Genomic DNA, 532324 nt, shown 5'->3' on the forward strand with positions numbered 1-532324 from the left:
AATGAATCATAGATGGTTGTAGCAATCGTTGAGTAGTATTGCTCTTGTTGTTGGTGTGATAAGCCAAAATATGTATAGTGACTTGTAGGTTTGAGGAGGAGATTTCCAAGTTTGCTCTTGAGTTTGATAGCAAACTGAGTGCAACGAATGTCAGTATGACAGTCGGTAAGGTAGTGGGTCATTGACTATGAGTCGATCTCGAATTGATGCACTCCATTGTAGGAAGGTATGTTCTATCCCATCGCTGAGATGAAGGATTTTCTCAGGGATGGTTGATTTCTTATAGTGATTCGGAGGGTCCTCGGTGAGCATTCATGATGACCTTGGAATAGATGGAGAACGAGTGTTCCGAAGAAGCGGCAATTGAACCGTCTCAGGGGTGTTTCGTGTGTGAGGCGTTCATTGCTCCGTAGCTTCGACTGTAGGTATGGGAGCGTCCACCGGCGGTGTGGACGGGATTCTGGTCTGGGCTGCGGTCAGGGTAACTAGTAGATCCTTGACCTCCTGTATCTGTGCTTCGAGGTGGGCCATTCGACTTGGGATGTCTTCGGATGGCACAGCGGTCGTTGCTGCAGTGGTGGTTTGTCTGGTAATCATTCTGGGCAGTTGACCGTCGTTGTCTTGGGGTATGTTTGATGTCAGCTTTTTCGACATATTTCCTCGGGTGTGTACGGTGCCGATACGAATAAGCTTGACTCTGGTAGCTCGTAGCTATCAACGCTCTTGTCCACAATTTCCTCTGTGCTAGGAGGGGGTTGTTAAGGATCTCGTATCCTATTTGGTGCCAACGCGTCAGCGACTTTACCAGCTTGTTCTGAAGAATCAAACCCTGATCCACTGGCTGTCCGTGAGATCTCTGGAATCATGGCTATTTGAAGTGGTCAGGTCTCTCCCCCGAAACGTCACCGAGCCGCAGTCGATGGTGTAACGGTAGTTCTCCTGAGTCATTATGGTGTGGGATATTATTGAAGTACGGCCGTCCCTGGCAGGCGTGATCTTTTTTGTATAATGTAAGGACACAGGGCACCCAGCTCACAGTAATAGCATATGAGAGTGCGAGTCGGAGGCTAAACGGATGCTATCCTATAGGTCTACTATGAAGGATACAAAAAAGATGAAGGGGGAACCCCGTGAGTCAATTCCCGTAAGTACCCGAAACCCATCCGACTCGGTTAGCCCACCCCAATGATCACACGTGACCAGGGGGAACCTTGTGAGTCATTTCCCTCAAGTACCCGAAACCCATCCGACTCGGTTAGCCCGCCCAAATGATCACACGTGATCCGCAGCTACTCAGAGTCTGCTCCTTAGAGTGAGAGACGAGAAGGCATCCTTACAGATGGAAGGGATCTGAGTTGGATGGTTACGGTCACGTGGGGAGAGTTAGGGCCGGTTAGCCGAGTCAGACCCGTTTCGGGTACTCAAGGAGATTGACCCAACGGGGTTCCTCATCATCTTTTTTGTATCCTTCGTAGTAAACCTATAGGATAGCATCCGTTTAGCCTCCGACTTGCACTCTCATATGCTATTACTGTGAGCTGGGTGCCCTGTGTCCTTACAGAATACAAGAACATAACATGTATAACATGGACGAGACTGGATTTTCGATTGGCACTATGGAGTGCACTCAGATCATCGTTGATTCCACACTCCGTACGTGTCACCAGGTACACCAAGGCCAGCAGGAGTGGGTTTCCGCTGTCGAATGCATCTGCATGGATGGAACGACCATCAACCCTCTTATTATATTCAAGGGTCAGAATGTCTTACAAAGCTGGATCTCTCCAGAAGTCTTCGATAAATGGCACTTCTCTGCTAATACAAAGGGTTGGACAAGCAACTTACATGGCATCGAGTGGCTAAAATGCGTGTTTGAACCAGCAACGCATGCAAAAGCGACAGTCAATGGAGGACAACAACAACGGTTACTCATATGCGATGGCCACAATAGTCATATAAGTGGAGGCTTTATATCCCATTGTATGCAAAATCGAATTTCTATCCTTGTCCTCCCACCACACACTTCACATGTGCTGCAACCGCTCGATGTCGCACTCTTCGGCCATTGAAAAAACACCTCACAACTATGCTCTCACACTTGAATGAAGCGCAACTTACACGCATACAGAAAGCAGAATGGTTATCTGCATACATCAAAGCAAGAGCAATTGCACTATCTACTCATAATACTATGTCTGCGTGGAGGGGCGCTGGTCTACGACCTTTCCAACCTCAACGGGTGATCCAGATGGTGACACTTTCACAGACAGATGCGACAGATGACTGACCAAAAACACCAACTGAGTACAATATTTTCGACACTGTCTTTCAGAACAGGAGCCCACCTGACTGTTCTACATTGCGCAAAGCAAATGCTGTCTTGGTTGCGGCTTTGGAGACACGTACAATCCTAAATACTCCCACCACTCGATATATCCATCGGCTGGCAGATGAGACTGAGCGACTCAACACACGCAACTTCTTACACCAAAGCGAGGCAGATAACCTACGGTCCAGAATGTAATCAAGGACAGCACAGAGCAAAGGGAAACGCGCAATTTTAAAGGGCCAATTCCACATAACTACGGAAATTACGCTCCCAAGTCATCGAGGCCAAGGAGGCCACCTGACAGAAAGCGACCACCAAAGGCAAGACAGCGACAAATATCACTGTACCCGACCAAACTAAGGATGTTGAGGAGGAAGATCACCCAGAAGAAGAATACGACTGCATTATAGTTGAATACTGAAGTAGTAATACTCTGTTTTTCGCTTTCTTCATGGTTGGTCTTCCCCCACTATCCCGTTTACGCCATTCTCCCAGTTACGCCACGACTTACGTTACATGAGTATCTCTAGTATGTGGAATCTCAGCTGCACCTTGCTCACACTGGTATGCTTCTGTCTCTGTATCTGCGTCAGCTTTTAAGCTCTTAAGAGCAGCTTGTACAATACTTATAATATGTGCAATGCACCGAACGTCGCCTTTTTAACAGTAAATGTCCAAGGTTGTTGAGTTGATGTTTGACAGTTGCTTGCTAACTTCTCATATTCTGAGAGCATTGTAGTGTTTGCTGATGCATTGTCTCGTGTGCATGTAAAGATTGCACCTGTGATGTCTAGACTGTCTGTTACTGTAGCTAACTGCTCAGCTAAGTACTCGCCGCTGTGAATAGGCTCTTGAAGATGTATTACATCAAGCAACTTTGACCTTTGTTGCCATTTCTCATTAATCCAATGAGCAGTAACAGCAGCATACTCAGTATAGTTCTGAGCAGACCATGCATCTGTCGTTATAGATATCCAGCCTCCATTTAAAATATGAGAGTGGAGTTCTAGTTGTAGTATGCCTCAGTGATATGAGAATTGGCGTTGTAGCTCTCTGTGTAATGTCCTTGAGGAAAGTGATAATACAGATGGGCTTAAGAACTGTATTAACTGACGATATGAATAGCTTTTGACAATGCGTAAGGGCAAGTTGTTAGATACTACAAATGATAGTACTAGCTCTCGGTATTTTGCTGGATTGGGCAAGGAGCACAATCCTTGATTCTGGAGCTGCAATTCATGTCTGTAACGACCGTATGAGGTTCTACAACCTAAAGGAATGTGAGGACGGAAACTACCTCTTAGCTGGAGACCAGAGAGTAAGGATTGAAGGGTTCCGGTCCATGGACATCAAAGTCCAGGTTGGAAAGGACACAAAGTCCATACGAACCATACCACTCCACAAAACAGTATATTGAAAAGCTGGTTGAGAAATTTAATATAAACGGACCTCCAGCGAAGACACCACTTTCTCCTCAAGAATTACGCCCTTTTGAAGGCACGGCGACCCCAGAACAGATTCTGGGCTATCAGCAGAGAATAGGCTCATGCCTATACGCCGCGATTCAGACTCGACCAGATATTTCATTCACTGTTGCAAAGCTTTCTCAGTTTCTCACGAATCCTGGCCCTGATCACCACTCTGCTGCATATAGACTCCTAAGCTATTTGTCAGGAACTCGGACGCTAGGTATCCAATATGGCGATACGGATGAGGAAACGCCTTATGAGGCTATTTTCACGTCTCATCCTATGCCCGCAGCCCCTGAGGGGGTGGGATCGAAGGACAGTATGACTGAATTGAAGGACAATACGACTCAGGGCGTGAAGCGCTATTTCCAACCTTCGAGCGATGCCTCATTTGCGGACAATCCTAACCGCAAGAGCTCCCACGGTTTTCTATTCAAGCTGTTTAACGGACCTATCGCCTGGATGTCCAAGAAACAGACACACGTCTCCACATCGATGACTCAAGCTGAGTTCATCGCCGTCTCAGAGGCTGCGAAGGAGCTTATCTGGTGGACGAGACTATTCAAATCGGTCGACTTAGACCTTCACGAAGATCCTACAATTGGTTGCGACAATCTACAGACAGTGAGGCTCCTCAACTCGTCAGCTCCCAGATTAATCACGAAGCTGAAACACGTCGATATACTGGGACACTGGCTGCGTGAGCAGGTGGATCTTGGCGCCATTCATGTGGAATGGATGCCAACAGGATAGATGCCTGCCGACGGATTTACGAAGGCTCTTCCAAAGCAAAAACACGACGTATTTGTCCAACAGCTCAACCTGGTGAACCTCCGAGACCATATTCAAAAGCTATAGATCCAGGAGTCAAATGTCACGGCGAACAGACGCGAACGGACAGGCAGGTTGGCAGGCACTCTGCGACACCGAACTATTGACGACACACGTTGATCGTGCCTTTGAATTACCTTCTATTTGAGCTCAGTTTCCTGATATCTCCACGTTACCTGAGGGGGTGTCTCAGTTGGGGCTGAAGCTGTTCATGTCACGTGTTCGATATTCTCATGTAGATGTCTCACATATAGAACTATATAGGCTTAGTTTACTCACCGAGTGCAACATCCTGGCACTGGCTCAGGACGTTGCTCTCCAGACAATATATATTCTATTGAAGCCATTCTTGATATATCAGTTGGTTGATCGCTCCAGTGATTTGTACCCTAGCGCCCAACTAAGACTTAGCCGTAACATGTCAGTGGTGAGGTAGAGACTGAGCGCTGAGTGACCGCGCTAACGATCGAATACAAAGCTCCTCATAAGTTGACCTTAGGGCATATTTATAAAGGTCTTGCCAAGATGAACCTGGACGAGGTTGTGGAAGTAAGCAAGAATGAAAGTGTGGCAATTTGCTGTCGTCGTTTGGTGGCCGCTGTGATTATGCAACGCTTCTCATATATGGTGAAGGCTGGGGTGGAATATGGCGAGATCTACACTGGTGAAGCAACGATATTCCTGCGCATTCCTGACGATCTCTTGACCGTGTACTACTCTCTATCTGTTCCAAAGGGAGATGTCGGGGCGTCCACTGGCTGGGACGAGCGTGGAAACGAGCCCAATCGATTGCATATGACCGCAGTTGGTCAGGCTGTAGCATTTACTCTTCGCGCGCTTAAAACGCCTCCACGCAGTGCACAATGGATAAGGAAAGCTCTGCGTCAGCTCAAGACATGGAATGTCGTCGTTAAGGAGGTCGAGGATGCCGTCGCCGATGAGGAAGTTCTGTCTTCGGAGTATCGCCCTTCACCAAGGGTCACTCAGGATATTATACGGCCACCGATCCAATTCCGACCTCGTAGGAAGAACATATACGTGGGAAGTTGTGCTTCGGTGACGTCTTCTTTCAGCAGCGATGATGACAACCATCATCCCGACACACCAAGTCGTCCTCAACGGCCTCCAAAAAGCGGAAACCCTATTACTTCCCCCAACCCACCATCACAATCTACCGAACGTGGTGGGACCAAAGGTGGTGGGAAAAAGGGGGCTTCTAGCGAGACTCATCGGCAAAAGAACTTGGGTCGATTTTGTACGCCAAACTGCCTAATGGGTATGGTAGATGGGGGAGAACTCGATTGGCAGTGTCCGAATGTCAAGGAACATGGAAAAGGTCATCATCAACTCGACCGTAATACATTCATGCGACATATTGTTGCGCAATCAGCTTGACTATTGTGTGGCAATGAACGTTCATGGAGCTCGAGGAGCTTTTTTCAAGGTCAAGTTACCTGGATTTGGGTACGCCGTTGCCGCGAAAGGCACCGGGATTGAGTGTGTTAAAGATCTGATGCACGAATCGACAATTTACCGTCGTCTCCTTCCTATTCAGGGGAAGTGCGTACCTGTGCACCTAGGAGAGACGAAAGTGGACAGTATATTATACTACGCAGGAGCCGTTCGTATTGTCTATATGATGTTTCTAAGCTTTGGAGGATTCCAATTACGATCGCCAATCCCACAAACTCTCGCTGACGACGCCATCTCCGGTCTGCATGCCATACATCAGTTGGGAGTATTGCAGGGTGATCCAGCAGCCCGGAACATTCTCGTCCACCCGGATCGGCCAGGAATTACCTGGATTGACTTTGAACGAGCCGAGTTCGTACGCCCACGAGCGGTACTCGGAACTCTATCTCCAAATCGGAAACGAAAGCTTGGCTGGTCTCACGAAGAAGGGAAGTGTCAGAATGGAAAGAGCAGCAAGAAGATACCTGCATCAGACATAGGTCAAGCTAAGACGGAGCTGGCGAGATTGGTGGTGAAGCAGAGAGTAGTCATTTCTACAGATGCCAACCTCATTCGGCCCTGAACGCGTATCGGGAGCCGAAGAAGTCTATAGCTGAATGAACTCTCTCCGGAAGTCGTCACTGATGAGCCTCGTCACCGACATTTCCATACGAGACAGTGCCAACTCAGCTCACGAGTTCAATAGACACAAATGAGTTCGACGCAGGAAGCCACCTCTCATTCCACAATTTCGACGCCAATTCCGGATGTGAATAACGCGGCGAGATCCGGTGGATACTCGCCGGGCGGTGCTGTCATACTGGATGCAAGACTAGGGCAGACCCGAAGAGCTCGAAGACGTCGAAGTATGGGACAAGACCTGAGCCAGAAATGGAAGGACTGCTGGGCGAGTTTGTGTGGAGTTCGCACTCTGTGCCCGGAGGGAAGCACGTGAGTCGTGCCTTCCAATCTTCACAACCACCACAAGAAGCACGAAGGACGAAGGATCACACTTTCCTAATTAGGAAATAGACAGCTGTAGCTGCCCTCTGAGCTCAGCTTATTACACATATATATAGTAGACACGGTAGCTAGATCAATAAAACATGCATTCACGGATCACTGACTGAGGCCCTACCATTCTACGTTATAGATCGCTACTGACGCTGTAGTTCAACAGTTTGTGCCTGTCGTGTAACAGCTCACGCATTTCACGGTAGTGAAAAGGAAAGGAACACCCCAAGTACATGTATGCCCGTTCTAGCTTATACCCGTGATCTTAGCGCTGCCGATCCTGCAGAGCTCGCGCTCTCTGCAGGTATAGTCGCCGAGGGCCACGAGATAGTTGTAGCACGCAATTACGTCGTCGACGTCGGCGACGTATTCGCACCCCTCGCTAGGGGTGCGGCAGCGGGTCACTTGTGTGAATTCATCATCTCGGGGCGCGACTGTAGATGGTGTGTTGGTTTGCTGAACTATGCCCTCACTACTCAAAATACATCGCATCTCATCCTCCTTTTTAACCGCACAGATGGGACTGAAGCAAAGATAAGTCTCCGTTATTTTAAAAAAAAGGTGCGGGGTATATATATATATGGGTGCAGAGCTCACTTCGATCATTCTCATTTACCAGCCTCCAGCCCCTCCCTGCACCTATCAGCCTTTCTAGGTGCTCATAAGGCGCCTGTTATTCAGGGTTTAGATGTAAGCCAACAGGCCAATTTCCTGAAAGCAACTCCTTAACATCATAATTTCCCGCTGCCATAGCCACATCCAACGGACTCCTGCCATGGCCATCCCGTGCTGCCGTATTAGCACCTTTTTCAACGAGGAGCCGCACCATATCAACAAATACCTCCTTGGCGGCGGCGACGGCATGAAGCAGGGTGGTTCCATTGTCCAGCTTAGCATTCGCATCCGCACCTCCGTCGAGCGGGACTTTCATGGCATCTAAGCGCCTCCTGCTCAACCTTCGTATAGCGGCGTGTATCCGCAATCGAAACTCTTCAGATTGACATCGTAACCAGCGTCAATCAGCAATTTCAGCGAATCCGGTCGCGTAAAACGTGCTGCAGTATAATCCGCACCGTGGTGTCCAAGGGACCGCGCTCTCTCTAGAGTTTCGGGTCGGTCCATCGTTGCCGCCCAGAGCAGGTATTTCGGAGCTCCATCGCGGCGGTGGTAGAGCTCGGGGGTTAGTAAACTGTAGAGGTATCGCTTTGCCCTTAAGAATGTTGCTAGGTCGCTTTGTGAATGGAGTTCGCGTCCAATAACTAGTAGAAGCTCGCGTGGGAGATCAAGGAGCCGCATTGAGGAATATTATCTGAGTTTAATGTTCTTCGGGGGAAGCGCAAAGTCTAGATTGACTAATTGGCGGGTTAGTAACTGTGTTTTGATGCCCCTTGGGGAACGGCTTTGGTTGGCTGGACAAGCCAACCCCTTACATAGGACACCCCGTCACATTTCCCTTTACAGTGCAACAGATCCCATCGCCATAACTCCATCATAGAGCTCATACTATGCCTTATATATATAAGGGTCTCATCCGAGTTTTAAGCCCCCACTACCATGTGAGAAATCGACCAGCGTTGTGGCTGCTGTGGCGCGCAAATTCATCCCTCTATCTTCAAATACTTTTCCCTCCAACATACCCATAACCCCTCCCCTGCGCCTCTGGGCGGATCCGAATACTCATCGTACAACTCCTATGGTGCGGATGCGTGTGCTGGAGATTTACGTATCCGATGATATTCGGGGTTTGCGGAGCGGAGGGATTGGGGGTGCAGACCAGGACTCCGAGGAAAGCTTCGCGGAATCCGCGCATGAAACTATCTACATCCGCTGAAGACGCTGGCTTGACCAGGTAGTTTGTTGTGTTCTCGGAACTGGTGCGGTCGGAGAGGATGGAGAGGATGAAGGCTTTGTCGCGCGGCGTGCCTTCTAGTCCGCGGTAGATTAGACGCTCTGAGCTGAATGAGGAGGCCATGTTTCTTGAAGTGTTGGGATGGATTGAGATGTTTGTATTGATTTCATAGTGGTGAAATGCGTTAATTTGCTTTACGCCTTGGGCGAATCTAAGGTGGGAGACGCTGCCCCTGCCAGGCATGCAACCTGCGCCATACTGTTCGAGTTAGTACACGTTACGCAACAACCAAAGGGACCTTCCTATATAGTATAGACTAATATATGAAGCTACTTGCTCATCTGATCCCGGGTTGAAGGACAACTTGCTTCATCCGATGATTAATTTGGATGGTAATTGAAACTTTGTTGGTTTTTTTTGTTATACAATGTCTAGGCTACTTGATACAACACTCTAGGTATAATCTTCTCCCTCTCTCTTTCTCACATACGTCTTCCTCAAGGGAGGTGGGAGGTTAGTTTAGTTTAGTCGCTGCGCGGTGTGTTGCGGTCAATCTCCCTGCGCATCTCATGCTTGATCTTTGTGAGCGTTCCAGCGCCGCCGTAGACGAGTCTGTTGGTTCTTGTCAGCTATTATGTCTTCGGAAAACATCCCCCAAAGGGCTTCGCGAGTAAAACAAAAAGCGCTCAGGAAGAAGGAAACTTACGCGGTATAAACCTGCACCATATCAGCCCCTGCCTCCAAAACCTTCAACGCCTCCTTCCCATTCGTAACACCCCCACTCCCAAACACCGTCTTCCTCTCCCCACCCTTCCCCTTATCCAACTCCTCCCTATACTTCCTCACCAGATCCACCGTCCCCTCAAACAGCTGCGGTCCCGAATACCCGCCCGCCTCCTCCCTCAGTATCCGCTCCTCCTCCGCGGGCAGCATGAACCCAGCCGGAACGGGCGCCGGCCGCCTCTTAGTGGTGTTTCCAACGATGACTCCGTCAACGCCCGAGTCCCACACCGCGTTACAGATTCCCTCTACCTGCTTGGCCTCCCGCTCATCAGGGGAAACCTTCACCATAACCCTCGGCACCACCTTCCTATCCGTCTCCCCCGCCGCCTTAACAACCGCCTTCAAAATCGCCGTCAACGGCGCCTGCGCCTGGAGGTCCCTCAGCCCCGCGGTATTGGGACTGGAGACATTGACAACCAGCACATCAGCGTAGCGCGCGAGGCGCTTAACACAGTACACGTAATCCGCGACGACAGAGTCAATATCATCGGGCGTGCTCGCGTTCTTCCCAATCTGCACACCCATCAATTTCCCCTCCGCCAGCGATCCCGGTGGTACACCAGCCTCGCCATTAAGGACACGACGCTCGCCATCATCACCACCGCCAAAGCCGGCAGAGATGGCGTAACGACGGACGCGCTCGCGGAGACGCGCAGCAACGGCGTCGGCGCCGAGGGAGTTGAGTCCGAAGCGGTTGATCAGGGCGTTTTGGGAGGGAAGAGGCGCGGCTGGGGGTTTCCGGCTTGCGGCTTAGGCACTATGCCGCCGACTTCGGTGTATGCGGCGCCGAGGGCGAGGAGGGCGTCGGGGACGGAGGCGTTCTTGTCGATTCCGGCAGAGGTGCCGACGGGGGAGGTGAGGACGTGGCCGAAGATTGTGGTGCTCAGATCTGGTCCGGCAGCGTGAGCGCGCTCGCGGGGGTGGAGACCGAGGGTATAGAGTGTTGAGAGGGCCGTCAGGGTTACGGAATGGGCGCGTTCGGGGTCGGGGACAAGGTAGCGGAGGGAGGGGACGATGAGATGGCGGTGTAGCGCCGTGAAGCGGGTGTCGGTTGCGGAGAGGTAGGTTATGAGGAGAGCGGTGGTAAGGAAGGTGGTGGTGACGAGGCGCTTGAGGGCTGTGACGATGCGGGAGGGGGGAGGGGGGGTGCTGGTCGTGGAGGAGAGGCGGGTGAGGCGTGCTGGGGCGCGGGGGAGGGTTGGGCGCGTGAGGGTACGGAGGGCGAGGGGGGTGCGCGAGAGGCGCGGTAGGAAGCTCATCGTGAGGGGATTGGTGAGGGCTGTCCTCCGCTGCGTAGGTGAGGTGTGTGGGTGTTCAATTGGGGGGGGATGTTAGGGAGGGAAGTGATGTCGGGGAGGTTTCAAAAAAAAATCGGCGGCTAGTCCCGACGTCGCGGAGGGATCCCTGGCAGAATAAAAAAATTAGAGTTATCGCGGATCGTGGAGATGTAGATCGATAAGGTAAGGGGGGCGCCACGGATTTATTATAGAATAAAGCCACTTCCCGGGGTCGGAGCTGCTGAATTCGGCAGGACGCGGTTGCTGCTTTACGCACCCTCTACCCCTCGCTAAATCCTCGATCTGCAGACACGTGATCACGGCCCGCATCGGTTCCGGACCCTTCAAGGTCCCCGTTCCTGTTTCCTGCGTCTACTTTCTGCTTTCTGTTTCTCTCTTTTCTGCTTGCCCCAAGGTACCACTAGCCATCATGATTATGAGGGCCAGCACACGGGGGGCACCACCCCAGTCGCTTGAACTGCTCACTTGTTTAAGTACCTTGCAATCCCACGGCCGACATCAAGCACCATCTCTTCCAAAAAGCTTGCCGTCTCACACCTTTGCACAAGTCAGTCTGATAGATCCTCGTCTCGTGAAGGCAGGCTCCCCACGACTCTGTCTGCGGACCTCTGCGTTCATTTCGTTGTCCTAAGGCTACCGGTGAATCGCACATCATGTCCACCAGACGAATGGCCAACCGGCAACTGCCCTCTCCAAAGCAGAACTTGATACATTTCGTCACTAATCGAACAAGACATGCTCAACAACCAAAGAAGCCTAAGCGCACCGCCGAAGACTACCGGGTCATGGGTCAGGAGCTCAACACCAAATCTCAGAAACCCAAGGATGCTGAAGCCACGAAGGAGAATGTCCGAGGCATATGGCGCAAGTGGTCTAAGTAAGTTAACAACGCCCCCTTCAAGGCTCCTATTACTTACTCGAGATAAGGTTTTGCGCTTTTCAGGGTGTGGACGACGTGCGAGGAGCTATCGAGCAATGCGATAGGGGAAAGACGATGTCGTTCCTCTGCTTTATCTGCGAGAATTATAAAGTTAAGGCGTTCAATTCGGTCCACCAGTACCTGCTTCAGTTCAAACAACTCTACAATCGGGTCAATGGGCGTCACATGGATACAAACGACGCAAAAGAGGTGTTCAAGGTATGCTCTTGTATTCTATGTTACTTATGGAAGACATGACACTGACGCCGTTGTTGTAGTATCTAGATGCGACCTTGGCAGACGAATTCAAACTCAGACGGACGATGAAGGCTAAACCAGTGCTAGGAGCAGACGATATCCTTCTCCTCCTCACCCACCTCTGGGCTCGGGATACTTCCGTATTTCCAACTGAGGACCAACGGTTAACGCTCGCAACGATGATGCTCCTGTCTATCTATACAGGTTGTCGGCCTGGGGAGCTGGCCGACGCCGCAAAGCGTGCAGGCGGAAAGACTACCTCTCGCAAACGTCCACATACGGAAGTCTGGGATGCCGTTAATGACCTGGATGAAGATGAGTGTGTTGATGAGGAAGAAGGATCAGATGAGCCGAATTATCAACAACAAGAGCCTTGGGCTAATAAAAACGATACTGAATATGACGATGATTACGTCGATCTCGACGCTGTGGAACGGGAATACAAGACTCTATGCTACGAGGATATCCGTCTCTGGATTGTTCGGAACCCCACACAGGGAGAACGAGACCTTCTGGGAATGGAGATCACTTTCGCCCATCACAAAGGTGCTGATAGGAAACCGAAACCGTATGTCCCTCTACAATCTCTCTGCCTCATCCCAACTAACTTCCCAACTTTAGCACGACCTTCCTCTTTCATGAAGAAGCCCTTCCCATACTTTGCCCTATCAGCCATGTCTTGGCTATCGCAATAAAGGATAATGCTATCGAGGTCGAAGGCTCTTCGCACGCAGAGCCTTTTTTTACAAGTCATCTGCAGCATCCTACGAAAGCTGTCTTGATTCACTGGAAGCCGGAGATGCTTAAAAGACCCATATTTCGTCAGGCCGTACGCACGTCTGATATGTTTCGTACGTCGGAGTGGAAGGCATTACGCTACTCGACTTACGCTTATTATCTTGATCGTCTCGGCTGGGCGACTGGTTTTGAGCAGAAGATAACGAGCTACTGTTTTCGAAGAGGCACAGGAAACGCTGTTGATGGTAAATTTCGTCACTGATCATTGTTTGCTTTAAACTAACAAGTGCGTAGGGGCTGCCACGACAGCAGTTCGCGACCAGATACTAAGGCACAACCCCCAGACTGGCGTCTTTTGCGGATCATACATCAATGAGAAAGTCAGGTTTATCGTTCAAGATGCAGTTCTAGACCAGCCTACCGATTCTGGCTTTCTCCGGGCCTTCACGCACATGAGTCTCACTTGTGACCCCCGTGCGCCTCAGACAGTGCCTGACGAGTTTCGCGATGCTCTCCCGCCCGACCTAGAGCTGGTGCAGCTTAAGCTTGAGCAGCAAGAGCTTCGCTTGGAGCTTAAGCGTTTGTATGGACACGCATTCGTTCAGGGCTCGATTGGTACAGAAGCGGGTGAAGAATATCGTCAATTAAATAGACAGATTGCTACGGTAACGAAGACACTTGAGCAAGAGCTCAAGAGGGAGTACCGCCGGGACTACTTCTACCGTATCCACAACGAAGAACTTGAGAAGATCATCAAGAAGGTCAAAGTCGTCACACCGACTTATGTTGAGCCTGTCGTCAAGCACCAGCTGCCTGAACGGACCCAGCTTCAAGATATCATGTGCGACCTCTCTAAGGGCCTCAATCCACGCGACATCGTCATGCGACGGATTCACGCCATCGACACAATGGTCGCATTATCTCGTCGCCAAGAAGTCCAGTGTCATAAGTCGCGGCTGAGCAAATCGTCTTCGGTATCTTCTCTTGAAGAGTCCCCCAAGGTGAAGGAGGAATCGCCTGTTCCTAATTCTTTCCCTCTGGTGTGCGAGAAAACTCAGTGTATATTCTGCATTGGCGACGATCGCCAGAGTTATGATAGGCGGATGCGCAAATTCTCGAAACCCGACAAGATGATGGACCATGTTGAGAGGCACTTACAAAAGAAGGCGGTAGGGGCGTTTGAATGCTGCCATCCAGTTTGCAGGGCAGAAGAGCTACTTCTTAACAACGTTATCCATTTCAAGAATCACGTAGAGGCGGTGCACGGCATTAGACTTCGAGACCCAAAATATATCTCTTGAACAACTGGTCCTAAGGCACTTTGTGAGAAAGCATGTTAGAAGACTTGGATTTAACGAGCCTACTGATTGTTGAATCTGTGACGTCCGGCTCGAACACCGGATGCATTTTTAAATTTACCCAGAGAAATTTCACGGAACTGTCTCGCAGTTCTGCAACTAGATGGAATCACTACAAAGTGTGTAGTATGGTTTGCCCGGGTTAGGTAGGTAGAGGAATTAATTAAGTAGGGAAGAGGCAAAAAGTGGCGTCGTTAATTATTTTAATCTAATTTTCCCATTACGGTCCATATCCGTCTACGCCTTCAGGAAAGTGACGCAAATGATTCTTCAATTTCTTTCGTCCCTAAGAATACACCCTACTCCGTGTTTGCCAGACGCCGTGTCCTTGCTATTTTGATTTTCAGTAGAGGATTGTGCTACGAGCCCTAGGAAGGCTTTGCACAGATTGATCTGACATTTGTCCACTGTTAAAGGATGTGTAGTCCTCGACTTTGATATCTTTCCCAAAAACTTCTTCCCCTTTAGTTGAAACCATAGCAATCGCACAACCTTTTCCGATTTTGACATTTTCAAATCTAACTCCTCTAGAGTTTTCGACTTTCGCGCCTTGCTGCTCCATTGGTGCTTTCTGACGCGCTTGATTAAGCGTTTGTTGGAATTGATCAGACAACTTACGAAGCCACTTTGAAGCTCGAGCCCAAACGCTGATTCTTTTGGCCGAGGTCGGATCTCTGCGGATCGAGACAACCAATAGGTGAGTGTCCTCTTTTGTGTTTACATCTCCAAAGACGAGAGCATCGTCTCACCGCATTCGCTGCTGCTGGGTTACGTCGTCGGCTGACATACTTGCTCTGTTCTGGGAAGTATTGTGTTGGAAGTTTGATGGTTTATACTTCTGAAGAGATCAAGCCTGACGATCCTTACATACGGTACATTAGTCACCTTCAAAGCTTCCAAGGTCAAGAGTCGTTTACTTTCATTGAAGGACAAACTACTATCAGATGTCGTCACATAAGACGTATGCTCACAATCTCAACTCTGGTAACCTCTAATCTCTTGCGGCAGGCTCCCTATGTCCGTGCAGCCAAGAGTGATCCACGGTATCATTTCAAGATGGAGAAAGCACTTCCCAACTTCACATTAGAGTGTACGCCCTGGTCCATGTTGCAAAAACTCCACATCTAGTTTCTCTGGCTCGTTGTTAGTAGTAGAATTCGTAGAGGTTGACGGAATAGCCACTTTATTCTGCGAGAGCGTCTGTAGGGATTCGTCAGACATCTGACCAAGCCACTTTGAAGTTCGAGACCCAGTGCTAATATTCTTGGCTGTAATCGGATTTCCTTTCGTCGCCGTTGACACAATGACAAGGTGGGCGTCTTCAGCCGTGTTCACATCTTCAAAGATAAAGCGTTGCGCTTCGTCTGTTTGCCCAGATACGGCTTGTTCTGCATCGTTATCTGTGGTTTGCATTCGCTGCTGCTGCGCTGCGTCGTTGGCTGACATACTCTGTTCTGAGAAGTATTGCCTTGGCAGTCGGCGGTCTATGTTACCGAAGAGGTCAAGCCCGATGGTCCCTATATAGCTCTCTGTATTCCTGTGGAGTACTTCCGAAATCAGCCTTGAACCCGTCCAGGCTTGCTATGCAGTTGATACTTACACTCGCAATGGCCTTTCACCGCCGATGTTAAGGAATCTCTGTCTTGAACGACTATCATCGTGGTTAGTGTTATGGTTGCTGTAATTGCTTAATCTTTTAAGCACTTACACACGATAATTTGATCACCCTTAAACGGATCAAAAGTCAGAGAGAGTCGTCCGCTTCATTTGAACGCCGGGCGTTGTCACATGAGCGATTTAGGCGGCAATATCCTTATTATGACGTATATTCACAATCGCAACCACGGTAACCTCTCCTGCCACATTCTCCATGCTAAAACTGCCATACAAATATACAGTAAAAGGCGAATTGAGTGTCGTGGAATTTTTAGTTAACTTTATTAGTGGGACTGCGGGGTAGGCCTGTGGCTTGTTGTGGCTTTGCAGCTACATGTACCATGGAGGTAGCGATAGAAGTACGTACCGAGGGAGGCAGAACTGGCGGCTCGCCCCACAACTGGCCTCTGGAGAGCCAGCTTTCCTTCCACCCCTCCCAACCGTCTCCAAAACCCACCAGAGTCGGCGCTATCGTGTCAGAGGTGCGGGCCGGAGTCCGTCCCTTAATCGCTACAGGTACGGCTGAGGGTTGGCAAGGGGGGTCGACAGAGTGATTTGCGCTCAGCCTTGTCTGCAACACACCTGTTGCTCAGGTCATTATCGTGCCACCACGTGATAGGATTAGGATTACCGTGATGCAAGACGAGAGCGCCAGAAACGCTAAGCGCTCAGCCTTGACAAGACTCCCCCATCCTATCGCATTACGACTCGGCCTATAACATATCTCAATTTATTGTCGAGCCCTCATCTATGGCGAAGATTCACCAGGAGGGAGTCACACTGCTCTCCGAGAGCGAAGGCGCTAGCGGGGGACCAGCGCCATCTGAAGTACAACCCCGCCCAGTTCCGCCTCTTAACAACAGCGCGTTCTGACCACGAGCAGCGTCATCTTCGTCCATGGCCTCAGAGGGCATCCACGCGGGACTTGGTCGCATCCACGGCCCACTTCTACGGCCGGTCGCAATGAAGACACCGATGCACGCACCGACAAGCACAAGAACATCTAGACCTTCTTGGGGCTGAAGAAGAGCAAGAAAGAGACCGACGACAAGAGGCAGACGAGTACTTCTCCACCGTCAGATATCTTCTGGCCAGAAGAGTATCTCGCGCCGGACCTTCCTCAGGCTCGAATATGGACGTACGGGTACAACGCAGATGTCATTGGTGGGCTTTTCCAGGCAAACAACCAGAACAGTGTTTCACAGCATGGCCAGGACTTCGCTGTCAGGTTGGAGAGGGATATTGATAATGAGGCATGCAAGACTGCTCTATGTTTTGTTGGATAAGCCTAACGAGTGTCCACACAGGATCCGATTGTGTTTGTAGCGCATAGTCTTGGTGGGATCATCACGAAAGACGTGAGGCCCCGCACATGCAGCTAGAGGGGCCACAGCTATTGATACACTGATATAGGCACTACATAGATCGGAGACAATCTGCAAACGGACAAAGCTGATTGTATTTCTTGGGACGCCACATCGAGGAAGCACGTACGCTGGTTGGGGGGTGATCGCATCAAACTTGGCGAGCATAGCCCTTCAAGACTCGAACAAACGGCTTGTACAAACGCTTGAAGTCAACGATGAGGTTTTGGACAATATTCACGAGGAGTTCAAGACCATACTTGTCAAATGTGCTATCAAAGTTCACTCATTCCAAGAGGCGAAGGGGATTTCCGGCATGAAAGGTCTAGACAGCAAAGTAAGATACCAGACTGTAACCTATGGAGCTGTAGTAACTAATATGTAGCACAGGTAGTGGACAACTTTTCCTCGAAGCTCGATCTCGCCAGGGAACAAGAAACGGTGGAGACCATCGATGCGAATCATATGGAAATGGCTCGGTGTAGCAGCAGAGACGATGCGCATTACCGCCAGATCTGTGGAGTTCTAAAACAGTTTATAAGGACCGGACTGTTGAGCAGGGAAACAAACTCGGCCGAGAGCAATGATAGATCCTGTATGTAACCATATGCCAGTAATGTATTATGCTGCTGATCACTCAGTTCGTCCGGCACTGGCCAAACCATTCATAGTTCCCTTCTCGCAAAACGAGCACTTTGTTGGTCGAGAAGACATTCTAGATCAGTTGGACTTAGGAGGCCAGCAGCAGGCGCCAAAAAAGCACAGGAGACATGCACTAGTCGGTCTTGGGGGAGTTGGGTAGGTCTGCTATCACACCCATCTTCACAGCGGCTAAATGCGCACAGGAAATCTCAAATCGCCATTGAGTATGCATACCGAGCGCGGAAGCACCAACCGCAACTATCAGTGTTCTGGATCCATGCCAGTACCAGGACCCGGTTCGAACAAGCGTATCAGGAGATGGCGGAGAGACTTGAGCTTCCCGGGCGACACAATCCAGAGGCTAACGTGCTACGCCTGGTATACAATTGGCTTTCGGACGAAGCAAACGGACAATGGCATATGATACTAGACAATGTCGACGACGGAAGCATGTTTTTTGGGAATAATGGAGTCACCACGGGCGTCTCACCGCACGACCAAGCAGCTGACTCGCAGCCACCACTAGAGTCGTTTCTTCCTCAGTCGCGAAATGGATCAATCCTCATCACATCACGTACCTCGACCGCAGCCAACAACCTCGTCGACACGTTCGGGAAGCTTGTATCAGTAGAGCCAATGAAAGAGAAGGACTCCGTTGACTTATTCAAGACGAAGATTCCGGTGAACAAGTGTTCGGAAACAGACTTAGTGGAACTGACCCAGGCACTTGAAGGTATCCCACTGGCGATTACGCATGCTGCAGCATACATACGGTCAAGGCCACGGGTTACCGTGTCTATATACCTCAGCCTCTTCCAGGAGAGCGAGTCGAACCAGGCTAGTCTACTGAATAACAACGAGACAACAGACCTCCGGCGTGATCACAGTATCAGGCACGCAGTGATTACGACGTGGCAGATTTCGTTCGATCAGATCCAACTGACGTGGCCTGACTCTGCAAAGCTACTTTCGCTCATGGCCATGTTTGACAGACAGGGGATTCCGGAGTCTATTCTGTACAATGGCAGAGATAGGCTGCAGTTTGAGGATGCAGTGGCGCCGTTGACAAGCTTCTCTCTGATTAAGGTCCAGAGTTCGAAGCAGCCAGAGCCGCAGGTTGGGGAGCATCTTTTTGAGATGCACGACTTGGTACAGCTAGCAACAAGGAAGTGGCTAGAAATACAGAGGAAGATTGGCAGGTGGCATAAGGCGTCACTGCGGATTATGGCTGCTGATTTCCCAAGCGGGGAGCACGATACATGGGCAGCTTGTCGAGCGCTCCTTCCGCACGCTCGAAAGGTGCTCAGTTACGCTCCAGAAGACACAGAGGCAACACTGGATCGAGCGAGGATTGAAGATAATACAGTATGGTATCTTCTCCAGGTAGGGGAATATGCAGCAGCGGAGAAGATTGGGCGGACTGCAATAATGGGGAGGGAGGAGATACTTGGAGTAGAGCATCTGGATACGCTCACTAGCGTCAGCAATCTAGGATCAGTGTTGGAAAGCCAGGGCAAGTACGAAGAGGCGGAAGCAATGCACCAGCGGGCTCTGAAAGGAAGGCAGAAGATGCTTGGAGAAGAGCATCCCAACACGCTCACTAGCGTTGGCAACGTTGGAGTGGTGTTAGAAAGGCAGGGTAAGTACAAAGAGGCAGAAGCATTGCAACAGCGAGCTCTAGAAGGAAGGGAGAAGGTGCTTGGGGTAGAGCACCCTGATACGCTTACTAGTGTTAGTAACCTTGGATTGGCGTTATCAAGGCAGGGCAAGTACAACGAGGCAGAAGCTATGCACCGGCGAGCTCTAGAAGGAAGGGAGAAGGTGCTTGGAGTAGAGCACCCACACACGCTCACTAGTGTTGGCAACCTTGGGTCAGTGTCAGAGAGGCAGGGCAAGTACAACGAAGCAGAAGCGAAGAACTGACGAGCTCTGCAAGGGAGGAAGAAGGTGCTTCGAGTAACATAGAGCCCATATATTACCACCAGCTGCGGGAGAACAGCCGGTTCGCTGATCGCCGATTCTTTACAGTAAGTTAGGTTATTTTTTCAACAGAGTGCAAAGTCATCAGACAGTTTACTTGCAAACCTTGAGCGTGAAGTGTAGAATCAGCAAGAATCAGCTCCGGTCGCGATGACAGTAAGCAGCGGTACCTTCGGAGTACAAACAGGCAGGGGTGCACAGCCACCGGTGTCTGGAAATGGACCCCGCTAAAAATAATTAACTAAAAATCAGCGACACCCAATTCGCCTTTTAGTGTATTGCAACAGAACACCAACTTGTCTACTCCGGATGGTTCCGATGATCCCGCACCAAATATCCACCTAAGTGTTTGCAGAACTATCTTCACCCGACTTATCCTTCCAATCCAACAACGTTCTATGAAACGGATTATACCCGCTAGACATGTGGGCATCACAGTGCTACTGGCCAGTCTCTCCCACTCCTGTCATTCCTCATGTTTCTCTTTCCTCTCTGTCCCCCATAAGATGGTCAACGAGGGAATGACATGTTTCTGGTGCGCGGAGGGAAGTGCTAAACACAGCAACATGGTAGTATAGCTGTTCAATTTTGCCATTATCAGCACGTGATCAAATCCGTAGTGTTCATCATCGCTGGCACACGTCTGGGGTTGACCCAAATGTGCTACGGGTTTATTAGGGGCAGCACACAGGTAGTAGCACTGCTCCTGCTCTAGAACACTTTGTGTGCTAGCACAGTTGGGTCAGCACGCGAGGCGTGACAAAACACATGTGGCAACCCAGGAACGGCTTTACCCCACATGGGCTGTGACAGACGCTGTGCTATCGCACATGCCGTTGTAGCACATCCGTTGTAGCCCTGTTGCTGTGCTGAACACGCTAGTATTTTAATGACGTACCATGAATCAATAGACTAAGCTTTATTCCAGAAATCTGGGGCAACGCCGCTTCGCTCCGTCATGCTGTTCCTGTCGCTTACGATGTGTGACCATGAGCCACCGCGAACATGTCACGTTGGCAGTCTCTTCTTCACATTTTGAACAGGCAGATTCAACGAAGAATGCAGGAACAAAGCTGACTGCAAACCGCTCTATGTCAAAGGAGCTCGAGGAGCGCTCTTTAAACTTTGACTCTCTTTACACGGGTATACTCTAGTCGCGAAAGGGATGGAGGGACACGATAGTGACCACCTTCCTCAAGAGAGCAGTCTATTGAACATAATCTAAACTGTACTAAATCAGACTTGCCGTCTGATTTAGTACAGTGGCTGAAAAGGACTAACGTTAATGGCGCTGTTATAAGTCAAAGGGCCAAATTTCCCTTACGTCTCCTTCATCTTTTATGGGCTCATCATCATCGGGGTTTTTGATACTTAGGACAGTTTGCAACATCATCTCAAACAGCTCTCTGTTGGCCAACTTCGTCGTTTCCCAGTCTTCTGGCGGAACCCAGCCGTCGGATGCAGTATTGAGTAAGCCTGCGAGGTTATTTCTCAAGTCATGTGCTGCCTCAAAGTATTTATATTCCTTCTGGTGGGCGGCTAACTCTTCCGGGGTAGGTGCGGGATATGGACAGGAACCCATAAGACCAAGCTCCTTCCAGCGTTCAGATGTTTTGATTAGCTCATGGCGAAACGCCACCGCACCGTCCTTCCACGTCCTGTAGCAATAGCGGAACGGCCGGAAAAGGGCGTCATCCATAGCTCTTGGGCTAGCCAGCCTTGGAAGGTAGAACTGAGTGCAAACTTCAAATGCCTTCGCACATCGCTCACTGTTGGGCTCAAGTTGATTCTCGAGCGATGGGTGAGGTAAAGTTGTTGCAAAGTCGGGCACTTCATCTGCATACCAGAATGCTGGTTCAATACTGGCGGACTGCCAATCAATGATGCCTGTAATCATGGTGGGGTCATCATCAGAAACGAATATGTTTCTTTTGTGTAGATCAGGGTGAAACAGCGTTGGCGTAGCCGTGTCTCGAACTCGCTGGTCGTTGGACATATTATTTATGACGGCGCGACCGAATTCTAGAAGACGAAGGTGCGTCTCAACAGATCCGTGATAGCGCGGTAGGTTATCAAGAGGGGAATCGACTGGCGGGACTCTAGAAACACCAGCATCAATGAGACCATTACAGTATGCAGTAAGATCATCCCCTAAAGAGGCTTGTGAGTACTTTTAAGTTCAACAAAGGTGGGAAAGCTTCACGACAAACTTACACGGTCCCCGGTTGGGTTTTGTGTTGTGGTAGTACATAGATTCGCCAACATTGCAGTCCCAATACCTAGAGCCACAGTGAGGCCCAATGGAGAAGTTCTGGTTTAAAGGTCGCTTGGTTGCAGAATCGAGCGAAATATCGGCAAAATACACGCTCCCATAAGCCGGAAATTTGATGTCCACCACTTCTTTTAGCTTCCGATAGATAGCGTCTATACAGCTTATTTGTTGGTCTATAGTCATGGTCGGCCATTTATGATGTAATTGAGTACCGACAGCGTGTTCCATGATGATGTATTCACTGCCAATGGCGTTTGAGGGATCATCGCTCCAGTCAAGGATTTTAGGTATAGGGATGCTGGTGTTGGTTTGTACTAAAACATAGATGTGGTTAGTATTTTACTTCTAGTGCAACTGCTGATTAAAACTCACGATACTTGATTGTTGCGACTTCGGAATTGGTGGCCAAACAAGGTGGTCCTGCCAGTGCGAAAGGTAGTCTTGCCACGACCGTTTCTGCATTATTTGTGGTGAATATGAAGACTCTGTTGAAACCCCCTTCTTTCTTGTCATATGTCGCTATAGAAGTAGCTCCTGGACAGAGCTCAATAACCCTCCTGCAGAGCGCGTCGAAATCAAAAGTAATGTAGCGCGAGTCAATCTCCAGATCGTTGTGACGCAACCAACGACCGCTTGTGTAGGTATGAGGATCAAGATCTAGACACATATTAGGGCACTGAATTGGCAAAGTAACGTTGCGCGTACGATTTGCTTTTAATAGTGTCATTGTCTGCTTCGTGGTATGGAATCTTGCGTGAATGGCGGACTGTTTATGGAGGTTCGATCGAAGTAAAGAATGGTGAGGCAACGAACAATGAATTGTTTGGGACACCCATCCTATTTTGGTACTACTCATAAACTGGCGAGCAGCTGGAGCGGAGGGAGTTTTCAATGTCACAATCATACGGTAGTGGTTGGTTGAGGGATGTAAGGAGAATACAAACACGATGGTCGAAACAGCGCGGGGATTGAACCGAATCCACGCAACGGCCGCTAAAGAGGCTCGCTTCCCTCGCGCTAGTTGTATGCGCGCGCTTCAACAACACAACATTCCTGCTTTTCCATTGGAGCCCTATAAATACATCGTAAATAACATGGAATGTGTGGAAGCGCTTAGTCAAGCCGCTTCACCCAGACTTTTAGCAGTGCCTTCAATGCAGGGGTTTGCATAACACCAACTCGAGCCTCGAGTGGCCCAAGAGCACCGACCTCCAGTAGAAAACAAGGGTTCCTTTTGGCGGAGTGGACTGAGACTGTAATCTGCTTAGACGGCATAGGTGGGCCAATGATTAAAATTTTAAGCGCTCAATCTATTTCAAGTTCTGCACTGATCTACCCAACCGCCGTAACAGCTTTTGAAACGAGTCATGTAGCAAACTATTCTAGAAATATCTTGTTTATTAGGCGCTGGGTCTCATGCTCCGTTGTTAGCGTTTCTTGCTGCTTACTGTTTCAGTAGGCCGTATTTTCTATATAAGAGGGCAGATAACATATGAAGGGTACTCTCTCCAAACTTTAGCTGCCCAAGCAAAAACTATTAACCACTGCATCTCTTCTGATCAAGTTCCTAGCGTGCCACATCCATCCCTGCCTCATTTAATTCTATCTCCTTCATTTGTGAGTCGCCTGAGCTCTACCAGGGCATATTAAGCTAACATGTTCTCAGTTCAAAGAAAACTCAGCCGACGCAAAATGTCCAAAGCCGTGGGAGCCTTCGTCCAAAAGGCTCAAGCTCTCAAGAATGCTCCTGCAAAATTCTCGGCTTCAGCCGTGGAAGGGAACCGCATCATTCCATCCAAAACCAAGGACGCTGACTTCCAGCTCCGCATCGATGCGGGCCGTTACGATGCATCGACAAAGCATCTCAATGTTGTGTTACAGGTCAACTCGCAGGCTAAAAGTCCAGCACTAAAGAAATGGATCAAGGAAAATTCAACCCACGGAAAGCTTGCCACTGCGTCGTTCGATACTGCTGCGAAGGACCAAAATGCAGAGTTTGATAGGGTGTTACAAGAGCTAAAGGATAATGCGAAGGAGAATCTTGGATCTTGAGCCGGAGGGCAAACGGAATCTGCTCCGCCTTGGATACCATACTGTCCCGAATTAGACTGGCCACGGTCCGGTCCGGTCCGGTCTTTTAATGTTGAGTGAGGACTGTTTTACGGTCCAGTCTTTTTTTTTAGGACTGGACCGTGAGACAAAAAGACCGGACTGATAACATTCTAGTCTTTTTTTTAGAGTGTAGACTGTTTGCTAAAGTTGAGGTCCCTTTAAAAGACCGGACTGATAATAGTCCAGTCTTTTTTTAGAGTGTGGACTGTTTGCGAAAATTGAGGACTGTTTAAAAGACTAGACCGTTCGGTCTTTCCTAAGAACAGTCCGGTCCAGTCCAGTCTTTTACATTATAAGTGGGGGCCACCACATGTCATCACATGATATGTTATTAGGAATAGCTTTAAGTGCAATCGAATATTAATAACGTTACTATTAAGTGTTACTGTACATGCATTTTGAGGTATAAGTTGAAAATAGTATAACTATAATAGTTCCATTTACACACTGTTAAATAATTACACGTGATTATATTTACACGTGATATTATATTTACAAGTGATATCATATTATTCAATCAAAATCGATCATAGAGTAGTCAATTAGTTATGACTTATATTTGATATGAGTTTAATTAAGCATTAATAGCAGCTACTAACGTTACTATTAATTATTACTATAGTTTGATAAATATTATATGGTTACGTTAATTTAATAGTTATTAATTAATATAGTTAACATTTGCATAACGTGCATGTATAACGAAAGTGCCAAACAAGCGAAAGTGCCAAAATCATGCGGTGACCAACCCCCCCAACTAAATGTTAAATTCCTCCACAACAAAACATGCGCCATAAAAATGATGAAAGCAAATTAGTGCTAGCTATCCAAGCTATGCAAAGCGACCCAAATTTGCGCCTTCGAGTTGCAGCTAGGATCTATTCCGTAGACCACCGCAAGCTACGTCACCGTTTACAAGGTGTACCTTCACGACGCGATATCCAAGCCAACTTACGGAAATTAAGTAACCTAGAGGAATCAGTTCTTGTTCAGTATATACTTGACTTAGCTGCTAAAGGGTTCCCTCCTCAGTTGTCTATTGTTGAAGATATGGCAAATCAACTACTTTCAACACGCGACGCGCCACGCGTCGGGTCACGTTGGGCTTCAAACTTTGTTAAGCGCCATGTAGAGCTCCGGACACGCTTCCAGCGAAAATACGACTACCAGAGGGCTAAGTGCGAAGATCCAGAAGTCATTCGTGGCTGGTTTGAGCTTGTATGGAACACAATTCTAAAGTATGGCATCAACAATGCAGATATCTACAACTTTGATGAGACTGGGTTTATGATGGGCGTCATCTCAAGCGCAACGGTAGTAACGAGCTCAGATGGGCGGGCAAAGGCAAAAAAGGTGCAGCCTGGCAATCGGGAATGGGTTACAGTAATCCAAGGCGTTAGTTCTCAAGGTTGGGCAGTGCCGCCATTTGTCATTGTGGCAGGTAAAAACCACCTTGCATCTTGGTATGAGAATAGCGGATTTCCAGCAGATTGGGTAATCGCTGTTACTGCAAATGGCTGGACTACAAACGAGAGAGGTATGGATTGGATTCAGCATTTTGAGAAGCACACAAAGCCCCGGAGTGTTGGTGGTTATCGCTTGTTAGTCCTTGATGGTCATGAGAGCCACCACTCAGACAAGTTTGAGGAGTACTGCAAAGAACACAACATTATTACGCTTTGTATGCCTGCTCACTCTTCCCATATACTCCAACCACTTGATGTTGGCTGTTTTGGCCCATTAAAGAGAGCTTACGGTCGGCAAATTGAAGATATGATGCGGGCTCATATTATTCACATTACTAAGGATGACTTCTTTCCTGCCTTCCACGCTGCATTTAACATTGCAATGACAGAAAGCAATATTCAGGGAGGGTTCCGAGGTGCTGGGCTTCTTCCATTTAGCCCTGAGAGTGTAATATCTACACTTGACCTTAGGTTTAAGACGCCAACACCTCCAACCTCTCGCCCAAACACCGCTCAACCATGGGTTTCTCAGACACCAAATAACCCAACTGAAGCTGTATCACAGTCTACTTTCATTAAAAACCGAATTGCGCATCATCAAAATAGCTCTCCAACCTCAATCTATGCAGCTGTTGACCAGTTTACAAAGGGTGCATCGCAAATAATGCATCAATTAGCATTGTTAAAAGCAGAGAACCAAAACCTGCGACAGGCAAATGAAGTGCTAAGCAAGCGCCGGAGAGCTAAAAAAACACGACTACAGCAAGGAGGATCACTTAGTCAACAGGTAGCACAGGAGCTACAGGACGAGAGGGACGTTGTGCAGCAAGTAGAGCAAGAAATAAGGGCAAGTAGTGGTCGGAAGCCAAGGGAAGAAACCCATGCACGTCGCTGTGGCAAGTGTGGTAAGACTGGACACAATGCGCGCACTTGTCAGATTGTAATAGACAGGTCTGAGGAAGAGGACTCCGAGTAGTTTTAATTAATTTATATTGTTGTGGTGGATTTATCGCAATTCTTATGGGGTAGTCGCGATATTTTGGCACTTTCGCTTGTTTGGCACTTTCGTTATACATGCACGTTAACGTTATTATTTTATATTTTTATATTTAAGTTATAGTATAATGAACTTCAGTTTCATCATAAATTATGTAATTAAGCGTTACTGTATACCGTTACTGTCACGACTGAAATACTAAAGACAGGTTGTGAAATCATCAATTGACTATTTATACAAGAACACACTAATTTATCTAATGCTGCGAGAATTGGCGAACCAGGACACAAGCTGCATATCCTTGTTCTGGATGGTGATACGCTTGGCGTGGATGGCGCACATGTTGGCCCCTTCGCACTATTAGTATAGTTTTTGTAGGTGTTCATAGAGACAGCTTACCTTCGAAGTATGACACAAGGTGGGCCTCAGCGGCCTCTTGGAGGGCACAGATGGCAGTAGACTGGAAGCGGAGGTCTGACATGAAGCTTTGCGCGACTTCACGAACAAGACGCTGGAATGGGAGTTTGGGGAGGATGAGGGCGGCCGACTTCTGGTAGTGTCGGATCTCGGCGACGATCCGTTCTTTCATATAAGTTAGTAGTGTGAACAATATTCTATTAGAAAAGAATAGCATACTGTTGACAGAAGCCTTGCTCAAAGGAGGGACAGGGCGAGGGGCTTGTTGTGGGAAGTTGGAGCCAGGGTGATCCCGCTCCCAGTTCCTTTTCTGGGCATTGTAGCTCCAGATCTTTTCTTGGCAGGCTCGGCGCGCAGTCTTGTGAATATCGACTGTTTGTTGAGTTAGTAACCTTGTATTGCTTGTAGGGTAGGGTGGAATACTTACCGTGGCGCTCAGGCTTTTGCTTGGTGCGAGCCATGGTACAGATGTGAGCGAGAGCGATATCTAAAACATGTTAATTTGCCATATTGTAGCAATTTGGCGTTACTGCTGGGCGTTACTGTAGTTGTAACGCCCAAAGAACAAAAGGGGTGAACTTACAAAGGTTGGTGACAGAAGGAAAAATTGCTAGAACTTGTATATTAGTAAAATAAACACAATACCGTTACTCTACAGCGTTACTGTAGGGTTAAATCAAATGTAAAGAAGATTGAACTTACCAATGTTGCTAGACGCGTTATCTCAGAATTGTTGTAGAAGTTAGGATCGAATTCGAAGTAAGGGCGCTTAAGTGTTGTTGCAAACAAAAAAAACTCCGTTTCTTGTTCCAAATCCGGACGTGTCAATAACAAAGAATAGTACGAGTAAGTTAGCAAAGAAACCACCCTTACATTTGATTACCTCTGATTATTAACTTCCTTTTAGATTTCCAAATTTATTGACTATACCGACCCCGACCAGTAAATAGTTGCGCCCCTACTTTCAAAAGACGTCCGCCTTGTTAGCACATTGAAGTACTCTCACAACAGTATAATCAAAGCCAGTGCTAACAGTAACGCCCTATAGTAACGCTCATCAGCTCCAAATCACCTCTAACGCAACTTTACCATGTCGTCTCCAGCCACTGCGAAGTCATATGAGGAGAGACGCGCGGAAGTCATTGCAGCTACTGCCCACACCATTGAGCTCGCTCAGAATGCGGACCGACAGGTATAACAATCCTACCATCCTGATATCAATTGTTCTAGAGCTGATAGCAAAGCTAGGCTATGAGCCGTGCACGCCGTACCCGCCAGGGTAAAGATGACTGGGAGGGCCTTACGGCCAATGAACAAGCTGCCGTGTTAGCTACAACGCAGCAGGATATCATGGACAGGCGCACCGCTCGTGGTATTGATGCCAATTCCCGCCTCACAGCCGCTATTAATGATGAGAGTGCGGCTATTGCGGCCATTAATGCAGAGGAGCTGGAGGAGAATTGAAGGCCCTACCAAAGGGCGAAGGCAAAGCTGTAAGTAATAGCTAAAACATGACGATACTATCTAACATAATGGTTAGACTGGCAAGACATCGACTAGCGACAGCGGTGAAGAAAATACCTTAAAGGATATCTGGGCCAGCAACATGGTCCCAGTCATTGAGCGCTGGGAGCGCAATATTGCCCTTGCTGGCAACATCCTTATGCCCGAACTCTCAAGGAAGGAGATCGAAGAGTTTGCTGGGGGGGTTAGCAACCCTGATAATATCAAAGAGTTCGTGAAGCAGTGGGAGAATAACAGCAATGCTGATGTTGAAGATGGGCTGGTAGATTTTGATGATGATGGTGAAGAAGTGGAGGTGGTTATATCAGAGGATGAGGAGGACGATGATGAGGACGAGGATAGCCTCAACGGCTTCATTGTCGGGGTTCGTGTAGAGGAGGAGGAAATGGAGGAGGAGGAGGAGGAAGAAGAGGAGGAGGAGGAGAAGGAGGAGGAGGAGGAGGAGTAAATTCACGTCGTATACTGTACTATAGTATACTAAACCAATGGAGTTTTTGTGGTTACTGAATTCCATTTTGAGATCTTCTGCCGTTACTATCTGCCGTTACTATCTAATAAAACTATTTGTCAGTACTCCAAATAGTGACTACTGTACTCATAGTAACGGCCAGCAGTAACGGAAGAGAGCCCAAAAGCAAAAAGTCAGCATGCTTCTACTCCTCGGCTGAGCCAAGGAACACAGTCCGACCAATTAACAGTCAAACGCCTATTTTGCAATTCCAATTCATATTACACTAGTTAGGATATACAGACTCTGCATCCAATAAAAATAAGGGCTACTACTCATCATCTGGGTTACACGTAGGCTACAGTAACGGCCAGCAGTAACGGAAGAGAGCCCAAAAGCAAAAAGCCAGCATGCTTCTACTCCTCGGCTGAGCCAAGGAATACAGCCCGGCCAATTAACAATCAAATGTCGGTTATACAGTTTAACTTTATATTATGCTACATAGGAAATATAATCGATCTGTATCTACTTAGGGTTATACACACTGCTCATTATCTTGTTATATGCTGTAGCAACAGCTAATAGTACTAGATATAGCTTCGGACTTTGAAATAAGATAGGGCTAATGTAGCAAATTGTTAAGCCAATGAAACCAAATTGCTGATTTTGTAATTTAAAACTCGTAAGCGTTACTCTCTAGCGTTATGGTAAACCTAATTAGAGCTAGACAAAATTGTTTAACTCCATAATACTATGTTCAACTAACACAAAATAGGAATAGCAAAGAGTAACGGCAATGAGTAATGGCAATGCGTAATGGCAATGCGTAACGGCAAAGAGTAACGGCAAAGAGTAACGACAAAGAGTTCAAATATTACCCTATTGCAATGTGGCATTCTTGTATTCTGTACTACCATTTGTTCTGTTGCAAAAGACTATGAAGAAATGGCCGTCCTTCCAAAAGGCCTCACTTAACATTCATCATTCGTCTGATTGACCTACACTCCTACTACAGTACATTTTCTCTATCCTCTTAACAACATGTCGAGCCCAAGCCCATTTACAATGATGAATCAGTCACAATTTGAGCATCCGCTTACCTCTGACACTGAGGATATCAACTCGCCTTTCGAGCCAGCACTTATCTTCTCCCAAGATGATGTACTGAGTGGAATTGAAGCTCCTCTTGATGAACTTCTTGAAAAACTACCCAAGTCTCCTAATAATCGATATGTTATATGGAAGGAGGATACCGCTAACGAATGGCATCAATGGTGGACTGCGAAGATTTCAAACAACATCAATCGAGAGATATTCCGACATATGGTTTGGACAAGGTCGAAGAGGTCCTTAATATGGACTCAATTCTACCAAGGAGCTGAGGTCCGAACTGGCAATCCTAAGGTACTATGTCAGTTGTGTTGGAGGGCTTTTGCACACCCTAAGCTTCGACAAGGTGGGAGTAGCACATCTACTTTAACCCGACACACCAAATCTGGCGCTTGTAGTAGAAAGGATGGATCGCAAACTCATTTACACTTAGTAAGTTATCTATCCAGTGGTCTAGAGTAACGTTCTAGAGTAACGCTAATGACCTTCTTTAGCTGCCGCGTGCGCATTTGGAAAGGAATACCATACAGCCTTTCGCACATACAGCATGGCGAGAGCAGTTGATTATAGCCATAATTTCATCAAGCCTCCCTTTTCGAATAGTGGAGAACAAGGAGGTGCGAAAGGTTCTAAACATGTTGAAACCCGACCTGGAAATTCCACACCGGACAGTTATACGCAAAGAATTAACAATGCAATTTAACAACGTCATGGAGAAGCTACTATTGGATTTACCGCCTATGGCAAAGGTTTCAATTGCCCTTGATGGATGGCAAAGTCCGTTCAAATTAGCGTTCTTAGCAATTACTGTGTATTATATCACTGATGATTGGCAATGGAGAGAGGTGAGCAGATTATAACTTATATAATAATATATTAACTTACTAACATACATCTTATAGTGTCTTATTGGTTTCGAGCCAATGACTGGAGTCCATTCAGGACAAAATATGGCAGCTGTTGTACACAATGTACTGGAACAATTCAATATTACGGGACGACTTTTTTGCGTGACAACTGATAATGCATCAAACAATGGAACAATGCGCAAGGAACTTGAGAGCTACATGAGAAGTACTACACAAGAAGTAGAGTGGAGTAGTGATGCAACAAAAATACCATGCATGGCTCATGTTATACAGCTAGTTGTAAAAGCTATGCTAAAGGCCTTCAATGTCGACATGGCTGAAGAAGTTATAGATGTTACTGGTGTTTCAATTACTGATGATACGACAGTCACATCAGCTATTAAAAAGGTTAGTCCATGATAGTAACGCTTGATAGTAACGCTAACTGACGTCAAATACACAGATACGCACTCTTAGCAATCTTGTGAGCAGGTCTGCAAAGAAAACTGAATTATTGCTCCAGAAGCAATCTGATATAGAAGCAAAGAGACTACTGCGGCTAAAACGGGATATTGATATACGCTGGAATTCTACATATGACATGATAGTCCGAGCGATAAGACTACGCATCCCAATTAAAAGTTGGCTTGAGGAACAGATTATTAAGGAGCCTCATCTTGATCAATTCGCATTATCACCAACCGACTGGAAAAAACTAAAATACTTAGTCGCTCTTCTGCGGCCCTTTGCAGAATTTACTCATCTTATTGGAAACACGAAAGACACTACAATCAACCATACATGGAATGTATACAATACATTATTTGACCATCTTGATGATATTAATCAAAAGCTATATAACAAGGATACAGCATCTAATCCTTGGGTAGACGAGTTTACTGCTGCTATTACTGCAGGTGTTGCAAAGTTAAGGCACTATTATACTGAAACTGGTGGTCCTGTTGAACAGACGTATGCTCTTGCTGCAATTCTTGATCCATCTCAGAAACTGGACATTTTTAACGCTCCTGAATGGGACCGTTCCCACTCAAAGAAGTACCGCCAAATATTCTTAGATTACTGGAAGGCTTACTATCAAAAAGATTCGAGGGACCAGCATGAGGCAGTACCGCCTTGCCCCTATACACCAACAAGTCTTAATGCGGTATTTCGGATGAACCGGCAGCTACATAAAGGGTGGCAGAGCCCATCAAGTACCAGCTATAATGAAGCTGAGCGTTATTTAAATGCGCCAGTGGTTAGTGCTGATGCAGATACTCCAGTGCTCCTAGTGTGGAAGACCTTAGAGCTCTCTTACCCTTCAGTTGCAAAGATGGAAAGGGATATCCTTGCAGTACCAGGTAAGCTCCTACAGTAACGGTTAAGAGTAACGCAAATATCTTACAAATCGCTTTAAACAGCTACTGGTACTGGAGTTGAGCGCATATTTAATATTGCCCGCGATATCCATGAATACCACAGGGCACAAATGAGTACGGCTACAGTTCGAGAGTCGATGATTGTTAAACACTATCATAGGTATAAGTGGGAACTTGATAATCATTGGGATAATATAGACCATGTATTTGGCGCTCCTGACCCAGACTCTATAATTGAGGACTCTGATCGACAAGTTGCTATGACGATGGTAATATCATCTGACGAGGAGGATGCTGAACAAGACCTACCAGACCCATCAACGCCACATAGAGCTACACAAGGTCGCAATGGAAGATTGGAAACTCAGAGGAAGCGAAATTTTGGGGTTCTAAATAAGGACCTTCAGAATGATGAAGCCTTCATTGATACTCCTCAACATTCGCAACGACTTAGAAGGTAGAGGAGGGTACTATTCAGATGTGGGTTAGAGTAACGGCTCACAGTAACGGAATATATCACTAATTAGCCTTATATAGCATTTGGAACCAGCTTGAACAATATATTATGTTAACTACTGCGATAGATACCAACCTTTGCGCTAGGTGGTAGGAAGGCTGGCCTCCCAAAGTCGACACAAACCTGTGTGCGATGGCGGTGGTGGTGATGGTAGGGAAGCCACTGTAAGCTGATGCATTCTGAGACATACGGCACTTATAACTCTAATGTAATTACCATAATTTATTATCTATATGATAAATTTATCCTAATTTCTATCAATATACCATTACTATATACCGTTACTCTTGGTCACAGGACTAACATCGTGATCTACAAGCTAAATATACTAAACTTCAGTTCGGGCTTTTTAAAAAAAAGCTCGGATGGTAAAAAAGCCTAGACCGAACCACGGTCTGGTCTTAACCCTAGAGACTGGACCGAAGTTCAGTCCGGGCTTTGAAAAAAAGGAGGACCGAACCACGGTCCGGTCTTAACCCTAGAGACTGGACCGAAGTTCAGTCTGGGCTTTGAAAAAAAGGAGGACCGAACCACAGTCCGGTCTTAACCCTAGAGACTAGACTGAAATTCAGTCCGGGCTTTTTAAAAAAAGGAGGACCGAACCACGGTCCGGTCTTAAATTTAAGGACTGGAACACTCATATAAGCGGTCCGGTCCAGTCCAGTCCGGTCTTTACGGTCCGGGCCGGCCAGTCTATCCCGAATAGAGGCCAAAGTGAGCCGTTTAGCGACTTAGCCGATTGCGGCCTAAATTGTACCATAAGGCTGCCGGGAAGTGGTGGTGTGTCCACGAGAGTTCGAACGTCGTTTGTAGTGTCCAATTTGTAGTGGTTTCCTTGTCTTTTGCACGAACGGTCGTTTCTTGTCACTCATATTGTCACAGCCGTAATATATCACTTGAAACCTGAAACCTGGATCTTCCCCATCGAGAGCCTTTATCAGAACCCTCTCTTCGGCCGAATTGCGTCCTATGGAAAGGCTATCTTAGCTACGCATGCGTACGCGTGGATGAACAAAGCTCCGTTTTTATTAATGAGTTGAACTATCTGAAGATTGTTTTACTTTAAATTCAGCGTATCACTGCACGCCCTTTGAAACCCTGCCAGAAAGTAATTCCATCTATCCAAAGCCGTCTATATCTCGCCCATCAAAGCCCAGTTATTCTGGCTGAAAGTCTAGTTCCTGCAGTTGTACTCCATCATCCAAGTGTGTACGAACAAGGGCTCGAAGATGATCTCGGAGCTTGCATGTACCGGATACTATGTATTGTAAGCATTATAGATAGTAATATAAGGTGTCTTACCCATGACAAGCATCTTGCCTCTCTCCTGAGTTTCTTGCACTCTTCTAATATGCTTCCCAGTTAACTCAACTTGGAGGATCTCTTCGAGGTTTGCGGTGCCTGGATACAGAGTCGCACGTTTACCGAAAGGAACCTTGTCGCCACTACTCGACTCGAGGTAGATTGAGATACAAAGAATCTGTCTCAAGTCAGCAAAGCATCTGGGGTATAAACGACCATACGCACATAACCGTCGTCCAAGGTGTCATCAACTAAGGCACTGTTCAGTAGGGACTGCGCTGCCAGGCCAATGTCTGAATTTGTCAGCTCTTGTAATACAGTTCCCCATATCAAGGCTAACCAAAGGTTTCGAGCTGCCACACCAAGTGGACTCGGAGCATGCGAGCCTTGCAGGTATTATAACCGTGGATGAGCTTGCGGAGATAGGGCAGCTGTGCGGCGATACCGAAGCCCGTCGCGACCATAAGGACCGTCTCATAGTCTCCCACTGGTACACTAATTCCATGGGGTCCGCTGAACAGGGCCAGGCGAGGTACAGACCCGCCCTCATCAAGAGTTCCATGACTGAAGAGTTCACGAGTCAAGCCTCCCCTCGGTTGGATGAAAAGCTCTAATGTATCCTGTTTACCATCGGCCCAGTTGGTTACTATGAAAGGATGGCTTTGCAGGAAAGACCAGAAGCTGACGGATGGAATCCATAAGTTGATGTACTGGCCAGCCTTGACTTCTATGGGCCGAGACATTGTCATCCGGACCATGACTGTTTGGTCGATGTGAGTGATGAAGGCCCGAGGGAAATGGTGGCCCCATGCTTTGTTTCGAAACATCACGACGCCGCATTGAAAGGCGAGCAGTGCGGCGAATACCCCTGCGAAGATGTAGACATAGTTCCAATTGAAGTTCGACTGGGATATGAGATGTCGTACAATGGAATACACTACAAGTGAGGCCACAGCTTGATGCGTACGAAGGAAGATCTCGTAGGAGGACTTGCGGAAGAAGGGAATCGAGAGGAGTATGAGAAGACACAACGCCGACCCGCCCTGTAGTTTGTCAGACATGATCATCCCGGATATTGAAGATTTGGGAACAGACGATTAGTCCATAGAGATTCTCAGGCACGCTTGGAGAGAAGCTGACACGGCTAGCAACCACGATGAGGATGTGGAGGAGCATAAGAAAGAACGACATTATGCCTGCCGAGCGATGAACCAATCGCCACGACTTCAAAGAGACGCCAAAAAGATTTGAAAGAAAGCTAAGATGGGTTCCGAGGAATAGTGGCATCATGTTAATCAGGGCTAGGTTAGCAGCACGGAAGCCAACTTTCGTAGTCTTCAATTTCCAGAACTCGAGGCAGGAAACGTTGGCTGCAATGTATGCGGTGTGCAGGACAAAACCTGCTGGAGTCCATGGGCCGAGAAGTGAGTGGCGGCGGAGGATCTGCGGATACGTCAGGTATTTAGACTGCCATAGGACGAGGTATTCGATAAATTGCACAAAGTGTGGGCGAAGGGTGAGGAGAAAGAGAATGGTGAAGATGCCGCCTGCAGCAATAACATAGATGTAAGTGGCCTCCATGATAAATTTAATGAGTGAATGTGAAGGTCATCAAGTGGAAAGGAAGGTTGGGTTGGAAAGACGTAGTTGAAGCGCAGACAGAAGAACAAAGGATCTCGAGGTTGTGCAGAACCTTGTGGAAGAAGGTGGAAGGATTTAAGTCACTTTCACCGTGAGGAACAGGTAGCAGAAAAGAGCTTGGAGAAAAGGGATTATCTAGAAGACCGGCGACAGTGGATAATCGGATGATACAAGAGGGGATAATCGGATCGTCCACCATTACATTGTGCATGGGTGGCGGGGCTGTGGGGTGGTGGGGTGGTGGGGTGGTGGGGCGGCAGGACAGCATGTGGCTGGCCACCCTCAAACATGGGGCCCCCAGAATACAGGGGTCAGGTTTGATCATGCTGACGGCGAAATCGAAAAGCCCAGCGGCGTGTAATAACGTAACAGATCAAAGCATGCTCAAAATCCAAAGTTATAGTACGGGAGCGAACAGCATACAATCTAAATCCCTAAAATATAATGACTAAGCCTCGACGGAGGTAGGAAAGAACTGAATATATGTGTTTCTAGAACTTCAATTGCTTCATCTGCATTCAATCCCAAGTCCCAGACTGTTGGTTAGAAACTATGCACTGCAGGAATAGTATCTGCGCGCAGTAACTTCAGCTACAAATACCAACCCCGTAAGAAGCTTTTTCTGGCTACCATGTCGCAGAAGTGCATGCTGGTAATGTCAGTCCGCAACCATGGCCGAAAAAGACTACGTACCTTTCTCAACTCGCGTGCGGACGTGGCCGATGTCGTCTCTGAAAGGAATGCGACGGCGTCAGAGTCTGAACGCCAACGATTCAAGTTTTCTACCCCGACTGCCCCATTGTCCTGGGTGTACTTCTGCATTAATTCCATCGTGATTATTCCAAGCGCTCTCTCATTGCAGAAACTAGTGGATCCAATATCCACTAGTTTCTGCAACTATCCATTAGCCCCGCCACATGGCAGCCTACCCCGCTTGCCCCCTGTGACTCACACGTCACGTTACTAGGCCCTGGTCCTGTAACCATGACGTCACGTTACCGTAGCCATATCAGCCTGCACCCCCGAATCAGCACTGAACTTGCCAAGAGCTACATAGCATCCATTAATTCGATGGACATCCCCAAGCCCCAGATGCCTTTCGATTTAATAGAGGCTTTATGTGAGGACAACAGAGAGTCGTTTACAGAAACACGTGCGAAACACCCCCTACCTGACGGGTTCGCATTGAATTCTTCTATACAAAGGCCGGCTATGTGTAAATCACCACACCGAGCTATGTACGAAACTAATCCGAGAAGCGCACGACCAGGTGTCGGTGGCACATCCTAGTGGCCGGAAAACCTATCAATTGATTGCCCCGAAGTACCACTGGGTCGGGATGGAAACTGATTGTTTGCACTATGTGAGGAATTGTGTGACATGTTGGCTTTCTCATACCAATGTCACCAAGCAACAAGGATTCCTACACCCGCTGCTCTAAATATTGCATCAGGATGTCATTCATATACCGCTGATAGGTTGCGGGACCGTTCGTCAGGCCAAACGGCAACACTTTGCATTTTGTAGGTTCCATAGCGAGTCCAAAAGGTAGTGTACTCTTCTGAGTCGGGGTGCATTTGTATACGATGGAAGGCTTCTCTAATATCTAGCTTCGTGAAGATTTTTGCTTTCGACACCCGTCCTAGTAGTTCGTCAATATGCGGGATGGGGTAGGGATCGTTCCGGGTGAAACCATTTAACTTCTGGTAATCGATGCAAAATCTTAATTTGCCATCCGCTTTCTTTACGAATAGGATAGGGGACGCAAAGGGGCTGTTGCTGTTGACGATGAATCCCTTTTCCAGGTTTTCCAGCAGGTATTGATTGGTAGCCTTAAGCTCTTCAGTGCCTTGTCAGTATAGCGGGGAGAAGGTGTTTGGTAAAGGAGCTTCGAGCTGTATCTTATGGTCATATATGCGGTGTGGAGGTATCCGATCTGATTCTGACTTTGAAAAGACATTGGCATAGCTTCGGTGCATATGCGGGAGTTTCTGTTGGATGAGGTGAAGTGTTTCTGCATCCTCGTCCAATTCCTTTTCATGAATGATCTGATCGATTTCGTAGGTGCTAGTCTGAAAAAACTCAGAGTCGCTTTGCATCATCTCGTGGTGGAAAGCATTTGCACTGATTTCGCAGATATGCATGGGCGTAAAACTATGTACTAGGGTTTTCTGCATTGGGGGAGAAACCTCCTGGTTTCGTAGTGGGTTCGATGGCGTATCGGTGATCTTAGTAGTCAGAAATTATCACTTTCATTTCCATCGAGCGTCCGCCTGCGCGGCATCTGTCTTCGCGGTGGATTGCGGAATCCCGGCGATTCGCATCCGACTGGTATGTAGGATGTCTAATGGACGTTTCACATGAGTGGTAGGGCAAGGTGATCTCCTTGCTCCAGCTAGGAGTCGGCGGGTACTCCTTTGGCCAACTAACTGGCTCTTTGCAGAGTCGAGTAGTATTCGGAAGCAGCTGAAAAGCTTCTTCCCAATTATCACATCTTGTGCTCCGAGGTCCAGGAGTACAAAGGGGCAGTTATATATCCAGCGTCCTTCGACTGTTAAGTGTAACCGAATATACTCTGACATGTGGCCTTGGATTTTGCGCTGAAATCCACGTATGGGTACAAAGTAGGGTAGTTTCCATATGCGGCTCTGAAGTGCTTTCGACAGTCGTATTGCGAAAGGCTTGTTAATGATGATGTAGCCATTTGCTCCTGTGTCTGCTAGGGACTTCGTTTGCACCCTGAGTCCATTCATACTCAGGGTCGTGTTGACTAAGAACTGGGTACCTCCCAGGAGTTCTTGTAAGTCTAGTCCTCGCAGGTCACATTTGCGTAGACCTAGGAAGGAGCCTTCTCCTAGGCCTCGTCGTTTTCCTCGAGGGACGCATCCGATTGAAGTTCCACGGCTTCCTCCCATTGTTCTTCTGCTTTGGGGTCGTTACGGTCGATTTCCTTGACAGTAGCATTGAGCGGGCATTTGTCCTGGAAATGGCTGGGCTTGCCACACTTGAAACAGTTCCCTGAGGGCGCAGGGACTGCAGTTCTCACACGTTCCGGTATAGTTCTCGCAGGTCACATTTGCCTAGACCTAGGAAGGAGCCTTCTCCTAGGCCTCGTCGTTTTCCTCGAGGCCGGTAAAACAGCTCCACAAGGCGACCATAGCAAAAGCCCAAAATCAGGGCTAAAAACACCCCTCAGAAATGCTAGAGCCATTTTTTCGAAAATCCAAAGGAACGCAGTTCGGGTAAACAGAGCGTGTGTGGTTCGAGTCGGCTTCGACGCCGACGCCTTTGTCGTATCCGTGGTACGTGTGGACGTCTTTGCGAGAGCGGATAGCAGATTCAATTCGTTGTTCCGGCGCCGTTCCTGATCGAAGGTGGTAAGTTCTCGTACCATGGTCTGGTAGTCTCCATTCCATTGGTTTTTGATGATCGCGACACGGCTGCGGAATTGGGGAGTCAACTTGTTGCACATGTACCGAAACCATTCTGACTCGGAGACTTGTCCTGTGATAGCTGCACTTTGGAAACAAGCCTTGAACTCTGGGAAGGTTTCGCTAGCATGCCCTTTCTCTCCCATTTGCAGGTCGTCGAAGAGGTTCCTGGCCTGTTCCGTCTCATTGCCTGTGAGGTAGTATGAGCTTAGTAGATCCATCATCTCCTCAGCACTGCGGAACCCATGCGTAGCAGACAGGTATTGGGGCTCTAGGTAGGTCTTCGCCAGACCGGTCGTAGTTCCCCATATCAGCGCTCTTCTCGAGACGTCAGTAAGGTAGTGGTCCTCATTAACTACGACTCGGTCCCGAATCGAAGCGCTCCATTGTAGGAAGGTATGTTCTACCCCATCGCTGAGAGGAAGGATTTTCTCAGAGATGGTTGATTTCTTATAGCAATTCGGAGGGTCCTCGGTGAGCATTCGTGATGATCTTGGAATCGATGGAGAATGAGTGTTCCGAAGAGGCGGCAATTGAACTGTCTCGGGGGTGTTTCGTGGGCGAGGCGTTCATTGCTCTGTAGCTTCGACTGTGGGTATGGGGTTGTCCACCGGTGGTGTGGACGGGATTCTGGTCTGGGCTGCCATCAGGGTAACTAGTAGATCCTTGACCTGTATCTGTGCTTCGAGGTGGGCCATTTGACTGGGGATGTCTTTGGATGGAATAGCGGTCGTAGCTGCAGCGGTGGTTTGTCTGGTAGCCATTCTGGGCAGTTGACCGTCGTTGTCTTGGGGTATGTTTGATGTCAGCTTTTTTGACATATTGCCTCAGGTGTGTATTGGTACCGATACGAAAGAGCTTGACTTCCGGTAGCTCATAGCTATCAACGCTCTTGTCCACAATTTCCTCTGTGCTAGGAGGGGATTCTTAAGGATCTCGTATCCTATTCGGTGCCAACGCGTTGGCGACTTTACCAGCTTGTTCTGAAGAATCAAACCCTGATCCACTGGCTGTCCGTGAGATCTCTGGAATCACGGCTATTTGAAGTCGTCAGGTCTCTCCTCCGAAACGTCACCGAGTCGCGGTCGATGTAGTAATGGTAGTTCTCCTGAGTCGTTCCGGTGTGGGATATTATTGAAGTACGGCCGTCCCCAGCAGGCGTGATCTTTTTTGTATAATGTAAGGACACAGGGCACGCAGCTCACAGTAATAGCATATGAGAGTGCGAGTCGGAGGCTAAACGGATGCTATCCTATAGGTCTACTACTGTAAGGATGCCTCCTTACCTAGATACTCGAAGAACCCGCCTCAGAGCTGTTACGATCACCACAGGCATGAAATCTGACTGGGTGTGGTTTCGAACCAGTATAGGAGCACATAGCGAGTTACACTATAGTGGGGGACGGTAAGGGTATAGGGTTCAGGGTCGATGCGGACCTGTTGCGGTAGAAGGTTCAGGGCTAGGGTTGGGATAACCGAGTCGGGCCCGTTTCGGGTACTTAAGGAAACATGACTTAACGGGGTTCCCCCTTCATCTTTTTTGTATCCTTCGTAGTAGACCTATAGGATGGCATCCGTTTAGCCTCTGACTCGCACTCTCATATGCTATTACTGTGAGCTGGATGCCCTGTGTCCTTACAACTACGAAGGATACAAAAAAGATAAAGGGGGAACCCTGTGAGTCAATTCCCTCAAGTACCCGAAACCCATCTGACTCAATTAGCCCACCCAAATGATCACACGTGACCCCGCAGCTACCCAGAGTCTACTCCTTAGAATGAGAGACGAGAAGGCATCCTTACAATGACAAGAAGTTACTTGCCATCATCAGATGCTTCAAAGCATGGAGACCAGAAGTCGAGGGCACAGCAATGCCAGTCCAAGTTTTATCAGATCACAAGAGTCTTGAATACTTCATGACAACAAAGAAGCTTACTCGAAGGCAAGCTCAATGGGCTGAGTTTCTGTCAAGGTTTAGCTTTCAAATTATATATCGACCTGGGAAACAGAAGGGAAAAGCAGATGCATTAACTCAAAGACCAGGAGATAGACCAGAAGGGAACGATGAAGATGACCACCAAAAACAATAACTTCAAACCCTGCTACCACTCAAGAGACTCCATCCAGACCTCCAAGAGATAAGGAAATTCGAAAATGCTAAGGTGAATCAAGACATCCAACTTGTGCCAGTCCACCTACAGGAAGCAAGTATTCTAGACAAAATCCAAACTGCGCAACTTCAAGACAGCTTATGCAAAGACACTATTCAGAAGCTGCAGAATGGAGAACAAAACAGTCCAGACATAGGTCTAGCATATTGCGAGGTGAAGGAAGGGCTCTTATACTATCATAATAGAGTCTGGGTTCCAGAAAGTGCTCACGTCAAACTCTTACAAGAAATTCATGACCAACCAGCAATGGGACACCCTGGCATTGGGAAGATGATTCGGGTCATCAAAAGACAGTATTACTGGCCCCGGATGGATAAGACAATTATACAATACATCAAGAACTGCCATATCTGCAAAAGATAAAAACCTACAAGGGATGCTTATAACGGACTTCTTCAACCAATCCCTGTTGGCAGCCAGCCGTAGCAGGACATATCACTCAACTTTATTACAGGATTGCATTCTGTGAAGGAAACAATGCTATACTTGTCGTAGCATGCCGACTTACAAAAGAACGCCATTTTATCCCATGCTTTGCAGGCCAAGAAGGCACAACTGTTCTTCCCACGTGCGTGCCTGTTCCGTCAAATTCTGGCCATGGCAAAATTCGTTCAGGGCGGGGTTTGTTATCCGCATTTGCAGCATCGCCTTGCGTCGACTGTGTGGTATCTGGTTGAATCGTCAGACCTAGGCAAAGGTGAGCATGACATGCATCGAGGAACTCGCAGTGTCGTCTTTCCGGTTCTCCGTTCCTAGCGCTGTCGGTCTTCTTCGCGGAGTCGTTGCTCTTCTTCGCAGAGTCGTTGGTCTTCTTCGCGGTCGTTGCTCTTCTTTGCGGAGTCGTTCTGCTTCTTGTTCGTGTCGTTGTGCTTCTGCCTCGCTGTAAGGATGCCTCCTTACTCGGGGTAGTTACGGCCGTCACATGGCGTCATCGAGACTCGGGGCCGTTACGGGTCAGTCGCGACTGACAGCCTTAGGCACATAACGTAAGGAAGCCTTAGGCAAACAGGGAGCTAGCTGAGTCGGAGCGGTTTCGGGTATTTTAAGGGAACAGTCATACAGGGTTACACCTTCATCTTTTTTGTATCCTTCGTAGTAGACCTATAGGATTGCACCGACTCATATCCGACTCGCACTCCCATATGCCACTTCTCGTGATACGGTGCCCTGCGTCCTTACACTCGCGTTGCTGCGCTGCCCTAAGCTGTTTCCTCAGAGCCTAAATTTCCAATGACATCTTTGAATGCTGAATGAAAGAGCTGGCTTAACCGTCGTTTTTAGTCATTGTGACGCGAAAAGCTAGAAGAATACTACTCTAGTTGTCACAGCACTGCACTGCCCTGTCTAGCTAAGGCTCTCTTACATATATTGACTTCAACGTCACTTTGGGGCCAGACGTTCGGATCGAATGCGCAGCATTCGCAAGGTTTATATCGTGGGGCGGTGTAAGGATCTTCAATGAACAGGGCAGTACGAGGTCACGTTCTTCAATCGTATACGCGTATATAGATCCCTTGATTACGGAGACTGAACGCTGACCTCCCTCCGAAGGTCCGCGTTCCTATTATATACTACGGCTACACGTGTTCTTCGTCCTGACGATCCTCCGCCTTGGCACCGTAGCTCACGTGTTATGACTCCGCACGTGATGCGTTCGTGACAGGCGGCGGCGGCCCGCAGTGACCAATCTGCCGATAGTTCTCCATTGCTCCACTCTGCATCCAGTCCAGTGCCGAAATCTACCCGTGTACTCCGTATCCTTGTGTGGTATCTGCAAACCATTTGAGGGCGCTGTGTTGTGTAGCTGCAGAGTAACTTGGACCTTGCAAAGTAAAGTGCTGTTTTGTTGCTGTTGGTGTTGTAGTCAAGACGTGAAGTCAGGCGGGCAAAGAGTTAAGTTACCTTTCAACAGAACTGGGGTAGCATTCTGTCAACCACGTACGATAGGCTGCACGAAGATACAGTCGTTGCTGATAAGACGCCGAAGTGAGGAACGCAAAGAGTTCCTTTCAATAGAGTTTAGATATATATCACTCTGTCAGAGATGTCTCTTCTCCAGAACTGGCTTCCGCCCTCGCCAGGGAACTGGACCTTGATAGTCAACACCTTCACCTACTTTCCTGTTGTGCGTCCCCCGTCCCTTACCCTCCATCTAGTCCAACTTCACCTCCGCTTGACCCTGACTTCACTCTAACCTCGCCCTCACCGCTAACTCAGCTAATACTCGCTCCCAGATCACTGCCATTCAATGGCTCACGGCGTACTACCCCATGGGCAAGACGTCAACGACCTCGTGCCTCAACATCCCCGGGAAGGTGGCCTGGGTGCTCATGGAACTCCCCGCGCCGCTTCTGCTAGTATACACCATGACTGGCCTGCGCGCCACTCTCCCACCGCCGCCAAGGGAAAACCTCATCCTGGCAGGCATCTACGTTTGTTCCCCCAACGCCTCACCCCCAATTACCAAGCCCGTTAACCTCTAAAAGGTGACGCATTACATCTACCGCGCGCTTCTTGCCCCCCTTCTCAACTTCTCCATGTCTCCCATCCATCCCATCATCGTCCTCGGAGCCTGGGTATTCAACTTGCTGAACGCAGTCTCCCTTGGCGGCCATCTCGCCGGCCTCGGTCCCACAATGACCATGCGCCTTGCTCTCGGCCTCCCCATCTGGGCCCTTGGCTTTGCGGGCTCAATCGCGCACGACGAAATCCTACGCCGTGGCCGCCGCGCGGCGTCCAAACCGGGTGCATCCGCCAAAGCCGAAAACACGCACACCGTCCCCGATGGCCACGGCGGCGAAAAGACGTACGTCCTGCCATCGGAAGGACTGTTTAGGTGGGTGCTTAGCCCGCATTACCTTTGTGAGTGGATTGAGTGGGTGGGCTTCTATGTCGCGACAGGCGGGGCGGTGCCGGCGAGGAACTTTGTAGCTGCGGAGGTATCGACGATGATGCCGAGGGCGATAACGACGAGGAAGTGGTATGTAGAGAGGTTTCCGGGGGTGGAGGGGAGATGGGCGGTGCTGCCTGGGCTGGTGTAGGCGGACTGCGATATGATAGGAATTGTGTCTGGAGATGTGGAGGAGTAGAATGGCTCATACAGATGGTGCTCAGAGGTTTAATGGGATACATGAGAATCACGGAGGGAGTACGATAGCTAGAAAACCTTATGCGCACACGCGCACCCAATCTATCATCAACCCATGTATTTCTCTATTTCGCACTCATTACAATAGCTTCAATCCTCCCGTCACCTGATCCACTAAACTCCTCTTCCCCGGCCCAACCCCCAATACCGTCACACTCCCAGCTGCGATCTGCGTCCGCCCCGCATCGCACACTACCTCCGCCACCAGCCCTGCCGCCTTTGCCTTGGCAGCCAGCTCCTCGATCCCCGCCTCGCTGTTGATCTGTACCGCGATTTTGGCCTGGCCACCGCGCTCCCAGGCGCGTAGGTAGGGGTTCGTGCGTAGGGAAGACTTGTAGCATGCGAGCACGGCGTGGCCGCATTGGGCTGCGATTTTGCCTGGGAAGTGTTAGCGTGACTGTCACAACAAGTATGTGGGGAAGGCATGGCCGTTTGTCGGCGGATGCGCCGGGGGGGAGAAATAGAACATACCCTTCGTCATCCCCAGATCCGTGCGCACAACAAGAACCAACTTGCACTCCTCATTATCATCCACCACCTCCCTCTTCTTCGTCGGCGCCGGCGCGGCCACGGTCAGCCCGTCGCGCTTATCCGCCTCAGGCCCATTCGCCCAGTTGGGCGCGTGGTCGAGCACCTCGCCGGCCTCGATCTCCTCTTCGCTGCTCTCCTCCTCGTCGTTGTAGCCGGTGGTGTCGGAGCGGAAGCGCGTCTTCGCGGGGGTGGAGGAGAAGGGCGATGGGAGGAGGTTGAGCGAGGTGGCGGTACCAATCATGTAGCCTGTGACGAGAGAGAGGATGGCTGTGCCGATTATGATGGCCGTAGCAGAGGGTGGAGGGCGGTCGGCCATTTTGGAGGATTTGAGGTGGGTTAGTGAGGTGGTTATGGTCGGATTTGGAAGGCGAGACGAGGCTGTGAGGATTGTGTTTTTCGACAGGGGTGTTCCTCCAAGGCTGCGGATGGAAGCGAGGCTACTTTAGGGTGGTGTTGACATCAGCCGGGCATACTATATCCCGGAGATCCGAACCCAGTGTAGCAAACGTTATATTCGATGAGTGATTATTTGAGTAGCTTCTCATCTATGTTACTAAATCGGCAAAATTCTGTTATGAAATCACTTGAAGAACGCTCCTAGAGTAAACGAAGTATCTACGCGATGCTGTAAAGTTCTCCTATTCGGTCCGTCTGTTCAGTTTCTCCGGGTTTAGTTTTCCACACGCGTCGAAGGATCATTCGGCTGTACTGACTAGAAAACGGGCTAAAGGGAGCAATGTCTTAGTGGCATTGAATTATGGCGGCCATTGGAGCATCTTATACTACTCTTGGCGGATAGGAACGTGGAGGTGGAGCTTATTCCCCGCCTACGGCCTGTCTCCACAGCTCGTAACTCGCCAGTTTAGTGGGCGTCATAGCAAATGATGGGATGAAGAATAACAAGCCCTACCGGTGCATAAAAAGAGTCTTCTTTCTAGCTGTCCTTGGAGTTCCAGAACTCAACGTTCACCCTACCAAGGCCCCAACCGCGAAGACTAAGAATGGAACATACGTTGGTCTCGCAGTTCCCCAGCTGTCTCAAGACATATTCCGCGGCATTCCCTTCGCACAGGCGCCGCGGTTCGAACTTGCACAGTCGCTTAATTCTTCTTGGAGTGGTACCCATGAAGCAATTGAGCCTGGCCTGACGTGCAGCGGTTATGGCACTAATAACCTCTTCGGTTTTGAGGTTGGGGAGGACTGCTTGAACCTAATGTTGGACGACCTTCGGGAACTAAGGCAAAGGCAAAGTCGCCAGTGATGGTGTGGATCTATGGTGGTGGATTCCGACAGGGAAGCATTAACGATCGAGAATTCAACACTAGCTGCATGGTCGAAACGTCTGTTCAGATAGGCAAGCCCGTGATCATTGTCTCTATTAATTATCGTCTCGGCGCCTTTGGGTTTCTTTTTAGTAAAGAAGTGCAATCACAGGGAGCCACAAATCTAGGCATTCGAGGCGGAGACCCGAAGCAGGTAACCGTTTGGGGTGAAAGTGCAGGAGCCTTCTCAATTGGCTGGCTCATAGTTGCCTATGGAGGGCAAAACTCGAACCTTTTCCAGAAAGCGACTATGGTGAGCGGAACGTCGTTTGGAGTTAGTTCTGGAAACCCCTTTCTTGCTCAATCAACATACAATGCTCTCACGATACCGGATGTAACTATGCCCAGTGTTTCCAGTATTATTGCCCGTATATGGGAGGCTCTCGTATACGGGCCCGTATTATACTTAAGTATTCATACGACCCGTATCATAACACGTCTCCGCCGCTAGTATTATACTTAAGTATTGCTGGCCATACTTCAGTATTATACTGGCAATACTTAAGTATTCCACGTGATCCTTTCACAATTTTCAGGTCGTAGTGAAAAGTCTGCATTCTATCCTTACATCTTATGATTCAGCCTACATCGTGGCTTCTGAACCTTCTGATGTTGTATCTACTATCGAAAGTGAACAATTTAATCAGTTTGAACAGGATACTACAACCTCATCAACTATTGGCTGCTCTATTCCGTCCCAATCTACCTCCCGTACTACGTCAAAGGTAGCTAAGCTACGCACATCACCGATATTGTAAGGATGCCTCTGCCCTCAGTGACGGAAAACATCAGAGTCGGGCAGGTTACGGTCACGTGGGGAGAGTTAGGGCAGGTTAGCCGAGTCGGACTCGTTTCAGGTACTTAAGGGGATTGACCCAACGGGGTTCCTCATCATCTTTTTTGTATCCTTCGTAGTAGACCTATAGGATAGCATCCGTTTAGCCTCCGACTCGCACTCTCATATGCTATTACTGTGAGCTGGGTGCCCTGTGTCCTTACAGATATGGGACTTTATAAAAGTAGGACATTATGAAATAACCTTCAATATCTACTTCTGTTCTAAGGAGTATACTGTTGGTGGGGGCATGTAATGATGCCTGTCCCTCAGTGACGGAAAGGATCTGAGTCGGGCAGGTTACGGTCACATGATAAGAGTGAAGGCAGGTTAGCCAAGTCGGACCCGTTTCGGGTACTTAAGGAGATTGACCCAACGGGGGTTCCTCTCTTCATCTTTTTTATATCCTTCATAGTAGACCTATAGGATAGCATCCGTTTAGCCTCCGACTCGCACTCTCATATGCTATTACTGTGAGCTGGGTGCCCTGTGTCCTTACAGGGCACTAATATCATCATCAAGCACTTAAAGGAGCGCCATTCCATTGACTTGAAACACCACAAGAGCAACGCATTGATGGATATCAATCCAAAATAGCTGTAGCCTTTGCCAGGCCACACACAATCAATCATAAACACCATAGACTCAACGATGTCACTGCTGTTAGGCCTTTAGATCTATGTGTTCTTGAAGATCTCTATGTGCGCTGGATAGTAGCATGTTGTAACACTGACTTCTAAACGATAGAAGACACAGAGGTTTCTTGCGTAAGGTTGACTTGACAGAGGAGGCAGGGGATTAGACACAAAGGCTTTCCAAGTAACACATTACAGTATTGTAAAGAATACTATATTGAGTTGAGCACGAAGCTCCTATCTAAGGAAATACTATCTACTTATATAGTGGCGTCGTGCATCATGGGTAATCTGGATAGTTGGCGGATAGCTAGATATTCAGGATAGTTCGTGGATAGCTCAACTATCCAATATCCACTAGTTTCTGCAACTATCCATTAGCCCCGTCACATGGCAGCCTACCCCGCTTCCCACTGTGACTCACACGTCACGTTACTAGGCCCTGGCCCTGTAACCATGACATCATGTTACTTTAACACATGTGGAATTGCATTCCGAATGGTTTCAATCCCCAAGTTCCGCACGTAAGTAGTATTACCTTTCATGATTTAAGGCTTTTATTAATATATTAAATCCAGCCATCAATGAATGGCTGCCTCATAGCTCGACAACAATTCACGATTGGGTTCTTCGTAAATATACAGAAGAGATGGATATCATTCGACAGGCTGTTCAAGCTGCCGTTACAAATATACACTTTACAGTGGACTTATGGACTTCTCCAAATTCCCTTGCAATCCTCGGCATTGTCGCTCACTATATATCAGCAACTGGTAATCTAGATAACTCTGTTCTTGCACTACGAGAAGTTAATGGCAAGCATTCTGGTGAGAACCAAGCTGTGGAAATTCTTGATGTTATCAACGACTATGGCATTGCTTCAAAAGTTGGTTATTTTGTAATGGACAATGCAACAAATAATGATACAATGATCAAGGAGCTTTCAAGCTGAAAGAGGAGCATGAGATATTATGAAACCCTAGGCGACATAGATTACGGTGTAACAGCCATGTGATTAACCTCACTGTTCAAGCCTTTCTCTTTGCAAGTGATGAGGAGGACCTCTCACAGGATAATAATACAGAGCTATTGTCGTCGCCGACAGAAATAGAGATGGAGTAGTGGAGAAAGAAAGGTCCACTTGGTAAACTACATAACATTGTAGTTTATATCCAACGCAGCCCACAATGTATCGCCAGCTTTAAGTTGATGAGCAATAACCTATGTTTGTTGAGAGATAATTCAACACGTTGGAATAGCTGGTATTCAATGCTACAATGGGCGCTACAGGTACAATGTGCTATAGAACTGTTCTGCATAAAATTCAAGGAGAATGAGAATGACCTCCGTAAGTACATACTTATGTCTCTTAAATTTAATTATTTACTAATATTTAAGTAGTTTCACAAGGGGAGTGGCAGGACCTTCGAAATATGGCCTGTATTCTCAAGAACTTTGCAGATGCAACACTTGCTACAGAAGGTTATGCCTCAAGCATTGATTTAACACTCCAATCGATGGACTTCTTACTTCACGTGTTTGAAACTGCGAAGAATGATTATGCAATGGACCCGTTCCTTGGTCCTTGTTGTGATGCTGGGTGGAAGAAGTTGGATAAATACTACAGTATGACAGACAGGACTTCGGCATATACAGCGGCGTTAGTATTGCCCACAATGGAAGTGGACTTGCTTCAAATCAAAATGGAAGGCTGATTGGGTTGCTGAAGCACGTGTCAAGGTTGAGGAGCTGTGGGTTAACAAGTACAAAGCATTGACAGTTAGTGCAGAGATTGCAGAAGTTGAAGGTGAAGATACTGATGGAAGGCAGGGGATGAGCTAGCGGAGCATGGGCCTGTGGAGTTATTGTATAACGGGTTGCCTTCAGACTTAGAAACAGGCTCCGTGTAGGATGGGTAAATCCACAGAAGGTGGGCAGAAGGCGGAAGATGAATCAATCGAATCACACTTGAAGATCTCTGACGAATCAATCGAGCTGGGCAAGAACACATTAGACGAATTCCTTGAACTATGTTGGAGCGCGTCTGATGAGACAATTGAGTCAGGGTGGAACGTCCTCGACGAGTTCGTCAGAGTTTGGATGTTTGATGAAGGAACAGATATTTGTAGAGCTTAAGACCCTTGGGTTTGGGGGCCATGGTGGGAGTAGGGCGATGGAAGGCCTACTCCTATGCGTTAGCCACGGAAGAAGAAAGGGAAGAAGGATAGCTACCTTGTAACGCTGACTTCTAAACGATAGAAGACACAGAGGTTCTCTTGCGTAAAGGTTTACTTATCAGAGGAGGCAGGGGATCAGACACAAAGGCTTCAAGTAACACGTTACTAGTATATAACAAATACTGTATTGAGTTGAGCACGAAGCTCCTATCTAAGGAAATACTATCTACTTATATAGTGGCGTCGTGCCTAGTGGACTCTTGGGAACTCACTCGAGTCCTCGGAGTCCTGGACTCTTAGGATTCTTCTCATCATCCTGCGAGTCCGTCACGTGCCTAGTGGACTCCTGGGAACTCACTCGAGTCCTGGGAGTCCTGGACTCTTAGGACTCTTCTCATCATCCTGCGAGTCCGTCACGTGATACTTTCGGAACTACTATTCTCCGCTGCCCCTCCAGGTACCAGGGCCGGTCTCATGCGACCTCCCTCCTTCCTGTCCTGTAGTTGGCCAGCCTTCTTGTTCCGTCGTAACATACCTTTGCAAAAGGAAGAAAGGATAGGACCTTGTGTTGGGGAGCAAGGCGACGAAAGGTCGAAAGGGGTGTAAGGTGAGGGTGCGAAGAAAGAGGAGAGGTTTGGAAGGAAGTAGGAGTTTGGCGCGGCACCCACAACAAAACGGGTGGCCGCGGCAACCCACAACCAAGGGGGGTCACGGGACCAGCCCACCAAGCGCACACCCAAACAAGCCCACCACCCGGGTCAAAACAAAAAGTCTAAACAAGCCAGGAGGGCACGTAAGCCCTAGCTGTGAAACCTTGGAATTGAGGGCAATCCCTCTAAGAGGGGAGGTAATTGTAAGGAAGGCCATCACGTGCCACCACGTGAGGTCCCTTTCATAAGCGGCCCATAGGGCTCGGTAAAGTAGGGCACAAGGTGCATAGATAAAAGGGGTTGGAGGCCTCGGAAGAAGGCCTCTAGTCAATAGTCGATGTACAGTTGGGTCAAATAAGTGTTCGTCGTTTTCAGCCACCAAAACGCCATGAAAAAAAGCAACGAGTGCGGGGTACTCCCTCTTCAAAAGGATAATATAGATAGAAATAGTGAGTTGTAGATACTGTCATCAATTATTATGGCTCTCCTACCGAAGAGTACTCGTAGAGAGACCTCTGTTGCAAAGCGAGCAACATGCTGGACTTGGTACAAGGCTGGCAAGACAGTGACTGAGATTTCCCGCCTAGAACGCCTACCCCGCACTACTGTAACTACAATTATCCACAGAGCAAAGGCTTCCGACCTACAAGCTCAGCAAGTCAAGTTTGAGAGCAAGGCACGCTCGGGGGCCCCTAGGAAGCTTACTATCCGAGCAGAGAGGGCCTTAGTGCGTGCTGCTGTTACAGATTGCAGAGCTCCACTAATTGCGCTCTGCACACCGAGCAAGAGCGGCTCTCAGATCACAAAACCAACAGTACGCAATGCTCTAAAAAAGTACAACAAAGGACGGAGAAAACCACGCAAGAAGCCGTTCCTTAAGCCTGCTCACAAGAAAGGCCGGCTACAGTGGTGTAAAGCAAACAGAAACGTGGATTTTGGACTTATTATATGGTCTGATGAGTCTACATTTGAAGTTGGCTATGATAGTCGCAACTTTTGGGTTACCCGAGGCCCAGGAGAAGAATTTTGGGAGAAACACCTAAAGCCTACTTTCAAATCAGGCCGTACTTCAATTTCTGTGTGGGGTTGCTTTATGGGAGCAGAGATTGGACCGTTGGTTGTGCTTCCTAAAGGGCAGCGGATGAACCAGCAACTATACACAGAACTAGTTCTCAAACCCTACTTTATCCCATTCTACGAGAAGATGGTTGCAAAGTACGGCCCACAAGTACGTATACAAGAAGATGGAGCAAAATTCCACTTTGCTCCTATTGCTGCAAACTACAAGAGGCTCTGTATGGTACAGAGTTTACCATGGCCGCCACAGAGCCCTGACCTTGCCCCTATTGAAAACGTGTGGCAGCAAGCAAAGCTACAAGTGTCTACTCGACGGCATAGGATCAAGAACATTGCAGAAATGGAGGTGGCGGTACTCTACGAGTGGTCACGTATACAGGCTAGTTTTCTCAAAACCTTAGCTGACTCAATGCCAAAAAGGATTGCATTATGCATTAAGGCAAAGGGTGGTAGTATTAAATATTAATCTATATTACTCTAGCTATAGTACATTTCAATTTTTATTCAATTCCAAAGCGTTGTGGTTGAGTTATTTACGATTGATTTTATGGTTGTGGTTCTTCGGAGCGACGAACACTTATTTGACCCAACTGTACTTACGTAGACCTATTGTCCTTACGAATACGATACCCCTTTCCTGCCTCCTGACCTGGTTCCCTGGACTCCTGTGAGACCTTGGGCTTACGCGTTACATTGAGGCCTCCATCACCACCTAGGGGTGCTCGAAAGGAGCAGGAATGGATGTAGATGGGAGTTATAATGCGTAATTGACTGGAAGTAGAGCCCTTAGGGTCTAGGGGGAAAAGTTGTGAGCAATTTGTCAATTTGAGAAAATAGTTGTAGGTGTGATAATCGTCGGTGTTCGCACCGACCACCCTACAGGTGGTCGGCGAAAGCGAGTTGAAGCCCGAAAGCGACATGAAGCCTGCCAGGGGTCTTGTACATAGCCGAAGAAGAGATTTACACACAAATTATATACGTTTCTCCCTTTCATCTATACACTTGTGACAAAACTGCTTCGTCGTCGTACTTGAAATCTAATACAATGGATGATGCCCTCCAATTCCTCCGCGACAACCCTTCAGAAAAGCCTATAACCGCTGCACGAATATTTAATATAAATGCGAAGACCCTCAATACGAACCTCCGATGAGCGAAACTCAAAGCCCAGGCACCAAACCCTATTTACGGAGGCCACAATAAGATACTTTCAGAGGCACAAATCAAGGCTATATACAAATATGTAGAGGATTCATATTTTGCGGGCTATGGGGCGTCAAAAGCGATGGTTTTTACAGCAATTGGCCACTTGCGGGCAGCGGAAATACCGCCTAAACCAGCACCTTCATGGCCCTGGTTTCAGAGCTTTAGAAAGAGCTCTTCGATCCTCTTTCGAGTTGTCAAAACCAAGCCAATTGCACGAGTCCGAGTTACGACCCATGATATTTCTGCGGTACAATGTAATGGTGGGTGCACCAGATGTGAGAATCTAGCCACCCAAGGAAGGGATGAATTTACTAAGACAACACACTGTCTTAGAAAACAGAGCCAAAGGGTCGTAGCTTAGACTATTCCACAACGCAGCAATCAGGTGTGTGATGTAGTGAAGTGGTTCAGACAAGTTGCAACAAATGTTGAGTCTGGGAACTCAGGGGTAAGTCAGGGGTTAACACCTCACTGACTTTTCAGAAACAAGGAGTAACAAGATCAATGCTTGGAAGCTTGGAAAAGACGTGGAAGTATGTGATAGTCAATTTACTGTATTGTCTGCTTGCCCTTTCTTAAGGAAAGGGCAATCCTATTTATGCTAAAGGAGTGTAGTTCTCTCATTTTCCAAGACTTTCCATGACTTACCAGGCTTGGTAACTGTAGTCGACGTAAGAGAATCCCATAGAACCATCTCTTAGGTTCGTAGCCTATAGGAAGTAAAAGGAGGTCCAAGGTCAGAGTACCCCTATAGACAAATTATGTCTAACTTAACCAATCTTGTGGGTAACTAAAGAGCGATGACATGTAATGAATCATAGAGGTTCGTAGGAGCTTTTGGAGCTATCATTCATGCTCCTAGGCCTCTAGTTGGTAGAGATATGTCATGTGGTAGTATAAGTGATGTCATGTAATGAATCATAGAGGGTTGTAGAGATATGCTATGTTGTAATATCGGCCCAGTAACTAAGGAGCGATGACGTGTAATGAATCATAGATGGTTGTAGCAATCGTTGAGTAGTATTGCTCTTGTTGTTGGTGTGATAAGCGAAAATATGTATAGTGACTTGTAGGTTTGAGGAGGAGATTTCCAAGTTTGCTCTTGAGTTTGATAGCAAACTGAGTGCAACGAATGTCAGTATGACATACAAGACTGGTTTGGAGTGTATTTGGCATGGTGTACTCAACACAATATCCAGCCACAGGATATTTATAACTTTGATGAGACTGGTTTTCGTGTTGGAGTAGCACCAGGGGAGGATGTAATAGTTCCTGTATCTATTACAGAAGTATGTATAGTTCAGTACTTGTAACTTAATACAATTAAACTGACACTATTAAAGATGTATGTTCCAATGGCCGAAAACTGCAAATCTATTACCGTGATTGAGTCAATCTGTGCTGTTGGACAAGTGCTTCCACCAATTATCATTGTATATGGCATCTTGGTATAATGAGAAATTGACTGGCGATGAGCTTGTATTACTTTCAGACCCAGGATATACCAATAGCGAGCTCGCAATGCTATATTTGGAGCATTTTATCATTCATACAGGAGCTGGGCCTGATAAACCTCTAAAGGTCCTCCTTATGGACAGCCATATCAGTCATACAACACCAGAGTTCGTTATACGGGCAACTTCAATGAATATCCATCCATATCCGCTTCCTTCGCATCTTACGCACATTATGAAGCCACTTGATGTTGGTATTTTTCAACCTTATAAACACTGGCACAAGAAGGCAATTCAATATGCTATGCGTAATCTTGATATTGATTATAATATAGCTTCATTCTTTCAGGATTTGAACGAAATCCGCCAGCAGACGTTCAAGAAAGGAACAATCATTAGGTCCTTTCGTGAAGCTGGAATGTGGCCAATCAATTCTAAAGAAGCTCTCAAGAAAATGAAAGTTTATACGATTTGTGAGCGCACTCTTGATCCTCCACAAATTCCACAGACTCCAACAAAATTTGTGCATTCTGAGCTCAAATTACGGCACTGGCAAAGTAAAATACCATGTCTTTTGTCTAGTCCTTCAGCACGAGAATGGGATTCTTGGGCACGTGGTACAGAAAATGTACTTGTTCAAGGAGAACTGGCTATTCTACAGTATGATTTATTATCTACAAAAGTAGCTAATCAACAGAAGGCGAAGCTCAAAAGCCGCTATGTCGCTCAAGCAAATACTGGTCCATTAACTGCTAAGGATGCATGGAAAAAGATTAATGACAAGGCTAGAAAAGACAAGGAAATTCAAGAGCGAAGGGCGAAATACAAAGCACGAGTAGTGCTTAATAAAGTCAAAAAGGAGCTTCATATTCGTGGAGTTGAGGCCCGTAAAGCAGAGCTTTCAAGAAAGCGGCAAGTTAGCCAGATGTTAAAGGCGAAGGAGGAGGTTTCCAATTCCAGATCCAGAAAAAATTGCGCAGGAATCAGAGCTTCAAGAAGAAGCCAATACTCAATTAATTTCAACGATGGGGTACGAATCACAGGCTGACGACGACGACGAGACGGGATTTATAAGATTCAGTGGATTGGATACAGACCTATTTGCGGACAGGGAGGACGAAAATTTAGACCCAGGGTTGTTTTAAATTTGGGAATAGCTTTAATTTTATCATATGATTCAAGCACTCAATTGCTGGTATAGTTGTTTAGATAGTGGTTGTATTAGATTCTACATAGTTATGATATCTGGTAGGCTTCAATTCGCTTTCAGGCTTCAACTCGCTTTCGCCGACCACCTGTAGGGTGGTCGGTGCGAACACCGACGATTATTCTCAGAGATGAATATCCGAAAGGCAGCTCTTATGCCATATGGTGCACGCGACGATGATCTCGAGGTTATTAGCAACCCTTCTCAAATATGCTATGAGGAGTTAATGAAAAGTAAGTTGCAGCTATTATATATATTTACATTACTCGGTGTTCCACCCACTCGCTTCGCTCGTAGGTGGCGACAGCAAGTTGTGCGTGCGACAGCAAGATGTGTGACACATAAAACGAAGAAAAAGACGCCTTATATATCAACTATATAACTATATAATTAAAACATAAAATCAATAGAACTACTATCACTATCGCTACTGCCACTATTGCTACTATCACTTTGATCCTTACTATACCGTAAAATGATCACTTTTGATTTCAACCCTTCCTTCTTCCGCTCTGCTACCCGCTTCCTCTCAACCTTACGCTCTTCAATTTCGATTTTACGTGCTTGCGCTTGTAGCTGCTTTACTACTTGGTCCGATTCCCTTGCTGCTCTTGCGTCTGCTTTTGCTTGCAACTTTGCTTTCTTCTCTTCCCGCATTTTCCGTGCATCTGATGCATATAACTGCCCTCCTTTCTGTAGTGATTTCCGTGCCCTTGCCTTTGCTGCCTTCTGCTCTACTGCACGTAGAGTCATAATATCTAGCTCGGTCTTATAGAGCTCTGCCCGGTGTAGAACAACTGTAGTTCCACGTGCAAATGATTGAAACCCTTCTCTTGAAGGCGATGAGAAAGCTTCCTCTGCTCTCTTCTGCCAATGTTCAACCGCTTGCACACTTTGCATAGTTGTTTTCGGTGTTGAGATAATATTATATGAAGCAAATGGCTCATAATCAGGTGTTTGATTCCGAGTCTCTTGTATCTTGTCAATTACAAGTGGAGGATTATATGGATATAGTCCTGTATTTCTCCAACCAGATTGAATTGTACGGACAGTTAGAGATTGCCGTCGGATTTGCGGGAGGTCTGAAAGGAACGTACGTAGCTTATACTCATAGTCGTAGCTACGTACTGCTTGATCAAGTGCCTTTTGATGAAAGTGTTTGCACTGCTTAAAAACCGCTACATCAAGAGGTTGTAATAGATGTGTTGTATGAGCAGGAAGGCAGCAAATAACAATGTTATGCTCTTCTGCTAATGTAAGAAAGCGCTCTGTTTTATGAGAGTCATGGCCGTCAAGTAATAAGAGGCGAGTATCATCTGGTGCCATATGCTCTGCAGATAGTTGGATAAAATGCATAAGGTATTGGATTGCAATGTCGTCGTTTGAATACCCGCTCTCATTTACAATAATGAGAGCATTTGGCTCAAGGTCATCATTGTACCATGAATCCATATGAAGTTTGCCAGGGATAATGATAGCTTCTGCAAGTGCAGCACCACTTGCATTTACTGCCTCAATTACAGTAACAGAGAGCCGATTCTCAGGATTATCAACAGTCCACTGCTTTACACCGATTGGTACAATAACAGCCGTAGACTTATAACACCCAATCATATAGCCTGTCTCATCAACATTCCATAAATTATATGGCTTAATGTTATGTTTTGTAATAAGGGCGTTATATGTGAGAAAGAATTCCTCAAACACCTCTTTCTTTTGTGCTTGCTTCCGATGTGTATTTAACGTCTTCGTGTGAATTGTATGAAATTCGGGGTGTGCTTTTAGAAAGCGTTGTAGCCACCGTTGTGATGGTATCGTACGATTAGGTCGTAAGTCTGCAACTGCCCGTAGTATCATAGATCGGTTGGCAGGGACCCCGCGCTCAAGTTGGTCGTATATGAATTGACAGACTGCAGTCTCTTGCGATTGAGATAAGACTCAATTGCTACCTCCGTGGGGTAATTGAGGAGACGTAGTACTCGTAATACGACGTCGGAGTGTCTCACGGTTGACATTGAATTTATTTGCAACCCAAGCAATTGTATATGTACTTGGTTGTTTTAAGAAGAACTGTTGGGCCTCATTAAGGCGAGCAATCATAGTAGGATCGTTATTTTGAGGCATTGTAGATACTACGTTATGAAGAATACTATTATTTTTTCTATATATCAAAATAGCGGTGTACGCACATCTTGCTGTCGCACGCACAACTTGCTGTCGCCACCTACGAGCGAAGCGAGTGGGTGGAACACCGAGTACTAATAATATTATAGACATGAGCCCTAAAGTCTACGAAATTATACAAGATGGATCATTCTCTTTCCGCGATCTTTGGCAAGTTCAACAGCCACAACTTAAGGACGGCATCGTAGGAATATACCTCAAACTTTATCGGTCTATTGATGGTTCTGCCGATGGTACGTCGGTATGTCAAAGAACATCACACAAAGGGCTACATCACACAGAGTGATTATTGAGGGACACAGCCTAATTTTGTCCTCAAAGAACCACTACTAGATTGCAAGGCGTGCGACGAGCTGGAAAACAATTGTGCTCTTCAAACTCAAGACTGGTGGTCGCCAACATACAAGATTCCCACATACGAGATTCTTACTCCGGCTAGCTGAGAACACATTCGTTATGCTTCTCCAATCATGGACTTCTGTGATATTTGCAGATATCAATCTTGTGAGCAGTATCAGGGATTTTCATGGAAGTTTCACCCTCGGTCGAGCTTTGGCTACTATTACCAACGACGTCTTTTCATTGTCAGGTTGGCCAAAATTCACACGCCAAGTCCGTGGCTGCAACTGGAACTCGCCAATCGGAGAATTGACCCAAACTACCTCAGCATATACAAAGTATGAGATGCCTGGAGTGATGGATGTGTATAGGTCAGAGTCATGAGTCGTGGAACGCACTGATACCCCGGGAAATATGTGCATTTGTCTCCTGAATTTATGGACCAAGTTTCGTGTCAAGATCCGAGTTTTGGAACAAGATGGATTTTATCTTCGCTGCCATGTCTACATCGAATATCAGATCATGAAGAATGGTCGCCCACATCCAGCACCTTTCGTTAGGCTGCCTTACATTGGTCCATTTAACAACTGGGCAGAGACAGCATGTCTTGGTAAGTAGCAAAGGAACTTAGTCTATGAAATAACTAATAATATACAGGTCTCCGCGCGACTTGGAAAACTACCACAGGAACATGGAGAAGCATGTGGCTCTAGAAAAACAACCTGCCATTCTCGATCGGTAGTCCTACAGGACCATCAACAGCTATATCAGAAGCACACCTTATTGAAGAATCGTTCTTCTACGCCCCAAGACACTACGAGAGAGAAGATGTCCCGAACTGGTATCGTCTCCCGAACTATGCCACTATCAAGACAATGATAGTTGATCATTTCAACCAAAAGATCAACTTGACAGAGCAGCCCCGTCAGAGAGGTGTGCCAATTTGATTTCTTACATTTGCAGACACAGATGAGATCGCTAGGTTGACTTACAACAGTACTGTAGCTCCAACTATGGTGCCTGGGCCTTGCTCATGGGAGAAGATCATGCGATATGTGCTTCTATATCGACAAAATGGTGTGTTAAGTCGCGATACAAGAGATATGTTTTAGTATACTAATAATAAATAGGGCAGGCGAAACTTCAGAGTCGTAGTTAACACACGTAACGGGAGTGCTATAATTACCAACTGCGTGAAAGATCCTGCGATAAACAATGGGCAAAGCTGTGTGGCCTTTGCGTACAGCTCCAGCGGTCCTGCACATACACAAACAACGAGGACATTCTTGGACGAATGGGCACATTGTTTCCTATTGTCTACAGGGAGCCATACCAATGAGAAAACCCCGTCAACATCCCAAACCCCGTTAATATTCTAGGTGAAGTTCCAGAGAATGTAATGACGTTGATGAAGATGACATCGATGATGATGACGATGGACATGAGGGAGTTCCTTCTGGATCTTACACGGAAGATGATGAATTGGATAGGGATGAGTAACTTCTTGCTTTGAGCACAGCAAGGACCCTGTGTCCCACGTCGGAATTCACGAGCAGATGCGCGAATTCAATTGTACCATAGAACAGAGATGAATCTGAGCTTTGTTATGCAGTATACAGTATATGCAAGCATTGGTAGTGAAAGCAGCTTGAGGAGAGTACCACTAAGCACACACAAACTATCAAACTTCCGCTTCCTTGTCCTTCCCAACAATCACATCCCTACTGTGATTTTCCCCAAATGCTGATTCGCCGTCAAATATGAAAGCCACTTCCTCCAATGTCTTCCCCTTTGTCTCCGGGAAGAAGAAAAAAACGAGAACTACTTCTACAGCAAGCACACAGATGTACACGATGTAATACCTCCAGGAAATAGCTTCCATCGCCACGGGGTTAGCATAACCGTTGAAGATCAGCACACAGGTTGCGGCCACTTGCATCAAATTCACACCTTTCGCTCGGAGATTCGTCGGGAGGATCTCACAGACGTACAGCCAGGGCGGGCCGTTCATCCCCATGTTGTAGAAGAGGTAGAAGATAAATATCATGGAGATGACAGCGCTTCCGAGAGAAGTGTCTGCGAAGCCACGTTGCTCATTGATGGCTGAAAGCACCGTCCAGATAATGAAAGACCCCAGCATACCGACAGTGGAGATTAGGAACAAACGGCGCCGTCCGGCGATCTCCACAAAAGATGCGAGAATGATCGAGATGCCAAAGTTGTACACCATGAGGCCGCCGTTAATTCGAAGTTGAGCCGGTGCCGAGGTATATCCAATGTTATCAAGAATCAAATGGAGGTAATAGCTGACAAGTCCGTTGCCCGAAATCTGCATAAACGTCGGAATAATGCTGTTCATTGAAGAAGGCCTGTTAGCACAAGTCCAAAGAAGAAGATCTCACGGTGCGAGTTCAAAGAAGAAGATCTCCAGGTATCAGGTATGAGTTCAGAAAACAGGACCTGTCGGTAGGATATGGTGTAGGGGCCTAACTCACATGATGAGGAACAGGCGGTGCCTGTTGCCCTTAGTCCCCAAGAATTCCAAGTAGCCTGTCCCAGATATCCTTTTTGACTCTTCGATTTGCAGCGTGATTTCTTTCATCTCAAACTCCACAAGGGGCGAGGCCTCGTCCCCATTAGCGTGGTATTTCACAAGGACTTTGTGTGCTTCATCGTGCTTGCCCTTTAGGACTAGGTATCTTGGGGACTCAGGAAGTAGGTAAACGAAGAGAACTTGGATAAGTGGCATGAATCCTTGAAGTAGGGATGGAATTCGCCATGCCCATGAGTTGTTAGATCCCATCCAATATGTACCGTACGTGACCCAAGCGGCCACTATCGCGCCTAAATACCAGAGGTTGTTGTAATAAGCCGTTAGGACTGGGCGGTGCGTTGGGTAAGCCAGCTCGCTAATGAGCAAAGGTGACGGTTCCACGGCGATTAGACCCCCGAAACCAATGATCATTCTTGAGGCGAGGAACATCCCGTAGTTCTGGGCTGCGGCTTGAAGTATGGCCCCAACGACAAGAAGTGCAGAGCCCAAAAAGATTGGGAACCGTCTTCCTGTGTGATCACATAGCCACGGCACAATGGGGAAGGCGAGGATTTGACCGAAGATGGTAGCGTTTGCGAGTGAGCCTAGTCGGGTTCCTTTGGGAGAGCCGAAGTAACTCTGCCATTGGTTCATTGATTGTAAACCTATAGGAAAATAATTAGAACTGTAATAACTTACAGTACTCGTGCGGCCTAAAAGTCCGAAGTAGGGGCTGTCCATAACTGAGAATTCATTCTAGTTAAAGTATGATAATTGTAGCTCAGAGTGGTTAAGCGCATCTGCTTCAATCGCAGTGGCTGCAAAACTCGCTAACGTGATAGTCGCTGTGAGCACCAGCTAGTACCATGGCAGCTGCAAATGCTCGCTGACATGATAGTAGTTATGAACACTCGCTGGATGTATAGTCCTTGTTCGGACCTTTGGGCGGCATGAGGAACTCAGTAACTCACCGTTTAACATAGAACCATCGTAACCATTAGTCGTACTCGAGAGGGCGGGAATTATCATGGCGAGGTTGAGGAGCAGAAGATGTCGTTGCTTGTACCACGGCCGGGGGTCTTTGGGAAGCACATGGCGAAGATTCCAGTCGCCGGGGGCTGCCTTATCCTCGGTGACCTGCGCCGCAGACTTCTCGTTGATTTCTTCGGCGGCCATGTTGTCGGTAGCACAGGCTCTGTGAGGCGTGTTGCCTTGTTCAGGTCTTGGCTGACAGCAGAGGAGAGAAGATTGATCGTCGGTCTGTTGATCTGGTTCTGGAATATCAGTGACCCACGTTGTGGTTATATACTCTGCAGAAATCCAATGCGTGCTTCAGCAAAAACGATGCCCACGAGGGCAGAACAGAGCTGCCAAGTGCGTTGATCTGTCAATTGCGGGCCGCCCTTTATTCCCCACACCCCGCATACTCGAGTAGCTTTCGGCCCTACTCTACTCTATAGGTGGCTGTCGTTTCCTCGGAAGTCGGGGAGTCCCTTACTTTACATTATCTGTGGGACAAGTGGGTTTGGTGTCACAGTCCGAGATTCTGCGAACGAGGAATCACACAGGGTGCACATGGGTTTTCCTCCGTGTTTGCGGGGGTGCAGCTCAGAGTTTCAGTGATACACTTTGCCCAAATAGGAAGCTGCCCCGATAGAAGGCGGGGTGTGGCGCTAGAACTGCCCCCAACTCCGCTGATTTAAGGCTTGCCATCTCTCGTGTCTGAGGACAACCACGACCAACCAAGTGGAAAGCTTCGACAATACGTTGTGGGTAACGGATAGCGACACCCAGCGCTCGCTCTAGTCGAATCGAAAACCGAAACTATGGAGATGGAGTATATTGTCCACCCAAGCGATATCCAGGAATCCCCCGTCACCACGCAGATCCAGACCCAGCCCAAGACGCCGACCCTGTCCCTTGCCTCGTCAAGCCCTAAACCAGACTCTCATCAGCCTGTTACCCCCGCTGCTGTAGCTACTAAGCCGCCGCGGAAGCGCCAACACTCCAGGGCCGAGGCCGCGTATCCGCGAAAACGTGCCATACAGGCATGCCGGACATGTCGCCTGCGTCGCACTAAATGTGATAATTCGCGACCAGCATGCGGAAAATGCGCGGGCTTAGGGGTAGAATGCATCTATCAGGAAAATGATCACTCCACGTATGTACATACAGAAGAGTCTGGCGCGGGCCTATTTTGACTTGGATGCAGGTTTGATCCAGCCAGTCTGACCATCCTGCAGCGGCTGGATGACTTGGAAGAGCTTCTCCGGAAAAATGCTACGACTGTTTCTCAAGACCAGAATGACAGCCTGACCTCCCCCTCCCTGTCCCTGCCGATCCCCAAGACCCCTGCTCCTCCGTCACTAGAGAGGTCTACGGAATGGCGGCCGTCTTATATCAACATAGAAACTGTTCTCACTTGGCCTGTCTTCGATGACCAGAACTTTGATGAGAGGCTGGATTTGAGATCTCTCCTCCGATCAGACAAGAGCCATGCCGCTTCACCGACTTTACCTATTCCCGCAGATTTCGGACTCTATACTGCTAGCCAGTTGCTACAGCAATTCTTAGACAATGTTCACATTTTCAATCCTATTCTCGAGGAAGCTAAAGTGCGGAAGTATATGAGAGCAGCGAGCTTCAATGGACTCGGATGGGACGCACAGTCGTGCTTACTGGTAATTAAATCGCCGAATCCTAACGTGAGGCAAGTGGGCTTATATTAGTAGCTTCTGATCTACGCTCTTGGTTCTATAGCAGACCCGTATGGGAATTTACCCAAGATCACGGCTTCGGGCTTTCGGCAGTCACCCGAGTTCCTTCAGGCGGAGACTTTCTTCTTTGCAGCTCAGAACCGGATGGGTATGCTGCTATGTGGTAGCGGCGTCATAGAAGCACAATGCTTTTTCCTGGCTGGCGTCTATCTCATGGCAACTTTACGACCAATTGAGGCATGGAAAATGTTTGTCCAGGCCCTGGCGTGCTGTCAAGCCTTCTCCCCACAGCTCTCCATCCGGGACGCTCGAACTGAAGAAGAGTCCAGAATGGAGCAAAGCATTTACTGGACATGCTTCAAGTCTGAATTGTAGGCCCTCCCACTATAACTGCCGAGAGTAAACTTGTTCTAATGAAGTCCGCAACAGAGAGCTTCGACTAGAGCTAAATGTATCCGAGAATAGCGTATGGGACTTGACATATCCCGCCCTTTTTCCATCACCCCCGGAAGGATTAAAGTCTCAAGGCGAAGCGATGTGGTTCTTCTATTTAGCTGAGATAGCCTTACGCCGCCTAGGTAACCGCATACTAAACTATATCTACCGCTACGACTCCTCCGTCGACTCAGACTCCAACATAGAAGACGCAATCCTCGATTTCGAAGGCCAGGCAGACGGCTGGTAAGTCCCCTACTCCGCCCTTTTACTCACCGCAACCCTCGCTCACCCCCGTTTGCTAGGCTCCAATCCCTCCCTGCAGCTCTCGCCCTCAAAACCACCAACCCGGAGCACAAGCAATATGCCGCCCTGCGCTTCATCCTGAATGGCCACCTCCTTGACTGCAACGAGATGATGTACTGGCACTTTGTCGCTGATGCTGTGCACGGGCGCACCCGAGGTAGCTCCACCGAGGCCTTCGTGCGCAAGGGCCTACAAGTGTGCGTGCAGCGGGTCGAGATCAACGAGAAGGGGTTCTACCACCGGCACCACGGGACGTGGCTTATGCTACGGTCATGCACGCGTAGTGCGCTTGTGCTTCTGGCGACGGCGAGGTGTGCGGACCTGGCACCGCTGATGCCGGAGGGATGGGAAAAGGCCGTGGCGAAGGTGATGACCATGTTAGGGTTTTGGAAGGGGGAGTCGAGGGATGTGATGGATCGATTGCAGATCTTGGAGACGCTGGCGGGGTTTGTGGCGCCAGGGATCTTGAATAATAGGTGACTATAGTTAGCGATAATACGACGTATATAGCCCTGAGTGATTGAGCGCCTTTATTTTAATCACGGTTATTATGAACACTGATTGTTATCCGCAGTGTCATGAATACGTTATATTGAATACCTATGGTTCGTAAAGCTACCTATATGCACTACCTCTATAGTCCCAGCCACCATTTCGACTCTTCAATCTCAAAGCTCGCCTTCATCGGCGTCTCCGCACTAGTCGTCCCCACCAAAACATCAGAGACCCATGTATCCCTCTCCTCGTCCCAGTAGCTAGTAGCATACTTCGTCTCGATGGTAACTCTGACGACCTTCGACTGCCCAGCCGCAATATTCTCCTTTGTGAACCCCTTGAGTTCCTTCAGGGGTTTCTTGACACAAGGAGCACGCTGCGCGATGTACACCTGCACGACCTCTGAGCCGTCCCTGTCACCGGTATTCTCAACGAGCACTTGCACAGTTACCAAGTTCGGAGAGGCGGAAGGTAGTGTAGGAGAGACCGTGTCCGAATGGGAACTGTGTCGCCGGTACGCTTATGGGCAAGGAAACCATTGCGAAAGGCGCACATGTGATTTTAGGACCTGCGGTGAATATGCAGAGAAGCCCACTTGGAGGAAGGGGATTTGAGTCATTCTCAGAGCTTGCAGGAAGCTCTGCTGCCGCGATAGTTAACGGAATCCAAGAGACCGGTGTCGTTGCTTCAATCAAGCATTTTATAGCCAACGACCAGGAGCACCAAAGGATGGCGGGTGACTCAATAATTACTGAGAGAGCATTGAGAGAGAGATATTTTCTTCCCTTCCAGATTGCTGTTAGAGATTCGAAGCCTGGTTCATTTATGAGCTCATACAATAAGCTCGGTGGAACACACGTTGCATCCTTGATCATATCCTTAGGAAGGAATGGGGATGGGAGGGACTAATAATGAGCGACTGGTAAGTCTTCTTCCTGGATATTCAAAGAATATCGCGTGTAGCTGCATTGAAACCTATCACATATGAATAGGTATGGTATGGTACATACTCAACAAGCGAGGCGATGAACGCAGGTTTAGATTTGGAAATGCCTGGTCCGTCGAGATGGCGAGCACAGTAAGTGACGCATGCTCTTATGGCCAATAAGATCTCAAAGCAGACTCTGAATGCGAGAGTTCGCGAAGTTCTGAGGCTTGTGAGCCGAGTTGCAAAGACTGGAGTCCCTGGGAATGCCCCAGAGGGATCGAGAGACACCCCAGAGACATCAGCACTACTGAGGAAGATTGGCGGAGAGAGCATTGTTTTGCTCAAGAATGACAATAAGGCACTCCCATTGGATAAGTCCAAGACAGTAAGTCATCGCCTTGGTTGCTATCTTCTCGCATGCGACCGCTTCTAATGCTTACTTGACTTTAGGTCGCTGTTATAGGTCCAAATACGAAGATAGCAGCTTACTGTGGTGGTGGCTCAGCTACGCTACTCCCATACTACGCTACAACGCCGTTCGATGGGATTGCGGCAAATGCAAAAGAGACGAAGTACTCGGTGGGATGCTACTCTCATGTCCTCCTTCCTCTGCTTGGTCAGAATCTGAAAACAGCGGATGGCAAAGTTGGTGTCACATTTAAAGCCTTTACCGACCCCGTTGAAGTCAGTAACCGAGAGCAGTGTAGTCGATAGTTGAACGCCGTTTCAACGACGTCGTTTTGAGGCTCTTGAACTAACTGTCGTTTTGCTACCTGTAAACCAACTGTAGTCAGTTTCTGTATGCCCAACGTAACGATGTCATTAAGAACCAACGGACAAACTTACCTACAAATATGCCTCTATAGTGTCTCTAGCGGCTTCCTCAACTCCTGGCCCCTTTAAGATGGCATTCTTTGCAACCGCCATATCTCTCACTTCCATCCCCACTCTAATAGGCCAGTCCACGACTTCAAGCACTCCAAAAAGTCAATCATACGTATGCCCAGCTTATTCCGGCGATCCGAAAGAGTGATTTTTGCCGCAGAAAACGCGCGTTCTGGATCTGAGGACATTGCCGGAAGAGAGAGCATATCGAGAGCCATTTTGGAGAGATTCGCGTAGGCCTTTTGTTGCAGGTTCAAGCCACCACTCAATAGCGCTCTGGTAGCCCAAAACACGCTCTGCTTTACAGTAGTAATCGAATTCGTCTACAACTGCAATTGGCGTATCAATAGAGTTCAGCCAGAGCTCGAATTCGTTAGTAGACGTGGTGGCAGGCGCAATAGAGGTTGGAATAGTCAATTCTGGCTTGTATTCCTCCTCCCACAACTTCTTGATACTCTTCTTCACCTTTTCTTGCCAAGTTGGCCTCCAAAATTGCTCGATATAGTGCCATTTGCGCGCGGGGTTGAGAAGGAGAGCTGCAGCGTAGGCAGGAGATTCGTCGCTTTTGCTGTAATATTTGTCCATCTTCTGCCACCCCGAATTGACCATTGTAGACAGCTTGACGTCATCTTTGTACTTGTCTTTTGACTTTTCGAAGTGAGCGAGTATAAAATCCATTGAAGGTAAGATGCGATCGAGAGAAGCTCCAAAGCCTTCAAGGATTTCGTGGATGATTTCATAACCTCCAAAAAGCTCTTAATCTCACCTAAAATCCTCCAATCTTCAGCATCCAAGTGATCTCGATCAATTTCCGCCTCTCCATAAGAGAGGTGATACTCTTTAATAGCATCTTGTACTAATAGCGCAACCTCAATCATAACATACCAAGAGTTCCATCGCGTTGAGTTATCTTGTGAAGGTGACGATTACCTGACAACCCAAGAAACCTCTGCAACCGCAAGGTGCTGCGTTGGATGAAAACGACGAAATTATGAAGCTTCCCCAGAGGTCCCTTTTGGCGCCATTCTCTTATCTGTTCCAGTGTTTGTTGTAGCCATCGATTTGTCAATTGTTCCTCCTCTGCAGACTCGAGCGTTTCGTCGTCTGTAACAAATAGGAAGGATTTCACAGAGAGGTTGATAATGTGGCCAGAACAGTGTAATCTGTGAGTGCCTGGATTGTATCGAATGCTGAATGATTCACGGAGATCTCACCAAAATTGTTAGCAAAAGCTGTGAGAAAAGCAGTAAACATACCAAGTGCGACATGCTTTATCACGACATCATTGTCAAAGGCGTTATCCATCATAAAATATCCCAAATTGTGCTGAACCTCCCAATCCTTAATAACCTCCATCACTACAAAAGCTAGATTCTCTCCTGTTTTGTTGCCATAGACCTCTTTCATACCTGCCATGGTTCTTCTCACCTTTCCATTCGCTCTGACGTAATGAAAGATTATAACGAGTATTGGGAGGCCATTTGTTGATGTCCACATATCGCAGGAAACGTGTATCTTTGACCGCGCATTCTTGACGTTGTTTTTAACTCTCTTCTTGTGAGCATTGACTTGTCGTTCTACCCATATGCTAATTGTAGAGTGAGCACGAGGAAGCCAGCATATAGTGTCAGGGTTGATATATTCGAGCAAATCACGGAATTCTTGTCGTTCAACGAGTCGCAAAGGTTGGGAGCACACGGAGATAAATCTGCAGATAGTTAGCATTAAAAAGAGGTGAGGATGACTATCATATCTGGTGTAAAGAAGCTCTAGTCGGTCTGGATCGATGGAATCACCACCAGTTGTCCCCATATTCCTACGCTTGAACTGATGCTCTTCTCCCATCTCGAATTGTCGTTTGAAACCAGCGGCTAGAGCTTGTTGACGTGTAGAGTCGCTAGAGGTGACTGGTGTTCCTCGAGGGTCTCCCTTCTTTAATCCATGGGTAGCCAAATGATCCTCTGCAGACCTTGTGCCACCGTTTGTATGGTAGGTCTTCATACAGTAACCACAGCACCATAATTCCTTTCCTGTAATGTCATCATAGTATCGTTCTTCAATGTTTTCACTCGGCATATGCTGAAAGATCCAGGCCCAGCGTTTACCTGCCTTTTCAGCGGGCTCAGGGGGGTCGGCAGGCTCTGAAGGTGCTCTGCGAGTTGTTGGATCCAAATCGATGGGAACTAGAGGTGCTGTATCATTTCCTGTGGGCGGAGGAGCGAAACTTAGATGAACTTGATGTCCCCCTCTTCTTCTAGGGGTTCAAGAGCCTCTAGAGCTGTTGGTGTTGTTGTTTGAATGACGACGAGTTGTTGAAGGAGCCATTTTAGATGTTCTAAAGCCTATATATCCTCAAAAAAAACTTCGTGAGGAACGACTCAACTTCAACAAGTTATTATATCACAATCACATCGCCCAAAATTACGAACGGCACGCTAAATGAAAGATCTCCATTGTGGCTTCAATTTAAAATTAATTCTACGTAATTATGGTGAGATTTGGTTGATCCTCACGCTCAATTGTCTCATTTTCTCCTTGACTTTCTTGCTGCTAGGGGCGCAGCGCTATCCGCGGCCCGCAGCCAAAAAACTAGCCAAAACAGGTTACAACAGACCCGTTCCGTTGGGAATCTGACCAACCAACGGCCGTTTAAGGGGCCTAAAATGGACGCCAGTCCATTTAGGGTACAGTATTATCTCGTTAAGTCGATGTAATTGGTCATGCATAAATATATTGACTTATAGAAATATCAAGTTAGAAAGTGATCTGAAGTAGACCCGAAGTAAGCCCTCAGCTAAACCATCCATCCATCCAACATGCCTTGAACCAACTTATTGGCCTGTTTGGCCACTAATTGCCTCTCCACGCGCTCTAAAGAGCGCAAAAATGATGCTGGATCTGTGATGCCACTATTCTCAGATTCTGAGAACTCAATCAGAACTTGGAGGGCTTGTACAGCATTCTGTGTGGTGAGCACAGGATGCTGGGGCTCCTCATCATCATCATCTTGAGCATCGGAAACCTGTATATATGGAGCCATCGCCTACTGTAGAATTGTGCCCTCATCTAAGCCTCCCTCCACCTCTTGTATTGCCTCCTCCGCTGGATTCAAAAAGTTCGAAGGTGTAATGGTGGGTGCACCAGATGTGAGAATCTAGCCACCCAAGGAAGGGATGAATTTACTAAGACAACACACTGTCTTAGAAAACAGAGCCAAAGGGTCGTAGCTTAGACTATTCCACAACGCAGCAATTAGGTGTGTGATGTAGTGAAGTGGTTCAGACAAGTTGCAACAAATGTTGACTCTGGGAACTCAGGGGTAAGTCAGGGGTTAACACCTCACTGACTTTTCAGAAACAAGGAGTAACAAGATCAATGCTTGGAAGCTTGGAAAAGACGTAGAAGTATGTGATAGTCAATTTACTGTATTGTCTGCTTGCCCTTTCTTAAGGAAAGGGCAATCCTATTTATGCTAAAGGAATGTAGTTCTCTCATTTTCCAAGACTTTCCATGACTTACCAGGCTTGGTAACTGTAGTCGATGTAAGAGAATCCCATAGAACCATCTCTTAGGTTCGTAGCCTATAGGAAGTAAAAGGAGGTCCAAGGTCAGAGTACCCCTATAGACAAATTATGTCATAGACAAATTATGTCACAGACAAATTATGCCATAACTTAACCAATCTTGTGGGTAACTAAAGAGCGATGACATATAATGAATCATAGAGGTTCGTAGGAGCTTTTAGAGCTATCGTTCATGCTCCTAGGCCTCTAGTTGGTAGAGATATGTCATGTGGTAGTATGAGTGATGTCATGTAATGAATCATAGAGGGTTGTAGAGATATGCTATGTGGTAATATCGGCCCAGTAACTAAGGAGCAATGACGTGTAATGAATCATAGATGGTTGTAGCAATCGTTGAGTAGTATTGCTCTTGTTGTTGGTCTGATAAGCCAAAATATGTATAGTGACTTGTAGGTTTGAGGAGGAGATTTCCAAGTTTGCTTTTGAGTTTGATAGCAAACTGAGTGCAACGAATGTCAGTATGACAGAAAGGTCCATAGTGTAACGCTGACTTCTAAATGATAGAAGACACAGAGGTTCTCTTGCGTAAAGGTTTACTTATCAGAGGAGGCAGGGGATCAGACACAAAGGCTTCAAGTAACACGTTACTAGTATATAACAAATACTGTATTGAGTTGAGCACGAAGCTCCTATCTAAGGAAATACTATCTACTTATATAGTGGCGTCGTGCCTAGTGGACTCTTGGGAACTCACTCGAGTCCTCGGAGTCCTGGACTCTTAGGATTCTTCTCATCATCCTGCGAGTCCGTCACGTGCCTAGTGGACTCCTGGGAACTCACTCGAGTCCTGGGAGTCCTGGACTCTTAGGACTCTTCTCATCATCCTGCGAGTCCGTCACGTGATACTTTCGGAACTACTATTCTCCGCTGCCCCTCCAGGTACCAGGGCCGGTCTCATGCGACCTCCCTCCTTCCTGTCCTGTAGTTGGCCAGCCTTCTTGTTCCGTCGTAACACATAGCGTCTGATATATGACCAGCTTGTTGTACTCGAGTATATAAGTCGTTTAGAACAGGGAGTGGGTGTATAGGAAGCTGTATTGGGCGTAAAAGAATTGTGCTTTTTCGAAAGCAATTGTAGATAGTCGTATTTGTAACGTCATGATGCCATGATCGAATAAGCCAGCAAATTGCAAAGTGTATTGTCATTGTTTTGATTGGATCCAGGTTGTTGCTAAAAGATTCGAGCATGAACTCGAGCCATTGCCGACGATAATAGCTTTTTAAAGAGGCTATAATACCTTGATCGAGAGGTTGATATCGACTGGTCGCATTTGGAGGAAGCCAGATAATTCATATATTTGGAGGAGGAGGCGTCGATTCCACTGCAGCGATATAGGCTGAGAAGTTATCCATTGTAAGCAGTATAGAACGTGACGTACCAATATGAGTATAGAAAGCATTTAGCCAATCTGCCATAACAAATTGATTCATCCAAGCCTTCTTATTCCACCTCCAAACCCCACCCATTGCCCCTACATCAACGTGTTGTAAAGCTCGAGGCTTTTTAGCCTTTCCAATAAACCAAAGAGGAAGTCGATCTGTTCCAGCAGCATTAACACAAATGGCTACTGATATGCGTGCTTTGTCCTTCTTCTGTCCTGGAGTTGATAATGTTGTAAAGCCCTTTGAAGGGCTCATCCTCCAGTAAAGCCCAGTCTCATCCATGTTGTAAATATTGTCCTCTAAAAATTCCCCCGCAATAGTTTGTATAGCCTTCATTTGTTCTTCTGCAGTGACACCAATAGATCCAGCTTCGCCATGTAGAGTTCGATATAATATATTATGCCGTTGTCGAAACTTTACGATCCATCCGTAGCTAAATTCTGGCGTAGGTAGTCCACGGTATTGTGGTAGCTGATTCCAGATAATCTTCGCCTTTGATTGTAAGATTTCTGTAGTTGTAATGCCGCCACGCTCTTCAATAAGCCTCTGCCAGTCGTAAAGAGCAGCTTCTAATTCAGGCCAGGCGACAGCGCAGCGACGCTGAGCTTTAGAGCTGTTTGTTTCCAGAGTATTAGAAGTAGCGTCAAGGTCCAAAAATTGAGAGCTAAGGGATTCTGAGACTGTAGATTGGCTAAGTCGACGATTGTATTTCTTGAGGAACCACTGTATAGTGGCCTTTTGTGTAGGTTTCGGATGGTGAGATTGATGCCAGGTTCGGAGGGCTTTTCGCTGTTCGAGAGACATAGAATAGAGCTTTTTCGAAGGCATTTTGAAGGTATTCTAAGAGTAGTCCAGTAATTAGTTTAAGTCGATAATTGGGAAAAGGGACTCAATATTGTGTGTATCGTGATTTGTATGACGAATGGAAGGATCCGAAGAAAGTTATCGAGTTATCCAGAAAATCGACTAATCATGTATCAACTTAACGAGATAATACTGTATTGATAGTTAGCGTTGGGTAAATAGATCTTTACAGGGGTTGTGCAGGGTATATAGATCTTTTGCCCATAATTTTATGGGCAAAAACTCCATCTACCCGGTACAAAGGTGAAAAAACGCCATCTACCCGGCAAGCGCTTATCCCCTTTCGGAACCCGCAACAGGCCAATGAGAGCACGTACTCTCATGTGGCCTTTTCGAAACAATTGAGCTGGCAACACTTGCCAACTCAATTGTACGGTAAGTCGGGGGTTAAATTCCATCTAGAGCCCCGCTGACCCCTCCTAGGATCTCTCTCTCCCTCGCTCCTCTGACCCCTCGAAACCCCCCTCGGAAGCCCTCGCGCGAGGCACAAACTCCCGCCTCCCCGCCCCCGCCCCCGCATCTGACGATGGCCTCGCTGGCCGAACTCGCTGTCCCTGTCGACGGCAGCGAGTTCCTCGACTTAGACGCTTGGTCCCGCGCCCTAGACGACTGGGCCGTCAAGGAGAAGTTCTCCTGGCAGCTCCAGAGGAGGGACAAAGACCGGGCAACGGCCGTTTGTCCCGAGGAGGGCTGTGCCTGGCGTGTCCGAGCCAGCCCTGACGACGAGCAATGGAAGCTCGTCGTCGTTGAGGGGGCACACACTTGCGTGGGGAGGGGGCAGCAGAAGTTTGCCTCCTCCTCAAAGGCAGAATGGCTGGACGGCGTGGTCTCTCGACACCTACGGGTGTCGAAGAAGACCACGCCAAGGGAGATTGTTGAGCTCCTCCGCGTTCGATTCGCGGAGGGGATTCTCTACGGGAGGGTGCAGCAATCGTTGCTACGCCTTCTCGTAGGGGATATTGGAGCGCAGAGGCATAGCTTTCAGCTATTGCCCTCATATAAGCGCCTCCTGGAAGCATCTGCTCTAGGAGTTCATGTTGATCTCGTTCGAGATCGACACGACCGATTCCAACGGATCTTTGTGTGCCCTGCGGAGAGCAGGGCCACGTTCCAAGCCTCACGCCGGCTTGTTGCGGTGGACGGGACCTTCTTAAAGGCCCGTTTCATCCTTACTCTTCTTGTGGCCGTTGGCATTGATGCTAACGGCCACATTGTGCCACTTGCTTGGGCAGTGGCTGAGTCGGAGAACGCGGACTCTTGGGAGTGGTTTTTGAACCACCTCAAGTGGTCCCTCCCAGAGCTCGTGAGCGAGCCAAGCACCCTTGTCTCTGATAGAGACAAGGGGCTTCTTATTGCGGAGAGAACTCTCTCTCCGCAGGTGGCGATAGCTCATTGCTGTCGTCACCTCTCTGAGAATTTCTCAGAGCGGTTTGGGAGGGGCCTTCTACCCCTCTTCTGGAAGATTGCCCGGGCCACAACTGTGGCCCAATTCGACGGGCTTTTGGAGGAGCTTCGGGCTTTAAAGCCTGAAGCATCAGCATACCTTTATGGTGCCGAGCCCGAACGGTGGGCTCTGGCGAAGTTTCGTGGCCGTCGATACGGCCACGATACTTCAAATATTGCAGAGAGCTTTAATAAGCTCATCCGCACAGATCGAGAGCTCCCAATCGTGGAGCTTCTCGATGCGCTCTGGCACCGGGTGATGGCCCAGCGTGCGGAGCGCTCTCTTTTGGCTGTGGAGGCCATTGCTAAAGGGCAATGGCCTCCTCTCCTCACTAGGTTGGTGGAGGAGGGGAGGAACTGGGCCCATGGCAATGGGCTCCAGATATCCTCCCTAACAGAGGCACGGGTAGTCCAGCCAAATGGCAGGATCTACCTCGTTGACCTGACGGCAAGAACTTGTTCTTGCCGTCGATACCAAGAGAATGGCGTGCCTTGTGGGCACGCCATGACTCTTATATTTCGACAAGGGAGTCAATTGACTCCCTTTCTTCCGACAGAGCTGTCTGCCGCGTGCTGGCAGAGGCAGTATCAACTGCCTCTGCCTCCTGTCTCTGTCGAGGGTCTTTCGATAGACCCTGACGCCTTAGGAGGAATCTGTGACCCCCCAGTCACCCGAATCCCCCGAGGCCGTCCCCGAAAAGAGAGGGTTCGGAGGGAAGATGCCCGGCGTCCTCGAGGACGCCAGGAACGACGGGATCATGGAGGACTTCTGCCGCTTGGGGCAGTCGTTGCCGCCGTGCCGGACTTGGTCCGTACACGCTGCGGCACCTGCGGCGAGCCTGGGCACAATGCCAGGACTTGCCGCAGGCCTCACAATTGACCTGTTCTCATATGAGAACAGGTCAGTTTACAGGGGGGGTTACGGGGGGAGTTATGGGGGGTTTACGGCCTGTTCTCATATGAGAACAGGGGGATTTACGGGTGGATTGGGTGGGGGATGGTCACGTGGTAATCGACCGGGTAGATAGAGTTTATTTGGGTTTTTACCGGGTAGATGGAGTTTTTGCCCTAATTTTATTTGTGTTGTTGTTCACAATGTTCCAACCCTACTACCGCCAGTACGCCATTACCGCCAGTACGCCACGACTTACGTTACCCCTCGGTTAGCGCGTTCTGAGACAGGAAGGTATGTATGATGGGAAGTTGGGAAGTCACTATCAAGATAATATGGAAAATACGGTTTAGTTAGGTAAGGAAGGTTCACAGGTAGGGTGTTAATTGTCTTCATTTCTGTGTATACATGGTACAATTGCGTTCTATTCATACCCTGAAGCGTATCCCGACCAGATGGCCCAAACCCTCCTTTTCCAAGAATAAAACTGTCTATAAAAAGGTAAATGGAAATAAAAGACACAGTCAGAAAATACCGAAAGTGTTACAAAGAAGTGAAGTAAAGGTATGCTGTGCATGCTGTTGTTCATCGCTCAAAATAAGGCAGAAAGTTTGTCTTCATGACTGCAACATGCTCAAACATGCTCGAACGCCTAGTGGCGACGTTCTAGACGCTCATCCATTTAGAATCAGACGGTACGGGCAGGCTGGATGCTGCTTCCAGTTCCCGTTGGCCTTGGGGCCTTCAGGAAGCCGGAAGAATGGGAGTAGTTCCTCGTCGCTGTCTCAGTGGAGTTCTTGTACGGGACTGGGATCACTGGGATAGTGACGATGGTAACTGGCTCCTCCGAAGCTCCTCCGCTGGTAGGCTCAGCAGTGGTAGCTGGTGCCTCGGGAGCAGCCTGAGTTGCGGCGGCGGCGTTGATCTTGACGGCGTCCTTTCCTGGAACAACGGCATATGGAACAGATGGGGTAGTGCCGGTGGCTGCGGGAGGGGTGTAGGTCACGGTGACGGTGGAGAGGGCGACGGTGACGGTGACTGGTGCGGCGCAGTCACCTCCGTTGCCGGCGTTGCTGCCCTCGCCGTTGGGGGAGCCTGGGCCGGCGGAGGTAGTTGGCTTGACGTGGATGGTGCGGGTTGCGGTGCTGGTGGTTAGGACAGTGGTCGTTGGCTCACCGGAGTTGCCGTTGGCGTTGCCGTTTCCGCTTCCCTTGTCATTTCCACCGACATTGGCCTGGCCACCACCTACGACAGGTGTGGCCTGGGCACCGCTGCTCTTGGTCATGTACTTGGTCTGGAAGAGGTTAGATTGTGACTCTGCTGATAGAAGACGAAAATAGCAATAGATAAAGAGTTAAAGAGGATTGACATACGACATAGCCAGTAATGGTGTGCTTGATGGTGGTAGTAACGACGGACTGGGTGGCTCCGGTGCCAAGGGTGTAACTCAAAACGCTGTCGCTGGTCTGGACGGGCTCAGCAGCCTTGGTGGAGATAACGGCACCCGGGGTCTGGATGGCAGAGGCAGAGGCAACGACACTGCTGGAGATATCAGAGGCCGACGCAACAGGGCATACGGTGGTCGTCAAGTCAACGATCTCGGTGATGGTGCGGATAGCGGTGGCACTACGGGCAGGGCAGTCGGTGACGTTCTGGGCACAGCCGATAACGCTGTGGGTGGAGGTGATCTGGACGGTCAGGGTGGTCAGGTCAAGGGCAGAAGATGACTCGTTGAAGGTACGGCGGTGCCGGAAGCGCTGGGCGTGTCCGTGGCTGCGGGCAGTTGCCACGGCGGCGAAGAGAGCGACGGCGAGTGTAAAGAACTGCATCTTGAATGTGGTAGATTTGTCTTGAAGAAATTTCTTGTGTGGTGAGGGCCTGCCTGAAACGAGAGAGCAGTCAATGCCCTGTGGAACGATTTTCTGACGAGAAGGCTGTGGTGGTCGATTGGATAGCGATATCGAGGTCGAGATGTGCTTGGTTGGTCTGGTCAAAAGGAGCGAAAGTCGACTTCGCTGGGTTTGATTTCTCGAAGGAATGGAGAGAAGTTGGGAGAAGAAAGCAACCTGGCTGAAGGGACTGTGCAAGAAAAGAGTGTGAAGTAACCAAGATGTCAAAATATCTTGATGATGGAGGAGAAGAAGAAGAAGAGAAAGGGAAGGCAGAGTAAAAAGGAAGTAAGGTAAGCAAATTGCCCTAATGGTTAGGACGTGCGGGGTACAGAGGTGAGGGGCCCTCACCGACCATACACATTCCAGAGCGTAGCGGCCGAGATTTCTGCGTTGACTGGGGCCTCGAACTTCAATTAGGGATGTGTAGGCCAAATCAGGTACTCGGCGACCATGCGCTGTCATTGGCGCGACGAGCGGCTGAGGGTGTTTCGCGGCCTGTCGCGGATCGGTGATCGGCACTCGCTAGGTGCGCGCTACTGAGGCGTCAGCAGGGGTCGCGAAACGTTTCCTTCGCTTGGCTTGTTTGAGGTGGTTGTGGCGTTTATGAGATGATGCATGTGCGTCAGGGGCCGGATGGGCCGGGGGATGGGGAATGGGAGGAGGTAGATCATTAGAGGGTGAGATCATTTTAGAGGTGAGATATGTTTGCTCTATCAGTACTCCGTAATTTCTAGTACAACGGACTCCACACATAATATCCATGAAACGAACCTCTCGGTTGTCCACGCCACTTCCGCGCCTACGTACACTCTACAGCAACTATTTTACAGTACTGCATTTGCCAGTGGTGGGCTCGGCGACTTCGGCGCGTGCACATTGGACGGAAAGCATCTGTTAGTTCTCGTTGTCTAATATGAGGTTTGGGGGACACACGCTCAGCCATTTTAAGGCTGGACAGCTCTGTCGGACCCATGTCTCCCTGCTCCAACCTATGATTTAGTTTCCCTTCCTCGACAACACGCCACTTCCACAACGACGTGAAATTATCCGGGGTGCGTTCAATTTGGGCTTTGACGTGCTAGAGATCCATGACCCGATTAGCCCGTACTAACTAAGGTTCTGGAGACGGGAAAGCTTACTCGGCCGAGCATGGGAAGAAATTTGAAGCCGAGGCCGCTATGGGAGTATATTAGATGGTGATATTAGTCGAGGAGGGCGGGGGGAAGCACTTACGATCCTCCTGTGCATATCATAGTCCATGACATACTAAAACGTAAGTAATGTGTTTGATTCTTAAGTGTAACATTACTTACATCATTGCCGATGCTGTCTGTATACCAACATAACTATAGGATGTTAGTTCATCTTAAGAAAGTTTTGAGGCATGGATAGACGTACTCTACCGTCAGTAAACCAAGTCAGGCAAAGCTTGGGCTATAATCTCTTTCATGAGCTTAAGGCCATAGAGCGGTACGGTGTTAATAGGCTCCTTTGTGTACTTGGTTCTTGAAGATCTGGTTCACTAGGATGGTCTTGAAAATTAGTGAACTGCGCCGCCGCAAGCAATCAGCACCTCCTCGTTAACCAGCAACAAACCGCTAATCGACTTCCTTTGCGACTGCGAAAGCCAGATTTTAGTCGGCCATCTTTGTTGATGGGAACCCCCCCCCTTGGTAGTACCTGAATGAACGTTCGTTAGCACGCGACCTATCTTCCGAGGAAGAGAAACCCACTCGTCACTTCCCCCCTTCTATACGACTAGCGTGCGTCACGGGGCGACCCCGTCGGGGGACCGACCCCAGACCGGATCATGGGGCGGTCCGGTCCCAAATCTTCAACCCAGACCGCGGTCCGGTCTAAAGCTAATAACCCACGGTCCCCCACCGGTCTGCCTAGTCCCGTGACAAAATTCGAGTGGTCACGGGACCACTCAAATTTTATCACGGGACTAGGCCTACTAGAACAGTTTTCACAGGACTACTTGAACATTTTTCACGTGGTTTAGATAGATTGGCAATTACTATAATGTTAGAGGTGGTGTATTGGGTCATGGTGGCGTAATGGTCACCAAAATCTAATTTGACAACTTCAAATTGATTTTGTACTATAACGTAGTTCATAAGCAACCTGTCATCCTAAGCAACCCGTCATATTTTTCTTAGCATCGTACATTTGACTTTATATCTAAATAAACTTTTTTTTTAAACATGACACATTCGTACAAAGAAAGAAATATGATTCTTGCACTTCAAGTGCTTTAAACGAATCCACAATTACAACTTAGTCATGTGGCTCGCTAAACGTAACAGCAGATGTGTTAGAAAGAACTACACCTCAAATTTGTATAACGACAACCACAACTCTATATGCATTTTAATTGAAAGATTGACTATTAGCAAGTTTAATGCGAAGATCCTAACGCGTATAACGTGTGGTTTCAACTCGTATGAAACATGATTCACAAATATGGGATTTACAAGGAGGACATTGTAATGATGTACGGTTATGCTCGCGCTACATCCCACTGAGCCAAAAAGACTACAGTATTCCAGCTCACCCAGAATACGCATAACACACTTTATATACCACATGTACTGTAACAGCGGCACCCGTTACAATTACCCCCCCCCTTAGTCTGTGACATCCCGGCATGTATGTAAGGACACAGTGCACCCAGCTCACAGTAATAGCATATGAGAGTGCGATTCGGAGGCTAAACGGATGCTATCCTATAGGTCTACTACGAAGCATACAAAAAAGATGATAAGGAACCCCGTTGGGTCAATCCCCTTAAGTACCCGAAACGGGTCCGACTTGGCTAACCGGCCCTAACTCTCCCCATGTGACCGTAACCCATCCGACTCAGATCCCTTCTGTCACTGAGGGTGGAGGCAGGGCAGAGGCATCCTTACACTACCTCCCCTCTTAAGAGAGTGTTTTGTCTGCGAAACACGCTGTGAGAATCATTTCCGCAACATCTCCGAATGGTATCCATGAGAATAGCGTTCTATGTTGGCGGGAATTCTGTTTGTAATTGCAACTGTAACTGTTATGATCTCAAATGTGCCTTGCAGCTCGAGTGGGTCTTCATGGGTGTGGGGAGCTTTCTGGGGTTGGAGCAAAGTTTTCAGTTGTGGAGTGAATTCTCAGAACTGGTCTCGTGTAATGGTGGGTGCACCAGATGTGAGAATCTAGCCATCCAAGGAAGGGATGAATTTACTAAGACAACACACTGTCTTAGGAAACAGAGCCAAAGGGTCGTAGCTTAGACTATTCCACAATGCAGCAATCAGGTGTATGATGTAGTGAAGTGGTTTAGACAAGTTGTAACAAATGTTGCGTCTGAGAACTCAGGGATAAGTCAGAGGTTAGCACCTCACTGACTTTTCAGAAACAAGGAGTAACAAGATAAATGCTTGGAAGTGTAATGGTGGGTGCACCAGATATGAGAATCTAGCCACCCAAGGAAGGGATGAATTTACTAAGACAACACACTGTCTTAGGAAACAGAGCCAAAGGGTTGTAGCTTAGACTATTCCACAACGCAGCAATCAGGTGTATGATGTGGTGAAGTGGTTTAGACAAGTTGCAACAAATGTTGAGTCTGAGAACTCAGGGGTAAGTCAGAGGTTAGCACCTCACTGACTTTTCAAAAACAGAGAATAACAAGATCAATGCTTGGAAGCTTGGAAAAGACGTAGAAGTATGTGCTAGTCGATTTACTGTATTGCCTGCTTGCCCTTTCTTAAGGAAAGGGCAATCCTATTTATGCCAAAGGAGTGTAGTTCTCTCATTTTCCATGACTTTCCATGACTAACCAGGCTTGGTAAATGTATTAGAAATCAAGTGCGACCCACAACTAGCTTGCTAATCATGTAGTGAACATAAGAGAATCCCATAGAACCATCTCTTGGGTTCCTAGCCTATAGGAAGTGAAAAGGAGGTCCAAGGTCAGAGTACCTATAGACAAATTATGTCATAAGTTAACCAATCTTGTGGGTAACTAAGGAGCGATGACGTGTAATGAATCATAGAGGGTTGTAGAAGCTTCTAGAGCTATCGTTCATGTTCCTAGGCCTCTAGTTGGTAGAGATATGCCATGTGGTAGTATTGGCCCACCCCCTTAAGGAGGAGATTTTCTTAATAACTTGTTCAATGAGTGTCCAAATGATATGCCGTGATGTATGTAGCATAAACAGATGTAGTAGAAGAGTTTGCAGCAATTGTTGAGTAGTATTGCTTCTGTTGTTGGTGTGATAAGCCAAGATATGTATGGTGACTTGTAGGTTTGAGGAGGAGATTTCTAAGTTTGCTCTTGAGTTTGATAGCAAACTGAGTGCAACGAATGTCAGTATGACAGGAAGCTTGGAAAAGACGTGGAAGTATGTGATAGTCGATTTACTGTATTGTCTGCTTTGTGGAATAGTCTAAGCTACGAGCCTTTGGCTCTGTTTCCTAAGACAGTGTGTTGTCTTAGTAAAATCATCCCTTCTTTGGGTGGCTAGATTCTCACATCTGGTGCACCCACCATTACACCTTATCTGCTTGCCCTTTCTTAAGGAAAGGGCAATCCTATTTATGCTAAAGGAGTGTAGTTCTCTCATTTTCCAAGACTTTCCATGACTAACCAGGCTTGGTAACTGTAGTTGATGTAAGAGAATCCCATAGAACCATCTCCTAGGTTCCTAGCCTATAGGAAGTGAAAGGAGGTCCAAGGTCAGAGTACCCCTATAGACAGATTATGTCATAACTTAACCAATCTTGTGGGTAACTAAGGAGCGATGACTTGTAATGAATGATAGATGGTTGTAGAAGCTTTTGGAGCTATCGTTCATGTTCCTAGGCCTCTAGTTGATAGAGATATGTCATGTGTAGTATTAGCCCAGTAACTAAGGAGTGATGTCATGTAATGAATCATAGAGGGTTGTAGAGGTATGCTATGCGGCCATATCGGCCCAGTAACTAAGGAGCAATGACGTGTAATGAATTATACAGGGTTGTAGCAATCGTTGAGTAGTATTGCTCTTGTTGTTGGTGTGAGAAGCCAAAATATGTATAGTGACTTGTAGGTTTGAGGAGGAGATTTCTAAGTTTGCTCTTGAGTTTGATAGCAAACTGAGTGCAATGAATGTCAGTATGACAATCCCTTCTGTCACTGAGGGTGGAGGCAGGGCGGAGGCATTTTTACAACAGATGTAGAGGCTTCTAGTGCATCATCTCATACTTGCTTCTAGGCCTGTTACTACTCAGGTTGCTAAGGTGTGTATATAATAGCTTAAGCCCCCAAGGACGCCCCCTTGTCAGCCAGGTAAGGAATTACACTGATTGCTCGCTTAGCCCACCCAACTAGTGAGCCAATCAAAACCCATTGACCGGGGAGCTGGAATACTCTTGTAATGATGTACGGTTTACGCTCGCGCTACATCCCACAGAGCCAAAAAGACTACAGTATCCCGGCTCGCCCGGAATACGCGTAACACGCTTTATATACCACATGTACTGTAACGGCGGCACCCGTTACAGACATATACAACTTTAACAAGACAGGATTTTTAATGGGCTAAATAAGATGGTTGTAACGAATGCTGAACGAAAGAGCAGACCTTGTATAACACAGCAAGGTAATAGGGAATGGATTATAGTAATTCAAGGCATTCGATCGTATAGATATGCGCTACTGCCATTTATTATTGTTATAGGGAAAAACCACCTTTTGTCTTAGTACAAAAACACTTCTTTGCTGCTAGATTAGGTTATTGCTGTTATGTCAAATGGCTAGATAACAAATGAGTGAGGGCTAGATTAGATTAAACATTTCGATTAACATATAAGGAGTTGTACAAAAGGTGTATATTGTCTTTTGATTCTTAACAGGCACGAAAGCCATCATTTAGCTGATTTTATTATTTATGGCAAGGATCAAAACATTATTATCCTTTGTATGCTAACATATTCGTCTCATAACCTTCAGCTGCTTAACGTTGGTTGTTTTCGACATTAAAGCATTCGTACGGAACTGAGATCGAGAAGTTAATGCGCGTGCACACATATCTCGAAAAAAGATTTCTTCCCTGCCTTTCATACAGCGTTTAAGTTATTCGCCATCAGAGACATAGTTACAAGCATGAGCCTTCTAAGAGAAGGCCTAGATGACGTAGGAGCCGATGAAACCTAAGCTACTGGTTACGAGGACTATTGTCGACGAGGGCATCACCATTGGGAATATAGATTAGAATAGAGAGAGAGGGGAACTGAGATTGAGATTAAACTACTAAAAAAGTTTACCTAGCGCTGGTATTATAGTTAAGTTGCAGCTCCCAACCCAATTCCTCTCGGACGTAAATTTGTTTGTGTTCCCCATGGGTGTGGGCGGCGCAGTGCAACATATTGTCCGACCAACACTCGATCCCAATCTGTAGGTTCAGACACCAAAGGACGCTGCAGCCTATCAACCCCATACTGACTTCCAATGACATTAAGATCTCCTCCCCAAACTCCGGGCCGCTTGTAACTTGCTAATGCCACATGCAACCACTGCAACAAGCTTCCTATCTATTCCGTACCATCGCCCTTAGGAGCAGCTGTAACATCGATGTGGATGCGGCTGTGAATTTCTGTCCCTAGACGATCAATGGCACTTGGAATCGTGAACACCCACTGTGTCCCCTTAGAGCCAGTAACAGGGTTACGTAGTACAAAATCATCGTTTATCGTCATCTGGACATTCTCCTTCCTAATGCGTGCAACCTGCTGTGCTATCTTGGTGCAAATATGGCCCTTGATGAGGCCAACAGATCTGGTCTCCGGATCAAGGTGGTTGAATTTCTCAGGCGGCGATTGTTTCCTCCTGCAATACCAGACAAACTCTTTCCAATCTGGCGAGTACCACAACTCCGTGGTGGGGATTGAGTTAATGAAGGCAATCAGAATGCAGATTTGAACTAGCCAGGTCTCGGATTGGGGGCAGTGCTGCTGTGCCCATTGGCGATACAGCTCGGCAACCTCGCGTTCAGGTGACCAGTAGTGCACCAGACTACGGTAATTGAAATCACCTCCTGGAGAGTGTAACGCGTAAGCCCAAGGTCTCACAGGAGTCCAGGGAACCAGGTCAAGAGGCAGGAAAGGGGTATAGGTCTACGTAAATACAGCGACTATAGGCTGGAGGCCTCCTTCTGAGGCTTCCAGCTCCTTATATTCTACGTTGCTACATGCCCTAGTTTACTGAGCCCTAGTGGCTCCACTGCCAGGCAGCCCCTGAGTTCAGGGTGGCCTCACATGATGCCTTACAATTGCCTCCCCTTCTGCGGGATTGTCCTCAATTCCGAGGCGGCAACGAGTATGGCCTTCTGCGTTTGTTTGGGCTGTTCGCCCTAATCCTTGGGGTGGCTGCTAGGCAGGGTGGTCCTGTGACCCCCCTTGTTGTTGGTTGGTGACCGCTCCATAGGTGGTCGCGCCCAACTTCCTCTTCTTGTCCACCTTTTTCCTACACCTCCCCGATCGTTTGACCTTTGCTTCTCACTCTCACTGTCGCTCTTCGATCTTCAGTTGGTTGAGCTTCTATCCAGGATCTACACCTTCTTCAGTGAGTGTGTCCTTCCTCCTTTTCTTTCCTTCCTCAGAGGCTGACTGGTGAAGCAGATGTTCCTACTTCCCTCACTCGCGCAGTCCTTTACCATGGGACCCTGCCAGCCACCAGCCAAGAAGCTTCCCTTCATGCTAAAGAAACGTTCTGCAGCAGAGATGCTTGGTTCCTCTGACCGCGAGGCGCCCATGATGCCCACTCCCTTTGGTTCTGTCATGCTGAACCAATGTCCTGGATCTGTCACATTGAGCCAACGCCCTCACGCTATCTGCCCCTACCACTCTTCTTCTGTGGAGGAGGACGTGGAGGGGCCTGAGCTACCTGGGTCTTCTTCCTGGACGTCTTACTGACCCTTCCCACAGTTCAAGTGAGGCCCACGCCTCTTGCACCTTCGCCAGCGGGCCCTATCCTTGTGCCTGTGCCAGTAGATTGCGATCGCGCCCTTCTTGAGCGGATGTTTGTGGGACTAGAGAAATGGGTGTACAACGCCCGTCCTCCTGTGGCGGTCGGGTCCCCTTCGTTAGTGGGTGGTGGGTCAGTTTCTGCGTTGCCGTCGTCGTCACCCTCTTCTGAGGGTAGTGGTTCCTCGTTGGATTCTGACACTTTCTTCTTTCCATATGTCTATAGGTTACATACTACTACGTTGTTCTGACTCTGTTCCTCTCTGCTTGCTCCTTGTGATATGCCTCAATTAACGGTAGCACTACGTCAAGCTTTGGAATCCACTGATCATCAGTGGCAGTGTATCCTGCCCACCTAATCAGGTATTCTTCTCGAGTTCCTCTGCCCTTTCGCACAGTCCTGTGGTCTAGGACTGTTTCAACCCTGTATTCTTCTTCCCCATCCACGATCTCTGGGTCGGGTGGAGGATCGGCCTTCTCTACACCTTCCCAGTACCTCTCGAGTAGGGAGATGTGGAACATGTCATGAATCGCCTTATATCGTGGTGGAAGCTTCAGCTGGTATGCTTGTTTACCTATCTGCTGGATGATCTCGTATGGCCCAAGCCACCAGTGCCCCAGCTTCCTGCTTGGCTGGGTGGTCCTGATATTCTTGGCCGATAGCCACACCTTCGCTCCTACCATATACTGCATTGCTTGTGTAGCTTGTTATAGCCTCGTATTTGGGCTTCCTTCGTCTGTTTCCATGCCTCTTCGAGCTCCTGTCACAATTCTAGGATCAGGTTGACGCTATCTTTCGCGACTGGCACTTCCCTTCTGGTGGGGTCGTCCTCGATCCCTTGTCTTAGGTCTATATTGATGCCGTATCTGTCACCAAGGCATAGGGCGCTAGTTGGGTATTATGAATTAAACTCAATCTAGAGAAGAAAGGAAAGAGAAGAGGAGCACTCGAGCAGTGGCTCGATCTATATACAGCTATGTTGTTGTGGAGTGAATTCTCTTTAGCGAGACTAGTTCTGAGAATTCACTCCACAACTGAAAACTTCGCTCCAACCCCGGAAAGCTCCCCACACCCCTGAACCCCCACTCGAGCTGCAAGGCGCACTTGATATCGTAACAGTATCGGGCATGGTTTCGCGACATCTGGATGGAATCGTGGAAAGCATTATTGTAGGTCAATTCTGCGAAGTGGAGGAGTTCCACCCAGTTGTCTTGGTGCTGATTACAGTGGATCCGCAAGTAGGCTTCTATATTCTGATTTGCCTCTCGGTCTGGCCATCGGATTGAGGTTGGAAAGCGGTGGACAGGTTACGCCGTACTTTGAGGTAGAAACAGAAAGCCGACCAGAAGTGGCATGTGAATACACTTCCCCTATCCGTTATGATCTCAGCTGGGATTCTGAAGTCCTTGCCCCAGAACGCTAGGAAGAGCCGCGCCAGTTCTGAGGCTGTAATGGTTTTCCTACAAGGTATATATTTAGACACCTTAGTATAACGATCTACTATCATGAGGATGGAGTCTGAAGCCTTGCCTTGGTCTGCCCCTACGCTTGGGGGCAGATTCGTGATAAAGTCCATACTTATGGATTCGAATGGTTTCGAGGGCATCCTCAAGGCCTGCATTTCGCCATACGGCCTGTGTCACATGGGCTTGATGCGCTGGCATCTATCACAGCCCCGTACGTACTCCCTGGTTTCCTTGCTAAGGCCAGGCCAGTAGTATTTGCGTTGGATCAACTCTTGGGTTTTCTTATATCCAAAATGCCCGGCCAGTGGGTCGTCATGGCAAATCTTGAAGATTTCCATCCTCACTGCCTGGTTGGGAGGTACGTATACCACTCCCTGGAAGCGTAGGATGCCTGCATCGTCTACTCTCCATCCTGGAGGGTCCTCTGCTCGCACCGTTCCTGCATCCTTGGCCCTTTTAACAGCAAGCTCGTCAGCCGCCTGAAGGGTTTTGATCAAGTCTGTCAGAGGTTCGGTCACAGCACTGTAGGCACCCTCTCCCTGTGCCATAGCTGTCACTATGACCCGAGGGACAACAGAACCTGAACTCTTGGTGTCCGTATTGTGGTTTCTGTCCGGTCTGGCGCCGCTGGCGCTTTCGCCCATACTCTGTGGGTCGATATCCTCTTCTTGAGGGCCCTGTGGGCTCGTTGTCACCCCACTTACCTGTGGGGTTCCTCCAGCCTTCATGGCCTTGCGAAGGGTATTCTGAAGGGTAGGCAACATCACGTTCTGGCTACCCCTTTCGACCTCATAATCTGGTCTTCTTGACGGCCCGTCTGCCGGGTTCGTCTTTCCAGCCCTGTAGGCTATATGGAAATCATAGGCCGATAACGCCTGCACCGACCGCGCTTGCCTCCTTGTGGGGGTGGTGGTTTCCATGAAATACTTGAGGTTATTATGATCCGTAAGGACCTCAATAGGGTATTGGCTCCCTTCAAAATAATGCCTCCACTGTTCGAAGGACCTCACGATCGCCAGCATTTCCTGGTCGTGGTCTCATAATTGAGCTCAACTGGTTCCAGCTTCTTGCTGTAGAAGGCCACAGGGTGCCACTCGGCCTTCTTCCCTGGCTCTTCTATTAATTGGGAGAGGTTCCCAGCCAGGCCGAACCCTGACGAATTGGTCTCAAGCCTGATTCTACGGCTAGGGTCAAAATGAACCAACGTTGGGGCTGTAGTGAAGGCTTCCTTCAGCTGGTCGAAGGCACCTTGCTGTTCCGTGCCCCAGACGAATGGGCCTGTCTGTTTACCTGCCTTGGCCCCCTTCATAAGGCCTGTCATCAGGGCCACAACGGAGGAGTATTGCTTGACAAAACGCCAGTAGAAGTTGGCAAAGCCAAGGAATACCTGGACCTCTCGGTGGGTCCTAGGTATAGGCCATTCAGCTATTGCAGCAACCCGGTCGTCCTCCATAGCAACTCCTTCCATTGTGATAATGTACCCAAGGAAGCCTACCTTCTTGGCATTGAACTCGCATTTTGAGAGCTTCACATATAGGCTCGCCTCACGTAGGCATCCTAGGGCCTCTCGCATGTGGTCAGCATGTTCCTCCTCCTTCTGGGAGTAGATGAGGATATCATCAAGGTATACGACACATACAGTGTCAACCAGCCCTTGTAGGGTCTCATTCATGTACGCTTGGAAAGTTGCGGGTGCGTTGGCCAATCCGAAAGGCATCACCCTGTACTCAAAGTGCCCATATCGAGTACGGAACGCTGTCTTCCACTCGTCGCCTGGACGAATGCGGATATGGTGGTAGGTGTTCCTTATATCAAGCTTCGTGAAGCACCTCGCCCCTTGGAGCCGATCCAAGGTCTCCGTGATTAGTGGCAGCGGGTGTCGATTCTTTATGGTGATCTTATTTAAGCCCCTGTAGTCTACACAGAGACGTAGGCTACCGTCCTTCTGAGCTAGGCTTGTTCCTTTAAGCCTAGACATCGTGATTTCAAAGTTAGATGTGAAATTACAGACTTTAACACCCTCTCGGCCACCTACAGTAGAGTCCCTCCCTTAGGCTTCTAGGACACTAAACAACCCAATCGAGCTACTTCTCAGTCTGAATTTATTAAATCTCAGATTGCTAAGCATCAGAATAGCTCCCTAACATCAATGTATAATGTCATTAACCAGTTCTCAAAGGGGGCGCATGGTATTATACATTAGATGGCCCTCTTTAAGCTAAGGTTACTGAACTACAAGAGGCAAACACCATCATTAGCAAACGTCAAGGGCAAAAAAAACTTGCGTCTAGCTTAGAGGATCACTTAATATACAAGATGCAGGAGATCTGTAGGACTAGAGGGATGTTGGGTAACAAGTACAACAAGAAATGCATAGAAATGGGGGTGGTCTAGGTTGTCGCTAGCTGTAACAACAGCGCTGTGACATATGTAGGAAGCCTAGGCATAATGCGCGCACTTGTCAAGTCAAAATAGAATCATTTAGGCAAGAGTATTCAGAGTAGTTTTCCGCTCAGATCAGATATCCCTGTTGTCACCTGGTATCTGCAGCAGAAAGCATTGCCTCTCGAACTTGTGTTAGAAGTCCTAGATCATGCAGAGTACATACCACGGCGGCGGCTACCAATTGCTCATGATTCGCTGCATCCAGAGAATGCCGGGGAGCTGCGTAAGTATCTAAAGTACTGCTGGAGGCTTTTGATCTGGTGCAATGTGCTTGCAGAGGGAACCGGAAAGAAAATCAACTGGATATATGAAATCACGCAGTGTATCTTGGACCTATGGGGAGTTGATGAACTAAAAGGACAACGATACATTATTACTATGAGATAGACCGTGAGTATTTGCAACTGCCACGTGTCGACGGATATTCCTTCATATGATTAGAGCTGTTAAAAGGCAGGCACTATGAAGCAGAAGCATTTACCACTAAATGTATGCAACAGCACAATATTACTTGGGCTAGAACATATCACATTATCAAGAGACAAATCAACTGTTCCCGGTTGAATGGGCTTGAATTTTTTTTAACTACTTCCCCGCCAACCTTCTACACAACAGATGAAATCCATCTATGAAAGTCAAATAAATCCGCTGAGGTAAAAAGATCAAAACGCCTGATTGGGTCTGCCCGGTTGATGGACACCCTTATACCGCTTCCCACAATGCTGTTGAAATCCCACCCATAGTATCTTTTTAGACCCTCTTGCCCAACACCCAGAGAACGCCGATGTTGAGATCGTCCCCTTCGTAATGATCACAACTACTAGTATCATATAATTATGTATCAAATTGCCACTTTAAGTTGACTTGGCATACTTCTCCCGGAAGAACTTGGCGGCGTTGACCATGTTGACCAGGGCAGCCTTGGTCTCGGTCCACTGGCGGGTCTTAAGACCACAGTCGGGGTCGATCCAGAGCTGATCTGGCTTGAGGTACTGGAGCATCTCCTCGATGCGGTCCCTCATCTCTTGCTCGCTTGGGATACGGGGAGAGTGGATGTCGTAGACACCTGGGCCGATGTGGCGGGGGTAGGCCTCGTCGACGAAGACCTTGAGGAGCTTGGCATCGGACTTGGAGTTCTCGATGGAGAGGACATCGGCGTCGAGGTCGGCGATGGCGTGGAAGAAGTCCTGGAACTCGGAGTAACAGAAGTGAGAGTGGATCTGTGTGGAGTCCTCAACACCGGAGACGGAGAGGCGGAAAGACTTGACTGCCCAGTCGAGGTAGGCAACGCGCTCCTTACCGGAGCGGAGGGGGAGACCCTCACGGAGAGCGGGCTCGTCGACCTGGATGACGAACACACCGGCGTTCTGAAGGTCAACAACCTCGTCACGGAGGGCAAGAGCAAGCTGCTCAGCCTGGACGGACTGGTGAACATCGTCACGGGGGAACGACCATCTGAGGCAAGTGATTGGGCCAGTCAACATTCCTTTCATTGGCTTCTTGGAGATGGAGACGGCGTATTTGGACTCCTTGACGGTCATTGGGGCTGGGCGGGAGATATCACCGACAACAATCGGTGGGCGAACGCACCGGGAACCGTAAGACTGAACCCATCCGTTGGTGGTGAAGGCGTAACCATCGAGACGCTCACCGAAGTACTGGACCATGTCGTTACGCTCCGGCTCACCGTGAACTAAGACATCGAGGTCAAGCTCCTCTTGGACCTTGACAACCTCTTCGATCTCCTTCTCAATGAACTTCTCGTACTCAGCAGCGGTGATCTCGCCCTTGGTGAACTTGTTACGGTAGATGCGGATCTCCTTGGTCTGGGGGAAGGAACCAATGGTGGTGGTGGGGAACATTGGGAGGCCAAGCTTCTCCTGTTGCTGGGAGATACGGACAGGGAACTCAGACTTGCGGTTGTACATGGCTGGGGTAACCTTGGACTGGCGGTCCTTGACGGCGGGGTCGTTGGTGCGCTTGGAGGTAGCACGAGCCTGGACAGACTTGGCGTTGGCCTCAAGGGCCTCACGGACGGAGTCTGGGCCCTCAGTGACGGCCTTGGCGATGATGGCAACCTCAGAAGCCTTCTCGACGGCGAAGGCGAACCAATCGGCGATCTCAGCGTCAAGCTTCTTCTCGCTGGCGAGAGTGTGAGGGGTGTGGAGGAGGGAAGAGGAGGTGGCGACGATCACGCGCTCCTTGCCAACCTTCTGGATGGCGGACTCAACGACCTCAATGGCACGCTTGAGGTTGGTCTTCCAGATGTTGCGACCATTGACAACACCGGCAGAGAGGATGGTCTTTGGGCCGAGGGCCTTGACAACCTCATCGAGCTGCTCTGGGTTGCGGACAAGGTCAATATGCAGACCGTAGATGTCTTGGGGAAGGACATCGACGTTGTGGACGATGTCACCGAAGTAGGTGGCGAGAACAATCTTGGGGATGGCATCTCCGAGAGCGGCAAGCTTCTCGTAGGTTGGCTTGAAGGCAGCCTTGACCTTTGGTGCGAGATCGAAGACCAGGGTTGGCTCATCGATCTGGACGGTCTCAGCACCGGCAGCCTTGAGCTTCTTGAGGAGCTCAATGTAGACTGGGACAAGTTTGTCGATCAAAGAGATTGGGTCAACGGTCTGGTTACGGTCTGGCTTGCCGAGGGCAAGGAAGGAAACTGGTCCAACGAGGACGGGGCGGGTGACAATGCCAGCCTCCTTGGCCTCAAGGAACTCGTTGACAGCCTTTGGGCTCTTAGTAAGCTTGAACTCCTGGTTGTCCTGGAGGGTTGGCTTGACGTAATGGTAGTTCGCATCGAACCACTTAACCATCTCCAGAGATGGGACATCGACGCCCTCCTTCTGAAGACCACGACCCATAGCGAAGTACTCATCCACAGCGTTGAGCTTGTACTTGGTGTACCTCTCTGGGACAGCCTATTTGGTGGGTTAGCAGCTGCAGGAAGAGCTTGAAGGTAGGGGAATTTGTGCTTACGTTGAAGTCCTGGATATGGGCAAGGACCTGATCGTAGAGAGCAAAGTCGTTGGATGGGATGATGTCGACACCGGCATCCTTCTGGATCTTCCAGTGAGCAAGACGGAGGCGCTTGGCCTCAGCGAGGAGCTCATCCTGGGTGATCTTTCCACCCCAGTAGTTCTCGGTGGCCTTCTTGAGGTCACGGTTCACACCCATGCGAGGGAAACCGAGGATAGCACTGTAGACTTGTCATTAGCAGTTTATCTTTGAAGTAATGTCGAGATTGAGGGATGGAATGAAAGAAGAGGGGTAAGTGAACATACGATTGAACCATCTTGGGTGTGGGGTTGTGAAGAGAGAGAGGTGAAGGGCTTGTGAAGAAGACTGAAGGTTCTACTTCCCGTAGTAGTAAGGAAGATGGATGTCAAAAGTCTATCTGACTTTCTGAAGAGTAGATGGGAGTTTTTGAAGGAGGAGGAGATGATGGAAGAAGAGGGAGAATAAGGGAGAAAGAAGGAGAAGAAGAAGAAGAGAAGACGAAGAAAGAGGGGGCGGGGCGGTGAGATGTAGTCGAGTAGAGTACTAGAGTAGACCAGATTTTCGGAGGGGTAAGTTAATTGTTTTGGTTATTGTGATGGTGGGGGGTCTTTTTTGGCTCCTGGGTCGGGAGGCGAGAGGGCGTGGGTGATTGCGTGATTCGTCAAAATGCCCGATACCCGTTAAATAATAGAGGAAGGGGGTGGAGGGGTGGAGGGGTGGAGGGGGGTTGTGGGGTGTTTGAGGGCTATGGTAGGTTGGCGGGTATGGGCGGGTTTGGTTGGAGGGGTGATGTCGCTCAAAAACGTTTTATTAGGATAGGTTAAGGTACGGATATGAGCTGTAGGGTTGGTCTGTAGTCCATTCGTGAGATGAAGCTTTATCGGGTTTGAAGGAGAAGACTCGTGGTGCGTTTGGTATTTTTTGGTGAGGTGAGGTGAGTGAGGCGATGTAAAAAATATGTCACTGTCACACATGAATTAAAAAAACAAAAGTAGTCTCAATTAATTAACGGGGCGACCGGTAATATTACACACTCGTTCCTGAAATATGTACGAGCGAGACCGTTTACTTTCCTCTCCGACAGTAGTACTAAAATGCTCCGATATGCCCTCAAAAGCCCTAAAAGCCTCAAAAGGGTAGGGACGATCTTCTTAAGTTTCCAATTGCTGTTATGGCAAGCACGATAAAGTACGATACAATATAATACAATACAATATAATACAATACAATATAATACAATACAATATAATACAATACATACAATCTTTCATCAAAATGGAAGGAGCGCTGCTCGTTCGTTCCTGCCAGTACAGTGCGTGCGATGTTTGTAGCTTCGTTGGTCCATTTCTCTCTGTCCATAACCCTTCCAGCCTCTTCTTTTTGCGTTTTTTTTCTGTTAGACCTACTCTCACTGTTTTCTTTTATTGTCTGTCATCTACAGATTGAGCCATGAGAGGCAATACATGTTGCATTTCTCCTGGGCCTCCTTCGCCAGACGGCAGGCCGCCCCGCCTAGTCGATCCCGTCTCGGTGCATCCGCAGGCATCGGGAAACGCACTGTCATGGAGTTCCCGATTTTCAAAATCAGAAGACGCAGCGGAACTGCACGCCATTTTCAAAGGTGACAATCTCGACGACGAGAATGCGTCGACTTTGAAGAGACGTCGTGCTGGCCGATCAAAGCTACAAAAACGCTTCTCACGCGACTCGACTCTTACGAACCAGAGATCCCGAACATCGACTGTTGCAATTAGCGAAGAGGAAGTCACACGCCGTGAAGAGGTGAGGCGTATTCGTGCTAAGTGGTTACAAGAAGAACTTGGAGACATACGTGTTTACGACGAGGATGCGACACCTCTCTGCTCCAGCCCGCTCGGACAGGCATCGAAAGGTGCAGGTAATGACTCAGATGAAGCCTCTCAGGACGATCCAGTAAATGATATTATCAATGCTTATTCCAGCCATCGTGTCAATCCGGGTAACAATCAACCGCTCCCATCTCGCAAAATGGTTGTCGACACACCACACAGAGCAGACTCAACTCATGGAGAGCCAGAAACCCCCTTACCTCCCGCTCTGAATCCCAAGAATATGCCAAAAATCGGCGATACATTAGTGGAGCGTACCTCTTGGAGGCTATCGTTCACATCTCCCCAGCGGGCCAGATGCTTGCGTGCGCTGAGTCTATCCAATCCCGAAGACCAGAGCACAAACAATGCCAACCTAACGGTGCCTACCTCTGAGCCTCCGCGCTCCCCTGGAAAGAAGAAGGAGTGGCTGAGCAGCGGAAATCGACGGCCCCTGGAAGCTCAACATTCCAGTGCGACCTCAGATGAACTAACTTCAGGACCTCAAATTCCGGAAAAGGCATCGGCAATCCCGCTCCATGAGATGCAAATCTCCCAGCGCTTGGCGTCTACAGGCACTTACATTCCACAGCAGCAGTCATCTGAGTACAAGGACATAACCCTGGACGGCGAACCTGTAAGTCCCGAAGATGGGTTTCGAGAAATTAACACCCGAAGATCTCGATATTTTCGCAACATTTCTGGCTCAGCCTTCAGTGAAAGCAAGGTTCCAAGAACTTGGGGTCAGGTTCTAGGCGATGGAACTTCATCATCGCATAAGTCACGCGTTAAATATAGTCCCGGGCAAAACCACGAGTCATCACAAGGGCCAGAGTTATCGCTAACCATTATGGAAGGTCAGAATATCGTGCCAAGTTACTTGCGGGGTGAGGGAAGCTTTATTTTCACTGACATGGGCAATTTGTTGATTCTATGATTCTCTAGTTCCGCGCATTGTAATAACGAAGCCGGACGACGAGTTGGACGATATCGACCCCGTGAACAGAAGACACCAACAGCACAGAGGAGAAGGCTACTTGTCAAGGGAAGGCGAAAGTCGTATAATATACCCTCTACCCTCCACCTCACCCAATGCCGATGTGAACGAATATATGGGAAACCCGGAGTGCTCGGGAGCTCTCGATTCACCTGTGATGAATAAGCGTCAACTCTCTACGCCATTAACTAGCAAATTCTCGGAAGACTTCGACGAACCAGGCTCTAAATCCAGCTTTCGGTCATCGGTTTTATCATCAATGAGGCACTCGGTGCTTGGAAGGCTCACCAGAAGCTTTGATGGCGAAGGTTCTCCCGATTCAGTCGCCACTGAGCGGCAATCTGGTCAGCATAAAGCGAGACCTGCTAAAAGCGGAACCCCCGCTCGAACCACATCGAGAAAGGAATCGGTATCGCTAGACCGCTCGAAAAGCTATTCAATGGAGAGCGCGGAAATAATGTGGACGAAGGCGTTCCGTCAGTCAATCGATGGAAACTCGCGTGGTGCCGAATCTGGAGAAAGGCACCCAAGTCCGGTTGGGAAACAGAGCAAGCTTGACGGAAATGCTAATAACAAACATGCGAAGAGAAACGAACAGACATTGACCGATGAAACAGATAGTTCCAGACGCTCTTCTCGAAGCAATCGGTCGAGTGTTGTGATACCGCCAGAGTCCTGGGCTAATTTCCCGAGTCACAATTGTGAAAGCCGTTGTGGGAGTATTGGGGCCGACAATGACGTTGCCAAGTCTGATTTCGCTATGAGGGAGCTCCTTGATGGATTGCATCAAGATACCTCGGCCAATAAGAAACCACAGCAGAAACATCAGGAAGAATCTCCTCGCAAACATATTACTGGAAGGCTAACTACGAAAGTGCGGACGTCCGTTGACAGATTGCTCAGCAAACAGACTAAAGCATCCGGTGACACAGTATATGGCCTCCACCCCAGTGCAAGTGCAAACAAGGCGTTGGGAGATCTCAAAGCCGAAATACTATCTCGCAGCCCTTGTCGCGATAAGAACCACAACTCGGTGCAACCCGAGACCAGTAAGCCGATATACCAAGGAATACCTGATGCAGCCAAAATCCCTCGCCGTGGCAGCATGGATGATCTCCTTGAAAGAAAAGGGACAGACGACGACCTTCTCAGTCCAGAAGTGAAGGCAAAAACCAACCGTGCGAAGCGCAGAGAGAAGTACAAAACGTGGAGTGGCCGCGACAAGAGCCACATGGCGGATATGATGGCATTGAGGCAGAGCACGGTGGATTTCATGAAGCATGCACGGGTTATGGAGGGGGTAGAGAGGGAGAGGGCGTTGAGGGCTGCGGATGAGGTGTTGGAGAGGAGTGTGGTGCGTTAGGCTAGGGTGGGGTGCTGAGGTGGCTGGGAGTTGGTTTCGGGGGCGTTGCCTGTGGGACTGTTATACTTTTTGTGAATGCTAATGAGGTGGTTGTAGGAGTATTGGTTGATAGCAGAGATTATGGTATAAAGTTTGTTGAGGGAGATTTCATAAATTGTCTGTGTAGAGATAGGGAAATCAAATATGTTATGGGTAGCTCGGTGTTTGTCGATCTCCATTCAGCAACTTGGAGTTTCTGCAAGTCATATTACGCTATATGGTTCAAACCATGGGAAGCGAGGGATAGATACTCAGACATGAGGCATAGCTCTTGATAACCTATGTGGTATTTCTGCGCTATAAATACTAACTTATCCGATTTCATAATTTCGTTAATGCCCCCCCCTTGCCCCAAACTTCCTGGGCGTCTCTCCACAACCATCCATTTCATGGTTACTGAACTTGCCAATACGGGTTTCAGCTTCCTACCTTTAGGAAAGTCCGCACAGAGTTTCTATCTGGAATTTATGCCTACATATCCACATCAGCAAGCTTCCTCCCATCTTTTCTAGAATAAAGGGAGAAATGTACAGCGAGGAAATAGTAAACACTATAACACTTTACAGGATAAGAACCAAACGAGTAAAGAAGGCGAAAGTTATCTTTATAACAATTCAAGTTATGATACGTGTTCGTCCCCCACCTGGCACACATCAGCACGAGACCCGACTTAACTTTCGACAATTACAGTAACTATTCTGCAGTTCTACTTTTAGACTGTCTTTCCTCTCCTTCCATGCTGCCAGTTGCTGTCAAATCCAAAGTCAGTATTGGTTTCTCACCGGGATATGCATGAGATGAAACGTCTCATGGGACGGGCTGGTGATGATGATTACCGATTGGGGAAACATCGCAACCGTGGGGTAGCTCCCCACTAACTTAAGAAAATATGGAAGCTGGCATCGCCGAAAGGACGAAGTGCGGCGCATTTGTTTGTCTCACTCAAATCCCGGGGCTGTCACCACACCACTCAGTGGTCATTCCTTCCATTTTTAGTTATTAATGGTGCGGGGACAATGCTACATACAAATGGAACTCCAACGCAGCATCCGAGACTTCGCGGCATGGGTGGATCGGCCCTGCGGCGGGGTTGATATAACACGCCGAAACTAAGGCCGGAGAAGCTCCGCTCGTGGGGGAATGCAATCGCACTTCAATGGCCCTTTCTCTTTCTTGAAATACATAAAACAATCCTACGGGCAATAATTACTCTAGGGAATGGCTCAAGAAAACACAGAACCACCGACGCCACCGTCGCCGATTGAAACCCTCGACGTTGAGGCGGTACTCTCGAAGCTCAGGCTGGGATTGATTTTTGGCACACAAAGGCAATTCTAAAGCATGGAATCCCCTCGCTTCGGTTTACTAATGGACCAACGGCATCAGAGGCACTCGATTCTTCAACGGCGTGCCGGCGGCCTGCCTTCCATGTGGTACTGCGCTTGGTGCAACATGGAATGTCCCACTGCTCGGTATCCCACGTAGATATCCTCGCCGTACAGGACGCGACCATGCGATGAGCTGTAGTTGAGGAAGGCGGGGTTATCTTCGTTACGAACGGGGAAAGAGAGAGGCAGCTTCCATGATGGGTTGACATCTCCGAACAGCACATCGGCGATGGCGTTGCCAGTCTCATTGCCACCATACCATGCTTGCGCTAAGCTCGAGACTTTGTCGGCCCACGGCATTCGGACTGGGCATCCAGACTGGATAACGACGACTGTGTTAGGGTTGGCATCTGCAACTGCGGAAATCAGGTCGTTCGTACGGCCGGGAAGATCCATGTGCTCCCGATCATGTCCCTCTTGCTCCCAGTCCTTGTTAAGGCCGGCGCAGATCACGACTTGGTCGACGCTCTTTGCTAACGCTACTCGGTGTTCCACCCACTCGCTTCGCTCGTAGGTGGCGACAGCAAGATGTGCGACACATAAAACGAAGAAAAAGACGCCTTATATAGCAACTATATAACTATATAATTAAAACATAAAATCAATAGAACTACTATCACTATCGCTACTGCCACTATCGCTACTACTGTCACTTTGATCCTTACTATACCGTAAAATTATCACTTTTGATTTCAACCCTTCCTTCTTCCGCTCTGTTACCCGCTTCCTCTCAACCTTACGCTCTTCAATTTCGATTTTACGTGCTTGCGCTTGTAGCTGCTTTACTACTTGGTCCGATTCCCTTGCTGCTCTTGCGTCTGCTTTTGCTTGCAACTTTGCTTCCTTCTCTTCCCGCGTGCATCTGATGCATATAACTGCCCTCCTTTCTTTAGTGGTTTCCGTGACCTTGCCTTTGCTGCCTTCTGCTCTACTGCACGTAAAGTCATAATATCTAGCTCAGTCTTATAGAGCTCTGCCCGGTGTAGAACAACTGTAGTTCCACGTGCAAATGATTGAAACCCTTCTCTTGAAGGCGATGAGAAAGCTTCCTCTGCTCTCTTCTGCCAATGTTCAACCGCTTGCACACTTTGCATAGTTGTTTTCGGTGTTGAGATAATATTATATGAAGCAAATGGCTCATAATCAGGTGTTTGATTCCGAGTCTCTTGTATCTTGTCAATTACAAGTGGGGGATTATATGGATATAGTCCTGCATTTCTCCAACCAGATTGAATTGTACGGACAGTTAGAGATTGCCATCGGATTTGCGGGAGGTTTGAAAGGAACGTACGTAGCTTATACTCATAGTCGTAGCTACGTACTGCTTGATCAAGTGCCTTTTAATGAAAGTGTTTGCACTGCTTAAAAACCTCTACATCAAGAGGTTGTAATAGATGTGTTGTATGAGCAGGAAGGCAGCAAATAACAATGTTATGCTCTTCTGCTAATGTAAGAAAGCGCTCTGTTTATGAGAGTCATGGCCATCAAGTAATAAGAGGCGAGTATCATCTGGTGCCATATGCTCTGCAGATAGTTGGATAAATGCATAAGGTATTAGATTGCAATGTCGTCGTTTGAATACCCGCTCTCATTTACAATAATGAGAGCATTTGGCTCAAGGTCATCATTGTACCATGAATCCATATGAAGTTTGCCAGGGATAATGATAGCTTCTGCAAGTGCAGCACCACTTGCATTTACTCCTATCAACAGTCCACTGCTTTACACCGATTGGTATAATAACAGCCGTAGACTTATAACACCCAATCATATAGCCTGTCTCATCAACATTCCATAAATTATATGGCTTAATGTTATGTTTCGTAATAAGGGCGTTATATGTGAGAAAGAATTCCTCAAACACCTCTTTCTTTTGTGCTTGCTTCTGATGTGTATTTAATGTCTTCAGGTGAATTGTATGAAATTCGGGGTGTGCTTTTAGAAAGCGTTGTAGCCACCATTGTGATGGTATTGTACGATTAGGTCGTAAGTCTGCAACTGCCCGTAGTATCATAGATCGGTTGGCAGGGACCCCGCGCTCAAGTTGGTCGTATATGAATTGACAGACTGCAGTCTCTTGCGATTGAGATAAGACTCAATTGCTACCTCCGTGGGGTAATTGAGGAGACGTAGTACTCGTAATACGACGTCGGAGTGTCTCACGGTTGACATTGAATTTATTTGCAACCCAAGCAATTGTATATGTACTTGGTTGTTTTAAGAAGAACTGTTGGGCGAGCAATCATAGTAGGATCGTTATTTTGAGGCATTGTAGATACTATGTTATGAATAATACTATTATTTTCTCTATATATCAAAATAGCGGTGTACGCACATCTTGCTGTCGCACGCACAACTTGCTGTTGCCACCTACGAACGAAGCGAGTGGGTGGAACACTGAGTACTGCCTTCTCAATCTCCTCTGTCGGGTCAATCACTCTGGCGCCACCAATCCTTATCCCACCGCCTCCAGATGATACAACGCCGTCAGAATCGCTGAGCTTGGAGGTGACGCCACTGGGGTATTCGACTTTGATTTTATAAGTCTGCCCAGCCTTAAGGTTCTTCACGCACACTTCTTCTATCGTACCGACATTAAAGAAGCTTCCACTGCTTCGCTGCACCGTTTCACAGGAAAAGTTTGCCGGTTCTGTTGACTGTCAAGCCAAATTCAAAGTCTCCGTCCTCATCTGGAGTGAAGAAGCCTTCAACATCTGTCCAGTAGAGATCTTCCATGAGTTTCGGGTGATAATAATCGACGAGATACATGTAAGTATCAGCAAGGTGGATGACGTCGACCGGCTCTGGGTCAGCGTGGTCAATAGTTTTCTCGTTATCCCGTTCAACGGCACTAACTGCCGTTCGTTATCGCCTACAGTATTATCTCGTTAAGTTGATGTAATTGGTCATGCATAAATATATCGAGTTATAGTAATATCGAGTTAGAAAGTGACCTGAAGAAGACCCGAAGTAGCCCCTCAGCTAAACCATATATCCATCCAACGTGCCTTGAACCAACTCATAAAGAGCGCAAAAATGATGCTGGATCCGTGATGCCACTATTCTCAGATTCTGAGAACTCAATCAGAACTTGGAGGGCTTGTACAGCATTCTGTGTGGTGAGCACAGGATGCTGGGGCTCCTCATCGTCATCATCTTGAGCATCGGAAACCTGTATATATGGAGCCATCGCCTCCTGTAGAATTGTGTCCTCATCTAAGCCTTCCTCCACCTCTTGCATTCCCTCCTCCGCTGGATTCAAAAAGTTCGAAAGGTCCATAGCGTCTGATATATGACCAGCTTGTTGTACTCGAGTATATAAGTCGTTTAGAACAGGGAGTGGGTGTATAGGAAGCTGTATTGGGCGTAAAAGAATTGTGCTTTTTCGAAAGCAATTGTAGATAGTCGTATTTGTAACGTCATGATGCCATGATCGAATAAGCCAGCAAATTGCAAAGTGTATTGTCATTGTTTTGATTGGATCCAGGTTGTTGCTAAAAGATTCGAGCATGAACTCGAGCCATTGCCGACGATAATAGCTTTTTAAAGAGGCTATAATACCTTGATCGAGAGGTTGATATCGACTGGTCGCATTTGGAGGAAGCCAGATAATTCATATATTTGGAGGAGGAGGCGTCGATTCCACTGCAGCGATATAGGCTGAGAAGTTATCCATTGTAAGCAGTATAGAACGTGACGTACCAATATGAGTATAGAAAGCATTTAGCCAATCTGCCATAACAAATTGATTCATCCAAGCCTTCTTATTCCACCTCCAAACCCCACCCATTGCCCCTACATCAACGTGTTGTAAAGCTCGAGGCTTTTTAGCCTTTCCAATAAACCAAAGAGGAAGTCGATCTGTTCCAGCAGCATTAACACAAATGGCTACTGATATGCGTGCTTTGTCCTTCTTCTGTCCTGGAGTTGATAATGTTGTAAAGCCCTTTGAAGGGCTCATCCTCCAGTAAAGCCCAGTCTCATCCATGTTGTAAATATTGTCCTCTAAAAATTCCCCCTCAATAGTTTGTATAGCCTTCATTTGTTCTTCTGCAGTGACACCAATAGATCCAGCTTCGCCATGTAGAGTTCGATATAATATATTATGCCGTTGTCGAAACTTTACGATCCATCCGTAGCTAAATTCTGGCGTAGGTAGTCCACGGTATTGTGGTAGCTGATTCCAGATAATCTTCGCCTTTGATTGTAAGATTTCTGTAGTTGTAATGCCGCCACGCTCTTCAATAAGCCTCTGCCAGTCGTAAAGAGCAGCTTCTAATTCAGGCCAGGCGACAGCGCAGCGACGCTGAGCTTTAGAGCTGTTTGTTTCCAGAGTATTAGAAGTAGCGTCAAGGTCCAAAAATTGAGAGCTAAGGGATTCTGAGACTGTAGATTGGCTAAGTCGACGATTGTATTTCCTGAGGAACCACTGTATAGTGGCCTTTTGTGTAGGTTTCGGATGGTGAGATTGATGCCAGGTTCGGAGGGCTTTTCGCTGTTTGAGAGACATAGAATGGAGCTTTTTCGAAGGCATTTTGAAGGTATTCTAAGAGTAGTCCAGTAATTAGTGTAAGTCGATAATTGGGAAAAGGGACTCAATATTGTGTGTATCGTGATTTGTATGACGAATGGAAGGATCCGAAGAAAGTTATCAAGTTATCCAGAAAATCGACTAATCATGTATCAACTTAACGAGATAATACTGTAGATTCTGCCGCATTTAGTCAGCATTGCTGGCCCCATGCCTCACTGTAGCCAACCATGTTTCCCGCCTATAGGTCCCACAGTGGAGGCCAAGAAGGGAAAGGTTCTAGAAGGAGGACCCACGGAGGAGAGTTGGGGGGGAGAGGGAGCTTCTGGTGTTGGGCGCTGCTCTACTTGTGGGGAGCAGGGCCACAATATGAGAAGCTGCTTAGTGCCCGCATGAGTAGGGCGCTTTCATGAGTATGGTGGGAGCAAGGTCAGTGGAGCAGCAGTGTCAAATGGGACATCAGGGTCAATGGAGTCACAGAGGAAACCGAAGGTGGCAGCAGGGTATATAAATCTTTTATTAAAGCTCAGGGTATATGAATCTTTACAGGGGTGGTGAAGGGTATATAGATCTTTTGCCCTAAAATTATATAACGTATTTCACAAGCGAGTTGCCCACACAAGTGAGTTGCCTACCAAAACACCAAAACGCGTCAACTGACAAAAGTCAACATGCCACAACTAACACAAGTCAACATGCCACAACTAACACAAGTCAACATGCCACAACTAACACAAGTCAACATGCCACAACTAACACAAGTCAACATGCCACAACTAACACAAGTCAACATGCCACAACTAACACAAGTCAACATGCCACAACTAACACAAGTCAACAAGTCAACATGCCACAACTAACACAAGTCAACATGCCACAACTAACACAAGTCAACATGCCACAACTAACACAAGTGCAATCCTCTATTCAAGAGGGTAGACTACTTCTAGCTATCTAGGCACTAAAGGAACATCAATTTAAGAGTGTTCGAGCTGCTACATTGTCGTTTGACGTGCTATATAGGACCCCAAGCTACAGAATGAATGGAATAACTTCCTGACGCGACTCTACCCCTAAGTCAAAGAACTTGACTTCATACGAAGAGTCAGCTCTTATTCAGTACATTCTCAACCTAGATTCACGTGGATTTCCACCCCAGCCACAAGCTATATAAGAAATGGCAGACCTTCTACTCTCTAAACGAGGCGAGACCCCTATTAGGATCAACTAGACTACAAACTTCATAAAGCGTTGTATAGAAATCAAAGCAAAGTTAAGTTGGAAGTACGATTATAAACGAGCAAAATGCGAAGATCTAAAGATAATTCAAGAATGGTTTTCTCTTTTACGAAACACAGTTGCGAAATATGGAATCTTAGAGCAGGATATCTACAACTTTAATGAAGCAGGTTTCGTAATGGGAGTTATTGCTACTACAAAGGTAGTTATAAGCTTAGAAGCAAAGAGTCATCTAAAGACTATATAGCTAGGGAATAGAGAGTAGGTGTTAATTATCTAAGGTGTTAATTCGTATAGATAGGCACTCCTGCTGTTCATTATTTTCAAGGCATAGAATCACCTCTTAGCTTAGTATAAGGACTTGGGATTACTAGACGATTAGGTATTACGCTTAGTAAGAATTGGTAGACTTTAAATTCAATTAGGTACGAGTGGATTTAACACTTTAATTAACATACAAACAGTCGTTCGATTAGAACCTATCGCCTTCTTATTCTCAACAGACATGAGAGCCACCTCTTAGCTTAATTTCAACACTAATATATAGAATGCAAGATAATCACCCTCTATATGCTACTACACTTGTTGTACATTCTTCAGCTACTTGATGTTAGCTGCTTTGCTCTAGTAAAGCTTTTGTATAGATGTCAGATTAAAACCTTTGTATAGAACAGGCTAAATCATATCATAAAGCTTAAGTTTCTCTCTACATTCAAAGAAGCATTCAAAGCTACATTTATAGAGCAAAACATCAAGAGTGGATTCCGAGCTATAGGACTTGTTCTATACGAGCTTTAGAATGTTCTCTCTCACTTAAATCTACACTTAAGAACTCTAACTCCTCCTATAGTTAACAGTGACAATTAGACTTTAAAGACTCCTTAAACTATAAGGGAGATTAACTTTCAAACAGAGCACATTAAGAACTGCATTATACGTCATTAGAACAGCTCTCCTAGCTTAATTAATGATGCTGTTAGCTGCCTTGTTAAAGGGGCAGAAATGATGATGCATTCTGCTGTTCTACTTAAGGCAGAAGTTAAGGCTCTCTAAGTAGCAAATGAACAGAAAAAGAGGAGGGAAAGGAAGTGCAACAGGTGTATAATGCAGGAGCTAGTCTCTCTATATAAGAGGGAGAGGATATCCTTTAGAATGCTAAGGTTGATGCTTAAGTCCATATAGAGGTGGCTAGTAAGAGTAGTTAGTAGAGGTGGCTAGTAAGAGTAGTTAGTAGGTGGGCTCTAAGGGCTGACAGAAGCACTATGGCTTATGTGGTATTATAGGCCATAATTCCCATATGTGCAAGAGGCATGAGGATTCAATTACAATTAATTAAGGGTCATTAGGTAGGTGGTGTTATGGTAGTAGGTAGTAATAGTCAATTCTAGTAATTTTGTAGGCAACTCACTTGTGTAGGCAACTCGCTTGTGAAATATGTTATAATCCTTCATTAAAATACAATTAGATACTTCTCCTAAGTCCTATTCGATAGATACTTCATCTCCTTGCTTAATTATAGCATTGTTTATAGTTGTACTACCTGTTGCTATTAACTTCTGTTAAGTAGCCTCCTCTGCTTTAACAACCTATAGCTGTAATTCCCTTCTAGAAATATGAAAATGACCCTTTAAAATTGCTCGCTTGCCTTTTTGCTATACTCTCTAAGCTTGAACAATTGATCATAGATTGTTAGTATTACGTTGTTGTAGAAAATTGTGTGTATTTAGTTGCTCTGTTACATCTGCTAACTTTTGAATATATCTCTTTATAGGTGTGTCTAACACTATACGGGCTTTAAGAATTGTAGGGAGTACTGTATTTGCTTTCTGTAGTGTTGTAAAGTTAGGTGGACTACTATTTTGAAAGATAGTATCAAAGATATCATGTTGTTGTGGTGTTTAAGGCTGTTGTCTAACTTTAATAACTTCTTAAAGTGTTACTTTATAGATAAGTCGTGGTTTAAATGGTTGTAGTCCTGCTCCTCTCTATGCTAAAGTGATAATGTGGTCCACCCCAGAGCAATGCACACCACTAAGCGATGCACTTTTCCACGACTACACAACAAGTAACATTAATTATACCACGACAACAACTGTAATATACTAAAACTATGTAGACTCATATACATCAGACATTCCTACATCTTCTTGACATGTGCATGCATTATGCCCAGGCTTTCCACATGTGCTACAACGCCGTAGAGCCATCTCTGTTCTCACCCGCTGACTACCATTTTCATGTAATTCACGCACCACCTATTCTTGCACCTCCTCCTGGGATAATTGATCTTGTGCATCTCCTACAGTAAGTGATCCTCCAAGCTGTACGTGTGTTTTTTTAGCCCTTCGGCGCTTGCTAAGTGCCTCATTTGCCTTCTGTAAGGTGCATATCTCAGCTGTCATCAGCGTGACTGAGTGCGCTAATGCTTGCGTTGTCATACTGACATTTGTTGCACTCAGTTTGCTATCAAACTCAAGAGCAAACTTAGGAATCTCCTCCTCAAACCTACAAGTCACCATACATATCTTGGCTTATCTGTAATGGTGGGTGCACCAGATGTGAGAATCTAGCCACCCAAGGAAGGGATAAATTTACTAAGACAACACACTGTCTTAGAAAACAGAGCCAAAGGGTTGTAGCTTAGACTATTCCACAACGCAGCAATCAGGTGTGTGATGTAGTGAAGTGGTAGACAAGTTGCAACAAATGTTGAGTCTGGGAACTCAGGGGTAAGTCAGAGGTTAACACCTCACTGACTTTTCAGAAACAAGGAGTAACAAGATGAATGCTTGGAAGCTTGGAAAAGACGTGGAAGTATGTGATGGTCGATTTACTGTATTGTCTGCTTGCCCTTTCTTAAGGAAAGGGCAATCCTATCTATGCCAAAGGAGTGTAGTTCTCTCATTTTCCAAGGCTTTCCATGACTTACCAGGCTTGGTAACTGTAGTCGACGTAAGAAAATCCCATAGAACCATCTCCTAGGTTCCTAGCCTATAGGAAGTGAAAGGAGGTCCAAGGTCAGAGTACCCCTATAGACAGATTATGTCATAACTTAACCAATCTTGTCAGTAACTAAGGAGCGATGACGTGTAATGAATCATAGAGGGTTGTAGAAGCTTTTGGAGCTATTGTTCATGTTCCTAGGCCTCTAGTTGATAGAGATATGTCATGTGTAGTATTAGCCCAGTAACTAAGGAGTGATGTCATGTAATGAATCATAGAGGGTTGTAGAGATATGCTATGTGGTCATATCGGCCCAGTAACTAAGGAGCAATGACGTGTAATGAATCATAGGGGGTTGTAGCAATCGTTGAGTAGTATTGCTCTTGTTGTTGGTGTGACAAGCCAAAATATGTATAGTGACTTGTAGGTTTGAGGAGGAGATTTCTAAGTTTGCTCTTGAGTTTGATAGCAAACTGAGTGCAACGAATGTCAGTATGACAGCTGGGAATAGTGGCGTATTAAGTACGGAGTATTTAAGAACTTTAGAACGGCTTGAGTGGCTTGTCAAGGTTAAGCAGGCAAATGAGGGCATTCAAGGCACTTTGGACAGTTGGATAACGTAGTCACGTGTATTTGATACCGCGATAATCTTGTTAACACGATATGAAATTACGGGATGCTATCCATCGTGTTATCGAGATTTTACTGTAGTCGCAAATTGCGAAGCATAGTTCGACAGCCCCATATAAGAGTACCACAGTCTAGCCCCGCTAGCCCGTAACCATGACGTCACGTTACAGCAGCCCTAACAACTACCACCAGTACGCCACGACTTACGTTAATGCTTGCCTCTATCATTCTCAAATTACACCGCAAGAGCTGCAATCTTCGACTCAATAACAGATCCTATTTCAAACATACGCATAAGCGCGATGTCGCACTCTCACTCTCACGAAGGCGCTGGTGCCGGGCACTCCCACGATCCCGTCCAGGCAGCTCTGGATCATGGACACACGCACGAGATTCTCGATGGGCCGGGAAGCTATATGGGAAGGGAGATGCCGATTAATGAGGGCAGAAACTGGGAGGATAGAGCCTATACTGTGGGCATTGGAGGGTATGTTTCTCTATCAGCCTTTGGTTGCTTGGGGTGGGAGACACATGGAAGAGATAAGGACTGTGTGGCACGGCTAGGAAGCTTTCCAACCCAGCTCTCATAGTGTGAGAGTTGTCAGCCATGCTACTCACCCCATCAGCCTCTCCAGTCTCCAAAACTCCTCAGCTCATACCCCCATCATCCCCACTCTTCCCATCCAAACCCCAACAATGCGTAACCGCTAACCCCCCCCCAGCCCCGTCGGCTCCGGCAAAACCGCCCTCATGTTGGCCCTCTGCCTCGCCCTCCGCGAGAAATACAACCTCGCCGCCGTAACCAACGACATCTTCACCCGCGAAGACGCCGAGTTCCTCACCTCCCAAAAAGCCCTCCCCGCCTCGCGCATCCGCGCCATCGAGACAGGCGGCTGCCCGCACGCCGCCGTACGCGAGGACATCAGCGCCAACCTCGCCGCGCTGGAGGACCTACAGCGGGAATTCCACGCGGACATCCTGCTGATTGAGTCCGGCGGGGATAATCTGGCAGCGAACTACAGCAGGGAGTTGGCGGATTTCATCGTCTATGTCATTGATGTGAGTGGCGGGGATAAGATCCCGCGGAAGGGGGGGCCGGGGATCACGCAGAGCGATCTGTTGGTGGTGAATAAGACGGATTTGGCGGGGATTATTGGGGCGGATCTGGATGTTATGGAGAGGGATGCGAGGAAGATGAGGGAGGGTGGTCCGACGATTTTTGCTCAGGTGAAGGGGGGGAAGGGGGTCGATCATATTGTTAACCTCATACTTAGTGGGTGGAAGGCGAGTGGTGCTGAGGCGGTCAGTCGTGCGAGAGGTGGCCCGGTGGCGACGGCGGATTTGGGGAAGTTGGCTTGAGAGGTGGGGAGTGGGATTGTCGGATGAGTTTGAGTGTTCATGTCAGATTGTCATGAGTCGATGATGCGTGCGACGGCGGCCTGGAATGGCTTATATTGACGACTCGCACTAGCTATTATCCCAACCACTATATAACTATGGTAGCTTAGCTTATAACTTATATACTGCCCAACCAAGGTCGACTTTGCTACGCCCTAAAATGTCATAATTGGAGCCATCGCGGGCCTAGCCGCAGCCATAGTCCGCGGTTCCCACCCTCCCACACACGCTATTGTGTAAGTTGTCATGCCATCGCATCATGAACCCTTCATAGTCGGCAGATTATCTAAAAGCTAAGCTATTAATCCACGGCCCTATGATTTCAATAACACCCGACATATTGCTAAGAAGCAGCCGAGCACGGCGTAGCCATGGCTCGATTTGACCATAACAACATCCAACTAACCTAGTGCCCACACCGAGAGAAACGCCATGAATGTAACAAACACACTTAAAAACCCCCTTCCTCCCATCCCCCATCCTTCCCCTTCCTCCTCCCATCGCAAAAGCTTCCAAATCAAATCTCCATCACACACTGCACACCGAACAAACCACCCAGCCCCAACCACAACCGCAACCGCAACCGCAACAATGAAGTACGACCTAAACCTCTCCCTCACCACCCCCCCGGCGGAGCCCCCAACGGAACTACCCACCAAACAGCTCTCGGTCGGGGAACCTACCCCGCGCCCACCAAGCCGCAAACACTCCTCTTCGCAGGTCCCTACGCTCTCCACCCCCTTCGACGACGCTGCCCTCTCCACCGAGGGCTCGCGCTCCCCCGCATCCCCCGTGCCGGCGCCGACAACCACGTCCCGTGACGAGGTGACGCCGCCGCCGGCTGCGACGTTGGGGGGAGTGGGGGGGACGCCGCTTTGTACTATTCATGAGGATAGGAAGTTGGCTGTTTCGGGGGCTGATTGGTTGATGGGGAAGCCGTGGGGGTCGCAAGGGAAGCAGGAGGGGGAGGGGGAGAAGGAGGATGTCAAAACCGCGACGGGATCAGAGCCACCGCGTAAACCGAAGGGCCCGCGCAGAGAAGAAGATGGGCACCTGGTGAATGGGAACAGACTTATCGGGGACTGGATGCTCCCTTCGGCCGGGGTGGGGGAGTGGATGGATAGTGAAGGAAATATGAGGGTACCTTATGAGATTGAGGAGGCGATGAGGAATACCCCCGCGCCGGTATTTATGAGGAGGAGTATAGACAGGATGGAGAGTGAGCTGGTGAGGGAGGCGGAGGAGGAGAGGCTGAGGCATGAGCAGATGCTGAGGGAAACTGAGGGGGAGAGAGTGGCGGAGACTGACCAGGAGAAGGAGGAGAGGTGGGAGATGGAGAGGCGGAGGCGGATTGCGAGGGGGTGGGTGTGCGGCGGTGGCGGTGGCGGCGGCGGGGGGGGTGGGGAGCTGGAGGATGGGGAGCCGTATGAGGAGGAGGAGCCGGAGGAGGCGAATGAGTATACGCCTTCTGGGGCGGCGCCGCCGGAGATGATCGCTGCTGCGAGGGCGAGGGCGGAGGCGAGGTGGGCGGAGGCGAGGTGGGCGGAGGAGGCGAGGGCTGAGAGGGTGGCTGCTAGGAAAGCGGCGGCGCGGAGGGCGGAGGTGGCTGCGAGAGAAGCGGCGGCGGTGCTGGCAGCGGCGGAACCGGCGCTGGATCCTGCGGCGACTGAGGCTGCGAGGAGGCTTAAGGCGGCGGAGAGGGCGAGGAAGGCTGTGGAAAATGAACCGCATTCGCCGAGTTGGAATGGGAGTACCTATATTGATGGGCGCGAGCACCATTACTGCGGTCCGGACTTCCCGTGCCAGATGGAGCCGGTGTGCGACCCTTCCATCAAGGAGATCTGGGAGAAGGGTCTCCCCATCGCGCCTGATGAGATGCCGCCGAAGCGGGTTTCGTTTACGGGGCCGATGCGCGCGTTGTTCGGCTTCAAGAAGGGGCAGCCGGTGCAGAAGTATAGGAAGCCTGTTTCTATTCAATCTATCCGCGTCGGCAATTCGGCGGAGACGACGGTTATTGAGGAACCAAGGTCAGACGCTCCGCTGGGATCTGGCCGAAGGACGTCGCGCGCGGGTGGTGAGGCGGAGAAGGGCGATCGCAGGACGATGAGGGGGTTGAGGAAGGTTTGGGGGTTCTGGACGCACTTTGGTGGGAAGATGGGGGGGCGGAGAGGGGTGGTGGTGACGAAGAGTGAGGAGAGCCTTCCGGTGGCTGAGGGAGAGGAGGATACCGATATGAGGTATAATGTTGCTGATGCCATTGCGGCTTCGGCGGCTACGGCGAACCTTGCGGCTTCGGCGTGCTATCCGGTGGGGGAGAGCACGGTGGAAACGGCGAAGGTTGTCGAGAGGACGGATAGTGGTACAGTGATGGACGGTGTTTAACAGAAGGAAAGTGATGCAGAGAAAGCGGCCAAGGTGTAATGGCAGAAGGAAAGAAGGAAAGAAGATGGACGCATCAGAAAAATTACTTGATATTTGCTCACCTATAACGTATTTCACGTTGTGCTAACCTTATTGGTTTTTAGCCTCGCAACGGGGGGTTATATAAAATTAATAACATCTCAACTGCATCGTTCTCAAGGCACAAAACCGTGAATATATACCAAGTACGTCACATGATCCCGTAATTCATGAAACGACAAAAACCGAATCGTTTCAAAAAAAACCCCAAAACCGACGGTTTCAGGCGATTCGAGCTTTACTGTTTCGATCGCTAAATGATGTCATTGGGCGGGGCGTCCCTTGTCTCAGATTTCTCAGCGGATTCTCAGCAATACCTGGTCTGGTATACAGGTCGATCGGGCGCAGTCTTGGCTGTTTGCGCCGATCGTGATTGTCAGGGCAGTGCAAGAATTTTGATAAGAGGTTTCTGAATTGGGTAGTTGTTATTGTATATACAGTTAGAATGTCTCTAGATGAATGCCGAAGCAAGTTAGAAAGCAATAGGAGTAAAGGGGGGGGATTCTTATTTCGACTATTCAATCGATGTAATCGAACGATATGGGATCGAGATGACCACCCATGTCCGTAAGATGATAATCTAGATAGAAAATTCTCATATGGGCGTTGCATGGCATCATCTAGCATTCACTCTATCACCACGGAACTATCCAATATGCAAACCAGAGAGCGCAATGGCAGAAATACTCTGTAGATAAATAATATTCCCAACACGTTCCCGTGACTTTATAAATAGAAAGGCCATCTATTAATCCACTCTGCGCTAAACTTGTTCTAGAGCAGTAGTGGGTAGTGTAGTGGCGGAGAGGAGGAGGAACTCGAAATTTGATACGAAGACGGAGCCCATTGAACCCTGCTGCTCTCAGCATTACGTCTGTTTTGCATATGCCGCAGACACAACACTCTCTTACATTCACGACTTTCTTTTGGATATCTACACATTGCTACTTTCTTTTGGATATCAATTCCGCAGGCAAACGGCTCAAATCGTCGTGGCGACTCTAGAATCTACACCTCCTGTTCGCCACCATTTCATCGCTCGCAACTGGCACCTCAAACAACGCTCTTGAACACCGTCAATCTATCCCAGCCGCACCAGCCGCCACAATGTTCATCCAGATGGCGGACAGGCGGCGACCTCCTCATGTCACCATCAACTCGGGGAGCGAGGAAGACATTCTCGCCCAAGAACCACACAACAACAGCAGTACCGACTCCATAACGACCCGACAGCTCCTACCGCAGCCATTTGCATCGTCGCCGCGCTCCAGCGGGGCAACATCGCCAATTTACGGAGGGAGGCAGTTCCCCGACAGCTCGGAGCTGTTATTACCCCGCAGCGCACCAACGAGCTATCGCCCGTATCGCGATGTCTCGAATGCGACGGACCCTTACTCGACGCGGTCGTCGCGACGGACGAGTACGAGCTCGGATGGGGGGGGATATGGAGGACCTTTTGCTTCGCCGTTTGGTGATAGGATAGGGGGGCCGGATGATGATAATGTGAATACACAGACGGTGACGGAGAAGTATAATTGTGTGCCTACGCCGGGGTTATTGGTGTTTCCGGAAGACGTGGAGCAAGATGATGAGATGCATAATCCCGATCCGGATGAGAAGGAACACAGGGATGGGAATATCTGGACGAAAAGAGGCGCGGTTAATCTTGGAGGATTGGGGGTTCTTGTTTTGGGAATGTTGTCGCTATTTATTATATGGCCGGTATTGTATGTTGAATTCCTCGAGCCGTGGAATAACTTTGATTCTAACAGCTCGCAGAACCGTCGCCTTAAACAAAAAGAATGCAGGCCACATTGGATGCGAGGCGGACCCGGATTGTCTATCAGATTCAGTACCACTATTGAAAAATATGAGGACGGGCCTCATCGACCCAGACACACCCGAAACGGTGAAGACGAAGACTGCAAAGGATGGAACGAAGCTGGAACTGGTGTTCTCGGACGAATTCAAGAAATCCGGCCGCACATTCTACGACGGTGATGATCCATATTTCCAAGCGGTGGATATCTGGTATGGAGCGACACAGGACTTGGAGTGGTACGACCCAGACGCAGTTTCGACGGATAATGGCACGCTCAATCTACGATTCGACGCCTTTCAAAATCACTTCCTCAACTACAGGTCTGGTATGGTGCAGTCATGGAATAAATTATGTTTCAAGGGCGGCCGTTTGGAAGCAAGCATATCGTTACCGGGGCGAGGCGACGTTGAAGGCTTCTGGCCCGGATTTTGGGCAATGGGAAACCTCGGGAGGCCTGGATACTTGTCCACAACTGACGGGCTGTGGCCTTACAGCTACGAGGACAAGTGCGATGTTGGTATCACCAAGAACCAGAGTTCTTCAGATGGTCTCTCATTGCTCCCTGGCATGAGGCTTCCCGCCTGCACCTGTGCAGCCGAGGACCACCCCTCACCCGGCAAGTCACGGTCAGCCCCCGAGATCGACTGTATAGAAGCCTCCGTGGACTTTCTCGATCCCGCTGTTACCAGCAGCTACACAGGCACTGCCTCGCAGTCATTCCAACTTGCCCCGTTTGATATCTGGTACCAGCCTGACTACAACTTTGTCGAGCTCTACGACCAGCAAGTGACGGAGATGAACACTTACCGCGGTGGTCCCTACCAGGAAGCATTTTCCGCCGTGACGTACCTGAATAACAATTGGTACGACGGCAATGCCTACCAGACCTACGGCTTTGAGTACAAGCCCGGCGCCAAGGGTGACATGGTCTGGTTCGTCGGCGACGAATACACATGGAAGATCGATCCGCGAGCGCTCCGCCCGAACGGGAATATCGGACAACGCATATTTCCCGAGGAGCCGATGGCCATGATCATGAATTTCGGCATGAGTAATTCGTTTGCGCAGGTCTTCCTGGCTGATTTGGCGAAACTGATGCCGGCAACTATGCGCTTCGATTATGTCCGTATCTATCAGGATCCGGAAGAGAAGAGTGTGACGTGCGATCCGGTCGGATATCCAACGACGGATTATATCAAGAATCATCCGGAGCCGTATGCCAATCCCAACTTGACGTTGTGGTAAGTTTTGAGCTTTTTTATTCTTATTTGTTTGATCTAGGTTACTGACACGCAATAGGGAGAAAACCAACTATAATTGGCCGCAGAATACATTTGTTGATGGCTGCAAAGCGTGAATGGATTATAGAAGCTGTTGGTGAAGTGGTGATACAAAGCGACGACATTTCAGCGCACTGGAGGTGTACGAAAGAGTGTTTCACAACCCGAAACAATGCATTAGCAAAGCAATTGAGCAGCTAGAGGTCCTCGTACCTGCATATTTCGCCAATTGGACACTTGCCAGGTTGAACAAACGAGCCGGCGAGCTCGGCAGGAGTTTTTGGGATTCGGCCGTATTTATGGCTAACGTTCGCAATGGCGTAATGAGCACTATGGCGTAATGAGCACCAAAACCCCCACCTTGCAACTTCAAATCAATTTTCAACTATAATACAATTTCCTCCAAATGCTGTCTTGTTATTAGTACGGGTCTTATTTTCAATCTGTAAAACTGCCAACTGGATTTCTTGCGTACTCATTACTCTCTTGCCCCGCTTGTTGGTTCTACGTGCAGATAGAACACTTTGGGTATCTTGTAGCTCCTTAAGTAACAGTGTGTGTTGTGTTCTTAGAGTTTTAGCAGTGCGTGTAAGTCGTGAGATATATTTGCGTCTTAAGAGAGTCAAGCACATTTTGAGACTATAACATCAAATTAAGAGCTGCATTTGAGCTACGCAACTCTGTATCGCTTAGTAGGGAGCTAACAAGTAAAGAGCGATAGTTTGGTGTTTATAGAGGTGGTGTAGTTGCATTTGTTAAAGTAATAGAAGAACAAGTGTGTAATGATGGTAAATGATTATATGCCTTTTTAAGGGTCAAATGGGTAAATACCCGCTCCTAACCATGCGCTTTGAATGTTATGTTATGATATTGCTCATAGCCTTGCTTTGTAGTACATCTCAATCCATTCTACCTTTTGAATGCGCCTTACTCCAACTTGTGTAAGTTGATCAGTCTCTTTTAAAAGTGCAGTTTCCAACGACCTAAACACTACAACATCAAGAGGTTGAAGAATGTGAGAACAATGAGGCGGTAATATAAGAAGGTCGATGTTATGTTGCATGCAATGAGCAATAAAATTTGTAGAAATGTGACTGTCATGTCCATCTGCAATCAAAAGTCGTGGTCTTCCATCTGCAATTTCATGAGTTTTAGGCTTAAAAACTTGTTGTAACCATTGTAATCCATGAACATTTGAAGTCCAACCCTTTGCACTCAGACTTAATTTGTCGAGTAGTAATTGTAGTAAGCTCTATATGATGTTGAATAAAGCCTTAGATCCATTCTTTGCCAACAGGTGGGTATCGTATAATTTGAGATGACGCATCGTTAACGCATTGCACTCTTTGAATCCTGATTTCTTCCACTAATTCCTTATTCCCTAGTGTCTAATAGGGCGTCCCATCGAAGAGAATTGGCAAATCCACTTAACTAAGGTACTCTCTTCAACTGCAGATAAAAGTTGCTGGTTTTGTCGCGCTTGCACTCGGGAATGGCCCCCTGACACGCGACGCGTCAAAGTCATCCGATCAACTTGAAAGTGTTCCGCAATAGCCTTTAAGCTTGTAAATTGTCGATTCTAGTAAGCTATTATAGCTTCAGCCATACGAGCTTCATTCTCTTGAACCCGAAGGCTCTTGCGTCTCGCCATTGTTGTGGTTTACGAGTTTGAAGTTGCAAGGTGGGGGTTTTGGTGCTCATTACGCCATAGTGCTCATTACGCCATTGCGAACGTTATATATAAGGAGTTTTGGATATGCCCTAGGATATAGAGACTTTGGAAACAGGATGATGGATTCTTGATGACATGTAGAAAGAATAGATAGATGAGATGAGATAGAGAACCCTTGAGTGGAGTGGGGGAATAAAATGTGAATATATCCCAACCTTAGTTTTATGCTTCGTATGCGTGTATGTGGGGGCAAGAGAAAGACTACAACAGACTGAACATAAGAGAGAGATGGGACTGACACTGCTGATAGGATGATGCTGCCCTAGAACATACTATACGAATAAAGAGGAGCGTATATTACTGATATCAAGAGCCTCCCGCCTCCCATCATTCCACTTTGGGGCAACAGTCCGTACCCAATAATGACTACAGCAATAGCCACGTCTCCGCCAATCAAAAGGGGATATGGTTTAGTGGTATAACGCGTCTTTCGCATAGATGAGGTCCGGCGTTCGATTCGCCGTTTCTCCAATGATCTTACGAGCTTCTCCTCCGGAAGGAGCTCTGTTTTTTTGCACTTTTTTAGCCATGCCGATGACTTTCGGCTGCGTAGCAATAGGCTCCATGCATTTGTTACGACGGTCATTTGCTATCCAACGGCTTGGTTGACATTGCACGCAAGGGGAAAACAAGACAGATACAGGAAGTCATGCAAAGTTTTATTTATTTGTACGGACAAAAAAATCGCCCTCCAAAAACAAAAAAAAACAAAATCTATGAAGAGCTCAAAGAGATATACGCACTAAGCGAACCTGCAGCACGTCCATCTTGGCTTTCGCCGGACAAGAGGCAGGATTATAAAAGGCGAAGAAATTCGCTCTAGCATATCCGGGAATGTAATTAGGCCATTGAAAGCCAAGGATAGTGAGTCCTCGGTCCCGAGACGGATCTCGGGAGGGCCAACTCATGGGTATGTTGGACTGCAAATGGGTATGTATGTATGTAGGGACAAAAGAGAGGGCATTGTTACAACGCGGCTGCTTCAACTGTGCTTTCCGCCTAGAAGATGTATCCCTTCCCATGGTTGGAAATGCAGGTGCCACGAGACGGTACTGAGTAGAGTGTGGTCTTGCAGACAGAAGCTGGAAGTGCTGATGTAAAGCTCAATGGCCGACTGCAACCATGTGGGATGAAAAGGGACACAGCTTCTACGCTGGCAGCATAGTTGGAGCAGGCGTGCTGGTTGTAACGATGTTTGGGAAAGAGAAAAGGTCAAATGGAAAACATTGGGAAATATATTGCCGTGCGCCGCGCTAGTGAAAATTACGCTAAACTGTTTTTGGACAGTTTAGACACAGTATATACCCACGGTCACGGTGCAATCAACCAACACCATTCATTATGCATTTTATGTGGGTAGTGTAGAAATATATATATTCATTCAAAGAGTGGTTATCAAAACAAGCCTCTATATCGGCAAAAACGCTAAGCCGCTGCTTCCATCGACTGGAAGCTCCCCATCATGTTCTTCGTATAAGAATCAGCATCCGACGTTATCGCCGCCATATTTACTCGGCTCTGCAGCGTGTTATTCACACTGTCCACCACTTCCCTATCCGCCATAATCTCGCTCATCACCCTGGTCTCATTCACCCAGTACCCGTTGGCCCTCCCGCGCAGGCCCTCGTCCCTGTTGACCGTGTTCAACAACACAGCCGCAGCACTCATCTTGGACCTCGCGGAATCCAAAACTTTCGTCGCAGCCTCGAGGCTCTCGGCTGGGGAGACGGGGATGACGAATGCGCGGTTCGTGGAGGAGAGGTATAGCAGCCAGCCTATTAGGCCGTCGAGGCCGGCGAGAGCAATGTAGCGGTATGTGTGGGTCCTCCAGAAGAACATATCCAGGTCTTCCAAACGTGTCGCCTTCGCGTTCAACTTGTGGTCGTACTTGGAGAGGTATGACATATCCACCACAGCGATAATGACCGAGCAAATCGTAGCAAACCGCCTCCACATTGTGCCTTCCTCGCCAACAAACATCCCCGAGGTAGCTGCTGCCAGCACAGCGAGGTTGAAGACATGCGGTGTGAGCACGGATGACATGGTATAGTAGTAAAAACTTTTATGATCGTCCGCCTTGCAAAACAGGCAGTTGCCTATAGCATCGGGGCCGAATTTGAGGTAGAGGAGTTTCGACTCGAGAGAAACGAGTTTCTCGCGCAACCGGAGGTCCAGTTCGGTCAGGCCATTCGGTCGTATGGCTGTGAGGCGTGTTAACAGTACGTCCAGGGGTATCTGTATGCGGGATTGTGTCTTTGAGAAGATGTTCTCCTCCGAGAACATCGGGAGTGTCGCGATGAGTAGGATGACGGCTATGACGAAGAGAATTCCTAGCGCTCTAGACACGGCAGGAGGCACCGGTCGAATCGGCCGTCCTGGTTTCTTCGCGTTTTCTCGGAACGATCGGTAGTATCCGATGGCCTTGGGTAGGAGCATAGGCCCAAAGAACATAAGGACCGACTTGATGCTTCTCGACGTTAGCTGGGCTATTCATAGAGTGGCATGGCGATATACTTACGTCCCCCATGATACCATCTTTGCGGTATTACTTTGCTAAAGCGAGTTCAATACCTATATCATGCGCGAAACCGTGTTCCCAAAAGTTAACATGGCCGTGGGCGTATGTGCGTACTATTTCGTTGATGCCAGACGGGCTGGCGGCAGAACAGCCCCTGTGAGGCTGAGCGGTCAACCCAACGCGGACTAGCGGCTGGCACGATCTTTTGTTATCCCAAGCTCGCAAACTTGCACTTTGTTCCTCTTTCAAAATCATTTTCGACGATTTGGCCAAGTTTCAACCCACAGACTGTCTAGTGTACTACATCACGTATTACATATAAGGTTTCCTGAGTATATCTATGTTTATTTGCAATTTACTAGCTGAACAAGCATTTGCATAGCTCTATTTTTCCTTTCGCTCCCCTCAGATCCCCCAGTGGCACTTTCGAAGCTTTGGTGACCCCTTCAGTGGTTTCTCACAGTCAAAAAGAATGCCCAGAACGAGCCCCAAGTACTCTGCCAAGAGTCATCTCACTCGTGTTGCAAGGTCGAGCTGAACAAGCCAAGACATCCTTTGCGTCTTTATTGATGAGAGACAAATTCGAACCATGAAAAAAACTTTAAGTCAATAGGCCATTAGTTCATTTAAGCTATCATGCAATACCCTATTGTACAATCTATAACTCCTTTTTCGCCTCTGCCTTTTCCGTGCTCGCCGGCGTTCCCACCTTGACCTTTTCCCCTCCAGCCTTCATCGGCACCGCCTTCTTCTTCCCCTGCCCCTTCCCAGCCCCCATCTTGGCCACCATAACCAATCCCATCACCGCCACCACCGCATCACTAAAAAGCAGTATCACACTCGCGCACGCCATCCCCCACACCTGTATACTGATCGACCCCAGCGGCGCGCGCGGACACGACAGCAGCCACTCCCCATAATACGGGACCCTGCCGTGCGGAAGCCAGAACATAGGCTGCTTGGCGTACCAGAACTGGATCAGCATGCGGAGGCCGTTGGTGCCGAGCCAGCGCAAGGTCGAGACGGTGCTGGTGAATTTGGCTTTGTGGCTGTCAAGCGCGGCCTCTGGTGGGGGAAGGGGTTAGCGATAGAGCTTGTTGGGAGGGGAGAGGGAGGGGAGGCGTACTCTTCTTCTCGAGAGTCTCGAGTTTTTTGTCATGGATTCTGCTGAGCTTGGCCCATTTGGCGAATTGGTCTTGTGCGCTTATGGAGTTGAGGTCTTTTCGGATAGCTAGGTATTCCGCTTGGAGCTTCTTTTGGTCCTTGAAGGCCTTGGATGTCGGTGTAGGGAGGCTGCTATACAGGTTCCATAGCTATACCCCCAAGTTAGACCTCATGAGCTCAGCGGCCGGGGGTGACGATATATTGTCTTACCAGCGTGTTAACCGCAGACGCACCAATGGTATTCACGAGATGGATGGCCAGCTGTAGAACGAAGACGATGACAAGCAGGGACGGCATCTTTGATTCGGGAGACCCCTCGAGGATATGCACTTGGCGAGGGAGGGTGTGTTGGGTAGGATCCTGGGGGTAGTTAATGCCCCTGTTCTAGTAGCTTCCCATGAAGCTGTGATGTGATGACATGTCTCGTGTGGGCGAGGTGGGGAGCTTCGTTACTTTTTATATGTTGGCCTGAGGCATGGATCATGCGTCTCATAATTGTTTGATAGCGAGCTGGCTGGACTGTTACTTGGACGACCAACTCACTTTGTTTCAACGCATTTTCTTGTGAACCGATTTTCAGACTGAGACAGGAAGAGATTTGTCTTGCTAATATTTGTTTGTGTCTTGTGAAATAACAAATCATCGTTGAGGCTAATGGTTTCAGCATTTTATTTTTCGGCCATGCGAAGCTTTTGATTTAAGTTGTGCGTGTGTTCCGAGATAAGACATATGAATAACGGTTCTGTCTAAAAATAAGCATCTAGGCATCAAAAATTTAGAGCCACTCTCTGCAACCCTAAAACCAAAGCAGGTTCCAAGCCGGTTCTGTTGCCGATAGGCCCCCCCAAAAATGGCCGACGACGAGGCATCTGAATTCTCTCCAGAATATGAGGCGCTAGTTGGGCTCCTTAACACGAGATTATCAACGGGTCCATTAGACATCCAAATCCTCCCCGATGCGAGTTTTCTGTTATCTTCGGGCCGCCTCGCCGAGATCGTAAATAACACGCTCGGTGTCCCGAAAGATGTTCTCGCAAAGGCGTTCATCGCGGCGCGGCGGATCTTTTTCGAGCACCTGGACAACCTGGCTGAGAAGGCGGAACTCATCCTTGATTCCACTTCTGTCATCTTGCTCTTCGACCCTGAGCATGTCACCGCAGTTAATGCAAGGAAGAGGATCTGTCTAGGTCTAGCCTACCGCGCGCGCTCTCAACCCGAGCAAACCAAAAGGTTAAAGGAGGAGCTCTGGTTCAGCAAGTTCCTCGTCACCTCAAAACTAAAGCGTCACAACAAGTCTCCCACGCTCTGGTCGCACCGGAGATGGCTGATCAAGAACTTACACACGCTGTCGGGACTACTGGGCCCGAAATGGGTGGAATTCGAGATTGAAGAAGTGATTCTTATTTCGGCTGAGCACCACCCTAAGAACTACTACGCGTGGGATTACATGCGCTGGTTGATCGCATCCCGGCCCGGGCTGGATCCGAAGACGCGGGCTGGGTTGAACAGGCCGCTGGCGCGGATGATGCAGAGGTGGTGCATGCATCACACCAGCGACTCGTCCGGGTGGTCGTTCCTGGCGTGGATGATTCTGCGGCAGCCCGACGCGGACCGGCGCGTCAGTGAGCAGATGCAGGCCACTGCTGGGGCGGAGGTGTTGGACTATGCGGTGTTGTTGGGATTGAAGAACTTGTCGTTGTGGAAGTTTTTGCAGGAGATTTTGGGGTTTGCGAGGGGTGAGGAGGTGGAGGGGGTGAGGTTTCAGTATTTGTTGAGTTTGGGCGATTTGAAGGGGGGGGAGCCGAGGGGGGAGGCGTTGCAGGTGTTTGCGGAGAAGAGTTTGATGGCTATTGGCGAGTATGAAAAATCCTGCAGAGTATGATTGAGGTAGTCAGTTGTCAGCTTTAATGGCCGTCTATGAAGTTATATGAAGATCCACCAGACTACTATTGAGGATGTTAGTTGTTAGTTTAAACGACCGTTCATGAAGCTATATGAAGAAACCAAGCCCTCTCGGCAAATTCTCTATTTAACTCGACTTAATTCCTTCCATCACCAATATTAACCATGCTCTCCAGAACAGCAAAACCATGAAAACATGAAACACATGCAACTACTCGTATCACGTTCTCCTACCCATGTCTTGTTGCAAAGCATCCGAATCTCAAAATAGGAATGGGCAGTGGATGGCAGTGGAACGGGCAGTGGATGGCAGTGGAATGGGCATGGAATGGGCAGTGGAATGGGCATGGAATGGGCAGTGGAATGGGCATGGAATGGGCAGTGGAATGGGCAGTACGTACAGTACCCACCCCTTACTTTTTTCTTAAAAGTGTATCCTCCCTGTTTGAGACCATCAAGAAGAAGAAAGATTGGCGCGGATAAGCCAGCCGTCCCCACCGTTCGACCCATTCTTCAGTGTCGCCGATAATATCCCTCACTCATCACTCCCTCACAAACATGTGCCACTTCGTACTCGGTAGACTTGGACTCGGCTTTCCATCATCAGATCAGGGGTTCTCCATCCCGCACGCCCGCCGCGGCCGCAACACGAGATAAGGAGCGCCCTCACAATGTCGCCATGGCGCGCTGTGAGTGGCTGAGCCCAGGAGAGGTGTCGAATCTGCATCTTGGCAGTTCGTTGGAAGCGGAGTGGGATCAGCGCGGATCGGCGGTGGCGAGAGTCCCGAGTTGGCCCGTTTGTAAACACTACAGTATGTCTGTACAGTAAACAATCCTGCGCCGATCAAGAATCTCGGGAAACTAGAAACTAGAAACTAGAAACTAGCAACTAGAAACTAGAAACTAGAAACTAGAAACTAGAAACTAGAGCAAGTCTTGTCCAGGGTATCTGGTTTAGTGTTAGCGTTCCTGCAGCTCCGCCCACCACGAAATATCCCCATAACCTCCTACCTCCATCCCCTCCCTATATTCAAATCCCACTCTTTCTCCACATCACCAACCTCTCTCTATCTCTCTACCTCTCTTTACCTCTCTCTACCTCTCTCTACATCTCTCTACCTCTCTCTTCCGATCCTTCGCTCTAGAGTAGTCGGCTTTCTTGTTCTTCTCTCGACCCGTTCCCTTTCGAACCCCATTCCTAGATTTTGAACAACCTGTCTTAGCCTGCATCTTTCGTTTTCCGTGCTTTCCATTTCCGCCAATTGATTCATATATATTGTCCGACGTCGCCCATACCGAAAGCCAGCCTTTAGTCAGATATAAAGAGACTTTGTCGACGACAGCACTGTCATCGACCCGTCGGTCCGGATCACATGGGCCCCCAATAATCGTTCTAATTGCTGTTTCCTAGAGGGAAGGGGACGGTTATTATTGACCTGGCTTGACCGGTGACATTTGGGGAGGAAAGAACGACTTAGACCTCATACCGATATACCCGGAATCTGCGCCATCTAGTTTGACTTTACAACGGCTTCACATATTTACTGTCTGCCTTGACATATCGCCGATTCATTATACCAATTATTTCTACGAACATTCGTACAACACCAGCTACCAACCTCGACGTTTTTTAGAACCCAATCGACACCGGAGACATCCGATGATAGCGGCTTGAGAGTTGCATTCGTCCCAAGTTGTGTAAGGATGGTGGTTCTCAACCTCGTTCTATTATGCTTCTTTTCGACCTTGGTGTCCGCTTTCTATCCGTTTGTGCCGAAATACAGATGTGTTGAAGATGGGACCTGCTTGGATCTTGCGGTGCGTGAAACCCCCGCTGTTACGCTCGGCGAGGCACCCGAGAGGCCAGGAATCTTCAGGATTAAGATCGAGCAAACACCTCCAACAGTATGCAAACCCCAGAAAGATACTACTCCCCAGAGCCCAATGCTAATTGAATTAGGATGATATTCCTCACGACGTGAGGGTAGCCCGCTACGCGGCTCAGGTGGCCCGCAAAAATGCTGCGAAAAGAGACAACAAATTCGCGACCACCAAGTCGGATAAGCCCACGACGCCGAACAGTAACGCAATCGACCAGGATGGGACGGACTTCAGCTACACGACGTCGGTATTTGTTGGATCAAAGAACAAGCGTCTCCGCATGCTCGTGGACTCTGGCGCCGCAAGTACCTGGGTTATGGGGTCCACCTGTACTAACTCACCCTGCCAAATCCACGAGCTCTATGGCCCAGCCGATTCGGATAAATACAAGCCGAGTACGACGACTTTCAGCTTTCAATACGGCACCGGAAATGTCTCGGGGCTTTATATCGAGGACACCATTGGGCTTGCTGGGTTCAGCTTGCCCATCCAGTTCGGTGTGGCCGATGTTGTCTCTGACGAATTCAACAACTACCCGATGGATGGCATCCTCGGCCTTTCCCGTGTTCCAAACGCAGTGGTTCCAGGCTTCGTATCAGCTCTGATGGACAAGAAGCTGTTGGAGAAGAATATCTTCAGCGTCAACATATTCAGAGCTTCCGACCTGGCCAACAACGGAGAGATTACATTTGGTGGTGTGGATGCCTCGAAATACACTGGAGAGATCACATACACTGATATTACCGCACCTGGGGCCTCATGGGTCATTCCTGTCGACGAGGCTGGCTTCAATGGGAAGGTTTCTGGACTGAAAGGCAGAAATGTTATTATCGACACGGGAACGACCTATTGCTTCATGCCCCCAGCGGATGCGAAAATCTTTTACGCCAACCTACCTGGTGCTATAGTCAGTAAGGATGGGAGCTCGTACGCTGTGCCTTGTACGACAACGATTCCAGCCGAGTTTACGTTCTCGGGCGCCACGTATTCTATTCCGTCAAAGGACTGGGTTGGTGGCAAGGTTAGCGGCGTGGAAACCGAGACCATGTGTACGAGTAATATCTACTCCCGCAGCGCTACTGAGGACGGAAGTTGGTTGCTGGGTGATACTTTCTTCAAGAGTGTCTACGCGGTCTTTGACCTGGACCAGAACCGCATTGGTTAGTTGTTCGATTCCACATATATGTGCCCCATGCTAATATTGACCAGGGCTTGCTTCCAAACCCGTTGTAGTTACGCCACCGACACCAGCGTCGTCATTAGGTATGGGCCATTCCTTCTTTTCTTAAATTTCCATCCCCAAGTTTCCACCCTCTGTCCAGTTTTTGTCTCGTACTAGGGAACTTCTGATAGACTCTCTTCAGCGGCCACCACGAAGACCGCATCTTCATCTCCACCTCCCACTGGCACTAGCCCACTGGAAACATTCACATCTGACACTCCCGCTCCTATAGCATCAGGCTCCGCCGCCCAAAGCCCAACCGGCGGCCCCGTCGCCACAATGACCACCGGCTCCCAGGGATTCAACGCCATCTCCGGCTCCTCCAGCGCCCCCACCCCAGCATCAGAAGCGAACCCCGCCTCCCCAGACGCCGCGGTACATGCACAGACGAAAAACTCGTCCGCTTCCTTACTCAACACCCAGTTCACCCTCTGCATAGCCGCGTTCATCGCCGCCGCCGCCACCACCGTCGCCACGGTCCTCTAGATGACCCCGCGATACCATTCCTTTTTCTAGCCGCCCTTCTTCGACTTACTTTTGAGCTGGCTTCACTCATTTTGTACTTCGCGTGTTTGTTTTTTTATTCTGCATTTTGGCACCATCACATTACGACGAGATAGCTGGGACTTTCTTGCAAATTGTGCAAGTATGTAGGCGGGCCGCGGTGGATGGAGGCGGGGCTGCGTTGGGGGGGTTACTGGGGGATAGGATAAATCTTGCATTGGCAATGCATTTTGTTTGGCGGGAGGGGGGTGATTGTAATAGGGGAGGGAACTGCATATATTCATGACCGGCTGTACATATACACACGGCATTGTCCGTTTTAAGGGACGGACCGACATATTGGAGGGGTGCACCTTGTGGGGGGTGGCTCAGTAATGGAAACATATTTGAAGTGGTTTTCAAGAGTTCATAGTGTGATTTGATATTGTGTAGTGTTTCTATGTGACGGATTTACACCACTGCCTCAAAGGCAAGCTACCTTGCAGGATCTCGCCTTTCCCTATAGTTGCTTCACTCACGTCCAATCAATTACGAAATTCACAAGTAATTCATCAAGAGATACACCAAAGTTTACCACCATAATATGATGGCAAAATCATTCATATTCCCTCACACGCCATAGCTAACTAGCCTCTGCACAAACAAACGAGCAAGCACCCAGTAACACCCAGAAACCCTCTCTCCCATCACAGCCATCCATACAAATTGCGTCCTCATCTTCAGCGGTACAATGTGGTATTCGCCCAATGCTGTAGCTGTAGCTGTAGCTGTAGCTGTATCTCTAATATGAAGCAACGCAACAAGAGTTCCTTATAGTAGCAATAGACAGGCACAACTAAGCCTTGGATTTCTTCACCCTCTTAGCAGGCTTCTCAGCCTTCTCCTCTACGACGGCAGCAGCGGCGGCTTTCTTGGCCTTGGTAGGCTTCGCAGCGACGGGCTTCGCAGCGACGACAACAGGTTCCTTGACGACCTTCTTCTCGGCAGCAGCAGCTCTCTTGGGTCTAGTAGCCTTCTCCACGACAACAACTGGCTTCTCGGCGGCGGTGGCGGTGGTGGTGGTGGCTTTGAGGTTGTCGGAGGAGGCCTTGGGCTTAACCTTCTTCTGCTTCTTCTTGCTCGGCTCCTCGGTCTCGACGGTGTCGGCTTTGCGCTTGGATTCCTTGACTGGCTCAGCGACTTTGACGACGACCTCGGCGACGGGCTTTGGCTCCTCAACAACAACCTTCTCGACCTCAGCCTCGGCAGCCTCAACCTCGGGCTCAACATCCACAACAACCTTCCCACGCGGTCTCTTCGGGATGCCCTTCGCGGATTTAAGCGCGGGGGCTTCGAATTCATATCCGATCGCCTTTAATTTCTCCTTCTTCTCCTCTCTCCGCTGCGTCTCCTTCGCGTTGCGCTTCTCCCACCCCGCCTCATCCAAACCAGCGCTCAACTTACGTCCCTCCATCTTATTCCAGGGTACTTTCTTGAAGCGTTTATTCGCGCCCTCCCACAGACTAGCATGGACCTGCTCCTCCGGCAAGACCTTGCACTTGAGGATATGCTTGAACAGCAAGTAATTATCCATAGTCTTACTAACAATCTCCGCCACATCCGCAGACGCAAACTGGACGAAGGCGTAGTGCTTGCTATTCCCCGTCTTGCGATTGCGCGACAGGCGCAGCTGCGTGATGTCGCCGAATTGCTTGAAGTACTGGCGCATCTCGTGCTCGTAGAAGCCGTGAGGGATGCGACCCAAGTAGACTGTGCCGGGACCCGCGGAGACGGATTTTTGGGCCGCGAGCTTGGCGAGTTTGGATTTGGCTTTTTTGGAGAGTTCGGGGATGGGCTCGCCGGTGTAGCCGGGCTCGTCTGAGGCGCCGTTGACGGCTTCGTCGTCGTCGTCGCTCTCAAAGCCCTTGAGGAGGGCGGCGGTTTGGTCGTCCATTTCGATGTCGGAGTCTTCTTGGGCTTCAGCTTCGACTTCGGCCTCGACGGCAGCGGGGGCGGCGGCCTTTGCCTTCTTGGCCTTGAGGGCGGAGGCTTCGGCGTCGGGGGCGTCCTTCATCTCCTTCAACTTCTTCCTGTTCTCGGAGAGAGGCTTATCGGCGGCCTTGCCTTTCTTGCCTTTCTTCTCCTCGGTGACCTCGGCGACAACTGGTGCAGCGGCAGCCTTGGTCTTCTTGCCCTTCTTCTCCTCGGTGGCCTCCGCGACGACTGGTACGGCGGCAGCCTTGGTGGCCTTCTTGGTTGTCGGCTTCTCTACCTTGGGGGACTCGGCGGCTGGCGGGGCGGCGGCTTTGGTGGCCTTGGTCTTCGTGGCTTCGGGGGTGCCATTCTCAGCAGCTGGGGATGGTGGTTAGTTGCTGTTCAGATTGAGCAGAGGTTGGGTTTGTAGGCTTACTCTTGCGCTTCTTGGCAGGCGTGTCAACAGTCACCTTCTTCTCCTTCTTTGCGACCTCGACCTCGTCGTCGTTGGCAGCAGCTAAAAAAAATCGTCAGTCCGGGGTCCAATGCATTATTCCAAAGGAATAAAAGTATCCATACCCTTGCGCTTCTTGGACTTGAGCTCTGGTGCCATTTTTTACAATAGTCGGGGTGGGATTGGCAAGGTGGTTTTGTTTGTGAAGGTTCGGTGGAATTGACCTCGTTCCCACCTTGAACTTTTTGAAAAACAAATTGTTATCGCGCGCTAAGATCTGGGGGTGCGGGTGCTGAGGCCGCTAGCGTGCTTTTGGGGCTTTTGGTACTCAGCTTCGACCAAAAAGTAAATCGAAAGAGGAACAGTACTTGTTAATTACGATTTTATTTTCTGGTTTATACAATCCAAGCGACGTTCTTGTTGGATATTTTACAATTTATACCCTTACTGTTCCGCCGATACCATTGTACACTGAAGTGCATAGTTGATGGAAAAGGAAACCTAGAGCTTCAACGAGCTTGGGAATAGGCGTCAATCCGTTCGCCTCTACGAAGGCAAGAGTTTGAAAATGTCACACAACGAAATCTGGGACGACTCGGCCTGTGTGGACTCGTGGAATGAGGCCCTTGAAGAATATAAGGTCCCGTAATTGTTGTCACGTGAGAAGTTTGGATATTGACCCATCACAGCATTATCATTCTCTACATGCTCGCGGCGAAAAAGTTGAAGACGCAATTGCCGATTATGAGAATGAAAGCAACTCGTAAGTACTGCATTCCACTTTCATCTGCTTTGCGGGACTGATTTCCTTTTATAGGAAAACTGCCGAACGCATAACGCAGGAGAATGGCGCCCCAGAGGAAACAGACGCCAGCATGATATTGGAAGACTCCGAGGGACCGAGGGTAAGGAAAGGAGAGGAAAACTCGTCATCACAGCAAGAGCATGAGGTAAGGGCCCTGCAAGGCAATCTCGTTGAAATCTCCCTTGGCAGTCCAATTTGATTAATATGACAACTTCAGGTGAGCGATAAGGTTTCCCTTGGCGAAGGAGATGGACAAAGCACTACGAAACCAAACGGTGGCACTTCCTCAGCACAGCCACCGTTGCCGCAGCATCTTATTGGAGCAGGTGGGTTACGTCCGACGATGGTGGAAACAGCACTGACGGTAGCAGTTGGTGACGAAAATCTGAAGAACCTCTTAATGTCATGGTATTACGCGGGCTACTACACGGGCCTGTATGAGGGGCAGCAGAAAGTCAGGCCGGCGGATGAGGGAAATTAAGGTGCTAATTGTGGCCTAATTGGCCACATCGACTGGTAAAGACTGCGATTCTGGGACAGGACGGGTTTGGAGACAGCCCGGGATGACAAATGCTGGCCTGACGCTAATACGTGTAGCCTATGCATAGCAGGTCCCAAAGAGTAGATTATTGAAAAGAAGACCCGCTTGTGCTTTCTTCTACGAAAGCACCGCGGGGCAGTTGGCCCAGGCAAACATATACTGTGGCGTACACGATTTGGAAAGGCGATGTCAGGTCATGGAGAGTACACAATTATAGATTCCTGTACCCAAGGGAACGGATTAATAAATCCCCAATAAGAACTCTTCGTCCGATAATAATTGTGAGGTTGCAGGCTGGCCGACGTGGTGTCGTTCAAGGTCGTACCCCTGCCGCTTGAGCCTCCCGGCGCCGAGGAAGCTCAAACGCGATCCGAGACACGTCTCCGACGTCAAGCGTCGAGCATTCCCACATTTTCCAAAGGCGGCCGGCCTCATCGATTTTAGCCTCCATGTTCTATGTTACATTCCTCAGTTCGAAATGCCGATACCTGGTATACTGCAAACATCGAGGCCCTGGCCCGGACGAAGTGCTTGCCGTGCGCATGGGCTGTCCATGTTTCGCGCCAGCCTAAGCCCTGGGGTTGTCGTAGGCCAATTTCATGCTTGATTTAAGTCCTCGACGTCCCCTACATTTCCTTCTTTCTTCATCACTTCCGCGTTCATACTTTCGCTTTATTGTTATTGTCTATTTTCTCTCTCATTTTTTACATTCTCGAGCAGGCTCTCGCCACTTTTATACTATTCCAACAGCTGCACTTCAGATATATACGATCTTCACGTCGTCCAGCCAAAGTCAACACTCGGATAGTTATTATTCCTTTCCGCTGAGCGATTTTATTATACTCGCATTTGTCTTATTGCAGTCTACACCACATCCTTCCGTCACCATGAAGTTCTCAGCTGTTTCAGTCGCGCTCGCTGCCCTGCCGCTTGCTTTGGGAGGGTTGGTCGCAGAGCCTATTGCCGCAAGAACCGGGCACGTAGTAGAAGTTGTCCAGCAACAGCAGAAGGGAAACCAAGATGACCAGAAGCACCAAAACGCACAGCAGCTTGCAAATGTGATTCAACTGCAAGGCAACCAGCATGCCGTCGTTAAAGAAGTCATTGTCCTATGGGCCAACAGCGGTGCCGGGGCTGCAACCTCAGTTATTAACGCTGCTGTTACTACTGCCGCGGCAGCTGCCGCTGCTGCCACCCACACCGTATGCTACCATTTTATCTCTCTCGTTCAAAGTCCTCTGCTAACAAGTGCAGGTTGCTGTTGGTGGTAGCGCCGGTCTCGTTTTCGTTCCCGATACTGTCAAGGCTGCCATTGGCGACTCGGTTGTCTTCGTCTTCCACTCCCAAAACCACACCGTCACACAATCTGCTTTCGCCAAACCTTGCGTGAAGCTTGCCAACGGCATGGACTCCGGCTTCATGCCTAACCCCAACAACACCATCGCCCCACCACCAATGATGGCCATGCAGGTCACTGTTGGCACTCCTCTCTGTAAGAAATTTCGCTCCGAGGACTTGTAATATCCAGCCTCTTAACAAATTCAACAGGGTTCTACTGCAAGCAAGGCCCCCACTGCGGAAAGGGCATGACTTTCTCTATCAACCCTACCGCTGCTAAGTCCCAGGCCGACTTCATGCAGCTCGCTATCGCCCAGAACGGCACTGGCGCCGTCGCCAACATCGTTGGAGGAACTACCAGCGTCAGGGCCAGTGCCGCCGCCACTACCGCTGCCGCTGCTGCTGCTGCTGCAAAAACTAATGCTGTCGCCGGCACTGGCATGGCCGCTGGCACTGGCGCTGCTGCAAAAACTAATGCTGTCGCCGGCACTGGCATGGCCGCTGGCACTGGCGCTGCTGGCGCCGGAAGAGCTTGCGATTGCTCTTGCTTATGCGGTGTCTCCAGCTTCCCTCTTGCTGCACAAGGAGTTGGTGCTGTCGGTGGCATGTCTGGTTAGTTCCCTCCAACTTTCTTCACAATTCCTGATCTAACGCATGGCAGGCTCGCTACCACTGGCTGCATTGATGGGTTAAGAGGTGGTTCGTTCGTCGTTGTGTAAAATTCATTGGCGCGGTTTTGAAAACATGAATTCGTGCGGTACCCACGGCGTCGCCCTTGGTAGGCTTGATGCACCGTTCTTGCATGTGGTGATAGATATATGGCTGGATCGTATTTTTGGATGTAGGCTTTAATTGTAGACTTTTGAGAAATGTATTAAGTTTTCTGACATTCATGTTGGCGTTAAACGTAGCGGCTATCATTTCAATACCTGATTTTTGCCTTGATTACACTGTCCATCTCTGCATATCCTTCCACCAATGTAATAATACTAATAATAAAGGTCTCGTACGACGCAGCAGTACGGTAATATCTTGGGACGATATGAGAATGCTTTGAAAATATTCGCTTTCCGTTAAAAACATCGCTGAAGAGTAATAAGCAATTCCAGGAAACACGATCTAAAAACAAAAACCGGCTCTACGCCGGCAACCATGCCTTTCTCCGCACTCTCATCTGAATTCCGAGGTTGTTTTTGAACCTTGTCGCCACCCCCATCACCTCTATATGAATACCGTCTTGGTAGTTTTACTTCTTTGCGGCACCATCGGCAGCTTTCTTGGCATCGGCTATAAGAAAGACTCAGATTAGTTCCATGTATTGGGCCCTTCCAGCAGTCTCTGTCTTACCTGCGGCCTGCTTCTCTCTCATCTTGGCAGCGACAGCCTCCTTGGTGCGAGCCATTTCAGAGCCGGACATCTTGTTCTCGGATTTCTGCTCATTCAATATCCATTAGCTGCTACTCTCAGATCATTTTTGACAAGCATAGACTATCTATGCTTCTCAGTAGCGATCGGCGCGAGGTCGTACCTGGCCAGCCAACTTCTTCTGGTTAGCCTCACGGGCCTTATCACGCTGGTTCCCACGAGCCATGTCGATTGAACTCGATATATTGCGACGGGGTCTACACGAGTGCCTGCCTGGCTAGCTTCTAGTTCTGCTTTGCTCGAGATGAAACTACGAAAGTGAGGCTGAGGAGGGAGGGGTGAAAGTCGAAGGGATTATTTAGGCGGTGAGAGAGTTACTGCCCAGGATCTGACTAATACGGGCTAGCGTGACAGCGACTATGGGCAGATAGGTGAATAAAGGCGCCACGCCTGATTTAACCACGCGACCAAGAAGCTATTGTCGGGCTTTGTTAGTTATCGTTCGATTTCGCGTGCTATTAAAAGGCATCTTTAAGCGCCCGTATTCCCATTTTATCAGTGCGTTTCGTATGAGGGATCAAACCACGGTGATGGCGGCTATGTTCCTGGCCTTTGGGCGCTTCGCCCCTGGCTCGTCTCGGCTACCGAGGCTACGCCCTAATAGGAAATGTTTGGTTGCGTCTCGCCCAATACAAACTATGAAACGCCAAATGATCCCAGTCTCGTCCAGTCGCTACGTGAACGTCCATACCGCGTTGAAACGGTAGTAAGCGCTGAGTAAATATACTCGTGGGCCTGCTCCTATGACTCCAGAAAAAGTATGGGGATGTGGTGTGGTCCACTGCGACCTCTCCGCGCCCCTGCTTCTTGACACTCCGAGACTGGCAGAGCAGAATGAAGGACAACGATGTCTTTTGGCATGTCTCCATCAACCAATCAGCACATGTATTGAAACAAAAGGTTTCGAGTCTCAGAGTCGCGTCAGGTAGGAGTGGCAAGTTCTTTTTGTAGCATATTGGCTATTGGATGGCAGTTGCTGTCGGCAATGATGAAGCATAATAGCGTGGGTCATAAGGAAGGATAATGATCTTCGACTGCCTTTGACGCCGTGATGTTAGAAACAGCGCGTGGTGTAGCTTAATTTTGAATAAAGAGTCGTGGGTGCCTCGCGAAGTTGAATAACATCGTTTTCCTATTGTCCGTTTTTTTATTCATTGTCTTGCTCTATTGTCCATTTCGATTCAGGGGACAATAACGACTGTGTCAATCAGCCCCCTTCTTCGCTTCAGCACTGGTATATTTGATATATTACCCCATTTCCACTTCAGAGCCGTTCTTATTATTACTATATATACCGAACGATATCTCTCTTGCCAACTCGTTGCTTCGAATCACCAGCTACTTGCTTCATTCCATTCCCTCTATCAATCAGGCCATTTACCTTATCCCAACGATACCATTCAATAGCTGCCGGCAGCCACAACTCTCTACCAAAACTTACCAGTCCATCTACATATAACAGTAAGTGCTTTGAGAAGTTCTCATTTCAGCCACTAATTGCCTCCTCAGTCCCTCGATCCTCATCCAAACACCCGCCAAAATGTTCAACATCCTTTCCCTGTTCCAAAACTTCAAGAAGACTGGCGCCGGCTATGTCATTCTCAACATCATCCGGGTTCTCAACATTATCACATTGGGTCTTATTGTTGCGGGGAGCTGGATCATGCTCGTCAGGACCGTCCAGACATCAAACTTCTTTTTCTTCGATGGCGTTACCCACTTTGCTACGAGCACGATCAGCATATTTCTGATCCTTTCAGAGCTTTGTCTCTTCAAAGGCTGGTTCTCGAGAAACTGGCCTTTGTTCAGCGAGGAGTCAGGTCTTATCACTTTGGCTTTGTCTATGACCATTCTGGGTTGCAATCTGCTTGGCAACCTCAACAAGCCTGCAACTTCGCAAGAAGCTATTGGCATATCATTCTGGAGCGTGGTCGTTGCTGGAGGCATTCTCGGCCTTGTCTTTGGAGTCATCAACTTCATTGCTCATTATGCCTTCCGCATTCGCAAGAAGGGTATTACATCCCGCCAAATCAGAGCCCACGGCGCAAAAGTCTTGCTTGACGACCTACCAAAGTCGGTGCGCAGCAACTCAACTGGACCCAGGTCGTTCGAGCTTCCCCAGTACACCAAGGAGAATGAGAACCGTCAGTCAAAATTCAGACTTGGCAACTTCAAGTTCAATAACCCAATCCGCTCGTCGCTCATCTCGAGACCAGTTCCCACCAACACCAAGCAGTTCAAGGAGTGGGAAGACCGTTGCGAACCTATCAACCACCTTCAGGTACCGCCACCAACGCGCCACCCAGCCTACACCGCATCTGTGTACAGCCGCAACAGTGGAGCATTTTAGATGCAGCATGGTTTTTGGGGGAGTTTATTAGATATGATAGCGTATTGTTTGTTTTAACTATGGAGTTCGGGGTGATGTTGGTACCGGCGTCGGAAGATTTGCATGGTCATTACGTCCAGACGGGCAGTTCACACCTTTATAAACCAAATAATATTATTTCCATCGCAGAGATTTTTGAGTAAACTATATATTCATGTCTAGCCTTTGAATTGAGGAGTATTGTGGTGAATAAAAGATTCCGTTTTCGTCATGTTGGCTGCAATGTGCAAAGTGAGAACAACTTCGTGCCTAAATTTAAAGGCTCCCTCAACCCACCCAGGTCGATCAAGAATTTTGGGATTGAAGGTACAGAACGAACAACCAGTTCTCGGGCTATACAATTCCCACTCTCTCCCTCTCTATGCTCCTCGGTCGCACTCTGCGAGCCATTCGAATAGACCGTTTTCCCAAAAGACTTCATCCACTCCACCGCTCCTATACAATGGCTCCCAGTAAGCTACCTGCCCCTCCCCCTCCCCCTCCCCCGCACCCCCATTGCCCTACCGTCGCAAGTTGCTTTGACATAGAGCGCAAGCTGACTTATTGCAGCAGCAACCCTCCCCAAGGATGTTCGTCCAATCATCATCTCCGGCCCCTCGGGCGTTGGCAAAGGCACGCTCTACAAGATGCTGCAGGATGCGCACCCGAACGTCTTCGAGACGAGCATATCACACACAACCCGGGGCGCAAGGCCAGGAGAGGCGCACGAAAAGGACTACTACTTTGTGAAGATGGAGGACTTTGAGGATCTGATTTCGAAGGAGGGGTTCGTGGAACATGCGCAGTTCGGGGGGAACAGATACGGGACGAGCAGGGAGATGATTGAGAGGTTGACCAAGGAGGGGAAGGTGGTTATTTTGGATATTGAGATGGAGGTACGTTACTCTCTACTTTTGGGGTAGGTGGAGGTGTTGGAGTTTGACTGTGGCTGACAATAGTATGCAGGGCGTTAAGCAGATCAAGAACACAACCCTCGATGCCAGATACGTGTTTATCGCACCGCCAAACTTTGAGGCTCTCGAGTCCAGATTAAGAGGCAGAGGCACAGAGAAGGAGGAGAGCATCCAGAAGCGACTACAGCAGGCGAAGGCCGAGTTGGAGTATTCGAAGGTTGAGGGGGTCCACGACAAGATCATTGTGAATGACGACAAGCAGAAGGCATTTGAGGAGTTGAACGAATTTGTTTTCGGAAAGGAGTAAATAAAGTAGGATACATATCTGTGGGAAAGAGTGAGGTGTACAAATGGGCAATTGGGGTTAAATGCCAGTAACCCGGCGCTCGGTAGCCAAGTAGACAAGAAATAGACGTATTGAGAATCTTGCCGCATAATATTCGGCATCCCAATAGAAAGCTTATTATGACAAATTGAATATCAAGTTTCGTGCTAGGTGACTTATTTATTAACTCGGGAAATGCGATTTTATACCACTATCGCGTTCCGTCGCGCTTACCACCTCGGCTTTTCTCTAAACACACTCCAGGGAACTTCATGGGATTGCGCATCTTTGGGGAATCTCTAAATTTCCAATTGAAGGTTTCTCGACATATCAACATGCCTTGACGAGGGTTCCGATAAAGGCCATGAAAATGCCTCTGTCACGATCTAATTCCTGTATTGATGTTGACTTCACACTCCAACGCGTGTTTGGCAAGACCGCTTTCAGGTATGCCATTACTACTCCCTGTCATATATTCGGATTTCAATAAATGCTGATTTCAATAAATGCTGATTTCAATAAATGCTGATTTCAATAAATGCTGATTTCAATAGACCCATCCAGCGAGAGGTAGTGATTGAGGCTCTTGATGGCAAGGACATCTTTCTCCAGGCTGCCACTTCGTTTGGCAAGAGCCTGTGCTATCAGTTACCCGCAGTAATCGATCATGGCAGTGAGTTCAGCAGAGTATAATATGGCAAGTCTTTTCTGACCTTAATAGTAACTATCGTCATTTCTCCATTATTGTCTCTCATGGTAAGTAACTGAAAAACCTTTCACCATCAATTTCTGACGTCCCACAGAGCAATCAAGTCGAGGCTCTGACGGCAGCTGGAATAAATGCAGCAGCTATAAACAGCACCACCAAGCAATCAGAGAAGCAGCAAATTCTGAGAGATCTAGCGACTGGGCATCCTCTCACTCGTCTTCTGTACATCACGCCGGAGTCATGTGCCTTGGATTACATCCGGCGCCACCTCACCCTGGTCTACGAGCAGAAAGAGCTAGCCCGTATCGCCGTGGACGAGGCCCATTGCATATCTGAATGGGGCCACGACTTTCGTCCTGCGTTCAAGGAACTGCGATGGTTTAGGGAGAGCTTTCCGGATGTCCCGGTCATGTGTCTAACGGCTACGGCGACGAGCAATGTGCGTCAGGATGTCATCCGAATTCTGGGGTTGAAAGAGGAACGTATGAAGATATTCACTATGACAACAAGCCGGGAGAATCTCCATTATGAGGTCAGATTCAAGACGGATGAGGATGACCAATTCGATGATTTCCTGCGTTGGCTCGAGAAAGTTTATGTGCGAAGGCGAGAAAACAAAGAGAGGAGCGCTGAACTGCAGGCACGAGGAGAACGGATAGACAATGTGCCGGGAATTATATACGCTCTCATGCGGAGTGAGTGCGAGAGCATTGCTAGTCGCCTCCGCTCTCACGATATAGCGGCTCGGCCATACCACGCTGGGCTCAGCACACAGGAGCGGAACGAGACGCTCACAAAGTGGGTTAACAATGAGCCTGGGTACGACGTGATAGTGGCCACAACCGCCTTTGGCATGGGCATCGACAAAGAGAACGTCCGCTTCGTCGTGCATTGGCAGTTACCCAAGTCATTCGAGGGGTATTACCAGGAAGCCGGCCGAGCTGGTCGTGACGGGAAAGCAAGCGCGTGTATCATGTATTATAGTCGCGAAGACCGGGACAGGGCCATCAACAACATTGCTCGGGACCATGCAAGAGACAGGAACAACAAGAATAAACAGAACTACGAGGCAAGGATGAAGAGTTTGCAGTATCTGGCTGAGTATTGTGAGGACACGAATATGTGTCGGCATCAGTTAATTTGCAGGTATTTTGGGGAGTCGGCGATACCGGTTTGCAAATGGGCTTGCGATTGGCATAAGGATTCCAAGGCATTGAAGAAAGCTAAGAGGGATGGGTTGGCGAGTGAGGAGTGGGTGAGCACGCAGAGGGATATGGGCGCTTTCGATGATGGGTGGGATGATGAGTATGATTGTTGACGATAGCAAATTTATGAGTATCAAGCAAACCCTATCATTGAGTAAAATCACTGTTGTATTTTTCTAGCTGTGGTCCTAAAGGTCGCCTTCGTTTTTCCTACGTTCTCCATTGTTATCATTACTGGCTGTTCATTGATTAATTGGCCGTTTGATTTGGTCATAATAAATAAATTTTAAAAAATCCGCGAATAAATTTATCTTGATTATATAACTTAACAAAAATATTTATATTAATCCCAGGCACAGCTTAAACCTTCTTCTTAAGCACACCCGAAATCCTAGGCAAGACAGAATATGGCTCATCAGTCACCTCGATGTCACCAGGGTTCTCCCACTCCCCAGCAGCGAGGATAGCCGCCTTGATATCCCGATTTATACAACACCCAACGAGTGCGCTCCAAGCAGGATTCAAACAAGCTATTCTCATATTAGCTCCCCTCCAAAACCTCCATAATATCATAACCAATACGTACTTTGCGTAACAGCTGTGGCAGTATCCTTATTCCTCACGTGCTCCCAAAATACAAAGCTCCCCCCCGCCTTCAACAACTTCCACACCTCCCTCATCACACTCTCGACATTCCCCACCGCGCACAGTACAGTATCCAAACTCCTCTCTGTAACCCCCTCGCCTCTCAAAAGCTCGCTGTCCTAAACGCCACACGCGATAAAGTTGTACTTATCCCCGAGATCAGCTTTCCTGACTTTTGCAGCAATCACATCTCTATACTTGGGGTTGGGGTCAACGGCGTAGATGAAGTCTACGAGAGATGCATCGTAGCGGTGGATTTGGTTGCCTGGTCCGGGACCTAGCTCGAGGATTGTGCCTCGAGCGGACCGGACTAGAGAGGGGACATAGGTGGTGTCTTCAAAGGCGATAAAGCCATTGGCTGTGCACGAGAGTTAGTATATAGTTGGTTGGGTTGGAATAGGAAAGTTACAAGTTGTGATGAAGAGATTTGCCGCAGCGGCATCACGAATTCGTTAGGGACGTGCAAGTGAGGCGAGACCATCTTTGCGAAGTGCTTCTTTGAGAGCGGCGCAGTGAACTAGTTTGGGGAATTAGTATTTTGATATAGATGAGGATGGGAAAGGAGGTTTACATGTGATGGGTAACCAGATGAGCTGGAGTGGGCGGCCGATGGTAGTGAGGCGGTTTTTGAGGGCCATGGTGCTTTATTTTATATAAGCTGCAAGTATAAAGATAACAAGTTTGGTGGGGGTGGTGGTTTTATATACCCGTTCTGAGGGTTGGCTAGACCCTGGGCGGCAAGCGCTAATAAATAAGCACGTAATATCAAGAGATGGGGATTTGGGTGGCATAAAGCAAGACCGGAAGCTGCAGGATTCGGTAACTCATGCATGACTACCCACAGTTAAAATCAACCTTTGAGTTCTGAAGATAATGTATTCTATTTATACATTATTACAACAAGAGGGGCACCTATTTCAAGGTGACCAGTTCCTCGGCACTTGTTGGATGGATAGCCACGACGCTATCAAAGTCCTTCTTCGTTGCTCCCATCTTGATCGCAACTCCGAATCCCTGCAACATCTCTCCAGATCCCAGGCCAAGAATATGCAGGCCGACCACCTTCTCATTAGGTCCCTGGCAAATAAGCTTGTACTTCGTGGGGCCCTTGTCCTCCGGCTCCATCATGGCGTAGTACATTGCCGTGAAGCTGGTGTTGTAGACCTTGATATCGTCCTTGCCGTACTTGGTAATCGCCTCAGGCTCTGTAAGTCCAATGGACCCGACCTCTGGGTGTGCGAAGACAACAGATGGGATGTTCTCGTAGTCCAGCTTGGAGTTGACGAATTGAGGGCCGCCGAAGAGACGGTCCGCTAACCTGCGACCAGCAGCAATGGCGACAGGTGTAAGCTCCCACTTGCCAACCACATCGCCAATCGAGTAGATGTTCTCGACGTTGGTGTTTTGATACTCGTCTGCGACAATTTGGCCCTTGGCGTCTTGCTTGACACCTACCGACTCCAGACCGAGCCTCTTAACTTCTGGGGCACGACCAATAGCCCAGATGAGCGAGTCGACGTTCTCTAGCACGCCGGCGCCCTCCGAATCCTCGTAGTGAATCGAGAGCTGGCCAGTCTTAGCGTCCTTCTCGATCTTGTTTTGTTTCGAAAGCTTGTGAATCTTAATACCAAGGCGCTCGTACTCGGCAACAATCGCATCCTGGAGCATGGGGTCGAAAGAGCGGAGGAACTTGTCATGGCGGATGAATAGATGGGTCTCCGTTCCCAATGCATTGAACATGCCAGCAAACTCGATAGCTATATAGCCAGCGCCTACCAAGGCGACCTTCTTTGGCTGGGTCTCGATGTCGAAGAAGCCGTCACTGTCCGTGCCGTGCTCCGCGCCAGGAACGTCTTGTGGTATAATTGGGTGGCCACCGACGGCAAGCAGGATCTTCTTTGCGCGAATGGTAGCCTCGGTGCCGTCATTGAGCTTAACGGTCGCCTCGTTCTTGCCAGTTACAGTAGCATAACCATGGATATGCTCGACCTTATCGTTGTCTAAGTTGCGTGCATATATTCCGTTGAGCCTCTTGATGTATGCATCGCGCTTCGTCTTGAAAGCCGGCCAGTTGAACGGAGCTGTCTCCTCCACAGAGAACCCATATGCCTTTGCTTCGTGGATGGTCTCTGCAATAGCGGCAGCGTTCCAGGTAACTTTCTTGGGCACGCATCTACGATGAGGTTAGCACGATTCTTGAGCAACGGACAGAGAACAGAGACATACCCAACGTTCACACACGTTCCACCTAGTCGTTTGGCCTCAACGGCAATCGTCTTGATGCCATACATGCCGCTCGCCCTCCTGGCGCAAGCTAGTCCACCACTGCCGCCTCCAATGACTAAAAAGTCGCATTCCTTCACGATTGGAGCCATGATTCTGGTTGTGCTGGAAAAGTGTCGAGAAACAGAAACGAGCCTGGAGCTAGTTTTTGCAGAGCTAGAAGCTCGAATGGGAGCTGCGCGGGAAAGAATGGTGAAGGCGTTCATGGGTGGTCGCACCACGAGGCGGGGTGCCGTGGTTGATTTATAACTTGGGATGGCGTTGGATGGCGCGGGGACTGCTTCAAGGTAGCGTGGGGCCGCAGAATTGATTTGACATGAAGCCAGGTCTCGACCCGCGGATAACGGCTAGCTTGGTTAAACAACACCAATTGTTTGAAGCCTTTATACATGCATGCAGCAGGCTTTTAAGAAATAGGAAATGATTATACCACAGGCCGATGTTTTGTTGCCACGGGATTACCAATTTATTTGATAACAACGGACATGGGCCGAGGCTGGCATCGATTCGTAGATTTAGTAAGCAAATCCCGACGTGCATCATCAGCCTCGTCGCGTCCAATACCAGTAAATTGTTAGTACACTGTCGCGAACCATAACTCAATTTGCAGCCAACTGGACCCTCAAACCCCGCCAAATCCCACCAAACCCCGGATAATGGATGGCCCTCCAACTCCTCTCTACCCTTAAAGGGGCGGCACTCAAACAACTCGCGTTTAAATGCGGCGTATCAACTTCTGGCGTGAAGGCCACTCTCTGCCAACGATTACAAGATGAGATTCCTCTCTTACCTGGGCCTAAAATGGCAGGGAAATCGGAGACGAAGGGACAACCGATGAGAATATTGAGTATAGATATGGGAATTCGCAACCTGGCCTACTGCGTCCTCGATGTTCCAACGGATTCCTCTCTACCCAAACTGGTGGCATGGAAACGCATTGCAGTATCATCAGCACCAGTACCGAACAATAACAAAAGCGAGCTGGCTGCAACAGTAGAAAAGGAATCTTTCGAACCGCCTGCCCTCTCGGCCGCCGCATTCAAGCTTCTCCACAAGACTCTCCTGCCCCATAATCCAACCCATATCCTCATTGAACGCCAACGCTTTCGTTCCATGGGCTCCCCAAAGATCCTCGAGTGGACAGTAAGGGTTAACATGCTGGAGAGCATGATCTACGCTATTTTACTTACCCTCCGAGAGGAAGGTGCTTGGAATGGAACTGTGATTCCAATTGCTCCCGGTAAAGTGGGACCGTTCTGGTTGGAGGGCGAAGAAGCTACCACTGCCTCTTTGGAGGAAGTGGAAACAGGGGGGTCTAGTCCCGCTGCAGTGATGGAGACGAAGACACGGAATGCTAAGCTCGCAAAGGCTCTTAATAAAGGGGCCAAAATAGACCTGGTTCGCAACTGGCTGGCCATAGGCGACAGGGTTGAGGTGGATTCTCCGGATGTAGAGACGCTCGTGATGGCGTATTTGGACAAATGGGATAAGAAGCCCGGAGGCGTTAAGGGGAAAAGGCCTGCCAAAGATTCTGTAGCTACCATTGAAAAGATGGGCAAGCTTGACGACCTTGCGGACAGCCTTCTCCAAGGTATGGCATTCATCCAGTGGGAGGAGAATAAAAGGATAGCTAGGGAGAAAGGGATAAGCAGCTTGCTGGAAGCAAAGTAATGCAAAACCATAATTTCTTATTGTTTGGTATACAACATTAACACGTCTATTCTAACATTTCCCTTTATTCTGTATGCGGAGCAGATGCAAACCTAATGTATAAAGACAATCAAGAGAACCACAAGGAAAATAAGTCTATTGGTATACTGAGATCTGCCACTGCAAAATATCCGAACTCGATTTCATGAACCTGGCGAGTTTGATCCAGCTTTCCCGTGTACTATAGCGAAGATGGCGGTCGTATGCGTAACTCGATAATATTTGATGCCCCTGACGGGTGACGCGTCATGATGTTTCAGGGTCAGGGTCCACCTGATGCCAACATGACGCGTGGGGCGAGAATAAACCACATTTGCTAAGATAACATGAGATCACTGCACATAATGGACGCAGGCACGAGAAAATCCGCTCTGGACTGGACGTTTATAGCAGCTGGCTGGCGAGGCCGGAAAGGACGACGACTGATCCAAGGAGAACGCTGGAGCCGGCCTTCAAGCTGAAACCGGCACCGGTCGCAGTGGGCGATGCGGCGCCTCCACTGTGAATTGTTAGCTATGAATCTCGTTGGGGTTATGCGATGGACACGAACGTTTTGGTGGCGGCGGCATTAATCACAGCGGGAGCAGTGCTGGAGCCAGAGTAAGAATCGGAACCAGAGCCCGAGTCAGACTTGGATCCAGTCTGGGTTGGGGCGGAAGTCATGGAGGTGGAGGTTGGGAGAGCTATTAAGCGTCAGATTATGGTCCTCGAGAGGGTAAACAACAGCCCAACGTACTGATGGTGACACCGCTAGCAAGGCAGGTAGAGGAGTAGATCTTGACGGCCGCGGCCTTGTTGTCGCCGCTGCACTTCTCGGTGATGTTGCCGTAGAAGGCGTCGAGGCCGGACTTGCAGAGGGTTGGGATATCGGCTGGGTTGGATTGCTCGCTTTTTGGGGTTAGTTGGACTCTCATGGTTCAGCAGGCTCCAGGGGATCATACCCAAGGGCAGCAATCAAGCAAGCAGGTGGCGTGGCAAGGGCGACGCGTGCGAAAGCCGCGATGGCAACGAAGAAGAAGGAGGCGTGCATTTTGGTATCTATAAAAGAGTAAAGCGCGAGGTAATTGGACGATTGAAAATGAGCGGAGTCTCTGAAAAAGAGTGTTGGTTCCTTAAGGAGAGTGTAGAAGAGCGAGTCTTCTAAATAGTACACAAGTAATGAATGTGGTGATTGAATCGCTGTTGTGAGGTTGAAAGATGGAATTGAAGGTCAAGGTTCCTGGCCGTCCCCGAATACTCCGTACCTTGCTTGGCGTTAGACCCGCACGTCTCAGGAGATTATGTTCTATTTCAGGGATACGATGGAACAGATTAGTTCCCTTTAGGAAATATTCTGTACTTCTCAAATGCTGCCACTGTCAACGACCTAAATGTTCCTTTACTTTGAAGGTTTGATTGGAAGTATTAAGTTCTTCGAACAAGTAAATACTACGAGTTATAGACATCTACCTACCACTACGGAATGGGGAGTTTCAGTCACGCTTATGATTATCATGGTACTGGAAAAGATGTAGCAACAACTCCATCTTGTAACATTCTCGAATTAGAATTGGCTAATGCAAGAAAAACAAGCAACGCAGTGAATATCGACCCCATCTCAATGGGTTAGACAGTGCCCAGTCCCTTTCAATGAGACTCCTTGCCTTCGCGATTGGACAAACATCATCTCGCTTTCATAAAACCTTGGGTAATAAACAACATATTAAATCTCGACTCAGTAACCGTTCATAGTCATCCTCTGGGAGCCCCTGCTCATCTCGCGATCCGCCGCAGGGCTGATTGGTCGGCTGCCGGCGTGTCCAGCAGCACTGCTCTCCTTCAGGGCCAGAAGCTGCTTGGCACGGAAAGTCTCGTAGTGGATCTGAGACGTCGTCTCGATCAGGTCTTGCAAGTGAGTGCGAGTGAGGAAGTTGCGAAGGTACACAAATTCACAGTGGTTCTCATCCTCGACATTGATGATACCCCAGCGGTTTTGGCGACCGCGAACCTGCTTGCCCGCGACGATGATGGACTTCTCAGAGCCGACAACAGCGAAGGGAATGATGTCCTAAAAACAAGTTAATGAGAATTCTGGCGAAACGTATACAAATACAGTACCTTGATCTGCGCATTCAGGGCGCGCTCCTCCTCGTCAAGCTCATCGTTGTCGTATGGGTACATCTTTAGGTTGTGGAAGGCGAACTCCTCCTTGATTCTCTCCTTGAATGCGCTGCGCTCCTCGAGTGTTAAAGAGTCGGACTTGGCGATAACTGGCACAACGTTGACAACGTCAGAGAGCTTCTTAAGCACAACGATATCGATTGGCTTCAAGGCGTGTCCGGAAGGCTGGATGAAGAAGAGGCAGCAGTGAATGCGGGTATCTTGGATGTAACGCTCTCTTTGAGCAGTGAGCTCCTTGCGGAGGTAGGCCGAGTGCTGGTCCTTGATGTACTTGACGATTGGGTCCCAGCATCTGTCGTTGTTTACTTGGTCGCCGTAACCGGGGGTATCGACAATGTTCAGGCGGAGTCGCACGCCGTTCTCCTCGATAATGTGCGACACGGTTTGGATCTCGGTCGTGGAGCGGACTGGCTCATCTGGAGCGAGACGTCCCTTCGAATCGATGAGGTGGGATGCGAAGATGGTGTTGATGAGAGTGGACTTTCCGAGACCGGTTTGACCTAACAATGTAGTTAGCAATTGCCTCGTAAAGTATAGTTAAATTGATCTGTAGATCTGTCTATAACATACCAACGCAGATAACATTGAACTGGAAACCGCGCTTCAGGAGCTTGCGCTCGATCTGCGATGTGATGCTGTCGAAACCAACATGGCTCCGTGGGAACACCGACTGTGCTGCATTTCTCTCCTGAGTGGCAGACATGATGGAGTCGACAAGTTGGATATTATTCAGGTGTCCTTGGTTCAATTAACTGGAGATATTTGAAAACGAGGGAGAAACGTGACTATGTCGTCGTCTGTGGAAGGTCAAAGTATCTCTCTCCGCGAGGTAATCGCCAAATTTCCCATTAAGTCGCGGGTTCCAAGAACCCCTTTCTCGCCAGGAACTTTCCAGGCTACATCCGGCTTAGCTTTTTCCGACCTTGAGAATTGGCGTGGTCCGTGCTGCACGAAAAGCGTGATGCGCCGAGAGACGCAGCGAATTAATTTATATAGCTTCATGTACAAATCACCCATTGTATGAGCTACTGTCGCGACATCAATCCCTAATCTCTTCAAAATGGCGGCAGTACAGTCAACATCGTCGATTCTCTCCTTCCTACTTCCTCGTCTGTCCGCACCAGCAGCATCAGCCGCTTCGCGGTCTACGACTCTCTTCTCGAGATACGCCTCAACTCCGATTCTCCCTACGATTGCTTTCGCCATTCCCGCGTCGATACGTCTCAATGTTCCTTCTCTGCTTGGCGATATTTGGGAGTCAGTTCTCCGCGCTGTGCCCAAGAAGAAGACATCCCATATGAAGAAGAGGTCGCGCTTCATGGCCGGCAAAGGGCTGAAGGATGTTACGGAAATAAACAAGTGCTCAGCATGCGGGCATGTTAAGAGAGCTCATTTGCTGTGTCCTTACTGCGTTAAAGGTACGCTTAATGATATTTATAATTCCGGCGGGTGGAACAATGCTGATATTTCCTACACAGAGATCCAAGACATGTTCAAGGCGACGATGAAGAAGGCATCTGGGACGACTGGGACGACCAAGTCTGAATAAGTGCACTGTATAATTTGGAGACTGTAAATTTGAAATCTCATGGCAGAGAGATCTGGCATTGCAACTGGCGTTATTCAAGGGCGATGGGAAAGCGAAGAATGGTAGTAATGGCTACATGCGATTACCAATGTGACAATACTGTATAAAATATAACAAAAGATTGATCTCACTAGATAGAGATTGAAATGTTACAATACGTATTAACATAACTTTTTGCAAACTCATGGTGAAGGGATATGGGGTGGAAATATCTCGGCGCGACCACTTCCAACGTCGTCCAGTCGCCAAATTTAAACCCCGCCAAAACCAGCCTCAGCCTCTTAAACACCAGCCTGCCCGCGCGCGCACAAGACGCGGATAGGTGACAATGGTGAGACCTATATGCCTCTTTACGTCTGATTCCAGTAGACTAAAACCTCACAGTCCAAACAATATCTGACCACCCACACGATTGACGATGGTATGGTCCCAAGGCCTTTACGGAATGCTGTTCGCATGCTGACCAGACATAGCTCACCCCACCGACATATTCGCAGTCGCCGTGACACCTACACAGCTTCTTTCTGCGTCTGGATCCTCTACAATCAAAATATACTCTACAGCCAGCCCCGACATACCTCTGGTGCAAAGCCTCTCTGGTGCACACCCTGTTGGCTGCCACCACATCACAACCTCCCGCTCGGGCACCGTAGCAGCCTCTGCAGGATTTGGGGGCGAACTCAAGATCTGGACAATAGATCCCGAGTCGGAACAATGGTCGCTGCAAGCAGCAATAGAAGATGGAAACGGGGCGGGCGAAGTTTGGGCCCTGGCTTTAAGTGCTGATGGGCGCTTCCTCGCTTCTACAACAATAGACGGGAGGATAAATGTGTGGGATATATCTACGCCGAAAGGAGAGAAGAAGGTTAGGGAATACGAGACGAAGGGGAGCTTTGGGCTGTGCGTGGATTTGAGTCGAGATGGGAAGTGCACAGCGAGTGGGCATGAGAATGGTGCTGTTTATGTGTTTGATAATGACACAGGCAGGATGATGTACTCGATGCCAGGTTAGTCTCGTATTTCGCCATACTGCGACATTACAACTAACACAGCCTAGGTCTTGTAAAGCCAGTCCGTACCGTCGCTTTCTCTCCAGCTGGCTCACGCCTTGCTGCTGCTGGGGACTCAAAGATCATTGCGCTTTATGACGTCCGGCACGGCGAGCAGGTTGCCAATCTTACCGGGCACGCAGCGTGGGTTTTCTCGGTCGACTGGAGTGATACTGGCGAATACATTCTAAGCGGGGCTTTCGATGGAAAGGCCAAGGTGTGGTCAGTGGACCTAAGGACCAGCGTGGCTACTCACAGCGAAACAGAAAATGCTCTATGGTCTGTGAAGTGGCTGCCAAAGACGGCTAAAAGCGAGGCGTTTGCAACGGCTGGGGCGAACAGGAGTATCAGTTTCTACAGGGAGGCAACAGGTGGTTAGACTATTAGCTAGACCAAAGGAGTTGCACAATATATCCAAATCACAACACTAACATTAAGATTTCCTGCGTGTCTTTTGAACTATAATATATTGACCTCTATATTATCCATTATATTTACAACTACGAGGATAGCGTTGTGTTTCGCTCCTCAATTCCAACAGATAGATATGTACACGCACATGCCGCTCAACTTCTCCGAGCACCTTCATCACGGTCCTGAATAATTCGAATCCACGAGAGAAGACATGACCTTTTTGGCAAAGTCAACCTCTTCGCTCTCACCATACCATTTGCTGTGGACCTCCTCCCATACCTCCTCTGTCCTTTGGATGCCAGCGCATTTCGCAAACGCCTTCAAAGCCCAAATCACAGTCCACTTCCCTATATATACATCTTCGTTGCGCTCATCATGATGAGCTTTGATAAAGGCTAACCAAACGCTTTCGAGGCGTTTGTCTGTCCAGTGCGAATACAATTCGCCCCCGTGGTTTGCAAAGCCATTGAACAGAGCGAGAAATATTGAGCCATGAATGGGCACGTTGAACAAGGACATATCGTCAAGCATCCGAGTAGTCATGTGAAGTTGACCCCCATGAACGGCGAGGTGGTTAATCAAGAGCCGATATGTCCGTATGTCAGGGGCGATAATCGACGTTTTCTTGTACTGCCCAAGTAATTCAGGATTAAACCTTCCTCGCTCTGCGAGTTTAACCAACGACCGGTCCATTTCTCTCCGTTTTCGAGCATCGCGGGGTGGTGGCTCAGCGCTGCTCTCGACGTGTAAACGTTTCATGCGCTCATATACGTGCATTGCTGCCTGTGGTTCTCTGGCTCGTATGAGAGAAGCAATAACGCAATTCATAACAACTGTGTCGACAATCTCTCCAGCGTCAATAAGTGCTTTGTACGCACTTCGAACGCTGTCGCCGTCTCCACGGAGTCCATGAAAGTATATTAGGCTGACGTGATGGAATCGGTTATAGGGAAGTCCTCTGTTCTTCATTTCCTGGTATATCATTTCTGCGAGATGAAATTTGCCAGCCTTGGTAGCTGCATCGAATAAAATGTTGAATGTCGCTGAGTTTGCTTCAACACCCGCAATATGCTCCATCTCCTTGAACATTTTTAGACTTGCTTCGACTTCGATGGTCGTAGGTTTATCCATGTAGCTTGCCACGAATGACGTCGCAGTATTCCATTCTTCCCGGGTAAGAGAAATAGCATTTAGCTTCATATCATCAATGACGGATAAGTATCGCATCATGGAACGCTCATCCTTCCGCAGCACCGTCCCAAGATTCCGAAGCAACCGATGCCTTACTCTTGCACTGAGGTATGGAACTCTGGGCGATGGGAGTGACCGATAAAGTTGAAATATGGTCTCGGAATCATAGTATCGGTCCTTCAATGCTTCCCCCAGCTGCTTGAGAATCGACTGAGATTCGCCATCCGCAGGCCACTGGTATTCTTGGGGCGGCCATTCAACATCTTCTGATTTGTCTGAAACTGTGAGGTTTGGCCCTGGGGCTAGCTGGTACATTTGAACTTCGTCTGAAGATGGGTCGGGCTGGAGATCGTAATGGTCGACAAGGGCTAAGAGTCTGTCTTTGCCAATCTGTCCTTCGCTGACAGCGGCACATGCTGATGTATGCTGCTGGCGGCGCATTATAAAAGTCGAGTGAAGCCCGCTGCTTCTTGATTGAAATGATTGTAGGTGCTTGACACCTTCAGGTTGCGGGCGTCGTGGACTCGAGGGTCCATGGTCCTTACACTGGCCAGCGCCCACCAATGCTCCTATGAACCACTGCTCTAGCCCAATGGACCCAGCTGCGTTGCGTATGAGAGAATGGCGGTATGGATTTTGTCGCCCGCGAGTAGGTGGTATGTCAGACTTCCCAGCTGTTTTGGAGGGTGCAAGAAGCTGTAGCTTTGCTACCTTCTTGACAACAGAGCCGGTTGTCGACTTGTCAACTTTTCCGAAGAAGGACATGGACCGTCAAACATGGTGTCGCATATTCTGTAATCAGAAATGCAGCAGTGCCATGGCAGGAATTGAGATACAATGAAATTTTATACTGTGTCGACGACAGGAAGGCTGATATGCCAGGATTGGCGCTAGCGTTACTTCGCGAAATAAAGTATTTTGTACGCGACAATGGTTGACCACGGATCTTGCCGAGTCAGAAATCAATCCAAGTCCCCGACACCCTCAACTGACAGTTGCTTCTCAACAGGTCGAAGCAATCGCCCAAAGGCAACCACTGTGCCTCAATAGTGGAGTTTTTGATTATACTATAAGACATGGGGCGATACAATCTCTCCCCAACTCGTGTTCATCATGCGGCCTCGAGGCTTATAGAGCTCCGGAAAGTCGAAGCCGATGCTGGCATACTCCAAACCATACCGCCATGGTTTAAAACAGTCTCAGCGGTGCCTCCAGGAGAGATCCTTACAAGGTTACAGCCCATACAACACTCAGAGGTTTCGCGGAAGATTCGAACGAAGAAGCCAAGCAAAATGTACAAGCCGACGAACATCAGCTACGAGGAAGACGGTCTCAGGGAAAACTTTTATAGCGACCATCCTTGGGAACTTGCTCGGCCGAGAGTTATTCTTGAACAGGACGGAAAGGATGGGCAAAAGTGCGATTGGAGCAAAATACAACAGCCGGCTAGAGAGTTGAATGGTGAAAGGTTAGTGATGGGACTATGCTTTCTAAATGGTAGCACTGCTAACATATCATTTAAGTGTCATTCAACGGCAATTGTGGCTACTCAAGAATAAACCGGACATGACGTCCGCGAAAGCCTACGACCAGGCACGGAAAGAATTCTACGCCATCCGCCACCAGGAGGATGTTGAGAGGAGAGTCGCCAAAGAGGAAGCTCTTGCAACTGGCGCATATTTCGGAAAATCGATGCTGGAGATTGGTATGGAGTTGGAGGATAAGACATACGAGTCGTGGAAGCAGTGGGCACAGAATGAAGTTGAGATTATTGAGCAACAACGAAGTGCTCAATACACGGGCGCTGAATTAGCTCCAGCGGAGGAAGCCATCCTGGAGGAGGCGATCGAGGAGGATGTTGAGGCACCAGCGCCGTCATAATCCGAGCATTTATTCTGGTAGCAGTGTATCACTAAATCTAGCAAGGGGTTTGTACAAAAAGATAGATAGTGACATGTACAATATGTAGCGATTACAGATTCACATTCATCCATGGTTGCTCCGAAGTAAACAATGTGCTCACTTGATACTGGCCCCGGGATGTTTGGCGTTGGAGTAGAGGTATATGTGTTGCATACACTCCCAACGGGAATTGAATATTTTTATAGTAGGCTGAATATAATGGCTAATATCAGGGTTAGAAAATCAATTATAATCATGATTATTTAGTCGTAATCATAATCATAATCATGATTATTTATAAAGCGTTAGTCATGATTATTATGATTATTTGTGCTAACCCTGGGCTAATATATGAGTTTCACTATTACCAACATTTGGGAAAATCTAAGGCTTGGACATGCAGTTATAGACGAAAGATAGCAAGGGAGTTAAATGCAATAATTTATCTCCGGGAGTAACTATTATATTAAATTTGAATGTATTGTGAAATAGGCAAGGCTGGCAAACATTCCCTCACGAGGGCATACGGAGCAGTTAAGATCACGACGCATCTTTGGCGAGGCTGAGGATTTGTGAGCTCGAAACCCCTTTTGGGCTCCGGCCGCGTTAGGTACCTGCATGGACGACCCGACAGACTGTAAGCGAGGCGGGAGGTCTGGCCGCTCGACTTGATAGGACACCCATCCACATAAGCCACTTCATCCAGCATGACCTATATATCGATGACCAGTCGAATGCAGCGACAAAGGGGGACGGACATTTAAGAATGAGGCGGTATAACCTGAAGGAACCACCGAATTTATCGCATGTCTGCAAAGGGAATATCGAAGATTACGCATGACGGGGCCGCAGCGAATAATTGATCAACGGCGCTTCGTCCACAATTGCGCGTCTGTATTCGCGCTTCTCGGAACGTTGAGACGTTGACCGACAGCCCCTCAAACGGCCAACATCAACTGTGATTCTGGGCGAGCAGGCCCATAGATTCTCATGGAGCGCCCCGCGGGACCTCCTTTGGGAGCTGCCACTCAGGCTTCAGGATGGGCTACGGATGGCCCGGCCGGCACTCGTCAGCCGCCTCTGAATAGCGATACCATGATGTGGAAAATGCCCAGCCTACAGCGAATGCCATCAGATGGCTGGATGCTCGCCTCAAACCTGACATCTACCGCTCAAGTCGTTGCGCTGGCAAGGGAAGCGATGCAAAATGCGTTGGAGGAGAACCAGACAAAGTCCGGAGGGAAGGCCGGGATTACGAACGAACTGAAGCCTGGCATCACAATTGATATGAGCCACAAAAATATCCAGCGATTCCCGGAAGAAGTTGTGGACATAATTAAGTCGGAGCTAGAAAGGTATTTTTCTTCAATAAGCAGAACCGGGATTAAATGGCACTGACAATCCGTGTGTAACAGACTTGCGCTTTCACATAATCAGATTTCCACATTCCCCTCACGATTTGCGGAGTGTACGTCCTTACGATACCTTAATGTTCGAAATAATGCCATCCGAGAATTTCCTCTATCTGTGAGTCCCACCGACTCCTACATTTTATGGTCGTAAGGCTGATTGATGGTGTAGATTTGTGAACTATCTTCCCTGGAAATTCTGGATATAAGCCGCAACAAACTCCGCATCCTTCCACCCGAACTTGCGAAACTCACGGCACTCAAGGTTCTATCGGTACAAAAAAACCGTATCGAAGACCTGCCGTTATGTTTAGCAGACATGAACTCCCTCCAATGCTTGAAACTGGATGGAAATCCTATAAGATACCCGCCGAAAGAAGTCCTGCAGGCTCAAGCCAGTAGTCCACCCAATGGTATCGCTTTAAAAGAAAGCGAGATAAACGATGTTACTGTGACATCGCAGATCAAGAGGTTTTTTAAGCAGAAGCTCATTATGGATCGATCGGAAACGGAATCGGGAGGCGAAGAGTCTAGTGAAGGCGCCGAAACCCCACGGCCGTTGAAGCGAGTTACAAGTGGTCGATTCCCTATCAAAGTTAACGGCAGCGATGTACCGGATTCACGATCTCCAGCATTGCAGCGGCCACCTCCAATACCGTCGCGTTCTCATTATCGAGGGTTGTCACAGCAGAATGCTGCGTTGAGAAGACCTGGTATCATGCCATTAACCATTGGCAATAGTAACGAACGTGTTCGAAGTAACAGCGAGAGTCTATTGCAGCGCGATCGTGCCGAGCGAGCAGACAGGTCGCGGCGCATGGGAGTTGTGTCTAAGAAACCAAGCGACCTCACAACTGTCGAGGAATTGAAAACAAATCGGTATAGCCATTTACGCGGCCTAAGCCATGGGTCGGCGATTCAAAGCGGCAATGGTAGTAACGGAACAAATGGCAACACGAGATGCCCAGCAAGTCCCGCTGACAGCACAAATGGACGGAGTACATATGTCAGGAGGTTGTCGAGCCTTCCTGAACGGAAACGCAAATCCAACTCTCCAGATCCGGTCATTGAGGGTGCAAAAGGGATATTGTTTGCTCTTGATCAAGTGCATCCCTTAATTCAAAGCTTGATGGGACTCACCAGGGATGGTTCTAACAAAAGAACAAGTCTGGAAAGGGTCTTCTTCAATGCAACGACACATGTTGAAGAGCTCGATCACGACATCCAAGAATATGATACTTATTCTGAAGAAGACGAGGACGTCAGCCCTCGTTCAAATGTGAATGTTCGCAGGGCGTGTATTACATGCGTCTCGGCGTATATTCACGTCTGCACATTATTATCACGAAACGTCGAATCATTACTCAATAACGGGGACCCACGGTATATTCGTATGCTTCTTCTCCATATATATGGGAGTTTAGTGGAGGTTCGAAATGCAGGGACGAGTTTAATTGGCTCAAAGCAGAAAGCGACAGAGCAGCTGCCACCTTTATTAGAAGATACTAATATCAACACGATCAGACCGTCGGCACGTGATAAGACACCGACACGGGAGCGGCCAAATCCGGCCTCGAGGATGAGGAGTGCCTCGACAATCCAGCAGACAAAGAATCTGCGTGTCTTGACAGATTCCAGGAGCACCTATATGAACGGATCTGGTCGGTCTGCAACTATGACATCTGCAACCCCCCGATCTGGAGAATCGTTCACGTCTGCCCCCTCGGCCGGAAGGATGAACGGTGACTTCACAGAAGAAGACCGGCTATTTGAGAGGATTTTCCTGGGCCTGCAACAGTCATCAGAAATGGCCATCAGGACTCTACCCACCGTCAACGCTCATTTCGTACAATCCAACAAGAACAGCATGCAGCAAGGGACCTACGACCAACTAAAGCACTACTGGCAAGCACTCAGCATCAAATGCTCCTTCGCCCTCGAGACCGCCGAAACCCTAAAAGCGCGCCTCTCCCTGATCAAACTGAAAGAGCCCGGGATCCGAACCCAAGGCACCTTCTGGGAACTCTGCAACACATTCATGAGCTCATACTACAACCTAGTCGTCAAAGTCAAGGAGGTGAAATCCGTCACCCCACTCATCTCCACTGACGTCATCGCACTCCTCCGCCCTCTACAAAAAGTCATCCGCGAAACGAGTCAACTCATCCAAGCCTCCCCCTGGTCCTTCCTAACTGGCCCTAGCTCTGGGCCGGGCGGTCAACACCATGCGAATCACACAAACCACCCTTCTACCAGCACCTCCGTCTCCTATGCTCTCCACTCCCCACAGGTCGCTATGCCCATGACGCCCGCGAGCGCGGCGCTGGGACCAGCAGTGCAAGCTACCGTGCCGATCGCGCCGCAGATCGCGGGATACGGCACGGGCATGTTCCAGGGGAACGTATTTGAGCGTGCCGATGCACTACTCAGTATGGGGGGTAGCAGCGCCTTCTCTCGCGCCGGGACGATGACGTCGTGGGCGGGTAGCGGGGATGGGCAGACACCTGGAGGGGCGGGTGGGACGTTCAGTCCTACGAATGGGATGGTGAGGTATGGAGGGGGCAAGGTTGTGTTTTAACCTCCTTTTATTAACTCCCTGCGGATAATGGGAGAGAGAGGGGGGCAAGGGAGGTGTCTGCTCGAAAATCAAGACCCATATACTGGCCATTTAACTAACCACTAACGTGCGCTACGCCACGCCATATTTTTTATCTGCCACATTGGATCGATCGATGAGAGGGAAGCGGGGGGATATCTGTATTTTAGCCGCCATCTGTTTGGGCACCGACCTGTTTTTCTCTGGGGGCGTTTATATTATCATTAGCGTGCGTGCGGATGCGGATGCGGATGCTGGGTGCTGGGGGAGTGCGGGGGGGAATAATGTATTTATCCTCATATTTTTCTGTGTTTAGTCGCGCGGCCAGGAGATGATGATCATTGGGATGGGGAAGTAGTGGGAGTACGGGGGAAGGGGTACATGATCTGGCTGGGACGGATACGGTGTCTGGGGTAATCTTTTTGCATTCATGGGAGGCTTTTTGGTTGGTTGGGGGGGTTGTCACTGGGGGATGTGGTAGAGTCTTGTGAGGCTGGCAAATGGAAATTTTGGTATCTTTATGACTTTTTTGGCCAGCTGTGCAGGATCCTACTGGGTGCTGCTGCCTTTTGTGAATGTACTGCGAAAGATAGACATACGTGTATTTTGTATGGGAGGAATTTGGGAGCAATTGTTGGATATATATTGTCCTCCTGTAGTTAGAAATATCGGGCTAACCCCCCCTTCTACAATACTCTCAAAAAATCTATTCTATCTCATCTTACCCAGACCTAAAGTTCCCCTCCCTCCTCAAATTCTCAATAAACCCCTTCCCCCCCCCCCCCCCCCCGCCTCCCCACCACTCATCTACTTCTCCCTCCTCCTCGCCCTTTCCCCCTCCTTCCTCCCATTCCTACAACAACAGCAACACCTCGCCTGCATCACAAACGCAAATAACACCGACGCCGACGCAACCCACATAAACGCCAACATCTGCACCCCCAGCACCGCGCCAATATTCAGCATCGGCTGGCTCCTCAACACATTGCGCATGATCGTAAACATGGCCGTCCCCACGACCGACGCGACGATTGTGCAGAATGCGGCGAGGAAGCTGATGAGCCCCAGCCCGCAACCGACCCAGCAGCTGCGGTTGCGGGGGGAGAAGTGGGGCGAGCGCAGGAGGGAGAGGGGAGAGAGGAGGACGGAGAGGAAGGTGAAGATTAGACCGAGGAGGAAGAGGATGAACATTACGTTTGAGGCGATTTGGATTAGGTGCAGGATGGTGAGGATGTCGGAGGGGAGGGTGATGGTGGCGCCGGCGAGGAGCTCGGCGAGGAGGATCTTGACGGGGTTGAAGTAGTAGAGGCTTGTGGGCTTGCTACAGTTGGTTATGCCTCTGTTGTTGGTTGTGGTTAGAATGGGTGTTTGTGGTTGGGTTTGGGTTGGGTAGGGCGGGGAGGACGCACTCATCGTTGTAGCCCTCGCAGTAGTTCCATAGGCCTACGAGGTAGAAATCGTGCAGGCCGAGGGATCGGGCTATCGAGTTCAGAAGCGGGAAGTCGCTCCCTGGGGTCGAGGCGCGGACGAGAATGTTGGAGAGGTCGACCTTGATGAACCATGTAGACTTTAACACTGGTTTGATGCTCGTTTGTGCAGTGAGAATCTGGGAGGATGTTAGCTGAGTGCGCTCTCTCTCTGGGGCTCAAGATGGGGCAACTACCAGTGTCAGGAAGATAAACCCTATGAAGAGAAGCACGCATGCGATAATGGTGAGCCATTTGCGGGGTGTGCTGGCATGAACTGAGTTGTTGTTGCCGTCTTTCAGCGACGGGGTTTTTGTGGCCGGGGGCGATGCATCGTCTGTTAATACGCCATTGCCAATGCCATTGCCAATGCCATTGCCAATGCCATTGCCAATGCCATTGCCAATGCCATTGCCCTCTGGCTTTGGATCCTTGTGCCGTAACCCGACGGACCTGAAGACGGGGAAGTTGATAGCCATCTAGTCGATTTGGAAGGGTATCCGCGAGATCTAGCTCATCCCTGGCGCAAAAAGAAAGTGCGTTGATTCCTCCAGAACTCCAGACTCAGGCACTTGGCATGAGGAAGGAAAACAGGGTCCAATGTGAACTGTAACTGTACGGTTTGAAATGTAAGCTCGAATAACTGTGTAATCGTATAGTGATGTGTCGTGTAATATCGCACGGTGCATGTGAAGGGGTGGTGGCGGAGCATATTGAAAGTTTGAGCTTTCAAATTCAGAGTCAGTTCACGTACTGTAGAGAGTATGATGGCCTACTAATCCTACTAATCCCCAGTGCCGTAGCTAATTCAAATACCTGCCGGATCTACGCTCTCTAGTTTCTGCACTCTATACTCTGTTGAGCCCTGATCCCTTGCTGACATTCTCCGGATATTCTGCAGATATCCTCCAGCTATTTCCAGCTATTTCCAGATATTCTCCAGATATTCTCCAGATATTCTCCAGATATTCTCCATACTTGGGAGTAAGTTATGTGCCGAGTTCTCGCATGATGTCAGAATTGCAGGGGTTGGTTCCACCCACCTGAGACCCAAATGTACCAAACAAAAACATGCTGTGCCCCGCTACACCCGCCTAGCTTGTGACAAACAAATCTTTTGAGACATTCTAGATTCACTCAGTGTCTCCCTCCCCCGCCTTTCCTTTTTATATACACTTCACTGTTTGTAGAGTTGCCCAAGACGGCGATTATAGATTGCATTCGCTCCAATTGACCAGAATACTCTCTGGTGTTACCCTCTCTTTTTCCACTTCCGGTCTGCATCGTCCAGCCGCTTCTTCCCGCTTTCGCCGTTTTACTTGTCAGAGCAGAGACATCAGAGCGTTGAAGCCGAGTTCGAACGAGCCCATTGTCACGGCAAAGAGGCCGACACCTCCTATGAACGTTTCCCAACCATGTTGTGGAGCAAGCCAGTAGTGCTTGCATCTCAGATATTATTCTTTGCCTGCTTCTACAGCAATCCAATATCCGCCCAGGAGACGACAGATGCTGGCGTCCTCGTTTTGACAGGTACAGGCGGTGATACTCCCACGGGACCATTATCAGCCACTCCCACAAGCTTAACAGGCACCAAGAGCAGCACCACCTCCTCCGACTCAACCACCAGAACCACCTCCTCCCACACATCCTCCACCTTCCCCCCTGACGCCCTAACCCTCACCGGCTCCACCACCAACTCCCTTAACCAAACCCGCACCTCCACCTCCACCGGCCCGCAGCCCACGAATAAAACCCCCTGCAACCTCCACGTCGAGTTCTGCACCCGCAAATACAGCAATATCACGCAGGTCTGCGCGCACAACTCCCCCTTCGTCAAGGCCAACAATGCCGCTGCCAACCAGGCCTTAGGCGTGGTCAGCCAGCTGGATGATGGGATCCGGATGCTGCAGATCCAGGCACATGTCGTTAATGGGACGGTGTTCTTGTGCCATTCGTCGTGCGATATTCTAAATGCGGGGACGATGACGGATTACCTTACGATAGTTGCGGAATGGGTACAGAAGCACCCTTACGATGTCATCACCATCCTCATCGGCAACGCCGCCTACCTCCCCGTGAGCACCTACACCTCCGCTATCGCCGACTCCGGACTCCTCCCCTACGTCTACACGCCCCCCAAAAAGGACATGGCTCTCTCCGACTGGCCAACGCTGAGCAATATGATCATCACCTCCTCACGCGTCGTAGTGTTTATGGACTACGAAACCGACCAAAACAGCGTGCCCTACATCCTCGACGAATTCACCTACATGTGGGAAACCCCCTTCGACCCCATCGAACGCGCCTTCCCCTGCACGGTCCAGCGTCCCCCCGACTTGTCCGCGGCCGCCGCGAAGAGCCGGATGTACATCGCGAACCACAACCTGAACACCGAGCTCTCGCTGCTGGGGAACTCGTTGCTGGTCCCCACGCAGCCGTTGCTGGGGGAGACGAATGCGGTGTCCGGGTTTGGGAGTCTGGGGTTGGCGGCGCAACAGTGTAATGAGACGTGGGGGAAGCCGCCGACGGTGCTGAATGTGGATTATTATAATGTGGGGAATGGGAGTGTTTTTGAGGTTGCAGCGAAGTGGAATAATGTCACGTATAATGCTACGTGTTGTGGGATGGCGGATAGTGCGGGGGTGAGGGTTGGGGGGGGGGTGTGGTGGGTTGCGGGGATGGCGGTGGTTTCGGTGTTATTGTCGTAGATCTGAGGGGATCTGAGAATGAATGCTTCATGAGAGGGAATTTTGTGGCGTTCAGTAGCGTTTAGGTGGTTTGCTTGCTTGCATCGCGGATGGCCAGGGGCAATTTGTGGCATGGGTGACATTACATAGCGGAGGAGGAAACAAAACAACATCTTGCCATGAAAAATACCCAATTTAGATAAGGTATGAAAAACACATACACATTGCCCAGAACACAACGAGAAAGAAAAGAGTCAAGACCAGTTTTCATTGAATTTCAGTTTCTCATTTGTTCTTCAGTTGTAGTTAAACTGAACGCTAGGGTATCTATCTCTAAACATGCTACTCGTTACAGGGACAAGAGAAATATAAGAGGTGTATCTGAAGCGATGACACGCTTTTTTTCCCTTAGCACACTAGTGGTGCTGTCCCATCCATCTCAACAGTGATCCGCCGTCTTTCACCACCTCTGCTCGGGCTCCATAGGCGGAGTGAGCTCCTTTTCCGTGTGTCTCCACCACCACTTCTGCTCAGCTTCTATAGCTGGTGAGCTTCCTTTCCGTATCAAATCATCAGTATCGTCCTCCTTTCATTCACTCAGCCATCATGGAGATGGCGAGCAATTCTTTTCCACAAACACTTCTCGTCACCGTTCTTCATCTTTAGTTACTCTCCCCGTCAAGCACCCATCCACCACAAAGATAGTGAAACGCCCTTCCTCATCAGTAATTCTCCCTCCATATCATGCACTCAACCATCAAAAGACGGAGACAAGCCCTCCACCAATAGCAATTCGCATCCATCACATGCCACCATCCTTCTTCATACCCCGTTTGTATAATTTCAGCAAACCACAACCCACAAAATGCATCAAACGCGCGTGAAACTTTGTCGAAAAGGCGAGTAGTCGTACAGTAGTCGTACAGTAATATACATAATCCCCCACGCAAACACACTCAGCCACCGTTAGGGTGTTGAGTAGCCTGAGGCGCAGCATTCGCTGGCGCAGCGCTGGCAGGGAACGTGAGAGCTCCCACCTTAGCAGTGCGAGGAGCCGTCGGCTTGTGGTATCTGAATGTTGGCAAGGTAGATGGGCCGATCTGGTTGCCGCGCATGTCGTATTTAACGCCCGGCTTTGTAATCCTGTTCTGGGCCTTGCTTTTCGGTTTAGAAGGTGCTTTGGTGGCTGGTTGGTCAATGCGAATACTGTTGTGGACCTTTATATCTTCTTGAGAGATAGGGGGTACATCACCATCGTCGATCTCGATCGAGAATTGGACTGAGTTCCCAACGCTGGATGGTGTGACAGCTGCAGACGAGAGAGTTGTCTGGCCTGGGGACCAGGCGTTTGGTGTTCCTGATGCTGCACTCGTCACAACGGCCGTGTTTGAATGCAACCCGTACCAATCCGCCATTGAAAATGGGTCTTGGCTGTCAAAGGGAAAGTCGGACACGGCGTCGAAGTCGAAGTCGAAGTCGTCGAACAGATCTTCGCCACCAAATTGGGATATAAATGAACCAATGACGTCTGCCGGGTCAGCGATTATGCCATAGCTGGTAGGCTCCAATTCTTGTTCAAAATTTGTTCCAGTAGTACCAGGGGAAAGCTGTTGACCAGCGACTGAGCCATTGGCGATAGGAAAATAGTTTTGGCCTTCATTTGTTCCAGTGAGTCTGGGGGTACCCTGTTGGTCGGTAACCGTGCCACTGCCGTTGGTGGGGCCTTGTTGGCCTGAAATGGTGCTATTGCCGCTGGGGGAATACTGTTGATCCTTAACCATGCCATTGCTTGCGGGAAGATACTGCTGCCCTCCAATTGTGCCATTGCCAGTGGGAAAATGCTGCTGCACTACAGTTGTGCCATTGCCGCTTGGAAAATTTTGTTGATTGGGAACCGTGTCATTGGTATTTGGAAAACAGTGTTGGTTTGCAACTGTGCCATTGCCGTCGGCCAGATGTTGTTGGTTGGGAACCGCGCCATTGATGTTTGGTAGACGGTGTTGGTTTGCAACTGTGCCATTGACGCTGGGCAAATATTGTGGGGAAGAATTGCTGGCATTGCTTTGGCCTTGTTGTATGTTGGCCGCATGTTGGTTTGCACATGGCACCTGTGGTGATTGAGCAGCAGGAGCTGCAGGCCGAAAATCAACAAGTTGAATCTGAAAGCTTTTATTGGTTGGAACTCCATGTCCGGAAGCGTTCAATCCAGACTTTATATCCTCGCAAAGACCTCTGAATTCGTCGTCGAAGTCTGTGATGCTGCCTCCCTTAGGTCGGCCGACGGACTTATGGAGACCACAATGCCTGCAGTATTTAGTTTGTACCCAGGTGCTCTTCTTGCTCTCAGGAACCCCAGCTTCCTCTGGAGCAGGTTTCGCATCCTTTGGTACCTTCCCAGGAGCCCACTCTGTCAGATCTGCCCAGGAATCATTTAGGAGACCACAGGAGGTGCACAGCCATTTCCCACTCCGGTTTTCCACCGCTGTAGCACCTGCGACTGATGAGGAGATTTTTTTCCAGTTGTCTCGCTGCTCTTTCAATACCTTTATATCCTCTTCCAGGCTGCTGCGCTTGGAAAGAGAAGCCGATAGGCGTTGGTGCTCCTTTTTGGCCACGGCTTTGCCTGTGATATATTCTTCCTTGAGCTCTTCAAGTGTGCAGGTCTTTATATTGAATTTAGGACCAGAATCCTTAGAAGCAGTAGCATTGCCTCCTAGACGAGAGCTCTGGGTTCGGGAACTGGTGGCATTTGTTGTGACGAGACGGTATCCTGCCACAGTTAGTGAAGACTCTACCATTGCTGAGGAACAGCACTTACCCAGCTTTGATACACTGAAAGAAAGTACCCCCTTTAGAAATTGCTCATCAACCAACATTCTGCTATATATAGCATCAAGTTGTGCATCCAAGTTAGGGTTTCCCCCCAGCTCGATCTCCCCATCCATTGCGGCGAGCATGAGCTGTTGAATCTTCCTCACCTCAGGAGAAGTCAAAGGAGCGGTCGCTATATAAGATCTCCAAGCAAGTAACTGTGGCTGAGAAGAGTAAAGAGTAGATAGAGATCTGTGTTGATGTGTTGCTGAAATGTGTTCTGGTGCTGGTATATTCCTTATCGTAGCTGCTATCGTTGTGTTTACCTGGGAAGAAGCATTTGGTGACTTGTAAATAGGGCTGTATAAGCTCGCTTCGACACCCTCAGCCTTTGGTGATCCAACTCCACAAGAAACACCACTTGCCATCTGCGTCCCCTGTTCAACCAAAGACAAAGACACTTGGCACGAGGTATGAATATTGTCCTGCGGCTGTTCATATTGCAACTTCTCATCCTGCGACTTCTCATCTTGCAGCCGCTCGGAGGCTGACACATTTATAGTTGCCTTTCCATCAGCCATGTTCCCAATGTCTGGAGTGGAACAGCTAGACTCCGATGCTGAGAGCTTCGCGACCATCTCGACCTTGGATCCCCTTGATACAGTAAGTTCTTTGCCCCTATCTCCAATACCTCCATCTGGGAGATCATCTGCCTGCCGTGATGCCAAATGCTTGGTGGCAACAGGTTGGTCGGTGAGAGCGATGCACTCCCTGTTACACAGGAGGTTAACATCGCTGCCCTTTGGCTTTTGTATCTGAGGTACTGTATCCTGTGAAGGCCTAGATGACCTTGGCATGGCTCTGCCATCCGTGGGGCAAATACTAGGAATACTCCCATTGATCGGTGCTAGCTGGAGCTGATTAGCAGGTTCTTCATCAATACTACCTTGGCAGCCTGCTGATTGAATTGTAGCCAGATGGTACTCCATCAACCCTGTCGCCAGCTTCGAAGCATGATGAGGGCCTTGAGAAGATGAACAGAAGCCTAGCTTCTGCCTCTGCCTCTGCCCCAGAATTGGGAAACTTGAAGGACCATCCGTGAGTTTTTCATGCCGGTGATGGGCATTGGGCTCGATATGCTGACATGAACTATAGACTTTACCAGTACGTTCTTGCTCTGTCTCGTTTGTACAGTCAACGCCGTTTTTGCTGGCATTCTCTTGTGATAGATTACCTATCAAATGGTGATCATGGGCCTCCGAAGTGGAATACTTTGTGGCGTGCTCCTTTGAGATGAACTCCTTGTGAGATTCTCCGTTGTCTGAGAGAGTCTCGGGGTGTATCTTTGGGGGTGGTGTAAGCCCTTGATCCAACCTGGTGACAGTCATGCTTGTGGGCATGAAAGAAGCATAAATACCTTCTTCCTGAGCCTTCTGCATCAGTGGCTTGGAGCCATGGCCTGCAATATCTCGTTCCATGTTCTATTCTTGCAGCACTTGGCCTACTTCTGCTGGATACAAAACCAGTTGTGCCCTGGCAGCCAGTGGCAGCCAGTTATCCTGTCATTCACTTTGGAATTCTTGAAAGGCCAAAGGAGTTTTCGTATTGACCACGTTCAAGAGTCAGAATAGCTCGGCTTTAAAGAGCACTTCTGATGAACCTCGAGGAACAGTGGACAATGGAACAAAGTTTTGAACTGTTGACGCTTAACGCGTGACGTTTGTCCTCGAGGCATCGAGGTATCGAGGCCGCAAGGCACCGACTTGCTTATCGTGATAGCGTCCCTTATCGAGCATTTGTCAACAAGAGGTCACAAGTCGGATTATCTTGAAGCCGATAATCCGACACTAGCCAGGAGCTCCCACTTGGCAAGACATCTATTGAATGGCCTGGACGTCTATCGAGGTCTACTGATGGATGCGCGGCTACATTAACTCTCACTCCGTAAATTCTCATACCAAAAACTCTGGGTTACATAAATGCAAAGTGTTATGGAGCTGACAAGGATATTACTATAGGCCAGACACACACAAGCCATATATAGTGGACATTACCTGGGACACCTATATAGAGGACTTGAATATGTCTGTGATTTTGTGTACTGGTAAGCCCCCAATGCACTTTCCTGCTTCTATCCGTCACTCCACCACAAAACAAAGATGGCGGACAAAGCTGACGAGTGCGTTATCTTGGCTACAGCTGGCTATGACCATACGATTCGGTTAGTAAATATCTCCTACAGAAAGGCAGACGAAGGCATGATCGCATCTAATATCCAATTGCAGGTTCTGGGAGGCTCTTTCCGGAATATGCTCTCGTACTATCCAGCACCCTGACTCCCAAGTCAACCGCCTCTGCATCTCACCTGACAAGCGCTTTCTTGCCGCTGCAGGCCACCACAGCGTCAAGCTTTACGATATCAAGTCCACCAATCCGAACCCGATCTTGACATTTGAAGGCCATACCAACAACATCACCGGCGTTGCATTCCACTGCGAGGGGAAATGGATGGTCACCAGCTCCGAGGATGGAACCGTGAAGATCTGGGAAACTCGCACCGGTACCGTCCAGCGCAGCTACAACCACAATTCTCCAGTCAACGATGTGGTTATCCACCCAAACCAAGGCGAGATCATCAGCTGTGATCATGGCGGGAGTGTCAGAATCTGGGACTTGGCCGAGAATAGCTGCTCTCACCAGTTGATTCCAGAGGAAGACGTATCGGTCTCGAGCGTCACTGTTGCCAGCGATGGCTCAACCCTTTGCGCGGGAAACAATTCGGTAAGCAAAGCATGCGTGACGTGCACCCCTATGTGGTTCAATACGTCTAACCAGCTCTAGGGCAATATTTTTGTCTGGCATCTTGAGCAGTACCGCGAGAAGACAACTCTTGTCCCCATCACTCACTTCAAGGCTCATGGCCAGTACATCACCAGAGTCCTGCTCTCTCCAGATGTCAAGCACCTTGCTACCTGCTCCGCTGATCACACGGCGAAGATCTGGGAGGTTAAGGACCTCGACAAGATGATCCCTATCCCTGGCAGCGAGCCGCCCAGCCCAGTTCCATTCAAGCTGGAGAGCACGCTCACCGGCCACCAGCGCTGGGTTTGGGACTGTGCCTTCAGCGCCGACTCTGCCTACTTGGTTACCGCCTGCAGCGACCATTACGCTCGCCTCTGGGAGCTTCAGACGGAGCAGATTATACGCCAGTACAATGGACACCACCGTGGTGCGGTCTGCGTTGCTTTGAACGACTACAGTGAAGCTCGCTGAGTTATTGTTTACAGCGGCCAATAGGTCTGATTTCCTCAATATTCAGGGCGCATTATACCGGGGCGTTCGTTGCATTATCAAGTAGTGGAAGGGTGGATATGGTCTATTGCTCACTCATGTGGCGTTTATGGCTGTGAATAGGGCGTTGAACACGAGGGATACTCTGGTAATATACCGGGTAATGAATTGCTATGAGATGATGATCCTCTTACTGGTCACTCAATGGAACGAAATTTGATTTGAGGAAAAGATTCATTCCTGTCTTGCCTCGCCTGTGAGAAACCATCGCTGGACTTGATCCAAGTTGTAAACCAACGGGTATTTGAATTCGCCTATAGTTTAAAATGTCCCTAGTGATTGACTATATCCCAGATGCCACTGAAAGCATCCCAGTAAATCAGCTCACCCGTGCCGTCGAACCAGCTCCCATCACTACCCCTCTCCAAACTTTTCCCATACAAAGCAACCGCTGCCTTGTTCTTTTTAGAACCATCTATTGTCGCATTACGAATCAACAATGCTCTGCCTCCTTTGGCAGGGATAATAATGCTGTGGCCATCTGGGGCCTTCATCATCGGCACTATGGTCCCTTCTCTTGTTTCGCCATCATCTTCTACGATGGTAAGTGGCTTAAAGATGCCCATATTGTCTTCATGGGTGGCGTAAAAATCGCTCATCTCTGCTGGCATCGGGGTTGTTTCTAGTCCTTCCAAGATAACTCTTTTCCGACTGCCATCCGAAAGCTTAATGCCTACCCAGACCCTGCCAAACGCCCTGTCCATGCGCGCCATGTCTTCTGCCATCATCTTCGAAAGCAATCGCCTATTCTCTGGTTTTATCTTCGGCGCAAGTGCCAAGATTTTATTCTCTGGCAGGATGGGCTCTACCGGCATCGTTTGAGGTAAGTATACCTTTTCTCGCAGCCCGCGGACAAGGAGTTCTGCGCTAATAGGAATCAAAATGTCCTGAAGCGCACCGCGGGTAATTTTCTCAGGGTCCAGTATAGAGACTGGCGCTTGAAGTAGAATTTTCCCATGGTCGAAATCTATCGGCGAGAGAGTTTGGAGAGTTACGCCTGTTTGCTTGTAGCCATTCAAAACCGCATAATGAACCGGGGATGGCCCACGTAGATCAGGCAGCAGAGATAGATGGAGGTTCAACCCGTCATATTCAGTACTGTTAAGCACTCGCGGTGGAATAAAGAGGCCAAATGAGACGGCTATTATGAGATTAATAGATTCACCATCAACTTGTGGGAGATCCCAGCCCGTGAAAGTATCTCGCATATGGGTTCTTAAACCTAAGCTCTGTGCGGTGGCCTTTAGCGGCACTTCACGAATTTTTTTGAGACCCCGGCCATATGGCTTTCCAGGCCGGCAAAGGATGTCGATGGAGGCTATTGATGAAGGATCGCGTTTTTGTTCATCGTAAAGTGCCTGGAGAGACGCGGCGCTGACATCATCAGAACCGCAGAAAAGGATACGAAGAGGCTTCACTGCCGGGGAACTGTATAAGCGGCGATTGGAGGAGTAGAAGTACGAGGTACTCCGAGGGACATGAGTGCAGCCCCTGAAAAGACATCCCAGGGTCTGAGTGGGCACCTTGAAAAGGGGTCTTCTGGGAGAAACCATGGCATGCACGTGTGGTACGGCTAGCACACTGATAGCAGTGGCCTTTTTGCGCTGACTGAGGCCGGGGTATCAGTCCTATGTTCGCATTAGTATTTGAGCGAACTATAGCATACAACCAACTTACATAGGCAGTATCCTGTTACTCGACTCCTGCATATGCTTCGCCTTCGTCGCCACTATTCAAACCGTTGGGTTGAGGTTGACATATAATCACGTGAATAGATATAAAGTGATCCTCAGTTTGACCGACTCCAACCTTCACCACCCCAAATCACATTGCCCCTGACGTAATTTTGATAGCCGCGCGGCAAAAAAAAACGGACCACCCCGCGCCAATATAAGGTACTCGAGTATGTACAGCTAGGGCTCAAAGTGGATGATCAGCCGACGTCATTCCATTTATTGTACTTGGGCACAGCTGGCGATACTCTTATCTTGACTTTATCACCATGGAACAATACTAAGTCCTATTCGGGTAGAGGCTCAAATACATTGTTAATCTCAGATACAGCATGGGGAAATGCGAGCTTTGTACACCGGTGTTGATTTCTCCGTGTCCTCTTGTGCCCTTGCATGTTACTACCAGATGAGCGTGCAATGTCTCATGCCTCTAGCCACGTTCGTGGAAAAGCTGTTCCGGCTCAACTGAAGTTTCTTGCAATATATAACCCCTCTCTGGGCCGAACCGATGAGACGCGACTTGATCAGATCGTTTATTACTACGACGGAACAGGAAAACCAACGCGAAAGGCAGGGAAAGATAGCCCGGGGGGATCGAAAGAAGAGGGAAATGAGCGCCTGCGACATATTGGCTTTGCCCAGGGCATGGTTGAATTTGGAAAGGCATTTTCCCAAGGCGAGTCTGTTGATGCGATAGAAACCGAGAAATCGAAGATCATATTGCATGAGCTGGAGGTGGGGTGGTGGATTTTGGCTGTGAGTTATGATGGGACAAGGAATATAACATGCGCTAATTGTCTTCGCAGTCAATAGACTTGACTCGCCTTCCTAAGGCATCCAAGTCCACAGGTCCGAAAGAGAAAACGGCAGACGATGGAAATATCGAATACTCATCCCGAGATGTCAAGCCACCTGTTCTGCTGCTTCAAGATTTGCTACGGGCCCATGCTCTATTTCTCCTGCATCGCACCTCGTCAATAGGCAACTTATTTGCCACAACTGAAAAGCCTAAGTTTACCTCCATACTAGGACGATACTGGGACCAGTTTCTGTCAACATGGAATGTCATGCTGCACGGCAATCCAGCCATAGCTGTTTACAGCGGTATAAAAATTGCAGGTTCAGGTGAACTTGGCATGGGCGTTGGAGAGGAAGATATAGGAAGTGGCGAGCGCGAAGTGCTGGAGGGATTTGTTGGGAGAATTGATGGACTTGTCGACTTGGTCGTGTCGCGCTTCGGTGCTGACTCGGCCGATTCGGATATATCAAAAGCCTCAAATCAAAGCAAAGCCCACTCACAATTAGCGCCTAGTGAGCCTTGGTTAGGAACTGGATTGGAACCTGGGCCAAATGATGGTGCAATTTTCCTTGGCGTTGGGGCATTGTCGAGAAAATCACTCAGGGATGTGACGCACTGGATGGAAGACGTTTACAGTTGGGGTCCACGTGCCTATGGCGTCAAAGGCAACCCAACACGGACTCGACGCGCACACCGAAATGGGCGAGTGTCAAGCAAAGCTCCAGACAGTGACTCTGGGCGCGGCCATCCATCAAAAGCCAGAAAGGCCGACTCCCGTTCATCAGAGATGTCTACAAGTCCAGCTTTGCTAAATGAGAATGGACAGAATGGCGATCTTCCAACGAAGCAAGCGGCGGTGCTGATATTTGATGAAACCGAAAATAAAACTAGTCTAGAGGTATTGGACCCCCAACCCGCCGTTGAAACGGAACCCAGGGAGAACCGGAGTCCCTCAAGTTCTAGTCAAAGCCCAAGTACGTCTAGTGCCCAAAGCAACAAAGGTGGAACACTTGTGGACTATCTAAAACTGGGATATGGGACGCATTGGTCACTCGGTGGAGGTACACCTACACCACGAGATGCCAGCACGTCAAATGGTACGGGACCGGGAACTTTTGCGCCTAGTATTGAGGTGACCTCTACGGGCAGAGATAACCATACCGAGAGCGGCCCTGCTGACGATTCTACGGGCCATTATTTGGTTGGATTTATTGGTGATGTTGATGCTGATGACCCTGAAAATTCGGGTTCTGACAGTGTGGGAGCCAATCCAAGGATTTCGCTGCGAACGATAAACGCTGAGCTAGACCCGGTACACGATACCCTATCAGATGGAAATGGAGGGGTAAATAATGGCAGCCCATCACGTCCAAATTCATCCAGCGAGGAAACACCTGATACTCAAAACAGAGTCAGAAAAGACTTGCAAGTAGTTGTTTATGCCAACAAGCCTTTCCTCTTCACCCTTTTCTTTGAAGTTGGGACCGTCTCGCTCGCCGATTCGAACGTTTACCGATCTCTGCATTACCAACTGGCGCCCTTGCAGCGGCCACTGTTGACATCAACACGGCGCAAGCTCCCGCGTCCAAAGTTAAGCTCAATATCAGGAGGAGATGTGAAAACTCCAATATATGACCTCATGTGGGACCCGAAGAAGCTTACAATCTGCTCCACGATCCCAGATATTCCATCGCATTCACCCTCACCGAGCAACCTTCCTGTATGGTCTCGGCTCGAGTCGCTCAATACCCATATGCAGATTCTCAATACGTTTGCAGCAACGCGGAATGAAGGTTCTGAGATAGAGCAGACATGCAAGACCAGTCGCGGATATTGGGTCGTCTGGACTAGAATTCCAGATCCAGAAGCCACGCAGAATCAAAGGAAGTCTGAGGGGACTATCACTCCTGTTGAGGGTGATACGGCTCAAACAGTCTCGCCATCGCCAAGCAGTGGACGTAGTCGCGATGGAGGGTCAGATACAAAGAACACCCTGACTCAAGCAAGCTATGCTCTCGACAAAGCCGGTGTAGCTGGAGATATAGAGATTTTCCTTGTCAGGAAGTCGAGTGACCCGACATCAACTAACGCATTTGCGGAAGAGAATGCTAATTCGCCGGCTAAACTAGCTCAAGGGATTGGAGTTGATACAAAGAGATATATTGAAGGCTTATTGGATATGTATAGGTGAATTTTGTTTTAAATAAAAAAATCACAAACACTATTTATCATATATGTTCCGACGCAACCGTAAGCTATGCCAGTTCGCGAGCTAACCGGCCCAACCATAACAGGAGCAAAGTAATCAATTGATCTATATACTATTTCCTACTGTGTCTGCTCTTGCCCGCTTCCTCCGCTTCGGCCTCTCAACTAAAGCTATTTCTGTACGAATAGCTATACCTGATAAATAGCCACAGGCATGGTCATCATTATGACAGTGTACACTACACTCCTTTGCTTCCTTATAGCAATGGCACCGCTTTGTATTGCACTGTGCTTTGCATTGACATGATATTCCAACCTGTGCACTCGTAGAAGCCTCTCTAGCTGCAAGACCTAGTGTTACTTGCTTTGTAGAAGTAGGAATTTGGATATCAGACCATAGAGCTTGGTCTACAACTCCAAGTGATTTTGTAGGTATAAGGCGTTTTATAACACCTAAAGGTGTAAGAATGCGGTATCTGTGAGGGTAAGGCTCTTCTAGAATGCATGCAAATAGCCTCTTATTATCAGTTGAGGTTCTATCCTCCCGAGGAACCTTTATAGAGACTATAGCTCTAACCTCAAAGTGTTGAATATCATGCTTCTTGGTGTACTTGCGTACCATAGCAACCCTTGCTCTTTGAGTAGCTGCTGTAGCCTGTTCAGTTATAGGGTCTGGATTAAGCCGTGAGAGCTCAAGCTCAATTCTGAGCTCTGGTGCCGCCTAGGCTTGGGTTCTAGCTCGGGTTCTGGCCGGAGTAGGAACCTGAACTCCGAGCTCATCCTCACGCTTTATTCCATAGTATTGTTGCTTAATAGTAGGCCATTATTCCGGCCTGCATGTAGAAGCTTAAGGGTGCTCTTGTCTTGTGCAATAATGTCAAACACCTCTGCTTTTTGAATAGTGTATCGAGGGTTCTGGTTACTACTCCATTTATCGCTCTGTTTATATAGCTTATTATTCATAAGTATAAAACCAGATAATGTATGGTGCTTCAGGTTTGCACTCTCTTTATCGTATGGTATGAAGCTAGTAAGATCCTCGAGTATAGTGCGTATTTAGCTCCATTGTTCACATGGGAATTGCTCACGATTATAGTAAGTAAGACTACTTATATAGGCCTCAAAAGCGGTGTGTACATCATGTGGAATGGATTAATCGAAGCAATAGTAGCCATAATTGCTATAGTTGTAGGATGTAGGATTTGAATTTTCCACGATACTTGTAATGATGTACGGTTACGCTCGCGCTACATCCCACTGAGCCAAAAAGACTACAGTATTCCGGCTCGCCCGGAATACGCGTAACACGCTTTATATACCACATGTACTGTTAACGGCGGCACCTATTACAATACTATTCTACACTGCCACTTTAGTTAGGCCGGGCAGCTCACGGCTGGGCCGGAACATATTATGCTCTCTTGAAAACGAATAAGAGGTCGAAACATAAATATTACTCTGGATAACTTGCATATCTAGTCAAAAATAACAATACTAAAATAAAAGATGCTTACTTCAAGATATTATATTGAACAGAACAGTATTCTTATACAGTTCTTCTACACTCATTTATTGAAAGTTTGTGGGAGCCATTTTAAATTAGGGACAGATGAAGGAGAGAAATAAATTGTATTAACTAAGGTTATTTATCTTCTCATGAGAGGGACCTAGCTTATAGTACAGTGCCAGGGTTAGCACAAATAAATCATAATAATCATGACTATTCAAATAGTCAAATATTACATAAGCATGATTATGATTAACGTACTTGACAAGCGAGTCGTATTTGCATGCGAGTCATATCGCGACACACCAAATCCGCACTTTACGGATACTAATGACCATAATGGCTCAACCGCAGCACACTCAGGCTAGTCAGATTGAAGGCCGAATTGATTTAGCTATTCAGACCTTCCATCAAGGCTATTTTAGCAACCTCAAAGTAGCTTGTACAACCTACGACGTGCCATACACAACTGTTCGCGGCCGTGTTAACGGACGCGTTGCTCGACGCGATTTACAAACAAAAAACTTAGCAACACAGAGGAGTCAACACTTGTCGAATGGATATTATCTATGGAGGTGTACCCCTTGGATCTGAATCTGTACGGCAAATGGCAAATCTATTACTCAAAAAACGGTCTGATGAAGTCTACTCTACCCCTCTTACAGTTGGCCAATGATGGGTTTACAACTTTGTAAAGCGCCACCCTTTCCTCCAATCAAAATACACCCGCAAATACTATTATCAACAGGCAAAATGTGAAAATCCTACAGTTATTCGGGATTGGTTTCGACTTTTACAGAACACAATTGCCAAATATGGGATTCAGGAAAATGACATCTATAACTTTGACGAGACAGGATTTCAAATGGGAGTGGTTACAACTGCAAAAGTGATTACGGGTTCTGAGCGGGCCCATAAGCCAGTTTGTGTGCAGCCAGGTGTCATACTGACATTCGTTGCACTCAGTTTGCTATCAAACTCAAGAGCAAACTTGGAAATCTCCTCCTCAAACCTACAAGTCACTATACATATTTTGGCTTATCACACCAACAACAAGAGCAATACTACTCAACGATTGCTACAACCATCTATGATTCATTACACGTCATCGCTCCTTAGTTACTGGGCCGATATTACCACATAGCATATCTCTACAACCCTCTATGATTCATTACATGACATCACTCATACTACCACATGACATATCTCTACCAACTAGAGGCCTAGGAGCATGAACGATAGCTCTAAAAGCTCCTACGAACCTCTATGATTCATTACATGTCATCGCTCTTTAGTTACCCACAAGATTGGTTAAGTTATGACATAATTTGTCTATGACATAATTTGTCTATGACATAATTTGTCTATGACATAATTTGTCTATAGGGGTACTCTGACCTTGGACCTCCTTTTACTTCCTATAGGCTACGAACCTAAGAGATGGTTCTATGGGATTCTCTTACGTCGACTACAGTTACCAAGCCTGGTTAGTCATGGAAAGTCTTGGAAAATGAGAGAACTACACTCCTTTAGCATAAATAGGATTGCCCTTTCCTTAAGAAAGGGCAAGCAGACAATACAGTAAATCGACTATCACATACTTCCACGTCTTTTCCAAGCTTCCAAGCATTCATCTTGTTACTCCTTGTTTCTGAAAAGTCAGTGAGGTGTTAACCTCTGACTTACCCCTGAGTTCCCAGACTCAACATTTGTTGCAACTTGTCTGAACCACTTCACTACATCACACACCTGATTGCTGCGTTGTGGAATAGTCTAAGCTACGACCCTTTGGCTCTGTTTTCTAAGACAGTGTGTTGTCTTAGTAAATTCATCCCTTCCTTGGGTGGCTAGATTCTTGTAACGCTGACTTCTAAACGATAGAAGACACAGAGGTTCTCTTGCGTAAAGGTTTACTTATCAGAGGAGGCAGGGGATCAGACACAAAGGCTTCAAGTAACACGTTACTAGTATATAACAAATACTGTATTGAGTTGAGCACGAAGCTCCTATCTAAGGAAATACTATCTACTTATATAGTGGCGTCATGCCTAGTGGACTCTTGGGAACTCACTCGAGTCCTCGGAGTCCTGGACTCTTAGGACTCTTCTCATCATCCTGCGAGTCCATCACGTGCCTAGTGGACTCCTGGGAACTCACTCGAGTCCTCGGAGTCCTGGACTCTTAGGACTCTTCTCATCATCCTGCGAGTCCGTCACGTGATACTTTCGGAACTACTATTCCCCGCTGCCCCTCCAGGTACCAGGGCCGGTCTCATGCGACCTCCCTCCTTCCTGTCCTGTAGTTGGCCAGCCTTCTTGTTCCGTCGTAACACTCGCTCCCTTCCCCTGGGCATTCGTCTCGAATCCTATAAGTACGTCCATGTCCCCGGGACTCTGCTGCTCCTCAGCGAGTCCTTCAACATGCAACATGCCTACTGACACTGCCCGCAAACTCCAGGAACGCAACGATCTTGTCCGTCGAATAAAGAACCACGGATACGAACTACCCGAAATGGATTCTTGCTCGAACTGCGTGAGGCGAAACATTACTTGCGTGTCGTCTCCAAATGATTCACGGCGGTGCGCCGAGTGCGTTCGTCGCAACTTGAAAGAAAAGTGTGACTGTATGGGTCCTGAGCATCCCGACTGGGTGAAGCTCGAACGGGAGGAGGATCGCCTGGATCGCGAAGAGGAAGAAACCCTTTCGAAGTTACTTCGTCTGCGGAAGCAGAAACGCCTCATCCGAACCCGTGGTAAAGATATGCTCCGGCGAGGTTTGAAAACCCTCGACGAGCTTGATGCGGCAGAGGAGGCCGAACGTGTGGCTGCTGAGAAGCGTGACGCTGTTGAGGCTGAGGAACAGGCAGTTAGCGCTGCCTCCTCGTCTGTGACCGGGACCCTCGCTTCCTCCGATCCACTGGCCTACTCCCCTGCATCTTGGGATCAATGGCTGGCGGATGGCGGCGTCGATATTCCTCCAGCAGTTCTTTGCTGATGTTCCTTGTTGGTTCCCACGAATTATCCGTAGGTTCGTAATTTTCCCATTTTATCAAAAACTCTTCTCGACGTCCTACTAACCTTCTGTCTAGGATCGCTTCGACCTCATATTCGATTATCTCATTCTCGGGTTGGAGTTCGGTGTCGGTCGCAATTGGGGTATTTCCTCTTGCTGGTTCCAGTAGTGAGACATGAAATACCGGGTGTAGTCTAGACTTCCTGGGTAGCTGCAGTCTGTAATTAACTGAGCTGACTTTGTTCAATATTTTGAATGGTCCCAATTTCTTGAAGTCCAACTTTGTGCTTGGTCGTTTCGTTTTGATATGTTTCCGGAGTAGGTATACTTTATCCCCCTCCTTGAAGGCAGGTTCCATACTGCGCTTCTTGTTTGCGTATGCGGCGGATCGTTCATTTAAGAATTGGATGTCCGTCGCAAGTTGTTCGTGGAACGATTTCAGTTGTTCCACCACGATCAGGGCTTGTTCAGCTCGTGATTCATCCGGTCTTGGTTGCCTATATGCTTCTGGCTGGTAGCCATAATTGGCAAAGAACGGTGAGACTTTCGTTGCTTCTGTCATCGCGCTGTTATATGCAAACTGTGCGATGGGTAAGATCTGAACCCAGTTATCCTGTTGATGATTGACATAGCTTCGCAGGTACTGTTCAAGGGTCTGATTTAATCTTTCTGTTTGGCCGTCTGTCTGGGGATGAAAAGCTGTTGATAGCTTATGATTTGTTCCCAGTAGCGCCATCAATGATTTCCAGAATTTCGAAGTAAAGAGCTTGTCTCTATCTGAGATGATTTCTTCTGGCATCCCATGATCGGCTAATATGACTCGAATGAAGGTATATGCGAGCGCCTCGGCGTCGCTAGCTTCTAGATATGGTATAAACTTCCCATATTTCGTGAGTCTTTCCGTGATGACGAGGATAGAGTCGTATTCTATTCCTGTTAACGGGTCCTTGGAGGGTGGAAGCTTGACGATGAAGTCCAAAGCTATTGATTTCCACGCTCCTTTTGGTACTGGTGTCGACTTGAGTTGTCCGTATGGCAGATGCCTATTGGATTTTGACTTGCTGCAAATGTCGCACTCTCTTACCACTGTCTCTACCTGCTTCCTCATACCTGGGAAGTAGTAGTGTCGAGTGATTCGTTCGAAGGTTCGTGTTACTCCCTGATGACCGTGTGCTGGTAACGAGTGTTGTTCTTGCACCAGCGGGCGTCTCATTTGACTTGGGACATACACTAACCCTTTGTATCGAATCAATCCTTGTTCGTCGATGGTGAAGTCGCCTTCGACTTTGGACAAGACTCGCTTGGCGCATTCGTCTGTTGCGTAAGCTTTCTTGAGTCTTTCCTCGAGTTCTGTATCTTCGATGACTGAGATCGTCGCTAGTAACTCGTTGTACTGTATTCCTGCATCTGTTTTCTTCAGAATTGCTCTAGGTCTTTCTTCCTTTGGGCCGGCGTAGTCGGTCCGTCTGCTGAGAGCATCTGCTCTTGCATTCTCGGAGCCCTTGCGATAGGTTATCGTGAAGTTGTAGGCTGCGAGGGTTTCTGCCCAGCGGACTTGTCTGCGGTTTAAAACCTTGGTCGTGGTGAAATATATAAGGTTCTTGTGATCCGTCCATACCTGCACAGGGTAGGTGGATCCCTCAAGATATACTCGCCACTGCTCAAAGGCAACGACAATAGCCAGTAGCTCCTTGTCGTGGATGTCGTAATTGAGTTCCGCGGGTGACAGTTTCCTAGAGTAGTACGCGATTGGTTTGAACTTACCGTTCTCGTCTGGTTGATTCAGACATGCTCCAATTGCGAAGTCAGAAGAGTCCGTTTCGAGGATGATCTTCTTTGCAGGGTCAAATGTAGCAAGGATAGGTGCTTCCGTGAACTTCGTCTTAAGTTCCTGGAAAGCAGCCTCTGCCTTGTCCGTCCATTTGAATTTGAGATCCTTTCTGGTAAGCTCCGTGAGTGGTTGAGCTACCTTGGAATATCCCGAGATGAATCTTCGGTAGAAGTTGGCGAAGCCTAGGAAGGCTTGCACTTCCTTGACCGTGGTCGGTGTTGGCCATTCCAACACTGCCGTTACTTTTGCTTGGTCCATCTTGATGCCGTGCGTTCCAATAATGTAACCCAAGAATTCGACTTGGTTTTTATGGAACTCGCACTTCTCTGGTTTGAGGAGTAAGCTGTACTCCTTTAGTTTCTTCAGGACGAGTTTGACATGCTTGACATGCTCCTCCTTGGTTGCTGAATACACCAGGACATCGTCTAGGTAGACAATGGTAAAGATGTCTAAGTATTCGTGCAAAGCATCATTCATCAGTCGTTGCATGGATCCGGGTGCGTTTGTTAGCCCAAAGGGCATGACTTGATACTCGAATAGGCCATAGCGGGTGCGGAATGCTGTTTTCCACTCTTCCCCAGCCTTGATTCGGATCAGGTTGTATGCTCCTCGCAGATCTAGCTTACTGAAGATCTTTGCTCCTTGAAATCTATCGTGTAGTTCGTTGATTAACGGCAGGGCATACCTGTCCTTGATTGTGATGTTGTTCAACGCTCGATAGTCCACACATAACCGTAGGGAGCCGTCTTTCTTTGGTACGAAAAGCACCGGACTTCCTGCTGGTGATGTGGATGGTCTGATGAATCCTTTCGCTAGGTTATCATCGATGTACTCCTTAAGTACCTTCAGCTCCTTTTCCGATAGCTGATATATTGGTCCGAACGGTGGACTTTTGTCTTTCTCCAAAGGTATCTCGTGATCCCATGGTTGGTGCTTAGGAAGCGCCTCGTTCTTAGGGCCTTCCTGAAATAATCGCTCGTATTCCTTGTACTCCACCGGTATACTCGTCGGTGAGGATGCCTGGGCTAGGTCATCAAGCTCGGAGGTTGCACATAACTCCTTCCGGCCCTGGGAGGGTTTCTCCCGTTGTCGCGTGTCCGTCCGTTGTTCACACGCGCACTGGCTCATCACAACTTTCTCGTTCCACCAGTCGATCTGGGGGTTGTGTTTCTTGAGCCATGGCACACCAAGGATGCACGCATGGTTGTCCATGTGCACGATGTCAAACTGAATCGTTTCCTTGTGCCCGTGTAGCATAACCATTTCCAATGGGACCGTTTCGTGGGTCACCATTCCTTCATTAGTCGAGATGGGCTCTCCATCTACGACCATTAACGGGTATGGTTCGGTTTTCAATTGCGTCTTGAAACCTTGCGTGTCTGCTACTTTCTTTGTCATAAAGTTGCCCGTCGCTCCTGAGTCAATCATTGCTCGGAGGTGTCGCTGTTGTATCTTAGCGACCACATATAGTTGCATGCTGCCCGTCGTGGCGCATAGCTGGTCTGTACTAGGCCTCTTCGTGTCGCTCGCCGGTGGCCTACCGTCGAGGACTCCTAGTTTTTTGACTCGTCCGAGGAAGGATAGTATTCATCCGCTTCCAATGGTGGTCCTTGGGGAGATCGTTTCCCTCGCTCTTCTGCTTCGTCTAGCAGATGTGGGTATTTCTCGTATACCTGTTCGCTTTTGATAGGCAAGTCCCCTTCAGACTGGCTTCGCCTGAGGGCGTGAACTTGCTCTGCGTCTCTGAAGTGTATCCTGGGCGAGGATCGGGGAAACAACTGATTCTGGTGTTTCTTTTTCCAGTGGAGCTTGCAGTCATCTTCGCTGCAATACTCCCAGTAGACATACGCGTGCCAGGGATGATCAGTCTCTGTTGCGTCTGTCATTGATAGTTCCCGCTGTCCTCTCACCCATGCACTATCTTCCCTCGGAGGCGTGGAGAATGTGTCTAGTTGCTCCATGGCTCTCCTTTCGATGCGTGGAGTGGGTCTCGCATTTTCCCGTCGGAGCATATCTCTGGCTTTCTCGTCGTACTTCTTCAGGGCTCTCCTGCGGTCCTGGTAGTAAAGTTTGACGCTTTTCATATACTTCAGTTTAGCCATATGCTCGACATCCTTCTCCAGTTCTTCCGCTTCTTGGGCTTCCAACTTAGCTACGTCTTGGGACGTGCCAAGCAGCCTGCGGGTATTCGTTAGTTGGTCGTAGTATCTCCAGAGGTCATCCTTGCAGTCGTCCACCTTGCACTTTAACGGAAGTTCCTGTAACAGGTTCCCGTAGAGGTCTTTAAGCATGGGGATTCTCCTCTGGCCATTGGGCTTGTCTCGTTCGGCCCTAATCTTCGCGTGGGCGTGTTTTGCCATGCGTCTTACTACGTTCTTGCACCGTGGACTCATTGGTTCCGTAGGTGCGAGTTCATCGAAGGTCTCCTGTTCCGAGACGGTGAACGATTCCGCCTCCGACCCTTCATCTGAGCTCTCGTCTTCTGGGGTGCTTTCGCCGTTTATTCCCCAGTCCTGTTTGCTCACAAACGTTGCGTTCAACTGTCCTGTCCAGGTGGCATTGAGTTGTTTGCCAACTTTGCGTCCGCCGTTCCCTTTCTTTGGCTGTCTGCAGTCTCGGGCCATGTGGCCTGGCTTGTCGCAGTTAAAACAGAGTCGTTCCTTGAATTGTCTGTCTTTCTTAGGGTCACGGGGTCGTCCAGGTTTGAACGTGGCATCGAGTTCCATTGGGTCCGACCAACGGTTGTCTCGCGGGTGTTGATCCCGTCGTCTGCCCTCGTTTCCCCGGTAGGGGTAACTTTTCTTGGGCTTGTCATAGGTCCGACGTTCCTTCTGGAATTCGTATAGTCGATTGTCGATTCGGACCGTATGTTCGATTAGCGCTACCATGTCCGTTGGTTGTTGTTCCAAACGGGCAAGTTCCATACGTATATGGCTCTTCAGCCCACGTCGGTAGTGGCTGATGAGTGCGCTGGCGTCCCATCCTGTCTGATTGCCGTATCTCTGGAATTCTGTGGAGTATGTGAGGGCGCTGCCAGTCTGCTTAAGTGCAAACAGATGGTCTTCTGCGGTCTTAATCTCATCGATGTCTCCGAACATGCGTCGGATTTCCTTACAGAATCCATTCCAGCTGCCAAACATAGTCTGCGTAGTTGTCATGCTTCCATTGGTACTTTCATATTTGAAATAGTCCTTGAGGAATGGTTCGATCCATCGCAGGGCTTCCCCCCTAAGGTAGGACGCAGTCCACAGGGCATAGCTCTCCTGGGTGGGGAACTTCTCGTCATTGAAGTGCTGGTACAGTTCGACCTGTAGCAAAAACACCTCAAGTTCCTTTCGGTTGCCGGAGTAAGTGTCGGGCAACTTGACGCGTAGAGTTTCCTTGAGTTCGTTGACGGTGGGTGCATCGGGCATCTCTTCATTCTCAGGCTTAGACCTCTGAGACGAAGTTGGCGTGGTGGGGGTTTTCCCCTTCGAACTGACGACAGACATGTTGCTTTGTGTATGAGCCAGTGCCTCGTAGAAGTGGTGCTCAAAGTGTAACGCTGACTTCTAAATGATAGAAGACACAGAGGTTCTCTTGCGTAAAGGTTTACTTATCAGAGGAGGCAGGGGATCAGACACAAAGGCTTCAAGTAACACGTTACTAGTATATAACAAATACTGTATTGAGTTGAGCACGAAGCTCCTATCTAAGGAAATACTATCTACTTATATAGTGGCGTCGTGCCTCATGGGTAATCTGGATAGTTGGTGGATAGCTAGATATTCAGGATAGTTCGTGGATAGCTCAACTATCCAATATCCACTAGTTTCTGCAACTATCCATTAGCCCCGTCACATGGCAGCCTACCCCGCTTCCCACTGTGACTCACACGTCATGTTATGTGACTCACACGTCACGTTACTAGGCCCTGGCCCTGTAACCATGACATCATGTTACTATAGCCGTAACAATAATTTGTCTATGACATAATTTGTCTATAGGGGTACTCTGACCTTGGACCTCCTTTTACTTCCTATAGGCTACGAACCTAGGAGATGGTTCTATGGGATTCTCTTACATCGACTATAGTTACCAAGCCTGGTTAGTCATGGAAAGTCTTGGAAAATGAGAGAACTACACTCCTTTAGCATAAATAGGATTGCCCTTTCCTTAAGAAAGGGCAAGCAGACAATACAGTAAATCGACTATCACATACTTCCACATCTTTTCCAAGCTTCCAAGCATTGATCTTGTTACTCCTTGTTTCTGAAAAGTCAGTGAGGTGCTAACCTCTGACTTATCCCTGAGTTCTCAGACTCAACATTTGTACAACTTGTCTAAACCACTCCACTACATCATACACTTGATTGCTGCATTGTGGAATAGTCTAAGCTACGACCCTTTGGCTCTTTTTCTAAGACAGTGTGTTAAATTAGTAAAATCATCCCTTCCTTGGGTGGCTAGATTCTGACATCTGGTGCACCCACCATTACAACACGTTACAGTATTGTAAAGAATACTATATTGAGTTGAGCACGAAGCTCCTATCTAAGGAAATACTATCTACTTATATAGTGGCGTCGTGCCAAAGGGATATCCGTGGATAACATGGATAACATAATATCCATGATATCCAATGTTATCCATCACGTGAGGTTGCAGCCGTAAGCGCTAGCCATAGCACTAGCACTTAGCCATAACACTTTGAATATTTATGTTATAGTAAATCCTTGTCATATTTATCACTTCCATCTGCTTTTGCTGTAACAATGATTGTGTATGTGCTCCTCCATTTGCCCAAACTCCATCAGAAAAACATTGTCGCATAAGTCTACCAGGACTCCATCGTAGGGCTTTCTGTGCAAAGATGAGACGAAGGCGATGATGAAAGGGATCAGATGAGAAACCTTTTCTTTTTGAAGAGCTGCATTCAGCGCTTTCTGGCCTGCATTATTCAATCCAATTTCAGGGGCAAGAGTTGGAATAGCAATCCAACGTGCTCTTGACGGAGAGCTCTGTAACCATTTCTCTAACTCTGTGTGCTGTGGTGTTCAAATAAGAGGTTTACAGCCTGATTTCGAGTGTGTATTTGCTTTTGCATATCTGATTTGTCGCTCTGTAACGTGTAGAGTAGCTGCAATTTTCTTATATGATAATCCAAATTTTAATGCTGTTTGAATTGCAATTCTATCATCTTGAGTAGTTGCAGGAGCCTTAAAGCGAGGCGTAGTAGGCATCTGTGGATTTAAAAGCTCATAATATCCATAGCTGATTCTATAGAACTAAATATTTTGAAGGTATTACAATACTATTTACATCTACATACATAATTACACTAAGACCCCCTTAATTTTGGCAGTATTAAAAGTGGGAATAGTGGAACCTGACAATCATTCAGGGGGGGGGGATAGGAGTAATACAGCACCTACAATCAGAACACAGGCTTCTACAGGCTTCTACCGTTCACCCTAGCACTTGTTTTATATCACTACGTAGGTAGTGTACGGTAATACGGCATATAAGAGCCCATTTACAGCTTTTTACAAAGGTTGAGCTATATACGGTCGCTGCCACCGAGCAGAATCGCTGTAGCCACGGTTGAGTTGGCAGAAGGGTGGGTGTAGTACTGTAACGCACCGCCTTGATCGTCTCCAGCGTAAGGTTTGGTAAGTCTTGCCACAATTGTCAGAATCCCCGCAATTCCTATCCCTACCGCACACGGCGTGGCAAGGGCTCGGTGCGGCCCACGCTCATACAGTACAGCGACAAAAGTATTCGTACGGGTCTGTGCTTTTCACCACACAAAAAGACACTCGTTTACTGCAATTTGAGCACTTTTGTCGCCGCCGTACTGTAGGTAGGAACCTCGCAATGGAACCGATATAACCCTGGAAAAAGCTTAGGGCCCACAGCAGCTTGAAAACTTACAGACGGCCAATAAATAACACGGGCAATTTATGGCCCGTGTTATTTATTGGCCGTCTGTACTTTATGGATCTATCACTTGGCGGAGGTCGAGCCAAGCGGGGGCCAACCAACCGCTTCCAGGACTGCGGCATCTGGGTCCGCGCTGACATGGTTCATGGTTAGTACTTACGGGGACTGAAATGGCACAGCCGCGAATGTGCTGGCAGAGTACGTGTCATTCATTGTGTGAGTTGGGACGGAGTAAGCTGTGCCTCTCAAATAAATAATACTAGAGGCTGGTCGTTGTACGCAATTTTGCTTTTGAGCTTCAAGCCCAGTCATTCATTTTGCTGTTCTTATCAGGGCTTTTATTTTTTTATGCAAGATGCTCTCGTTATTGCCTTTGAGCGTGTTTCTGTCTTTTACAAGCACTGTACTCGCAGCGTATGTTATACCTCAAATCTTACACTCAAAAAAGAAGCAGGAACTAACTGCCCCAGTGCCGTCCATAGCCACCCTCATCAAGGGCATTCTAAACGCCAGGTAGAGTCAAACACAACATGGCTGGAAAATTATGAATACGTTGTCGTTGGATCGGGACCCGGCGGCGGTCCGGTTGCTGCCAACTTAGCCATTGCAGGCTTTAAAGTTCTCTTGATAGATGCTGGAGACGACCAAGGCGGTGCGTTACAGTACCAAATTCCTGCTCTCCAGCTGCAGTCAACGGAATACGAACCGATGCGATGGGATTATTTTGTCAACCATTATTCCGATGAGGCACGACAACAGAAGGATTCGAAAATGGTGTACCAAACGACTTCTGGCGAGCAGTATGTTGGGCTGCACCCCCCAACCGGCTCAACCCCTCTGGGAATTCTGTACCCAAGAGCTGGAACACTTGGTGGTTGCTCAGCTCACAATGCTTTGATCACGATCTATCCACATGACAGTGACTGGACAAATATTGCGGCCATTACAGGAGATGATTCCTGGAGACCAAACAAGATGAGAAAGTATTTCATGAAGCTAGAGAGGAATCGCTACCTTCCCAGCAGCATCATTGGCCATGGCTTTGATGGGTGGCTTGGGACAGCTCTTACAGACCTGTCGCTTGTGATTGAAGACCCAAAGCTCCTCTCACTCATCATTGCTGCGGGCACTGCAATGGGCAAGGGCCTACTTGGACTTTTGGTCAACACTGTTGTCGGTCTTTCTGAAGTTTTGCTTCGCGACCTCAATGCCCCAGGACAGTCTAGCAAGGTCGGACTCTACCAGGTACCCCTCGCTATGGCTGACTCGAAACGAAATGGACCTCGCAACTTCGTTCTAGACACAGCCAATGCTGTCAACAAGGACGGTTCTCGGAAGTACAATCTCGATATCAAGCTCACGACTCTCGTCACCAAGGTTCGCTTCTCCCAAGACGGACCAACCCCCAAAGCTGTTGGCGTAGATTTCCTCGATGGTCAAAGCCTCTACAGAGCCGATCCCCGATCTGGTTCTGCTACAGTTACTGGCTCTGGAAGCGTGAATGCCACACGCGAGGTTATTCTGGCAGCTGGAGCTTTCAACACCCCTCAGCTCCTCAAACTCAGTGGTGTCGGCCCAGCCACCGAGCTCGAATCTTTCAACATCCCGGTCATTGTCGACCTTCCCGGTGTTGGCACCAACCTACAAGATCGCTACGAGAACACCGTCATCGGCGACAGCCCTACTGATTTTTTCATCACAAAGAAATGCACCTTCTTGGAGACTATGCCAGATCCTTGCCTAACAAGGTGGACCAACGGCATTGGCCCAATCACTAAGGGAACCTACGGCACCAATGGTGTTGCCATCGCCGTCGTCAAGAAGTCGTCCGTCGCTGAGAACGAACCTGATCTCCTCATCTCTGGCGCACCGGCCAAGTTCAAGGGCTACTTCCCTGGATACTCGAATGACTCCCTCCACGACGCTCATCACTGGGCTTGGATTGTGCTCAAGGCGCACAGCAGGAACAACGCCGGCGCCGTCACTCTCCGTTCTACCGACCCGCGCGACATGCCCAACATCAACTTTAACTCCTTCGACACGGGTGTGACCGCCAACGACGCAGCTGACAAGGATCTCCAGGCCGTCTACGAAGCGATGGAGTTCTCGCGCAAGATCTTCAAGGATCTGATTCCCCTCGACGGTGGTTTCACGGAGGTCTGGCCAGGCCCAAATGTCACCACGGAGGCAGAGATGAAGGAATTCATCAAGGAGGAGGCATGGGGACATCACGCTAGCTGCACTTGCCCTATTGGAGCTGATGATGACCCAATGGCGGTACTGGACTCGAATTTCAAGGTCAGAGGCGTCGAGGGGCTGAGGGTCGTTGATGCTAGCGTCTTCCCCAAGATCCCAGGGTTTTACATCACCGCACCAATCTATATGGTGAGCGAGAAAGCGAGCGAGGTTATCATCCAGGCTACATCGGCATGAGGAGATGTATTATTGGTCGGGGTGTGATGTTGTCACTTAGCGCCTTTGAGTGGGCTTCTGTATTATACTATGCATTTCACAGAGACATATTTACACTCCGTCATTATCATATGGGGTACTGATTTCGCTGAAAATTGCTTGTCCCTTCTTTCGTTACATAATTTTATACCTACCATTACGCGATTACTGTGACTGTGCCGTTGAATTTAATTCCGCCTTTAATTTCCTTCTTGGAAGCATTTCCTCGACCAGGTCATCTTCTAATTTGTGGAAAGCAGCGCTAGCATAATCGGGAAGAGGTCCATCCTGTGAGCTTCTTGCCCAGCCGACATAAAGGATCATTATCCCGAGTCAGCTTTGAGTTCTCCATAACCCTCTTTCGGATGTGAGACGAAATGTTGGGTACCATTTGACAGTTTTCTCTGTTGTGACTCGTAGATGAGCGCATTTGCTTGCACAAGCGCAATCTGTGATGAATATCGCGGTACAATTTTTTCATGTGCTCTTACAGTAGCAGGTAGAATGACACATGTCGACCGGCACAAAAGTATGTATCTTGCAGGCCCAGCTCATACGAGGGCGGGTAGAATCCAGCCACCTCCCAATCTATGATATCGGCCAACTTGTAGTTGAATTTACCATCTGCTGAGGGGCGTGGTTGAAGTATTAGGTTGCGTGGTGTGAGATCGTTGTGGCAAAGCACGGATTCTCCTGCCAATTTGTTAATGTCGGAATTGTTAATGACCATCGACCCCATGTCTTCAAAACTAGACTGGATCCTGACATCTTGTGAATCATTGACGGGGTCCATAGTACAGAATGATGATATTTCCATGATAGAGTATAACAATTCATGTCCGTCGCTTAAAACTCCTGTATGAGGTCCACCAAAGACGCTAGCCGTTTCCAAAAAAGCTGAAGCTCCTCGCCATCTTCACGAAGCATCTTGTAGAACTTCCTGGGCCTTATTGTCACTTAGCCTAACAGAGTGTAGCTTTTGGAGCGTGACGCTTCACTCATCTCACTCCCACCTACTCTGCGCTGTGCCGCCACTTGATTTGACCAGACAAGAATCCATGTCCACCTAGGCAGTAGCCGCCCATGTATGCTGGTTTAATCTGCTTATCAGGAACCATACCCTCCTGAAGTACATCTGACTGTTGATTCTGTTTTAACTTTAACAGTACGCATCGCACGCCAATATTTTCCAGCCAGCCTTTCGAAGCATTCTGATGTAGAAGGGTTTGTCTCGGGATTCCACAAGGGAGAGCCATGCAAGGTTATAGAACGATTCTAAGGCGCTTTCAATCATTGCTTTAGGCTCCACTTCAATCTAAGTCATGATGTTGACTGGCTGCTTCGCTTCCCAATACCAGGCGATGTTATGTATCGAGCGGAGAAGATTGACCAGGAAGTGGCTGTCATGGAATTCGTCAGAGAAAAGACTAGTATTCCGATTCCAAGAGTTATAGCTCCGGCAGAGCAGAGATCATTCCGAACCTTACACAACCACTGAAGCATATACCGTTGTCTGCAAACTATGAAAACGCTTACGAAACAAATCGTGGGCTCCGTGGACCGTCAGGGTCCATTCAAGCTATTTCTCGATGATATACGGTTTGGAAACATACTTGTGGACTCCAAAACCTTCGTGATCAAGGCGCTTATAGATTGGGAATTCTGTTACACTGCGCCACGGGAATTCCTCAGCGCCCCTCCTCCTTGGTTGATACCGAATCCAGACCCCTGGGACTGGTCGTCCGAAGAGAGAGATGTCTTTAGAATCCAGTTTTTAAGCTTCATAAAGGTGCTGCAGGACGAAGATTGGGCAAAGACCATGGCTTTTCTATTCAGATGCGAAATCAACATGAGAATGGTACCTTTTGGTATCTCCAAGCTATGCGAGAGCCATTATGCTGCTTAGAGTTGATGCAGGAGCCATTATGCTGCTTAGAGTTGATGCAAAGCTGGTCTGCTGAGGTCGATCAACCATTGGAGACACCACTGGATATAACAGAATTCGTTGGGAAGAGGTTTCGGACGCAGGTGGCTCCCAAAACTAGCGGTATATTTTTGTGACGTGGGAGGTATCGTTGTAGATTACAAATACAGATATGGAGGAATCAGAACTTGGCTTGTGGAAGGAGCCATTCAATGCCAAGGCTTACACTTCATCGTATCAGAGGGAGCAAATTGACAAGAATCTTATAATTTCACGTGACATTGGTGCTTATCGCCGCCACCCAGCCCGATCGCGGAATGATGACCGAGCAACGCGATTAATAAATTTGGGAAGGGAAATAGAGAATCCAACCCCACAGCTCCCACTTCCTCAACTCTGCAACTCTTTACTCCAACAACTAGTGGTTTTGCGCATACTCAGCTCTGCAAATTCATAATTGCCACATTTTTGAATAAGGAATAGGGATCCAGAGACTGATTTTTGGCGGTTGCCACTCTCCGTCTCGATGGCGCCTTCATTCGTTACCATCGATAACACCCCAGACTTCGATTTCACGCCTCAACCACAGCCCACCAAGAAGGCAGTCGGCTCCACTACCCGCACGCTCCTCATAGCGCCTCCTTCCATTGCCAGCCATGAGGAAAAGCTCCACGGCGTTCTCGCTGTCCACGACCGCTCCGTCACCGACCTCCAAATGCTCGACCGCATCTCCGCGGGCCTCGCTAGACTGCCCCTCGCAACATACGACCTGATCATTATCCTCACCGACGTCGACGGAACGCGCAGCGAGTCCGGAAAGTTGCTGAGCCGGGATGTATACAGCAGCCTTGTGCAATCGCTTAAGGCGGGCGGAAAACTGCAGTCCCAGGACGGCACATTCGGACAGTCCACGACCAGTGGCGAATATACTGAAGCTATTCTTGCTGGGTTGGTGGCCAATAGCGCTGGGGGGATGATGAAGCCGGATTACAGCGCTAGCGAAGCAGTACCGCTACGCTTCGGACGGAACAAGAAGAAGGACGCTGTGTCGGATGCAGGCCCTCCAGCGACGATAGTAACACTGAAGCGGAAGAGTGTGGAAATTACTCCTAGCCAAGCCAAACCAAATGGTGTGGGGTTCGTGGACTTCAGCGACGATTTTGGAGAGGAGATCACAGGCGAGGATGAGGACGACGATGATCTAATTGACGAGGACACCCTGCTGACAGAGGAAGACCTGAACAGCATGGTTGTTATCCGTATGTCTCCCACCCCTTTGCTTCCTACTGCAGATTACTAACATCTTATAGCACCGGAGTGCGTCCCACGAGTCGGCAAGCGCCGTCGCGCATGCAAGGACTGCTCATGCGGCCTAGCAGAGAAGCTCTTAGCTGAAGACGCGGCGAGGCGCACTTCTGCCGACGATAAGCTCAAGGCGCTCAAGCTCGATTCCTCGGACCTGGCGGAGTTTGACTTCACCGTTCAAGGCACGGTTGGGTCGTGTGGAAGCTGCAGTCTTGGAGATGCCTTCCGGTGTGACGGCTGCCCGTACATTGGAATGCCAGCCTTCAAGCCTGGAGACGAGGTCAGGTTGCTTAATAATGATGTCCAGTTGTAAACGCTGGCGATGCGAGGCGCTTGGAGTTTGAGGCTATATGCCCACGGTTGGTATGGAAGCCTGGTTGGCTGGTTCCTGGGTAGATGGGTGGCTGCTTTTTATAGCTTGGTTTTACATTGAAGTTATATGATCGAGCAAGCACGTTGCAGCAAATCGCTTATCGAAGACTCCATAGAATTAAGAGCGTTATTGACCAATATCTCTACCATGTCAGTAGCCCTATGTAGTGACACTGAGTAGGCCAATAGTAATAGCCCTCCCACGCTGCCTGTTGGTTTATAGACTAGTATACACCTTCACTGCTCTTGGGCCGTCAATCTCATTCTAGGAAAAGGGGGTGGCGTGAAATATTCAAATTCAGCGCCTTCTATACATCTATATGACTTGGCCAAACAAAATGGTATCCAGGAACGCCAAGCAATGCATCCTACATGCGCTAGCTGCCCATATAAACTCATCCCCACAATATCTACCACCGATCACCCCATCCATCATCATCACCCGCCTCTTCCGGCTTCGTATCAATAACCTTCTTCACCACAGGCTTCGCCGGCGCTGCCGCGCTCACCTTCCTCGACCCAGCGCCCAACACATTAGGCCTCGCGCCTGCACTCCCCGGCTTCGCAAGCCCCTTCGGCAATGGCTTCGAGCCAGTCTTCTTACCCGCCTGCGCCGCTAGCCAGCCCGCAAAGTCTGGCTCACCGTCATCCTCGAATGGTTTTGCTGAAACTGTAGGCTTAGCAGGAGCCTTGGGTTGCTCATCCACAGCGTCCTTGAACGCCATCTCATCGTCATCCATGTCGCCCCAGGCCTCGAAGTCGTCCTCACTCGCGTCGCCCGCATCTTGGAAGTAATCTGCGGCGTTGGAGGCGGAGGCGAAGGACGTGTAGGTGCGGGTTGAGGTTGGTGGAGGGGATGTGATGGCTTGGCGGTGGAGGGCGGATGCTGAGGCCGAGGCACGAACGGGAACGCTTACTGCTCTCGTCTCTAGTGTTGGAGGGGGGAGGGCGAGGGTACTGGCGGAGGAAGAAGATGGCTCGATGTCGCCCGCTGCTGTGGAGATTTTATTCGTGAATGAGGAAATTGCCCAGCCGGTCCATGACGCAGCTTCGCTGGGTTGGGGTGTGCCCATGCGAGGGGTAGTGGAGTTGGAGTTCGAGCGGCCGGCGTCCGAAGCTGGCGGTGGGAGGACGGTGTCTTGCATCTGACTCGCTGCCTTGCGGACTTGTCTGAGGTAAGTATCTACACTCTTGTTCGCCTGGTCTCGCACCAATTTCTCTTTATCTAGTAATAGCGGGCACACAGCGGGTAAAATCTTTCCCGCTATATCTTCATCGGTGAAACAATCGGCAGTGGCCGTTAGTGCTTGTAAAGCGGCGTTTCGGGCATGCACGAATGGATCCCGTAGCGACCGCGTGAAAGCTGCGATGAGAACTTTTGAGCGAGTCGACACACCGAGGGAGCGGGCAATCTTCCCGAGACAGATTGTTGTGTTGGTGCGGATACCAGGTTGCTCATCGTTGGAGGTACGAGCGAGCTGCTTGAGGAGATCTGAGTTAATCGTACGGTCAGATAACTTAGTTATTATAGTGAGAACAGCTTTGACGGTTTGCTCGCGAATAAGGGGGGCGACATCGGTGAAACCAGTAACCTATCTCGATTAGTACAATGGTCATTCAAATTCTCATGAAGCCATACCATCTGCGGGTAGATTTTGTCGTTAACAATTTTTTGAGGTAGGCGGTCGATCATAACAGGTAGATTGTCCAAAAGGCAGACTCGAATAGCCCGATCGGGACTCTGGAAAAGCCGCACTACGGCTGGAGTTACTTTGGCGTCGAAATCCCCATCTGTTAGCTTCTGGGCGATTTTCATGACGACGCTGAAGACCTTCGGGCCACCTCCACCAAATTCCACTGATTTTAACAGCTCGGGGAGGATTTTCATCTTGAAGTATTCTTCCGGGAAATCATCTGACAGTTGGTCTAAATCGCTGTTGGAAAGTCAGTGAGGGACTCAGATATTGGAGAGCTGGGAAAAAGTACCTCAAAAACACTTCTCTCTCATTCTCGGATTTCATTCCAATGCTGTCAACTCCCTCAGTCAGTTTGATCAGAGGGGTATCCAAAAATCCTCCATCCCTTCGACCTTGATCTAAGAAATGCGCGACACTAGATCTAGACTTTGGGTTTGCATTTACGAGTCGTTTGTAGCTCGGTTGCATGTTCGAAGGGATGCCCTTCGTTTGGCCGACCTGGTCGGAGCCAAGGAAATCACCCTTGAAGGTTTCAATTAACAGTATACCGAAGTTGTATGCGTCGAGGGCCGTTGCTGGATTCTTTTTAATGGTTTCCCAGCCTGATTTGGCCAGCTCAGGAGGCATGTACCGGGCCGATTCGGGCACAAGGCTTCCATATCTGTATATTACTGCTTCGTCATCTTTTAGACTGCTCAGCACCTCAAAACCACCCAGTTTCCATTCTCCACTCTCGCTGGTATATACGGACGCGGCTTTGAGGCTCCCATGTATCGAGGAGGCATCGTCGTTGATGAACTTGACGGTTTGCGCTATACTAAAAAGTCCCCATTTTATAGTCTCCTCACTCATGCTCTTCCGCTTTATGTGCCATCGCAATGGTATCAAGCGCTCCGTGGCAACGTATATGTATGATTCGGTCTCAACTGTGTCAAGCACTTTTATGACGCCTGGGTGTCGAAGTGTCCGCAGTTTCTTGACGGCATTTCTTGCCAGAGGCAGTAGTGATTTGTTTGCGGGCACATCAAAAGAAAATATGCTGCAGTTCGAGCCCTCTTCCTGAAATTGTGGTCAGTATATAACTCTCAAAGACCTGGAGCTGACTTACTCTTCGTGTACCGTTATATAGTGTCCATATCGAGTCGTCGACGTCTACACGATCTCCAAAGCTGTATGGAAAAGGAGGCCCCCCAGAAATCGCCGAGGCGACAGCGGATTTTAAGAAATCCATTGACTACTGTAGCTACTGTATGTTGTCTGCGCTCGACAATATTCTGTGTTCAGTGTCCTCTTCACATGGAATCGGCCTTATGGAGCCCCTCTCGGACCACTGGCATAACAAGCTAGTCCCATAATAGCAGCGGATAGTAATGGCAGTATTTTAGTTAGCGCCAACCTTAATTGTAATGTTTCACTCCCATCACATGCTGTGCTTCCCCTTTGTAACGACAACCCTCTTGACTTTTTTGCTGCAGAGAGCCCAAAGGCTCACGTTTTTTTTGTCTGTTTTTTTTTTCTGTTTTTATTATAACAGCGTCTGATTTAGTTGTTTTATTTCATGCATAGCGATATATTGAAAGACCTAATATCACTGTCCCTAACATCGAACGACCAACCACCAACCCGTTTGTCAAGAAGGTCCGACATTTCGTAGCCATCTGGCACCTCATGACAGAATATACTGTGTTTGTCGACCATAGCCACTTACTAGCGGACTGAACATTGATGTGATTACTAACGTTGGGATCACCAAAGCAGATGGTTATTTCCAGCCTTTAACTGGCCCTGCAACTTGGCAGAGCGGAAACGATAAGCCACAAGATTATACGGTATGTGTAGTGTTTTATCGTGTCAATCATCTTTCCATTAACCGCTATTGGTGATGACCAACCTGGTAAAAGGTCAGACTGCGAGGAGTTCTTCTGGTTTCGGCTTCCTCCAACATCAGGTGTGCACAAGGCTGAGGATCCGTTGCAACATCGTATCTATGCTGTCTAGGCGCGTCCTTCAACAAATGGCAAGACTATGTTTCACAGAAGTTAGTGAATTCATAGTGAAGTTGGAGGATACATCAAAATGACTGTATTCAGGAGCTCTCTATCTGCAAACAAGTGATTTAGAGCCAAAGGCATGGTGTAAAGTGGGTGTTATCAAACTACGGACGGCGGGCGTTGGGCTAGCATAAGTTTATAGCGACGATCTGAGGTCGTTGCCTTGGTGTTAAAAGGGTTGGAGCCGCTGAACTCGCAGAATGCTGACTATAATAACTGAAAAGACCTGAAATAGCACCCATTGCAATTATTTTCCAACGCTACCTGGGAGAATCACTGCTAATGTTGCTTCTAGTACCTCCTTGGGCAGTTATTGGATCCCGACGTGGTTCTGTTGCCACATGCAACCAGGACCTTTTCATTCAAACTCTCGGACAGAGTATACAATGATGGCTACCGGAAAGGGTTCATCAGCTAATCCTGACGACAAGCCACTATATGGAAGAAGGTGCATTGTTAGCACTTGCAATAAACCCAGTCCTGCAGGAGGACAGTTCGAATAAAGTGTGTACCTCTTGCAAACAAGCCGCGGAGTACGCAACATCCAAGTTGAAAGCGAGGAGGTTGAAACCGAAAAAGTCCGAAAGTAACCTCTGGACGCCGCGATCCGACGTCAGTACTATGAATGGTAGCGGTAGTGATACCATGAGACGTCGGAACTTTTCACCGCTGACGCCTACGGCGGGGCTTAATGACGGAGGCAAGAAGCGAAAACTCAACGATTCACACAGTGTGGCACGATATCGAAACTGGCGAAATCCTAAGTCGCAAAAGGTTGGAGGCGTTGCTGAAGGAAATACTGAGTTAGATTTTGCGAGCCAGAAGTCCAATGGAGGGCCTATAGGCCACCAGAGGTTGCATATGTCATCTGAACACATGGGAAACTTGAACGTTTCGAGGGATAAAGACGGCAGGAGAACGGAAATTGTGCCTCTGGAACCCATGATAACAAGATCGGGCAGCATTATTAATTCCGACGCAGCCAAGTCAACTTGAATTTATGCCACTGAGCTAGCTACCCCGCCACCATTCAACCCACCATTTGAGTCGACCTTGCAAGATATACAGATTCTGCATTCGAAGCCGAGTTTTTCAGAGGGCCGCATCCCCCCTCCAGAGCCGAAAAATGGACCTCTCAAGAACTCTGTCAACCCTCCTATACAAGAGGCGGTTCTTCCCGCGCGCCTGAAGGCTCGCTTCTTGTGCCAGAGGGCCCTCATGTACCAGAGGAATTTTTTTTTCTATCAGATGACAACCTTTCTCTGTTAGAGGGCCCCCTTCTAGCATTCTATAGACAATGTATCTACGGATAGCACAAACCCGAGTCCTGAGAACAATACAAGAGCAGAGGTGACCAGCCTACAAACCATTCATCCATGCTCGAGTCAACGTTCCTGCCGATATTGCTTTGACGCAGCCAACAAAATCCCCGGAGATTCTTTCAGATGACCGAGACTTTACGGACTATGGGATTGTGCAATTTCAGCAGTCCGTGCCTTTTATCGGAGCGTGTCCCTATTCGATCGAACCGACCCCGAACCCGAATTCGGTCCAAGCTAGGCGCTCCAACAAATCTCTTGGCACAGAGCCCAACTCACAAGGCTTCTATGATATGCTCTCGAAATACCGCGATTCGGACGAGGGGTCTGTGACATCAACACTCTATGACATGCGTACTGAAGATCCATCATATATATCCATCCAAGCCAAGATCGCTGCGAGAGGAGGCAGGAAGGGGCAATTCGGCGAAGTATACAGTAGACTGGATGTGGACTCGACGTGGAGCAAACATCAAAACCAACCATGGAAGATCAATCCTGCTGGGCTAGACCGCCATGATCTGCCACTACAAAAGGTATTCGGGTAATTCAATGCAAAAGACATGGTACCTACGGTGGTGGAGGGTGAGTTATATCTCACCCAACGTGAAGAATATGAAGGACCCCGACGGACATGGCGTTATGGCGATGGCGGGGCTGGGAAAGGACAGGGATACCCAGAGGCGCAGGCTGGGGCATGGAGACATTTGGCGAAAGCGGCGATATCGTAAAGCGATATGTGGACCGGGTCACCCGCATGGCTGAAACACAGAATACTGAGCTCCTTATTCTCCGTAAGCAGCTACAAGAGAAAGAAGAATTGCTCCAAGCACGAAAGGCTCATATGAGAGGCAAAAGGGTCAGATTGGAAGGCACGTTCGTGTATAGTACACAAGATGTGTTAGATGTTGCGCGAGAGGTCGAGACTAAGCCGGTTGCAAAACGACCTCGTGGGCGCCCACGCAAGCGCCCTGTTGAGGAAGTTGAGGAGGAAGAGGATGTAGAGGTACAACCCATCGTTAGCATCGGATAATGAGTTGGTTGATTATGTAGCACGGTCGGATTTACTGTCGCATTAGGCCATATGGCGCATTAGGCCATACACTACGTTATACCCTTTCATTTGATATTTATTGTTAGCCAATTAAGGCTAACAAGGCGGAATATTGGTCCCAGCGTGTCCTGACTTATAATCCCCTGAGTTGAATGACACTCTTTCCATGGCTATTTTTGCTGGAGTTTCATAGGAATATAACTCAAGGCTGAATTACTGCATCATAAGTACATTCGCATGCAACATGGACCGACGAGAGCTAGTTATTGGCGAGGATGAGCTTCATTGGGTCATAGTCTAAGCTCTTCATCTTCAGCCCATCTCTTTGGTTTCTCGCTGCCTCAACCAGTTTCACCAGACTTGCTGAGCCCTGGAAGTGTTGACCGCTCCGCACATGTTAATCGCTGCTGCCCCTTCTCTTTATTCTTAGTCTCATACGTCAGCTCCTCAACCCGCCACCAGTCAAAGTTAGTAGTGGGGATAGTTAGCAAGTGCAGCTTCCTTTTCAGCCGCTTGTTTCTCAAGTACAGCACTCCTCCTCTTCGTTGCCACAGTGATGATTTCGATTGACTTCTTCCGATGCTCTCTACTTGAATGGGTCAGTTGGGGGTTTATCATCCTATCGATAACCTCTTTGTTGATCGAAGGGCGAGTCAGTGACCCCTTGCTTGGAGGATTATCAGCCCACATGTAATCACTCAGGCCAGGACGCTTGGGACGGACGGGCACTGTGGCACTCAAAATGGCTGAAACGGGGTCTAGGGGAGTGTAAGTATCAGGTGCTTTTGGTTCATCCGCCCATTTTGAAGATGCCAGCCCGTTCGTAGCCTTGGTAGGCAGGGGCTTCTCTGAAAAGAAGTTGGATGCACCGCTGTCCATGGGAGAAGGCCGAGTGGTATTGCTGGGGACAAAATTGGCTTTGCTGGGGTCCAAATTGACTTTGCCGGTAGCAGCATTTGTTTTGACGGGGGTAGTATTAGTTTTGATTGGGGCAGCCTTGGTTGTGCTGGGAGCAACATTCTCATCGTTCGTCTCGGAAGGACTAGCCCATTTTGAGTCCACCAGTCCTCCGAGCACCTTTATAACCTTTGGTTTTTGCAGCAACACATTGGTATCATTGGTATCCTTGACAACGAACTGGCGGATCTCGCCGGGGAAAGCGCTCTTATCCACTGTCAAAGCTCTACCTCTGAGCTGCAATAGCTCGGAGGCATCGTATTGTACAAAAGTGATTTCTGGCTTCTTCGAGTCTCCCATAGTCTCTAGACTACCAGAAACATTCTCAGCGGGTTCAGAAACACCTTGGGGCTCACCGGTTACACTGCCTGGGCTGCCAATCTGCTCAGTTTGCGTGAAAACCTCCTCGGGATTAGATTGATCGTATTCGGAGACACTTCCCGATACATCCTGCTGGCCTAGATCACTTGAAGTGGGCGCATCTCGTCTGACTATCTCAGCAGCGGCGCCTTCGAGAATCAAGCGAATGGATTCATTTTCAAGGCCCTTTCGGAACGAGGGGCCCTGGGTCTTCCAGTATGTGTTGATTGATTCTTTGGTCACAGGCTCATCCGAAGCATACACAGATGATGCCATGCCCCGACCATCTGGGACCACACCACTGGCAATAGTTTCCACGAGATCTGCCCTCTCCTTGGCCATTCCTTTCCTCGTGACTTCTACAATCATGTTGAAGACTGCATTTGCATTATCTTCCAGGGTCCACATGTCTTGCATATAGCCTGAGGGTGGCTCTTCCACTATAACTTCAGTGGATGTGGCTGTGGACACCCAGCCGTCATTATCTAAGGAGATAAGATCACAGAAGATAAGGTCCTCATCATTGTCTTTGCTTGGTATGACCCTAGTATTATCAGGCGCAATGCTCTTGGGCACCTTGGGAGTTGAATTAATGTGAAGGGGTTTGTTGGGCTTCGAAATCGGAGCCACTGGTTCGGTGGTTGGTTGTCCCGTGGCAGGTGGTTTAGCGACTGGTGATTTGGTGGCGGGTGGTTTAATGTCTGGTTGTCTGGCAGTTGCTTGCCCACTGGCTGGTTGTTTAGTGGTTGGTGGTTTAGGGGGCAGTTGTCTGGTAGATGGTTGTCTCTTCGTTGGTTGTCCGATGGTTGGCTGAGGTTGGGTATTCTCAACCCTTTTAGCACTTGGGAAAAAGGACTCTGGGGTTGCCAAAGACAACAATGGAGAAGAATTGCGTTGTATAGGCCTCTGTTGCGGGGGTCTCCTTTGTGTGGTCTTCTGCGGTGTGGTTGTCTGTTGCTTCGTTTGTCCAGAAGAAACGTTCTTGGCTTGTGGACTATTGTTCAAACCATGAACAAAATGGCCGTTAGTTGTACCAGCACGGCCATTATTGCCGCCTCCTCCGCCACCTCGTCCTCCACGGAGAACTGACGACGGATCCGAGTATCGGAGTAGGTTGGCAATTTCCTCAATGGGAGCTCTGTTCCTTCTGTTGCTGTATTCAAAGTTAGCAGATCAAAGGTGATGTTGTCAAACAAAGACTCACCTCTGTCCAGTAAGCCCACCACCCCTTGAACTACCACTGGTGTGACTACCACCATTATGACCACCCCGGGCACCTCTTGAATCGCCTCCAGCTCGGTTGGAATATCCAGCAAGACTTGCTTGCATACGGAGACGATGTGACTGGCCGCTTCCCAAGTCATCCAACAAGAGAGCACCTTGATCCACATCATCGGGTTTGAAAGCTGTTCGATCTTGTCAGTTGCTAGATTTGGTGTGTAGTCTGAAAATGACCTCACATTTCCACATGTTGATCTCATTCCCATATTTGCTGGTAATCTTCTTAATCTCCTTTGTGGGGGGTTTCGCCAGGGAAGCTCTGACAGCTGTGTTGACATTTCTTCTATCCTTTGGGTTGTCTTCCAAGGAAAGGTCATTTATTCTGCCAATACCAAGTTCTTCCTAGATTAGGAGAATATTAGCATGTGTATGACAAACAAAATGCATGTTATCTTCGTGGTGAGCTTGGAGAGTCACTAGATAATACCATCATTGCGTCCAAGAGAAACTGGGGTGGGTTATCGCCATATTTGGAGCCTCCCGGTGGCTCAAGTGCATTCTCCATGATGTCGAGATTTGTCCTAGGTTCCTGGAATACTTCCAGACCTTATCGCCTCCTACACGGTATACAGGCTCTGAGTTCTGTGTTTAGTTGCAAAGTCGAAGGTAGTTGGTATCTCTGGTCCTGCACGTCAACTGATGCCTCTACGTTCGCAGAGGGTGCTGGTAAATACACAGAAAACAAAAATATTGATGATGAATGAAAACTGAAGTAATTCCACTCCATCAGGCTGCAAGAAGCACAATGAGACCTCATAGCTACAAGAGTTTTGGAGGCTACTTCCCATTGCGTTGATACTCATCGTTGTGAAGCCCAGAGAGAGGTAAACACAGGATATGAGAACAAGGCAAGAACGACAGCTTCGCTGCCAAGACCGATCTGGGCAAATGCATGCTCTGAAGTTACATGGGAAGCAACCGGAAGCAGATAAAAATGAACTCTGGCAAACATACCTTGGATTTGGAAGTTCAGTGACTACACGTTGTGAATGTAATCTCCGTGATGGTAGGTGAATTTGATTTCGTGAGAGCTTCATCAGAAGGTACACTCTACACGTACCTCAAATTTAGGCGGTCCGTGCACGGGGTAAGGCAACATTCTGCAACCAATCAGCGTCGCAACAAAGGCCTTGACCATAAAAAAGCTTAAACCAGTGTCAGGATCGTCCCCTGTTGCCCCGGAAAAAGTTATAGGAACGCCGAGACCGCAGCTGCGTTCAAGCTGTTTCGCCATACATTCCTCCACAGAATTCATATCACCACCATGACCTCTGGCCGGCTATTGCAGAGCAGCAGGTCTGCCCTGCAGGTAAGCCAAATATCTCCTCCGTAATTGCCGGTATAACTTTTAACCTAACCAATGCCCAGGTGTCCTGTCCCTCACGATTGTCCCGAACCCGCGGCTTTGCGTCTGTCAACAATGCGACCTCCCAAGAACTTGATGTTTCATCGCGAACACCGCCATACCCCAAGCTTCTGAAGAGGCTGGCTGAGGTGCGCCGTGTGCTTGGAGCTGAGCGCGCCCTCACACTGTCGGAGAAGATCCTGTACTCCCATCTCGACAACCCGGAGGAGTCCCTCCTTACAGGAACCGACAATGGCTTGAATATTCGTGGCAATGCCAACCTTAAGCTGAAGCCTGACAGAGTCGCTATGCAGGATGCATCTGCTCAGATGGCACTTCTTCAATTCATGACGTGCAAACTGCCTTCCACTGCCGTGCCAGCCAGTATTCACTGCGACCATATGATTGTGGGTCAGAGGGGTGCGGATGTTGATCTGCCAGAGTCCATCAAGGGCAATAAGGAGGTCTTTGACTTTTTAGAGTCGGCGTCGAAGAAGTACGGTATTGAGTTCTGGCCACCGGGAGCTGGTATCATTCACCAGACTGTGTTGGAAAACTATGCGGCCCCTGGCCTGATGATGCTTGGAACGGATAGCCACACACCAAACGGTGGTGGACTTGGAGCAATCGCAATTGGTGTGGGTGGTGCCGACGCCGTGGATGCTCTTGTTGATGCGCCTTGGGAGTTGAAGGCACCAAAGGTTCTCGGTGTGCGCCTGGAAGGCCAACTCAGTGGCTGGGCATCGCCAAAGGACGTCATCATGCATCTGGCTGGCAAACTTACTGTCAGGGGTGGAACTGGATTCATCATCGAATACCACGGCCCTGGCGTTGATACGCTAAGCTGCACAGGCATGGCTACCATCTGCAACATGGGTGCCGAGGTTGGAGCGACAACTTCCCTCTTCCCATTCTCCCAGCGAATGGTGCCATATCTCGAGTCGACGCACCGAGCTTCTATTGCCCGTCAAGCAAGGATGATCGCCTCGTTCCCATCAGCTCGCAACCTGCTGTCCCCTGATGAGAATGCTAACTACGACCAAGTTATTACAATCAACCTTTCCGAACTGGAGCCATATGTGAATGGTCCCTTCACACCTGATCTTTCAACGCCTATTTCGCAATTCGCTGCCACCTCCGAAGCCAATGGCTGGCCCAAGAAGGTCTCGGCAGGCCTCATTGGGTCGTGCACAAACTCTTCATATGAAGACATGACCCGCGCTGAGGATCTCGTCAAGCAGGCCGCCGCAGCTGGTCTCACCCCAAGCGTTCCGTTTTTCATAACTCCTGGGACTGAGCAGATTCGCGCCACTCTCGAGCGTGACTCCACCCTCTCCACCTTCGAGGAATCCGGGGGTGTTGTTCTTGCCAATGCATGCGGACCCTGTATCGGACAGTGGAAGCGTACCGCAACTGAGGAAGTTCCACTCCCCACTAAGGGCGAGCAGAATGCCATATTCACCTCCTACAACCGCAATTTCCGCGGCCGCAACGATGGAAACCCGGATACCATGAATTTCCTCGCATCCCCCGAGATTGTCACCGCGATGGCTTACGGCGGATCCACATCCTTCAACCCCCTCACCGACTCCATCACCACCCCCTCTGGCGCCGAATTCAGGTTCTCGGCTCCCTTCGGCTCCGAGCTCCCACAGTCTGGCTTCGAGACCGGAAACCCCGACTTCCAGCCTATTACCGGTGCTCCCAGCCCCGAGACCCCCGTCGTCGTATCCCCCACATCCGACCGCCTTGCCCTGCTCGAGCCCTTCGCACCGTTCCCCGAGGGTAACCTGAAGGGCCTCCGCGTCCTCTACAAGGTCACCGGCAAGTGCACCACCGACACGATCTCCGCGGCCGGCCCGTGGCTGAAATACAAGGGCCATCTCCCCAACATCTCCGCCAACACCCTCATCACCGCCGTCAACAAGGCGACCGGCGAGGTCAACGTCGCTTACGATGTCGACGGCTCCACCAGCGGTATCCCAGAGCTTGGTGAGAGGTGGAGGAGCCAGGGCGTTGAGTGGCTCGTTGTTGCTGAGAGCAACTACGGCGAGGGTTCCGCACGTGAGCACGCTGCTCTGCAGCCGCGTTACCTTGGTGGCCGTGTCATCCTCTCCAAGAGCTTCGCGCGTATCCATGAGACCAACCTGAAGAAGCAGGGTGTTGTGCCGTTGACGTTTGCGAACGAGGCGGACTACGATGCGATTGATGCATGTGACGAGGTTGAGACCGTGGGGTTGTACGAGATGTTGAATAATGGGGGTCAGGGTGAGGTGAGCCTGAAGGTTACCAAGCCCAGTGGAAAGGAGTTTGTGATTGAGACGAAGCATACTTTCAGCCCTGATCAGGCTAGCTTCGTTATCGCTGGCAGTGCGTTGAACCTTTTGGCTAAGGCTGCCGCGGAGAAGTCTGCTTAGAGGGATTTTGAAATAAAAAAGGGGCATTAGATGTGTTTTTGGCTCTTGGAGCGGTATGCGCCGTATATGTAGTTTATAGGATGTTGGTATAAAGTGGAATCATTTATTCCGAAATTTTAAAGTTAAAACTACAATTCTTCCGCAATATTCAGAGATCAATAGCACATGAAGTAGTTTTAAGCTGTTTCAAGGTATTTCCTACCCTAGAGTCTAATAGGACCAACAATTCATCCCTGCCGCCCTGGCCCTTGACCTCTATCATCCTCCATCCATCTCGGATCTCAATTCAATGGCTTGATAAAAGCTGGCTTGAATGGCATAATTTGAATCTACAAAGTTAGCAAGCTCCTGGTTTCCTCAGGTGCTACATACCTTTTCAAAATCCCAAACCTCTCCCTTCGCATAGACATCGTTCTTGAGCTCCACCATCACCTCTTCCTTCGTTGTTGCGTGCGCGATGAAACAGGATCCGTTAATTTTCAATGGCTCTCCCTCTTTTGGCGGCTCATCGAGAGTAGCGCCTATGGATTCTTTAGTATCAAAACTTAAACCGCGATTGAGGTAAAAAGACAAAGCTAAACCAACTTACCCCCCACCTTCCAAAACCCCTCCTCAACCTTCGGCGTAACATTCTTCAAATGATCACTTCCCCCCACCATTAGCCTCCCATCCTCTCAAAAATCACGGGAAACAGACACCTACCTCCTAACCGCCATCCTCGCCTCCAGCTTCCTTGGCTGATCAGGCACGATAACCAGCCAATCACACTTCACAGGCGCCAAGGACGCCATAGCTCTCAGCTGACGCGCTTTTGATTTCGGGAGCGAGGGTCGGAGGGGTCCGATGCTGGCGAGACCGGGAAGCGTCTTGAGAGTTAGTTGGGGAAGACGCGCGGGTGGCATTGCGGGGGGGGAGTGGTGGGATGGGCAGAGGGTGAGTTGGCGGTTATCGGCGTTTTAGGTGGGGGGCTTAGCGTTTGGTGGGGGAGGGATGGATGACAAAGCGGTGGTGGGATTAAGTTAGTTAAGTTAACTTAAGGTTGTTTGTTGACGAAGTGTTGTGCAACGTGTGCTATTATGAACAGTTTACCATGGTATACGTCCAAGATATTGTAGGAGTCTCTTTATTTTCTGTTATCTAGTCCGAGTGTAGCTTCCATCATCATTCTTTTTGTCCTGAGCCAAAACAATTCTCAAGCCCATCTGACTGTACTGCCCAAATATACACACGACCAATATCGACCTCTCCTGTTTTCGACCGTGTCAGCCTCGTCTCGTCAGCCTTGCCACCTCGGCAGGTGACACGACCCAGCACAACGCACGATAATGCAATATTGTCGACTCTTTAACCCTAGAGCCACTATGGATGGGTGAAATATCCATAGCTCTCTGAAACCAATGAAATCTATATTGGTAGGTGGTCCATATCCGTAGATAGCTTCCCATATGTCATCGTGGGTGGCAAAAGGCGGTGAGACAATTGGTGGGTGTCATGGGGTTTCTGACATGATAATAGGCTGGCTCACACACGGGAGGATCGCATCGCAAGAAACCATCATCACATCTTCCTGTAATATGTCTTCTATTCTCGACATAAAAGGGTGAGTCGCCCATATGGGACGAACTCCAACTCTGGGATCTTCCTCCGTAGCGTATCATCCCTTGCCCTCCCATCAATCATAGCGCCAACCAACCCCAACCCAGCGCATGTGATACTCGTAGCCACAACCGCGAAAACGCCGATGACGATAGTTGAACGCCCGTGACCAAGTACTGCAAAGCAAATCACCGTACCTGAAAATGCAGAAAAATTCCCACTCGGTTGCTCTCTCTCTCAAATGAATTCGTAACGTTAACGTCATGAGATGCCTCAGCATCAAATTAATAAAACACCACCTCGTAATCAAAGTCGCGGCGCAAAATATGCATGCAAAGAGCCTCGTTGCTCCTCCCTATTTCCCTTCACCCCGTATTGTAGGTATATAAACCGGATTATCCTCATGCCGTGTCTACCTTAGTCTCTGGTGAGATGTGCCGCGTGCCAGTTTATTGGTTTACCAAGGTCCCACACGCACTGGAAGGTTGGTGCCATATGTGCCTGAGAAGAGCTGGTTCCGGATCGAATTCGGATCATTGCTTGAGTTCATGTTCGTGTTCGAGGATCCGTTCGCTCCGCCACAGTACAAATTTGAGCCTAGTGCGTTGACAGCTGCCTGCATCTGCCCGCCACTCATGGCATTGTGTTTCTGAAGTTTCTGATCCCACCCTCCGTTATGTAGTTGGATCCCTCCTCCACGCTTGCTTGCTTCGCTTATGACCCGTGCCCAGGCCCGTGATATCTCGTCGTATGCATTATCTTTGTGGTGGTTGTGGCTCGAGCTTTCCCAGTCGGGTAGTTGGTGGACTATGTTAGTGACGCTGTCGAGAAAGTCCAGAGACGTGGTGACTTGTGTTTCATGTGGAGGAAGGTAGTGAGGGACGAAATCGCTGATAGCGTCAATCAGTTGGGTAAGTTGGATTCGAACGCGATTATATGCGTAATCGCTTCCAGTATTGCCACCGAACGGAAAGGCTTGTCGTAAACGCTCCTGGTACTGCTCGAGGACGCCAATAGTAGATGCAACAGATGGGCGTGGTGCTGATGTAACGACTTCCTGTCCGATTTCAGGGTGGCGTTCGCATATTGTTTGCAGGACGTTCCTCAGCGAGTCCGCATCGAGGGTTTCGAGGAGGCGAGGCAGTTCGAGCGGTCGGCCTATGACTTCGTTGTTTCTGATCTTCTTCGATGGGCGAGCGATGTGGCGGGATGATATTGCGGGAGACGTAAGAGGAGAGACAGACATGTCTTCGTCGAGAGATCGAGGATCTAGGTCATCGTCGGCTTTTCGCTTGCGGGCGGACATTCTGGGAGAGAGGTGGGTGGCTACAAGTCGATGACGGTCGTTAGCTACTGATGCAGTGTCGGAATATATTCAAAGAGGACGGATACATACGTGATATTGACGGAGATCGTCTCGGGGAGTTGTGGTGATGGGGAAAGAAAGTCGGATGTTGCTGCAGCAAAATGTTCATGATCGCTGGACCGATCGTAACTATTTCAGAAGCTTGGAGGGAATACCAGAGTCCCCGACTATGAAACACGTAGGGGCCGAAGGCGTAAGACAGAGAAGAACTGTGAAGTGTCGTAGATGGAGGACAACGATGTTGGTGGGAGGGTTTTTGTTAGGTTGAAGTCCCAAGGTCATTCAAGCTTGACGGTCGTCCGTTGCTAGCACTCGCTAGTTGTTGCTATCGAGGGAACCAACCTCGGGCTGACTCTCCATGGACCACCCCAACCCATAAACCATTACAGCACAACGATGAACGAACGTCATTTATGGGAAAAAAAAAACAATTATAGAGGCGTCGCTACGTTCAAAAGGCAGCATTTACAAATATTACGCGAATACAAGAGAACATTTCGTCGAATAGCAGGGCCTAGAGCTCATTACACGTGCATTTTAAGAACATAAGTAACTTATGTGAATTTGAGAATTAAATTATAGGGTCGCAACTATCGAGTACGCCTGGCAATACATATATGGGCTTGCTTCCAAACCCTCCACCGACTATTTGATACAATCCCCATCCATCTAAATAGCCTTTAAAACCCCCAAAAAAAAAAAACCCGTACCCCCAGGGTGTCACATCTCATCCGCTTTCCTCAGACTCTGCAGCAATCCGCAATTCATACGCAATATCAAAGCATTCAGCTAGAAGTTCGTTGACACTGGCTTGGCCCTCTGGGATATCTCCGTTGATCGTGAATTTGCCATCAACCTTCATGTTATCAATGGAGTTTAACTAGATATAGTCAGCAGATGATCGATAAGAAGCTGAAGTGGGTAGGTTTACCTTCATACTGTAGGGATACAGCTCTCGGGGCGAGCTCACACCTCCCATTTCCCTAACCTCAACCAAACATCGCCTAAGTGTTTGGAGTTGATTGTATATAGGTTGGAGAGCTTCTGAGACCGGCTCCGAAGACACCATTAGGTAATATATGTAACCATAACTCCTGCGGATCAGGTACAGTAATGTTCGCTGCACATATAATTCTGCTGGTTTGCCTCCACTATCAAGGAAGTTTCCATTGACTCGTGCTTCATCAATCCGATCTAGTTGGCGTTGGTAGTCATAGAGATCGGTTTCTCGCAATGACCATGCTTGGGTCAGAGAGAGCTTCTCCAGTTCGTTACGGATATTGACTAAAATGTCGTAGGTCGGCTTGAAGTTCTCGGGTATCACGCCCTTATGTTCCATAACCACGTCCGCCCATTCTAAAATCCGCGTGAGGAGTTCATTGATCTCGGCGTCTCCTGCCGGAATCTCGTTTGGTGTAATCACGAAATGCCCATCTACCTGCTGTGCCTTAATCTCTTCCAACTGATCTTTAAACTTCTTTACTTCCGAGTTCGAGAACTTAGATTTTGTGTTGGCGAGCGAGATGCATCGCAGGATGGAAATACACTTTTGGTGTATCTCAGCCAAACCCGGGTCGAGGCGCTTGAGCCTCTCTTGGAGGCTGCTACATGCTTCTCGACAGAGCGACGTTCGGTTTCCAAGTAAAGTAACTAAGCGATCAGAATGGACGCCCTCGGAATTCTGGATTATATTATCGAGTGATTCGAGAGTTTGCGCCACATGGTCGAGGTCTTTCGCGGAGTAGAGTTTGGTTTCGGTGAGGTGATCAAGCAGCCTCTTGATGGTGGACGTCAAGGCGTATGCTGCCGGTGCCTCGTTGTTTTTCCCAATAGTCATAAAGAATAAGGATAATAGTTGGAAGCAGCCATCTAGTACACGGTCGACTAAGAAATACAGTCAGTACTGCTTTGGGGCACTTATGACGGAATGCAACGCCAAAACCTCTGTTCTGCTCATGAGGCCGGTCTTCTCGGACGGCATTCAATTTTTGTACTTGCTCCACAATCTTATCATATAGAGGAACAACTGTCGAAGACTTGATATATGTAGTTCGGTCTCTCTTCAATAGGTCCAAATCGGCTCGTATCAACATTAATTCATCCAGAATTAGCTGTTCTCTTGGGTCCGTCGGTATGTTCATTACCGGAGTGTCAGCCATGTTGATGGTGCATGGATGACCGTGGGATGCAGGAGTAGTATCGGTATGTGAGTATGGGATTTGTAAATCAGATTTATTGTCGAGCTGATGTATTCAGTGTTGCAGCATGTCCAGAGTGACATGGGGTGAGCGGGGAATAGTCAAATATCGCGCTATATCGAAATCGGCCAAGCGCACAATGGTCCCAAGCACTCGGCATTGTAGCCAATCACAGTCACCTTGTAGATGTGGATCTCCGATTAGGGCATTCGCCGCACAGATTTCAGATCTTGAAGCGAAACGCAAGATAAACCTGTCACTCGCATCAGTACATCGACAAAATAACATTCTGTCAGTGAGTGCCACGACTTATTCGGTTTTATCTCTGAGATATATTCTAATTCCAGCAGTCGCAGATCTTCACAATGTCGAACGCCGAGCTCGCAACCTCCTACGCCGCTTTGATCCTCGCCGATGATGGTGTCGATATCACTGTATGACCCCACCGACCCTGCTTGGACGCGAAATGAAGCGCAAAATGGGAAAAGGACAACCACTAACAGATTGTAAAGGCCGAGAAGCTTCAAACTCTGATCACCGCCGCAAAGGTTGCCGATGTCGAGCCAATCTGGACCTCTCTGTTCGCCAAGGTGCGCACACCACAATCTATACACGTATGAGGAGGAGCAGTATGAACTGACATGACCGACTAGGCCCTTGAGGGAAAAGATGTTAAGGACCTGCTCCTGAACGTCGGTTCGGGCGGTGGCGCACCCGCTGCTGGCGGTGCTGCCGCTGGCGGTGCCGCTGCTGCATCTGAGGATGCCCCAGCTGAGGAGAAGGAAGAGGGTACGAGATCCCAAGTTACCACTCGTTTCCGAACTGAGCTAATGAATTTACAGAGAAGGAGGAGTCCGACGAGGATATGGGCTTCGGTCTTTTCGACTAAGCGGTTTCCGGGAGTCTCTGTCTGTACTTACCTTGCATGGCCACGGTTTTCACGGTGCAATATCTGGCTGGACGGGCGGCCTCTATAGAATGAGAACGCTTACATGACATATTGGTTCCAAGTTCTACAAGTGATTTTCCTGAATGCACTGTGAATACTTCGGCCTGCAAATTCGAAAGCGAAGGATATTTATATGGCGCAGCTATAACTCCTGGCACGACTGTTGGATTTGTGAATGAAGCGTTTTTGCGATTGTGCTCCAGATCCTACCGCTTGGAACAAGACGAAAGAACTAGTGCTGAAGCTTGGTTGGAGTCGGATGGAATGCTCAAAGCATCCTCAATTCTCCATGGTGGGAATGGCAAACTATAAAAAGCTGGACAGACTCTGACTACTCAATGCAATTGTTTTCAAAACTTGTCAAAACTCAGTGACTCCGAAGCATCCGTAATACGTCAGTGAGCTTGGGAGAGCCATGTCTTACACATGCATGAATATATTTGAACCCCAATCCATGGCAGCTTTTACAGCACTAGATTGTGCTTCAGCAATCTTTCTCAGTCCGAGCTGGTTCTATTTCTCTTCTTCTAGTTATCTCGGAGTCTAAAATCCCCAAATTATGAGTCTAGAACTTGGCTACAAGTTAAAGCAAGTAATACTAGCTTCAGGCAGTTTTGTGGCTGACAATGGATATCACGTGACTGGTTTAGTAGTTTGTAACACTTTACCCAGGAACGCGTCTACTTATGGTACAATCATGACCGCGTTATCAACGCTCCATCCCATCACATCCATCACCAAGAACATATCACACCCAAGATGTTCTCCACACTCCCTCCTTCTTCCCACCACGCATTCCAGTCATCACACTATGCACCAGTAACACCATCGCCGCTTTCATCCTCGCCTTTACGCGCATCACCCAATCGCGATGACATCTTCAGCTTCGACATGGCAAGCCTAACGCCGCCACAGACGAACCAGACGGAGCGAAGTAGCGAGGGTGCATATTCTGCGCGACAGACAAAGAAGAACCCCTTGATTCACAGGAACGACAATGACAATGGGCGGGAAACACGACGGAAGTTGTTCTTACGACGCGTGAGGCAGGACAACGAAGATAAGAGATGGGAGAAGAGGGGTGGCGATGATGAGGTACGAACATTCTTGGAGGGTATATGTTTGGCAAATTGAATACTAACCTTGTTGCTATAGATTATGCGCACTATCTGGATTGCGGAGCAGAAGCGACGAGAAGAGAAACGAGCAAGAGATGCTCAAGCCTGGGCTGGCATTGATGAGGAGGACTTGGACGAGGGCCAATCGACGGAGATTGGAAAAGTCAATCCCTCTCAAGATGAAGAAATGGTCGATGAGGTTGCACAACAGGAAGACGCCGAGATGGAGGCTATGTTATCGATGCTTGACGCGGAGTCGTGGGATCCACCTCCGAATCAAAGGAACCAGCACGATGACAATAATACACCATACGGTAGCGACGACGACGAGTACGACCAGTTGTTCATGGAGATCGGCTTTGATGAAACGGGTGGTAACCCAGCCTCACCTCCCGTACAAAGTGGACGAGAGGCGGACCAGGATATGATGGACATGAGCTAGAGCAGCACGTGTGTCTAGCTTACACATCGGAAGAGTTAAGCATATCTGTAATTGGCGTTCGGGGCATAGCATGTTGGGACAGGCGCGGCAGGATATCCACCGGGGAGTATATTCGCGTTTCTGTAATTTCGAGTACTACTACAGGATGATAATAAGACTTTACTATTATGTGACTAGATGATTCTCCTATATATATCATTGTTGAGGACAACCTTCGTCTGGTGGTGCACCAAATGCTTCCTGTGCCGAAGCCATATCTCCTACTAGATCCGACGGGGGCGAGCCAGCGGCTTGCATCTATAGCTTGTCAGTAAGTTGTTAAAAGCGGAAATCCTGCCTCCACTTACCAACTGCATCAGCCCCACAATATATTCTCTGTCGGTCGGGCTGGCGTCTGTGTATGTCGGCTCTTCGAACTTCTTAACTATTTCCGCGACAACCTTCTGCTGTTCTTCATAGCGCTTGAGGTCTTCCTTGCTAGTGGCTGCCTTGTTCTTCTCCATCCAAGCAGGGAACTTGTCATGTAGTTCCTTCATGGGTTCGTAGAGGATATCCTTGTTTGTCAATTGCTCCATCATCCCCAGTAGCATCTTCGAGAAGTCTTCCTCGCCACCCTCGCCGCCGAGGCCGCTAGATTGCATCTGCTTCATCAACTCGGCTAGAATGTCATCGGTGTCTTCTTCTTTGCACGCTGCCGTAGCTTGCTCCCCTGAGGCCTGGATCTTCTCCATGGTCTTCCTAATAGTGTCTTGGAAAGATTCCTCCGCCGTTGAAGGCGCCGCAGATTTCGCAGACTGCTGGTAAGCTCCAGCAGCGTCAGGATGAGCCCCAAAATCACCAGGTCCTTCTCCACCTTCCGTAGCGATCTTGCTCATCATCTCCTTGAACTGGGCTGCGAGTTCTGGCTGGTACTAGTTAGCGAAAGCCATTGACAATCATATATCGGTCCTTACGTTTGAATTCATGCCGCCCAAAAGATTGGCCATATCAGCTTGTAAATGCTTTGCAAAGTCTTCCTCCGACATGCCATTAAGATCAGCCATCTCATCGGAGGCGGCCCCAGCTGTGGATTTCTCTGGTTTGGGGGCCTCGGTGGTTGCAGGTTTAGACTCGGTCTTAGTCGGGGAGAATTCGTCGAGCATGTCTAGAATAAATATGTCAGTTACAGGAAATCAAAATGCCTTGGGCTTTCTGAGTAGGTACCGTCTAGGTCGTCGAGGTCGTCTTCCTCTGGATCTGGCGCATCCTCAAAAGATTCGGGCTCAACAGCCTTTGGCGGGGTAACTTCTTTGGCATCTTGCGTAGTTTCTATAGTCGTGTCTCTAACTATGGTTTCCACGGTATCTGGGGTTGCCTTGACGTCGCCGTCAATATTGCCCGCTTTTGTCGCCATGTTCAGAGCGGGCCTGTGAAGCGTGGTTTATTTAGATGTCTGGCTCGTGAGAGCGGGGTTCGACAGTAACGAATTCGTAGGAGAGGATATTGTTGCTGGCCTTGGCCTGCGCGATCGTTGAAGTGAACTGTAATGAGTGGCAAACAGTTTATGGGGATCTAGACATGAAGTAGTTTCCAGAACCCGAAATTAGAGGCCGCGGCTGTTGATGCGCCGGGCTAACACCAAGGCTGCACATACCCGATTTAACTTTCGTGGGGCTGCGACCAATTTCCGCTGACTTCCCGTTGTCACTTCACATCTCCAAATCGCACGACTCTCGCCACAACTTCTCTACCATATTTAACACCTCTTGACGCAACAACGTAAACTACAGAAGGGCCCATACCCCTTCGACGAACTCCAGGTTGCAAGGCGCAGGCCCCATTTCAAAGCAAGCTTGGTGAAATCCTAAGAACGGGAACTTCTGTTCAGGTGAACTTCAGCCTTCAAGATGGCTTTGTGTCAGAATCGCCTCCAAGAGGAGAGGTACGGGATTTAGAGCAATACTATTCACTATTAAAGCTAATATTTGTCTTCAGAAAGCAGTGGCGACGTGACCATCCATTCGGTTTCTACGCAAAGCCCCAGCGCAATTCGCAAGGCTTACTCGACCTTAAGAACTGGGAGTGCGGTATTCCTGGAAAAGACAAGACTCTGTGGGAAGGCGGTCTATTCAAACTGAGCGTTATATTCCCAGATGGTGAGCGCACTCGAGTAGCCCATCATCAATAAGTATACTAACCTTCGCGCAGAATACCCAACGAAGCCACCAAAGTGTAAGACACGAGCACTTCCCTTGCGCAAGCGCTGAGCTAACAAGACCAGGCAAATTCACTCCTCCGCTCTTTCACCCAAATGTCTACCCCTCAGGAACCGTGTGCTTGTCGATCTTGAACGAAGAGGAAGGGTGGAAGCCAGCCATCACAATCAAGCAGATACTGTTAGGTGTCCAAGATCTCCTCGACGATCCAAACCCCGAGTCGCCAGCTCAAGCGGATGCATACAACCTGTTCAAGAAGGATAAGGCGGCTTATGAGGCCAAGGTCAAGAGGATTGTTCGGGAGAACCCTGCGCCGTAGATGCACATCAGGACACGACGTTAAGATTGGGTTTGGGTGTTAGGGCTGGCAGTTTACGGAAGGGATTCCATGGGCGTTTACGGATTTGCGAATAAGGCTGGATTGCTAGTTTAGGCGCTGGGCAGCATGTCGCATCGTCGTGGAAGAGGAAAATGGCAGCATTTCAAGCATGATGGCTCACGAGTCCTTATCTTTGTGGTTTGGCATGAAGAGCAGCACCAGCGATTGTTATGCATGACATCTCGGGAAACGGTTGTCTCATTCGACTGATCTGTGACGGGGCGCCTTCATTACTGGAGCCGATTTGGGGATAGCATATGGCAGATAGTCGGTGAAACCAGGTGTTATCTAGTCAAGTTGATAGGTAATTCATTGGTTGGCTGTCGTCGCATCTTGTGACCCTTTCAGACATGTTGGTTTCTGTCAATGCCATCACTGTATATGTTACGGACTGAGACGTTTGGGGCCAGGTTACTCTACTACATACAATAAATAGCATTATAATACTCGAGTATGCCTGTCTATTAATGATTGTATTGCACTTCTTCATGAAAACTTTAATATGCTTTCTTATGGCGAATAGTAAGATGATCATCCAGTTGGCACTCGAATATTAGCGCTGACAAAGGCCAAGGCCGGAAATATCATTGAGCGAATGACGCGCAGATCTCTAACTCGAGTACTTCCGGTCCCCCCACACGTGAATCAACGGCACAGCCAACCGCCGATTGTCGGCCGCGTCCCATTAATTGGCGAGTGTGACTGTGCCTAAAAATTAATTTATAGACTTATCTATACCCCATCTTTAACCCTTGGTATTCTTGAAATTCTTGCTTCGTGTCATACCTCGGTTCTAGCTCTTCATAACCTCACGGAAAACAAGAGACAATTCTTTAAAGATGTGTGGAATATTCGCTTGCCACCAGTAAGTCATTCAGAATATGTTTTTTGCTTGCCACACAAACAATGGCGGGGCAATTCCCACCCCTCATTTTGTGAAGTTGCGGACAGATTTTACCTTTGGTTGGCCACTGACTCCCCAAACAGACATCCTGATGTTGCCAAATTCAAGCCTACCGCTCTGCGGATGGCAAAGCAGTAAGTGATTTTATATAAACTCTTTGGAAGGCAATGGCATGTTGACATTTTGCAGGATCCGTCACCGTGGACCAGATTGGAGTGAGTCACCACAACATTCGATAGCAACAGATCAGCAATTAACATAACTTGCAAGGCGGAAACTACGTTGGCGGAAACACGAGTAAGTCTAAGAGATGTTGGATCATATTTGCAGATTGCTAACTGTTCCCAGTTCTTGCTCACGAGCGCCTAAGCATCGTCGGTGTTGGTAAGAAACACGAATTCGAACTCCACCAACACTGAAAGCTTACATTCTACAGAGAGTGGAGCGCAACCTCTTACCAACGAGGATGACAGCATCGCCCTGGCCGTCAATGGAGAGATTTACAACCACAGGGTCGTTCGCAAGACCCTCAAGACCCCATACCATTTCAAGACACACTCCGATTGCGAAGTTATCATTCCTTTGGTTGGTTAACTGGAACCTTTTTGAGGCGAACCAAACTAAATTCTTGCTAGTATCTTGAACATGGTATCGATGCGCCGAAATACCTAGACGGCATGTTCTCTTTTGTTCTGTTCGACAAGAAGGAAGACCGGATTATTGCAGCACGCGACCCAATCGGTATTACCAGCTTTTACCAGGGATGGTCCAGCGAGACACCAGGAGCGGTATACTTTGCGTCAGAGCTGAAATGTCTGCACCCCGTATGCGACAAAATCATCTCATTCCCACCTGGACACATCTTTGACTCGAAGACTGGCAAGACGACTCGTTATTTCGAGCCAACTTGGTATGACGAGAAGAGAGTTCCTACCGATCCATTAGACCTCAAGCACCTTCGCGAAACTTTTGAGAAGTCTGTCCGCAAGCGTCTCATGGCGGAGGTGCCGTACGGTGTTCTGCTTTCTGGTGGCCTTGATTCCAGTTTGGTTGCAGCCATTGCCCAGCGTGAAACTCTGCGCCTGAAGAAGCAGGTTCAGGAGGCCATAGAAGCCTCGCCAAAGGAGAATGTCGATGAGGATCATGGAGAGGGCCTTGTTGGTATTGACGACGATAACAACCTAAACACTCTTACATACCTCCCCCAGCTTAACTCCTTCTCCATCGGTCTTCCAGGGTCCCCAGATACGATTGCGGCCAAGGAGGTTGCGAAGTTCTTAGGAACAAAGCATCACGATATGACGTTCACCATTGAGGATGGTCTCAATGCTCTGTCCGATGTCATTTACCACCTCGAGTCATACGATGTTACCACCATCCGTGCCTCTACGCCCATGTTCTTGCTCGCAAGGAAGATCAAGGCAATGGGAGTTAAGATGGTCCTAAGTGGTGAGGGTAGTGACGAAATCTTCGGAGGATACCTCTACTTCCACGCTGCTCCCGATAAGGAGTCTTTCCAGGCCGAGACTGTTCGCCGTGTTAAGAACCTCCACCTGTCGGATTGCCTGAGAGCCAACAAGTCTACCTCTGCTTGGGGATTGGAGGCTCGTGTCCCATTCTTGGATAAGGAGTTCCTTGAGGTTTCAATGAACATTGATCCAAAGGAGAAGATGATTACCGGAGACCGCATTGAGAAGCACATCCTCAGGAAGGCGTTCGACACCCCCGAGGACCTATACCTGCCAGACAAGATCCTCTGGAGGCAAAAGGAGCAGTTCTCTGATGGCGTTGGCTACGGATGGATTGATGCTCTCAAGGATAACGCAGAGCTACACGTGACCGATGAGATGATGAAGAACCCTAAGCCAGAATGGGGCGCTGATATCCCAGACTCCAAGGAGGGTTACTGGTACAGAATGATGTTCGACGAGCACTTCCCCCCATCCTGTGCTGAGACTGTCATGCGCTGGACACCAACATGGTCAAAGCAGACCGACCCCAGCGGAAGGTTAGTTTTCCAACAATATTTTACTGAGATACCTACTAATTTGTTTCTAGGGCTATTGAGACCCACGTTGCGAAGTACGAGGAGTAAGGGATAGTCTTATCCGCAGTAATTTGATTTGTGTTTCCAAAGGATGATCTCTTCAGCATCTCGTCATCTGGCATTTGCATGATCTTGGGTATGCGAGTTTATTTTTGAGTTAGGCGTTGCATTCTGTAATAGATGGTTTCAGAACTCCTGGAGTGGTCGAATCTGTTCCTCATAGCCACCGACCCCATGGGGGACGAGGACTAGTGGTGGGAAACGATGTCCATACAGGTAGTTTGTTTCCTACGGTTTTCCATGAGGTCTGTATTGTGTGCATGACAAATAACCTGGGAAGAAAAACGTGGTAGGGAGGGATGACATCAAACAGAGCGACCAGTAAGATCACATACAGGCACTATATATAGAAATAGATAGATTGTTTCCTATGGAACACTTGACGGTTATGCAAGGAAGCCAGCTCAATCCATCACCTACTCATATTTTACATTTCTAGAACAAATCCTGGGGACGTTATAGTGACGAAACGTGCCGTTAGATATTTATGCCCGAGGTAATTAATTCATCCTTGGGTAATTGTTGGGTGGTGGTTTACCAACCACTGAAAACGTCACCCAAGGGGGTGTTGTCGTAGTACAACAAACGTATACCTGTAGGTACCCTATATGGCAATTAACTGTCTTATTTCCAGTTATCGGTCTTCTCTCTTTCTCACTCCATCAATGAACCTTCAAATGCAACATAACTACAAGGAAACGAAGTTGCCGAAAGAACCTATCATCTTCGGCGCGCCAATCTGAGACTCTCACATCCTTCTTAACTTCTCTTATCACCACAACCATTCTTCGCCGGAGACTGTCATGATATGACGACCTTCAAGGTATAACCCATATTGAATCGTACGGTACGCCTAATATGGGATGTACATCTTCTGTCGAGCGGCCTGACGGCGACATGCAGCCCCGCCGAATGCTCGAGGTCGACGAGCTCTGGAATACTTCAGGCCAACCGCCATTTGTAGCGAGGCCACCACCTGAAATGAACAGCGGCCCCCAAGTTGGGCGTTTGACTTCCAATACACACATCCGAAATCCAGGCGAAGGTTCTAACTTTCTCAACCAAAATATTTCTCTTTTACCAAACCAGGCACCTACAGCAGGAATCCAGCACTCGCCCGGGACATCCTTTCCTCAGGCCAACCAACAATATCAGGATCCTTGGGAAGCAAGAGGTTGTAAGTCCCAACATGTTCATGTTGATCCTACAATGCGCCTGACTCCATTTCTAACTTATAGACCCAGCCGAAACCTTTTATAGATTTGAGCACTTCCACAACCTCGATACTCGGCGACACGGGCTTGATCAGATACCACAACTTCAAAGAGAGATAGATCTAAGAGCCATGATGAACGCGGGCAAGAAGACGACCACTATAACCAAAGCCTGCAGTGTCTGCCTTGACCGGTTCTCGGGGCAGGACTCGGTGGGGACAAACTTCCCATACAGCTGTGAGAGGTTCTGTGGGCAGGTTATTTGCATCACATGTCTAAAAGATTGGTTCATCGACGCTTGCAAAAATGAATCAAAAATGCCTCCACGCTGCTGTTGTACGGTGCCTCTTTCAGCTGTGTCTCATTTGTTGGCCAAGGATCAGGTAGGCTGTTTTGGCTCATTTGTTTGGAGCTCCTCACTAACTAATGATAGGTTGATCTCTACAAAGCAAAGTTTGAGGAATGGCGAACTCCAGACCGCTTTTATTGTCCCGTCCCAACCTGCTCGACGTTTATTCCGCCCAGATTAATAAAGGAAGCATCTCGGCAAAATCAAATAAAGCAAACTTCGTCGGAATATTTGACGCCACAACCCCAGAATGAGAACCTCAACCTTGGAAACGAGCAAATCCCATCACTATCTTCCTTCCACGAGCAATATTTCTCCAAGAAGGATGTCGACGTTAAATGTACCGCTTCTGTCTCACCCATCTCAACCGCACTTTCTACCACCACGTGCCCAAAATGCTCCGTCTCGATCTGCACACGTTGTCGCCTAGTCCAGCATCCGGACGCTCCATGCCCTCAAACAGACCTCGACCCACTTCTCGCTGCTCAGCTTGACAAATGGAAAATCAAGCGGTGTCCCAAATGCCGTGCTGGTGTGAGGAGAATGTTCGGCTGTGCTCACATCGAATGCCGATGTGGAGCACACTTCTGTTTCGCCTGCCTCGAGCCCATTAAGAAGTGCGACGGACAATGCGAAGACGACGATTTCGACGATGACGACAATATGTCCGAAGATGACTTGGATTCAGAAGACATTGACGCCCACATGGCTGTGAATGGCACTGAATTGGACCTCGGCGTTGAGCCATACAATCCAACCGTCGACACTTGGAGCTGCAATCACAGCTTCAAGCCAATTTACAAATTCAATGGGTACCTTTCAAATGGAAGGATTCTGAACCCCAAAAATGAAAATGACAGCTCCCTGGACTGCCAGGTCTGCTGGAAGGTGCTCTCCCCGCACTTGCCGCCAATCAACACCCGGAACCTGGGTTATAACATTGAACACCTAACACCCCCGACCGGTTTATCCACCAAGCCAGGCTGGGTGCCTACGACTGTGGATGGCGAACCGGCGTGGATGTGCATGGGTAAGCACTTACTCTGCTACGGCTGTCCACAAGATACGATGCTAGACGAGAAAACAAGCAAGTACCGTTGCGAGTGCAGCGCTTTCTGTTTGAAGTGCGCGAAGGTCGTTGAAGGAGACAATATGCAGTTCGCCGAGGGGGGTGAGAAGAAGGATACCGACTTGGCGTACGATTGTGACTGCGGGATGATTGTCTGTGGGGGGTGCAAAGTTAAGCTGGACGATGAGATGGATGGGTCTTGATTGCTATGAAGTTACCTGTGCCTGTCATCATTTGACGGGCGGTGGTAACAGCAGTTTTCCATGACAGGGCGAAGGTGGCTTATTTTATGCGTTGGCTGAATGCCAGGTTTCCCTAGGCTTCGAAAAGATTTCAAAATTGCGGCATATCTGGGGGTGGCTTTTGAGGATAGGAGTTTTATCTGGGCTGGCTGAATTTTGTAGAGTAATTATAGGTCGACGCCGGTGATTTGATGGCTGCAGATTTGCACTGTTTAACAGACAGGGTTAGAAAATCAATTATAATCATGATTAACGTGCATGTATAACGAAAGTGCCAAACAAGCGAAAGTGCCAAAATATCGCGACTACCCCATAAGAATTGCGATAAATCCACCACAACAATATAAATTAATTAAAACTACTCGGAGTCCTCTTCCTCAGACCTGTCTATTACAATCTGACAAGTGCGCGCATTGTGTCCAGTCTCACCACACTTGCCACAGCGACGTGCATGGGTTTCTTCCCTTGGCTTCTGACCACTACTTGCCCTTATTTCTTGCTCTACTTGCTGCACAACGTCCCTCTCGTCCTGTAGCTCCTGTGCTACCTGTTGACTAAGTGATCCTCCTTGCTGTAGTCGTGTTTTTTTAGCTCTCCGGCGCTTGCTTAGCACTTCATTTGCCTGTCGCAGGTTTTGGTTCTCTGCTTTTAACAATGCTAATTGATGCATTATTTGCGATGCACCCTTTGTAAACTGGTCAACAGCTGCATAGATTAAGGTTGGAGAGCTATTTTGATGATGCGCAATTCAGTTTTTAATGAAAGTAGACTGTGATACAGCTTCAGTTGGGTTATTTGGTGTCTGAGAAACCCATGGTTGAGCGGTGTTTGGGCGAGAGGTTGGAGGTGTTGGCGTCTTAAACCTAAGGTCAAGTGTAGATATTACACTCTCAGGGCTAAATGGAAGAAGCCCAGCACCTCGGAATCCTCCCTGAATATTGCTTTCTGTCATTGCAATGTTAAATGCAGCTTGGAAGGCAGGAAAGAAGTCATCCTTAGTAATGTGAATAATATGAGCCCGCATCATATCTTCAATTTGCCGACTGTAAGCTCTCTTTAATGGGCCAAAACAGCCAACATCAAGTGGTTGGAGTATATGGGAAGAGTGAGCAGGCATACAAAGCGTAATAATGTTGTGTTCTTTGCAGTACTCCTCAAACTTGTCTGAGTGGTGGCTCTCATGACCATCAAGGACTAACAAGCGATAACCACCAACACTCCGGGGCTTTGTGTGCTTCTCAAAATGCTGAATCCAATCCATACCTCTCTCGTTTGTAGTCCAGCCATTTGCAGTAACAGCGATTACCCAATCTGCTGGAAATCCGCTATTCTCATACCAAGATGCAAGGTGGTTTTTACCTGCCACAATGACAAATGGCGGCACTGCCCAACCTTGAGAACTAACGCCTTGGATTACTGTAACCCATTCCCGATTGCCAGGCTGCACCTTTTTTGCCTTTGCCTGCCCATCTGAGCTCGTTACTACCGTTGCGCTTGAGATGACGGCCATCATAAACCCAGTCTCATCAAAGTTGTAGATATCTGCATTGTTGATGCCATACTTTAGAATTGTGTTCCATACAAGCTCAAACCAGCCACGAATGACTTCTGGATCTTTGCACTTAGCCCTCTGGTAGTCGTATTTTCGCTGGAAGCGTGTCCAGAGCTCTACATGGCGCTTAACAAAGTTTGAAGCCCAACGTGACCCGACGCGTGGCACGTCACGTGTTGCAAGTAGTCGATTTGCCATATCTTCAACAATAGACAACTGAGGAGGGAACCCTTTAGCAGCTAAGTCAAGTATATACTGAACAAGAACTGATTCCTCTAGGTTACTTAATTTCCGTAAGTTGGCTTGGATATCGCGTCGTGAAGGTACGCCTTGTAAACGGTGACGTAGCTTGCGGTGGTCTACAGAATAGATCCTAGCTGCAACTCGAAGGCGCAAATTTGGGTCGCTTTGCATAGCTTGGATAGCTAGCACTAATTTGCTTTCATCATTTTTATGGCGCATGTTTTGTTGTGGAGGAATTTAACATTTAGTTGGGGGGGTTGGTCACCGCATGATTTTGGCACTTTCGCTTGTTTGGCACTTTCGTTATACATGCACGTTATTTAGTCGTAATCATAATCATGATTATTGATAAAGCGTATAACGTATTTCACATACGAGTGACGCACACAAGCGAGTGACGCACCAAAACACCAAAAACGCGTCAACTTACTTATATGAACAATGGCACCACCAACTCAAGCTAAATCCTCTAATCAAGAGGGTAGGATACTTCTAGCTATCCAATCAATTAAACAAGGCCATATTCAAAAGTATTCGAGCTGCTGCAATGTCGTACGATGTCCCTGAAGCAACACTTAGATGACGCGCTCATGGTGCTACTTCTCGACGCGACTCTACCCTCAACTTACGAAAATTAACTTTGTACGAAGAATCAGCTCTTGTTCAGTACATCCTCAACCTAGATTCACGTGGATTTCCGCCCCGGCTGCAAGGTGTGCAAGAAATGGCAGACCTTATACTCTCTGAACGAGGCGAGAGCAGCTCTGCTAGGAAGAACTGGACTACCAACTTCATAAAGCGTCGTACGGAAATCAAAGCAAAGTTAAGTCAGAAGTACGATTATAAACGGGCAAAATGCAAAGATCCTAAGATAATTCAAGAGTGGTTTTCTCTCGTATGAAACATAGTCGCAAAATATGGCATCTTAGAGTAGGATATCTACAACTTTGATGAAGCAGGTTTCGTAATGGGAGTTATTGCTACTGCAAAGGTAGTCACAAGCTTAGGAGCAAAGAGCCGTCCAAAGACTATATAGCTAGGAAATAGGGAATGGGTGTCTATTATCTAAGGTATTAATTCATACAGATGGGCACTCCTGCCATTCATCATTTTCAAGGCGTAGAATCACCTCTCTGCTTATTACAAGGACTTAGGATTACCAGACAATTAGGTGATTATGCTAAGTGAGAATGGGTGGACTTCTTCAATTAGGTACGAGTGGATTTAACACTTTAATTAACATACAAACAGTCGTTCAATTAGAACCTATCACCTTCTCATTATTAACGGACATGAGAGCCACCTCTTCGCTCAATTTCAACACTACTGTATAGAACGGAAGATAATCACCCTCTATATGCCACTACACTCCTCGTACATTCTTCAGCCACTTGACGTTAGCTGCTTTACTCTACTAAAGCTTTCGTACGGACGTTAGCTTGAAACATATCAAGAGTGGGTTCCGAGCTATAGGACTAGTTCTGTATGAGCCATAGAATGTTCTCTCTCACTTGAATCTACACTTCAGAACTCCGACTCCTCCTATAGTTAAGAGCAACAATTAGACTTCAAAGACCCTCAACTATAAGGGAGCTTAACTTTCAAACAGAGCACATTAAGAACCGCATCATATGACATCAGAACAGCTCTCTGTAATGGTGGGTGCACCAGATGTGAGAATCTAGCCACCCAAGTGTCATACTGACATTCGTTGCACTCAGTTTGCTATCAAACTCAAGAGCAAACTTAGAAATCTCCTCCTCAAACCTACAAGTCACTATACATATTTTGGCTTGTCACACCAACAACAAGAGCAATACTACTCAACGATTGCTACAACCATCTATGATTCATTACACGTCATTGCTCCTTAGTTACTGGGCCGATATGACCACATAGCATATCTCTACAACCCTCTATGATTCATTACATGACATCACTCCTTAGTTACTGGGCTAATACTACACATGACATATCTCTATCAACTAGAGGCCTAGGAACATGAACAATAGCTCCAAAAGCTTCTACAACCCTCTATGATTCATTACACGTCATTACTCCTTAGTTACCCACAAGATTGGTTAAGTTATGACATAATCTGTCTATAGGGGTACTCTGACCTTGGACCTCCTTTCACTTCCTATTGGCTAGGAACCTAGGAGATGGTTCTATGGGATTCTCTTACGTCGACTACAGTTACCAAGCCTGGTTAGTCATGGAAAGTCTTGGAAAATGAGAGAACTACACTCCTTTAGCATAAATAGGATTGCCCTTTCCTTAAGAAAGGGCAAGCAGACAATACAGTAAATCAACTATCACATACTTCCACGTCTTTTCCAAGCTTCCAAGCATTGATCTTGTTATTCTTTGTTTCTGAAAAGTCAGTGAGTGTTACAGCTAAGTGCTAGTGCTATGGCTAGCACTTACGGCTGCAACCTCATGTGATGGATAACATTGGATATCATGGATATTATGTTACCATGTTATCCACGGCGATCCACGGAATGTCATGTGATGGATAACATTGGATATCATGGATATTATGTTATCCATGATATCCACAGGGATCCATGGAATATCAGGTCATGAATAACATTGGATATCATGGATATTATGTTATCCATGTTATCACGGATATCCCTTTGGCACGACGCCACTATATAAGTAGATAGTATTTCGTTAGATAGGAGCTTCGTGCTCAACTCAATATAGTATTCTTTACAATACTGTAATGTGTTACTTGGAAAGCCTTTGTGTTTAATCCCCTGCCTCCTCTGTCAAGTCAACTGTAACGCTGACTTCTAAACAATAGAAGACACAGAGGTTTCTTGCGTAAGGTTGACTTGACAGAGGAGGCAGGGGATTAGACACAAAGGCTTTCCAAGTAACACGTTACAGTATTGTAAAGAATACTATATTGAGTTGAGCACGAAGCTCCTATCTAACGAAATACTATCTACTTATATAGTGGCGTCGTGCCTCATGGGTAATCTGGATAGTTGGCGGATAGCTAGATATTCAGGATAGTTCGTGGATAGCTCAACTATCCAATATCCACTAGTTTCTGCAACTATCCATTAGCCCCGTCATATGGCAGCCTACCCCGCTTGCCCCCTGTGACGCACACGTCACGTTACTAGGCCCTGGCCCTGTAACCATGACATCATGTTACTGTAGCCGTAGCATCAACCTTACGCAAGAAACCTCTGTGTCTTCTATCATTTAGAAGTCAGCGTTACACTGAGGTGCTAACCTCTGACTTACCCCCGAGTTCTCAGACTCAACATTTGTTACAACTTGTCTGAACCACTTCACTACATCATACACCTGATTGCTGCATTTTGGAATAGTCTAAGCTACAACCCTTTGGCTCTGTTTCCTAAGACAGTGTGTTGTTTTAGTAAAATCATCCCTTCCTTGGGTGGCTAGATTCTCACATCTAGTGCACCCACCATTACATGCACTACAGAATATATACAATTGCCTTCTTCATTTTTATGAAGCTACAATGGCTACTGAGGGCCGGCAAGCGACTCTTGAATGAGTATTACTCTCTATGGAGTTCTTACTTGACCAGCTTGAGAATGGGAAGAAGCAATATGAGCAAGATCCATTATTAAGCCCCTGCTTTAATTATGCTTAGAAAGTAATGGATAAGTACTATGGCTTAACAGAATATATAATAGGTTACGTTATAGCTAATAACATATAGCTCGTCTACATATGTTGCTACATTAGTGCTTATTCTAAGCTAGAAATGGACTTATATCTATGATAATTGGCCAAAATCTTGGATAGAAGCTGCGAGAGCATCAGGTTAATCATTATGGGACAGATCATATATAGAGCCTAGTGATGCAAAGTCTGGATTTGAGCATTGGGCAAAGGCAAAACAGCAGCGTTATCAGCCTCTTCTTCAATACGAGTATCTCAAATACTGTCAATTGCCAGTTACCCCCGAATGTGATGCTTAGAGGTTAGTGGATGGAGCCTGCTTAATGGACGGCATATCCAAATCTTCATAAAATGGCAATTGATATCCTATCGATACCAGCAATGAGCGCAGAGCCAGAACAGCTATTCTCAGGGGCTAAGATGCAATAGCCTAATACAGATCTGGCGCTAGGCCCAATACAGTTACCCTAGTAGTCGGCCGACATTCCATTGATATTGATCGTACAGTATTATCTCGTTAAGTCGATACACGATTAGTCGATTTTCTGGATAACTCAATAACTTTCTTCGGATCCTTCCATTCGTCCAAATCACGATACACAACGATATTGAGTCCCTTTTCCCAATTATCAACTTAAACTAATTACTGGACTACTCTTAGAATACCTTCAAAATGCCTTCGAAAAAGCTCTATTCTATGTCTCTCGAACAGCGAAAAGCCCTCTGAACCTGGCATCGATCTCACCATCCGAAACCTACAGAAAAGGCCACTATACAGTGGTTCCTTGAGAAATACAATCGTCGACTTAGCCAATCTACAGTCTCAGAATCCCTTAGCTCTCGATTTTTGGACCTTGACGATACTCCTAATACTCTGGAAACAAACAGCTCTAAAGCTCAGCGTCGCCACGCTGTCGCCTGGCCTGAATTAGAAGCTGCTCTTTATGACTGGCAGAGGCTTATTGAAGAGTGTGGCAGCATTACAACTACAGAAATCTTACAATCAAAGGTGAAGATTATCTGGAATCAGCTACCACAATACCGTGGACTACCTACGCCAGAATTTAGCTACGGATGGATCGTAAAGTTTTGACAACGGCATAATATATTATATCGAACTCTACATGGCAAAGCTGGATCTATTGGTGTCACTGCAGAAGAACAAATGAAGGCTATACAAACTATTGCGGGGGAGTTTTTAGAGGACAATATTTACAACATGGATGAGACTGGGCTTTACTGGAGGATGAGCCCTTCAAAGGGCTTTACAACACGATCAATTCCAGGACAGAAGAAGGACAAAGCACGCATATCAGTAGCCATTTGTGTTAATGCTGCTGGAACAGATCGACTTCCTCTTTGGTTTATTGGAAAGGCTAAAAAGCCTCGAGCTTTACAACACGTTGATGTAGGGGCAATGGGTGGGGTTTGGAGGTGGAATAAGAAGGCTTGGATGAATCATTGGCTAAATGCTTTCTATACTCATATTGGTATGTCACGTTCTATACTGTTTACAATGGATAACTTCTTGGCCCATATCGCTGCAGTGGAATCGACGCCTCCTCCTCCAAACATACGAATTATCTGGCTTCCTCCAAATGCGACCAGTCGATATCAACCTCTCGATCAAGGTATTATAGCCTCTTTAAAAAGCTATTATCGTCGGCAATGGCTCGAGTTCATGCTCGAATCTTTTAGCAACAACCTGGATCCAATCAAAACAATGACAATACACTTTGCAATTCGCTGGCTTATTCGATCATGGCATCATGAAGTTACAAATACGACTATCTACAATTGCTTTCGAAAAAGCACGATTCTTTTACGCCCAATACAGCTTCCTATACACCCACTCCCTGTTCTAAACGACTTATATCCTCGAGTACAACAAGCTGGTCATATATCAGACGCTATAGACCTTTCGAACTTTTTGAATCCAGCAGAGGAGGGAATACAAGAGGTGGAGGGAGGCTTAGATGAGGACACAATTCTACAGGAGGCGATGGCTCCATTTATACAGGTTTCCGATGCTCAAAATGATGACGATGAGGAGCCCCAGCGTCCTGTGCTCACCACACTGAACGCTGTACAAGCCCTCCAAGTTCTGATTGAGTTCTCAGAATCTGAGAATAGTGGCATTACAGATCCAACATCATTTTTGCGCTCTTTAGAGCGCGTGGAGAGGCAATTAGTGGCCAAACAGGCCAATGAGTTGGTTCAAGGCACGTTGGATGGATGGATGGTTTAGCTGAGGGGCTACTTCGGGTCTACTTCAGATCACTTTCTAACTCGATATTACTATAACTCGATATATTTATGCATGACCAATTACATCGACTTAACGAGATAATACTGTACTCCGTACTCTACATACTCGAGTACCGTAAGCTACAATAGTCTAGTCTATTCTGGGCCTAGATGGTGGGGAACCGCTATTCCCCTGCCTTAGGCACTAACTACATAGCTTGATAACCAAATTCAATCCTCTCGGATCCACATACAAAACTTATGAACATTACTTCCGTACTTATCCACTCTTTAAGGGCCTTCGTTTGAGCAATTGTAAGGAGCTTATTATGTCCTCCGCGGGCAACTCGTATGTGATGAAGTCGAGCAATTGAAGATTAAAGCGTTGATTTTGATACTTTAAAAATCCGGCTTGCGGCAGCAACGGTTCAGATGGGTTTGCCGCAAGCCATTCACGAGCATCGGATAGAATAGGGTCTCAACGACGAGTATTACAACGGCCGTACTGTGTCCTCCGCAAGCTCGGCCACGGTCGCTATTCTATCGTCTGGCTAGTACTCTACGAGCAGTACGTGTATATATAATTATAGCCCAAGCTAACGCACTTTTAGAGCCAACACCTATCAAGCCCTTAAAATTTAAAATCCTAAGCGCCGAGTGCTATAGGCCCGATCCGTCACAGCAACCGTTTGAATTGTCCATCCTCGCCGAGACTCCTGTCGACCCCTCCCTGCTTAACGACCCTGCTGCATTACCCTCCAGCATCCCCTCCCGCGACCTGCGCAGCTATTACATCATAGGCTCCGTGAACGACCTCGATATCTGCCTCGGCGACTGGGTTGTGGCAGGATGGTCGCGCGAGCAGCGCGCGACACCAATTCAGCCTGTGCTTCTCCGCGCCCCCGAGGTAGTTATCTCCGCGCCCTGGGGCCCAGCGGTAGATATCTGGAATCTCGGTGCTGTGGTGCTGGAGCTAGTGGATGGGGTGCATATGTTCGATGCGCGCAGCGGCCGTAATGTTAAGTACGATGTGAAGAAGTATGTTGAAGAGATGGTTAGGTTATTTGGGCGGTTTCCAAGGAGCTTGCTGGATCAGGGAAATAAGGATGTTGTGGTGAGGTGCTTTCATGATGATGGGAGCCCGTTTCCCAGGAAACGGAAGAAGGCAGCTGAGCTTGTGGATGAGCCGTGGTTATTAATCTAAAATAACACAATACTCCATCGGCGGAGTGGCCAGGTGCAGCATTAAGTTTACTTATAATGCCCCTAAACATCACATTACTCAATCTATCACCATAAAGTAAGGACCCGAAAGTTGGGCAAATAAATCATTGTCGTCAGTGTGGAACTCTGATTATCCAGCCGGGTATTATTGAGTGATTATGAGGTTCATTAACCATAACCACAGGGAGAGGTGTGGTGGTTGAGCGTGACGTCATCGATGTTTGATCTTATCGATCTTATCGGGATCGTATGGGAGGGTGCGAGGGTCCTCTAGCGTCCTCAGGCAACAACAAGCGGTCATCGTGATTCAATAGTACAAGTACGACAGTACAAGTACGGAGTATGGGGCCATAAGTTTCCGTACGGGTCTGTGCTCAAATTGCAGTAAGCGAGTGTCTTTTTGTGTGGGAAAACGCACAGACCCGTACGAATACTTTTGTCGCTGTACTGTACGTACTCGAGTGGCTAATCCCAAAATGGGAAGGCGCAGGGAGTAGAGCGATTTCTGGGGGATTTCTGGGGGCCTAAAGGGCCAAAAAGGCGGGGGAGGGTCGTGTGCTGTGGGCGATTAACCCCGTACTGTAAGTTAGTGTAAGTTACAGTATTGAATCACGATGACCGTGCAACGACGGAGGTCATGTGAGCACGCGATGAGTGAGAATTGGTGGGGACATGTCATCACCTCGCTCTCTCGCCTCTCACGCGATCACTGTATGTCGTCTGTATCCTTCCATCCTCCGTAACCCGTAACCCGTAACCCCGCACGAGGTACCAGGGACTTTTGCTCAACAACCAACGGTATATAACCGGCCACTTCCTTTCCCATTCGCAGCTGCTCTTCTTTCCTTTCCAATAACGACCTTCTTTGTACCAATACAACCTCATAAGTACCCCATACCCAGACATACACCCCTTCGCTCAACTGGACCACCACCCGCCGCTCGCCTCCACCTCCTATACTGCACCACCTCACCCCTCAACGTCGGCCTCCATAACCACCCCATAACCCCCTCCTTCCCACTCATCGACCGCTTCAATCAGAACAACCCCGACACGAATACATTCAACAACATCAGACGAACGGAATCCAATCGATTCTCCCAACAACAGTCCCAATCAGTAAGTTGCACCCGTTTGTCGAGATGAGACATGCGGAGAAGTCTCGAGGAGTGCAGACTGTGCTGCATACGAACGTGGAAACAACAACTAACAGCCTCATCAACAGTGACTCGATCCCACAAGCTCAACGACCGCGACCACGCAGGCCTCGCCGATGGCACCGCCAGCGCCGAGGAGCATCTCCCCCGCTACTTCGCCAAGGCAGGCCACGTCGACGCCGACCCGAAGAAGACCAAGAAGAATGGTGGTGGTAGAGGAAACTGGTACGTCAAGTCCACTCACCTTCCTCCCTCCCCCATCCCACCTTCCAGTCCCTGCTCCCTCTCCCTCTCCCTCTTTAAACACACCATTAACACCTCCCTCCTAGGGGCATCGACGGCGAAGAAATCCAAGACGAAGGCTTCAATGTCACCAACGCACGCCGCCGCTCCAACAGCTCCTCCTACGCCGCCGGACTGAAGGATTTCAAGACCAAATTCGAGCTGTTCGACCCCGACCCAGTGTTCGAGGAGAATATCCACGGGGCGCGCCCGGAGGATCATATGGAGGCTGCGAGCCGCGTTACCACTACCGAGAGCTCGGAGGGTGGGGGGAGTGTGGATGAGGAGGAGAAGAAGAACGAGGTTTAGGTGGGAAGAGGTGGCTGCTGGTCCCCGCGTGGGTGTGAGAGGCACGCTGCGTTTCTGCTGGTCGGACGGGATGGATCTATCTGCTGGTGGACGGGGGGACGACTTGGGGCCTGATTTTGCTCGTTTGAGTGATGGACAGAGAGAGAGGGTGGATGGGATAGGAATTGTAACACTAGAACCACGTTGATGATAGCTCTCAAAGCAAGTGGAATTGCTCAGTAACATCCCTCTCACCACACTTTGAACATGCGTGCCGCGGATATACAGAGAACAGTAGGCTCGAGTGACAGGTCGTTGTAACGATATGAAATGGTGTACCCCCTCACCTGCTCGCCATCTCCCATCCACAACGGCCCGGTGCTATTGTGTTCCAAACAACCCCCCTTCTCGGCTTACCCCGCATCCAATCCAGAGCCTGGATGTTGCACCACCACGTACTCTTTTCTTGTCCACAGGTCCTACCATACTATAGCGTACTGTATCATAATATACACTCAGATTCCCGCACCGACTGACCAACGTCGTCCGTCAAAGACCCCACGCACTCCTCGGTCGGCTTAGGCTATCCCACCATTCGGGGATTGCGGAAGTGGGGCCATATGCCCCCCCACTATATATATATGCTCCCCATCTAATTCCAACAACAACACAACCTCGCATATACCGCATAACCGCACAATTACACAGTTGAAGAATTGAAGAAGAAATAAAGGAACTAAAGATGCCATATGAACTTAAGGGTCGTAATGTCCTCGTGACGGGTGGTTCGCGGTATGTCTCCCTCTCCTCCTGGAACAGAAAGCTCCGTCGGGCCGGTGGTCGGCGATTGTGACCCTGCGAGGCACTACCACTACTACCCTCTCAACACCACACTCTCCCACCACCATCATTGGGGATCATAACACTAGATAGACGTGGATTGGAGATAAACCGCAACTAACACCCCCCAGCGGCCTCGGGGCCCTCATCTGCGACAAATTCGCCAAAGAAGGCGCAAACCTAGTCATCAACTACGTCTCCAGCGCCGCAGCCGCAGAGGAGATCGCGAAGACGATAGAAAAGGTGTATGGGGTTAAGGCGTTTGCGGTGCATGGGGATATGGGGGTTGAGGCTGACTGTGTGAGGGTGGTTGAGGAGACGATTGGGAAGTTGGGGGGATTGGATGTTATTGTTTCGAATGCCGTGAGTTTCCCTCCTCGCCCCCCCTTCGACCTATCAACCAGGGCCGGGACTGTAAGATTGATTGCTGACCGACGATGGGATCGCACAGGGCTGGACCCGCTTCTCCCCCATCCCCGACCTCCACGCCACCACCGCCGCCGACTGGGACACCTGCTACGCCGTCAACGTCAAAGCACAAAACTACCTCCTGCGCACCGCGCTCCCAACCTTCAACGCTAACCCCGAGGGCGGGTCGTTCATCATGACGTCCTCGATCGCGGGGATGGCGGTGTCGGGGAGCAGTTTGCCGTATTGTGTGACGAAAGCTGCGCAGTTGCAGTTGATGAGGGTGTTTGCGGCGAGTCAGGGGCCGAAGGTTAGAGTTAATGCGGTTTGTCCGGGGTTGCTTTTGACGGAGTGGGTGAGTGATGGTGCTTTCTTTTTGGTTCTGGTTATTTGTTTTGGGGGGGGGAGGGGGGCACATAGGGATAACATGCTAATAACTGGGTGTAGGGCCAGAAATACCCAGAAGCTACAATCAAGTTCATGGAGGAGAGGGCGTACTTGAAGAAAGTGGTAAGTTACCCGAGATGAACCCAGAAAGGCTGTGCTGACGAGTGAATAGACGGATCTCGAAGACTGCGCGCAGTCTTTTATAGATATTGCACGGAACTCGTCGGTGACGGGGCAGAAGATCGTTGTTGGTGAGTTTTCCTTCTCTTTCGTGTCTAGGAGGGGTGATATAAAGGACTGAGCTGATTATGCTGGTAGATTCGGGATTGTCGCAGATATAAGGTAGCCTGGATCGGGCGGGGAAGGAGTAGTTGTTGATAGGAGGAATGTAGGATAAGAAGAGGGGGTATGTTTTTAGATGGAAATACTAGAAGCCTATGGAGAATGAACATCTCACTTCTCACACTCGTATCAGAAGCGTGGCATGAAGGATGCGTCGCCCAGACGCTAATTTATAACTCTAGTCACCCTCTAAATTGTCCGACAAGACTAATAGCAGCAAGAGGCAATCCAGAAGACTCATGATCCGGGTGTGGAAATTCTCTGGCAAAACGAGGAGAGCGTCTACTCAGGGCATGGCAAACTATTCGGGACAAGTAGTTTGCCCAGCACTTTTTTACTGTCGTAGTTCCTGTCGTTGCCATGGCTTCTCGCTGGCGCTCTGTCGAGATGACGTTACCGTCAGCCCCCCTCACCGTTAGCAGTTCTCACTACCATACAAGTATACGAGCCGTAGAATACCAACAGAGGACCGGAGTGTCATGGTTGACCACGCAACGTAAAAGGAAGTATATGCCTGATTCCACCGTCCGCGAAGTTAGAATTCAGGAATATATCCCGTTATAGATTTGGCGTCACCAAAGAGTTGGACTTCTAATATATATAGAGTTTGTAATGTAAAAATCCAATTTCGCCCTGTTCTTCTGAGTCCGGAGTTTTCTTGGCCTCTCGACTCAGAATATATGATGGTTACGGAGCCGAAACATTTATTTAGGAATTCTTTATTAAACACTCCACGATACTAGTCTTTGCAACACACCACATCACATCTAAGAAAAGTCTGATATAATAATACACCTCTCGCATTCGTATTGCAAGTGTGAAGTAAAGAATGAGTCCACCAAAATACAGTACTGAAAGAAACCCAGCCTGTTCCTCCATCGGCCAGAAACTATCAAATTCGTCTAAATAAAATACCCCAGTTGAGAATACCCTAGTTGAGAACCCCGGAGTTGATGTGGGGCCTTTCGCGCTGACGAACGCCGACAACACCGAAGCGGATCTGGGGTCGTTCGATTGGGAGAACTAGGTCGGGGAAAGGTTGCACGGCGCGTCAAACGAGCTTGTGAAAAGGGGAGTAAGATGTGGGGAGGTGCTATTCCGACCCCACACTTGCCATTCCTTCGGCAGTGATTGCACGCGCGATAATATATGCTACATGCTTCCCCTCATTTCAGCATCGCTGCAGCTTCCGACATAAATCCTGACCAGTTTTCAATCTTATTGGCAGCATTGCTATCAATATGACCACATTTGTCGACGAAAAGGCCTCACCTGAGCTTGCCGCCACAAGTGATAATGGTGGTCTAGAAGAGAACGCCGCTGGAGTTATCGAGGCTCCTGTCACAAAAACGGCGGCAGACAAAGCACTAGTTTTCAAGCAGGACTTGCGCATTGTGCCTCTATCTGCGGGAATTTACCTGCTCTGCTACCTTGACAGATCAAATATTGGTAAAACATCTTCTCTGCTATCTTCTGATCATGTGCTGACTTCTAAAAGGCAATGCTAAAACATTGAATTCCAACGTCCACCATGATCTTCTTTCCGACACAGGAATGACTGCGTATCAGTTCACGTGAGTAGTTGACCCCTTCCTCGATTTGATGGCTTATCTCTTACAAGGCGAAAGGATCGCACTGATGGTCTTCCTTGTCGCCTATGCCGTTTTTGAAGTCCCGTCCAACTACTTCTTGAAAAAGTTCAGCCCTAGCAAATGGATTGCCTTCCTCATGTTCTCCTGGGGAGTCATGACTGTTGGTCTTGGTGGAGCCCAATCATACGCCTCCGTCACTGCTGTACGGTTCCTACTGGGCGTTTTTGAAGCAGGTCTCTTTCCCGGACTGGTGTATTATCTGACCTTCTGGTATCGAACTGAGGAAAGATCGATGAGAGTTGCCATTATCCTAGCATCTGCAACCTTGGCTGGAGCCTTCGGTGGTGCATTGGCGTATGGTATCGGCCACATGGATCAGGCTGGTGGTCTCTCCGCTTGGCGGTGGCTGTTTATCATTGAGGGCATCCCAAGTGTCTTGTCCTCTGTGGCCGTCTTCTTCTTCCTGCCCGACTACCCCGAGACCGCCACATGGCTCACGCTCGAGGAACGTGCTCTTGCCGTCGAGCGCCTGCGGGTTGAAGGCTCCCACGGTCACGGTCAGAGCTTGACTTGGGCTCAAGCTAAGTCTACATTGACCGACTGGCGCCTATACGCCCATTTCGCGGTAAGCATCCTAATCCAGATATTCTCGAATCTCTCTGACTGGAACCAGATCTACTTCGGCATCTCTGTCCCATTCTCGTCGCTGTCTCTGTTTACGCCAAGTATTACCGCTGGACTAGGATATGCCAACCTTGAGGCCCAGCTAATGACTGTGTCGCCATACGCTGTTGCTTGTAAGTCTTATCTAACTTGGCAATTCACCTCAAGAAAAAAGGTAGCTGACGATTGGCTCAGATGTCGTGACGATTTTCGTCTCATGGTCTGCCGACCACTACAATGCCCGCGGCTTGCACACCGCCGGCAGCGCCCTTGTAGGCGCATGCGCTTTCATGGCCAGCGCTCTCCTCCCTGCCACCTCATACCAAGTATGTGCCTCAGCAATTACACCCCCATTACAACCACCTAACCCCCAAACAGAAACGTTACGGCTGCCTAATCGTCGCCTGTTCTGGCGCATTTGCCACCATTCCGCCTCTGCTTGGCTGGCTCTCCTCAAACGTAGAAAGTACAGCCGCGACCGGTCTCGCCATCGCTCTCAACATCTCGTTTGGTGCGCCGGGCCAGATCACGGGTGTTTGGATCTATACTGCTAACGAGGCGAAAAGGGGATATCCAACTGGTCACTGGGTTAATGCTGGGATGTTGTTCTTTGTTGCGGTGGGATCCGTGGCTCTTGCGCTTTACTATAGAATGCTGAACCATAGGATTCTGAAGAGGGGAGCTGTTAGTGGGCAGACTGTTGAGAAGTTGTATAGGTATTAGAATCGGAAGTAGACTAATTCGATAGATAGATAACTTTTGATTCTTTTCAGGCGGTTAGCTCTGACGATGTTAATGACTCCTCCAATAACATGGTATCCATAGCTGAAAGGATATTTCTGCACAACCAAACTTTCCCCTCATAAACCCCGTCACAGTTTGGGCAACACCTGGACCCTCTCACCTATAGTATTATACATGTGCAAAAAGAGTATATAACGCCCATTTTCCTCCAATATCGTACATCGTCAATCAAATCTTTCCACTCCCGTTGTCTTTGATCCTCGTTGCCGTCACCTCTCATTGTCGTTGCTTTTGTTTTCACCGCTTCTCGTTGCCGTTACTACTTCTCGCTATCGCCTCCTCTCGTTGTCGCATCGTCTTGCCGCCACCACAATTTTTGGCAACACCTGTACCCTCTCCCCCATGCCATTATACATGCACTTTTCAAAACTCACCTCCTATTCCACCTCCACCCTCTCTCTTTCACATAGCAATTTTCGTGAAGAGACATTGCCTTAGCGTTTACCCCTATCTCCTCAGCAAGTGTTATTAACAGACCTACACGTCGCACAAAGACTTCGAACACTAGCTCACGCAGCTTGGGAACGCACTCCTAATGCCGTAACAGTATCTCGAATGCCCTTTTCATCCCATCTTGCGCACCAAGGATATAACCTGAGTGTGTAATGTAGAGGCTCTCCAAATTTTGAGGGAGTGCTCCGCGTAGTCTATTCAATATTTCGTCCTCGTCCGCAGACCCAGGTAATCCATCAGGGCCGTACGTCCGAAGAGGAAGATAGGAGCTACACGCAGGTGAGTAAGGGAAGTAAAGCCGACGAAAGAGAGTAGCTCGGCGCGGTCGCCACTGTCGGCCTCAGCCGGAAAGTAAAACGGATCACCATCCTCGTGGTCAATGGCAAGGCGGCAGAGGGAGGTGGCGTGGATCGCGCGTGCGAACAGCAGCTCTAGCGTAGATGTTGCCAATGTGGTATATCAGGGTCCGTAGGGACTTGAGATGGCTGAGCATGACGGGGAGGTCATCGACGTGCAATTTCGACTCACGAAGCTCCAAGGTTTCGATTGCAGTGGCACCTGTAAGCGCACTTGGTTGAGCGTGGTCTTCATCAGCTCCGAGGCGGTGCCCGTATAGCCTCTTTACAGCTGGGAGTCTACAGCATGCACCAAAAAGGACGTATTCCGTCGGATATGTATCATCGCTCCCGGTAAGCATAATGTCGGTGAGCTGAGCAAATACTGGATTAACGTCGAAGGGTGGCTCGGAGCAGGCAACCCTGTCGAAGGTGCGCGCAAGGAAGTTGACCTCTAAGGCGGTAATTCCAAGTCGAGTCGAACAAATTTGGGAATGATATTAGAAGAAGAGACAATATAGCGTCATCGGTAGGTGCATTTTGAGATAGAACGGCTTCGTTCCACTCTACCTCCTCGTCTTCTGAATGAGAATTTCTCTTAATTAGTCCCATAAGAATATCATCGGGCTCTACATGGTTGGGCTATGGCAGCCGTCTCTTGTCTTCGTCGCTGTTGTTAGGAGGATAACGTTCTATATGAAACAGCCCACGCAATGTGAATGATCTGATGAGAGATGCAATAGACGGCTTTTGTAGGCTAAGAAAAGTAAAAGGTAGCATATGCCTAATGCCACCGTCCGGGCAGTCTGAATCGAGAGCCGCAACGCCCTCCGACAGTGCGCACGCCTAACCCCTGAGACCCCTGCGCCTGGAATCGATGGAGCATCTCGTCTAGCGCCAGCTCGAATACCCGCGCGAACGACCCCAAGATCTGCGGAAACACCGTTGGCCGGAAGCACCGCAGCAGGTGCATGTAGTGCGATGTTTCTTGCAGATAGAACCGCATTAGTTGGAAGATCGGTCGCAGGATCGTCCGCAGGTTGCGCCGTGACGGTGTCAGCCGCGCCACGGATGAGGAAGGACTCGGTAGGGGAGCTGACACCACGACCCACGGTGGATTCTGGGGGATCGATTGGCGACAGGGTCCCGATGACTCGACTGATACCCCGATGGGCTGTACTCTGACAGGCTGACGCAGCAGTACGAAGTCGACCACATCAGCAGTATCTCATACGCCCTGGCGGTCGACCCGAACTGCCTCGATGCTGACGACCCCGAACAGAAGCCAGCGGTTTGCCTGTTTGTCGACCGCAATACAGTGCAGGGGGGATATGGGTCATCACTCGGATGATGACACGGACTCCGAGTCATCCCCGCTGTCAGCTCCTGCGTCATCATCCGTCGGAGGCGCGTCTGTTTCTCCAATTGAATGAATGCCTGCTTTTTCCCAAGACTCACAAGCCAGATTGCACATGACTTTGAAAACCCCCAATGAGGTAAGCCCCCAAAAGCGGTTGACAAAACAATCCGGACACTGTCAGAAGTCGTAAGCGATGGCGAGGAACAAAATCCAACTACGAACCACGAACTACTTCTCCTGCTCGTCGCTCCGACCTCTGCTACCTCCTTGTCGATCGTACCATGTCGTTGTACGCCCACCTCCATCTTGTAACTCGGGCCGCTCCCCCTCCCCCAACTCCTCCTCCACCCGCATCACGAAACTCACCAACTGCCCTATGTACGCGCGGAACGTCGTCTCCGGTCCATGCGGATGTTGAGCGGCTTGCACGGTTTATTCCCCTCTTTCTGTCTATTTCGACAAATGGTTGACTTGCTATGCTTGCTTCAGCAAGAAGGGATTGAACATGGCGATATTAGACAAGGCACTATCATTGTCACACATCGCCCATTCAAAGTGCGTCTCGCTGGGTTTTCGGAATGCACCGAGGTGGGTGCATCCTTGGGGTTGGATGTTGCCGACCTCTGTCGTACGTATAAATTGGTAGCTGTCAATACGTCCGACCACTTTGGATCCGGGAATGCGGAGAAGGAATTAATGCGAGGAGATCCAGAAATTACGACCCTCGTCCATCGAGTATTGAGCTGTGAATCTGGGAAACGAATGTCGGCATCCGATGTAAATAGCCATATCCACAATCTTGTTGGCGATGCATTAGGTGAGCCATTTGCCATGGCCACTGTTGCAAGATCATGGAAGCTGAGAATGCGTCGTGAAGGCAAAGATGTGTTCGTGGAAGTGGCTGCATTACTTGACAGACTTCTAGCACAACGCCGAAATCCCGATCCCATGAGGATACGCTCGTGGGCCGAATCTTACGCCCATAATTTCCTATGCAAACGAAAAACATATGATAGGGTACAATTCTGTACGAGCAAGCGGGCATTAAGATTCTGCAGTAAATTCAATCTGGAAGAGTTCCATCGGATCATTGAGACTGAAGTCTCCAAGAAGCGGCGAAGTTCCGGGAGTGAAATTATAATACGCGAAGGAAAACCGGAACGTTTTCAAGTTAGCTATCATGTGTCAACGATGATGTTCAATCTTTCCCACATAGCTGAGGTTCTAGGCTGGAGACCGGATTTTCTGAAGGATTTGTCGAACCTGAGACGTTTCAGGAGGTATACGACGAACAGTGGGGTGGCACTTACGTTAACCAAAACTTCTGTAGCGCTTTCCTTCAAGGACGACATGATGGTATAATGCGTTCAATCAGAGATTTAAAATCCATACCTAACCCAGTTCTCTCGGCACAGTTCACCGGCAACGGCCCAGAGCATATCCTTTTATTGACACGTCGATTGAAGCCGAGTATGGTTGTAGTACGACGGACAGACTGCTTCTCAAATTGGACTCCTTACATCGAGAACGGTTCGAATTTCTTGAGTCCTGAGGAGTCGTATTCGAAATGCGATTCCGAAAGGTTGCCTCATATTAAAAAAACTATCCGAACACTTGAAAACATGCCGCGTACGCTAAATTGGCCTTCCTGGGGCCCATGTCTTGACATTATGGAGAATCACGGAAGTGATACCTCGGTCAACACAGGAATCAGATGATGATGGATTCAAATTTACCAGGTAATGAATTAGCATAACTAGTATCTAGTCCGAAGTGTACATTTACAATATAATGCCCTCCCGACATGGTCAGCTTCTCTAGATCAGACCTTATCAATTGAACGCTGTACAACTGATTCACCTTCGCGATCCCGGTTTGGAAAATAGCGCTGAAAAGACGTCGACCAAAACTTGCTTTGCTTTGAAGATTTATCTTGTTTGCACAGTCTCTAATTGAGCAGGAGTCGGCATCGAAGATTATGTCGTATTTCGATGGGCGGTCAGTACCGGTTTTCTTGTGAATTAGTCACTGGGTAATATTGCAAATTGACACTTCTTGCATCCAATCACTCGGAATTCTGGTAAATGAATGAACTAATTTATTTTGAACACATTGCATGTTACTATACTACGTGCGGGTTCTGGGCTCTGGACTGTACCGTAAGTCTGTACGATTCCCCTATGATTAACTTTTGATTGAACGTCTCGACCAACCCCTTTAACAACCATCGGTTCGCCCCGGCTGATAACCCTAAACCCAGCCTAAGGTTAACTATTTCTGCTCTCAAAATTGATTAGCACATAAGGCGTAATGCCAGCACGAAATTCATTTCGGACGCTATAGACGCAACAACTATAGAAGCCTTACTTAGAGCTGCATTCTACAATGGTGGGCTTGACTTAGTTGCACAAATGTTAAGGGTTATAGATCTAGCCTCTAACTAAGATGCTATGTAATTACTAATAGGAGCTCTAGCATAAACCATCCTAAGGTGCACCTATTATCGTGTCTATTTTGCTTACAAAAGCTCTTCCACTAGGTTATTGCTTGCTTAACAGGAGCAGGCTTAGCAAGTCTGTTATTAAGTTTAAGCTCTAGTTCGGATTTAAGGATAAACCCTTATACACATGCTACCTTTCCATAAGTGTAAGGATTCACCTTTAAATCTAAACTAGAGCTATAAGTTGGAAACGTGGTTAAGCGCGCTCTTACTAGGTTTTAGTTTTTTTTTAGGGTTAGGGTTTGTGTCTAGAGAACCTATAGTTAGGCAGTTAGCAAACCGACCCGCCTAATTTAATTTCTAGATGTAGAATGACGATATATAATGTTTGTTGAGATATTCCCCTAATGAGCAAGATTAGCGTTACTAAGGTGCATTTTTTTTTGTTGCTAGCGCCTATGTTTAGTTAATATAATAATCTTTAGAGAGTGCTAAGATGAAACACCTTGCGATTAAGTAGTTGGAAACCACTAGGTCCATATGCTAAGTGATGTAGCTACATCTCCTACCTAGCTTAGTCATTTGTTTGCTACTCTAGATTTCTCTATAGCTAGACACAACTGCTAAGGGTCATCTTTAAACTTAAGACTAAATAATGCCTTTAAGTTACTAATAGTAGATATCTAAGATATTAATGATATTGTAGCTACAACTGCTGTTCTATGCAGCTGGCTAGTGTAGATAGAACAGGTAAATGGAGTACTTATCAAGAGTTACAGTATTGCTTGTATAGTAGTAACGAAGATAGAGAGTTGTAGAAGACAAGATTTAGAAAAGGAGATGTCGAAGTGAGGTTATAAGACTGGCTAATATTAAAAGTATTAAAAGTAATAGTGTGCATCATAGGGGACCGTTAGTTTGGAACCGTTCGTTCAAAATATTTCTAGACTAGACTACAGTCTAGTTTAGAAATACAGACCAAACTGCCTAGACTAGTGTAGTCCCCAAACAGTTTCTTAGCAGACTGACTACGATCACGTGTATGAGGCATGTGATAGGTAGCTTGAAAATATCTACAATTTCACCATATATGTAACGCTGACTTCTAAACGATAGAAGACACAGAGGTTCTCTTGCGTAAAGGTTTACTTATCAGAGGAGGCAGGGGATCAGACACAAAGGCTTCAAGTAACACGTTACTAGTATATAACAAATACTGTATTGAGTTGAGCACGAAGCTCCTATCTAAGGAAATACTATCTACTTATATAGTGGCGTCGTGCCTACTGGACTCTTGGGAACTCACTCGAGTCCTTGGAGTCCTGGACTCTTAGGACTCTTCTCATCATCCTGCGAGTCCATCACGTGCCTAGTGGACTCCTGGGAACTCACTCGAGTCCTCGGAGTCCTGGACTCTTAGGACTCTTCTCATCATCCTGCGAGTCCGTCACGTGATACTTTTGGAACTACTATTCCCCGCTGCCCCTCCAGGTACCAGGGCCGGTCTCATGCGACCTCCCTCCTTCCTGTCCTGTAGTTGGCCAGCCTTCTTGTTCCGTCGTAACATGCTGGTACAGTTCGACCTGTAGCAAAAACACCTCAAGTTCCTTTCGGTTGCCGGAGTAAGTGTCGGGCAACTTGACGCGTAGAGTTTCCTTGAGTTCGTTGACATGTTGCTTTGTGTATGAGCCAGTGCCTCGTAGAAGTGGTGCTCAAAGTGTAACGCTGACTTCTAAACGATAGAAGACACAGAGGTTCTCTTGCGTAAAGGTTTACTTATCAGAGGAGGCAGGGGATCGGACACAAAGGCTTCAAGTAACACGTTACTAGTATATAACAAATACTGTATTGAGTTGAGCACGAAGCTCCTATCTAAGAACTAACTATCTACTTATATAGTGGCGTCGTGCCTAGTGGACTCCTGGGAACTCACTCGAGTCCTCGGAGTCCTGGACTCTTAGGATTCTTCTCATCATCCTGCGAGTCCGTCACGTGCCTAGTGGACTCCTGGGAACTCACTCGAGTCCTCAGAGTTCTGGACTCTTAGGACTCTTCTCATCATCCTGCGAGTCCGTCACGTGATACTTTCAGAACTACTATTCCCCGCTGCCCCTCCAGGTACCAGGGCCGGTCTCATGCGACCTCCCTCCTTCCTGTCCTGTAGTTGGCCAGCCTTATTGTTCCGTCGTAACAATATACTATAGAAGCAACGATTACTATGAATATTAATATATAGTAGCTTTAGTAGAATAGTTTCGTTAAGTTTCTACTATCTATCTACTTTGCTCATTCCTTCATGTCTAGAAATGTGAACCTAGTCATGTTCAGACATATAGCCTAGACTAATTTCATATCCTTCTGCTAGATTGTAACCTGCTTTGCATGAATTGCTAGAAGCTGCGTTACTAGTTTGGTTACTATAATGATTACTATAGAGGTGTAGGTTCACTTTCTCTCGAACTCCTTAACTAGTGTCATCTTAGCTGCTTCCTATAGCGTAGAGACTACAGATGATTAGAGTCGAAAATCCACCTTAAGGTCAACTATGATTTCACGGATAAGTCGGATGAAAGGCGCATGTAGGATAAGGGGCTCTGTTGATTTTTGGTATCTCTTGATCTAACGAAGTGCAACTGTTCTAGGTTAGTAGGAAGGTCTATAGTAATCAGCTTACCTCTAGACTTCTAGTGACACTTTGGCTTAAGTTGTGCCTTAGCTGTAGTGTTTGTAGGTGCTTCATATAGGGCTTTTTAAGCAGAAGGCATCTTAGGTGCTTCTTTTAGACCAAACTTTTAACTAGGAAAGAATGAAGGGATTAGGACTTTCTTCTTCTTCTTCTTCTCTAGTTGTGTCTTAGGGGTTTAGAGCTGAAGTCTCTAGCTTTAGTGAATTAGTGTCTATAGTTAAGCTAGAGAAGGTTGGTGTTCTTGTAGATTGTGACTATAGTGAATTAGGGAAGACTTAGGGGTGTGTAGATGTTATAGAGAACTTGAACTTAAACTTAAACCAGTAGAGTCTGTGCCTAGGTTGAACTCTAAGCCGTTATCCTCCATTCTGCTGTTTCTTAGTTACTATGGTGATTACTATAGAGTAAGAGAAGGGAGTTTAGTAAACTCCCTTAGAGAGGTATAAGGAGAAGTAAAAGTAGGTGCTGCCACCTAAATAAAGTTCGCTTAGTGAAATATCATAAGCTTCAGCCATTATATGGTAATAGGCATATTAAGTGAATTCTGTCATACTGACATTCGTTGCACTCAGTTTGCTATCAAACTCAAGAGCAAACTTAGAAATCTGATCCTCAAACCTACAAGTCACCAAACATATCTTGGCTTATCACACCAACAACAAGAGCAATACTACTCAACGATTGCTGCAAACTCTTCTACTACATCTGTTTATGCTACATACATGACGGCATATCATTTGGACACTTATTGAACAAGTTATTAAGAAAATCTCCTCCTTAAGGAGGTGGGCCAATACTACCACATGGCATATCTCTACCAACTAGAGGCCTAGAAACATGAACGATAGCTATAGAAGCTTCTACAACCCTCTATGATTCATTACACATCATCACTCCTTAGTTACCCACAAGATTGGTTAAGTTATGACATAATTTGTCTATAGGGGTACTCTGACCTTGGACCTCCTTTTCACTTCCTATAGGCTAGGAATCCAAGAGATGGTTCTATTGGATTCTCTTACGCTCACTACATGATTAGCAAGCTAGTTGTGGGTTGCACTTGATTTCTAATACATTTACCAAGCCTGGTTAGTCATGGAAAGTCATGGAAAATGAGAGAACTACACTCCTTTGGCATAAATAGGATTGCCCTTTCCTTAAGAAAGGGCAAGCAGACAATACAGTAAATCGACTATCACATACTTCCACGTCTTTTCCAAGCTTCCAAGCATTCATCTTGTTACTCCTTGTTTCTGAAAAGTCAGTGAGGTGCTAACCTCTGACTTATCCCTGAGTTCTCAGATGTAATGGTGGGTGCACCAGATATGAGAATCTAGCCACCCAAGGAAGGGATGAATTTACTAAGACAACACACTGTCTTAGGAAACAGAGCCAAAGGGTTGTAGCTTAGACTATTCCACAACGCAGCAATCAGGTGTATGATGTGGTGAAGTGGTTTAGACAAGTTGCAACAAATGTTGAGTCTGAGAACTCAGGGGTAAGTCAGAGGTTAGCACCTCACTGACTTTTCAAAAACAGAGAATAACAAGATCAATGCTTGGAAGCTTGGAAAAGACGTAGACGTATGTGCTAGTCGATTTACTGTATTGCCTGCTTGCCCTTTCTTAAGGAAAGGGCAATCCTATTTATGCCAAAGGAGTGTAGTTCTCTCATTTTCCATGACTTTCCATGACTAACCAGGCTTGGTAAATGTATTAGAAATCAAGTGCGACCCACAACTAGCTTGCTAATCATGTAGTGAACGTAAGAGAATCCCATAGAACCATCTCTTGGGTTCCTAGCCTATAGGAAGTGAAAAGGAGGTCCAAGGTCAGAGTACCTATAGATAAATTATGTCATAACTTAACCAATCTTGTGGGTAACTAAGGAGCGATGACGTGTAATGAATCATAGAGGGTTGTAGAAGCTTCTAGAGCTATCGTTCATGTTCCTAGGCCTCTAGTTGGTAGATATATGCCATGTGGTAGTATTGGCCCACCCCCTTAAGGAGGAGATTTTCTTAATAACTTGTTCAATGAGTGTTCAAATGATATGCCGTGATGTATGTAGCATAAACAGATGTAGTAGAAGAGTTTGCAGCAATCGTTGAGTAGTATTGCTTCTGTTGTTGGTGTGATAAGCCAAGATATGTATGGTGACTTGTAGGTTTGAGGAGGAGATTTCTAAGTTTGCTCTTGAGTTTGATAGCAAACTGAGTGCAACGAATGTCAGTATGACATCAGACTCAACATTTGTTACAACTTGTCTAAACCACTCCACTACATCATACACCTGATTGCTGCGTTGTGGAATAGTCTAAGCTACGACCATTTGGCTCTTTTTCCTAAGATAGTGTGTTGTCTTAGTAAAATCATCCCCTTCCCTGGGTGGCTAGATTCTCACATCTGGTGCACCCACCATTACAAATTCTACCATAATAACACACAATAACAATAGGAATTCTAAGCTTCTAAACTTCTTACTTCTACTACCACCTCTAAGCTTCTAAACTTCTTACTTCTTCTACTACCTTAGAACTTCTTCCTTCTACTACTACCTTAGAACTTCTTCCTTCTACCACCACCTTAGAACTTCTTCCTTCTACTACTACCGCCGGCTTTTTCCTTCTACCTTCTACTACTACTAAGGTAAGTCTTTCCTCCTACTTATAGTTACTTTATAGTAACGTACATGTATAGCGAAAGCGCCAAACAAGCGAAAGCGCCAAAATGATGCGGTGACCAAACCCCCCAACTAAATGTTAAATTCCTCAACAACAAAACATGCCCCATAAAAACGATGAAAGCCAATTAGTGCTAGCTATCCAGGCTATGCAAAGCGACCCAAAGTTACGCCTTCGAGTTGCTGCTAGGATCTATTCTGCGGACCACCGCAAGCTAGGTCGTCGTCTAGAAGGTGTACCTTCACGACGCGATATCCAAGCCAACTCACGGAAATTAACTAACCTAGAGGAGTCCGTCCTTGTTCAGTATATACTCAACCTAGCTGCCAAAGGGTTTCCTCCTCGGCTGTCTGTTGTTGAAGATATGGCAAGTCGACTACTTGCAACACGCGACGCATCACGCGTTGGGTCGCGTTGGGCTTCAAACTTTGTTAAGCGGCGTGTAGAGCTCCAGACACGCTTTCAGCGCAAATACGACTACCAGAGGGCTAAGTGCGAAGATCCAGAAGTTATTAATGGCTGGTTTGAGCTTGTGCGTAACACAATTGCGAAATATGGTATCGATGAAGCAGATATCTACAACTTTGATGAGACTGGGTTTATGATGGGCGTTATCTCAACTGCTATGGTTGTAACAAGCTCAGATGGGCGGGCAAAAGCAAAGAAGGTACAGCCTGGTAATCGGAAATGGGTTACAGTAATCCAAGGCGTTAGTTCTCAAGGTTGGGCAGTACCACCATTTATCATTGTTGCAGGCAAAAACCACCTTACATCTTGGTATGAGAATAGTGGATTTTCAAGTGATTGGGTGATTTCTGTTACTGAAAATGGCTGGACTACAAACGAGAGAGGCATGGATTGGATTCAGCACTTTGAGAAGCATACAAAGGCCCGGAGTGTTGGTGGTTATCGCTTGTTAGTCCTTGATGGTCATGAGAGCCACCACTCAGATGAGTTTGAGGAGTACTGCAAGGAACACAACATTATTACGCTTTGTATGCCTGCTCACTCTTCTCATCTACTCCAGCCACTTGATGTTGGCTGTTTCGGCCCGTTAAAGCAGGCCTATGGTCGGCAAATTGAAGATATGATGCAGGCTCATATTTCTCATATTACAAAGGATGACTTCTTTCCTGCCTTCCACGCTGCATTTAACACTACAATGACGGAAAGTAACATTTGAGGCGGGTTCCGAGGGGCAGGGCTTCTTCCATTTGACCCTGAGAGAGTGATATCTACACTTGATCTTAAGTTAAGGACACCAACGCCTCCAAGCTCCCGCCCAGGTACTGCTCAACCTTGGGTTTCTCAGACACCAAACAACCCAATTGAAGCTATGTCACAGTCTACATTTATTAAAACTCGGATTTCACGCCATCAAAATAGCTCTCCAACCTCAATCTATGCAGCTGTTGACCAGTTTACAAAGGGTGCATCGCAAATAATGCATCAATTAGCACTGCTAAAGGCAGAGAACCAAAACCTACGACAGGCAAATGAAGTACTAAGCAAGCGCCGGAGAGCTAGGAAAACACGACTACAGCAAGGAGGATCACTTAGTCAACAAGGGGCGCAAGAGCTACAGGATGAGAGGGATGTTGTGCAGCAGGTAGAGCAGGAAATAAGGGCAAGCCGTGGTCGGAAGCCAAGGGAAGAAACCCGTGCCCGTCGCTGTGGCAAGTGTGGTGAGACTGGGCACAATGCGCGCACGTGTCAGATTGTAATAGACACCTCTGAGGAAGAGGACTCCGAGTAGTTTCAATTGATTTCTAATGTTGTGGTAGATTTATCGCAATGTTTGTCGTGAGGGTAGATAATTTTGGCGCTTTCACTTGTTTGGCGCTTTCGCTATACATGTACGTTAACCATTATAGTAATTACTATAGTTAGAAAGTGCAAAGATCTAACTAAGAAGTCGACTAACTAGAACACTAAGTGAGTGTAAAACTAATGTAACAACATGACAGATTAAGAACTTAAGGTCGACAATGCCAAGAGGGCTGATATAGCAGCTACTATATACGCTGTTAAAAAACTCTAGGACATGCAAGCTTTCAAAGACCTTAGCCTAGTAGAACAAGTGTCATACTGACATTCGTTGCACTCAGTTTGCTTTCAAACTCAAGAGCAAACTTGGAAATCTCCTCCTCAAACCTACAAGTCACTATACATATTTTGGCTTATCACACCAACAACAAGAGCAATACTACTCAACGATTGCTACAACCATCTATGATTCATTACACGTCATCGCTCCTTAGTTACTGGGCCGATATTACCACATAGCATATCTCTACAACCCTCTATGATTCATTACATGACATCACTCATACTACCACATGACATATCTCTACCAACTAGAGGCCTAGGAGCATGAACGATAGCTCTAAAAGCTCCTACGAACCTCTATGATTCATTACATGTCATCGCTCTTTAGTTACCCACAAGATTGGTTAAGTTATGACATAATTTGTCTGTGACATTATTTGTCTATGACATAATTTGTCTATAGGGGTACTCTGACCTTGGACCTCCTTTTACTTCCTATAGGCTACGAACCTAAGAGATGGTTCTATGGGATTCTCTTACATCGACTACAGTTACCAAGCCTGGTAAGTCATGGAAAGTCTTGGAAAATGAGAGAACTACATTCCTTTAGCATAAATAGGATTGCCCTTTCCTTAAGAAAGGGCAAGCAGACAATTGTAACGCTGACTTCTAAACGGTAGAAGACACAGAGGTTCTCTTGCGTAAAGGTTTACTTATCAGAGGAGGCAGGGGATCAGACACAAAGGCTTCAAGTAACACGTTACTAGTATATAACAAATACTGTATTGAGTTGAGCACGAAGCTCCTATCTAAGGAAATACTATCTACTTATATAGTGGCGTCGTGCCTAGTGGACTCTTGGGAACTCACTCGAGTCCTCGGAGTCCTGGACTCTTAGGACTCTTCTCATCATCCTGCGAGTCCATCACGTGCCTAGTGGACTCCTGGGAACTCACTCGAGTCCTCAGAGTCCTGGACTCTTAGGACTCTTCTCATCATCCTGCGAGTCCGTCACGTGATACTTTCGGAACTACTATTCCCCGCTGCCCCTCCAGGTACCAGGGCCGGTCTCATGCGACCTCCCTCCTTCCTGTCCTGTAGTTGGCCAGCCTTCTTGTTCCGTCGTAACACTCGCTCCCTTCCCCTGGGCATTCGTCTCGAATCCTATAAGTACGTCCATGTCCCCGGGACTCTGCTGCTCCTCAGCGAGTCCTTCAACATGCAACATGCCTACTGACACTGCCCGCAAACTCCAGGAATGCAACGATCTTGTCCGTCGAATAAAGAACCACGGATACGAACTACCCGAAATGGATTCTTGCTCGAACTGCGTGAGGCGAAACATTACTTGCGTGTCGTCTCCAAATGATTCACGGCGGTGCGCCGAGTGCGTTCGTCGCAACTTGAAAGAAAAGTGTGACTGTATGGGTCCTGAGCATCCCGACTGGGTGAAGCTCGAACGGGAGGAGGATCGCCTGGATCGCGAAGAGGAAGAAACCCTTTCGAAGTTACTTCGTCTGCGAAAGCAGAAACGCCTCATCCGAACCCGTGGTAAAGATATGCTCCGGCGAGGTTTGAAAACCCTCGACGAGCTTGATGCGGCAGAGGAGGCCGAACGTGTGGCTGCTGAGAAGCGTGACCCTGTTGAGGCCGAGGAACAGGCAGTTAGCGCTGCCTCCTCGTCTGTGACCGGGACCCTCGCTTCCTCCGATCCACTGGCCTACTCCCCTGCATCTTGGGATCAATGGCTGGCGGATGGCGGCGTCGATATTCCTCCAGCAGTTCTTTGCTGATGTTCCTTGTTGGTTCCCACGAATTATCCGTAGGTTCGTAATTTTCCCATTTTATCAAAAACTCTTCTCGACGTCCTACTAACCTTCTGTCTAGGATCGCTTCGACCTCATATTCGATTATCTCATTCTCGGGTTGGAGTTCGGTGTCGGTCGCAATTGGGGTATTTCCTCTTGCTGGTTCCAGTAGTGAGACATGAAATACCGGGTGTAGTCTAGACTTCCTGGGTAGCTGCAGTCTGTAATTAACTGAGCTGACTTTGTTCAATATTTTGAATGGTCCCAATTTCTTGAAGTCCAACTTTGTGCTTGGTCGTTTCGTTTTGATATGTTTCCGGAGTAGGTATACTTTATCCCCCTCCTTGAAGGCAGGTTCCATACTGCGCTTCTTGTTTGCGTATGCGGCGGATCGTTCATTTAAGAATTGGATGTCCGTCGCAAGTTGTTCGTGGAACGATTTCAGTTGTTCCACCACGATCAGGGCTTGTTCAGCTCGTGATTCATCCGGTCTTGGTTGCCTATATGCTTCTGGCTGGTAGCCGTAATTGGCAAAGAACGGTGAGACTTTCGTTGCTTCTGTCATCGCGCTGTTATATGCAAACTGTGCGATGGGTAAGATCTGAACCCAGTTATCCTGTTGATGATTGACATAGCTTCGCAGGTACTGTTCAAGGGTCTGATTTAATCTTTCTGTTTGGCCGTCTGTCTGGGGATGAAAAGCTGTTGATAGCTTATGATTTGTTCCCAGTAGCGCCATCAATGATTTCCAGAATTTCGAAGTAAAGAGCTTGTCTCTATCTGAGATGATTTCTTCTGGCATCCCATGATCGGCTAATATGACTCGAATGAAGGTATATGCGAGCGCCTCGGCGTCGCTAGCTTCTAGATATGGTATAAACTTCCCATATTTCGTGAGTCTTTCCGTGATGACGAGGATAGAGTCGTATTCTATTCCTGTTAACGGGTCCTTGGAGGGTGGAAGCTTGACGATGAAGTCCAAAGCTATTGATTCCCACGCTCCTTTTGGTACTGGTGTCGACTTGAGTTGTCCGTATGGCAGATGCCTATTGGATTTTGACTTGCTGCAAATGTCGCACTCTCTTACCACTGTCTCTACCTGCTTCCTCATACCTGGGAAGTAGTAGTGTCGAGTGATTCGTTCGAAGGTTCGTGTTACTCCCTGATGACCGTGTGCTGGTAACGAGTGTTGTTCTTGCACCAGCGGGCGTCTCATTTGACTTGGGACATACACTAACCCTTTGTATCGAATCAATCCTTGTTCGTCGATGGTGAAGTCGCCTTCGACTTTGGACAAGACTCGCTTGGCGCATTCGTCTGTTGCGTAAGCTTTCTTGAGTCTTTCCTCGAGTTCTGTATCTTCGATGACTGAGATCGTCGCTAGTAACTCGTTGTACTGTATTCCTGCATCTGTTTTCTTCAGAATTGCTCTAGGTCTTTCTTCCTTTGGGCCGGCGTAGTCGGTCCGTCTGCTGAGAGCGTCTGCTCTTGCATTCTCGGAGCCCTTGCGATAGGTTATCGTGAAGTTGTAGGCTGCGAGGGTTTCTGCCCAGCGGACTTGTCTGCGGTTTAAAACCTTGGTCGTGGTGAAGTATATGAGGTTCTTGTGATCCGTCCATACCTGCACAGGGTAGGTGGGTCCCTCAAGATATACTCGCCACTGCTCAAAGGCAACGACAATAGCCAGTAGCTCCTTGTCGTGGATGTCGTAATTGAGTTCCGCGGGTGACAGTTTCCTAGAGTAGTACGCGATTGGTTTGAACTTACCGTTCTCGTCTGGTTGATTCAGACATGCTCCAATTGCGAAGTCAGAAGAGTCCGTTTTGAGGATGATCTTCTTTGCAGGGTCAAATGTAGCAAGGATAGGTGCTTCCGTGAACTTCGTCTTAAGTTCCTGGAAAGCAGCCTCTGCCTTGTCCGTCCATTTGAATTCGAGATCCTTTCTGGTAAGCTCCGTGAGTGGTTGAGCTACCTTGGAATATCCCGAGATGAATCTTCGGTAGAAGTTGGCGAAGCCTAGGAAGGCTTGCACTTCCTTGACCATGGTCGGTGTTGGCCATTCCAACACTGCCATTACTTTTGCTTGGTCCATCTTGATGCCGTGCGTTCCAATAATGTAACCCAAGAATTCGACTTGGTTTTTATGGAACTCGCACTTCTCTGGTTTGAGGAGTAAGCTGTACTCCTTTAGTTTCTTCAGGACGAGTTTGACATGCTTGACATGCTCCTCCTTGGTTGCTGAATACACCAGGACATCATCTAAGTAGACAATGGTAAAGATGTCTAAGTATTCATGCAAAGCATCATTCATCAGTCGTTGCATGGATGCGGGTGCGTTTGTTAGCCCAAAGGGCATGACTTGATACTCGAATAGGCCATAGCGGGTGCGGAATGCTGTTTTCCACTCTTCCCCAGCCTTGATTCGGATCAGGTTGTATGCTCCTCGCAGATCTAGCTTACTGAAGATCTTTGCTCCTTGAAATCTATCGTGTAGTTCGTTGATTAACGGCAGGGCATACCTGTCCTTGATTGTGATGTTGTTCAACGCTCGATAGTCCACACATAACCGTAGGGAGCCGTCTTTCTTTGGTACGAAAAGCACCGGACTTCCTGCTGGTGATGTGGATGGTCTGATGAATCCTTTCGCTAGGTTATCATCGATGTACTCCTTAAGTACCTTCAGCTCCTTTTCCGATAGCTGATATATTGGTCCGAACGGTGGACTCTTGTCTTTCTCCAAAGGTATCTCGTGATCCCATGGTTGGTGCTTAGGAAGCGCCTCGTTCTTAGGGCCTTCCTGGAATAATTGCTCGTATTCCTTGTACTCCACCGGTATACTCGTCGGTGAGGATGCCTGGGCTAGGTCATCGAGCTCGGAGGTTGCACATAACTCCTTCCGGCCCTGGGAGGGTTTCTCCCGTTGTCGCGTGTCCGTCCGTCGTTCACACGCGCACTGGCTCATCACAACTTTCTCGTTCCACCAGTCGATCTGGGGGTTGTGTTTCTTGAGCCATGGCACACCAAGGATGCACGCATGGTTGTCCATGTGCACGATGTCAAACTGAATCGTTTCCTTGTGCCCGTGTAGCATGACCATTTCCAATGGGACCGTTTCGTGGGTCACCATTCCTTCATTAGTCGAGATGGGCTCTCCATCTACGACCATTAATGGGTATGGTTCGGCTTTCATTGTTGTTTTGAAGCCTTGCGTGTCTGCTACTTTCTTTGTCATAAAGTTGCCCGTCGCTCCTGAGTCAATCATTGCTCGGAGGTGTCGCTGTTGTATCTTAGCGACCACATATAGTTGCATGCTGCCCGTCGTGGCGCATAGCTGGTCTGTACTAGGCCTCTTCGTGTCACTCGCCGGTGGCCTACCGTCGAGGACTCCTAGTTTTTTGACTCGTCCGAGGAAGGATAGTATTCATCCGCTTCCAATGGTGGTCCTTGGGGAGATCGTTTCCCTCGCTCTTCTGCTTCGTCTAGCAGATGTGGGTATTTCTCGTATACCTGTTCGCTTTTGATAGGCAAGTCCCCTTCAGACTGGCTTCGCCTGAGGGCGTGAACTTGCTCTGCGTCTCTGAAGTGTATCCTGGGCGAGGATCGGGGAAACAACTGATTCTGGTGTTTCTTTTTCCAGTGGAGCTTGCTGTCATCTTCGCTGCAATACTCCCAGTAGACATACGCGTGCCAGGGATGATCAGTCTCTGTTGCGTCTGTCGTTGATAGTTCCCGCTGTCCTCTCACCCATGCACTATCTTCCCTCGGAGGCGTGGAGAACGTGTCTAGTTGCTCCATGGCTCTCCTTTCGATGCGTGGAGTGGGTCTCGCATTTTCCCGTCGGAGCATATCTCTGGCTTTCTCGTCGTACTTCTTCAGGGCTTTCCTGCGGTCCTGGTAGTAAAGTTCGACGCTTTTCATATACTTCAGTTTAGCCATATGCTCAACATCCTTCTCCAGTTCTTCCGCTTCTTGGGCTTCCAACTTAGCTACGTCTTGGGACGTGCCAAGCAGCCTGCGGGTATTCGTTAGTTGGTCGTAGTATCTCCAGAGGTCATCCTTGCAGTCGTCCACCTTGCACTTTAACGGAAGTTCCTGTAACAGGTTCCCGTAGAGGTCTTTAAGCATGGGGATTTTCCTCTGGCCATTGGGCTTGTCTCGTTCGGCCCTAATCTTCGCGTGGGCGTGTTTTGCCATGCGTCTTACTACGTTCTTGCACCGTGGACTCATTGGTTCCGTAGGTGCGAGTTCATCGAAGGTCTCCTGTTCCGAGACGGTGAACGATTCCGCCTCCGACCCTTCGTCTGAGCTCTCGTCTTCTGGGGTGCTTTCGCCGTTTATTCCCCAGTCCTGTTTGCTCACAAACGTTGCGTTCAACTGTCCTGTCCAGGTGGCATTGAGTTGTTTGCCGACTTTGCGTCCGCCGTTCCCTTTCTTTGGCTGTCTGCAGTCTCGGGCCATGTGGCCTGGCTTGTCGCAGTTAAAACAGAGTCGTTCCTTGAATTGTCTGTCTTTCTTAGGGTCACGGGGTCGTCCAGGTTTGAACGTGGCATCGAGTTCCATTGGGTCCGACCAACGGTTGTCTCGCGGGTGTTGATCCCGTCGTCTGCCCTCGTTTCCCCGGTAGGGGTAACTTTTCTTGGGCTTGTCATAGGTCCGACGTTCCTTCTGGAATTCGTATAGTCGATTGTCGATTCGGACCGTATGTTCGATTAGCGCTACCATGTCCGTTGGTTGTTGTTCCAAACGGGCAAGTTCCATACGTATATGGCTCTTCAGCCCACGTCGGTAGTGGCTGATGAGTGCGCTGGCGTCCCATCCTGTCTGATTGCCGTATCTCTGGAATTCTGTGGAGTATGTGAGGGCGCTGCCAGTCTGCTTAAGTGCAAACAGATGGTCTTCTGCGGTCTTAATCTCATCGATGTCTCCGAACATGCGTCGGATTTCCTTACAGAATCCATTCCAGCTGCCAAACATAGTCTGCGTAGTTGTCATGCTTCCATTGGTACTTTCATATTTGAAATAGTCCTTGAGGAATGGTTCGATCCATCGCAGGGCTTCCCCCCTAAGGTAGGACGCAGTCCACAGGGCATAGCTCTCCTGGGTGGGGAACTTCTCGTCATTGAAGTGCTGGTACAGTTCGACCTGTAGCAAAAACACCTCAAGTTCCTTTCGGTTGCCGGAGTAAGTGTCGGGCAACTTGACGCGTAGAGTTTCCTTGAGTTCGTTGACGGTGGGTGCATCGGGCATCTCTTCATTCTCAGGCTTAGACCTCTGAGACGAAGTTGGCGTGGTGGGGGTTTTCCCCTTCGAACTGACGACAGACATGTTGCTTTGTGTATGAGCCGGTACCTCGTAGAAGTGGTGCTCAAAGTGTAACGCTGACTTCTAAATGGTAGAAGACACAGAGGTTCTCTTGCGTAAAGGTTTACTTATCAGAGGAGGCAGGGGATCAGACACAAAGGCTTCAAGTAACACGTTACTAGTATATAACAAATACTGTATTGAGTTGAGCACGAAGCTCCTATCTAAGGAAATACTATCTACTTATATAGTGGCGTCGTGCCTAGTGGACTCTTGGGAACTCACTCGAGTCCTCGGAGTCCTGGACTCTTAGGACTCTTCTCATCATCCTGCGAGTCCATCACGTGCCTAGTGGACTCCTGGGAACTCACTCGAGTCCTCAGAGTCCTGGACTCTTAGGACTCTTCTCATCATCCTGCGAGTCCGTCACGTGATACTTTCGGAACTACTATTCCCCGCTGCCCCTCCAGGTACCAGGGCCGGTCTCATGCGACCTCCCTCCTTCCTGTCCTGTAGTTGGCCAGCCTTCTTGTTCCGTCGTAACAACAATACAGTAAATCGACTATCACATACTTCCACGTCTTTTCCAAGCTTCCAAGCATTCATCTTGTTACTCCTTGTTTCTGAAAAGTCAGTGAGGTGTTAACCTCTGACTTACCCCTGAGTTCCCAGACTCAACATTTGTTGCAACTTGTCTGAACCACTTCAGTACATCACACACCTGATTGCTGCGTTGTGGAATAGTCTAAGCTACGACCCTTTGGCTCTGTTTTCTAAGACAGTGTGTTGTCTTAGTAAATTCATCCCTTCCTTGGGTGGCTAGATTCTCACATCTGGTGCACCCACCATTACAACAAGAAGAGAAGATTTAATCTAAGAAGGACGAAGTGCGACTTAGATGGTAAGGTCCCTTCTCCTACTTTATAGTAATCATTATAGTAACTACGAAACAGCATGTAGGATGGTAACCATGCTTCTATCGTTCAACAATACCTTAGGATTAGAGAAGGTAGAGGAGTGTACACTGTCACGGTTCACCAAGGCATATGGCGCCAGTTGGGTATTATGAATTAAACTCAATCTAGAGAAGAAAGGAAAGAGAAGAGGAGCACTCAAGAAGTGGCTCAATCTATATACAGCTATGTTGTTGTAGAGTGAATTCTCTTTAGCAAGACCAGTTCTGAGAATTCACTCCACAACTGAAAACTTTGCTCCAACCCCAGAAAGCTCCCCACACCCCTGAACCCCCACTCGAGCTGCAAGGCGCACTTGATATCATAACATACACGGTTTAGGATGACAACAACAAGGCTTGGGAAATTAAAGATGAGGCTAAAAAAGTTGCCTAGGAAGCTATGTAGAGAGCTAACGAATTGGCTAATGGTATTAGAATCAATGAGATTAAGAAGGTCTAGCTAGAAGTAGAGATCTAGACTAAAGCCTCAACTAAGGTATAATTAGCTACACTATTAGGGGACTACTACTAATATAGACACAGAGAGTAGAGGAGCTTGCCTTTACCATTTGGCGCTATAAATGGTCGACGGCATACAAGTCAACTCTAAAGCTTATGAACAAAGTGAATATAGACCCTAACTTCCTTAAGAACCTTCCTCTAGCAATTGATAAGGAGACTAGGTAAGAGTCACTATAGTAATCATTATAGTAATCAGCTAACACGCATGTACAGAATATACTATAAGAAGACTCCCCCTCACCTCTACTTCACAAAGCTTTAATTGGCCGTCTAGAGAAACTTTACGTCATAGAACTTTAAGGATGGCTAGGTCTTCTCCCTAGCCCTGCTAAGTGGTATCCTAAACACTACCTAGTATGGATTTCAATTGGATTTAGATGCTACTAGTGCATTTAAGGCTTGGGAAATGTTAAGGGAGGAAGCTGAACTAGTAGACTTCAAATGGATTCTCCCATCCAAGGATAGATTGTTCCTGTTACTACTAACGAAGGAGTCTAAGGAGTTTCTTGCCTAGTTCTATAGTATGTAGATTAGGTACTACTTTTAGAACAGTCTAGTTAGCTTAATACACTACTCTACACTATACTCCTTAGTTTACCATAAATATTACTATAATTGGCTCTTATTCTCAAAGGCCTATATTATTGAAACCTACAATAAAAATATACTCTACAAGCAATCTAAAATATTCTAAAGATGTAAATTCAAGTGAACAGAGAGGTACGTACAGAATAGATATATGCCTTGAGAAATATTAAGCAGTTTTATTTTCTTTAAAATAATATAATCTTGATATATTCAAATATCTTGTCTTAAGTTCACTAATACATGCACATACCTATAGTGATGTATTTTCTCTCAATGATCTTTAATTAAGCAACATAACACTGAAGGTTGAGTCCTCTTAACAACTAACTACTAAATTGTCACGAGTAGCCTCACGTGCAGGACCTGTCACGTGCGCTATAGTGCCAAGGTGGAGGGTCTTCCCTCGGTACCCTGCACAAGAACGTATATAGTAGGAACGCGGCCCTTAATCAGAAGGGCAGCATTCAGTCTTCGTATCAATAGAGAGCTCCATAGAACCATCTCTTAGGTTCCTAGCCTATAGGAAGTGAAAGGAGGTCCAATGCCATACTGACATTCGTTGCACTCAGTTTGCTATCAAACTCAAGAGCAAACTTAGAAATCTCCTCCTCAAACCTACAAAGTCACTATTTGCTACAACCCTCTATGATTCATTACACGTCATCGCTCCTTAGTTACTGGGCTGATATTACCACAGAGCATATCTCTATAACCATCTATGATTCATTACACATCATCACTCCTTAGTTACTGGGCTAATACTACCACATGACATATCTCTACCAACTAGAGGCCTAGGAACATGAACGATAGCTCCAAAAGCTTCTACAACCCTCTATGATTCATTACACATCATCGCTCCTTAGTTATCCACAAGATTGGTTAAGTTATGACATAATTTGTCTATAGGGGTACTCTTACCTTGGACTTCCTTTCACTTCCTATAGGCTAGAAACTTGAGAGATGGTTCTATGGGATTCTCTTACGTTGACTACAGTTACCAAGCCTGGTTAGCCATAGAAAGTCTTGGAAAATGAGAGAACTACACTCATTTAGCATAAATAGCCTTTCCTTAAGAAATGGCAAGCAGACAATACAGTAAATTGACTATCACATACTTCTACGTCTTTTCCAAGCTTCCAAGCATTGATCTTGTTATTCCTTGTTTCAGAAAAGTCAGTGAGGTGCTAACCTCTGACTTACCCCTGAGTTCTCAGACTCAACATCTGTTACAACTTGTTTAAACCACTCCACTACATCATACACTTGATTGCTGCGTTGTGGAATAGTCTAAGCTACAACCCTTTTGCTCTGTTTCCTAAGACAGTGTGTTGTCTTAGTAAAATCATCCCTTCCCTTGGGTGGCTAGATTCTCACATCTGGTGCACCCACCATTACATCCAAGGTCAGAGTACGCCTATAGACAAATTATGTCATAACTTAACCAATCTTGTGGGTAACTAAGGAGCGATGACGTGTAATGAATCATAGAGGGTTCCATGTTGTTTAGTGGCAGTTGGCATAATTCACAGAAGCCTCTGCCTTTGTTGTGAGGGGCAAGTAGAGAAGTAAACGAATACTCCGTAGAGAGCAGAATATTGCATTGCCCAGCCCCCTCGGGGCCGCCGATTGATTTGGCCCCCAGGTCTCGGAACCAGATCAGACTGTTCCTGCTCGCCCCCACCTCCGGTCCGTAGTGGAAGATGAGAGACGTCACGTGCGGGCTGGTAAGGCCAGCCCCCTTCTTTAGGCTCTCCATCGTCTTCAGAGGCCCCGGCACCGACCTCGCGAGCGCCTTCGACGACCGTAAAACAATAGTGAGAATAGAATTTTATAAGCTTTAACTACAGGTAGGAAGCCTTTGCTGGGTGAGTCGATCCGGGGGATTTCAGGGATGATCGTCTGTAACGGAGAATTAATACCAGCATTGAAGTTTAACTTGCCGAAATTATAATTTTTGTTATTATTTTCAGTAACTATGACAATATAGCCCCGAGTAATAAAGAAGTGTTTATTTTTCTTATAGTTAACGTACATGTATAGCGAAAGCGCCAAACAAGCGAAAGCGCCAAAATTATCTACCCTCACGACAAACATTGCGATAAATCTACCACAACATTAGAAATCAATTGAAACTACTCGGAGTCCTCTTCCTCAGAGGTGTCTATTACAATCTGACACGTGCGCGCATTGTGCCCAGTCTCACCACACTTGCCACAGCGACGGGCACGGGTTTCTTCCCTTGGCTTCCGACCACGGCTTGCCCTTATTTCCTGCTCTACCTGCTGCACAACATCCCTCTCATCCTGTAGCTCTTGCGCCCCTTGTTGACTAAGTGATCCTCCTTGCTGTAGTCGTGTTTTCCTAGCTCTCCGGCGCTTGCTTAGTACTTCATTTGCCTGTCGTAGGTTTTGGTTCTCTCCCTTTAGCAGTGCTAATTGATGCATTATTTGCGATGCACCCTTTGTAAACTGGTCAACAGCTGCATAGATTGAGGTTGGAGAGCTATTTTGATGGCGTGAAATCCGAGTTTTAATAAATGTAGACTGTGACATAGCTTCAATTGGGTTGTTTGGTGTCTGAGAAACCCAAGGTTGAGCAGTACCTGGGCGGGAGCTTGGAGGCGTTGGTGTCCTTAACTTAAGATCAAGTGTAGATATCACTCTCTCAGGGTCAAATGGAAGAAGCCCTGCCCCTCGGAACCCGCCTCAAATGTTACTTTCCGTCATTGTAGTGTTAAATGCAGCGTGGAAGGCAGGAAAGAAGTCATCCTTTGTAATATGAGAAATATGAGCCTGCATCATATCTTCAATTTGCCGACCATAGGCCTGCTTTAACGGGCCGAAACAGCCAACATCAAGTGGCTGGAGTAGATGAGAAGAGTGAGCAGGCATACAAAGCGTAATAATGTTGTGTTCCTTGCAGTACTCCTCAAATTCATCTGAGTGGTGGCTCTCATGACCATCAAGGACTAACAAGCGATAACCACCAACACTCCGGGCCTTTGTATGCTTCTCAAAGTGCTGAATCCAATCCATGCCTCTCTCGTTTGTAGTCCAGCCATTTTCAGTAACAGAAATCACCCAATCGCTTGAAAATCCACTATTCTCATACCAAGATGTAAGGTGGTTTTTGCCTGCAACAATGATAAATGGTGGTACTGCCCAACCTTGAGAACTAACGCCTTGGATTACTGTAACCCATTCCCGATTACCAGGCTGTACCTTCTTTGCTTTTGCCCGCCCGTCTGAGCTTGTTACAACCATAGCAGTTGAGATAACGCCCATCATAAACCCAGTCTCATCAAAGTTGTAGATATCTGCTTCATCGATACCATATTTCGCAATTGTGTTACGCACAAGCTCAAACCAGCCATTAATAACTTCTGGATCTTCGCACTTAGCCCTCTGGTAGTCGTATTTGCGCTGAAAGCGTGTCTGGAGCTCTACACGCTGCTTAACAAAGTTTGAAGCCCAACGCGACCCAACGCGTGACGCGTCGCGTGTTGCAAGTAGTCGACTTGCCATATCTTCAACAACAGACAGCCGAGGAGGAAACCCTTTGGCAGCTAGGTCGAGTATATAGTGAACAAGGACGGACTCCTCTAGGTTAGTTAATTTCCGTGAGTTGGCTTGGATATCGCGTCGTGAAGGTACACCTTCTAGACGACGACCTAGCTTGCGGTGGTCCACAGAATAGATCCTAGCAGCAACTCGAAGGCGTAACTTTGGGTCGCTTTGCATAGCCTGGATAGCTAGCACTAATTGGCTTTCATCGTTTTTATGGGGCATGTTTTGTTGTTGAGGAATTTAACATTTAGTTGGGGGGTTTGGTCACCGCATCATTTTGGCGCTTTCGCTTGTTTGGCGCTTTCGCTATACATGTACGTTACTGTAAAATAGTGCCATTATGAACAGTCTCTTCGGATTTTTGGGCAGGAGGCAGTACTGGTGGGGTTCGCTCTGCCAAGAGCCGCGCGGGCCTTCCCGCGTTCATGGTTCGTGTCCAGGGCGTCTTATGTGGCTGAGCATGGGCTGGTTTTGGGGCACTGTGGCTTTAATACCAGAGTATGCTGTCCTTTCTAGACATTTTTCCGACGACAACGAAACAACAATCTCCCGAGGATAGTATTGGGAACACAACTTCGCACACCGATGATTCCTCGCTGCTAGAAGAGACCTTAGTCGCGTTATTGACAAAAACGACATTGGAAGCTGCGATACCTGTAGCTGGGCGCAAAGATGCGTCTCTCCTCGATGCCGTTTGGGGGGCTAGGGGGCACAGGTCTATCGATATGCGCGATTCTATCAATGCTGTCGCTGCCGTCAACAGCAGTAACAGCAAAGTCAGCTGGGGATTACTTTGTTCATTCGTTACCTGGGGCTCCAGAGGGCCCCTTATTGAAGATGCACGCAGGGTATGTCTCCCAAGGTGTCTGCCTACTTCGTTGCTAATTATTCGCCCTGCAGCTTTGTTGAAGTCGACCCAGAACACAATGGCAATCTATTCTTTTGGCATTACCAAAACCGACACATTGCGAATAGGCAGCGGACGGTGATATGGCTCAATGGTGGCCCAGGGTGCAGTTCTGAAGATGGCGCCTTGATGGAAATTGGCCCGTACAGACTTAAGGACGACTCGACTCTCGAATACAATGACGGATCTTGGGACGAGTTTGCAAATATTATGTTTGTCGATAACCCAGTGGGCACAGGGTTCAGTTATGCAGACACAGACAGTTATGTCCAAAGCCTGCAGGAAATGGCAGATCAGTTTATTATTTTCCTGGAGAAGTGGTTCGTACTGTTCCCAGAGTACGAGCACGACGATGTAAGTTGATAACACTTTGCGACACTATTCAATGGGGCTTTGGGACTAATAACAACAGCTATATATCGCTGGCGAGTCGTACGCCGGTCAGCACATCCCATACATCGCAAAGGCCATCATGGACCGCAACAAGAAGTCTCCGGTTCACACATGGATCCTTACAGGATTGCTCATCGGAAATGGCTGGATCTCTCCCGTCGACCAATATCCGGCGTACTTGTCATACGCATACAAATCAGGCCTCATAACTGGAGGCACTGATGTCGCCAAACAAATCGAAAGCCAGCAGGCCATCTGCATTGAGGCCCTCGACAAGAATGACGGCGCAAACCGCATCGACACGATGCAATGCGAGAAGATACTGCAGGAGATCCTGAGATTGACCCAGGTTAAGGGCGCGAACGGCGAGATGGAATGCGTGAACATGTACGATATTCGCCTGAAAGACACCTACCCAAGCTGTGGCATGAACTGGCCTCCGGACCTCAAGCATGTGGAGCCATACCTTGCTCGCCAAGACGTCCTCCAAGCACTTAATATGGGCGAGATCCAGCAGCCCGCCTGGACCGAATGCAACAGCGTTGTTGGCAGTGCCATCCGCCTCAAGGATTCCAAGCCATCCTACCAGATTCTACCAGAAATCCTCGCTGAGGTTCCCATCGTCCTCTTCTCGGGCGAACAAGACCTGATCTGCAACCACGTTGGTACCGAGGATCTCATCAACAACATGGAATGGAACGGCGGCAAGGGCTTCGAAGTGTCACCCGGCACATGGGCACCCCGCCGCTCCTGGACCTTCGAGGGCGAGACTGCAGGCTTCTACCAGGAGGCGCGCAACCTCACCTACGTCCTCTTCCACAACAGCAGCCACATGGTTCCCTTCGACTACGCACGCCGCACGCGCGACATGCTCGACCGCTTCATGCAAGTCGACATTGCGAACATCGGCGGCAAGCCCACCGACAGCCGCATCGACGGCGAGAAAGGCCCCGAGACGAGCGTAGGCGCGCACCCGAACAGCACGCTCGCACAGGAGACGGAGAAGGAGAAGCTCAACGCGGCGAAGTGGAGCGCGTACTATAAGTCTGGCGAGGTGGCGCTGGTGGTTGTTGTTATTATGGCGGCGGCGTGGGGGTGGTATATTTGGCGCGACAGGAGGAAGCGGGCGGGGTATACGGGGTTGTTTGGCGGGTCGATAGGGGGGAGCTCGGAGAGGTTGAGGGGGGCGATGGGGTTGGAGAATTCGAGGCATAAGAGGGGGGATGTGGAGACGGGGAGTTTTGAGGATGAGGAGCTGGAGGAGCTGCATTTGAGGCCGCCGGGGGAGAGGCATGCTACTGATGAGGAGAGCTTTGAAATGGGGAGTGATAGTGAGGATGATGATGAGAGGGCCAATGGGAATGGCATGGATAAAGGGAAGGGGGTGGAGAAATGACGAGGGCGAGTGTCCTTAGGGATGCCGAGTCGAATGTCCGAGCTACGAGTTTTTTTTTTATCTGTTATATGTCATAACGCGGAATGTACCACTACTTAGCATAGACTTTTCTTCAATGTGATATGATGAGATTCAAGGAAGAACATCGAAGAAAGTGTAGCCAGTGGAAAATACTTGGGGAAGAATGCGCCTCTCGCTACAAGACCAAGAACCCTCACAAGGAGAACTGCAGCCAAATGTAGGCGCTGCTCAGCAGATCGTCCGGCCGTTCGCAGCCCATGCGAGACTTTCGTAAGCGATTCCTGTTCCCACAGGAAACGTGGATATGTTCAATCGGGTCCGCTGGCGGTGGGATTCAGGACGACAGCGAGGGGAGGCGACAACGAGAAGGTAACGACAACGAGAAGCAACGAACACGACAGGAACTAAGGCGGTGAAATATCCCAGGGCAAAATACTTGGCTTGGCTTTGAGCACACTGTCTGCGCGGTTGGCGTGGTTTCCTCAAACGCGACGAATCGGATATTTCTCGGAAGGTGACTGATGGACTCTTTCGCCAGCTTTCCTGCCAGCCTTCCTTTATCTACGCCTGGAAGTCCACCCTCGGCGTCGGTTTGGCAGGTGAACTTCCTGGTGTCGGTGTTGGTAGTTGTATACTATTGCTGCTATATTGATTGGTATTTGGTGATCACGTCCTTCACGACATGCAATATGGGTGTGTGTGAGAAGTGGTAGCTGGGAGAATGCCTGGAGTACGGTTCTATAATATGTCTATCTGGCCGACCCTGTTCATATGTGCTGTGCTTGGACACTCGAGATAGCAGTTCAGTCCTCAACACAGATGACCCTCCGTGCCACTGAAGTCGCATCGGTTACGGTACCACATACACCGAGATTAGGCTTCCCCATGGTCTCCCATTGCCTCTCAACTACTCTCTCGGTTGATTGTGGCATCCGCACCTGATCCTTCTATAACCAATGAGGCCAACCTGGACAATAAAAGCAGGCACGTGCCTTGCAATATCTAGCTTAGAAATGGCGACATTGGATTATATAGCTCAAAAGAGGTCCCCAAAGCCCTTTTCAGAATCTGCCTTGATCAAATCGATCATTCCCTGAACATGGTCAGCTAGGTCCAGTGATCCCGATGAAGGACAAGGCTGTCTCGACTTACCTCAGGCACCGTAATCTCTCCGTTCTTCCCTTTGACGTAGCGGAACGGCATTTCGACGCTCTCAACCCTGCTGACCTTGATTTCAGGGTTGTCTATCCATGGAATATCCTCCAGAGGAGCTGAGCAGCAATCAGAAATAGACCTGATCAGCGTGTTAGCGAGCAGGACTTACTTCTATCTTGGGTAACGATTCTCGTCACCCTGACGGCGGTATCGGTAGTCATCTGCATAGCGCCCAAGCGGCGTCCTTCGAACCCTTTTTTTCTGAGCTCAGATGTCCGGTCTCTTGGCGGGTCGTCACCTGAAATAGTCAGTAACTATCAACTCCCACCGAAATATAAATGCAGCATACCGAGGATACCACCGAACAGGAACACATCAAAAATATCACCATCCTCAGGAGACAGCTCTTTCGTTGCAGAAGGATCCAGCAGACAAACACGGCTCTTCTCAGGGTACAGCTCCTCCACGCTCTGCGGCTTCGCCACAACCCCAGGGAGCGTTTTTAGTCGCTCTGGCAGTTCCAATGATGCTGGAACTGACGTAAGGAGGAAGGACGCGCCGTTCTCGTGGGACTCCTTGGCAATTGTCATATACTCCAACTCTGACCAAGCGCCGAGCTCATCGTCGAGGTGCTCGACGACGTACGTCTTTCCTGTGGATGCCATTGGCGCGCGTGTATACTTGCTCTGGTGTTTGGTTCCGAGGAAGATTCTATGCTACTATGCAATGGTTAGCCCCTGACAACGAATGGTGAAATCTTGTCTGTTCGAATGGGAAACCGGCATATGGAGAGATAAAATGCCTCTTACTCTTGATCCGGCGTGAAGCTAGAAGTAATCCGTCCCGTTCCTGCTCCTATTTTCCCTCAAACTTGATGTAATCCCGCGTCAATGGGCTGTTCAATGAGCTTTTTTAGTATATCGGCAATTCGTCTCCACTCCACACAATGATCCCGCCTGCCTCACCTCACCAGCCTCAGTGGCTGAATTTTCTCACCCCCATCAACCACCATCAACCACCCACTCCCAATCACTCCCAATCACTCCCAATCACTCCCAATCACTCCCAATCACTCCCAATCACTCCCAGTCACTCCCAGTCACTCCCAGTCACTCCCACCCACTCCCAGTCGACAGAGCCCAAACGTCTCGACTTTAACCCTTTAACCCTTTAACCCTTTAACCCTTTATCCTCATGCATAACGACCAAAGTCATACAAACCTCCACCTCGTTCATATCCCCAAAACCCCATTTAATTCCCCGATAAAAGGGTTTCCGGTCACTTGAGCCAAATTCCATTGTGGCCGAGCGATTTGTTTGGACGGTCCATCATCATCGTCAACGACTCCACAACAACCGACAGGGAATCGAAGTGTCTCAACACTCAATCCAACTTACAAAACAACTTGGCCTGCAACAAAACAAGTAAACCGTTATAAATACGTTTATCTGAACCCTTCGATATCCTCTGTTCCGATAAACCTCTACACAACGAACAAACCGCAGCCATGAATCCCCACCAGAAGAACAAGATCGACATCGCCGTAAGTTCACCCCGCCACAACCACCACCACCACCCCACCTCGCAATCCTCCCTCACTCACCTCCCTCACTCACCTCCCTCACTCACCTCCCTCACTCACCTCCCTCACTCACCTCCCTCACTCACCTCCCTCACTCACCTCCCTCACTCACCTCCCTCACGTCAAGTCAGACATCCACTAACACCCCTCCCCCCAGTCCCTCACCCCCGACGAGCAACGCCTCTTCCGCCTCTACGGCAAGCTCCCCTCCAAAGCCGACCACCTCGCCAAAACGCTCAAAGAGCGCAAATACTTCGACAGCGGCGACTACGCGCTCTCCAAAGCCGGCAAAGCCTCCAGCGTCGACACCGGCAGCGTCGGCTCCGAGCACCCCCTTCCCGAGAACATCCCGCACCTCACGTCCCCCGGCATCAGCGGCATTAACGGGGGCTCCCGGAATGGGAGTGTGCAGATGGGTGTTGCGGGGTCACTGGCGAGTGGGAGTCCGGTGAAGGAGAGTAGTTTCTTGAATAGGGAGACGGGTGTTGATGATGCGGAGGGGAAGGAGAATGTGCCGAGGGGTCAGACGAAGAGTGTTTCGCCGCCGGCGGGGGGGGAGGGGATCCCGATTAGGAGATGAGCTGTGAGGTCCGTCGAGATATGTGGTGTGAATGGGCTGCTGAGGGATTTCACATGTAACTTGGTCCTGAAGCCTGGATTGCCAGATCCGAAGCAACAGAATTGGCGAAGGAACAATCCAGAAAAAACACAACGTCGAGACGGGGGAGCAAGGTCGGGGAAAGGTGGGCATTTGTAAACTCGGCGATTTTACGGGTTCCGAAAGCCTTTTTTGCTTGTGGAAATGATGGATTGTTGGGAATGGAAATGATGCGAGGGATGGATGGATTGGGAGGGAGAAACGGAGGCGTAGTCTGGAGTTTTTTACGCAGACCGCGATGACGGCTGCTGCTGCTGTGTCTACTTGATTCATGATGACTTTACTTTGTCTTTCGCCGTTACTGGCTCTTTTCTGACTTGACTCTTTTTCCTTCTTACTATATATCGGTTTCACCCGTCGCCAGGTGCAACAAGCAACAAGTCACGTATGGCAAAACACACGGGCTCCAGAAAGCTTTGTAATGGGTTTTTTTTCTTCTACTACTACCTACCTGAATGGGAGCTTTTGAGATGTTTGTTTGAGGTGTGGGGGGGTTTTCAGGCGTTGTCGCGTGTTCAGCGGGTTGGATTGGGTGGGCGTTAATGTATGTCACAAGACTGAATTCATGCAACGAACGGGGTCGTCTTAGTCGCGAAATAACAAGGTGTTATTAATGTGCTAGTCATGATCGCAGTAAACGCTCTACTGAATGTGAACCTCCAGAGTTAAGGCATAGAGTATTCTGTCACGATTCTCTGTTTTGGTTTTTGTGGTGAGCTAGCAAGTGCCATCCTTTCTTTTGCCAGAGCCCAACGCCGTGCATTGATCCCTTAGTTCAACTATGTACATCATCCCATCCATTTCCCCATCCCCATCCCTATCCCCTCCTCTACTCCAACGCCTTCCTCGCCATCGCAATAGCCCCCTCAAACGTCTTATTCCCCCCAATAAACCCCGCAGCATGCACAAACACCCCCCCCGGCACCCCCGTAATTCCATCCAGCGCCTCATCCCTGAACCCCCTCCAGTTCTCCGGCAACGGCTTACGGCTCTCAAACGAGTCCGTCGTCACGCTAACAGCTTGGATACGCCATTTCGCGCCCGCCACCGGGCTCTCGGGGTACAGCACGTAGACGACCTTCTCATCCCCGCCCTGCTCGGATTCAAGTTTGTAGAGGTGGTCTTTCCATGGCACGGACTGGCCGTCGAAAACTAAGATCCTGCCTTGGGCGTCGTAATCGAGTCGTTTTGCGAAGGCGCCGCGGACGATCTCGCGAGCTGGGAGCCATGACTTGGTAAGGTAGTCGAGGGTGCTGCTAAACTCGGCGCCGATCTTGGTGGATGCCTTGGCGAACTTCTCGTCCTCGATTGCCTGCCACGCGGCTGGCTGGGAGGGGCGGGGGTCGTTCCAGTTGGGGTTCAGACGGCCGACCATGGCACCTAGGGTGAATCCCCCATCGGAGAAGCGCTTCTCGATGCCCGCGGCCTGGAGGGCCTTGGGGCAATAGGCGCTAATGCCGTTGTCGTGTGCGTCGAGGGCTTCAATGAAGTCCTCGTAGATCTTATTCCAGAGGATCATGACTTCATCCGCCGACTCCTCGACGCCAAGGTGCTGCGCGATGATCGCTTTCCCGAAGTGCATGTATACCAGCCCCGCGGAGGAGAGCTTGGTGGGGCGGTTGGGGAAGGTGGTGGTGAAGGTGCGTTGGTGGTGGTCGTAGAGGTTGCGGGTGGCGTCGTATTCGCCGCCGACGTCGACGACGGTGTGGCAGGTTGCGAGGAGGGCGGGGTCGCGCGTGCGGATCAGGCTGGCGGATTGGTAGGCGGGGAGGAGACGCAGCATGTAAACTGCGAGGGCTTCGTCGGCGTGGAAGTGGCCGTTGTGGGTGCCGATGGAGATGTCTGTCTTGAGACGCTTTGCGGCGGTTGTTTCGGCCATTTTAACGGCGTTGCGGAGCATACAAGTTGGGGTGAGAGTTGAAGATGGTGCTTCTGGATTGTTTGTATGTTGTGGGTAATGGTGGAAGTGAGAAGGTGACTTGGAATGGAACGAAGAGAGTATTATTTTTGAGCTTCGATGAGCTTGTAAAGTTAAGTTACCCCGCCAAACACCCACTACGCACAACACAAAACCGTGGGATCATTGATGCCCTATATTTCAGGCCATTATATAACATCTCGGAGTAGTTTTCGAGCTTGGTGCACTTAAAAACTACGGAGCTTGGTGCATAGCTGTCAAATTCTTTAGGGACAGCTACGAAGCCCCTTGCACGATCGTAATATTAGTAGATAAAATAAGAACCTACATGGTGAATTTCGGAGGATTTATTAAAGATATAATATACCCCCTCGAATCGGAAAATTGATGTTATCCCAGTTTATCCCAGGAACAACGAACGAACACGCGACTTGTATTGGACGGGAACCTTCATCTGCCTCCTCCCCCCCCCAAAACCCTCCAAGGCGGTTCACCACCACCATCACAATCAAAGCACAACACACCACTACGGCTTCTTCTTCCCATCTCCATAAAGAAATGGTACCTTATTAGCCGCCAACGACGCGACCGACACCGACCGCATCTTTCTCCTTCATCTATCCATCCCCACACGCCGTTTTGTTGTTCGCGCACACAAAAAAGAGCCAAGCCCACGCGCCTGAAACCTTTGATCCCCTTCACCGACAACACCGATTTCAACATCCCCTGCCCCAGATAAAGCTTGATAAGAGGGGGGAGCTACTCCAAGACGAGAAAAAACTATTTCTACACCACACCACCAGGCCTAACGCCTCCCACTCACCCACCGCCAACACACCGACACCACGCCCTCCGCGTCGTTCCCGAAAAATCTCATTTCCACGGAGCTACACAGCGACTGACAGCACGGCGGCTTCACCCTCGACACACCCACACCCAACCTATCCAGCTGGGCGCCCTTCAACGCACGCTCGGCGCCACAGCGCGCTATGTGGTTAATCTTCCGGCTCATCGCGTCGCTCGTCTTCCTCCTCTCGATCATCCTCTCCATCCCCATCGCCTTTGATGTCGGCGGGCGGGACAGCGGGCTAGCGCACTCGCTGGCGCTGTTCTGCTTCTACTTTGCGTACTCGACGCTGCGGATCGTGACGCCAAAGAAGTCGTGGTTTAGGTATGCGCTGGTGCAGGTCGTGGGGGTGTCGCAGTGGGTGATTATCCCGGCGCTGTTGATTTGGAGTTTGAATCGCTTTACGGTCGATTCGAATACGGGGGGGGATTGGTTGGCGAAGACGTTTGGGGGGAAGAGGTCGAAGGAGACGAGTGTTACGGAGTGGATCTTTAGGCCGGGGGGGTTCTATGATGTGCTGACGGTTGGGACTTGGGATAAGGTGTTGACGTATTCGACGCCGTTCTTTCAGCTTGCGGAAGGGTTTTGCAGTCTGTTGGTGATTCAGGCCGCGGGCCAGATTACAAGGTGGCTTGTTAATAGAGGACGCAGTGATACGTGGATGGTAAGTCCCTCACGCTATCAGTTCTCGACTGAACAACCCTGACATACCACAGATTGGTCTCCTCATAGTTTCCGCTTCGATCATCTCGAGCTCAGTCTACTTCCTCTGGCGCATCACGAACTTCCCCGAGATCGGAAACGTCGACGCCACACTCATCGGCGTCACGATCACAACCGCCGTCTTCCTCTGCGCATGGGGCATCGGCAGCGGGCGCGGTAACCCAGTCGAGAGCTCCTTGCTCTTCGCATACGTCGTCCTGTGCATATACCAGATCTTCACCGACTACCTCCCCTCCCCCGAAGCCGCCGCCGCCGCCGCCGCAACTGCCGCTGAATCGCAGCCCGAGTTCCCCCCTTTCCCACCCATCATCATGGCCTCCTACTCAACCCTGATCCACCTCCTCTCCACCCTCCCCTCCGCCGTGCACTCAAGCTTCACCTTCCTCCACGCCGCCTTCCAAACCATCACCCCTTCCGTCATCATCTCCCTCGCCTACCGCATCTTCGTCTTCTACGCCGCGACCCGCATCATCCCCTCGGTGCGCGACTCCGGCGCGCGCGGCCTCTCGCGTGAGCCCACTCTCGAAGACGACGATGGCGCGGGCTGGTTCCTGTGGGTGCTCAGCTGGTTCAGCCCGTCGATCTTGGTGGCGGTGTACACGAGCCTGCTGATGCAGCACTTCTCGACGCTGTCGGAGAATGGGCAGGCGGCGGCGTGGTGGACGTTGCAGCAGGGGGGGAATGCGGCGGGAAATAATGTGTGGAGGTGGGTTAATGTCGCGGCGACGATGGCGTTGTATGCGTTTGAGCTGTATTTGGGGAAGGAGGATACGGATGGGAGTTTGACGGGGCATTGGAAGACGGATTGAGTGGGTTGGTGGTGGGATGCTGTGCTTGGTCAGTTTGTAGCTGGGTGGTGGTTAGTTTAGGTGTCGGTCCCGCAGTTGTTTTTGAGGAACTGCTCGCAGGAGAACCGACGGGATAGTAGTTGGAGACGAAGGGAAAGGGATGGCAGCGTTCATGCCCGAAGCAAAATGGATCTGGAAACGGACAGCAGGCGGCCCATCCCAGGAACCTCCATTGGAGAGAAAGCACACAAGGAGGAGCGAGCGAGGGAGGGAATGCGGCGGTATGGGGCCGTCGTCGAAAGCGTGTTGTGAGCCACGGCCATCTCGATAAGAGAGAGAGAGGAAGAGGAAGAAAAAGATAGATACCCTCGGGATGGCCTTTTTTTAGGTATATATATTTGCAGGTGGATTTGATTATACAAGTACGGCCAATACAGATTTACTCTCTAGGAGGGAGTAGAAACATAGTTGGGTTTCTGAACAAACACATGACTTAAGACCACGTAACATAACTGTAAATAACTCAACAATGGTTGCCCGTAAAAACCTAGGGATTGCTGAGCGTGAAACTTTAATAGCCCAGGCAGTATTAGACGTCAAATCTGGGAAGTACAAGAGCGCATATCACGCTGAGAAAGTGCTGGGGTTGCCTAAGAGTTCTGTAACGCGTCGGGTTAACGGAGGTTTGACAACGTTCCCTAACTCGCTAGCACAGCAGAATTTATCAGGCGCGCAAGAGAAGATACTTCTAAAGTGGATTAAAACCCTAACAATCAGGGGTTATTCTTCGGGCATCGGTTGTTGAAGGAAATCTGAAGAACTCCTGTCGCATCGGCCACTCAATTTCGACGACGCGACGCGACACCAAACTCACTCCTACCCCAACCACGATATCGGGCGACGAATCGAGACTGTACGCATAGACTGTACGCATGGAGGGCCGACAAAACCAGTGCTTGTAGCATGGTTTGATGCATACTCGTACAAGCGTCTAACGGCATCGCTCTCCCTACTCAACTAAGCGCAACTTGCACGACAAAAGTATGAATGGATGGAGGCCTACATCCAGGCACGGCGAGCTCTACATACGTTGCTCTATGATGAGCCATTAGTCGAGGTTGACTGACTAAAAACACCAAATCAGTTTGATATTTTCAATCAAGTCTTTATTAATAGTTCATCCCTAGATGCACAACCTTACGTACTGCGAATGCGCTCCTTACAACTACAATTAATGGTAGTGGGGGGCCGTCAACACCGGTGTGGGCATACATCCAAAAACTCACAGTTGCGTCAGAGCAACTTCAAACAAGTATTGTCTACCAACTTGATGCTAGCAACTTGAGATTAGTCATGAAGCGATGTGCAGTACGTACGAAAGGGAAAAGGGTTATTCTAAAGGGTCACTTTCATGTTTCTACGCAAGAATTATGTGATGTGGTAGTAGAGGTGGAAAAAGCCACACAAAACCTAAGCAAGAAAAAGCGCAAAACAAAGGACAAGCGCGTGTCCTCGGATGATGAAATTGACGAGTATATTAAAGAAGAAGCAGGGGAACAATCTGAGAGCGACAGCGGGTCATGGGACGCTCTAGGCGTTAGATTGTAGTTAAATTAATTTACAGTTATGTTACGTGGACTTCAAAAATCCCCCGGGTTACGCAGGGCCCTGCGTAACACGGTGACTTACGTTATATAGCGTCCTATGGTATGCTACGTAGCGTACTTTCGCTCGCTACTTTCCCAATCTAACGCCTAGAGCGTCCCATAAGCACTGCACTCTTACTACTCGTATAAGCCTACCGTAGCGACTCCACGCAAGCTCCGACGCCCTGTTTACCTGCGTCCCAATCCCCGTCGGTTTCTCAACAGGGGGAGGCCGGGTCTCGCCCAAGGCTGGAGACGAGACGAGGTGGTCGTGCGCAAGGTGGTTTTTGTTGAGATGAGTGAGATGGCGGTCTGGGTACGGCGTGGCGGCGGGATGGAGGCGGCGGGATGGAGGCGGTCTAGAATGGAGGCGGTCTAGAATGGAGGCGTAGGAGTAAGTTACAGTACAGACAGCACTACTACTTCTTTTCTCTTTTCTAACTTACCTTTCTCTCCTCATAAGTCCAAGTCCCTTCTACGACACTCACCTGCCCCCTTGTGACGGACAACCGGGTACCAAGTACCTCCCTCAACTTACCACATCGCGCCCAGATCTTCGGTGGTGACCGAGGTAAGTCACCCCCTCACCATTAGGAATGCATATTGATCCCTAAACCTGCTATGTTACAAGTGGAAGTGCATCTCCCACCTCTCCTTCTACTTCTTCTTCTTCCTTTCCGTTTCTAGATCCATCATCGAATTCATCGTACAGACTACAAAGTATCACAAGTCGTCGTTGCCGTTATCACCAGAACAGTATCACTCAACCTCTCACACCTACAAATCATGTCGTCACGTATCAGCCCCCGAGCCATCCGCTCCCTCACCAGCACCACCGCCTCCCCCGCCGTGCGCAGACAATTGGCAGCTTCAACCTCAAAAGCAGAGGTATATATCCCCCATCCCCAATCCCCAATCCCCCTCCTCCCTCTCGACCCCAAGCTAACCCCCCCTCCCAGCCAACCACCCGCTCCTCCAGCACCACCACACGCCCAACACCCTCCATCACCCCAACTCTGAGGCCGTTGATGCAAGGATTCCACACGGCCACCTCCTCCCCGGCACCTGTTGCAATGTCGTCGATTGATTTCGTCTTCTTCCCCACCCACGACGCCATCACCACTCCCCACCAATCCGCCCTCCGCGTCCCCCTCCTCCCCGACAACTACACCCCCGACCGCTCGATCGGGTCTGCACACGCGCCGGAGGCAGAGGTGATGCCGTTGCAGAGGAGTGAGATTAGCATTATTGCGGCAAGGCCGGAGACGGTGGCGAGTGCGTTGACGGAGGTGGTGGGGTTGGGGAGGGAGATGGGGTTGGGGGAACTGACGAGGGCGTTTGCGGAGGGGGTGGAGAGGGTGGAGGGGGAGGTGATGGGGGGGTTGAGGGGGTTGTGGGGGGATTTGTTGGATGATGTTTTGGGCGAGAAAGCTGTAAAGGTTGCGAGGGCTTAGTTGGGGGGGAGGGAGGGGGAGGGGATTATTCTTTTTACTCGATGATTGACGGTGTGATAAGTGGTATTGGTTTTTTTAATGATATGAATATATGACAGGATTGGATGTGCATAGTAAGACTTTGAGCGAGTCGCGGGCATACGAACCAGGAACGAGTTTATTCATGCTCGGATATTGAGGAGACTATCAGGAGAGACAAGGGTCATGAAAGTCCAGTGCATACGAGTACCGTCATGCGAATTTCTCAGAGTGTACTCGTAACAGCAAAGCGGTCGCGGTGGGATATCTCGTGGAGGCAACCGAGGTGTGGTAACGAGAATATATCGACAACAGGTAAGGGAGGTCACAAAAACAGGCACGTAAGAACGGTAGTAGCAGTGGCTTTGTGTGAACGCATGATGAGAATGGCGGCCTATTTATATTAGGAATGGTCACACGTTTGAACGATGCACGGAGATATTATCACTTTGGCGATGACGAAAGTAGTCAACGCAAATGCCATCATCCCAGCGTGTTCAATTTATGCCATTCCTATGGCTACAACTGGTCCGGTCCATATTAAACTCAAAGAGACAACACAAGAACGCAGGATAACATAACACAACCCCAATCTCACCCTCCCCCTTAAGCCTTCATAGCCTCAACAAACAACTCCCTCATCCCCTTCAACAACCCCCCCAACTCCCTATTCTCATTCAACCTCTCCACAATCCCCTCCACCCTCTCCCTCTCCACCTTCGGAAAGCACTTCCCAACCTCATAATCCCTCCTCTCCGTGCACAGCTCAAACCACGCCTCCCTCTCCCAATCCCTCTCATCCACACACGTAAACACAAACTTAAGCCTATCACTCATTCCCGCCCCTTCAATCCTCAACCCTAGGTTACTCGTCCAGAAATTCAGCTCGGGGATATCATGAACAGCCATCCCAGAGATCCGCTCAGCATACTCCTTCTGCCTAACCCTCCTCTCCCGAATCATACTCTCCACCCTCTCAATCTCCCCCACCAGCCCCTCCCGCTCCCTAACCTTCGCCTCCCTCTGCCTCTCCAACCTCCCCACCGCCCCCTCCATCTCCTTCGCCTCCGCCTCCTCCCTCTGCAGCGCCTGCGCGTGGCCCTGAGCTTTGAGTTGGAGGATCTCAATGTCCTTCTTGCGCATGCGGCGGTCCTCGTGGGCTTCGGCGACGGTGGAGCGGAATTGGTTGCGCTCTTCTAAAACGCGTTTGCGACCGGTCTCGATGAAGGCGTCGAAGCGTTGGGTAAATTGAGACATGCGTGTGCGTAGCTCGTCGAAGCCGAAGTCGATGGGGGGGAGGGAGTCGGCCATGGAGGGGGCGAGGGCGGTGGTGACGGGGGGGCGGAGGGAGAGGGTGGGTTCGAAGGTTGTGTTCATGGTTGCGGGTTGTTGGTTTGTTGAGCGATGAGTTTTTGGAAGCTTGGATGTTTTTGAGAGTCTGCTTGAGTTGCTTTTCGCAGCAGGTAGGTTTTTTGTGGTGAGGGTTGTTGAGATATTGCGATGGATGCGCGCGAAATGTGACAGTTGGGGTGTTGACGTTTTCCAGAGTCTTAGTTGGCGAAGCAACGCAACGACCCAGCTCCCATAAAGTGGGCTACCCTAGTGCGAATATCTTTATCGCTGACGAAAGATAAACCAAAGCTTGAGAAAAATAATTTCTGGGGCCATTTTGAAGGACATTTACTTGTTCGGCATATCCCCGTGGTCCCTACCGAATTGGCAATACCTCGTCGAAGTATTCAATACCGAAATGTTGGCGCGATTTATTACGGCCTTAGGAAGACGGATTCATCGCTGCCCAGATGACTGACCGGCGGGCGAATGACCATGCGTTTGGTCACCTTGGAGAAGCTACTTATGATACTGTTGAGAAGAAATGGACTTTCTCACGGATTCCTGTTTTACGTACGTTTTCTAGGATATTTCGCATGTCTATCTGGAGTTGCTAACGGTTCTCTAGCAAGCATAATCCGACCAATCCAACCACTACAACCATGTATTCCGCCATCAGCACAATCGAAGCCCGAGGCACAAAGGAATGCTACAGACAGGGCATCCAACAGAGCCCGCGACCAGAAGAGGTCGCTCATACGAGAGATCCCCCAAATCGGAGCTGCGGCTTCCGTATTGGGACCTCTCGTACGAACTGCAGCAATCAAGACCTCCAAGACGCGCCCAACAGACGGTGACCTGGTCGCCAGCGGGACCGCCAAAGTGCTGTCGAAACACCATGGCGACCGTTCGATTAATGTGCTAGCGGTTGCACATGGCGAAGCCGGGCATGTCCTGCGATTGATTAAACCCCGGCTTGAGGACCACACCTGGCAAGGCGACGATTCCGTGAAGCTGCGGATGCTGAACCCCAGCACATCAGAGGATGGATACTGGCTCGATGGCGCCGGATCGATTGAACAGATCGTATTCTCGTCAGGTGTAGAAGGCGACAGGTCTTGGTTGGCTGTTCGCAAACTGGCATCCACGACTATACTACAACCAGTATATCAGAGAACACCGGGTCCAGCACGAGTGCGCCCGGGGTTTCAAGACAGATATAGGCCCTCCCTCTTGGATCCGAATCCAGCGGTCACTATCACCAGCGCGATGACGAATGGTAGGAATCATGCTGATGTGGCGTTCAATCCTTGGTATCCGCGCCAGTTTGCAGTTCTGGATGAGGAAGGGTACTGGAGTGCCTGGGATATTGAAGGTCGGAAACGCGCTGGTTCGAAGATGGCTACTCCTGGAAAGTCGGGATATATACTCGACGACCGGGCGGAAAGTGATCTTTCGTTGGATATTGCTTCAAATGGATGGGGCAGGATACTCTGGGCTGGAAATGTCAGTACGATAGTGGTGTGCAACGACCGTTACTTGGCGGTATTTGATCTCAAAGCTTATCCCATACGATTACGAAGTCCGGACTTGGTACCCAGCGGATCGTTTGGTCGTATTCTGGAGATCAAGCGCAGCCCGCTTCAGCATGACAAAGTTTTTGTCCTCACGAATACGCGATTATTCCTCCTCCAGATAAACACAGCGGGAGAGTGGCTCGATGACACTGATAGGACAGCTGGGGCACGGATTATCATGTCTTGCTTGCATTATCAGGAGGCGCAGGGCAACTTGCTGAAACTGGAGTTGCATGAGGAAGGCGATGTTTGTACGGCTTTTTTGGTTTCTTCGGGAATGTTCTTGATTAATGTGTATAAATTCACGGCAACACCTGATGCGGCAACGCCGGTGACCTGGTCGACAGATGCGTTCTCGTTAGAACATGGGGCAGATGAAGATACGCTGTCAAAACTTGTTGGGTTCTGTGTTCTTCCCGCTGCTCTTGAACGCAGTGGTGGGCCGGCGACGTCTAACATAAGGAGAAGTTATGTGGATCATGGGAATTTCCTACAGGCCTTCGCTCTTGGGGAGAATTTAGAGATATCACAAACTCTCCTGGCTGAGTGCCGCATGGTGGCTGTGCCGTCTCCTGGAAAGCCGGCAAGATACGAGCAGCTATCGTCACCTTCGGAGAGTCAAGCTGTCCCACCTAAGGCCCATTTCCTGTCGTCTCGGACGATTGATGACTTTATCGTTCCTGATGGGTTTGAAGACTACGACTCTGGAAGTGAACGAAAGGCACCAGTCGTGAGGCCCTCGATAGAAGACGATATACCCGAAGAGCCCGCACCGAAAGTGATCGGCGCCCAGCGCTGGTATGAGCTCGCGACTAAAGACAAAGCTGCCAAACCGCCTAGCCGGGAAGACTATCCTGACGTAGAAATTGAGATGGCAGATTACATACAGAATATTGTCGGAGGAATTCAGCACAGGAGACAAGCTGGGCTGGAGGGTCTCTCTAGCTTTCACGATCTAGCGGGCTTCGAGAAATTTACAGAGGATGTCGATGACGGAGCTGCATTACTTCAGGAGTTCATCAATAATTTCGAGGACAATTATGCGGAAAGTAGCATGGCAGTCACCTTACAATCCTCAGGTCTACTCAGAATGCTAGACCTAGAACCAGATGAGTCCTCTGGCGACAACTTACCGAACCTCTCAAACGTCTACGACAGGCTCGTCAACCTCTGGGTTACATCTCTCCCTCAAAACACTCCCGGCATGGCGCGAATCGCCAAAGAGAAGGTTGCGCGAAACGTGGCAGCGGACTTATGTCTCAGCTCCATCCTCGTTTCCATCCGCGACAAATCCGTTCCTCTACCTACCACCGCACCATCCCAGGACCTTGAAGAAGGACCAAGCCTCACCCTACCCATCCATGGCGGCCGGCCACCTCCCCCCCCACGAACACCCTCCCGTTCGCGCTTCAGCAGCCAGCCCTTACAAGACCATGGCTTCGAGCCCTCCTCCAGCCACGCCACCCCAGCGCCCTCGGAATCTGCTCTCTCTGGCGGGCCCGCCGAAGACCCCGCCGTAGCACGCCTCCGCGGGTACGCTCTCTCCATCAAGTCACTAAAACCACTCGGGCCAACATGCGCATCGATCCTCACGCAGTGGCCCGAAACACCAGGTTCAGACCCATCAACATACGTGTGGCGCCCAGACCAAATCTCCGGCGCCGCGGAGGAAGAAGGGGACAGCGACGAAGAAGCCGCGCGGCAGAGGGAAGAGAAGCGACGTAGACGGACGGAGAAGTTTCTCAAGCGGCAGAAGGGGGTAGCGAGTCCGCGACTGGGAACAGTGCAGAGTAGCCAGCCGCCGCCAGTGGTGGAGAGCCAGCCGGCGTATAGGTTTGCGGCGTCGTTGCAGGTGGTGGTTCAGAGCTCGAGTCAGGCTGATGGGGGGTTGTCGATGACGCAGCCGAGTGCGGGGGCGTTTGGGAGTAGGGCAGGGGTGGGGAAGAAGAAGAAGAGGAAGACGGGGTTTTAATGGGGGTGGTGGAGGTGGTAGCGGGGTTGCGTTTTGGATATGTAATGATAGGTTTTGGAAATTTATTATTAATATCTTGAGCGAAGCGTACAACGGTGACTCCGGTTTATAAATATGGCCCGAGAACTTTCTGCGTCGAGAAACAGCCGGTCCTCCTCTGTCATCATCTGAGTATTCACACCCGCCTTCCCCCTCCACGGCACCCCACGCCCACCAAACGCAGCACTAGTACTCTGGAACGAATACCTGTCCCGACTCCTCATCACTAATCGAAAACAACCCAATAAGCGGCTCCAGAAAAAGCCAGACCAGCCAGCTCTTAATAGTCAAACTCGCATCTAAGCCCCTATTCATATTCCCCGTATTCACCCACTCCGGACACGAGTGTATGAACGTCACACCAGGGTTTTCAGCTTGTCGAGTTCATACTAACATATTGCACATGGGTCTTCACGACGCCGAAATCCCCGGATTTCTTGAGATCCATATCATCCAGGTCGACGGTCGTGCGCTCTAGCCCGCCACCCTGGACGCTGACGATTTTAGGGGCTTCTGCGGCGCTGAGGAGGGGGAGGAGGTGCTGAATGAAGAGGATCCGGGAGTAGTATACCAGGCTTTGCGTGATTTCTATGCCCTCTGCCGTCTCGTTGCGTGCTCCGAACGGCGCATAGCCAGTGGTGAGGAAGAGGAGGTCGATGCGCGATTCCCTACTTTTGATGACCTCGCATACCCTCTTCGTCTCGGCGAGGAGCGAGATCTCGCCTTCTGTCCAGATGATCTCGGCTTTGGGATTGATAGCGTGTAGTTCCTGGATGAAAATCCGCGAGCGCTCTTCAGAGCTTTTGCGTGCAATGAGGTAGATTCTCACGCTGGCGCCGGTGGCTACTAAGGCCGGCGAAGACGGCGATGCGGGGTGTTGTGGCGTCGTTGAGGAGGGCGTTGGAGGCACGGATTTCTTTGTAGGATACCATTTTAGGCAATGGATATTATTATAATCATTAAATTTACATGGTGGACTTGGAATCATGCTGTACTTAATAGTATGTAGTCGGAGCTCTTTTTACGTCCGAAGGACCCCGCTAAGTACCATGGCTCACACGCTGATGCCGCCCTGCCTGGAACAACGGGATACTCGTACAAAAGGCGAGGGGGTTGGTTGTATTGCGTGGTGAATTTGTGTTTAACACAGATAATGTGTTGTTACCCCATATAGTAAGTTACGTTATAACTATCATGTTCCACTAAGTTATAGATCCTTATTATAAACATAAACCGGCATCGAGTCCTCCTACATGCTGTCCGTAACCATCGTCTTATTCGACCCATCAGCATTCATAACCACGATCTGTCCATACGGCTGGAAGGTATTATCGTAGTTGACGCACTCCTCGCGGAATCCGTACATGCCACTGGTATACATGATACGCCCGTCCGCGGACCAGGCGGCATGTGCGTCGTTCGCACCACTCGTGGTGAGTTGCGTGAGGAGTGCCGTCAGGGGCGATGGTGTAGATGTCAAAGCTGTCAATAGCCTCAAGATCCTCCCAGTTAATGTGATTGCGGCGGGTAAAGACGCGTTCTCCGTCTGGAGACCAGCCTGGGTTGCTATCCCAGTCGTCTGTAAGATTCGCGGTGGTCTTGTCCGCGAGATTCAATATGCGTAGTCCTAGACCTCCCTCAGACCCGAAATCGCGGTATACGAGCTGGGTTCCATCAGGCGAGAAGCTGGGGAAGCCCGAGTTCACCTCGTCGGCGATGCCGAAGGTGAGTTGCTCTGAATAGGAGCCGTTCGCAGCGGCTCTGTAGATCCATCCACCAGAGAAAGCACGCTGGAAAAACCAACTGCCCGCACTAACGGCAATCCATTCGCCACCTGGTGACCATGTAGGCTGGAAGGCACCAGCTAAACCCTTAGCAGTATCGGAAGGATCAATGTTGTCTATCGAGAAGACAAGCTTTAAGTCTGTTCCATCAGGATTCATAGTCACAACAGACGGGTTGCCAAGCTGCTTTTGGGTGATAGTGTTGAAGGAGGAGGTTGCTCAGACTGATTGGTTGGGCGTGTGGCTCGCCAACCGAATCGGGTTGCGGACCACCCACAAATAGTCCTGTAGATAGCTTCACTCAAAACAACAATACAACACATATTCCAGTGAACTGTTGTTCAACTCAACTTGATGACTTATACTACCGCTGCAAGTGATATCATACACTTCAGCAGATAGCTAAGATGCCCTGGTTTGATAGGGTTGGGAATACATCAGTGAAGCGGTATTCCCAATCGCCATCCCAGCCGTATAGTGGCTTTCCATGAGGCGATTGGGCGCTTCGAGCTGTTTCTCGTAGACTACTGTTGAACCGTCTGGCGACCAGGAATGATTGCGCATTGCACCCAACACGGCAGTGGTTTTCATTGGTAGAGGTATAGTTGAGACCTTCATTTGTGCCATTTTTGGCGTCGAAGCCAACGACATCCGCTGTAACCCATTGTGCGGAAACCTTGCATCCAGAGCCCGAGGTGTGGTAGGTATAATCATTCCAGTGGCAACGTCAAAAGATGCAATCTGCGAGGTAGTATCGCCTACAGACTGGGTGTGAGCATTGTAGGTATCTTCTCTCGTTATTTCATAAAAGAGGATGAGCGAGCCATCTGGAGACCATTTTGGCGAACTGAGAGAGTAGTTTTCCTTGGTAACAAGCTGCTTGAAGTCTGTCCCGTCGGGCCTTATAAGATGGATGGAAAGGGTTTGTGTATGCTCCCGGCCGGTTCCGTTGCTATGTCCCGTCCAGCCTGTATTGCGGTCAGAGGAAAAGGCGATCCATTCTCCGTCGGGTGACCAGCTAGGGCGGAAATGGCCAGTTGTCTAGTGGTATCTGCGGCAGTAGAGGCTGTATTCGTCAAGTTGAAGGCTTCCCCAGTCTCGATATTCTTCAGCCATATATTTGTCGTATAATTGCCCACTGTGGACACATAGGCCAGCAGGCGCCCGTCTGGGGAAAGCACGCCGGCATCCTCAAAGGAAGGCGTTGCAACCAGTTCCTCTAGCCCAGAGCCATCCTTTCGAACGCGATATAATCCCACTGCCCGTCTCCGGCACGCTCACTAGTGAAGGTGATCCATTCGCCATCTGGAGAAAAAGATGCATGGTACTCAAACGCAGCGTCACTATCGGATAGCAGCTGGCGTTCGTTGCTGCCGTTTGCGTCAGCTATATACAAGACCGAACTTGAAGAAGCGATCCTGTTCATGAACATGACGCCCAATTTGCCCTTAGTAGCCGGAGGGCTAGGAGAGGAGGCTCCCGATACTACGTCGGAGACGTCTCTCATAGGGGCAACCTCTTTTCTTGCTTGAGGCTGAGACATAGGGGCAGGCAGCTAGGGCTTGTCCCACGGCAAGGCCAAGAAGTGACACTGTGGAGAGACGCATTTTCTTTCTCCGAGTGATGCGGCAGGAACGTGAGACGAGGTCTACTTACTTGCAATAGAGGTCCAATGGATCTCATATATACTCTGTATGCGATTAAACAGCAAACCTCCACCAGACGCGTGGATGTTGGACCCTACACTAATTTGATGTTGTCCCCGTAATTCGGTATTTTGCCTAACTGGTAGGCATCTGCGATCTAGGTACGAGCTCGCCGATGCTGATATCCATAACCACAAGGTTCTCAGCCGGGCGTACCGCAAGCTCTTCTTCATTTACTAACGCTACATATAGCCATGCACTTTGCTGAGATATATATAGATATGGCTCCTCCATGTGGTACTATTTAGGGTTCAATTCGCAGGTGGAAGTAGAAACTGCCGGAGAGAATATTACGATCGAATCCGTGGCAGCTAGGTGAGCAACAGTGGCCGTAGTTTGGGCGGTTGACGGAGTCACCGTTTTTAGAGGGTAAGGCTTCAAAACACCCAGAATACAAATTATGGCTACTACTGCTGGGGCAAGCCTCGGCGCAGATATCTATCATTATTTCATTTTTTCGTGGAGCAACTTGCAGAGTAATAGCAGGGGCAATGGTTTGTAAACGACGGACCCCATCTGAGATCGTTATAATTGTGAGACTATTCCCAAGGCACGTCCTTTCTAGCCACTACTATACGCATCCCTATCTTGCCTGTAAAGCCTATCTACCAGCTACGACATTCAAGTACTCTTATCACCAAACACGGTCTCTGATCCACCCCTTTAACACCTCACTGGCTTTTCAGAAACAAGGAGTAACAAGATGAATGCTTGGAAGCTTGGAAGAAGACGTGGAAGTATGTGATAGTCGATTTACTGTATTGTCTGCTTGCCCTTTCTTAAGGAAAGGGCAATCCTATTTATGCTAAAGGAATGTAGTTCTCTTATTTTCCAAGACTTTCCATGACTTACCAGGCTTGGTAACTGTAGTAGACGTAAGAGAATCCCATAGAACCATCTCTTAGGTTCGTAGCCTATAGGAAGTAAAAGGAGGTCCAAGGTCAGAGTACCCCTATAGACAAATTATGTCATAGACAAATTATGTCATAGACAAATTATGTCATAGACAAATTATGTCATAGACAAATTATGTCATAACTTAACCAATCTTGTTGGTAACTAAAGAGCGATGACATGTAATGAATCATAGAGGTTCGTAGGAGCTTTTAGAGCTATCGTTCATGCTCCTAGGCCTCTAGTTGGTAGAGATATGTCATGTGGTAGTATGAGTGATGTCATGTAATGAATCATAGAGGGTTGTAGAGATATGCTATGTAGTAATATCGGCCCAGTAACTAAGGAGCGATGACGTGTAATGAATCATAGATGGTTGTAGCAATCGTTGAGTAGTATTGCTCTTGTTGTTGGTGTGATAAGCCAGAATATGTATAGTGACTTGTAGGTTTGAGGAGGAGATTTCCAAGTTTGCTCTTGAGTTTGATAGCAAACTGAGTGCAACGAATGTCAGTATGACACCGTTGGGTCAATCCCCTTAAGTACCCGAAACGGGTCCGACTCGGCTAACCTGCCCTAACTCTCCCCACGTGACTGTAACCTGTCCGACTCAGATCCCTTCCATCACTGAGGGCGGAGGCATCTGTAACACTGACTTCTAAACAATAGAAGACACAGAGGTTTCTTGCATAAGGTTGACTTGACAGAGGAGGCAGGGGATTAGACACAAAGGCTTTCCAAGTAACACGTTACAGTATTGTAATTAATACTATATTGAGTTGAGCACGAAGCTCCTATCTAAGGAAATACTATCTACTTATATAGTGGCGTCGTGCCAAAGGGATATCCGTGGGTAACATGGATAACATAATATCCATAATATCTAATGTTATCCATCACCTGATATTCCATGGATTGTCATACTGACATTCGTTGCACTCAGTTTGCTATCAAACTCAAGAGCAAACTTAGAAATCTCCTCCTCAAACCTACAAGTCACCATACATATCTTGGCTTATCACACCAACAACAGAAGCAATACTACTCAACGATTGCTGCAAACTCTTCTACTACATCTGTTTATGCTACATACATCACGGCATATCATTTGAACACTCATTGAACAAGTTATTAAGAAAATCTCCTCCTTAAGGGGGTGGGCCAATACTACCACATGGCATATATCTACCAACTAGAGGCCTAGGAACATGAACGATAGCTCTAGAAGCTTCTACAACCCTCTATGATTCATTACACATCATCGCTCCTTAGTTACCCACAAGATTGGTTAAGTTATGACATAATTTATCTATAGGTACTCTGACCTTGGACCTCCTTTTCACTTCCTATAGGCTAGGAACCCAAGAGATGGTTCTATGGGATTCTCTTACGTTCACTACATGATTAGCAAGCTAGTTGTGGGTCGCACTTGATTTCTAATACATTTACCAAGCCTGGTTAGTCATGGAAAGTCATGGAAAATGAGAGAACTACACTCCTTTGGCATAAATAGGATTGCCCTTTCCTTAAGAAAGGGCAAGCAGGCAATACAGTAAATCGACTAGCACATACTTCTACGTCTTTTCCAAGCTTCCAAGCATTGATCTTGTTATTCTCTGTTTTTGAAAAGTCAGTGAGGTGCTAACCTCTGACTTACCCCTGAGTTCTCAGACTCAACATTTGTTGCAACTTGTCTAAACCACTTCACCACATCATACACCTGATTGCTGCGTTGTGGAATAGTCTAAGCTACAACCCTTTGGCTCTGTTTCCTAAGACAGTGTGTTGTCTTAGTAAATTCATCCCTTCCTTGGGTGGCTAGATTCTCATATCTGGTGCACCCACCATTACACCTTGCCTGCTTCAAGCTTCAACTATTTCTATAGCAGCACTTCGATACTACAATGGAGGACGACCAAGCTCCTACAACTACTGCTGAACAGCAGATGCAACAACTGTTTGCCTTTATACAAACTATAGCAAACAAACTTGAGAATTTGGAAAACACCTTTCAAGCCAACACTTCAGCAACACAATCTTCAACTCAGACACATCATACAGAGCTTCCCACAGCTCCTCTGGCTATTTCGAGTACCCCAGGTGCACTTCCTAAAGTGCAAACACCAGATTTATACCATGGAGACAGGAGGAAGTTGAAGGGATTTCTTATGCAACTGGACATCTACTTCACCCTCAGGCCTCATCAGTTCACCTCAGACATTCAGAAGATCTATTTCGCTGCCAGCTACCTCCGTGGATCTGCATTCAACTTCTTTGAGCCATATCTTAGAAGACTTAGTGGCAACAACCAAAATACCACTACACCTTTGATTACCTCTTATGACCAGTTTCAAGAGGAACTTACCAGGACCTTTGGAGACATCAACGAAACTGCTACAGCAGAAAGAGAGCTACAGAAGCTATGTCAAAAGACCTCTGCTGCTCAGTATACAACAGAATTTAGGAGAATCACTTCTCACTTGACTTGGAATGAAGAAGCCTTAGTCTTCACTTACTACCAAGGGCTCAAGAGCTCTATTAAGGATGAACTCAGCAAAGAAGAACGCCCTACAACACTTCAAACGCTTATAGAGAAAGCTGTCAGACTTGATGATAGGCTTTTTGAAAGAAGAAAGGAGAAGAACCAAGACTGGCATCCAACAAGAAATTTCAACAATTACACCTCTACACCAACTGCTAAGTACTCAGCACCTGAACCTATGGACTTAGACGCCTCTATAAAGAGATCTACAGCAAATCCAGCACCTCAGCCTACAGGATACCCTCAAAAACTGAAAAGGGGTAAACTTACCCCTCAAGAAAGAAAACACAGAATGGACAACAACCTTTGTTTATACTGTGGCAAAGGGGGACACAGAATTCAGGAGTGCTATTCAGCACGAGGGAGTGCTGATTCAAAACATATAGCAGCCTCAGACACAGTCACAACTGCTATTCCTGAAAAACTTGAAAAATCCCTAGCAGGCACAACTTCAACTGAGACTATAACTTCTCCCCTAGACAACAAAGATGTGTCGATGGTGCTTTCTCAGAGTCTCACACACCTGTTAATCCCTATTCAACTCCATTTCAAACAACAGGTGTTGTCTACAAGGGCTATGATAGACTCAGGGGCAACAGGCAACTTTATATCTCAAGACCTCATCTTGACACACCAGTTACCTACAATTCCCAAACGCACTCCAGAGTTGCTCCGAGTCATTGATGGAACTCCTATCAGTTCAGGTTCCATTACCTGCAACACCCCAGTACTCAAACTTGAGATTCCCCTAGGAAAATCAACATTTTCAGACACCATCTCTTTAGATGTTATACCAATGAAATACCCAGTTATCCTAGGTCTTCCATGGCTTCAAAGGCATGATCCAACTATCAATTGGAAGCATTTATCGCTTGGGTTTAGCTCAAATCCTGAGCTCAATACTGAAAAAACCCTTCAAGCCTCAGTTACCCCTATTCAGGTCCAAGACTCAAACTTGTCCCAGATCAAGGATTTTGACCAAACTATGGACGATATATCATCTCTGATATGGGTTAAACCTTTCCAACCTGTCCTGGAGATAGCAGCTACTTCAGATTTGGAGAAATCATCTCAGGAGGTCATTTTGCCTTTAGCATACCAAGACTACCAACATCTTTTTGACAAGGCAAAGGCATCAATTCTGCCAAAGCACCAGCCTTATGACCATGAGATACCACTCGCAGAAGGCTCAATGCCTCCCTACGGCCCTATCTACTCTCTATCTGAATTAGAGCTGAAAACTCTCAGAGAATACCTAGATGAGAACCTTAGTTCTGGCTTTATCAGACCTTCTTCCTCACCAGCAGGAGCTCCCATTCTCTTTGTCAAGAAGAAAGATGGCTCCTTGCGTCTCTGTGTTGATTATAGGGGCCTTAATGCAGTCACTGTTAAAAACAGATATGCTTTACCCCTTATCCCTGAGCTCATAGATAGGCTCTCTTCAGCAAGGATCTTTACCAAGTTAGATCTCAGGGGAGCTTATAACCTGATACGCATCAAGGAAGGTGATGAGTGGAAGACAGCATTCAGAACACGCTATGGTCATTTTGAATACCAGGTAATGCCTTTTGGGCTTGCCAATGCACCTGCTTCTTTCCAAGCTCTCATGAATGATATTCTAAGACCTTACTTGGATATCTTTGTTGTTGTCTACTTAGACGACATTCTTATATACTCTTTAGACACTCAAGAGCATGTTCTACATGTTAGACAAGTCTTAGAGAAGCTATCTCAAGCACAACTCTTTTGCAAACTTGAGAAATGTCTTTTCCATACGTCTCAAGTTGATTTCTTGGGACATAGAATTTCAACAGAAGGCATTCAGATGGACCCTGAAAAGACAAAAGCAGTACAAACATGGCCTATTCCTTCCAGCATTAAAGAGGTTCAGTCTTTCCTTGGGTTTGCCAACTATTACAGGAGGTTTATACCAAGATATACATCCTTGGCTTTACCCCTTACTCAATTACTTCACAAGGACACTTTGTATCACTGGGATAAGACACAGCAAGATGCTTTCGATGCTCTTAAAGGAGAATTTAAAGAAGGGAAAATGTTACTACACTTTAACCCCTTGAAACCTGCCACTCTTGAGACAGATGCCTCAGATTTTGCTATTTCTGGAATCTTATACCAAGCTCCAAAAGACAAACAAGAAGAGCTACAGCCTGTGGCATTTTACTCAAGAAAGCTATCAGCAGCTGAACAAAACTATCCCATTACAGACAAGGAACTGCTTGCCATAGTATGTTCTCTAAAGCATTGGAGATGCTACCTTGAAGGGGCAAACTATCCTATCACTATTTACAGTGACCATTCAAACCTCTTGACCTTTACAACCACTAAACAGCTCAATAGACGACAAGCAAGGTGGTCTGAACAACTAGGAGGTTTTGACTTTGTTATAAAACATGTCTCAGGGGCCAAGAATCAAAGAGCAGATCTCCTCTCAAGAAGACATGACTACCAAGATTCTGCTAAAACTAGCAATACAAAGGCTCTGCTAGACTCAGCAAAGCTTATAGCAGCATCTTTAAGCAACCCTAGTACTACAGAGGACTTAGGGGTAAACTTATCCCCTCAAGACCAAGTTGCCCCCATTACCTCTTCTCAGGAACCAGAGACCTTTAAAGACTATACACCCTCAGCAACACTTCTTAAAGCATTCAAAGATGCTTACAACCATGATCCCTTTGCGAAAAGAACTTTGGAATACCTCCAGAAGAAAGGTTCCTCTCTTGAGAAAGTTGGACTACAGAATTTCTCAAAAAATCAGCATGGACTTCTCTTATTCAAGAACTATATCTATGTCCCAAGGGATAAACAATTACAGCTACACCTCCTACAGCAGTTCCATGATGCTCCAGCTGCAGGGCACTTTGGCTTTGCAAAAACTTATGAACTTCTAACAAGAAAGTTCTACTGGCCTAGTCTAAGGACTACTCTTCAAGACTATATATCTTCTTGCACTACTTGCAACTTGAACAAACCTACACGGCAAAAGCCCTATGGCCTCTTGCAGCCTCTATCTATACCAGAACGCCCATGGGACTCCATATCCATTGACTTTATAGTCAAGTTGCCTCCTTCTATCCCAAAAGGGGGTGCTACCCCTTATGACTCTATCCTTGTGGTGGTAGAAAGGCTCACAAAAATGGCACACTTTGAGCCTTGCAATGAGACTATCACAGCTTCTGAACTTGCGTGGCTATTCCTCAAGGTGGTCTTTAAATATCATGGAATTCCTGGACACTGGATCTCAGATAGGGGAGCAGTTTTCACTTCAAACTTTTTTAAGGAGTTCTCTAAACTCTTAAACATGGAACAACGCTTCTCTACAGCTTATCACCCTCAAACAGATGGCCAGACAGAGAGAGTCAACTCTGTACTTGAACAATATCTAAGAATTTATACAAACTATGCTCAAGACAACTGGGCAGATCTTCTCCATCTTGCAGAATTTGCTTACAACAACACAGTCTCTAACACCACAAAAGAGACACCTTTCTATGCAAACTATGGTTATCACCCTAGGTTTGAAGTGGCAGAACTGAATTGTCCTGAAAATTTCAAAAACCCTTCTGCTACTGAAAGAATCATCTACCTTAAGGGCCTCCAGGACTATCTCAAGGTTCAAATACAGCGTGCACAAGACGAGCAGGCTCAGGCCTTTAACAGGGGGGTGGTTGCACCACAATTCAAAGTTGGTGATCAAGTCTTTTTTTCTAGAAGACATATCACAACTACTAGACCTTCAGACAAACTTGATACTAAAAGACTTGGACCTTTTAAGATCACAAGGACTATTGGCAAGAATGCTTTCGAGCTTGCATTACCACCTACTTGGACTATCCATAATGTCTTCCATGCATCTCTCTTGTCTAAGGCACAAGAAAGTTCCTTAAGACCACTTCAGTCTCCTCCACCTCCTGTTCTGATCTTGGATCAACCAGAATATGAAGTAGAGTCTATCCTTGACAAAAAGACACTTAGAGGTCAGGACTACTTCCTCGTTAAGTGGAAAGGCTATCCTACAAGTGACAACACTTGGGAGCCTAAGAGAAATCTAAAAAATACATCTAAGCTCATTCTAGAATTTCTTTCTAAGAAAGCCACCTAGCTAAAGGGCAAGCAGACAGCCCACAAACGTCCTTAAAAGGGGGATCATGTCATACTGACATTCGTTGCACTCAGTTTGCTATCAAACTCAAGAGCAAACTTAGAAATCTCCTCCTCAAACCTACAAGTCACCATACATATCTTGGCTTATCACACCAACAACAGAAGCAATACTACTCAACGATTGCTGCAAACTCTTCTACTACATCTGTTTATGCTACATACATCACGGCATATCATTTGGACACTCATTGAACAAGTTATTAAGAAAATCTCCTCCTTAAGGGGGTGGGTCAATACTACCACATGGCATATCTCTACCAACTAGAGGCCTAGGAACATGAACGATAGCTCTAGAAGCTTCTACAACCCTCTATGATTCATTACACGTCATCGCTCCTTAGTTACCCACAAGATTGGTTAAGTTATGACATAATTTATCTATAGGTACTCTGACCTTGGACCTCCTTTTCACTTCCTATAGGCTAGGAACCCAAGAGATGGTTCTATGGGATTCTCTTACGTTCACTACATGATTAGCAAGCTAGTTGTGGGTCGCACTTGATTTCTAATACATTTACCAAGCCTGGTTAGTCATGGAAAGTCATGGAAAATGAGAGAACTACACTCCTTTGGCATAAATAGGATTGCCCTTTCCTTAAGAAAGGGCAAGCAGGCAATACAGTAAATCGACTAGCACATACTTCTACGTCTTTTCCAAGCTTCCAAGCATTGATCTTGTTATTCTCTGTTTTTGAAAAGTCAGTGAGGTGCTAACCTCTGACTTACCCCTGAGTTCTCAGACTCAACATTTGTTGCAACTTGTCTAAACCACTTCACCACATCATACACCTGATTGCTGCGTTGTGGAATAGTCTAAGCTACAACCCTTTGGCTCTGTTTCCTAAGACAGTGTGTTGTCTTAGTAAATTCATCCCTTCCTTGGGTGGCTAGATTCTCATATCTGGTGCACCCACCATTACATGGATCCCCATGGATAACATGGATAACATGGATATTATGTTATCCATGATATCCAATGTTATCCATCACATGACATCCTGTGCATCCCTGTGGATAACATGGATAATATAATATCCATGATATCTAATGTTATCCATCACGTGAGGTTGCAGCCGTAAGTGCTAGCTATAGCACTAGCACTTAGCCGTAACACTAGGTCCCCCCCTAATAGGCCTAGTCCCTAGGTCTTGGTGATTAAGTAGTATGCTGACTACTTAGATAGGGTGTGTAATGGTGGGTGCACCAGATGTGAGAATCTAGCCACCCAAGGAAGGGGTAATTTTACTAAGACAACACACTGTCTTAGGAAACAGAGCCAAAGGGTCGTAGCTTAGACTATTCCACAACGCAGCAATCAGGTGTATGATGTAGTGGAGTGGTTTAGACAAGTTGTAACAAATGTTGAGTCTGAGAACTCAGGGGTAAGTCAGAGGTTAGCACCTCACTGACTTTTCAGAAACAAGGAGTAACAAGATCAATGCTTGGAAGCTTGGAAAAGATGTGGAAGTATATGATAGTCAATTTACTGTATTGTCTGCTTGCTCTTTCTTAAGGAAAGGGCAATCCTATTTATGCTAAAGGAGTGTAGTTCTCCCATTTTCCAAGACTTTCCATGACTAACCAGGCTTGGTAACTGTAGTCGACGTAAGAGAATCCCATAGAACCATCTCCTAGGTTCCTAACCTAGAGGAAGTGAAAGGAGGTCCAAGGCCAGAGTACCCCTATAGACAGATTATGTCATAACTTAACCAATCTTGTAGGTAACTAAGGAACGATGACGTGTAATGAATCATAGACAGTTGTATAAGCTTTTGTCACGTTCCTAGGCCTCTAGTTGATAGAGATATGTCATGTGTAGTATTAGCCCAGTAACTAAGGAGTGATGTCATGTAATGAATCATAGAGGGTTGTAGAGATATGCTATGTGGTCATATCGGCCCAGTAACTAAGGAGCAATGACGTGTAATGAATCATAGAGGGTTGTAGCAATCGTTGAGTAGTATTGCTCTTGTTGTTGGTGTGACAAGCCAAAATATGTATAGTGACTTGTAGGTTTGAGGAGGAGATTTCTAAGTTGGCTCTTGAGTTTGATAGCAAACTGAGTGCAACGAATGTCAGTATGACAGGGTAGTGCCCACCACTGTCTTTAACCATGTCTTCTTCCAAACATACCAAAATCAAAGAACGTCTTGCTCTTTCTCAAAGGATATTAGCTACTGGCTTCGAGATGCCTTCTTGTAACCATTGCGAAAAGAAACACTTAAAGTGTGTTGTTTCTGACGATTCGAAACACTGTAGTGAATGTATTTGCGTCAATGCGCAGTGTGATGCTTGTGGTCCTTCCATTAGCAACTAGGATAAGATAGAATGTGAGGAGCGTCATTTGCAAGCAGAGGAGGAGGCAGCGATTGCCAAGATCCTTCAACTTCATTAACAATAGCGATTGTTTTGTTCCTGTGCTAAAGAAATGCTTCGTCGTGGTCTAAAAACCATGGACGAGCTAGATGAAGCAGAGGAGAAGGATCGTAGGGAGGCAGAGGCCAAAGGGGCTCTCTTGTCCAACACTTCTACTACTGTCTCCAAGGGCGTCGCCCTTGACCAAGACTTTTTTGCAGCCCTGTCTCCTGGCTTCTTTGAATGTTAAGGTGCTGACGGTGAAATGCCTCCAGCAACTCTCGACAGCTAAGGTTTCCTACCGTTTCCCATGAATTGTCCTTAGGTTCATAACCTTTCCATTTTATCAAAAACTCTTCTTTGCGTCCTACTAACCTCTTGTCTAGGATCGCTTCGGTTTCGTATTCAATGATCTCGTTTTCTGGTTGGAGTTCTGTATTAGTTGCAATCGGGGTGTTTTCTCTTGCTGGTTCTAATAGTGAGACATGAAATACTGGGTGTAGTCTAGACTTCTTGGGTAGCTGCAGTCTGTAATTAACTGAGCTGACTTTGTTCAATATTTTGAATGGTCCCAATTTCTTGGAGTCCAACTTTGTACTTGGTCGTTTCATTTTGATGTGTTCGATGTGATGTTATATTACAAAGTAACATGACATTCAGGGTAGATATACTTTATCCCCCTCCTTGAAGGCAGGTTCCATAGTGCACTTCTTGTTTGCATACGCGGCAAACAAGAAGTGCACTATGGAACCTGTCGTTCATTTAAGAATTGGATGTCTGTCGCGAGTTGTTCATGGAACGATTTGAGTTGTTCTCATAGCTTGTTCTGGTCGTGGTTGTCTATATGCCTCTGGCTGATTGCCATAATTGGCAAAGAACGGTGAGACTTTTGTTGCTTCAGTCATCGCGCTGTTATATGCGAACTGTGCGATGGCTAATATCTGAACCCAATTGTCTTGTTGGTGGTTGACATAACTCCGTAGGTATTGTTCAAGGGTTTGATTCAGTCTTTCTGTTTGACCATATGTTTGGGGATGGAAAGCTGTTGATAGCTTATGATTTGTTCCCAAAAGTGCCATTAAAGATTTCCAAAATTTTGAAGTAAAAAGCTTGTCTCTGCCTGAGATGATTTCTTCTGGTAATCCGTGATCAGCTAATATGACTTGAAGGAAGGTGTATGCGAGTGCTTCAGCATCGCTAGCTTCCAAATATGGTACAAATATTCCATATTTCGTGAGTCTTACTGTAATAACTAGGATAGCGTCAAATACTACTCCTGTTAATGGGTCCTGAGAGGGCGGTAGCTTGACAATGAAGTCCAAAGCTATAGATTTCCACGCTCCTGTTGGTACTGGAGTTGATTTCAGCTGTCCATATGGCAAGTGCCTATTGGATTTTGATTTGCTGCAAATGTCGCACTCTCTTACTACCATTTCACCTGCTTCCTTGTTACGGCTATAGTAACATGATGTCATGGTTACAGGGCCAGGGCCTAGTAACGTGACATGTGAGTCACAGTGGGAAGCGGGGTAGGCTGCCATGTGATGGGGCTAATGGATAGTTGCAGAAACTAGTGGATATTGGATAGTTGAGCTATCCCTGAACTATCCTGAATATCTAGCTATCTGCCAACTATCCAGATTACCAATGAGGCACGACGCCACTATATAAATAGATAGTATTTCCTTAGATAGGAGCTTCGTGCTCAACTCAATATAGTATTCTTTACAATACTGTAACGTGTTACTTGGAAAGCCTTTGTGTCTAATCCCCTGCCTCCTCTGTCAAGTCAACCTTACGCAAGAAACCTCTGTGTCTTCTATCATTTAGAAGTCAGCATTACATTCCTCATACCTGGGAAGTAGTAGTGTCGGGTGATTCGTTCGAAGGTGTGTGTTACTCCCTGATGGCCGTGTGCTGGTAGCGAGTGTTGTTCTTGCACTAGCGGGAGTCTCATTTTGTTTGGGACATACACTAATCCTTTGAATCGGATCAATCCTTGTTCATCGATGGCGAAGTCGCCTTCGGTTTTTATTAAGACTCGTTTTGCACATTCATCTGTTGCATAAGCTTTCTGGAGCCTTTCTTCCAACTCCGAGTTCTCCACAGTGGCAATCGTGGCTAGCAACTCGTTGTATTGCATTCCTGCGTCTGTCTTCTTCAATATGGCTCTAGGTCTTTCCTCTTTAGGGCCGATGTAGTCGGTTCTTCTGATAAGAGCGTCGGTTCTTCTGATAAGAGCGTCGGCTCTTGCGTTCTCAGAGCCCTTGCGATATGTAATCGTAAAGTTGTAGGCTGCGATATCTCTGCTGATCGGACTTGCCTGCGGTTTAAAACCTTGGTTGTGGTGAAGTATATGAGATTCTTATGATCCGTCCATACCTGTACTGGGTAGGTCGATCCTTCAAGATATACTCGCCATTGCTCAAAAGCAACGACAATAGCTATCAGCTCCTTGTCGTGGATGTCATAGTTGAGCTCCGCAGATGACAGTTTTGTAGAGTAATATGCAACTGGCTTAAGCTTCTCGTCTTTGTCTGGCTGACTTAGACAGGCTCCAATCGCGAAGTCAGAGGAGTCTGTCTCTAAGACAATCCTCTTTGCAGGGTCGAATGTGACTAGGATAGGTGCTTCTGTGAACTTCGTCTTAAGTTCCTAAAAAGCAGCATCTGCCTTGCTTGTCCATTCGAACGTAAGGTCTTTCCTTGTAAGCTCTGTGAGTGGTTGAGCTACCTTGGAATATCCCATAATAAACCTCCGGTAGAAGTTGGCAAAGCCTAAGAATGCTTCTACTTCTTTGAGCGTGGTTGGTGTTGGCCATTCCAACACTGCCGTGACCTTTGCTTGGTCCATTTTGATGCCATGCGTTCTGACGATGTAGCCTAAGAATTCTACTTGATCCTTGTGGAATTCGCATTTTTCTGGCTTGAGGAGTAACTGATGCTCCTTTAATTTCTGTAATACCTTCTGAACATGACCAATGTGTTCCGTTGGGTCTCCTGAGTAGACTAAGATATCATCTAGGTAGACGATAACAAACACATCCAAGTATTTATGGAGAGCTGCATTCATGAGCCTCTGCATGGATGCTGGTGCGTTTGTTAGACCAAAGGGCATAACCAAGTATTCTAACAAGCCATAGTGGGTGCGGAATGCTGTTTTCCACTCATCCCCTTCCTTGATTCGAATCAGGTTATAGGCACCTCTGAGGTCCAGCTTGGTAAATATCTTGGCTCCCTGGAACTGGTCGTGTAGTTCATTTATCAAAGGTAAAGCATATCTATCTTTGATAGTGACATTATTCGTTCCTCAATAGTCCACGCAGAGTCTTAGCTTCTTGTCCTTCTTTGGCACAAATAGTATTGGACTTCCTGCTGGTGATGTCAATGGTCAAATGAACCATTTCGCAAGGTTCTCGTCAATGTATTCCTTCAGTACCTCCAGCTCTGCTGCTGACATCTGATATATTGGTCCGAACGGTGGACTCTTTCCTTCCATGATAGGAATCTCATGATACCATGGTTGGTGCTTAGGAAGCGCCTCTTCGTTAGGGCCTTCCTGGAATAACTGCTCGTATTCCTTATACTCCACTAGTATTTGCTTCAGTGAGGATGCCTGGGTAGGTCATCAGACTCGGTGGTTGCACATAACTCCTTCCGGTCTTTGGAGGTTTTCTCCTTCTGCGTCGTGTCCGTTCATTGTTCACATGCGCACTGGCTCATCACAACTTTCTCATTCTGCCAGTCAATCTGGGGGTTGTGTTTCTTGAGCCACGGTACACCAAGTATGCATGCATGATTGTCCATGTGCACGATATCAAACTGTATCATTTCCTTGTGTCCGCGTAGCATGACCATTTCTAATGGGACCATTTCGTGGGTCACCATTCCATTGTTGGTTGAGATGGGCTCTCCATCTACAACCATTAATGGGTATGGATTGGTCTTCAGTTACGTTCTGAAACTGTGTGTGTCTGCTACTTTCTTTGTCATAAAGTTGCCCATTGCTCCTGAGTCTATCATAGCTCAGAGGTGTTGCTGTTGTATCTTAGCAACCACATATATCTGCATGCCGCCTGTCGTGGCGCATAGCTGGTTGGTACTAGGCCTCTTCATGTCGCTCGCCAGTGGCCTACTGCCGAGGACTCCTAGTTTTTTGAATCGTCTGAGGAAAAACCGTCTGAGGAAAAACTGTCTGAGAAAAATCCATCATGTTCACCATATTCTAATGGTCGTAGAACTGGTATCCTTTCTCTTCTTCGTTCTGCTTCACAGCATAGGCGTTCATGTGCTTCTAACACTTGTGTTCCCCTTTCTTCTCTTGGGATGCTTTCCTGGGAAGGATACTTATTTGCATCCCAGATTTCTGCAAGCTGTGATGCTTCATACTCTCCCTTCTGTTCTAGTTGTTGTATGTTGAAGGGAAAAGAGAACCGGAGTATTACTGGCACATAGCTGTCCTCGCGGTTCCTTGCACCTGCCTTGACCTTGCCAAGTAGCGTTAAGCTGTTTGCCATACTTTCATCCTCCATTCCCTTTCTTTGACTGTCTGCAGTTTCGCGCTATGTCTCCAGGCTTATTGCAGTTGAAACAGAGCCATTCTTGGAACTGTCGCTCCTTGTTCGGATTGTGGGGTTTGCCATTAGGCTTGAAAGTAGTGTCGAGTTCCATAGGTTGGGGCCAATTCTCATACTGACATTCGTTGCACTCAGTTTGCTATCAAACTCAAGAGCAAACTTGGAAATCTCCTCCTCAAACCTACAAGTCACTATACATATTTTGGCTTATCACACCAACAACAAGAGCAATACTACTCAACGATTGCTACAACCATCTATGGTTCATTACACATCATCGCTCCTTAGTTACTGGGCCGATATTACCACATAGCATATCTCTACAACTCTCTATGATTCATTACATGACATCACTCATACTACCACATGACATATCTCTACCAACTAGAGGCCTAGGAGCATGAACGATAGCTCTAAAAGCTCCTACGAACCTCTATGATTCATTACATGTCATCGCTCTTTAGTTACCAACAAGATTGGTTAAGTTATGACATAATTTGTCTATGACATAATTTGTCTATAGGGGTACTCTGACCTTGGACCTCCTTTTACTTCCTATAGGCTACGAACCTAAGAGATGGTTCTATGGGATTCTCTTACGTCGACTACATTTACCAAGCCTGGTAAGTCATGGAAAGTCTTGGAAAATGAGAGAACTACACTCCTTTAGCATAAATAGGATTGCCCTTTCCTTAAGAAATGGCAAGCAGACAATACAGTAAATCAACTATCACATACTTCCACGTCTTTTCCAAGCTTCCAAACTTGTTACTCCTTGTTTCTGAAAAGTCAGTGAGGTGTTAACCTCTGACTTACCCCTGAGTTCTCAGACTCAACATTTGTTGCAACTTGTCTAAACCACTCCACTACATCATACACTTGATTGCTGCATTGTGGAATAGTCTAAGCTATGACCCTTTGGCTCTTTTTCCTCAGACAGTGTGTTGTCTTAGTAAATTCATCCCTTCCTTGGGTGGCTAGATTCTCACATCTGGTGCACCCACCATTACACCAATGACTCTTTGTTTGTTTTCTTTTCTGAGTCCAGTGCTGACTAGGTGGTCCCCCTTTCTTCTCGAGTTGCCGTTCGTAGTGACGATTGTCGATCTTCTGAGCCAATTCAATCATCTCTCTAAGGTCATCTGGTTTGTTATACCTTGAGATTTCGTCCTTCACATGGTCTTTCAGACCTGCATAGAATTGGTCACAGATAGCCTCTTCTCCCCAGTTGGTGAGCGTTGCATGCTGTTGAAAATCAGCGGTGTATGCAACTACGGACCCTCTCTGCGTGAGAGCCTGGAGTGCCCTGACTGCATTTCGTCGTTCATCGATGTCTCCGAAGCTTGCCTTAAGCGTTTTCAGGAATCCGTTCCAGGATACAAAAATTTCCTTCGTTCCTTGACTAGCTAAGGTGTTGCATTTTCCGTCGGGTGTTCGATGGTTCATGTAGTTGGCGAGGTAGTTAGATATCCATTCTGAGGCTGGTCCTCGAAAGAGTGCCACAGCCCATAGGACCTGTCCCACTTCTTTGTTAAAGTGTTGGCGTTAAACGCCATCCATAGCTCTGTCTGGATGATGAAACTCTTGAGCTTCTTGCAATCCCCATGAAAGGTGTCTGGGAATGCAATCTTCAACTTGTCTGAAGGGTGAGCCTGTGTGTAATGGTGGGTGCACCAGATGTGAGAATCTAGCCACCCAAGGAAGGGATGATTTTACTAAGACAACACACTGTCTGAGGAAAAAGAGCCAAAGGGTCATAGCTTAGACTATTCCACAACGCAGCAATCAGGTGTATGATGTAGTGGAGTGGTTTAGACAAGTTGTACAAATGTTGAGTCTGAGAACTCAGGGATAAGTCAGAGGTTAGCACCTCACTGACTTTTCAGAAACAAGGAGTAACAAGATCAATGCTTGGAAGCTTGGAAAAGACGTGGAAGTATGTGATAGTTGATTTACTGTATTGTCTGCTTGCCCTTTCTTAAGGAAAGGGCAATCCTATTTATGCTAAAGGAGTGTAGTTCTCTCATTTTCCAAGACTTTCCATGACTAACCAGGCTTGGTAACTGTAGTCGATGTAAGAGAATCCCATAGAACCATCTCTTAGGTTCGTAGCCTATAGGAAGTAAAAGGAGGTCCAAGGTCAGAGTACCCCTATAGACAAATTATGTCATAGACAAATTATGTCATAACTTAACCAATCTTGTTGGTAACTAAAGAGCGATGACATGTAATGAATCATAGAGGTTCGTAGGAGCTTTTAGAGCTATCGTTCATGCTCCTAGGCCTCTAGTTGGTAGAGATATGTCATGTGTATTATTAGCCCAGTAACTAAGGAGTGATGTCATGTAATGAATCATAGAGGGTTGTAGCAATCGTTGAGTAGTATTGCTCTTGTTGTTGGTGTGACAAGCCAAAATATGTATAGTGACTTGTAGGTTTGAGGAGGAGATTTCTAAGTTTGCTCGTTGCGGTTGCTCAGGGGTGTAGTTAGTTCGTGTTTATGTGTGGCTGTGTTGTCATCAATAGCACCTGAGCACCACAAGCATTCGATTTTTCCCGAAAAGTACCAGCTTAGATTGGAGAGCAGATAACTGCATCACAAACTCAATATGAATTTGACATATTCAACCCCGACCTCTAAAACACTCATGTAAGACATTTTATTTCACTACTGTTACAGTATTATCTCGTTAAGTTGATACACAATTAGTCAATTTTCTGGATAACTTGATAACTTTCTTCCGATCCTTCCATTCGTCATACAAATCACGATACACACAATATTGAGTCCCTTTTCCCAATTATCGACTTAAACTAATTACTAGACTACTCTTAGAATACCTTCAAAATGCCTTCGAAAAAGCTCCATTCTATGACTCTCGAACAGCGAAAAGCCCTCCGAACCTGGCATTGATCTCACCATCTGAAACCTACACAAAAGGCCACTATCAAGCAATACAATCATCAACTTAGCCAATCTACAGTCTTAGAATCCCTTAGCTCTCAATTTTCAGACCTTGACGATACTCCTAATACTCTAGAAACAAATAGCTCTAAAGCTTAGCGTCGCTGCGCTGTCGTCTAGCCTAAATTAGAGGCTGCTCTTTACGACTAGCAGAGGCTTATTAAAGAGTGTGGTGGTATTACAACTATGGAAATCTTATAATCAAAAACGAAGATTATCTAATCAGCTACCATAATACCATGGACTACCTACGCTAGAATTTAGCTACAGATGGATCGTAAAGTTTCGACAACGGCATAATATATTATATCAAACTCTATATAGTGAAGCTAGATCTATTAGTGCCACTATAGAAGAACAAATGAAGGCTATACAAACTATTGCAGGGGAGTTTTTAGAGGACAATATTTACAAGATGGATGAGACTGGGCTTTACTAGAGGATAAGCCCTTTAAAGGGCTTTATAACATGATTAATTTTAGGATAGAAGAAGGACAAAAACGTATATTAGTAGCCATTTGTGTTAATGCTGCTAGAACAGATCGACTGCCTCTTTAGTTTATTAGAAAGGCTAAAAAGCTGCAAGCTTTATAACACGTTAATGTAGGGGCAATAGGTGGGGTTTGTTACGATGGTCATAGAGGTCATGATGCCAGTCCAGGAAAAGTAATCTAGATTGAATCTAAAGAGAGAAGAAGAAGAAGAAGGAAGGAAGGTGAGGCTATTCCTCATAACATACAGTTGTCTGCTTAGCGGTTGTAACCTTGGTGGCTAAGGCTACACCCGTAATCCCCATAACAACTGTAATAACCGTAATAACCGTAACAACCGTAACAACCGTAACAACCGTAACAACCGTAACAACCATAACAACCATAACAACCGTAACAACCGTAACAACCGTAACAACCATAACAACCGTAACAACCGTAACAACCGTAACAACCGTAACAACCGTAACAACTGTAACAAGCTGTGACAAGCTGTGAGCTGTAATCGTAACAGGGTTTAGAGGTGGAATAAGAAGGCTTAGGTGAATCAATTTGTTATAGCAGATTGGCTAAATGCTTTCTATACTCATATTAGTATGTCACGTTCTATACTGCTTACAATGGATAACTTCTTGGCCTATATCACTATAGTAGAATCAACACCTCCTCCTCTAAACATACGAATTATCTAGCTTCCTCTAAATGAGAGATATCAACCTCTTGATCAAGGTATTATAGCCTCTTTAAAAAGCTATTATCGTCAGCAAGGGCTTGAGTTCATGCTCGAATCTTTTAGCAACAACTTAGATCTAATCAAAACAATGACAATACACTTTGCAATTCGCTAGCTTATTCGATCATGGCATCATGACGTTACAAATACGACTATCTACAATTGCTTTCGAAAAAGCACAATTCTTTTACGCCTAATATAGCTTCCTATACACCAACTTCCTGTTCTAAACGACTTATATACTCAAGTATAACAAGCTGGTCATATATTAGACGCTTTGGACCTTTCAAACTTTTTGAATCTAGCGGAGGTGGAAATACAAGAGGTGGAGGGAGGCTTAGATGAGGACACAATTCTACAGGAGGCGATGACTCTATATATACAGGTTCCGATGCTCAAGATGATGAAGATGAGGAGCCCTAGTGTCCTATGCTCACTACACAGAATGCTATACAAGCCCTCTAAGTTCTGATTGAGTTCTCAGAATCTGAGAATAGTGGCATCACGGATCTAGCATCATTTTTGCGCTCTTTAGAGCGCGTGGAGAGGCAATTAGTGGCTAAACAGGCCAATGACTTGCTTCAAGGCACGTTGGATGGATGGATGGTTTAGCTGAGGGGCTACTTCGGGTCTACTTCAGATCACTTTCTAACTCGATATTACTATAACTCGATATATTTATGCATGACCAATTACATCGACATAACGAAGGCGTGCCAGCAATATACAGGCCTTTCACGCCCAAGTCCAAGCTGTCAATCAGGCCCTGGATATCTCCGCCGTGTCACAACATTGTTTGCATCGAGTCGTGCTCAAAGAGCGTCCCGTTGATATTATCGTTTGATGGGTCGCCATTGACGAATTTGTCCAGGAACAGGGTGTAAAATGGGAATCGCCAGTTCGTCGGCGATGGGTGATATGTGTGCCCAGCCCATTTGTTGTTGACAACACCAAGCGTGGCGTCGTCTTCATTCAGATTATATCCAACGTACTCCGCCTCATACCTAAGCGCATTGCTCCCCAAAGCATACAACCCCCATAACGCAATTCGCAACAGCGAAGCCATGGCTGGTGACGCCTATCCCGCCTCTGCAAGCAGAACTGGGGAAATGAAGAAAGGTATAGTCTATAGTACAAAGCTACAGGAGCTCACTCGCGAAAGTGGTCAGCGAGTTGGAGAAATCTGCAGGACAGAAACAAAAGTTAAATCGGGGGCGGAAGGAAGCACATATTTTTGGATGCCGCCAAAATGTTACCCAAGTGGGCGGGCTGGTGCACGCTGTGCCCATCACTTTTATAGGATCTAACATAACCGCCTGGGATGCGGCTTATCTCAGCCTTGGCCAACCGGCCAGAAGCTACCTAACTATGACGGCACAGTACGTAGTATGGGGGCAGTGAGATACCGGAAAAGACCTCAATATGGGTTGGAAGCCTTGGAGTCACGATTAGGCGTTCAAATCGGAGCATCAGCCCATATCTTTTGCCATACCGCCCATACCGCCCATACTGTAGTACTTCCTCTTACTAGTAGCGTGTCAGAGCTCATCCACTCCTCTAGGCAAAGTCATACTGGATTGTTGCGACCATGTAAGGACACAGGGCACCCAGCTCACAGTAATAGCATATGAGAGTGCGAGTCGGAGGCTAAACAGATGCTATCCTATAGGTCTACTACGAAGGATACAAAAAAGATGATGGGGAACCCCCGTCAGTCGATTTTCTCAAGTATCTGAAACCCATCCGACTCGGTTCCAGCTCGGTTCCGACTCGGTTAGGCCACCCAAATGATCACACGTGACCCCGCGGCTACCCGGAGTCTACTCCCTAGAATGAGAGACGAGAAGGCATCCTTACAGACCAGACAGGTTCGACGTCGATATCGACAGATGACTATCCGCCCATCTCTGCGTTGTTACGACAATTCAACCTACGTTGCAGCCGCATCGTCACACAGGAGGTTAGCATATGCTGCAACTGCCAGCCTCGAGAACAAGTTTGAACGCCTTCGCCCACCCACCTGCGACGTGTGACCTTTCGACACTATAATGTCGGACCTTATCACAGGCAAACACCTCGAACCAGAGAATTTGGATGGCCAGAATATCACAGGAGAATTAGAGCGCTTCGGTCAATGGGCTAAGGCGGTGAAATTTCAACCTCTGAGCCCTGGAATAGAGAAGTGCGAGGTTCAGGACAGGGACCAAAAAGTTAGGCTGGTATTGAAGGAGCTAGGATATGAAAATAAGGTTCGCGATGTTACATTCAAGTAGAAATAGCGTGCTGACACTTAGTAGCTCGAAATCAAGTATCAAATTTTGTTCGCAAGAATACACAGACTATGGCATTGCGAATTATCTCTGAGGGCGAGCGCTGCTCTAATTAAACATCCGCTTCATCAAGTACGAGAAGAGCTTTCCATCTTGATGCGCATTGGAAGATACCTGGAAGGCGCGCCTCAATTCTTCCTGCACTCATGCCCAACTCGCCCGTGGAGACCTGTATTATTAGTATGTGCGGGAAAATGGTGTCTAAGCAGATGTACCGAATAAAGTGGCTTCTGAAGATGCTCAGATAGGACCTCAGCTGTCAAAGTCTTCCCCACACCTGGTGGGCCGCTATTTAAAGTCAGTATGCGATCAGTTTGCTATCAAACTCAAGAGCAAACTTAGAAATCTCTCCTCAAACCTACAAGTCACCATACATATCTTGGCTTATCAGACCAACAACAAGAGAAATACCACTCAACGATTGCTGCAAACTCTTCTACTACATCTGTTTATGCTACATACATCCCGGCATATTATTTGGACACTCATTGAACAAGTTATTAAGAAAATCTACTCCTTAAGGGGGTGGGCCAATACTACCACATGGCATATCTCTACCAACTAGAGGCCTAGGAACATGAACGATAGCTCTAGAAGCTTCTACAACCCTCTATGATTCATTACACATCATCGCTCCTTAGTTACCCACAAGATTGGTTAAGTTATGACATAATTTGTCTATAGGGGTACTCTGACCTTGGACCTCCTTTCACTTCCTATAGGCTAGGAACCTAGGAGATGGTTCTATGCAATTCTCTTACGTTCACTACATGATTAGCAAGCTAGTTGTGGGTCGCACTTGATTTCTAATACAGTTACCAAGCCTGGTTAGTCATGAAAAGTCTTGGAAAATGAGAGAACTACACTCCTTTGGATAAATAAGATTGCCCTTTCCTTAAGAAAGGGCAAGCAGACAATACAGTAAATCGACTAGCACATACTTCTACGTCTTCTTTGTTTCTGAAAAGTCAGTGAGGTGCTAACCTCTGACTTACCCCTGAGTTCTCAGACTCAACATTTGTTACAACTGGTCTAAACCAGTCCACTACATCATACACCTGATTGCTGTGTTGAGGAATAGTCTAAGCTACAACCCTTTGGCTCTGTTTCCTAAGACAGTATGTTGTCTTAGTAAAATCATCCCTTCCTTGGGTGGCTGGATTCTCACATCTGGTGCACCCACCATTACATTCTTCTCCACAAGCCCCACCATCTACTCCGCCACAACTTCTGTCTAAGCTTGCTGCATTTGAGGGTATCTCAAGTATCCTAATCGATGACGATCATAACAGCGAATGGGAGGATGCTGGGGTTGAAGACGATTTGGAGTTGGAGCTTATGTTACGGCGTGACGATATTTTAAATGACAAGGCTGTTCTACTAGATGAGCTTTCTGATGAAGACATCACTAGCATCTATGCTCTCTTAACTCAAGCGCACATTGATGTATGCTACCTCATAATCTAGTAATCTTCTGGTAATACTAATAGTTGATAGGCCCATAAAGAGTCCAATTTCCGCAAGTGGCAACATTTCTAGGATAGCTGTATCTGCTCATATACAAGAAAGGCTGGAAAGCTGAGAAAGAAGCCTAAGTGCCTCTTTGAGTATATGCCGTGGATTGATGTAGAGGAAGGGTATGTCTCTGATCATCCTAGCAATCTTCTAGCAATACTAATTGTTTATTATAGCACTTTTCCCACCACATAAATATTTCTGTTTGTATGAGCAGGCAGTTTGGACAAACTTTACAGCTTGGAAGTTTGGAAAGTGGGCCCAATTACCAGGACCTGCATAGTGGTACCCAAAGTCTTACAATCTTGTCAACAGTGGATGGTTGCAAGTATCCACTCATAGTTCTAGCTTCAAAGAGGCGTTTTTACTTGTCTACTCTAAGAAGTTTGATAAGGAAAAGTGGGCTAAGGTATCAGCTGCACAGGATATGTTGTTCCTAGAGCTACACTAGAGGAGAACTTGAGTTGCTAAAGTTATAGCGCCAGAGTACCTGGTTTTCTAATGCAGATACGGGCTATAGAGAAATTTAAGTACTTCATCGTAGCCAGATTTCTAGTAACCTTCTAATAATCGAGCAATTTGCCAAATATCATCTCAATACTCAGAGTTGTTTGATTGTAACAATCCTATTGCAGATGTATTCTCAGACTCTTTTCCGTCTTCTCAATGACTATCCTCATTAAATCAAGTGCTTGCAGGCCTTGAATATATTAGCAAAGTAAACCAATTCGTCAAATGGACTAAGGATACACACGATGTATTCATTAAGTGGTAGAAGCTATCACGATGGTATGAACAACACTCAGATCATACTACAAAACTCCTTACGAAGATTGCATAGGATTCAACCAACCAGAGTTCTCAATACTAGAGAAGTTATCACCAAGGAGCAGGCCGACTTTCTAGAGAACCATGTGTCATTTGTACTTATTGTTCAAAGGCCCTTACACATCCTGCAATCAAGTCTGCTGGCACAAAGTCTATGGCAACACATCTTGCATCAGACATTTGCAAAAGAAGTCACGGATGGGTAAGGATAGTCTCTATCAAATGCAAATCAATCAAATGCGACCTCAACAAGTAAGGATTACCAGATTATTACCAGAATCATGTAGGTTAATACCTATAATAGGATCATATTCTAACACAAGAGACATTTTATGAACAAGTTCTACTCATAGCTCGTTCCGCTCAGTCGAGGATCCTAAATGGAAAAGACTTGCTATCTTACAGAATCCTCACTATCCACTACCCTCAGCAACAACTATTTGAAACCTCTTAACAACAAAGCTCACACAAATCGAAGAAGAGATGCTACAAGATGTTGTTCCTGGTTCAAAGATTGCATTATCGCTCGACTGTTGGTCAAGTGTTACCCGGCTTTCGTTTATGGGTGTTATTGCATCGTTTATCGAACGACTCACTATCACATCAAATCTGTGCGAGTACGCGAAATGTATTGATCCTAACTTATTGAACCTCAAGCGACATTCCTACAGCATTAACCAAGGTTAACAGGGCTATTATTCCTTCAGGTCGCTTGAACATATTTGCATCTACAGGCGACCCGATTTACTGCTGGCAAGACAAGAATATTTACGACTTCCTTGCTTTCCCAATGTACTTATCTGCTGCATACTCTCACCCCGATCGTGTCAAGTCACACTTTTCGAGATGTTATAATACAGAAGAGAGGGTCTGGAAACATCTGGATGGCTGTGGATAGTTGACAGAAAGGTTGAGCTCTGGAGGGTAAAGGAGAAGAACCATCATCTTCTCAAGAAGCTCCAATGCTCTAGGAAATCGGATCTGCTAAAAGTACCGCTGTCAGATCTCTTGGATGAACTTGAATAACTTAATCTTCTAAGAGTCGCAAGTACCTTACGTGCATGTATATGTAAGGCGGCCCATCATGTGAGGCCGCCCTGAACTCAGGGGCTACCTGGCAGTGGAGCCACTAGGGCTCGGTAAACTAGGGCATGTAGGAACGTAGGATATAAGGAGCTGGAAGCCTCAGAAGGAGGCCTCCAGCTGATAGTCGCTGTATTTACGTAGACCTATTGTCCTTACGAATATGATACCCCTTTCCTGCCTCTTGACCTGGTCCCTGGACTCCTGTGAGACCTTGGGCTTACGCGTTACAATTCTACCATTACAGCCTCAGAACTGGCGCGGCTCTTCCTAGCGTTCTGGGGCAAGGACTTTGGAATCCCAGCTGAGATCATAACAGATAAGGGAAGTGTGCCACTTCTGGTCAGCGTTCTGTTTCTACCTCAAAGTACAGTGTAACCTGTCCACCGCTTTCCACCCTCAATCCGATGACCAGACCGAGAGGCAGAATCAGAATATTGAAGCCTACTTGCAGGTCCACTGTAATCAGCACCAAGACAACTGGGTGGAACCCCTCCACTTCTCGGAATTGACCTACAATAACACCTTCAACAATTCCATCCAGATGTCGCCAAACCAGGCCCGATATGGCATTAATATAGACCTAAGACAAGGGATCGAGGATGACCCCACCAGAAGGGAAGTTCCAGTTGTGAAAGATCGCGTCAACCTGATCCTAGAATTGTGACAGGAGCTCAAAGAGGCATGGAAACAGACGAAGGAAGCCAAAATACGAGGCTATAACAAGCTACACAAGCCAATGTGTAATGGTGGGTGCACCAGATATGAGAATCTAGCCACCCAAGGAAGGGATGAATTTACTAAGACAACACACTGTCTTAGGAAACAGAGCCAAAGGGTTGTAGCTTAGACTATTCCACAACGCAGCAATCAGGTGTATGATGTGGTGAAGTGGTTTAGACAAGTTGCAACAAATGTTGAGTCTGAGAACTCAGGGGTAAGTCAGAGGTTAGCACCTCACTGACTTTTCAAAAACAGAGAATAACAAGATCAATGCTTGGAAGCTTGGAAAAGACGTAGAAGTATGTGCTAGTCGATTTACTGTATTGTCTGCTTGCCCTTTCTTAAGGAAAGGGCAATCCTATTTATGCCAAAGGAGTGTAGTTCTCTTATTTTCCATGACTTTCCATGACTAACCAGGCTTGGTAAATGTATTAGAAATCAAGTGCGACCCACAACTAGCTTGCTAATCATGTAGTGAACGTAAGAAAATCCCATAGAACCATCTCTTGGGTTCCTAGCCTATAGGAAGTGAAAAGGAGGTCCAAGGTCAGAGTACCTATAGACAAATTATGTCATAACTTAACCAATCTTGTGGGTAACTAAGGAGCGATGACGTGTAATGAATCATAGAGGGTTGTAGAAGCTTCTAGAGCTATCGTTCATGTTCCTAGGCCTCTAGTTGGTAGAGATATGCCATGTGGTAGTATTGGCCCACCCCCTTAAGGAGGAGATTTTCTTAATAACTTGTTCAATGAGTGTCCAAATGATATGCCGTGATGTATGTAGCATAAACAGATGTAGTAGAAGAGTTTTCAGCAATCGTTGAGTAGTATTGCTTCTGTTGTTGGTGTGATAAGCCCAGATATGTATGGTGACTTGTAGGTTTGAGGAGGAGATTTCTAAGTTTGCTCTTGAGTTTGATAGCAAACTGAGTGCAACGAATGTCAGTATGACACAATGCAGTATATGGTAGGAGAGAAGGTGTGGCTATCGGCCAAGAATATCAGGACCACCCAGCCAAGCAGGAAGCTGGGGCACCAGTGGCTTGGGCCATACGAGATCATCCAGCGGATAGGTAAACAACCATACCAGCTGGAGCTTCCACCATAATATAAGGCGATTCATGACGTGTTCCACATCTCCCTACTTGAGAGGTACTGGGAAGGCATAGAGAAGGCCAATCCTCCACCTGACCCAGAGATCGTGGATGGGGAAGAAGAATACAGGGTCGAAGTAGTCCTAGACCACAGGACTGTGCGAAAGGGCAGAGGAACTTGAGAAGAATACCTGATTAGGTGGGCAGGATACACTGCCACTGATGATCAGTGGGTTCCAAAGCTTGACGTAGGGCTACCATTAATTGAGGCATATCACAAGGAGCAAGCAGAGAGGAACAGAGTCAGAACAACGTAGTAGTATGTAACCTATAGACTATGGAAAAAAGAAAGTGTCAGAGTCCAACGAGGAATCACTACCCTCAGAAGAGGGCAATGATGATGGCAACGCAGAAACTGACCCACCACCCACTAGCGAAGGGGACCTGACCGCCACAGGAGGATGGGCGTTATACACCCATTTCTCTAGTCCCACAAACATCTGCTCAAGAAGGGCGCAATCGCAATCCACTGGTGCAGGCCCAAGGATAGGGCCCGCTGGCGAAGGCGCAAGAGGCGTGGGCATCACTCAAACTGCGGGAAGGGTCAGTAAGACGTCCAGGAAGAAGACCCAGGTAGCTCACGCCCCTCCACCTCCTCCTCCATAGAAGAAGAGTGGTAGGGGCAGATAGCGTGAGGGCATTGGCTCGATGCGACAGATCAAGAACGTTGGTTCGGCGTGACAGAACCAAAGGGAGTGGGCATCATCGGCGCCTCGCAGTCAGAGGAACCAAGCATCTCTGCTGCAGAATGTTTCTTCAGCATGAAGGAAAGCTTCTTGGCTGGTGGCTGGCGGGGTCCCATGGTAAAGGACTGTGCGAGCGAGGGAAGTAGGAAAGTCTGCTTCACCAGTCAGCCTCTGAGGAAGGAAAGAAAAGGAGGAAGGACACAATCACTGAAGAAGGTGTAGATCCTGGATAGAAGCTCAACCAACTGAAGATCGAAGAGCGAGAGCGAGAGCGAGAAGCACAGGTCAAACAATCGGGGAGGTGTATGAAAAAGGTGGACAAGAAGAAGGAAGGTGGGCGCGACCACCTACGGAGCGGTCACCAACCAACAACAAGGGGGGTCACAGGACCACCCTATCTAGCGACCACCCCAAGAATTAGGGCGAACAGCCCAAACAAACGCAGAAGGCCATACTCGTTGCCGCCTCGGAATTGAGGACAATCCCGCAGAAGTGTCATACTGACATTCGTTGCACTCAGTTTGCTATCAAACTCAAGAGCCAACTTAGAAATCTCCTCCTCAAACCTACAAGTCACTATACATATTTTGGCTTGTCACACCAACAACAAGAGCAATACTACTCAACGATTGCTATAACCCTCTATGATTCATTACACGTCATTGCTCCTTAATTACTGGGCCGATATGACCACATAGCATATCTCTACAACCCTCTATGATTCATTACATGACATCACTCCTTAGTTACTGGGCTAATACTACACATGACATATGTAAGGATGCTTCCGCCCTCAGTGATAGAAAGTATCGGAGTCGGGCAGGTTACGGTCACGTGGGGAGAGTTAGGGCAGGTTAGCCGAGTCGGACCCGTTTCGGGTACTTAAGGGGATTGACCCAATGGGTTTCCTCATGATCTTTTTTGTATCCTTCATAGTAGACCTATAGGATAGCATCCGTTTAGCCTCCGACTCACACTCTCATATGCTATTACTGTGAGCTGGGTGCCCTGTGTCATTACAACATATCTCTATCAACTAGAGGCCTAGGAACATGAACGATAGCTCCAAAAGCTTCTACAACCCTCTATGATTCATTACATGTCATCGCTCCTTAGTTACCCACAAGATTGGTTAAGTTATGACATAATTTGTGTATAGGGGTACTCTGACCTTGGGTCCTTTCACTTCCTATAGGCTAGGAACCTAGGAGATGGTTCTATGGGATTCTCTTACGTCGACTACAGTTACCAAGTCTGGTTAGTCATGGAAAGTCTTGGAAAATGAGAGAACTACACTCCTTTAGCATAAATAGGATTGCCCTTTCCTTAAAAGGGCAAGCAGACAATACAGTAAATCGACTATCACATACTTCCACATCTTTTCCAAGCTTCCAAGCATTGATCTTGTTACTCCTTGTTTCTGAAAAGTCAGTGAGGTGCTAACCTCTGACTTATCCCTGAGTTCTCAGACTCAACATTTGTTACAACTTGTCTAAACCACTCCACTACATCATACACCTGATTGCTGCGTTGTGGAATAGTCTAAGCTATGACCCTTTGGCTCTTTTTCCTAAGACAGTGTGTTGTCTTAGTAACTTGTAGGTGTTGGTAGCGGTCCGTGATAATAGAATAATATGATAATTATGGGCGTGTCAACCAGGTTCAGAACAGTGATCTATGAAAGCATATTTTTATTCATCTAGCCACTGTAACTACTTTTATATAGCAGAAAAACTCTTCTTCCGAGCTAGTCTCAGAGCAGTGGTGCCCAGTTTTATCTTCTGAGTTGGGTGATACTTGGCCCTGGGTTGGCGCTTGGCATCGCTGCCCCTTATCCTGGGCACGGAGTGAGAATTCCACAACTTGTCCCTGGCTGGCTCAAAATTTTGTCTCTTGCGAGGTCATCCCAAAGTTTTGGACAGCAGGGGGAGTCACTGAACTGGTGCATACGATGGAAACCATTCGTGGAGTTTGGCATGGGGTGGGAAGATGCAAGCAAGAGATTTCTGTTTTCATGGGGCTACTAATAAATGACATATTATATAGGCCTTACTGTTGCTTGCCAAACAAAAGGACTGACACCACGGAGACCCCTTCGACCCAGCAGCGATTGTCTTGGTGCTGAGAGGCTGCTGAGGCAGTTGCACTGTAACGGGTGCCGCCATTACAGTACATGTGGTATATAAAGCGTGTCATGCGTATTCCGGGCAAGCCAGAATACTGTAGTCTTTTTGGCTCAGTGGGATGTAGCGCGAAGCATAACCGTACATCGTTACAAGAGTATTCCGGCTCACCGGTCAATGGGTTTTGATTGGCTCGCTAGTTGGGTGGGCTAAGCGAGCAATCAGTGTAATTCCTTACCTGGCTGACAAGGGGGCGTCCTTGGGGGCTTAAGCAATTATATACACACCTTAGCATCCTGAGTAGTAACGGGCCTAAAGCAAGTACGAGATGATACGCTAGAAGCCTCTACATCCGTGCCGGGACGTCACGGACTAAAAGTTTCCTCCTTCATAGAAGCCATGGTTTTAGATAGCTATGAAACCGGTTGAGAGCTATCATTTCTGATTTAGGGTCTTTGTTCGCTCATCTGCTTTATTCCATCTTCTCCACAAGATCTTTCACAACCTTGTCAAAATCTTCCTGCTCCAGCCCTAGGAAATCATTTCCCATCACCTTTGCTTCGTAGTCTCCTCCGTCTCCCACCATGGACAGTGTTGCAAACAGCGAATTAACGTTCCCCATCTCATTTCCTTGCCGAATCGCTTCTTTCGCTGCATCGGCGGCTTTGTCGGGGGAATCGCTCTCAATGGCCCAGTCGGACTCTTTAGTGCCGGTCCCACTGAGGACGCTATCAAAGACATCACGCTGGCTCACGAGGAAAGAGCTGAAATACACAAAGTCGTTCTTGAAAGCGGAGAGTTTGGAGTCTGGCAAGCTGAGTAGCGGCGCGAGAAATTTACCCAATTTACTCAGTATAGAGGTATTGAATTTAACCCCATCAAGGAGCTTGGCTTTGCGTGTTTTAATATTGAGGCTCATGAAAGATTTCTCGAAGTTTCAGTCGAACCATGGACCGTTAACAATGCCGATCCAGCTGCTGACGCCTAAACTATCAATCTGGTCTCTATACTTGTTTTTCATGGCCATTAACCCAATCTACGTTTAACTTCTCATTTTTATTGTGGCATGCGTACTCGCATGGAATCACTCACGGTACACCAGCTTTCGCAGCGGATTTGGGAGTCGAGTGCCATGAACTCAAGTTGGAGGATCAGCACATCTTGCCCTCTGAGAGCTACGACAAGGAATTCTTCATCGTTGTAAGATCCTATCTTAACAGTGACGCCGGAAGGGAATGTTGCTGTTGATTCACTCCGCGAAATTGCTGTAACGGTGTGGATGCCATGGGAAAGGAGGGCTTCAACTGTTGGAGAGCCAACACTACCACTGCCTCCGACGATAGCAATCTTGCGGCTTTGCTTGTCTGCCATTTGGTCGAGTTTGTGAGTGTCTTTGGTAGTGAGATGTGATCCAGGATATTGTTGACTGTATTTTGCAATTGGGCAACTGTCCGTAGATGAAGCGTTTAAGTATCAGTTTTCTAATGTGAGGCTGGATATAAAATCTACTAATGCGTATGGATTATAAATCGTAACGCCGAAGTGCGAAGCATACCGAGCCAAAACTGACGTTCCCAAGATCCAGTTCTCCCAAGATCCAGTTCTCCCAAGATCCAGTTCTCGTATTCTCGTATAGGGATTGTGTTAACTCCGACTCGGCTTATGAAAGGACCAAGTGGAGTTCCGGCTCCCCCGAATACCAGTTAATTGGGACAACGACGTTGTGCATAAAATCGCCAGAGATAACGTAAGCTTATATACTGTTGGTCGATTTATCTTCCAGTTTATCTATCTCAGTATATATATTTATTCTATGTCTGTCTACTCCTCCCTACCTTACCCCGACCACACGGCCGGTCCCGTGTAAAGCGTAAGCCTAAGGTCTCACGGGAGTCCAGAGAACCAGGTCAGGAGGCAGGAAGGTATCATATTCTGTAAGCACAATAGGTCTACGTATACACAGCGACTATTGACTGGAGGCCTTCTTCCGAGGCCTCCAGCCCCTTTTATCCAGGCGCCTTGCGCCCTACTTTACTGAGCCCTACGGGCCCCACCAAAGGGGCCTCACGTGGTGACACGTGATGGCCTTCCTTACAATTACCCCCCCTCTTGGGGGAATTGCCCTCAATTCCGAGGTTTGCAGGTAGGCCTTGATTACCCTCCTGGCTTGTTTGGACTTTTTGTTTTGCCCCAGGTGGTGGGCTTGTTTGGGTGCGCGCTTGGTGGGCTGGTCCCGTGACCCCCCTTGTTGTGGGTTGCTGCGGCCACCCCCTTTGTTGTGGGTGTCGCGCCAAACTCCTACTTCCAAACTCCCTATCAAACTTCCTTCCACCTTCATCCTGAACGTCACCTTACTTCGCCTTTCGCGCTCGATCTTAGTCCCAACCTTTGATACCGTTGCTTGTTTCTTCAAGGTAATCACTTCCTTTCCACCTGGATTGCAGGAGCTTATCGTTACGGATAGATCTCACATCGTCCAACCCTCATCATGGCTCCCAAGCCGAAGGGGAAGGCTCTAGTTGCTACGCCTCGCAAGCGACCAGCGGCCCAGATGTCCGGCTCTCCTGAGTCGCAGGCGCCCGCCACGCCTGTTCCTTCTGGTGTCGCCTCCCCCACATCACGTTCTCGCACTGTCCGTCCGTATCGCTCGCCTGAAGTCGAGGGTGAAGCTGAGGAGCTCGAGGGCTCCGTCGTTCCTGAGTCTGAGGCTCCAAAGGGTGAGCGCACCGTGCTTGGGTGGAAGGTTGCTGCCCGCTGTGAGGTTCCCGATTCTGCGGGACGCCTTCGCGCTGGCTCCCGCCCGTGCTGCGTAAAGTGTGCGCACACGTATTACAACTTCCCGGGCCAGATGTGCTGGGTCCCTTCCGGCATGGCCAAATGCGCGGACTGCCTTCGGGGCAACCACGCGTGCGTTCCGGTAAGGGACTCCCTCCTCGTTGCTTGTTTGTACTAATGGTTGGGTAGGCTGCTGCCAAGCCAGCCGAGGATAAGGGAGTCGCTGGACCTCCTAAGGAGAAGGAAATCGCTGGGCTTTCTGAGGTCGTCGCGCGTAATGCTGACGATCCCCGCCAGGCTCTCCTACATCACGCCGAGAGCCTTGTGGAGCTGGGCAAGGCGAAGACTGAAGGTCTCAAGGCCGCCACTCAGGTCTTCCACGCTTCTGTCGACAAGGTCCTTGATGCCTACCAATCTGGGCTCGAGGAGTACGTCAACACCATGAAGTTCCTCGTAGGTACGTTGCCTCCTTTTCCTTTGGATACTTGCTGACCCCATGGGTAGGTGGAGCCCCGCACCTAGTGATGCCAGCCCCTCCCCTCATGCCCTCGCCAATCGATCTGGAGCGTGCTCTGTTGGAGCGCCGAAGTTCAACACTCCACCGCCAGCACCCCCAGGGCCTCCTTCAGTCCTGTCCTTGTCGTCTGGGGACGAGGGTGCGATCCCTGTTTCTTCATCATCCTCGTCTGAGTCCGAGTCCTCGTCGTCGTCCTCATCTGACGACCAGGGTTCTGATTGATCGTTCCCATAGTTTGTAGGGCCAATACCATTACGTTGTCCCATCCTTGCTTCCTTGTGCATGCTTCCTGTGATATGCCTCGATCAACGGTAGCCCTACGTCATGTTTTGGCACCCATTGGTCGTCTGCGGCTGTATAACCAGCCCATCTAATAAGGTACTCCTCTCTATGGCCCCTGCCTCGTTTGATTATCCTGTGGTCTAGGACCGCTTCTACTTGGTATTCTTCCTCACCGTCCACAATTTCTGGGCTAGGTGGAAGGTTGGGTTCCTCTGTGTTTTTCCAATACCTTTCTAGTAAGGACACGTGGAACACGTTGTGGATCGCCTTATACCTTGGCGGTAGCTTCAACTGGTAAGCCTGCTTACCGATGCGCTGGGTGATCTCATACGGGCCAAGCCAGCGGTGCCCAAGCTTCCTACTTGGCTGGGTGGTTCTGATATTCTTGGCCGAAAGCCATACTTTCTCTCCTACCGCGTACTGCATTGGCTTGTGCAGCTTGTTGTAGCCTCGTATTTGGGCTTCCTTCGTCTGTTTCCACGCCTCTTCGAGCTCCTGTCGCAATTCTAGGATCAGGTTGATGCGATCTTTCGCGACTGGCACTTCCCTTCTGGTGGGGTCGTCCTCGATCCCTTGTCTTAGGTCTATATTGATGCCGTATCGGGCCTGGTTTGGCGACATCTGGATGGAATCGTGGAAGGCGTTATTGTAGGTCAATTCCGCGAAGTGGAGGAGTTCCACCCAGTTGTCTTGGTGCTGATTACAGTGGATCCGCAAGTAGGCTTCGATATTCTGATTCTGCCTCTCGGTCTGGCCGTCGGATTGAGGGTGGAAAGAGGTCGATAGGTTACGCCTTACTTTGAGGTGAAAACAGAACGCTGACCAGAAGTGACAGGTGAACACACTCCCTCGATCCGTGATTATTTCGGCTGGGATTCCAAAGTCCTTTACCCAGAACGCAAGGAAGAGGCGCGACAGCTCTGGGGCCGTGATGGTTTTCCTACAGGGTATATATTTGGACACCTTAGTATAACGATCAACAATCACAAGGATGGAGTCTGAAGCCTTGCCTTGATCCACCCCTACGCTTGGGGGCAGATCCGTGATAAAGTCCATACTTATGGATTCAAATGGTTTCGAGGGCATTCTTAAGGCCTGCATTTCGCCATATGGCCTATGCCGCACGGGCTTGATGCGCTGGCATCTATCGCAGCCCCGTACGTACTCCCTGGTTTCCTCGCTGAGGCCAGGCCAGTAGTATTTGCGTTGGATCAACTCTTGGGTTTTCTTATATCCAAAATGCCCAGCTAGTGGGTCGTCATGGCAAATCTTGAAAATTTCCATCCGCACTGCCTGGTTGGGAGGTACATATACCGCTCCCTTGAAGCGTAGGATGCCTGCATCGTCTACTCTCCAATCTGAAGAGCCCTTTGCTCGCGCCAACCCAATATCCTTGGCCCTTTTAACAGCTAACTCGTCAGTCGCCTGGAGGGTTTTGATCAAGTCTATTAGGGGTTCAGACGCAGCACTATAGGCGCTCTCCCTTGGCTACAGCAGCTACTGCAACCCGAGGGACAACGAGACCTGGACTCTTGGTGTTCTTACTATGGTCATCGCCCAGTCTTACGCTGCTAGCGTTTGCCTTCCTACGCTGTAGGTTAGGTTCTCCTATCTGAAAGCCTTCTTGGCTTGTTATCGTCCGACTTATCTGCGGGATACCTCCTGCCTGCATGGCTTCACGTAGCTTGTTCTTAAGGGTCGGTAGCATCACATTCTGGCTACCCTTTTCACCCTCATAGTCTGGTCTCCTAGATGGACCGTCTGCTGGGTTTGTTTTTCCCGCTCGATAGGAGATGTGGAAATCATAGGCTGATAACGCCTGCGCCCACCGCGCTTGCCTCCTTGTGAGGGCGGTGGTTTCCATAAAATACTTCAGATTGTTGTGATCTTTTAGGACCTCAATTGGGTACTGGCTTCCTTCGAGGTAGTGTCTCCACTGCTCGAAGGACTTCACGATCGCCAGGAGTTCCTGGTCGTGGACTTCATAGTTCAGCTCTGCTGGATCTAGCTTTTTGCTGAAAAAGGCAACTGGGTGCCATTCGCCCTTCTCTTCTGGCTTAGTTCCTTCCACTAATTGGGACAGGTTCGCAGCGAGCGCAAAGCCTGACGAGTCCGTCTCGAGCCTGATTCTACGGCATGGGTCGAAATGGACCAGTGTGGGGGCTGTAGTGAAGGCCTTCTTCAACTGGCCGAAGGCGCTTTGCTGTTCCTCCCCCCACACGAACGGGCCTGTCTGCTTGCCTGCCTTTGCCCCTTTCATAAGGCCTGTCATTGGGGCCACCACGGAGGAGTATTGCTTTACAAAGCGCCGGTAAAAGTTGGCAAAGCCGAGGAACACCTGGACCTCTCGATGGGTCCTAGGTATTGGCCAATCGGCGATTGCAGCAACCCGGTCGCTTTCCATAGCCACCCCTTCCGTCGTGACAATATACCCAAGGAAGCTTACCTTCTTGGCATTGAACTCGCACTTTGAGAGCTTCACGTATAGGTTCGCCTCGCGTAGGCGTCCTAGGACCTCTCGTACGTGGTCAGCGTGTTCCTCCTCCTTCTGGGAGTAGATGAGGATATCATCAAGATATACGACACATATGGTGTCAACCAACCCTTGTAGGGTCTCATTCATGTACGCTTGGAACGTTGCAGGTGCGTTAGCCAATCCAAAAGGCATCACCCTGTACTCGAAGTGTCCGTATCGAGTACGGAACGCTGTCTTCCACTCGTCGCCTGGGCGAATACGGATGCGGTGTAACGCTGACTTCTAAATGATAGAAGACACAGAGGTTCTCTTGCGTAAAGGTTTACTTATCAGAGGAGGCAGGGGATCAGACACAAAGGCTTCAAGTAACACGTTACTAGTATATAACAAATACTGTATTGAGTTGAGCACGAAGCTCCTATCTAAGGAAATACTATCTACTTATATAGTGGCGTCGTGCCTAGTGGACTCCTGGGAACTCACTCGAGTCCTCGGAGTCCTGGACTCTTAGGACTCTTCTCATCATCCTGCGAGTCCATCACGTGCCTAGTGGACTCCTGGGAACTCACTCGAGTCCTCGGAGTCCTGGACTCTTAGGACTCTTCTCATCATCCTGCGAGTCCGTCACGTGATACTTTCGGAACTACTATTCCCCGCTGCCCCTCCAGGTACCAGGGCCGGTCTCATGCGACCTCCCTCCTTCCTGTCCTGTAGTTGGCCAGCCTTCTTGTTCCGTCGTAACATGCGGTGGTAGGCGTTCCTAATATCAAGCTTTGTGAAGCACCTCGACCCTTGGAGCCGATCCAAGGTCTCCGTGATCAGTGGCAGCGGGTGTCGATTCTTCACGGTAATCTTATTCAAGCCTCTGTAGTCTACACAGAGGCGTAGGCTTCCGTCCTTCTTCTGAACGAATAGGATGGGCGCGCCTGCAGGGCTTACGCTCCTTCGGATCCAACCCTTCTTCTCGCTCTCGTCGAGGTATTTACGGAGCGTGGCCAGCTCCGTTTCCGATAGGTTATATACTGGCCCATACGGTGGTTCCTGGGGCCCAGTATCGATGGCATGGGTTTTCCTTCCCAGCTCTGGCAGTTCTTCTGCCTTTTCCTCTGAGAAGACGTCGATATAGTCCTCGTATTCCTTCGGGCATTGGGTAGGTGTGCTATCGTCTGTGTTTAAGGCCAAGACGAAGGCAGTATCACCTTCCTCCCATTCTTCAATATCCGCCACCTCGGCTCTCGCAATATCGAAGGGCTGGCGCCAGGTCTGTTTGCGCCAGTCGATCTGGGGGTTGACCTGTGTCATCCAATCCATCCCAAGCGTCATCCAATCCATCCCAAGGATGACGTCTACTCCTGGGGTGTCCATGGAAAGGAGGGTCTGGGCGACCACGCATTCCCTTTGAAAGTGGTCCCTAGCTCGGACCTGGGTGGTGGCCGCTTCATATATCACAACCTCTTTTCCATCGACTGCCCTTGCCCGTGGCGGTGCCCTATCCCGGCACTCCAAACCCTTCTCTTTGGCAAACAGAGGGTGGATGGTGGACACGTCAGATCCTGAGTCGAGGAGGGCTCTTGCCTTGTGCCATCCGGGCCCTACCTGCACCTCTACCTCAATCTCCATTCGACGCTGCGCCGTAGGCTTCTGGGATTCTGCTGGGAGTCACTCCCTCTTGGGGGTGTAGGCGTCCAATTTCCTCACCCCTGGGCCTGTGTGTTGGCGTGGGCCTCGACATTCCTTCGCGAGGTGGCCCGCCTTGCCACAGTTATAACAATTGATTCCGCTAGGGATTGGCCTAGCGTCCCTACTGTGGGTAGGGGCCTGTCCTCTCACCGGCCGCTGGTCTTGTGGGCGGTGTCTATTCCAGAAGGGTGTTCTTTCTCCTTGGGCCGAGGGCTGGGGAGCCCTGTGGCTGCCAGAGTTGCCCTTTCGGAATGGAAAGCTGCCCTGGGAGGTATTCCTTCTGGTTTGTCATTTCTAACATCGCCAGGATATTAACGATAGCGTCCCTGTGGGTAGAGGAACGCTCTGCGTACCCTCCTTCAAGGAGCCGCTGCCTCATCTCTGGGTGAATCTTCATCAGAAGGTGGACAGTCTTCTGCGATTCAGTATACGGTTCCATCTCGCGTTCGAGGTCCTCAAGGTAGGCCACGAACTTGCGGATGCTCTGCCCTTTCCGTTGTAGGGCGACGTTATACTTCAAGGCCGCGATGCGTTGTCGGTTGGCTGGGTGTCATACTGACATTCGTTGCACTCAGTTTGCTATCAAACTCAAGAGCAAACTTAGAAATCTCCTCCTCAAACCTACAAGTCACCATACATATCTTGGCTTATCACACCAACAACAGAAGCAATACTACTCAACGATTGCTGCAAACTCTTCTACTACATCTGTTTATGCTACATACATCACGGCATATCATTTGGACACTCATTGAACAAGTTATTAAGAAAATCTCCTCCTTAAGGGGGTGGGCCAATACTACCACATGGCATATCTCTACCAACTAGAGGCCTAGGAACATGAACGATAGCTCTAGAAGCTTCTACAACCCTCTATGATTCATTACACGTCATCGCTCCTTAGTTACCCACAAGATTGGTTAAGTTATGACATAATTTGTCTATAGGTACTCTGACCTTGGACCTCCTTTTCACTTCCTATAGGCTAGGAACCCAAGAGATGGTTCTATGGGATTCTCTTACGTTCACTACATGATTAGCAAGCTAGTTGTGGGTCTCACTTGATTTCTAATACATTTACCAAGCCTGGTTAGTCATGGAAAGTCATGGAAAATAAGAGAACTACACTCCTTTGGCATAAATAGGATTGCCCTTTCCTTAAGAAAGGGCAAGCAGGCAATACAGTAAATCGACTAGCACATACTTCTACGTCTTTTCCAAGCTTCCAAGCATTGATCTTGTTATTCTCTGTTTTTGAAAAGTCAGTGAGGTGCTAACCTCTGACTTACCCCTGAGTTCTCAGACTCAACATTTGTTGCAACTTGTCTAAACCACTTCACCACATCATACACCTGATTGCTGCGTTGTGGAATAGTCTAAGCTACAACCCTTTGGCTCTGTTTCCTAAGACAGTGTGTTGTCTTAGTAAATTCATCCCTTCCTTGGGTGGCTAGATTCTCATATCTGGTGCACCCACCATTACACTGGGTCGACATGGAGGTCCCGAAGAAACTCTTCGAACCCAGCGATATCCAAGGGATCTATGTATCCTTCTCCTTGGGTTGCGCACCGGTTATCCCATTCCTTCATAGGGTGTCCTTCCAAGTATTTGGCAGCGAAGGCCACCTTAGATTGCTCGGTTGGAAAAACCCTTGGTTGGTATCGGAAGGTAGCGCGGATCGAGGCCATGAACTCGTTGAGCTCTCGGATGGATTCGCCCTTATATACCTTAGGTTCCTTGACCCTTCCTATTGGCCTCTGGGCTGGTGTGACCTCCATTGATACGGTAGAGGCAGTCTCTGCCTCCTCCTCTTGTTGGGGTCCTTCCCACTCGTCCTTGATATCTTGGTGTCGCCTTTTCCGACGGTTCTCTTCCTGAATCCGGGCTTGCTTCTTCGCGAAGTCCCGTACCGCCTCAGGGTAGGCGTTGTAGTCGTCGCCGTGCATTCTTCGTAAAAGCTCTAGGGCTTCCTCCATCGTGTTGATGTAGGCCCTCTCTTCGTCCATCCGCTTCCGAAGGTCTGCCAGCTTCGAAGCCATGCTCTCATCCTGGCCTGCCGTCGAATGGCTAGCTTCTACGGACGTAGTTCTTGGAGCTGGCTCAGTGGCGTCAGTTGCTGGCGTTGCTCCTCCAGAAGTCGCACGCGTAATCCTTCTTTCCATACTCGCCATCCTGACCCAGTAGGCTGGATATGGGTGCAGTCAATAGAATTGTAAAGCGTAAGCCTAAGGTCTCACGGGAGTCCAGGGAACCAGGTCAGGAGGCAGGAAGGTATCGTATTCTGTAAGCACAATAGGTCTACGTATACACAGCGACTATTGACTGGAGGCCTTCTTCCGAGGCCTCCAGCCCCTTTTATCCAGGCGCCTTGCGCCCTACTTTACCGAGCCCTACGGGCCCCACCAAAGGGGCCTCACGTGGTGACACGTGATGGCCTTCCTTACATCCCGGCGGAGTATAACTTGTGGGCTACACGATTGTTAGTTCACCATCCCCTCACCCCAAAGAATAGAGACTTACAACAGGGTAGTTGATATTGATGAGGATTCCTGGGTCTGATGCGGAATACGCTCCTGGGAATGCAATAAGTGGACCTGGTGTGCCACTTCCACCGCCGGTGACGGTGATCTGCACGCATGAGAGGTAGAACTGTGCGGCTCCAGAACTTTGGGCAACGTGGAGGCCGATACGCTCCACGCGGAGCAGGTAATCGCCGTTAGGTGTTGCTGCTAGAATAGTAAAGCCCGCAGTTGAAGCCGCTATTTAGAAGAACTATTAGCAAAACGGACAAGCCACTGACAAAACAATCAATGGGCCACTTACAGTTTGGGCCAGACGAGTTAGGTACCAAGTCCCGACGGTCCATTCTCGTCGCCACTTCCATCCCACGTTGCGGCGGTTTGTCCAAACGGAACCTTCGCCAAATATGCCAGTACTGGACCAGGGTGGTAGATGTTGGAGCTGGCAGTGAAGCCGATTTCAGAGCCTGCGGCAACCGATAGAGTGCTGGCGGAGTTCGTCGAACCGTCTACATTGCAACGAACGTTGAGAGAGGATACGTCTTGGACGGGATTGTATGTGTACGAACCAGTCCAGTCACGTACGTACTCCCAGTCCGCAGACGTCGTCCCTACGGATATGAGGGCGGGGAAGGTGTAATGCGCAGAAGCTGCACCAGCAAGTTCGAGAAGAACAACTGACTTCATGATGGATTACTGGATTTGAAATGAGAATGATGGGGAGCTGAACACATTAAGAAGGAGATCATCCTTCTCTTATACAGCAATATGCCTGCTTGGCATAGGATCGATGTCGGGAACACGGGAAGCATATAGATGGAATATATGATAATTTGCATTTATCTTCAATATAACTTCCTATGGCCTGGCATATTGACTTCCTGTTACATCTATCGATGGCGTCGGTGTCCCAGTGACACATAAGTGAGAAAGTAGAGAAACACCAAGCCTTCCATCGGCACTTCTCTAGGCTGACATACCCAATGGCAGCAGTCTTCAATATATAAACGTGAGCAGATTATTCAAAATCACGTCTTTCGGTGTCCACTTACCCAGAGTTGTCAATATATCTGAAATCCGGTTAAAGATAACCAGGGCACGCCTATTGCCTTTAGCCATCCATATATCCGTGTTGAGTTGCGCCCACCCGAATTTTACACATTATGCCGGACCCAAAGCGCCAGGATTTATTTATGATGCCGTCTTTGGTTAGTAATAAAGGTCGTGCTGGGAAGGAGGGAAAGAGCCGAAAAGCTTGTTTTGTGTCTTTCAGCCAAAAAACTGCCTGTCCGATGGGAATCACTAGGATTGGAGAGGCATCGAAATGAGTGCAGTAACTGAAAAGGCTGCAAGAGGCGCTGGGAATTGTCCCCAAAAACTTCTCGGCCAGTTCTCCGTGAGCTCCTTGTGCACAAGAAAGCCTCACATAGCAATATCTAGGGCTGGGAGCTGTAAATTGAAAATTGTTGAACAGACACTTTCGTCACACATCTATTCGCCAGTATCCAAGAAGCTTTAACACCTGTTGAGTTGCTATATTTATATGGGCGCCTCATGGTGGCGAAATCGGATTCCTTGGAGAGATAATTATACAGCTCGTAATAGATCCTAGCTGTATTTATATGGGCGCCTCATGGTGGCGGAAACCGGATTCCTTGGAGGAGATAATTATACAGCTCGTAATTTTGTAATATCTAAATCCGGCTCACTACTCATATACACGCACCTGTCCTTTATAGCTTCGACTTCGGCTTCTCACTCTTTAGCATCTGCTCTGCCACAATTCTGCGCTGGATCTTTCCAGTAGCCGTTTTCGGCATCACCTCCGTAAAGTACACTTTCTTGGGTATCTTGAACTTCGCCAGCTTCTCGCTGACCCACCCCCTAAGTTCATCCTCCCCGAGCTTCTGTCCCGGCTTGAGAACGATCGCTACGCCAATATCCTGGCCATACAGCTCATCGGGGATGGCAAAGCTGACAGCTTCGCTCACAGCCGGGTGGCGAGCCAACACATTGTCCAACTCAATAGGGCTGATCTTCTCACCACCCTTGTTGATGAGCTCCTTGATACGGCCGGTAATAAACACATATCCATCCTTATCCAGCTTTCCTTGGTCGCCGGTGCGGAAGAAGCCGTCCTTGGTGAAGCTGCTCTCGTTGGCAGCAGGGTTGTTCAGGTAACCCTTCGTCACATTCTCACCGCGGATGCAGATCTCGGCCTCGGCGCCCTGGGGAACCTCCTTGCCGGCTTGATCCAGGATTCTGATCTCGACGCCTTGGCCGATGCCGACGCTGCCGGGTTGACGCTTTCCAGGTGGGAGAGGGCTGGATGTCATTTGATGGGCGGCTTCAGTCATGGCATATGCCTCGAGAACAGGGGCATTGTACTGCTCCTCAAGCTGGTGGAAGGTTGTTGGCGAAAGAGGCGACGAGCAAGAGCGAATGAATCGAATGTTGGGCTTGGTGGACGGAGGAGGGTTTCTGAGGAGAATCTGGTGGATGGTGGGCACAGCAGTGTACCAGTTGGCTTTATGCGTGATGAAATCCTCCCAGAAGGTAGTGGCGCTGAACTTGGCAGGGACAACGACAGAGCCTCCGGAAAGAAGAGGGGCGAGGAGCCCGGCGAGAAGGCCGTGGACGTGGAAAAGAGGCATGACAAGCATGGTTCGGTCAGCAGGGCTCAACTCATATGTTGCCTGGATGTTCTCTGTCAATTGTTAGCAATTGAGAATCTCCCACTAGCCACTAGCGGGCTTGCATACTCATTGTCCTCGTCAAATTCCTGTGTGTCAAGGGTACCTGCGTCATGTCAGTCACTGTCATGTCCTATGTTGAACAACTGCATACAGCCTTTGGTCGCCCAGTGGTCCCGCTGGTGTGAAGCACCAAAGCAACGTCGTCTGGCTGTGCCTTCTCGACATTTTGTCCGCCTTTGCCCTTCAGCTTCCCTTGGTCTTTCACATCTAACACCACCTCCCGTTTGTTCCCATCCCAATAGCACTCAGCAATCGCAGCCTGGTATTTTCTCGCCCCTCTCACAGCGGGTCCATCCTTTGCGAACTCGCCCTTTGGCACCAGTGCCAGGGCGGACTTCAGGTCATCGATGTAGAACTCAAACTCCTCCTGCTTGTACGCCGAGTTGAGGGGAGCCGCGATGGCACGCTGCCACGAAGAGGCGAGGAACGAAACAATGAATTCGATAGTATTCGGGAGGGCAATTGAGACCGCGGACTGAGGAGTAATCCCTAACTGAGCGAGCCTGGATTGGAACGACGAAACGAGGCGAGTGAGCTCCCCATAGGATATCGTGAGGGGCGTGGGCCCTGGGATGATTACCGCCGTGGCATTATCGGATTTTGGGAAAGAGTTGGAGAGAGTTGTGCCAGACATCTTGTATATATACAGTTGCACTTTTACTTAAACAGCTTCAAGAGCACACGACGTCGTGGAATACCTATCCGATCCGAATAAACCCCAGCAGCGGGCACTTATCGCCGAGACTAAGACGCCAAATTTGTGGAGCCGAGGCGAAACCTCAAGGTTCCGGTTTTATGATGATCAAGTGAGACATCTCGAGTACGATGGCCCGGAGTGCAATTAATTTTTATTTGACAGAATATTATACAGTGTATGGCGAGAGGGAAACTCAAACCACTGCCCATTAATAGCAGTAGGCCCATTCTTATCAGGATCCTTACCCGGCCGTGGACAATAATCTGATCAGCATAACATATACACAAATGGCCGTCTCCATAATAGTTTACACTTCCTCATCTCAGGTGCCCATATATCTGCCTCTGAATTCCCACTATTCGACCATCTCAACCCAGCGCTACCGTGGCATGTCGTATATTGTATATGCTGTACCGTCGGCCGGCGTTCCAAGCGCTCAAACGACGTGCTCTGGAACCATAATGTTTCTTTATTGGCGACCGAACTGCAAAGCATCAGATATGGGTTCACTTGACATTGATGTCAAGTACTCTCTACTGCAACTAAACATCACGCCCTTATCTGCCCCTTCCTATGTCGTTCCCGTTGATCGAGCATCTGGCCTTCGGTTTCTGGCCCGTGGAATCTGGTTGCATAGAGGCTTGTTGACTCTCACAAACATATTGTAAGCCTGGGTGTGAAGTGGTATGCGCATATCCCTTTCTAGAAGTTTATCCATTCTTATGCATCGATATTCATGACGCTTCGAAGAGGTAGCCCAAGCCGCACATTGACATAATACCATCTTCCGGAGGAATCATGTAGATCTTTGTGATTGCATAGAGTCCGAGTAGAACGAGTGGTTCGAGAGCTGTGAGAGCGTAGCTGAAGTTCACCAATGTGGTTATGAAGATAAGGAGGTTGAGAATGAGGGATCCGAAGTTGCTGAGTGCCATGGACGGACGCTGAAGCGCAAGAACTGTATTAATAAGACTCCGCAGCCGGTTTCCCTGGTATATAGGGATAAATGAGCTATTGACGACCCCAGAGGCAGCCCAGATGCAGGTTTCGGATCTTGGAGGTGGAATTGAAATGAGTTATTACAGTACGTGTAGATCCAACGTTAGGCCAGAAATGACAGCGGTGACCGACGGCAAATAAACGATCGCCCGCAACAACTCTCCCAGAACCTCAAAACGTTTTGGAGATTTTATGTATGCGAATAACATTTAACTGTATGACCTATTAATTCCGTTTGACCTGGTTTTGCACTGTGCATATTGTATCTCTTGCTTTTCATGCCTGTCCTGTTATAAACATCTCACGCCCCTCTTGCCAGCAGTGATAGAGAGTCTTCCCTGGACGAGGGGTCACAATGAGGAGGTGTCGATATGCCCGACGTTTTTTTAAAACTTGAGAGTCTCAAGTTATCATGTTCAGAAGAAAGGATAAAGCTTCTCGTCACATCCTCGGCCACCCTCCGGGCTCAAGATGAGCGATTTCGTCGGGTGCTTTCTGGTGAGCTCCTAAACTTGATGGAGAGTGGGAAGGTCTGTATCAGCCGTGGACCAGGCTGCGACCTTGGATTCGGGTTTTCATTCAAGAACTTACAATCAAATGGGCCTGCTGAGAAAGCTCTGGTTGAAGAGCTTGGCCGATTTGTTCTTGGAGCACCCGTGAGTTTAGCGTGCATCGTGACTCTCATATTTGTTTCCGTTTCACTGAAGTCTAGCATAGTGGTGGGAACAACTCCCAGTTTCTCCTTCTCTCAACTCTCCTTCTTCAAGTTGCCCTGATGTGGGACCAACGTTTTCTATCAAGTTACATGACACTTTACCAAGTCTACATTCAAATGGGCATCCAAATCCAGAAGAGTCTCCAATCGCCGATCTACATGTCCCGGAATGCGTTCCAGACATGAGGCTTGTGGGAATCAAGTTCTTCTTTACCTTTGAGCCTACACGCGATACTCCACTGCCAATACTCATAAAGCAAACTGCAACAGAAGATGACATGCTTTTCGAAGATGGCTGCGAGAGTGATCCAGACCTCTTTGAAGATATTATGGACTTGGAAGTATTTGATTCTTCAACGCCTCGCCACGAAGCTCTATTTGATACCAGCTCCGTGTTGGATGGCATGACATGGGAGGATCACAGTTTTGTCGAAGACCAATACTATGCTGATGGATGCGATAATATGTTGCTATACCGAACTGATCACAGCAGTGTTCATCTGCCAACTCCCGAAGCATCTATGACTTTCAATAGCCAACAGGACACAAGCATGCTTGATTCCATGGAACCCCATTCTTTGAACAACCTCACTACCAAACCCTCGCTAAAGTTGACAACAGCAAAACAACTCACTGATGTGGCACTCAGAACATTGTTCGGTGGTCGGCAGACAAAATTTACGCCCAGTATCAAGGTCCGCAAACCACGTCCGAAACGCCCTCTATCGAGCATTATGCCTCTGTTATGGAGTCCAAGTTTCAAAAATGTATGTCTGCCTGCATCCCACCGAATTGATGAAGCTGACATATACATCAGGCCATGTCCGAACGCTCTGCCTTCCTAAACACCATCTCCAGCATCCTCTCCTCCCTCCCTAAAACTAGCCAACTCCCAAGCCTCCAAAAGAAACTTTCCATAATCCACGAAAACCCCCCAGCCAGGTCCGCCGAAACCCGCCCTCCGCGGCTGAGCGAAACGATCCAAGCCCATGTGTTCCGAATGATGCAGACCACCCTCTACGAACCGATCGCAAGCCGTCGTCTTCGACCCAGTGTTATTGAGGAAAGTGGGGAGGAGGAAGCGAGAAGCGGGCTGCCTAGTCGGGATTGTGAGAATAGTGGATCGGCGCAAGTTGACATTGGAAATACGTCGGACGATGTGGTGGATGTGGTGGATGCGGATGAGGGATTTGAGGATTTGTTTGGCGAAGAGCTGTTGTCGGATGGGGAGATGGATATGCTCTTTGATCTTGAGATTCTGCGGAACCGCGGAGAGAGGGGGAGTTGCAGCATGCTTTTTGGGAGTGGAGAGGGGGACTCCAGTATGCTTATGGTGGGCGAGGAAGTGCACGAAGATGCAACCCGAGAAATTGGAGAAGAGGACAGCATACTTTCAACTGAACAGGACCAACGGAACGATGGTGGCGAGCATATCTTATACGAGCGCGAATTCTGGGACTCAAGCATTGTGGTGGAAGAGCTGGAGGAAGATGCACGGATGATAATGGACACCGAACCTGGCACGGTCCATGGCTATAGCTCAATGTATTTAGACGATCCGTATATAAATAATGAAGCAATCCTCATTTGACAACCCGGACCCCTATTCATCACTTCATCATTGGAGAGCCAGTCCGCGAGTGGTTTCAGCAGATCCACAGCCTCATTGCTCAGCTTGGTCTGCTAAAGATGTGATGTTCCCAGCCCTGGTATAGATTCCGGAGAACTGTTGAGATGTCCGCGTAAATTTCGTAGTATCTCGGATCGAGGTGGGATGTTCGAAACGTAACCCCACTATTGGTTTCCGTTGTGGTAGTCCACGGTTTCCAGCCAAGGTCACAAGTGCAGTTGTAAAACTCGACTTATGGGCATGAGTGGATGTTTCTTTTGCGCAATACAGTATTATCTCGTTAAGTCGATGTAATTGGTCATATATAAATATATCGAGTTATAGTAATATCGAGTTAGAAAGTGATCCGAAGTAGACCCGAAGTAGCCCCTTAGCTAAACCATCCATCCATCCAACGTGCCTTAAACCAAGTCATTGGCCTGTTTGGCCACTAATTGCCTCTCCACGCGCTCTAAAGAGCGCAAACGTGATGCCACTATTCTCAGATTCTGAGAACTTAATCAAAACTTAGAGGGCTTGTATGGCGTTCTGTATAGGAGCACAGGATGCTAGGGCTCCTCATTGTCATCATCAAGAGGTGGAGGGAGGCTTAGATGAGGACGCAATTCTATAGAGGGCGATGGCTCTATATATACAGGTTTCCGATTGGGTTGGCAAACGCGTCAGCAACATTCCAGGCGTACATGAATGAGACCCTACAAGGGCTCATGGACACCATCTGTGTGGTGTACCTTGACGATATCCTCATTTACTCCCAGGATGAGGAGGGACATGCCAACCATGTACGAGAGGTCCTAGGACGCTTACGCGAGGCGAACCTATATGTGAAGCTCTCAAAGTGCGAGTTCAATGCCAAGAAGGTAAGTTTCCTTGGGTACATTGTCACTACGGAAGGAGTAGCCATGGAAAGCGACCGTGTAGTTGCAATCGCTGAATGGCCAGTATTAAGACCTATCGAGAAGTCTAGGTATTCCTTGGCTTTGTGAATTTCTATTGGCGCTTTGTGAAGAAATACTCTTCCGTGGTGGCAATAGTGAAGTCCTTCGAACAATGGAGGCACTACTTCGCGGGAAGTCGGTACCCAATCGAGGTCCTTACAGACCACAATAATCTGAAGTATTTCATGGAAACCACTGCCCTTACAAGAAGGCAAGCACGGTGGGCGCAGGCATTGTCTGCGTATGATTTCCATATTGTGTACCGGGCTGGAAAGACGAACCCAGCCGATGGCCCTTCAAGGAGACCAGACTATGAGGTCGTGAAGGACAGTCAGAACGTCATGTTACCAACCTTTAAAGATAAGCTCCAAAGAGCCATGCAAGCAGGAGGTGTCCTACCAATGGACATGGCAATGGTAAGCGCAGAAGGCGCCAGACCAGATGAGAACCAAAATAAGGACACCAAGAGTCCAGGTTTCGTTGTCCCTAGAGTTGCGGTGACAGCCATAACTCAGGGAGAGAGCGCCTATGGAGCTGCAACGGGCCCACTGATGGACTTGATTAAAACCCTTCAGGTGACTGACGAGTTAGCTGTTAAATGGGCCAAGGACGCTGGGACGGTGCAAGCAAAGGGCTCTCCAGGTTGGAAGGTAGACGATGCAGGCATCCTATGCTTCAAGGGAGCGGTATACGTACCTCCCAATCAGGCAGTGAGGATGGAAATCTTCAAGATTTGCCATGACGACCCACTGGCCGGGCACTTCGGGTATAAGAAAACCCAAGAGTTGATCCAACGCAAATACTACTGGCCTGGGCTCACCAAAGAGACCCAGAAGTACGTACAAGGCTGTGATAGATGCAAACGCATCAAGCCTGTAAGGCATAGGCCGTATGGTGAAATGCAGGCTTTAAAGATGCCCTCAAAGCCATTCGAGTCCATAAGTATGGACTTTATCACAGATCTGCCCCCAAGTGTAGGAGCAGATCAAGGCAAGGCCTCAAACTCCATCCTTGTGATTGTTGATCGTTATACTAAGGTGTCCAAATATATCCCATGTAGGAAAACCATCATGGCCCCAGAGCTGTCGCATGTCTTCTTTGAGGCCTGGGTGAAGGACTTTGGGATTCCAGCCGAAATAATCTCAGATTGAGGAAGCGTATTCACCTGCCACTTTTGGTCAGCGTTCTGTTTCTACCTCAAAGTAAGGCGCAACCTATCGACAGCCTTCCACCCTCAATTGGACGGTCAAACTGAGAGGCAGAATCAAAATATTGAGGCCTACCTGCGGCTGCACTGCAATCAGCACCAGGACAATTGGATGGAACTCCTCCACTTTGCGGAACTGACCTACAATAACGCATTCCATGAATCCATCAAAAATGTCGCCCAACAAGGCCAGGTATGGCATCAATATTGACCTGCATCAAGGGGTCGAGGATGACCCCACGAGAAGGGAAGTGCCAGTCGCAAAGGACTGAGTAAACATGATCCTTGAGCTGTGCCAAAACCTGGAGGAGGCATAGAAACAGATGAAGGAAGCCCAAGTAAGGGGCTACAACAAGCTGCACAAACCAATGAAGTACGTAGTAGGAGAGAAGGTGTGGCTCTCGGCCAAGAATATCCGAACCACCCAGCCGAGCAAGAAGCTAGGGCACCACTGGCTCGGACCATATAAAATCACCCAGCGGGTTGGAAAACAGGCGTACAGGTTGGAGCTACCACCTAGGTGTAAGGACAGTTCGAACTGAGGCTGACCTTCAAGTCTGCAGAAGTATCCGAAGTATAATGTGAAGACTTCGATACTCGAAGCAGTAGGACAAGGTATAGTAGTTCAGGCTCCAAAGCATATACTTTATACCACAGGGGTCAAGTGGTGAGACTAACAGGTTGGCCAAGTGGTTCGACTCGAAGTAAGGGAATGCAAAGTAAGTCGAAGCAGGAGGAATTGCAAGAAGGCCAAGTAGTATATAATTTGCTAGCTAAAGATCAATAAGAGACATGAGCAATAAGTGCTTATATAACAGTAAAAATCCGTAGTGCCAAATAAGCGAAGGAACTAATTAACCGAACCCTAGCTAAGCGAGCCCTAGTGCAGCAAGCCAATAACAAGAGAGCCTAAGCCAGTAGTCAACATTTGGGCTGATCTAGGTCAGCAAGTGAAGCGAAGTGAGCAAAGTGAGCGAAGCAGGTGAAGTGAATGACATAGTGAAATAAGTACTAGAGACTAAAGCGAATCGAAGGGTCGTGACACAAATATCGAAGGAGTGTCATGATACTAGGTACAAGGCAATCCACGATATATTCCAAGTGTCCCTGTTGGAAAGACATTGGGTAAACACAGACAAGCCTGACCCTCAGCCTAGTCCAGAGATTGTAGATGGCGAGGAAGAATACCAAGTAGAAGCGGTCCTAGACCACAGGGTAATCAAACGAGGAAAGTGCCAAAGGGAAGAATACCTGATCTGGTGGAAAGGGTATACTGAGGCAGACGATCAATGGGTGCCAAAACATGACGTAGGGCTACCATTAATCGAGGCATATCACAGGAAGCATACACAAGGAAGCAAGGATGGGACAATGTAATGGTATTAACCCTACAAACTGTGGGAATGATCTATCAGAACCCTAGTCTCAGATGAGGGCGATGACAAGGACTTGGACTCAGACGAGGACGACGAAGAAACAGGGATCACACCCTCATCCCTAGACGACAAGGACTGGACTGAAGGAGGCCCTGGGGTGCTGGCGGTGGGGTGTTGAACTTCCACTTGCCACGTGTCATACTGACATTCGTTGCACTCAGTTTGCTATCAAACTCAAGAGCAAACTTGGAAATCTCCTCGTCAAACCTACAAGTCACTATACATATTTTGGCTTATCACACCAACAACAAGAGCAATACTACTCAACGATTGCTACAACCATCTATAATTCATTACACGTCATCGCTCCTTAGTTACTGGGCCGATATTACCACATAGCATATCTCTACAACCCTCTATGATTCATTACATGACATCACTCATACTACCACATGACATATCTCTACCAACTAGAGGCCTAGGAGCATGAACAATAGCTCTAAAAGCTCCTACGAACCTCTATGATTCATTACATGTCATCGCTCTTTAGTTACCCACAAGATTGGTTAAGTTATGATATAATTTGTCTATGACATAATTTGTCTATGACATAATTTGTCTATGACATAATTTGTCTATAGGGGTACTCTGACCTTGGACCTCCTGTTACTTCCTATAGGCTACGAACCTAAGAGATGGTTCTATGGGATTCTCTTACGTCGACTACAGTTACCAAGCCTGGTAAGTCATGGAAAGTCTTGGAAAATGAGAGAACTACACTCCTTTAGCATAAATAGGATTGCCCTTTCCTTAAGAAAGGGCAAGCAGACAATACAGTAAATCGACTATCACATACTTCCACGTCTTTTCCAAGCTTCCAAGCATTCATCTTGTTTGTTACTCCTTGTTTCTGAAAAGTCAGTGAGGTGTTAACCTCTGACTTACCCCTGAGTTCCCAGACTCAACATTTGTTGCAACTTGTCTGAACCACTTCACTACATCACACACCTGATTGCTGCGTTGTGGAATAGTCTAAGCTACGACCCTTTGGCTCTGTTTTCTAAGACAGTGTGTTGTCTTAGTAAATTTATCCCTTCCTTGGGTGGCTAGATTCTCACATCTGGTGCACCCACCATTACAGTTTGCTCTTGAGTTTGATAGCAAACTGAGTGCAACGAATGTCAGTATGACATTCCCCCTTCATCTTTTTTGTATCCTTCGTAGTAGACCTATAGGATAGCATCCGTTTAGCCTCTGACTCACACTCTCATATGCTATTACTGTGAGCTGGGTGCCCTGTGCTTCTGTGTGATGAGCACAGGATGCTGGGACTCCTCATCATCATCATCTTGAGCATCGGAAACCTGTATATATGGAGCCATCGCCTCCTGTATAATCGTGTCCTCATCTAAGCCTCCCTCCACCTCTTGTATTGCCTCCTCCACTGGATTCAAAAAGTTCGAAAGGTCCATAGCATCTGATATATGACCAGCTTGTTGTACTCGAGTATATAAGTCGTTTAGAACAGGGAGTGGGTGTATAGGAAGCTGTATTGGGCGTAAAAGAATCGTGCTTTGTTGAAAGCAATTGTAGATAGTTGTATTTGTAACGTTGTGATGCCATGATCGAATAAGCCAGCGAATTGCAAAGTGTATTGTCATTGTTTTGATTGGATCCAGGTTGTTGCTAAAAGATTAGAGCATGAACTCAAGCCATTGCCGACGATAATAGCTTTTTAAAGAGGCTATAATACCTTGATGTAATGGTGGGTGCACCAGATGTGAGAATCTAGCCACCCAAGGAAGGGATGATTTTACTAAGACAACACACTGTCTTAGGAAACAGAGCCAAAGGGTTGTAGCTTCGACTATTCCACAACGCAGCAATCAGGTGTGTGATGTAGTGAAGTTGTTCAGACAAGTTGCAACAAATGTTGAGTCTGGGAACTCAGGGGTAAGTCAGAGGTTAACACCTCACTGACTTTTCAGAAACAAGGAGTAACAAGATGAATGCTTGGAAGCTTGTAAAAGACGGGGAAGTATGTGATAGTCGATTTAATGTATTGCCTGCTTGCCCTTTCTTAAGGAAAGGGCAATCCTATTTATGCCAAAGGAGTGTAGTTCTCTCATTTTCCATGACTTTCCATGACTAACCAGGCTTGGTAAATGTATTAGAAATCAAGTGCGACCCACAACTAGCTTGCTAATCATGTAGTGAACGTAAGAGAATCCCATAGAACCATCTCTTGGGTTCCTAGCCTATAGGAAGTGAAAAGGAGGTCCAAGGTCAGAGTACCTATAGATAAATTATGTCATAACTTAACCAATCTTGTGGGTAACTAAGGAGCGATGACGTGTAATGAATCATAGAGGGTTGTAGAAGCTTCTAGAGCTATCGTTCATGTTCCTAGGCCTCTAGTTGGTAGAGATATGCCATGTGGTAGTATTGGCCCACCCCCTTAAGGAGGAGATTTTCTTAATAACTTGTTCAATGAGTGTTCAAATGATATGCCGTGATGTATGTAGCATAAACAGATGTAGTAGAAGAGTTTGCAGCAATCGTTGAGTAGTATTGCTTCTGTTGTTGGTGTGATAAGCCAAGATATGTATGGTGACTTGTAGGTTTGAGGAGGAGATTTCTAAGTTTGCTCTTGAGTTTGATAGCAAACTGAGTGCAACGAATGTCAGTATGACACTTGATCGAGAGGTTGATATCGACTGGTCGCATTTGGAGGAAGCCAGATAATTCGTATGTTTGGAGGAGGAGGCGTCGATTCCACTGCAGCGATATGGGCTGAGAAGTTATCCATTGTAAGCAGTATAGAACGTGACGTACCAATATGAGTATAGAAAGCATTTAGCCAATCTGCCATAACAAATTGATTCATCCAAGCCTTCTTATTCCACCTCCAAACCCCACCCATTGCCCCTACATCAACGTGTTGTAAAGCTCGAGGCTTTTTAGCCTTTCCAATAAACCAAAGAGAAAGTCAATCTGTTCCAGCAGCATTAACACAAATGGCTACTGATATGCGTGCTTAGTCCTTCTTCTGTCCTGCAATTGATCGTGTTGTAAAGCCCTTTGAAGGGCTCATCCTCCAGTAAAGCCCAGTCTCATCCATGTTGTAAATATTGTCCTCTAAAAACTCCCCCGCAATAGTTTGTATAGCCTTCATTTGTTCTTCTGCAGTGACACCAATAGATCCAGCTTCGCCATGTAGAGTTCGATATAATATATTATGCAGTTGTCGAAACTTTACGATCCATCCGTAACTAAATTCTGTCGTAGGTAGTCCACGGTATTGTGGTAGCTGATTCCAGATAATCTTCGCCTTTGATTGTAAGATTTCTGTAGTTGTAATGCCGCCACGCTCTTCAATAAGCCTCTGCCAGTCGTAAAGAGCAGCTTTGTTACGGCTACGGTAATGTGACGTCATGGTTGTAGGACCAGGGCCTAGTAACGTGACGTGTGAGTCACAGGGGGCAAGAGGGGTAGGCTGCCATGTGACGGGGCTAATGGATAGTTGCAGAAACTAGTGGATATTGGATAGTTGAGCTATCCACAAACTATCCTGAATATCTAGCTATCCGCCAACTATCCAGATTACCCATGAGGCACGACGCCACTATATAAGTAGATAGTATTTCGTTAGATAGGAGCTTCGTGCTCAACTCAATATAGTATTCTTTACAATACTGTAACGTGTTACTTGGAAAGCCTTTGTGTTTAATCCCCTGCCTCCTCTGTCAAGTCAACCTTATGCAAGAAACCCCTGTGTCTTCTATCGTTTAGAAGTCAGCGTTACAAGCTTCTAATTCAGGCCAGGCGACAGCGCGGCGACGCTGAGCTTTAGAGCTGTTTGTTTCCAGAGTATTAGAAGTATCGTCAAGGTCCAAAAATCGAGAGCTAAGGAATTCTGAGACTGTAGATTGGCTAAGTCGACGATTGTATTTCTTGAGGAACCACTGTATAGTGGCCTTTTGTGTAGGTTTCGGATGGTGAGATCGATGCCAGGTTCGGAGGGCTTTTCGCTGTTCGAGAGACATAGAATAGAGCTTTTTTGAAGGCATTTTGAAGGTATTCTAAGAGTAGTCCAGTAATTAGTTTAAGTCGATAATTGGGAAAAGGGACTCAATATCATGTGTATCGTGATTTGTATGACGAATGGAAGGATCCGAAGAAAGTTATCGAGTTATCCAGAAAATTGACTAATTGTGTATCGACTTAACGAGATAATACTGTATGCCTGACGATAGCACTAGGAAAAGCTGCCATTCTCTTTCCCTTAACAGGTAGCCCTGTAACTAACGTTATGTTACTGTAGCCGTAACACGGAGGCTGTAGGTGTAGGCTCTACAGCTAGCAGACTGTAGAAAATATCATATTTCTAGTAGCTCTAAGCCCTAGGTAATACTGCTTAAGAATCCATTTCTTAAGGGCTTCTAACTACGTAGTAGAGAGCACCTTATTCTAACCTCTATAGGTAAGAGTTTTGGTGAGTAGTGGCAGTGAACAGACGCATGTCGCGAAACCGCGCATCTCGCTTCTCCAAAATTCTCGTTCGCGCATCTCTCTTCCTCCAACCTTGAGCGAAGCGAGAAGTTGGAAACGACGATTAACTGATCATGGCATTATTCGATAATCCGAATCGAGGAACTTACGATACATCCAAACCTGAATTACCAAACCTACTTTCGGGATGGGACAGTATTTTCGCCTCGCAGCTCCTCGAGCAAGAGAGGCCCTTTCTGGGGGACACAAGCTGGGGGAGATTCTATTTAATACATCACCCACAGTACTTGTGTACCTTCTCGCTGTCCCGGTTCAACCAAAGAAACGCCTAGCTGCTTCTGAGGTCGTTACAAAGGCCCTCAAAACGCCAACAGCTCTCCAGAGTGGCGGCCTCGCCTCAAGTTCAAAGCAGGATGGCGCCATTTCAAGTGCTAAACGCAAGGCAGACACGGAAGAGCAGCTCGATTTCAGCCTCCGGAATGGCAAACAAGCTAAAACTGAAGCTACTCATACGCCGGCGACATTTTGTGCCCTTCCAAGAGAACTCCACGAGTTGATCTTTGGCTTCGTGAAGCGGCTCAAAGATCTCGCTTGCTTTGGCCTGACGAACACATACTTCTGGAACATCAGTCACGAAATCATTCAGCACCGCTTCGCGTCGGAGCTAGGGACCTGGGCAGGGAAACAGATTGTCAATGTCGGCGACTACACTGCGCCCGGAGACTATCCTCCTGGATTGTTCTCGCCCGAGGAGGAGAAGTACTTAACAAACAAGCAGTTCCAATATTGTGATGGCGCCGGTGAGCAGCATCTGACACCGTTGACATTGTATCACCTTACCGAGTCTTCGAATTTCGAGATGGTGGAGGCCAAGGAGATCTCCACGCAGTCAACGCGACTCTTGGGCGGATTGATGATGCGTTGCCAAAATTCCCCCACAGACAGTCGGATAGTTCGCTCTAGATCCAAGGAGATTATACACGCCAACGATTCAGCATTCTTGCCAAGGGACCAGGCTTGGATTCTACGAAATTTGACTACAAAAGAGTTTGTCACTGCGATCGGAATCGCCTTAGATGCAAAATACATCGACGGGCCCTTCATTGGCTGCATAGGCTTTGGCGAGGTTGTCATGTCTCGAATCTGTTGGTCTTCGGATCCATCAATCAGCATGCGTTATACTGGAGAGATCTGGAGAGGAGTATGGGCAGGGCATCGCTTTGATATCACAACTGTCTCGCGACACGAGGAGAGTACCAAGAATGAGAAATGGACGGACGTGAGCAAGGAAGTTGCAGCAGAGATTGCGGCTATCTGGGAGAGCGAATATGGAGCAGATTGGCGAAATATTTTTGCGCATTAAAGCATGCCCGTTAACACTTCTCCGAGGATCACACATGGTACGAGCAGCGTCTAGAAAGTTTACATGGCTCAAAGCTCAATGTTGCCTTACTACTCAGAGTACTACTCAGAGATCTTCTACAAACACCAGTACACGACTTAATAGTGTCAGAGGCTGGCACTTAAATAAAAATCGTTTGCGAACAGGAGATTGAGGGTAGGACATTGAGGATAGGGCCATGAGGATAGGGCCATGATGAATCTATACCCCCGTTAAATAATATAACCTATGCTTTGTTTGCCTGATTTTGCCAGCCCCTTCGTCTCCAGCCATTCCAATACGGGCCTTGAAGTCACCTCCATTTCTATCGTGTCTCACTGCCATCCCTCTCGCATCATATCACATGGCCATCCTTTCATGTTATCCTACCCCGTTACCGAGAATATCTCTTGACCTTTTGCCGACTCCCTCCAAATCGTCTATATGCCGACTTCAAACGTGCTGATAAACTACAAATACGCCTTTGACCTCATTCAATCTTAACTTCGGTGATGTCACGACGCGGCGCGCCAAACGCTGGCACTGCCCGTCCTAGGGTGAGCGTTAAATTAACGCCATGCCAAAGAGGCTGGCCAGGATGTATGACCCACACAAACTTAGTGGGGGTTTTAGGTCTCGAGGGGGTTTTACAGTACGGCGCCAGGCGGTGGTTTGAGAACCAACGATTATGGCGTAATGAGCACCAAAACCCCCCCCCACCTTGCAACTTCAAACTCGTAAACCACAACAATGGTGAGATGTAAGTGCCTCCGGATTCAAGAGAATCGCCTCTCTGCTTGGTATAAGGACTTGGGATTACTAAATGATTAGGTAATTACACTAAGTGAGGACTTCAAATTCAATTAGGTACGAGTAGATTCAACACTTCGATTAATATACGGAGGTGTTGTTCATAAGTTTTGTGAGTGGGTCGGGCTAGGGCCCCCTGCGTAGGCTGGTTTGGCAATTCTGGCCAAAGTACCGATTCTCACGCGTCACGAACACTTGAGTGTGAGAGCAATCAATTCTGTAGAATAATGAGTAGAGTAGATACCTAAACCCCTATATAAAACTATACTATAAGCCTAGTACTCTGTGTGCATACCATTTGCAGCAATTACTGCTGCCATACGTGTAGGCATACTATTAAGGAGAGCATTAAGCTCAGCTTCTCCAACTTGCTCCCATGCTTCCTTAACAGCTACACGGAGCTGGTCGTAGGACATATGTTCTGGATGATTATCTTGTAGATAATTCTTCATAATATGCCACACCCGTTCAATTGGGTTGAGATCTGGTGAATACGGGGGCCATTCTATAGGGCAAATACCACGGGATCTCAACTCTTCATATGTTGCAGCTGCTCTATGACCTGGAGCTCCATCTTGCATCAATGTAAGGCCTGGGTATAGGCGTAGCCAGCCGTGGATTAGAGGGACAGTATGAGCCATATAGGACTCAGCTCCTATTTTCCCATATTCCTTCTCCCAAAATAGTATAGGACCCTTTCCAAGACCACCTGAGAAGCAGCCCCAGAACATCCAACCTCTAGGGATTGTTAGTAAATCCTATAGTAAATAGGAGTCTCTTACCTTCTCCGTTGTACTCTATCTACAACACATGTATCATCCCACATTTCCCCTGCTTTTCGAGTAACCCATGTACGAGTATGGCGGCCTCCCGTTACCCACGTCTCGTCAGTCCAAAGTATCCTATTCCAATCATTCCGTACCCAATCCTTATGTTCAATAGCCCATGAAAGTCGCTTTTGTCGATTTGTCTCTGAGATAATAGGCTTCCGCATAGCAATCCCTTAATAATTATTAGTCTATATAGTAGTAAAGTAGAGAGGGATACTTATGTCGATTATAGCCTCTCACAGACAGAGCGGGTTAGGACAAGCCGTGAGCATGGAATATTAAGAATGCGTATTATATTTGTATATGGCATACGCCTATTCGTGCGAGATGAGGCTATAAACTCAATAACCTCTTGAACTTGCTCATCGGATAGGATAAGTGGCCTACCCGAACGCTTCTTCGGAGTTGGAGGGCCCTGGCAAGCATACCAAGCCTGCCGTTCCGTGCAGCCAATATAGGCTGCAATTTTTTGGAACTCCCAATCTAGGGAGCGTAGTAGTGCGCAACGAAGCCGCTCATCGCGAGTAAGATGAGGCATTGTAGTTATTGAAAGAGTATGAATTTCCTACATATAAAATACAATAGTAGGAATTTTGACGCGTTAAAAAGGTACAAACAAGCCTACGCGTACCCATGCTCCAACCCATGCCCAACCCCCGGTCATCTCATGACCCACTCACAAAACTTATGAACAACACCTCCGTACAAATAGTTGTTCGATCAGAACCTATCGCCTTCTCATTCTTAACGGAAATGAGAGCCACCTCTCTGCTTAATTTCAACACTACTCAGAACAGAAGATAATCATCATTACTTGTAATGATGTACGGTTACGCTCGCCCTACATCCCACTGAGCCAAAAATACTACAGTATTCCTATAACGGCGGCATCCCGTTACAATTCGTGGGTGGTTTTGCGATTCGATTGGTCGGTGACTGTATTTAACTATTATCTAGAAGATTGCTTGAGGCCGGTGGATTAGTAGTTAGGTGGGTGACTACTAGCGAATACCTACTGTTGTATTTGATAAAAACCTCTTCGATTGGTATATGTGTACTGTATATCAGGATATCGGGATATATACGCTCCCCTCCCAACACTCTCCTACTCTGCCCAAAACCCACAACAAAACCACAACCATACGCCAAACCGCTGTGCTACGCCAAATCCCCAAAACCCATTTCTTCAACCTATGCTACCTCCCAAAGTCTACCCAAACCTCAACCCCGCACTCGGATCCCACACCCCAGCCTGTGGCTGCTGCTGCTTCTTCGCATCCCCCATAGGGGCCGGCGACCCACCAAATCGAATCCCCATCTCCGGGTTCCACATCCCTGCCACCGGCCCCGGTGGGAGCGGAGGCTGCTGCTGTTGTTGCTGCTGGGGTTGTGGTGGCGGCGCGGGGTTGCGCGTCGCGATGGGGGCGGGCATTGGTTCTGATTGCTGGGGCCGTGACGGGGCGTGTGAGGCGGGTGGTTGTTGTTGTTGTTGTTGCTGTGCCTGGTTCTGCAGTGATAAAGAAGAGAGAGGTGGGAGTGAGAGATCCCTATATCCCATATAGTCAGCCAGAGCTCCAAGAACAAAAAAAGGGCGTAAAAAACACACGACTCAAGCCCCGCAGCCTCCGCCCGTCGCCTATACCCAAACTCCCTCGCCTCCTCGCGGAACCTGCCCACAATCCGACTAAGGTCATTATAAAACGTCCTCCCCATCTCCAACTTCGCCACCACATCTTTATACCCCACCCACGCCCCCTCTAGCTGCTGCAACGCCTTCTCCCTCTCCCCCCCACCCTCGCCACGGCGCGCACGCACAAAATCCGCATTAGCCCGCTCAACCGCGCGCAATAAAGTAGCCTGCTCCTCCGCCTCGGCAGCAACAGCCGCAATTTCGGAATCATACCTACTCCCGAGCCTAGCATCGAAGAAGGCTTCGAAATGCGCTGTTACGATAGTGACATCAGGCCTCTCGCGCTCCAGTCTCGCCGCCTCAGCCAAGAGAGCAGGATGCACGTCATCCGCCCTCGCCGCCTCGCGAAGCGCCTCAATCCTACGCCGCCGCCTACTCTCGAGGCGCGAAATATCATTGAGACAGGTACGCAGCGCCAAGGCCTCAGCCTCAAGTTTCGGCGGAATAGCAGCGCGGCGAGACGCCGGTACGAAGTCCGCGAGCCCGCGGTCGGGGCCAGCGAGGATGCGCAGGAGCGGAGCAAGGTTTCGGTACATGTCGCGGACGAGGTCATCGCTCGCAGCTGCGCTAGCGAGGTAGCTTTCGATTTCCGCGATCTGGGCGTGGAGTTTGGGCGCGGCTTCGCGAGAGGGGGGCCGAGTCCAGCGGAGAGTGCCAAAGCGGGCGCGGAGAGCGGCATCTTCGGCTTCCTCCGCGAGGAGGGCGTCGCGGCCCGAGGCGAAGGTGGCGGCGTCTGTTGCTTTTAGCTTAGCGGTGTCGGCGAAGGAGCGGTCGAGGCGGGCGATGGCGTCAGATTGGCGGAGTTCTTCGGCGTGGGCGAGGAGGGCGGGGGGGATGCCGAGGGGTTTCTCGAGGGCTTGGAGGGAGCCGGGGAGGGAGAGGGCGGAGAGGGTGCTGTGGATTGAGGCGGTAAGGGCGGAGAGGGGGGCGGTGAGTTGGGTGATGACTAGGCGGTCGCGGCGCTCTTCGTAGATGCTGGCGGCGAGGTGGACGGCGAAGGGGACGAGTTTGGCGAAAAGGGGAGGGCCGAACATGGCGTTGTCGCCGAGATGGTCGAGAGGGGATGCGACGTCTGGGGGCACACGGGCGACAACCATTCCGGCGCGCTCGATGGTCTTGAGCTCGGGTTTCGGCGGTACGGGGTTGAGGTAAATGATATCATTGTCTTTCTCCGCACGCTTGAGGTCCTCAGAGACCTTGTTCTTAAGGCCGTTCAGGTCGCTCAGCACGGTCTTGTTGACGTAGCGCGCCTCCTTCAGCGCGTCGTTGACACAGAGCATGCTATCGCGTAGCCGTGCCACCTCTTCCCCGTACTTGCGCTTCTCGAGGCAGTCACAGGCTTGTCGGTACTGCGCTGCTGCTGCGAAGTGGTGGTGCTTCGCAGCCATGTGGTGGATCCACTCGGAGCTTATGGCCTCGCTCTGCACCGCCCAGTCGCCGGCCGTGCTATACAGATCTGAGACCCGCGCGGCCAGCTTTGCAATCGATGCGTCCTTGTATCCGTCCATCACGGCCTTCTGCCAGAAGCACTCTTGTCCCTGGGCGAGGAGTAGTTCCTGCAGCGATTCTAGCGTCACAATATCCATATCCTCGACTGGCGCCGTGCGTAGCTCTGGCACGACCTTGTCCTTGATGTGTGAGATGACTCCGGCGGCGAGGCAGAAGTAGTTCGCGGCAGACTTCAGCCCATCGGGCGAGCTGGAATTGACAGAGACGGCGAGTTGGGAGTAGAGCGCCGCGAGGTTGAAGAGGACGTTGCATAGCTCGAACTTGAGGTTATCTTGAGAAATTGGGCGCTTCGTGTTGTAGCCCAGCGCGGAAAACCATGTGAAGTCGGCACCAATCTGTATTGAAGTAGAGTATCAGTATATATTATTCCAGCCACGAAAAAAATCGTTCCGCCAAATAAAAAGTACGCACATCTATGGGGAACTTGCCGCCCATCCACACGAGCTGGGCAGCATAGGCAGCGATCTTCTTGAGGCCAGTGATGTGGGGTTCGCGGACGTTGATTGCCTCGCGGCGCAGGCTGTCGATGACCTCTAGGTCCTGCTTGAACATATCGGGGTGTTGGTCATATTTGCCGGAGATATATTGCCTGATGGCGTCGGAGAGGACGAGGCTGTGGGCTTTGCGGAAAGGGAGGAAGAGAATGTTGCTTGGGATTTGTGAGCTTGTGTTTTATAAAAGTGTAGGGAGATATGGGAGAGGGAGGGGCTACTTACGAGGCCATTTTGGAAGCTGAAGTGTCCCCGTGGTGGAATCGTGGGAGCTAGAAAATATTGAAGCCTTGAGCCAGGCTCTTTTCTCCGTTTGGGTCAGTTGAGGTACAGTCAGGGTCAGTGATGAAGTCATTGTTGCCTGAGGCAGCAGCGTCAAATAGGTACGTACTGTTTATGAATATAGTGGCCTGAGGCAGCGACGTCAAATAGGTACGTACCGTTTATGAATATAGTGGCCTGAGGCAACAATGCTTAAATCGCAGAATCACATGCTGGCGATGAGGGGCATGGGAAGCTAAGCGAGAAGTACATCAGCATAGGTACACAAGTACTCTCTTCCCTCCAGACTGTGTAAAGTTACACGATGAGGAGGGTTTGGGTATGTCTGGGATACAAACTGTCGTCATCAATAGACAGGCCGATAATCAATTTGAACATTGAAGAGATGGAAGAGAGAGATAAGGAGGACAGCAGAGCCTCTACAATCCTCGTATATATATATCCATCTATCCGTCAATCCATCACCCATATATCCATCTATCCGTCAATCCGTCAATCCGTCAATCCGTCAATCCGTCAATCCGTCAATCCGTCAATCCGTCAATCCGTCAATCCGTCAATCCGTCAATCCGTCAATCCGTCAATCCGTCAATCCGTCAATCCGTCAATCCGTCATCCATCACCCATATATCCCATCTATCATCTATCCGTCTACGGAGCTGGAGCTGCATACCTCTCATATCCTCCTATACAATACCAGGGCAGCCATTTGTCAATACCAGGGCAGCCGTTGGGCAATACCAGGGCAGCCGTTGGAGCCCTACCCAAGTCAGCTAAGTATGGCAAGCAAGCCCTCCATGCCATCATACCATACAATCCCTACTAATATCATTTTTCTCTACAGTAGTGCACTACCACCATCACCACCAGCATCAAACTAAACCCCTCCCAGTCAACCATACGCAATAAGGCCATAAACAGTCGGTCTCTTCCTTCCTCCGCGCCTTTCTCGCCTTTCTCCTCATTCTCCCCCGTTCTGCTCCGGATACTTTTCGCTGCCTCATATCCACTTCCTCCGCAATCCATACTCGGGACTACCTATAACGGGGTAGCGACACTGGGAGACACCTGTAGCGACGCTCTTCTCTTCCACTGTTTACCACTTTTGGCCCCGCCTCGGACAAGGTCACTCGATAAATCAACAACCGCCTGCCGCTACCTAAGGTGACTCCAACCCATCCCGCCCGGAACGAGAGAAAAGGCACACGACTCTCTTGTCTCGACTTCGTGCACCGCTTCTATATTCTCAATCCTCACTTCTCTCCGCCGCTCCTTTATGTTGCTTTGGACTTACGACTGTTCCCCTCGTGACTCCAAAGATTCGTTCGCCAATTCCTTCCTCTTGAGCTTAATTGGCTACGATAAACTACCGGCCCTCAATTAGCCTCGGCACTCGCCAGCCTTCCGCTCTCCATTCGCCCTCAAATCTCGCCCCAGCAGCCTCGCAACATACTCGACTACATTTACGTGTAAATACAAGTGACGACGCGCGCGACGGCCATCACGGAGACGTCCAGCTGAACAAAACTCATTGCGCAGTGGCCCGAGGGCCCTAAAACAAGCAGCGAATATGTCGTTGAAGAAGTCGGACCGCTTGATGGAGACCATCAAGCACTACTCAGCCTTCCCTGCTACCGGCGTAAGCTTGCGCCAGATGGTACAGTTTGGGGAGAGGCCTTCTGTCGGTATGTTCTACCACCTGAGGCCAAAGCCAAACGCGCCATACTGACGCTGAATCTCCAGGAACCCTCTTCCGCGCGTCACAATTCCTCTCGGAAGAATTACCCATACGGCTTGCGCATAGGGTACAGGAGCTGTCCGACTTACCAGATGGGTTAAATGAGATGACCTCGATACAGAGGGTGAAGGATTGGTATGCCCAGTCGTTTGAAGTATGAAAATTTACTCTTGGGGGGTTTGTTCTAGATTGAGTCATACTGACAGCATGACAGGAAATCACAGCACTTCCCAGGCCGGAACTCTCGAAAAAGGTCAAGGAGCGCCTCATGAGGCCGAACAAGTTCAATGCCAAGCACCCCAAGATGATCTCAGAAACGACGTACAATCCCAGTGTGCCCAAGGGAAAGTACACGTCAGCGTACTGGCCGAACGAAAACGGAAACGGCAACGGCAACAGGGAGGGCAAGAAGGGCTTGTCGCGCCGCTATTTCGCGACGGTAGAAGACACAGGCGACTGGCCACCTGAGCTATTCGACTACAACAAGCGCTTCGCCGAAACGCTCAACACGATCAAGAGGCGGCACGACGGCGTTGTCACGACCGTTGCCCAGGGCATCCTCGAGTACAAGCGCAAGCGGCAACGGATGCAGATCGACCACAACATCCAAGCTTTCTTGGATCGCTTCTACATGTCGCGCATTGGGATCCGTATGCTGATCGGGCAGCACATCGCGTTGACGGACCAGAACCACAACAAGGACCCCAACTACGTGGGCATAATCTGCACCAAGACCAATGTGCGCGACCTTGCGCAGGAGGCCATTGAGAATGCGCGCTTCGTCTGTGAGGACTTTTACGGCCTATTCGACGCGCCCAAGGTCCAACTCGTGTGCCCGCCGGACTTGAACTTCATGTATGTGCCGGGGCATTTGTCGCATATGCTCTTCGAGACGCTCAAGAACTCGTTGCGCGCGGTGGTCGAGACACATGGGCAGGATAAGGAGGAGTTCCCAATTACGAAGGTGGTGGTTGCTGAGGGGAAGGAGGATATTACGATCAAGATTTCCGACGAGGGTGGTGGCATCCCACGTAGCGCTATCCCGCTCGTGTGGACATACATGTACACCACCGTGGACTCAACGCCAAGTCTCGACCCAGACTTTGATAAGAGCGATTTCAAGGCCCCAATGGCTGGGTTCGGGTACGGATTACCGATATCGAGATTGTACGCGAGGTATTTCGGAGGGGATCTTAAGTTGATCAGTATGGAGGGGTAAGTTCTTCCTTTCCGTCCACTTAAAAAACACAACGCTAACAAAACCCCAGCTACGGCACAGACGTCTACCTCCATCTCAACCGCCTATCCTCATCCTCCGAACCCCTCCAGTGACAACCAACACCCCCCCTCGAGACCGGCGGCCCCTCCCGCTCCCGCCACCACAGCGCCTCGCGCAACCTGACCCTGGATATGCGCTACAAGCAGATGCACCTCAAGTCCCGCGAAGTGACGACGCGTAAGCAGGTCGGCGACGCGGAGAGCATGGTAAACGAGGGCGAGTCCTCGGCGGGGCGGAGCGGTTTTTTTGGACGGGGGGGGGAGGTGTGAGGCTGCTGGCGGGGAAGTGGGGAGGGATACTGGCGGCTTGTGCTTGTTTCTGTAGTCCCCTTCTTGTCCTGCTGCCGCTGCTGGAGTTTGTGTCGTGATGCGGTCGTGCTGGGGTGGCGTGTGATGAGCCGACGCGTCCGTTCCTCTCCCCCCTGAGAAAAATAAATCTACTGGTGAGGGTGAGAACTGGCGAGGGGGGTGTGTGCGTGTGCTTGCACATAAATGAAGAAATCTTCAATTGGAGACGGAAAAAAATACAAAACTTTATTTTAAAGCGGTTTACTAGGGATGGGGGGTTGGTGGTGCATGCATTATAGGAGGAATGCCGGATGGATAGAAGATGCATTTGACTTGAGGGGTGCATGAGAAAGGAGGGGGGATATTTCTTTGGGTGGCTATTTCATTGTTCACTAGGACACGGTGGGGTGGGGTGGGTGTACGGCGCGTCAAGGCAGGTCGGAGGGGGGGTTGGCTGTAACATATACGTGGGATCTCATAAGCCTGCACCGTGGTTTTCTTTTTGCATAGCATTGGTTTTCGGGAAAGCGAGACCAGAGAAGGTGGTAGAGATGGATGGGGTATTCGCCCCTGTTTGGAAGATTTGTTGAGGAGTAGAGAAATAAAGATCATGATTGTTTAAAACGTTTTTGGATTTGAGAAATGCACGTATGTGATAGGACGGGGATGTGCAGAGAGTGATCAGATGAATGAATGAATATTTGCATCCATATTTCTCGCCTCGGGCACGCCTACACAGTAGTAACCAATACCTTACAAACGCCTCCCTCCTCACATACGTAGATACACCCCTTCCTCTTCCGTCAAACCTACGCCTTATAAAGTGTATCCAAAAAACCCCCCGCCAACTCCACCACAACACTCTTATTCGGCAGGCTCCCCGCCACCCCATAAAGCGCTGCGCTATCCCCCCTCGCCTCCCCCTTCTTCCGCCCATTCACCGCCCTCTCGCGCTCCTTCTCGCGCTCCGCCTCCACGACGGCCTCGAGATCAGTGATAAACTTCTGCCACACCTTCGCAACAGGGAGCGTGACGGCCATGTGCACAGCGGGCGGGTTCTGGAGGGCGTTCAGGTGCCAGCCCTTCGCGGACATGCCGTCGGCGATGTCGTAGATGTCGAGGGTGGAACTGCGTACTGCGACGACGCTGACGAGGGGCTCGCCTACGATTTGGAGATCAGTGGAGAGAGAGGGATTGGTGCGCACGGCGTCCGCGATGGAGCGCGCTGCGCCGACAATCTCGTGCGCCGAGGCAATGTAACCAGCCTCACCAACACGCATCAAACTGGCCCAGCACCCCGCAATCAGGGCGCCGGGGCGGGATCCCGCCATGTTAGGGGAAGCGTAGACACCGCCCGACCAGTCTGGCGCGATAAAGTACTGGTATGTGCGCAACTTCGCAGAGCGGTAGAGGACGGTGCTGTTTCCCTTAGGCGCGAAACCGTACTTGTGGGTGTCGCAGGAGATGGAAGTGACGCCACGGAGGCGGAAGTCGAAGAGCGGTGCGGGGAAGCCAGCGGCCCCGAGGAAGGGAACGAGGAAGGAGCCGAGGCAGCAGTCGACGTGGAGGGGGATGCGGCTGGCCACGGCGAGCTTGGAGAGCGTGGAGATGTCGTCGATAATGCCGTGGGGGAAGTTGGGGGCGGAGCCGACGAGGAGGATCGTGTTGCTGTTTATGAGGCGCGAGACGGCAGGGATGGAGACTTGATAGGATGGGGCGGGGCAGGCGACGAGGTGGACTTTGATTCCGAAGTAGTGGCCGGCTTTGTGGAACGCGGTGTGGCCGGTGTTGGGGAGGATCCTGTGAGGAGGGTTAGTACGCGGGTTTGGAAGGGGGGAATACGGTGTCTTACATCTCGGGTTCAGTGACACCACGCTCAACGTAGGCCTTTTGTCTGGCGCTGAGGCAGGCCATAAGGATCGACTCGGTGCCGCCGCTTGTGGTGGCACCTGCGGCTCCGGGCGGCGCATTGAAGATCCCCAGGACCATTGCGACGATCTCAGCCTCCATCTTTCGGACGCCAGGGAAGACATCCGGGTGGATAGGATTGGCGACGGTGAACTTTCCGAAGGCCTCCGTCTGTAGCTTTATCAGGTCGTCGCCGCCGTGGTACACAGCACCAGACACGTATCCGTCTTCCCACTTGGTATGGTCCATGTTGGCGAGGGTTTCCAGCTCCTTCTGCACTGTTTCGTCGGTCCAGCCCTCCTTGGGGAGAGTCAGGTGTCTCGTTATGCCGGGTCCGGATTGTATAAGCTTCGCCTGCAGCTTTGTGATCGCCTCATCGACCTGTTTCTGAACCTGGGTGCGCACACCCGGCGCCCTCAGGAAGAGCCCATACAGCCTCCGTCGGACCGAAACGTAGCCATCGATAGTCGAACCAACGAATCCCCTGCCCTTGAGTTTCAGGTACGCCTTCTTCGTCCACCTCCACAGAAAGAGGAAGAAAATGATATTGCGCAGCCTAAACCAAATCGTCAGTATCGGAATCGCAGCTCCGCGCGAGTAATCACCGTGGGACTTACAGGTCGATGTTCAGCGAGAGAAGCTGGGTACCCGAGCCGCCGGTCTTCGCGGCAATGGTGTTGCGCAGGCTGATAGGAATCCTCGAAGTCCCCGGCATGGTGATATCTCGAACAATTGAAGATTCTCAGTTCCTTGATGGAGGATGTGATGTTGAGAGTTGCTGGCAACGGCGATGCGGCGACCTCCACTTATGCTGGAGTTCGGCTTGGGAAGGGAGTGGGGAATCTGGGAATCACATGCGACTATGTCTATTTAGGGAAGGACGGAGGTACTCACCAGCTTCCTATTGGGTGCTAGCTATATTAGGATGGAAACGGAATAACGTATTTCCATGCATATATTCCCAAAGCCTCACAAAGCTGTTTTATATAGATAACCGTAAGATCAGCGCGGTCAGATTAGATGATCTTTTCCATTCGAGAATATAGACAGCTACTCCTACTACTACTAAGTCACACCAGGGCACAAAATAAAGTTAAGCGCCCCGCAAAAGGAGGCCAGCATTATATATACCCTACCCTACAAACGTATCCATCACTTGACTCCGACAGCTGTGTCCTACTCCCACAGGAATGCTTTAAGGATATACAAGAAATTCGAAATAGCGCCCCAATGACACAATCCCCGTAATGACCGCTTCGCGACGTGGCCCCAGTGTGAAATGCATGGACGTAAAATGATTCAATGCCGTCTTCAACGCCCCATAACGCCCTCCGTACTCAATCATCGCTCATTAGAGTCTCTTGGACTCACTCGTATGCTCCGGTAGCTCTTGATTACAGCCGACCTGCGGCTTCAGGCCGTCGCTACGAACTGAAAGCTTGTCGCCATTTCTTGGAAAAGGGCTTCGCCTCGTCCTCGCATTTCGGTTGACTGGTGGTATCGCAACCCGCGAAGTTGATGACAAAATCTTCTTCCTTGTATACATCTGTCTTCCCAGTTGTGGCTGTGGGGGCTCTGCTGTACGAATTCATAATGTGCTGAGGGACTATGCTGAGCCTGGAGAGGATGGTTGGGTGCCATTGGACAATGTGTTCCTAGTATTTATGAGCCTTAGTCTTGCCTTACGTGTCGGTTAAACATACCAATGCGTGTCTTTCTGCCTTTTGGAAATTGTAGGAGCGATATAGCGGATCGAACCACGTATCAAGAAGGAATTTTGACCAGTCTCCGTTGCGAACAATAAAGCTTCCCGGCGCCAAACCATCTTTATCCTGCGTGATAGAGAAATGTATTTGCTGGCCCTTTAGGTGCTTGAATGTCTTGATGACGCTGTCTGGCGGCACGATGGACTGGTCTGTGATCATGAGGGCGTCCATTCGTTTGGGGTTCATAATATGCGTTTCGATCTTTAGGTTAGGGTTCATGATGAGCGCATTCTGATCAAGAAACCAGTAGTACTCCGTGTATGGGAAGTTCGTGAGGGCGTGTCGCATCGCGGGTAGTTTCGACCATGATACAGGTGAGTTGCCAATCGGGTAGTCGTTGACGGTTGGGAAAAAAGTCGCATACCCTAGAAATAGTCAGCCCATTGTCCTCACACTGTCCACGCCAGTGAGTATTACCATGCTTCTTCGCGTATTGTTCACGATTCTCCTTGATATCGGCGATATATTGTTTGCTCTGTGACCCAGGGTCTATAACCGTGATGATCACGACTGGGGGGGTTCTAGGGGGGGCACCACCCCCAAAGCCTAAAATCTTCGCGATGATAAAGAGTAGAGTGCCAACCCCTAATGCACACAGCACCAAAAATTGTATCCGGCTCCGTCGGAATAGCGGCGCCTTTGATGCGCGGGCGGTGAACATTGTCGAATGCGCTGAGGGTTTCCTTGGGGGGAAGGCAAAGTGCATCGTCTGGATAGGAAACTGTTTATAATGTCTCCGGACACCAGACAACGAGGAAAGCGCGACCGAAACGAGTGGCAGTCGTGCTGTCCCAGAGTGAAGATGGATGAGTGTCGAAGAGTGTTGTCGCAGCTGACGTGCTATGTGCTTGATTTCTGTGTTGCGAATAGGAGCCCAACGCGGCTTCCCTGGTGGTGGTGCTGGCTGAGCAAACAGCTAGCTCTCTGTTCAGACACTATGCGGCAATGATTCTGCACGTATGACAGGTGTCAAAGAGTTGTTTTGAGCGGGAGCGGTGGACGATAAAGGATCATTAGGAGTGTTGAAACCTTTAAAATTGGACGAATTGGACGTTTTGAGGAACAACAGCACACTTTGGTTACTCCGGCTGACGGAATCTGACGAGTACGGCGAGACTAAAAAGAAAGGTGATCAAGCATAAACCCACAACAAAATATTTCATCACGCCACTTTACTCAAACTCTAACTGAACGTTCACAGAACATTAACTATGCATAATATGGATATATGCACCACAAAGTATGCCCGAAACTTCAATATCAAAGGCTAGATATGCCGCCGGATTCGCTGGCGTACGAGTACCGTTCTCTATTGAACGCAGCCGTACATAAATACGACGGACGGCTGCCGCGAGTCAAAACCTTGTCAAAACCTTGTCAAAACCTTGGCTTCAAGAGACCTCGTCTCTCAGACCAAACCCGGGGCATTGAATCCCAGACGGACGAAAGGATAGCTTCCTTTCTAACTATCCTTCGTCCAAACAATGGATTGGCTTGGGGAAACAAGGACTTCACGGTGGTATGGCCATGCCCAGACATACCGGTACGAGTAAGTTCTACGAAGAAAACCGACAAAACCCGCCCTGTTTCCACCTTTCCTCTTCAGCCTTGTCCTAAACGCCACTTTTCGCGGGGAGTCGGCCAACCAACGTCACTCATAAATGTCCCAGTCCATCTTTTTACGTCATTACTATAGACTGTACTTCCATGAGATGGTCTGTTTCTTTCTAACTTGATCTTTGACTTATTTTTATTCCTCTCTTCACAATACTCTATCCCTCTTGTCCTACGCCTCCAATCATGGCGTCTGTGATTCAACTGGAGAGTGATGTCAATAATCACGCGTGGGGGAAGAAGGGCCAGTCGTCCTTAGCCGCCCGGTATGCCGATGCTACACCGGGCAAGGAGTTCAAGGTTGCGTCGGGCAAATATTACTCTGAGATGTGGATAGGCACAAATCCAAACAATGCATCACGCATCCTGTCAACTGGACAGAAGCTCCAAGAATGGATCGACGGCAACAAAGAGAAGCTACTCGGGCCGGCTGTAATTGAGAAGTACGGCTCGGATCTGCCATTCCTACCCAAGGTCATCTCGATTTCGAATGAGCTCCCCGTCCAAATCCACCCGGATAAGGAGCTCGCGACCAAGCTGCACAAGCACAATCCCTCGAAATTCGGAGACCCAAATCACAAGCCCGAGCTGACAGTGGCTCTCACCGACTTCGAAGCCTTCGTTGGTTTCAAGCATGTTGATGACATTGAGGCTCTCTTCCAAGACGTACCCTTCCTCAGGGACCGATTCACCACCCAGCCGAAAACACCCTTCACCACCTCAACCCTCATCAATAATATCGTCCACAAGCTGCTCTCGCTCTCCGAGGAAGAAGCCGCCGAAGTATACTCCGCGCTACGCGACGCCCCGCGGTCCGAATATGGCGACCAGAGCTACATCCTGATGCTCCTCCCCCGCATCGCCAACCAGGATGGCGTCACCGACCCCGGCTGCCTCGTCTCGCTCCTCACTATGAACTTCGTCACCCTCAAGAAGGGCGAGGCGCTCTACATTCCCGCGGACAGCATCCACGCCTTCCTCTCCGGCGACGTCATCGAGTGCATGGCGCCCTCAGACAACGTGATTAACTGCGGCGTCTGCCCAAGAGCAAACCCAGAATCGATCAACCTCTTCACCTCGGCGCTGACGTTCGACTACAAGGACCCGCAGTCGATGGTGATAAAGCCGAAGGTGAGCACGAAGGGGCTGAAGGGCCATACGAGGGTATATTCGCCGCAAGGCAGCGAGTTTGATATGCTGGTTACTGAGCTGAAGAGCGAGGAGGAGGAGCATATCGCGGGCCTCCAGGGGCCGGGGATTGTGGTTGTGACGAAGGGGGGGGGGAAATTATATACCAAGGACGTGGATTTGGAGTTGAAGGAGGGCTATGCGTTTTTCGTTGCATATGATACCGATCTTAAGCTTGTCGCGGATGAGGGCGAGGGGCTTGATATTCACATGGCGTTTTGCGAGGCGTAATTGGGAGGTGACAAGGGATAATTTGTCGCAAGGAACTCGAGTTGTGCAGTTTCGCGTTTAAATTCTACTTCAACCGCATTTCAGACGCGGAACTGCACAACTTTTCGCAAGAACATCTGGTGTGCATATTAATTTATTCAGGCATTAGCGAAAGTTTGCTTCTACAGGCACTCTACCCCATAAACAATTTACTCAGGTATTGAACAGCTCTTGTCCCCTTGTCTTACACAGCTCTCCTCATCCCCGCCATCTTCTATCACATAGCCCTCCCCTCATCCCCGCTGTCTCCTGTCTCCTCCACATCCCCAACGGAGATCAAGTCTCCCAGATCGTTGACATACTCGTAAACAACGATTTCTCCCCAGACTTCCTCACTGATATCTCTGCCTTTAGCCATCAGAATGGCACGCGGGACACTGCTATAATGGATCGAATTGATGCACTGACGCTGACCGAAAATAACAAAGGAAGTCTGATTGGGGATCTGCTCCTTCGGTACCACAGAACCAATTGCGTCTATCTCGATTTCTGTATTGCTTAAAGCTATTCGGACATCGATCTGTACCCTAGTCGCATCTTTGTTCCGATAGGGGTCGTGTGCAGGTTGCGCAAGGTATTTTTTAAAGTCGTCTGATACGAGATCCTCTGATATGATTGTGCTCTGCGCACCAGTGTCCCAGAGCATCCCGATATTCGGCATCTCCTGAGCCATTATCGAGTCATCATGATCCACGCCGCGGAGGACAAGAGATGCCTTTACCATTGGTAAAGTTCTTTCGTAGGCCGATGCCGTCAAGATGACTGGCTATGGGCTGGTATATTCCTCTGCGGGAAATATATACTCTTTACGAGTCCTCGACGTTGACGGGGAGTGCAATCGAGTCTGTGTTATAGCGGGTGCTGATAAATTTGCCTGGGGCGAAAACGCCTGATGTTGTTGGCTCCGCATCTGTCCAGCTCGCAGCACCCTGGAGCGCGATCTCCCGGAAGTGTTTTCTCTGGGCCTCAGTTCGAGACTTCCTTAAAACAATAGAGTCATCTTCAGTCTTATCCACCAATGCGGCCTCCGTTTCGTGCAATACATGGCTCCATGTTGTCTTTCTTGGAATCGTAATCGTCACGTCTTTGAACTGGCTTGATAGGTGCGTTGCGACCTGTCTCATCAGTTCGCCTGGGGTCTCCGTTACAGAGGTGCCCATCTTTCAGTGCAGATAGTTCTCATATATTTATAAAGGGTAACTTTGTAGTGATGGTGCTCTTATAGAGATGATGATCTTATAGAGATGATGATCTTATAGAGATGATGATCTTATAGAGATGATGATCTTGTAGAGATGTCCTTGGTTAGATATTTCGATATGGTCTATTTAGTCACATGACTAGTATAAGTGACTCGTAGCTCTTGTCGCATAAACCTTATCTAGATAGTAAACCACGCTATGACTAAAACAGATTAGACTGTCCAAATCGTTGTTTCAATCTGAAATCTGTCTCCTCGAAGTTTATTGCTTATTCAATCTCGCGCCTACTACGGCTTGCAAAGCGATGTATGTAGCGAGATTGAATAAGTCTTCACCCAAAACAAATTAACAACTTATAAAACACGTTATGTTAGTAAACAGACTCTTCATTCTTATCTACTTGATGTACTCGACGTGCATACTCTGCTCACTCCTGCGGGTGCTTGAATCTGGCCCGGATAGGCAAAGAGTCCATTCTATCGACAGGTTGTGGGACCAATATGAACTCGCCGACTCGTGCAAACCAGTTGAAAACGACACAAACCTCCCTGCGTGATGTGGTACGCAAACAGGTAGTCGCCGGCCATGCGGCACAATCATACATCCAAGAACGCCACATCCATACATCCCCATCTTCCTCCTTGGCAGCTAGTATCGTCTCGACGTCAACCCGTGGGCGAAATGCAGCAAGATCTCAGAAAGCTCATGGGGTGTAAAAAGCTCACGCCAAATGGCGCGGCGGAGGTCCGTATTTTTCTTCTTTTTGTTCGTCCACACAGGCGCCAATAGATCGCAATTGTGATCTATTGCCTGGGCGACCCAGAAAACCATCCTCTCATTAATAACGTATTCCTCCAGCTCTCTCCGGAAACCTCTCATTGTCGTCCACGAGCAGGAGCAATTATAGTCACAGTCAGAGCACCCGTGGACTGGGGTGGCCTGGGACGCATCTGGGAGTAGGTCACGAAACATCCATGTTTGTATTCCCCCACAGCGGAAGAACAAACCCTGGGCAACTTCTCTAAATCCCCGATACTCCACATAGCCATGTATGGCATCGGATGTTGGTTTTGTTGGGTGGCTGTAGGGGGTGTACGTATACCCATCCCTCGATGCCGTGTATGTCGCAGGTATACCAAAGGCGATGGCAGTGCAACCAAATACGTCCTTCTGACCCTCATCTATGGGGAGGTTGAGGTCACACCTGTTCTGCTTCGGCGAGGTTGTCTGCCATGCTTCCACGGCTGAAAGCGTCTTGTAAATCGATCCTGGTTCTGGTTCTGTTTCGGAGATATTAGTTAGCAAAAGATATCTCGCAGGGTTGGTAGATCGCAAACGGTATATCTATGTCTTAGTGAAGTAGAGGTGCAGGGGGGTCTGCTATTAACCTGTATGCTCACCATCTAGTTCTTGTAATGTAAGAACAGAGCATTCTAATTGGCTAGTTTTAGATATATAGTGTGCGATTATGCTAAGAATTGCAAGGGAGTTGGGAGAAGTCTAGAGGTCAACTGTAAAGTGAGCTTTTAAGAGAGCTAATTGTACGTCGCATTTGATTTGTTGCTTTTGAGCCTTGTATGTACGCAACGTCCAGGTCTGTATCGTTAGAATAGAGTTTGGTAGCTAGTTATTAATCTCTAGATTAAGGTAGTAGAGTAATGCCCTAAATTTCAATAGTGTTGCTATATAGAAAGGGACTCTACAAGTTGTAATCCATGGTACATATAGCTACTTAACAACAGTAGTGTCTAAGGGTTGAGTTGTAATAGTAGAGAGACAGTGGCATTATAATTCGCATCCTTAGCTTTTATCAAAAGCATTAAGCGATGCTGCTTTGAATTAAGGTAGTTTGAGATTCCTAAGTAGAGGATATATCAATGTCATGTTCTTTTAGGTGCCTTGTAATAATCTTCATTCCGCTAGACTTAAGATACTTCTTTAGACAGTATCTACAATGCCATATTAACCTTGTGGTTATGAATGATATTGTAGCGGCTAACAGGTGTATGGTCCTAGACCTTTAAAAATCGTTTGGTTGTAGTTGTTATTATAGAGACAGAGGGAGAGGATAGTGTAAGGATGCCTTCTCATCGAATATTCTAAGGAGCAGACTCTGGGTAGCTGCGGGGTCATGTGTGATCATTTGGGTGGGCTAACCGAGTCAGATGGGTTTTGTAAGGATGCCAACACCCTCAGTGATGGAAGGGATCTGAGTCGGACTGGTTACGGTCACTTGGTAAGACTGAAAGGCAGGTCCTCCGCCCTCAGTTACGGAGAGGATTTGAGTCGGACTAGTTACGGTCACGTGGTGAGAGTTAAGGCAGGTTAGCCGAGTCGGACCTGTTTCGGGTACTTAAGGGAATTGACCCAACGGGGTTCCTCATCATCTTTTTTGTATCCTTCGTAGTAGACCTATAGGATAGCATCCGTTTAGCCTCTGACTCACACTCCCATATGCTATTACTGTGAGCTGGGTGCCCTGTGTCCTTACATTATACAAAAAAGATCACGCCTGCCAGGGACGGCCGTACTCCAATAATATCCCACACCAGAACGACTCAGGAGAACTACCATTACGACATCGACCGCGACTCGGTAATGTTTCAGACGAGAGACCTGATGACTTCAAATAGCCGTGATTCCAGAGATCTCATGGACAGCCAGTGGATCAGGGTTTGATTCTTCAGAACAAGCTGGTAAAGTCGCCGACGCGTTGGCACCGACTAGGATACAATATCTTAAGAACCCTCTCCTAGCACAGAGGAAATTGTGGACAAGAGCGTTGATAGCTACGAGCAACTGGAAGTCAAGCTCTTTCGTATCAGTACCGATACACACCCGAGGTAATATGTCAAGAAAGCCGACATCAAACACACCCCAAGACAACGATGGTCAACTACCTAGAATAACTACCAGACAAACCACCGCTGCAGCAATGACCGCTGTGCCATCTGAAGACATCCTGAGTCGAATGGCCCACCTCGAAGCACAGATACAGGAGGTCAAGGATCTACTAGTTACCCTGACGGCAGCCCAGACCAGAATCCCGTCCGCACCGCCGCCGGTGGACACCCCCATATCCACAGTTGAAGCTGCGGAGCAACTAACGTCTCACACACGAAACACCCCTGAGACAGTTCAATTGCCGCCTCTTCAGGACTTTCGTTCTCCATCGATCCCAAGGATATCGCGAATGCTCACCGAGGAGACACCGACTCGCTATAAGAAATCTACCATCTCGGAGAGAATCACTCTGCTCAGCGATGGGATAGAACATACCTTCCTACAATGGAGCGCTTCGATTCAGGACTGACTCATAGTCAATGAGGACCACTACCTTACCGACGTCTCGAGAAGAGCGTTGATATGGGGAACTACGACCGGCCTGGCTAAGACCTACCTAGAGCCCCAATACCTGTCCACTACGCATGGGTTCTGCAGTGCTGAGGAGATGATGGACCTACTAGGTTCATACTACCTCACCAGCAACGAGACGGAACAGGCCAGGAACATCTTCGACGACCTGCAAATGGGAGAGAAGGGACATGCTAGCGAAACCTTCCCAGAGTTCAAGGCTCGTTTCCAAAGTTCAGCTATCACAGGACAAGTCTCTGAGTCGGAATGGTTTCGGTACATGTGGAATAAGTTCACTCCTCAATTCCGCAGCCGCGTTGCGATCATCAAAAACCAATGGAATGGAGACTACCACACCATGGTACGAGAACTTACCGCCTTCGATCAGGAATGGCCCCAGAACAACGAATTGAATCCGCTACCCGCCCCCGCGAGGACGTCCACACGTACCACAGATATGGTAAAGGTGTCAGCGTCGAAGCCGACTCGAGCCACACCTGCTCTGTTTACCTGAACCACGTTCCTCCCCAAACCAATGATGCCAGAGCAGTCCCAGCGTCCTCAGGGAACTGTTTCAAGTGTGGCAAGCCCAGCCATTTCCAGGACAAATGCCCCCTTAACGCCACATCAAGGAAATTGACCGTAACGACCCTGAGGCAGAAGAACAATGGAAGGAAGCCATGGGATTCAATCGGATGCGTCCCTAGAGGAAAACGATGAGGCCTAGGAAAAGGCTCCTTCCTAGGTCTACGCAAGTGTGACCTGCGAGGAGTAGACTTACGAGAACTCCTGGGAGGTACCCAGTTCTTAGTCGATACAACCCTGAGTATGAACGGACTCGGGGTGCAAACGAAGTCCCTAGCAGACTCAGGAGTAAATGGCTACCTTGTCATTAATAAGCCTTTCGCAATACGACTGTCGAAAGTGCTTCAGAGCCCCATACGGAAACTACCCTACTCTGTACCCATACGTGGATTTCAGCGCAAAATACAAGGCCACGTATCAGAGTATATTCGGTTACACTTAACAGTTGAAGGACGCTGGATATATAACTGCCCCTTTGTACTCCTGGACCTCGGAGCACAAGATGTGATAATTGGGAAGAAGCTTTTCAGCTGCTTCCGAATACTACTTGACTCTACAAAGAGCCAGTTAGTATGGCCAAAGGAGTACCCGCCGACTCCTAGTTGGAGCAAGGAGATCACCTTGCCCTACTACACGTGAGAAACGTCCATTCGACATCCCGCATACCAGCCGGATGCGAATCACAGGGATGCTGCAATCCACCGCGAAGACAGACGCCACATAGGCGGATGCTCGATGAACATGAAAGTGATAACTTCAGGCTATGAAGAGATGACTGATATGCCACTGAGCCCTACCTGAAACCAAGAGGTTTCTCCCCCACTACTAGTGAAACTGGTACCTAGTTTCATGCCCATACGGATATGTGAAATCAGTGCCAATGCCTTCCATCACGAGATGATGCGAAGTGACTCTGAGTTCTTTCAGACTAGCATCTACGAAATTGACCAGATCATCCATGAAAAGGAGTTGGTAGAGGACGAAGAAACGCTCCGCCTCATCCAGCAGAAGCTTCCGCATATGCACCAGAAGTACACTGATGTCTTTTCGAAGTTGGAATCAGATCGAATTCCCCCACACTGTATATACGACCACAAGATACAGCTCGAAGCCCCTTTACCAAACGCTTTCTCCCCGTTATACCGACAGGGCACTGAAGAGCTTAAGGCTACCAAGCAATACCTACTGGAAAACTTGGAAAAAGGATTCATTGTCAACAGTAATAGCCCCTTCACATCCTCAATACTATTCGTAAAGAAAGCGGATAGCAAATTAAGATTTTGCATCGATTACCAGAAGTTAAATGATCTCACCCGGAACAATCCCTACCCCGTCCCGCGTATCGATGATCTACTAGGATGGGTGTCTAAAGCAAAAATCTTCATGAAGCTAGATATCAGACAAGCCTTCCATCATATATGGATTCACCCCGACTCAGAAGAGTACACGACCTTTCGGACTCGCTATAGATCCTATAAGTGCAAAGTGCTGCCGTTTGGACTAATGAACGGTCCTGCAACCTATCAGCAGTATATGAATGATGTCCTGATGCAATATTTAGACGACTTCTGTACCGCATACTTAGACGACATCCTAATCTATTCAGAGGACCCTACAGAACACGTAGATCATGTGCATAAGGTCCTACAATGCCTCCGAGAAGCCAGACTCCAAGCCGACATAAAGAAATATGAGTTTAACGTTACCCGGACGAAGTACTTAGGATATGTCCTTACGACTTCCGGTGTCGAAGCGGACCCGGATAAGATTGAGCCCCTTCGCAACTGGATCCGACCGACCACCGTTACAGGTGTGAAGTTCTACCTGGGATTCTGTGGCTTCTATAGACAATTTATTCACAATTTCGGCAAAATAGCAAAGCCCCTCACGACCATCACTAGTCCCTCGGAGCTGCTCCGATGGACAGACGAATGTGAGGCTGCTTTTGAGGAATTGCGCCAGCAACTCCTAGCAGTACAGGTGCTTCACCACTTCAACCCCGAATTGCCTACGAAGCTGGAGACAGACTACTCCAATGGAGTCGTAGCTGGTGTCCTTTCCCAAGAACACCCTGACAAGTGGTGGTACGCCGTAAGCTTCTACAGTCACATCCTATCCGGACACGAGATCAACTGGGAGATCCACGACAAGGAACTATTCACAATAGTGAAGGCCTTCAGAAAAAGGAGGCCCAAGTTGGCTTCTGTGCACCACCGAGTCAACAACTACACTGATCACCATTCGCTAGAATATTTTATGTCTACCAAGGTTCTCACCACAAAGCAGGTTCGGTGGATGGAACTACTCTCCGACTTCAACTTCTGCATTATGTAAGCAGGCAAGAATAACCAGAAGGCAGATATTCTGAGCCGAAGAGACCAATACTAGGTAACGCAGCAGAAAGTCAAGCTTGATAGTAGGGTGAGGGTATTGTTAGGTCCAAGCCGCCTGCACCCCCGAATCAGTGCCAAACTTGCAGAGAGCTAGATAGCATCCATTAATTTGATGGACACCTCCAAGCCCCAGATGCCTTTTGATTTAATAGAGACATTATGTGCAGACAACAGAGAGTCATTTACAGAGACACGCGCGAAACACCCCTACCTGACACCTTCGCATTGAATGGCCAGCTTCTTCTGTACAAAGGCTGGCTATGTGTGAATCGTCACACCAACCTATGTATGAAACTGATCCGGGAAGCGCACGACCAGGTATCGACAGCGCATCTTAGTGGACGAAAAACCTACCAGCTGATTGCCCCAAAGTATTCAGGATGGAAGCGGATTGCTTGCGATATGTATGAAATTGCATGACATGCCGGCTTACGCACCAATGTCACCAAGCAGCAAGGCTTCCTACACCCACTGCCCATACCCGAATATCCTATTCAACACCTCACTATGGACTTCAAGGAGTTCCCAAGGGACAAGCACAGATACGATGGCATCTTAGTGTTTATGGACTGACTCGGAAAGAGTTCAGTGACCATACCTTGCTACAAAACCACAAATGCCCAGCAAATGGCACAATTGTTCATCAAATGGATATACCAATTCGGACTCACTTCGGAGTTGATTGTAAGCGACCGCGGACCCCAATTCGTATCATCCTTTTGGCAGGAGTTCTGTCGAATTATCAGCGTTAAGGTTAAGCTGTCGACTGCCTATCATAAGCAGACCGACGGGCAGATGGAAATCATGAACCGATACTCGTGCGGCCCAAAAGTTTCCACAGGGTCTGTGCACAACAGCCAATTAGATTGTAGGAATCTATCAAGCACCATGTACTTGTACCCGAGTACACGCATAGAAAATGTACACGCATAGAAAATGTACACGCATAGAAAATGTACACGCATAGAAAATGTACACGCGTAGAATATGAGAGTGAATGAAGCAATGAAGTAATGCTCAACAATGGCTGAAATCTCAATACCACTACGTGCTGCAATTATTACCTTGCGTGTATACATGAACGCATCATATGGAGAGATTGAAAAGAAGCTTGGAATCTCAGCTGACTCTATTGCATATATATGGCACCAAACTGTTAAAAGGGCAGGGAATACTGAAATTCACAACCTTCTCCAACACCTCGAATCAAAGCCACGAAGCGGAAGACCACAGACAATTCAAAAGGATTCTGAAGAGTCACTACGCATACGGTCTTTGCTACTTGCAAATCCATTTGACACTTTTCAACAAGTTATTAATAAGGAAAATCTACCCTACGCACGATCAATTGTCGAACGAGTTGCAAAGAATCACTCAAGTGTTGAAATTCCACAACCTATTGTACGGAAAAACATCTGCCTCAAGCCCTACTTGGATAATATCATTCAGTACGATGGAAATTCTGCAAATGGGCACTATCCGAACTTGAAGCTGGATCAATTTTTATTTTCTCAGACGAATCATATATCAATTTCGGAGGGAATCCACATAAGAAACGACGGATAACAGTTCAACGGGGTCAAACAGCAGAGAGCATGGCAATTCAACAGAAGAAATCTTTATTTCAAGTTATGTTTTGGGGAGCAATGAGTTCAGAAACCTCTATCTTACGCCCTTCTCGTTCATGGATTCCTGAAAGTATAGAAGAGAAGCAGATACATGTGCAGAAACTACGAGAGATAAATTCATATTGGAAATCAAAAGCAGAGAATGAACTTGTTAGAGCAACAACAGTTGGAACCCTTGAGTACGGATATATGGAAACTCTAAATGCAGATATTCGGAATGGCAAAAGCAAATGGAAAAAGGCACGAGTTGCTTCACAAGAGTTTGGAGATATAGAGACATGGAGTAGAGGACGGCAATCAGAAGGGCAAGAAGTTTCAAAGGGCGGGATTGATTGGTTTCTATATCGAGAGATGGTTCTTATTCCTCTTCTCTTCCCCTACTTTCGAAAAGTAAAGGCTTTACATCCTACAAAACGAGTATGGTTTGTGGATGATAATGTAAGTCTTCATTTGAAGGCTCACCGATCATTGGAAGATTATATGAAGAAGGAGGGAATCTATAGAGTAAAATTTTGGCCCCCAAACTCTCCCGATTTGCACCCTATTGAAAATGCCTTTGATTATCTCAAGGATCAGGTTGACAGCTATACACCATTAAACGGAGGGAAGTTTGAGAGAGCTCATGCACGGGTATTTCTTGAGGAAGAATGGGGGAAAAAAATGGATGGGAAATCTACACAATTATGTGCTTCGTTTAAGGACAAGTTGGAGCGGTGTATTGCAGTCAATGGGGGGAACAACTTTCGTGGGTAGATCAGTACAAGTACGTAGAGTATGTACATGCATTTTCTCCAAGTACTTACACGCCCCACTTATTACACACAGACCCTGTGGAAACTTTTGGGCCGCATGAGTACATCGATCAGAGACTGAGGCCTTTCGTATCCCATTACCAGGATAACTGGAGCGAACTCATCCCCATAATGGACCACATGCAAATGACACTCCCCCACACATCCATTGGCATGACCCCCTACCGACTCAAGTACGGAACAGATCCTCGTACGAGTTGGGATTGGAACACCCCAAAAAGCACCAACCCCCGGGAGACTCTAAACTGAGAGGAAGCTAAGACGATTGCAGACCGAATGCATACCACTGTAATGTTGGGTGCACCAGATGTGAGAATCTAGCCACCCAAGGAAGGGATGATTTTACTAAGACAACACACTGTCTTAGAAAAAGAGCCAAAGGGTCGTAGCTTAGACTATTCCACAACGCAGCAATCAGGTGTATGATGTAGTGGAGTGGTTTAGACAAGTTGTAACAAATGTTGAGTCTGAGAACTCAGGGATAAGTCAGAGGTTAGCACCTCACTGACTTTTCAGAAACAAGGAGTAACAAGATCAATGCTTGGAAGATTGGAAAAGACGTGGAAGTATGTGATAGTCGATTTACTGTATTGTCTGCTTGCCCTTTCTCAAGGAAAGGGCAATCCTATTTATGCTAAAGTAGTGTAGTTCTCTCATTTTCCAAGACTTTCCATGACTAACCAGGCTTGGTAACTGTAGTCGACGTAAGAGAATCCCATAGAACCATCTCCTAGGTTCCTAGCCTATAGGAAGTGAAAGGAGGTCCAAGGTCAGAGTACCCCTATAGACAAATTATGTCATAACTTAACCAATCTTGTGGGAAACTAAGGAGTGATGACGTGTAATGAATCATAGAAGGTTGTAGAAGCTTTTGGAGCTATCGTTCATGTTCTAGGCCTCTAGTTGATAGAGATATGTCATGTGTATTATTAGCCCAGTAACTAAGGAGTGATGTCATGTAATGAATCATAAAGGGTTGTAGCAATCGTTGAGTAGTATTGCTCTTGTTGTTGGTGTGACAAGCCAAAATATGTATAGTGACTTGTAGGTTTGAGGAGGAGATTTCTAAGTTTGCTCTTGAGTTTGATAGCAAACTGAGTGCAACGAATGTCAGTATGACAACCACATGGGTCCACGCAAAGGAGAACATGTCAAAAGCTAAAGAGCAAATGTCTAAGCATGTGAATCAATGCTGAAGGGCCATCGACTGGGATGTAGGAGATAGATCGTACCTATTGACCAAAAATTTGAAGAACTCTCACCCTAGCTGCAAGTTGGGCCAACAATGGGTTGGACCATATACGTTGCTAGAACGAGTTGGACACGCTTTTGTCTAGACCTACCTACCGGTTCTCAAATACACGATGTGTTCTCACCGGACGTTCTCATCAATGTTACGATATCAAGTGCGCCTTGCAGCTCGAGTGGGGGTTCAGGGGTGTGGGGAGCTTTCCGGGGTTGGAGCGAAGTTTTCAGTTGTGGAGTGAATTCTCAGAACTGGTCTCGCTAAAGAGAATTCACTCCACAATAGCTGTATATAGATTGAGCCACTGCTCGAGTGCTCCTCTTCTCTTTCCTTTCTTCTCTAGATTGAGTTTAATTCATAATACCCAACTGGCGCCCTATGCCTTGGTGAACCGTGACAATCAAGGCCCCGAATAACCCCCTACCGGGTCGAGAGCCGCCTGAGCCTAGCAGCGAAGTGATAGACGGCGTAGAAGAATGGGAAGTGGAAAAGATCCTCGCCGTGAGGCTCCACTGGAAGCAACTACAATACCGGGTTAGTTGGGTCGGATAAGATCCGGACCCGGAGTGGTACCCAGCGTCAAACTTCAGAACTCTCCCCACAAACTTCGAGTCTTGTCACAAAAAGATGATCAAGGGGTTCTACATCCAGTGGCATATTTCTCGAAAAAGCTAGCACCTGCAGAATGCAATTACGAGATATATGACAAGGAATTGCTTGCAATCATCAGATGTTTCGAAGCATGGAGACCAGAACTTGAAGGGAATATTTTCCAGTCCAAGTCTTTTCTGATCACAAAAGCTTGGAATATTTCATGTCCACCAAGAAGCTGACAAGAAGACAAGCTCGATGGGCTAAATTTCTCTCTCGATACTGGGAAGCAAAATAGAAAAGCAGATTCTTTGACTCGAAGGCCTGGTGGCAGACCAGAAGGCAATGATGAGGATGATCGACAAAAGCAACAGCTTCAGGTGTTGCTACCACCTTCGAGGCCATATCAAGACATTCAGAAACTTGAAGAACAAGGCCAAACAGCTCAGCTAGCTCCAGTAGAAACTCATAACAGAGAAATGACAATTCTTGAGAAAATCCAAAAGCCTCAACTGAAAGACAAATTCTGCAAGGCTACACTACAGAAGCTTGAGAATGGTGATCGAACAAGCAAAGAGGTTGCATTGGCTTATTGCGAACTCAAAAACGGCATGCTAGAATATCAAAATCGAGTTTGGGTGCCAGAAACCATTCAGGTGGACTTGTTGAGAGAAGTTCATGAACAACCTTCTATGGGACATCCAGGAGTTGGAAAGATACTGCAAGTCATGAAACAGCACTATTACTGGCCCAAACATGGACAAAACAATAATTCGATATGTCAAAAACTGCCATAGTTGTCGAAGATCGAAGCCATCTCGAGATGCCTACAATGGACTTCTACAACCAATCCCTATTGAAAGTCGACCATGGATGGATATATCAATGGATTTCGTGACAGGATTACCACTCTGTGAAGGGAACAATGCTATCTTGGTTGTTGCATGCAGGTTGACGAAAGAAAGACATTTCATTCCGTGTTTCGCTGGGCAAGAAGGGACTACTGCAGAAGCTACAGCACAGCTCTTACTTTGATATGTATGGAAGCACTATCGTCTACCAAACCCGATAATATCAGACAGAGGTCCTCAGTTCATTGCAGAAGTCTGGAGTTTGCTCTGCAAAATTTGGAAAATTTCGGCCAAACTTTCAACTGCCTTCCACCCAGAAACAGATGGACAGACTGAGCGATTCAATGCAGAGCTCGAACGCTACTTGCGAGCTCATGTGAACTATCTTCAAGACAATTGGGTTTCATACTTGTGCATGGCGGAGTTTGCTGCCAACAGTTTGCCATCAGATGCAACCAAGACAAGTGCGTTTTTTGCGAACAAGGGCTATGAACCAAGAATGAGCTTCGATACAGAGCAGTAAGCATATCACAAAGCCAAACAAGAGCACAAGAACATAGCTCAGACCATGGCAAAGGTTTGGGATTTTCTGCAGGATGAAATCATGCTCTCGCAAGCAAACATGGAACATTTCGCAAACAAGAAAAGGAAACCTGCACCACACTATCAAGTGGGAGACAGAGTTTATGGAGCTCGACTCCTACGAGGAGCTCTGTTACGATTATAGCTTGGAGATTGTTATGGTTGTTATGGTTGTTATGGTTGTTACGGTTGTTACGGTTGTTACGGTTGTTACAGTTGTTACAGTTGTTACAGTTGTTACAGTTGTTATGGTTGTTACGGGTGCAGCCTTCGCCACCAAGGCTACAACCACTAAGCGGACAACTGTATATTACGAGGAATAGCCTCACCTTCCTTCCTTCTTCTTCTTCTTCTCTCTTTAGATTCAATCTAGCTTCTTATTCTCTGGACTGGCTTCTTGACCTCTGTGACCATCGTAACAAGCTCCGCGCCATGCGCACCACCATCGAGGGTATGGGCGTGAGTATACCCCTGTCCTGTGTTGTTTCAGTGCTGACATGGTTCAGCAAATCCGGTCATTGCTGCACCGTCTTCGGATGGAGTAGGAGAGCGTGCCGGCTCTTTTTGGGGAAGTGGTGGCTGCCGTGGGCAGACTTCCTGCCATGGCTGTCGCCGCGACGGTCCCGAACCACACTGGGGGGAAGAGGAAGAGGGGTGAGGAGGAGGGAACCATTGGTGCAGGTTATGGGGAGGGGGAGAATGGGGAGTAGGGTGGAGGGAGGCCCTGTGTCGGAGGGGACTAGGGCCTGACTCTTCGTGTGGGGTCACTTCGATCGACCCTTTGTCTATCTCAGTGGTAGCCGCTTGTTGCGACGCCAGTGAGATGTTTGGGAAGGGTGGCTCCTGCAAGGGTTACGGTGGTGAGTGCACCCTGGCTCAGAGGGTATTTAGTTTAGAGTCGTAGATAGCAACGACTCTATTTCTTCTTACATAGCGTGATCGTAGTTTTGTTCCTCGCCCACCTCCCATGCCATAAACCATCTGAGTAGTTCTCGAGGTGGACCTGGTAAATCTGGGTATTCCGTGTGAAACTCTCGGATGAGATGAAGTTTGAGGAATCTGCTTCAACATAGGCTGTCTTGTTTCTATCAAAATGCCTCAAGACAGGAGCTTCTGTGATTGTTTGTTTCAACAGCTCGAATACAGTTTGGCATGCATGAGTCCATTCGAATATCTGATCCTTTCTGGTAAGGTTCATCAATGGCCTCATGATGCTGGAGTAATTTCGGATGAACCTTCGATAGAAATTGCAGAATCCAATGAAAGCTTGCATATCCCTGAGCGATTTTGGAGTTCACCATTCCAATACAGTAGAAACCTTTGCAGGGTCCATGCGAATGCCATTGACTCCCACGATGAGTCCTAGGAATTTGGTTTCTTGGACGAAAAACTCACATTTTGAGATATCTGCTTGCAGTCCAGCTTCTCCAAGCTTCTGTAGGACTTTCCTTATGTGCTCTGTATGCTCTGCTCGAGTATCACTGTAGATAAGAATGTCATCCATGTATGCGGTGACGAATTGGTTGAGGTAATCCATGAGGGTTTCATTCATATACCTCTGGAATGTTGCTGGACCATTTGTGAGTCCGAAGGGCATGACCTGTATTTGTAGGATCCAAATCGAGTTCTAAATGTAGTGAGGTCTTTATCTTCTTCTGTCTGCATTTGAATTCGATTGAAGGCATGTCGAATGTCCAGTTTGGTGAGATATTTTGCTCCTATGACTTGGGCCAGCGTTTCATCAATGAGTGGTATGGGATATCGATCCTTTTTCGTTATGGCATTTAGCTTCCTGTAGTCGGCACAGAATCAAAGACCACCATCTGGCTTTCTCGCAAACATAATGGGTGAAGAGTATGGGGCTTTGCTTGCTTCAATGAACCCTTTTGGCAAGTGCTCGAAGACATATTCTTCAACCAAATCAAGTTCTTCCTTTGACATATTCCAGAGTGGTGCATATCCCAGCTTTACATCACCTTCGAGTTTAATATGATGGTCTGAAGGTCGATGGGGAGGTAGCTTGTCTGCTGCCATTTTTGAAAAAACATCCAAAAATTCATGAAATTCCTTCGGAAGGATCAGTCGAGGGTCGATTTCTTCAGTTTTGGCCTTGTTCTTGTGCTTGATTATGTCCTTTATTGATATAGCAAAGACTTGAGCTCCTTTTTGCTTCATGAGCATTCGAAATGGTGTTGAGCCAATCATTGCTATGGTGCAAGGTTTTGGTTTTTCCACTTTCAGAGCAGGTTCCGGAGGAGGCATTTCTTTGGCTTTCTTCTTTGCCCTTTGTCTTTTGCTTTTCGATATAGGCTCTGTTTCGAGGGCTCGATCTGGTATAGAATGGTTCCAATAATCTCCAGTGAAGAGGACTTGATCATTGATCATATCAAGAACAACTCCATGTTGCTTCATCCAAGCTTTCCCGAGAATGATGGAATGTTTTCCCAGTGAAGTGATGAATAATGGACATAGGCTTTCCACATGCTCTCCCACTTGTAGTCGAGGATATATAGCATGTGTGATAGCAGGGGCAGCCTCTCCATTGAATCCTTCAACTTGTTTTGGCTTCACAAGTTCGACTGGGGCTATCCCTTCGATTTCACACATTCTTTCTGCATCAGCAGCATTAATGAAGTTTCCACCTGTGGCACCAGTATCGATCAATGCATGGACAATAGCTTTGTATTTTCCTATTCTCAAGTAGCTAAGAAAGGGGTGTCCGGATCAAAACTGGATCTTGAGGAAGAAGCTGCAATTCTGGCTGCACTGCCTCTAGTGATGACTTGTCTAGAGGCTATTCGTTTTCTGAATCGATGATAGACTCAGCTGTAGATACCTCATTCACTTGAGCTTTGAGCTTCTGGGGACAGTCTCGAGCTCGATGTCCATTTTGTTGGCATATGAAGCATTTCCCAAGTTTCATGAGCATTTCTTTTGCTGGATCTTGATGCGGTGGTCGATACAGCTTCTGTGTCTTGTTTTGCATGTTCAAATCCATTGTAGGTTGAGGGATTGAAGTTCGAAGTGCCTGGCCCTGATTTTGAGTTTGGCCTATGTTGTTCGAAAATGACTTTGGCTTCCTTTTGTCTTCTTGTTCCTTGATCCGCTGGATGTTCTGGTCGATGAGCATGCATTTCTTTGCAAACTCGTGAAGTGTAGTAGCTCCAACTTCAGCCACTAAGGCTTTCTGCATCTGTTGGTTGACTTTGAAGCGCAAGTCATCCAGCAAAGTTTCTTCAGAGTAATCAAGCTCTGTCATGAGCCTTTGGAACTCAGCCCAGAGCACTGCAAAGGTGTTGTTTCTCTGATACAGCTTTCGATACTCAGTTTGAGCTGTGTGCCTTCGATTGGGATCACTGAAGACTTTTTCCAAAAGTTCAAGAATTTCTTCTGCTGTCTGCAGTTTGTTTGTAGAGTTTGGTCGAAGCCTTGGATTGACATGTCGAACTGCCAGTCCTCCCAGTCGACTCTGAATGTAGCTCATTTGTAAAGTCTGTGTTGGAAAATGATCAATGTTGGCTTCGAGCTTGAGGCGAATTTTCACAATCCAGTCTTCAAATGCTGGCTCTATCCCATCTGTGAGGATTGGAGGGTCTGGAATCCGAGCTGACAGTCGACTGTGAGAGTGGTGTCCTGGTTCATTCTTCAAAGCTTGTTGGGTTTGCTTTTCAAGATATTTCTGAATTGTTGTTGCTCTGTGATTTGTTGCTCATTGCTCTGGATCAGTTCCTGTAACTGGAGAATGGCATCATCCTTTTCAGCCAGTATCAAATTCGAGTCCTCTGCTAGGGCCAAATAGTCCCGAAGAATGTTCTTGTGCAAAGTCCATGCCATTTTCTGGTTGGCGACAGATAGTTTCTGGAATTCGTCAAAGGTTTCAACATTCCATTCAGCCTTTTCATGTCAATTTGCAAGTATAGATTCATGTCTCTCCTGAGCTGTTTTGCCCAGAGTGTGAAGGAAGGTTTCGGATTTGAAATTAGGATCATGAAGTTCATTGGTTTGGTTTGCAGAGCTCGGAATTGATGCTCCTTCTGCCAGGGATTCCTGGTCTTGTTCTGGATTATTTCGAGCTGCCATTGCAGCTTTCTCTTTAGCTGTATAAGCCATAGCGAGTTGCTATTTCAATTTCAGTTCATATCGTCAAGTCAGACACATATAGCCAAAGGCCCTATTGTGCAGTTGTCAGCCGTAGGAGCCACTCGAGAGGAGCGCACTTCCCTCACAGTTATATCCTTGTCGAGGGAGCATTGTAAAAGGTCTGACTTGTGAAGGTGGTGTGTGTGTGTCTAGCTGACTGTGGAGAGCCAACTTTAAGGGGTTGCCCTCGAGATCGTCCTGGAATCGACTTCAGGATAAGGTTTCTGGTTCTGGGGTTTCCAAAGAGTGGATTTCGATTTCGATTTCAGAAGAGGGTTCAGCTCGAAGAGCAGGAAAAGAGGTATAAGGGAGATTGAGTTTTATGTCACAGTTCAACCAGGCATAGGGCGCCAGTTGGGTATTATGAATTAAACTCAATCTAGAGAAGGAAGGAAAGAGAAGAGGATCACTCGAGCAGTGGCTCGATCTATATACAGCTATGTTGTTGTGGAGTGAATTCTCTTTAGCGAGACCAGTTTTGAGAATTCACTCCACAACTGAAAACTTCGCTCCAACCCCGGAAAGCTCCCCTTTTGGGGGTTTCCCCCAGGCCTAAAAATAGCGTACGTAGACCCGTAGTTTAGTCAGTAATTCAATTGATTATATTATTCTATTGTTGAAGCCTCTGTTCTGCTGCCCATAAGAGATTCATTACAGTGACCGGAGATTACCACACGATTCTGTGTGTGGTTCTCCATACCCCGCAATTACCTCCAACACCCTACTGTTGAACACATAATTGGAGTTTGACGACTTGATTGAAAAACTACGGGGGGCGAAGCCCCTATATATACACAGTTGGTATACAGGCTACGCATGTGCAGCGTACTACCAGGATTGCAGTTCCAACACGCCCCTTACGCTGTACTATGTTGCCTCTGCAACAGCGCCCCTGCTTCTAGTTCCTCTAAACCCAAGTCTCTGCCTATCCCTCTTTCCTAGCCCATCCTATCCACAGTATGACCGCGCTCGCTACCCGCTACCTGCGCACCATCGCTATGGTGGTGTTAACCGCTTGCGCACCCTCATGGTGTCGAATCTGGCTGGTCTGTCCCGGCTACGCCTCAATCAATGAGGTTCAGTTGACCCAAAACTGAAGTTCCGACAGTTATCCCTAGCTCCTGTTCAAAGTAGTCGCTTGCTTGGTGTGCCCTGCACTCGTCTTATACTCGGTGCTGCTTCCGCTGTGTAGTTGGTGGTTATGAGCAAAGGCTTTCCGTAATGGCGATAAATACGCTCCACTCGTACGCCTATCGTACAACATAGCTGCTCTCTCCCTGCGAGAGCTATGAGGGAAGCCGTCAATTATGTGTCTTTGGCGCAGCGCGTCGTGCGCTAAACCCGGGCTCATAACCTGTTGAACACATAATTGGAGTTTGACGACTTGATTGAAAAACTACGGGGGGCGAAGCCCCTATATATACACAGTTGGTATACAGGCTACGCATGTGCAGCATACTACCAGGAATGCAGTTCCAACACCTACTCGAGCTGCAAGGCGCACGTGATATCGTAACAGACTTTAGCCATACAATTAGTTATTGATAAACTAAAGGATCCTAGGAACGAAACTCCAGAGTATGAAGATCCTATTGCATACAATATTACAATGACACCTAAAATGAGTAGGCAGACAGTAGAAGGGGTTGAGCATGTCGGCATGGACTTGAAGCTTTTGCACGTGAGGCTACAATGGTTTTACACCAAGCAGAATTGTATAAGACAGAGCTTGATATTGTTGCTCTCCGCACATTTCAACAAAGGGAGGCAAAGGCTCGGGCACAGAAAAGTTTACAGAGTGGTAGTCAACTATATGCTCATGAATCACGTGCAAAAAGAGAAGAGAAGGAAGCAAAGGCAAGGGCAAAGGCGGATGCGAAAAATGTATGAGAGTCAGCTTAGGTAGCAAAACAGCTACTAAATATGGCTAGGCGGTTTGCAATTAAAGACCGCAAAGCAGAGCGTAAGCGTGTTGCAGACCGTAATGCAAATGGTTTGAAGGCGCTTGTAGTGGTCTTACAGTATAAGGCATATAAGAGTAGCGACGACGAAGATGAAAATGAGTGGGTACAAAGCTTAGATAGTGAAAATAGCTCTGTTAATTTTGTATTGTTCAGGTAGTTATCTATCAATACTACGCTATTACCTCGTTGATTCATAGATATGTATATCATATTGATGCATACCCAAACTCGCTTTCGCATACCCAACTCGCTTTCGCCACCTACTCGCTTCGCTCGTAGGTGGACACTGACTCCGCGTTTGCACAACCGCTTGAACTCTCCGTCGCTCTGCCGTCATCTGCATTCACTGCCCCCGCGAGCTTCTGGATGTCTTTAAGCGCATCCTTTGCGAACGTCTCGTGCACCGCGATCTCTAAGATTTAAGCATTGTCTCCCTCTCAGAGTTGCCAGGGAGGTCAACAGGTAGAAAGTAGAATTCGGGCTGTACGAAGAAGGAGATTTTGCACCGCCCACCTTACAATCCAACTAAGGCATCCCCACCGTCCCTTCCGCCACATACCTCTCCACTCCCTCCACCTCCTTCGCCCCCATTCTACACAACACCAGCTCCTCCACCCTAATATTCTCCATCCACACCATCTCCCCAAACGCCTCAATCAGCGCCCTCGCATCAATCTCCACCCGCTGCCTATCCCTCCTACTCCTCCCAGGTACATATACCGTATTAAACACCGTCGCATGCAGCAACAGCCTCGGCAACGGCCTCGGCAGCGGCGGCATAACAGTCTCTTGCCGTGCTGGCCCTGTTGCTCCTGGGGGCGTAGGAGGAGGCGTAGGAGGCGGCCCGATCAAACACGCAAAATGCGAGCGGACTAACTCCCCGAATCGCTGGAGTGCTCTCGTCTCATCCACCGGCGGCGCATAAATCACGCTCGTGCTCCCTGGGTCCCTCGTCGCCATCAACCCCTTCAGCGTGACGCGCACGTCTTTCTGGAGTTGTCCCCCAGCGGCGGGAGGGCCCTGTGCGATGGCCCAGAGGAGGGGGATGTCGAGGGTTCGTAGGATGGAGAGGGCGGTGGAGAGGCGGATGGGGTCGCGGAGGTCGAGGACGCAGAGGGTGAAGTGGAGGGTTGTGGGTGGGCGGAGGGCGGGGTGGAGGTGTGTGGGCAGGCTGGGGGGAGAGTGCGGAGTGTCGTGTGGAGGGGGGGAGGGAGGTGGGGGTGTGGAGGGGGAGGGCGAGGAAGTGGGTTAGTTGTTGGGTGGGTCGTTTGGGGGGCATGATTGGTAGGTGTTGTAAAAGTTATGGGCTTGGTTTCGAGATTTGAGGTTGGTGAGGTGAGGTGAGGAGGTGAGATGGAGCTTAGATGCTCTCATGGGAAGAAGCCTTGGGGGTTCTGTGACGGCATCGCGCAGCGCGTGGTCGGAGAATAGTTTTGCCGGCATTGTATTCATATTGATATTGATATCCTCGTCGTCCACCCGTCCTTCCGATGCTCTAAGGCTCCAACATTGGTGGTGCTTCCAAAAATCTTTCCTACAATAGTAAGCCTTTTCAGCCACTGACAGTATAATTAACAACACGTACATATGAGAGGTAAGCTCACGTTAAGTGTGGTTGTTCCTCCCACTACTCAACTTCAATTCCATAGAGCGGCGGCGACGATAGCTATGGACCGCCCAGCATATGATCAATGTAGATGAGATTGCGGTTGACGCCTTTCCCCAGATACTTTCCGCGAGGAGGTCGGTCCATGAAGGGTTGGCTTCCGCACATGCTGCGCATAATTCAGCATTGGGTTTGCAAGATAGCCTGGATGGGTGCAGGATCAAGAAGTATGTCAGCACGACATTGGTGAAGACTACGAAAAGGAAGAAGTAGAACACGCGTTGGCTGTAAATCATGTATCTCTCGAGTTTGGCTATATCGTCGGCGTGGTTCTCGGCGAGGTACTTTCCGGATGCTGACTGGGATTCTTCCAAAGGGAGACTGGAGCGCGGTGTTTGCAGCGAGACGACGAAGAGAGTGGGGAGTTTCTGTAAATATATGGACGTTGTCGACATCTTTAAGGGGGTTCAAGGGTATGCCAAGAGAGGCGAAGCTTTGGTCCCCAATGCCACATGCTACCCTTGTCGTCGATCTCTTGGGCTCCCGCCCCGTTCATTTCGCTGCGGCCTTCAGTTTCAACACCATTAAAACTCTACAATACAACTATCTAACATGGTCTACAATACAACTATCTAACATGGCTTCCTCAAACTTTAAAGTCGTTCCCTGCGAACTGTCATATGTGGCTGTGTGCGCAGACATATTTGACGAAGCGTTCGCCGACGACCCCGCCATAATATACCTCTATTCTCGGTCTGACCTACTGAAGGAGAAATCAATACAGAATTTCGACAAGAGTTTTGCAGCGCCTGGAGTAAAATATTTCAAGGTTATACTTGAAGAGGCCGGGTATGTTTTATGTCCCTTGGAGTATCTTCCGGCTCATACCTGTTAGCGAAATTGTTGCTTTTAGCAAGTGGGTATATCCTCATACTCCCGATCCGAACGCTAAAGACCCCGAAACGGCCATACGAACGCAGCAGCACGTACCAGGATCAAATTAAGAACTAGTTGTCGAGTTCTTCACAAAGTTTCTCCGCGGGGAAGGAAGTGGATTGTGTCTGAGACGCATTACTGTCCGTACTGCCTTCCGGTTCTCATTTGTGGCACAATCCTTGTGTATGCATTACTAATAATTACAACAAGTCATGAGCATCCTGGCCGTACGACCAGAATACCAACGAAAGGGTCTCGGTTCTATGCTCTTAACCCCTGTCCGGGTGTTGTCTCCGACGGGCTTCAGTTGCGTACGACGGGTCGTAGAAGAACAGCTGTGCAAAGGCTGGTGTTTCCTGGGTTGTAGGTTGTAACAGGCCCTGGTAATGGAACAGCTCGCCATGGATTTGAAAGCTTTGTACACCAACGTTCTGCTGTATCCGCGAATTGCGAGTATAGCTTACGGAAGTGAAAGCGAGGGCGTTATTATACTCGCGGATCTCCTTACGGAAGCCCCTTCCTAGGGATCTCCTTACGGAAGCCCCTTCCTAGCGGGTTCTGGTCCGTAAACAGCTTCCGTAGATATAAGGGAGGTCTCCGTAAGGCAGGGAGGTTAACGTCTACTTTTTACAGCAGCTCTCATACTGCTTATCCTGCGTAGCCTCCTCCACCCAGTGTAGAGCAGTGCAATATTCACACTCATGGTTAAGCTGGCCAAGGTCATGCGGGGCAGCCATAACAAATCGAGAGAGAAAGCCAGGCGGCTTCGGCTGGCGAGGCGCAAGAGGCTCCTCAGTAGGGGTAGACTGCGTACAGTGCGGAGTAATAGAGCGAAGTGGTATGGGGATTGGAGGCTGACAGCGAGGGCGACCGCGGCCGCGCTATTGCGGAGGGGCATTCGTAGGAGGCTGTATGTAAGGACACAGGGCACCCAGCTCACAGTAATAACATATACAAAAAAAATCACACCTGCCGTGGACGGCCGTACCTCAATAATATCCCACACCGGAACGACTCAGGAGAACTACCGTTACACCATCGACTGCGACTCAGTGACGTTTCAGAGGAGAGACCTGACGACTTCAAATAGCCGTGATTCCAGAGAGCTCACTGACAGCCAGTGGATCAGGGTTTGATTCTTCAGAACAAGCTGGTAAAGTCGCCGACGCGTTGGCGCCAAATAGGATACGAGATCCTTAAGAACCCCCTCCTAGCACAGAGGAAATTGTGGACAAGAGCATTGATAGCTACGAGCTACCGGAAGTCAAGCTCTTTCGTATCGGTACCGATACACACCTGAGGCAATATGTCGAAAAAGCCGACATCAAACATACCCCAAGACAACGACGGTCAACTGCCCGGAATGACTACTGTTACGATATCAAGTGCGCCTTGCAGCTCGAGTGGGGGTTCAGGGGTGTGGGGAGCTTTCCAGGGTTGGAGCGAAGTTTTCAGTTGTGGAGTGAATTCTCAGAACTGGTCTCGCTAAAGAGAATTCACTCCACAACAACATAGCTGTATATAGATTGAGCCACTGCTCGAGTGCTCCTCTTCTCTTTCCTTTCTTCTCAGTTCAATTGCCATCTCTTCGTAACACTCGTTCTCCATCGATTCCAAGGTCATCACGAATGCTCACCGAGGACCCTCCGAATCGCTATAAGAAATCAACCATCTCTGAGAAAATCCTTCCTCTCAGCGATGGGGTAGAACATACCTTCCTACAATGGAGCGCTTCGATTCGGGACTGACTCGTAGTCAATGAGGACCACTACCTTACCGACGTCTCGAGAAGAGTGTTGATATGGGGAACTACAACCGGCCTGGCGAAGACCTACCTAGAGTCCCAATACCTGTCCACTACGCATGGGTTCTGCAGTGCTGGAGATGATGGATCTACTAGGTTCATACTACCTCACAGGCAATGAGACGGAACAGTCCAGGAACCTCTTCGACGACCTGCAAATGGGAGAGAAAGGGCATGCTAGCGAAACCTTCCCAGAGTTCAAGGCTCGTTTCCAAAGTGCAGCTATCACAGGACAAGTCTCCGAGTCGGAATGGTTTCAGTACATGTGGAACAAGTTGACTCCCCAATTCCGCAGCCGCGTCGCGATCATCAAAAACCAATGGAATGAGACTACCAGACCATGGTACGAGAACTTACCGCCTTCGATCAGGAACGGCGCCGGAACAATGAATTGAATCCGCTACCCGATCTCGCAAGGACGTCCACATGTACTACAGATACGGCAAAGGCGTCGGCATAGAAGCCGACTCGAGCCACACCCGCTCTGTTCACCCGAACCACGTTCCTCCCCAAGCCAGCCATACCGGAACGTGTGAGAACTGCAGTCCCTGCGCCCTCAGGGAACTGTTTCAAGTGTGGCAAGCCCGGCCATTTCCAGGACAAATGCCCGCTCAACGCTACTGTCAAGGAAATCGACCGTAATGACCCCAAAGCAGAAGAACAATGGGAGGAAGCCGTGGAACTTCAATCGGATGCATCCCTCGAGGAAAACGACGAGGCCTAGGAGAAGGCTCCTTCCTAGGTCTACGCAAATGTGACCTGCGAGGACTAGACTTTCAAGAACTCCTGGGAGGTACCCAGTTCTTAGTCTGTCACGGTTCACCAAGGCATAGGGCGCCAGTTGGGTATTATGAATTAAACTCAATCTAGAGAAGAAAGGAAAGAGAAGAGGAGCACTCGAGCAGTGGCTCGATCTATATACAGCTATTGTGGAGTGAATTCTCTTTAGCGAGACCAGTTCTGAGAATTCACTCCACAACTGAAAACTTCGCTCCAACCCCGGAAAGCTCCCCACACCCCTGAACCCCCACTCGAGCTGCAAGGCGCACTTGATATCGTAACATAGTCAACACGACCCTGAGTATGAATGGACTCAGGGTGCAAACAAAGTCCCTAGCAGACACAGGAGCAAATGGCTACATCATCATTAATAAGCCTTTCGCAATACAACTGTCGAAAGCACTTCAGAGCCGCATATGGAAACTACCCTACTTTGTACCCATACGTGGATTTCAGCGCAAAATCCAAGGCCACGTGTCAGAGTATATTCGGTTACACTTAACAGTCGAAGGACGCTGGATATATAACTGCCCCTTTGTACTCCTGGACCTCGGAGCACAAGATGTGATAATTGGGAAGAAGCTTTTCAGCTGCTTCCGAATACTACTCGACTCTGCAAAGAGCCAGTTAGTATGGCCAAAGGAGTACCCGCCGACTCCTAGCTGGAGCAAAGAGATCACCTTGCCCTACTACATGCGAGAAACGTCCATTCGACATCCCGCATACCAGCCGGATGCGAATCACAGGGATGCTGCAATTCACCGCGAAGACAGACGCCACGCAGGCAGACGCTCGATGAACATGAAAGTGATAACTTCAGGATATGAAGAGATCACCGACTTGCCACCGAGTCCTACCCGAAACCAAGAGGTTCCCCCCCCACTACTAGTGAAACTGGTACCTAGTTTCACACCCATACGGATATGTGAAATCAGTGCCAATGCCTTCCATCACGAGATGATGCGAAGTGACTCTGAGTTCTTTCAGACTAGCATCTACGAAATTGACCAGATCATCCATGAAAAGGAGTTGATAGTGGACGAAGAAACGCTCCGCCTTATCCAGCAGAAGCTTCCGCATATGCACCAGAAGTACACTGATGTCTTTTTGAAGTTGGAATCAGATCGAATTCCCCCACACTGTATATTCGACCACAAGATACAACTCGAAGCCCCTTTACCAAATGCTTTCTCCCTGTTATACCGATAGGGCACTGAAGAACTTAAGGCTACCAAGCAATACCTGTTAGAAAACCTAGAGAAAGGCTTCATCGTCAACAGCAACAGCACCTTCGCGTCCCCTATCCTATTCAGAGGACCCTACGGAACACGTATATCATGTGCATAAGGTCCTACAATGCCTCCGAGAAGCCAGACTCCAAGCCGACATAAAGAAATATGAGTTTAACATTACCCGGACGAAGTACTTAGGATATGTCCTTACGACTTCCGGTGTTGAAGCGGACCCGGATAAGATTGAGCCCCTTCGCAAGTGGATCCCACCGACTACCGTTACAGGTGTGAAGTCGTACCTAGGCTTTTGTGGCTTCTATCGGCAATTCATCCGAGATTTCGGCAAAATAGCAAAGCCCCTCACAAATATTACTAGTCCTTCGGAGCTGTTCCGGTGGACGAATGTGAGAATGCATTCGAAGAATTGCGATGACAACTTTTAGCGGTACAGGGACTTCACCACTTCAACCCCGAATTGCCCACGAAACTGGAAACTGACTCCTCCGATGGAGTTGTAGCTGGAGTCTTGTCCCAAGAACACCCTGACAAGCGATGGTACCCCGTAAGCTTCTACAGTCACGTCCTATCCAGACATAAGATCAACTGGGAGATCCACGACAAGGAACTATTTGCAATTGTGAAAGCCTTCGCAAAATAGAGGCCTGAGTTGGCCTCGGTACAACACTGAGTCGATGTATACACTGATCACCACTCGCTGGAATACTTCATGTCAACTAAAGTTCTCACCGCGAAGCAGGTTCGATGGATGGAGCTACTCTCCGACTTCAACTTCTGCATTACGTACACCGCGGGCAAGAATAACCAGAAGGCGGATATTCTAAGCCGAGGAGAACAAGACCTCATAATGCAGCAAAAAGTCAAACTTGATAGTCGGGCGAGGGTATTGTTAGGTCCAAGCCGCTTGCACCCCCGAATCAGCACCGAACTCGCCGAGAGCTACATAGCATCCATTAATTCGAGGGACACCCCCAAGCCCCAGAGGCCTTTCGATTTAATAGAGGCTTGATGTGAGGACAACAGAGAGTCGTTTACAGAAACACGTGCGAAACACCTGTCATACTGACATTCGTTGCACTCAGTTTGCTATCAAACTCAAGAGCAAACTTGGAAATCTCCTCCTCAAACCTACAAGTCACTATACATATTTTGGCTTATCACACCAACAACACTCTATGATTCATTACATGACATCACTCATACTACCACATGACATATCGCTACCAACTAGAGGCCTAGGAGCATGAACAATAGCTCTAAAAGCTCCTACGAACCTCTATGATTCATTACATGTCATCGCTCTTTAGTTACCCACAAGATTGGTTAAGTTATGACATAATTTGTCTATAGGGGTACTCTGACCTTGGACCTCCTTTCACTTCCTATAGGCTAGGAACCTAGGAGATGGTTCTATGGGATTCTCTTATGTCGACTACAGTTACCAAGCCTGGTTAGTCATGGAAAGTCTTGGAAAATGAGAGAACTACACTCCTTTAGCATAAATAGGATTGCCCTTTCCTTAAGAAAGGGCAAGCAGACAATACAGTAAATCGACTATCACATACTTCCACGTCTTTTCCAAGCTTCCAAGCATTGATCTTGTTACTCCTTGTTTCTGAAAAGTCAGTGAGGTGCTAACCTCTGACTTATCCCTGAGTTCTCAGACTCAACATTTGTTACAACTTGTCTAAACCACTCCACTACATCATACACCTGATTGCTGCGTTGTGGAATAGTCTAAGCTACGACCCTTTGGCTCTGTTTTCTAAGACAGTGTGTTGTCTTAGTAAATTCATCCCTTCCTTGGGTGGCTAGATTCTCACATCTGGTGCACCCACCATTACAACACCCCCTACCTAACGGGTTCACGTTGAACGGCCGGCTTCTTCTATACAAAGGCCGGCTATGTGTAAATCGCCACACCGAGCTATGTACGAAATTAATCCGAGAAGCGCACGACCAGGTGTCGGTGGCACATCCTAGCAGCCGGAAAACCTATCAATTGATTGCCCTGAAGTACCTCTGGGTCGGGCTGGAAGCGGATTGTTTGCGCTATGTGATGAATTGTGTGACATGTCGGCTTTCTCATACCAATGTCACTAGAAACAAGGATTCCTACACCCGTTGCCCGTACCCGAATACCCTATGCAACACCTCACCATGGACTTCAAGGAGTTCCCAAGGGACAGGCACGGATACGACAGCATCTTAGTGTTTATGGACTGACTCGGAAAGAGTTTGGTGACCATACCTTGCTACAAAACGACAACTGCCCGACAAATGGCACAATTGTTCATCAAATGGATATACCAATTCGGACTCACTTCGGAGTTGATTGTAAGCGACCGCGGACCCCAATTCGTATCATCCTTTTGGCAGGAGTTCTGTCGAATTATCAGCATTAAGGTTAAGCTGTGGACTGCCTATCATAAGCAGACCGATGGACAGACGGAAATCATGAACCGATACATCGATCAGAGACTGAGGCCTTTCGTAACCCATTACCAGGATAACTGGAGTGAACTCATCCCCATAATGGACTGTGTGCAAATGACACTCCCCCATGCATCCATTGGCATGACCCCCTACCGACTCAAGTACGGAACCGATCCGCGTACGAGTTGGGATTGGAACACTCCGAAAAGCACCAACCCCCGGGAGACCCTAAACTGAGAGGAAGCCAAGGCGGTTGCAGACCGAATGCATACCGCATGGGTCCACGCAAAGGAAAACATGGCAAAGGCACAAGAGGAAATGTCTAAGCACGCGAATCGACGCCGAAGGGCCATCGACTGGGACATAGGAGATAGAGTGTACCTATCGACCAAAAATTTGAAGAACTCTCGCCCTAGCCGCAAGTTGGGCCAACAATGTGTCGGACCATATACGGTGTTGGAACGGATTGGGCACACGTTTCGATTGGAACCAACTACACGATGTGTTCTCACCAGACGTCCTCATGAAGAATCTGAACAACCCCCTACCTGGTCAGGATCCGCCTGAGCCTAGCAGCGAAGTGATAGATGGCGTAGAAGAATGGGAAGTGGAAAAGATCCTTGCTGTGAGGCTCCGCCGGAAGCAACTACAATACCGGGTTAGTTGGGTCGGATAAGATCCGGACCCGGAGTGGTACCCAGCGTCAAACTTCATGAACTCTCCCCACAAACTCCGATAGTTTCACACGGAATACCCAGATTTACCAGATCCACCTCGAGAACTACTCGGATGGGTTACGGCAGGGGAGGCGGGCGAGGAACAAACCTACGATCACAGGAGGGAAGACAAAGTGGAAGAAACAGAGTCATTGCTATCTATGACTCTAAACTAAAATACCCTCTGAGCCAGGGCGCACTCACCACCGTAACTCTTGCGGGAGTCACCCTTCCCAAACATCTCACCGGCGTCGCAACAAGTGGCTACCACCGAGAGAGACGAAGGGTCAAAGCGACCCCACGTGAAGAGTCAGGTCCGAGTCCCCTCCGACACAGGGCCTCCTTCTTCCTACACCCCATCCTCCTCTGCCCCATACTGGGCCCCAAACCCATCCCCATCCCCCTTACCCTCACCACCCCCACCACCCCCCTTCTTCCTCCCCCCAGCGCGGTCCGGAACTGTCGCGGCGACAGCGACGGCAGGAAGCCTGCCCACGGCAGCCACCACTTCCCCCAAAATAGCTGGCATGCTCCCCTGCTCCGTCCGAAGACGGCGCAGTGACGACCGAATTTGCTGAACCGAATCAGCACTGAAACCACACAGGACAGGGGGATACTCACGGCCAGACCCGCCTCGAGGGCGGCGCACGTTGCGTGGAGCTCCTCGTAGGAGTCGCGCTCGGCAGCCGAGCGGAATTTCGGGACACTTTGGGCAGCCACAAGGGCCACCCGGTTTGCCTCTGTGGCAGCGGCTTCGACGGCGACGGGGTCCCAAGGATCTGCTGCTTTGGTGGCAGCAAGGACACGGTATTCCTCGTCGAGGAACCAGGGAAGCTATGCAAATTGTTAGCAAAAGCCAACAGAGACAGAACAGCACAAGGGAACTCACCGGAACGCAGGTGGAGTGCTGCGCCGTGCAGTACTCGCACTTGGAGGAGGCGGGGGACCAGACACAATCGTGGTCCTTGATGCCACGAGCTTTGGCCTGAAGGCAGTGCAGGCAGAGGACATGGAATGCGCCCGACAAAGCTCCCGCGGGAGTCGGAATCGGCATCACAAAAAGTTGGAATTCTGCGCAGAATCCCGTCAGCCCAGCACACGTTATCACCCCAGTGCCAACACGCTCCCATCACCTACTCGTTCTTGTGGATGGAAATATTCTATCCAATTCATTAGTGCACCGTCGGACAATCCACAAGAAGGGGTCACTTACAGTTCTCAGAGGGGTGGTCGCTGGCGTTGTTGTTGGAGACAAAAAGAAGAAGTGGATGCGGCTGCACACTCATAGTCTGGCTTACAACAATGAACTCCGAATCGGGTTAGCGTGAACACTTCTCCTTTCATACATAGGACAGTCTAACCCGAACGCTTCGCGGATGTGATTCAGAGTCCACTCGGACCACCAGGAATGCACCCCAGAGCGAACAAAGCAAATTCTAACCCGAACGCTTCGCAGATACGATTCGGAGTCCACTCGGACCACCACGAATGTACCCCAGAGCGAACAAAGCAAAGCCTAACCCGAACGCTTCGCAGATACGTGTCATACTGACATTCGTTGCACTCAGTTTGCTATCAAACTCAAGAGCAAACTTAGAAATCTCCTCCTCAAACCTACAAGTCACCATACATATCTTGGCTTATCACACCAACAACAGAAGCAATACTACTCAACGATTGCTGCTAACTCTTCTACTACATCTGTTTATGCTACATACATCACGGCATATTATTTGGACACTCATTGAACAAGTTATTAAGAAAATCTCCTCCTTAAGGGGGTGGGCCAATACTACCACATGGCATATCTCTACCAACTAGAGGCCTAGGAACATGAACAATAGCTCTAGAAGCTTCTACAACCCTCTATGATTCATTACACGTCATCGCTCCTTAGTTACCCACAAGATTGGTTAAGTTATGACATAATTTGTCTATAGGTACTCTGACCTTGGACCTCCTTTTCACTTCCTATAGGCTAGGAACCCAAGAGATGGTTCTATGGGATTCTCTTACGTTCACTACATGATTAGCAAGCTAGTTGTGGGTCGCACTTGATTTCTAATACATTTACCAAGCCTGGTTAGTCATGGAAAGTCTTGGAAAATGAGAGAACTACACTACTTTGGCATAAATAGGATTGCCCTTTCCTTAAGAAAGGGCAAGCAGGCAATACAGTAAATCGACTAGCACATACTTCTACGTCTTTTCCAAGCTTCCAAGCATTCATCTGGTTACTCCTTGTTTCTGAAAAGTCAGTGAGGTGTTAACCTCTGACTTACCCCTGAGTTCTCAGACTCAACATTTGTTGCAACTTGTCTAAACCACTTCACCACATCATACACCTGATTGCTGCGTTGTGGAATAGGCTACAACCCTTTGGCTCTGTTTCCTAAGACAGTGTGTTGTCTTAGTAAATTCATCCCTTCCTTGGGTGGCTAGATTCTCATCCACCATTACAATACGATTCGGAGTCCACTCGGACCACCACGAATGTACCCCAGAGCGAACAAAGCAAACTCTGGTTCCGCACAATAAACGGAGTCGATACGGCACAGCTCTAGCATGACATACAACGCACCTTCCCGACATGGCACATAAACAGGGTTGTTACAGATGCAATTACAAACAGAATTCCTGCCAACATAGAACGCTCTTCTCACGGATACCATTCAGAGATGTTGCAGAAATAATTCTCACAGCTTGTTTCGCGGACAAAACACTCTCTTAAGAGGGGGGGTAGTGTAAGGATGCCTCCGCCCTCAGTGATGGAAAGCCCTCAGTGATGGAAAGCCCTCAGTGATGGAAAGCCCTCAGTGATGGAAAGCCCTCAGTGATGGAAAGCCCTCAGTGATGGAAAGCATCGGAGTCGGGCAGGTTACGGTCACGTGGGGAGAGTTAGGGCAGGTTAGCCAAGTCGGACCCGTTTCGGGTACTTAAGGGGATTGACCCAACGGGGTTCCTCATCATCTTTTTGTATCCTTCGTAGTAGACCTATAGGATAGCATCCATTTAGCCTCCGACTCGCACTCTCATATGCTATTACTGTGAGCTGGGTGCCCTGTGTCCTTACACTGTAGGCGGGCCATAAGCTGGTAGTCACTAAGTAGGGTGTCCGTAGGAGGCTATAGACAGTCTGTAAGCTGGTATTCACTAAGTATAAAGGGAAGTAATACCATGGGTGGTGATGTCTACCACGGGCCTGTATTCTATGGCGAGAATTCTGGGAGGTAGAGCATAGAGAGCACGTTGCGTACCGGCGACCTAGGCGATTCGTACGGAACAGCGACAACTCCCGGTACGCATGGCAGTGGGAACACCGAATTGGAGGGGAGGAACTCATAAGACCTATATCAAAGGCACAGTCTACAGCTAGCTTTAGGAGGTAGAACTATATACATTAATAGTTACGGGTGCAGACAGGGGCTACAGATGGCAGGTACGGACCATAGAACAGTGGATCCCAGGGTAAAAATTGTGCACCTTGAGCCTAGAGAAGTAATAAGCGGGTCTATATACGCCCTAACCAATCATGAATTTTGCCATTTTGTAGCCAATCAATCCTGCAGGGGGTAGCCAAAATGTATTATAATATAGATGGGTTTCGATTGTTTAGTATAATATAGCAAACATATTTGTAACTCGTTTATCTCTTTTCTAACGCGTTGTGTGTGGACTATGAATATTTGTGTTGTTTTGTATTATTATTTTGCAGAAAACAAATTCAGAACTATAAACTACATATTATTGTCTTCTGACTAGCTTTTGAAACAGCACGCTTTTTTTATTTATTTTAACTCAGTGAATAAAGATGCAGAAATCAATACTAGCTACTTGATCTATCTACTACCTTATCTAGTCCTCCTTCTGATCCCTCTACCTTCTCATTGAACTCATCTGCTTGTGGAGGAGCTTTGCCTTTTGGGTGTACGAAACGGACAAGGTCGTTGGCATCCGCGAGGTCCTCCATCACAGTTTTCCATTGTATATAATTCTCCTCTCCTTGGAGTTTCATGTTCTCTGGGAGGTTATTCCGACCTCCATTGCCTTCACCCATTGTGAAAGGTCTTGTGTGTTTGTATAAGGAATTTCGAGTTTGTGAGAGTTGGATGATGGATGATGGATTCGATCTGGGGCTTCCTAGATTGTAGAATTGATCTTCTTCTTCCTCTTCTTGCTGAGTTGAATCGATCATCTGCCAGAGGCTACAAGTTCGTCTTGAGGTTTTCGTGGAGTGTATGTGCTGTATGTTAGCACTTATCCATGAATTCAGATTGTATGTGCTGTAATGAGCACTTCTCTGAATATGATAACTTTTGGCTTTGCGATAGCCGGGCTCATAACCTGTTGAAGTGTATGATATCACTTGCAGCAGTAGTATAAGTCATCAAGTTGAGTTGAACAACAGTTCACTAGAATATGTGTTGTATTGTTGTTTTGAGTGAAGCTATCTGTAATGGTGGGTGCACCAGATGTGAGAATCTAGCCACCCAAGGAAGGGATGATTTTACTAAGACAACACACTGTCTTAGGAAACAGAGCCAAAGGGTCGTAGCTTAGACTATTTCACAACGCAGCAATCAGGTGTATGATGTAGTGGAGTGGTTTAGACAAGTTGTAACAAATGTTGAGTCTGAGAACTCAGGGATAAGTCAGAGGTTAGCACCTCACTGACTTTTCAGAAACAAGGAGTAACAAGATCAATGCTTGGAAGCTTGGAAAAGATGTGGAAGTATGTGATAGTCGATTTACTGTATTGTCTGCTTGCCCTTTCTTAAGGAAAGGGCAATCCTATTTATGCTAAAGGAGTGTAGTTCTCTCATTTTCCAAGACTTTCCATGACTAACCAGGCTTGGTAACTGTAGTCGACATAAGAGAATCCCATAGAACCATCTCCTAGGTTCCTAGCCTATAGGAAGTGAAAGGAGGTCCAAGGTCAGAGTACCCCTATAGACAAATTATGTCATAACTTAACCAATCTTGTGGGAAACTAAGGAGTGATGACGTGTAATGAATCATAGAAGGTTGTAGAAGCTTTTGGAGCTATCGTTCATGTTCCTAGGCCTCTAGTTGATAGAGATATGTCATGTGTAGTATTGGCCCAGTAACTAAGGAGTGATGTCATGAAATGAATCATAGAGGGTTGTAGAGATATGCTATGTGGTCATATCGGCCCAGTAACTAAGGAGCAATGACGTGTAATGAATCATAGAGGGTTGTAGCAATCGTTGAGTAGTATTGCTCTTGTTGTTGGTGTGATAAGCCAAAATATGTATAGTGACTTGTAGGTTTGAGGAGGAGATTTGTAAGTTTGCTCTTAAGTTTGATAGCAAACTGAGTGCAACGAATGTCAGTATAACACTATCTACAGAACTATTTGTGGGTGGTCCGCAACCCGATTCGGTTGGCGAGCCACACGCCCAACCAATCAGTCTGAGCAACCTCCTCCTTCAACACGATATTAATCCACTAGTCAACTACGTTGTTATATGAAGAAGGAGGATCTTCTTCACCACTTCGTCCTTCTGGCCATAATGAGACTTCACTCTGGCGCTCTCGAATAAGACTAGTAATAACTCTTCTAAGCGAGTTATGGGTTAAACCTAGCAAGTGTTCCGCATCCTTAGTTATAAGCCGCCAAAAGGATCTATCTGTAATAACGCCATATATATCACTTTTTTAGACACAAAGGCAGAGAATTGTTGTCTTTTAGTCTATCATAAGCCCCTTCCCCCCCTTTTTTGATGCTATAGGGTAGCATAGGAGGCAGGTGGCTATATAGCTGTTGTTAATGTTTCTTTTTCCAACTTTTGTTACTGTTATGCTCTTCTTCATAGAGGAATGGGCAAAGAGGATAACGATAGATAGTACGAGCAATTCTCCTATACCTCATAAACAAAACCCCCTGATAAGAGCTGGAAAAGGAGAACTGTACTACCTAATACTTCTAATGCTAGCAAGGATGAGTAAACGAGAGTAGACAGATAGGACATTCAGACTCCATCGACTCCTAGAGAGCAGCTAAATGTGACGCGAAGGTGTTCGTGGAAGTGGTGTGTGCGGGTAGAGAAGCAGTAGCACCAAAGCTTCTACATCTCATCCGAGCTGTCCCAACCATCGTTCTGGGGTCTCTTCGTGGGAGGGACATGTGCTGCCAAATCTGCCGGGCCGTATTTCTCGAATCCGTAATCCGCAGTATCGCCCTTGGGCGCCTTCTGCTGTCGGATGTCAGTTTATTGTAGATGGGCTGAGTGTTGTGGATAGCGGAGATGCGGAAAGGGGTATGAGGTTTTGTGACCAAAGAGAAAGAACAAGGAAGAGTGACGGGGAGATGAGTACTCACCGGCTTGAACCATGTGCCACCAGTATTCCCACGTGGCGTAGAATGACCGGGCCTTCCATACCTTCTGGATGCAACATTCTCCTGGAATGCAGTCGGTGTCGTCACAGACGCTGCTGTGGTCGCCTGAGTAGAGCTGGCAGTGCTCGGCGCAACGACAGTCTGGAGGTGCGCAGTTCCAGTGTTATCATATCCCGTGAAAGTCGTGCCTGCCTTTCTGTTCTTAGTGGGCACAGCCATCCATCCATTGTCATTGGCAGGCGAGGGGGTGGTAAACGGATTGGGAGCATCACAGCCCGTGGGCATTTTTTTCGTGGGCGTTTTCTGCGTGGGCGTCGTTCTCATATCGCCAGGAGGACCATCGGCGACAGAATCGGAATCAGTAGAAGTTGAGACAGCATCCCCAGAACCACCGGCATTATGCTTGCCGGCCTTGCTGCCACGACGGGCAAATGGATCAAATAGGGCAAAAATATTAGTAGCAGCGGAGACAGGAGTGCTGGGGCGGCCGTAGTGGTTGCTTGTCGTGGACTCAGAGGGCACATCGTCGCCGCGGTACGTCATCCTGGTGGGCGCCATAAAACCTTCAGGGGCAGAAGGAAGGTCAATCTCGACCACTGAAGGCCTTGTGGTGGTGCGCCTAGCAGAGACGTTGGTGAGGTTGGCTACTGTATTGTTGCTGGCAAGCGTCGTGCGCCAGACAGAGGAGCTCTAGGGGAGGTGGATTAGTTGGTGTTAATGATGGTTGGGAGGGGAGGGCGACATACCTCATCGCCGTCATCAGCGGCCTGGGCCGTGGAAGTCACCAACACAGACAGTGCATTGCCTGGGTTCGAGCTGTTTGAAGCAGCAGCGAGGGTAGTGTCGGGGTGGAGCGCCATGCTGGGGCCAGGGAGGGTTTCCGTGCCAGGCTCGTTGGTTTCCTGCCAATTCACACAGGCCTTGCAGCGCTGCTATAGATTAGCATTGCATTGTGAGAGGGAGTTGCTTGTGCCGGGGTACTTACAGCGGACAGTGCGGCGGTGCGCTGGTTGTAGGAGAAGTCATCTTTGGCCTTCGTAACGTGGCAATACTGGCAGAGAAGCTCGAAAACGTTCTCCCCAGAACAATGCCGGCAACGTAAGTTGGCACTGAAGCCAGTAACAGACCTCCTCATTGCAATCCTCGAAGTGTATACCTTCAGCTCTTTCTTGGAAAAATGGTCATTTGTAGCTGGCTTCACCTTGCTACAAATACGGCACTTAAATCTGGGAAGCGGTTAGATCGGCGGTGTCTTGAAGGGGAGTGAGAGGGAACTTACGTAGCAGGCAGATCGATGCCTTTTCCTTTGTTGTTGAGGCTAAATCGGCTTTTTGTTAGGACCTGCTCTATTGTCGGTTGTGATACAGGGGAGGGATAGCTTACTTCTCGTTCCAGTTGAAGGTCGACATGTTGATCTCAGTTGTTCAAGACGGGGAAGATTTCACTTGTTTGCTTGATTGTTAGTTTAAAATGTAGCATATATTGACGTGCAAACAACTGACCTTGTTTTGATAAAAGTATCGAGGCACGACGACAACGGTGGGCCAGGCTACTCTAGTTGTAGTAGGTACTCTAGTGTTAGTAGGTAGTAAACCTAGTGAATTTGTAAAACATTGAGCATGGCTGTAAAATAGAGACAGTTGTGGGACAGAACAGAAAGTCAAGAACAAATGTAGGTGGGCAAAGCCCTTTGTAAAACATCGACTGCCTCAGGCGACAGACGGTCATGCCGCAGAGTGTCGCGGAATCCAGACGCTTATTGACAAGACAGCTATCTTAGATAATGCGACAAGTGCTCAAGTCAACATCTTGCTTTGGTCACTGTCTCTCTAGGACAAGAGATGGAGATCAAGAGCAGAGACAGAGACTTCCTTCTCCGGTGAAAAGCATATGAGGACAAAATAAGACATAGAGAGAATATGCAGGGTGAAAGCATGAGGACAAAGCAAGGAAAAAAGAGTGTATGGACTGTTGAATGTGAATGGAGACTATTCTTTGGTGTGATAGTTGATGGAATAAACTTATTTTCAACTCATATATTGATAAGTTTTCAGACACAGAGGAAGTTGAACAGGTTATAGGCCCCGTCCTACTATTGTCAGCGATTCTGAAGTGATTGCCATTGCCATTGCCATTGCCATGCTGTTGCTGTTGCTGTTGCTGTTGTTGACGTGTTGATGATGTTGGCAGAAGAACAACTACTCGAGAAAGGACCGACTTGAGCAGGAACATCTGACCGAGGAAAGAACCACTGCTGTACAGGGCAAAGACTGTCTTGGGAAGGAACGACCGCCATAAGAAGGAACGACTGGCATTCAAACCATCAACTATACTCGGAAGGAACGACTGCCAAAACTAAACAACAAATTCCCTTGGAAGGAACGGCTGCCAAAATAAACAACAACTATAAGGAACGACTGCAATACAAGCAACTGCCAATTGTGCACAAACGTCAGCTTACTAAGCAACTGCCAATTGTGCACAAATGTCAGCTTACTAAGCAACGAATGGCAACCCACTACTCGAGTACCACCGCCATCCCCAGTAGAGTACCACATGCGACCAACCATTTCACTATGGATCCCGCCGACAAACCCGATCACTTCCCAACCATGGCAAAACCAACTTCTATCACAACTTACAGACCCCTATCAAAACGACAGACCTCACCTGCAAACCACCATTCGCACGCGTCGTCCTCGCAAACCGACAAGTCAAGTTACACGTCGCATCTCGCCGCACGCCGCACGCCGCACGCCGCACGCCGCACGCCGCAAGCCGCACGCCGCACGCCGCACGCACACATCCTCCTCGCCCCGTCCCCCCTCGTCCCCCCTACCGGCCATCCGCCAGACCTAGCTAGCCCCATTAGTCCACGACCCGCCGCGACGCGACCAGCAGGCAAGGGTCCCGCGCCCACCGAAGTGGATCCCGCGGCGCGGACACTCGGCTGTGGTTGGTCTATGGACGGAGCCACGGAGCATTCTACGGGGGCTAGTGCTGGAAGCGGTCGAGGGGGCGCGATTAGGTCATCCCCGCAAGTGGGAAGGGGGGAGGGACCCACGACGGACGGGCGGCGGGTTTTGCGTGTGCTCTTAATTCAGGGGTAGCCGTAATGTGCTGGATCCGTAATTTTGCGATGGTGGTGGTCTGATGGATCATCTACTCTGGCCATTTTCCCGTTGCATGTTTGTGGTACAAGCTGTTCCTTGCGCCTTGGAATTGCGGTGGATCAGTGGCAACAGGGTCTTTTTTCGACGGCGGTGGTGTACAACGTGCTTCTCGTCTGATTCAGGCCGGGTTCACACACCACCATAGGATCCAATTCAGTTGGGTTTCGCAAGGGGGAAAGTTCGGGGGAATGTTAGGGAGAAAGTTGAGGGGAAGAGGTGACTGTCATCGCCCTGGACGTGCCACGACTGTCTGCTTATGGCTCATGCAGCTCATCCATCTGCATTCCCTCATTCCCCTCTCCGGTAAGTTCTGCAATCTACAAATACTATAGATATGGACAGGCTCGATCAAGCAAGTCCGCCGTTCATCAAGTTACCAAACATCCCAAAGCAAGGACCTCCCTCTTGCAATCTCTGCTTACTCTAATCGCGTCCGACCCAGCCCGCTCCTCCTCGTTGGTTCCGTGTATCAAATGCTGCGAGTGCTTCGTACTGACGTACTGACCTTCTACTTGCATTCACTCGCCACTCTCTGCTCGCTATTCCTGCCGACAGTACATACGGAGTAATAATACTGCACTCTCCTCACCACTGCCACAGACAAAGTTTCCTGATTCCACGGCCCTCTACGTACTCTCTCCCGCATTCCCCAATCAAAGGCGGCGGCGACAAAAAAGAGCGTGGCCTGGCATAATCGCTGAAACTTAGCGAAATTGGCCATTTTATACAGCACACCGACCAACCACCTACCTTTCTCCTCGGGGGGCTATGATCATACTGTACCATACATATACATATACATATACATATACATATACATATACATATACATATACACGCCGCCGTGACTGCTCTGGACTGCATCAATCGCCCTCCGGTCTCGTTCCGTGTCGCGGCAAATATTCACCCACCAACAGCCGTCTGCTGCACTGCCTCCTGTCACTGGCTTCCCCCATTCAAAAAGTCACCCAAAAAAGCCACTATCTTCACGCCATCCCATAGTACGAAGCATAGTACGAAGGATATTCAGTGGTTGTGGGTCTCCAAGCTGGGATCCATAAAAAACCACCCTCGCGGGAACTCAACGGGTACTCCCCCTAGTCCACCCAACTTGGGCCAATTTCACCCTATACTGTCAGCACCTCCCAGTTCCTTTGGAACTTGACCATACAATCCCATTGTCAACACTTCCTTTTGCTGAAGGCTTTGTCAAATCACTGACAATTTTCACCTTCACGCAGCTTCACCCGACCAAACGAAACTCGCTCCTCATCTCCCTACTCGATCCTGAATGCCCCGCTAACTCTCGCTGCTCTCCCAAAGAGCAGGTCGAACTTGAAATAGTGCGAGTCCCAAACCTTCTCCAGCAATCGCATTGTAAAGGAGGAGGCTGACCGCCCCTTGCTTCAGTCTCGTCACGATGACTCTCGCTGACGTTCTCCACCGCGGGCACTCCTCGCACTTGACTACGAACAATGGGCAGGCGCTGGAGGACCGCTTCGAGGTGCTGAAGGACATTGGTGATGGAAGTTTTGGGAGTGTCGTTCTGGCACGCGTACGTGGTGCTGGCGCCAGCGTTGCGAGACGTGGAACAGTGGTAAGTTGGGCCAGAACAATGGAGGTTTCGAGGTCGTTCAATTTGCTGACGATTTATAGATTGCGATCAAGACGATGAAGAAGAACTTTGAGTCGTTCGCCCCTTGCCTAGAACTACGCGAAGTCATTTTCTTGAGGACACTTCCACCTCACGTTCACCTCGTCCCTGCGTTGGATATCTTCCTCGACCCTTTCACCAAGAAGCTCCATATCTGTATGGAGTATATGGAGGGCAATCTCTATCAACTGATGAAGGCTCGGGACCACAAGTGTCTGGACGGCGGCAGTGTTAAGAGCATTCTTTTCCAGATCATGCAAGGACTCGAGCACATCCACGACCACCAATTCTTCCATCGCGATATCAAGCCAGAGAACATTCTCGTCTCAACATCAGGACAGCAAGAATCCTCCAACAGCTTCAGGCGATACTCGGCGCTCGTCACACCGCCATCTACGCCACCAACATACACAGTAAAGATCGCCGACTTTGGTCTCGCTCGCGAGACTCACTCCAAACTCCCCTACACCACATACGTCTCTACTCGATGGTATCGCGCACCGGAAGTGCTGTTGAGGGCAGGAGAATACTCCGCTCCCGTGGATATTTGGGCAATTGGTGCGATGGCAGTTGAAATCGCGACACTGAAGCCACTCTTCCCCGGCGGAAACGAGGTCGACCAGGTCTGGAGGGTGTGTGAGATCATGGGAAGCCCCGGGAACTGGTACAGCAAGAATGGCACAAAGGTCGGCGGGGGTGAATGGAAAGAGGGCGCAAGGCTTGCTGGCAAACTTGGTTTCTCTTTCCCAAAGATGGCTCCCCACGCGATGGATACGATTCTTCAAGCACCACAATGGCCAGCTCCTCTCGCCCATTTCGTCACGTGGTGTCTGATGTGGGATGCAAAGGCCCGCCCGACGTCGAGGGAGGCACTGGCGCACGAGTATTTTAACGATGCCGTGGATCCTCTACGACCCAAGTCCTCGGCGTCGAGGATGCTTGGTCGCAAACAGTCGGATCTGAGCTACCGTGGTTCGAGGGACTTCTCAACCGAGACCCTAACCTCATCCAAGCCTTCCTGGTTCAGGAAGTCCCTGATCGGACGGTCGGAAAACTCGACTGCTTCGTCGCAGCCCAACTCTGGCAAGGAAAATGTCGCCCCTCGCCCATTACCAGTACACCCACAAATCATGAACGACACCGCCCCCGTCAAGGCGCGTCCACAACCCACCAAGCGCTCGACCTGGTCCAACAGCCCGTCGAACGCCGCGCCAATGCCGATACTCCCCTCCATCAAACCCATCTCCCCGCTATCCGATGCAGTTACCGCACAAGGTACTTCTAGGACGGCATCCTTTGCTGGCCAGCGAGAGTCTGCTGCCGATAAGGCCAGCCAGAAGATTGGCCGCCAACTCTCGGTCACATCTAACAACCACTACGATGCCGAAGCGCACCGACAGCAGGCAGAGCGAGCTCTTAACGGTAACAGTGGACTCATATCTCCCCCAAGCGGCCAGAAGGAGAGTTTCTTCTCGCACCTTCGCAAGCGGGCAAAGAGGTTCTCAGGTCGCCATCAGACTCCCATGTCACCAACGGCAGATGACGTCGAGGCGCAGGTAGGCTGTGGCCCATGGCAGAGCAACAGATCATCGATGGTTATGGATCCTACCCAGCTCCCAACGCCCTCGTACAAGGTGGACACGCACGAGGCGCTAGACAAGGCCCTGCGTGCTGTTCAAAATAATCTGGAATCGCCATCACAAGCCTCGGCGCCTATGCCACCAGCTCACCAAATCAGCCCCAGCACGATCCTCAAGCGCCACCACTCCCTAAACCAGCAACCCCAGACTCGCTCAGTGGATAACCTGATTGGGGCTGCCCGCAGCGGCGGACCAGTGTCGAGCAGGACCAGGAGGGCACAGGCACACGGCGGAACCCGCCAGTACGATGTCCCGGATGAGGAAGATGAACTCCTCGACGAGGCCCTGACATCCGCCAACAAAGCGATTAGGCGTATGGACCGCAACTCCCTGACCGAATATATCCAAAAGGGCGGCAACGCTGACCTCGAGCGCAAGCCCCTGCGGCAATCACAGAGCAAGCCCGCCGTGCTGAACCCCTACCCTACACCCTCCCCGACTGCCAACGGCAACGCGGCACTATTCTACGCCGATGCCCCTGTCCGTAGCAACCAGACGCTCAAGAGTAACACACCGAGGGACGATAATGATGCCAGGCACAAGTGGCCGACGCCACCGTATGAGGGGAATGACTGGTCGAATTCGATGGCTGCTAGTATCTGGCAGGCAGGCAACCGCTTCTGAATGAAGCAAACTCACCACCACACACACAATCAATCAATCACTCAACTCACTCAACCACACCGAACCACACTACCAACAACCACCTGTATATTTGTGCTAAGTGACAAAAGAAGAAACTCGCAAGGCGTTAAGGGGGATACAAGGGAAAACCGCGACAGCATCACTGCACTCGATCGCGCGTCTTCCGCCGATTTTTTATTTGTCTTTTAACTCGTTCTGGTTCACACCACCAATGCATCTCGGAGCTGCGACCAAACCGAGACCGGCGTTCATTTACCTCCTATACGCATTTCATTTTTTTCGGTTCACTTCAGACAGAGTCTGCGAGCTAGCGAAGCGGATTTAAGAGCTTTTTTTTATGCTCACTTTTTACTTTTGGAAGGCGTGGATGGGGATACCATACCCACCATGACCGTTTACTACGTGCTTTGAGTACACACCACATACAACTATTTCCTTTGTAATACAGCCACCACGCATAGCACAGCTGGGATGGTGGCGCGACGGCGGCGAGAGAGAGAAAGAGAGACAGACTGCTCTGCTCTGCCACTGCTGTTATTTTATGGGGACGAAGGAGGAGGGGCCTCTTGTTACTATATGGGAATGGGCTTTTTTTGAGATGGATTCCGTTTTTTTATTCTTCGCGTTACGGGAGAAGAGGACGAGGGATCGGGTTGTATTTAGACGGGATCTGGGAAATAAAGTATACTTAATAATAGTTCTGAGAGAGAGATGGAAACGATGGATAAATTCGACTAGCCATAAACTATTATGGCTCTTCCACCACTGACGGACAATTCTTGTGTGAAAATTTGAGGTGTTTCGACGCGACTCGCATCACATCTAAAAACTAGGATACCAAGACAGCGTTTCTGACGCTGAAGTGACAGCTCATCTTCAATCCACATCGGAATGGCTGCAGGACCCCCGAAGAAAACGCACCCCTTCCTCCCCGCAAGGGTAAGCATGCATGAGGCGGAGCACGCACAAACCCACGATTCATACCGAGCGGCGACCGCGGGAAGTACCCGCGAGACCCTTACTTGAACCCTCGTTCCAAAGAATGGATTGATCATATTTCGACCCCTTTCATCTCATCTCTCACATCTTAGACCCATCCCGACCCCACCCCGCCGCTCCACCACAACCACAACCGCAGCCGCACCACGGACGCCAAGACCTTCGCCCTGGTGCCTAGCCGACCCCGCGAGGCTGCATCGCCGGTGTATGTACCCACGCACGAGGCTGCGTTGGAGACGGCGAGGCAGCCATTTTGTGTACCGTTACCTACCAGCCCGAGAAGAGCAGAGCAGTGAGCGCGCGGTGTTGATTTGAGTGTGAGGACGAGATCGTTCAATCGCGGGTTTGAATGTGGCCTTTAGGATTAATTGCGATTTGAAAGCGACGACGAGCGAGGACGATATCAGGACTCGCACTCGATAGCCAGCGCAACCCCGCCTCACTCCCCACGACACACACCGCACGCACCAGTTGCATCCGCACCCACAGCATCAGCAATGAACATCGACCTTCCCCTCCGCCCCGCCAACGGGCGCGGCGACAGCAACAACAGCATCATCAACAGCAACAGCGCGACCAGTAGCGGGATCGGCAGCGTCGGCGACCGCGCGCGCCCCTTCTTCGCATCATCATCCCCCTCTACTACTGCTGCCGCGGGGGCGAATATCGGGGGTGGCAACGGGGCACCACAGTACCGGATGCCGGTGCGGACATCAGCGCAGTCGGAGGCGGAGGCGATTGCGGGGCCGGTGAGGGAGGTGGCGCCGATGAATGATCGGTTGATTGTGGGGGTTGATTTTGGGACTACGTATTCGGGGTGAGTTTTCTGTCTGGGGGTGGCGGGAGGGGCATTGGAAGGGGGGAGGAGATGGTGGAGATGGAGGCTAATAGGTTTACAGTGTCGCGACGGTATATACATCCACGCCCGACGACGTAGAGATCATCAAGACCTGGCCCGGCGGAAACGGCATCACCTCTGACAAAGTGCCCACCGAGATCTCCTACGTCGCCCTCCGCTCCGCAACAGAAAGCGGCGAAGACACGATCAAGCCGCGATGGGGCTTCATGTTCAAGCCCGAAGAGCCGCGACTACGCTGCATGAAGCTATTCCTCGACCGGAGCCAGAAGCTCCCCTTCTACGTGTCGCCGAAGGAGACAGCGACGCAGCTCAAGAAGCACAATAAGACTGTCGTTGATGCGGTTAGCGATTACCTGACTGAGATCTACAAACACACTATGGACACGCTTGCGCGGCGGTACGGGGACGCGTTTATGAGCACCACGAAGGTGGAGTTCGTGCTGACGTGCCCCGCGGTGTGGTCTGACGCAGCTAAGAACACGACGCTGCTCGCGGCTGAGAAGGCGGGGATGGGATCGAAGGAGGAGATTCAGATGATTTCCGAGCCGGAGGCGGCCGCGGTGTATGCGCTCAAGACGATCCAGCCGAATCATTTGTCGGTGGGGGATAACTTTGTTGTGTGCGATGCGGGTGGTGGGACGGTGGATTTGATTGCGTATAAAATCATGTCTTTGAAGCCACTGCGGGTGGAGGAGTCGGCGGTTGGCACGGGCGGGCTGTGCGGGAGTGCGTTCCTGAATTATCGGTTTGAGGAGCATGTGCGTGAGCGTGTGGGCGCGGCGGCGTTTGACGAGATGAAGGCGAAGAAGCAGAAGACGTGGCAGATGGGACTGAAATACTTTGAGGAGTTCGTCAAGCGCAACTTCAACGAGGAGGAGCATGGGGAGGTTAATATCCCCTTCCCGGGATTGCCGGATGACGAGGAGGCGGGGATTGACTGCGGGTTCCTCGTCATGACGGCGGCGCAGGTGAAGGATATCTTCGAACCGGTCGTGAAGGAGGTGTGTGATCTCGTGCAGGGACAGGTTTCAGGGATCCGCGCGAAGGGCGGGATCGTGTCGGGGATCGTTTTAGTGGGAGGGTTCGGACAGAGCGATTACTTATACAAGCGCTTGAAGGCGAACTTCAACACCACGGCGCCGCCGCCATATAGTGAGAGGCCAACGCACGCGCAGGCAAACGATATGGTGAATAATGGGTCGGTTGAGGTGATGCAGCCGGTGTATGCGTGGACGGCGGTGGTGAGGGGGGCGGTGCTCAGGGGGCTCGAGGGGAGCATGGTCGTGTCGAGGAAAAGTAGGTATCATTATGGGACGAGCTATGCGACGGTATATGATGAGGATAAACATGCTGTTGGGGAGAGGTATTGGAGTCCGTTGTGGGAGCGGTGGATGGTTAGTGATCGGATGCAGTGGCATATTTCCAAGGTATGTTTCTTGCCTCGTTCCCCTTTTGAGTTCCCATGAGAGCACTTGGCTAACTTCACACCAGGGCGAGGATCTCTCTCCAATAACACCCATCTCCTTCCACTACACGCGCAACTTCCGTCCCGGGCAATCCCTCATAGTCTCCGATGATCTGATCGCATGTGACGAGACAACCCCGCCAGGTGCCTACTCCCGCGATCTGATCAACGTGTGCACCCTGACGACGGATCTGGGAGCTGTGCCCAAGAGCTTGTTCACGCGGTTAACGACGACGAGGGGGGTCGAGTTCGACAACCTCGATTTCACGCTCGAGATGGTGGTGGGGAGTGCGGGGTTGGGGTTCATGTTAGAGGTTGATGGGGTGAGATATGGGAGTGTTGTTGCGGAATTTCACTAAGGGGGTTGAGAGGAGGTTAAATATACATGATGGATAGTTGGGTAATGCTGGACAGGATATATGCATGGATTGGATGGGATATTTATATGAGAAATAAATTCCTAACGTATATAACGTGTGGATTTCGTTGGTGTTTGGAGATGGGATTTTATAGGACTATGGGTAACAGCTGGGCTCTTGATGGTCATGGAAGCTCCTTGGAGGCACTCGTCGATAGCCACCAGCCCAACGCGATTAGGTTACGAGTGTGCCATGGCTTAAGAGCGTGGTACGTGGACACATAATGCTGTGAGCTGTAATAATTGTGGACCGCGGTGTTAATTCCTTGAAGCTGCTGCCTATTCTCCATAGCGGGACCTCATTTTATAAGTTTGCTGAGGGGTGCACACGTCCCAAACGGGTATGCCTCGGATAGTGAGTGGAAACTTCATGACATGCACACTTTTGACGTGGGATCATCTTGTGGCATGATCGAGTAGAGTAGCCGGATCACCGGGTTGTCCTTCGCGGGTTGTCCTTCGGAGAGGGATATTCCTTCGAGAGGGGTTTCTATGATATATATGGTTATGTTTGAGTGAAACTGGGGCTGGGACAACGTTGAAGATAGCTCAACATACACCGAGGTGGATTCAGCCAATTATGAGCTTCCAGAACCTATCTATTTGTAGCTACCGCCACGAAGGCTGGGTTCTAACTCCTCGTACTCGCCTCAGTCGGTGGCGACTGCTGGATTGGCCATTGGGTGTGGATCGTCCAAGTGAGAAACTCGAGGCTTTGAGTTGGGACTTCGGATCTCGGAGTCATGCCAACTCGGTGACCTAATGGAAACCTGTCACTCTGGCCATCTAGGGAAGAAAGTGCCGTTTTAGGTATGATTCTGCTCCTGCCACAGAAGGACAAAGCGGATCATGTTGGGCCGATGTTACTGCACAGCTTGCCAACTGCAGGGCGAACGGCGCTGGCAAGGCGAACCAGGCTGGTGACGTGACATCCATAGCGGATGTGGAGGGTGTCGCAGCCTATCATCTGAGCGCTCGATGCCTCCGGAATCGCCGGTCTTCGCATACAGTAGATGACGAGTTCTCCGGGGGTTGCGGGATTATAGTTTTGATAAATTCAAATATTGCTCCCGGCGGTGAGTCAATCGGCTCTGATATTAGAATCGGGAAGGAACGTCTGGCTGGAGCGGGGCGGGTAACCTGCGCCCCAGTGGCGAGGATTAGGGTCATGGCATGACCGCAGGGTATGACTCGCTAAGGGAAAATCATAAGATGGCTGGGGCCGCCGAGGGAGTGCTGGCTCATAGGGCTCGGGTCAAAATGCCAACAACACGACCACCAATAAATAACTGTCGAAAACAAAGAGCTGGAGCAATAGGATTGGATCAGAGATGCTTTATATAGCAAGATGCTATAAAGTGAGTGGGGATATTCTATTGATTGGCTCCCGTTACTTTACGTTGCTTTCCCATCGTCATATGAAGCCAGAGCATTGAAACAAGGTTGGGCACTGTTGATTATCACTTATCTCATTTGGTTCAATCTGACCAGTTCTTACAAATGCATACCTCAAGATGCAAAGAACTGATATATTCCTCCTTTGCTGCTTCTGCCATCTCAGTTGAGATATATCCGTCGAGCGATGTTGATATATTACCCTTCGCATATATCCTCTGTCTGGCGTCGAGTGGGCAAGCCTGGCAAATCCATTGGGCTCAGCCAGATTAGGTTATGATATCCGAAAGTTGTGGATTTCAGACGACGAGCTTTGGTTCTCAATGTGATCCTGAATCACAGTCAGATATCCAGGAAATGGGCAACTGGCGTTGGGCGAAGATGATAGACTTCGATATGCCTGACCTTAACGTCATCGGCCACTCAACGAAATTCCTCCGAGCAGATAACAGACTGCAATAACGAATATACACTTCCTGATTCAGGTCTGTCGTTATGAACGCGAGGGATATAGCTCCTGCGTTGTCCTCAGACGGCTCCGACAAGGCTGGGACCGTGCAATATATAAAACTGTGACGGATATCCCAAAATATGGCGCCGTCCCAGGAATGCGGAGGAGTCTGGCGGCATCTCGAAGAAGGGAATGACACCTCGAAGCATCCACGAGTCACAGAAAAAGGCAGGCTCACCGAAGAAGACAACCCGTTGCACGACTCAACCCCTTGATTGACTGACGTGGACTAGGAAGGGCAGAGACAACATTCCACAACGAAAACCACACAAGATTTTACCACAAACAGACGGAATATAGTCAAAAGACCACGCATAGCATGAGTAAAACAGTTATCATTGGTAACACTTTCCTCGAAGGAGATTATTGAAAAGACATAAAAGACCAGCTACTTCTTTCTCAGTTTCCCACTATCATCCGCCGTCAACAGCAACATCACCGAGAGACCACAGCAATATCCTCGCCCCAGGCTAGCACCTGGGTCATTGTGGAGCCCCCCATTTCCAACTTCGAAAGGGTGTCGAGTTTTAAAACAAGTATCAACAGATAAAATGCATTGCTTCAACGCCCCCAAAAAAATACAACCAGATACCACACTTTTCCAACCGCATGGCTACCCTGAGCGATGGCAACAACGCCATGTACTTTTGGGTAATACCAGTCATACTAATATCATCAAATCGTTCAAGAACCTGGACCCTGATAGACCTCCCATCATCACGCGTGGACTCGCCACCGCGTTGGAACTTGCCGCACGGCCTATCGGCCACCTATTTCAGCTCAACGCGTTTTATGCACGCCCCACCCAGTTGCTCTCACATCGTGTTCCTTTCTTATTTATTCCACTTCCTTCCTCATTCAAAAAGTTTCAGTTCGGGAATGAATCACTGTCGATGAAGCCTTCTTCCCTCTTGGCGAACGTTGTTGATCTCGTCTCCGACGGGGATCAGAAACGATGATACGGTTCGAAGCAGCTTCCTCTGCTTGCTTCTTCGCAACTATTTCTTCTGGTTCGCAATCCAGTGGGATCAACCCAAATACCTTCGGTCGCTCTGACCCGTCGCGGCAGAAGACGGCATAATCATCCTCAGTTATAATCGCCTTGTCCCGCAGGTATTTCAAGACCCCAAAGTCTGGGCGGAGTTCCAAGGTTGTACCGCTTTCGAAATGCTCCTTTACATGCTCCAGGTATTTGTTCCAGCAGGCCATAGCGTTGTCATCTTCGAATGATGTGTTGCAGAAGACGCACAGGGCGTGAGGTGGTGGTCTGCTTGGGCCGAAATGCTCAATAACATGTTCGGACCAGCTCTCAGAATCATCGAAATTCATATGCTGACAGTCTGGTATGATGTATCGAAAAAGGCACGGAAGGTTCGAACCGTCGATCGACATGTTGAGAATGTGCTGGTCGTGAATAAGCTCGGGGTGATTCAAATCAATACTCGGAGCTGTCGATAAGCTAGTTGCTTCAGATGCAGCTGATGATTTTGAGAATGTGCTGAAGCCGGTGTTGGATCTTGACAGCACGGTCGAGCCTGTCACTGAAGATGGCGATGTTGGCGGCGACTTGCATGACTCACGAACATGGGCGTGAACAGCAGTCGGCACAGGTTGGGTGATAATTGCATCGGATGTGTCCTGTCGACTGGCCGCCAGCGATAGTCGCGGTTGCCCGATGGCACGAGGTGTGTCTTGGTCCTGAACGAACCTGTCGATACTATAACCGGCCATTATATCGACCGATGCAACGAAGTTGGGACACAAGTGAGGATCAGAGATAATGCAGCAGTTCTGTTCGGGTGGGCAGCGACCAAAACCTCCAGTTTTGTCGCATAAAAGAGAGCTCGACGTCCTGTGCCGACGGGTGTTCGTCAGGTTGGTTGCAGGTGGGGTGTCGATGTTGCTCGCTGACGACGTCCCAATAGGACCAGTTCACCACTGTGGCACTTATGCGCTGTGTTCGCGAGCAAGGGAAAGGTCACGATGGACCGCGATGAATATAATGTCAACGGTTTGGACCTGCCAAAATATTTCGATGGTGGATAATTATCTTATCTAATGTTTGGAAGATCGCATCGGACAACCGCCACTTGGGACGCACGGTCTTTATGCCGCCACGACACGACAACCCATGCTTCAAATTACAAATTTAACTGTCGCAAGATCAACCCCCCACCAAACCATTGAGCTTACGATACGCAAACATGAGACACGACGCCGACATCCTGCAGAGGCCATGGCAGCATTGCAATATTTCGCTGTTCAAGCCCACCTGAAGAGTATTACCTGTTTCGCACGATAATGCAGCTCTGATGCGGGTGCCCGTCTCGTTTGGAGTACAACCGAGCAGGAAAATATCTCCCAGTACACAAACTATAGAAACAGAGCGATGGTCCTCGGAAATCATCGCAGCTTCCCAAGAAGCTAATTCATGCAGCATCACCATGTGGTTTCACAAGTTCCGAGTGCGTTTTTATAGGGTCTCACGATCCCTCAGCCCCCAAATATTCAGCCTGACCAGGTTCGAAACGTTAGAATTGAAGTGCCTACAATTGGACGACATTCATGCCTCCTCCTGGCCTATGTCTTGAAGAATTGGGGGTTTGTCATGAGAATCATAAATAGGACTGAAAATAAATCCGCGGCTTATGTAGGTCTCTCGTATAGTTTTCTTTCAAGTCTCATATTTTTGGTATCGTCTATCTCCGCGGCACCATTTTCTTCAACACCCCCTTACATGAAGAGTCGTGTGGTGAGCAGTTTAACGGTCCGTACCATCCATCGCAGCACCATCACACTGTACTCTGAAATGAAGGAACGGGGGGTATACTCTGTGAAATATGTTCCCATGACGTTCTGTTACTACGGGCTGGGCTATACTTAGAACTCTGGGCGGCCCGCCCCGACACATCCTTTGCCGTTGGCTCTCTCGGCTAGCTTAAATATATAGTTCAACGACACACAACACAGCTCATAACACATAATCCACAGTATTTATAGTCGTGCTAGAGATTTGTGTTGCCTAAGATTTTAGTCTGGTGAGCAGAGAACCTTCGCTCTAGCAATGATATTCCGAAGCTGCATGCGCTGTCCATTCTCATCTCCCTCTTTCAGGATCCCAGGAAACGTCATGCAGAGGATATCTCTACCTTCTAATGTCTCTTCGTCCTCCCCACCTATATCATCCATGGTTTCGGCATCGAATATATTGATCTGATGGCCTTCAACAACCGTCATGATTAGCTTAAAACTCGCCTTCTGCACCCTGAGCATCCTCGATAGGGTAATGGCCTCGACGACCAGTGCTCGCAATGCCACTTCCCTCCCCCCGTCCTGCAGAACATCCGTAATATCCTCTAAAATAGCCATGGCTTCTCTAACCACAGATGCCGCAACCTCTTCCGTCTTAACGCGTAGATTATCCAGCGAGCCCTTTTTATTAATGAGCCCTAATGTAGACGAGCGCCACTGGTTCATGTCCCCTCCATTCCCTGATGTCGTTGCCAACCATGCTTCGAACCCTATCAATTCCTTCTCCCTTTCTTCAGGCAGTCCGACGAAGTACCTCTGAAACACCCGTTTCACAAGCAGCATCGACACAATACTCTGTATAAGATGCACCTTCGCCGTCCCCGCAAGCCCCTCCCACAACGGACACAGCTCCTCAAGCTTCTCCCTCGTCCCCTCGCCTGCCCCCTTAACATCCATCTTCGCCCGCCTAAAATTCCTCAACACCCAATTCTGCAGCCCGCTCCCGAGTGCCGAGAAGCCTTCCGGGATAACCTCATCCGTGACCTGCCCCTCCGACCTCCCACTCGTCGAGACGAACTCCTTCAGCCCCCGCACATGCGCTCGCAGCCCCTCCACCTCCGACTCTCTGCCTTGTGCCTCGCGCCGCGCTCCTGCAAACCCCTCGCGTAGCGCCTCGCGCTCAATCAGCAAGCTCGATATGCGCGTTGTGGAGTCCCTCTCGCGATCCTCCCGCTCGTCTAGCTCGCGCGCGCGCTCCTCTATCTCAGCCCTACAGTCCGCAAGACGCACCTCGAGAGCCCCGTGTGCGACATGTAGACTGCTGTATTTTAGCTGCCAGAAGTGGGCGACTTCAGCCTGGTGGCCCAGCTTGGCAGAGAGGTGCTCGAGCTCCTGCACGAATGTGCCTTCCATGACCGCGGCGTCGGCTTCGAGGTGCGCGATGCGGTCATCTTTGTCGACGGTGGTGGATTTGGTGGAGGGGTTACGAGCGGGCGCGGCGCTGGGGGAGGTGGATGTAGGTTGTGAGGGTGGTTGCGAGGGTGGTTGCGAGGGTGGTTGCGAGGGTGGTTGTGAGGTGGGGGGTTCGGGGCTGGAGGGGCGTGAATTTGTTGCTGCGTTGTTGGAGACCGAGCCGCTGCGGGAGCGGCCCTGACCCTGCAGGGCCGCGCGGGGCGGCGTGGCGATGGGGGATTTGGGGAACATGGGGATATCTGTGGTGGGAGTTAGTGGGTTGGTTTGGTTAGGTTGGCAAGAGGTAGTGTTGGCTTCTTCAGATGTACGGGGACACTGACTCCGGAGTTTGCGATCGCGGGAGCTCATCTTTGGGGAGTGTGGGGGGGCGAATGGATGGTTATTGCTATGGTCTATCGATAAATGTATGCATTTCGAGAAGAAAAGTATAGCTAGAGGATATATATGCGCCGATGGGCAGCCATTTTGTGCGGCAAGGCAGCAGTAATAACAGCTTGGAGGTTGTGTTGGAAGTGGGAAGGCTGGCGGGTGAGATGGCGCCAAGAGGTGGGACAGACCACTTGTGTGGGGTAATAGCCAACAGGGAATCCAACTCAGCCTCGTCCAACATTGAAAAAACATGCAGAAGGTAAATACGCTGGTTGCCCGGCTCGTTAGTAGATGCATGTTATTCTAATATATCCATAAAAACTTGATATTTTGCGGAGACTAAAGAGTGTACATTATTTACATGGTATATATCAACGGGTCTGCATTCAACTTCCATTTCAGTACGTGCCTGGACAGTTCCAAAGGCTAGGAAGGCAATGTCAGCGTTCCCTTTCGAGATCAAACTGGACATGCAGCATAGAGTTGACTTGCGGACGGCCGCCCGGCGAAAGTGGAACAAGACGCTCCGGCTTCAGGGCTCCAGAAAGCGTTATATATTTGCACACAGACTAGTTGGCACGCCATGGAAGAGGAGACTTCGTGCCAACTTAAGTTGTGTGCAGTGATGGTCACTGGTTGCAAATATGTCCGACGCCTAGATAACTGGCGGCATTTATAATATATAGCATTGAGAGCTTCTGCTATAGAGTCTTCTTGTCATCTAAGTCGGCTTCAGTAGCTGCACCAGTGCTCCCGTCTTGTGTTGTCATTTCCAGACTCGGCAGCATGACCAGGGCCTGCATCTGGCTCTTCGTCATCGTCGTCTTCTCCATGTACGTCGACCACACGTTCACCAGCTTTTTCAAGGGTATTGCGGCTCCAGGCCCTGACTCCTTTCCAAATTGCCTGTGTGCGGTGTCAGCTAGTCTTATTACGTCCACTGAGTACAGGCAAACTTACGTATAGGATTGTGGCGACTCCAATGATAATCATCGATACGCTGATATCCTGAAGTCTCTCTCGCCCGGTTCCTCCCCTTCTGGCTCTACCACCACCTCCAACCACCCACCTAAGATTCAGCCACTGAAATGGGGACATGATAAAGGATTTCAAGAGACCTAATAGCCCTAAAGACGCGAATCCCTTTAGGAGATGCTCAGACCACGTCCATTCCTCACCCTCCTCAAATTCTAAGAGGGGTTCGCGGAATGTTGTCCACGGGTTGGTAGTCAACGTTGCCACCGGATCCAAGTATAGCTTGACAATTGGTTCCGCAACGAAGCCAAGCAAGAACACGGTGGCCCAAAGAATCAGTAGAGTGAGAACAATTTGGGTCATGGTACTGCCAATCCACTTGCTCCACCGCATCCTCTCCAGACGGTATGTGTATTTACATGTGGGGCATTCGAAGTAATTGCGTCGTCCGTATGATAGATCGGCGTGTCGCCAGCCCTGTAGACATCCTTCATGGACATATGACTGTGATCCTTTGCACTTGCATGGTCGAATTAGTCGTCCGGATTCCGGATCTTCCGACACGTACTTCACGGTCGGAGTTGGAGCGACCACGCCAGCGAGGCCTTCCGGACCAGTCTCGAATGACGGCTGCACTTCCTCCAGACAAATCCTGCAAGTCCTTGAACCGTAGTATTTTTGTTTCTTCGGAGGATCATTGGAGCTGGCCTCGCCCTCATGGGATTGAGGTGCGGGTTTCGTCTCGGATGGTTGTTTTGCGCGAGGGAAGTCTCTCTGAATGAAAGAACTTTCCGGCGAAGCTTGATCGCAAAGATCATAGGCAACTACCTCCTCTGGCCACGACCAGGTTGACTCTGACCCATATGGTGGTGCAGGCATGTTGGCAACCGATAGTGTTGAGCTTGTAAAAGTCGAAAAACAGCTGGATTTTGCCAGCTCAGGATTCAACAGACATTTAAGAGAAGGATTCGGGCAATAGTGGCCTCTGCGATGATACTCGCAGGTCCATTAGTCAAAACCAAGGCGATGACTTTATGAAATAGAAAATAATGTAAGGAAATACCGACGGTTGAGGCCAGATATTCAAAGTTCCTTACATGGTGGTACGGTCGGATGGAGGAATGCGTCCGAGATCGAAGTGTGGTTGTGGTGGTCTCGCTAGAGTTGCCGCGTTAGCGCCGTCGGTCACTCCAGACGCGGAATTCGCAAGGCAGAGCTGCCTGTGAAGCTAAGTTACCTCGAGCAACGAACGGTGTATCCCAGCAATTCTCACGATCACCTTCCAACCCCAACAACTGCATTGATCGCCCATTTGAAGCTCCATCTACGCAACTCTCCTCCAAGCTTCAGATATTGGAACCATGGCGGACAGATACTCCTTCTCCCTCACGACCTTCTCGCCCACGTAAGCTATCACCGTGTTGAGCTCCAAGCCATCCATGTCTATCCGCGAACCAAGCTAATACAATTACAGCGGGAAGCTCGTTCAAATAGGTCAGTCTCAGATGAAGCTCAACTATAGGCGATCTTCCGGTGAAACCCTCCAGCCGTGAGCTGTGCTCACGATTCATAGAATATGCCTTAAACGCCGTCAACCAAGGTGTAACAGCACTGGGAATCAAAGGTACGTCCACCTGCCCCCCCAACCAACCCAACCCCATCTAACCCCTTACAAAGCAACAAATGGCATCGTCCTCGCGACCGAAAAGAAGTCCTCCTCACCCCTGATCGACCCCCCCTCCCTCTCAAAAGTCAGCCTCATCACCCCCAACATCGGCATGGTCTACTCTGGCATGGGTCCCGACTACCGCGTGCTGGTCGACAAGGCGCGCAAGGTTTCGCACACGAACTACAAGCGTATCTACAACGAGTACCCGCCGACGCGCATCCTCGTCCAGGACGTCGCGCGCGTCATGCAGGAGGCGACCCAGTCGGGTGGCGTGCGGCCATACGGTGTCAGCCTGCTCGTCGCTGGGTGGGACGAGGGTATCGAGCCGGATGTGGAGGCAGACAATGTGAGCGGTGGCGCGGGAACCGAGGGGCCAAAGCCAAGCGGCAAGACGGGAGGCATCCTCAAGGGCGGACCTATGTTGTACCAGGTCGACCCGAGCGGGAGTTACTACCCATGGAAGGCAACGGCGATTGGCAAGAGTGCGACGTCTGCAAAGACGTTCCTGGAGAAGAGGTATACGGAGGGTTTGGAGCTTGAGGACGCGGTGCACATCGCGCTGTTGACGCTGAAGGAGACAATTGAGGGAGAGATGAACGGAGAGACAGTTGAGATTGGTATGTCTCTTCCCGCCGTGGATGGATAGGATCGAGAGCGGTTGCTAACGTAATGTACAGGTATCATTGGCCCGCCAGCACACCACCTTATGGGCGTTGAGGGTGTCGAGGGGGCACAGGGCCCTCGCTTCCGCAAGCTCAGCCCGCAAGAGATTGAGGACTACCTCACGAACTTGTGAGGCGGGTCTGCTGCCATGGCGTCTGGGGATGGGGGAGCAGGGGTGGGGTGAGTGGACTTTGAATTGGTGACATTGGTGCACAATACAAATGTATCATAGAAATATCACGATAGAGCAAGCGAAATCCACAAATGAATTAGGCATGGCTTTTTGGGGGTTGCTTGATGGATGGTGCACGGCGTGTAGGATGTTGTGTGCTTTGAAGCGCGTGTTAGGGTCCAGCAATCAGCTTTGCACTCTCTGTGCTGGTGAGCTCGCCTTGACGCCTTTCATGGCGCCTTCGATCTGCCTCATCGCGCGTCTGCTTCCGGCCCCTGGAGAGACAGCATTGGCAGCCATAGAAGGAAAATGTAAATTATTGGGCTGCTTCGTAACATTGAGGAAAGTGGCTGTCCCGTTGCGTTGGTTCGGTCTTTGCTGGTGGTTCCAATTGCAATCTCGCCACGGTCGACGGCCTCGAAGCTGCTGTATCAACGTTCAGGAATGCTGGCGCCAAGACATACGAAGGCAAATCCTCCTCAAACGAACCGGACTACAAGCCATCTTCCCGGGGTAAAGAAGAGTGGCCGACGATGATCCAGGCTGGTCTCTTCTGTCGCCGCTACGACCTGTCGCTACGACCTGTCGCCGCGATTCCTTCCCGCCACCGCTATTCCTTCTCCTCGCCGCCTGAGCTTTTGAGTCTGGGCATTGGTTGCCTTGCGCTTAGCTTCGTGCTCCACAGCAAAAAAAAATTGATTCCCTTGGCCAAAAGTTTGCGCTTTCCTGCCGCTTCAGCCTCCGTCCCACCTATATGGGGCCATAGTCACAGTAGATTGTATATAGATGGGATTTGATGCTGGGTTGGGGTATTTATAGCCGCGCAGACCCAAGTAAGGGGCATAGGATAGGTCCATATTGATCTCCTTTTCGTCTCGTCTCTTACCACCTGTACTACTCCACGGCTTCAAAATCTTACAGATCCCTACAAAATAGTTATAGTAGCCTCGGTCCTCGCACATCCCTCTCCACAACCAAAAAACTCGCCTTTTCCCCCCCAAACACCTCTCTCACCCTCCCTTCCTCCCCTAAAACCCCACTCAAATCAACCCTTCTCCACCCTCCCTCACTCTCCTCTCCTTTGCCCTCATCTCCTCCCCCCTCACTCCCCTTCTCTGTTGACCCCCTAACCCACCATCCCCCCTCCATATCCAACACCCCCACCCCCCCTTCCCAAACCGCCACATCCACAACATCAAACTCTACACACTCAACCTCCCCCGTCCCACCATCCGTAACATAACACCCCCCCTCCCCCGTCAGCACAGCTGTCACGTAACCACCCGCGACTACCTTGACGACTCCGCCGCCTGGTATACCCTCCAGCGCGGTTACGACGCCTGGTTCATCGGCTGGCATATCATCGGAGGAGTTGGAAGATGAGGAGGAGCAGTGGCGGCCAAGGGGTGAGGGATGGCGCGGGTCGCCCCAGGTGTAGAGGATGCCGCTGGCGGTGAGGGCGGCGAAGTGGGTTGTGCCAGCGGTTATTAGTGTGGTGTCTTCTGGGAGGGAGAGGGGTGGTGGAAAGGTGAGGGTTGTGGGGGAGTGGGAAAGGGAGAGGGGGAGTTGGGTGCGCGTGCCTGTTGTGTCTGGGGGGTGTTAGATGGGTTGCGGGGATCGAGGTGAGGATGGGAGAGCGCACGGCGAGACCGAAAATAGAGAGATAGATATGAACCCGAAGAGCTCGACGAAATCGAATCGGGAAATACAAATCAACTCACCAACGACCATCCCCGTCCCCGAAACTGCCCATCCCTTATCCATCCCATTCCGCTTAAGTGCTTCTGCATGCCTCTCCACGAGCGCATTTTGATGCCGCCCCACATTTCCCTCTTCGAGGCTGAGGAGGAGGAACGGGGTCGGCGACCCCGCTATGGCGTAGGAGGATGAGTTGTATTTCACTGCTTAGTGTTAGCGGTGCTGCTGGTGGCTTTAGACGCAGCCCAGACCAGGCAGGGTGGACACTAATATAGAGGGCAAGTTCTAGCAAACAAGGAGATATCAACAGCCTCCCACTCAGCAACCCAAACAAAAGAAAGCCCTAACATACCAATACACCCAAACCCATCACTCCTAACCCACTCCATCCCCTCTGCCTCAAACACCTTCCCATACACATCCAAATCGCGTGGCTCCCTCTCCTCCCCCTCCTCATCCTCTCCCTCATTTCTCCCCTCCTCATCCGCAGCCTTGGACAGCCCAGCCTTGCCAAACGAGGACGAGGAGGGCGAGAACTCAAGTTGTCTCCACACATTATTCCCCTTTGTCCAAACCTCCATCATCGTTCCCCATGCTGTGGTGCTGGCGATGTAGGGTGGTGGTGGTGGTGGAGGGGCGTGGGGCGTGGGGCGTGGGGCGTGGGGGTTGCGTGGGGGGAGGGAGGTCAGGTGGTGGATGATGGATGCGGGACCGTGCAGTTCGAGGCAAGGGGTGGACGTCTGGTATATCCGTTAATCCCGATACGTTACTAGCGTTGGTATTGTTGCCTAGATGGGGAGAGTGTGGTGAGTGATGGAGAACGGGGTATGGGCAGGTTGGAAGGTTATAACCTCAACGAACAGGAAATCGAGAGGTATGGAAATATAAATCACGTGCATTTATGACGCCCCTCTTACCGCCGTTGGAGAAGGATAGAACGGGTGAGGTAGATAGTTAGATATAGCATGGTAGAGATCTCGGGGTAAAGCAGGTGCCTTGGAAGCCGGTACACGCACGAGAGCGGTCGGGAGAGACGACACAGCGCAACAAACCACATAACCCATCAAGACCCCATTACACAGTATCTCACTCCCCCATCCTTGCTGGAATCCCATATTTTCACCCACCACCCCCCACCTCCCATTCCCCATTCCCCATTCCCCATTCCCCATTCCCCATTCCCCATTCCCCATTCCCCATTCCCCATTCCCCAAAAACGAAGAAGAAAAAAAAACACCTCATGCTAGTGTACTACGCTCCCCCCCCAGCCCCAAGCCCTCCGCCCCAAAACACTCCGACAACCATCATCATCACATCACATAAATAAGAGGAGCCCACCCCCAGCACTGGCCCCAATGCCGCTCTGCCCATCCCGAATAAGCCTCGGCAGCGCGAAACGCCGCAGCACACTCGCTGCGTCCCCCTCCCCCCTCCCAAAAAAAGCTCCCCTTTCATTTCCCCAACTCTCTTTATAAAGTCCTCCCTCCCCTCTTCCTTCCGTCCCATCACTCGGTTCATTGACACGTCCGTCCTCCTACGCGTAAAACTTCCTCAACACGCCCTCAACCTCCTCATACTGCTCCTTGACCTCCTTAAGCGTCTCGCGGATGCGCTTGAGGCAGAGGGCCTCGTCGTTGACGTCGACGGTGCCGGACTCGTCCTTCTTCTGACCGTAGTGCTGGATGCGCTCGCATGAGTCTTTGACTTTTGTGAGGCCGAGGGTGGCGGAGGAGCCTTTGAGGAAGTGGCCTAGGGAGGCGAGGGAGGCGAGGTCGGATTTATCGCTGGAGGGGGGGTTAGTTTGTATTTATCTTTCTCCGTTCTTGCTTTCGATTTCGGCGGACAGAAGTTGCAGGGGGAGCGGTAAGGGGGGAAATGGACCTGGGAAAGGGATAGAAGGGAAATAGAAAAGGGGAGACAAACAGCGCCTCCTTCATCTCCCCAAACGTCTGCTCCGCCTGGTCAAAGAAGCCAAACACAATACTCTTGCTAAACTCCCTCTCCTCCTCATCATCATCCATCTCCAGGATCTGCTCAAATGTCAAGGCATCGATGCTCTCCCCCAAGTCCGGGAAGCTGACGGAGCCGGCCTCGCTCTGCACGGCGGGGTAGGTGTTAGCGGTTTGGTGCTTTTTTGATATATGTTGTTCTTGGTGGGGGGCGTGGGGGTTGGAGGGGGGAGGGAAGGGGTATCGTACCTTATCCTCGAAATCTGTGGCTGCTGCTGTGGTAGTCGCCATGTCTATGAATGTGTACACTATCTAACCCGCGCGCGCGCGCTCTTGTTGGCTCCAAAAACTCGGTCGGATGTAGGGTATGGTAGAAGTAGGTATGGTAGAAGTAGGTATGGTAGAAGTAGGTATGGTAGAAGTAGGTATGGTAGATTGATCTCTGCGTCGGGTCGTAGTATACGATTCCTCGGCTTTCTCGTTTCTTTAGTCTCTCAGTGATCGTAAAGAGGGTATTGGTTTGCCCTTTGCCCGGTATGTACTTGGGGGGTTGTGGATTGTGGTTTTGTGGTGGCGGTTGGTGATGGGCCGGGTTATTGCTGTGGCGAGGCTGGTGGGGTGTAATAGCCAGCCACTCAAGCGTCGGCGGGTGGTGGAGGGCGGTTGAACGGGGTCCGGTGAGGTCAGGTGAGGTCAGGTTTGTCACGGCGATGGGGTAGGTCGGCATTCGAGATCGTTGGGGTTGTTAATTTGGTGAGGTGGTGGTTGTCTTTCGGAGTTCGGTGAGGGGTGGTTGTGGTGGTGGTGGTGGTGGTGGTTGTTGTGGTTGTGGTTGTGGTGCTGGTTGTGGTGCTGGTGGTGGTGGTGGTGGTGGTGGTGGTGGTGGTGGTGCTGGTGCTGGTGGTTGTGGTGGTGGTGGTGGTGGTGCTGGTTGGTTTCTTTGACGACGGCGGGGTGGAGGGGGAGGGCTAGCGCGAAAGGAGAGCTATCGGTTCTGCTGTCTGCCAAACTTTTTTGGAAGTATGGGGCCCGTTTTTTACAAGGGTTTAATCCTCTTCTCCCTCTTCCTTGGCCCTCCCGTCTTTCATTCTGTTATTTCCGGACCTCACGCGTTTAACGACAACGGCGTACTGTCTGTTTGTACTGTTAGTGTACTGTTAGTGTACTGTTAGTGTACTGTTAGTGTACTGTTAGTGTACTGTTAGTGTACTGTTACTGAACTGTTACTCTACTTCTGTACTCTCTCTGCTGTACTCTACTGTACTCTGCTGTACTCTGCTGTACTCTGCTGTACTCTGCTGTACTCTACTGTACTCTACTGTACTTTACTGTACTCTACTGTACTCTACTGTACTCTACTGTACTCTACTGTACTCTACTGTACTGTACTCTACTGTATTCTACTGTACTCTACTGTATTCTACTGTACTCTACTGTACTCTACTGTACCCTACTGTACTCTACTTACTCTGCTGTACGGAGCAGAGTACTCTGCTGTACTCTACTGTACTCTACCTATTCCCAAACAAGGGACAGCACACCAGAAGCACAACCCCAAAAAACACAGGATAGGAAAAGCCCAGGCTATGAAAAACCAACCAGGGCAAGGTTCAGCAAGGGTTGAAAGGGGAGGGCCTGGCCGAAAGAGGGATGGAGTGTGCCCCCCCTCTTCCGGATGCAGGGCCAGACGCAGCAACATTCCATCCCATCGCCATCATCGCCATCATCGCCATCCCATCGCCGCTTACCTCCCTTCCCTATGTACACTCCCTTCCTCCGCATATGACACTGCCAATACCTACCTCCCCTACCTCCCCTACCTCCCCTACCTCCCCTATCCCCCCTACCTCCCCTATCTCCCCCCCTACCTCCCCTGCCTCCCTTATCTCCCTCCCTTACCTCCACCAACCACACCCTCCCGAGTCACAGTTACAAACTCATACTCGAAACCCCACCGTCGCACAACCGCACAACCGCACAACCGCACAACCGCACAACCGCACAACCGCACAACCGCACAACCGCACAACCGCACAACCGCACAACCGCACAACCGCACAACCGCACAACCACACGTGGCATGCCCCCCATCGCCCCGCAACCCCTTGGCGAATTCCGCGCCAAGGGGGATGGGGATGGGAAGGAGCGATGATCAACCACCACCACACCACCACACCACCACACCACCACACCACCACACCACCACACCACCACACCACCACACCACCACACCACCACACCACCACACCACCACACCACCACACCACCACACACCACACCACCACACCACACCACCACACCACCACACCACCACACCACCACACCACCACACCACCACACCACCACACACCACCACACCACACCCGCGCCTACCACTCTCTTCCTCCCCCTATCCCCATCCCCATCCCCATCCCCATCCCAACCCCAACCAACAAGTGGAGCCATGACGTCCCGCACACCAAATGACGTCGACTAGCCCCCATGACCTATTGACCTATGACGGCGTCGCGGGCCGGGGTGTCTGGGCCCTCCCGCCCAAAAAACAATAAAACCCCCTAGCCCGCCAAGCCGCGCCAAGCCCGCCACCTCCCTCCTCCCATCCACGCCAAGAGCCTTACGCCGCGCGGATTGGTCGAGAGAGGAGCGAGGAAGAGGCTGGGAGGAAGAGGCTGGGGAGAAGAGGCTGGGGAGGGAGGGAGTTTATCAGGGGGGATGGATGGGCGGGGGACGGGGAAGTTAAGCCGGTGGGTGGGGAGGGGATGGGCGGGGGACCGGGGAGTTCAGCCGCTGGGTGGGGAGGGGATGGGGGGGAGTACGGGGACGGGGGAGTACGGGGACGGGGGAGTACGGGGACGGGGGAGTACGGGGACGGGGGTGCACTGCGGTTAGGGGAGGATCTGTGATGTGAACAACACCACCACGCCTGCATAGAGTACGTCCATCCTACTCCTAATCCTCCCTCACTCGGCCTTTCCCCTCGGAGTAACTGCCACCTTCCCATCCCTCCTCTCCCCTCCCCTCCCTTCCCTTCCGTCCCTCCCACCATCAACACCAATCTCCGACCCCGTCTCACCACCGCCCACCTGCCGAGCCGGTCCCAAGCCCAGCACTGGTCGCGTGCATGCATGCATGACGTAGCCCCCGCCCCCACCACCCGCCCCCTGCCACCCGCCACCCGCCCCCCTGCCCAACGGCGTGGCAGTAACTACTGTATGTACTCGGTGCTTGAGTGCTTGTGTGAAGCTTGGTGGGGATGGGCGGTGCGGGTTGGAGGTGGTTTGTCAATGTTGGGTCTGTGGGGGAGGTGATGTGCGGCGGTGAGTTGGGGTCAGTTGGGGTCCGTTGGTGTCCGTTGGTGTCCGTTGGTGTCCGTTGGTGTCCGTTGTTGTTGGTGTCCGTTGTTGTTGGTGTCCCTTGTTGTTGGTGCGGTTAGTCTCCTTTCATTCATGACTTTTTCTCCGGCGGATTCATCTTCCAGCTCCTTCCTGCGTTCATCGCAACTTTGAACAACCTGTTTCATAAGCTCAGTATACTCATTTTTCAATTTCAGTCTTTCTTCTGCCATAACTGCAGCGACTCTCTTCTCCTGTTTCACCTTCTCTTGGTCCAGCTCTTTTTCTCTTTTATCTAGCTCCTTCTCTCTCTCTACAATGTTGGCCTCCCTTTTCATATCCATAGTGGTCAAGGTGGTGATGGTATTCTCCTGCCTCATTATCTGCGTGTCCATTTCCTGGCGCTCTTTTTCCAACACGGTGAGCGTATCCATAATTTCATCCATCTTCGCAAGCTCATCCCTATGAGATGCAAACTTGAGTTGCAGATCTTTGATCGCACAGTTGGTAGCTCCCATACTCTGGACAATCTCCCTGACAGCCTGGGTCCAGGGTCCAAGACTAAGTTGGTGGTTGCCCTGCAAGGCTGTGCTTTGACGAGGTCTTCCGCCGTTGGCATGATTAGCTGTGCGATCGTTGCCACTGTCATATCCACGTTCGCCGACTCCCACAGTATCAACTCGATTGTTGATGAGAGTGATCCGTTTGTTTATTTGGCGTATCTGATTTCGAATCGTGATGCGGGGGAGGAGAGGAAGGGGGCTGCGGCGAAGCTTATTGCTTTTGTTAAGGAGCAGGTGAGGAGTGCGGGGTTGAAGCGCATATGTCTTGACTGTTTCAAGGGCAATGATAGGAAGTTGGTCCGGTAAGCAGTGGTCTTGCGTGAGTGGACGGTTCTTCTTTTGGATGGCTGATGGTTTTTGTTGATTTAGGTATTATGAGAGTCAGGGGTTGAAGATGCGGCTTTGATGGTGTGGTGCTGACATGCTCGAGCAATGATGGAAGAGGAATTTATTTACAATAAGAACCGAAGAATATCAGGTGGGCGCCCTCCCTCTACTTTGTATTCTTACTTACTACATATCAGGACCTTGAGATAGTACACGGGAAATTGGTCGCGCAAGACCCCTCGTTTGGCTCCATCCCAATCGATGAAACCGATAATTCACACGACCTCCGCACTGCTCATGCTCAACGAATTATCTCTAATGCGATATGTGAATACGTCTGGAAACCCCTTCGCTCAGAGTTCACACTCTTGCACCCAGATTTCAATAGTCTCCTCGTCAAGCTATCGGATGAACTACTCAAGTACAATCCTGACGGGCGCGTAGCAAAAGTCTGGACAGCTCTGACGATGCGAGCTTAGAAACGTTATCTGTCAGCCCAATGCCGCCTCAACCTTCGGATGTAGCTCAATCCGTTAGAGCTGATCATGTTATCTCTAGAGTCTTGTCTGTCCTGTCTCCCTTAGTCAGTCCATCCCAGAACGAGAGTCTGCGAAAAGACCTCCTCACGCTTGCCAATTCAGCCATCGACGTTTGGAACAATACTCAGAGCGGCGAGTTGAAAATCACAGTAACTCCGTTGTTGGAACGCGAACACCGGAAAGAATGGCGGTCCCAGCTTTTTGACCCGCTAGACCACGATGAGAAGAATCTTGACGTAATCTCTAAGACCCATCCCCGGATCGTCACTCTTTTCCCACAGTCATCGCTTGGGAAACGGCAAGGCCGGTCAAATATGACAATGCTGTACCCGGAAGCTTTCCGCCACAGTCTGATCAACAACTTCACACAAAAGAAATGTGCATTCATCATGGGACCGGACTGCTCGAGTTGTCTCCATTGATAGTTCGAGGAAAGGAGGCGCAAGAGGAAAGAAACGACTATTTCAATGAGGTGATGGAGAATGCAAAGAAAGAGTCGCATAATACTAGGCGGGGAGGCCACAGTCGGAGAGGTTCAATGGAAGTTCGAACATCGGTTGGCAATGAAGAGTTGGTTGTATTGAATGCCAATCGTTAATGGAGAGTCAATATACTACCTCTACGAATTCTATTCTAACAAGCAACTAGACAAGCTAAATGTAGTGTTTTACGTATGGACCGAGGCGTACTCTAATGTGAAGTTGGGAAGAAATACTCTCCTGGGAGAACTCTTCTGGACCTGCATTACACCAGCAAGGTCCGTAGTTATCGGTGCTAGTGCCACTACCCGTACTTTCGCCTTTCATGCACGTATCCTTGACAAGTCCAGTGTCACCCCGTCATTTTGTCCCGTCTCGTCCCGTCCCGTCTCGTCTCGTCCCGTCCCGTCCCGTCCCGTCCCGTCCCTCTCGTCCCTCCCCGCCTCGAGTTACCTCTGTCAACCCTACTCATGCTACCACAATGCATGTGGTCACCTTATTGAGGTCCCCAAACAGCACTTCATCATGCCGCTCCAACATCAAAGAAGCCTCGAGGATGAGGATCCCGAATATAGACCCCGAAATCTGCGACAGTGTCTTACAAACCCAACTCATCCTGCAACCTTGGACGGCAGGTTTAACAGGGATGAATGGCCTCCTAGAATGGATTAGACATCCATTATGGTGAATAATATGATGCTTCACGAATATATAAGGGAACACAACAGCTTTTTGAAATGGTCAAAGCTATCGTGGACATGGAGATTGCTTCCACTGCATCAAAGTGCAAGTGTCCTCAGACAACATCATCTGAAGCTTCTGGACATCTACGGAACCCCTAGCAAACCTTTCAGCTCCAGACGACGAACTCTAGGGTCGCATGATAGGCTTGCCTTCAGATATTTCCTTCCTGTCACGGTTGGTACATGATGCTTAATTCATCTATATCATCATCTTCATCCTCATGTTCTGATCGCAGGATAGGTGACGATAGGTCGGGTGTAGGCCATGGTTCACTTCCTTTCATAGGAATGCTAACATCGTTTGTACTATCCTGAATAATTATCGTACAATCGTTCTCATGGCTTTGTTCCTTTTGAGGAGTGCCCTGTTCGTTTGTACGAGACGATTGTTCATTTGTACGAAGAGTTGTCTCAGGTCCCTCATTTGTATGGGAATCCGCCCGTTGAGTGTTAGGACTCCTCGGACTATCATGAACATTTCTCGGACGATCGTTCCTAGTGTTGGGGTTCCTGGTTTTTGTAATGGTGGGTGCACCAGATGTGAGAATCTAGCCACCCAAGGAAGGGATGATTTTACTAAGACAACACACTGTCTTAGGAAAAAGAGCCAAATGGTCGTAGCTTAGACTATTCCACAACGCAGCAATCAGGTGTATGATGTAGTGGAGTGGTTTAGACAAGTTGTAACAAATGTTGAGTCTGAGAACTCAGGGATAAGTCAGAGGTTAGCACCTCACTGACTTTTCAGAAACAAGGAGTAACAAGATCAATGCTTGGAAGCTTGGAAAAGACATGGAAGTATGTGATAGTCGATTTACTGTATTGTCTGCTTGCCCTTTCTTAAGGAAAGGGCAATCCTATTTATGCTAAAGGAGTGTAGTTCTCTCATTTTCCAAGACTTTCCATGACTAACCAGGCTTGGTAACTGTAGTCGACGTAAGAGAATCCCATAGAACCATCTCCTAGGTTTCTAGCCTATAGGAAGTGAAAGGTGGTCCAAGGTCGGAGTACCCCTATAGACAAATTATGTCATAACTTAACCAATCTTGTGGGTAACTAAGGAGCGATGACGTGTAATGAATCATAGACAGTTGTAGAAGCTTTTGGAGCTATTGTTCATGTTCCTAGGCCTCTAGTTCATAGAGATATGTCATGTGTAGTATTAGCCCAGTAACTAAGGAGTGATGTCATGTAATGAATCATAGAGGGTTGTAGAGATATGCTATGTGGTCATATCAGCCCAGTAACTAAGGAGCAATGACATGTAATGAATCATAGATAGTTGTAGCAATCGTTGAGTAGTATTGCTCTTGTTGTTGGTGTGACAAGCCAAAATATGTATAGTGACTTGTAGGTTTGAGGAGGAGATTTCTAAGTTTGCTCTTGAGTTTGATAGCAAACTGAGTGCAACGAATGTCAGTATGACAGTTTTGATCATTCCCTTTGTTTGGCCGAAGTGGTATCCTATTTGTCTGAGAAGATATATCCATTTCCTCATAGTCCCTTTGGAGTTCATCGATGTCGTCCCCTTCTACCTCCTTCTCTGGTAATTCTATGAAGATAGGATCAATGTCTAACACCCTATCGGGATGTCGACCAGAAGATCGCTGAACATGAATCACATTTGGAGTCACTCATCGATTACATCAAGACAGCCTATGGACCCACAAGACAGAGTCTGAACCCCCTCTTAGAAGACGGCCACATCACATATGACCTGCTTTGGGCCCTCTTCAAACCAAATACCTTGGTATATACCAAGTGTTTCGGCACAGGAAAGCCAAGATGTGTAAAGTATGATTTTGGAGAAGAACGGAAGACGAACAGTGGGGTGAGGGAGTTCGACGGTTGGCACCTTTGGAGAGGGTCTAGGGCTGGCGTTTGCAGATAGGATGTCCTGTCAAGATTATGTAGCCAGCCCACTGTTTGAATTTTGCTAGCTTTATTATGTGTATCGTATTTATTTTATGGTTACCTCATCCCGACTCCCTTGATGCTGCTGCAGCTCCTGCCATGCTTACGCCTTGCTTCGTGCAGAATGCTAAAATATGAAAATGTCTTTCATCGAGACCATCAAGTGGAGGGAGACGATCGATACCGTCAGTTGAGACCATCGGGTGAGACCACAATAGGCCGCTTCAGAAGTGCTGTAACACTGTAGCAAAATGTAGCAGCCCCACCTGTATTAGCCGTAATAGGAAGTAGACCCCTGACCAATCCCAGCATCAAAATTGCCTGATTAGGAAGACCACTGTTACAGTGTAGCACCGAGGTAATACACTGTAGCAGCAGGTATCATTACTGTATATAGATTAGTTATAATTATAATAGGTTAGACTACAACTTTGATTCAACATGCAAATGTGAAGCCGAGAAGCTGTATGAGTAGTATAACGATAATATAGACTATATACAGCAATATGAACCCCTATTATTCGTTGTTTCAAGTCGATATCTCGACTTCCCAAGCCTCCTCATCCCATCCAGTACCCTCGAATCCTCCGGATAGCTTCCGTTTCCACTCGCCAGCGCCTAGTTTCCAAAGCGAACCATATACACAGCTGCATACTAATGCATTCCTTCTGGCAGACGAAGCTGATACTGTTCATACTGCTGAATATATCCAAACTGAAGGCTTCATAAGTGATAATAGCCAAAGCTATACTCAGTTAGCAACTGATACCGAAAGAGGAGGCAATAATAATGATAAGGGAAAGGGGCGAAAGGCTGGAAAGGGGCTACCGAAAGTGAGAAGATGATAGTCTTACAGATCTGCTTTGATAAAGCAGAGCTGTACGCCATATGGCCGACCGGGCGTTTTGGAGGCTTGTGACTCGAGAGTTTGAGTCTATCCAAAGCACAACTCATAACTCCCTTGGGCGGCTTGTGAGTACTCTCGTTCGTGAGCGCCAGGAAGAGCTTTCGACAAGACCAGAAGGGGAGAGCGGAGAAGAAGATCCACCAACTTCATATACCCAAGCTGTAAGGACACAGGGCACTCAACTCACAGTAATAGCATATGAGAGTGCGAGTCAGAGGCTAAACGGATGCTATCCTATAGGTCTACTACGAAGGATACAAAAAATATGATAAGGAACCCCGTTGGGTCAATCCCCTTAAGTACCCGAAACAGGTCCGACTCGGCTAACCTGCCCTAACTCTCCCCACATGACCGTAACCTCTTGAACTGATTCCAAAGGAGAAGTGGCTTAGCCATCATCTGCATCTGTAGACCTGTAAGAAATAGCGTCTGTAACCCATGACCACTCGTAAATATAATAGCCTCATTGTAATGGTGGGTGCACCAGATGTGAGAATCTAGCCACCCAAGGAAGGGATGAATTTACTAAGACAACACACTGTCTTAGAAAACAGAGCCAAAGGGTCGTAGCTTAGACTATTCCACAACGCAGCAACCAGGTGTGTGATGTAGTGAAGTGGTTCAGACAAGTTGCAACAAATGTTGAGTCTGGGAACTCAGGGGTAAGTCAGAGGTTAACACCTCACTGACTTTTCAGAAACAAGGAGTAACAAGATCAATGCTTGGAAGCTTGGAAAAGACGTGGAAGTATGTGATAGTCGATTTACTGTATTGTCTGCTTGCCCTTTCTTAAGGAAAGGGCAATCCTATTTATGCTAAAGGAGTGTAGTTCTCTCATTTTCCAAGACTTTCCATGACTTACCAGGCTTGGTAACTGTAGTCGACGTAAGAGAATCCCATAGAACCATCTCTTAGGTTCGTAGCCTATAGGAAGTAAAAGGAGGTCCAAGGTCAGAGTACCCCTATAGACAAATTATGTCATAGACAAATTATGTCATAACTTAACCAATCTTGTGGGTAACTAAAGAGCGATGACATGTAATGAATCATAGAGGTTCGTAGGAGCTTTTAGAGCTATCGTTCATGCTCCTAGGCCTCTAGTTGGTAGAGATATGTCATGTGGTAGAGATATGTCATGTGGTAGTATGAGTGATGTCATGTAATGAATCATAGAGGGTTGTAGAGATATGCTATGTGGTAATATCGGCCCAGTAACTAAGGAGCGATGACGTGTAATGAATCATAGATGGTTGTAGCAATCGTTGAGTAGTATTGCTCTTGTTGTTGGTGTGATAAGCCAAAATATGTATAGTGACTTGTAGGTTTGAGGAGGAGATTTCCAAGTTTGCTCTTGAGTTTGATAGCAAACTGAGTGCAACGAATGTCAGTATGACACTCATTAAAGCATTCAACCCATTCCTAGTCATTTCAACTAAGCCGGGGGCAATATAGGCCTAGTGATAAGTCTCATGACAAATACCATCATATGTACAGAGGTATGTAAATGACGTTAGGCCCTGGACTACAGTTAATAGCATCTGTAAATAGAACCATTCGCTAGCCATAGGGCTACAATATTCCGATCCATTCCCCTTTGCTAGGACTTCCATTTACAGACCCGTTTGTCCGATACAAACTGCGAAAGGAACTTAGAGTATAATAAGGACTAACCATCCTCATACGTAGCATTATAACGGAAGAACCCCATTAATGTACTATCCGTAGAGTTAAGCTTTGCAGCAAGCTCTTAGAAAGAAAGGTTTTCCAGAAAGTACACTGGTTGTTTGATGATACTAATTGTAAGGATCCCTTCCTCGTGCGGAGGCATCCTTACAATTAGTATCATTGATATAAGGGTTAATAAGGAGTCAATTCAGGATGTAGCAAAAGTGTAAGGACACAGGGCACCCTGCTCACAGTAATAGCATATGAGAGTGCGAGTCAGAGGCTAAACGGATGCTATCCTATAGGTCTACTACGAAGGATACAAAAAAGATGAAGAGAGGAACCCCCGTTGGGTCAATCTCCTTAAGTACTGTAAGGACACAGGGCACCCAGCTCACAGTAATAGCATATGAGAGTGCGAGTCAGAGGCTAAACGGATGCTATCCTATAGGTCTACTACGAAGGATACAAAAAAGATGAAGGGAGAACCCTGTTGAGTCTGTTTCCTTGAGTACCCGAAACGGGCCCGACTCGGGTATCCCAACCCTAGCCCTGATCCTTCCACCGCAACAGGTCAGCATCGACCCTGAACCCTACACCCTTACCATCCCCCACTATAGTGTAACTCGCTATGTGCTCCTCTACTGGTTCGAAACCACACCGAGTCAGATTTCATGCTTGTAGTGACCGTAACAGTTCTGAGACAGGTTCTTCGAGTATCTAGGTAAGGAGGCATCCTTACAAGTACCCGAAACGGGTCCGACTCGGCTAACCTGCCTTCACCCTCATTTTGTGACCGTAACCTGCCCGACTCAGATCCTTTCCGTCACTGAGGGACAGGCATCCTTACACTACCCCCCTCCTGACAGAGTGCTTTGTCAGCAAGGCACGCGGCTAGTATCATGTCCGCAACGTCTCCGAATAGTATCCGTGAACGGAGCGTTCTGTGTTATCAGAATGTTGGCTGGTAATTGCGTCTGGAACAACTTCGTTTGTCGTGCGCGTCGGGAAGGTGCTTTGTTTGCCACAGTAGTCATCCCGAGGTGGTATCGCGTTAGGGTCCATTTGGCATGCGAAACTGGAGCTCGCTTTTGTTCGATCTCACGTTCGTTCTTGAGGTCCGAATCAGTACCGGAAGGTGTCCGCTACACGTTTGAGTAGAATTTTCGTAAACGTGAAAGAAGAAGTGGCTGCGCTAGCCCAATTCGGAGTTTATTGTTATAAGCCGACATTTGAGTATTCCGCTTAGCCCACTTCCTCTTGTTTTTTCCTTACAACAACAATGCCAGCGACCCTCCCGCCTGAGACCAGTAAGTGGCCCCTCCCCGTCCGTTTCTTTATGATACTGATAGATTGGATAGTATAACTCTGATCCACATGAACGAGCAGGTGATGAGAGCGCGTTGGCGCGGTGTTGATAACTTGTGCTGGGCTGACGGAATCACAGATTCCAATTTTGAAGATGCTGGTTCCCACCACCTCCAGGGCCATTACTGTCGCCTTCCGCGTGCTCTGTCTGCGCTGCCTTCAGGCCAAAGCCCGTGGGATCCAGTCCCACGACTGCGTCTGGTCCCCGACCAGTTCGAAGTGTGGGTACTGCACGTCGCAGCACTCGCCTTGCGTCCCGGTAGGTTTTCTTGTGGGGTTCGGTGTTTGGTTTGGTTGGCCGTTGCTGACTTTGGTGAAAGCTGCCCTGGTTCCTTGGGGAAGAGTTTGCGGCCCTCCTGGCCGCTGAAGAGGCCATCCCCCTCATCCCCACTGACGTCGTCCCTGCTGCCACCGAGGCCAATCGGGTGGCCCTCCTGGCCACCCAGAGCGTGCCAAAGTTCTGCTCTGAGGCGGAGCGTGACCTCTACAAGGAGGCATGCGCCACTCGGGCTGCCCTCGAGTTGGGGCTGGCCGTGAGTAGACCCCCTTCTCCTTGTGACTCTGGGCAGCAAATTCGGTCGTCGCTGTGCCGTCTCCGGACGGAACTGTAATGACACAGGGCACCCAGCTCACAGTAATAGCATATGAGAGTGCGAGTCAGAGGCTAAACGGATGCTATCCTATAGGTCTACTACGAAGGATACAAAAAAGATGAAGGGGGAACCCCGTTGAGTCTGTTTCCTTAACTCCCGAAACGGGCCCGACTCGGTTATCCCAACCCTAGCCCTGAACCTTCCACCGCAACAGGTCTGCATCGGCCCTGAACCCTATACACTTACCGTCCCCCACTATAGTGTAACTCGCTATATGATCCTCTACTGGTTCGAAACCACACCGAGTCGGATTCCATGCTTGTAGTGACCGTAACAGTTCTGAAACAGGTTCTTCGAGTATCTAGGTACGGAGGCATCCTTACAGGAACAGGAGAGCATCCCTACTCTCTTGGGGGAGTTGGTGGCTGCTGTAAGGATGCCAAAGTCCTCAGTGATGGAAAGCATCGGAGTCGGGCAGGTTACGGTCACGTGGGGAGCATTAGGGTAGGTTATCCGAGTCGGTCCCGTTTCGGGTACTTAAGGAAATTGACTCAACGGGGGTTCCTCTCTTCATCTTTTTTGTATCCTTCGTAGTAGACCTATAGGATAGCATCCGTTTAGCCTCTGACTCGCACTCTCATATGCTATTACTGTGAGCTGGGTGCCCTGTGTCATTACAGTTCCGTCCGGAGACGGCGCAGCGACGACCGAATTTGCTGCCCAGAGTCACAAGGAGAAGGGGGTCTACTCACGGCCAGCCCCAACTCGAGGGCAGCCTGAGTGGCGCATGCCTCCTTACGAGGACTATATCGACGTCTTCTCAGAGGAAAAGGCAGAAGACCTGCCAGAGCTAGGAAGGAAAACCCATGCCATCGATACTGGGACCCAGGAACCACCATATGGGCCAGTATATAACCTATCGGAAACGGAGCTGGCCACTCTGTAAATACCTCGACGAGAGCGAGAAGAAGGGTTGGATCCGAAGGAGCATAAGCCCTGCAGGTGCGCCCATCCTATTCGTTCAGAAGAAGGACGGAAGCCTATGTCTCTGCGTAGACTACAGGGGCTTGAATAAGATTACCATGAAGAATCGACACCCGCTGCCACTGATCACTTGGATCGGCTCCAAGGGTCGAGGTGCTTCACGAAGCTTGATATTAGGAACGCCTACCACCGCATCCGTATTCGCCCAGGCGACGAGTGGAAGACAGCGTTCCGTACTCGATACGGACACTTTGAGTATAGGGTGATGCCTTTTGGATTGGCTAACGCACCTGCAACGTTCCAAGCGTACATGAACGAGACCCTAAAATGGTTGGTTGACACCATATGTGTCATATACCTTGATGATATCCTCATCTACTCCCAGAAGGAGGAGGATCACGCTGACCACGTACGAGAGGTCCTAGGACGCCTACGTGAGGCGAACCTATACGTGAAGCTCTCAAAGTGAGAGTTCAATACCAAGAAGGTAAACTTCCTTGGGTATACGGTCACAACAGAAGGGGTTGCCATGGAGAGTGACTCAGTTGCTGCGATTGCTGAGTGGCCTACACCAAAGACGTATAGAGAGGTCCAGGTGTTCCTTGGCTTCACCAACTTCTACCGGCGCTTCATAAAGAGTTATTCTTCTGTTGTGGCCCCTATGACAGGCCTTATGAAGGGGGCCAAGGCAGGTAAACAGACAGGCCCATTCGTCTGGGGCGTGGAATAGCAAGGTGTCATACTGACATTCGTTGCACTCAGTTTGCTATCAAACTCAAGAGCAAACTTAGAAATCTCCTCCTCAAACCTACAAGTCACCATACATATCTTGGCTTATCACACCAACAACAGAAGCAATACTACTCAACGATTGCTGCAAACTCTTCTACTACATCTGTTTATGCTACATACATCACGGCATATCATTTGGACACTCATTGAACAAGTTATTAAGAAAATCTCCTCCTTAAGGGGGTGGGCCAATACTACCACATGGCATATCTCTACCAACTAGAGGCCTAGGAACATGAACGATAGCTCTAGAAGCTTCTACAACCCTCTATGATTCATTACACGTCATCGCTCCTTAGTTACCCACAAGATTGGTTAAGTTATGACATAATTTGTCTATAGGTACTCTGACCTTGGACCTCCTTTTCGCTTCCTATAGGCTAGGAACCCAAGAGATGGTTCTATGGGATTCTCTTACGTTCACTACATGATTAGCAAGCTAGTTGTGGGTCGCACTTGATTTCTAATACATTTACCAAGCCTGGTTAGTCATGGAAAGTCATGGAAAATAAGAGAACTACACTCCTTTGGCATAAATAGGATTGCCCTTTCCTTAAGAAAGGGCAAGCAGGCAATACAGTAAATCGACTAGCACATACTTCTACGTCTTTTCCAAGCTTCCAAGCATTGATCTTGTTATTCTCTGTTTTTGAAAAGTCAGTGAGGTGCTAACCTCTGACTTACCCCTGAGTTCTCAGACTCAACATTTGTTGCAACTTGTCTAAACCACTTCACCACATCATACACCTGATTGCTGCGTTGTGGAATAGTCTAAGCTACAACCCTTTGGCTCTGTTTCCTAAGACAGTGTGTTGTCTTAGTAAATTCATCCCTTCCTTGGGTGGCTAGATTCTCATATCTGGTGCACCCACCATTACACAAGGCGCCTTCGACCAGCTAAAGGAAGCCTTTACCACAGCCCCGACGTTGGTCCATTTCGATCCTAGCCGTAGAATCAGGCTTGAGACCGATTCGTCAGGGTTTGGCCTGGCTGGGAACCTCTCCCAATTAGTAGAAGAGCCAGGCAAGAAGGCTGAGTGGCACCCTGTGGCCTTCTATAGCAAGAAGCTGGAACCAGCTGAGCTCAATTATGAGACCCACAACCAGGAAATGCTAGCGATCGTGAGGTCCTTCGAACAGTGGAGGCATTATTTCGAAGGGAGTCAATACCCTATCGAGGTCCTTACGGACCATAATAACCTCAAGTATTTCATGGAAACCACCGCCCTCACAAGGAGGCAAGCGCGGTGGGCACAGGCGTTATCAGCCTATGATTTCCATATAGCCTATAAGGCTGGAAAGATGAACCCAGCAGACGGGCCGTCAAGTAGCCAGAACGTGATGCTGACTACCAGAATACCCTCCGTAAGGCCATGAAGGCTGTAGGAACCCCACAGGTAAGCGGGGTGACAACGAGCCCACAGGGCCCTCAAGAAGAGGATATCAACCCACAGAGTATGGGCGAAAGCACCAGCAGCGCCAGACTGGACAGAAACCACAATACGGACACCAAGAGTTCAGGTTCTGTTGTCCCTAGTGCCATAGTGACAGCTATGGTGCGGGGAGAGGGTGCCTATAGTGCTGCGACTGAACCTCTGACGGACTTGATCAAAACCCTCCAGGCGGCTGACGAGCTTGCTGTTAAAAGGGCCAAGGACGCAGGAACAGCGCGAGCAGAGGACCCTCGTGGATGGAAAGTAGACGATGCAGGCATCCTACGCTTTAAGGGAGCGGTATACGTACCTCCCAACCAGGCAGTGCGGATGGAAATCTTCAAGATTTGCCATGATGACCCACTGGCCGGGCACTTCGGGTATAAGAAAACCCAAGAGTTGATCCAACGCAAATACTATTGGCCCGGGCTCGCTGAGGAGACCCAGAGGTACGTACAAGGTTGTGATAGATGCCAACGCATCAAGCCTGTAAGACACAGGCCATATGGCGAAATGCAGGCCTTAAGGATGCCCTCAAAACCATTCGAATCCATAAGCATGGACTTCATCACGGATCTGCCCCCAAGCATAGGGGCAGACCAAGGCAAGGCTTCAGACTCCATCCTTGTGATTGTTGATCGTTATACTAAGGTGTCCAAATATATACCCTGTAGGAAAACCATCACAGCCCCAGAGCTGTCGCGGCTATTCCTAGCATTCTGGGTTAAGGACTTTGGAATCCCAGCTGAGATCATAACGGATAGGGTAAGTGTATTCACATGCCACTTCTGGTCAGCTTTCTGTTTCCACCTCAAAGTACGGCGTAACCTATCCACTGCCTTCCACCCTCAATCTGATGGCCAGACTGAGAGGCAAAACCAGAATATCGAAGCCTACCTTCGGCTACACTGTAATCAGCACCAGGACAATTGGGTGGAACTCCTCCACTTCGTGGAGCTTACCTACAACAACGCGTTCCACGACTCCATCCAAATGTCGCCCAACCAGGCCCGGTACGGCATTAACATTGATCTGAGGCAAGGGGTTGAGGACGACCCCACGAGAAGGGAGGTGCCAGTTGCGAAAGACCGTAAACATGATCCTTGAACTACGGCAAGAGCTGGAGAAAGCTTGGAAAAGAACGAAGAAAGCCCAAATAAGAGGCTACAACAAACTGCACAAGCCAATGCAGTATGCAGTAGGAGAGAAAGTAAGACTTTCGGCTAAAAATATCAGAACCACCCAGCCAAGTAGGAAGCTTGGGCACCGCTGGCTTGGCCCGTACAAGATCATCCAGCGGATAGCTAAACAAGCGTACCGGCTGAAGCTTCCACCACGATATAAGGCGATTCATGACGTGTTCCATGTCTCCCTACTCGAGAGGTATTGGGAAGGCGTCGAGAAGGCCGATCCTCCACCTGATCCAGAGATCGTGGATGGGGAAGAAGAATATAAGGTCGAGACAGTCCTAGACCACACGACTGTGTGGAGGGGTAAAGGAACTGGAGAGGAATACCTTATTAGATGGGCTGGTTATACAGCCGCAGACGATCAATGGGTGCCAAAACATGACGTAGGGCTACCGTTAATTGAGGCATATCACAGGAAGCATGCACAAAGAAGCAAGGATGGGACAACGTAATGGTATTGGCCCTACAAACTATGGGAACAATCAATCAGAACCTTGGCCCTCAGATGAGGACTCGGACTCGGACTCAGACTCAGACGAGGTCGACGAAGAAACAGGGATCGCACCCTCATCCCCAGACGACAAGGACTGGACTGAAGAAGGCCCTGAGGGTGCTGGCAGTGGGGTGTTGAACTTCCACTTGCTAGGCTTCACAACTAGGCGCTCTAACAGAGCACGCTCTAGATCGATGGGCGAGGTCATGACGAGAGGAGCTGGCATCACTAGGTGCGGGGCTCCACCTACCCATAGGGTTAGCAAGTATCCAAAGGAGAAGGAGGCAACGTACCTATGAGGAACTTCATGGTGTCGACGTACTCCTCGAGCCCAGATTGGTAGGCATCAAGGACCTTGTCGACAGAAGCGTGGAAGACCTGAGTGGCGGCCTTGAGACCTTCAGTCTTCGCCTTGCTCAGCTCCACAAGGATCTCGGTGTGATGAAGGAAAGCCTGGCGAGGATCGTCAACATTACGCGCGACGGCCTCAGAAGGCCCAGCGACTTCCTCCTTGGGAGGTGCAGCGACTCCCTTATCCTTGGCCGGCTTGGCGGCACCCTTCTTCTTCTTGGGGTAGCCTCGGAATCGGCAGCAAGGCCAGCATCTTCGTCGTCGGCCCAACAGTTCAGGAGAGCATCAGCCGCAAGCTGGAGGGCCTCCAACTCGGCGCCAAGCTGGGCAGTAGCCTACCCAACCATTAGTACAAACAAGCAACGAGGAGGGAGTCCCTTACCAGAATGCACGCGTGGTTGCCCCGAAGGCAGTCCGCGCATTTGGCCATGCCAGAAGGGACCCAGCACATCTGGCCTGGGAAGTTGTAATACGTGTGCGCACACTTCACGCAGCACGGGCGGGAGCCAGCGCGAAGGCGTCCTGCAGACTCAGGAACCTCACAGCGGGCAGCAACCTTCCACCCAAGCACGGTGCGCTCATCCTTTAGAGCCTCTGGCTCAGGAACGATGGAGCCCTCAGGCTCCTCAGCAGCGTTCTCGACTTCAGGCGAGCCATACGGACAGACAGTGCGAGAACGTGATGGGGAGGAGGCGACACCAGAAGGAACAGGCGTGACTGGCGCCTCGGATTCAGGAGAGCCTGCCATCTGGTCAGCTGCCCTCTTGCATGGAGTAGCCACAGGATTCTTCTTGTGAGGCATTGCGGAAGCTGAGCAAACCAGAAGATCTACTCCCACGAGTTAGCCACCGAAGAAGGAAAGGAAGGAGTGCAAATACCTTTGTGAAGGAGCAAGGCGATGGAGGAGCGAGACCCAGAAGGTGTAGTCAAGCGGTGTGAGGTTGAAGGTGAAGGTGGAGAGAAGTTCGATAGGAAGTAGGAAGTAGGAAGTAGGAATTGACGCGGCACCACAACAAAGGGGAGTGGCCGCAGCAACCAACAACAAGGGGGGTCACAGGACCACCCCGCCTAGCGACCACCCCAAGGATTAGGGCAAACAGCCCAAACAAAGGCAGAAGGCCATACTCATTGCCGCCTCAGAATTGAGGACAATCCCGCAGAAGGGGAGGCAATTGTAAGGCGGCCCATCACGTGAGGCCACCCTGAACCCAGGGGCTGCCCAGCAGTGGGGCCACTAGGGCTCGGTAAACCAGGGCATGTCGGAATGTAGGATATAAGGAGCTGGAAGCCTCAGAAGGAGGCCTCCAGTCAATAGTTGCTGTATCTACGTAGACCTATTGTGCTTACAGAATACAATACCTTCCTGCCTCCTGACCTGGTTCCCTGGACTCCCATGAGACCCTTAGGCTTACGATCCTTACATTAGATCAAGAGTCACGGGTGCAGAGTACGTTAGATAGTTGGATTACATAAGAATCAATATAGCGATATTATCATTATAACGATATATTCTGCTGGCAGCAAATGCATCGTTATAACGGTGCTTTACTGTACCATAAGAGTAATTGCCGCTAATAACCATCATGTACGAGTACGTAGTCCCACAAGTCGATGCTGCCCCGTTTCGTAGGCGGTAAGATGCAGCAGAAATAAATTCGTTATCGTGGTGCTGACCAATAATCCCCCCAAACACACAAACAACAACACACAACAACACACAACACACACACAACAACATAATCAACAACAGTTCTCGATGCAGGATGGGATTTGCTGCAAAACGCTCTCATGCTGAATTTCGTTGTGATACTGTAAGCATGTCTCAATACATTATGTTCTGTATATTAATTTTCGCAGGCGAACTGTCAGACGTTGTTTAGTTACCCTTCGCCAGCACCAACAACACTCTTTTCGGACCCTCCACCCTCCATACCATCTCGAACGCGATCATTCCGTACTGAAAGCGGTGATAAAGATTCCACATACGAGCAAAAGGTTAGATCTTGGCAGGCAAAGGAACAATTCCACACAAGCAGGAGGAGGGAGAAATCGCCTTTGCCGCTCCTTCGTCGATCTGCTTCATTGCCAACCCTTTCCGAGTTACGATCTTTACCCCTAATTGCGCCCCTTACCCAGCAGAACCTCCTCTCCGCAGAAGGTGAAATGGACCCGAGGCTCGCCGGCGCACCCGCAACCCCGCAAAAGTCTGTCTCCTCGATTTCCCAAACTTACGACACCCCGTCCCAAGCCTCTCATGCTTCCAGCTCCGTGGATGTCGGCGCGAAGTTGGAAATCATCAACATATTCGGGCACGAAACCAGCACCCCCATTCTGCAGAAATTGCCCGATTTCAAAGCCGAAGTCCTTTCAGTTGTCAGTGGAGAGCGTCTGTCAGCGATGAAACCTCAATCAGCTAAGAGATTCCGAAGTGATTTCAATGACGTCAAATCCCGAAACGAGGCAACGCTCCACGACCGCATGATGCCGCATATGATCAAGTCCGGGAGGACAGTGTCGGGGGGAGAGAACGCAGATGAACTTTATAAAGAGTTCCGGGAAGATGGGCTGGATCGGAATATTGATGCGGATTTCAGTGCTGGGTGCGTCCCTATCCCTCCCTGCCATGCCTTCGAAAAGAATCTCGAGCGGCTTTTTGGGGTCAAGAACCCAAAACCGGATTTCACATTTGGCTTCAACCCTTCGACTTTCACGAAAGACGAGCAATTATTACTCCAGCGATACGACACCTCATACGCGCTGTCTAAAGGCATTATATCACCATTTTTCATTATGGAATGGAAAGGCTCCCGAGGCACGATGCAGGATTGCTCCGTGCAAGCCCGTCGGGGTGGAGCAGCAATTGTCAACGCCAGACGGCAGATCCGCGCCTCCACAATCCCCGATTACGATTACTTCACTCCCGATCTCGCTACAATCGCTTTCTCTTGCGCAATGACCTCGGAAATCGCATACATTGCCGTACACTGGTGCCAGCGTATCGCTGATAATGATTACTGGTATATGGCTGTGGCGAAGAGATTTTTCCTGGCAGAAGATGACGACATTCAGAGGCTAAGGCTGTGTCTGCATAATATTATTGATTGGGGTCTGTCGGAAAGGCGAAATTCTATAAAGGAGGAGCTGAGGGCTTTGGATGAGAGGTGGCAGATTGCAAGATCACGGGATTTAGAGACGCAACAAGGATCGGTTTCCAAGAGAAGGAGGAAAGAATGAAATGATTGCTTCAGGGCCTTATTGTCGTGCAAGAATAGGTTGGTTTAGCTAACTAAGCCTTAGTCACGATGAGCTTACATATTGATTGTCTCATACCCCTTCAGTTAGTCATGCATAAAAGGGATGTGATAAATTAATCGACGAGTGGCGGCGGGTGGGCCATTGGCGAACGGTTTAGTCGACTGGCAAATGTTCGTATTGGCGGATAGCTTAGGCCATTCACCAATGGACTGGACCATTGGCCAACCTGGAATGGAGCATATTGGTGGGTAGACGGGAACATATATACGGAAAATGACCAAACTGCCACCCAAATTATTCGAAATGACTGAAGTGCCACCTAAAACATGAAAAATGGCTGACATGCCACCCAAATTTATACCCGATCGCCTATGTGGTATCCAGAAGTGTTCTAACAGAGTTCATTGATACACCTTTGATATGTTTACTGGATTTTGTATCTGCCTTTGTCATCGAGCTACAACTACTGAGCGTCAAGCTGGCTGTCGTGGTGGTTCTCACACAAGTAACCACTTGTTCTAGCCAATCCAGGAACAGGCCTATTCATCAGTGGGACTCATTTACGTGGACCCGCGCGGCCCGCACGGTATCCCGGACCTAGTTCCTGCGCGCCTTTGCTCGCGTTGCTGCGCAAAGCGAAATTCGGGTCTCTCCATTGGCTGCACGGGCCGGCAGTGCGGTACAAGTTGAGAAATTCGAAGATTCTGTGCGCTCATTGGCTCTATCATCTACCTCGAGAAGCAGCCAGCCAGACACGCAACCTGCAACGGACTTTATATGACGAAAAAGATGCTCCTCGACGCGACGAATTATATAAAGCAATCGCTGGGTTGATAGCTCTAAAACTTGCGGAGTTATGTACGATTTAAGTTCTGTAGGTCAGATTTTGCAGCAACCAAGCCGGCTTGCAACGACCACACAACCCCACACACACACACCAAGTCGTCTCTCCGGGTCTCCAATATGGGGCTGGTAAACCAGACCTCCCCTGCTGATCGTAACCCAGTTACGACCATCAGGGATATGATGATAAATAATCGAACTAAGTCTGTAATGAGCTATTTAGCGAGTGATCCATGGCTCCATGGACCAGAACGGCAGGTCCAAGGTACGTCATGTGGATGAAGTGTTTCTATGGTACGTATCCAATTAGAGCACAGAAAAGTTCCACAGCCATGGTGCCATTGTTGGCCAGTTCGACATCCCATCTTGTTATTTAAATGATTGCGTCGATTTTCCCGTTCGTCTCGTACACACAGGTGTATTCAATGGATCCAACGCCAGATGTCTTCAAGTAGAAAACCTCATCAGATACGGCGAGTATGTGGGTGGTATGATGGAGCAAACTGTTTCCGATATAGAGACGAATATGTTCAACCCAAAATGCTCGCGCGTATCAGATTCCGCAGACTTGCGCATATTTCAATCAGATCTTTTATTGACGCTCATATTAAATGGACTATGACGAGGATATCGCCTTCCCCCGTTTAGGTGGACGTCAACCTAGGGAGATTGCTCCATAATAGCTTACAAAAATAAAACAGGGTATGCATTTTCCTGCATAGTACCGTATTTTGCGCAGTCCTGCACGGCGAAAGAATCAGCAGGTGCTTATTGTCAGCCATGACCATGGCGGCACAACTAGCAGCTTCACAGCATATTTTGAAGCCGGAAGCTAGGGAGTTTTATAGTTTATGTTGCCAAGGATATTGTGTTTTTGCATGCCCCGAGTTGGCAAATGTATAGGCAAGGAGGCAAGATTGTTGCCGCATTGTTTACTCGCCGTTGCTGGCTGGGCAGAGGACAGACAAAGGGAGTAATCTAAATATCTCTACAATATTTTAATCAGAATGTCACTGAGAACTCTAATATTGCAATTGATTTAGTCTATTCAGAAGTGGTCACACAATACAACTGATACATACATATAGGAATTTTCGATGGACTGACAATTTCATAATCAATTCAATTCAAAATACCAATGGCTTGTCTCGTCAGGGGTACACGTTCGTTAGTTAGAGTGCCAAGCCCATGAGTCGCGTTGGCGTTTGACAAATCAATCCGGAACTTGTCAGAAGTCGCAAGCGAAAGCGAGGAACAAAGTTCAGTACGGAGTACTGGGCTACGAGAATAGCGTCGTATTGGTTTCCTGTTATTTCTAGATATGATTGCCGTCAAACTTGCCATGTTAGGCGTGCTCATTCCTTGTTTTTAAGCGCCCAGGTTTTCTGAATTGGCACTTCTAATTATACGTTTCACTAGTTAGAAATCCAGAATGTCTATTCATATACGGCGCTTAGCAGTGTATACAAATAGAGGCGTAGGAAGCCCTCTGCAGCTTTATAGGTAAATGAAGAGGTGCCTAGCTATGGAGTACAATGCCCGTAACTCCCCCACAATAATGAGCAATATGTCGGATATGGGGGACTTCCTCGAAGCCTGCACACTACTTGGTCCAATGCTGGAGACAGAAGAGCCAAACTATGCTTCGTTTGTAGAGATATATCCAGAGGATGAAAATGGATTCATTGCGACAGACTCGCCTTAAATTTACCTCGATGATTCTCAGAATACGAGCTACAGTGTAGGTTTGGACCCGCCTCATGGCACTGTAGGAAATTTCGGGTCGCCTTATGAGGTTACTCAAGCTAGCTCTACGGTCTACTGCAGCAGCTGCAACGAGTTTTCTGATATGAAAAGGTAACTAAGCCACCTTCTAGTTTATATATGCTAATCCTGTCAGGGATATCGCTGAAATACTTTCGGAGCTGAAGACTTTGAGAACTGCGCTGCATCACCTCTCGTATGATGTGAGCCTAGTAACAGAAAAATTAGCGGAGAGAGATGAGAAGGATGAGAAGGATAAGAGGGCCAAGCAGGTTGCATAACTAAAGCCCTGGGTGTTCTCTGCTAGTGCTTACTGTAATCAAATGCACATTCATTTCCTCCTGATTATTGCACACCTTCCTGTTTTGGTTGGAATTCATGTAAATGCAGCTTAACGAAGAACGATGCCCAACTTCCAAAAAGTGCAACTTCATTCAACATGATGCATCCCTTGCACCACAATGGAACACCACGGAAAGAGATTTCGCGCACAGTTCTTGTCTTGGGAGGCCAACACATCTTTGGACTCAAAGGACCCGACAGTCCGGCGCTTAACAATTATCAAATAGAAATTGTAAACTGAGTGCTCGCATATTAAAAAAAATATCAACAAATACTCACCAACGAGCATCTCTTGAATCCTAGCCGTGCTAGTCATGTTGTGGAGATTCTCAAGCTCATTTGAGGCATTGATTCTCTTCCTCCTTGTTCTTACTGGGCACTTCAACAACTGCGCTTAAAGCCAATAATTCTAAGCTTTGAGCTGGCCTTTATTGTGACTCGCTGTTTCGTCTAGAAGCATTACCGAGATGGTGTGTACATTCTATTCGGCGCTGATACAGGGGTGTAAGCAGCTTGGACCTAGCAATACCCTCGCTCTACTGTCAAGTTTGACTTTCTGTTGCGTTACCAGGTCTTGGTCTCTTCGGCTCAGAATATCAGCCTTCTGATTATTCTTGCCTGTGGTGTATGTGATGCAGAAATTGAAGTCGGAGAGTAGCTCCATCCACTGAACCTGTTTCGCTGTGACCTGTTTCGCTGTGAGAATCTTGATAGACATGAAATATTCCAACGAACGGTGATCAGTGTAGATGTCAACTCGGTGGCGTACCGAAGCCAACTCGGGCCTCCATTTTCCAAAGGCTTTCACGATTGCGAATAGTTCCTTGTCGTGGATCTCCCAGTTGATCTCATGTCTGGATAGGACGTGACTGTAGAAGCTTACGGGGTACCATCACTTGTCAGGGTGTTCCTGGGACAGGACACCAGCTACCACTCCATCAGAGGAGTCGGTCTCCAGCTTCGTAGGCAATTCGGGGTTGAAGTGGTGAAGTGCCTGTACCGCTAAAAGTTGTCGTCGCAATTCCTCGAACGCATCCTCACATTCGTCTGTCCACTGGAACGGCTCCGAGGGACTAGTGATGGTGGTGAGGGGCTATGCTATTTTGCCAAAATTACGAATGAATTGTCTATAGAAACCACAGAATCCCAGGTAGGACTTCACACCCGTAACAGTGGTCGGTCGGATCCAGTTACGAAGGGGTTCAATTTTGTCAGGGTCCGCTTCGACACCGGAGGTAGTGAGAACATAACCCAAGTATTTTGTCCTGGTGACGTTGAACTCGCATTTGTTCAAATCGGCTTGGAGTCCAGCTTCTCGGAGACGCTGTAGGACCTTATGCACATGCTCTATGTGTTCCGTAGGGTCCTCTGAATAGATTAGGATGTCATCTAGGTATGCGGTACAGAAGTCGTCTAAGTATTGCATCAGGACATCATTCATATACCGCTGATAGGTTGCGGGACCGTTCGTCAGTCCAAATGGCAGCACTTTGCACTTATAGGATCCATAGCGAGTCCGAAAGGTCGTGTACTCTTCCGAGTCGGGGTGCATCCGTATACGATGGAAGGCTTGTCTGATATCTAGCTCCGTGAAGATTTTTGCTTTTGACACCCGTCCTAGTAGTTCGTCGATACGCGGGATGGGGTAGGGATTATTCCGGGTGAGACCATTTAACTTCCGGTAATCGATGCAAAATCTTAATTTGCCATCCGCTTTCTTTACAAATAGCATAGGGGACACGAAAGGGCTGTTGCTGTTGACGATGAATCCCTTTTCCAGGTTTTCCAGCAGGTATTGCTTGGTAGCCTTAAGCTCTTCGGTGCCCTGTTGATATAATGGGGAGAAAGCGTTTGGTAAAGGGGCTTCGAGCTGTATCTTGTGGTCGTATATGCGGTGGGGTGTAACGCTGACTTCTAAACGATAGAAGACACAGAGGTTCTCTTGCGTAAAGGTTTACTTATCAGAGGAGGCAGGGGATCAGACACAAAGGCTTCAAGTAACACGTTACTAGTATATAACAAATACTGTATTGAGTTGAGCACGAAGCTCCTATCTAAGGAAATACTATCTACTTATATAGTGGCGTCGTGCCTAGTGGACTCTTGGGAACTCACTCGAGTCCTCAGAGTCCTGGACTCTTAGGACTCTTCTCATCATCCTGCGAGTCCATCACGTGCCTAGTGGACTCCTGGGAACTCACTCGAGTCCTCGGAGTCCTGGACTCTTAGGACTCTTCTCATCATCCTGCGAGTCCGTCACGTGATACTTTCGGAACTACTATTCCCCGCTGCCCCTCCAGGTACCAGGGCCGGTCTCATGCGACCTCCCTCCTTCCTGTCCTGTAGTTGGCCAGCCTTCTTGTTCCGTCGTAACACTCGCTCCCTTCCCCTGGGCATTCGTCTCGAATCCTATAAGTACGTCCATGTCCCCGGGACTCTGCTGCTCCTCAGCGAGTCCTTCAATATGCAACATGCCTACTGACACTGCCCGCAAACTCCAGGAACGCAACGATCTTGTCCGTCGAATAAAGAACCACGGATACGAACTACCTGAAATGGATTCTTGCTCGAACTGCGTGAGGCGAAACGTTACTTGCGTGTCGTCTCCAAATGATTCACGGCGGTGCGCTGAGTGCGTTCGTCGCAACTTGAAAGAAAAATGTGACTGTATGGGTCCTGAGCATCCCGACTGGGTGAAGCTCGAACGGGAGGAGGATCGCCTGGATCGCGAAGAGGAAGAAACCCTTTCGAAGTTACTTCGTCTGCGGAAGCAGAAACACCTCATCCGAACCCGTGGTAAAGATATGCTCCGGCGAGGTTTGAAAACCCTCGACGAGCTTGATGCGGCAGAGGAGGCCGAACGTGTGGCTGCTGAGAAGCGTGACGCTGTTGAGGCTGAGGAACAGGCAGTTAGCGCTGCCTCCTCGTCTGTGACCGGGACCCTCGCTTCCTCCGATCCACTGGCCTACTCCCCTGCATCTTGGGATCAATGGCTGGCGGATGGCGGCGTCGATATTCCTCCAGCAGTTCTTTGCTGATGTTCCTTGTTGGTTCCCACGAATTATCCGTAGGTTCATAATTTTCCCATTTTATCAAAAACTCTTCTCGACGTCCTACTAACCTTCTGTCTAGGATCGCTTCGACCTCATATTCGATTATCTCATTCTCGGGTTGGAGTTCGGTGTCGGTCGCAATTGGGGTATTTCCTCTTGCTGGTTCCAGTAGTGAGACATGAAATACCGGGTGTAGTCTAGACTTCCTGGGTAGCTGCAGTCTGTAATTAACTGAGCTGACTTTGTTCAATATTTTGAATGGTCCCAATTTCTTGAAGTCCAACTTTGTGCTTGGTCGTTTCGTTTTGATATGTTTCCGGAGTAGGTATACTTTATCCCCCTCCTTGAAGGCAGGTTCCATACTGCGCTTCTTGTTTGCGTATGCGGCGGATCGTTCATTTAAGAATTGGATGTCCGTCGCAAGTTGTTCGTGGAACGATTTCAGTTGTTCCACCACGATCAGGGCTTGTTCAGCTCGTGATTCATCTGGTCTTGGTTGCCTATATGCTTCTGGCTGGTAGCCATAATTGGCAAAGAACGGTGAGACTTTCGTTGCTTCTGTCATCGCGCTGTTATATGCAAACTGTGCGATGGGTAAGATCTGAACCCAGTTATCCTGTTGATGATTGACATAGCTTTGCAGGTACTGTTCAAGGGTCTGATTTAGTCTTTCTGTTTGGCCATCTGTCTGGGGATGAAAAGCTGTTGACAGCTTATGATTTGTTCCCAGTAGCGCCATCAATGATTTCCAGAATTTCGAAGTAAAGAGCTTGTCTCTATCTGAGATGATTTCTTCTGGCATCCCATGATCGGCTAATATGACTCGAATGAAGGTATATGCGAGCGCCTCGGCGTCGCTAGCTTCTAGATATGGTATAAACTTCCCATATTTCGTGAGTCTTTCCGTGATGACGAGGATAGAGTCATATTCTATTCCTGTTAACGGGTCCTTGGAGGGTGGAAGCTTGACGATGAAGTCCAAAGCTATTGATTTCCACGCTCCTTTTGGTACTGGTGTCGACTTGAGTTGTCCGTATGGCAGGTGCCTATTGGATTTTGACTTGCTGCAAATGTCGCACTCTCTTACCACTGTCTCTACCTGCTTCCTCATACCTGGGAAGTAGTAGTGTCGGGTGATTCGTTCGAAGGTTCGTGTTACTCCCTGATGACCGTGTGCTGGTAACGAGTGTTGTTCTTGCACCAGCGGGCGTCTCATTTGACTTGGGACATACACTAACCCTTTGTATCGAATCAATCCTTGTTCGTCGATGGTGAAGTCGCCTTCGACTTTGGACAAGACTCGCTTGGCGCATTCGTCTGTTGCTTCTTGAGTCTTTCCTCGAGTTCTGTATCTTCGATGACTGAGATCGTCGCTAGTAACTCGTTGTACTGTATTCCTGCATCTGTTTTCTTCAGAATTGCTCTAGGTCTTTCTTCCTTTGGGCCGGTGTAGTCGGTCCGTCTGCTGAGAGCGTCTGCTCTTGCATTCTCGGAGCCCTTGCGATAGGTTATCGTGAAGTTGTAGGCTGCGAGGGTTTCTGCCCAGCGGACTTGTCTGCGGTTTAAAACCTTGGTCGTGGTGAAGTATATGAGGTTCTTGTGATCCGTCCATACCTGCACAGGGTAGGTGGGTCCCTCAAGATATACTCGCCACTGCTCAAAGGCAACGACAATAGCCAGTAGCTCCTTGTCGTGGATGTCGTAATTGAGTTCCGCGGGTGACAGTTTCCTAGAGTAGTACGCGATTGGTTTGAACTTACCGTTCTCGTCTGGTTGATTCAGACATGCTCCAATTGCGAAGTCAGAAGAGTCCGTTTCGAGGATGATCTTCTTTGCAGGGTCAAATGTAGCAAGGATAGGTGCTTCCGTGAACTTCGTCTTAAGTTCCTGGAAAGCAGCCTCTGCCTTGTCCGTCCATTTGAATTCGAGATCCTTTCTGGTAAGCTCCGTGAGTGTTGAGCTACCTTGGAATATCCCGAGATGAATCTTCGGTAGAAGTTGGCGAAGCCTAGGAAGGCTTGCACTTCCTTGACTGTGGTCGGTGTTGGCCATTCCAACACTGCCGTTACTTTTGCTTGGTCCATCTTGATGCCATGCGTTCCAATAATGTAACCCAAGAATTCGACTTGGTTTTTATGGAACTCGCACTTCTCTGGTTTGAGGAGTAAGCTGTACTCCTTTAGTTTCTTCAGGACGAGTTTGACATGCTTGACATGCTCCTCCTTGGTTGCTGAATACACCAGGACATCGTCTAAGTAGACAATGGTAAAGATGTCTAAGTATTCGTGCAAAGCATCATTCATCAGTCGTTGCATAGATGCGGGTGCGTTTGTTAGCCCAAAGGGCATGACTTGATACTCGAATAGGCCATAGCGGGTGCGGAATGCTGTTTTCCACTCTTCCCCAGCCTTGATTCGGATCAGGTTGTATGCTCCTCGCAGATCTAGCTTACTGAAGATCTTTGCTCCTTGAAATCTATCGTGTAGTTCGTTGATTAACGGCAGGGCATACCTGTCCTTGATTGTGATGTTGTTCAACGCTCGATAGTCCACACATAACCGTAGGGAGCCGTCTTTCTTTGGTACGAAAAGCACCGGACTTCCTGCTGGTGATGTGGATGGTCTGATGAATCCTTTCGCTAGGTTATCATCGATGTACTCCTTAAGTACCTTCAGCTCCTTTTCCGATAGCTGATATATTGGTCCGAACGGTGGACTCTTGTCTTTCTCCAAAGGTATCTCGTGATCCCATGGTTGGTGCTTAGGAAGCGCCTCGTTCTTAGGGCCTTCCTGGAATAATCGCTCGTATTCCTTGTACTCCACCGGTATACTCGTCGGTGAGGATGCCTGGGCTAGGTCATCGAGCTCGGAGGTTGCACATAACTCCTTCCGGCCCTGGGAGGGTTTCTCCCGTTGTCGCGTGTCCGTCCGTTGTTCACACGCGCACTGGCTCATCACAACTTTCTCGTTCCACCAGTCAATCTGGGGGTTGTGTTTCTTGAGCCATGGCACACCAAGGATGCACGCATGGTTGTCCATGTGCACGATGTCAAACTGAATCGTTTCCTTGTGCCCGTGTAGCATGACCATTTCCAATGGGACCGTTTCGTGGGTCACCATTCCTTCATTAGTCGAGATGGGCTCTCCATCTACGACCATTAACGGGTATGGTTCGGTTTTCAATTGCGTCTTGAAACCTTGCGTGTCTGCTACTTTCTTTGTCATAAAGTTGCCCGTCGCTCCTGAGTCAATCATTGCTCGGAGGTGTCGCTGTTGTATCTTAGCGACCACATATAGTTGCATGCTGCCCGTCGTGGTGCATAGTTGGTCTGTACTAGGCCTCTTCGTGTCGCTCGCCGGTGGCCTACCGTCGAGGACTCCTAGTTTTTTGACTCGTCCGAGGAAGGATAGTATTCATCCGCTTCCAATGGTGGTCCTTGGGGAGATCGTTTCCCTCGCTCTTCTGCTTCGTCTAGCAGATGTGGGTATTTCTCGTATACCTGTTCGCTTTTGATAGGCAAGTCCCCTTCAGACTGGCTTCGCCTGAGGGCGTGAACTTGCTCTGCGTCTCTGAAGTGTATCCTGGGCGAGGATCGGGGAAACAACTGATTCTGGTGTTTCTTTTTCCAGTGGAGCTTGCAATCATCTTCGCTGCAATACTCCCAGTAGACATACGCGTGCCAGGGATGATCAGTCTCTGTTGCGTCTGTCGTTGATAGTTCCCGCTGTCCTCTCACCCATGCACTATCTTCCCTCGGAGGCGTGGAGAACGTGTCTAGTTGCTCCATGGCTCTCCTTTCGATGCGTGGAGTGGGTCTCGCATTTTCCCGTCGGAGCATATCTCTGGCTTTCTCGTCGTACTTCTTCAGGGCTCTCCTGCGGTCCTGGTAGTAAAGTTCGACGCTTTTCATATACTTCAGTTTAGCCATATGCTCGACATCCTTCTCCAGTTCTTCCGCTTCTTGGGCTTCCAACTTAGCTACGTCTTGGGACGTGCCAAGCAGCCTGCGGGTATTCGTTAGTTGGTCGTAGTATCTCCAGAGGTCATCCTTGCAGTCGTCCACCTTGCACTTTAACGGAAGTTCCTGTAACAGGTTCCCGTAGAGGTCTTTAAGCATGGGGATTTTCCTCTGGCCATTGGGCTTGTCTCGTTCGGCCCTAATCTTCGCGTGGGCGTGTTTTGCCATGCGTCTTACTACGCTCTTGCACCGTGGACTCATTGGTTCCGTAGGTGCGAGTTCATCGAAGGTCTCCTGTTCCGAGACGGTGAACGATTCCGCCTCCGACCCTTCATCTGAGCTCTCGTCTTCTGGGGTGCTTTCGCCGTTTATTCCCCAGTCCTGTTTGCTCACAAACGTTGCGTTCAACTGTCCTGTCCAGGTGGCATTGAGTTGTTTGCCGACTTTGCGTCCGCCGTTCCCTTTCTTTGGCTGTCTGCAGTCTCGGGCCATGTGGCCTGGCTTGTCGCAGTTAAAACAGAGTCGTTCCTTGAATTGTCTGTCTTTCTTAGGGTCACGGGGTCGTCCAGGTTTGAACGTGGCATCGAGTTCCATTGGGTCCGACCAACGGTTGTCTCGCGGGTGTTGATCCCGTCGTCTGCCCTCGTTTCCCCGGTAGGGGTAACTTTTCTTGGGCTTGTCATAGGTCCGACGTTCCTTCTGGAATTCGTATAGTCGATTGTCGATTCGGACCGTATGTTCGATTAGCGCTACCATGTCCGTTGGTTGTTGTTCCAAACGGGCAAGTTCCATACGTATATGGCTCTTCAGCCCACGTCGGTAGTGGCTGATGAGTGCGCTGGCGTCCCATCCTGTCTGATTGCCGTATCTCTGGAATTCTGTGGAGTATGTGAGGGCGCTGCCAGTCTGCTTAAGTGCAAACAGATGGTCTTCTGCGGTCTTAATCTCATCGATGTCTCCGAACATGCGTCGGATTTCCTTACAGAATCCATTCCAGCTGCCAAACATAGTCTGCGTAGTTGTCATGCTTCCATTGGTACTTTCATATTTGAAATAGTCCTTGAGGAATGGTTCGATCCATCGCAGGGCTTCCCCCCTAAGGTAGGACGCAGTCCACAGGGCATAGCTCTCCTGGGTGGGAAACTTCTCGTCATTGAAGTGCTGGTACAGTTCGACCTGTAGCAAAAACACCTCAAGTTCCTTTCGGTTGCCGGAGTAAGTGTCGGGCAACTTGACGCGTAGAGTTTCCTTGAGTTCGTTGACGGCGGGTGCGTCAGGCATCTCTTCATTCTCAGGCTTAGACTTCTGAGACGAAGTTGGCGTGGTGGGGGTTTTCCCCTTCGAACTGACGACAGACATGTTGCTTTGTGTGTAAGCCGGTACCTCGTAGAAGTGGTGCTCAAAGTGTAACGCTGACTTCTAAACGATAGAAGACACAGAGGTTCTCTTGCGTAAAGGTTTACTATTTGCCATATCTTCAACAATAGACAACTGAGGAGGGAACCCTTTAGCAGCTAAGTCAAGTATATACTGAACAAGAACTGATTCCTCTAGGTTACTTAATTTCCGTAAGTTGGCTTGGATATCGCGTCGTGAAGGTACGCCTTGTAAACGGTGACGTAGCTTGCGGTGGTCTACGGAATAGATCCTAGCTGCAACTCGAAGGCGCAAATTTGGGTCGCTTTGCATAGCTTGGATAGCTAGCACTAATTTGCTTTCATCATTTTTATGGCGCATGTTTTGTTGTGGAGGAATTTAACATTTAGTTGGGGGGGTTGGTCACCGCATGATTTTGGCACTTTCGCTTGTTTGGCACTTTCGTTATACATGCACGTTAAGCTTAAGGCAATGGAAAACGCTCCATCGACAACAGCAGCAATCAGTGCAGCTTGTAAAGCATCGTATAATAAGCTTGATACTTATTATAACCTTGTGACAAATCAAGGCTCAAGCCACTCATCAATTGCTACTATCTGCGACCCAAGATTCAACTTAAGTATATATGAATTTTATATGCCAAATAGTGTAGACGCTGTAAAACGAGATAGGGCAAGAGCACAGTTCGCAGCTTGCTATAACCGGTATAAAGACCGTGAGAACGATATACAGGTTGCTGCTATTGAAGCTACTATTGCTGCTGAAACTGAGCAGCCTACGACTCTAAGAGAACTTGATTCCGACGATGAGATGTATCAGCATTGTGGGCCTTCTATTGAGGAAGTTGAGTGGCGATGATGGTTCAAAGAGAATGGTGTTGACCGTAATACTAATATCCTCAAATATTGGCAGGCAAAGCAGTATCAGTATCCAGTTATATCACGGATCGCACGGGACTATTTGGCAATTACAGCCTCATCGGCAGCGTCAGAGCGTATATTTAGTGTCGGCGGTGATATAGTCACAAAGAAAAGGAACAGGTTATTACCTTCAACTCTTCGATATCTACTCTGCCTACGGGATTGGGGGGTTATAGGCGACGAGGAGGAGGATAATAGCGAGTAGACAGTTATCATATTTCATTACTATATACTACAGTTGAGCCTCAAAATACTCAAATACTATTCGGCGAGGATTTGTATGAGTATTCGCCGAATACTCCCAGATGGCGAGTATTCAGGAAAACCCTGAATACTATTCGAATACTATTTGGGGAACACTGCGTATAACCCGCCTTCTCGTCCCCATTAAGGATAAACACAACGCTAGGCTTCATCGAGGCGAAAATAGAGAGTCTTACCGCCGACATCGCGACGAACAATCGTATCAAAAATTCAAGGAAAGCAGCCAGAGGGTTGGGTGTGTTGATGCAGTGTGTTGTGCTTGGGGCGGTGGGAGTGCGCGATGACAGAAACAGAGCGGTGGTGACAACAGAAGCAGCGACAGCAGCCCTTAACGATAGCACCGCAGCAACGACGACAACAGCAAACACACCACAGCCCCCACCCCCTAGCGCACTAACCGCACACCAGCACATCAACACACCGCATGTCTCACCGGTACCCAGACTCCTTCTGTATTCAGTGGCACCTAGACGCTGCTTTTTACACAGGATTCCCGTGTGGTTTTGGGCTGTTTGGGGGGAAGTGGGATTGGCATAAGAAAGGGGTCGGGGGAGGTAGTAAGAAACACCGAAGAACACTTGCTTAAAACACCGAAACAAGGAAAAGCGCTCAAAAGCACTGAAAATCACAAAAATGTGCTGAAAATCACTGAAAATCGCCCAAGGACGCTGGAAATCATTGAGCAATCGGAAGTAGGCGTGGAGGTGAGTTATTATGTTATAAGCGTAAATTTGGGGGTATCAAGTATAGGCTAACGTGGTTTATCAGTACGTCGGACATATCAGTACCTCGGACACTTTTCATTGGCATTCTACTTTAAATATCAATAAATCAACCATAACATATTAAATTAACTATAACTAAGCGGAATCAGATGAACTAGACATATCTATAGCTTCTTGACAAGTTCGCGCATTATGACCAGCTTTTCCACAGATCCCACAGCATCGCCTAGACGGTTGCCCCTCCTTGCGACTACCCCCAACCGCACGTACGTCGCATCGTACCTGCTCATCCACATCCTTCTGTGTGATAATAGCCTGTGCATCCTCTACTATAAGTGCACCTCCTTCATGGACACGAGCCTTTTTAGCCCTGCGGCGTTTGCTAAGGGCTTCGTTGGCTGCTCGAAGGGTACGTACCTCAGCAGACAGAAGGGTGTTCTCATGTGCTAGTCGCTCCGTACCCTTTGCCAATGCAATAACTGTCCCGAAGAGTGGAGTTGGCGAGCTTCCTTGGTGACGGGCAATTCGATTTCGAACGAGGGTTGTTTGTGAAAGAGCTTCAGTTGGGTTGGAAGGGGTCTGGGAGACCCAAGGGTTGGTGTTGGCAGTAGAGGGTCTGGAGGGAGTTGGAGTCCGTAACCTCACGTCAAGCTTTGAAAGCACTGCTTGCGGGTCGAAAGGCACTAAGCCAGCTCCGCGGAACCCGGACTGGGCGTTTTGGGCTGTCATGGATTCCAGATATGCTGCTCTAAAGGCGAGAAAGAACTCGACCTTGGTAATGTGGTTGATATGAGCCTTAATGAAGGTCTCAATCTGCCGACCATATGCCCGCTTCAACACACTAAAGCACCCGACATCAAGTGGCTGAGTTAAATGAGACGAGTGGGGGGGTAGTCCAAGAGTTATAATGTTGTGTGCCTTGCAGTACTCTTGGAACTCGGCCGATTCATGACTCTCGTGCCCGTCTAACACCAGCATTCGATATGGACCCCTTGCACGAACAGCAGTATGTTTGTCGAAGTGTTTCAACCATTCTAGACCCATCTCATTGTTTGTCCATCCATTGCTTGTCGGTTTAACAACCCAGTTGTGTGGAAGGCCGCCGTCTGTATACCAATTTGCAAGATGATTCTTGCCTTTAACTACCAAAAATGGAGGAATACTCCAGCCGTCACTGTTGATACAAGCAATCGCTGTAGCCCATTCCTGATTCCCTGGCTGAACTGCCTTACCTCTGCCAAGTCGATCTGCATGGGTAACAACCATTGCAGGGCAAATCACACCCATCATAAACCCAGTTTCGTCAAAGTTATAGAAGTCGCAGTCCAAAACACCATATTTTGCCCTCATATTTTCCACTAGTCGAAACCACGCGCCAATTAGTTCAGGATCTTCGCAGAGTGTAGAATGAGGTACTTCATAGAGCTTAGCAGCCTTCCGACGACTTAGATTTTTTGATGTTCGGATAGCCTCGATAGCTAGAATGATTTTTGCTTCTTGGGTAATCACTGACATAATAAAAGGTGGAAAAAACGCGTTGTGAAGTTAGAGGGTAGGAAATTCGGGAAAAGTGTCCGAGGTACTGATATGTCCGACGTACTGATAAACCACGTTATATGAATACAAGATTCCACTCCAATCCCAAAAATAAACTCAAATCCATCACATCAGTGAAATCCAACGCCCCTCTTCTCTATCAACCTTTTCCATATCTTCTCTATCTCCTCTCTAAACCCTCCTATCCGGCACCCTCTCCGTCTCCTTCTGAAAAGTCTTCTCATCATAATCCGGCTCCCCCACCGGCTCCTCCGGCCTCTCCGCCCTCTTATTCAACCCCCCCCCCTTCAAGAAGTACATAAACTGCTCCAGCCCATACCTGGCAAACAGCCTACTCTTAACCCCAAACACGACATCCAGCTCCTCGAGCGTCTTCCCCTTCGTCTCGGGTACAAGCATTAACACTCCGAAGAACCCGATTACGTTCCACGCTGCGTACCAGCAGAATGCGCCGGTCGGTCCGAAGGCTTCGAGCAGGGAGGGCCAGGTGATGGAGAGGACGAAGTTGAAGAACCAGGTTGTGGCTGTGGCGAGGGACATTCCCTGGGAGCGGATGTAAAGCGGGTACGCTTCAGCGGAGTAGGTGAAGGGCACCGGGCCCTCGCCGGGGGAGTAGACCATTCCGAAGAGGTAGATCCCGAGGGCGATACAGGCAATCCTCGCCATCGAGGTCTCAGGGATCAAGAACGAGAATCCCGTGAAGAAAAGCGCCAGCGCCATTAATGGGAAAGTGGTCAGGAGTAAGTTACGTCGGCCGAAGGTATCGATGGTGTAGAAGGCGGGGAGGGCGAAGAAGAAGTTGATAGCGCCGAAACCCATTGAGGCGCCCAGGGCGGAGAGTTCCGAGAGGTTTGCCTCGATGAAGATCTCCGAGGAGTAGTAGGCGATGATGTTGACACCGCAGAATTGCTGCATGAACATGACCAGCTCCGAGGCTTGGAGGGCACGGCGGTTACGCGGGACGGAAATGAGTTCCTTGGCTTTGTTGCCCATGTTGCTTGTCTCGAGCTCGGCGCGGACGAGATATTGAATGTAGAATAGGTCGCGCGCCGCTTGCACTTTGCTGAAGCGGAATTGCTGGATCGCGGTCCAGGCTTGGTGGTGCCGGCCCTGACTGATGTACCAGCGCGGGGACTCGGGACACATGAAGACGAAGCAGCATACCACGACTGCGGGGATCATAGCAGAGGCCATCATGAGACGCCAGTTCATCCCGGAGACGCCAGACGGGTCTTTGACTTCGTACAACATCAGATCAGCCGCGTACCCGATGAAGATCCCAAACGCGGTGAACATCTGCCAGCACATGATTAAGGCGCCACGAATAGGCGGCGGCGCCGTCTCAGCAGCGTAGATGGGCACGGTGGCGGACTTGGGACCGATGCCGAAGCCGAGGAAGAAGCGCGCGACGAACATGTGCCACCAGGTGTTGGCGAAGGCCTGCCAGAAGCAGGCGGTAGCGGAGAAGAAGCAGGTCAGGAAGATGGTGCCGCGGCGGCCGAACCAGTTGTTGAAGGGGATGGTGAGCCAGCAGCCGATGAAGGCGCAGCAGAGGTAGGGGCCTGAGTTTAGGAGGCCGACGAGCCAGGTGGAGCGGGGATCTTTTTCGCCGATGCCAAAGTGCTGTTTGTAGAAGATTTGGGCGCCGTTGACGACCGTTTCGTCTGATGGGGGTTAGTCGCGCGATCTCTTAAAAAGTATCATAATTGGAAAAGAAGAAAACTCACCCATTCCCTGCACGGCCGCACACAGCGAACACAGCAGAATAACAAGATACAGCTTCTTGGGCTGCCTCCACTTGTGCTCCAGCTCATCGGAAAACACCTTGATCTCATCCTCAGTCAGTCCCTCAACCTCGCGGAACATATTCGGGTCCTTGGCCACCATAGCCCCGAGCCTGAAGGCGCGAACATCCTCCGCCTCGCCCAGCGCAAACTCTCGACAGTACTGCTCACCCATGTCGCCGACCTTCTCGACAGGCAAGTTGCCAAGCGGGTTGGCGAGCTTGAGATTTAGCCTGCGGCGCGTGCGCTCCTTCTCGTCGGTGATGCGGGCGAGCCTCTCATCTTCTTCCTCTTCTTTATCGGGCTTGCTGACCACGAAGTCGTGGCGCGGGCTGGAGGGGTCGGCGGGGGAGAAGCTGGAGGAGGGCTCGCCGGTGTTTATGCGTGTGGGGACGGCGACCTTATTGCTACCGATTGGTATGGTGGTGAGTTTGTTGTTGGGGTCGTCCATGTTGGGGTCCGCCATGGTTGGCATACGTATTGGGTGGGGGTTTGTTTGCTGAAAGATGGGATGGATGAGAATGAGGGGAACCACAGTATGTATGTTTGTATATATGTTCAAAAGCAGATGTATCAAAGGAAGGAACGATATGATAGAGAAAAAGAAAGTAAAACTGCTTAGCGGTGCGGGGTTCCACTAAGTTTATATGTTGACAATCCGATCATCAGTTTTTCGATGGATAGTCTCTTACGCCTTCTGGTACCTTTGACATCATCGAGGGAGTCCTTGACGGGGGGTGGTGATGTGGGGAAGTAGTAGGGAGAGTATCGGTAGTCATTGGTAGTGACTTTTATGACTTTGTAGATAGTAGCACTACTTAGTACCATAGCAGTGATTGTCTTGTAGTCATCCGGGAATGGGAGGGAAGGGGAGGGAAGGGGAGGGAAGGGGAGGGAGGGAGGGGGGAATGTTTGGGGTGAGAGAGTCGTATACGTATACGGTCCTATCGTATACCGCTGATGACCCGCACTCCCTTACGGAGTACTCATGCTATCGAATGACATTCGGGGGCGCCAAGAAGCGCGCGGGAAAGATGGGCAAACAAGAAAAGAGGAAGAGAAGCGCACCAAAGCAAGACTACCTTAGTCTTAGGTATGCCATGCGATACAGTACAAGCGATCCAGGGCCACTGAGTGGGGACCCCGCATCCGCGGTACTCACCTGGACGAACGAGAGTGAGCTTTTGGTGGCGACGTCACTATATTTGATTTTGGTGGTTGCGAGGGTGAGGGATGGGAGAAATAGAGCCGATTGAGGCAAATCGGTGTGTCTTAATGGAGGGGTGGTGACGTCGTGGGTACAAGAAAAAGAATAAATTGGAGATTGTGAGAGTGCACTAGCCATACAAGTGTCCCTTGGTCTAATAGTGAGTCGAGTCGAGTACAAAGTGCCGGAGACACTAGGGAAAGCACTATCTGAAATCGTTAGCAGATCCAATCCAAGCACAGGAAATTGAGACTTGGTGATATTTCGGCGGTCGTCGCTCTCGCTATCGTTGTTGTCTTCGACATATTAAAGATTTTAATACTGAGATAACCCCAAGAAAAGGAAGAGGGGTGCTTTAAGTTCTGTCGTTCTGTGTCGTGGTGGTTTGAAAATTTCCCACTCTTATGCACTTCGTTGTTTATAGCTAGCAATGCCTTGCGCTCTACTCCCAAGTATTGTGAAGTAATCGAGAGATTATTACTGACAGCTTTCTAGCTATATTCCAGGCGGCCGCTATCCTGGATGAATCTCAAGCTCAAACTCCTTTAAACTCTCCTTTTGTGCCTGAGCAAACGTCCTCACATTGCATTGCACCTCCTTGATATCCTTGATTACCTGCTCTGGTAAACTTCTAATGATATCTTCGATATCTTCGGGAGAAAGTTTGAAGGAAGGCGGCGACCACTTGTCAAAATATTCGGAATAGGAGCGACCACAGAGTCTCCATTTTTGCGAATATCCTCAATTACTGAGCTGACAACGGAAGGCACATTAGTTCGTACGCTGCTGCTTGATGCAGCCGTGCTTAGAAATCCTGTCTTTAAATAATGGGGCATCTTGATGTTTTGATGTATTGGGTGGGTGGATGTCTGAATAGAAACTGACGTGAGTTGAAGCGATGAGGAGAACTTAGGGTTCTTTGAGCTATATATCGATCTAAAGTCAGGATCGATAAAATATATTAATTATAAATTAGGGTCATTTTCATATCGGGATTATCGTGCACAGGTTATCCGGAAGGGTATGCGCGGGGTTGTGCGGGGGCTTATTTGGGGTTATGCGGGGGTTCATGTTGGGTAGAGTCTCGATAAGACGATGTAATCCATCCCTTAGTTCAATATCGTCTTATCGAATATATCGTTCAACTGAATGTCACACGATCAAGGGCATGTAACAAAGATATGTCCGACTTATCTGCGCCCTCTTGCTGTAGCTTCCATAATCTGATTTTTTCCTGCAGGGGATCAGACACAAAGGCTTCAAGTAACACGTTACTAGTATATAACAAATACTGTATTGAGTTGAGCACGAAGCTCCTATCTAAGGAAATACTATCTACTTATATAGTGGCGTCGTGCCTAGTGGACTCTTGGGAACTCACTCGAGTCCTCAGAGTCCTGGACTCTTAGGACTCTTCTCATCATCCTGCGAGTCCATCACGTGCCTAGTGGACTCCTGGGAACTCACTCGAGTCCTCGGAGTCCTGGACTCTTAGGACTCTTCTCATCATCCTGCGAGTCCGTCACGTGATACTTTCGGAACTACTATTCCCCGCTGCCCCTCCAGGTACCAGGGCCGGTCTCATGCGACCTCCCTCCTTCCTGTCCTGTAGTTGGCCAGCCTTCTTGTTCCGTCGTAACATGGGGGGGAATTCGATCCGATTCCAACTTCGAAAAGACATCAGTGTACCTCCGGTGCATATGCGGAAGCTTCTGCTGGATGAGGCGGAGCGTTTCTTCGTCCTCTACCAACTCCTTTTCATGAATGATCTGATCGATTTCGTAGATGCTAGTCTGAAAAAACTCGGAGTCGTTTCGCATCATCTCGTGGTGGAAAGCATTTGCACTGATTTCGCATATATGCATGGGCGCAAACCTATGTACTAGGGTTTTCTGCGGTGGGGGAGAAACCTCCTGGTTTCGTGGTGGGTTCGATGGCGTATCAGTGATCTCTTCGTAGTCGGAAGTTATCACTTTCATTTCCATCGAACGTCCGCCTGCGCGGCGTCTGTCTTCGCGGTGGATTGCGAAATCCCGGCGATTCGCATCCGACTGGTATGCAGGATGTTTAATGGACGTTTCGCGTGAGTGGTAGGGCAAGGTGATCTCCTTGCTCCAGCTAGGAGTCGGCAGGTACTCCTTTGGCCGCGCAGGCGGACGTTCAATGGAAATGAAAGTGATAACTTCCGACTACGAAGAGATCACTGATACGCCATCGAACCCACCACGAAACCAGGAGGTTTCTCCCCCACCGCAGAAAACCCTAGTACATAGGTTTACGCCCATGCATATATGCGAAATCAGTGCAAATGCTTTCCACTTTGCAGAGTCGAGTAGTATTCGGAAGTGGCTGAAAAGTTTCTTCCCAATTATCACATCTTGTGCTCCGAGGTCCAGGAGTACAAAGGGGCAGTTATATATTCGGCGTCCTTCGACTGTTAAGTGTAACCGAATATACTCCGATACGTGGCCTTGGATTTTGCGCTGAAATCCACATATGGGTACAGAGTAGGGTAGTTTCCGTATAGGGCTCTGAAGCGCTTTCGACAGTCATATTGTGAAAGGCTTGTTAATGACGAGGTAGCCGTTTGCTCCTGTGTCTGCTAGGGACTTCGTTTGCACCCCGAGTCCATTCATACTCAGGGTCGTGTCGACTAAGAACTGGGTGCCTCCCAGGAGTTCTCGTAAGTCTAGTCCTCGCAGGTCACATTTGCGTAGACCTAGGAAGGAGCCTTCTCCTAGGCCTCATCGTTTTCCTCGAGGGACGCATCCGATTGAAGTTCCACAGCTTCTTCCCATTGTTCTTCTGCCTCGGGGTCGTTACGGTCCATTTCCTTGATAGTAGCGTTAAGGGGGCATTTGTCCTGGAAATGGCCGGGCTTGCCACACTTGAAACAGTTCCCTGAGGGCACAGGGACTGCGGTTCTCACACGTTCCGGTATGGCTGGCTTGGGGAGGAACGCAGTTCGGGTGAACAGAGCAGATGTGGCTCGAGTCGGCTTCGACGCCGACGCCTTTGTCGTGTCCGTGGTACGTGTGGACGTCCTTGCGAGAGCGGGTAGCAGATTCAATTCGTTGTTCCGGCGCCGTTCCTGATCGAAGGCGGTAAGTTCTCGTACCATGGTCTGGTAGTCTCCATTCCATTGGTTTTTGATGATCGCGATGTGGCTGCGGAATTGGGGAGTCAACTTGTTCCACATGTACTGAAACCATTCCGACTCGGAGACTTGTCCTGTGATAGCTGCACTTTGGAAATGAGCCTTGAACTCTGGGAAGGTTTCGCTAGCATGCCCTTTCTCTCCCATTTGCAGGTCGTCGAAGAGGTTCCTGGCCTGCTCCGTCTCGTTGCCTGTGAGGTAGTATGAACCTAGTAGATCCATCATCTCCTCATATAACTAGTGAGACCACTAGGTCATGAAGGCTCATTAGGTGGTGAGGGGTCATAGATACCATTAGGTAAAGGATGGTTAGGACCATCGGATGGTCTACCATTAGATAAAGGATGATTAGAACCATTGGGTGGTGAGGGATTATCTCTACCATTAAATAAAGGATGATTAGGACCATCGGGTGATAATGATAGAGACATATTTGCGTCAGTGGTTGAGTGTTGCAGTCACCAAGTAGCAAGCGAAGGGGAAAGCGAAGATGAAGGCGGCTACTTGCAACACGCGACGCGCCACGCGTCGGGTCACGTTGGGCTTCAAACTTTATTAAGCACCATGTAGAGCTCCGGACACGCTTCCAGCGAAAAATACGACTACCAGAGGGCTAAGTGCAAAGATCCAGAAGTCATTCGTGGCTGGTTTGAGCTTGTATGGAACACAATTCTAAAGTATGGCATCAACAATGCAGATATCTACAACTTTGATGAGACTGGGTTTATGATGGGCGTCATCTCAAGCGCAACGGTAGTAACGAGCTCAGATGGGCGGGCAAAGGCAAAAAAGGTGCAGCCTGGCAATCGGGAATGGGTTACAGTAATCCAAGGCGTTAGTTCTCAAGGTTGGGCAGTGCCGCCATTTGTCATTGTGGCAGGTAAAAACCACCTTGCATCTTGGTATGAGAATAGCAGATTTCCAGCAGATTGGGTAATCGCTGTTACTGCAAATGGCTGGACTACAAACGAGAGAGGTATGGATTGGATTCAGCATTTTGAGAAGCACACAAAGCCCCGGAGTGTTGGTGGTTATCGCTTGTTAGTCCTGTTACGGCTATAGTAACATGATGTCATGGTTACAGGGCCAGGGCCTAGTAACGTGACGTGTGAGTCACAGTGGGAAGCGGGGTAGGCTGCCATGTGACGGGGCTAATGGATAGTTGCAGAAACTAGTGGATATTGGATAGTTGAGCTATCCACGAACTATCCTGAATATCTAGCTATCCGCCAACTATCCAGATTACCCATGAGGCACGACGCCACTATATAAGTAGATAGTATTTCCTTAGATAGGAGCTTCATGCTCAACTCAATATAGTATTCTTTACAATACTGTAACGTGTTACTTGGAAAGCCTTTGTGTCTAATCCCCTGCCTCCTCTGTCAAGTCAACCTTACGCAAGAAACCTCTGTGTCTTCTATCGTTTAGAAGTCAGCGTTACAAGTCCTTGATGGTCATGAGAGCCACCACTCAGACAAGTTTGAGGAGTACTGCAAAGAACACAACATTATTACGCTTTGTATGCCTGCTCACTCTTCCCATATACTCCAACCACTTGATGTTGGCTGTTTTGGCCCATTAAAGAGAGCTTACAGTCGGCAAATTGAAGATATGATGCAGGCTCATATTATTCACATTACTAAGGATGACTTCTTTCCTGCCTTCCATGCTGCATTTAACATTGCAATGACAGAAAGCAATATTCAGGGAGGGTTCCGAGGTGCTGGGCTTCTTCCATTTAGCCCTGAGAGTGTAATATCTACACTTGACCTTAGGTTTAAGACGCCAACACCTCCAACCTCTCGCCCAAACACCGCTCAACCATGGGTTTCTCAGACACCAAATAACCCAACTGAAGCTGTATCACAGTCTACTTTCATTAAAAACCGAATTGCGCATCATCAAAATAGCTCTCCAACCTCAATCTATGCAGCTGTTGACCAGTTTACAAAGGGTGCATCGCAAATAATGCATCAATTAGCATTGTTAAAAGCAGAGAACCAAAACCTGCGACAGGCAAATGAAGTGCTAAGCAAGCGCCAGAGAGCTAAAAAAACATGACTACAGCAAGGAGGATCACTTAGTCAACAGGTAGCACAGGAGCTACAGGACGAGAGGGACATTGTGCAGCAAGTAGAGCAAGAAATAAGGGCAAGTAGTGGTCGGAAGCCAAGGGAAGAAACCCATGCACGTCGCTGTGGCAAGTGTGGTGAGACTGGACACAATGCGCGCACTTGTCAGATTGTAATAGACAGGTCTGAGGAAGAGTACTCCGAGTAGTTTTAATTAATTTATATTGTTGTGGTGGATTTATCGCAATTCTTATGGGGTAGTCGCGATATTTTGGCACTTTCGCTTGTTTGGCACTTTCGTTATACATGCATGTTATTTAAAAGCTGTAGATAGTGTGGAATACAGACGTTCAACGTTGGATAATTATCTGCTTGAACTTGCTCTGCTGGTTTGACGAATATCTTAAAGAACGCCTTTAGTCCATGTAACATTTGCCATTCTATTGATGTAATGATAATATCACGCATACTTAAATCCATCGTTTGCGAAGCACATAAAGCATTGATCGGCTGCTCAAGCTTCAAAGCGTTCTCAAGCATATAATATGTTGAGTTCCATCGTACAGGCATATTGAGGGACATTGAAACCACCTGAATACCCATAGCAGATGCTTGTACTTTCAATGCATCTTTCCATGCTCGACGGTTCCGGAAGACATAGATATGCCGGCGTAGTTTTATAAGAACCATTGCCACATCTTCTTTATTAAGAACGAAGCCTTGAGTATGAGCTAAGCCTTGCTTAAGCCTATACAATTCCGTTTGTTCTGATGGTACAGCTTTTAACATAGTTAAAGCTGCTTGAACTGCAAGGTTTATAATGTGTGCCATGCATCGGACATCGCCTTCCTTTACTGTAAAGCTCCATGGTTGCTGTATAGAAATGACGCTCGTGCATGCCCCTATTTCAAACTCTGCGAGCATTGCTGTATTGTTCGATGCGTTGTCTCTAGTAATTGTAAAGACTCCGTTCGTAATACCAAAGTCGTCCGTAACAGCTTGAAGCTGCTCTGCAAGATATTCACCAGAATGAATGGGCTCCTTTAGATGTATGTGTCATACTGACATTCGTTGCACTCAGTTTGCTATCAAACTCAAGAGCAAACTTGGAAATCTCCTCCTCAAACCTACAAGTCACTATACATATTTTGGCTTATCACACCAACAACAAGAGCAATACTACTCAACGATTGCTACAACCATCTATGATTCATTACACGTCATCGCTCCTTAGTTACTGGGCCGATATTACCACATAGCATATCTCTACAACCCTCTATGATTCATTACATGACATCACTCATACTACCACATGACATATCTCTACCAACTAGAGGCCTAGGAGCATGAACGATAGCTCTAAAAGCTCCTACGAACCTCTATGATTCATTACATGTCATCGCTCTTTAGTTACCCACAAGATTGGTTAAGTTATGACATAATTTGTCTATGACATAATTTGTCTATGACATAATTTGTCTATGACATAATTTGTCTATGACATAATTTGTCTATAGGGGTACTCTGACCTTGGACCTCCTTTTACTTCCTATAGGCTACGAACCTAGGAGATGGTTCTATGGGATTCTCTTATGTCGACTACAGTTACCAAGCCTGGTTAGTCATGGAAAGTCTTGGAAAATGAGAGAACTACACTCCTTTAGCATAAATAGGATTGCCCTTTCCTTAAGAAAGGGCAAGCAGACAATACAGTAAATCGACTATCACATACTTCCACGTCTTTTCCACGCTTCCAAGCATTCATCTTGTTACTCCTTGTTTCTGAAAAGTCAGTGAGGTGTTAACCTCTGACTTATCCCTGAGTTCCCAGACTCAACATTTGTTGCAACTTGTCTGAACCACTTCACTACATCACACACCTGATTGCTGCGTTGTGGAATAGTCTAAGCTACGACCCTTTGGCTCTGTTTTCTAAGACAGTGTGTTGTCTTAGTAAATTCATCCCTTCCTTGGGTGGCTAGATTCTCACATCTGGTGCACCCACCATTACAGTATGATATCAAGAACACAGTGCCGGTGAACCCATTCGTTATTTATCCAATGAACAGTTATCGCAGCGTTGTAATGGTGGGTGCACCAGATGTAAGAATCTAGCCACCCAAGGAAGGGATGATTTTACTAAGACAACACACTGTCTTAGGAAAAAGAGCCAAATGGTCGTAGATTAGACTATTCCACAACGCAGCAATCAGGTGTATGATGTAGTGGAGTGGTTTAGACAAGTTATAAGAAATGTTGAGTCTGAGAACTCAGGGATAAGTCAGAGGTTAACACCTCACTGACTTTTCAGAAACAAGGAGTAACAAGATCAATGCTTGGAAGCTTGGAAAAGACATGGAAGTATGTGATAGTCGATTTACTGTATTGTCTGCTTGCCCTTTCTTAAGGAAAGGGCAATCCTATTTATGCTAAAGGAGTGTAGTTCTCTCATTTTCCAAGACTTTCCATGACTAACCAGGCTTGGTAACTGTAGTCGACATAAGAGAATCCCATAGAACCATCTCCTAGGTTCCTAGCCTATAGGAAGTGAAAGGAGGTCCAAGGTCAGAGTACCCCTATAGACAAATTATGTCATAACTTAACCAATCTTGTGGGTAACTAAGGAGCGATGACGTGTAATGAATCATAGAGGGTTGTAGAAGCTTTTGGAGCTATCGTTCGAGATATGTCATGTGTAGTATTAGCCCAGTAACTAAGGAGTGATGTCATGTAATGAATCATAGAGGGTTGTAGAGATATGCTATGTGGTCATATCGGCCCAGTAACTAAGGAGCAATGACATGTAATGAATCATAGAGGGTTGTAGCAATCGTTGAGTAGTATTGCTCTTGTTGTTGGTGTGACAAGCCAAAATATGTATAGTGACTTGTAGGTTTGAGGAGGAGATTTCTAAGTTTGCTCTTGAGTTTGATAGCAAACTGAGTGCAACGAATGTCAGTATGACAAGCGTGCTCTGCACCATTCATTGCAGACCATGAATCAGTCATAAGTGATAACCGTCCGCCCTTTATTATATGAGCCTGGAGTTCTATCTGTAGCTTCATACGGTGGTTGCAGAATGTCTTGTGTAAATCGCGCATCAAGGAGCTCATTGATATAGCTAACGTTGAAGGGCTAAGCTGGTGAATAAGCTGACGAAACGAAGGCCGATCAACCAGACTCATTGGTAAGTTATTAGATACAATAAATGCAAGTAATAACTCTCTATATCGAGAGGCAAGAACGGATCCTCCTACTCGAGGAGTAAAGAATTGTTGGGCATTTCGGGCTGTTCTCATATTCGGAGCGCCCTGCGAATCCTGCGAACTCTGACTCTGCGAACTCTGAGCACGCTGTAGCAATGGAGTTCCTGGTTTTATAGCTTCGTATAATGCAGGATGCATGCTTTCAACATGCCTCCACAAATTACTCGTGATATTCCATGATAAAAGCTTCGGTTTTGGCTTATAATTACAGCCATCTTGCATACAGACAATCTTCATCGTTGCAGGGCTGGTGCTTAACAATGTTCTACTGAATACATTCTTTAAGAACAACGGTGACTGAGTATTTGGGAGTTGTGGCCGTATTTGTAGTAATGGTAGAGCTATCGACGGCGAAGACTCGAATGGAAAAGGGGGTGGTAGCCGCTGAATTTCCTCATCTTCGTCACTTGGAATTGCGGATAGCTCAGAGTCGCTCATTCTGGTAGAAATATCAATTGGTATATTATCTATGGATCTATTTCTACGGATCTATCTATGAGGGCGGGGTAAAATCTTCGTAGCTTGGCATCCTGGGCCGTGCTTGCCAAGGACTCGAATAGTATGTATTCGAGTCTTTGGCAAATACTCGCCGAATACCCCAATTTTAGCCAGAATACTGCTCATCGCCGAATACTATTCGAAAACCACAAATACTAATACTATTTTGGGGAACACTGGGCATAAAAACGCGACACAACGCGTCGTGTTCACCTCATGTGCTCGTCTTAAAGTATACGTGATACACTGACGCGGCGTCTAGAATATTTGACTGAAGCTAGACCAAAGCACTTAGAGCACTGATTGGGATCGGCTCGAGGCTGAGAGCAGATGCTGGAAGTAAATTTAAGGGCACGAGGCCCTGTTGCTTCACAGAAATGCCTGGGGGTATATTTGCAAGCTCGGCCCCCCCAGTTACTAGCCAAGACAGCCCGGCCGTGAGGTGATTCGGAGCTCCGCAGCGAGGCCATCTTCGCGCATATTCATTGCCTGTAACCCTGTTTGAAGTTACCGCTTTGCCACAACCAGAAACAACTTCACGCATTGGACGTCTTCATTCCTCTACCTGCTGAAGGGGGTGACGGATATGCCTGTCTCTGATATAGCCAGCGAGTTTGGGGCTTGCAGTTTTATGGAGAATATATAGGTCTGTTGTAACTCTCAACGTGAAGCTAACCGGATGGTGACAGGGATAAGCACCGTGACTGTTCTCACAGATTGTCAAAGAATTGAATTACTATACGGCAGACCAGGTACCTGGTCGTTCATCATCCTGAAATTCTCCAGGGTGCCGCCTTCAAGTATTGTACAATGCACCCCACTTGATGACCCAACAAGCATCTACCTCGCTCCTATCAGGCTCATCGAGCCAGTCCCAGCCCCCCCTGGCCCCCAATCGTCGGCATCGGCGTGGGCGTCGATGTCGGTGTTGGCGTCCCTGTTCCCGTTGTCGTCGTCTTCGACGTCTCAGTCTTAATCTTCCGCCGCCTTGCCTTCGTGCGCTGCTCCACATCCGCCCACTGCTGCTTCCAATTGATGATACTCTGCGTCAACTCCTCGTCGTCATTAAACTGCACGTAGTCCAGACCCTGAACCTCGAGCGCGCGCAACTGGAGACGTAAGAAGTTCAGCTCCGATTCCGTGCTCTCATAGTCTGCATCTCTGCGGCGGTGTTAGTGGCAGTGGTAAGTAGAATAAGGAGGCCAGGGGGGCGTACAACTGCGAGACGTGATCTTCAAGCTCTATCACTCGCTGTGCTGCTTTTTCAGCTCGCACGACGAGAAGATCATGGATATGCTGCTCACGTCAGATCAAGCCCTCATGCAAGGTAGCAAACAACTCGCCTGTGACTCCTCCCGCCTCTCCTTCAGCTCCAACACCGTCTTCGTAAGCTGAACCAGCAGCGCTTCCGCCTCCTCCGCCAACAACGCCGACTTTGACGCCGACAACCCATTCACAGGCCCAGCCCTCGACGGCGCCCTCGACACCTCGAACATCCTACCCGAACTCTTCAAGCCTGGCGACAGCGGTTGCCAAAAGCGCTCCTCCTCCCCTCCCCTGCTCGCACCGCTTCCCACGCTCGTAAATGACTGGAAACTTGGCTGTTGCCGCAGGACGGGCGATTGCCGCAGAGTGCGCTCCATGCTGTCCGCGTCGCGATGGAGGAGGGAGACGTCACCATCGCGCAAGTCCTGCGATTGCAGGTGCGTAGTCAGGTCGAGGAGGCGCTGGATGAGCACATCCTTGCTGTCGTGGGTGAGATCTTCAGTTGCGTCCTGGGAGCGGGGACCTTGGGTGGTGGGGGAGCGCAGTTGCAGGTGCAGGATGGGGAAGTCGCGGATGCCGAGGAAGTGGAGGCTCATTATTGCGGTCGTGCCTTGTGTGGGGGGAGGTGGGTGACTGTGAGGCCCGGATGTCTGTTTTGTGAGTGTGGTATTTCACTTTCTTCCTCTCTGTGAAGAGGTCTTCTGGTAAGTGCACGGCGTGGAGCTTCTGGCCCCATAATATGCATATAAAGCTAAACCGATTGATCCAATGGTCGGTGGTGATTGTGACAATATTCACGGTTTAGACGCGGAAGATTTGATTAAACACTTCTGATACACTGAGAGGAGTACTTTTCTGGTAAAACAAAGACGATTATATTAATACTCACAAGCATTGCGAGTGTTGGCTCGTGCAATATCAGGGCAAGTGCATCTGGTGCACATTTGATGTTGTTGATAAAGACAGCGCCAAGACTCGGGGTCCATATAACAAACATCACCTCGCCGCCGGTGAAACTATTACCCGCAATCTTATCCAAAAGTTCACCCACCACAGACTGACAGCTGTGAGATGCGTTGGCGTAACATCAAAACATTGAAGTGCGATCAGGAGATCTTCTGAATCATCCGTACCCTCCCGAGTATTCCTATTGTCAAAGCGGCAAAAATAACAATTTATATCACAAAATACACAAAATAAGCAAAATGGCAGCAGGGGTACGTTGATTGTGATTGTGAGTCAAGACGAGTAACTGACAACCCAATAGGAAGATCTCCAACCTTCCCTGGAGGTTATTCGGGATGTGCTCGCATATCCCACGAAGGCTTCGCAAGCGCCTAACCTAGTCCCGGTATATGCCCAAATCTCATCCGACCTCATCACACCCTCCACTGCATATCTCAAGATCTCAGCGAGATCGGAGTCCGACTACTCGTTTCTGTTCGAGAGCGCAGCCGCTGAGCTTCTCGGTCGGTACAGCTTTGTGGGTGCGGGCCCGAAGAAGATCTTAAAAACCGGAGAAGGCCATGGCCCATCAGTCGACCCATTGCCAGCGCTGGAGGAGGAGCTCGCAAAGTACACAGTTGCGCATATCCCGGGACTCGTGCTGCCGCCGTTGACTGGAGGGGCAATTGGCTATGTGGGCTATGACTGTGTTCGTTACTTCGAGCCCAAGACTGCGAGGGATATGGAAGATGTTCTAAAGGTGCCGGAATCATTATTTATGTTCTTCGACACCATCGTCGCCTTTGACCGCTTCTACGGCGTCATCAAAGTCATTACCTTCCTGCACGTACCAGACGACCTCTCAAAACTGGAAGTAGAGTACGAGAAGTGCCAAAAAACCATCGCCGAGCTCATCGACGTCCTCCAATCCTCAGACACCCCACTACCCCACCAATCACCCATCCTGCTCGACCAAAAATATACCTCCAACATCGGCCAAGCCGGCTACGAATCCCACGTCACCACCCTCAAAAAACACATCCTCAAAGGCGACATCATCCAAGCCGTGCCCTCCCAGCGCTTCGCCCGCCCCACCACCCTCCACCCATTCAACATCTACCGCCACCTGCGCACCGTCAACCCCTCCCCTTACCTCTTCTACATTTCCTGCGCCGAGTTCCAGATCGTCGGCGCCTCGCCCGAGCTGCTCGTCAAATCCGAGCTCGGCCGCGTTATCACGCACCCCATCGCCGGCACCGTCAAGCGCGGTAAGACGGTCACCGAGGATGAGGCCCTCGCCAACGAGCTGCGCGAGTCCCTCAAGGACCGCGCAGAGCACGTCATGCTGGTTGACCTCGCTCGCAACGATATCAACCGCGTGTGCGATCCGCTCACCACCCGCGTTGACCGCCTCATGGCCGTTGAGAAGTTCAGCCACGTCCAGCATCTCGTCTCGCAGGTGTCGGGTGTCCTACGCCCCGATAAGTCCCGCTTCGATGCTTTCCGTAGCATTTTCCCTGCTGGGACAGTGAGCGGCGCGCCAAAGGTTATGGCTATGGAGCTTATTGCCGAGCTGGAGAAGGAGAAGCGCGGTGTGTATGCCGGTGCTGTTGGATACTTTGGATACGGCACCTTGGACGCAGAGGGGAATGAGGTCGAGGGCGCAATGGATACGTGTATTGCGCTGCGCACTATGCTTGTCAAGGACCAAGTTGCGTATCTTCAGGCTGGTGAGTTTGTTTCCCCCTCCCTTATTTAACGTCTGTATTTATACTAACGGCACAGGCGGTGGCATCGTCTTCGACTCCGACCCATACGACGAGTGGGTAGAGACCATGAACAAGCTCGGCGCGAGCATGCAGACAATCTCCTCCGGGGAGGACCTCTACGCACGCAGCCAAGACAAGGCAGCCGAGAAGGAAGCTCTCGAGGTGGAGAAGGCGAAAAGCTCCCGGGGCCCATATTGACTTGGCACTCTGAGTAGCTTTTTTAGATAGCACTAATATTATTATGACATGAAGGATAGCTTTTTTGGCAGCAGTGCCCCATCTTTCGCCCCGCAAATTTGTAAATTTTGAATTCTTTGTCCGTGATTCTATGGTCGTTTTTCGCCCTGTCCCTCCATCCTCCCCACACGTCAAAATGCTTGGCAGCAGCCGCAGAAGAAGCCAAAGCAAATCCCTTCCCCGGCCAAAAGAAGCATTTCACAATATTCTGCTCTGATAGCCCTTCTTCTCCCCTCTAGAACCCCCCATCACCCCACAAAACCACAAAAGCAAGCCTAAAACGTCCCTTCGCCATCCTCCCCCACAAACCCCTCCCCTCTTAACACCCTCCCCCTCTCCTTCTCCCTCCTCTCCCTCACCTTCCTCTCCCCCGCCACCCGCGCCTGCACCTCCGCCACATCTCCCCTCTCAAAGCCCACTGGCACATCATCATCCTTATCGAGGTCCACCTCGCCCAGCAACAACACGTTTTCACCTCTCACCAGAAAGGTCCCTTGCGGCACGTCCGCAAACTGCAGTGGCGGAGAGTGAGTGAAGAGGCGCTCGGATGTGGATTGGAGGACTAGGTTCGCTGGGGAGTGTTAGTTCATAGGAGCTTGAAGGGTGACGCATGGGAGCTCACCGAACTGGTCCCAGCTTCTCAACACGCCAATTAGTTTCCTTCCGTCGCGTAGGGCAACCATAAGTTTCTCTGTAAACACACACATATTAGTCTCTCTTCTCTTCCACATCCTTCTCTGCTCTCCCTCTCTGCCATTTTATCTTCACCCTCAAACGCGCCCCGACCACCCATCGTCCCTCCCCCAAAGCCACCAACGCAGGTGTGACTCACTATCAGTTAAATCCAGCAGCTGCGCGGCCGTCGTAAACATCTGCGGCGGCAACTGCTGCGGCACCTGCTGGGCTTGCATCGCCTGTCCCAGCGCCGGCGGGGCTGGGCCGCCCTGTCCCCCAGCCCCAGCGCGCTGCTCGTCGAGACTCGGCGCCTCGAGCGGCGGCGGGGAGTGTGCTTGCGCGTGCGCCATGGTGGGTGTACTTTTGTTCGGTTTGGAGGGGATTATCGGGTCTGCCAATCCATTGCGTGGGGGGTGTTGGTGGTGGTTGGTTTGGAGGTCGAGAACTGGCTGGGAATGTGAGGTTGGTGGGGAGGCAGGTTGTGTGGTGTTTGTGCTGGTGGTGAGCGTTATCAGCACGTGGTTTGGGGATATGGGAGGGAGAAAAAATGTTTGGCGCGCAGTGGCTGGATTTCCGTGGTTTAATTCACAAGCTTGCTGTGGTATTTTAGCTTGGAAGACACGGTTTTGCGATGTCGAGGTGAGTTGTTACAATTGTTAGGGCTATAAATGATTTTTTTATCTGCCGTTTTCCTTTAATGTCGCCCTGCGCCAATGCTTGCATTCATTCTTCCGTCTTTCTCTTTCTCTGCCCGTAAATCGTAGTTTAAACACCACTGCCCCACCTCCCAGTTCTATGAATCCGGCCAGAATGGTCTCTGGCCCCAGAAAGTCTTTATAGCAATAAAATAGAATATGCCCAACAACGCCGTCGCCAATGCTTCAAATAATGGTCTTGCGCATAATGCCCGTCTAGCCTTTCCCCACCGAGGCGGGTACAAAGACAGCGAGGCAGTGCTCTTCGTCAGCGTCCAGAGGACACCGGCGGGCGCAATACAGCAAACAGCCACCCCCGTAAGATCAGTAGGTGGAAAATAAAACAGCACGCAGCGCGCAGCGCGCAAAATGAGGCCCGAGGGCGAGGCAATCGTAGAGGCTCCTAATAGAGCCCCAACGAGAGCCATCACAGGTGTACCCCCCCAGCATCTCCAGCCCACGTCCCCCGTGTCCTGATATCCGCCCGCGAGCTGCAGAGGACACAGGGGAAGCTAGAGACGCCAGGTCCCCCTGCTACCGCTTGACGGTGGAGCGCTTGATGGCCTCGACGAGCTCCGCGCGAGACTTGAGGGCTTCGAGCGCGTCGACGTAGCTGAACCACTTGCGGCTGCGCTTATGGCTCTCGGGCCACACGCTCTTCTCCTCGGTGACGGTGGCCTCGTAGAACTGGTACAGGGCCTTGGGCGCGTTCTTTGAGATCTGCTTGGCCGTGCGGGTCTCGGTGATCTTGCCCAGGTCGTAGTCCACCTTGCACACTATGCCGGCCTCCTCCCACGCCTCACGCTCCGCCGCCTCGATGCACTCCTCGTCCGTCTCCCAGCCGCCTTTGGGGAGCACCCACTCGGCCCGCCGCGTCGACTGGATCAGCAGGATGAATGTCTTCTCTTTGTTCGTGGGCACGATGCCAGCGACGAGGCGCTCGCCATTGTCGCTATAGCCTGCGAAATCACAAATCGGTCAGCATAATGAACTATAAGACCCATATAGAAACGCAGCTCCCTTGCTAAGCCTGCGCTCGTTTCGTGGGCGAGGCGGTGGCCGCACTTTGTGGTTTTGGGGTTGTTCACACGACCAGCACAGCGGTGTTCGGCGCACCACCCAACCCACCACAAATTATTTGGCGACTCTCCGCGCTCATGCAGGAAGGGGCAGTTGGGGACTCACGCTGCTTGTTTCTTCCGACGCGCGACTCCATGGAGCGACTTTGCGCCATGGGGCGGATGGACAGGGAGAGCGACACCGCGCTGGTGCTGCTGGGGCGACGGTGTGTCGATGGGCGAGAGGACGTTTGCCCCAAGAGCGTTTTCGCAGGCAGGGCGGGCAGTTTTATTTTTATTTTTTTTGGGGGGGGGGGGTTTGCGGGCGGTGCGGTTTGGTCGGGTTTCGCAAGCTTTTAGTGAAGCGACATTGGTGAGCTAAAGTGTGGTAACGAGGGGCGAGCTGGCGGTTGGAGAGAGACCACGACGAGGGGCAAAGTGGGAGCTGGGGAGAGCCCCGGGGAGTTGGAATTGGCTTTGAGAGGACGGGATGAATGGTATAAATGGAGGTGGTCGAGTAAGATGATCTGAGCAGGTGGGATTTCGGAATTTCGATTTCTGGGGGCGTGGCGGTGATAATATTTTTTGGGGAGTACTTGAGTATCGTGGGATGCGATGTGATAGGCAACTAACCAACAAAAGTCTCTCTGGCGTACCCGGCTTCCACAAATGCGGTTCCTATGATGCAATGAAAGGAACTTGGTCGTTTTTAAAGTGATTATGCGATCAACAAAGATAACCCAAGGATAGGTATTATTGAGTATTGGAATTATTGAAATTCGAGGTGGTGAGCCCGGAGGGGGGGGGGTGGGGGTCTTGATAATTGACAGAGGGGCGAGTGAACAAGCGGTCTTCTTTGGTTGTCAGTCTTCATGCCTGCCTGCCCGCGTGCTCTACTCGTGTACAAGTCTAGAATAAAAATAAAATAAAGTCCCCAAAAAACTACGCGGAACTCTAGTCCTAAGGGTACTTTATTTGATGATGAGTACTGTTGTCGGTCGAACAGGTAAGAAGGGGGAGAAGTTTCTCGTCGGCGAAGGGATATGGGACATTCATCTATATAGGCAATTCTCAACACCCAAAAATGACATGCCCATGCTGAACCATGACCAGCTTCCCCACCATCTGCGGCCCAACGAAGACCACGCCTCGCGACGCCTTCTGGGGGAAATCAAAATAAGAAAAAAAAAAGAAATATATCCTGACCAGCGAACCAGCAAAACACGGCCTGCTTGCCCGGAGCTGATGCTAGATTTCCTATTGTGGAACACTGGGCGACTCCCCTAGAGCAGCTAGGAGCGGGGGGGGAAGGGACGAGTGAGGGGGGAGGGACGAGTGAGGGGGAAGGGACGAGTGAGGGGGAGGGACGAGTGAGGGGGAAGGGACGAGTGAGGGGAAAGGGACGAGTGAGGGGGAAGGGGTGAAAAGCGTATGATGATATGCAGTGTCAGTTGAGAAGGCATAGAAGGGTTGGAAGGCTTTGCATCTTGCATTTGTCGTCCATCAATGGCCATCGCAGGCTGAAGGCAGAAGCCAATCAAGGCAGGAGCTGGTCCGAGTATGACTGGTAGGTCGTTGTCAGTATGATTATCAGTTATGATCGGTATGATCTGTAGACCCATCTAGCACTTTTACCACATATCAGGGACCGCCGCCGGCTTTCTTCTGCTGCTTCCATTTCCACTTCTACCCCCCCACTATCCACTATGACATGTATTGGGAAGGCCGGCAAGGCACTGTGCAACCTTGCACTACATGAAAAGTACTATACAGCCGCCGCATTTGCCTCCCTGCTTTAGACACTCTAGTCCGACAGCAAAGACAATATTTGGCGTTAGTAGAACAGTTAGTCCAGGATCATGCATTAAGAAATCGAGAGACTATCAGGGTTCCTCTCGTCTATGTGTCGCCTCGGCCGAACTGGCCGCGTCGGGGCTCTCGTCGACCATCTTTTGTGATATCAGCCATCCACCGTGCTCTCGGCGCGTCGACGATATCATTCACGGAAGTAAGCTTACCCACATCACACCCGACACAAAGACGCCGTACCACTCTAATACCTTCTACCTTCTACCTTCTACCTACATTACCCGCACACCCACGGCGAACCCCCGCACACCTGTGGATCCAGCAAAAAACAATGTCCTCGCCGACCAACTCCAACTCCAGCATCACCACCGTGCCCGAGGCCGTCCTCGGCCCCATAGGTCAGCCTCTCCAAACCCTAATTCCGCCCCCTGAACGTTGCCTCTCCTCCATTCATTCCAGAACGTGGACACATCCCTTGGATGACGTCCGCCCCTCCCACCCTCGCGCATACATACCCCGCGGGGCCTGCCGCCGTGGCGGCATGCACGCCATACTTTCAGGATGGCCTGGCCTGGTGCTTCTGGTGCTGGCTGCTGGCTGCTGGCTGGAGTAGCCCCCGCGCTTCGGCTGTACAGTACTCTAGGTGATGATCTGCTGCGTTTTCTGGCCCCTGGGAAGAAGGCGTGGGAGGCGTGGCGGAACCCCCACGCTGGGATGCTGGTCCAGAACACGTCAGACATTCTGTCGTCAGAGGTTCTGTGCCAGCGAGCAGCAGTCACGAGGAGAGTCACGGGATCTAACAAGGGATTGTTTCCCAAATTGAGCTTGCTGCTTGTGGAATTATTGCTGATGGGAGACGTCGTGTAGGTTACCACGCGCATTCATGCGGATACTGTAAGAGCAAGGCCGAGCGTAGGTCTTCGGGTCGCGGGTCTTCAGGAAGTAGGCATTCATCTCCGTTCATCTCTGCTTTCAACGTTAGGTTCCCATTGTCATTTCTCATCGGAATCTCCGCTCAGTTTTAACTAGTCTGATTCTTATTGGTTTCATTTTCCTACATGCTTCTCTCGCTGTGAAGGAAGCAAAACTCATTCTTCTGAACAGGCCCCTCTTACTACGCTTCCTCCAAGCACCTAATCCCCAGGTTCTATGAAGACTTAATATGTAGAGGCTGGAGGCGCTCAGGGACCCTCCTGTACAAACCTGACCTCAGGAACGCATGTTGTCCCCATTACACCCTAAGGCTGGATGCACCTGAATTCCGAGCCACCAAAGACCAGAGGCAGGCGCAGAACCGCTTCAACCACTACATCCTCGGCGATGAATACATCAAAGAGACGGCAAGACTACATCCAAAGTCCAAAGCCGAAGCAGCAAGGTACAAGCAGACCTTTGATCTCCGCGAACGTGTCCACGAGAGCGAGCTATCCTCTCTCCAAGGGCCAACAAAACCCGCCCACGACTTCACAGTCACGCTGGAACCAGACACTTTCACAGAGGAGAAATACCTCCTCTACGAGAACTACCAACGCATCGTCCACAAAGAAGGACCGGATGACATAGCCCGTCACGGCTTCCGCAACTTCCTCTGCTCTTCAAAGATAAAGCGCAGCACAGAGACCGTTGACGGCAAAGAGAAGAAACTGGGCTCCTACCACCAATGCTACCGCCTCGATGGCCGCTTGGTAGCCATCGGCGTCCTGGACCTCCTCCCCAACGCCGTCAGCGCGGTGTACTTCATGTACCATGAAGATCTTCACACGTGGAGCCCTGGAAAGCTCAGTGCGCTCCGCGAAACGGCTCTGGCGATCGAACAGGGGTGCAGATGGTACATGATGGGCTTCTATATCCACGGCTGCACGAAGATGAAGTATAAAGCCGACTATCACCCTCAGTACATCCTGGATCCGGAGAAGTACACATGGGACCTCCTCGATGACGACCTCAAGCTGCGCATGGACGCACGGCGCTATGTCTCTCTCTCCTCTGAAAAAGCACGGGGTATCCCCGCGCCAACCAAAGAAGAGGCCGAGGCCGCCGCTGCTTCAAGGTCCGTAACCCCCCTTTCCCCATCTTCCCACCTCTCCAGCCCCTAACACCTCACAGATCCCCCCCTCCCACCAACGACGACGACGACCTCAACCCACTCTCACAAAATATGCCCGGCGCCCTAACCGCCCACGAGCTCGCCACCTTCGACCTTGGTTCCCTCCTTCGTCCCTACGGCCGGGGCGCGGTCATAAGGTTCAGGGATATAGAGGGCTGGGAGGGGTATCCGGTGCCGGGGGATGGGAGGACGGATGGGGAGCCGGTTATTAAGCAGGCGTTGGGGGATTTGGTAGCGGTTGTGGGGATGGAGTTGGCGGGGAGGTTGGTGGTGGATTTTGCGCAGAGGTAGGTGGGGGTTGTGGGATAGGGGATAGAGGGGGCGTATATGGAGATTTGGGTATGGGTTGGTTTTTATACCACGTCGTATTTTGTGTGTACCATGATTAATTTCTATAGGAACTTTCAAATTATAGATATGGAAGGAACGGTTACCAAGCAAGCCTCAGTCGCAGCTTCCCCGGGGCTTCGAGTTATGTATATGGAAGGTATGATTATCAAGCAGGCCTCAGTCGCAGCTTCCCTGGGGATTTCAAGTTGTAGATATGGAAGGAATGATTATCAAGAAAGCCGCGGTCGCGACTTCCTCGGGGATTTCTCTATATTTATATATGGAAGGAATAATTATCAAGCAAAGCCCAATCGCAGCTTCCTCAGAACCTCAAATTTGGAGATCGGAAAGAACGGTTATCAAGCAAAGCCTTGGTCGTAGCTTCCGATATGTTAAAAAATCTGAGGCTATACGTAGCTTGTGAGAATGCCATCTCTGGCCTCGTCCCTATTATTTGGCAGAGGTTTTACTGTTGAAGCGGCCTCGACTTCATCCCTCCACACATCTGATATCGATCACATCTCAACCTCAGCCTTGCGCTAAAAGGCTGCACCACGCTAACGAAATAAAGTCCCCAAACAGCCCTTCAACACCTCCTACCCCTCCACCACCACCTCCCAAACGCGTTAATCTACACTCTCCCTCTCACCGACTGCTACATACCCCTCTCATCGCGCGCCCACCCCCGCGCAAACCGCCAACATGGCACCGACCTTTACGCAACTCCTCCTCCTCTCCCCCGCCGAGCTCTCCTACCTCCACACCTCTCTCTCCCTCCACCCCCCCCTCCGCCCCGACTCCCGCACCGCAACGCAATTCCGCCCCCTCACCGCCGAGACAGACATCCTGCCCTCCACCAACGGGTCCGCGCGCATCTGCTTCGCCGACGGCACCGAGGCCATCGTCGGGATCAAGGCGGAGGTGGAGCGCACGGCGCAACAGCCGGGCGCGGGCGAGGGATTCGTCGATGTGGATGAGGAGGATGAGGAGGGGAGGGGGGGGAAGAGGGGGGGGGATAATAAGTGGGTGGAGCTGAGTATTGATATCCCGGGGTTTAGGGATGATGATGCGATGCCAGTTGTGCTTTGCTCGATTCTGGCGGAGGCGTTGTTGGCGGATGGGACGTTCACGCCGAGGTTGTGGATTAATCGGAGGTTTCATTGGAAGCTTTATATTGATGTTCGTCTCCCAAAGTGTCCCCATATATGAAGATCGGGCCCGCTAACACCTTACAGATCCTCCTCCTCTCGCCCCCGCTCTCCTACCCCCTCCCCCTCCTCTCCCTAACGACCTACCTCGCCCTCCTCTCCACCCGCCTCCCAGCCCTAAAATCCGAGCGCGACGAAGACCCCCTCTTCAACGACGACTGGGACGCCGCTGTCCCGCTGTACCCGCGCCACACCAGCACCTCCCGTCCGCCCGTCACCATCCTCGTCGTCGCGGTGGGGGAGAACGTGCTGTTCGATCCGAGTAAGGAGGAGTTGGCTGTTGCGGATGCGGTGCTCGCTGTTTCGGTTGCGGATCGAGCGGCGCTGGGTGGTGCTGGTGAGGGGGGGGATGTTGATATGCAGGGTGGTGAGGGGAGGAAGAGGGATATTAGATTGTTGAGTGCGCGGACGATTGATCCGCCGGCGAGGTTGACGCCGCCGGGGGTGCCGAATTATCTGAATACGGCGACGGGTGGAGATGCGGCGGCGAAGGTTGAGACTGGAGGGGAGGAGGGGGTGTGGAGCGCGAGGAGGGGAGGGACGGGGAGGGAGATGGTGAAGAGGATGGTGGGGAGGGTTTTGTCGAGTGGTGTTGTGGAGGAGGTTCTGGATGGGCTGGAGGCGGTTGAGGTTGGTTAGTTAGGTGGTGTCACTACTGTCTGTCTGTCGTAAGAGGGAGTAAAAATAAAGGTGCGGAGTTTGGGGATACAGTAATCTGTAGAAATACAATCAAGTCATTACATTACATACATGGCACGACAGATATTGCACAATACACATGTGGTTTAGTGTCAGTTTCTTCATTTTTGATTTGCTTGCGCTGGTAGCGATTGGTCTCCATATCCATTGATCATAGTAGGACCGCGAAGTCGAGGCCAAGGGACGATGCAAATCGCGTAGCTATCTCTTCCCACTTCCTCAGCAATCGCATCAAGGACATCTAACCCCCTCCCCACGCCAGACAACCAGGTAATCACCCCCAGATAGTAGCACCCCCGTCCCATCAACTCCGTCCAGATTCAACTCCGCAAGTCGCCCTGCCTGCCTGGAGAAGCAATAAACATCCGCAACGAAAACCATCAGCAGGCTCGGTCTGGCGCTCCTCGTCCCACCCCAGCTCATCTCATCTCTCCCAAGATCCTCCTCATACCTCCTCCCCGTATCTCTGTCCTCCCCTTGAAGAAGCTAATTGTGACATAATATACATCCCCTCGTAGCGATGGCGACAACTTTACCGAATCCTATAAATACAGATATTCCTCTCCCTGCTCCACCGTGCCGTGCGTGCATGGTTTGAAAAACTGAGGGCCGAGTTCTTGACGTGGGTCGGCGGATCATATAGCAGTGGGACTTTGGCGGTGCGCGGCGCGCGGAGCCAGGGGTGGCAGCGAGTAATTGTGATTGATGGCGGCGAACGATGTACAAGAAGAGCGCAAGCGGCGGATTGTGCAGCAAGATTGCGGCGTGCATTAGCAGTGCATCTCAAGATCTAATCCTCCTCCGAGTCAGAAGGAGATTCATCTCCAGACGAAGACATGTACTGCTCGACAGCTGGTTGGATGTTAGTTGCTGCGCTATCCGTAGAATGCAGATGGGAATACTCACAAGGCACAACTTTAGCCTCTTCCGACGAGCCGTGGCGCTTAAATTGCTGCTCAAGCTGTCTGAGCTGATCGATCTTCTTCTCCTGCTCGTGCTTGCTCATTGGCTTGTTCTTCTTGGGCTTCGCGGGCTTCTGGGCGCGTGGAGCGCGCGGCTCAGGCGCTGGGATGCAGTGAGGCGCATAGCGCTGAATGAGATCATGCAGCTTGCTCAGGGTGCTGTTGCTGAACTGGTCGATGTCGAGCTCGGGGTTGTTCTCGAGGTCGAGGTCTGGAAGATCCTTCTTCAGCAGCGCAATGGCCTGCTCCATAGGGCGACCCTCAAGCTGGGCGATGCCGTTGGAGATTTGCTCTTTCTCGGCGAAGCCAATGTTCTTGGGGCGGTAGCCTTTAGACTTGGCGGCCTTGGTGTCCTTCTTGCCACCAGCGGCCTTCTTGGCGGGCTTGGCCTTGGACTTCTTGATCGCGGCTGAGCGCTTGGCGACCTCGTCGACTTGCTTCTGGACGATGGCGACCATCTCTTGTTGCATGCGGATCAGTGCCTGGTCAGCCTTCTTCGCAGACATGATCTCGATAAGCTTCTTCTGTTCCTCAACGAGACGAGCTTGAATAATGTTTGCTGCGCCGGAGTTGTGGTCCTCTTCGGGCTCTTCCTCTTCACTCTCATCATCTCCAGATTCGCCAGAGCTCTCGGGGGTGGCAGCGCTGGAAACTGCGTGATCAGCGAGGTATTGTCCCTTGCGCTGCCACTCAGAGTTGAAAAAGGCCTCGAGCTCTTGTCCCATGACATTAACTGCAGTCGAAGGTGGGTTGAACTTGTAGCAGTTCTTGAACATCAGGCGGATATCAGCCTCGAAATCCTTGGAGTTTGCGTAGTGTCCGCTGTTGAGGTTGTCCGTGATGGTGGACAGATCCATGGGCGACTTCACAATTTTGAAGTATTCCGGGATACCAAGCGCCACGGGATCGACAGGAATGAGGAATGGGGCATTGATACCCTGGTATTTAGGCTTCTTGAGCTCATTGAGGACCTCCTCGCAAAACTTGAGCTCCGTCGCGAACTTCTTCTTCTTGGGTCTGGCATTGTACACCAGATCCTTCGACTTTGGTGGGTGAATTTCACGCTTTGGTCGCCCACCATCTCCTGCCTTCGTGGAATCGCGGCGGATAAGAGGCGTTCCGGATGGGTCTAGTGCAAAGGTTTGCGCAGCTCCTCCGGCAGTCGTAGGTGACCCCGCACCGCCAGTGTGGGCTCCGCGAGATTGGCGCCTCTCCGGGACGTGGCGTGGCGCAGATGGGACTGGAGTAGCCTTCTTCTTCTTCTCCACCTTCGGAGGTTCTTTGGCGGGCAGCTTGCTCATGAGGCTGTCGCGAACGTTGATGGCGCAACGGGTAACCTCGTGTTCCAGCCCATTGAAAGTTACGCAGTTTTGGTAAAGGAGCTCAACATCCTTGATGTAGTCCGCCATGGAGCTGTAGCCCGCCTTGGCCTTCTGCTCAATGATGGAGAGATCGATTGGGTTCTCGACCTTAGCTAAATAGCCCTCTTTCAGGATTGGCCACATGTCAATGACTGCAGCTTTGAAGTTCTTGCCATCCTTTGTGCTCTTGGCCGATCTAAGTGCCTTTCCGATCTCCTTAGTTTGGTATGGTGTAAGTGGTCCATCGTCCTTGATGGCAGGCGCAGGAGCCTGGGTAGAAACGCCATTCTGCGCAGCTGGCAGATCGGTGGGTGCAACACCTTCGCCACCCTGGAGCTTGGTACGCTTTGCGGATGGCTCATCCTCGGGATCTTCTTCGCGTTCGCGCGACACCTTAGATGGTGCTTGAGGCGCGTCAGCCATCTCGGTGTCTTCCCGAGCGGGCTCAGCAGCGGATGGCGCAACTGGCACGGCAGGGCTTGGAAAGCTGGTGTTGAGATCGAGGTTCGACATGCTCGCGGGTTTAATTGGATCGGATGATGGGAGTGGATCTATTGAGCCCACAGAGGTGTTGAAGGAGCTGGGTTGAGGTTGTTCGTTTTCTGCTGTAGGAACCGGCTCGTTCGGGGTTTCGGTCTCGTCGCGTAGATCGCGATCTGTCTTCGCGTCCTGGATCGCAGCAGCTTCTTCTTGTGTAACTGGTGATGGGTTCTCTCTTAGATCGGACTCTGTCGCAGAGACAACCGGAGGTACGATTGTTGTCGACTCTAATTCGATTTGGTTGTCGGCAGCGGAAAGAGTTGCAATGTCGAGGGAAGGTGCAGTGGCAGAAGTCGCGTCGCTTGTTGATTGTAGAGGTTGCGCGACCTCGGTTGGTGCGGTGCTCGTCTCCTCCATGATCTCGGCGACAAGCGGCGCGTCCTCTGTTTGCGCGCCAGCGACACCATGCGAACTTTCCACAGCGTTGTTTACTGCAACAGCGTTCGCGTTATGATCACCATTGACAGTTGTTACTGAAGCGACGGCGTCGGGTGTACTATCGGGTTTGGAGGTGAGGGTGGATCCGGGTCGAGTCGTGTCGTGGTTTGAATCATCGTGGATTGCGGAACTGGAGGGTTTCACAGATAAATATTTGTGGACACTTTGCAAGAGGGAGGGAGGGGAGCGCAAGGAAAGCTCGAGGGGAGACTCACCCGTTGATGCCCAGATCCAGAGCCATCTTGTCCGAGGATGGAACCGGGTGCGACTTCTCCCTGAGAACGTTGTGGTCTGGAAGTGAAGTCATCACGGCCATCAACCAACGAATCCCGCCGCAGATCAACGCAGGCAGCCAAGTTTACGAATGCGCGCCAACAGCCGGGGTAGATAAAATTAATAGGCTGATAAATGGGCGTTATTGAATATATAAACTGTAGAACTGGATAAATGGCAAATTGGCGACAACACTCAGTGAAGGTGTGGTGGAGATCAGTGGAACCAAAGTTCAAGTATTGAAGACTTGGGTTGGTTGTTGTTGTGATGTTCTTTGACTTGACGCGGCGCAAGCGAGTTTAACAGCTCCCAGGGCCAGACAGGGAATGGGCGGGACCTCTTATTTATATTAAGAACTATTTGGCCACCCCTTGTTTCATTGGGCCGCACGTGACTCATTGGCGGCTCCATCAACAACTGCAACGCGCGACTTTTTGTTGATTAAGTGGAAGAGACGCGATAAAAGTGTCGAGCACTTGGGGGAGGGTTGTGTGATTATTTACAAGGCGTTTTGCTTGTAGGAAGTTATTTGAGATATTGAACACATGTCGGATGAGCAAAAAGAGTTTATTTGAGATATTGAACACATGTCGGATGAGCAAAAAGACTTTATGTACTTGTGGTGAATGCGCGTCTATTATACCATACCAACCATACCAACCATACCAACCATACCAACCATACAGTATACCAACTACCATACCACTATACCAACTATACCAACTATACCATCTATACTATACCATCTATAATTACCATACCAACATACTATACCATACTATACCATCTATAATACCATACCAACATATCAACTAATACCATACCAACATACCAACTATACCAACTATACCAACTATAATATACCATACCAACATACCAACTATACCATACCAACTATACCATCTATAATCTACCATACCATGCCAACCATACCAACTATACCATCTATACCATACTATATTACTATATATACCATACTATATTACTATATATACCATACCAACTATACCAACTATACCAACTATACCATACTATATTACTATATATACCATACCAACTATACCATACTATGGGTTTGCTTCCCCCTTTCTGGCTTCTGGCTTCTGGCTTCTGGCTTCTGGCTTCTGGCTTCTGGCTTCTGGCTTCTGGCTTCTGGCTTCTGGCTTCTGGCTTCTGGCTTCTGGCTTCTGGCTTCTGGCTTCTGGCTTCTGGCTTCTGGCTTCTGGCTTCTGGCTTCTGGCTTCTGGCTTCTGGCTTCTGGCTTCTGGCTTCTGGCTTCTGGCTTCTGGCTTCTGGCTTCTGGCTTCTGGCTTCTGGCTTCTGGCTTCTGGCTTCTGGCTTCTGGCTTCTGGCTTCTGGATTCTGGATTCTGGCTTCTGGCTTCTGGATTCTGGCTTCTGGCTTCCCCCTCCTATGTACCAAAGTACCCAATCTCGGATGATTTTGCCACCCGTCCCACCCTGCTTTACTTGGCTCTTACTTGGCTCCCTTCCCAACGATACCTGATCACTTTTGATTGGCTCACACACTCATCGTCCCCTTTCATGATTGGCTGTTCAAACCGCTATATGACCCGCACCCAACACCCCTTGTCCACAGCTCCAATAGACAATAGAGAATAGAGAATAGAGAATAGACGGAGGGAAATCCAAGCTGGTGCGTGTGTAATGTGTGCTATACTTCAAGTAACTTACTGGCAACTACCAACTTCCCCCCGCAAACCAAATACCGACTAATCCCCTACTGCCCTACTCCCCTACTTCCCTTCTCCCCTCCCCTACTCCCCTACTCCCCTACTCCCCTACTCCCCTACTCCCCTCCCCTACTCCCCTGCCCTACTCCCCTGCTCCCTACTCCCCTACTCCCCTACTCCCCTACTCCCCTTTCCCCCATTCTCTCTCTCTGACAAACGATCAAGAACATGGTCGCAAACTAACCTTCCCCTTCCCAAAACGCTTCCCCAGAGTCGGAACGTCGCTTCAAACTGCTCATGGACTTCTATTTGCTCCGCGCCCTTTCGCGACTGCGTTGAGGAACATTGGTCTTCCAAGGCCATTGTCTCCTTCGCCGGCCGCGATCACCCCTTGCGACAGCATGGGCCGAACACCGCCTCGTGAGAATGCCTACCCCCAGGCCCCTACCGAGGCCTTTGCCGCGCCTTTTGGCTCCTCGGCTCCTCCCCCAAAGCGATTCCTCAAGCGGTACAGGACTGAGATCGCGGCGAGCAGCAGCAGCGTCCTGTCCACCTTCCTCTCTGTGAGTCCCGCTCTTTTACCCCGCAGCTAGTAGGGAGCCCATGCTGATCATTGTGATTACTACAGTTCCCGCTGGACTCGGTGAAGACGCGGATGCAGACATACAGATACAACAGCTTCCTCGACTGCGTTCACAAAACCTACCAGACGGAGAGACTGAGGGGCTTCTTTCGAGGTATGCAAACCGATGCAATCTGTGGCTCATGGGCTTTTAATAACCCAAACAAACAGGTGTCACGGCTCCTGTCGCGTCTATTACGTTTGTACGGACGGTGTCGATGTCCGTGTACCAGAGGTCGAAATATACATACTCCGGTTGGATGAAGCGCAACTTTGGGGTGGACCCTATGAGCCGCATCAACACTCCTGGGAACTACCCCAGCTTCTCGACAGTGGCATGCGTCGGAGCGGCAGGTGCAACAGCTGGCTCTTTTATTACAATAGTTGCCTGTGAGTACTCTCATCTCGTCCTACAGGCCACCAACTGACGCAATTCACACAGGTCCGTTCGAGTTGACCAAATTAAGTGCTCAGGTCTCGGTATTGATGGCTGGCAAGAACATCACCAGCTCCCTCACAGACCCAACTGGAAGTAGCAATACTGCATCCGTCAATACCATTGCTGCCAGTTATCAGAATAAAGGAACATGGAGCACTGCGAAACACATTGTCAAGACACGTGGCATTGGGGGTCTATATTCGGGGTTCAGCCTCCACCTCCGTAAGTGGACATACCCGACAGCGTCACCATACAGACTAACATTAGCTTTCAGTCCGAGATACTCTAGGCACGGCAATCTACTTTATGACCTACGAGAGCGTCAAACAGGTCCTACTAACCTACCGTGGTGACAACACCACCACCTCACCAGTAGCGGTAGCCGGCGCGGGAGGTCTCTGCGGAGTAGTAAGCTGGGCTCTGATCTACCCCATCGACTCGGCAAAGAGCATATATCAACGCAACTGTCTCATGCACCAGAAAGGCAACGCCATGAAACCCAAGATCCAATTCTCCAATAAACGAATGTACAGGGGGATAGGGGTTTCCATGAGCCGCTCCGCCATTGTAAATGCGATCTTCTTCTCGGTATTTGAGTTCTTAAAGAAGCACATCAATGCACTTGAAGACAAGTGATGCGCATTGTCGGGGGAGTTTGCTAGCATATGTCACGATGAGCATGGGCCGGGTGTTTGATTCCCTGGGTGGCTCCCGTGTACATTAGTTTAGTAGTACAGTACATGCCTGGTCTATAGCGAAAGCGCCATAGCAGTATAGCTAAATATCAAACAATAAACTTGATTTTGGTATAAATTAATAAAAGGGTAATCATGTAACTGTAACGCCCCCTTTCACAATGATGTCATAGATTTTATTGATCCCCGCAATCGCCGATAAGAGAAATCTGCAGAAGTGGTTGCCTTTGGGTTACCGTACCTAGCCGCCTCCACCCAACCATCTCCAGCACCGCAATCCACCTCCGTCGTCGAGGCCCAAAAAAAAGCTCCCCCTCAGCATCTGCCAGGGCACCAGCTTTGTTTCCTCTTGTCCGCGAAAGTACCAGGACAACAGGACTCACCACCTTTTCCTTCTCATCTCACTACTACTTTCTCAATACCCGTCACTCTCACCCCAACTAACGCTCTAGAAACCATGGCCCCACGCCGCCAGGCACCGAGGTAAGCAACGCGCGCCTCTCCAGCCATGCCGCGCGAGAAAGCACGGGGCGCCGCGCTAGCAGGCGCCGCTGCGCGCCGGCCGGCTGCGGTGCAGAGGCATCGCAGGGGCAAGAAAGGGCGGGAAGCGGCGAGGGTAGCGAAGGTGTCGTCGAGGCCCAAGGCGCCGCCGCCGCTGCCGCGGACGGACCTGGTCGCCGTGCCGGTGCATGCGAAGCTCAAGTATGCGAACTCGTACTGGGAGTTTACGGAGAATAAGGAGAAGAAGAAGAAGTTGGAGTTTTGTATTACGAATGATAAGACGCCGCCGGCCGGGTTTACGTTTGTGCCGGTGGGAAATCCGGAGTTGAGTAAGGCGTGTAAGGAGGTGTCGAGGGAGGTGGGGGCGATGATTTTTATTGTTTCGGTAGGTTTGTCGGACTCCTCGGTGGATGTGTTACTGACGAGGTGGATGCAGAATACGAAGGAGCAAAATCACAACTTGTTTGATCATATCCATCGAATAGGGTTCCATTTTCGAAGCTATATTGTTGACCAAGCCGCGTCTACTCTTGGGGGTTTACAAGCTGTCACAGGCGATGGCAAACCCATCGTGGAGAATTCGGGAGATGAGATCCCAGAGACACAGGAAGAAATAAACAAGCAGGCAGATGCAGCGCTGAGAGATCTGTTCCCCAGGATTCCGAACACTGATCGAGAGATGATCATCCAGCACGCCTTCCAGATAGGAGCTATATTCCAGGGAAAACCCGTGGTTGGGTTGCAGCCCGAGCTCACCCTTTCACGCCGCGTGCAGCTAGCCGCCAACGCTCACATCCGCCACAACCACACCAGATACGACAAACTGCTACACGAGACGGATTATCTCAATGCGAGGCGAGTGGTGGAACCGCTCTGCTTGGATTTCATCATGAAATGGCGCGGAGACGAAGAGACGGGCCGGGATCAGCTGGATGAACTCTTGCGCGAAGTCGTTGTGATTCCGGACTCTGATGAGGAAAGCGAAGAGGAGGAAGAAAGTGCATCTGATGATGACGAGGTTCAATTTCTACGTGAAGTTTTGCATGCCGCGCCACATCGACAAGGGACCAACCCACCTCGACACGGGAACAGATTCCATGTCGATGATCCAAGGAGAAACGAGGGAGGCGAAGGAGACGCTTACTCTGAGATCGCTACACGCACACGTTCGAAGACAAACAACAAGCAGGCGCGAGGGCGGAAGGATAAGCAGGCAAGGCGAGGCTTCAAGCGTTACCAGGCTTGGGAAGACGCCCAGAAGAGGCAACAAGCTTCGCATGCAGCACCAGTCAGACAGCCGTCCTATGATGACCGGAGGAATAATGAGTCCAGACATGCTCACAGACTGACCAATAATGTATCCGGATTTTATGGCGGCGATGAACGTCTGCCTGCTGAAGAGCCACAACGCTTACAGAGAAACGTTGTTGATAATCAGCCCAGATATCGTGAAGTAAGTTTCAACGTAGGAGGGAGTACCATTTGTACTGATAACAGGAAGCAGTTACCTGTCAGCCGACCTTTGGAATCTGTCCAATACCAACAAGCACCTGTTAGTCGGGCACCAGAACAGGGCCACTACGTGCAACGCGAGGTAATGTTGAGGTCCAACATCCTTGATCAGTACAAAGACCCACCACCCAGGTCCACCTATGAATATGTGGACCGGCCCATAGTCACTGAAACCGGTGAACCTTGGAGATCCGAGGCACCGCGAGCCCGAGAACCGCGCCAGCTAGCCGGTATGACTCGGCCATTCAGTCCGCACGATGCCCTCCCATCCATTGAGCGCGGCGATTTGCCCAGCGACCGCCCGGATAGGAGAGAATCACCAGTCATGATGAGTGTCCGCCAGGCGAGGAACGCCCCACCGCGGGCTCATGAAGAACAGGTATTGTACACACGCGGTGAGCCTGAGCCCAAGCGCTTCAGACCCCTCCCCGTCCACTCCAACGTCATCTACGACGACGAGCCCGAGGTCGTGCCCAAGCGCCGCCGCGTAGCTGCGGACCCTGGCGTCTTTCAGCCTGCCAACACGGGCGTCGAGTATGTTCGTCTCCGTCCAGTGCCACGTGCAGATGACCGTTTCTTTCCTTCGTCTTCATCAGCCGCGTCATCCCAGGGGATAGAGGAGCGCCGCTACGATCACGCATTTACCCAGAATGCTGTCGTTGATAGCCAGCCGTCTATGATGTCTCAGCAGCCTCTGGCGCCTAGAGAGCTCCGGCCTGTCAGGCACGTGGCAGACCATAATGCGGCTTTTGGTAAGCTTTCATTAGATGATCGTGCGCAGCGAGGTGAGTCTCAGGCGCCTATGCGGCAGCGAGTTGTAGAGCAGCAGCGGCCGACTGCTTATGTGTCTGAGAACCGCCCTCCGGGAGCGTATGAACAACGCTATGCTGCTCAGGAGCCACAGTACTATCAGCGCCCTGTTGGAGTGACCCGCGAGCAGGCAGAGTACCAGTCTCGTGACCCTGTACCGTTGTATTTGCCGGCGAGACCCCCACCAGCGGAGCGTCCGCGTCCAGAATTACCAGCGAGGCCTTTACCAGCTGAACGTCCCCATTCTGCTTTACCAGCCAGACTCCTACCAGCCGAACGTCCATACGGCGACTTTGAGCCGCAGCCTGTAGAGTATCGACGCGTGTAAGTCTAGTGTTTTATATTTCTCTCTCTCTCTCCCTGTCAGTTCGCTGACGCTATCCTCTGTCATATTAGCCCTTCACGAGAGCAGCAGTACCGGGAAGTTCGTACACGGCCTGCGGAGGACATCGGAGATCCAAGATATGCAGCGCGACAGGTTAGACCGCGTGGGGGCAAGGTGCGGTATGAAGTCGCTCCTGGGCCGGCACCGAATGGGCCGAAGATGTATTCGGGGAGTACGCCAAGACCGGGGGAGGTTATTGTGTTGGATTGACTGGAGGTCGAACTATTTGGTGGACGATTAGGACGAGGCATTCAACGGCTTGAAGTCATGTGCTTTAATACTGGCGTGGAGGGGATACGAGAGACGAATGGTAGGTCGCAATTATATGTTGGGCTGTGTTGAGGTATACTGACGCCTTGGAAGGAGGGAAGGGACGAACGGCGGATGGATAAAAAGAGGGAAAGAACGAGAGAATGTGGGAAGGAACGAAAGGCAGAGTGGCTTTATATAGACGGACGGGGGTTGTTAATTAACAACTTGGCGCGCGGGAAGGGCGGTTGGGGAAGAGCATATGTCGGCCCTTCTGCGACATGAGGCATATACTTTGTTTGCACTGTTTGTATGGAAGCATAGACACGCAAGGCATGAAGCATGAGGCATTAAAGGTTGGAGGACTTTTGTCGACGGCCAAAACATGTATAATATAGACTTCACAGGTGCACATAATCAAAGACAAATACCAACATCCATTATCTCCATCTCAAACTCCTAAAAAATGCATAACCCCACCATCAAGTCATCCCCAAGACGACCCCCCCCCCCCCTCTTTTACATCCCCCTCTCCTTCAACCTCCGATACTTCCCCGCATCCTTCACACTCGGCTTCACCGAACCCAGCGCAACCTCCCAATCCACCCTCTCAATCCTGACCTCCTCACTCCCCCCATCCCTCCTCAACGCCGCCACCGCAGCAGCCTGATGCAAATTCCCCAAATCCGCCCCCGAATACCCCTCCGCCCTCCCATCCCTCGCCACCTCCTCCAACCCCTCCATCACCGCCCCCGGCAGTGCCTTCGCATACAGCGCGCGCAGAATCTCGACCCGCTCATCGGCATTCGGCAAGTCGATGAAGACGCTCGTCCCCAGGCGGCCCGGGCGCAGCATCGCGGGGTCGATCATGTCCGGTCTGTTCGTGGCGGCGACGACGTAGATGCCCGCGCGACTGCTGAGGCCGTCCAGTTCGGTGAGCAGCGTGTTGACGACTTTGCTGCTTGCTTCAGACAACGAGTCCTCGCGCTTGGGGACGAGAGCGTCCAGCTCGTCGAAGAATAGGATGCAGGGGACGGAGGAGCGCGCGCGCTCGAAGACTTGTCGGACTGCGCGCTCGGACTCGCCGACGTACTTGTTTAGTAGCTCAGGGCCCTTGATGGAGATGAAATTCGCCTTCGACTCGTTCGCTACCGCCTTCGCTAGGAGCGTCTTACCGCACCCTGGCGGTCCCCAGAGTAAGACACCAGTTGGGGCTGTGATACCCACGCGCGCGAAGGCGGCGGGGCGACGGATGGGCTCGATGATGGCCATAGTCAGCTGCTCGCGCACGGTGTGCAGAGCCCCGATGTGCGCCCACGTCGTGTCGGGGATGGTAGCGAATCCCTCGCGGCGCGCGGAGGGCTGGACTTTGGGGATGGCGGCGAGGAAATCGGAGTAGGTAATTGAGAAGTCTCCGTCGGGGGGTGTTTCGCCGGCGTGCTTGACGAGGCTGCGGAGGAGGCGGAGTGGGGCGGAGAGGGGGGTCGGGTGTGCGGTTAGGTCGGTGGAGGTGGTAGTAGTGGCGGAGGTAGAGGCGGCAGTGAGGATGCTATCGATTTCCATGACATCTGTTGTGAGTGCCGTTGGGGGAGTTAGGGGGGTGTCTACGACGCGCTGCTTGAGAGCTGTCATCATGCGCTTCATCGCTTCTGTGCCGGCGACCGAGACGACATCATTGAGATCCGCGCCGACGAAACCGGGAGTCATCTTGGCGAGCTTGAGGAAGTCGAATTCATCGGGTAACATGAGCTTTTGCGTCAGCGCACGCAGGATCTTCTCGCGCGACGCCTCGTTTGGTACGCCGAGGTTGATTTCCTTGTTGAAGCGTCCCGCGCGGCGGAGCGCGGGGTCAATGCTGTCGGGTCTGTTGGTGGCAGCGATGATGATGACAGGTTTCCCGTCCGTCTTCTCCAGCGCCATGTCGTCCATGCACGTCAGCATCTGCGCAACAATACGCTTCTCCATCTCACGCTGCGCGCTCTCACGCTTCCCCATGATAACGTCGATCTCATCGATGAAGACAAGACAGGGAGCCATTTTCTTCGCCTCGTCGAAGATCTCGCGGATCTTCTTCTCAGACTCGCCGGACATGCCGGCTACGAGCGAGGGCGCCGAGATGGGGATGAAGGAGACGCCTATTTCGGATGCGAAGGCGTTAGCGATCATAGTCTTGCCGCATCCGGGCGGGCCGTGGAGGAGGACACCGCGGGGCGGCTGGATGCCGGTACGGAGGTATGTTTCGGGGTAGAGCATGGGCATGGCGACGAGTTCGTTCAGCTCTTCGATCACTGCGTCGACACCGCCGAGGTTGGCGAGGGAGATGTCTGCGGGTGGAGTGCGGTCGACTTCTTTCTTTGGCTCTCTCTCTGCCTTGCGGCGCTTCTTGTGCGGCTCTCCATTGGTATGTCTGTCCGCCTTGCCCGGCGTCGTCGCATCTCCATCGAGTGCCTGGGTTGGAGTTGAAGGTGTAGTTTGTCCCGTCGTTAAGGCATCTGATTGTGTGTTCGGTGTGAGGGATGCCTTCGGTTGCGCCCACAACTTCGTAATGCTCCTATTCATGACATTGTGCTCCTTCAGTACAGGTACAGCATCGGCGATCCCATCAAAATCCCCATCCAGCGAAGCCTCGCTATCATCCTGCTCCTCTTTTATAACTAGTAGAACACGGTCGATCGAGTCATCGAGCAACTTCTTCGGTCTGCGCCTAAGACTTGAATTCGAATTCTTAATGCTGTCGTATACTACCGATGTAGAAAGCCTCTTCCCGCCATCCTCACGCTCGGCCTGCTCGTCAGCGATTTTGCGAACAACTTGGTATATCTGTAGCGATTAGAATATTTCCCCACAACTTTTCTCGCAAAACCCACCTCGCGATCAAGACTCTGCGTCAAACTTGGCCTCTGGCCGCTTCTAATCGGCATCGCTGCGATAAATCATAAGTCACACGTAGATTTGCAAAGTCAAAAATCCCAAGAAGTCGCACCGATCGGTGATGTTGTGTTCCCCGTCCAAACTTTTTGACTTTCCCAACTGCACCCCTGTAATCGCGCCGGCAACTCCCGTTATCGCACCCCGACCGCCTTTAGGGTGGATGACGCCCTCGACCTTCTGCTCCGAAAACAGGGCCTCCAAGACACAAAAAACCGTTGACAATGACAATACAACTATAAGATTCCAGCCGAAGCATGCGCCTTCGTCGCTTTCAAATAACCCCGCGATTCAGCAGCCATGGGCAGTACTGCCAGCAAGCCGTCCGCGCAAGATGAGTACGTGCCTGCCCCTCTCGTATGCCTTACTCACCCCTCCCCAGGGCGATTCTCAACCTCAAAATCCAGCGCGACAGGCTGCATAAATACCAGAAGCGGATTACGGTGATCACAGCCCGAGAACACGCTATTGCAGCGACGCTGCTGAAGCAGGGTGACCGTCCGCGTGCACTGTTGGCGCTGCGGCGGAAGAAGTACCAAGAAAGTCTGCTGGCGAAGACGGATGCGCAGCTAGAGCAGCTAGAGGTGCTGACGAGTAGTGTGGAGTTTGCGCTGGTGCAGAAGGATGTGGTGTTTGGGCTGAGGGAGGGGACGAGGGTGTTGACGGAGATTCAGAAGGAGATGGGAGGGTTAGAGCAGGTGGAGAAGTTGATGGGGGAGACGGCGGAGGCGGTGGCTTATCAGCAGGTATGTTTGGTGCTGTTTATTAAGTGAGTGTGAAGCGGTTGCTAATGTTTGAGTAGGAGGTCAGTGATATGTTGGGAGGGAAGATCTCGAATCAGGATGAGGATGAGGTGGAGGATGAGCTTGAGGCACTAGAGGCGCAAGTTACAGGCGTGATGCCGAGTGTGCCTACGACGAAGCTGCCTAGCAAGGAGAGGGCGGGGGCTAGGGAGAAGCAGAGGGAAGAGCAAAGAGAGGAGAGGCAAGCGATGTTGGCGTCTTGATTTGTGTATATGTGAGTGCCTTAGTTGAATTCGACGAGATAAAGGTTACATATGGCTAGATGACTACTTGGGCTATTATGGATGGACATGAACATCGGCAAGGCGTTTGGATGAGAAGAATCATAGAGGAACCCAAGCATGAGCAGAGCGCAGCGCATAGTTACAAACATTATTGAAATAAACCTTTCCGCCCCAACTCATCTATTCTATATGATATGCAGGACGTACACGCGATGTTAAAGAGGAGATCTTTTCCCACCCAACAGCCAACGCTATCTAACCTATTGTACAAGTACAGCCTTTTATATCATTACAGCATCAGCGTCCCCGTCTATTTAGTCTCCTCACGGAGGAAGCTGGGATTTGTTAGAATTGTTTCGAGCTGGCAGCGGCTGTGGCTAACTTACGTGATCAGGTCGTTGCGGTCCTTCTCCTTCTTGAGTCCACCGAAGGCCATCTTGGTGCCAGGGATGTACTTCTTTGGGTTCTCGAGGTACTCGAAGAGAGTATCGGTGTTCCAGGTGATAGCCTTCTGCTTGTTGGCATCGGTGTATGCGAAGCCCTCAACGGCGCCGGTTTGGCGGCCGAAGAGACCGTGGAGGTTAGGGCCGATCTTGTTGGCCTCTCCATCACCGAGGGTGTGGCATTGTGCGCAACGGGTCTTGAAGAGGTTGGCACCCTTCTTTGAGTCTCCTACGTGATGCGTTAGTTGTCTGTTTCTGGAGTTGGTGAAGGCTTGGCTGTGCCGAGGGTAACGAGAAAAAGTTGGCAGCGGGTTGGCGATGAGTTAATGGCGCTTCAGAGGATATCTGGCATGTTATGCATTGGCTGGCGAGTGATTTCGAGATAGATGAGGCAGGAGAGGCTGTTGTTGATAGCTGTCTCCCCCTTGCTTGGATGGCAATTCGAAGTTGACAGAGGGCAAAGTGCATCGTCTCTTTCGCCAGATCTATTCATCGTAGGCACTCGTCGAAGCCAGCATGCCATTGACCAAGCATCTCTGCATCCCCAGGACAAACTTCAACCCATCCCAGGCATCGCCTCCATCTCAATGGAAAACCGCCGTCGCCGTGGATAAATTGCGCAAACGATGATTCCCAGCACAGCCAGCCAGTGCGTAAGAAAACGGGACTACATACCGTCCTTGAAAGGCATTTTGAATAAGTATTAAGGTAATAAAAGCGATTGAAGGTGTTTGTTTGTTGTATGTTTAAAACAAGACGTAAGGCAAGTTAAGTAGGAGGAATCGAAAAACTTTCTCTTACCCAGGACAAACCGGACATGACGGCCAGGAAACCAAGAAATTAGCGTCTCCCAGTCATCAGTCGGCCCCCCAGCCACATGTTGTGCTGATCCACCAATCAGAAGGCTCGACTTTGTCATTTTTGTATTCAACCGTCTCGGGAGACCTCGGGTCAAGGAACAAACAGTGCCGCGGAGAACGCACGTGGCCTATCTCGGCGCCCGTAATATTTTTGTTCCTGAGCCATTTGTTCGTGCGGCTCTTTTTGGCAACACTACTACTGAGGAATACGCGGTAAAATTATACTGCCCATTCAAGATTGCCTATCCAGGACAACAGGCAATCAACACACGGAACAATGTCCGCCTCAATCCCACGCTTTCTCCTCCCCCGCGGTCCCTCCACCTGGCGCCCGCGTCTCACCTCGCCCACCTCCCGCACCATCCGAGCCGCTTCCACAAAGGCCACAAAACCCAAGGCGCCTGCCTCCAAAATTCCCGTCCTCGAGAAGCCTACACGTTTCAACCCGCCCTCGCACGGCAAGAGCCTACCCAACCGCACAGTGCGGTACCCCGGCCCCCCGCTCAGCGAATCCGAGATCGCAGCCCAGAAGACGAAGAAATACCCTACCATGATGCCCCCCGAGGGGACGTTCATGCACTGGTTCCTGAACAATCGCAGCATCCACATCTACATCACGCTTGGAGTCCTGTCGTCGCTGGCGGGGTTCACGTTCCTGGTTAGTCTGCGACGGGACTCGAAGTTTGGGGATCTCCTGCCGGAGCCGAAGGATGCGATATGGCACCCCTTTGCGACGGTGAGGACGGTGTTTGAGGTTTTGAGGCTGGATACCGAGGCGAGGAGCGCGGAGACTAAGGAGAGGAGAGAGAGGAGGGTGGAGGATGTGGCGAAGAGGGGAGAGTACAGGAAGGCGCATGGGTTGGAGACAGAGGGCTTTGGTGGGTGGACTGCCAAGGAGGCACCTCCTGTCGCTGTTCAGGAAGCAATGGAAGCGGGAGAGGATAGCGTGGAGCAGCCGAAGCAGAAGAGGCAGGTTAAGAAGTGGTTGGGGATTTGGTAGGGCGCCAGTATGAGGGAAGGTAAGGGATAGACGGGTACGAGCTGCATTAGAAGCTTGGGCTCCATAGCGCGGCAGAGAAGGGAGAGTTTGGATGTACGATATATGTGAGATTAGCGCCACTATTTCCGCGGCAGACAGCGAAGTCATGTACAAACAAACTACTATATCTCAAGTCCACCGATAGATTTCCCAAGTCACCATGATAGAGGTATCATGTAGTACATAAAAGTGTGGCAGCACACCCTTTTCCACGTTGATGGTCACTTCATGCATGTTGTTTGTGAAAATCATCGTTTTATTCTACTTCATCCTCCCATTTTCCTCAGCCAAATGCAACAGCCAACCCATTTTTTAATGCCCTTTTCTGTTTTCTCATATCAACCTTTCGCAGCCGAACGCCAACTCGAAGCATATGTTTTGAAGTCTTTTTCTCTTTTGTCCTCTCGATTTTTTTAAGCTGAATGAGGTTTCCTCATCGAATATATCCCTACTGGCTGCTTGGTTCAGCACCACCACGACTGGAACTAGGACTGCTTGGTCCACTATAACTAGGACCAGGACTGCTTGGTCCAGCACCACAGAGGCCTAACCTTGCCATGTCAGCCGTAGCGGTATCTTCAATCCACTCACCTGGGAGACCTTTTTGGCGTGGTGTGTCGGACTTGCCGGGGGACATCGCCCGGATCCTTCGCTTTGTGCGCTGCGAGATTGTCTTGAGTTCTTGCCGGATCTCCCATTCGTACTTGAATATCTTCGTGTTAATCGTTGACAGAAGACGGCTCATGCCATAAACTTTTGGGATGCCCGAAGCGCGGACAACTGCTTCTAAAAGAGATGTTAGCTTTTCATGCTATAAAGTGAGAAATTTAACATCGTAGTTTACCTTTGTACTTTACCAAAGAATCAAGTTTAGCTGTAGCTTCAGCCTGGTTCCAACCAGCTTCAGCTATACAACACGCGATATACTTTAACCCTTTCGCATAACTGTGGCCCTGTAGTGTTGCTGGCTCGTCAAATAGGGCGTACTCGCAGACTAGGTCAAATGATCTTGGTACATTTGGACCAGAGTAAGCATTAATATCGACTTCCTCACAATCTGGCATGTCGAGCTCCCAGAAACTCTTGTAGGCCGTTGCCGCCCCCATAACTTGGCTCATACGATAGTCAAGAGAGTCTCGCATCTGTACTAGGCCCATAAGCGTAGGCCTTTCAACCCCCTCGAGTGGACGATTAATGGAGCCATGAAGCGCCACATTTTTTGCTTGCTCATCGAGACCAGGTTTTGCTAGCTAAATATTTGCGTGCGTGTCCCTTGACTTGTGTAAGCAGCATATCGTAGCTAAAGATTCGTTCTCCTGGACCAAACTGATATTCTCCTCCAGGCGGCTCTTGTTGTTCTCCAGCAGCCTTTAGCTGCAACCACCTCTCCTTGAATTTGTTTAGAGGGAATCCTGTCCGCTCTGAATACTCCATCTCCCACTGGTCATCTTGCGACGAAAACATAGGATGGTGGACTGAAATTTGAGTCCCTGATTTCGTAAGTTCCATCTTAGGATCTTTTTCCTGGACAGCATCGCGTACTAGCTTAACAAGTCCTGCATAAGTTGGACTTTGATCGTAGTCATCCACTTCTTCAGTGTTGAAGCCTTCCATAGTAATCTTCAAAAGTGTGTCGGTTAAGGCTGTCACGAAAGGAGATCCTCAAAAACGACGTCGGATAGTCCCACTAACTGGCCATGAAAGACTCTCTTTCCACTTCGCTTGTGCAGCAAGAGTGGTGATGTTCAAGTCTGCATTAATCGCATATCCACTGTAACGATGTACGGTTACGCTCGCGCTACATCCCACTGAGCCAAAAAGACTACAGTATTCGGCTCGCCCGGAATACGCGTAACACGCTTTATATACCACATGTACTGTAACGGCGGCACCCGTTACATCCACCACTATAGCAGGCTGTTGTAACTAGGCAGAGCCCAGCTTTTGGTGCACTGCTCCCAATTGCCTGTTTGAATATCTTCGTTGTTAGGAGCCTAGTGTAACGGGTGCCGCCGTTACAATACATGTGGTATATAAAGCATGTTACGCGTATTCCGGGCGAGGCGGAATACTTAAGTCTTTTTGGCTCAGTGGGATGTAGCGCGAGCGTAACCATACATCATTACACCTAGGCTTATTTCCTTTCGTAAGGCCCATGTGGATTGCAAACGTCCCCTCCTTTCCATGAGAAAATATCAAAATGATGACCGGTCGCCCATCATCTTTGTAAGGACACAGGGCACCCAGCTGTAATGGTGGGTGCACCAGATATGAGAATCTAGCCACCCAAGGAAGGGATGAATTTACTAAGACAACACACTGTCTTAGGAAACAGAGCCAAAGGGTTGTAGCTTAGTGTTACGACGGAACAAGAAGGCTGGCCAACTACAGGACAGGAAGGAGGGAGGTCGCATGAGACCGGCCCTGGTACCTGGAGGGGCAGCGGGGAATAGTAGTTCCGAAAGTATCACGTGACGGACTCGCAGGATGATGAGAAGAGTCCTAAGAGTCCAGGACTCCGAGGACTCGAGTGAGTTCCCAGGAGTCCACTAGGCACGTGATGGACTCGCAGGATGATGAGAAGAGTCCTAAGAGTCCAGGACTCCGAGGACTCGAGTGAGTTCCCAAGAGTCCACTAGGCACGACGCCACTATATAAGTAGATAGTATTTCCTTAGATAGGAGCTTCGTGCTCAACTCAATACAGTATTTGTTATATACTAGTAACGTGTTACTTGAAGCCTTTGTGTCTGATCCCCTGCCTCCTCTGATAAGTAAACCTTTACGCAAGAGAACCTCTGTGTCTTCTATCGTTTAGAAGTCAGCGTTACACTTAGACTATTCCACAACGCAGCAATCAGGTGTGTGATATAGTGAAGTGGTTCAGACAAGTTGCAACAAATGTTGAGTCTGGGAACTCAGGGGTAAGTCAGAGGTTAACACCTCACTGACTTTTCAGAAACAAGGAGTAACAAGATGAATGCTTGGAAGCTTGGAAAAGACGTGGAAGTATGTGATAGTCGATTTACTGTATTGCCTGCTTGCCCTTTCTTAAGGAAAGGGCAATCCTATTGATGCCAAAGGAGTGTAGTTCTCTCATTTTCCATGACTTTCCATGACTAACCAGGCTTGGTAAATGTATTAGAAATCAAGTGCGACCCACAACTAGCTTGCTAATCATGTAGTGAACGTAAGAGAATCCCATAGAACCATCTCTTGGGTTCCTAGCCTATAGGAAGTGAAAAGGAGGTCCAAGGTCAGAGTACCTATAGACAAATTATGTCATAACTTAACCAATCTTGTGGGTAACTAAGTAGCGATGACGTGTAATGAATCATAGAGGGTTGTAGAAGCTTCTAGAGCTATCGTTCATGTTCCTAGGCCACTAGTTGGTAGAGATATGCCATGTGGTAGTATTGGCCCACCCCCTTAAGGAGGAGATTTTCTTAATAACTTGTTCAATGAGTGTCCAAATGATATGCCGTGATGTATGTAGCATAAACAGATGTAGTAGAAGAGTTTGCAGCAATCGTTGAGTAGTATTGCTTCTGTTGTTGGTGTGATAAGCCAAGATATGTATGGTGACTTGTAGGTTTGAGGAGGAGATTTCTAAGTTTGCTCTTGAGTTTGATAGCAAACTGAGTGCAACGAATGTCAGTATGACACCAGCTCATAGTAATAGCATATGAGAGTGCGAGTCAGAGGCTAAACGGATGCTATCCTATAGGTCTACTACGAAGGATACAAAAAAGATGAAGAGAGGAATCACCGTTTGGTCAATCTCCTTAAGTACCCGAAACGGGTCCGACTCGGCTAACCTGCCTTCACCCTCACCACGTGACCATGACTTGTCCGACTCAGATACCTTCCGTCACTGAAGGAGAGGAACCCCCGTTGGGTCAATCTCCTCAATGTAAGGACAGTTCGAACCGAGGCTGACCTTCAAGTCTGCAGAAGTATCCGAAGTATAATGTGAAGACTTCGATACTCGAAGCAGTAGGACAAGGTATAGTAATTCAGGCTCCAAAGCATATACTTTATACCACAGGGGTCAAGCGGTGAGACTAACAGGTTGGCCAAGTGGTTCGACTCGAAGTAAGGGAATGCAAAGTAAGTTGAAGCAGGAGGAATTGCAAGAAGGCCAAGTAGTATATAATTTGCTAGCTAAAGATCAATAAGAGACATGAGCAATAAGTGCTTATATAACAGTAAAAATCCCTAGTGCCAAATAAGCGAAGGCACTAATTAACTGAACCCTAGCTAAGCGAGCCCTAGTGCAGCAAGCCAATAACAAGAGAGCCTAAGCCAGTAGTCAACATTTGGGCTGATCTAGGTCAGCAAGTGAAGCGAAGTGAGCGAAGTGAGCAAAGCAGGTGAAGTGAATGACATAGTGAAATAAGTACTAGAGACTAAAGCGAATTGAAGGGTCGTGACACAAATATCGAAGGAGTGTCATGACACTCAAGTACCTGAAACGGGTCCGACTCGGCTAACCTGCCTTTATGTCAGCACGGGGGAGTGCTGATTCAAAACATATAGCAGCCTCAGACACAGTCACAGCTGCTATTCCTGAAAAACTTGAAAAATCCCCACCAGGCACAACTTCAACTGAGACTACAACTTCTCCCCTAGACAACAAAGATGTGTCGATGGTGCTTTCTCAGAGTTTCACACACCTGTTAATCCCTATTCAACTCCATTTCAAACAACAGGTGTTATCTACAAGGGCTATGATAGACTCAGGGGCAACAGGCAACTTTATATCTCAAGACCTCATCTTGACACACCAGTTACCTACAATTCCCAAACGCACTCCAGAGTTGCTCCGAGTCATTGATGGAACTCCTATCAGTTCAGGTTCCATTACCTGCAACTCCCCAGTACTCAAACTTAAGATTCCCCTAGGAAAATCAACATTTTCAGACACCATCTCTTTAGATGTTATACCAATGAAGTACCCAGTCATCCTAGGTCTTCCATGGCTTCAAAGGCATGATCCAACTATCAATTGGAAGCATTTATCGCTTGGGTTTAGCTCAAATCCTGAGCTCAATACTGAAAAAACCCTTCAAGCCTCAGTTACCCCTATTCAGGTCCAAGACTCAGACTTGTCCCAGATCAAGGATTTTGACCAAACTATGGACGATATATCATCTCTGATATGGGTTAAACCTTTCCAACCTGTCCTGGAGATAGCAGCTACTTCAGATTTGGAGAAATCATCTCAGGAGGTCATTTTGCCTTTAGCATACCAAGACTACCAACATCTTTTTGACAAGGCAAAGGCATCAATTCTGCCAAAGCACCAGCCTTATGACCATGAGATACCACTCGCAGAAGGCTCAATGCCTCCCTACGGCCCTATCTACTCTCTATCTGAATTAGAGCTGAAAACTCTCAGAGAATACCTAGATGAGAACCTTAGTTCTGGCTTTATCAGACCTTCTTCCTCACCAGCAGGAGCTCCCATTCTCTTTGTCAAGAAGAAAAATGGCTCCTTGCGTCTCTGTGTTGATTATAGGGGCCTTAATGCAGTCACTGTTAAAAACAGATATGCTTTACCCCTTATCCCTGAGCTCATGGATAGGCTCTCTTCAGCAAGGATCTTTACCAAGTTAGATCTCAGGGGAGCTTATAACAGGTGATGAGTGGAAGACAGCATTCAGAACACGCTATGGTCATTTTGAATACCAGGTAATGCCTTTTGGGCTTGCCAATGCACCTGCTTCTTTCCAAGCTCTCATGAATGATATTCTAAGACCTTACTTGGATATCTTTGTTGTTGTCTACTTAGATGACATTCTTATATACTCTTTAGACACTCAAGAGCATGTTCTACATGTTAGACAAGTCTTAGAGAAGCTATCTCAAGCACAACTCTTTTGCAAACTTGAGAAATGTCTTTTCCATATGTCTCAAGTTGATTTCTTGGGACATAGAATTTCAACAGAAGGCATTCAGATGGATCCTGAAAAGACAAAAGCAGTACAAACGTGGCCTATTCCTTCCAGCATTAAAGAGGTTCAGTCTTTCCTTGGGGTTGCCAACTATTACAGGAGGTTTATACCAAGATATACATCCTTGGCTTTACCCCTTACTCAATTACTTCACAAGGACACTTTGTATCACTGGGATAAGACACAGCAAGATGCTTTCGATGCTCTTAAAGGAGAATTCAAAGAAGGAAAATGTTACTACACTTTAACCCCTTGAAACTTGCCACTCTTGAGACAGATGCCTCAGATTTTCCTATTTCTGGAATCTTATACCAAGCTCCAAAGGACAAACAAGAAGAGCTACAGCCTGTGGCATTTTACTCAAGAAAGCTATCAGCAGCCGAACAAAACTATCCCATTACAGACAAGGAACTGCTTGCCATAGTATGTTCTCTAAAGCATTGGAGATGCTACCTTGAAGGGGCAAACTATCCTATCACTATTTACAGTGACCATTCAAATCTCTTGACCTTTACAACCACTAAACAGCTCAATCGACGACAAGCAAGGTGGTCTGAACAACTAGGAGGTTTTGACTTTGTTATAAAACATATCTCAGGGGCCAAGAATCAAAGAGCAGATCTCCTCTCAAGAAGACATGACTACCAAGATTCTGCTAAAACAAGCAATACAAAGGCCCTGCTAGACTCTACAAAGCTTATAGCAGCATCTTTAAGCAACCCTCGCACTACAGAGGACTTAGAGGGAAACTTATCCCCTCAAGACCAAGTTGCCCCCATTACCTCTTCTCAGAAACCAGAGACCTTTAAAGACTAAACACCCTCAGCAACACTTCTTAAAGCATTCAAAGATGCTTACAACCACGATCCCTTTGCCAAAAGAACTTTGGAATACCTCCAGAAGAAAGGCTTCTCTCTTGAGAAAGTTGGACTACGAAATTTCTCAAAAAATCAGCAAGGACTTCTCTTATTCAAGAGCTATATCTATGTCCCAAGGGATAAACGATTACAGCTACACCTCCTACACAGCTGCAGGGCACTTTGGCTTTGCAAAAACTTATGAACTTCTAACAAGAAAGTTCTACTGGCCTAGTCTAAGGACTACTCTTCAAGACTATATATCTTCTTGCACTACTTGCAACTTGAACAAACCTACACGGCAAAAGCCCTATGGCCTCTTGCAGCCTCTACCTATACCAGAACGCCCATGGGACTCCATATCCATTGACTTTATAGTCAAGTTGCCTCCTTCTATCCCAAAAGGGGGTGCTACCCCTTATGACTCTATCCTTGTGGTGGTAGAAAGGCTCACAAAATGGCACACTTTGAGCCTTGCAATGAGACTATCACAGCTTCTGAACTTGCGTGGCTATTCCTCAAGGTGGTCTTTAAATATCATGGAATTCCTGGACACTGGATCTCAGATAGGGGAACAGTTTTCACTTCAAACTTTTTTAAGGAGTTCTCTAAACTCTTAAACATGGAACAACGCTTCTCTACAGCTTATCACCCTCAAACAGATGGCCAGACAGAGAGAGTCAACTCTGTACTTGAACAATATCTAAGAATTTATACACTATGCTCAAGACAACTGGGCAGATCTTCTCCATCTTGCAGAATTTGCTTACAACAACACTGTCTCTAACACCACAAAAGAGACACCTTTCTATGCAAACTATGGTTATCACCCTAGGTTTGAAGTGGCAGAACTTAATCGTCCTGAAAATCTCAAAAACCCTTCTGCTACTGAAAGAATCATCTACCTTAAGGACCTCCAGGACTATCTCAAGGTCCAAATACAGTGTGCACAAGACGAGCAGGCTCAGGCCTTTAACAGGGGGGTGGTTGCACCACAATTCAAAGTTGGTGATCAAGACTTTTTGTCTAGAAGACATATCACAACTACTAGACCATCAGACAAACTTGATACTAAAAGACTTGGACCCTTTAAGATCACAAGGACTATTGGCAAGAATGCTTTCGAGCTTGCATTACCACCTACTTGGACTATCCATAATGTCTTCCATGCATCTCTCTTGTCTAAGGCACAAGAAAGTTCCTTAAGACCACTTCAGTCTCCTCCACCTCCTGTTCTGATTTTGGATCAACCAGAATATGAAGTAGAGTCTATCCTTGACAAAAAGACACTTAGAGGTCAGGACTACTTCCTCGTTAAGTGGAAAGGCTATTCTACAAGTGACAACACTTGGGAACCTAAGAGAAATCTAAAAAATGTATCCAAGCTGATTCTAGAATTTCTTTCTAAGAAAGCCACCTGGCTAAAGGGCAAGCACACAGCTAACAAACGTCCTTAAGAGGGGTATCATGTCATACTGACATTTGTTGCACTCAATTTGCTGTCAAACTCAAGAGCAAACTTAAAAATCTCCTCCTCAAACCTACAAGTCACTATACATATTTTGGCTTATCACACCAACAACAAGAGCAATACTACTCAACGATTGCTACAACCATCTATGATTCATTACACGTCATCGCTCCTTAGTTACTGGGCCGATATTACCACATAGCATATCTCTACAACCCTCTATGATTCATTACATGACATCACTCATACTACCACATGACATATCTCTACCAACTAGAGGCCTAGGAGCATGAACGATAGCTCTAAAAGCTCCTACGAACCTCTATGATTCATTACACGTCATCGCTCTTTAGTTACCCACAAGATTGGTTAAGTTATGACATAATTTGTCTATGACATAATTTGTCTATAGGGGTACTCTGACCTTGGACCTCCTTTTACTTCCTATAGGCTACGAACCTAAGAGATGGTTCTATGGGATTCTCTTACGTCGACTACAGTTACCAAGCCTGGTTAGTCATGGAAAGTCTTGGAAAATGAGAGAACTACACTCCTTTAGCATAAATAGGATTGCCCTTTCCTTAAGAAAGGGCAAGCAGACAATACAGTAAATCGACTATCACATACTTCCACGTCTTTTCCAAGCTTCCAAGCATTGATCTTGTTACTCCTTGTTTCTGAAAAGTCAGTGAGGTGCTAACCTCTGACTTATCCCTGAATTCTCAGACTCAACATTTGTTACAACTTGTCTAAACCACTCCACTACATCATACACCTGATTGCTGCATTGTGGAATAGTCTAAGCTACGACCCTTTGGCTCTTTTTCCTAAGACAGTGTGTTGTCTTAGTAAAATCATCCCTTCCTTGGGTGGCTAGATTCTCACATCTGGTGCACCCACCATTACATTCCTCTCTTCATCTTTTTTGTATCCTTCGTAGTAGACCTATAGGATAGCATCCGTTTAGCCTCTGACTCGCACTCTCATATGCTATTACTGTGAGCTGGGTGCCCTGTGTCCTTACAAGTAGAGTGGGCTGTAACACTACTCCCCTTCCCTTCTAGCATTGTCTCAATCGCTTAAGTAGTTGGTGTGGTCTTTCTTCACTAGGTTAAGTTTGTCTTCCTCCTCTATTATGCCTGCTGTTCATTTAACATATAAAGAACGTCATGTGCTTGCTAACCAAATTAAAGTACAAGGCATTGAAATGTTTCGTTGCACTAATTGTCAAGGTTCCTTAAAAAAAATGCTATGTCTCTGTAGCTTCGGCATCCGCTCGTTATAGGGAGTGTGTCAAATCGGGTTTAAAGTGCAATGTTCGAAATCTACCTATAAGTGACTAGGCTGCCATTAAGCGCGAAGAGTCCTAGGTTGCTAAAGCGCTTATGTAAACTACTGCTAAGTTGCATGAGATGCTAGCCCGTCCATCTCACCTAATGAAGTAACAACAATTTGTTCATACTTAGGCTAAGGAAATGTTATAGCGTGGTTTGGATAAACTTAGATGAGCTTGATGCTGTCGAAATAGAGGAGCGAGAAGCCCCTAAGGCTTCTACTTCCGTTATGTAGAGCTCTGTTCTTTTCGACCCCCTTGCTGCTTCTCCCGCATCTTAGGATCGCTAGTTAATGGATGTTAGCATTGATATTCCTCTAATAGGCTACGACTAATGTTCTGTGTAGTTTCTATGACTTGTCTGTAGGTTTATAACCTTTTCATTTTATCAAAAACTCTTCTTTACGTCCTACTAACTTCTGTCTAGGATTGCTTCGACCTTATATTCAATGATCTCATTCTCTAGCTAGAGTTACATGTTAGTCGCAGTTAGGGTGTTTCCTCTTGTTAGTTCTAACAATGAGACATGAAAAACTAGGTGTAGTCTAGAGTTCTTAGGTAGCTTTAGTCTGTAATTAACTAAGCTGACTTTGTTCTATATTTTGAATGGTCCTAATTTCTTGAAGTCTAACTTCGTACTTTTTAGGATAGACATTGCCTAATCTTGTCTAATGTCTATCCCAAAAAGCGAAAACATACCTGTATTAGTGCTATAGAAAACCAAAATACCACTCGAACGAGAGGGGTGGGATATCGGGATGCGCTAGCTGTTCAACGAGTTGACGGACGAGTGCATATCCATCACCATCAATTTAACCCTAAAGCATCTCCATCGTATGCAAATCAGTTTTCCCCAGCCGCATGCGCATCCCGAGCAAATCTCCCCTACTGGCCTTCAACCGAATTCTCTGCCTCCGATCGAGAAGACTGCGAGATTTTCTCAAGTTCTTCCCGCATCGGGCGCTCGTAGGTCGACATAATCCTGGGAATCATCGCTCTAATCCGGCTGGTGCCCTCGATATTTGACATGCCGGACCGGAAAACTCCTGCTACCGAAATCGGAGTTGGCTTTTTATGCCATGGAGTGAGAAGGCGTAATACGGCAACGTACCTTTGCATTGTACCAAGGCATCGAGTTTGGCTTCGGCTTTGGCAAGGTCCCAACCAGCGTGGTCTATACAGCCTGCGATATACTTGTTGTACCCCTTAACATACCGATGGCCTTGAAAGCGATTCGGCTCATCGAATAAGGCGTATCTACACACCAAGTGGAAGAATGCATCTATTAAATTTCGGTCATATATGTAGGCCTCAACGTCGACCTGACGGCAATCCGGCATATCGATATCCCAGAAATTCTTATACATCGTTGCCGCCCCCATAACTTGGTTCATGTGGTAGTCGATCGATTTTCGCATCAATACCAGAGCGTTGAAACTAAGCGGTTCACAAATATCACGGAATAGACCGATAATGGAGCCATGGAATGGTATGTTTTTCGCTGCTGAAACGTTCATAGGCCAGCTTGCCATGTATCCGCGCGCTTCTCTCTCGGCGGCCGTTTTCACCTGATGATAGGAGAGAGTTTTGTACGCTAGCTTCGGTAGCTCTTGTTGCAGTTCAGCAGTATCTTCGAGCTGTGATGAGTTGCTTTCCGGCTTCCTTGAGGGAAGCCCTGTTTCATCCGAATGTTCCATCGTCCAATTGTGATTCTGAGAGTTGATAGGTTGAAAGTCGATATGAGGAAGTTAAAAACCCGAAAATGCTATATTTTTAAAAAATATATTGCCAAAAGCAGAAAAAAGAAAGCAGAAAAAAAAAAGCAGAAAAAAGAATCCATCCCCTTCGTTTACAAAACCCACATTTCAAAATACCAAATGTCTAGTTGATACTACCAAGTCTCTCTAATCAGACGATGCTTTTGTTGCCTACTCAGGTACATTTTCGAGTTTGGCCACAGTTCTGTGATAGGGAGCTAGGGCGCTATCCTCACACCAACTTTTAGGCTTCGTCCAGTTCGAACACTCCGACTGAGACCTCGGACGTCCGCATCTTCCCATGAGGCCGGACTACCAGGTGGCAAAGCGGTAGAAGACACCTGTGTGGGAGGGGTACTTGCGTGTACTTGTCCCCATCGCCGCCGCGGAGGGGGGGAAGGAGTCACCCAGCACCATCAGCTGCTCGCCGAGCTTCGGAGCGCGAATTCCCCGCCTGTGTCTGTGAAGAGCCAACCCCAACCCCCTCCTCCTCCGCAGTATCAGGCAAACCAACGCAAACCAACCCCGTGACAACGGAAAAGTGTGAGTGCTGGTTATGCTGCCTGTCTTTGCAAACACTTGCCTCGGGAGGGAAGGGTGAAGAGACCACGCACCAACCCCGTAGGGACTGGGAAAGGGGAGGAGGTTCCTTCACCTGTCATGAGTAAACCATTGGTGCGTCATCGATTACTGGTCTCGAAACCAGAGCAAGCAGAAAAACCAGGCTAGGTGGTGGGGTAAGGGGGATGTTTGTGTGTAGGAGTGGTATGCTGCCTCATCTTCCCAAGGAAAGTGTGAACAGGCAGGCGGATGGAATGGCATACTCGTCACCATTGCCGTCCCCTCCCGGCTCACCAGGAAGGCAAAACCCAACTTCCCCAACGGGTAAGATGACAGAAATAAGCCCACGCGGCGATGATACCCCTCCAAACGAGTCCTGAAGAGAGGGGAATTGGAAATCATGATGTACTAACTCACCGAGATGACTAGGGAATGGCAAACCCAATTCCACATTCCACCCCCATCACCATCGTCATCCCCTTCATCCCCGTCATCCCCGTCATCCCCGTCATCCACGTCATCCACGTCATCCCCGTCATCCCCGTCATCCCCGTCATCCCCGTCATCCCCGTCATCCACGTCATCCACGTCATCCCCGTCATCCCTCCCCCCCCTGCCTGCCTGTCTGTGTGCCTGCCTACACTCCCTCCTCCCACACCCCCCCCAACACCCACTCGGCACCCCTCCCGCGGCAGACAGGTGGCAAACCCCCTCGTGTAATGTTGTGTAATCCCAACGACAGCGACAGCTGGTAAAAGAAAGGGCACGCAGGATACGGCATCACACCCTAGCTACCTAGCAGGACATGGTCTTTACTCTAATTGACACCGTACGCACTTGCGTGGGCGATAGGGTTAGGCAGTAGAGTTGCATAGCCTGGTATGCCGAGCTGAACGGGTGTCATCAGCCACGGGAGGGAGGAAGGCAGTGTGCACAAGGCTGCGCTGTGCTGGGAAGGACAACCCCAACGGTCACAAGAGGAGGTCGTCGGTGTCATATCATCACCTGGATATGATGTCGAAAGGGTGGTGTGCAGCCTAAACCCGCCAATCCTCAGCCGCACGCCACACCAGCGGGCCCCACGACGGCCATCCATCCAGGCAGGCAGCCAGGCAGGCAGCGCAAAACATGGCAGGAGGTATGGCGACGTTGTTCACGCGGGCATTTATTCATCGAAAGGGGTGAGGGAAAAAATCCTTCACGTCGTTGTTGTTGTTGTTGTTGTTGTTGTTGTTGTCGTCGTTGTTGTCGTCGTCGTCGGTCTAACCTCCCTCCAACTTCTCTCACGATCAACGGGTTGGAAGCGCGCGCCGGTTTAGAGACCATTACCGCCTACCCTCCCCCGTAAGTACCTCTTTAGAACTTTGTAAATAGAAACAAAGAAACAAAGAAACAAAGAAACAAAGAAGCCAAAAATCCCTCACCACCAAAAAAACCCATCCTCCCGTCCAGCGTCTCCCCAAACCCCAAACCACTGCCAATACACCTCTCCCCTTCTTCTCGCATCGTGGCCATGAAACACGGTCGCCGTCGCCAGATTGCCGCCAGCGCCAAGGCCCGGGGCCAAAGCCAGGCCGCGGCGTCTAAATTTACCGGTAAGTTACAGTAAGTTACTCGAGTACCCCGTTCCGTTCCCTTTCTCTACCCTGGTACGTACCAAAGGGGACGGACGGGGTGAGTGGGCGGTAAGCGAGACGATTCCCGAAACGGCCATCACCAACCAACCATATGGGACTGAATTGGCAGCGCAGCACGTTTCAAGCTGTTTTGGGTGGTTCGATGATGCGGAAGATGGGAATGGGAAATACGGGGAGAGGTGGGAGGGAGGGGAGAACGTTTGAGGCGCTGTCACTCTCACCCTTTCCCCTCCACTCAGTATTCAGGCCGAGTCAGATAATACACCCCCGACCACGATGACTCCCCTGGACACATCCTCAGCGCAGCGCAGTGGGAGGCATATTCCACCGCAACCGTGCAGCGATGAGTCCCCTCCACCACGCGATCACAGACGACTGACTGCACACAGAAAAACGCACCAACCAGGCGATCATGAGAAGTTGTATCCGCGGGGTATCATTGGTCCCATGGGACATTTTGGCTATGGGGGGGGGGGTAGAGTAGACCGGAGGAGGGATGGTAGGGCTGTGCCCCTCTCATCCCCTCTATCCCCTCTATCCCCTCTATCCCCTCTATCCCCTCTATCCCCTCTATCCCCTCTAATCCCCATCCCCTCCCCACCAGGTGGTGGTGGTGGTGATGACGACGATGACGATGATGATGGGTGCGGTGATGGGTACCAGTGACCTCAGTTCTGGCGACGGTAATCGCGGGGTAAACGGTCGTCCCACCCGCGACGATGACGATATCCCACCTCGCCGGTGAGGGAATCACCCTCACCGAGAACGAAAGCAGCTCCGCAAACCCTTCAAACTCGTGCCTTTGTATGCAGGGCACATGTCCACGTCGACGGTTGCAGTGTCCCATCTCCCATCTCCCATCTCCCATCTCCCATCTCCCATCTCCCATCTCCCATCTCCCATCTCCCATCTCCCATCTCCCATCTCCCATCTCCCATCTCCCATCTCCCATCTCCCATCTCCCATCTCCCATCTCCCATCTCCCATCTCCCATCTCCCATCTCCCATCTCCCATCTCCCATCTCCCTCACCCCCATCATGCACCACCCCATCATGCAACACCCCATCATGCACCACCCCATCATGCACCACCCCTACCTGTCAAATCCACTCAACACCCTCACAAAACATCCCTTCGTACCCCCATGTCCAGACCATGCAGAAAATGAAAAATCCAAAAAATTCATATGTAGCTGTACATGTTTGTTTGTCCCATCCCTGTCGCACTAAAGCAGCCACCAGGCAACGACTGCGGGCACAGCGCTTGTGATTGATCGAAAGGGATCTGATGCCTAATTATTACTGACCCCATTTTAGCCAAGGCCACTCCCTTTGTTGACTGTTTGACTGTTTGAGTGTTTGACTGTTTGAGTGTTTGACTGTTTGACTTTTGACTTTTGACTTTTGACTTTTGACTTTTGACTTTTGACTTTTGACTTTTGACTGTTTGACCACCCAAGAACAACCTCGACCTCCTACCGACCGAGTCACTGCCCCTCTGCCCCTTCTGCCCCCTCCTACTCCTCTGCCCCTCATACCCCTCATACCCCCCCCCTACCCCTCATACCCCCCCCTACCCCTCCTACTCCCCCCCCCCCCCTCCCCAGAACATGCCTTGACGCCGCTCTGCCCACATCTTCTCACTCTCCCACCCAGTTCGCCTTCTGACTTGCTCATCGCAGCCCAGTGGCTGACAATACGGTCAAGCGGGGGTCGGACCCGCCAGGAGCCGCCATTGCCTGCCTGGAAAGAGGTAACTTTGCCAATACCCCAAGTACCAGATGTACGTCTTTGTCGCTTTCCCATCTTTCTTTGTGCGTCCAGCTAGTTCCGTTTTCGGTTCTCATACCATGTCCTCCTGCTCTCTCTCGTCTCTCATATCCATACATATAAGGGACACCGTCTGCTTCATCTCATCTCATCTTCTCTCCTCTTCTCTTCATATACTCCATACCAACACAACTCCATACAACTTCCATCACCTGCCTCGACGAAAACAGTTCATCCCATACTCCCATCCACTTAGAGCATCCCAAGACTATCATACCAAACCACACTTACCCACCTCACCATCATCGTCTCCAACAACCACCGCATCACCACCGACGAACAACTCGTCAACCACCAAACCTCACAAAGACCAAATCCCCGAGTGCCCTCCCACTCACCCACCACCACACTGGCCCCTCGATCCCGTCTCTCCGGCCCAGCCGCCACAACGGCTCCTCGCCCTTTCATCGTCTCTCCCCCCACCTCCGACGCCCACAACACCAACCTCACCCTCCTCACCCCCCCATCCCCAACAATGTCTCACCACTCCGCCGGCGGCCCCATCCCCATCCGCACCGCCAACCCCCCCCCCGCCAACCCGACACCGCCTCCCTCCCTCTCCGGGCTTTAATCTCCAAACTCACCTCCCTAACCTCAACCTCCCACTCCCTCTGCCACACCATCCGCTCCACCCGCCGCCTCTCCCCCTCTGGCACCGCAACCACCACCCTCGCCGCTCTCGAGTCCTCCCTCGCCGACGCCCTCCCGCGCCTCTCAAACCTCTACGCCTCCCTCCGCGCCACGCACGGCAAGCCCCTCGATATCGCCGACGCACCGTCCCTCGCCGCCCTCGACGCAGCAGTCAACACCCTGAATAAGCACGTCAAAGCGCGGCTGGCTAACATCGCCGATTCGCGCGCGGGCTCAAAGTCAAAATCGGGATTCAAGGAGATCGGGACTACATTCAACGCCGTCATCGACTCGGCTGAAGACGCACTCACTGCGCTCTCCGGCCGTCTCTCCGCCGCCTCCGCCCCTGCCCCAGCACCCCGCCCCGAAGCCGCACCGATCCAAGAAGCCCCGCATAGACCGCACAGGGTCTCGAGGACGCGCGAGAGCGAGCCCCCGCGCGTGCTGGAGAGGGGGGAGATTGCGATTACGTACCGGCAGTTTGAGAGGATGGATGCGGTGATGCAATCTTGCTGGACTGAGGAGGCGGCGGAGGGGGGGAGACGCTTCAGGAATGTGGCGGATCCGTCGAGGGTTGTTTATGGGGTTGTGCCTGAGGGGGGGTTTGTGAGGGTGCTTTGAGTGTCTCGGACGTGGGAGTGGGGTTTGATTCTTTCTGATTTAGCGATGGCGATGGGGATGGTACGATATGATGCGATGGGGACATGTTTGATGCTTTTTTTACTTTCCTTTGTTTGGATTATGGGGGACGCATGGATCCTGGAGGTTCTACATCGGGATTTCCTTGGTTGTTGTCATCATTATTAGCATTATCCTCCGCATACGTGCGTTGAGGTCCCCTCGGTGGGAGGGAGAACAGAACAGGACAGACGAAGATAGTCTGGGACTTTTCCACCCACGAGTTGGGTGGAATATCAATAGTAATATGTTTTTTTTTTGGATACAACACTTTGTCTTTGCGATTTGCCTGTAACTGCGACTGCGACTGATCATGAACGCGAACGTGACTTAACTGACCTTATCCCGACTGTTCCCTCCCACAACCCCCCCTCCAACCTCACGTCTGGATATCCGCGAATTAGATTCCGCTACATCCCCATCTAGACTTTCCCCCCCCCCATCTCAGCCCAGTGTCCCGTCGTTTGCTTGGCTGCCTACTCACCGGTCCCGCCCACGCGTCGATTTACGTGTTTGCGTGCTTACCTCTTAGTCCACTCCTGCGTCACAGCCTTCGGGTTACTAACACACTATCTGGTTGCTAACCCATCCTTGTACATTCTTACCTGTCAACTTATCCGTCCAGCTGTCAAGTTGGTCGAGTCAGATAGATAGTTACCTAGCTACCAGGCTGCTTGCTTGCTAGCTGCCAGGCACCTACTACCTACATCCACTCACCCTCTCCCGCTCCCGCATCTCTCCCGCAGCTGTCCGCATCGTCCCAAAGGTCTAGCCATTCAGCTGCTCTGGTCAGAGCAGCTGCGCCACCTCATCCACTGCACGAGCCACTTCTGTATCTGTACGGTGGAGTACTCCGTACAGTACAAAGGAACGGATCGGGAGGGAAGCCACGGTAAGCAGCAGCCACGAGTTACGTTATCCCTTGTGAGAGAAGGGCTAGAAGAAGCAAGCCACAGATCCTTCGGTGAGAAGCCACAGGAGAGCGGGTGAGGACGTGCAAGCCACTCCGCACGAGCCATATCTAAGGCTGTAAGCACCACACACGTTCCCTTTGGAGTATGCGTAGGATTGGTCCACGGCACCGCCACGGGTCTGGCCATGCTGCTTACGGCATGGGTAGGTAGATGGAGGGATGGTGCGGGTATGCGGGTAGGGCGGAGGATGGGGCTGATTGTGTAGACAAGAGAGTATAGTAGAGCTCCCTTCATCTTCAAAGGGAACCCTCGCCCCATAGGTAGGAAGAGTATATTCCCCTCCGACAGGAAAGAAACCCACAACCCCACAGTCGTACGCTGCGGTCTCTCGTCTACAAGTCCTGCACAGAGGTGAGATTTACACAACAGCGCTCAGGGATGGGACACAGAATGGCAAATAATGTAAGTTAGGTAGAAGAAAAGTATGATTTTGTCATTCACCCCCCTCCTCCATCCAGCTAATCTGAGGATCTCCAAAATCCTAGTTTGGATGGACGAGATGTTGTCGTCGGAGTGCAAACGCATTCCCAAACTGGGAGAGAAACAACATCGGCGAAACATATATTGTCCGCCAATCAATAGATGCTCTCTGCCTCCTTACGATTCTGAAGGTCAATATTGTTCTCGCAGCCTCAGGAATGTGGTTTGGTGTTCTTCACTCGTCGTCCATATCGTCGATCCATACTGGGATTTCAGCAATCGTCAGATGGATGAGCGATGGAGATGAATTCAGACGAATACTCCAATGTCTGTCTTGTCCGACATAATTCTCCCCTCCCCGCCGCATAATCCTCCAGTCCGCCCTCGCTCGCTCACTTGATAAAAAAACGCCCATTCCCCCCCCCCCCCGTTATCCCGCCGTTCGCAGAATCTAAGCAACGACCTCGACGCTCCTGCTCTCTCCGTCTGCCTCGCCGCTGTTGACTTTCTTCCCTGTCTTGGCGATTGCGCGGAGGACGGTGTCGTACTCGAGGGTGGGGGAGGCGATGACGGTGGCGGTTTGGGTGTCGAGGGAGACGTCGTAGGATTTTACACCTGGTGGGGGGTTAGCTTTGGTCTAGGTAGGTGGGTGAGGTTTTTGAGGACGGCATAGGACATGGGAGCGAGGGAGGCGGAGGGTCGGGGGAGGGAGATGGGCGATTTAGAGGGACAGCGAGGAAATACACACCATCCAGCTTCCCCAGCACGCGGTTCACAGCTCCAGAGCACCCACCACACGACATGCTGACGTTGAACTTGTAGGTGTGCTCAGCGCCCTCAGTCTGTGTCTCCGCCGGCGCAGCGACAGCGGGTGTTACGTCAGCCATTTCGTTCTTGGTATGAATCGCGGGGTATCGTTTCTTCTATCGTAGAGTTATCACAAGAGGTATGTATTCGAAGAAGATGCTGTTCGTGTGTGTATGTACGTGTATAATAGTATAGGATATACCAAAAAAACCCTAGCGAGGACAACAGCACGCCTTTATACCCCCCCTTCCTTCCTGTGCGATGTCGATCAACCGTCTTGATCTCCGCTTATCAAGCGGGTTTCACGCACAACTCGCGCACACAACCACCACCACCAACCCCGCCACCAGGTCCGCCTTCTTAGCGCACCCTTGTGTACACCAAGCACGTCAGTCCAGGCCCGGCGCTAGGCCCTGCGTTCAACGACGACGCGACCCCGTACGCCGAGAGGATGCAGCAAACCAGAATTTGCGCATGTTTATTGATGTGTCAGCGTATGGCCGGGTGTGCGATGGGATGGATGGGGGATGGGGCGGAGGGAGTGGATGTTTAGCCTGTTACGGGGAGGGGAGTTCCCGCGTTTCAACGGCGTTTGGCGCTGGGAAGGAGGGTGAGCATGTTTTGGAGGGGTTGGGGGGGGTTGGGGGGGGGGGTTGGGGGAGGGGGGAAGCTTATTCGGATCGTCGCAGGGTGAGGCGGTACGCTGGGATGACGCTGTTTTTGGGGGTGAGACTGGTGTGGTTGTTACAATGGGATGCATGTTATGGCTGGTTACAGCGCATATGCTGGTATTTGTATTTTTGGTTGCGGGCGGTCTACCGAGTATTACCCTCGTGCCTTTCTCCCGCAATCTCGACATTACCCGCGTGCCTCTCTTCCGCATCCTCCACAGTACCCTCGTGCGTCTCTTCCGCATCCTCAAACTCATCCTCCTCCTCCTCGTCATCATAATCACTATATCCCTCCGGAAACTCATCATCATCCTCCCTCAACACCCGCTCCACCAGCTCCGGATTATTCCCAATCTGCTCCCTCAGCTCCTCCCTCCTCCTCTGCCCCTCCGCTCTCTCCTCCTCCGTAACATGCGACCTATCCCCAAACAAATACCGATACAGCCTCCTCACGCTCCCCAAATTCCTTACATGCCCCTCCGCCGCCCAATCCCCCCGATTCAGCGCCTCCACAGCTGCGAACTCCCCATTCTCCGTCTCCCGGTCCACAATCTCCTGGATCGGCCCCGCCTCGATCACGCCAGGTATCAACTCATCCGTCTCGGGCGGCGGACCCCTCCACCCTGGGATGAGCTGCCGTATCGCGGCGACGGGGTCGAAGAAGCCCTCTAGTTCGCCATTAGGCCCCATCCCCGATGCGCCCGTCGCGAACGCAAGGCGCTGCGTCGGGTGCGAGAAGATGTTCATCTCGGCCTCCGGGGGAAGGGGGTCGGAGTCCGAGTTTGGGAGGCGGTGCATGAGGTGGGAGGGCACGAGCGACATCAGCGCGGGCGTGTTGTCGAGGTAGATGAAGCGCGCGGCGTCGAGGTCCATGCATTCGTTGGGAATGGGGATGATATCCTTGGGGTCGGATTTGCCTACCGCGTGCGCGACCTCGACGAGGAGGGAGGTGGCTTCGGGGGTGCTCCAGAGGTCTTTCGTTTGCTTGATGTAGACGCTGGAGAAGAATTCTTCGCCCTTGTTGCGGGGGAGGATGCCCCAGATGGAGGGGGGCGCGTCGTCGAGGTTGAGCTCTTTGAAGAGCAGGCAGAAGAGGTAGGGGAATTTCTTTATGGCTCGGCCGAGGACTTCTCGGCACTCAGCGCCGTGCTTGAGATGCATGTGGGCAAGGGCCAGGGATGGAAGCTGGAAGTCTTCCGTGAAGCCCCTGTCGTCGCCGAACATTGGTGATGATACGGCGTCTACTAGCCACTCAAATTGGTGGGCTCGTATTGCTAAATGGTGAACGACGAGTTTGAAGCAGTACGGATCGTCTTCGAGGTCAAGTAATAGGAGAAGCTTGGCCCACTCAAATGCAGTCCTATAAGTCCCCTTCATTGTCAAGCTCCTGATGTAATGATAGCCCGCGAGCCATAACTCTCTGTTTTCGGGTCTGGCGAAATCCAGACGCGCTTTACCTAGGGACATCTTCGTTGCGAAGAGTGACGTGGCGGCTCGTCCGAATGAAAACAGAGCACGCTCGATGAGGTCATTGGATAGCGAATGATCCGATTGATCTTTGGCTATCTTACTCACTTGGAGGAGCAGTGAAATGTGATATGCTAGTTCGCGTCAGAAAATGTTTGGGGGGATGATATGTCAAAACGTACGGTTTTTCTGAAGCAACCCTATGAGGTTCTGGGGGTCGCCCATCTCCACGTATATTCTGAACTGGTTCTGTACTGCTTCGTACGCATTGTCGTGTACGAATCTGAACTCATTAGTGCCGTCGATGAGCTCTATCTCTTCGACCTTCTTCATAGTAAGGCCTCCTGTAGTTGCTCGTGGCCACTCGTCTTTGCCTTGTATAAATATATTCCTCCTCAGAGTCACATCAGGCAACCCCTTTCCAGGAGCGTGGTGGCCCTTCAATGCCGTTTCGAGGTCAACATGTTGTTGCTGTGCCCTCTGCCGCCTTCGTCCTCCTCGTGGCACAGGCCCACCAGCCTCATCGTTGTCCTCAACGGCAGCTCGGCCAAAGAGATTTCTCATCTCATTCCCTACTTTGAGGTGCTGGCTATTGATGCCTAGCAAGGTACACATCCGCTCATAGTTTGGGTCCAGTTCCAGCTTCGGTAGCTGTGGTATTTGCCCGGCCTTTTTATCGCTGACATTGAGCTCTCGAAGGGCAGCATCTATGTCGTCCCCATCATCTTTTGTTTCGGGCTTCTGAGCTTCACTTGTTTCTTGTGCCTTCGCTTTGGCTTTCTTCTTTTTCTTCTTTGACTTCTTCGCTTTTTTCGGGGCAGGAGATGGCTGGGCTTCGTCAGCGCTCATGTGAGACTTTTCGTCTATTTTCGTTTCTTCTTCGTCGTCATCATCAATATCCTCATCTTGCAGTGCAGCAAAACTGGAAAATAAACTCGCTTTTGCCGGTGGGCGGTAGTCTTCTTGCTCGTCGTTGGACCCCTCCTCAGCTGCTGCCTCTCGGAGTTTGGCCTGCTCCAACTCCCGTTGCTGCTGTAGCTTTCGTATTTGACGGCTAGACATTTTCTATAAGGATACTATATAGGTACATACAATCCTCAAACTGCGAATATCCTCGGTTTTCACCCAAAAAAATGCGTACAGCTCGTGGCGATAGGTGTTTCTCATGACGCACCCGTGGGATAAAGTGGCAGAACTTCACCGCTTGCTGATGTTTTCGGCTCGCCGCATATCTTCCACTAAACACGCGACCAGGAGACCTCAGTGGCTACTCTAGTTGAATGTCGTCTTTGATTGTCCAAGACCTCACTCATAAACACCACCAGTGACAGTTTCACACTCCAGTGCCCAACATTATATACGTTCTTTTAATCTTCTTTGGACAGCATGCTATTGTACCTCAATATAACGCCACTTTGATCTCTTGATTACCATCCCCTCGGCTTTGCGACGCTCCTGGAGGTGCGGTTCGTCAACTATCCAGCCTTCCTCTCTGACAGTCCAGAGACCTCTCCAGTCCTCCAATGCGTCGAGCTACTATACGAGCTCTACGAACTGCTCGTCGCGCTCATATCCAAACCTTCCATAACAGTCGCAGCGGCCATTCCTCGCAGTATGTGCAAGGATTAAGGTCCGCTTCAACCTCGAACCGACGCGAACCCTTGCCAGCGCCTTTGAAGTCTTCCATGCATATCAGAAGAATATCTGTGGCGGTTGCATCAGGTCTGGTTGTTGCTGGAGCTTGGTACGGTTACAAGGGATCTGTCACATCGGAGTCATCAAACGGGCAAAGCCAAAGCCTCACTACATCCGCCTATTCAGGCGCAAACGCGGCGGAGACCAGTGCGGTATCATCAGCGAATACCCGACAAGCGGTTGTGGTGACTGCGGACTCGATCTACACTGGATCCATTGAAGGCGACGAACCCATCTCCAAATACACCGACAACTCTGGTCGAAAGGTTTTAGAGATGCTCACTGCGGAACAAGCGACACAGAAGCTGCGGACAAACGAGGAATCATACTTTGTTGGCCGTGGCCAAGGTGTTGTGAGATACGATGTGGTGCAGATTCCCAGCAATGACCCCATCGAGGACGACCATTCCGAGAAGATAGTCGAGGTGCCTCATGCGGTGGCGACCACAGCGTCAGGGAGCCCTAGCAGTGACTGGATGTTCTGGGGTGTATATGATGGACACAGGTATGGAGCGCATGAAATAAACGAACCTACATTGGCTAATATCCCAACAGCGGCTGGACAACTTCCGCCAAACTTAGACAAACCCTTATTAACTATGTCGCCCGCGAATTAAACAGTACATACAAGGCTGCGCTTATCGATCCTACTCTTACCTCCCCTACCTCCCCTACCTCCGAAGCTATCGAAGCTGCGATTAAGACGGGCTTCAACAGACTCGACCACGAGATTGTACATGAGAGCGTCGAGAAAGTCATGAAGGCAAACTCAAAGCTTGCCGCCGCCGAGATGCTCGCCCCAGCCCTGTCAGGAGCATGTGCTCTCCTGTCGTTCTACGATAGCAACTCCAAGCTTCTCCGAGTTGCCTGCACCGGTGACTCGCGAGCAGTCCTTGGCCGCCGAGGCGCTGGTGGGAAATGGGTCGCAACCCCATTGTCCGTCGACCAGACCGGAGGCGCCCCCGATGAAGTTGCCCGCCTACGCAAGGCCCATCCAGATGAGCCGTATGTAGTCAAGAACGGCCGCATCCTCGGCGGCCTAGAGCCGTCTCGCGCGTTCGGTGACGCGATCTACAAGTGGTCTCGCGAAACCTCTGAGCGCATGAAGAGATCTTTCTTTGGCAAGACACCGTCTCCTCTTCTCAAGACTCCTCCGTATGTCACTGCCGAGCCGATCATCACCACCACGAAGATGGAGCCAGAAAACGGAGACTTCGTCGTCATGGCCACGGATGGATTGTGGGAGATGCTCACGAACGAGGAGGTCGTCGGCCTTGTCGGCCAGTGGATCGAGAAGCAATCATCTGAGAACAAGGGCTCACCAAACGGCTGGCTCAAACTGTTCAGCTCGCAAGAGAAGGGCCTGCCCGTCGAGCGTTCGACAACCAGCAAGTCGGACGATGGACAAAAGACACCCATCAGACAGCAGCAATGGGGCGTTGAGGGCGGAGAAAACCAGCGTTTCGTAGTCGAGGACAAGAACGTCGCAACACATCTTGTGCGCAACGCGTTAGGGGGTAAGAACGACGAGATGCTCCGCGCACTGTTGACCCTCCCTGCGCCGTATTCGCGCAGATACCGGTAAGAATCGCATGTGCCCTCGTTTACATTAATGACAGAACTAATTGCCCCATAGTGATGATTTGACCGTCGAGGTTATCTTCTTCGGCAACACCCCGAAGACTGGCAATGTGACCACCAACGAGGACGCTACGGCTCCTATCTCTGCCAAAGCGAAGCTCTAGGCGAGCTATTTTGAATACTTTCCGGCTTTCGCGTTGGTAGACCTCGGGGTCTAGATCTTGACGCTAAGGAAAGCTGGTCGAGCTATGGGGACGTGATTGTGGGTCAACCAAAACGATTAGATAGAAGATCTCCCAACCTCGGCGATGTGTATAGACCACAGCTGGGACAGATATCAAGCACGTTTCTCCCAAGCTTTATAATAGTCTGCCTCCCGCAAACCATATCGTGACATCATCCACCTCCCCTCTCACAAGCCAAAAAAAAAGTGATAGCAATAACCACAATCACCCACAAAAAAAACGAAAAAAAGAAATGCCGAAGCAATCAATCAAACACTGGAGAAACGGCGAATCGAACGCCGGACCTCTTCTATGCTAAAGAAGCGTTATACCACTAAACCATATCCCCTTTGTGTGTTTTACCTCAGCGCCACTAACCTATCCCAAGCCCGTCCCTACCTATCCGTGCCGAACCCAGCCGACATTCCTACTAAATTTATTTTAAATTTCCAAGGCGGTTTTGGAGCGGCCGGGCCTGGCCTCATAGTTCGGTGTGTGTGGGGCGCGAAAAAAGCACGTGAGGCTCCTTCCTTGGTATGATAATAATCGCGACTCCAACGCGGTTGTGGATTTAACGATAGAGGCGCTCAAAGAGGGGAAACTCGCAACACGAACCGCGTCGCTCTGTGGAGTCGAGGCGACGAAGCCTTTGTTTATTCCCCCTCTTACCCCCCCAATACCCATCCAATATCTCCAGTAACGCTGCTTGCAGCCTCCAAAAACCCCGTGTGTGTGGATCAACCATCATCACGACAACGTCATCACGTGTACCCCTCCATTCCAAAACCGAGTAACCATGAAGAGTCAAGTCCTTCATAAATAAACACCACCTCTCAGGCGCCTCCCCCGCCGCCCCGCCCTCCCCATCGAGCTCAACGCGCATACCGCATACAGTACCGCGCGCCGCGATGCTGCTACTTGCCGTATCTGCCGCACCATGCTATCTATCACTCCTCGCATGCATGTGAATGACACACACGGCGATCGCTAGATGTCTGGGACGTACAGGATGGCGAAAGGGCTGGGCTGGGTCGATTGACGATCGATGGCGCGGTCTGTTGCAGTGTCGTGCAGTGGTCGTGCAGTGGTCGTGCAGTGGTCGTGCAGTGGTCGTGCAAGTGGTCGGTCGTGCAGTGGTCTGGCGGCGGCCGCAGTGGTGGCCGCGCCAGGACCGCTGATCTGGACTAACAGCGTAGCGGAGGTGGTGCGGGATTGGGAGATGGGTGCATGAGATGCGCAGACTGGTGTGTGGAGGAGGATACCAGCGAGTTGGGCGCCGTGCAGTTAAGATGTCTCACTTCGCGGTATGCATGATCTGGCATGATCTTGAAAACGCGGCGAAATTTCCCAAGTTATGGAGAATAGGTGTATGTGTGTGGAGGGATGGGGGAATGATGAACAGTCATACATACATAGTCAAATTCGACAAAGGACAGAATGGCACGGGAAATCAATAAATAGGCATATGTATGTCAGATATTAACAGGTCATATTTCTTCTTCGCACTGAAGCGATGGGCAACGACGCCCAGTAGTCTGTCTATCTACCACCTCCTCTTCGCCCACTCTGGGCGTTTTGCATCTCCCTTCCCATTCCCATCCAGTGTTTTCCAGCAGGCTGCGAGCCCGGTTCGTGAGATAAAGTCTTCATATGCAACTCAACCCCAGCTCCCCGGCCCGGGCGAAACTAATGCTGTACATACAACCCAAACGAATACATACAAGTCTTTTCCCTATCGTCCCCCAATTCGCCCCATCCCCCGCCCGCTTGCGCCCGGGGGATGGTGCGGTGTAATAATGAAAATGGTAGTGTGTGTGCGCGTGTGTGTGCGCGTGTGTTGTTTGTTGTTGGCCGTAGCGAAGAAGGAGGGTTGTGTTTGAGTACAGAGTAATTGTCCACAGAACAATGTATAAAAATGACAAAATGTAGAATGTGCCGCCGGTACTTTTGGAGGAGTGCCGAGGCCGTTTAAACGTGTGAGTGCTTCGGGTTTTTGTGCAGGTACCTTTGTAGGTGCTATGTCGTGATATGGTTGTGATGATGTGTGATGCGATGTTTGAAAAGATTTTGGTTCCGCAAACGCCGTTTTGGGGAACCCCGATCGCTAAAACGCTATACAAATATTGGGTATCAAAGAGAGAAGGATTATAGGTTGGTCGTCGAATGATGTAATATGAAATCAAGAGTTGGTAGGTGTTGGTGTCAACGCGAGCTTGTCGCGTGTATGCGCCCATGAGAATAGGTCAAACTTCTCCTTCGTGAGGATGGGTGTGGGGTGAGAGAAGGCGCCTTGGAAGTCGACTGGGGAGGTCTTCTGAGTCATGCGTGGCTCAAGGAGCAGTGACTTGCGGTAGTATTGTTGAACGTTGTTCGAGTCGTTGGAGGCTCTCACGCGAATAACCTGCGCTTGGATCCATTCCTGGAGCTCAGGGACTTCTGCAAGTCTGTATGGGATCTGGAATCGTTGGAGATCGCCAATGATCTTCGCAGTGCGCGTGTGTTTGTCGAAGTTGATGACAGCCATACCCTTCTCCCCTGCACTGCCAGTGAGTTGCTTGGTAGCCGGGTTGCCCATGTCAACAAAGGTGAGATCAGTGAGGTAAGTGCCAACAAATGGAAGGCAAGGCGGTACGTGGCCTTGCAGTCTTTGCCTCAAGACAGCGTGGTTCTTCGTTGGCTCGACAATGTCTTGAAGAACCTTGAGCATCTCCTTTCGCTTCGGGGAGATCATGTCCCACGTCTTCTTGAGGCGCGTGATCATGGAGGAGTTGATCGAGCAGATAATAGCCATGAGCGAGTCGTAGTTGTTGAGGATAAGGCACTCATTTGCGATCTTGATCCAGTGCTTGATGATAACAGCTCGCTTCTTCGCATCCGACTCGGACTGGAGAACGGTATCGGCCACGAGGTTGGACAGATCAGTCGAGAGAGTGGACATTGCCTTCACGTTAACTGCGTTCGATCCAGACTTCTTCATCCACTCCGAAGCAAGTAGCTCTTCGGGCATAATGGTGCAGAAAACGTTCATCTCCTTGATGGTGAGTTGGCGAGCCATCTCGACAGGGGAGAAGTCGAGGATAGATGGAGATGATCCACCCATCTTCCAGGTCTTGAGGCTGTTGATCTGGCTTTTAGACAGGATAGGTGACGGTAATGGTGTATCCGGTGAGATATATTGAGCAATCGAGGTGCTCGTCTTGCCGATAGATGAGAGAAGGCGCGGGGTAATTGGCTCCTCAGTCGCTGCGACCTTCTCAGCCAGCTCTGACAGCCGGCGTCCTGCTTGCGGCAGAACTGATAGAAGTGTAGTCCCGGCGAATGATCGGATGAGCGGCAGAGCAACCTTATCTGCGGTATGTTGCCAATGAGTCTCCAACCAGCCCTTGAAGACGTTGTAGACGCGAAGGCGAACTGGAGCAGCGATGTGGAGGCTCTCGTTGACATAGTTGAAGCGCTCGATCAAAGCTTCGGAGAATGTGATTGGTGTTGCGAAGAGGCGGAATGTAAGATAGAATGTTGACACAAAGATAGCATCGGGGGTAGAGTCGTGCGATGTAAGTCGCTCAACCAATGCTGGAAGTGAGCCACCAGTAACTTGACGCTCTTTGTTGAAGATCAGCTCATGCGCGAAGGTCTTCTCCAGCACCCTTGATTCATCATCCTCGCGCTCATCCGCAGATGTGGCTTGGCTTTCCGGGATGCTGTTGACCGACTTAGACATCTGGTGGCTCTGGTGGCTCTGGCGATGACAGCTCAATTCGGGAGTCGTCGCACGGGTTGAGGTTTGCGATACCAAGCTGGCTTCCGAACCCCGCAGGCTGCTCATATAGGTACTGGGCGAGCCAGTGCAGGTAGCAACGCTATCTGAGCGCGAAGAGAGTAAATCATTGCTGGGAATTGAGGTTTGTAGTTGTAGGCCACCCATTGGGCCTCCGAGTTTAAGAGCGGGTAAGAAGGTAGGCGACGGTGCCAAAGTGGTCTTTGCCGTGCCAATGAGACCCATTTGCGCGTCGTCGGAAGTCTCGGCTTCCGATTCAGGAACATGTGGAAGAGGCTTCTCCTGGTCGATGATAACGAAGGATGGTAGAGGTTTCTCCATGTCGGTAACGGATGGTGGAAGAGTCTTTTCGAAGTCGAAGCCTGTCGGTGGAGGAGGCGGTAGGCTCGCGGGTTCTTCTAATGTAGATTCTTCGACAATTCTAGGGTTGTTATCAGTCGCGACATCAGCAGCGAAAGCTGAGACATCGATTCCTAATGCAGACGGTTCGAGCTCGAAGTCGCCCACGATCTCGATGAGGGACTTCGCCCTCTCAACACACTCTCCAACAGCAACAACACAACCGGTTGCCGCAGACTCGATAGAGTCGTGATCCTTTTGTAGTATAACATTGTCTTCTCCATCAGAGCTGCTTGGTCCGACACATTCTCTCGCGGCGATGACAAGTTGGTTGATACACTGGTACATGGTATCTCGGACATCTTGGAGGCTGGCCTCATTACGGACATCGCGGGCGCATAGTAATTCAATGATGGTACCCAGTGCTTTCCCTGCCGCAATTGCTTGACGTATACTGGTGAGAAGATCGTTCGAGCCATGAGCCAGGTGTAGGCGGCCCACAAGAGATCCAAGACACGATATGAATGTCTCATGTGCCTTGCCAAGTAGCTCCGACAAATAGTTCTGGCGACGCGCATCAAGATGCTGCCCCGCGGTCGACAATCTATGCGACAGAGATTGGCGACTCAATTGCATCGAAGATTGGCGTCTGGGGTTTTTTGTTGTTGGGGAAAAAACGCTGGACGTTCGCTTGAACGACTGTCGCTTTGTTTGTTCCTCGGCCGCCTCCTCTCTGGAAGCACCACCCCTAGAAACGCGAAGTGATTCCCGTCGGGACCCTGCGCTGGCTCTCGACATCGCGTTTTGGAACGTCGTCACGTCGGCTGGCGGGGTCGACGGGTCATAAGGCTCTCGCGTCAACGAGGTAATTCTGTTTAACGTATATTGCGACTCCAGATCAGCCAAACAAGCATCATGAAATCGCACACCTCGTGTGACAATCTTGAATGCTTTCAGTAGCATCTCATCGATGATACCTTGGCTGATATTCCCTGGCTCAGTCATGGTGAACATATGTTCCCGATAAGCTTGCAAGTGCTTCGATGTCTTCACAAGTGACGAGACATCAGAAAGAAGAGACCTGCGACTCCGGCGAACGATCTCATTGCTCAAGACGAATGGCGAGTCCCTTGTCAGGCAGTTTGATCGCTCCTGCACAACGTTGTTAGCATCCTAGCACAGACACTAACACACAAGATATACTAACGAGTAGTAGTCGTACACCCGCAATGATACCCTTGATGAATTCCTGGTTGCTGAAGATTTCATCGTCGGCTGTGATACCACTCTTCAGAAGATCCGAAAAGCTGATAAGCGCCCTCAGAAGACTTCGCATCTCCTCGGGCTCATAGTTCTCACAGAAGTTAGTTGGTACCCATCCTCGGTCGCCATCGAGGAGTAAAGTTCCGTCTGCCCATCCATTGGTATGTATGGAGTAAACGAGCACCACATCGCCTTTGTTCAGGTGCAACGTCACTGCCGGCTCCAAGGGACTCTCAGCTCGGTTGAATGGATAGACCGCACGCAGATAGTTGTGGAAGACTGGCTGCGGGTAGTCCATCTCGGTCATCGTCACATCGTCGTCGTATGCGCTGGGAGATGCTGGTGGTGTTATTTGTGTGCAGCTGTATCCGGAATACTCGGATGCGTTGTCGTTCTGTCGGACGGTGCCACTGTTGCTCGTCATATCAACACTCGACTGGGAATAATGGCCCCTGTGAATGTGCAGAGGTGTCACATGTGCGCTGCGCTCCGAGTGCTCTCTCATAGTCGCCATGACGGTCTAAGTTCGAAAACTACCATGGGCACTGATGTAGCTCCGGTTTGTCACTGTGGGGTTGGAAGTAATTCGAATCGTTCAAGTTGTTCGACCTGCAGGGGATACTGTATATAAGAAAGACCATTAGCTATCAAAGTTTTTGTTTTGTCTTGGATTGGTCGTTGAGGAACTCTTGTGCTGAGGAATGATGGCAGAGAGGGCCAGGGGAAGGTATAGTCACATACCAAGTCGGACCCTTCCTAACTGGTATAAATTTTTGTTTTCGTTCTTTGTTAACGCTCGGCGGAATTGTTGCTTAGCACACGACTCGTCAATAGCTTGTCCTTTGATCGAAATGTAATAATGGAAGTTTGTATATGAACGAAGACGTCGAAGTCGAGTGGGATTGGAAACAGGATATCAGGACAAGGACAACGTAAGAGCAGGGAGGACCAGAAAAGTTGGTTATGCAACTGGCACGGGCCCAGAGTACTTCTAATAAGGAAAGGAGCAACGCGCAGGGTGTAAAAAGTACAAGAGCTCCGCAATATTGTGTGAGCAACGGGCGAGAATGCTTGCACAAGAAACCAATGCCTTGGGTGGCGGTATGTACGTCCGTATGTACGTGGGAGGGGAGGGTCTCGGATGAATCGTGAAGCTTTGGGTAGCAGGGTTGTCGAGGGCTCCGTAGTGGATGGACTATCTGTACCCACCCGCACGGAGAAACTATACTGCAATGAGTAAAAGAAGGACACAGGGATGAGGGATGATGAGGGAAAGGACCAGGGGATAAGGGGAGTGGAGAAAGATTGAAGGACCAGAGGATCAACAGAGGGGGGGGTTTTGGGGTTTTTGGGAGCTCACCTAGTACTACAGCTAGTACAGTTTGGTGTGCAAGTGTTTTGGCGTAGTGTGGCTGTAGCGTGGTGAAAGTGTGATGGTGGAAATGACTCTCCTTCCTATCATCTCTCTTTCCTATTATTGTGGTAGGAACATGGACGGGGCAGTGTAGTCGGTGGAGTGCGTGCTTGCGAAGATAAGGAGGAGTTTGTGGGGGAGAGGAGGAGGAGGATGGTGGAGATGGAGATGGAGATGGAGATGGAGATGGAGATGGAGATGGAGATGGAGATGGAGATGGAGATGGAGATGGAGATGGAGATGGAGATGGAGATGGAGATGGAGATGGAGATGGAGATGGAGATGGAGATGGAGATGGAGATGGAGATGGAGATGATGGAGATGGAGATGGAGATGGAGATGGAGATGGAGATGGAGATGGAGATGGAGATGGAGATGGAGATGGAGATGGAGATGGAGATGATGGAGATGGAGATGGAGATGGAGATGGAGATGGAGATGGAGATGGAGATGGAGATGGAGATGGAGATGGAGATGGAGATGGAGATGGAGATGGACAGCGCAAGGTCCTTTTTCTGGCTAGGGAATGGTGTTTTTTGGTTCGCGTTATTCGTGCGGTGGTTGCTGTGGCTGTTGCTGTTTATCTGTGTGTGTATCTGTGTGTATCTATATCTGTATATGTCAGTATATGTCAGTATATGTCAGTATATGTCAGTATATGTCAGTATATGTCAGTATATGTCAGTATATGTCTGTATATGTCTGTATATGTCTGTATATGTCTGTATATGTCTGTATCTATGTCTGTATATGTCTGTATATGTCTGTATCTGTATCTACTCGAGTATCTGTATCTATCTGTATATGTCTGTATCTATATCTATCTGTATCTGTATCTATCTGTATATGTCTATCTATGTCTGTATCTGTATTTGTATCTGTATCTCTATCTATATCTCTATCTCTATCTCTATCTCTATCTCTATCTCTATCTCTATCTCTATCTCTATCTCTATCTCTATCTCTATCTCTATCTCTATCTCTATCTCTATCTCTATCTCTATCTCTATCTCTATCTCTATCTCTATCTCTATCTCTCTCTATCTGTATCTGTGCACACGCACACACACTACTATAGTCTCGAAAGACGCGACAAGAACGCGGTTATAACGGGGCAAAACCACGAAAGCTGAGGACAAGAAATCTCGCAGCGCTGATGTCGCACATACGACACACGTACAGCTATCCCGTCCGTTCAGTCATCCATAAAGAGAAATGTGACCGATATGTGAAGGGAATTAACTTTGTGCCGGGGAGAGTCAACATGGAGGCTTCGGAGGTACGGTACAGAAGCCGAGGACACAGCACAAGACACACACCGAGTACCTGAAGTCGAGGCAGAAGAGCGCAGAGGGGATGTACCTTCACAGTGCAAGCTGGAGGTGCAAGGTACATGCAACTTACTGACTGAGTACTTCTCCCCACACACATCAGCACAAACAACACCATGTACCATTCAATTGCCCTTTGAGCCCTTTCTTTTGTCTTTTTTCTTCCCCTCTACAGCGCACTCCAGCGCACTCCAGCACACCCTCAGGCACCTCCCAGCGACCCCCAGCACCCCTAGTGACACCCCCAGCCAGCACCCCCAGCCAGCACCCCCAGCCCCCCAGCACCCCCAAGCAACACCCCCAACCACCTTTTGTTACTGATCTCGAACCCTGTTCGTCCCCATCTGTACACTCCCCGTCCGAGCATTAGGTAGCCAAACCCTTTCTTTGAGACGGAACAGACTACACGCGTGCGAGGAGAAAGAAAAAAAAATACAAAACCTCAAACACAACAGAGGGAAAAACAACAACGCGGTTGAACTATGTTTCTTACTGATGCTACTGTTCTGCTGTACAATTCACAATTTTAATTCAGTACCAGGAGTACGTAACAGCCCCCCTAGCACTGTTATGGCTTGGGCTTGGCCTGATGGCCGACCGTGTCGAATCTCCACGAAGTCCCCTACTTCTACTAGTACTTCTAGGGATCATGACTAGTATCCCGCGACAACAGGGTTGAAATCCTATGTGGCTTCATGCCTTCTCAGACCAGACAAAGGCGTCCTCGAGTCTCAGACACGACATGTCCGAGATCATACATATATGTACATGCACTGCACCAGAAAAAAAGATCCTGTCCAAAATAGATCCGACCAACCGTACTTCATCCAATGAGTCTGGCCCGATTGGGGGACCCCCAGGTCCACGATTAAGCTCCCCAGTAATGTCTCCTATTTTTCTGATTCCCATTGTGACACTGCTGTACGAGACCGGTTTGTTTACCACCCGCGCGTGCATGAGCTACCACCAGGTTCTTTGCTTGGAGCGGCTCGACCATGGGGCGCGTCAGTTTCGAAGCTCGGGGATCGCTGTGAACCATGTCGCATGAAGAGATGAAGAGATAACAGCAGACGGCAGAAGACGCGACAGCCAATGTGCCTGCGTCTTTCAATGCGGCCATGTCCGTCGTCACTCGGAGCATCCAACGCCAAAGCTCACTGACCCCCATGAATCACAGAATGATGGGGTTTCTGTCAAGGGCTGGCCGGTTCCGCACACGCACACCATGGGTATCCCTGCTGGGCCAGTGTGATGGAGGCTGTCACCAGTTGCGAGTCGCGATTTGCCGCTCGTCAGAGCAACAATGCAATGTGCTATTGTGCCTCAACTCGCAGCTCATTTTGCCCCCATCGTAATTCGCTCAGAGTGCCTCTTTTGGACTTGTCACCCCCCAGTGCATCAAGGCCGCCTCGCAGCCCGCACCGAGACTGCAGTTCATCGTGCAGAAATGTATCACTCCTCAGCTCTCCACGATACTCGAGAACGTTCCAGGTCGCGGAAAACCGATTTGCTGGAGACAATGCATCGAGACACGGTCTCGAATCGTTCACGATTGATTAGCCCAATCCATGCGTTGCTTGCGATGCCCCCCTCCCTTAGTGCCGTTTTTTGGAAGCGCGCGAGAGAGCCGGCTTCCTTCCCGTCATGCCTCATCCCCGTTTTTCCAACGCCAATCGTATCCTACTTCGGCGTTATGCCTCTCTTCACAACTTTGATGGAGAGACGCGGGGGCAGATACACATCACATACCGCCGTCACACCACTACCGCGCACTGAGGCGTTGTGCTAATCACTATCACGCCAGATGTGTAGTTTGCTTACATGTGACTGCGGTTCTTGTCAACAACTTACGTATTGCGTATTGCGTATTGCGTCCATTCTGGGCATTTCAAAATATTGGAGCTATCCGGGTGTGAGCTTTGCCAGCTTATCCAGTCCATTTGCAGTTTTATCTATCGTTGGTGTTTGGAACGTTTCAGCATATGCAGCACTACTGCTGCGAAACGGAGCCACCATCAAATTTCTTATTTCTCGTGGGGAATCAATTGGAACCCCTCATTCTGCTTAGTCGTGTGAGCTCTTGGGCTTCATTCATCACGTCAGGCTGAACTATCGAAGGATCTACTGTCCAGCTGGTGTGCTGATGGCGCCATATTCTTGCTTCTACGATGATGCCAGTGATACTTTTACAGCACGAATCTTTAGAGCCGGCAGTTCTTCACACATAGCTCCCTGCTGAAGCAGAAATGCCCCGCGCAGTTGATGTCGAGCCATCTCCTCAACGGGGTTCTCCGCCAATGAAGCCGCGGGCACGTCACAGCAGCTCGCAGGTGACCCAAAATGCTTCAATACAATATGTAATCCTCGCCCGCCCTGTGGTGGTTCACATATGCAGTCTGACAATATTCTTCAAGCTCCACCGATTCTAGCCTAGTTTCCAGCGATTGCTATCGCAAAGTGACGGTTGCTTCGAGGCCTCCGTGGCCCCTTCGCCGTGCTTGCGCTGTGCATAACCGGGCCTCCTCATGCACCCACAGACTCGACTCACAGGCTGGGCTCTTAGGCAATTACCAAACCTACATTTCTGGAGGCAACAAGAAAAAGAGATGGCCCGTGTCATGGATATTCTGCATCTCGTACTGTTGTTAGACGCTGATTATTCCCCTCATTCTCACATAACCGTAAAACTTGGTTGCTGTACCCCTCCATAGATCCAAGGCAGGGATGTGACTTGTGTCCTGATAGCTACGTAATCGTACGTAGGACGGCACATATCAAGTTTTCTTCGCATTGACGCACGGATCACATATCATCGACATTTACAACGACGTTTGTTCCGGGATCAAAACACAACAACTGCCATAGAATATTGGACGGAAAAGGCTCCCAGTCTCGGAAAACCCGACAAAGGCTCCTATTCCCTTCTGACCGACAAACAGCGTGCTCCCCTCATGGGAACCATACTCCTCCCACCATTCTGTCCAGCGAGCGGATCCATCTTAGCTTAGCTCTCCCAGCGTTATCTTAACCCGCTGGCGAAACCGCGACACATGAAAAGCGCTCTCAGTGGGGCGCTCTTAACTTGCCTGCTGGGACAGAGAGAGCTCTAGCTAACAGAATGGAAGAGATCGTGGCCTTGGGAGGGGGTTATCGCGGACATCACACAACTCTCGTGGGACATCGCCAGGCAACTCCGCTGCATTCGCGGCGGAGTGGCAAGAGGGGAAGACAGGCCTGCTCCGTTCCTCACACCTCCGAGCTCCGGCATTGTGTATACGAGTACATTCGACCCAGGTCCGCCGAAGCTAAACCTGCCCTGACGGCGTCCTAACGCGATCCTAATCTCGGGCGTCGTCGATGACACCGTTATGCTCGCAAAGCCCAGCAAAGGCTAGGGAGTTACTATAGCCCCCAACCCCCAACGAGCTTTCGCTTCCGTATGAAGGGTCCAGGTTGCCTTTAGTGCGCCTGCCACGACGCCCCAGCCACTGGTACGGCGGAGGAGGCACCACCACAGCGTCCTCGAGGTGCTAGGTAAAGAGCTAAGCACATCCTGGGTGTCCCGATTATCCCAAGCCTTCTCCACCCTCTCGACGTTCGTTCCCCACAGCCAAATTAGACCATCTTTAGGGCTCCGAGCTCTCCTTGCTAAAGGCCAAAGGCTCTGATGTGAGGTAACTGGGGAGTCGCCCTTTCACCCTATGCGTCCTACCTCCCTCCTGTGCTGATACTTAACCCGTAGTATGCTGTGAGCGTTGTGCTCTCCCTCACCCGCGACCCTACCGCGATGGTAGTAGTGGTAAAATTTGGAATATGGCGCTACACAAAATCAGGGCCACTTTGAGCAGAGAGACAAGTACGGTGCTCGGTGTTACCAAGGCAAAAAGGAAAAGTACTCGCTCCCCCGTGGCTGTCCCTCCCAAATCGATAGCCGTCCCTCCCTCCCGGCGGAAATCAGAGCGGCAAGTGGGTTAAGCAACCAGCCAGGTTGTGCGAAGGGGAGAGGGGACGGCGATGGAGCGAACCGTGGTTCAGGGTTTCGTTTGGCTTCCTAAACTCCACACTCCCTCCTCCTCTGGCACACACGAGCATGTACAGTAGTCTACTAGTACACAATAATAGTACGAATATGCAACTCGGGGGGGCGATGCTGGCATTGCACTACGCACCAGCGCACCGGCGCACCGGCGCACCGGCGCACAAACCGCCTTGCATAAATGCAGCCCTCCAGCGGCCACCAGCGAGGCCAACGGGCCCAGACGCTTTCCCACGTCGCTTTTTTGCCTCACACACTCACCGGCCGCCGCCTAGCCTCTCTCCTCTCTCTCCTTCTCATGCCTGGTCATGCACCCGCATCCGTGTTCCAGGATCCCGATTCGCATTAAAAATCCCCACTCTCCATATCTCAAATCGCACATTCCTGTGCTGCGTACAATTCCAATGCCCACCCCCCCCGGCCCCTTCACTCCACATAGCATTGATCGCTCAGACACATCGCCTCTCCCCTGCCCAGTCCGAGATGCTGTGCCAGGATGAATCGCCAACGGCCGCACCGCTTTTCTCGTCTTACTATACACCAACCCATCTATGTAACCCGCCTGTCCCCCCAGCGCCCCCGCGGCCGTCGGAGAAGAAGCCGCAACCCAAAAACCCGGCGCCCCACCCACTGCAGCGTCCCGTGGCGCGCGGCGCCCTGTGCGCCCGCTCCGCCCGCTCCGCCCGGCCAGACGGGGGCCATCCCGACCGACCCAGTACAGTGCGTCCTGGGAGGCGGCCAGTGGTGTTGCTGGGTCGTGGTTACGGGATAGGGGATGCGCCGTGGCGTTTGCGTGGGGGGGGCGGGTTGGGATGGGGACGGTATTGGGGTCGGGGAGTTAGGGAGAGGCGTTGCGGGTGGAGATATGGGAGGGACAAGGTGTTGGGATTGGGGGTGTGGGAGGGTAAAAGGGAGGGTAAAAGGGGGGGGGTAAAAAGGGGGGGGGGTAAAAGGGGGGGGGGTAAAAGGGGGGGGTAAAAGGGGGACGAGGGATGGGTGGGTGCGAGCGTGCGAGTTGAGTACGGATACACGTGATGGATGTCTCGTGACTGGTTGATTTGGTCCCTGAACTGTTTGTTGCTTCTCCTCGGCATATACCCAGAGTCGATAAGTTGACGTGGTATCTTTCCTTTTGTCCATTGCGTAATTTAAGTCGTGAGCTTGGGCATCCACGAACGTTATCCTCCCACGTCCTCACATCGGGGCGTTTGGGGGGGAGGTAAACAAAGGGTTGACCGACACAAAACACTTGAAAATGAGGGTCCCGGTTTTTAGGGGATCGCTGCCGGGTTACGGCTGGCACCTTGGGTTAATGTCGAGCTTTTGTGATTTTGCTTTTCCGAGGACCCAGTTTCTTATCCGTTGTATTGATGGCGGCGGGTGATGATTGTCGGTAAGGATAGGAGCGGGCTCCCCACATAGAGGAGGGGTCACGTGTTGTGGAGTGATATTGCCAATCCCCTGCTAATATGAGGAATGTTTATGAGATTATTGTAGGGGGATGGGCGATTTGGGTGATATGGGCGATTTGGGTTATGGCTTAAATTTGTGTTGTGCTGGGTTTTTTATGTGCGGATTAAATCTGATATTGATATTAATGTTATTTTCTTACTCCTGATTCTGGCCCTGATTCTGCTTCTCCATGACAACGTGCCCCTTTCGGTACAATGCAGTGATAGCATAGGAATATCACAATGTAGTATTGTCGATATGCTATGCTGTCATATATCGTGTTGTCGATCAGAGTTATGTATCAGAATATGGAATAGAAAGTAGATGGGGATGGGAATAAATGCTGGGCAAATTATATCCAAAACACGGATGAAAAACTTCATAACTTGATCACATTCCAACGTTAACGCGGGGTAGCGGTTGTAACGGTTTACTCAAATGACAGTATCAATGTTTCAATATATTACCAGTGGTATAGCTTATATGATACAAGCAATCCCCCCTCACCCATTCCCCCTCCAACGCTCATTCGCAGCTATAGCATATCAACAAACATCGACTTCAATCCTATCGCCGGATACCTCTCCCCACCAACCCTCCTCATCCCAGGAATCGGCAATATGCCCCCCCCCTGCGCCAACAACCACGCCAGCGTCAGCTGTCCCACACTCACGCCCTCCCTCCCCGCCACCTCCCGCAGGGCGTCCACCATCTCCAGATTCCTGGCAAAGTTCTCCGGCGCAAACCGCGGAGACGCGCACCGTACGTCGCCAACTTCGAAGTCGTCGGGAGGCCGATGCGCGTCGGTCTATGCGCGATTGTGCTACGATAGAAACCCGCAGCTCGCGGCAGGTGCGCAGGGTGTCGGTGCTGGGGGACTCGATGTCCATGCTGAAGGGGGAATATTCCATTTGTACGCAGGAGAGGGGGTGGATGGCGTGGGTGCGGCGGATGGTGGTGGCGGAGGATTTTTCCGGCTCTAGGGAGGGGTTAGGATGGAGTTCTTCGGGTGGGTGTGGAAAGGGGTTAAAAAAAAGGGGGGGGGGGTAACTCACTCTTTCAGTTTGGCTAATACCTCCATGGTTTTTTCGATGGGTGTTACGCCGTCGATTCTGTGGGCGTAGTAGAGGTCGATGTAATCGACGCCGAACTTCTTCAGGCTCTGCCCGCAGGCTTCAAGGCAGTATTCGGGTGTGCTGTCGATGGTTCTGGCCTTCATCGCCTCGATCCCGTTGCCGCTTGCCAATGTTCCTTTGGGACTCGGTTACCAAACTATATGCTGATTAGTTGACATGTTCATCACACCTAAAGTTGATGATATTGCTCATCGCCGTTTTGAAACGCAGGAGTAACGCACCTTGGTGACGAGAAATATCTCATCGCGCTTCCCCGTCCGCTTGAACCACTTCCCAATTAGGTCTTCGCTATCTCCATACACATCTGCAGTGTCCCAGAACGTAGCTCCGAGCTCGTAAGCGCGGTCGAGGAACTTGAAGCGAGTCTCGTCGTCGTCAATCGTGCCGTACTACACGCGGAGACCCATGGTTCCCAAGCCTAAAGCAGGCAACTTCAGGGCCGTTACGGCCGATTCGGCGAGTTTCTTATATACCTCTTGCTCAACATTATAGCAAGAGGTATATAAGAAACTGAAGAGTATAAGTTAGTTATTAGATAGTATACAGAGTTCTAGGGTCAATGTGTCACCTTGAGGGTTGGTGAAACCAATTGCGAATGATGCTTAAATGTCGTTGCGATGATGAGGGTGTCTGCCAAGGGCAATCAGCCCCATTATATATACTTCCTATCTCGATCATTTGAGTCTGTAGCAAAAAACCGAATTGGTGTTTTCTGATGTTGCCATCGGGATTTGGAGACATGAAGGTATCTCCATGATTACGCCCGAAATACGCTAGCGGCCGCATCAGTCGCTGTATCAAAAGCATTTCCTGCGCCTTGCTTTACCTCACAGGGAGGACAAAACATATTTTTAATTAGCAGCTGGTATTCACACCTTGTATGCAATATATTAGCTAATAGCCGTTGTTACCTTTTTTGAGTGGGACGAATATTACATAATGAAAATGATATAACCACGCACAATAATTATTACCTTGCGGCAAACTGGGTGCTGTTTTTGGCTGGTTTGGGCGCTGCTTTGTGCAGCCGAGTTGCCAAAATCTCACGCTGCTCTAACGCTCGGGTGGCTGATAGATAGCGAAGCGGCAAGACCCGGACCTAGCTGACTAACGCAGGAACACCAAAACCAGAGCAAGGTTGAAGGCAGGAAGCAGCCTCTCGTCTTTGACTTGAAGCAGCCCTTTTGGCCCTCAGAATATGGGTGTCCTCCAGCCCCTTGTGACTAAGTCAATGATAGCTTTCCTTATGTCTACCGTACCTTTCCTTCCCACCAAACCTCCATACTTAATACCCTGCTCGCTCGCTCCTGTCTCTTTCCTCTTCCACAATACAGTTCCTTTAGAGCAGGCTCTAAACATCTCCTTCTTCTCTTCCCACACCAAGACCGTCGTTGGCTTCGTCTCCCTTCCAACATCTTCTACTTCTCTAACACAAGACCGTCGTTGGCGTCGTCTCCCTCCAACATCTCCTACTTTCCCTTTAACACCAATGCCGTCGTTGCCGTCGTCTCCCTTGAATTAATTTGATATGCGGCGTCGCGAGCTCTCACGAAGCTTCTCTAGCAGCAATGTGTCAGACTCCGAGAGCTGCTTCGATGTTGAGGATAACGTTGTAAGCGACTCCGATACTATTCCGACAGATATTAATACCGATGTGGAGGATAATGCTGGGGGCGGCGACTCTGATACTACAGATGTTGACACTGATGTTGAAGACCACCCGCCAGAGTACTACCTTCATCAAGAAGATGATTCCGACTCTGCACCTAAAATAATTAGTCTTATATACAGGCCATATAACTAGACACTTACAGTCTCGTTTACGATATGTGGTGAATGGAAATGGAGAGGCAATAGCAGTTGAGCTAGTAGAAGAGCTAGTTATAAAGGTGGAAGTAGCCATGGTCGTAACAACTGATCCTGGAAGAGATTTGGAGTCTGGCATCCCAGCCTGAAGGTTGGCGTAAATTGAATCTCGGTAAGCCAACTTGTTAACTGTACCGTCTAGCCTTGAGCCATCTTCTACCAAAACTCTCGAGACTGTCTCAATTAAGCTGTCACTCCCTTTGCCATCAGCGCTACTATCCCAAAACATGGCGCCTCCAAGACCCATGGTCCGAATCCAACCCGCCTTCTGTTTTATGACTGCTATGTTGTCATAGCTGATGAATTCTCGTTTATTATCATCGTAGCTATAACTTATGCCAAGTGTGCTATTGTAATACTCCTTAGAACCTGGTAGAGGCAGCACCTTAAAATCATAACTAGCTGGCTCCCACGTGCCTGCGATAGCGTCAGTAGATGGAAGCCCAAGCCCATCTGTTTGATTAAATGCGTGACCATAGATAGGCATCCCAAGCACTATCTTATCCGATTTAATGCCTCCTTGTGACACGTAATAGTCAACGGCAGTTTTTGTGTTAAATGTTGTAGATTTTGGGTTGGTATAGTCGTGGAAGAGGTTAGCTCGGTGAGTAGATGTATTCGGCGTATAATAATCATAAGCCATAAGATTCCAGAAATCAACATATTTATCCATTTCCGCAAGGTGTAGTACTTTATACTCTTGGGGCCCAGCAGGGGCAGCTCCTGTAAGCAGAAAGTGATACGATAAGTTTTGCGCATTTAGCGCAGTCCGGACTTCGTGCAGTAGTTGAACAAAGTTATTAGCTTGAGAGTCATTTATTGGATATTCCCAGTCAATATCCACCCCATCAAGACCAAGGTTCTGCACCAGCGAGACTACAGATAAAGCAAACCGAGAGCGGCTAGAGGGTGTCGCAGCTGGTACTGCAAAGTTATCACGATACTTCCAACCCCCAATTGAAAGAAGGACCTTGAGGTGTCGATGTTTTTTTTTTCAAGATATAAAGCTGCTGCAAGCAGCCGTATATATTATTCCCAGCATCGTTTGCAGCAGACTCCCCCTCAAAATGTTTATCGATGTCGGCATATTCATCCGATAGGAATACCTCTCCATCCGGTCGTATATTAGCAAACGCATAAATTACGTGCGTGACTTTATCCGCTGGTAGATCCTGCGGAAAGAACTTTCTGCCATATATGGCCCTGTAATCGTTAGACTGTCGAAGCACACAAGTAGGTGCATACCAATTCACATAATACGCTACATTTCGATAGCCCCCACTAGGCACCTGGGATGATGTATAGCCACATGAAAACTTGCATGTAAGTAGTAGTAGTAAGATTGTTAATTTAAACCGCATTGTTAATTACAGTACCATCTCCTGCCGTAATGTAACTAAAAAGTTATTGGGTATATATAATTCACAGCAAAATACCCGACAGCCCCTAATTATAGAGGGCCCCTTAAAAAGGGGGCCCCGAAACCAAATGCCAAAATGAAAACTTGCACCAATCCATCCCCCATCCCTCCCGAACACGGTTTTATGCCCCATCTTCGGTGGCCAAAAACGACGAGGAGCACGCCCAATCCCTCCCAAGGCCTTTGTGGCATTCTAGGCCACAAGAAACTCCTTTCTTAACACAGCCACACCTCTTGCCACAGGTGGTAGAGCACCTGCAACCTTCGCCCCTAGTTGCAAGATCCAGAAGTCGAGCACAGGTCTCTTCGAGCTGTGGGCAGTGTGGGGAATAATATTCAGAATATCACGATATTATCATGATATTATCACGATATTATCATGATATTATCACGATATTCAATATCATGATATATTGCCAATATAATATAAGGTATGTAAATATCATGTGATATAATATTAGAGCTGAATATCATGATATGTATCATAATATCACAGTATTAATATTGCTTTTTTTTCTTCAATTTCCGCATATTTGCTTTTGATTTTTCATTATCAAATCCACTCCCACCATCTCTATCAATTATCTCCTTAGTTATTACCAACGCAATATTGTAATGGTGGGTGCACCAGATATGAGAATCTAGCCACCCAAGGAAGGGATGAATTTACTAAGACAACACACTGTCTTAGGAAACAGAGCTAAAGGGTTGTAGCTTAGACTATTCCACAACGCAGCAATCAGGTGTATGATGTGGTGAAGTGGTTTAGACAAGTTGCAACAAATGTTGAGTCTGAGAACTCAGGGGTAAGTCAGAGGTTAGCACCTCACTGACTTTTCAAAAACAGAGAATAACAAGATCAATGCTTGGAAGCTTGGAAAAGACGTAGAAGTATGTGCTAGTCGATTTACTGTATTGTCTGCTTGCCCTTTCTTAAGGAAAGGGCAATCCTATTTATGCTAAAGGAGTGTAGTTCTCTCATTTTCCAAGACTTTCCATGACTAACCAGGCTTGGTAACTGTAGTCGACGTAAGAGAATCCCATAGAACCATCTCTTGGGTTCCTAGCCTATAGGAAGTGAAAAGGAGGTCCAAGGTCAGAGTACCTATAGACAAATTATGTCATAACTTAACCAAGTCTTGTGGGTAACTAAGGACTGATGACGTGTAATGAATCATAGAGGGTTGTAGAAGCTTCTAGAGCTATCGTTCATGTTCCTAGGCCTCTAGTTGGTAGAGATATGCCATGTGGTAGTATTGGCCCACCCCCTTAAGGAGGAGATTTTCTTAATAACTTGTTCAATGAGTGTCCAAATGATATGCCGTGATGTATGTAGCATAAACAGATGTAGTAGAAGAGTTTGCAGCAATCGTTGAGTAGTATTGCTTCTGTTGTTGATGTGATAAGCCAAGATATGTATGTTGACTTGTAGGTTTGAGGAGGAGATTTCTAAGTTTGCTCTTGAGTTTGATAGCAAACTGAGTGCAACGAATGTCAGTATGACATGATCCCCCTTTTAAGGACGTTTGTTGGCTGTCTGCTTGCCCTTTAGCCAGGTGGCTTTCTTAGAAAGAAATTCTAGAATGAGCTTAGATGCATTTTTTAGATTTCTCTTAGGCTCCCAAGTGTTGTCACTTGTAGGATAGCCTTTCCACTTAACGAGGAAGTAGTCCTGACCTCTAAGTGTCTTTTTGTCAAGGATAGATTCTACTTCATATTCTGGTTGATCCAAGATCAGAACAGGAGGTGGAGGAGACTGAAGTGGTCTTAAGGAACTTTCTTGTGCCTTAGACAAGAGAGATGCATGGAAGACATTATGGATAGTCCAAGTAGGTGGTAATGCAAGCTCGAAAGCATTCTTGCCAATAGTCCTTGTGATCTTAAAAGGTCCAAGTCTTTTAGTATCAAGTTTGTCTGAAGGTCTAGTAGTTGTGATATGTCTTCTAGACAAAAAGACTTGATCACCAACTTTGAATTGTGGTGCAACCACCCCCCTGTTAAAGGCCTGAGCCTGCTCGTCTTGTGCACGCTGTATTTGAACCTTGAGATAGTCCTGGAGGCCCTTAAGGTAGATGATTCTTTCAGTAGCAGAAGGGTTTTTGAAATTTTCAGGACAATTCAGTTCTGCCACTTCAAACCTAGGGTGATAACCATAGTTTGCATAGAAAGGTGTCTCTTTTGTGGTGTTAGAGACCGTGTTGTTGTAAGTAAATTCTGCAAGATGGAGAAGATCTGCCCAGTTGTCTTGAGCATAGTTTGTATAAATTCTTAGATATTGTTCAAGTACAGAGTTGACTCTCTCTGTCTGGCCATCTGTTTGAGGGTGATAAGCTGTAGAGAAGCGTTGTTCCATGTTTAAGAGTTTAGAGAACTCCTTAAAAAAGTTTGAAGTGAAAACTGCTCCCCTATCTGAGATCCAGTGTCCAGGAATTCCATGATATTTAAAGACCACCTTGAGGAATAGCCACGCAAGTTTAGAAGCTGTAATAGTCTCATTGCAAGGCTCAAAGTGTGCCATTTTTGTGAGCCTTTCTACCACCACAAGGATAGAGTCATAAGGGGTAGCACCCCCTTTTGGGATAGAAGGAGGCAACTTGACTATAAAGTCAATGGATATGGAGTCCCATGGGCGTTCTGGTATAGGTAGAGGCTGCAAGAGGCCATAGGGCTTTTGCCGTGTAGGTTTGTTCAAGTTGCAAGTAGTGCAAGAAGATATATAGTCTTGAAGAGTAGTCCTTAGACTAGGCCAGTAGAACTTTCTTGTTAGAAGTTCATAAGTTTTTGCAAAGCCAAAGTGCCCTGCAGCTGGAGCATCATGGAACTGCTGTAGGAGGTGTAGCTGTAATCGTTTATCCCTTGGGACATAGATATAGTTCTTGAATAAGAGAAGTCCATGCTGATTTTTTGAGAAATTCTGTAGTCCAACTTTCTCAAGAGAGGAACCTTTCTTCTGGAGGTATTCCAAAGTTCTTTTCGCAAAGGGATCATGGTTGTAAGCATCTTTGAATGCTTTAAGAAGTGTTGCTGAGGGTGTATAGTCTTTAAAGGTCTCTGGTTCCTGAGAAGAGGTAATGGGGGCAACTTGGTCTTGAGGGGATAAGTTTACCCCTAAGTCCTCTGTAGTACTAGGGTTGCTTAAAGATGCTGCTATAAGCTTTGCTGAGTCTAGCAGAGCCTTTGTATTGCTAGTTTTAGCAGAATCTTGGTAGTCATGTCTTCTTGAGAGGAGATCTGCTCTTTGATTCTTGGCCCCTGAGACATGTTTTATAACAAAGTCAAAACCTCCTAGTTGTTCAGACCACCTTGCTTGTCGTCGATTGAGCTGTTTAGTGGTTGTAAAGGTCAAGAGATTTGAATGGTCACTGTAAATAGTGATAGGATAGTTTGCCCCTTCAAGGTAGCATCTCCAATGCTTTAGAGAACATACTATGGCAAGCAGTTCCTTGTCTGTAATGGGATAGTTTTGTTCAGCTGCTGATAGCTTTCTTGAGTAAAATGCCACAGGCTGTAGCTCTTCTTGGTTGTCTTTTGGAGCTTGGTATAAGATTCCAGAAATGGCAAAATCTGAGGCATCTGTCTCAAGAGTGGCAGGTTTCAAGGGGTTAAAGTGTAGTAACATTTTCC

General features: G+C 49.0%; 152 protein-coding genes and 2 non-coding genes across 154 annotated transcripts; 78 read left to right on the plus strand and 76 right to left on the minus strand.

Annotated features, from left to right (window-relative positions):
* Positions 1–5601: 5601 nt before the first annotated feature.
* On the plus strand, positions 5602–7214 carry VC83_03952 (uncharacterized protein). The gene has a single exon (XM_024467590.1). It carries the CDS (start codon positions 5915–5917, stop codon positions 6662–6664), a length of 750 nt encoding a protein of 249 aa, XP_024324728.1. The 5' UTR covers positions 5602–5914; the 3' UTR covers positions 6665–7214.
* A 9-nt stretch (positions 7215–7223) lies between these two features.
* Positions 7224–7815, minus strand: VC83_03953 (uncharacterized protein). Its single transcript, XM_024467591.1, has 2 exons — positions 7693–7815; positions 7224–7618 (listed from the first exon to the last, which is right to left on the minus strand). The coding sequence occupies exon 2, from the start codon at positions 7585–7587 to the stop codon at positions 7342–7344; it is 246 nt and encodes an 81-aa protein (XP_024324729.1). The 5' UTR covers positions 7588–7618; positions 7693–7815; the 3' UTR covers positions 7224–7341.
* Positions 7816–8046: 231 nt separating this feature from the next.
* On the minus strand, positions 8047–9067 carry VC83_03954 (uncharacterized protein; the record flags this gene model as incomplete). Its single annotated transcript, XM_024467592.1, has 2 exons — positions 8047–8284; positions 8733–9067. 2 exons carry the CDS (start codon positions 9065–9067, stop codon positions 8047–8049), a joined length of 573 nt encoding a protein of 190 aa, XP_024324817.1.
* A 222-nt stretch (positions 9068–9289) lies between these two features.
* URA9_1 (Dihydroorotate dehydrogenase (quinone), mitochondrial) lies at positions 9290–10394 on the minus strand. The gene is made up of 2 exons (XM_024467593.1): positions 9651–10394; positions 9290–9556 (listed from the first exon to the last, which is right to left on the minus strand). The coding sequence occupies exons 1-2, from the start codon at positions 10250–10252 to the stop codon at positions 9469–9471; spliced, it is 690 nt and encodes a 229-aa protein (XP_024324733.1). The 5' UTR covers positions 10253–10394; the 3' UTR covers positions 9290–9468.
* On the minus strand, positions 10395–11234 carry URA9_2 (Dihydroorotate dehydrogenase (quinone), mitochondrial). Its single transcript, XM_024467594.1, has one exon. The coding sequence runs from the start codon at positions 10984–10986 to the stop codon at positions 10426–10428; it is 561 nt and encodes a 186-aa protein (XP_024324731.1). The 5' UTR covers positions 10987–11234; the 3' UTR covers positions 10395–10425.
* Positions 11235–11398: 164 nt separating this feature from the next.
* On the plus strand, positions 11399–14526 carry VC83_09629 (uncharacterized protein). The gene is made up of 5 exons (XM_024473042.1): positions 11399–11902; positions 11953–12163; positions 12223–12770; positions 12824–13185; positions 13235–14526. Exons 1-5 carry the CDS (start codon positions 11679–11681, stop codon positions 14239–14241), a joined length of 2352 nt encoding a protein of 783 aa, XP_024328810.1. The 5' UTR covers positions 11399–11678; the 3' UTR covers positions 14242–14526.
* Positions 14527–15422: 896 nt separating this feature from the next.
* On the minus strand, positions 15423–15956 carry VC83_03957 (uncharacterized protein; the record flags this gene model as incomplete). The annotated part of the gene is made up of 3 exons (XM_024467595.1): positions 15423–15431; positions 15481–15845; positions 15899–15956. The coding sequence occupies 3 exons, from the start codon at positions 15954–15956 to the stop codon at positions 15423–15425; spliced, it is 432 nt and encodes a 143-aa protein (XP_024324732.1).
* Positions 15957–16410: 454 nt separating this feature from the next.
* On the plus strand, positions 16411–19883 carry VC83_03958 (uncharacterized protein; the record flags this gene model as incomplete). The annotated part of the gene is made up of 6 exons (XM_024467596.1): positions 16411–17207; positions 17262–17312; positions 17368–17655; positions 17709–17913; positions 17960–18116; positions 18164–19883. The coding sequence occupies exons 3-6, from the start codon at positions 17635–17637 to the stop codon at positions 19881–19883; spliced, it is 2103 nt and encodes a 700-aa protein (XP_024324734.1). The 5' UTR covers positions 16411–17207; positions 17262–17312; positions 17368–17634.
* VC83_03959 (uncharacterized protein) lies at positions 19641–23161 on the minus strand. Its single transcript, XM_024467597.1, has 4 exons — positions 22918–23161; positions 22585–22869; positions 22155–22526; positions 19641–22091 (listed from the first exon to the last, which is right to left on the minus strand). Exons 1-4 carry the CDS (start codon positions 23114–23116, stop codon positions 21235–21237), a joined length of 1713 nt encoding a protein of 570 aa, XP_024324735.1. The 5' UTR covers positions 23117–23161; the 3' UTR covers positions 19641–21234.
* A 743-nt stretch (positions 23162–23904) lies between these two features.
* VC83_03960 (uncharacterized protein) lies at positions 23905–24264 on the plus strand (the record flags this gene model as incomplete). The annotated part of the gene is made up of 1 exon (XM_024467598.1): positions 23905–24264. The coding sequence occupies one exon, from the start codon at positions 23905–23907 to the stop codon at positions 24262–24264; it is 360 nt and encodes a 119-aa protein (XP_024324963.1).
* A 9923-nt stretch (positions 24265–34187) lies between these two features.
* On the minus strand, positions 34188–35913 carry VC83_03961 (uncharacterized protein; the record flags this gene model as incomplete). The annotated part of the gene is made up of 5 exons (XM_024467599.1): positions 34188–34288; positions 34333–34510; positions 34558–34625; positions 34673–35375; positions 35428–35913. 5 exons carry the CDS (start codon positions 35911–35913, stop codon positions 34188–34190), a joined length of 1536 nt encoding a protein of 511 aa, XP_024324962.1.
* Positions 35914–38827: 2914 nt separating this feature from the next.
* Positions 38828–40168, minus strand: VC83_03962 (uncharacterized protein; the record flags this gene model as incomplete). The annotated part of the gene is made up of 3 exons (XM_024467600.1): positions 38828–38991; positions 39280–39946; positions 39995–40168. 3 exons carry the CDS (start codon positions 40166–40168, stop codon positions 38828–38830), a joined length of 1005 nt encoding a protein of 334 aa, XP_024324961.1.
* Positions 40169–43306: 3138 nt separating this feature from the next.
* VC83_03963 (uncharacterized protein) lies at positions 43307–44763 on the plus strand. Its single transcript, XM_024467601.1, has 3 exons — positions 43307–43700; positions 43810–44007; positions 44062–44763. Exons 1-3 carry the CDS (start codon positions 43620–43622, stop codon positions 44614–44616), a joined length of 834 nt encoding a protein of 277 aa, XP_024324960.1. The 5' UTR covers positions 43307–43619; the 3' UTR covers positions 44617–44763.
* Positions 44764–45784, minus strand: VC83_03964 (uncharacterized protein). Its single transcript, XM_024467602.1, has 2 exons — positions 45195–45784; positions 44764–45101 (listed from the first exon to the last, which is right to left on the minus strand). The coding sequence occupies exons 1-2, from the start codon at positions 45568–45570 to the stop codon at positions 44803–44805; spliced, it is 675 nt and encodes a 224-aa protein (XP_024324967.1). The 5' UTR covers positions 45571–45784; the 3' UTR covers positions 44764–44802.
* Positions 45785–46143: 359 nt separating this feature from the next.
* On the plus strand, positions 46144–46515 carry VC83_03965 (uncharacterized protein; the record flags this gene model as incomplete). Its single annotated transcript, XM_024467603.1, has 1 exon — positions 46144–46515. The coding sequence occupies one exon, from the start codon at positions 46144–46146 to the stop codon at positions 46513–46515; it is 372 nt and encodes a 123-aa protein (XP_024324966.1).
* A 2800-nt stretch (positions 46516–49315) lies between these two features.
* VC83_03966 (uncharacterized protein) lies at positions 49316–50182 on the plus strand (the record flags this gene model as incomplete). Its single annotated transcript, XM_024467604.1, has 5 exons — positions 49316–49394; positions 49448–49627; positions 49776–49853; positions 49877–49913; positions 49957–50182. 5 exons carry the CDS (start codon positions 49316–49318, stop codon positions 50180–50182), a joined length of 600 nt encoding a protein of 199 aa, XP_024324965.1.
* An 8572-nt stretch (positions 50183–58754) lies between these two features.
* On the plus strand, positions 58755–59053 carry VC83_03967 (uncharacterized protein; the record flags this gene model as incomplete). Its single annotated transcript, XM_024467605.1, has 2 exons — positions 58755–58950; positions 58998–59053. The coding sequence occupies 2 exons, from the start codon at positions 58755–58757 to the stop codon at positions 59051–59053; spliced, it is 252 nt and encodes an 83-aa protein (XP_024324964.1).
* Positions 59054–59929: 876 nt separating this feature from the next.
* Positions 59930–62416, minus strand: VC83_03968 (uncharacterized protein). The gene is made up of 3 exons (XM_024467606.1): positions 61845–62416; positions 60836–61538; positions 59930–60691 (listed from the first exon to the last, which is right to left on the minus strand). Exons 1-3 carry the CDS (start codon positions 62047–62049, stop codon positions 60022–60024), a joined length of 1578 nt encoding a protein of 525 aa, XP_024324959.1. The 5' UTR covers positions 62050–62416; the 3' UTR covers positions 59930–60021.
* Positions 62417–62513: 97 nt separating this feature from the next.
* Positions 62514–64885, plus strand: VC83_03969 (uncharacterized protein). Its single transcript, XM_024467607.1, has 5 exons — positions 62514–63034; positions 63086–63554; positions 63606–63961; positions 64020–64271; positions 64331–64885. Exons 1-5 carry the CDS (start codon positions 62700–62702, stop codon positions 64809–64811), a joined length of 1893 nt encoding a protein of 630 aa, XP_024324958.1. The 5' UTR covers positions 62514–62699; the 3' UTR covers positions 64812–64885.
* Positions 64886–64965: 80 nt separating this feature from the next.
* VC83_03970 (uncharacterized protein) lies at positions 64966–65365 on the minus strand (the record flags this gene model as incomplete). The annotated part of the gene is made up of 2 exons (XM_024467608.1): positions 64966–65228; positions 65278–65365. 2 exons carry the CDS (start codon positions 65363–65365, stop codon positions 64966–64968), a joined length of 351 nt encoding a protein of 116 aa, XP_024324750.1.
* Positions 65366–65923: 558 nt separating this feature from the next.
* Positions 65924–66468, plus strand: VC83_03971 (uncharacterized protein; the record flags this gene model as incomplete). The annotated part of the gene is made up of 2 exons (XM_024467609.1): positions 65924–66139; positions 66205–66468. The coding sequence occupies 2 exons, from the start codon at positions 65924–65926 to the stop codon at positions 66466–66468; spliced, it is 480 nt and encodes a 159-aa protein (XP_024324751.1).
* A 294-nt stretch (positions 66469–66762) lies between these two features.
* Positions 66763–67317, minus strand: PLC1_5 (Phospholipase C; the record flags this gene model as incomplete). The annotated part of the gene is made up of 1 exon (XM_024467610.1): positions 66763–67317. The coding sequence occupies one exon, from the start codon at positions 67315–67317 to the stop codon at positions 66763–66765; it is 555 nt and encodes a 184-aa protein (XP_024324752.1).
* Positions 67318–75182: 7865 nt separating this feature from the next.
* VC83_03973 (uncharacterized protein) lies at positions 75183–76937 on the minus strand. The gene is made up of 2 exons (XM_024467611.1): positions 76179–76937; positions 75183–76099 (listed from the first exon to the last, which is right to left on the minus strand). The coding sequence occupies exons 1-2, from the start codon at positions 76632–76634 to the stop codon at positions 75494–75496; spliced, it is 1062 nt and encodes a 353-aa protein (XP_024324753.1). The 5' UTR covers positions 76635–76937; the 3' UTR covers positions 75183–75493.
* Positions 76938–77374: 437 nt separating this feature from the next.
* Positions 77375–78513, minus strand: VC83_09630 (uncharacterized protein). Its single transcript, XM_024473043.1, has 6 exons — positions 78431–78513; positions 78096–78377; positions 78011–78043; positions 77931–77963; positions 77837–77873; positions 77375–77775 (listed from the first exon to the last, which is right to left on the minus strand). Exons 3-6 carry the CDS (start codon positions 78013–78015, stop codon positions 77497–77499), a joined length of 354 nt encoding a protein of 117 aa, XP_024328811.1. The 5' UTR covers positions 78016–78043; positions 78096–78377; positions 78431–78513; the 3' UTR covers positions 77375–77496.
* Positions 78514–83249: 4736 nt separating this feature from the next.
* On the minus strand, positions 83250–84496 carry VC83_03974 (uncharacterized protein; the record flags this gene model as incomplete). Its single annotated transcript, XM_024467612.1, has 2 exons — positions 83250–83752; positions 84346–84496. 2 exons carry the CDS (start codon positions 84494–84496, stop codon positions 83250–83252), a joined length of 654 nt encoding a protein of 217 aa, XP_024324746.1.
* Positions 84497–89145: 4649 nt separating this feature from the next.
* Positions 89146–92632, minus strand: MET6 (methionine-synthesizing 5- methyltetrahydropteroyltriglutamate--homocysteine methyltransferase). Its single transcript, XM_024467613.1, has 3 exons — positions 91886–92632; positions 91581–91800; positions 89146–91522 (listed from the first exon to the last, which is right to left on the minus strand). Exons 1-3 carry the CDS (start codon positions 91894–91896, stop codon positions 89447–89449), a joined length of 2307 nt encoding a protein of 768 aa, XP_024324747.1. The 5' UTR covers positions 91897–92632; the 3' UTR covers positions 89146–89446.
* Positions 92633–92901: 269 nt separating this feature from the next.
* Positions 92902–96001, plus strand: VC83_03976 (uncharacterized protein). The gene is made up of 2 exons (XM_024467614.1): positions 92902–94335; positions 94394–96001. Exons 1-2 carry the CDS (start codon positions 93051–93053, stop codon positions 95806–95808), a joined length of 2700 nt encoding a protein of 899 aa, XP_024324748.1. The 5' UTR covers positions 92902–93050; the 3' UTR covers positions 95809–96001.
* A 1246-nt stretch (positions 96002–97247) lies between these two features.
* VC83_03977 (uncharacterized protein) lies at positions 97248–97631 on the minus strand (the record flags this gene model as incomplete). Its single annotated transcript, XM_024467615.1, has 1 exon — positions 97248–97631. One exon carries the CDS (start codon positions 97629–97631, stop codon positions 97248–97250), a length of 384 nt encoding a protein of 127 aa, XP_024324749.1.
* A 2232-nt stretch (positions 97632–99863) lies between these two features.
* On the minus strand, positions 99864–100515 carry VC83_03978 (uncharacterized protein; the record flags this gene model as incomplete). The annotated part of the gene is made up of 2 exons (XM_024467616.1): positions 99864–100090; positions 100296–100515. The coding sequence occupies 2 exons, from the start codon at positions 100513–100515 to the stop codon at positions 99864–99866; spliced, it is 447 nt and encodes a 148-aa protein (XP_024324754.1).
* Positions 100516–106661: 6146 nt separating this feature from the next.
* On the plus strand, positions 106662–108084 carry VC83_03979 (uncharacterized protein). The gene is made up of 2 exons (XM_024467617.1): positions 106662–107065; positions 107301–108084. The coding sequence occupies exons 1-2, from the start codon at positions 106881–106883 to the stop codon at positions 107935–107937; spliced, it is 822 nt and encodes a 273-aa protein (XP_024324755.1). The 5' UTR covers positions 106662–106880; the 3' UTR covers positions 107938–108084.
* VC83_03980 (uncharacterized protein) lies at positions 108085–111279 on the plus strand. The gene has a single exon (XM_024467618.1). It carries the CDS (start codon positions 108409–108411, stop codon positions 110356–110358), a length of 1950 nt encoding a protein of 649 aa, XP_024324912.1. The 5' UTR covers positions 108085–108408; the 3' UTR covers positions 110359–111279.
* VC83_03981 (uncharacterized protein) lies at positions 111280–114092 on the plus strand. Its single transcript, XM_024467619.1, has 3 exons — positions 111280–112163; positions 112216–113499; positions 113558–114092. Exons 1-3 carry the CDS (start codon positions 111544–111546, stop codon positions 113613–113615), a joined length of 1962 nt encoding a protein of 653 aa, XP_024324911.1. The 5' UTR covers positions 111280–111543; the 3' UTR covers positions 113616–114092.
* Positions 114093–115668: 1576 nt separating this feature from the next.
* VC83_03982 lies at positions 115669–115741 on the plus strand (the record flags this gene model as incomplete). Its single annotated transcript has 1 exon — positions 115669–115741. It is a non-coding gene; the product is annotated as a tRNA-Ala (tRNA).
* Positions 115742–116695: 954 nt separating this feature from the next.
* VC83_03983 (uncharacterized protein) lies at positions 116696–117805 on the minus strand (the record flags this gene model as incomplete). The annotated part of the gene is made up of 2 exons (XM_024467620.1): positions 116696–117737; positions 117789–117805. 2 exons carry the CDS (start codon positions 117803–117805, stop codon positions 116696–116698), a joined length of 1059 nt encoding a protein of 352 aa, XP_024324913.1.
* Positions 117806–118446: 641 nt separating this feature from the next.
* Positions 118447–119249, minus strand: GET1 (GET complex subunit get1; the record flags this gene model as incomplete). Its single annotated transcript, XM_024467621.1, has 3 exons — positions 118447–118853; positions 118915–119101; positions 119163–119249. 3 exons carry the CDS (start codon positions 119247–119249, stop codon positions 118447–118449), a joined length of 681 nt encoding a protein of 226 aa, XP_024324908.1.
* Positions 119250–119404: 155 nt separating this feature from the next.
* VC83_03985 (uncharacterized protein) lies at positions 119405–121186 on the plus strand. Its single transcript, XM_024467622.1, has 2 exons — positions 119405–119567; positions 119617–121186. The coding sequence occupies exon 2, from the start codon at positions 119803–119805 to the stop codon at positions 120832–120834; it is 1032 nt and encodes a 343-aa protein (XP_024324907.1). The 5' UTR covers positions 119405–119567; positions 119617–119802; the 3' UTR covers positions 120835–121186.
* Positions 121187–121831: 645 nt separating this feature from the next.
* On the plus strand, positions 121832–124654 carry VC83_03986 (uncharacterized protein). Its single transcript, XM_024467623.1, has 4 exons — positions 121832–122759; positions 122815–123895; positions 123945–123998; positions 124190–124654. Exons 1-4 carry the CDS (start codon positions 122559–122561, stop codon positions 124441–124443), a joined length of 1590 nt encoding a protein of 529 aa, XP_024324910.1. The 5' UTR covers positions 121832–122558; the 3' UTR covers positions 124444–124654.
* Positions 124655–127139, minus strand: VC83_03987 (uncharacterized protein). The gene is made up of 3 exons (XM_024467624.1): positions 126994–127139; positions 126851–126931; positions 124655–126792 (listed from the first exon to the last, which is right to left on the minus strand). Exons 1-3 carry the CDS (start codon positions 127025–127027, stop codon positions 125297–125299), a joined length of 1611 nt encoding a protein of 536 aa, XP_024324909.1. The 5' UTR covers positions 127028–127139; the 3' UTR covers positions 124655–125296.
* Positions 127140–127436: 297 nt separating this feature from the next.
* Positions 127437–128154, plus strand: VC83_03988 (uncharacterized protein; the record flags this gene model as incomplete). Its single annotated transcript, XM_024467625.1, has 5 exons — positions 127437–127508; positions 127558–127631; positions 127686–127818; positions 127891–127999; positions 128045–128154. 5 exons carry the CDS (start codon positions 127437–127439, stop codon positions 128152–128154), a joined length of 498 nt encoding a protein of 165 aa, XP_024324915.1.
* A 659-nt stretch (positions 128155–128813) lies between these two features.
* Positions 128814–130245, plus strand: VC83_03989 (uncharacterized protein; the record flags this gene model as incomplete). The annotated part of the gene is made up of 4 exons (XM_024467626.1): positions 128814–129416; positions 129469–129706; positions 129763–130164; positions 130214–130245. 4 exons carry the CDS (start codon positions 128814–128816, stop codon positions 130243–130245), a joined length of 1275 nt encoding a protein of 424 aa, XP_024324914.1.
* Positions 130246–130442: 197 nt separating this feature from the next.
* VC83_03990 (uncharacterized protein) lies at positions 130443–131247 on the minus strand. Its single transcript, XM_024467627.1, has 3 exons — positions 131081–131247; positions 130900–130984; positions 130443–130839 (listed from the first exon to the last, which is right to left on the minus strand). The coding sequence occupies exons 1-3, from the start codon at positions 131141–131143 to the stop codon at positions 130799–130801; spliced, it is 189 nt and encodes a 62-aa protein (XP_024325108.1). The 5' UTR covers positions 131144–131247; the 3' UTR covers positions 130443–130798.
* Positions 131248–132517: 1270 nt separating this feature from the next.
* Positions 132518–133327, plus strand: VC83_03991 (uncharacterized protein; the record flags this gene model as incomplete). Its single annotated transcript, XM_024467628.1, has 1 exon — positions 132518–133327. One exon carries the CDS (start codon positions 132518–132520, stop codon positions 133325–133327), a length of 810 nt encoding a protein of 269 aa, XP_024325131.1.
* Positions 133328–133592: 265 nt separating this feature from the next.
* Positions 133593–134692, plus strand: VC83_03992 (uncharacterized protein). The gene is made up of 3 exons (XM_024467629.1): positions 133593–133818; positions 133916–134241; positions 134312–134692. Exons 1-3 carry the CDS (start codon positions 133728–133730, stop codon positions 134564–134566), a joined length of 672 nt encoding a protein of 223 aa, XP_024324972.1. The 5' UTR covers positions 133593–133727; the 3' UTR covers positions 134567–134692.
* Positions 134693–136770, plus strand: VC83_09631 (uncharacterized protein). Its single transcript, XM_024473044.1, has 4 exons — positions 134693–135031; positions 135139–135257; positions 135306–135340; positions 135388–136770. Exons 1-4 carry the CDS (start codon positions 134949–134951, stop codon positions 136609–136611), a joined length of 1461 nt encoding a protein of 486 aa, XP_024328812.1. The 5' UTR covers positions 134693–134948; the 3' UTR covers positions 136612–136770.
* An 88-nt stretch (positions 136771–136858) lies between these two features.
* On the minus strand, positions 136859–137781 carry VC83_03993 (uncharacterized protein; the record flags this gene model as incomplete). The annotated part of the gene is made up of 5 exons (XM_024467630.1): positions 136859–137028; positions 137085–137262; positions 137317–137501; positions 137604–137660; positions 137715–137781. 5 exons carry the CDS (start codon positions 137779–137781, stop codon positions 136859–136861), a joined length of 657 nt encoding a protein of 218 aa, XP_024325067.1.
* Positions 137782–137798: 17 nt separating this feature from the next.
* GLR1 (Glutathione reductase) lies at positions 137799–139632 on the minus strand (the record flags this gene model as incomplete). The annotated part of the gene is made up of 2 exons (XM_024467631.1): positions 137799–139316; positions 139370–139632. 2 exons carry the CDS (start codon positions 139630–139632, stop codon positions 138056–138058), a joined length of 1524 nt encoding a protein of 507 aa, XP_024325066.1. The 3' UTR covers positions 137799–138055.
* A 595-nt stretch (positions 139633–140227) lies between these two features.
* Positions 140228–141097, plus strand: VC83_03995 (uncharacterized protein; the record flags this gene model as incomplete). The annotated part of the gene is made up of 1 exon (XM_024467632.1): positions 140228–141097. One exon carries the CDS (start codon positions 140228–140230, stop codon positions 141095–141097), a length of 870 nt encoding a protein of 289 aa, XP_024324971.1.
* A 423-nt stretch (positions 141098–141520) lies between these two features.
* On the minus strand, positions 141521–142166 carry VC83_03996 (uncharacterized protein; the record flags this gene model as incomplete). Its single annotated transcript, XM_024467633.1, has 4 exons — positions 141521–141635; positions 141687–141819; positions 141873–142024; positions 142078–142166. 4 exons carry the CDS (start codon positions 142164–142166, stop codon positions 141521–141523), a joined length of 489 nt encoding a protein of 162 aa, XP_024325064.1.
* A 170-nt stretch (positions 142167–142336) lies between these two features.
* On the minus strand, positions 142337–144122 carry CDC10 (cell division control protein). Its single transcript, XM_024467634.1, has 3 exons — positions 143867–144122; positions 143234–143796; positions 142337–143183 (listed from the first exon to the last, which is right to left on the minus strand). The coding sequence occupies exons 1-3, from the start codon at positions 143997–143999 to the stop codon at positions 142851–142853; spliced, it is 1029 nt and encodes a 342-aa protein (XP_024325065.1). The 5' UTR covers positions 144000–144122; the 3' UTR covers positions 142337–142850.
* A 186-nt stretch (positions 144123–144308) lies between these two features.
* Positions 144309–145051, plus strand: VC83_03998 (uncharacterized protein). Its single transcript, XM_024467635.1, has one exon. The coding sequence runs from the start codon at positions 144357–144359 to the stop codon at positions 144843–144845; it is 489 nt and encodes a 162-aa protein (XP_024325132.1). The 5' UTR covers positions 144309–144356; the 3' UTR covers positions 144846–145051.
* A 21-nt stretch (positions 145052–145072) lies between these two features.
* SKI8 (superkiller) lies at positions 145073–146359 on the plus strand. The gene is made up of 4 exons (XM_024467636.1): positions 145073–145215; positions 145269–145305; positions 145358–145891; positions 145942–146359. The coding sequence occupies exons 1-4, from the start codon at positions 145213–145215 to the stop codon at positions 146310–146312; spliced, it is 945 nt and encodes a 314-aa protein (XP_024325133.1). The 5' UTR covers positions 145073–145212; the 3' UTR covers positions 146313–146359.
* Positions 146360–146521: 162 nt separating this feature from the next.
* VC83_04000 (uncharacterized protein) lies at positions 146522–148303 on the minus strand (the record flags this gene model as incomplete). Its single annotated transcript, XM_024467637.1, has 1 exon — positions 146522–148303. The coding sequence occupies one exon, from the start codon at positions 148301–148303 to the stop codon at positions 146522–146524; it is 1782 nt and encodes a 593-aa protein (XP_024325061.1).
* Positions 148304–148614: 311 nt separating this feature from the next.
* On the plus strand, positions 148615–149419 carry RSM25 (mitochondrial ribosomal small subunit component; the record flags this gene model as incomplete). The annotated part of the gene is made up of 2 exons (XM_024467638.1): positions 148615–149006; positions 149062–149419. The coding sequence occupies 2 exons, from the start codon at positions 148615–148617 to the stop codon at positions 149417–149419; spliced, it is 750 nt and encodes a 249-aa protein (XP_024325060.1).
* Positions 149420–149817: 398 nt separating this feature from the next.
* Positions 149818–153723, plus strand: SOG2 (RAM signaling network component). The gene is made up of 3 exons (XM_024467639.1): positions 149818–150795; positions 150856–150967; positions 151022–153723. Exons 1-3 carry the CDS (start codon positions 150431–150433, stop codon positions 153425–153427), a joined length of 2883 nt encoding a protein of 960 aa, XP_024325063.1. The 5' UTR covers positions 149818–150430; the 3' UTR covers positions 153428–153723.
* Positions 153724–154252: 529 nt separating this feature from the next.
* Positions 154253–155886, minus strand: VC83_04003 (uncharacterized protein; the record flags this gene model as incomplete). Its single annotated transcript, XM_024467640.1, has 4 exons — positions 155688–155886; positions 155109–155637; positions 154855–155051; positions 154253–154784 (listed from the first exon to the last, which is right to left on the minus strand). Exons 2-4 carry the CDS (start codon positions 155388–155390, stop codon positions 154253–154255), a joined length of 1011 nt encoding a protein of 336 aa, XP_024325062.1. The 5' UTR covers positions 155391–155637; positions 155688–155886.
* Positions 155887–157456: 1570 nt separating this feature from the next.
* VC83_04004 (uncharacterized protein) lies at positions 157457–157771 on the minus strand (the record flags this gene model as incomplete). The annotated part of the gene is made up of 1 exon (XM_024467641.1): positions 157457–157771. The coding sequence occupies one exon, from the start codon at positions 157769–157771 to the stop codon at positions 157457–157459; it is 315 nt and encodes a 104-aa protein (XP_024325057.1).
* Positions 157772–158554: 783 nt separating this feature from the next.
* VC83_04005 (uncharacterized protein) lies at positions 158555–162165 on the minus strand (the record flags this gene model as incomplete). Its single annotated transcript, XM_024467642.1, has 3 exons — positions 161827–162165; positions 160417–161752; positions 158555–160368 (listed from the first exon to the last, which is right to left on the minus strand). The coding sequence occupies exons 2-3, from the start codon at positions 161396–161398 to the stop codon at positions 158555–158557; spliced, it is 2796 nt and encodes a 931-aa protein (XP_024325056.1). The 5' UTR covers positions 161399–161752; positions 161827–162165.
* A 326-nt stretch (positions 162166–162491) lies between these two features.
* On the plus strand, positions 162492–163682 carry LST8 (TOR complex subunit lst8; the record flags this gene model as incomplete). The annotated part of the gene is made up of 4 exons (XM_024467643.1): positions 162492–162513; positions 162609–162630; positions 162695–163190; positions 163251–163682. 4 exons carry the CDS (start codon positions 162492–162494, stop codon positions 163680–163682), a joined length of 972 nt encoding a protein of 323 aa, XP_024325059.1.
* A 350-nt stretch (positions 163683–164032) lies between these two features.
* FMT1 (Methionyl-tRNA formyltransferase) lies at positions 164033–165469 on the minus strand (the record flags this gene model as incomplete). Its single annotated transcript, XM_024467644.1, has 2 exons — positions 164033–165368; positions 165438–165469. The coding sequence occupies 2 exons, from the start codon at positions 165467–165469 to the stop codon at positions 164033–164035; spliced, it is 1368 nt and encodes a 455-aa protein (XP_024325058.1).
* A 110-nt stretch (positions 165470–165579) lies between these two features.
* VC83_04008 (uncharacterized protein) lies at positions 165580–168508 on the plus strand. Its single transcript, XM_024467645.1, has 2 exons — positions 165580–166249; positions 166300–168508. The coding sequence occupies exons 1-2, from the start codon at positions 165887–165889 to the stop codon at positions 168481–168483; spliced, it is 2547 nt and encodes an 848-aa protein (XP_024325055.1). The 5' UTR covers positions 165580–165886; the 3' UTR covers positions 168484–168508.
* Positions 168509–181127: 12619 nt separating this feature from the next.
* VC83_04009 (uncharacterized protein) lies at positions 181128–183205 on the plus strand (the record flags this gene model as incomplete). The annotated part of the gene is made up of 2 exons (XM_024467646.1): positions 181128–181186; positions 181243–183205. The coding sequence occupies 2 exons, from the start codon at positions 181128–181130 to the stop codon at positions 183203–183205; spliced, it is 2022 nt and encodes a 673-aa protein (XP_024325054.1).
* A 1540-nt stretch (positions 183206–184745) lies between these two features.
* VC83_04010 (uncharacterized protein) lies at positions 184746–185129 on the plus strand (the record flags this gene model as incomplete). The annotated part of the gene is made up of 1 exon (XM_024467647.1): positions 184746–185129. The coding sequence occupies one exon, from the start codon at positions 184746–184748 to the stop codon at positions 185127–185129; it is 384 nt and encodes a 127-aa protein (XP_024324836.1).
* A 348-nt stretch (positions 185130–185477) lies between these two features.
* DRE2 (electron carrier) lies at positions 185478–186973 on the plus strand. Its single transcript, XM_024467648.1, has one exon. The coding sequence runs from the start codon at positions 185674–185676 to the stop codon at positions 186445–186447; it is 774 nt and encodes a 257-aa protein (XP_024324837.1). The 5' UTR covers positions 185478–185673; the 3' UTR covers positions 186448–186973.
* Positions 186974–189752, minus strand: VC83_04012 (uncharacterized protein; the record flags this gene model as incomplete). Its single annotated transcript, XM_024467649.1, has 4 exons — positions 186974–188416; positions 188464–188758; positions 188811–189580; positions 189630–189752. The coding sequence occupies 4 exons, from the start codon at positions 189750–189752 to the stop codon at positions 187235–187237; spliced, it is 2370 nt and encodes a 789-aa protein (XP_024324834.1). The 3' UTR covers positions 186974–187234.
* A 1258-nt stretch (positions 189753–191010) lies between these two features.
* Positions 191011–192924, plus strand: VC83_04013 (uncharacterized protein; the record flags this gene model as incomplete). Its single annotated transcript, XM_024467650.1, has 3 exons — positions 191011–191499; positions 191990–192435; positions 192573–192924. 3 exons carry the CDS (start codon positions 191011–191013, stop codon positions 192922–192924), a joined length of 1287 nt encoding a protein of 428 aa, XP_024324835.1.
* Positions 192925–193413: 489 nt separating this feature from the next.
* VC83_04014 (uncharacterized protein) lies at positions 193414–196048 on the minus strand (the record flags this gene model as incomplete). Its single annotated transcript, XM_024467651.1, has 4 exons — positions 193414–195415; positions 195467–195668; positions 195723–195885; positions 195971–196048. The coding sequence occupies 4 exons, from the start codon at positions 196046–196048 to the stop codon at positions 193414–193416; spliced, it is 2445 nt and encodes an 814-aa protein (XP_024324832.1).
* Positions 196049–196807: 759 nt separating this feature from the next.
* ACO2 (aconitate hydratase) lies at positions 196808–199305 on the plus strand (the record flags this gene model as incomplete). Its single annotated transcript, XM_024467652.1, has 2 exons — positions 196808–196852; positions 196912–199305. The coding sequence occupies 2 exons, from the start codon at positions 196808–196810 to the stop codon at positions 199303–199305; spliced, it is 2439 nt and encodes an 812-aa protein (XP_024324833.1).
* Positions 199306–199393: 88 nt separating this feature from the next.
* On the minus strand, positions 199394–200230 carry VC83_04016 (uncharacterized protein). Its single transcript, XM_024467653.1, has 4 exons — positions 200008–200230; positions 199895–199950; positions 199678–199826; positions 199394–199634 (listed from the first exon to the last, which is right to left on the minus strand). Exons 1-4 carry the CDS (start codon positions 200205–200207, stop codon positions 199587–199589), a joined length of 453 nt encoding a protein of 150 aa, XP_024324830.1. The 5' UTR covers positions 200208–200230; the 3' UTR covers positions 199394–199586.
* A 1128-nt stretch (positions 200231–201358) lies between these two features.
* On the minus strand, positions 201359–202376 carry STS1 (protein DBF8; the record flags this gene model as incomplete). The annotated part of the gene is made up of 2 exons (XM_024467654.1): positions 201359–202227; positions 202298–202376. 2 exons carry the CDS (start codon positions 202374–202376, stop codon positions 201359–201361), a joined length of 948 nt encoding a protein of 315 aa, XP_024324831.1.
* Positions 202377–202994: 618 nt separating this feature from the next.
* VC83_04018 (uncharacterized protein) lies at positions 202995–204426 on the minus strand (the record flags this gene model as incomplete). Its single annotated transcript, XM_024467655.1, has 3 exons — positions 202995–203147; positions 203199–204151; positions 204210–204426. 3 exons carry the CDS (start codon positions 204424–204426, stop codon positions 202995–202997), a joined length of 1323 nt encoding a protein of 440 aa, XP_024324828.1.
* A 404-nt stretch (positions 204427–204830) lies between these two features.
* VC83_04019 (uncharacterized protein) lies at positions 204831–205759 on the plus strand (the record flags this gene model as incomplete). The annotated part of the gene is made up of 4 exons (XM_024467656.1): positions 204831–204899; positions 204978–205055; positions 205119–205254; positions 205308–205759. 4 exons carry the CDS (start codon positions 204831–204833, stop codon positions 205352–205354), a joined length of 330 nt encoding a protein of 109 aa, XP_024324829.1. The 3' UTR covers positions 205355–205759.
* A 414-nt stretch (positions 205760–206173) lies between these two features.
* VC83_04020 (uncharacterized protein) lies at positions 206174–206974 on the plus strand (the record flags this gene model as incomplete). The annotated part of the gene is made up of 2 exons (XM_024467657.1): positions 206174–206509; positions 206570–206974. The coding sequence occupies 2 exons, from the start codon at positions 206174–206176 to the stop codon at positions 206972–206974; spliced, it is 741 nt and encodes a 246-aa protein (XP_024325085.1).
* Positions 206975–207169: 195 nt separating this feature from the next.
* On the minus strand, positions 207170–208367 carry PEX19 (Peroxisome chaperone and import receptor; the record flags this gene model as incomplete). The annotated part of the gene is made up of 4 exons (XM_024467658.1): positions 207170–207271; positions 207322–207879; positions 207928–208118; positions 208178–208367. The coding sequence occupies 4 exons, from the start codon at positions 208365–208367 to the stop codon at positions 207170–207172; spliced, it is 1041 nt and encodes a 346-aa protein (XP_024325084.1).
* A 493-nt stretch (positions 208368–208860) lies between these two features.
* UBC9 (E2 SUMO-conjugating protein ubc9) lies at positions 208861–209488 on the plus strand (the record flags this gene model as incomplete). Its single annotated transcript, XM_024467659.1, has 4 exons — positions 208861–208895; positions 208949–209109; positions 209162–209185; positions 209235–209488. 4 exons carry the CDS (start codon positions 208861–208863, stop codon positions 209486–209488), a joined length of 474 nt encoding a protein of 157 aa, XP_024325083.1.
* Positions 209489–210244: 756 nt separating this feature from the next.
* ASN1 (asparagine synthetase) lies at positions 210245–212974 on the plus strand. The gene is made up of 8 exons (XM_024467660.1): positions 210245–210413; positions 210536–210586; positions 210642–210667; positions 210723–210749; positions 210801–210836; positions 210889–211037; positions 211088–212460; positions 212511–212974. The coding sequence occupies exons 1-8, from the start codon at positions 210388–210390 to the stop codon at positions 212545–212547; spliced, it is 1725 nt and encodes a 574-aa protein (XP_024325082.1). The 5' UTR covers positions 210245–210387; the 3' UTR covers positions 212548–212974.
* A 204-nt stretch (positions 212975–213178) lies between these two features.
* VC83_04024 (uncharacterized protein) lies at positions 213179–215657 on the plus strand. Its single transcript, XM_024467661.1, has 3 exons — positions 213179–213733; positions 213804–214156; positions 214207–215657. Exons 1-3 carry the CDS (start codon positions 213418–213420, stop codon positions 215392–215394), a joined length of 1857 nt encoding a protein of 618 aa, XP_024325081.1. The 5' UTR covers positions 213179–213417; the 3' UTR covers positions 215395–215657.
* Positions 215658–223582: 7925 nt separating this feature from the next.
* On the plus strand, positions 223583–224354 carry VC83_04025 (uncharacterized protein; the record flags this gene model as incomplete). Its single annotated transcript, XM_024467662.1, has 2 exons — positions 223583–223586; positions 223762–224354. The coding sequence occupies 2 exons, from the start codon at positions 223583–223585 to the stop codon at positions 224352–224354; spliced, it is 597 nt and encodes a 198-aa protein (XP_024325080.1).
* A 1145-nt stretch (positions 224355–225499) lies between these two features.
* VC83_04026 (uncharacterized protein) lies at positions 225500–226781 on the plus strand. Its single transcript, XM_024467663.1, has 2 exons — positions 225500–225756; positions 225861–226781. The coding sequence occupies exons 1-2, from the start codon at positions 225524–225526 to the stop codon at positions 226120–226122; spliced, it is 495 nt and encodes a 164-aa protein (XP_024325079.1). The 5' UTR covers positions 225500–225523; the 3' UTR covers positions 226123–226781.
* Positions 226782–228145, plus strand: VC83_04027 (uncharacterized protein). The gene is made up of 6 exons (XM_024467664.1): positions 226782–226893; positions 227073–227304; positions 227393–227704; positions 227797–227859; positions 227909–227987; positions 228055–228145. Exons 1-6 carry the CDS (start codon positions 226844–226846, stop codon positions 228075–228077), a joined length of 759 nt encoding a protein of 252 aa, XP_024325078.1. The 5' UTR covers positions 226782–226843; the 3' UTR covers positions 228078–228145.
* Positions 228146–229110: 965 nt separating this feature from the next.
* VC83_04028 (uncharacterized protein) lies at positions 229111–231125 on the plus strand. The gene is made up of 6 exons (XM_024467665.1): positions 229111–229527; positions 229577–229652; positions 229707–230295; positions 230344–230467; positions 230529–230659; positions 230712–231125. The coding sequence occupies exons 1-6, from the start codon at positions 229320–229322 to the stop codon at positions 231054–231056; spliced, it is 1473 nt and encodes a 490-aa protein (XP_024325087.1). The 5' UTR covers positions 229111–229319; the 3' UTR covers positions 231057–231125.
* Positions 231126–231788: 663 nt separating this feature from the next.
* On the minus strand, positions 231789–233639 carry VC83_04029 (uncharacterized protein; the record flags this gene model as incomplete). The annotated part of the gene is made up of 5 exons (XM_024467666.1): positions 231789–232021; positions 232119–232379; positions 232770–233104; positions 233160–233459; positions 233515–233639. The coding sequence occupies 5 exons, from the start codon at positions 233637–233639 to the stop codon at positions 231789–231791; spliced, it is 1254 nt and encodes a 417-aa protein (XP_024325086.1).
* A 51-nt stretch (positions 233640–233690) lies between these two features.
* On the plus strand, positions 233691–234647 carry VC83_04030 (uncharacterized protein; the record flags this gene model as incomplete). Its single annotated transcript, XM_024467667.1, has 1 exon — positions 233691–234647. One exon carries the CDS (start codon positions 233691–233693, stop codon positions 234645–234647), a length of 957 nt encoding a protein of 318 aa, XP_024324850.1.
* A 21911-nt stretch (positions 234648–256558) lies between these two features.
* KEX1 (Cell death protease) lies at positions 256559–259248 on the plus strand (the record flags this gene model as incomplete). The annotated part of the gene is made up of 3 exons (XM_024467668.1): positions 256559–256734; positions 256787–257147; positions 257206–259248. 3 exons carry the CDS (start codon positions 256559–256561, stop codon positions 258580–258582), a joined length of 1914 nt encoding a protein of 637 aa, XP_024324851.1. The 3' UTR covers positions 258583–259248.
* VC83_04032 (uncharacterized protein) lies at positions 259249–260811 on the minus strand. The gene is made up of 5 exons (XM_024467669.1): positions 260568–260811; positions 260108–260477; positions 259928–260056; positions 259756–259874; positions 259249–259696 (listed from the first exon to the last, which is right to left on the minus strand). Exons 2-5 carry the CDS (start codon positions 260421–260423, stop codon positions 259640–259642), a joined length of 621 nt encoding a protein of 206 aa, XP_024324852.1. The 5' UTR covers positions 260424–260477; positions 260568–260811; the 3' UTR covers positions 259249–259639.
* Positions 260812–261266: 455 nt separating this feature from the next.
* VC83_04033 (uncharacterized protein) lies at positions 261267–261921 on the plus strand (the record flags this gene model as incomplete). The annotated part of the gene is made up of 2 exons (XM_024467670.1): positions 261267–261302; positions 261499–261921. The coding sequence occupies 2 exons, from the start codon at positions 261267–261269 to the stop codon at positions 261919–261921; spliced, it is 459 nt and encodes a 152-aa protein (XP_024324853.1).
* Positions 261922–262607: 686 nt separating this feature from the next.
* Positions 262608–264035, minus strand: VC83_04034 (uncharacterized protein). The gene has a single exon (XM_024467671.1). It carries the CDS (start codon positions 263897–263899, stop codon positions 262829–262831), a length of 1071 nt encoding a protein of 356 aa, XP_024324854.1. The 5' UTR covers positions 263900–264035; the 3' UTR covers positions 262608–262828.
* Positions 264036–264089: 54 nt separating this feature from the next.
* On the plus strand, positions 264090–266296 carry VC83_04035 (uncharacterized protein; the record flags this gene model as incomplete). The annotated part of the gene is made up of 2 exons (XM_024467672.1): positions 264090–265428; positions 265481–266296. Exons 1-2 carry the CDS (start codon positions 264907–264909, stop codon positions 266294–266296), a joined length of 1338 nt encoding a protein of 445 aa, XP_024324855.1. The 5' UTR covers positions 264090–264906.
* Positions 266297–266804: 508 nt separating this feature from the next.
* VC83_04036 (uncharacterized protein) lies at positions 266805–267883 on the plus strand (the record flags this gene model as incomplete). Its single annotated transcript, XM_024467673.1, has 2 exons — positions 266805–267028; positions 267463–267883. 2 exons carry the CDS (start codon positions 266805–266807, stop codon positions 267881–267883), a joined length of 645 nt encoding a protein of 214 aa, XP_024324856.1.
* A 460-nt stretch (positions 267884–268343) lies between these two features.
* On the plus strand, positions 268344–269375 carry VC83_04037 (uncharacterized protein; the record flags this gene model as incomplete). Its single annotated transcript, XM_024467674.1, has 3 exons — positions 268344–268492; positions 268553–268809; positions 268881–269375. The coding sequence occupies exons 2-3, from the start codon at positions 268708–268710 to the stop codon at positions 269373–269375; spliced, it is 597 nt and encodes a 198-aa protein (XP_024324857.1). The 5' UTR covers positions 268344–268492; positions 268553–268707.
* Positions 269376–269758: 383 nt separating this feature from the next.
* SPC25 (kinetochore-associated Ndc80 complex subunit spc25) lies at positions 269759–270770 on the minus strand (the record flags this gene model as incomplete). The annotated part of the gene is made up of 1 exon (XM_024467675.1): positions 269759–270770. One exon carries the CDS (start codon positions 270768–270770, stop codon positions 270000–270002), a length of 771 nt encoding a protein of 256 aa, XP_024324858.1. The 3' UTR covers positions 269759–269999.
* On the plus strand, positions 270437–274274 carry VC83_04039 (uncharacterized protein; the record flags this gene model as incomplete). Its single annotated transcript, XM_024467676.1, has 2 exons — positions 270437–271298; positions 271354–274274. Exons 1-2 carry the CDS (start codon positions 271196–271198, stop codon positions 274272–274274), a joined length of 3024 nt encoding a protein of 1007 aa, XP_024324859.1. The 5' UTR covers positions 270437–271195.
* A 409-nt stretch (positions 274275–274683) lies between these two features.
* On the minus strand, positions 274684–275301 carry VC83_04040 (uncharacterized protein; the record flags this gene model as incomplete). Its single annotated transcript, XM_024467677.1, has 1 exon — positions 274684–275301. One exon carries the CDS (start codon positions 275299–275301, stop codon positions 274684–274686), a length of 618 nt encoding a protein of 205 aa, XP_024325034.1.
* A 340-nt stretch (positions 275302–275641) lies between these two features.
* Positions 275642–276256, minus strand: VC83_04041 (uncharacterized protein; the record flags this gene model as incomplete). The annotated part of the gene is made up of 1 exon (XM_024467678.1): positions 275642–276256. One exon carries the CDS (start codon positions 276254–276256, stop codon positions 275642–275644), a length of 615 nt encoding a protein of 204 aa, XP_024325033.1.
* Positions 276257–276499: 243 nt separating this feature from the next.
* On the minus strand, positions 276500–277640 carry VC83_04042 (uncharacterized protein; the record flags this gene model as incomplete). Its single annotated transcript, XM_024467679.1, has 3 exons — positions 276500–277065; positions 277113–277316; positions 277379–277640. The coding sequence occupies 3 exons, from the start codon at positions 277638–277640 to the stop codon at positions 276500–276502; spliced, it is 1032 nt and encodes a 343-aa protein (XP_024325036.1).
* Positions 277641–298589: 20949 nt separating this feature from the next.
* Positions 298590–300410, plus strand: VC83_04043 (uncharacterized protein; the record flags this gene model as incomplete). The annotated part of the gene is made up of 4 exons (XM_024467680.1): positions 298590–298790; positions 298839–299051; positions 300126–300317; positions 300369–300410. 4 exons carry the CDS (start codon positions 298590–298592, stop codon positions 300408–300410), a joined length of 648 nt encoding a protein of 215 aa, XP_024325035.1.
* Positions 300411–307457: 7047 nt separating this feature from the next.
* VC83_04044 (uncharacterized protein) lies at positions 307458–308356 on the minus strand (the record flags this gene model as incomplete). Its single annotated transcript, XM_024467681.1, has 3 exons — positions 307458–307800; positions 307933–308021; positions 308078–308356. The coding sequence occupies 3 exons, from the start codon at positions 308354–308356 to the stop codon at positions 307458–307460; spliced, it is 711 nt and encodes a 236-aa protein (XP_024325038.1).
* Positions 308357–309473: 1117 nt separating this feature from the next.
* Positions 309474–310325, plus strand: VC83_04045 (uncharacterized protein; the record flags this gene model as incomplete). The annotated part of the gene is made up of 3 exons (XM_024467682.1): positions 309474–309902; positions 309950–310213; positions 310265–310325. 3 exons carry the CDS (start codon positions 309474–309476, stop codon positions 310280–310282), a joined length of 711 nt encoding a protein of 236 aa, XP_024325037.1. The 3' UTR covers positions 310283–310325.
* Positions 310326–317556: 7231 nt separating this feature from the next.
* VC83_04046 (uncharacterized protein) lies at positions 317557–317922 on the minus strand (the record flags this gene model as incomplete). Its single annotated transcript, XM_024467683.1, has 1 exon — positions 317557–317922. The coding sequence occupies one exon, from the start codon at positions 317920–317922 to the stop codon at positions 317557–317559; it is 366 nt and encodes a 121-aa protein (XP_024325039.1).
* An 845-nt stretch (positions 317923–318767) lies between these two features.
* Positions 318768–320690, minus strand: VC83_04047 (uncharacterized protein). Its single transcript, XM_024467684.1, has 3 exons — positions 320083–320690; positions 319998–320034; positions 318768–319942 (listed from the first exon to the last, which is right to left on the minus strand). The coding sequence occupies exons 1-3, from the start codon at positions 320623–320625 to the stop codon at positions 318969–318971; spliced, it is 1554 nt and encodes a 517-aa protein (XP_024325027.1). The 5' UTR covers positions 320626–320690; the 3' UTR covers positions 318768–318968.
* On the plus strand, positions 320691–323993 carry VC83_04048 (uncharacterized protein; the record flags this gene model as incomplete). The annotated part of the gene is made up of 3 exons (XM_024467685.1): positions 320691–322343; positions 322405–323169; positions 323220–323993. Exons 1-3 carry the CDS (start codon positions 322059–322061, stop codon positions 323991–323993), a joined length of 1824 nt encoding a protein of 607 aa, XP_024325041.1. The 5' UTR covers positions 320691–322058.
* Positions 323994–332042: 8049 nt separating this feature from the next.
* Positions 332043–333679, plus strand: VC83_04049 (uncharacterized protein). Its single transcript, XM_024467686.1, has one exon. It carries the CDS (start codon positions 332253–332255, stop codon positions 333426–333428), a length of 1176 nt encoding a protein of 391 aa, XP_024325040.1. The 5' UTR covers positions 332043–332252; the 3' UTR covers positions 333429–333679.
* A 2076-nt stretch (positions 333680–335755) lies between these two features.
* On the minus strand, positions 335756–339457 carry RIM20 (pH-response regulator protein palA/rim20). The gene is made up of 6 exons (XM_024467687.1): positions 339397–339457; positions 339217–339293; positions 339002–339166; positions 338697–338934; positions 336693–338620; positions 335756–336633 (listed from the first exon to the last, which is right to left on the minus strand). The coding sequence occupies exons 3-6, from the start codon at positions 339007–339009 to the stop codon at positions 336297–336299; spliced, it is 2511 nt and encodes an 836-aa protein (XP_024324809.1). The 5' UTR covers positions 339010–339166; positions 339217–339293; positions 339397–339457; the 3' UTR covers positions 335756–336296.
* A 1171-nt stretch (positions 339458–340628) lies between these two features.
* On the plus strand, positions 340629–342344 carry VC83_04051 (uncharacterized protein; the record flags this gene model as incomplete). Its single annotated transcript, XM_024467688.1, has 5 exons — positions 340629–340743; positions 340802–340950; positions 341011–342011; positions 342065–342124; positions 342182–342344. The coding sequence occupies 5 exons, from the start codon at positions 340629–340631 to the stop codon at positions 342342–342344; spliced, it is 1488 nt and encodes a 495-aa protein (XP_024324810.1).
* An 827-nt stretch (positions 342345–343171) lies between these two features.
* Positions 343172–345105, minus strand: VC83_04052 (uncharacterized protein; the record flags this gene model as incomplete). The annotated part of the gene is made up of 3 exons (XM_024467689.1): positions 344888–345105; positions 344215–344826; positions 343172–344162 (listed from the first exon to the last, which is right to left on the minus strand). Exons 1-3 carry the CDS (start codon positions 344983–344985, stop codon positions 343172–343174), a joined length of 1701 nt encoding a protein of 566 aa, XP_024324807.1. The 5' UTR covers positions 344986–345105.
* Positions 345106–345280: 175 nt separating this feature from the next.
* Positions 345281–347198, minus strand: VC83_04053 (uncharacterized protein). Its single transcript, XM_024467690.1, has 3 exons — positions 346454–347198; positions 345974–346401; positions 345281–345925 (listed from the first exon to the last, which is right to left on the minus strand). Exons 1-3 carry the CDS (start codon positions 346740–346742, stop codon positions 345695–345697), a joined length of 948 nt encoding a protein of 315 aa, XP_024324808.1. The 5' UTR covers positions 346743–347198; the 3' UTR covers positions 345281–345694.
* Positions 347199–347836: 638 nt separating this feature from the next.
* On the plus strand, positions 347837–349069 carry VC83_04054 (uncharacterized protein; the record flags this gene model as incomplete). Its single annotated transcript, XM_024467691.1, has 1 exon — positions 347837–349069. One exon carries the CDS (start codon positions 347837–347839, stop codon positions 349067–349069), a length of 1233 nt encoding a protein of 410 aa, XP_024324812.1.
* Positions 349070–349325: 256 nt separating this feature from the next.
* Positions 349326–349832, minus strand: UNG1_2 (uracil DNA glycosylase; the record flags this gene model as incomplete). The annotated part of the gene is made up of 1 exon (XM_024467692.1): positions 349326–349832. One exon carries the CDS (start codon positions 349830–349832, stop codon positions 349326–349328), a length of 507 nt encoding a protein of 168 aa, XP_024324813.1.
* Positions 349833–349914: 82 nt separating this feature from the next.
* On the minus strand, positions 349915–350268 carry VC83_04056 (uncharacterized protein; the record flags this gene model as incomplete). The annotated part of the gene is made up of 1 exon (XM_024467693.1): positions 349915–350268. One exon carries the CDS (start codon positions 350266–350268, stop codon positions 349915–349917), a length of 354 nt encoding a protein of 117 aa, XP_024324986.1.
* Positions 350269–368585: 18317 nt separating this feature from the next.
* VC83_04057 (uncharacterized protein) lies at positions 368586–369653 on the minus strand. Its single transcript, XM_024467694.1, has one exon. It carries the CDS (start codon positions 369414–369416, stop codon positions 368982–368984), a length of 435 nt encoding a protein of 144 aa, XP_024324811.1. The 5' UTR covers positions 369417–369653; the 3' UTR covers positions 368586–368981.
* On the minus strand, positions 369639–370704 carry VC83_04058 (uncharacterized protein). The gene is made up of 2 exons (XM_024467695.1): positions 370042–370704; positions 369639–369990 (listed from the first exon to the last, which is right to left on the minus strand). The coding sequence occupies exon 1, from the start codon at positions 370515–370517 to the stop codon at positions 370062–370064; it is 456 nt and encodes a 151-aa protein (XP_024324814.1). The 5' UTR covers positions 370518–370704; the 3' UTR covers positions 369639–369990; positions 370042–370061.
* Positions 370705–383687: 12983 nt separating this feature from the next.
* Positions 383688–386721, minus strand: VC83_04059 (uncharacterized protein). Its single transcript, XM_024467696.1, has 7 exons — positions 385848–386721; positions 385729–385789; positions 385625–385663; positions 385331–385571; positions 385092–385274; positions 384328–385035; positions 383688–384202 (listed from the first exon to the last, which is right to left on the minus strand). Exons 2-7 carry the CDS (start codon positions 385752–385754, stop codon positions 384074–384076), a joined length of 1326 nt encoding a protein of 441 aa, XP_024324815.1. The 5' UTR covers positions 385755–385789; positions 385848–386721; the 3' UTR covers positions 383688–384073.
* A 101-nt stretch (positions 386722–386822) lies between these two features.
* Positions 386823–388321, plus strand: VC83_04060 (uncharacterized protein). The gene has a single exon (XM_024467697.1). It carries the CDS (start codon positions 386853–386855, stop codon positions 387453–387455), a length of 603 nt encoding a protein of 200 aa, XP_024325049.1. The 5' UTR covers positions 386823–386852; the 3' UTR covers positions 387456–388321.
* Positions 388322–388938: 617 nt separating this feature from the next.
* VC83_04061 (uncharacterized protein) lies at positions 388939–391436 on the plus strand (the record flags this gene model as incomplete). Its single annotated transcript, XM_024467698.1, has 2 exons — positions 388939–389115; positions 389175–391436. The coding sequence occupies 2 exons, from the start codon at positions 388939–388941 to the stop codon at positions 391434–391436; spliced, it is 2439 nt and encodes an 812-aa protein (XP_024325048.1).
* Positions 391437–392953: 1517 nt separating this feature from the next.
* Positions 392954–395139, plus strand: VC83_04062 (uncharacterized protein; the record flags this gene model as incomplete). Its single annotated transcript, XM_024467699.1, has 3 exons — positions 392954–393273; positions 393356–394742; positions 394807–395139. The coding sequence occupies 3 exons, from the start codon at positions 392954–392956 to the stop codon at positions 395137–395139; spliced, it is 2040 nt and encodes a 679-aa protein (XP_024325047.1).
* A 2516-nt stretch (positions 395140–397655) lies between these two features.
* VC83_04063 (uncharacterized protein) lies at positions 397656–398063 on the plus strand (the record flags this gene model as incomplete). Its single annotated transcript, XM_024467700.1, has 1 exon — positions 397656–398063. One exon carries the CDS (start codon positions 397656–397658, stop codon positions 398061–398063), a length of 408 nt encoding a protein of 135 aa, XP_024325046.1.
* An 821-nt stretch (positions 398064–398884) lies between these two features.
* Positions 398885–399406, plus strand: VC83_04064 (uncharacterized protein; the record flags this gene model as incomplete). Its single annotated transcript, XM_024467701.1, has 3 exons — positions 398885–398979; positions 399030–399115; positions 399174–399406. The coding sequence occupies 3 exons, from the start codon at positions 398885–398887 to the stop codon at positions 399404–399406; spliced, it is 414 nt and encodes a 137-aa protein (XP_024325053.1).
* A 728-nt stretch (positions 399407–400134) lies between these two features.
* On the minus strand, positions 400135–401676 carry VC83_04065 (uncharacterized protein; the record flags this gene model as incomplete). The annotated part of the gene is made up of 2 exons (XM_024467702.1): positions 400135–401567; positions 401649–401676. 2 exons carry the CDS (start codon positions 401674–401676, stop codon positions 400135–400137), a joined length of 1461 nt encoding a protein of 486 aa, XP_024325052.1.
* Positions 401677–401819: 143 nt separating this feature from the next.
* Positions 401820–403928, minus strand: VC83_04066 (uncharacterized protein). The gene is made up of 2 exons (XM_024467703.1): positions 402658–403928; positions 401820–402603 (listed from the first exon to the last, which is right to left on the minus strand). Exons 1-2 carry the CDS (start codon positions 403549–403551, stop codon positions 402430–402432), a joined length of 1068 nt encoding a protein of 355 aa, XP_024325051.1. The 5' UTR covers positions 403552–403928; the 3' UTR covers positions 401820–402429.
* A 105-nt stretch (positions 403929–404033) lies between these two features.
* PRE8 (proteasome core particle subunit alpha 2) lies at positions 404034–405137 on the plus strand (the record flags this gene model as incomplete). The annotated part of the gene is made up of 5 exons (XM_024467704.1): positions 404034–404077; positions 404147–404166; positions 404246–404296; positions 404350–404958; positions 405019–405137. The coding sequence occupies 5 exons, from the start codon at positions 404034–404036 to the stop codon at positions 405135–405137; spliced, it is 843 nt and encodes a 280-aa protein (XP_024325050.1).
* Positions 405138–406112: 975 nt separating this feature from the next.
* Positions 406113–407515, minus strand: VC83_04068 (uncharacterized protein; the record flags this gene model as incomplete). Its single annotated transcript, XM_024467705.1, has 3 exons — positions 407227–407515; positions 406898–407077; positions 406113–406765 (listed from the first exon to the last, which is right to left on the minus strand). Exons 1-3 carry the CDS (start codon positions 407456–407458, stop codon positions 406113–406115), a joined length of 1065 nt encoding a protein of 354 aa, XP_024325045.1. The 5' UTR covers positions 407459–407515.
* An 893-nt stretch (positions 407516–408408) lies between these two features.
* On the minus strand, positions 408409–409114 carry VC83_04069 (uncharacterized protein; the record flags this gene model as incomplete). The annotated part of the gene is made up of 3 exons (XM_024467706.1): positions 408409–408658; positions 408798–408970; positions 409073–409114. 3 exons carry the CDS (start codon positions 409112–409114, stop codon positions 408409–408411), a joined length of 465 nt encoding a protein of 154 aa, XP_024325044.1.
* A 3505-nt stretch (positions 409115–412619) lies between these two features.
* VC83_04070 (uncharacterized protein) lies at positions 412620–413124 on the plus strand (the record flags this gene model as incomplete). Its single annotated transcript, XM_024467707.1, has 2 exons — positions 412620–413020; positions 413088–413124. 2 exons carry the CDS (start codon positions 412620–412622, stop codon positions 413122–413124), a joined length of 438 nt encoding a protein of 145 aa, XP_024324822.1.
* A 420-nt stretch (positions 413125–413544) lies between these two features.
* VC83_04071 (uncharacterized protein) lies at positions 413545–414006 on the plus strand (the record flags this gene model as incomplete). Its single annotated transcript, XM_024467708.1, has 1 exon — positions 413545–414006. One exon carries the CDS (start codon positions 413545–413547, stop codon positions 414004–414006), a length of 462 nt encoding a protein of 153 aa, XP_024324823.1.
* A 14195-nt stretch (positions 414007–428201) lies between these two features.
* VC83_04072 (uncharacterized protein) lies at positions 428202–430044 on the plus strand. Its single transcript, XM_024467709.1, has 2 exons — positions 428202–428307; positions 428354–430044. Exons 1-2 carry the CDS (start codon positions 428260–428262, stop codon positions 429728–429730), a joined length of 1425 nt encoding a protein of 474 aa, XP_024324824.1. The 5' UTR covers positions 428202–428259; the 3' UTR covers positions 429731–430044.
* Positions 430045–444530: 14486 nt separating this feature from the next.
* VC83_04073 (uncharacterized protein) lies at positions 444531–447229 on the minus strand. Its single transcript, XM_024467710.1, has 2 exons — positions 446282–447229; positions 444531–446218 (listed from the first exon to the last, which is right to left on the minus strand). Exons 1-2 carry the CDS (start codon positions 446811–446813, stop codon positions 444726–444728), a joined length of 2025 nt encoding a protein of 674 aa, XP_024324825.1. The 5' UTR covers positions 446814–447229; the 3' UTR covers positions 444531–444725.
* Positions 447230–448058: 829 nt separating this feature from the next.
* Positions 448059–449830, minus strand: VC83_04074 (uncharacterized protein; the record flags this gene model as incomplete). Its single annotated transcript, XM_024467711.1, has 3 exons — positions 448059–448195; positions 449116–449734; positions 449825–449830. The coding sequence occupies 3 exons, from the start codon at positions 449828–449830 to the stop codon at positions 448059–448061; spliced, it is 762 nt and encodes a 253-aa protein (XP_024324818.1).
* Positions 449831–456567: 6737 nt separating this feature from the next.
* VC83_04075 (uncharacterized protein) lies at positions 456568–458885 on the minus strand. The gene is made up of 3 exons (XM_024467712.1): positions 457885–458885; positions 457758–457837; positions 456568–457702 (listed from the first exon to the last, which is right to left on the minus strand). The coding sequence occupies exons 1-3, from the start codon at positions 458401–458403 to the stop codon at positions 457402–457404; spliced, it is 900 nt and encodes a 299-aa protein (XP_024324819.1). The 5' UTR covers positions 458404–458885; the 3' UTR covers positions 456568–457401.
* VC83_04076 (uncharacterized protein) lies at positions 458886–460786 on the plus strand. Its single transcript, XM_024467713.1, has 3 exons — positions 458886–459024; positions 459075–460482; positions 460538–460786. Exons 1-3 carry the CDS (start codon positions 459013–459015, stop codon positions 460717–460719), a joined length of 1602 nt encoding a protein of 533 aa, XP_024324820.1. The 5' UTR covers positions 458886–459012; the 3' UTR covers positions 460720–460786.
* Positions 460787–461783, minus strand: LSM1 (Sm-like protein; the record flags this gene model as incomplete). The annotated part of the gene is made up of 3 exons (XM_024467714.1): positions 460787–461329; positions 461381–461449; positions 461591–461783. The coding sequence occupies 3 exons, from the start codon at positions 461781–461783 to the stop codon at positions 461034–461036; spliced, it is 558 nt and encodes a 185-aa protein (XP_024324821.1). The 3' UTR covers positions 460787–461033.
* An 879-nt stretch (positions 461784–462662) lies between these two features.
* VC83_04078 (uncharacterized protein) lies at positions 462663–463362 on the minus strand (the record flags this gene model as incomplete). Its single annotated transcript, XM_024467715.1, has 2 exons — positions 462663–463087; positions 463314–463362. 2 exons carry the CDS (start codon positions 463360–463362, stop codon positions 462663–462665), a joined length of 474 nt encoding a protein of 157 aa, XP_024324826.1.
* Positions 463363–464592: 1230 nt separating this feature from the next.
* ATE1 (Arginyl-tRNA--protein transferase 1) lies at positions 464593–467393 on the plus strand (the record flags this gene model as incomplete). Its single annotated transcript, XM_024467716.1, has 4 exons — positions 464593–465393; positions 465863–465937; positions 466100–467045; positions 467102–467393. The coding sequence occupies exons 1-4, from the start codon at positions 465327–465329 to the stop codon at positions 467391–467393; spliced, it is 1380 nt and encodes a 459-aa protein (XP_024324827.1). The 5' UTR covers positions 464593–465326.
* A 638-nt stretch (positions 467394–468031) lies between these two features.
* VC83_04080 (uncharacterized protein) lies at positions 468032–469400 on the plus strand. Its single transcript, XM_024467717.1, has 2 exons — positions 468032–468611; positions 468668–469400. The coding sequence occupies exons 1-2, from the start codon at positions 468135–468137 to the stop codon at positions 469277–469279; spliced, it is 1089 nt and encodes a 362-aa protein (XP_024325022.1). The 5' UTR covers positions 468032–468134; the 3' UTR covers positions 469280–469400.
* A 29-nt stretch (positions 469401–469429) lies between these two features.
* On the minus strand, positions 469430–473204 carry VC83_04081 (uncharacterized protein). Its single transcript, XM_024467718.1, has 3 exons — positions 472856–473204; positions 470246–472770; positions 469430–470191 (listed from the first exon to the last, which is right to left on the minus strand). The coding sequence occupies exons 1-3, from the start codon at positions 472954–472956 to the stop codon at positions 470130–470132; spliced, it is 2688 nt and encodes an 895-aa protein (XP_024325021.1). The 5' UTR covers positions 472957–473204; the 3' UTR covers positions 469430–470129.
* A 776-nt stretch (positions 473205–473980) lies between these two features.
* Positions 473981–474446, minus strand: VC83_04082 (uncharacterized protein; the record flags this gene model as incomplete). The annotated part of the gene is made up of 2 exons (XM_024467719.1): positions 473981–474324; positions 474443–474446. 2 exons carry the CDS (start codon positions 474444–474446, stop codon positions 473981–473983), a joined length of 348 nt encoding a protein of 115 aa, XP_024325024.1.
* Positions 474447–474773: 327 nt separating this feature from the next.
* VC83_04083 (uncharacterized protein) lies at positions 474774–476457 on the plus strand. Its single transcript, XM_024467720.1, has 5 exons — positions 474774–475169; positions 475235–475343; positions 475400–475618; positions 475671–475889; positions 475942–476457. The coding sequence occupies exons 1-5, from the start codon at positions 475008–475010 to the stop codon at positions 476301–476303; spliced, it is 1071 nt and encodes a 356-aa protein (XP_024325023.1). The 5' UTR covers positions 474774–475007; the 3' UTR covers positions 476304–476457.
* A 413-nt stretch (positions 476458–476870) lies between these two features.
* On the plus strand, positions 476871–480255 carry VC83_04084 (uncharacterized protein; the record flags this gene model as incomplete). The annotated part of the gene is made up of 4 exons (XM_024467721.1): positions 476871–477248; positions 477300–479509; positions 479582–479880; positions 479934–480255. The coding sequence occupies 3 exons, from the start codon at positions 476871–476873 to the stop codon at positions 479778–479780; spliced, it is 2787 nt and encodes a 928-aa protein (XP_024325018.1). The 3' UTR covers positions 479781–479880; positions 479934–480255.
* An 83-nt stretch (positions 480256–480338) lies between these two features.
* Positions 480339–482830, minus strand: VC83_04085 (uncharacterized protein; the record flags this gene model as incomplete). The annotated part of the gene is made up of 2 exons (XM_024467722.1): positions 482687–482830; positions 480339–482639 (listed from the first exon to the last, which is right to left on the minus strand). The coding sequence occupies exons 1-2, from the start codon at positions 482738–482740 to the stop codon at positions 480339–480341; spliced, it is 2355 nt and encodes a 784-aa protein (XP_024325017.1). The 5' UTR covers positions 482741–482830.
* Positions 482831–482945: 115 nt separating this feature from the next.
* On the plus strand, positions 482946–483934 carry VPS20_1 (ESCRT-III subunit protein vps20). The gene is made up of 3 exons (XM_024467723.1): positions 482946–483085; positions 483130–483493; positions 483550–483934. The coding sequence occupies exons 1-3, from the start codon at positions 483048–483050 to the stop codon at positions 483751–483753; spliced, it is 606 nt and encodes a 201-aa protein (XP_024325020.1). The 5' UTR covers positions 482946–483047; the 3' UTR covers positions 483754–483934.
* On the minus strand, positions 483925–485035 carry CYC1_1 (iso-1-cytochrome c). The gene is made up of 3 exons (XM_024467724.1): positions 484893–485035; positions 484161–484446; positions 483925–484109 (listed from the first exon to the last, which is right to left on the minus strand). Exons 1-3 carry the CDS (start codon positions 484906–484908, stop codon positions 484085–484087), a joined length of 327 nt encoding a protein of 108 aa, XP_024325019.1. The 5' UTR covers positions 484909–485035; the 3' UTR covers positions 483925–484084.
* A 250-nt stretch (positions 485036–485285) lies between these two features.
* On the plus strand, positions 485286–486540 carry VC83_04088 (uncharacterized protein). The gene has a single exon (XM_024467725.1). It carries the CDS (start codon positions 485355–485357, stop codon positions 486075–486077), a length of 723 nt encoding a protein of 240 aa, XP_024325026.1. The 5' UTR covers positions 485286–485354; the 3' UTR covers positions 486078–486540.
* Positions 486541–486564: 24 nt separating this feature from the next.
* On the minus strand, positions 486565–487730 carry VC83_04089 (uncharacterized protein; the record flags this gene model as incomplete). The annotated part of the gene is made up of 3 exons (XM_024467726.1): positions 486565–486902; positions 486961–487362; positions 487439–487730. 3 exons carry the CDS (start codon positions 487728–487730, stop codon positions 486565–486567), a joined length of 1032 nt encoding a protein of 343 aa, XP_024325025.1.
* A 9052-nt stretch (positions 487731–496782) lies between these two features.
* VC83_04090 (uncharacterized protein) lies at positions 496783–497430 on the minus strand (the record flags this gene model as incomplete). Its single annotated transcript, XM_024467727.1, has 1 exon — positions 496783–497430. The coding sequence occupies one exon, from the start codon at positions 497428–497430 to the stop codon at positions 496783–496785; it is 648 nt and encodes a 215-aa protein (XP_024324796.1).
* A 1053-nt stretch (positions 497431–498483) lies between these two features.
* VC83_04091 (uncharacterized protein) lies at positions 498484–499640 on the plus strand (the record flags this gene model as incomplete). Its single annotated transcript, XM_024467728.1, has 1 exon — positions 498484–499640. The coding sequence occupies one exon, from the start codon at positions 498484–498486 to the stop codon at positions 498769–498771; it is 288 nt and encodes a 95-aa protein (XP_024324797.1). The 3' UTR covers positions 498772–499640.
* Positions 499641–499835: 195 nt separating this feature from the next.
* VC83_04092 (uncharacterized protein) lies at positions 499836–500643 on the plus strand. Its single transcript, XM_024467729.1, has one exon. The coding sequence runs from the start codon at positions 499965–499967 to the stop codon at positions 500352–500354; it is 390 nt and encodes a 129-aa protein (XP_024324794.1). The 5' UTR covers positions 499836–499964; the 3' UTR covers positions 500355–500643.
* Positions 500644–501469: 826 nt separating this feature from the next.
* On the plus strand, positions 501470–503096 carry VC83_04093 (uncharacterized protein; the record flags this gene model as incomplete). Its single annotated transcript, XM_024467730.1, has 2 exons — positions 501470–501502; positions 501828–503096. The coding sequence occupies 2 exons, from the start codon at positions 501470–501472 to the stop codon at positions 502767–502769; spliced, it is 975 nt and encodes a 324-aa protein (XP_024324795.1). The 3' UTR covers positions 502770–503096.
* Positions 503097–504627: 1531 nt separating this feature from the next.
* ATX1 (Cytosolic copper metallochaperone) lies at positions 504628–505242 on the minus strand. Its single transcript, XM_024467731.1, has 2 exons — positions 504969–505242; positions 504628–504835 (listed from the first exon to the last, which is right to left on the minus strand). The coding sequence occupies exons 1-2, from the start codon at positions 505105–505107 to the stop codon at positions 504672–504674; spliced, it is 303 nt and encodes a 100-aa protein (XP_024324792.1). The 5' UTR covers positions 505108–505242; the 3' UTR covers positions 504628–504671.
* Positions 505243–505712: 470 nt separating this feature from the next.
* On the minus strand, positions 505713–508333 carry VC83_04095 (uncharacterized protein). The gene is made up of 2 exons (XM_024467732.1): positions 507348–508333; positions 505713–507299 (listed from the first exon to the last, which is right to left on the minus strand). Exons 1-2 carry the CDS (start codon positions 508225–508227, stop codon positions 505843–505845), a joined length of 2337 nt encoding a protein of 778 aa, XP_024324793.1. The 5' UTR covers positions 508228–508333; the 3' UTR covers positions 505713–505842.
* On the plus strand, positions 508334–510787 carry VC83_04096 (uncharacterized protein). The gene is made up of 3 exons (XM_024467733.1): positions 508334–509365; positions 509416–510441; positions 510497–510787. Exons 1-3 carry the CDS (start codon positions 508689–508691, stop codon positions 510603–510605), a joined length of 1812 nt encoding a protein of 603 aa, XP_024324791.1. The 5' UTR covers positions 508334–508688; the 3' UTR covers positions 510606–510787.
* Positions 510788–510941: 154 nt separating this feature from the next.
* VC83_04097 lies at positions 510942–511014 on the minus strand (the record flags this gene model as incomplete). Its single annotated transcript has 1 exon — positions 510942–511014. It is a non-coding gene; the product is annotated as a tRNA-Ala (tRNA).
* Positions 511015–512135: 1121 nt separating this feature from the next.
* Positions 512136–517640, minus strand: VC83_04098 (uncharacterized protein). The gene is made up of 4 exons (XM_024467734.1): positions 517406–517640; positions 516787–517267; positions 515990–516666; positions 512136–515934 (listed from the first exon to the last, which is right to left on the minus strand). The coding sequence occupies exons 3-4, from the start codon at positions 516557–516559 to the stop codon at positions 512845–512847; spliced, it is 3660 nt and encodes a 1219-aa protein (XP_024324798.1). The 5' UTR covers positions 516560–516666; positions 516787–517267; positions 517406–517640; the 3' UTR covers positions 512136–512844.
* VC83_04099 (uncharacterized protein) lies at positions 517613–520346 on the plus strand (the record flags this gene model as incomplete). Its single annotated transcript, XM_024467735.1, has 3 exons — positions 517613–517965; positions 519968–520100; positions 520155–520346. 3 exons carry the CDS (start codon positions 517613–517615, stop codon positions 520344–520346), a joined length of 678 nt encoding a protein of 225 aa, XP_024324799.1.
* Positions 520347–521036: 690 nt separating this feature from the next.
* Positions 521037–522110, plus strand: VC83_04100 (uncharacterized protein; the record flags this gene model as incomplete). Its single annotated transcript, XM_024467736.1, has 2 exons — positions 521037–521120; positions 521916–522110. The coding sequence occupies 2 exons, from the start codon at positions 521037–521039 to the stop codon at positions 522108–522110; spliced, it is 279 nt and encodes a 92-aa protein (XP_024324974.1).
* Positions 522111–524781: 2671 nt separating this feature from the next.
* On the minus strand, positions 524782–526155 carry VC83_04101 (uncharacterized protein; the record flags this gene model as incomplete). The annotated part of the gene is made up of 6 exons (XM_024467737.1): positions 524782–524813; positions 524874–525255; positions 525354–525500; positions 525636–525803; positions 525983–526044; positions 526113–526155. The coding sequence occupies 6 exons, from the start codon at positions 526153–526155 to the stop codon at positions 524782–524784; spliced, it is 834 nt and encodes a 277-aa protein (XP_024324975.1).
* Positions 526156–527154: 999 nt separating this feature from the next.
* Positions 527155–527527, minus strand: VC83_04102 (uncharacterized protein; the record flags this gene model as incomplete). Its single annotated transcript, XM_024467738.1, has 2 exons — positions 527155–527180; positions 527227–527527. 2 exons carry the CDS (start codon positions 527525–527527, stop codon positions 527155–527157), a joined length of 327 nt encoding a protein of 108 aa, XP_024324976.1.
* Positions 527528–532324: the final 4797 nt, after the last annotated feature.

The sequence above is a fragment of the Pseudogymnoascus destructans genome (assembly GCF_001641265.1).
Source record: "Pseudogymnoascus destructans isolate 20631-21 unplaced genomic scaffold scaffold_8, whole genome shotgun sequence".
Lineage (NCBI taxonomy): Eukaryota > Fungi > Ascomycota > Leotiomycetes > Thelebolales > Thelebolaceae > Pseudogymnoascus > Pseudogymnoascus destructans.

Bases quoted from the DNA above. Each gene is read 5' to 3' on its own strand.
- VC83_03952 (XM_024467590.1), top strand. From the start codon at position 5,915: ATGGGGGAGAACTCGATTGGCAGTGTCCGAATGTCAAGGAACATGGAA.
- VC83_03953 (XM_024467591.1), bottom strand. From the start codon at position 7,587: ATGCGATGTATTTTGAGTAGTGAGGGCATAGTTCAGCAAACCAACACA.
- URA9_1 (XM_024467593.1), bottom strand. From the start codon at position 10,252: ATGGGTGTGCAGATTGGGAAGAACGCGAGCACGCCCGATGATATTGAC. The intron at 9,557-9,650 runs GTAAGTTTCCTT...AAGAACCAACAG, and splicing joins ATGGTGCAGGTTTATACCGC to ACTCGTCTACGGCGGCGCTG.
- URA9_2 (XM_024467594.1), bottom strand. From the start codon at position 10,986: ATGAGCTTCCTACCGCGCCTCTCGCGCACCCCCCTCGCCCTCCGTACC.
- VC83_09629 (XM_024473042.1), top strand. From the start codon at position 11,679: ATGTCCACCAGACGAATGGCCAACCGGCAACTGCCCTCTCCAAAGCAG. The intron at 12,164-12,222 runs GTATGCTCTTGT...CCGTTGTTGTAG, and splicing joins ACGCAAAAGAGGTGTTCAAG to TATCTAGATGCGACCTTGGC. The intron at 12,771-12,823 runs GTATGTCCCTCT...TCCCAACTTTAG, and splicing joins GCTGATAGGAAACCGAAACC to CACGACCTTCCTCTTTCATG.
- VC83_03959 (XM_024467597.1), bottom strand. From the start codon at position 23,116: ATGATTGTGACATTGAAAACTCCCTCCGCTCCAGCTGCTCGCCAGTTT. The intron at 22,870-22,917 runs GTACGCGCAACG...ATATGTGTCTAG, and splicing joins GACACTATTAAAAGCAAATC to ATCTTGATCCTCATACCTAC. The intron at 22,092-22,154 runs GTAAGTTTGTCG...AAGCCTCTTTAG, and splicing joins AAAACCCAACCGGGGACCGT to GGGATGATCTTACTGCATAC.
- VC83_03963 (XM_024467601.1), top strand. From the start codon at position 43,620: ATGTCTCTTCTCCAGAACTGGCTTCCGCCCTCGCCAGGGAACTGGACC. The intron at 43,701-43,809 runs GTGCGTCCCCCG...ACTCGCTCCCAG, and splicing joins CCTTCACCTACTTTCCTGTT to ATCACTGCCATTCAATGGCT. The intron at 44,008-44,061 runs GTTTGTTCCCCC...AACCTCTAAAAG, and splicing joins TCATCCTGGCAGGCATCTAC to GTGACGCATTACATCTACCG.
- VC83_03964 (XM_024467602.1), bottom strand. From the start codon at position 45,570: ATGGCCGACCGCCCTCCACCCTCTGCTACGGCCATCATAATCGGCACA. The intron at 45,102-45,194 runs GTATGTTCTATT...AACACTTCCCAG, and splicing joins GGATCTGGGGATGACGAAGG to GCAAAATCGCAGCCCAATGC.
- VC83_03968 (XM_024467606.1), bottom strand. From the start codon at position 62,049: ATGGCCGCCGAAGAAATCAACGAGAAGTCTGCGGCGCAGGTCACCGAG. The intron at 61,539-61,844 runs GTGAGTTACTGA...ATTTTCCTATAG, and splicing joins CGATGGTTCTATGTTAAACG to GTTTACAATCAATGAACCAA. The intron at 60,692-60,835 runs GTGAGTTAGGCC...TTCAATGAACAG, and splicing joins CACCGCCTGTTCCTCATCAT to CATTATTCCGACGTTTATGC.
- VC83_03969 (XM_024467607.1), top strand. From the start codon at position 62,700: ATGGAGATGGAGTATATTGTCCACCCAAGCGATATCCAGGAATCCCCC. The intron at 63,962-64,019 runs GTAGGCCCTCCC...AGTCCGCAACAG, and splicing joins ACATGCTTCAAGTCTGAATT to AGAGCTTCGACTAGAGCTAA. The intron at 64,272-64,330 runs GTAAGTCCCCTA...CCCGTTTGCTAG, and splicing joins GAAGGCCAGGCAGACGGCTG to GCTCCAATCCCTCCCTGCAG.
- VC83_03973 (XM_024467611.1), bottom strand. From the start codon at position 76,634: ATGCAGTTCTTTACACTCGCCGTCGCTCTCTTCGCCGCCGTGGCAACT. The intron at 76,100-76,178 runs GTATGTCAATCC...AACCTCTTCCAG, and splicing joins ACACCATTACTGGCTATGTC to ACCAAGTACATGACCAAGAG.
- VC83_09630 (XM_024473043.1), bottom strand. The intron at 77,874-77,930 runs GTAAGTGCTTCC...ATACTCCCATAG, and splicing joins ATGATATGCACAGGAGGATC to CGGCCTCGGCTTCAAATTTC. The intron at 77,776-77,836 runs GTAAGCTTTCCC...ATGGATCTCTAG, and splicing joins TTCTTCCCATGCTCGGCCGA to CACGTCAAAGCCCAAATTGA.
- MET6 (XM_024467613.1), bottom strand. The intron at 91,523-91,580 runs GTAAGCACAAAT...CCCACCAAATAG, and splicing joins CCCATATCCAGGACTTCAAC to GCTGTCCCAGAGAGGTACAC.
- VC83_03976 (XM_024467614.1), top strand. From the start codon at position 93,051: ATGAGAGGCAATACATGTTGCATTTCTCCTGGGCCTCCTTCGCCAGAC. The intron at 94,336-94,393 runs GTGAGGGAAGCT...ATGATTCTCTAG, and splicing joins CGTGCCAAGTTACTTGCGGG to TTCCGCGCATTGTAATAACG.
- VC83_03979 (XM_024467617.1), top strand. From the start codon at position 106,881: ATGTCGCACTCTCACTCTCACGAAGGCGCTGGTGCCGGGCACTCCCAC. The intron at 107,066-107,300 runs GTATGTTTCTCT...ACCCCCCCCCAG, and splicing joins TATACTGTGGGCATTGGAGG to CCCCGTCGGCTCCGGCAAAA.
- VC83_03980 (XM_024467618.1), top strand. From the start codon at position 108,409: ATGAATGTAACAAACACACTTAAAAACCCCCTTCCTCCCATCCCCCAT.
- VC83_03981 (XM_024467619.1), top strand. From the start codon at position 111,544: ATGTTCATCCAGATGGCGGACAGGCGGCGACCTCCTCATGTCACCATC. The intron at 112,164-112,215 runs GTATGTTGAATT...AACAGCTCGCAG, and splicing joins TTTATTATATGGCCGGTATT to AACCGTCGCCTTAAACAAAA. The intron at 113,500-113,557 runs GTAAGTTTTGAG...GACACGCAATAG, and splicing joins AATCCCAACTTGACGTTGTG to GGAGAAAACCAACTATAATT.
- VC83_03985 (XM_024467622.1), top strand. From the start codon at position 119,803: ATGGCCGACGACGAGGCATCTGAATTCTCTCCAGAATATGAGGCGCTA.
- VC83_03986 (XM_024467623.1), top strand. From the start codon at position 122,559: ATGGTGGTTCTCAACCTCGTTCTATTATGCTTCTTTTCGACCTTGGTG. The intron at 123,896-123,944 runs GTTAGTTGTTCG...AATATTGACCAG, and splicing joins CCTGGACCAGAACCGCATTG to GGCTTGCTTCCAAACCCGTT. The intron at 123,999-124,189 runs GTATGGGCCATT...CCGCTCCTATAG, and splicing joins GACACCAGCGTCGTCATTAG to CATCAGGCTCCGCCGCCCAA.
- VC83_03987 (XM_024467624.1), bottom strand. From the start codon at position 127,027: ATGGCACCAGAGCTCAAGTCCAAGAAGCGCAAGG. The intron at 126,932-126,993 runs GTATGGATACTT...GATTTTTTTTAG, and splicing joins CAAGTCCAAGAAGCGCAAGG to CTGCTGCCAACGACGACGAG. The intron at 126,793-126,850 runs GTAAGCCTACAA...CACCATCCCCAG, and splicing joins GCCTGCCAAGAAGCGCAAGA to CTGCTGAGAATGGCACCCCC.
- VC83_03990 (XM_024467627.1), bottom strand. From the start codon at position 131,143: ATGGCTCGTGGGAACCAGCGTGATAAGGCCCGTGAGGCTAACCAGAAG. The intron at 130,985-131,080 runs GTACGACCTCGC...TTGAATGAGCAG, and splicing joins AGAAGAAGTTGGCTGGCCAG to AAATCCGAGAACAAGATGTC. The intron at 130,840-130,899 runs GTAAGACAGAGA...TCTTTCTTATAG, and splicing joins GAGAGAGAAGCAGGCCGCAG to CCGATGCCAAGAAAGCTGCC.
- VC83_03992 (XM_024467629.1), top strand. From the start codon at position 133,728: ATGCTCCTCGGTCGCACTCTGCGAGCCATTCGAATAGACCGTTTTCCC. The intron at 133,819-133,915 runs GTAAGCTACCTG...GACTTATTGCAG, and splicing joins CTCCTATACAATGGCTCCCA to CAGCAACCCTCCCCAAGGAT. The intron at 134,242-134,311 runs GTACGTTACTCT...AATAGTATGCAG, and splicing joins TTTTGGATATTGAGATGGAG to GGCGTTAAGCAGATCAAGAA.
- VC83_09631 (XM_024473044.1), top strand. From the start codon at position 134,949: ATGAAAATGCCTCTGTCACGATCTAATTCCTGTATTGATGTTGACTTC. The intron at 135,258-135,305 runs GTGAGTTCAGCA...TGACCTTAATAG, and splicing joins CGCAGTAATCGATCATGGCA to TAACTATCGTCATTTCTCCA. The intron at 135,341-135,387 runs GTAAGTAACTGA...GACGTCCCACAG, and splicing joins CTCCATTATTGTCTCTCATG to AGCAATCAAGTCGAGGCTCT.
- CDC10 (XM_024467634.1), bottom strand. From the start codon at position 143,999: ATGTCTGCCACTCAGGAGAGAAATGCAGCACAGTCGGTGTTCCCACGG. The intron at 143,797-143,866 runs GTATGTTATAGA...CTACATTGTTAG, and splicing joins GTTCAATGTTATCTGCGTTG to GTCAAACCGGTCTCGGAAAG. The intron at 143,184-143,233 runs GTACTGTATTTG...ACTTGTTTTTAG, and splicing joins CCCTGAATGCGCAGATCAAG to GACATCATTCCCTTCGCTGT.
- VC83_03998 (XM_024467635.1), top strand. From the start codon at position 144,357: ATGGCGGCAGTACAGTCAACATCGTCGATTCTCTCCTTCCTACTTCCT.
- SKI8 (XM_024467636.1), top strand. The intron at 145,306-145,357 runs GTATGGTCCCAA...GACCAGACATAG, and splicing joins CACCCACACGATTGACGATG to CTCACCCCACCGACATATTC. The intron at 145,892-145,941 runs GTTAGTCTCGTA...AACACAGCCTAG, and splicing joins GATGATGTACTCGATGCCAG to GTCTTGTAAAGCCAGTCCGT.
- SOG2 (XM_024467639.1), top strand. From the start codon at position 150,431: ATGGAGCGCCCCGCGGGACCTCCTTTGGGAGCTGCCACTCAGGCTTCA. The intron at 150,796-150,855 runs GTATTTTTCTTC...CGTGTGTAACAG, and splicing joins ATTAAGTCGGAGCTAGAAAG to ACTTGCGCTTTCACATAATC. The intron at 150,968-151,021 runs GTGAGTCCCACC...TTGATGGTGTAG, and splicing joins TCCGAGAATTTCCTCTATCT to ATTTGTGAACTATCTTCCCT.
- VC83_04008 (XM_024467645.1), top strand. From the start codon at position 165,887: ATGTTACTACCAGATGAGCGTGCAATGTCTCATGCCTCTAGCCACGTT. The intron at 166,250-166,299 runs GTGAGTTATGAT...TTGTCTTCGCAG, and splicing joins TGGGGTGGTGGATTTTGGCT to TCAATAGACTTGACTCGCCT.
- DRE2 (XM_024467648.1), top strand. From the start codon at position 185,674: ATGGCGCCTTCATTCGTTACCATCGATAACACCCCAGACTTCGATTTC.
- VC83_04016 (XM_024467653.1), bottom strand. From the start codon at position 200,207: ATGCCACCCGCGCGTCTTCCCCAACTAACTCTCAAGACGCTTCCCGGT. The intron at 199,951-200,007 runs GTAGGTGTCTGT...GGTGGGGGGAAG, and splicing joins GCGAGGATGGCGGTTAGGAG to TGATCATTTGAAGAATGTTA. The intron at 199,635-199,677 runs GTATGTAGCACC...CTAACTTTGTAG, and splicing joins AGGTTTGGGATTTTGAAAAG to ATTCAAATTATGCCATTCAA.
- ASN1 (XM_024467660.1), top strand. From the start codon at position 210,388: ATGTGTGGAATATTCGCTTGCCACCA. The intron at 210,837-210,888 runs GTAAGAAACACG...TACATTCTACAG, and splicing joins CCTAAGCATCGTCGGTGTTG to AGAGTGGAGCGCAACCTCTT. The intron at 211,038-211,087 runs GTTGGTTAACTG...AATTCTTGCTAG, and splicing joins GCGAAGTTATCATTCCTTTG to TATCTTGAACATGGTATCGA.
- VC83_04024 (XM_024467661.1), top strand. From the start codon at position 213,418: ATGGGATGTACATCTTCTGTCGAGCGGCCTGACGGCGACATGCAGCCC. The intron at 213,734-213,803 runs GTTGTAAGTCCC...TTATAGACCCAG, and splicing joins GGATCCTTGGGAAGCAAGAG to CCGAAACCTTTTATAGATTT. The intron at 214,157-214,206 runs GTAGGCTGTTTT...AACTAATGATAG, and splicing joins ATTTGTTGGCCAAGGATCAG to GTTGATCTCTACAAAGCAAA.
- VC83_04026 (XM_024467663.1), top strand. From the start codon at position 225,524: ATGCGGAGAAGTCTCGAGGAGTGCAGACTGTGCTGCATACGAACGTGG. The intron at 225,757-225,860 runs GTACGTCAAGTC...CCTCCCTCCTAG, and splicing joins GGTGGTGGTAGAGGAAACTG to GGGCATCGACGGCGAAGAAA.
- VC83_04027 (XM_024467664.1), top strand. From the start codon at position 226,844: ATGCCATATGAACTTAAGGGTCGTAATGTCCTCGTGACGGGTGGTTCG. The intron at 227,305-227,392 runs GTGAGTTTCCCT...GGGATCGCACAG, and splicing joins ATGTTATTGTTTCGAATGCC to GGCTGGACCCGCTTCTCCCC. The intron at 227,860-227,908 runs GTAAGTTACCCG...ACGAGTGAATAG, and splicing joins GGGCGTACTTGAAGAAAGTG to ACGGATCTCGAAGACTGCGC.
- VC83_04028 (XM_024467665.1), top strand. From the start codon at position 229,320: ATGACCACATTTGTCGACGAAAAGGCCTCACCTGAGCTTGCCGCCACA. The intron at 229,653-229,706 runs GTGAGTAGTTGA...ACAAGGCGAAAG, and splicing joins ATGACTGCGTATCAGTTCAC to GATCGCACTGATGGTCTTCC. The intron at 230,660-230,711 runs GTATGTGCCTCA...ACCCCCAAACAG, and splicing joins TCCCTGCCACCTCATACCAA to AAACGTTACGGCTGCCTAAT.
- VC83_04032 (XM_024467669.1), bottom strand. From the start codon at position 260,423: ATGGCATCCACAGGAAAGACGTACGTCGTCGAGCACCTCGACGATGAG. The intron at 260,057-260,107 runs GTATGCTGCATT...TGACTATTTCAG, and splicing joins CCTGTTCGGTGGTATCCTCG to GTGACGACCCGCCAAGAGAC. The intron at 259,875-259,927 runs GTAAGTCCTGCT...ATTGCTGCTCAG, and splicing joins AATCGTTACCCAAGATAGAA to CTCCTCTGGAGGATATTCCA.
- VC83_04034 (XM_024467671.1), bottom strand. From the start codon at position 263,899: ATGCTCCGCAACGCCGTTAAAATGGCCGAAACAACCGCCGCAAAGCGT.
- VC83_04047 (XM_024467684.1), bottom strand. From the start codon at position 320,625: ATGTCTGGCACAACTCTCTCCAACTCTTTCCCAAAATCCGATAATGCC. The intron at 320,035-320,082 runs GTATGCAGTTGT...GACATGACGCAG, and splicing joins CCACTGGGCGACCAAAGGCT to GTACCCTTGACACACAGGAA. The intron at 319,943-319,997 runs GTATGCAAGCCC...AACAATTGACAG, and splicing joins GAATTTGACGAGGACAATGA to AGAACATCCAGGCAACATAT.
- VC83_04049 (XM_024467686.1), top strand. From the start codon at position 332,253: ATGGGACAGTATTTTCGCCTCGCAGCTCCTCGAGCAAGAGAGGCCCTT.
- RIM20 (XM_024467687.1), bottom strand. The intron at 338,621-338,696 runs GTGCGTACTTTT...ACTTCAATACAG, and splicing joins GCGGCAAGTTCCCCATAGAT to ATTGGTGCCGACTTCACATG. The intron at 336,634-336,692 runs GTGTGTTTTTTA...TATGGGATATAG, and splicing joins GAGGCTGCGGGGCTTGAGTC to GGATCTCTCACTCCCACCTC.
- VC83_04053 (XM_024467690.1), bottom strand. From the start codon at position 346,742: ATGCACTTTGCCTTCCCCCCAAGGAAACCCTCAGCGCATTCGACAATG. The intron at 346,402-346,453 runs GTAATACTCACT...GACTATTTCTAG, and splicing joins ACAATACGCGAAGAAGCATG to GGTATGCGACTTTTTTCCCA. The intron at 345,926-345,973 runs GTATGTTTAACC...CATAAATACTAG, and splicing joins AGGCAGAAAGACACGCATTG to GAACACATTGTCCAATGGCA.
- VC83_04057 (XM_024467694.1), bottom strand. From the start codon at position 369,416: ATGGCGACGAGGGACCCAGGGAGCACGAGCGTGATTTATGCGCCGCCG.
- VC83_04058 (XM_024467695.1), bottom strand. From the start codon at position 370,517: ATGTCGACAACGTCCATATATTTACAGAAACTCCCCACTCTCTTCGTC.
- VC83_04059 (XM_024467696.1), bottom strand. From the start codon at position 385,754: ATGTCGACCTTCAACTGGAACGAGAA. The intron at 385,664-385,728 runs GTAAGCTATCCC...AAGCCGATTTAG, and splicing joins ACCTTCAACTGGAACGAGAA to CCTCAACAACAAAGGAAAAG. The intron at 385,275-385,330 runs GTAAGTACCCCG...AATCTATAGCAG, and splicing joins GCACCGCCGCACTGTCCGCT to CGCTGCAAGGCCTGTGTGAA.
- VC83_04060 (XM_024467697.1), top strand. From the start codon at position 386,853: ATGGCAACCCACTACTCGAGTACCACCGCCATCCCCAGTAGAGTACCA.
- VC83_04066 (XM_024467703.1), bottom strand. From the start codon at position 403,551: ATGCCTGCACCACCATATGGGTCAGAGTCAACCTGGTCGTGGCCAGAG. The intron at 402,604-402,657 runs GTAAGTTTGCCT...CACCGCACACAG, and splicing joins GAGTCGCCACAATCCTATAC to GCAATTTGGAAAGGAGTCAG.
- VC83_04072 (XM_024467709.1), top strand. From the start codon at position 428,260: ATGGGATTTGCTGCAAAACGCTCTCATGCTGAATTTCGTTGTGATACT. The intron at 428,308-428,353 runs GTAAGCATGTCT...TAATTTTCGCAG, and splicing joins CTGAATTTCGTTGTGATACT to GCGAACTGTCAGACGTTGTT.
- VC83_04073 (XM_024467710.1), bottom strand. From the start codon at position 446,813: ATGCCAACCATGGCGGACCCCAACATGGACGACCCCAACAACAAACTC. The intron at 446,219-446,281 runs GTGAGTTTTCTT...AACCCCCATCAG, and splicing joins TGCGGCCGTGCAGGGAATGG to ACGAAACGGTCGTCAACGGC.
- VC83_04075 (XM_024467712.1), bottom strand. From the start codon at position 458,403: ATGAGCCTCCACTTCCTCGGCATCCGCGACTTCCCCATCCTGCACCTG. The intron at 457,838-457,884 runs GCGAGTTGTTTG...TGACGTGAGCAG, and splicing joins AGAGGCGGGAGGAGTCACAG to CATATCCATGATCTTCTCGT. The intron at 457,703-457,757 runs GTACGCCCCCCT...ACACCGCCGCAG, and splicing joins GAAGATCACGTCTCGCAGTT to AGATGCAGACTATGAGAGCA.
- VC83_04076 (XM_024467713.1), top strand. The intron at 460,483-460,537 runs GTGAGTTTGTTT...CTAACGGCACAG, and splicing joins AGTTGCGTATCTTCAGGCTG to GCGGTGGCATCGTCTTCGAC.
- VC83_04080 (XM_024467717.1), top strand. From the start codon at position 468,135: ATGGCACCGACCTTTACGCAACTCCTCCTCCTCTCCCCCGCCGAGCTC. The intron at 468,612-468,667 runs GTTCGTCTCCCA...AACACCTTACAG, and splicing joins ATTGGAAGCTTTATATTGAT to ATCCTCCTCCTCTCGCCCCC.
- VC83_04081 (XM_024467718.1), bottom strand. From the start codon at position 472,956: ATGGCCGTGATGACTTCACTTCCAGACCACAACGTTCTCAGGGAGAAG. The intron at 472,771-472,855 runs GTGAGTCTCCCC...GAAACCCTCCAG, and splicing joins CTGGATCTGGGCATCAACGG to TTCCGCAATCCACGATGATT. The intron at 470,192-470,245 runs GTGAGTATTCCC...ACATCCAACCAG, and splicing joins AGAGGCTAAAGTTGTGCCTT to CTGTCGAGCAGTACATGTCT.
- VC83_04083 (XM_024467720.1), top strand. From the start codon at position 475,008: ATGGGCCGAACACCGCCTCGTGAGAATGCCTACCCCCAGGCCCCTACC. The intron at 475,170-475,234 runs GTGAGTCCCGCT...TGATTACTACAG, and splicing joins TCCTGTCCACCTTCCTCTCT to TTCCCGCTGGACTCGGTGAA. The intron at 475,890-475,941 runs GTAAGTGGACAT...ATTAGCTTTCAG, and splicing joins GGGGTTCAGCCTCCACCTCC to TCCGAGATACTCTAGGCACG.
- VPS20_1 (XM_024467723.1), top strand. From the start codon at position 483,048: ATGGGCAGTACTGCCAGCAAGCCGTCCGCGCAAGATGA. The intron at 483,086-483,129 runs GTACGTGCCTGC...ACCCCTCCCCAG, and splicing joins AAGCCGTCCGCGCAAGATGA to GGCGATTCTCAACCTCAAAA. The intron at 483,494-483,549 runs GTATGTTTGGTG...ATGTTTGAGTAG, and splicing joins AGGCGGTGGCTTATCAGCAG to GAGGTCAGTGATATGTTGGG.
- CYC1_1 (XM_024467724.1), bottom strand. The intron at 484,110-484,160 runs GTAAGTTAGCCA...AACAAATCCCAG, and splicing joins GACCGCAACGACCTGATCAC to CTTCCTCCGTGAGGAGACTA.
- VC83_04088 (XM_024467725.1), top strand. From the start codon at position 485,355: ATGTCCGCCTCAATCCCACGCTTTCTCCTCCCCCGCGGTCCCTCCACC.
- VC83_04092 (XM_024467729.1), top strand. From the start codon at position 499,965: ATGACTCCCCTGGACACATCCTCAGCGCAGCGCAGTGGGAGGCATATT.
- ATX1 (XM_024467731.1), bottom strand. From the start codon at position 505,107: ATGGCTGACGTAACACCCGCTGTCGCTGCGCCGGCGGAGACACAGACT. The intron at 504,836-504,968 runs GTGTGTATTTCC...ACCCCCCACCAG, and splicing joins CGTGCTGGGGAAGCTGGATG to GTGTAAAATCCTACGACGTC.
- VC83_04095 (XM_024467732.1), bottom strand. From the start codon at position 508,227: ATGTCTAGCCGTCAAATACGAAAGCTACAGCAGCAACGGGAGTTGGAG. The intron at 507,300-507,347 runs GTACGTTTTGAC...GACGCGAACTAG, and splicing joins AGGGTTGCTTCAGAAAAACC to CATATCACATTTCACTGCTC.
- VC83_04096 (XM_024467733.1), top strand. From the start codon at position 508,689: ATGCGTCGAGCTACTATACGAGCTCTACGAACTGCTCGTCGCGCTCAT. The intron at 509,366-509,415 runs GTATGGAGCGCA...ATATCCCAACAG, and splicing joins GGTGTATATGATGGACACAG to CGGCTGGACAACTTCCGCCA. The intron at 510,442-510,496 runs GTAAGAATCGCA...ATTGCCCCATAG, and splicing joins CCGTATTCGCGCAGATACCG to TGATGATTTGACCGTCGAGG.
- VC83_04098 (XM_024467734.1), bottom strand. From the start codon at position 516,559: ATGGCGACTATGAGAGAGCACTCGGAGCGCAGCGCACATGTGACACCT. The intron at 515,935-515,989 runs GTTAGTATATCT...AACGTTGTGCAG, and splicing joins CGGGTGTACGACTACTACTC to GAGCGATCAAACTGCCTGAC.